The sequence below is a fragment of the Vulpes vulpes genome, chromosome 6, assembly GCF_048418805.1.
Source record: "Vulpes vulpes isolate BD-2025 chromosome 6, VulVul3, whole genome shotgun sequence".
Taxonomy (NCBI): domain Eukaryota; kingdom Metazoa; phylum Chordata; class Mammalia; order Carnivora; family Canidae; genus Vulpes; species Vulpes vulpes.
In genome coordinates, this window is record NC_132785.1 from 75,336,656 (window position 1) to 75,913,112 (window position 576,457).

Sequence of the window (576,457 nt, forward strand, 5' to 3'; positions counted from 1 at the left end):
TTTGGCTTTTGTCTTCACCACTCTGCAGAAAATATTCTAAAATTAACCGCTTCTGGATTGCAAGCCATATATTATGTAAGGGGTTAATATCCAAAATATACAGGAACTCACACACTTAATAGCAAAAAAAGCAAAGAACCCAATTTTAAAATGGGTAAAAGACCCGTACAGACATTTTTCTAAAGAAGATATACAAATGGCCAACAGGTGCTCAACATCACTCTTCATCAGGGAAATATAAATCAAAACCACAATGATATTTCACTTCATACATGTTAGAATGACTACTATCAAAAAGACAAAAGATAACAAAAGTGAACCCTTGTGCATTGTTTTTTTTTTAATTTTTTTTATTTATTTATGATAGTCACAGAGAGAGAGAGAGAGAGAGAGAGAGAGAGAGGCAGAGACACAGGCAGAGGGAGAAGCAGGCTCCATGCACCGGGAGCCTGACGTGGGATTCGATCTCGGGTCTCCCGGATCACGCCCTGGGCCAAAGGCAGGCGCCAAACCGCTGCGCCACCCAGGGATCCCACCCTTGTGCATTGTTGATAAGAACATAAATTCATGCAGCCACTATGGAAAACAGTATGGAAGTTCTTCAAGAAATTAAAAATAGAACTACTGGGCAGCCCGGGTGGCTCAGCAGTTTAGTGCCAACTTCAGCCCAGGGCATGATCCTGGAGACCCAGGATTGAGTCCCACATAGGGCTCCCTGCATGGAGCCTGCCTCTCTCTCTGCCTGTATCTCTGCCTCTCTCCACCGCCCCGCCCCCCGTCTGTCTCTCATGAATAAATACATAAAATCTTTTAAAAAATAAAAAATAAAAATAGAACTACCATATGAACCAGCAATCCTTCTTCGGGATATACATCCAGAGGAAATGAAATCACTATTCCCAAAGAGATATCTGCACTCCCATGTTCATAGCAGCATTGTTCACAATAGCCAAGGTATAGAAACAACTTAAATGCCCATCAACAGATGAATTAGTTAAGACAATGTGGTACATATACACAATGGAATATTACTCAGCCTAAGAAAAGAAGGAAAGTATCATTTGTAACAACATGCATGAAACTGGAGAGCATTATGCCAAATGAAGTAAGTCAGAGGATGACAAATATCACATAGTATCTATTATATGTGGAATCTTTATATGTGGAATCTTTAAAAAGAAGTTGAACTCATAGAAACAGTAGAAAAGTGGTTGCCAGGGATTGAGAATTAGGGAAAATAGGGATACGGTTGGGAAAAGTGTAAAAACCTATAAATACGGTCTGAGGATCTAATGTATAACATGGTGAATATAGTTGATAACACTGTATTAATTGAAATTTTCTATGAGAGTAAGACTGAAATGTTCTCACCAGGAAAAAAAAAGATAACTGCGTGAGGTGATGCATGTGTTAATTAATCTGATGGTGAGAATCTTTTCACATTATATGTATATCGGATTATCATGTTGTATACTTCAAATATCTTAAAATTTAATTTAATTATACCTCAATAAAGCCAGAAATAAATTAGCTGCTCCTGGCTAAACCTAGCCTTCTTTTGTCCCTTGGCCCAGCTTTTATCCCCCACTTTATTTCAAAATAATTATAGATTCATGGGACTAGTAGCAAAAACTAGTAGAGAGAGATCCTGTGTGCCTTTTACCCAGTTTTCCTCTAATAGTAGCATTTTATATAATGATGTTATATCATCCTGTATAATGAAATTGAGGTTTTCCCAGTTTAATATGCAGTGATTTGTGTATGTGTACAGGTATATGTGTAAGTGTATGCAATTTTATCACATATGTACATTTGTGTTATGATCACAGTTAAGATACAGAACTAATCCATCATCACAAAGATCCTTTATGTTATCCCTTTATAGTAATTTGTATTTCCTTCATTTTCCATAGCCCCTGGTAACCCCTAATATGTTCCCCATCTCCATAATTTTATCATTTTGGGAACATAATATAAATGTAATAATAGAAATATGTAACCTGGGATCCCTGGGTGGCGCAGCGGTTTGGCGCCTGCCTTTGGCCCAGGGCGTGATCCTGGAGACCCGGGATCAAATCCCACGTTGGGCTCCCGGTGCATGGAGCCTGCTTCTCCCTCTGCCTATGTCTCTGCCTCTCTCTCTTTCTCTCTGTGACTATCATAAATAAATAAAATTAAAAAAAAAAGAAATATGTAACCTTTCGAGATTGGATTTAGTCACCCAGGATAATTCTCTGAGATCTATCCAGGCCTTTGCATGTATCACTAGTTCATTCCTTTTTATTGCTGAGTAATATTCCATGGTATGAATGCACCACAGCTTGTTTAGCCATGTAGCAGGTGAAGGACATTTGGGTTCTTTTCAGTTCTGGGCTTTTATGAATAAAGCTGGTGTCAGCTTTCATGTACAGATTTTTTTGTGATAAATACTTTTTAAAAATCTTGAATTCTTCTATTTTCGCCATCCTCCTCCTCCTTTGGTTTATCTAGTTGAAGATCTTTAATAAAGATAAAATTGGAAGCTAGAAAGATTAAATAATTTGCCCATTTTCTTCTTCCAATCCAGAGTTCTGGGTTCGTTCATCCATCCTTCCTCCTTTCCTTTCCTTTCCTTTTCCTTTCCTTTTTTGCAATACAGTGTAGAGAAATATTTTATTTTTATTATTTATTTATTTTGGGTGGGGGTTAATATTTTTATTTATATTCAATTAACATATAATGTATTATTAGTTTCAGAGGTAGAGGTCAGTGATTTATCAGTCTTATGTAACACCCAGTGCTCATTACATCACATGCCCTCCGTAATGTCCATCACCCAGTTACCCTGTCCCCCCATCCCCTTCACCATACTACAAAACAAAACCAGAAAAGACCCTCATTTGGATGCTTATTTTTGTTAGCTGTTTCTCTTTAGCTCATAGCTGATGCTATGTGACCTGCACCTGCAGTCCTTCAAGGCTTAGACTTTGGTCTGCATAGGGCTGCTGATTTCTAGGAAGGTTCACACACTCTCATGGCTTCAAATGCCATTTTTTTGGTGCCTTATGAGTTCTACATCTCTGGACAACTAGCTGTCCTTATTGTTGCTTGTGTATTATACTAGCATCAAAATGTTTATTGGTCCCAAACTAAATTTTTATCTATTGCTTACATCCTGAGAGCCTTCCTGGTCTCACCATTCTTCTGGCTGCCTAGTATTATAGTCCTGAAATTGTTTTGTTTTTGACTCATCCTTTAATTCAGCCCCTCACATTCAATCATGTATCAGGTTCTGATTATTCTTTCTCTGTGTCTCACATTTTATTCTCTTTTCCCTTTTTCTTTTTCAATTCTCAAGCCATTGTTTTCGTCTTTGGTCTTCTTATATCTGTATTATTACAGTATATTCAGTGGCTACTCCTTTTGGTTTTTATTTCTGTCTACTTGAACCCCTTATATACAATCATAATCAGAAGGGTCTATTTTTCCTGGAGCATCATTGTAATCCTCCCTGTTAAAGAACCTACATTAGTTCACTAGGTTCTATTACAGATACTTTGCAGTTATGTCATCTTCCTAGTTCAGTTATGCTGGTCTTCTACCTTGCTTACACAGATAATTTTCTTTGTTATTTCTGTACTCATACTGTATTTCCAGTGGAATTTCATTATATGTCTTCTGTACATGTTTTAAAATAGTTTTTTATTATAAATGTAATACACATTCTACATTTATTAGAGAAAATTTGCAGAATACATAAAAACATAATATCCATAATACCAACTCCTAGATTAATAGTATGCCATATTATATATAGAATATAATAATAACAATCTTGGTTTATTTTCTTCAAGTCATGATTATTTTTAAGGGCTTAAGACACATCTCATCTCATTTCCTAAGTGCTTTGCATAGTTTTCTGGGGTGTGTGTGTATGTGTAGTTATGTTTACTATCTGATTTTACATGTGAAGTTTTGCCCCCGCCCCCGCAAGATCATAAGAGCATTAGTAACACTGAGAAGAATCATGGGGCATCTTTCAGTTAAATTCTAGGAGCCATTCCTGAGTCCTAGGCCAATTTTGTGTTTAGCTCTTCTTTCTTACATAGTCCTTTGAAGTGGTCTGGTTTCTAAATTTTGCCACATATAAGTCCAGAAGAATTCTCCTTCCTATCAGGAAGGCTATGAAGCAGGATAAAATTTACTAAATTTTCCTCCACTGGACTATTTTAAAAATACATTGTATTTATTTATTATTTTTTTTAAATTTTTTATTTATTTATGATAGTCACACACACAGAGAGAGAGAGAGGCAGAGATACAGGCAGAGGGAGAAGCAGGCTCCATGCACCGGGAGCCCGACGTGGGATTCGATCCCGGGTCTCCAGGATCGCGCCCTGGGCCAAAGGCAGGCGCCAAACCGCTGTGCCACCCAGGGATCCCAATACATTGTATTTAAACATACAAATTCCTTTTTATTTTTAAGTTTTAAAAATTGTTTTTTAAAAATATATTTTTTAAAGATTTTATTTATTTATTCATGAGAGACACAGAGAGAGGCAGAGACACAGGCAGAGGGAGAAGCAGGCTCCTTGCAGGGTACACAATGTGGGATCTGATCCCAGGACCCCCAGATGATGCCCTGAGCCCTGAGCTGAAGGCAGATGCGCTCAACCGCTGAGCCATCCAGGCATCCCAAATCTTTTCTCTTTTCTTTTTTCTTTTTTAAATTACTAGTAACTTTATACAACCAAACAGGAAGCAGTAATAATGCTAACAAACTACGTTTCTTCCTTCCAGTCACCTTGGGAGAAGTAGAGTTACAAAAAAATTTAAATAATATTATTACTTCAGTTTCATTGAGATACAGTTGAATATTGTCTATTTTCCCAGAGTCAAGCGAGACTTGTTTGAAGTTTCTACTTCCACTAATTTCAATGTTCTTCCTAACTAACATATAGAAAAACAATCCAAGATATCCTCTGAGAATCAGTGTGTGACTCTGGAGTCAGATAGGATAGTTTTATATGTATGTAGGTATGTATATATGTATTTACATTTATTTTTAAAGTAATCTCTTTACCAGTGAGGGGCTCGAACTCACAACCTTGAGATCAAGAATCTCATGCTCCATCAACTGAGCCATCTGGGTGCCCTCACCACTGTTACTTACTAACTCACTGTCCTTGGGCAATTGACCTGATTTCTCTGAGTTTTGGCTTTTTCCTCTATAAAACGTAGATAGCAAAACTTAGCTCCTAGGGTTATTGAAATAATTAAATGAAATATCACAGGTTAAAAAAAATATCACAGGTAAAGGGCTAGAGGCTGGCAGAGAGTAGACCCTCAACAAATACAACTTTACACACCCTCTCTCTTTCTTCTTAGAGTAACTTGAATGTTACTTCTACACATATGGGGACATTTAATTGCTTACTTAATGAATGTGTGAAGATTTTCTTTATTCCTAGATAGAAGTTTCCTTTCCTCCAATTTCTTCTTTTCTTCATTGGTGACTTGAATGCAACACAGTAAGCCTTATACCTTTCATTAAGTTTTTATATTAGATAAATAGTAGTTTGTACATTATTGTATTCCTCTGGAAGATTGGGAACCATATTATGAACAATGATAGAGTAAAAAAATGATAGAATAAATTCAATATTTTATAGCTACAGTGAATGAAGCAATGTAAGGGTATGGGATTGGAAAAACATCATTAAAATATCCCTAAAAAGGGCAGAAAAGTTCAGACTGTTATAAAATTATTTTAAGTTCAGACAGGCATAAAATTATATGGAGATAGATTTCTAGCTATTGGTAAGTGAAGAAGTTGACAAATCCTCTGCCCCTAAATCAACTATAAAACTGTACAGAATTTTCAAAATCAATCATATTAGGGCTCAGGAAAGCTGCAGTGTTCAGGCAAACAACAAATTGAAAACCATATATTCATTAAAAACTGCTGAAGAGGGGTGCCTGTGTAGTTCAGTCAGTTAAGCATCTGCCTTTGGCTCAGGTCATGATCCCAGGGTCCTAGGATTGAGCCCAGCATCAGGTTCTCTGCTCAGAGTCTGCTTCTCCCTCTCCCTCTCCCTCTCCCTCTCCCTCTCCCTGCCACTCTGCCTACTTGTGCATGCACTCTCTCTGTCAAATGAAAAAATAATAAAAATAAAAACTGCTGAAGAATAGGAGGCTTCACTAGAAGAGTAAGTGTCCTTGCCAGGGGCCATCTCATATGCTACCCTAGTGTGTTGGGGCTGGTACTGACTCTGAAAACCGGTAGCTGGAAGAGGCTAACCTGATTTGGAGTTGAGGGTGGAAGACCTACATTTGGCAAACAGGAAAATCATGCAGCTCTCTTGGCCCTTAGGTCTTGGTTGAAGCAAAAGGCAGGTAGAAGGACCATCCAGAAATTTAACAGAGAGACCTTAGCAATAAGATAACTCTTTTCAAGTCCATTTTTACTGAGATATAATTGACATATATCACTGTGTAAGTTTAAAGTATATAGCATAATGGTTTGACTTATATACATTGTGAAATGATCACAACAATAAGTTTCGTTAGCATCCATTATTGATATAGATATAATAAAAAGAAAAAACAAAACAAAAAACAAAATTTTTTTCCTTGTGTTGAGAACTCTTAGGATTTACTCTTTTGACAACTTTCCTATAGATCATATAGCAGTGTTAACTATGATCATGTTGTCCATTACATCTCTAGTTCTTGTTTATTTTACATGCAGAAGTCTGTATTTTTTACTTTCTTCTTTCAACTCCTCCTCCCCTAAACCCCTGCCTTCGGTAACCACATGTCTGATCTCTTTTTTTTATGAGTTTGATTTGTTTTGTTTTCTAATATTCTATATAAAAGTGAAATCATACAGTATTTATATTTCTCTGTCAGAATTATTTTAATTGCATCATGCTGTCATGGTCCATCCATGTTGTTGAAAATGGCAAGATTTCCTCATTTTTCATGACTGAATAATATCTCATATACAATATTATATATGATATATCACATATATAATAGATATATGTGTATATACCACAACTTCTTTATCCATTCATCTGTCAATAGGCACTTAGGTTGTTTCCATGTCTCAACTGTTACACATAATGGGAATGAGATAAATCTTGATTAGAATGCCAAACATCTCTGGCTGTCTAGGAGCCTGAGAGCATATGCTGTGAAGACCAAGAGGGCCTCCACAGAAAGTGAAAGTGTGGGCACACTTGAAAACTGCTAAAACTTTAAATGCATCACTAAAGCAAGTGCAGATCTACCATCAAAGAATGGAAGTTTTGAGTTAGAAGTGTTTGAATATCTCTGACTAATCATTGCCTCACCACCAAGCTATATAACCACAGAGATAATTACTAGGAAGTCAGGCTAAAATATAAAAGTGAGAATTAAAAAATTCTGAGCAGTGACATCAGTGACCACATACACTGGGGGTAAGATATTCTTCAGTTTAACTCCAGGCAAGTTACTGAAAACAACAACAGCAACAACAACGACGACATAAAGCCAGCAGTAACAAAAATCCGAGGAATGAAAAAGAAATTCAGAAGCCAGAACTGCTACAATATATTACCTAAAGTGTTCAGATTTTCTAAAAAAGTTCCAAGGCATGCAAAAGAAAAGAAAAAAAGAAAAGATGATACATACTCAGGAGGGGGGGAATATAGTCAATGGAAACTGCCTCTGAATAGTCCCAGATGTTGGATTCAGCAAAGTCTTCAGAGCAGTTATAAATATGTTACAGGAATTATTGTATATTATAAATTTGTCCAAGGGAAAATTGTATTTAACCAAATATAGACCACAATAATGAAGTTAAATTTCTGTCTGACATGATACAATTTTCTTACGTATAGCTGAAACACAGTAACCCTTTCCCCAGAAGTTCTTAGGTGATGTTTACTTTTCTCCTTGAATAACCTATAACTTAAATACTATAAAGTAAACTATTATTAATACACCTTACATGTTACATGATAAAGGGTTAAGAGTAGGAAGAAAACATGTTAACTGTGTATATATATACACATACATATTTCATAACAAAATAAGTATTCATAACAATTTCAGTCCTCTGGGACTGGTCATGTGGTCATAGCTAGTATTTATGAGTGTATAATCTGGCTCCTCAAGTATGGGAATTGATTGAGGAAAGATGACTCTGTTTTGATGATTCAAGTTAGAGCATTACAGGATGCTGGAGCTCCTTTTATAAATTTGTTTCTCATAATCATGGTGAAAGGTGTGTGGTCTAAAGCCTTCTGGGGTGAGTGACCAGGTCTTACACAATAACTCTAACATTTTAATCTCTCTAAGCCTTTGGGTATCTTTCTGTATAGTATACCAATGCAGTTCTGGAATTTCTATTAATTTATTGTAGGTAACTTATTGATCTATGTTTTAGCCAACCAACTAGATAAACTATTATAGTTCTTTCTAATCCTTTGAGTTAAAACACTGAATCTAGAATCTCAGTTTAGTGGCCTCATATCAATAAACTTGACCTGCTCGAATTTTGTATTCTATCATTATTAACACTTTTATTTTATTTTTATTTTTATTTTTTTTAGATTTTATTTATTCATGAGAGAGAGAGAGAGAGAGAGAGAGAGAGGCAGAGATACAGGCAGAGGGAGAAGCAGGCTCCATGGAGGGAGCCCGATGTGGACTCGATCCCAGGTCTCCAGGATCACACCCTGAGCTGAAGGCGGCGCTAAACCGCTGAGCCACCCGGGCTGCCCTATCAACACTTTTAATATCCATTCCCACGTATATTCTCCATATTTCTGCATGCATAAATTAAAAAAAGTATGCAGTCCTTTTGTATAGTATATCTACTCATGGGTCATGCTTTGTATGGGACTTGAATCTAGATCTGGAAACAAAGAGAGTAGGTTCTGAGGAAACTCAGTGGTGTCTTTTAAGGCAACTACTGAAGGGATGGCCATTACAGATTCTTCAGGAAAAGCAGGGTTAGCCTCCTCAGACAGGGATGGAAAGCCTGTTTATACTGGGAAAGAAACTAAGCAGAATTTAGAAGTTCAATGTCATCAGCATCTTCTCATATATCTCCATTCTACTTTTCAGAAGTTACTTTTTATTTACCTAAACATTCTTTACATTTTGCTTTAGAATTTTTATACTTCTTGATTGCATTTTAATTAGATAGTATTGTAATACTTTGAAACTAGATTAGAATTTAATATGTAAATAACCAAATATGAAAACATTCCTAGTCATACAACTTGATAAAAACCGGATTTAGTTATTAATCTAGACAAAATGGGAATGTGAAGGCTTTTGAGGCTCATAGTCTATGTGGGCATAGCAATCCATGATTAAGCCATTCATTCAATGTCCAGTGAACAGTTTAATGACCACTTCCTAGATGTTTGGCCCTGTGCTTGTTACTGGAGATATAAATACAACTAAAACATAATTTCTACACTCAAGAAGTATACAGTCTAATGATATAAAAAGTCTAAGTCAATGCCTAGTCTTACTAGATTCCCTGTTGTATGGTAAAAGTCATCAATCAATAACAATCAGGACACCACCTGATAACCATCTATGCCCTAAAACTTGCCCAGCTTGCCCACTTTAACTCTCTTGAGTGTAAAATAGGAACAATAATGCCTGTATGAAATGGTATGGGGGGCTTGATTAGGTGCAAAGTAGCACAGAGTTAAACACTTGATAAATAATAGCTTTTATGGGTTGATATGAAATATATCCTGACACAAAATCAAAGAGCAAGTGGTATTTGCACCACTGAGCAGTCATAAGGATTTGGGTATCTGAGACTCAATTCCTCTATATTCTCTTAAGAAAAAAGTTTGGAGACTTAAAATGAACTTGACGGAATTCTTCTTTAGTTACTGCATGAAAGAGTACCTCTTCTTCCTTTACATTCCTCTGTTCCACATTCTCATAGATGTGTTCTCTAGAACACATCTCAAGTTGCTTTTCTTCTTAGCAATTATATCAATTTGTAATTAGATATTGATGAGTATCATGACTTCAACATGTCAGTCTTTCCCACTAGACTAAGAGCTCTGTGACTACAGGGACATGTTTGGTTTAGCTTATCATCAGATCTTTAGAGTAGCACAATGCCTTGCACATGGTAGACAGTTAATGAGCAGAATAAATGAATCAGTCAATCAAGGATCAATTAAGGGTAAAACACTAAAAGGATTTCTATTAATGTTATAAATAAGTATTTACTATTGGTTAATACTATTCAATGAGTTGGAAGTGATGCCATTAAACAAGAGAACAAAATAGGAAAAATATGAGAAAGTAGGAGAAGATATAATTATTTACAGTTGGTGGTTCTGTATATAATTGCGTCAAGGCACCTGGCTCACTTAGTTGGTAGAGCATGTAACTCTTGATTTTAGGGTTCTGCATTCAAGCCCCATGCTGGGTATAGAGCCTACTTTAAAAAACAAAACAAAACAGACTCTATATAATTGTATCAAATACATCATCTAAAATCTATAAGTGATAAGTTTTAGTAATCAGAGTAGATTGAAAATAAATTTATTAGAATCAATAGCTTTCTTGTATACCAACAAAAATTAGAAAATATAATGGGAAAAATATTCATAAGAGCAACAAAAGAATGTAAGATACTTGAGGGAAAGTCTAACAATGTTTTCAGTACCTGTATAAAGAAATCTATAAAACTCTACTGTGGGACATAGAAGAAGTCTTAGAATAAACAAAAAGGCAATCTTTCTTTAATATAGGAATATTTTATATTATGCAAGTAACATGAATGTCCTGGTGCAACAGATTCAAATAATACAGATAAACACAGCAAAAGATAAAATCTCCCCCTTATCAACCTTCAACTCAATTCTCTCTCCCTAAATGTAAAACCTCTAGGCCCTTTTCTATGAGTTTACTTACAAGTAAGTGTGTGTGTGAGTGTGCACACACATTTTGTTTTCACAAATAGAGTTGTATCATATGTTTTACTCTGTAACTTTTTTCCTAAGTATTTTCTCTCTTTTCTTCATATTAATTTCTATTGTTCTGTCTTCCAGTTCCTTGGTTCTTTCCTCTGTCCCCTCTATTTTTTTCTTTTTTTAGATTTTATTTTATTTATTCATGAGAGACAGAGAGAGACAGAGACATAGGCAGAGGGAGAAGCAGGCTCCCCAAGGGGAGTCTGATGTGGAACTCGATCCCAGGACTCCAGGATCACAACCTGAGCCAAAGGCAGACACTCAACCACTGAGCCACTCAGGTTTCCTGTCCCCTCTATTCTGTTGTGGAGCCCACCCACTGAGCTTTTTATTTCAGTTATTGCATTTTCAGTTCTAAAATTTCCATTTGGCTCTTATATTTTCTGTTTCTTTGATGAGACTTTCTATTTCTTTGCTGAGGCTTCTTGTTTTTTCGTTTGTTTCAAGTAAGTTCATAATTGCCCACTGAAGCATTTTTATCATGGTTGCTTTAAAATTGTGGATAATTCTAATATCTCTATCATATCAGTATTAGCCTCTTTTGGTTGTCTTTTTTTTTTTGTCATCCATTTTGAGATCTTCCAGTTCTTGATATGATGAATGATTTTTTAAATTGAAACCTGGACATTTTTGTCCTAAATTATAAGACTCTAGTTCTTATTTAAACCTCTGTTTAAACTGGCTTTCTCTGATACCTCTCTAGCCATGGAAGGTGGGGTAAGGGCACTGCCTTGTTACTGCCAGATGAACGTACAAGTCCTAGTTCCCCAGGTTGGTCTCCACTGACACCTGAGGGGTTGCTCCTTGTACTGCTAGGTAGAAGTGGAAGTTCTGGTCCTTGCAGTCTCCACTGACACTGTAATGGAGGTGGCCTCTTTACTGCTGGGCAATGGTGAAAGTCCTGACCCTCCACTAGGCCTCCTCTGATACCACCCTGGAGAAGATATTGGGTCACATCATTGAAGCTTACTGAGACCACGTGGAAGTCTAGTCTTTCTACTAGGACTTTCTTTCTTTTTTTTTTTTTTTGGCATTAGTGCAGGTGGGGATCACAGATTTTCCTGCAGTGTTTGTTTTTTTTTTTTTTTTCTTAATTTTTTTTAATTTATTTATGATAGTCACACAGAGAGAGAGAGAGAGAGGCAGAGATATAGGCAGAGGGAGAAGCAGGCTCCATGCACCGGGAGCCCGACGTGGGATTCGATCCGGGGTCTCCAGGATCACGCCCTGGGCCAAAGGCAGGTGCTAAACCGCTGCGCCACCCAGGGATCCCTCCTGCAGTGTTTGGCCGGAGTACAGCATTATTGTCTACACGTTTTCTTTTTCTTTTTTTTTTTTTAAGGATTTTATTTATTTATTCATGAGAGAGAGAGAGGCAGAGACATAGGCATAGGGAGAAGCAGGCTCCATGCAGGGAGCCCAAAGTGGGACTCGATCCTGGGACTCCGGGATCACACCCTGAGCCAAAGGCAAATGCTCAACTGCTGAGCCACCCAGGCGTCCCTTGTCTACACGTTTTCTATCTTACTAAACTTCTATGGTTTTGATGCCCTAACTACAGGAAAGCTTTTGTTGGTTTTTTTGTTTGTTTGTTTGTTTGCAGCTGTTGGCATTTTCAGACTGCCAACTTCTTCAGCTTCATCTCTGGGATATATGAAGCAAAAGAATATCCATGGAACTCATCATGTCAAGATCCCAAGTCAGTTTACCTCTGGGCACCTTTCTGTCTTCTTACGTTTGTTTAATATTTAATGTCCTGGGTCTCCAGTTGTACTTGGAGGGAGAGGGATAAGTATGACTATTCCATCTTATCAAAGCAAAATTCCTGAGACTTGTTTTGAAAAAACTGAACCATATCTTATTCATTCTTCCATGTAACTGTTTATGATTGTTTATGGTTTCTGTAAGTATAGATTAATGTAATTTATATAACCACTACTTGTAAATATTTGTTTTCTAGGTTCAGTATTATAGAAGCTAATTCTCCCTAACAATTCAGAACTTTAGTAGTATCTGTATGAGTTGACAATGTGAATTTAATAATGGAAATTTACATAAAAGAAAAGTGATAAGGGAGTATTTAACTGCCAAATAGTAAACATAAAAGTACTATAAAAATTACAGTAGTGTGATATTGATATAGGTATAGACAGATGAGTAATTGAGATGAGAAAATGCAGAAACAGATGAAAGCATATATGAAAATTCAGTATGTGATAAAAATGGCCTATTTAATTAATGGCCTTATGGCAACATTTTCCAAGTGAGCGACTCAGGCAAAAAATAATAAATTGATTTCTGATTGTTAAAAATAATAATGATAATAAACCAAATTCCAGATTGTCAAAGGAGCAAATCTTAAAAAGAGACCATAGAGGTCTCACAGAAAAAACTTGGATGAATTATTTTTAAAGATTTTGTTTATTTATTCATAAGAGACACAGAGAGAGGACAGAGACATAGACAGAGGGAGAAGCAGCCTCCCTATGGGGAATCTGATGCAGGACTCGATCCTAAGATTCTGGGATCATGATCTGAGCCAAAGGCAGACGCTCAACCACTGAGCTACCCAAGTGTCCCTGGTTGAATATTTTTATAATCTAGGGGTGGGGAAGGCCTTTCTAAGCATGACAGAAAAGTACAGAAGAAAAGACTCATAAATTTGATTACTAAAAAGTAAAAAATTCTTCTGAGAAGTAAAAACTATTTTGAACAAGGCCAAATACACATAAAGAAGGTGAAAATATCTGCAACATGTGTAAAAAAAAAACCATAAAACATTTCTATAAATTGATAAAAAAGAATATATCTCTGAAAAAATTTGAGAACCATATAAAGGGAAATAAAAAATGAAGAAATTAAATAGGCCAAAACATAATAAAATATGTTTAATTTCACTAGTTATCAAAATTATACAAATAAAAAATAAGGTATTTTTCATCTTTCAGAATGGAAAAGATAAAATTCGTTTGACAAAACCTGTCACCGAGAGTGTGGGGAAATGTACCCTTAATTACTGTCAACATGAGTACAGATCAGAGCACTCCAGGAGGGTGCTATAGCAATATATATATTACTTTAAATTGGAATACCCTCTGAATCAGTAATACTCTCAGAAATGTATCCCAAATTTTCATCATAATGTAGTTTACAGTAGAAAAATAAGAAGTGGATATAGCTTAGAAGTTCATCAATAGAGGATTAAATGAAAAAAAAAAAAAGGTACGTCCATACACTATATACTCTCAACAGTTAAAATAGTTAAGGATCTCATGTACTGACATGAAAAAATATTTAAGATGTTGAATAAAGAATGCCAGGTAGCCTTTTTTTATAATGCTGTGTATATAGAGTTCTGTGTGTGTGCACACGCATGCGCTTTGAGAGATTCGAAAAGGAGCGGAGGTTTACTCCAGCTGCTGGGATTGCAGGTATATACTTTGTTCTTTATTGTTTTCTGTACAATTAGAGTGGGAATATGTACCATTTTTAGAATTAGAAAAAAGCTATTTTCATTAAGTCTTAACTGCAGCCATCATTAAAGAACATCTCAAAATTGTTCTCAGTACATACTACTCTATACAAATTGCATCAATGCCTATGCAGGGCAACAACTGATGCCATCTTTTGGTCAGCTAAATAATACACAAGCATTTTGGTATATGCTCAGGCACTGCTTTGTGTGGTACTATAGTTTCATGACCAGATGACCCGGGAATGTTGCCCTGAAGTACTCTTGTTGGAGTTTTTTTTTTTTTTTAAAGATTTTATTTATTTATTCATAAGAGACACACACAGAGAAGCAGAGACATAGGCAGAGAAGCCAGCTCCCCGTGGGGAGCCCAATGTGGGACTGGATCCCAGGACCCCGGGATCATGTCCTGAGCCAAAGGCAGACACTCAACCACTGAGCCATGCAGGCATCCCTCTTGGAGTTTTATTACCATAAAATGAAATGATGCAGTAGTGTCAGTTCTAGGTCTCTCTGGCTGGGAAATCGTAGGCAAGTTAGTTAGGCTCCGAGTCTCAGCTTCTTCTGTAAAAATATCTTCACTTTCTGTTTTGCAGAATTGTAAGGATCAAGAGATGATGTGTATGAAAACATTTTCTAAACTCTGAAATGCAAGTGTAGTTGCTATTCCTATAATCATGTTTATTAAAATAAGGAAAAGTGCCATCAACAATGGGGAAGATAGATTATTATCAAAATTAAAATGATGACTGATGGTGAGCAGTGAGCTTTGGGAAGAATAAGCCTTCCATCTAGAATTAGAATCAAACTTCAACTGTGGCGTCTTTCTGCTGAAATTATGGGATAACATTTTGACACTTTGAAGGAAACGAAACACAGAAGCAATTGTTACATGGTGATAGGTAAAGGAAAGAACATGTAATTCAATCCACTAGGAAGATATTTATCCAAAATGAAACTGTTTTCTCTCCTTGCTAGTCAGGCAGAAATCTAATTACTTATGTTTGATCTACTATGGAGAGGCAAACCTGAGAAAATGATAGATTATAGACAATTTTATTGAATTTAATCTTAGAAATCGACAAATGAAGGTTTTGCACTTTGCACATAATTACTTAGCTGATGTTAAAAATAAAATCTGGTCAATAGTGATAACTTCTGTTTTACTGTGATCTGTTCTAGTTTCAGTTGTGGATTAGGCTATTTCCTGGTCCCTTTCTTTGTGTGAATGCTTTAAAGATAACTTCTCTCTGGTTGAGGGTTTAGTGCAGAGCTATTTTTTTCATATCATATAACGTTTCAGAAACAAAAAGAAAATAAAGGAAACTTAAAGACAAGCCTGGAAGCATAAAGAAAGAAGAACTGATGGGGCGCCTGGGTGGCTCAGTGGTTGAGTGGCTGCCTTCGGCTTAGGGCATGATCCCGGGGTCCTGGGATCGAGTCCTACATTGGGCTCCCTGTGCGGAGCCTGCTTCTCCCTCTGACTATGTCTCTGCTTCTCTCTCTGTTTCTCATGAATGAATAAATAAAATCTTCAGGGGGGAAAAAAAGAAAATGAACTTCTTTGCCTTTAAGTTGTGTCTATCCTCACTACCCTTTGACTAGTTCGGTCCAATGAGACGTGGAGATGACAACAGACGGAAGTACACAACAGGTGTAAAGCAGGATACTCTCTTCCCTACTGCCTTTGCACAGTAGGGCAGTCAGACAACCTGGGTTCTGGACACAGATCTGGCCCGTATGAGCTGAGTGACCTGATGAAGGCTGGCACAGCAAGGGGCTGGGAGCTACTGTCAGCGTCCCTTCACCCCGGGCATGGTGCCAATCACTTGACACACGCTTTCTTTTTATCCTCACAACAATTCTGTAAAGTGGTATGATCCCTGTTTGACCGTTAAGGGGACTAAACTTGGGAGAGTTCTGTAGCTTGGCCCAGGCTACACAGGAAAGAACTAGCTTGATGATCAGATGAAATAATGTTTAATGTTTAAGAAAATGGTTTGAAAATTGTAAAATGCGATACAGATTTTAATTTTTGTTATTGTTGTTATATTCGTCCTTGGCAAGTAAGTAAAACTCTGTTCTTTCCTCGTGCTCTTTTCCAGAGGTTTCCACCTATTCTGCATGAATACAGCAGCTGCTTCCGGTGCCAGAAAGGGCGAGATTAGTATTCCAGTGGCCCTGCGGGTTCCAACGGCCCTGCTGGCACAACTCGCAGAGACAAGTATTTTGCAAAGACGATGACGGGTCCGGGAGGAAAACAAAAGGAAATGTATTTTCCTCACTACTCTGTGAGGATTGAATAAAACCCCACCACGATAGTACAATAGTGAATTTTATCATGTGTGTGGGAATGATGGGGCTGATAACGGCCTCGCGTCCTAATCGGTCTCCTAGGATGGGTCACTCTTCGCTCTTAGGTCTTTAGCGTCTTGTCTCTCTTTGTTCACCAGAGCAGCGCACACCCGGCCTGTTTGTCAGCTTCGCACGCACTCGGCTGTAAGCGGCAGCAACCCTCGGAGCATCTGGAGAGCCGGTGTGTCCTGAGAGATAAGACTGCTGCACCCCGGCTGGCGCGCTCCCGAGTGACTGGCCACGCCTTTAGAAGAGGCTGCAGCCCTGTCTGTCTGTCTCGTGCAAAGGTTATCTGGATGCCCACCATTCAACTCGGTTTTCCCTTGTGGTCATAACCACTATTACAACAATTAACCTTCCCATGGGGATATACCACCAAACCGCAGGGAAAAAGAAGCAAAACATTCTGACTAGGACTGTGTGGTCTGTTACATTTTTTCTCAGCCCAGGGTTGCTCATGGTATTTCTAGCCTGTTTTGCTTCTCAGGGGTCAAATCATCAAATGGAACATTTTGTTAGTTCTAAGGATGCTGGAGCGTTACGATCTTCATTTATTGAGTTGGGAAGACCGAGGGAATTTTCAGAAGGCCTGGTTAGGAAGTGCCAGGAAAAGTCCTGGACTGAGAAACCTGATTACATGATACTCTACCTTACTGTCTTGCACGTCACACCACGGGACTTCATTTAGCGCCACGCGTTTCATTCTGCATGATAAGAGACTTTGCCTTTTAGGGATTTGAAGAAGATGAATGAAATATATCTAAGATTGTATTGGTGATCCATACTGACTCAACATACCAACAGATTTTCTCCTCTTAAAACCCTCTTTTTAAACTCTGGTGGGCATTGACAACTACTTTTAGGGCTTGCTGATCCCATTTCTGGGCCCTGGGTCTTGCTCACTTTTAACTTAAAAAAACTTGAGAGCAGAGCCTGATGAATTCTCAAAGTCATAGAACAATCTTTTTCTCTGAAGCCAGAATAGGGAGCCAATTCAAAATTTGGAGGAAGCCCAGATGGGTTGTCAGGGTAGCCTTCTGGACATGGTTAGTTAACTTGTCCAACTATCCATTACAGATTGTAGAATTAATTCTAGCTAACCCTCCCTCCCTCTCTCTCTCCTTCCTTCCTTCCTCCCTCCCCTCCCTCTCTCTTTCCTTTCTTCCTTCCTTCCTTCCTTCCTTCTTCTTAAAGATTATTTACTTATTCATGAGAGACACACAGAGAGAGAGGCAGAGATACAGGCAGAGGGAGAGGCAGGATCTCTGCGGGGAGCCTAATGTGGGACTCAATCCCAGAACCCTGGATTGCGCTCTGAGCCAAAGGCAGATGCTTAACCACTGAGCCACCCAGGCACCCATAGCTAACCATTTCTTAAATGTGTACTACTGGTCACATGATGTATCATATAAGGAGAGTGAATGAGTTGAGAAATGAGTGGTAAGACTTATTACTCCTTTGGTCATATTATGTTTTTTGCCTTTTTAGAGAAACCACTTACTGAGTGCAAGAATGGTGGCTTTGCATGTTTAATCCTCATGACAACTCAGTGAGATATGTACTATTATCCCTATTTTACATATAAGCAAACCAAGAGAGGTCAAGTATTTGTCCAAGATCAAATAACTCCTGAGTAGCAGGACTGGAAATCAGTGGTACAGCTGTGGATCTACCAAAGTTTGGACCTTGAATGGGCATCCTATTTTTTATTCTATGATATAGGTTTATTATTCAAAGTTGTAAGGAAATCACGTTTTTAAATACCACACAATAACTTAAATTCACCAAAAGGGCTTCTTTTGTATAAGAATTCTTTTTTTTTTTAAGATTTTATTTATTTATTCATGAGAGATAAAGAGTACAAGAGAGAGAGGCAGAGACACAAGCAGAGGGAGAAGCAGGCTCCATGCAGGGAGCCCGACGTGGGACTTCATTCCGGGTCACTAGGATCACAACCTCGGCTGAAGGTAGCGCTAAACTGCTGAGCCACCCGGACTGCCCTGTGTAAGAATTCTATTGTAAAATCTGTTATAAGGTGAATATCACCTCCCAGATTTATTTATCTGAAATCAGATTTTCTTAGACATTAAATTTTCTTATGGTGATAGCCATGAGTTCTTTTTTTTTTTTTTAAGATTTTATTTATTTGGGGATCCCTGGGTGGCGCAGCGGTTTGGCGCCTGCCTTTGGCCCAGGGCGTGATCCTGGAGACCCGGGATCGAGTCCCACATCAGGCTCCCGGTGCATGGAGCCTGCTTCTCCCTCTGCCTATGTCTCTGCCTCTCTCTCTCTCTGTATGACTATCATAAATAAATAATTAAAAAATAAAAAAAAATTTTATTTATTTGACAGAGATAAAGAGGGACAGTGGCAGGAAGAGGCAGAGGGTGAAGCAGGCTCCCTGTGGAGCTGGGAGCCCAATGTGGGTCTTGATCCCAGGACCCTCAGATCATGACCTGAGCCAAAGGCAGACACTTTATCGACTGAGCCACCCAGGCACCCCCAGCCTGAGTTTTTTTTTTTTAAAGATATATTTATTTATCAGAGAGAGAGAGGGCAGGGCCAAGGATGAGGGAGGTGGGGCATTGGGAGAGGGAGAGAGCAATCTCAAGTAGACTCTCCACTGAGCATAGAGCCTTATGTGGGCCTTGATCTCACAACCTTGAGATCGTGACCGGAGCTGAAACCAAGAGTTGGATGATGTTCAACCAATTGAGCCACTCAGGTGCCCCGAAAGCCATGAGTTTTTAAAAAGTCAGCAAATATCAAGCACCTCTCATGTGCCAGATATTGGGGATAGGATAGTGGGTAAATTGTATACAGTTTTTAACCTCTTGGAACTTGTATGGTGTCATATGTTGTGTGTAGGATGCACTGGGAATCCATATCTGACCATCTCCTTGGGTTTTAGTATATTTCTGTGTGCTTCTGTAATACCCTGCTTTTATTATAATATGCAAGATTATAATGTTGTGCAACTATCACCACTATCTAGTCTCTAAAACTATCACCACAGAAACACTGTAACCCAGCAGCCCAGGTGGCTCAGCGGTTTAGCGCCACCTTCAGCCCAGGGCATGATCCTGGAGACCAAGGATCGAGTCCCACGTCGGGCTCCCTGTGTGGAGCCTGCTTCTCCCTCTGCCTGTGTCTCTGCCTCTCTCTCTCTCTCTGTGTGTCTCATGAGTAAATAAACAAAATCTTAAAACAAAACTCTGTAACCATTAAGAAATAACTCCCTATCCCCCCCCCCCCCACACACACACCCAGTTCCTGGTATTCAAGAATACTTCTACTTTCTATTCTATTTCTAGAATAGAAATCTATTAGAATCTATTCTAGATTCTGTTCTAGAATCTACTTTCTATTTCTACGAATTTGGTCATTTTAGACAACCACCCACACACACTGGATTAAAAAATAGGGCTGACGGGGCACTTGGGTGGCTTAGTGGTGGAACATCTGCTTTTTGCTCAGGGCGTGATCCTGGGGTCCTGGGATTGAATCCTGCCTGGGGCTCCCCTTAGGGAGCCTGCTTCTCCCTCTGCCTATGTCTCAGCCTCTCTCTGTGTCTCTTATGAATAAATAAATAAAATATTTTTTTAAAAAATAGGGCTGGGTCAACTAGATAACATTTGGAAAGGATCATCTTTTTTTCAGTTTTATTGAGAATAATTGACACATTACATTGTATTAAAGTGTATAAAGTAATGATTTGATATATGTATATGTTGTGAAATGATTACAACATCCATCACCTCACAGGCACACAATTTTTTCTTGTGATGAGAACTTTTAAGATCTATTCTTTTAGCAACTTTCAAGTAATCCAAGACAGTAATGTCAACTATAGTAGCAATGCTGTACATCACATCCCCAGAATTTATTTATCTTATAACTAGAAGTTTGTACCTTATGGCCACCTTCACCCATTATGGCCTGGCAACCACAAATCTTACCTCTGTTCCTGTGAGTTTGGGTTTTTTAGAGTCCATATATAAGTGAGATGATACAGTGTTTGTCTTTCTTTGTCTGACTTACTTCACTTAGCATAGTGCCCCAAGGTTCAGGCATGCTATTGTAGATGGCAGGATTCCCTTTTTTTTTTTTTTTTTTTTTTTAGAGCTGAATAATATTCCATTGTGTATATATACCACATTTTCTTTCCTTTTCCTCTGGTTTGATTGAGAAATAATTAACATACATCACTATTAATTTAAGGCATATAGTATGATAGTTTGATTTACATGTATTGTGAAATAATTACCACAATTGATTCAGCTGAAATCCATCATCTCCTACAGATAAAATAAAATAGAAAAGGAAAAAGAAAAAAAAAAAGCCATTTTCCTTGGGGTGAGAATTTTTAGGATTTACTCCCTTAACAACTTTCCTGTATATCCTACAGTGGTGTTAGCTACAGTCATCATGTTATATTACATCCCTTATACTTGCTTATCTTATAACTGGAAGTTTGTACCTTTTGACCACCTTGCTCCAGTTCCTACCTTCCCTACCCTCTACTTCTGGTAACCACAAATCTGATCCCTTTTTCTAGGAGTTCATTTTGTTTCTTTGTTTTTTGTTTTTTAGATTCCGCATATAAGTCAGATCATGCAGTATTTACCTTTTTCTGTTTGACTATTACACTTAGCATAATGTCCTCGAAGTCCATCTAGTTGTCACAAATGGCAGGCTTTTCTTGTATTTTAATGGCTGAATAATAATTCTATTGTATATGTAGGCCACACCTTCTTTACCCATTCATCCATTTGTGGACACTTAAGCAGTATCCATGTCTTAGCTATTTAAATAATGCCACAATTAACATTGTGGTGCAGATATTTCTTCGAGAGAGTGATTTCATTTTCTTGGATATACATGCAAAAATGGGATCACTGGTTCATGTGATAGTTCTATTTTTAATATTTTGAGGAACCTCCATATTGTTTTCTATAGTGGCTGCATCAATTTACATTTCCACCAGCAGTGCACAAGCGTTCCCTTTATTCACATCCTACCCAACAATTCGTATCTCTTGTCTTTTTGATGATTGCCATCTAACATGTGTGAGTAATATGTCATTGTGGTTTTTATTTGCACTTCCCTGATGGTTAGTGATGTTGAGCAGTTTTTCAAGTACCTGTTGGCCATTTAAATGTTTTATATATAAAAAAAATACTAAATCTTTTATATAGGTGGAAAAACATTTTGTCTTTTTGTGTCTGGCTTATTTTACTTAACATAATGTTTTCAAGTTTTATCCATGTTGCAGCATGTTTCAGAATTTCATTCCTTTTTAAGGCTAAAAAACATCCCATTGTATGTATATAATACATTTTGTTTATACACTCATCTATTGATGGAACTTAGGTTGTTGCCATCTTTTGACTATTGTGAATAATACTACAATCAAATCAACATTGGTGTGTAAATATCTGTTTCAATTCTTTGGGGATATATGTCTAGAATGCAATTGCTGGGTCATTTGGTAATTGTATTTTAGCTTTCTGAGGAACTGTCAAACTGTTTTCCATAGCAGCTGTACCATTTTATATTCCCACCAGCAAGGTGCAAGGGTTCTGAAATTTTCACATCCTTAATAATGCTTATTTTCCATGAAAAAAATTACAGCTATTCTAGTAGGCATGAAATGGTATTTCACTATAGCTTTGATATGCATTTCTCTAATGACTAATGATGTTGAGCATCTTTTCTTGCGCTTATTGGCCATTTATCTATCTTCTTTGGAGAAATATCTATTCAAGTCCTTTGCCCATTTTTGAATTGTGTTTTCTTTATGTTGTCGAGTTGTAGGAGCTCTTTATATTTTCTGGATAATAAATCCTTATCAGATAGATGACTTGCAAATAATTCTACCATGCTGTAGGTTTTTTCACTTCTTTGATAATGTCTTTTGATGCACAAAAATTTTGATGAAGTCCTATATATTTTAAAAATTTTGATGTCACTGCCAAATCCAAGATCATGAGAATTAACGCCTATGTTTTGATGTAAGAGTTTTATGGTTTTAGCTCTTATATTTATTTTAGGTCATTGATCCACTTTGAGTTAATTTTTGCACATGGTACAAGATAACAGTCTGTCTTCACTCTTTTGCATGTAGAAATCCAGTTGTCTTAACACTACTTGTTGAAAAGACTATGGTTTCCCCCATTGAATGGGCTTGGCACCCTTGTAATAATTCATTTGGCCTAAGTTGTATGAGTTTATCTCTGGAGATTCAAATCTATTCCATTGGTTTATGTATCTGCCCTTATGCCAGTATCACATTATTTTGATTATTGCGCTTTGTAGTGAGTTTTAAAATTGGGATGTGTGAGTCTTCCAATTTTGTTCTTCTTTTTCAAGATTGCTTAGGCTATTCAGTGTTCCTTTCAATTCCACATAAATTTAAAGATAAATCTTTCCTTATCTGCAAAAAAGGCTGTTGAAATTTTGATGCTGATAACATTAAATCTGTAGATCACTTTGGGTGGTATTGACATTTTAATAATAATAAGTATTCTTACCCAAGACCATACGATGTATTTCTCTTTATTTGGGTCGTCTTTAATTTTCTTCAGCAACGTTTTATATTTCTCAGATTTTTATGATCTCATTGGTTAAACTTATTCCTAGGCATTTATTCCAGTGGGTGCTATTGGCAGTGTAATTGCTTTTTTAATTTTCTTTTTTTTTTTTTGGATTGTTCATTACAGGTATATAGAAACATAACTGATCTTTGTGTATTGACATACCCTGTAAATTTGTTGAATTCTTTTATTAGCTTTAGTAGCTTCCTTGTGGATTCTTTGGGATTGTCTTTATATAGGACCATGTTACCTGCAAATAGAGATAGTTTTACTTTTTCCTCTTCAACCTAGGTGTCTTTTCTTTTCTTGTCTAACTACTTTGGCTGGAACTTCCTGTACAATGTTGAATAAGTGATAAAAGTGGGCATCCCTGTCTTGTTCCTGATCTTAAGGAGAAGGCCTTAAGTTCCTTTACCATTGAGTATGATGTTATCATAAATGACCTTTATCATGTTAAGGAAATTCCCTTCTATTCCTAGTTTTCTAATTTTTTTTTATCATGAAAGAGTGTTGGATTTTATCACAAACGGTTTCAAATGCCTTTTCTGCATCAATTAAGATGGTCATGTGTGTTTTTTTCCCTTCATCCTATTAATGTGATTTATTACATTGGTTGGTTTTCTTATGCAATTGCTATTGCATTCTTAGGTTAAGTCCCACTTGGTCATAATGTATTTTCATTATAATATGCTGTTGGATTAGGTTTCTTTTCTTTTGTTGAGTACTTTAGCATCTACATTCATAAGGAATTTTGGACCATAATATTCTTTCCCTGTTTATGTCTTTATGTAGCATTGGTATCAGGAGAATGCTGGCCTCATAGAATGAGTCTGAAAGTGTTTCCTCCTCTTCAGTTTTTTGAAAGAGTTTGAAAAGAATTCTTGGTGTTTAAATGTTTTTGTAATTACCAGCAAAGCCATCTGGCTCTGAACTTGCTTTTGTCTTTGTTGTATTTGGGAAGTTTTCTGTCATTGTTTCTTCAAATAATCTTTCTACCCCTTTCTATCTCTTTTCTTCCTCTAGAACTTCCATAATACATGTTGGTCCACTTGTTGGTGCCCCACATGTCCCTTAGACTCTGTTCAGTTTTCTTCTTTTTTTCTTTTTCTGTTTTTTAAGCTTGATAAGCTGAGTTATTCTATCTTCAAGGTCACTGACTTTTTTCTTTTGTATGCTTAGGTCTGCTATTGAATTTTTCACTTTATTGTACTTTTCAGATCCAAAATTTATCTTTCATTTCTTTTTTTATAATTTCTGTCCCTTTATTGATATTGTCATTCCTATATTGTTTTCCTGATTTCCTTTTGTCCTTTGTTCATGTTTTCCTTTAGCAATTTGATATTTAAGATAGTTGTTTAAAGTCTTCGTCTCGGAAGTCCAGCGTCTAGACTTCCTCAAGGATGGTTTTGGCCAATTTATTTTGTTTCTTTAGTTGGGCCATACTTTCCTGTTTTTTGTATGCTTTGTGATGTTTGTTAAAAACTGGGCATTTAAAAAAAAACTGGGCATTTAAATATTATAACATGGGAACTCTGGAAATTGGATCCTTCCCCTTCTCTAGGGTTTGTTTGTTTTATTTTTTGATTGTTGAAGGCTGTAGCAATCTGTCATTTAGTGACTTTTCCAAACTATTTTTTGCAAAGACTGTGTATCTTATCATCTGTGGTTCTTGAAGTTGCTATTCCTTTAGAGGTTTCCTTGAAGGCCAGATGATAAAAGAAGGAAAATGACTTAAAAGTGACATTGGTCCCCCAGTAAAAAAGGAAAAAGCAGAAAAGAAAAAAAACCCCACCCATCAAACACCTGTCCCAATCTTTGTGGATTGACTTCATTCTGGTGTGCTCCAACACTTAAATAGGCTCACATTAAGCCAACGAGTCATCCTGAGATGAAAACTTGAGATCCTCTCACATCTTTCTTGAGCATATGTCTCGCCCTGGACAAAAACAAAACAAAACAAAACAAAACAAAAAAACAAAAACAAAAACAAAACCCTTGTGCATATTTCCAAATTCCCCTGAATATTCCTTATTCCTTGTCTGCATGGGTACTTCTGAATCTTCTAACTTCCCAAATAATCTCCCTCAGTTTTTCCTCAGTTTCCCAGGCCTCAGGTGGTCTATTATATGTCTGGGTCTTAATCTCTTGTCCAGGCATCTGTGGGTTGTTAGTTTGCTTGCTTTGCATCTTTTTTAACAATGCATTCAGCTTTTCTGGCCTGATTACTACTGAGTTGGTCTAAACAGAGACAAGTACTTGAGCCAGTCCTTCGGGTAACCCTACACAGGTTAGAATAGACATATACAATAATTTGCAAATAAAGTCTGCTTCTTCCCCTTGGAACCAAGGACCAGGGTCTACACTGGGAACACTGGCTGCTGCTGCTTTACTATGGCCACCATGACAGGGTGGAGGTGAGATAAGAGCAAGTAAAAATGCCACATAGCTTTCCTGCCATTTTCAAGTTATCTTTTTTTCTGGGTTGTTTACTTGGTTGCTATAAACCTGTGTTTTCCAGAGTTCTAACAAAGTTGGTTCTGACAATATTTGCTTGTTTTTCAGTGTTTCTGTCAGGGAACAAGACCTTGGAACTGTCTACTTCATCATTTTACTGACATCATTGCCATGATCATTTAATACACTAGAACTTTTATTTACAAAGCACTTCTAATTTCTGTACTGACTCTGTTGCTGAGTAGTTTGAGGCCTACTTATATGTCCCATTTATTTCTGCTCTTAATGAAAGATGTTGTTCCCAATTATGACCATAATCTCTACATTCAGGCTCCCCTAAATTCACAGTTTTCTATCCTGGCTGCACATCACACTGACCTATGGAGTTTTTTTAGAAAACAGGGTCCTCTTCAGACTTAGAGAAGCAGAAACTCTGCGCATGAGTTGCAAAGTGAACAAATGCAACTAGAGTTGTCTTTAGAGTTCTCTTACGAAGGATCATAATATATTTTTGACATTTAGTAAAGCAATTGAACATCATTATACTAAAGTGTAATATAAGGGTAACTGGGTGGCTTAGTCAGTTAAGTATCTGCCTTCAGCTCAGGCCATGGTCCCGAGGGTCCTGGGATAATGTCCATCTTGGGCTCCTTGCTCTCAGCAGGGAGCCCACTTCTCCTTCTCCTCCCTACTTATGCTATCTCTGCTGCTCTCTCTCAAATAAATAAATAAAATCTTTTTTTAAAAGTATAATATAACTCATTCAGTAATGAAATTAAAATTTACTTATGGAAATTCCAACATTTTTTAAAAGATTTATTTACTGATTTGAGAGAGAGAGAGAGAGAGAGAGAGAGAGAGAGAGAGAGAGCAAGTGAGCAGGGGGAGAGCAGAGGGAGAGAGAGAACCCTGAAACAGACTCCCGCTGGGGGCAGAGCCCAACTCAGGGCTCGATCCCAGAAGAGCATGACCTGAGCCAAAATCAAGAGTTGGACACTCAATTGACTAAGCCACCCAAATGCCTGAAGAAATTCTAATATTTTAAATCTCAAGTATTTTGCTTCCATAAAGGCAGAATATCCTATTTAAAGTTAACAAATGATTAATTTTAACAATAATAATATACACACCTGAATTAGTTTTTGTAATTGTGTACCTATTACGTATATGCATATATATTTATTTCTGTACTATACATAATCAGGTAGTTATTCTGAAAAATAGAATCTTTAAAGAATTTATTATAATGTTTAACTTTTCATAATTATACCTTAATAAGTAAAAAGGAACAATAAACCCTATCTTTAAATATATGGTTCCACAACCAGTAGTATTGTGCCAATATTATTTATGTACAGAGACTTAATCTCTTTTAGGGCTTTTAACTTCCAGAAAATAGCAGTCTAGAGGAGATCATTCATTCCAGAATGATGAAGATTTTTCAGAGAAAAGAGACATTAGTCACAAGCTCTCAAACCATCCCTCCAAACCTTCCTAATATTGCTCTCTGCACTGTTTTTTTTTATTTCTTTGCCCCCCCCCCCCCCCCTTAAAAAGATTTTATTTACTTATTCATGACAGACACAGAGAGAGAGGCAGGGACATAGGCAGAGGGAGAAGCAGGCTCCTCCTAGCAGGGAGCCTGATTGAGGACTCGATCCCAGAACCCTGGGATCACGACCTAAGCCAAAAGCAGACACTCAACCACTGAGCCACCCAGGTGCCCCCTCATCTCCCTTGCTAAAATCAAGAGCTCTTCAGACCCTCCCTCCTTAGCTTAGTCTCCAAGGGAAAAGTGTTGGCTCATTTATTAAGACTATTAAGCTTCTCTCTCTCCCACAAAAAAAAAAAAAAGTCTATTTTTTTTAATGGCTTGGACAGAAATGAGAAAACTTTACACTAGTTTTTCAACCCAGACACATTGCTATATCTTTCCTTCAGGAAGAATTTCAAAGAGAAATGCCCCAGGGCAGTTTAAACCAGTGTCATAAATGCTTCCTTTAAGTAAAAGAAACCTGAAATAATGCTGTCCTCTAAAGGGTCATCTAATAGTTTTGTTGCTGTCCTCTTATTTCTAATATCTTTGTATTATCACTGTGGTGGAAATCATTGGAGAAATTAGTGCTGTACACAGAATCTCTGTACTGGGGTCAGCTTGCCTCAAGCCCACCTTTCATTCCAATACTCAGTGATATTCTCTGTGCGTGTTTGTGTTTTAACTTTCTCTACCTGATTTATTGTTCTGTTTATTGGGTGGAGCTCTGATTGGCTTACTATATGATAAATATTCACTATATTTTTAGAAGCTCAAGTTTTCTCCCCCTTTTTTTTCACGTCGGTTAGAGGGGCAGGGATCAAAGCACAGAACTGGGGCAGTCACTGCTTATGTTTGTGCTTTATCTCATTAAGTGCTGATCACCAGGAAAGCAAACAGCCTGTCATGAAATTTGCCTTGCAAACAATATAACAAAGAAATCTTACGAAAAGAGGCCGAACAGAAGGTGTGTTTAATCTGTTGTTGTGCAGCTCCAGTTTCAGACTAAGAGCGATGATACTTGGAAAAAAAATTGGGAGTCTGCCTGCGGGCAACATTTACCCCTGATGTTGAGATTGCTACAGAAACCTAACCGTTGGAAGTTTTCAACATACAAATCAGGATTTATTAAAGGAATTAATATCTTTGAAGGCTCACAAAGCAATCCTGTTTTCCTGCAAGATGGATGAAAGGCAGAGATTTCAAAACATTTGCTAGAAAACATCAATAGCCAATCCTGCTGATTTAATTTTTTCAGTCCCTCAGGCATCAAAAGAAGTTGCGACTTGTCCACATTTGCTTCGGAAGCAAAGCAATATTGTAAATTAAAAATGGCTGGAGCTTAGCTGGCTGCATTTCATTTTTAATTAGTTGGAGCTTCATAATATTTATCAACATTTCTTAAGCTCAGAAGCTAAGGAACTTCCTCCTTACATTTGTTGTGAAGAGGTTACAGAGAGTGTTGGGTAGCATCCACTTACACACCAAGGAAAAAGTCCTTAGAATTAGCTATCCATCACAAATACGAACAGAACACAAATACGAAAAGAAATGGTATTTGGTCAGCTCCCTCTCTCTTCTCTTTTATTTTGAGCAAGCAATAGGAATTGGCTATTCCTTTTAACCTGTTGGGAACTCACAAAATATAAACTCTTCAGAGATTGGTGCTAAAAATCAAAACAAATTCTGATAACAGTAACATGCCCATCACAAACAGGTAACAAAAGCAACTGATTTTGCTTGAGGCGGGTGGTGAATCCATAGGGGGCAACAGCAATATAGACCAGATTTTGGAATTAGGGTTTCCCTCAGAGAATGGTCATGTGCTACATGAGACTAATCATTGATCCTGTTCATTCAAAATATACTTATTGACTACTCTTTTATGTCTGGCATTATCTTAAGTACCTGGGATAAAGTGGTGAACAGAAGGGCAAGATCGCTGATATCATAAAGCTCACATTCATTTGTAGAAATATTCAGCCCTACATACTACTCTGTAAATGGGTAGGTGAATTCTGGGAGCTCTCAAATGCTATCCAAGGTGATAACTGTATTTGCAAGGAAATGTGACTGTATATCTAAATCTGTAATCTTATCAGTTATATTTAATCTTACCTAAAGAAGCCTTCAAAAAAAAAAAAAAAAAAAAGGGAGAAATCATCCTCTTGATTTTGTTACAGCATTGGGCAAGGGGCTCTAACCAGCAGCTTCCAGCACCCTTGGCAAGTCTACTTCCACAGTTGAGATGGATGCAGCAGACTAACTTGATGCCATCAGGTCATCCAGATATGTCCATGGCTTGATTCCAAGGTGATCAAGCAACTTTCTTTTATAATGTGGCTTCCCATTTGGGTTTTCCTACGTGGAAAACACGCACACTCTACAGCTCCAAGAACTCCAGTCCTTTTAGAGTTATAGCTCTCACTGTAAATAAATCAGTATTCTGGTTTATGTTTAGATATTTTGGGAATTGGGTTATCATGAATCTGAACATCTTTTGGTATTCTTACAAAGTTGGATTTCTTGAAGCAGAAACTCATGTTCGCGAGTAGCATTTCTCCAAGGGTGGTTTTAAAATCTCTGGCATGAGAATCACCTAAGGGGCTTGTTAGCCATACAGATTCCTGGACTCACGCTGTATTCATGCTGATTCGGAATCTCTGAGGGTGGAGCTCGAGATCTGCATTTTACTGAGGTCTCCAAATGATTCTAATGCATAATAAAGCTTTAGAGTCAGAGCCTGAGGAGCCGGGATCACCGCCAATAAAGCTCTATTAGGGCATCTAGCCAGTTTCCTAGATAACATCTTCATCTTTATAATTGCTACAAAGTATTTTAGCGAATTCTTATCAAGGCTTGGTGACTTTCACAATGTGGCCTTTGTCTCCCAGGCTCATTGTTCACCTCTCCTCTGAATCATTTGAAGCTTCAACACTCTAAGGGACTCTCATGGCTCTATGCTTGTACATTCAAGTTGGGGTTTTTGTGGGGAAGAAGATTAATAGCATCCCAAATCCCTGAGTCCCATGCCAAAGGATAAAGATAAAGATAAAGGAGGTGGTTTAAGAACAAAATATTACTTTTATTACTAATGATGGCTAGATTGAAGAATGTGGCTTAGGTATGGAAAATAAGGGGCTTCTTAATTCTGAATTCTAGAAGTAACACACTGACTCATCTTGTCCCAGGAAGAATGGGATAACTACTGGCCTCTTCTCTCAGGGCCAGCCAATATCTCCTAAGCTTGCTTGAGGCCAAGAGCAGACTACAGGGATCAGAAAGAGGAGGGAGGAAGAAGGTGGCTGAGCTAAGCACATCAAGTTCTTGGTCCCTCAGTAATCATGTTAAGTCATACCTTTTCCCCTGCTGAGGAATGAGTGAAGGAGGGGAAGGAAGGAATCCAGGAATGGTACTCTAACAGATATTCCTTGACATGAAGAGAAACATCAGGAACAAGGCTTGGGGCAAATGCTCCTCTGGCACCATGCACTGTTCTTAGTGCCTGAGATATCCTGTGCTCCCCAATGTCCTCCCCCCATTTTAAATGCCTACTCTTTTTTTTTTTTTTGAATGCCTACTCTTACTCAAGATGAGTAAGATACAGCTCCTCTGTGAAGTCAAGATACAGCTCCTCTGTGAAGCTTGAGGGAATTGAGGGGAACATTCCCATTTTATGGGACTTTGAACAACTTTTATTAATGGTACTTGTAGGGATCCCTGGGTGGCGTAGCGGTTTGGCGCCTGCCTTTGGCCCAGGGCGCGATCCTGGAGACCCGGGATCGAATCCCACGTCGGGCTCCCGGTGCATGGAGCCTGCTTCTCCCTCTGCCTGTGTCTCTGCCTCTCTCTCTCTCTGTGACTATCATAAATAAATAAAAATTTTTAAAAAATGGTACTTGTAATGTTTTCTTTCCCTTGTGAGTTCAGCCACTGTGGTTTATAGGTCTTTGTATTTCCATAGTAGGTATTTATAGTAGGTGTGAGTTTTTGATGACTGACTGTAAAACTCAAATATTTCTCAATATTTGTAAACTAGTATTTTTAAATCTGTATGTTAGCACCAAGATCAATATGAAGACTATCAATTGTTTTCCTTTATAGGATTTATCTGTCTTCCAAGAATTTCTTCACAAACTTCTGATCAAGGAAGATACTGTCTGGGGGCTCCTGGGTGGCACAGTTGGTTGGTTAAGCGACTGACTCTTGGTTTTGGCTCAGGTCATAATCTCAGGGTCCTGTGATTGAGCCCCGCATTGGGCTCCACACCCAGTGTGGAGCCTGCTTGAGATTCTCTCTTGCACTGCCCCTCTGGCCCTCCAGTTCATGCTCTCTCTCTAAAAAGATAAGAAAATAAATCTTTTTTTTTTTTTAAAGGAAGATACTATCTGTTCAAACCTGATCTTTGAAATTCTGTTGGCATCATCTTTTTTTTTTAGAGATTTTATTTTATTATTTATTTATGAGAGACACACAGACAGAGACATAGGCAGAGAGAGAAGCAGGCTCCTTGCGGGGAGCCTGATGTAGAACTCGATCCCAGGACCCCAGGATCACGACCTGAGCCAAAGGCAGAGGCTCAACCACTGAGCTACCCAGGTGCCCCCTGTTGGCATCATCTTATTATAATGGTCCATATGACTGATAATCCAATCCTTAAAGATGTCCTCTTCTAGTTACTGTAATAGCATCAGCTCACAATTAAAATAAACTACTAGGTAATAAAGAATCCCTTTTATTTTTTATTTTTATTTTTTTAAGATTTATTTATTTGAGAGAGAGAGAAAGCATGAGCAGGGGGAGGAGCAGAGGGAGAAAGAGAATCCTCAAGCAGGCTCCCTGCTGAGTGCAGAGCTTGAAGTGGAACTCCATCTCAGGACCCTGAAAGCATGTCCTGTACCAAAATCAAGAGTCCATCGCTTAAGTGACTAAGCCCCCAGGTACCCCAAGAATTGCCCCCCCCATTTTAAAAAGATTTTATTTATTTATTCATGAGAGACACAGAGAGAGAGAGAGGCAGAGACACAGGCAGAGGGAGAAGCAGGTTCTTTGCAGGAAGCCCGATGTGGGACTTGATTCCCGGACCCAGGATCACACCCTGAGTTGAAAGCAGACACTCAGCTACTGAGCTACCCAGGCATCCCCAAGAATTCCTTTTTTTAAATAAAAGCGCCCATGAAGTAGAAACTACTAATAGAGTAGTTAGTTCAGGTAAAACTTGAAATTTCAAAGGTCAGTTATTTTAGAGTATTTATATTACAATTAGTGATTTGCAGGTATATTATGAGAAAATTACTTTTCTCCTTCTCTCCATATTTACATATTTTGTCCAATTGTGCAAAGAAAGGATAAAAGGTATTTTGGTCTGAAAGTTCAAACACTATATGTCTTTATAGCAGGGATGGCATATGGTTACAAAACAATAATTTCATAAAGTTATAGATATAAGATTTCCACCTTCAATATGTAAAATCAATTTGTAGATACTCGTAAAAGAGAAACAAAATGTTATTTTGGGGGTACCATCTTAATTTCAAGATGAATATTTGCTATTAGAAAATCTGTCACCTGTTCTAACTCTGGTTTCATCTGACACTTAGTTTTTGTTGCAATTATTAGTTGTGGTAAGCCTCCCAACTGATTGGTAAATAGCACTCAGTAAGTGGTAAAATATGCTGAGCTAGTATGGTACAAGACTAAAACTCTCCCTGCTGTTTAAGCCTTAACAAGGCAAAACTCCCAAGAAAAGAAAGCTACTCCAAACAGTGGTACACACCCTCCCACTATCCTGGCAAGAGCCATGTTTGCCACTTTCTCTTAAGAGAACGTGGGAGCATGTGGGACGATCAAGCCATTTCAAAATAAGTCTCTAATGTCATTCTATTGCTGTAATCCCAGACATTCTCTAATTCTATTTCAAACAGGTGTCTGTTCGTGTATTTTTTTCTGTTTAGGACCTTCTGTAAACTTTCAGAATTGAGCCATTTTGTCAATCAGCATCCGCTAAACCCTGGGCCTACATAATATCAGTAAATGTGCTTCTATTTAACTCTCTATTTACAGTCATAAGAGAAATAAACATATAAAATAAATGCATCTCAATGCATAGCTGTGCAGGAGTACAGATGTTTTATTAATGAAAATGAATCTAGCTTTTTGTAAGTCATGGCAGCAATATAACATTTCATTGTTTGGTTCTGTGCTAGACAGTCCCTGCTGTTTCTACATAGAAATTCCTGTAATGCTTAATGGACATCTGGAAGAATTCAGCCAATTAATCGAATTCATGTAGGAGCTAGGCTAATGGCTGTCTGAAAGGCAGATTACATTAAATCAAACTTGCAATATGAATGAAAGCACTTAATCATACATGCAACATTCATTAGATGCGACACAGCAAGTGTTTTGATTACTTTAATAAAAGATCAGGTAAAGTGCATCAGCTGAACAGATTGAAAAGACAGCATGCTTACAAATGTTTGATTATGCTGAATATCAACAGAAACAGTGCCAGTAATTTATAGCAAAACATATTTGTAGGCGTCTAGAGCTGGTGAACTCAGTGAAATTCGGGGCCTTCACTCGAGACAGTAATTAATATAAGATAACACTTTAATCAGATGTCAGGAAAAGAGATTGCTGGAAGTTTAGTAATTTTATGGTTATTGGGCATATTCATGGTTTGAGCAACCTGAAGTCTCCTTGAACCCCAATTTCATTCACTTTGAGGTACAGTTTTCCCCTGGCTTTATTGAGATATAATTGACACATAACACCATGTGAGTTTGAGGTGCAGAGCATGATCAATAGATGTATACATTGTGAAATGAATACCCTAGCAAGGTTAGGCAACACATCCATCTCCTCATGGAGGTACTTTGTGTGTGTGTGTGTGTGTGTGTGTGTATGTGTGTAGTGAGAATATTTAATGCCTACTCTGAGGCGCACAGTTCTTGAGGGAGGAGGTGTTGCTAAACTAAAAACATTGTAGTCAAAGGTCAACTTCATATGTTGGCCTTTAAAAAAATCTCATGCCAGAAATTAAAATGCTATCCTTAATAGTTGTTCCTGCCTTCTAGAATCATGAATATCTGCCCCCTTCTCTTCACAAATTGTCTCATTGATTTTTTCCCTGATACTTTGCAAAATGAAACCTTATAAGGTATATTTCCTACACAATATTAATGTAGCAAATGCCACTTGCAGTTTTTTGGATAAAATCAACAAAGATGAAGGATTTTTGTATTTATATATGTACACCTCTATAAAGAATTTTCCTGTGGTGAGTACTTTTAATATTAGACAGGACTGCCTTTAGAGGTGGTAGAAACCACTTCTTTCTGGCACTTAACAAAAGGACTCATTGTGTCTCTCTAGACTGATGTGTGATCCTGAAGACAGAAATAGACATAGGACCTTTAAAGTTCTTTATAAACATTTTATTCAGTTCAAGCCATTGAATGCGTAGTAAATACTACACTGTTTTAGATTCTGTGGGTTACGTCAAGATGTGAAAGATATGGGTCATCACAGCCACAAGGAATTAAATTAATCTATCCACAAAAGGATGCAAAAAAAACCCCTAGAGCAATAGCAATAACAAATGAGAACAACACAATCCGGAATATATTCCAGCAGAAGGTAAGGTACAGATTTATAAATTTTGTAGAAAATCAGAGAGAGCTAATTCTAACACAAACAGGAAGTTTGCGTTAAAATTGCCTCATTCATTTGAGAAGAGATATAATTTAAGAGAACTACATGAATCCACAATTAAGCATTACAGAAAAATCTATGAATACTGTTTTGCTTTTTTACAGAGACTCAAGAAACTCTCCAGATACTTTTCAAATATCAAATTGCACAACAAATTTTTAGACTTGATGGGTTGATTGTTTTTACGGCAGGCTAGAAATTCCTCTTCTTCTTAATTTTCTCCCATCACGTACACATTCATGAAAAGGGAAAAAGGAACTGGTTGGCCCAGAATATAATCAGCATTTATATCTACCAGCCAAATTATTATTTTTCTACCTATGACCTCTTGAATTTTAGCAACATACTAAGAATATAACTAGAAGGAAAGCCTACTGTCTTAAGACTTTCCAAAATATTTAGCTCACGTCAGTTATTTCAAAATATCCACATTGCCAGCTACTTAACCTCCATGTAATAAAAAATGGCATTGTGTTCTGAACTATATGCTTTGCACCATTTATTTACCCAGTCTCTTATTATGAGGGGTCATGTAATCTTAGAGCTCTAAGTTGTCAGTGCTTCTGTTTGGAAAATGTAATAATGATTTGTATTAGCTCAGGTAGGTTGAGACAAACTAAAAGACTTTGTTTCTCCCCACTGGCAAATCTTCACCTATTTATTTGACTGATCAGGAACTGTCACTTCAAATATGTTTTTAATCTCTTCTGAAGCATTAAGTTTGACATCCGTCACCCTAAAGAACCCTCCTATGATGGGATTTCACTAATAATTCCTATCTGTCAGTCTATTACTACCTATATATCCAGCTATCTATCTGTCTGTGTCTTCAATTGTTCTAAAGTGTCTTCTGTGACTTTGTTCTTCAGGCAGTCTTGGGAAAAAAAAAGCAGCTACACGATCTACTGCTATTGTGATTTGTGGTCATATTTTCCCAACATTTGTGATCATATATTTCTGAGATGCCTGAAAAACTGTTTGCATCTAAAATGTATCCTTTGATATTCCTCCAACTAATTTTTAAAAGATTTATTTATTTATTTTAGAGAAAGAGAGCACGTGCGCACATAAACAGGGGGAAGGGCAGAGAAAGAGGGTGAGAGAATCTCCAGCAGGTTCCTTGCTGAGTGCAGAGCCCTATACAGAGATCGATCTCACCACTCTGAGATCATGATCCCAGCCAAAACCAAGAGTAGGATGCTTAACTAACTGAGTCACCCAGGTGCCCCTCCTCCCCTTCTTTATTAATTTTCTTATAAAGAACCTGGAGGTAGGGCACCTGGGTGGCTCAGGTGGTTGAGTGATCGACTCTTAGTTTCCACTGGGGTCATGATCCCAGGGTTGTGAGATCAGCTCCACAATCAGGGTCCACGCCCAGTGCCAAGCCTGCTTAAGATCCTCTCACTCCCTCTGCTCCCCCACAACCCATTTGCATGCACACTCTAAAAAAAAAAAACAAAAAACAAAGCCAATGCTTGGGATGGAGGACGTAGAGTTACTATGCATCCTTTGAACTGGGTCTGAGAAATGCCCTTTCCCCCAGCATTCTGGAAAAAAATGTTACTCTAATTTAGAATTAGTACTCAGTCCTAATTCCTACTCAGAACCTATGGGAATAGGACATGGGAATTCTATAATTAGATCAATTGCTTGTCTTATTGCGTTCCTTCTTTCCTGTTGCATGAAAACTGGCTAGATGACCAAAGGGCTTGTGATATCTATAGTTCCTCCTTCTGAGGGAGCAACCCTATGAGAAAATTGGAAAGTATTTTATTCAAACCCAGTGGTTTTATATTCTTGATTTGTAATTCTTCCATCAAAGGTTTCATACTGGGGATGCCTGAGTGGCTTAGTTGGTTAAGCAGTGGACTCTTGGTTTCGGTTCCAGTCATGATTTTGGGATTGTGGGATCGAGCCCCCCTGTTGGGCTCCACATTCAGCAAGGAGTCTGCTTGAGATTTTCTCTTTCCTCTTCCTCTGCCCCTGCCCCTACTCCCACACTTGCTCTCTCTTAAATAAATAAGTAAATCTTTAAAAATAGTGTTTCATTCTCTGAACCCAACAAAGGGTGAGATGGGACAGAGAGAAAGTTGTGATTTCCTGCATAATCACTGATAAAGACCCTTTGTTGTTCAGTCTCTGGGGCTTTCTCTAGGGTGATTTTCAGGAGTCAGCGTTTCATTGTTACATTGGTTAAGTGACTCTAGTTGTTCATTTTCATAATTTCCCATGGTGTATTTTCTAAAAATGATGATAATGCCATTTACTAATATCCCACTTAGATCAGGCATATGTTGGTATTATTTATAGTAAAACTGTCTTCACAATTCTTCAAGGAAAACATTATTTTAAGGATGAGGAAACAGGTTCAGAGAGGGTAAGTAAGTCACTCAGTATAGCACAACTATCAAGGTGCTCAGCCAGGACAGGAAATCAAGTCTCTCCAGCCGAAGGCCTCTCTAGCTAACTAATTTACTCAATATCATCTTTCCATTGTGTACTTTATGTGCTCCTCAATTCACTTCTTATCGTGTTCTTTCATTGTGTACTTTGATGCATTCTAAGAGTACTTTTCCAAAGAAATGGTTGTATAGTAGATAGAAAAGGGGCTCATGCCTTTAAATCCTACAATGGAGTCTTATCAGCAGTTCCAAAGAGAAGACCTCAGTTGGGATTTGGCTAGCAGATACATAAAAAACAATCCAGATTAACTCCTAGAGCCTTATCAGGCAGGTCTCTACACGTGGATTACTTCAAGTTTGGAAATAATGGACAGCAGCACCTTTAGGCTCAGTCCAGTTTCACTCTAAAGACTTCTGCAGTGTGGCAAGCTCAAGAAACGTAAAATCTCGCTCTATTTAATTACGTTAAATCATTTATTGAATACCTACTATGAGTAAAACACTGTGCTAGGTACTTTGTAGATAGACCCAGTCACTTCCCTCAAGGGTGTTCACAATGTAATGAGGGAGATAATACAGTCAATTAGTACAAACATAGGACTTGGGGATAGAGAGCATGAATGGAAGGTCATGTGGCGGCATGTAGTGGTGATGGTGTCCAGTAACGCCATCATGAAGACTTAAGTTATGAATTAGTACTCCAGAGGGTGCTTAGTTGTTAAGATTAGGCCATGTATAGGTGCTCTAGCAATAAAGCAGGTCATATCTGAATCAGTTCTGGGTAGATTCTTAGAAGCAATCTGTGAAACCAGGAGAGGTTTCACTAGGAAAGAAATAGAAGATGGAAGAAAGTTGAAGGTAATCTCAGTAAGCTTCCATATTCACTGGCAAAACAATATTTCTTCCTAACATCCAAACGAAAAAAAAAATAAACAAAAAAGAAAATGGCCAACTTAAGAGGAACCGGGAGAATAGATGGCAATACAGTTTTTATTTCCATTAGCTCTCATATCTAAGGTTTCTAAAGTGCTTTACAAAATATTATGCCTCACAATACTTTTACGAGAAGAGGCAAGTGTTGTTATCTCCACATAAAGGTGGGGGAAAAAGGCACGGGGGTTTGCTTCTTTTATGCCAAGTGAGGCCAAATATTTTGTGGAGTATTTGAAATGAGACTTGAAAACAGAGAAGCAAAGAGAGAGAAGGCTGGAAGAATTTGTAATTGAGGGGCATAATTTCCTACCACATAAGTGTCTAGAGAACGTTAATATAGTGAATCTTCATTTCCAGTGAAGTGGAATGAAAGCCTTGAATTGCTTCAATGCACCACATCGTGCAAATAGCAATTTCAGTTTCAGAAAATCCTCCACTCATAGTAGAGTTGTTCAGTGAGAATGGTCATGATGAGGATTTCACACATAATTGTCCAAAACATGTTCGCAGTTGTATGCTACATATATCTCTACAGAGTGTATCTATACAAACGTTCTCAGTTGAAAGATTACATATTTATGGGTGTAAAATATAAATCCATTAGTATAAAATATACTAATGGATATCTAGTATGTTTCGTCTCCACTCTGATATTTACACAAATATTGTTTTTTCTTCCCCTCCTTGCTTGTATTCTCTTTCATTTTGGAACTTTTTTTAAGGAGTTTCGCCCAGGGAAGACAGATGCCATAGTTCAGTAAGAATAAATATTGCAGTCCTACCTTCTTCTTTATAAAAAATATATATAAAAGATAAATACATATTAATTCCCTTAATGTAAAAACATGGAGTCTCAACATTCCTGTGAGAAAAAGGGGTGCTTACAGTTATTTAGTTATATATATATACTGTTTATATGTATATATTGCTTATATATATATTTTAAAGATTTTATTTATTTATCATGAGAGACAGAGAGGCAGAGACATAGGCACAGGAAGAAACAGGCTCCCTGTGGGGAGCCCCATGCAGGACTCCATCCCAGGACCCCAGGATCATGACCTGAGCCACCCAGGTGCCCCTTGGTTTTATATTTTTCAATGGAGTGTTTAAAGTTGAAACATTTAGAAAGTTAGGTTGTCTGTCAAGTTTCTCACCATACGAGAAATAAAACCTATTGATCTTAACACCAAGTTAGGACTTTTCAAGCAGTTAGTGCTAATGAATATATTATGCGGCTCTTTTAAAAAAAAAAGATTTTATTTATTTATTCATGAGAGACACACAGAGAGAGAGGCAGAGACACAGGCAGAGAGAGAAGCAGGCTCCATGCAGGGAGCTATGTGGTTCTTTTTAAAGATTAACCAGCACCCCTATTTCTTGTTCCATAAAAGATTTCAGGTAACAATGCCACTTTCATTGTTAAGCTGGTTTCAAAGGTTTAATCACAATGAACCTTTTGGGGGAGATTTTGGGAATCTCTTTATTCATAATAGATTTGAAATTATTAAAGCTGCTTACATCTGAGTTTCAGCTTTATTTTGAAGTTACAATGTACTATTTAAGGAATTATATTTAAATATAGCTGTAAGTCTTTCTTAACTGGTTTAGGGGAGATGCCCTAAGGCATCCATTGTATGTAACAAATGAACTTTTCTCTTGCGCATTTAGAATGGCATTGGTTGTGTACCATCCTTGTTAGAATTGAGAAAACAGTCAAATAATATACTGCATACTATAACTCAGATGAGGAATCTTAAGTGCAAATGTTAACGTTCTCTGGGTTCAGTCTCTGCATTTCCACCCTCTCTTAACAAGCACCCCACCCCCACCCCGGCAAAACATTAACAATGAGTAAGTCTTTGGTGAAATTGGAGAGAATAACACTCCTTACATATGAGCACGGTAGTTAAGATGTACCAAGGTAGGTAAAGGTTTTATTAATGACAGGCAACTCTGTTAGACAATAGTAGCCCAGCCAATGTTCTAATTATCTCTATGTTAATTCCCTAGGGGAATGTCAAGTAAGTAAAGGAAATGTAGCTAACCCTGAGACATTTTATTCTATTCTCTCACAATAATACTGTCTTCTTTAATAAACATTCCCAACCCCCCCCCCCCCCCGCCCCACCAAAAAAAAAAAAAAAAAAAAAAAACCCACACAGAGTATTTAATGTCTTCCACTAAACAAGCATGGTTGATATTTAGGCCATAAAAAATTATAAAAAAAAACAACAAGAAAGATGTTATTATAATTGATCTCATGTGCCATCCTGCTGTTAAGTTAAAAAATAAAATCAACTTACCAATAAGAACAATGAAGATTAGAGAATATAATTATTTCATGTTGTGAATATTTAGTCTTTATGCATGTTTCTCCTGGGTTTTGATCAATTCGTTATTGGATAGTGAAACTTTAACTATAATTTTCCTATTTATTCTATCTATGCTGCCTTTAAGTGTCTTCTTCTCAACCACTGTTTCATGAGTATGTGGATTTGGTGCTATCAATCCTGAGCAAAATGGCTTCCGAGTAAAAATCTATATCTCCCTTCTTCGGATGGGTTAATTATTCCCTGGGAGTTATGACTGAATATTGGAATCTGGGTAGGTTTGTTTGTTTTAAACAAAAGACAACATGTGAGTTCAAGCTAAACTTGTTTGAAGTTAAGCTACAGGAACCCCAAAGGGAAGTGCAAGGTTGTTCATCTGTCCTCTTTCTGGAAACCTGCTGCAAACCCAGTGTGTTAGCTTGCCCAGTGCTGCTTTTGATTGTTCCCAAATTAACAAACAGTTTTAGGCAAGTTTCACTTAATGGAGATGAGCCACAGATTTCAAAGTACATCATATACATGTGAGTAAGAGAAGTAGATGAATCAATTTATGTTTTACATAATGGCATAGTAAATAATGAATACTTTGTTCCTTTACCTTGTAATATAGAACTATAAGTTTTTTAAAGCGCAGTGATCTTTCTGCCTTAGTATAACATGTAACAAATTTTCCAATGAAATCATCTCATAGCCATTGTATGTCATTATTAACTTCTGATATAAAACTCAATTTTCACTAACTCTAATTATGTAGCAAGGAATCTAGTGTTATATGTACTGTAAGTACACATGGAAGGAAGACATTCCTTGTTTTGCTACATTTCCTATTGATGTAACACAAAATATTACTTATGACATCTAGTACAATGATTTAGGTAATGTCACCAGTTAAAGCTATGACATGGATATAATACATAGTTTCAGTTAGCCTATCAGACACAAATCTTCAGGAAACTAGGCTTTATTGGTTCAGATACTTGCCTGCTTGCTTTACAGAACACTTTGTTAAGTGAAAGGAAGAATAATGTCTCCAATTGAAAAACAGAGGGAGTTTGGGGCTGACAGAATGCAATTGCCCAAGTTAGAGTGAACCAAATTGATCTGAAATCATTTAGATAACAATGTGATGGGCAGCGGACAGCATTTGTTTATGAAGACAGATTATGCCAGGCAAATCTGATTTATTTGGTCTTATAAAATTACTCAACAAGTTTGTGGATAAAGAAAACTCCATGGACAAACAATATATCTAAATGTTTGTAAAAGCTTTTGATGTGGGTCTGCATGAGATTGAGATAATTGAAATGCTCGGAAGATGTTGCCTGGATAACAATGCAATAGTGTGGTTATCAGATTTAAAACACAGTAATCATAAAAAAGAGATCATAATATCTAGCTGATATATTTGGCAGAAGACCATAAAAGAGCTAGTATCTTTATAGATCAATATCGTGGGCAAGTATGAAATGATTTAGTCCACAAAAATTAGTTTTCTCCTTCTTCAGTAGGTAACATATCATAAATAAAAATTAGCTCAAAATACTTTCTTGCTTGTCCAGAACGAACTATTACTTTATTTTGGCTTCTACTGGCATTTACAAAATTGAAATTTGTGGTGCCTGCCAAAAGCATAAAATGGATAACCATAAGTTTGATAGGTTTCCAGAACACAGTAAAATTCAATGAAAATCTTATGTCGTATTGTGAATAAATTCCTTTATAGATTTTTAAGAGCTGAGAGAATTTGAAGGAAAATAGCTATAGTAATACTAATAATTTTGAGAGAAACAGCAACTAATTATAAAGAAAAGTTATGGAAAAAGGATATGTAAGGAAAAAAGAATACAGTATGGTGTATTTTATTGTTACTATTTTTTAAAGATTTTATTTTTAAGTAACCTTTACACTCAGCGTGGGACTCAAACCTACAACTCCGAGATCAAGAGTCACATGCTCTACCAACTGAGCCAGCCAGCTGCCCCTAGTATGGTGTGTTTTAAAGTTTTATTGTCAAATGGGAAAAATACTTTCAATATATATGCATATGGGTTACATTAAAATATTTAATAGTATTTGTGAAATGGTTACTAACCAATAAGAACTGACTTTGGCCATAGGGCTACAGTAGTGCCCTGAAGACAACTGGCCTGGTAGATACTGACTTTTTACTTGATGGATAATGGGGAGAAGATAGGTGGTGATTGGGAGAGGCTAGAGTGACCAGGGTAGTCCAGGTGTGATCATTTGGGAAGGAAGTGGCTATTTGCTAATTGATATGGAAATACTTTAATATTTTAACAACTGTGTAGCTTTTTTTTTAATGAGCTGTATTTTCTAAATTTTTGTTTTATTTTTTCCTGTTTCCATACAGTATTGAAAACAAAACGCGGCACATTCACATTTTCCCGAGGAACTGTAAAGACAACTGTGTAGCTTTTCTGATAGGTAACAGCTTTATGAGAGCCTAAGAATCTAAGAAAACATAAATTTTGAACAGGTTAAATTACAGAAGTGAAATGCAATTTCAATAAACATGTTACTTTTATTGAAACTTCATTAGGAATTAAATAAGCACATATTTTTTTAAAGATTGTATTTATTTATTCAGGAGAGATACAGAGAGAGAGAGCAGAGACACAGGTAGAGGGAGAAAGAGGCCCCCCACAGGGAACCCGATGGGGGGGGGGTTGTGGTGCACAGACTCAATCTCAGGGCTCCAGGATCACTCCCTGAGCCAAAGGCAGATGCTCAACCACTGAGCCACCCAGGCATCCCCACATATTTATTTTAACAAAACCATATTTTTTACTTATCTAACTGGCAAATTCTTTTTCTTACAAGTGATAGAACCTGGTCAAGGGAAAATGGAAAGTGGCATTTTTAAAGCTGTAGGTAGAAGTATAAATAGGCACAAACTTTCTGAAGGACAGTTCCTCAATATTTATCAAAAATATTTAAAATGCTAGTCTGTCTTAATGGTTCTAGCAGTGTTAGGATAAATTAGACAGATCACTCCTCCCAGTGAAAATAACTAATAGATCTGGGTCTCAAAAATATTCTAAAAGCATAAAAGGATGTCAAAAAGTAGTATGGAATTACCAGACTAACAGTCAAAGAAAAAGGAAATTGAAATATGGAAGCTGCTCTGCTCTGAAGGAAACTGCCAATTGGTAAAACGTCAGAATCTTCATCTTTTAAAAAAAAAAATTATTTATTTGGAGAGAGAGAGAGCACGTGCCTGCTTGGGAGCACACAAGCTGTAGGGGAGGAGCAGAGGGAGAATCAAACTCCCTGCTGAGTAGGGAGCCTGACCCAGGGCTCCATCCCAGGATCTGGAGATCAGCCCCTGAACCAAAGGCAGATGCCTACCCAACTGAGTACCCAGGCACCCCCAGAATCCTCATTTTGATAGACATGTAGTGCAAGGGGGATGGACAGCAAAACCCTGTACATAATAAGAAGTCTAATGGGAGATCCTGCCCCACAAGATACTGGGACGCCAAAGCCCCTGAGTATTTACCATTTGTATTCAAATTACCTGGCCTGGTGAATCTCAAAACTTGAACTTGGGATGCAATAATTCTGGATTGATGGTGCCTCCAGGTGCTTGGCGGAAGCAAAGAATATAAGTCCTCTCTTAAATAAGATACTTTGATCATAGGCCTGAATCATTTCTATAATTTTTCACATACAACATTCACATTTTCAAGGATAATCAGGTACATAAGGAAACTAGATTAAGTGAGTAAGAATCAGCATAGACAACAAATAACAAAAACTAGACTCATGAAGACTTAATAGAAGAAATAATGGAATTATGAGGCATGGGCTATAAATTAATTAGACTAAAAATTAATTATAATGACTATGTTTAAAGATGTAAAAGACCAGCTTAACATTATCTGCAGAGAACAAGAAACCACAAAAAGTAACCCAGCAAGCTTGAATTTCAAAAAGAACAAAATAGAATTTTATTGTGATTCAGAATATTTTAAATAGCGTGGTTTTATTTAAAATAACATTTATAAATAAAATCTTACAAGTATATCTATATTTTGTAAATAAATTTATAAATGAAAAATAAATAAATTTATAAATGAAATTTATAAAAATTTAAAATCCAACAAGATATTAAGTGTAGATTAGCTATACTTTAAGACTTAGTGAACCTGAAGATATATCAAGAGAAATGTTCCAGAATGCAGGATGGAGAGGCAAAAGGATAAAAAAGGCAGGGGGATATATATATGAGGGTAAAAGACATGGAGATATAGTGAGGATGTCTAACATAGTTTTAGGGTTCTGGAGAAGGAAAAGAAAGAGAGAATGAGAAGAAGCAATTATTTGAAGAGTTAACTGCTGAGGAATTTCCAAATTGACAAGACTTCAAGGCACTAATTTTAAGTCTGATGAACCGAAGGCATGATAAATGAAAAGAAAACTATACCTAAGCACATTAAAATAAAATTTCCTAAAACCAAAGACAAAGAACAAATATTAAAAGCAGTCAGAGAAAAAGATAAATTCCTTTAAAAGAGCAGCAATATACAGACAGCTGACTTTTCACTAGCAAAAATGGGAAGGAGAAGACAGTGGAATATTATTTTGAATGTTGAGAGAAAATAATTACCAACCTTGAGTTTTCTAGTGATAAAGACATTTTAGACACACTGGAGCTCTTTTATTTGCTCCTAGCAAATCTACAATGAAGGAAATTTCAAAGCATGTTTTGCAGGCAGGAAAGAAATGATCCCACATGGAAAGTCTGAAATATGAGAAAGTATAAAGAGCAAAGAAATGGAAAACATGGGTAAATCTAATGAATTTAAATTGTGTAAAATAATAATAATGTCCTATGGATTTCTTAAAATACAAAATTGAAGTACACAACAATAATAGCATATGCCAAGAAAGAGTAAATGCATTTAAAGTACTCTAACTTCCTTATATTGTCAAAAATAAACTCTGATAAAGTAAAAATATCTGGTGTAATTTTAAATTAATAAAAGAATACAAAGTGTATAATTTTAAACTGATAAAGAGGGGAAGTTGATACATAAAAATCAGAAATCTGAAAGAGAGAAAAAGAAATGTAACAGATCAGGCAAATGGAAAACACTTTTTTAAAAAAAGTAATCCTATGCCCAATGTGGGGCTCAAACCCACCACCCCCAGATCAAGAGTCATGGGCTCTATGACTAAGCCAGCCAGGTGCCCCAGAAAATACTTTCAAAGGTGGTTAGATTTAATTCCAAATATAGTAGCAATTATACAAATGCAAAGGACTGAATGCTCCAGTTAAAAGTTAAATATTAGTTAAAAAAAACAAACTATTATTAACAGGAGACACGTTTTTAAAAACAGATTTTATTTATTTATTTATGAGAAACATGGAGAGAGTGCCAGAGACATAGGCAGAGGGAGAAGCAGGCTCCCTGCAGGGAGCCTGATGTGGGACTCGATCCCAGGACCTGAGCCAAAAGCAGACACTCAACCACTGAGCCATGCAGGTGCCCCATGGAGACACATTTTAAAATATAATGATAAAGGTTGAAATTAAAAGAAAAATACATACCTTGCAAGCACCAGCCTAAAGATAGCTGACGTGTGTAGAGAAAATCATCAGACCAAACAGTTTCAGCAAAAAGCATTACTATGGATAAAGAGAGATGCTTTATACTGATGAGACATTCAATTAAACAGTGCTTTTTTTAAAAAAAGATTTTATGTATTTATTCATGAGAGACACAGCGAGAGATGCAGAGACACAGGCAGAGGGAGAAGCAGGCTCCCTGCGGAGACCCTGATGTGGGACTTGATCCTGGAACTCCAGGGTCATGCCCTGAGCCAAAGGCAGCCGCTCAACTGCTGAGCCACCCAGGCGTCCCACAGGTAATGCTTTTAATTCATAGTTACCTATGACCCACCTCAAAACATAGAAAGCAAAACTTGAGAGACTACACAAATAATATAATTCACCACATCTATATTGGGAGGGCATACTTATATATTGACATAAATGTATATATATATATATATATATATTTAATACTTGGTATGTACAACTGCAAAATATGCATTCTTTTCAAGCATATTGATGGAATTTATTAAGTCTAGATATATACATATTAAGATTGATAAGCTTTTTCTCTCCAAGCCACATAGATGACCTTCATTATTATCCCAGAATGTTCATTTGGAACAGGCATGCACATATTCTGTATGGTAAAAAGCGGGTTAGATAGTCTTTATCCTTATCCCTTATGAGTTTATAAGTAATGCCAAATAGACCTACTGATATTGAGCGCTAGTACGAAGGAGTTCTGTAGAGGATATTAGTTTATTTCATTCAATTTAATTCTCATTCTATGATGAAGGTATTGTTAAGCCTAATTAAGAGATAAAGAACTGAGACTCCTGGGGATTAGGTAAATTTCCTAAGATCACCTCCTCAGTAAATGACAGTGCTCAAATTCAATTTTTTTTTTTTTAATGAGCAATGAACCAGCCCCAGAAAATAGTTAATGCTTAAGACTGGAAGTAAGGGGGAACGCATTCTTACAGAATCTCTAAAAATTAGGAAAATGACATCTTGTGTGGCACTGACAGATAGTAAAGAGTCTGCAGTATAAGAGAGTTATGTATCGAGCTAAAGCATTGGCTCATATAGTTTGATGAGAGAGTTATCTTAGAAGATGGCCAGCACTCGTGATTAGGAAGGTACAGGCATCTGAGGGGGAACCAGCATGTGCCTGGAATCACAGAAATTAAAATGCCTCTCTGTTATAGCTTCTCAGGCATTGAAAGTCCTTTTCTCTGGCTCCATTTCACTCTTCCAATTGCTTGCAGTTTCTGAAGTGAATGCTGGTTGCAAAAGGATATCTTTTATGACTGCGTAAAAGTCAAGTTGTAAGTTCCCTCCACTGTCAAGTTTCAGAATGTATAAATCATCTGTTTCACTGCTTAGCATAGGGAGAAAAGCACTCACAGAGATAGTTTAATGTAGTTCGTCACTTATTTCAATCCATTCAATATTTGAATAATTAGGGCCACATAATGTTTTATCAACTATTTTAATATTTAACTACACACACACACAAACACACACAAATCCAGCTGAACTGCCTATATTTGTCTCAGCTTGATTGTCCTAACCTCCTCCACCTCAACCCCAGAGCTTTACTCCAACACAGCCATTAGTGTTATTTTTCCAAAACAAAGATTTGATTCTATAACTTAAATGCTTTAGAAAAAAACCAATGGCTTTCTCTGGATCATACCCATGCCAATTTAGTATGGTATGTAACGTTTGCCATGTTGCCCCAATTTATCTTTCCAGCCTCAGCTCCTCTACTCCCTATCATAGCCTCTCACCATAAGCAACAACAGACCTATGACCCATTTATGGAGAATATTATGTTGTGGTGCCTATATAACAAGAAACTGGGGCCAAAGGGGTTAAATAACCTATCCTCATCCAATTGCAAGTTAGTGGCACCGCCAGGATTCAAACTCAGGCCTGACTCCAAACCATGGGCTTAATCCTATAAACTACATTGTCTTCTGTTCTTTTTTTGTGTGAATTTTTTTTAACCATAGGAAACAATTTTGAGCATACTTAATACTATGCATAATCCATGCTGTCTTATATCCTAAACTGAGCATAAAATATAAGTCATTCATATAAAGTATTCTATTATTTCTGTAGAATTGATAGTTGCCATTAGTGTCACGAGTTTTCCTTCACCCCAGACACTTAGATAGTAATAACAATGCCTTCCGTTCATTTAGAGCTCACTGTGTGCCACACATGGTGCTAAGTACTTTACATACATAGCAATACTTAGTGATTGAAGCGCTCTGAGACAACTGGTACTCTTCCCATTTTGTGATGAGGAGACTGAGGCTAAATAAGTTGCTTAAGATTGAACAGCTAGTAGTAGAGCTAGAACTAAACTCAAGACTATCTCACTTGGCAGTCTGTGCCCTTGACCACTACACCATGTCCTGTGCCTTTAAAACACCTAGACTGGGGATCCCTGGGTGGCGCAGCGGTTTAGCGCCTGCCTTTGGCACAGGGCGCGATCCTGGAGACCTGGGATCGAATCCCACGTCAGGCTCCCGGTGCATGGAGCCTGCTTCTCCCTCTGCCTGTGTCTCTGCCTCTCTCTCTCTGTGTGACTATCATAAATAAATAAAAATTAAAAAAAAAATAAAACACCTAGACTGAATTCCTCAATAACTTAGATCCCACCCTCCATGAACCATGCCAGACATGTAGTCTTGCAAGTCTTGTCTTTCCATCTAGCAACAGGCTTCTTTGTTTTCATTCTTCTACTTTCTTGGGCACTGAAGGCCTTAGGTTAGTAGCAACTATGGCTTATGAGCAGGGCTTTATTGTTCTCGCTGTAGGGGAATGGCTTCGGAGGAAGGGAATGGGAGTGATTTAAGCCATGGGTCAAGTGGCTGAGGTGGGGAAGAAAAGACTTTTCAAGGGTGCACCATGCAAGGAAGACCTTTCTATTTCTCTTTTTTTTTTCTGTACCAAGAATCCCAAATATCTAGAATTGAGCTGCTTATGATTTTATCTTCCCTCTACTGTATTCAGGAAAAATGGGTTATAGGTCCGTAGGTTACAGCAATAAAAAATTCAGCAAGAGGGGTGCCTGGTGGCTCAGTTGGTTAAGCATCTGCTTTTAGCTCAGGTCATGATCCCTGGGGTCCTTGGATGGACCTGCACTGGGCTCTCTGCTTAGCAGGGAGCCTGCTTCTCCCTCTCCCTCTGTGCTCTTTCTCTCAAATAAATAAAATGTTTAAAAAATATATAGAGAAATAGGGCAGCCCCGGTAGTGCAGCGGTTTAGTGCCGCCTGCAGCCCAGGGTGTGATCCTGGAGACCCAGGATCGAGTCCCACATCAGGCTCCTTGCATGGAGCCTGCTTCTCCCTCTGCCTGTGTCTCTGCCTCTCTCTCTCTCTGTGTTTCTCATGAATAAATAAATCTTTAAAAAATATATAGAGAAATATAAAAAAATTTGTTTTAGTCTCACGAGAGACCGTTTGAATTCCAAGTTCTTGGGGGGAGATTAGGCCTCTAGTAGATGCCACTAATGTTAACCTTTTATAGAAGCATGTCTATGTGAAGGTAAAGAAGCAGAGAAATAGAAGACATAAAGTTCCTTCTGAGTAATCCTTTGATATTCAAGTGACCAAAAAGTAGGTCAGTCATCTGAGTTTATACTTATGCTATGATTTCAGAGCAAGAAGTTTCTCTCTTCAAAAATTTACTGATTCATATTGTCTTAAAATTTCTGAATTTAAATCAAAGTAATTTATTTCAACTCGAAATAGTAAGCAGGGTGCCTGGGAATCAATTAAGCATCTGACTCTTGATCTCAGCTCAGGTCTTGATCTCAGGGTTGTGAGTTCAAGCCCTGTTTTGGGCTGAGCATGGAGCCTGCTAACAAAAAAAACAAAAACAAAAGCCAAATAAACAAAAAAAGTAAGCTTAAAATGCAAATAGCTTGAGAGAGAATTCAGTATTTATAAGTTTTTATCAAATTAGTGCAGATGAAGTTCCTGAGTGTTAAGAAGGGGGAAAGGATGGGGATACCTGGGTGGCTCAGAGGTTAAGTGCATCTGCTTTTGGCTCAGAGAGTGATCCTGGTGATCCTGGGGTATCAGGATAGAGTGCCACATCAGACTCCCTGCAGGGAGCCTGCTTCTTCCTCTGCCTATGTCTCTGCCTCTCTTTCTCTCTGTGTCTCTCATGAATAAATAAATAAAATCTAAAAAAAAAAAAAAAGGCGGGGGGAAAGGATGTAACTGTCAAGAGAGAAGGTACAGATAAAGAAAGCAAAGATTTCACTCACAATCTTGCTAGGGACCATATTCTTTGATCATAATTTCTAAGTGAAAAAATGGAGAGTGTTCAGACCTTGAAGGATTTACTTAAATTTATACCTAACTGGAGAATACCTACTTAAGTTCTTTGTCTTCCCTACCTTTTAGCCATTTTTCTATCTTCTTTTCTGGGGCCAGAGCTCAAACAGGTGGCTCTGGAGAAGTCTACTTTTCTGTGCAATTTCCATTTCATGTTGCACTGTCACCTCAGACAGTGTCCTGGGGCGGGGTACTGCATCTAACACCAGAAAGGACTTAAGGTAGCTTTCATATTTTTTTTTTCTGATTATCAGAGTGATATATGCTTACTGTCAAAATTTTTACAAAGTTTAAAAAAATAACAAAAGACTAAAATTCCTATTAACGAGAGGCAAGCCCAACAACATTTTGGCATATTGCCTTGTTTTATTCATTTTGTTGTTTCATAATTGAGTTATTTATTGTACCTGCACCTTTGCACCTTGGTGTTTTTGCTTACTGTTATGGCATATGCATTTGTCCATCATTGTATTTCTATGGCTACCTACTCATCTATAGCATAGCTGACCAGGATTTACTCAAGGTAGTTTCTAATTATTTATAATTATAAATGACGTGATAAATAGTCTTGTGCATAAATCTTTGTCCTTCCTTTAAATAATTTACTAAAAAAGCAATTGGTGAATTAAAGGGCATACATATTTTCAAAAACTTCTGATATACACCTGATTTCCAGAAAGGTTGTTACCAAACTATACTCAGGGTGAGAGAGGTGTGTGGAGAGGGAGAACTTCTGGAACTATTGGATTTCTTAGAAAATACTTGACAGCAATTCTTTTTATTTTTGAAAAAAATTATGCATTTTATTTTGAACACACAGAGGAGAAATGGCTGTGTGTTGTTATAGACTAGCCATTAGTTGCCCTGTTTCATAGTGATAACGTAGTACTAACTCAATATTAGATAAGTATTAGCCTATGTGATGGCCAGTGTTACAGAGTATGGAGAATAGCAGCTACATTTGTGCAGTGAAAGTCAGGAAACTCCTTTGATGGAGGTTAGACCGTCACTGGATATTGAGAGAACAGGGGAATAGAGGGGAGAGGTCAGAGAACACATTGCCAGGAAGGAGGAGGAGTAAGAAGGGGGTAACAATGCCTCCGGAGGAGAGGAAGTTGTAGGACGAGAGCACAGCAGCACCAGACAGCTTGCCTTTCCTTATACAGGAATGAAGCAGAGCTGGTAAAGGACAGCATTAGAAGTGGACCCTTTTGCATTTGGGGTGATGTTGATGTCCTTCAGGTCAACCAGAGATGTTGGGGGTAAATTTCTGTAAAGTGGTGATCAGGAAAAATAACAGCTCCAGGTGGGCCAGGCCCTCCCCTATACAAGTTTGTTTTCCTGAAAATAACAGAGTTCAATACTTCTTGAACGCTATGTTTCTGAACTTTCACCGAAAGAATACACAGCAATTATTTGATGGGTGATTGAATAGATGTACAGTGGAAGACAGAAGGATAGTTGGATGACACATTTGCTGTCCATCTAGCACTATTTATTAAAAAAAATCCATGTATTGAATATCAGATCTCTGACAATCACTTCATTAAATATTCACCCATTATAACTGCCCTTTTGACTTTGTAAGTTTCCTTCATTTTATTTTTTCTAGAAACAGACCCACATTCTCAGTTGGTTAGGAGAAGAACTGAGAGGAGAGTCTTCTATCTATGTTTCCCTTTCTCTTTCTAGCAGAAAGTTAAGCCAAAGATACTTTTCCTCATGTAATTTCAAAAGCAAATGTTACTCCCTCACTTTCAAACTTTGAATGACTCTCAAGAAAACGGGGTGTGGGGATGCCTGGGTGGTTCAGTTGGTTAGGTCTCCAGCTTTTGATTTTACCTCAGGTCATGATCTCATGGTCATGGGATTGAGTCCTGCCTTGGGCTCCGTGGGGAGTTGCTTGAGGAATCTTTCTCTTCTCTCCCTCTCCCCTTCTGAGCATGCTTTCTCTCAAGTAAATAAATAAATCTTAAAAAAAAAAAAAAAACAACCCACAACAACTTTAAATGACTCTCTGTGCCTACCCTGTGTCATAAGGTCCAAATTAAATGACCTGGTCATTTACATTCTTTTCACAGTCTGATATGCCATGATTTTGCCTTCTGCTTTGTGTGTGAAAAGTCTTTATTGTAAAATATTTGCAACAAAAATGCCCCTTTTAGCAATTTTTGAGTTTGCAATTCAGTGGCATTGACAACGTTCATAATAAATAACTAAAATAAAATAAAATCAATTACCATTATTTTTTAGCCATTATTGATTAGTAAAACTTTTTCATCACTCCAAAGTGAAATTATGTAACCATTCCACTGTAAGTTCCCATTTCCCCAACCCCTGATAACCAATAATCTACTTTGTCTCTATGAATTTGCCTATTCTAGATATTTCAATGTAAGTGAAACCTTATAATATTTGTCCTTTGTGTCTGGCTCATTTCACTTAGCATAATGTTTTCAAGATTCATCTATATTGTATGGATCAGCACTTCCTTTTTTATGGCTGAATAATACCCTGTCATTTGTATATACATCATTTTGTTTATACACCTATTTGTTGGGGGACAGTGGGTTGTTTCCGTCTTTGGGCTTTTCTGAATGATGCTATGATGGACATTGGTATACAAGTGTGTGCTTCCTGTTTTCAATTTTGTGTGTGTATTACCTACATGTAGAAATGCTAAGTCATATGGTTGCAACTACGGCAATTCTTCCAAAGTACTACATACACCTGAGGAAAAGCCTCTCTTGGAAAGAGGCTATCTTAAAGTATTAAAATCTTACCTAAAATTTTCGACACCACACAGTATGTCCTGGCCATTAAGAGAAAGAGGAAAGGAGGAGTTGAGAAGTTGAGGTAGAAGTCATACATAAACTGATGTGTCAGAAATGATCAATTGGGGAAACTAAATTTGTGAACACTATTAAAGGACTCAAATATTTTATATAGTGATCCAGAATGATTCTTTTTGTGATCCAGAATGTTAATTTTGATTATAAAGTATCAAGTTTAACTTAGTTTTGTATGATGTCATGCTTTTTAATGGGAAGCACCATAATGAAAGTGTTTTAAACTGTGGGTCCTAATCTATGAGTAAGTTATCGATTTGCTACGATCAGCTTTTTCAGAAGAAAATATAATTGCATAGAAAATATAAGAATGCATTGTACCTAGTTAAACTAAATACTACTTCGTGAAATTTCTGTTTCAGTTCCATGTGTGTACCATAAAATCTATTTCTCATTGTGGGATGCGACCAGAAAAAAAAAAAATCGTTTGAAGCCACTGTTATGGTGGAAAGAGTCTGAGCTTTGGGATTAGTCAGAACTCAGTTTGAATCTGAGCTCTAGGTGACTTTTGTAAGTTACTTATCTGACGTCTATGGCTCAATCCCCTCATCAAAAAAAAAAAAAAAAAAAAAGGAGAGTAACAGTATCTCCTTTGTTTGATGTGTATGTATGAAAAGATTAGAAATTACTTAAGTAGAATGCCTAAAACTTGTTAATGATGAACAAATATCTAATCCCATCCAGGTCTTCTCCAGAATAATGCACTCCGTGTTAAAAAACACTTCATTCCCTTTGAAGAGAATGTGCAGTGCTGACGACTACATCTGTTACACTGTAGTCCACTTTAAAAACACATTTAATCTTTTTCTCCAGTTCGATCTAGTAAGGAGACTCGAGTTCTTTCCCTTTCCTATCCTCACGTTGTATTACAGACTTTTGGCTCTTTATTATATACATCTGTCATATTTTCTAATTATTTCATAGTTCAGCTATTATTACAAACTTTCGAATCTGTTCCAGTGCTTAAAACAGTGCTGGGCACGGCACATTACAGAGTCCTGGATGAAAATCTATTAAATCCGGGCCCCAGCACACCTTTTGTAAAGTATTACTTGTGCAGGGGGAAGCAGATGTAATCCTGATTCTGCCAGTATTTCTCACTCAATCTGCTCCATGCTAAACAGGTCAGTCAGGCACTAAGTCATGTCTCTGGGTAGTACAAGTGGAAGGTGTGAGCGGAGAAACCACTTTATCTGAGGACAGTCGAAAATTAGATCCTACTTTCCCCCTCCCTACTCCTTTTTCCCGTCGGGGAGGGGGCATTTACGAGCCCTGAGGACCAGGGTCCAGGACCCGGCCGGCTGCTGCGCTCCAGAGGCCCTCCCGCCCTGAGAGCCCTTCTCCCCAGATGAATCCTCATAGTATCACAGACGCGCGCAGCGGCGATCGATACCGGACGGCGGCCGCGCTGCCACCGTCAAGTGTGGGCACAGGGCGGTGGATTTAGCCGCCTGCCGCTGTGTCGCAGCTTCTCATCAGCCCACGAAGGGCAGGGCACGTTAACCCGTTCCCCGGCGGACACCCAGCCGGCTGCCTCGGTTCACCCGCCGCGCGGGGACCATCGAGCCACCAGCTCGGCGCGCATCAGAGCCCCTCGCGTCGGGGCGGCAGGGTGGCGGCCTCTCCGCCGGGCTCCCCGGACCGGACCGCCCCCGGAGGCAGCCGAGGCAGGCAGTGCCGAGCTTCCTCGCACTCTGGACCTTACCTTTCCGTATCTTCGTCCGCGCGGGGGGCGGCAGGGGGGGCGGCGCTGCCGGGCCGCGCCGAGGGGGCTCGGAGGTCGGGCGGGGGCGCGGGCGCGGGGCGCGGGGCGCGGGGCGCGGGGCGCGGGGCGCAGCCAGCCTCTGGGGCCCCTGCGAGCCCAGCCGCGCGAAAACCCCGCCCCTGGCGCCCGCTCCCACTCCTGATTGGCCGGCCCGGCCTGAGGGCGACCGGGGGTCCCCGGCCCGAGTCTCAGCTATAAAGGCAGCCCACGCATGACGGCTGTGGCGAAGCTCGGGTAGCTGCGGCGCCTGCCCGCTCGCAGCCCCGCGGCGCCCCCTCGTCTCTTTGCCCCCCTGAGCACTCCCGACTCCACCATGCCGAGGGGCTTCCTGGTAAAGCGAACTAAACGGACGGGCGGCTCATACCGAGTGCGCCTCGCTGAGCGGGTCTTCCCCCTGCTGGGGCCCCAGGGGGCGCCGCCCTTCCCCGAGGAGGCTCCCAGCGCCCCCCAGCCCGGTGCGCAGCAGGTGGCAGCCCCCACCTTGGAGGCGGCGGCGGCGGCCCGTGAACTGTCGGGGTCGCCCTGCCGGGCGGCTAGGGTGAGCCCGGGGGCGGGCGGGCAGGAAGGCGATGCGGAGTGGAGGGCGGATGGCACGGAGGGTCCCGGGCCCAGCCCCAGCCCCACGAAGCCGGCGGGCGCGGAGCTGCGCCGGGCATTCCTGGAGCGCTGCCTCAGCTCCCCCGTCTCTGCAGAGTCCTTCCCCGGGGGTGCCGCCGCGGTGGCTGCTTTCCCCTGCTCGGCGGCGCCAGCAGCTGCACCGACCTCGGGGGAGCAGCTCCTGCTGCCGATCCGGGCACCGTTCCCAGAGCCGGAGCTCCATCCAGACCCTGCGCCCCTCTCGGCCGCCCTGCACGGCCTGAAGCGGGCAGCTGGCAACGAGCGCCGTGCCAAGGCACCTCCGGGCTGCACGTCTGGACCTGCGGCCGCCGGAGCCAAGAAGCCAAAGGCCATGAGGAAGTTGAGCTTCGCCGATGAAGTGACCACGTCCCCTGTCCTGGGCCTGAAGATCAAGGAGGAGGAGCCCGGAGCGCCGTCCCGGGGCCCCGGGGGCAGCCGCACGCCCCTGGGGGAGTTTATCTGCCAGCTCTGCAAGGAGCAGTACGCAGACCCCTTCGCCCTGGCTCAGCACCGCTGCTCCCGCATCGTCCGCGTGGAGTACCGCTGCCCCGAGTGCGACAAGGTCTTCAGCTGCCCCGCGAACCTCGCCTCCCATCGCCGCTGGCACAAACCGCGTCCCGCAGCGGCAAATGCTGCCACGGTCTCTTCGGCCGACGGGAAGCCGCCTCCTTCGTCTTCCTCGACCTCCCCGGACCCTGGGGCTGTTGCATCTTTCTTGGCGGAGGGGAAGGAGAACAGCCGGGCAGAGCGAGCGGCGGATCAGCACCTGCCGGCGAGGGACAGCTCCAGGGAGGAGCAGCACCAGGACAGCGCCCCACACCAGGGCCTCCAGGTGCTGTCCCATCCCGAGCCGGCACTGCCTCAGGTCCCCTATACGGAGGGGGTGTTAGGGCGCCGGGTGCCTGGGTCAGGTAGTGCCAGTGGTGTCGGGGGACCCGAGATCTTCATGTGCCCATATTGCCACAAAAAGTTCCGTCGCCAAGCCTATCTGCGCAAGCACCTAGGCACTCACGAGGCAGGCTCCGCTCGTGCGCTTGCCCCGGGCTTTGGCTCTGAACACGGTGCCCCACTGGCCTTCGCTTGCCCACTGTGCGGGGCGCACTTCCCGTCCGCAGACATCAGGGACAAGCACCGGCTGTGGCACGCGCTCCGCGAGGAGCTGCTCCTGCCTGCTCTGGCCGGGGCGCCCCCTGAAGCGCCGGGCCCAGGCGGAGCGTCCGACGGGAGCGCTCAGCAGATTTTCTCGTGCAAGCACTGCCCTTCCACCTTTTTTAGCTCCCCGGGGCTGACCCGGCACATAAATAAGTGCCACCCCTCAGAAAGTCGGCAGGTACTGCTGCTGCAGATGCCGTTGCGGCCTGGCTGTTGAGGAAAGAGATGAGGAAGATTGTGCGGTTGGCCTTGGAGGAAACAGATCATGGGAATTTCTGTGGGGATTTCTTGAATTTGCAAGTTTACCCTCTTTCCTGCTTATGTTTTTTTCTCTCCTAAAACTCCCGGTAGTCAATGTTCCGCCAGAGAAGCGGACAGCAAAATGTAAAATCCCTCTCTAGAGCAGGTATGTATATGGTATAAACATTCGCGGTCAAAGACTGTCACTTTTAAAAAGCCTTCTTGCTTTCCCCACGAAAATAGGATATCCCCCCTCACTCTGGAGACCCTAACGAATCCTATATGACTTGTAATTCCTATGGAAAAAGTCGTAGTGAATGCGTGCATGTCTCAGTATCTACAAAGGATTCTAGCTACCAAAAGTGGTAGTCGTTAATTTTTCTTTTTCTCTTGCCATCGCAGGCGCCTATGTAGTTTCTGTCTCAATAGGGTCAGATATCTTGCATTGTATATTCTGTGAATTGAAAGTTATGTGATTGGTGCCAAACTTACAGGGGGGTGGGGAAACACTCAAGACCTGTGCCTGAGGGCAGAAATATGAGAGGATGTTTGCGCTTTTGGGGGATGTGGGGGGGGGGTCAACGTTCCTTCTCTCAAGTATTAGTTCATTCTTAAGTTAGTGCTTGGAGGTGGGGAGGGTGCTACTTTACTTGGAGGGAGTTGAGACACCCCCAAAATTCTCACCTTTAGCTTTTTTTGGTGTGTTTTCAGGAGGAGATACTTTAAAACTGTGAGTAACAGCTTTTTGGAAACACAACCCATTTCCAGAAGTTTGACTGTTTTCCTTCTGTTGTAAATCTCATACAGTGTTATATATGAAACTATGTTCAGTTTAAGGAAGATGTGAATACCTATAATTCACCATGGAACTGAATGGCGACTCAATTTTTCAGCAGCAACATGTTTTTGAATTTTTGTAAACCATATTCACAGTGTACACTCTGTACCCATGCTCTAATAGCCAGAGTTTGGGACACTGGCTGAGTATCACTTGACAGATAGCCCATTATTTGTAAGATGCTTACCACCAAATAAATGTACATAGCTGGTGCTTTGTTGTGTTCTGTGTTTGTCCTGAGAATTTCATTGAACACAGGCTATTTTTCAGAGTCACATTTCTTACCTCCTTAAAGCCAGTATCCTACTTTAGAATCTTAGTGACCCATTTAGACAGAGTACAGACGGGAAAAATTGTATTTTGTAAATGAATATAATGGTGCAGAAATGCAATGGGAAAATTTCTTTTGAAATGTGCCTTGCACAGACTGAGCTCCAAAAGGCTTTAAATCTAAAGATACTTTACTATCTAAAAATGTCAACAGAAAATATTTTTTTCTTAAAAAAAAAAAAAGCAGTTTTATTTGAAGGTGAAAAAAAAATCACGTTAGCTGTGCAAATTAACTTTACTATTTCCAAGTTGGTATTTTTGCTCCATTTTGTTACATATCATCAGTCCATTAGCTGTTCATTTTTAAGAAATGAAAGCACCATAGAAATGTGTAAGGTTACTTTGATCTTCCTTTTCGAATTCTTCACCTTGGTTGTGGGAAACTGTCTATATTGTTTAACCTTGTTCTCAGGGACTCCATCTTCTACATTAGCTTTATTTTCTAGTTTCATAGGAATCTATTTTTATTTATAAGAAAACAAAAACTTAAGCGCACAGAACTCTGAAAGACTGCTTTAGAAACTGTCTGCAAAAAGTTTCCCCCTTCCCCCAAATGTGTATCATAAAACAAAGTGAAAATTTAAGCATGAGGCTAAGATTAATTGATGCTTTAACCAAGTGCATTGGGTAAAGTTTCTGCCCAGCCGTTAGGAAGGTGTAAAATTTGCCTGCATTTTTAGTGACTGTGGTAGAGTCTCTGAGAAGTTGGGATGTATCCTAACAAGGGAATTCAAATTTATTTTTTAAGATTTGCTATGTCAACCTAGGTTTATGCTTTATATCTCTCCATTATCATATAGTTCTGCTTATTAAGCCTGAAAACATAGTAAAGACAAATAGACAAGAGAAATATAAAAGACAAAACAATGCTCATGGACATAAGTGATAAGAATATTTTTATTGTATTATTAAATACCATATCTTTTTCTTTCACTGTTACAAATTTGTAGATACTACATGAATGATGATACATAATTTATATTTTATAGTTTGCCCGTATGATGTATTTACACATGCAGTTAGTACTGATGTCATGCTACATTTCCTTAGGAGATGCCCGTTCAAAACAAAATATGAACAAAATGTGAGCAGCTTATTTACTGTAGGAAAATATTTCTGCAGGGTGGAATGAATACCAACCTCCATCAGCAAGTTCAGTATTAATAATATTAGATTTAATTTAGACTCCTGGGTCATGTTCCTTTTTCTTTTAAAATATACATAATTTAAGCGACACATTTATATTAGAAAAGTTTTTCTTTTTCTTTTTTTCTTTCTCTCCATCCCCCCAATTACCCTCTTTTTGCTATTTAGGAAAGAACATGGATATACCAGGATCTAGCAGCCAATAATACAGGGCCACAATCTTAAAACAAAAATGGCATTTAACAGTGATACCATTTAAAAAGCAAAACGTTAGAAAAATATTTGGAAGCTAAACATAAATCAAAGTTCAGCACAGTGATTTTTCTGGGTATTAAATATATCATGGCATCATCTGCACAGCCACAAAATGAGGCATTGCTTTGGGAAGAAAAAGTTAATGCTAAAATTATGTCAGTGGGAACTTGAGATGCTAAAAGACCATTTAAAGTGTTTTATTTTCGTAACATAAGTAATCAATACACAACCTGTGTATTAAGATTTGCAAATTTTGCTATAATTTTACAAATGCTTAAATTTAAAAATTTACATTTGTAAAAAAATGATATATTTACTGAGCCATAAAGTTGCAATGGGGCACGATAAATAAAATACTGAGACTATTTGTCCAATTATATTTTGGCTCAAAGTTAATCACAAAATTAAAAGTGAAACTGCTTAAGACATAATTATCCAGGAAGGTAAGGGTCTAGAATAAAACTCCACCCCCCAAAAAATATGGCAGCTTAGAGTGTTTTGTGTGTGTGTGTGTGTGTGTGTGTGTGTACCAACTGAATAAACAACCCAAATCTAAAATATTAAGTTACAAATTATTTAAATCCAGTGTTTTCTAAAATTAATGTTCAGGAAGAAACATGCATGCTATGGTAAACATGAAGGCCTGAAAGGGTTAACACTATGTTCATGCTAAGGTTGTTACTGCTGATCACACTGCTGGGCTGCTTGTCTCCTTAGGATTTATTGGCTGAACCAGAGGATCGACGCAGTTTCATGGACATGCGGCTTTTGCTAGTTCGAGGAGACATTGGAGAGGCCAGGTCAGCCCCATCTACCTGCGTTGCTGTGGGAGTTTCACTGGATAGAATCTCTGGGTAGGAGCCTGTGGGAAATAGCAAAAGCATTAGTACAAGCCGTCTGGCTTCTCATCATATAAGAAATAATCTTTCTGCTACTGATCTGTAGCATGGATCCCAACCCTTATTGAAGTCTTTTGAGGGGAAAAAGCAAGACCAAAACTTGCCTGTTAAAACAGCCTACTAATATTTTATTTAAAACCCAGTAATCTAGTGGCTCAGGTAATCATATTAGCAAGAAAGCACCAATCATTATTTCCAGAGCCAGAACTAACCAGAGAGGTCCCTGGAAAAAGCAATGGGAAGCAAAATCTTTGGGCCAGACAGAACAGGGATCCAAAGCATCATTAGCATGCAAGGAAGGGCTTAAGAAGCAGGTGAGAAGGACCAATTCCTATCTCTGGGGTACACGGTATACCTTCATTGCTCAAACTTGAAAATAACAATACCAAATGGTTCCAAAAAGGAATTCAACACTATGAGACCATCCCATAGCTGGGTATTTAAATATGCTTCTAGAAAGGAGCAAGATAAATTCCTAGGACTGAAGGAGCAGGACAAGAACTCTGATCTGAAATTTAATAAAAAAAGACAAATTGACCTCTCAAAATGTCTCCAATTAGAAGAGATAAGCAATGCTTTTGTTTTCCTTAAATTTTTGCAGCTAGCTCTATCTAGTCACAGCAAGTAGGTAACCAGTAGAATAGATATAAAAATTTAAAAGACGCAAACACAAAATCAAATTGGAATTTGTTTGGTGTCATTTACAAAGTAGTTCTTTACCTCTGCACTTTGTTTCTATGAATTATGATTCTCTAATATATAGTAATGCTACAGAATGGCACACTTGTAGGCTCTCAAATATGTAGTATAAAAATTACATTAAAAATAAAAGCCCTCAAAAAAACAAAAAAAAAATCTGCAAACAGAAAAATACAATTTTTAAAATTCTGTGTATTTTAAGGTACTTTAATCTAGATTTTCTGGCCTTATATATATGAACATTTTCTTTATGTCTGTCAGCACACACATCACACAGTTTGCAGGCTTATTATACATCTCCTCACTCTGCAGGAAAACTTTTGGCATGTCTGTTAGCCAATGTAGCACCTCACAGAAATTTCAAGCATGGAAATAATCATACTAACACTTCCAATTAATGAGACATTTGTGCCTATACTAAAGTTATGAATATTGAACAATCAATATTGTTCCATAAGGGGTACTGAGCTTATAGAGATATATTAATCTATCTTGGTAGAACTCTTCAAAGTGTTTTTAAGGTGAAATCTATAATTAAGAATACACATACATTGTCTAGGAAGAAATATTTTCTCACTACTTGGAATCCAGGTTAATTGCCTTTCTTTTCAAAGTAATTTCTCCAACATTCTCTCTTTTCTAACTACAATGAGGTTGGCCTTCAAAATACAAGGAGAAGGAAATATATTTCTGTTCACCTTTACTCTTCCTGAAGATCTGAATTGGTTCATACTGGACCCATACTGGAAAACCTAGAGGAGAATATGAATCCAAGGCCCTTTTTAGGGAAGCGCTGCAGATGGATGGCAGAAGGAAGGTGAAGAGCGGTAGCTCATGCTTTTCTGGTAATGCATTTTATTCCCAGCCAATCATGAGAGGCCTTCCCATGGCTGTTTACCTTGAGATGGCCAATGTTTTCTAGCGGAGGTTTTGGGAGGAAGAGAACTATCACTGCATTTCTTTCTTTGTTGTGAATGAAGAAATGGAGTAGCGAGCAGAAGTGAGAAAACAAAAGAGAAGACAGGTAACAGATATGAGAGACACAGTGCAGAATTTTACAGGTGTTAACCGAGGAGCAGAGAAGAGAGTAATCAAGTTTTATTATGGAATTGGGCATGCAATGCATTAGGGTGATGGTGTTTCACAATGGACAATGCTTTGTAAATTCAAATGTTATACTTACCAACTAACAAGTTCAAATAGGGAAGAAAGAAAAGAAAAAAAGTCTATAAGAGATTCTATAAACATGTACCTTTTAAAGTGTTCATTGTACTGTGGCAGGCTATCCTAATCACTAAGTCATAAAACCTCCAGAGCTGTACTGTGCAAGACAGTAGGCACAGCCATATTAAAATTTATTAAAAATTAACATTAAAAATAAAAATGTGGGTCCTTGGTGGACTAGCCACATTTTAAGTGTTAGGCAGCCACATGTGATTAGTGGCAACCAAAATGGACCCTGTGGACATTGAATATTTCCATCATCATAGAAAGTTTTATTGGAGAATACTGCTTTAGAATATGCCAGAATCAAAGAATATTTTCCTCAAAAACAGCAATTTCTCTGTGTTCCTTAGTGTGAAATCCCCCTTCAATAAACAGAGAGTCAAATCAGGCTTTTTAGTGTGTGTGGTATATAGCTTATCAGTACCTCCTCACGTTTTGGCAAATCATATTTGTGGTATATACTCAGTATACTCAAATGCTATAAATACTTTACAGTGGATAGATCTCAATTTTAGATGTAAAGAATACAGTGATCCCTACCCTTCATTTCATACTCTATTCTGCCCAAGTATTCATTTCTATCACTTGAGTCATAAAGAATGTTGATTTAATCACTTCTATTATTAATATACCCTCAAGTGAAAAGTATCTATGGGCTCCTATGTTTATGCATACTTTATCTCTAATATTATTACAGTACTCAATACACACCTTATCTTGATGGTGTAACAGATTCATATATTGTGCAGAGGTTACTATGAATTATTAAAAATAACATGCTGAATAGGACTTTGGGAGTCTGTACAGATTATCAGTGAATTGTTATTTATTGTGGCTTTGTACTGCTTGCTGACAGGTATGACCGGTTTAAAACTGCTAAAGTTATTGGATAAATGATAGCCTCTAGAAAATATTGTGATTTTGGAAGTTCCATTTATAGTTCCATTGAATACTGACCTAAGAGGCACTGTGATGTGTTAGGAAGAAGTGGGCATGGGTTAGACAGGCCCAGGTTAAATGCCAAATCTGGCATGTTACTAGCTATTGGATCTTGGGCAAACTGACCTAAGAGGTTTTGTTTTTGTAAAATGGAGACAATAGTAGTTTTTTGCAAGTTGTTAGGGATGAATAACTACATATATAAAGATCCTGGCACACAGCAGGTCCATAGTAAGTGTAGCTATATAATAGAGCTACTAAGCAGGTAAGAATAAAATTTAATAGACTTTGAATCAGAACAGATGAGGATTAAAAGAGACAGAAGAAATATTCTTGAAGAAAATGACCACTTACAAAATATAACCACTGAAATGTGGAGAACACAATATACTGTTTATTTTTGAGGACATTAAAGAATTTATCCACTCTTATGCTGATATTCCTACAATATATATATAACCTTACTTGTTAAAGTTTATAGACTACCTAATAATCTTACTGCCTTAATATTGTTAAAAAGGAGTTGATCAGTGATTAAGATTAGCATGTATGCACCACCACTGGATGTCATAAAGCAAATAACATATCTTTTTTTTTTTTTTAAAGTAATCTCTATGCCCAACATGGGGCTTGAACTCACAACCCTGAGATTAAGAGTCACATGCCCTACTGACTAAACCAGCGAGGCACCTCTAAAATTAAATGGTACAGAAATACAGGCAAACAAAGTGGTTTCATCTTGAAAATATTCAAAAACTGCCATTATTGCAGACTTAGAATGCATCAGTCTAAGGCTTGTCATATTTTATCTCCTTACAAATAGAGAAACTGGGTTTTGTGGATAATAAATAACAGAACTAGGATTTAAATCCAGTTCAGTCTGATTCCAAAGCCCATACTTCTCCCATGGCAACGTTAGCTATTAACAATTTTTTTTCAGTAGATGGAAAAGTAGAGTCTTCAAAATAAGAATCTTTAGCAATTTCTGATTTATAAAAGTGACAGGTTGTAGGATGATTTCTCTCTCTCAACAGCAAGAAAGGACTGAAAATATTTAGATTACATAAGTAATTATAACAGTTAAGATCATGGACTCTAAAGTCAGACTCCGGCTTTACCAAGTATCAAGTGACTCTGGGGTAAGCCCCTTCACCCCACCCCCCCACAGCCATAGAACTGCCATGAAGATTAAATGAGAGAATATATGTATAGTTCTTAGCACAGTGCCTAGCACTCAGTAATTGTTCAATTATTCTTTTATTATTTTCATTACAAAAGTCTTACATCTGAATGAATATTCTATGTGGAAACTGAACCTAGTAATTATTGTCACAAAAGGTTAATAGGACTTTAAGACCGGTATTATTTGCCTCTTGGACAACACCACATACACCCGCCAAATTTTCAAGTTCAAAATACTAAAAACAGGATATAATTTGGCTGCTTATAATTTCAGGCTAGCCTAGTGATATATAAATATGATTAAGAATCTGTTTTAAAAACATAGCAAACAAATATATAGCTTCTGTTGTATGTTGAAGGAAACGGACTTCCTCTTGGCACTTACACATAATATTTAGGTCATGTATAAAACAACTATCTTCTGAGGAGCTATAACGTGTTCTTTCAGATCATTTCAAAGCCTGGGAAGGGGAGCAAAGTTTAAAATAACTTTTAAAGAGGGACACCAAGTTCAAGGGGTTACCTAAAACAATGGTTAAATTTTGATAATTTATCCCATTTGAAGATTCAATGAAATAGATTTGACATCAAAATACTATCCCATTTACATGTGGCGAAACAGATTTTGTGAATTAAGAGCAAAACTGGAATTAGAATGAAGATTAGATGCAGCAGCATCACTTTACTTAGATTATCTCTTATTTTGATGGCATAAAAATATTTGAATCTTATTACTAATTTTCATTATTTAAATAGGAACCTATATAAATTGAAAGGAACCTATAGGTAATGGGTATGTATGCAGAGATATACCTATATTTATGTGTATATGTGCCTATATGCATAATAGAGAAAAACACCAACCCTCTCAAATTTCTTAAAGAAGAAAGAAAAGAATGTGATGTTAGGGGAAAATATCTAGATTTTTGAACTACCTTTGTAACCTGGTCAAGAAAAGGAGTAATTGAATCTTAAAGTTTAAAGTCAAAGGAAAGCTGTTCATGAATATAAAAAAACTTAAAAAGGAGGTCACTGCAAAACTTTTGATATTTTCCACACACATGCCTGACAAAGATAAAGGGATTTTTTTCCTGTAATTTTTTTTTTAAATAAAGGACAAGAAAAATCTAATAATAGTTTAATGTAGTTATGGAAGATCAACAAAGTGTGACATCACAATATCTCCTTCAATGACCTTAGGGATAAAAATAATTTCCCTTAAGTATCAGTCTACTGTCACAGAGCCCATTTTGAGAAAATACAGTTATGAAATTTATGGATCAACTATGATACACCAAAAATGTTTTTTCATATTTATTTAAATAATATTAAAAATCATCCGGAAAAGAAATTTTTTTTTTGGACTTCAAACAGTTGGTACATTAGTGTTAACCAGAAAGCAGGTTTTAGATAATCCTGAACCAAGTTAAATAAAGTTAAAAAATAGTATTTTTCCACCCTAGTCCACTGAATAGAATTATATTATAGGGTTAGAAAGAACAGGTTATATTCATTATATGATTATCATACTGGCATTTCTTTAAAATTTACTTTCAAATTATTGCATGTTATTGATTAGCACTATTTTATATACCTGGACTATGCACAGGAGAATCTAAAGTTGATTCTCAATTGCAATTATGAATGCATTTCTTCAGCGTGACAATTACATTTTATCATTATGCTAAAAAAGTAAAAATGAATCTAAAAAACTTCACAGTATTAGGTATTTTTTGCAAACCATCAGTAACATCCCTATTGCTATGATATGGTTCTTTCATTTCTTCTTTCTCCCACTTTGACTTATAACTTTAAAGGGAATTCTATCTGTATGGAGTGGTTTATGATAGGAAAATAAAAATCTGAGATGACCGAAAGAAAAGGAGAATCATTCTTCAGATATCATGTTTTTGCTACTATAGAAGGAGCAAATATTTCGCTTTTATAGTATTGTATTGAGAACCACTCTGATAAAAATTGTCTGCAAAAAACCCACCAAAAAATGTAGTCAGTAATACTAAAACAAGTTATTTACAGATAAAAATACTCTTTTAAAACTTAGAATGCATGTTTTTATAAGGATGACTCCTACAGGCAAAGACAACATAAAAAAATTAACTGAAAATAATTTGTAGAATAGTATTTTTTGTTTTTTTTTTTTTGTAGAATAGTATTATGTTAAAATTCACATCCTTATTACAATTGAGATAACAAAAATTTAATAAAGTAGTAAAATACATAAAAAAAAAATGAAGCCAAAAGAACCCTGACTTGGTTGCTGTGTCTCAGAAAGTGAGAATACACTTCCCATATTAAATATCTGGCCAAATGTGCAGGATAGTATGCACAATATGAGAACATTAAGAAGGACTCCAGTTGGTAAACAACTACAAAATGAAAATTGATGGCTTTTATAAATCTCAGGGGGCAAGTTAGTGTGAATATGGTCCTATTATCAATATATTTCAGTTGTGGAACTTACGATTCATTCAACTGTGTGATACATGAAAGTATCATTCATATCTATTTTAATAATGTAGCCTGCTGTTTTTCAGATACTTTTTACTGAAAAATGAAATTCCCAGTTGTACTTAACTAGTTTTTATTTTGTTCATTATTTTGGTTTTAGTATCCTTTTTTTTTTTTTTTTTTTTTTACCATCATTCTTAATGCCAAACTTAGTTATTTTAGATAGGGTTGACCCCGTGATGTAAATCTTAAGACTTTTTAATCTCTTTCAAAAGATTCAACCTAGTCTAGACAATTTTCCTCTTTGCTAGGTCTTTTACATTATGAAAGGGCTCTAAGTTTTTTGGAAAGAATTTTTATAATGGCCAATTAAATGATTACAGGAATGGAAAATTTTATCAACTGAAATCTCAATTGAGAATTAGTCTTTTTTCCCTTCCGAATAAACTAGGCCAGAAAAGGGCTACTATGCCTTTTAAATTTATTTAATATAATAAAGAAAACCTACATATCATAAAGAGAATTTGAAGGCTTCTTATGATGAATTTCAAGTATCTTTTTTCTTGTTCTTTTGAACACAATAAAATAGTCATCTTTGTATTTCAGGTGCCTAGTACAGTGCAAGGCACACAGCAGAGGAAGTATCTGATGAGTTAAGATATCCAATAACAATGCAACACATTACAAAATACAAAGACACACCATTTCAGCTCAGTAGCACTATTTTTTTTTCATGCTGAGAAACAAAAAAGGTCAATACAATAGGTGTAACTAATTTCAACCAAGGGTTGCTTCTATTATTAGTTATTTTGATCCCAGAACCAGTGTTAGTGTTTCATGCAGACCTGGGTTAGTAAGTATAATTCTGGAAGAAATTTAGTGACAATTTCTGAAATGTTTAGTATGAATGAGGGCAGTGTTAAATTTGCTTATTGTCTGAGTTACAAGCTTAGTGCTTGCTAGTTTTTTTAAAAAAAGGAAATGGGGGAAGAACAAAGGGTGTTTTGGTTGACACTTTGTCTTACCTTCAGATAAACAGAACTGATATTTAATGATCTAAAGAGGGAAAATAAAATAAATGAAACAATCATAAGGAGTGCAAAGTATTACAGAATAGGAAGGCCATGAGTCATTTATTTCTTACTGATTTTTTCAAAATTAGTTTAATTGTAAAAATGCAGTACCCTCTTACAGGCTTTAAATAATATAAAATAATTTACTGTGCCAAGTACTTCTCAATCTAGACAGTTATTTAACTTTATTTGTAAACTGAGAGATAAGGCAATATTCTTAGCCATAAAATTTGATCCTCTAAAGGTGAGAGGGAATGCATGTTCAACTTGTGTTTCTTTTGCAGATACTTTAGTAATGATCCCATGAAACACAACAGTTATTGGCCAGTAGCTCGGATAAAATGTGGTGCATGTACTTTTACGAAGATTGTTGACTTCTAAAGGAACTGCTTTTAGGTAAAAGAAAGTATAAACTAAATTTATAGGCCAAATTCAACTCTTAAATAATGAAAAATGTATTTCAATGACTGGAATCTTTTACTCAAGCAAGTTTTCTATTATTTTAAGAGTTTGAACAAAAGGGTATTGCATTTCAAGTTCCAGTAATGACAAGTAACTAATACTTGTTTTTAATCTTACCGGCATCAGATGGTAAATGATGGTAGGGAGCTGGAGAAAAAACCTGTGCTGCAAAATCTTCAAATGTCGTTGGTTCTAAATGGTGCTGGACAATTGTTTGCAGGTATCGTGCTCTCTCTTCATAGCTGATTTACCTTCAGTTAAGGACGTAGTTAAATGCAGCTTACAGTGGAAAAGAACAGATCTTATCAAAAAGGACTACTCTGATTGCTAAGCTATTACTTCTTAATAAATGTAATTATTCACTACTCTTGCATATCATTTAAAAGTATGGCTTTTTAAGAGTAATAAAACCCCTACATTTTTAACACAAGTTTACTCTTCAGGTGATACCACTATATATGGCAGCTTAAGAGAGAGACATTTATTAGAAAACAATGATAATACTAAACTGTTGAAAGAAAGAAAGGTAACCATTTACTTGAGAAAAGGTTCAACTGCTATCAGGTCAGCCTAGGCTCATTTTTATCTTGTTAAATCGGCTTCAATCTGCAGATTCACTCTGAAAAGCCACACAATAAATACTAGAATCCTGCTTAAAAACGGTCTGAAATTGTATATTTTTCATTTGTGAAGACTTATTGTGAGAAATTCCTGCATATCTTCTTTTTCTAAAATCCTTGTATTTTCCCAACAATTGTTCTCATTTTGAATGGAAGACTACTGTTGCTGTAATCTGCGAATAACTCCATGCGGTTAAGAAAAATACATAGTTGAATCTGTATGTCAGGAAAAAATATCTAGTCAATTATAACACTGAAACAAGCAGGAACATTTGCAGAGAGTCCACAGGACTCCTAAATACTGTCTAACAAAGCATCTACAGGGCACTGACACTGACAGAAAAATACTGTACTTCTCTTTCACCACATTTTCTTCTCTGATATTATTGACAAGCAACCAGTACCTTGAAGTGTTGTTGCTTTTGAACAACCCACTCCAGGCTTCCTGTTTCAGCAGGCCTGATTGTGCTGTTAGCACAGAGAGGGCGAGAAAGAGAGAGAATATTTCTGTTGTTCACGAAAGCAACTATGGAAATGGCTGTCAAAATGTAGAGCAGCAGGCAGCAACATACAATTATCAGGAAAAACTCACATGCTGACTTCATGTCGTATAGTTCCTGAACTGAGAAATCAGTTAACCTTTCTTCTACAACTTTTAAAAGTTTTCCTGCTGTATCAGTGTGCTATATTGCTGGCTTTCCATAAGACATTTATATAACTATGAAGGCTAATAAAGATTTGCCTTATTGGTTTTTCTTTCTTCACTGAATTTTTTTTTCCCAAAACCCATTATAGTATGTTTTCCTCAAAATTCTTTATTCTTTTTTTAAAACTGCAATTCAATTACTATAGTTCTACAATTCTAGAAATTGTAGACCAAGCCTACAACCAAGACCAAGAAAAAAATTTGTAAGGAAGATAATTGAAAGTGATTAATTCAATTGGAGCTAACACAGCCACAGTTACACTTACAAAAGGTTATTGACTAAGAGGACAAAAGCTAAGAGTTAAAGGTAAGACTATAGTCACTAGTTACTTAGACTGTGAGGTCTTTTGCCCTCTAAATGACTTCAGTACTCTCTTCTTGTATTACAATTTATTTTATGCATGAAATATTTAAATCTGAATTCCAATTTCTTACAATCCATTATTTTCAATTCTGTACACTGGGACTGAACTTTGAAGAATTCTACTTCTCAGGAGAAGATGCTATATTAAAGTGATCAGTGGAAAAGATTTTATGGAAGAAACATATTTTTGAATGTTACCTTAGAAAAGTAATATAGCACACTTTTAAAAGGAGGTATATGGTTATAAGTGGAAGAGGATGAAACTGATGGTTCAATCTAAATAATACCACATATCTCACAACTTGTTGGAAAGTACTTTTTTCATTGGGGGAGATTCACAGCTGCCGAATTTTCTGCAGTTAATAGAGTCCTTTGATTCACAGCAGTGCCCCTTGTACAAAAAATACTGGCCTTTGTGTATTACCAGAAACTAATTTTCTATTTGGCTGAAAAGGGAAAAATGGGGTTATTGCTTCTCCCTCCTACAGAGCTTTTCATTATGCCTGATGCACTCAACTTCTAAGCTCTTCTGAGAAAAAAAATAACTGAAGAGGCAAGAGGTAGAAAAATGAGCTTGTTAGCACATTAGAAGTGAAGTATCTTGGTGGGCCCTAGAAATTCCCAGTGGTGTGTTAACTTATCACTCTATGCATGCTGGCACTGATAGTCTCCCAATTGATCACTCTCTTTTCGCACCAAAGGTGCTGCCAGGAAGCAAAGGCTGAAGGCCCACAGGAGAACAGTCTGCTATCAAAACAAGCTGTTTTTAAAAGTCTGCTTGAATGGGTAAAATGCTTCATGAAAAGTAGGGTGGAGACACCTACCTGCTTTCAAAATGCTCTACTTTCAGAAGGCCTATAAATGAAATATTTTACTTTATCTTATTATATTTGGAGTTTACACAAAAATTAGGCAGACAGAAAGAAAATGTTAATATTTCTAAAGCCAGGAGGATATTTCCAATGTAGTAAAATTTAATAACGGAATGAATATCTACATAAAATACATCTGGAGTATAATTCTATTTCACTCTTACAAAACTCTGAAGAAACTCAAATACAAAGCTATACAAAATAAAATTATCCAGCTATAATGTATTCATTTTGTGTAAAAACACATGATGTATTTAATTACAAAAAATATTATTAAGTAAAATGCTCTAAAACAATTTTTAAGAGTTCAAGTTTACATGGTAGAGTCAGTGAATGGTTGAATTTAAATGAAAAACTAGCACTTATCACAAATTAGGCAAGTTAATGTCTGAAATACATTAAAGAGATATAAGGAGCTCTATTTAAGCCACAGCTGAGTCCATAACAGGATGTTCTGTGATTGAGATGATGATAAAGTTAGTTAAAAACAGTGCTGTCAGCATCTGCAATGGTAACCATAATCCAAAATGGTTATTTCGTATATCTCCTCATAATAGATGAGACACTTATTCCTTAAAAGGCAACTCTCTAGGGAAGAGTTATTAGTACCTATAAATTGAGTGGCATACACAAACTTGATCGCTAGCAACAACAGGATAGCTCAAGCTATATTCCTACTGTGAGTGCATGTTGCCATTGGCATTGAAATTAAAAAAAAAAAAACTGAAATGGGTGAGATAATAGGGAATGGTAAACGAATTCAAAGCAAAATTTAAAGTACAAGTCTAAGTTGAAATACAGTTTTTGTTGTAAATTTAAAACAACTCAAGCCAAAACTAGCTAATAAAACACCATTTGATGAGGGAGACTTTTAGCTGGTAGGAATCTTTAATACAGAACTAGCCAATCAAAAGAAATAACACACAGGTGCTGCAATCATAGCAATATAATTATCCACTAATCCTCCTTCCTTCTACTTTCTGCAAAAGCAGAAAAGGAGGGAAGGAATATTGCTATTCCAAAAATAATAAAGGGAACTAAACATTTTCTGTAGTATAAATACTTTAAATCTAATTGGTGCTTCATTAATATTACTATTCATTTTAAGTAACTACTTTTGATTTTAAACTTATATGAAGGGCAGCCCAGGTGGCTCAGCAGTTTAGAGCCGCCTTCAGTCCAGGGCGTGATCCTGGAGACCCAGGATGGAGTCCCACGTCAGGCTCCCTGTATGGAGCCTGCTTCTCCCTCTGCCTCTCTCTCTGTGTGTCTCTCATGAATAAATAAATAAAATCTTAAAAAAATAACTTATATGAAATTACTTATGGCCCTCTGTCACTGTGTCAAGACCAGATGTCAAGAAACTGGGGTTCAATTTCAACCTAGTCCTGGAAAGAGAAGTATGAATTCTCTCTGCTGCAGTTTATCTGTATGTTAAATGGGGATACCACCACCTGCTTCTATTTATGTAATAGGGATGCTGAAGATAAAGGATATAAATATAGGGTAACCCAAAAGTCTGCCTACATCTGTGCTAAACATAGTTTTTCTGACTTTTGGTTCAAGTCTTTGTAAATTGCAGGTGCTGTCTCCCTGAGGGCAATTTTCAATGTCTGATTAAGGAATATACCTGTATTCATGCCCAAGAACTCTGGTAATATTTCTTGTTTGTGATGTGTACAGAGGGACTTTTGACTTATTCCAATGAGACGAAAAGGATTTCTCGTGAGAAAAAGACAGTATGAAGAAAAGCTACTACAGAAGGATTATTTAGTACACTTTTCAATTTTACTAATGCGTAGGGAAGATATATACAAGGTAGATTTGGTTTTAAAGAAGCAACGACCTTTCATTTTCTACAATAATTTTAACAACTGAATGTGATTTTGAACTGTTTTTACTTGAAATTAGAAAGGGCAAAACTTTCAGTTCTGTGATCACTAATTCCATGGCATGCCCAGTAGGTTCTTTAAACATTTAGCTCAGCTGTAATTTGTAACTAGTCTCAAAAAAAAAAAATGCAGGAGTGTGACTGTGTGTGTGTGTGTGTGTGTGTGTGTGTGTAAAATGTACACAGCAAGAATGAGTATGAAGTACTTTTCACAAAAAGGAATTATGGAAATTGTAATTTTAAGCGTATGTCTGAGACCTATCACTGCTTAATTTCCTCGAGTTCAGATTTAATGTTTTCTTTCCTAAATAAGAAAAAAAATATTGGCTTTTTAAAGTAAAGGCAAAGTATGAAGTGTTTATATCTATGCTCATTATCATAGCCTCAGAGATTTTTAGGCCCATTCTGAAATTCCTAAATTAGTAAGCACTTGCCTGCACTCACATTTTCTGTGGCTTCTTTGCTGTTTTAATACTTAGGGATTTTATCTCCCTTCTCTGTACAGAAGATTCCAAGAACAGTAACTGTAGGAAGAGGGAGGAGAGTTCTGCCTACTGACTTAAAATTTGGAAAGCACTACTTACAATATATATCAAGTTTGTAAGATAGTTGGTGGGAGTTTTCACATCATAGAACTCAACAAATGCCACAAATCAGGGCCTCCCCCTGCCCTCAGCGCCAATTGTTAAATACCAAGTGTGTTGTGTCTTTTTCTTTGTGTTTGTTCTCCTAATAAACTAGTGGGGAGACTAATGTTACAGGGGCAGAGACCATGTCCTTCTTATTTTTACATATCCTGCACCTAACACAAGGCCCAGAAGTACTCAATGACTGTTTACAAAATTATAGAAGAAATAAATAAAGCTGGTCTGATATTTGATACACTGGTATATACAGACAACCCCCTTCCTGTAATCCCAATTTGGCTCTCTAGAAAGCAAAAACCCTTTGGGGCCAATATAGTTGGGACTTTTCTAAGATTGGGTTTAGAGACAGAGTTTGAATCCTCCTGTGAGTTTGGTTCCATCCCTACCCTTGATCTTGCTCACCTTTGGAAGAAGAAAAAGTGAACGAAACACAATGTATTTATACATAAGGTGTAATAATAAGAAAAAAGACTAATAACTTTTCAAAAAAAATCGTAATTGCCTAAAGAAGAAATTCTATAACTCTTCAAAGTAATTACAACTGATTACAATTTAGCATGGAAATATTTTGTCCCACTGGTTGGGACAATTTTTTAAATTTAAAGAAATCTTTGAAGTTTTCATAAATTCTATAGTGGTATGAAGCAAGAAATTTAGTTAATAAACTAATTCTATTCATATTTAAATGGCCATCTATAAAGAAAGAAAGGGAAAAAAATGTCAAGAAATTCTCTGTAGATAAAAATCAGATGAAGTTTAATTTCAAAACTATTTTAGGCAGATCTCCAAAACTGCTCTGGTACACTATAAGAATAGATGTAGCAATACTCTTGAAAAATAATATTCAGAAATTTATTAAGGTTTTTAAAAAGACTATCTTGAGAGGGTTTATCCCAGGGCATCATTTACTGAGATTATTTTAGGACAGTCTGAACTAAAGGAAGGATATAACAATCATCTTACCAACATTACTTTCAGGAAACTTAGCAAAATCAGCAAAATGTTTATTCGGCAAGAAGTCTTGCCTGGATGGAGAATACAGAGATTTGTTCAGAAAAACAAAGCTGCTGATCTGTAGAGTTGGCACTAGAACATTGGTCATTTAATAGTCCAGTGCTCTTTCTATATCCAATCTCAATGATTTGAGTTTTGTGTGGAGAAAAGAAAAGGCATAAGAGGCATTTTAGTTAGTTCTAGGATGGCCAACACAATGATGATTAGTTTAAATTTGAAGATTGCAATTTTTGAAAAATGTTTGTTTATATACCAGAATATCATATATAATACAGAAAAAACCCTTAGCATGCTCTAATGAAAATGAGAAAATAAACTACCTTTGGATTTTTAGTTCTAAAAGGCCTTGACATATCTTCAAATATTCTGAAGCAATGTCATTACACAGGGTCTTGGAGAAATAATTGAAAATAAGAACTTATTGAGATATAGGATATACGTAAATATATTTTCCAATTACATCTCTAGAATTACATGGCTATTAATAGTCATATTTTCTTGAAATATCCAGGGCAATTAAGTACCCCATGGACTAATAGGCACTGTTCAACCATAAGATGAAAGTAAACTATACTTGCTTACATTAACAAGATCTGGTAAATACTCCATCACTTCTTTCCTAGAGTAGCGAATTTCTTCAAGACACATGCAGTGTAGCTCACTGAAAATTTCCCCTAAGTAAATGGAATGAATCTAGGTATTAACATTGTTTATTTTTATTATGTTAATAGAAATTCTTCTGAAAGTCTGCAACAGGTTCTAACAAATTGTGTATGATTTTTATGATGTATTATACTAATGAAATTCTTTAGTAGTTGCTACTATCTATGCAATGAAGGAAAAGCTGTGATTTGTCAGAGCAGACAAAGCTGGGCTTTAATCCATCCTTTTAACCATACTGCCAAGTCTATATTGTTTTCACTGCGTCTCAATTAGGAGACAGGCAGGACACCTGGTACTTCTTTATCTAAGTCCCATGGGCTGCCAGATGACTCAAAATCCATAACAGGTGCTAAGGCAGTGTGAGGATAGTCCTATTATTGAAAGCTGGAGTTGAATAAAATTTGGACCATATATAATTGCTCATAAATCAGTCAATTACTAAATGAAAACATTAAGTAAAAAGTTGATAAGCCCAATTCTACCAAAGTTCATGTAAATACATTTAAAAAGATTAACCTTAAATAAATAGGATTAAAAATTTAAACCTCCCTAAAGGTTCTGAAAATCTTTCCTGATTTAATAATCCAATAATCACTGGTGGTTTCTAAAAAGGACTAACATGATTATGAAATATGTATATTCCACTTTCATGAAAGTTCTATGAGTAAAATATCTAAAAGAAAAACTGAGTTACCTAGATTTCAAATTTAATGACATTAAAATTATAGATTCTCATTCTTGGTAAGATGTACTTGAAAATATTAAGTAATAACAAGACTTTAACCATCAACAGAGAACTGCTTCAGAATCACATGTATTAGACTAAGAGTTTAAAAAACATTGGAGGATGACTAGAAACATTTTGTATTGTTTCTTCTGGGAACAAAAATTTCAGTACATTAAAGTTGAGGAAATGAATGCATGTGTTTGAACTAAACACTGAACTTGGATTCTTGTTAGAAGACTGCAAAAAAGGAAAAAAATAAGTGAAATTTTACAGTGTACAATTACTTATGTGTTATCTCTACCTAAATGTGTACTAACTTAATTAAGATTTTGTTTAAATGCTATAATTATCAGGAGTACAGAAAAAGTGATTTATTATCATGGTATGTAGTTACAAAGTACAACAAACTGTCATTTAAGACTGTGTCATAGAATCTTTGATAAACAGTATATTGGCTTAAACTAATGCACTATATGCCCCTAGGGAATGATGGGCTTAGAGACTGGACTTTAACAACAAAATCTACCCATTAATCTTGACTTAAATATAATCTATTCTGCAGTAAAAGGAAGAACGGGCATTCAATGAATTACTGTTTTTGAAATACTGCACTGGTGCCCATTTACTAAAAGCATTTAAGGGGACATGAGGAGATGGACGACTAGTAAATTTTACAGACTGTTACTATTTCACAAACATGCATTTGATTTTTCACTAACTTAGCAAGACTATCCCATTTAAAAAAATTATAAATAAAAGGACATGTTGCAGAAATTATAATGTTGCAATATAATTTAGTCAACTTAGGTTCAGCTGAAAGAACCATCCATGGAAATATGCTGTAGGGTCAGGATCCTGGGGGCTGAAGTAAGCTGAAGTAGATCAGTGTTTCTTTGCATCAAAACCACCAAATGCTTGATTAGACTGAGCAGAAAAAGAAATGGGAAGGCCAGCAGTTTATACAAATACCACTGCATACAATGCTTCATAAAAAGGGAAGCAACCCTCACATTTTTAAATATACCTGAAATAGACTTCAAGGAGATGGAGAGAAAATCAGGAATGACTGAAATAGTTATAAGTTACTCATCTGAATGATAAATCCAGTATTTAACCTTAAGATTTGCTAACTAGTTTATCTATAGGGGATTATTTTAGAACTTGCAATTGTTATGCATAATATTAATTTGCATTTCTATATTAATATAACTTGTAGGTATTCAGATATTTGGGAATTCTAAAAAAACATGGTTTAAAGGAAATAAGGCCAAATTTGTCTTTTATCTGAGATATGGATTGTAATGGTTTTAATCCATTTTTTCCTTAAAGAATTCTGGTTAAGATTAAAAAATATATTTTCATCTAAATATAAAAAATATAAAGCAAAACCGACTTTTCCTCTATTTTAATCTTGTGGGTTTAAAATAAATAATGGCCATGTTAACAAGGAATTACTACAGGTGGTTGCTTAAATATATTTGCTTTTTTTTTTATAGTAGGTATGTGCTAAATAAAAGTCAACACTCCTATCAAAAGAGTAAGTAAATGTAGAAACATCAGTTCTACAACAGCTATTTTTGCTCCTTCTCTATTCTGAACAGCAATTAGTAAAGCAACCCCTTCCCCTCCTCCCTAGTGCTGTCAAGCTGTTCAGAGCAGTTTGCAACTCAACAATGGTACCATTGTGAATGCTCTCTGGGCTTCCTTCCCACAGAGAGTTAAATGGGCAGTTCCTGCTGCCCATGATTGGTGTCCAGTGAAATAATACTCAAGAGCCAGGTTTTATCAGCTTCACGCCAAAGAAGTGAAGCCAGGGAACCCAAGCCTTCATATCATACTGGACCATATGCCAACCCTGATGGCCCCAAAGGTTTATCACTATGAATCAGGATCCATCATGTCCCTTGTGAAATTTCACTTCACATACCTTATGTGAAATGCAAAGCTTCACTAAAAACCGAACCTTCTTTACAATTGGCATGAACAGATGGACGGTAACAGTGGTTTGGCAAGCAAAAGTTAAGATTTAAATAGGCTGTATTCTAGTGTTTGAGAGGAAAAGCAGTTAGAAGAAAATGGGGGAGAGATTTGTGACCCATAGTTTAATTTTAATTCCATTATTGAGTTATTAAAAATTCAATGGCAAACCCCTTATTTTTAGTAAAAGGGAAAGAAAGGATTAAAAGCACTGCAATTCCTATGTCAAACAAGGTTAGAGACTAATTTCAGCTTTATATCCTTCATTCTTTGCACTCTGAAATCCGCAAATAGCATCTAAATCTACTGCTGTTTTTATATTTAAACAAAGACTAGAATAAAACTTGTACAGTATGTACTAGGTGTAGGGAAGGATAATGTGAACATACCAGTGCACCTTCATCACTAATATTAAAAAAGTAAGGGTTTAACAGAGGAAAAAAAAAGTCCCTGTTCTATCACAGGTGAAAATTTAATAAAGATGGAAGCAGAGAAACTTCATTTTGTAATTTTTAAAGACAGTTTGCCCAACACCTGATAGAGTTCTCTACTTCCTTGTACAGTATGCACTATGATATGATCCAACTGTTAAGACTGGTATATGTGGACCATACTGCCACACTGGACTTGATACAACAGGTTAAGATGGTGGTAGTCCTTTCTTTTCCTTTGCTATTTTTGCCATGAAGACAATATACTATACAAACAGGATAAAAAAAATCCTCATTTATCAGTAACATAAAAAAGCATAATAATGTGTAAAAGCACAATATGATATAAAAGTACTTTAGAGGAAAAGTGTAAAGAAGGTTTGTATGCAAGAATGTGAGTCTATCATAAGACTTGAGATTATGAAAATCTCAAATGCTCTGGCAAATATATGTAAATATTATCAAACACTTAAAAAACTTTTTTTTTTAAATTTTCATTTATTTATGATAGTCACAGAGAGAGAGAGAGAGAGGCAGAGACACAGGCAGAGGGAGAAGCAGGCTCCATGCACCGGGAGCCTGACGTGGGATTCGATCCCGGGTCTCCAGGATCGCGCCCTGGGCCAAAGGCAGGCGCTAAACCACTGCGCCACCCAGGGATCCCAAAACTTCTAAGTCTTATTAAGAAAAATACTACTAGCTATTACTGTAATTAGCTTGGAAATTATTCTATGACTAAGCATAAAAATATTTTATTTAATCTATAAATCAACTCATTTTAGAAAAGGAAAATACGTTCAAGCTGCTCTGCTATTCAAGAAGCAAAAATTATATAAAAGCAGGAGGAACTGTCACCTTAGACACTGGCTGTTATATTATTGGTAGTAACATTAGAAAACCAAGTTTATGTTTTATTTTTCTGCTTCACTGCGTTATCTGGTTTGGACTTCATCTGCTATTACTCTTCCCTTTGCTTTATACCACCCAATACTGAGGACCTCCTTGTATTTCTTTTGTTTTTCTCCTCCTTGTATTTTTTAGTCACATTACACTTTCATCTTTTCATGCTTCCTTGGTAAAACTATTCCTAATTTCCTCCTCCCCACTATTCTCTCCCACTGTAATAAAATTAATCACGTTTACCATCCTACTTTGTAGATATCACCACTGCTGGACTCTTCACCAGAGGGCACTTCATTTACTCAATACTCACTCATTCACACATTCACCCATACCCATCCAGAGTATAAGCCCCATGAAAGTAGTGACTATCTTTCTATCCCTAGTTTTTCTTCCACAGTGTCTCCTATATAGCAGGTAGTCAAGAAATATTTGTGAATAAATGAAAGATCCCAAAGTGCTTAGCGACCTTTGTTTTGGGTGAAGAAATAAATAATAGACTTTTATTTATTTTTACATGAACAAGTTTGAATGCAACTCAACTTCTATTGAGATAGCCACTTTGTCTCTTTTATATAGACTTATTTTATAGATTTTATTCCTTTATTTCTGAGAGGATCTTAAACATACTTATTTTAAGGTCATTTTGATGTTCTATATAGCTTTTTAAAATACTTAAATCTGTCATTGGTGCATTATGTGTTCTTGTTAGAGAATAAAAATTGAAAATATTTCTAGAATTAATATAATGAAATAGAAAAAGAAGCTGGTCATATCCTGAAGTCATTTTTGTGAGCTCCCATTATTTAAATATAGCAAAAGTAATTATTATTGGTCTATATTAGTAAAGTGATCATCTCTAGAGAATATAAGAAGATGCCATTTTCAGACATTGGTATAATTCTATAGAATAAACTTCATTATTATCAAAACTTTATTACATATCAGAGAGACTTATATTTATTGCCTTTATATCTTTTTTTTTTTTTTAAGATTTTATTTATTTATTCATGAGAGACACAGAGAGAGAGGCAGAGACACAGCCAGAGGGAGAAACAGGCTCCATGCTCCTGACGTGGGTCTCCAGGATCACACCCTGGGCTGAAGGCGGTGCTAAACCGCTGAGCCACCTGGGCTGCCCCCTTTATATCCTTTTTAAAGGCAAAGGCAGATTTGCTAGACCAAAACTAACATCTTGAAAGGTATGCAATAAAATATTCCCACAATCATTTTAAGGAAATCTCTCAAAATACCAATAACATCATCAATTGGCATATATTGCCATTTTTAAAAAAGAACAGCTGAATAAAAGAATATATTAGAGTCACAACAGAAGTGTTTTACATATCCAGGGTCCCTGTTTAAATAATTACTCTGTGTGCATAGACTATAAGGTTTAGGCCAGGGGAGGGGGATGTTTAAACACAAGCTTTTGAAAACAACAACAACAACAACAACAACAACACTTTATTTTTTTTTTTTTTTAAGGAATCCAACTTGGTTTCCTTTTTTTTTTTTTTTTTAATTTATTTATGATAGTCACACAGAGAGAGAGAGAGAGAGAGAGAGAGGCAGAGACATAGGCAGAGAGAAGCAGGCTCCATGCACCGGGAGCCCGATGTGGGATTCCATCCTGGGTCTCCAGGATCACGCCCTGGGCCAAAGGCAGGCGCCAAACCGCTGCGCCACCCAGGGATCCCAACAACAACACTTTAAATAGTGATGTCCACCTCTTTAACACAGGAGACCGAAATGCTCCCATTACAGAGCACATTGTTCAGTAAATAAGAACGTTTGTCTGCTCTTAGAGAGGTCCCACCACAATGGTTAATATCAAAGGCACAAGGGCTGCAAGCATTTCAAAAGTCACAAAGCCTGGATAACTTAGTTGATAAGACATTTTATGTAAAGAATTCTCTTCTTTTGAAGTATGAATGACCATAATTGTAAATCTTAGAGCTTGTAACAAATAACCAATTTGTCCATGAAGTTTAAGACTTTCACTTAGAAAAAAAAAAAAGACTTTCACTTAGAAAGTATGTAGAAAGAATGGGACTTAAGATATTGAGAGCTCCTAATGGGAATCACTGATGTAGGGGGTGCAAAGGTTCAAGAAGTAAAACTGAGGACCTTAGCAGTATGTAGACTCCCATAGCTGCCCCTCCCAGCTCTCCTAAGGCCTTCCTTGCCATTCAGCAGGAAGTGTAAGCCTTCAGGACTATAGCCACTGCTGCCTCCGTCCTTAGGGAGTGGAGGCGGGGGACACTAAATTGTACTCTTCCTAAGACAACATCTGTGACTTCATGAAGACACAGGTGTCTTGGCTCACTTTTCTCCTTGACAGATCCTGCCTGTCCCCTCCCTCCACCTCCCCCCACCCCCCAAGAAGTGGAGGGAAAAACCTCATCGACTATTGATCTCTGAAAATTATTTTCATTAAACTGTAATGATCTCTTAATAAAAATATAATGATGAATCAGTCAAAATACAACACCTTTGTGTGTATGCTATTCTGGCTTATTCATGTATCAGAGGCAGTTTCTACTGTTCTTAGGTTTCCTTTTCTTTCTATCCAGCATGCTCTTATATTTGTAGCCTAGACTAATACAAACTACCAATTATAACAACAACAAGCAACTTATTTTTAAAAGTATATTGGGAAATGAACAGAAATTTTGTTAAAAAAGAAAAATGAAAAATGGTTAATCCATCTACCCATGAATCCATCTACCCTGTCCTGTACTACTTAAAACAAATTGCTAGCCACTTACCGCTGTGCTAGAAGTTACTACAACCAGGATAAGGCTTATTAATATGTGCGCACACAATAAGCCCTATAACAAAATGTTATAAGACAGTGTGTTGCTTAGTGAAGGACACTTTTTTTTTTTTTTTAATACAAAGTTTGGGTCATGCAGAATGAGTATGTTAGGTGAAAGATAGTAGAAGGGCATTCTTGGTGCAAAAACAAAAAGAGACGGGCATTCAGGGATGATAAATATGGTCTAGCTAGACAAATAAAGGGTGTCAGTGTGATGGGAGATGAGAGCAAGGTTGAGGGGCAGAGCTGGAAGGAGTACAGGTATGTTTGACAAATGCAATAAGAAATAGGAGGCTTGGAGGGTTAAGCTAGTAAGAACTGCTTGCATGTAGTTAAAGAATTCACATAAGAATTTCAATACACAGTCAAGAGTTATCACAAGTCTCTTAGCATACTTAACGTTTGTATTTTAGAGAAATACTTCCAATGCAGAGCGTAATAAATATCATCAACTATCAGGTTAACTACCAATTTTTGAGCTCTTGCTACATAACAGGCTGCTTAGTGCTTCATGTAGATAATTTCTTTTTCTTTTCTTTTTTTTTTTTTAGATAATTTCATTTAATCCTTAAACAGTCTTAAATTTGGTGCTCTTTTTACAGATTAAATTAAAATTAGACAAAGAGTGACACAATAAGTGGTTCTGGACTTTGAAACCCAGGCTGATTTGCCAACAATCAGCTTCCACATTTTATTTTTTTAAAGATTTTTATTTATTTAAGAAAGAGGACTGAGCAACAGAGAGCACAAGTGAGGAGGAGAGCAGGGAGCTGTATGTGGGGCTGGATCTAGGACCCTGAGATCATGACCTGAACTGAAGGCAAGACCGCTTAACCAGCTGAGTCACCCAGGTGCCCCTGCTTCCACATTTTAAAATATAATTGATAAATTAAGGGCAGTCCATATTTATGAATATTATCTTCTGAAGAAATAATCTTCAAAAGACAATATACATAAAATTATGTAGTTTCTCAATAAACTCACTTTCTTCTAACACGAAATGGCAGCAATATTGATGGGCCTCCCTAAGAGGTTTTATAATGTTCTATCATAATGAATGGCAAACTACATTAGTGGAGCCAATCAATTACATTTCATTTCATTTTGGCTCTCATACTTTTGCAACAAGTTCTTTACATGCGAGTAGTAGAACTGTAGGGATAACAAACTGTGACTAATTGAAGAATGATCATTGACTTCCGGTAATTTGTCTGATAAAGTTAAACAGAAACCCAATTCTGGCATTTATAAAAAGGTCAAATCTAAACAGATTAGAACAAATCAAATAATATTGGATGGGTAGGAAAGAATATTAAACCTAGGAAGAACATGTTTTTTAAAGATGCCATTGAATTTTGTAATATCCCCCATACTGTATATTTCAGAATATCACGTATATATTATATGTATACATACAAAGCCGCTAGATATAAATTACAAGAATTATAATAGACATATTGCATTCCATCTACTAAAATCTCACCCTCTGAGGACCAGATTTTCTATGCATTCTTCCTTTATTTTTCACTCCCAAAGTAATAACTTCTTCCTTAGAACTCCCAGAGCATTTTATCTATAACCCTACCATGTCACATTTTATCTTGTGTTATAATTATTAATTTGCATATTATTCTCCCCACTATTAAATTATAAGCTTATTGGAGAAAAAAATTGCCATCTACAGCTGTCTGTTGAAGAACATGCAGGTTGGGGAGCCAACACCCCATACATCCCCCAAATCTTTTAACTCCCCCAAACTTAACTACTAATAGCTTACTGCTGATCAGAGCCTTACTGATGACAGTTTATTAACACATACTTTGAATGTTACATGCATTTCATAATGTATTTTTTTTTGAGATTTATTTATTCATGAGGGAGAGGGAGAGAGAGAGAGAGAGAGAGAGAGAGAGAGGCAGAGACACAGGCAGAGGGAGAAGCAGGCTCCACGCAGGGAGGCTGATGCGGGAATTGATCCCAGGACTCCAGGATCACACCCTGGGCCGAAGGCAGGTGCTAAACCACTGAGCCACCCAGAGGATCCCCTCATATTGTATTCTTAAAATAAACTAGAAAAAAGAAACTATTAAAATCATAAGGAGGAAAAAATACATTTACAATACTATACAGTATTTTATCAAAAAAAAGCCATAAATAAGTGGACCTGAGCTGTTCAAACCTATGTTGTTCAAGGGTCAATTATGATTTGTCTCTACGTGTTTCTCAAATTTTTACCACTATCATAAAAGTGATCAGTAAATATTTTTGATAGATAATAGTACAGTTTTATTTCTTGAGATGGTGGTGGTTAAATTGTAATTATTCACCATATACTACATTTAGAATAATGTACTTATTTCAAATTATATTTTATAGTACAAAAGGTTAAAAAGAAAAAAATGAAGAAAAATGGGATATGTGAGACAGTTAATTTTATGTCAACTTGGCTAGGTCATGGTATCCAGTTCTTAAACACCAGACTTTGTGTTGCTGTGAAGGTATTTCTTCAGACATGATTACCATTTAAAACCAAGAGACTTTGAGTGAAGTAGATTATCCTCCATAATGTATGTGGGTAGGCCTCAACCAATCCGTTAAAAGCCCTAAGAGAAAAAACTGAGGTCCCCACCGAAGCAAGGAATTCTACCTCCAGATGCTTTCTGACTCAGATTATAATATCAACTCTACCTAAGAACTCCTGCAGATTTCAGACTTGCCAGTCCCCACAAGTATGTGAGCTAATTCCTTAAAATTAATCTTTTTCTCTTTATGTATGTATATACCTACATCCTGTGATTCTGTTTCTCAACATGATTATATACTGTAACTTCTGAAAAATTTCTTTGTGTAATGAATCTGTTAAAAAATAGAAACAGTACACACATGATAGCATCATATTTAACATTTGTACAGTTGAAATGTCTCTAGGAGTGTAACAAAAAATTGCTTAAAATTTTTATTTAAGGTTTAGAGTTATGATAGCTAAGATCATGAAATTAATATTATGAAATTGTTATTCTCATTGCAAAAAAAGCCCCCCCAATCCAAAACCAACTCCCCAACACACACACACACACACACACACACACACACACACACACACACACACACACCAGGTAACTAACAAATGATGTCTAAGATCAACCTGAAATACCCCTCAGGTCCACTGGTTACCCAGAACCTGCCTAGAACCTGTCTATTCTTCCTCCCAGGCATTGCATTTCAATTCTAATTGCATGATCAAACCAACAAATTGGGCTCGAGACATAAAAAAAAAAAAAAAAAAAAAAATCACCCAGCTGGCAAAGACCGAGGTTGCAAGAAAATGCTTTTCAAGTACAAGTAATGCAAGAAATGACAAGTGAAGTGAAGGAGAGGTTTCAAAGCTTGAAAGACAGTCATCAATACTGACAGATTACTGTAATTCTGGCTGCCAGCATGATCGATTTGGACAGCATATGACAATCAATATTGTCCTCATTTAGTGAACAACATTAGATTCATAGTTACAGAAGATGTTCCCAGGATAAAATTTAAACTGTATTTAATGATCATAAATAGCACAATTTATGCTGTGGAATCTTAGTGGGTACTTTTATTGGGCATAAAATAACTAACACAGCAGTACAATTATCTAAATATAAGTGAGTTTATTATATATTCTTTTATCCCTTTATTTCTCTTATGAGGATTAAAGTAGTAACTGGTGGTTTTCAAAACCTACTTCTATTTCAATTTCTGTTGTAATTTCTGTTAAGTTCTATTGATCTGTTTTAGAACACATGATTTTTTTCCTTAATGGAAAGCTACCTGATTCCTCAAAAACATACATTTTAAGATATTTCTGATATGTATTTTTTATTTAAAAGTCAAAGACATTTATATTTCAAAATCTTAAAAACACCGAGTTGTAATTTAGTATATAAGGTTGCATTTAAAAATCAAGTAATCTACCTGTATGAGATCATTTCCCCTGACATTTAGAATTAATATAGAACTTTGTGAATCCTTGTAAAAGGTGACTATATATTTCTCAGATTAGCAAAGGCTAGGAGCACCTTTATTATATCTTTAAATAGTATGGAGAAATAATTTCCATATACCTTCTAAATTCAAGCTTCTGAGTCAAGAAAAATTTCTTTGATCTGATTTTATGTTTTTATTCTGAGTGTTCCAGAAATGGTCTCACTGAAGGAATTTGCTCGTATTTGCTGTGTAAATGAAGTGTTCATGTTTATTCTTTTCATCTGAAATTATCTCTCTTCATCTTAGAAATTTTTTCCAATGTGGTATCTATTAATGTCTCAGCAAGATTAACTAACTATTAAAAAACTTCAAGAAACAGGCCTGAAAATCCAATTCAATCAATTAACCTACCAACCAACCAAACATAAAAACTCAATTAAAAAATTCCTTGGTTTTGGGTAGAGTTGTTTTAATACTGACTGTAATTTTTACACATAACAGAATTAATCTCTCCACAAAATAATGTACCTTATTTCATTTACTAAGCACATCTAAATTCATTACTTCATTTAATCTTCAGAATAATTTTGAGATGGGTATTATATTTTTTATAAAGGAAGTGAAGTTTAGAAATTTTGTGACTAGCCCAAGATCACAAGGCAGAGCTTGAGTTAAAATCAATTATTTTCTAACTGCAAATCCAGCCACCATACCTCTAGTATAACATGCAAATCCGAAGTAGTTCTCAAGAGTACGAAATTAGGTGCAGGAAAAAGAAATTAAGCCATAGCCTCAATACTTTTAATTCTGCTACTTGGTAAGGTATGCATCTTAAATGTTTGTACCTTGGGCCAGAAATAGCTTGTGTTTGCTAAAAAAAAATTGAGTTCCTGTTTTATGACACAAGAGGCAAATACAGCTTTGTCCTACAATCTAATCTCTCTCATCACTTTCCCAAAAGATTTTTTTTTTTAAAGATTTTATTTATTTATTCCGAGAGAGGGGGGGGGTGGCAGAGTCACAGGCAGAGGGAGAAGCAGGTTCCATGCAGGGAGCCCGACGCGGGACTTGATCCCAGGTCTCCAGGATCACACCCTGGGCTGGAGGCGGCGCTAAACCACTGCGCCACCGGGACTGCCCATTTTCCCAAAAGATTTAAGGCATTCTTTCAACTGTGTCTTAAATGAAATGGTGGAGGACACTAACCTTAAGTGAACATCAGGATGAGGCAAACTGTAAGGAGGCAAAGATCTGAAAGAAGACAACCTCAGAGGAGTTGACGATGTGAATAAAATTAGTTTATGGGTAATAATCTGTATATTCCTTGTATATATCTGTATGTATCTATATAATCTGTATATAACTCTCTAGAGATATTATGGAATAATATAGAATCATTACATTTTACAACAATGACACTTCAAACCTGAGCTTTCAACTTAAAGTGAAGATATAACTGTCACTAATAAATGCTATATCCATGTCCTTAAGCTTAATCAATGTATAATAATGCCATGGTCCACCTATAATTCCATTTCACAGTGTCAGAATACAGGAGAAATTACATAGGAATCAGACTGCTTAAGTCAATTTTCATCATCAAAAGAGAATATATGTGGCAGACTTACAATAAATCCATTTCATGTGGAACAAAACATAGGATACTTTAAAAAACCTTCCCTATAAAGCTTAACAATTTATTAAGTAAAAGAAAAATAACTGAAATGCTTTTAATCATATAGAAAAGATACATGGAAACACAAATTCGTTTTAGAAAGGAATATCAGAAAATAATTTAAAACTGTATACATATTATGTCCCAGGCATTGCTCTGAGCTTTATACGTATTGATTCATTCAGTTCTCATAACACAATGAACTAGATGTTATCATTCTCATTTTATAGATATGGAAACTGAGACTCAGAGAGGTTAAATAATTTGCTCAAGGCTAGACAGCTAAAGAAATAATGGCCAGCATTTGAGTCCAGAAATCTGGCTCCAGAAGCCATGTTCTTAAACACTCCATATCCTCTCCTACTTCCATGTCTTTGTCTTGTTCCCTTTGCCTGGAATGCTCCTCTCAATTTCATCCACCCAATTAACTCTTTATTCATCATCCTTCAGTATTAATCCTCATATTTCTCCTAAGTATCTCATGACACCACTATCCCTCTTCCAGCTGAGAGGCTGCTTGTCATTATATATCCGGAACACTGTATGTAACTCTGTTACCACATATACACTAAAAACAGTTTATTTCCTCAACTAGATTGAATACTTTATGATGACTGGTTATTTCTATACATTTAGAGTATAAGAGTACCTCGCAGAACTCTAGAGTATTAAAGTACCCCTGATGGGGCCCTAATAATTAACCAAAAGATAAGCACTCATTAGTAGTGTATAAAAGAAAATACATCACTCAAATATAACTGCTCAAATACTAGGGAGGAACTCTATCATCTATATATCAATAAACACAAATTCACCTAACACATAATACCTACCTTGGAAAGTAGACATGTATTAGAGAATAAACCATAATGTTGAAAAGGATACAAGTTTTGATACAATGGAATCAGAGATTTCAGAGCACGGCTTGCATTTATAGCTGTTGCTCGAACCATAATGGGTAGGACCTTTCCATTCACAATAGCGCCATCAAAAAGTGGACCAAAGAAAGGAACCTGGTTGAGAATTTAGAACATAATTTTATATTCATATTGGAGAAAGATTAAAAATTAAAATAATCAAGACACTGTACACAAAATGGTTTTACTTCCTCTTTAGTTTTTCCTTCAGTAGAAATAGTATTCAAACTAATTTCTTCTCCATGATTCACACTTAAAAAACAAACAAAAAATGCTGAAGGTCTATAGAGTTTCCCATTCAAAAGAACTGTGCTTCATTTAATTGACTAAATAATTCATATTCTCTGACAGTTTTCAAATTTTTGTAGCCTCAATTGTACACAAAAATCTAATACTGGAAATAAATTCCTTCTCCTCCACTGCATAAATTTAGTAAAGATAATATATTCTTATAGGCAGCAAGTTAGTTTTTCATTATTTTTGTGTGATGCCAGTTCTATTTCAGAACCTAAGAGACATTTATTAGAAAATATCTATGCTTTGATATTTGTCATTTCTACCAGATGACTGACAGTTTCAAAGTTATTCTATTTGTATATGGTTGGGACAAATGACAGCTGAAGGCAAGGATGGGAGCTGTGGATAATACAGAATACAGTAAATATTTCAGGCTTTGTGGCCATATATTGTCCCTGATATGTATTTTTTAAATTTTTAAGAAAGATTTTATTTATCTATTTGACACAGATTGAGAGAGAGAAAGCGCACCAGCAGGGGGAGTGGCAGAGGGAGAGGAGAAGCAGACTCCTCCCCCTCCACCCTTCCCCCTGCTGAGCAGGGAACCTAACATGGGTCTTGATCCCAGGACCCCGAGATCATGATCTGAGTCGCAGGCAGATGCCTAACTGAATGAGCCACCTAGGCAACCCATCTTCTTTGATTTTTAAAAAAGAAAAACTGGCGGGGGGGGGGGGGGGGGTGGTGGGGCGGAGGACACTGAAAACAAAACAAAAACAAAAACGAAAGAACAAGGAGGAAAAAACTCATTAAAAATGTAAAATCCATTATTGGCCTGTAGGCTATACAAAAATAGAAGTGGGCCATAGTTTGTTGACCTCTGGTTTAGATAAACCCTAAAACAATCTGACTATAAATTTAAATTCACACATGGGAAACTTAGTACAATTCAAGAAATTCTAAAGATTCATGATCAACTGTCAAAAAATATGTTTTCCAAAAATTCAAAAAGTATTCAATTAAAAAAAGAAAGACACCAAAACACTACCATACTTTTTTTATATTATTTTGAAAGAAAAGACTACTGCAACTGTGTTTCAAACCTATGCTATAAGAGATCCAACTAGAACAACTTTTTTTTTTTACTTTGTAGAACTTTCATTTATTACAGAACATGACTAAATAATCATGACATCCTTAGTAAGATATATCAACTAAAAACACAGGAATCATACATTCCTATCCTAAAGGGAATGATTACTTCTTATTGCATATTTTAGGAAACTATTATCATCCTCTTAAATAAAAGGTAATCCTTTTGTGAGCATAGTAGAGAGGAATTTCTACTCTGTATCACCTTAGCCTTCTCCCATTTGAACACAGTTTCTTTGCTATTTTTCCAGTTTTAGCTCCTTCTGAACTAGACAGACAATTTACATAGTTTCCAGAGTCTGTGTCTCATTTCTCTCCGTTTTTACAACCTGATATGCCTAGTTTAATTCTTCTGAAAGGAGAAACTCACAAACCCATAAAGAGCTCAAGATATATGAATGAAGTGTAGGATAAGGAGTTCTTACCTCTGGTTTTTTCATTATTTGAATACTGAACATATGATTTTTCATTGGATATATTATAATAAGGACATCACCAAATTCTGTAGGAATAATTCCTCTCCTGTAGTCTCTAGTATGCTCTGACCAAACAATGTGTACTTCATCATTTCCCAAATGTCTCAACTGGAAAACCAAGAAAATAGTTGATAGTGCTTTAGAAAAAAGATATAGCTTTTCAAACAGTTACTGACAACATACTATAAAAAGATTAAAAAATAAAGAAATTAAAAAAACTCATGAATTTCCTTTGATCATTTTTCACATGCAACACAAACATTCAAAATATTTGGAGACACTGCAGGAGAAAATTTTCAGCTGTCTCCTGTCAATGAGAAGCAGAGAATAAAAAATATTCACATACAGCATAGACACTCAACTAGTAACCATACTAGTTTCCCACTACCAAACCTTTTAAAAGATTGTTTGAATGTTTTAAAAAAAAATGAGCAATACAAGATTCTTCTTTTTTCTAACCACTCTTTCAAAGGGCTAATGAGCAGTAAAATTGCCTAAAGAAGGCAACAGGAAGAGAAGGGAAAAGAAATAGATAATTCATAAACTGGGTAAATAATCTATTGAGTAAGAGGAAGTTGACTGTATATGGTTCAACAGGTTTTTTTTCCAGGGTTTGCCTATGAAATGTTGTGTATAAAATTCTGGCAGACAGACTTCTTAAAATGTGCTAGACTCTCAAGATATTGTTTAAATATATTTTGTGCTGCTTACAAAGGTGCTTCTGGCAATCAGAAAGAGTTAACATTATGACAATTAAAATTATAAAAATTTAAAACATTCAAAAGTTGGATTTCTAAGTTACTAGAAAAATGAATACATTACCCATTAGTAATGAGTTTCAATAAATTATAAAGTTTTCTTCACAGAAATTATCATATAAACATGTATTTTAATATAAAATTTGGTTATCTTAGTAGATTAATTGATTCTGTCACTACAAACACTTGAGTCCATTTTTGGTGCTTATCTCACATGGGTTTCTTTACTACTTTCAGATAAATTGACATACTGTATGTGTGACACATTGAAGGTTTAGAAGCTTTGGAGGAGAGAACTAGGATAAGTGCCATCAATATTTTCTGTATGAGCTAACATACAAGCAATTTTTAAAGTATGTAATCTACTTGGCTTTAAGACCACAGAGTAGGAAAAAAGTTAAATGTGTCATTTCAACCAATAAACAAGAAGTCTAATTAATGAAAGGCTCTCTTCTGTTATCCTTTTTTTTTTAAATTTTTTTTAAAATTTATTTATGATAGTCACAGAGAGAGAGAGAGAGAGAGGCAGAGGGAGAAGCAGGGAGCCTGCACCGGGAGCCTGACGTGGGATTCGATCCCGGGTCTCCAGGATCATGCCCTGGGCCAAAGGCAGGCGCTAAACCGCTGCGCCACCCAGGGATCCCTCTTCTGTTATCCTTAACCCTGAAAGTGTTTTAAAAAATTTTTAAAGTAAGCTTTACATCCAATGTGGGGCTCAAATTTATGAGCCAGAGATCAAGAGTTGCACACTCTACCAAATGAGCCAGCCAGGTACCCCATAACCCTGGAGTTCTTAACTTGGGCTCATGGGGTATGAATATTGAAAATTATGTGTACAATTTTATTTGTGTATTTTTCAGAGAAGAGAGTCTATCAAATAGGAATACATAACAAAGAAAGCCAAGAACCAGTGTGCTAATGGTTTTTAAAGTCCCTCATGGCAGTCTATCTAGAAAATCTTAATCACAATGAATGTCATTAAAGTATCTGAAAACACGAGGCAAATTCCTGAACTTTAACATTGTATTCCTAAGCAAGAAATGCCCCCCTCAGACACTTCAAAGTTTTGTAAGACAGGACTCAAGTTAAATCTAGGGAAGAGAATCTATTATTTTAGAAATACAGTATACAAATATTTATTTTCTTTTAAGGAGACTTTTTTTTTTAGTTTTAAGCATATTAATTTTTTTTTCTTTTTTGGAAACCATAAACATGCTTATTGTTCCTACTGTATGATGTTAGGCCTAACTATCAAAATATTGTTTAAATTTTAATTGTCATTATTTACACCAAGCCACACACATGTGTAGATACACACACCCCTTGAATAATATACATTTAAAATTTAGTACTTGAGCTCTGGGACATTTTTAAAAACCAAATGGATTACACAACTTAGAAGAGCCATGGCTCTATAATTTCATTTTTTAATCAAAATACTTTAAAAATATCCTTCCTATACAGCCATCCCCATGTGTCAGCTTCCCTAATAGGTTTATGTTAACTGAATACAAAAGAAATGTGAAATAAATTTAACCAGGAGGGATGATCCAATCTAATTTTGATACATTAATGTCATATGCTGTACATGTTACAATAGCAGCCAGATCTAATACTAAGCTCCAGGCTATACTGAGATTTCCAAATGGCAGATTGTTCTAAGTGATATCAAGTATAATTGAAGTAATAAACGATAGTAAAAGCTGAGCACACTGTCAGGAAGAATTTAAGTATTTACTTTTTAAAATTAAATGAGTTAGGTTAGGAAAGACAAGACAACTGAAATAATGCAGGTCTCAATTTACAGAAAATTCCTTTTATTTATCTGCTACATTAACCCTTGAACTCTTGCCAAAGCTATCTATAATTTCTAGTGTCCACTTATCTAAAGAAATGAGAGAAAGGGCAACTAAAGTTTTATCTTATAACCCAGCTTGTCTTCAAATATCTACCACAGAGTATTAAAAGTCTGTTATAGAAGTTTAATGGAAAAAAACAATATATTTTTACTAAGATGCTGTAATACAGATACTTGTGGCAAAGAACCACACATATAACAAAGTCATTCTAAATATGTTCAAGCATTCTGAAGGGAAAGCTTCAAGAACATCCTTATCATTTTTGAAAGAGTAATTATGTTGTTCTGATTAGGCATGTTTTTGTAACCTTAGGTCTTTAAAACCTGCTATATAATAAACACAAAGTGAGAAACTGCTAATCACTGCTATGCATTATCTTAGGAATTTTTGAAAGAATGAATTTTGAGTATTAACAGAAATTAAGAGAAATTTCAGTAGTATGTTTAACATATTTAACACAAATATATTTAATATTTCATGTTTATTATTTCATGTTTATCTTTTATGGACTTACAAGTGTCCTGTGTATAACTCTCCAGGTTTTTCTATACTCTGAGGACTCTCAAAGAATTCCTACCTATATGTTTTTGTACCCAGATGCCAGTCACTTCTGAAATGGAGTACAAGACTTTGGGATAAATCTGTTAAAATGACTGGCAACCAAACGATTCTTCCAACTCACTTCAAATGCTGCTGAAATAATTTTATTTCAGGGCATGTAATATAGGCTGAGATTATCCATAATCAATTCATAAAGATAAAGTACTTAAATGAAATTCAACATGTGTAAAACTGAAGTCCTCAATACACTATAGAATATCAGCATTGGAAGAGACCCTAAAGCTCTGATTTCCCACTGCAGTATCCCTGACAAGTAATCCTGCTTCTGTCTGAATACTTCTAGTTGGGAATTTACACCTTCATGAACCAGCCCATTCATTTTTAAAGAGCTACAATCAAAATATTCTTTATACTGAGCTAAAATTTGCTTCCTAAAGCTAGTTCTTCTAATATGACCAAGTAAATCCAGTCTATATTCTATATATTATATTTCCAGATATTTGAAGAATGGCCTAATATACATCTCAATTATTTCTTTTCCATGTTAAATGTGTCCTTAGTTCCTACTCTTTAGCTTACAAATCTGTTCATTATCCTGGATTATTACCTCAGTTTACTGATGTTTCTATTAAATTGTGGTATCCGGAATTGAACATATTATTAATATATGCTCTAATACAATCAGTCAACAAAGGATCACTTCCTTGTTCTGTTAACTAAATTATTTTCTACATTTTTATAGAGTTGGCTCAAATAGACATTGTAGTCAATTCAAACTCTTAAGTCTTGTTATTACAAAGTTCTAAGCAAGTAAAACTGACTACTAGAACTAAAGGGAGAATTTCATATTTATTCTTTTTTTTTTTTAAAGGATCAGCATTTAAAAAAAAATTTTTTTTTTTTAATTTTTATTTATGATAGTCACACACACAGAGAGAGAGAGAGAGAGGCAGAGACACAGGCAGAGGGAGAAGCAGGCTCCATGCACCGGGAGCCCGACGTGGGATTCGATCCCGGGTCTCCAGAATCGCGCCCTGGGCCAAAGGCAGGCGCCAAACCGCTGTGCCACCCAGGGATCCCTCATATTTATTCTTATCAAATTTCACCTTGCCAGTTTCAGATTATCTTTAAACCTATCAAAGTCTTCTGTTAGCCTGACTCTGCTATTCAATGTGTTGGCAGTATCTTTTCCCAGATTTGGGTTACCCTTATATTCAATTTCTTAGGTCTTCATTAGATTTTGGATTAAAATGTCAAGTGGGACAAGTCTGGGTAACAAAGAGCCTTATACAGCAAGTCATCATGAATGTTCCTCCTAGTTGGAATAATAGCCAACATTTATTAAATTCTTACTCTTCTAAGTGCCTTGGCATAATTTAGTTTTAACAACAATATTACAGAGTAAGTACAATTATTATTACCCCTGTTTGTACAGGTGAGGAATTGAAGCTTAAAAAGATAAATTAACTTGCCTAATGTCACATGACTAGTAAGTGGCAGAGTCAGAAACAAAGCCGAGGCAGTCTAATTTCAGAAACCATACTTTAACTACCTTCCTATATGTCTCTTTAATAATTAATTTATGTCTCTAGGTAAGATTATATAACCAGTCATGAATATACTTACTGAACTATTTTTAAGACCACATTTCTTCAACTTGTTCACAACAAACAACTTAGCTAAATGCTTTATACTCTATGGCCTTCCCTGATCTACTAATCCTATTAAAACAAATTAAGTTACTTTGATGTGATTTGTTATGGTGAACTCATGGTGGTTCCTAGTGATCACTACTTCATTACCTAAGTGCTCAGAAACCATCTGTTGAATAATCCTATTTTGTCAAGTATTGACATGGAGCTCATGAATGTTAGTAATTTTTGTAGTTAGTTGATTGTTCCATACTCTTTCATGAAAATCAGATGTTTGTCTATCTTAAGACCGTGTTTTCATTTTCCATGATTATCAGAGGTTACATTCAATTCTAGATTTCCTCAATGCCTCAAAATATCATTGATCTGGAGCTGGAGACTAGATTTCATATTTAGTAACTACACCACCATCAGCTTACTCTCTGACTTCCCCATTTCTATTAAAAGGACCAAATAACTAATTATAATTACTAAGGGTCAAAATCTGGAAGTCTCCAATTTCTGTTGTCCTTACAATATCTTCTAGGGAGGTCTTCACTTAAAAAAAAAAAAAGAAAAAGAAAAAGAAAAAAAAACATTTGTTTCTTTTCTTTCCTTCCTATTTCCTCTCCTGTTGCCTTAGGTCATGTTAGTCATCCTACGTACCTGAAGTAGTTCATGAGTTCTTAAAAAGCCTTTCCTCCTCCTATCCACTTTTCTCCATACATTAGCAAATACTGAAACCTGACTAAATGTGTTGTGCTGCCTAGAGTGTAGATACGATGGTGAAAAAAACCCCAAACAAACCAGACACAGTCTGCTCTCACAAAGCTTCAAGTCCAGTGGAGGAGACAGAGTAAAATAATTAATAAATGAATTAATGAGACAGATAATCCTCTAAATATACTTCTCTGGATGCAAATAACAAAGAAAAGTGATGTATAATGGTACTTGAAGAATGCACAGAAGTTAATTAAGTTAGGCAATTTATGAGATAGTGGTATACATGTAGAAACTGAAACTAAGTAATACTGCCTCAAGCACTCATTCTTTCCCTCATCTTCCAAACACCCACATGTAGCAAAAGAGAAACTATCATATACTCTTCAGTCATGTTATTGATTTTAGGTTCATAGGTTTAGGATTATGCATATTTTCATATGTTCACTTGCTGTCCGGATCATTCATTTTTAGTAATTAAGTAAAGCTTCTTGAAATAGGCATGGTGTCTAGGATATAATTACCTTAACGGGGTGGGCACTCAATACAAACTGCTAAGTATTAAAAAGATAGCTTGAAAATGCTATTGAAATGTGTGACTTATGTGCAGAAGATGTGTTTGAGAAGACCGTAGCTTGAAAACTGGTTTAAAATGTTTCACCAACCAACTGAAAAAAAGGGAAAATCCCTACTGGACTTGACTTCCAGTATAATCAGAAGCCTGGTATGAAATTTTCCTTTAAAATATTTTCCATCACAGAAACTCAAAAAAACAAAGCTATTATATTGGGAAATTTTTGGAATCTGAAGTTTTAGAGAAGGAGAAGCAACAGGTTTTAGACATGTGGGATGACTTCTTTTTTGGTTAGACTTAGACCTAAATGAGAACTTTACAGTTCTTGGAAGAACACCAGAGGGGGTTCAAGTTTGTATGCTTGTTGTGTTGAAGAAATGGAGAAACACAGATGGGAAAGAAAAAGGATGACAGAAGAAAGAGACTTAAGAAAGGGCTCAGAGAAAGAACTAGAGTAAGACATGATCAGGTTAAGTCTAGTTATAGTATCGCAGTACTTATCTAGGTAACCTTTTTGTTATTACATAGCACACAGCATGAAAACAGAATTATCTGCAATTACGGTATCCATTTAAAGATTCCACTTCGATGGTGACCAGAGGTATAAGTGCTATAAAGAGAATAAAATAGGGTAATGTGGTAGTGTTGCTGGGTGAAGGGGATTCTTTTAGCTAGGATGGTTTGGAAAGGTCTGAGAAACTGTGATGTGAATCTGAGAACAGAAAGCCTGATGATGTAGAGAAAGAGCATTTCAAATGGAAAGAACAGTAAGTGCACAGCCTCTGAGATGGGAATAAGCTTGACAAGCTGGCAGGTTAGGATGATAGCCAGTGAGGCTAGATTGTGCTAAATGAAAAGTAACAGATGAGATGAGATCAGAGAGATAGGCAGGCAGGTGGCCAAATTATAGGGCATTGAAGGCTATAGTGAAGAATTAGAACTTTATTCCACATACAATAGAAACCTACTGCTATAGCATCCAAATTATACTATTTGCAATGGTGAGATAAATTTACTCTGAACCACTTATTTTCCCGGTTTCTTTATCCTCTATTCTTTTTTATTTTTTTTTTAAGATTTTATTTATTTATTCATGAGAGACACAGAAAGAGAGGCAGAGACATAGGCAGAGGGAGAAGTAGGCTCCCTGTGGGAAACCTAATGTGGAACTCGATCCCAGGACCTGGAGATCATGACCTGAGCCAAAGACAAATGCTCAACCACTCAGCCACCCAGGTGCTCCTATCCTCTATTCTTATCATAAAAGTATATTTACAGAAGTTGCGGTTAAGGACAGAGTCTAAGATATTAAAATAGAATTATATTATGTAAGGCTGTTACTTTGGGATTAAAACTATAATTCCATTCATTAATCAATTATACTAATTACACTTTTATTAAAATAATGAAAATTTTATTATTATTTCTTAAATTTGTTTTTGAATTCATTTTCCAGACTATATTTAGCATAAAAGTTCTTTGGAAAGTAGAATATATTTCAATTTTATTTATAGACAAAATAAAAATAGATTTAAAATTAAAATCAGACCAATTAGGTCAATTGAAGCTCGTTTATTTGGGAAACTATTGTGACCAAATTACAAAACAGAAAATGAAGTGCTATTACACTAACAATATTTCAGAGGAAACTGACTTAAGTGCCTCTTTCTCTTCTTTTGGGGGGGGGGTGAAGGAAATGATAGACTGGAGACTCTAAGTGGATTACAATAATCTCAACTTGATCTTCATAAAAGTTCTAAAAGGGTGATTCAGCTACTTATGAAGCAGAGTATCACTAAGTGGCCAGAACAAGGAGACCAAAGAAACGAGACAAGCTCCTGTGAACACTTTATACTAATGCTTGCAGTATGTTTGATATTTAAGAGTAAACAAAATAAACTCAGTTAAGTGATTTTTTTTTCCCATCAATCTTCCGCAGATAATTTATAGAACAGATAGCTTTGTCTAGGGTTATATGAGGATTTTTGATATGGTAGTATAATATTTCTAAGAGAGTTCTTTGTTCAACTGAATGTTTGATTCTTTTGTTCAAAAAGTAGATTCTATGTTCTAAAAATTCTGCTGCTACTGTCTTGAGCCTGAAAAAGCTTCTCTTCACAAGAAATAAAACACTATACTTAAACAGGTTCAAGGATATTTACCTCTCATTCTGAGAAAATAAAATGCTTAAAAATAATTTACAAAATCACCATATTTTAAATAAAAAGTGAGAACTAAAATTAGTTTCTATAAAATAGATATAAATGATTTTCTTCTATCAAGTTTAAAACAAAGAACCAGAGTCATAAATAATTCTAGCTTGCCAGAGGCACGGCTATTTCTTTATACTGACTGTGGACTACCTAATTTAATTAGAGGTATTAAACTCCATGTTGAGGTCAACGAGCCTTACTTCCTCCAATATTACACTTCAACCAGTGCTCATTAATGTGTCTACTGAATGGATTAACACACCTAAAGATATATCTACAGAGGAAAGGGGACAACCTAATGATACCCAATTGTTCATTTGTAATAGGACACATGTTCTAGGCCTCAACTTATTACCACTAATGTGGAATTTATTAAATTCAGGAGAAAAAATACCAATACAGAAAGTGATTTTTTTATTAAGGAGAACTGGTATAAGACAACTGGTTTCCATGATTATGTTTAAATATTTAACCTTTTATTAAAAAGAAATTGATACTATAATAGAGCTAAAATGTAAGCCCGTTAGAAAAATCTTACATACTAGGACTCTGAAGAGCAGATTAAGGGCAACATTCATAGTGAATTGGGAAATGAAAAACTCAGTATAAAGAGAAAAGTAAATGATAAGGGTTTCTTTTTTTCCTCCTATAAAAAGAGGGTTTAGAATAGTTATACTGAATTATGAGACCAGGTATATTTTCCCTTTCTACTGGATTAAAAGATGTTGCCTCATTTAGCCCCAATCTGATACAGATATTATTTAAACTGATTTAAATTACTTGAGAACTATACCTTCCAAAATGATGTTGCTTTATTACAAATTGTTTATAATTTTGATGGACTTCACTTTCATAAGGTAGGTCCTATACATGTGAAAGCAATGACATTGCTTTCTTGCTAAAACAAACCAAGCCTTTATATTGCTTTAAGTAAAAGAGTCCATTTAATTATGGTAATTTTCTTCAATAAAACAGGCATGAAAAAGAAACACCCCCCCCCCAAATAAAACCCAACAGGTATAATTATTATAACTGAAATAATATACATGCTTGCATTATAAAAATTTTAAAAATTACAAACATGCTTACATTTGAAAAAGTCACAATACTCCTGGCATCTCAATATTAAACAATTGGAATATTATGCCATGTAACTATGTCCTTTCTCCTTACTAAATAATTGGAAAAAATACCAGCACTTTTCCAGTTGGTAAATTACCAAAAATTTTAAATTTAGAATTAGCTTAAAAGAAAAAAAAAGTCAAAAGTTTTCCTAGGGTGTGATGTCACCAAAATGGTGCACCAAGGAAGCTCTTAGCTTTTAGTCCTCCACAGAAACACTGAAAAAACATGATCTTATATACAGAAACCTCTGATTCCACAGAAACACTGTTAGAGCTAATACGTGAATTCAGTAAAGTTGCAAGATACAGAATTAACACCTGAAAATCAGTTGCATTTCTATATACTAACAGTGAACAAAACAAAAAGGAGATTACAATAATTCCATTTACAATTGCATAAAAAAATAAAACAATGGAAAAACTTAACTGAGGAGGAAAAAGACTCATGTACTGAAAACTACAAAACAGTGCTGAAAGAATTTTAAAGATTATAGAAGAGAATGGAAAGATATCCCATGTTCATGGAATGGAAAACTTAATATTGTTAAGATGACGATATTACCCAAACTGATATAAAAATTCAATGCAATCTCTATCAAAATCCCAAAAAGGTTCTTGGCAGAAATAGAAAACTCATCCTAAAGTTCATCTGAACTCTCAAAAGAACTTGAATAATAAAAATGACACTGAAAAAAAAAAACAAAACAAAACCCAGAACAACGTTGTAGGACTCACATTACTTGAGTTCAAAACGTACTATAAAGCTATAGTAATAAAAGCATTTAATTAAAGTAAAAAACCCACCAGGCATTTAGACCAAAGGAAAATAATAGAGTCCAGAAAAAAAAACCCTTGCATAGAAAGCCAACTGATTTTTGACAAGAGTGCCAAGATCATTCAATGAGAGAAAGTGCAATCTTTTTAACAAATAGTGACTGGAAAACTAGATTATCACATGCAAAAGAATGAAGTCAGATCTTTATCTCACACTATATAAAAACATTACTGTCCCAATCTGATACAGAAAGAAAATGGATTCAAAAATTAAATGTAAAAGCTAAAACTATAAAATCTTAGAGGAAAACATATGAGAAAATCTTTACGACATCAGATTTGGCAGTGATTTATAGAATGGACACCAAAAGCAGAGGCAACAAAATAAAAAATAAATTGGACTCCATCAAAATTAAAACTTTTGTGCATCAAAGGACACTATCAAGAGAGTGAAGACAAGCCACAAAATGGGAGAAAATATTTGCAAGTCTTATATCAGATAAGGGATTAACATCTACAATATACATAGAACTATACTTCAATAACAAAGATGTAAACAACCTAATTAAAAATGAGTTAAAGATGGAATAGACATTTCTCCAAAGAAGATATACCAATGCCAATAAGCAGTGAAAAGATACACATCACTAGTCATTTGCATTTCTAATTCTTTAAAAAAAAATTTTTTTTAATTATTATTTATTTACGATAGTCACAGAGAGAGAGAGAGAGAGAGAGAGAGAGAGAGAGAGAGGCAGAGACACAGGCAGAGGGAGAAGCAGGCTCCGTGCACCGGGAGCCCGACGTGGGATTCGATCCTGGGTCTCCAGGATCGCGCCCTGAGCCAAAGGCAGGCACCAAACTGCTGCGCCACCCAGGGATCCCTGCATTTCTAATTCAAAACCACAATGAAATACCACTATGCATCTATTAGAATAGCTACATTTGTTTTTAATGGAAAATAACAAGTGTTGGCAAGGATATGAAAAAATTGGAACCCTGTGCATTCATGGCAGAAATGTAAAACTGGCACAGTAACTGTGGAAAATAGTTTGACAGTTTCTCAGAAAGCTAAACATATTATTTCCATTATTACCCAGGAATTTCACTCATAGGTATATATCTAAAAGAACTGAAAACAGGGATTCAAACAAATACATGACAATGTTCACTGCAGCATTACTTGCAATAGCCAGAAAGTAAAAACAACACAATGTCTATCAGATGAATAAACAAAATGTGGTATATCCACATAATGGGATATTATTCAACCACAGGAAGGAGTGAAATTTTGACACCTGATACAACATTGATGAACCTTAAAAACCTTATATGAAATAAGACAGACACAAAAGGACAAATACTGTATGATTCCACTTAAATGAGGTACCTAGTACTGGCAAATTCATGGAGACAAAGTATATTAAAGGTTACCAATGAATGGGTGGAGTGGGGAATAGAGTTATTGTTAATGGGTACAGAGTTTGCATTTGGGAAGATAAAGTTCTGGGATTTCCAGTTACAATCTAGTACATAAGCAGCTTAGAAGTTGCCACTCTCTCCTAACAACAAGTAAAAGGCTAAACAAATTGAAGAACCAAATACTCATCTTAGGTCAGAAGAGTTAGGTTACAGGTAAACTGTTGCCCCCAAATTGGACAGACAGACAAAAATGGAGGATGACAAAGAAGCAGAAACCTCTGTAGGAACTTGTTGTAAGGTAGGAAAACATAAATTGTAATTGCAAATCCCTGGAGACTTAGTGTGGACAGCTGGAGGCACAGAAGATGCATTAAAACTGGAGTTGGAAATGGCAGGGATGACAGAATTACAACTATGATTAACACACTATGGGTTCTAATTTCTAATGGAAAGAGTTGACAACGTGCAAGAACACATGAATAACGTAAGCAGAAAGATAGAAATTCTCACAAAGAATCAAAAAGAAACATCAGAGGGGATCCCTGGGTGGCTCAGTGGTTTAGCGCCTGCCTTTGGCCCAGGGCGTGATCCTGGAGTCCCAGGATGGTGTCCTGCATCAGGCTCCCAGCATGGAGCCTGCTTCTCCCTCTGCCTGTGTCTCTGCCTCTCTTTCTCTCTCTCTGTCATGAACAAATAAATAAATTAAATCTTAAAAAAAAAAAAAAGAAATGTCAGAGATAAAAAACAATGTAACTAATTTGAAGAATGTCTTTGATGATATCATCAGTAAACCAGAAATGGTTAAGGAAAGAATCTCTGAGCCTGATGATATAACAATAGAAACTTCTAAAACTGAAAAGCAACGAGAAAAGAGTGGAAAAAACTAAAACAATATCCTAGAACTATGGGACAACCACAAATACTGTAGCATACATAAAAGGAGAAGAAAGAAAGAAAAAACAGAAGCAACATTGAGAATTGCCCCCAATTAATGTCAGACACCAAATCACAGATCCAAGAAGCTCAGAGAATACTAAAAGCAAGATATATGCCCAAAAACCTACACTTAGACAAATCATCAAACTTCAGAAAATCACAGATAAAGAATAACATTTGACTTCTCCCCTGAAACCATGCAAGCGAGAATGGAATGAAATATTTAAAGTGTTGAGGGAAAATACCAACACTTAGAATTCTGTACTCTGTAAAATTATCCTTCAAAAGTAAAGGAGAATAAAGACTTTCTCAAAAATTGAAGGAATTAGTTTCCCGTAGACCTACTTAGAAGAAATGGTAAAAGAAGTTCTTCAGACGAGGGAAAATGATGCAGGTTAGAAATGCAGATCTACGTAAAGAAAAGCATCAAATAATCAATAACTGAAGGGAAAAGAAAAACTTCTATTTTTCTTATTTTTACCTGATTTAACAGATCAGTATGTTCAAAGTAATAATAGCAGCAATGCATCTGATGATGTATATTTAGGTTATATATGCTTATCTATAAGTAAAACAGGGATCAAAGGGAAAGATTAAATATACCGTGTGATTTATTAGGTACTTGCAGTATCCATGAAGCAGTATAGTATTATTTGAAAGTGGACTTGGATTAGTTCTAAATGTATAGTACAAAATCCAGGGTTGTGACTAAAAAAAGTTAAAAAAGAAAAGTAGTGAACTGATACACTAAGAAAGGAGAGAAAATAGAATCATATAAAATGCTCATTTATAACTGCAGAAGGCAGCAAGAGTGTGGAACACAGAAACAAGAACAGGGTAACAAATAGAACAAAGTAACAAATGTGGTAAATGTTAATCCAACTGTATCAATGATCATTTTAAATGTCAATGATCTAACTACACATTAAAAGACAAGGATTGTTAGAGTGGATCAAAAAAGTAAGACTCACCTATATGTTGCTATAAGAAACCCACTTAAAATATTAAGACACATACAGATTAAAAGTAAAGGGATGGAGAAAGATATACCATGAGAACACCAATAAAAAAAGTGGGAGTGCCTATATTAATTTCAGACAGAGCAGACTTCAGGGCAAGGAAAGTTATCAGGGATAGAGAGACATTATCTAACGATAAAGACGTTGGTACTCCAAGAAGGCATAACCAATCCTTAACGTTATGTACCTAACAACAGTGTCAAAATACATGAAGCAAAAACTGATAGAAGTGCATGTAGAAGAATCCACTACCATAGCAGGAAACTTTAATACTCCTTTATCAGAAATGGAGAGATCCAGCAGGCAGAAAATTGGTAAGGATATAGTTGAACTCAACAGCTCCATCAATCAACTGGATATAATTGACATTTATAGACTACTTCCTCCAACAGCAGATTACACATTCTTCCCAGATTCACATAGAACATTCACTAGATAGACTACATTTGGGCCATAAAGCACATCTTAACAAATCTAAAAGAATAGAAATCACACAATGTCTGTTTTCAGGACACAATGGAATTAAACTAGAAGTCAACAACATAAAGATAGCTGGAAAACCCCCAAATACTTGGAGATTAAACACACTCCTAAATAACAAATGGGAAGAATTCTCAAGAAAAAATAAAACATATTTTGAATTAAATGAAAATGAAAATGTTCTGAAAATGGATACTCGTGATGGTTGTATATTACACGTCTATGTCAATGCACATTTAATAATGGTTAAGATACGAGTCCTGAGTGGTGGTGGAGTTAAAGTATCCTAAACTTACCTCATTCCACAGACACACAGAGACAGACAGTGTCTCCATATCAGTGAAACCAACTCTGAAAATGACTCATAACTTGAAGACTGGCAGAACAGATTTTCCACAGTTAACAGTATAGAGGAGACCCCATCAAAAAAGGTAGGAGTAGAAATATGGCTGGGAACTCCCCCTTTCAGCAACCTCCCCATTCCACATGAGACTAATCATAAATGAGAGGGACACTATAAGCATGAAGAAGAGCAAGAGGATCAGATCTCACATCAGGCATCCCAGGCATGGGAATACCCGTAACACTTTGGCTTTGGAGACCAGTAGGGCTTAACTTTGAGAGTTTTTACAGTCAAAAGGGTTTTACTCTGGGTACCTTAAAACTGAGTTCCACCCTTAAAAAGCCAGCATAACAAATAACCCAGGAGAGACAGCATAGAATCAGCAGTTTGAGGACAAACTGGGTATGAGAAGTAGATTTATTTACTAATTTCAAAATGTGCACTGGAGGGGCAGGAGTCTTTAGGAGAATTCTCCAAGAACAAAAGTGCTGGCTGGCTGACCATTCCTTGCCTGCCTCCCTTGCAGCCTATATAAAGTCAGATACCTGTGGGAAGCAGAGTGAAGATTTTCCATCTGTCTTGTTAGCACTATGGTCCCCACCTCATCCAACCTGCCCTACTCCACATAAATGCCTCCAGGCATTTATTTACTTCCATTATGTGGCTCCTGCCCTGAAAAACCCTGCATCACTCCAGAGTGATTTGTGCCCTGGTGACAGGGGAGTATAACCACACACACCAGTGTGTCTACAGTTCAAGCAGCTAAACCTTATAGCTGGCAATGCACTGCTGATCAGTGTCACTGCAGCCCCAGATGGGAGGTATCTGGTCTGACTATAGGCCCTACTCACCAACGGAAACCTCTAGAGGCAGAATGGGGAGAGAGCCATGCAGTGCTTGGGCTGACTGCTGACACCAGTCAACTAAAAGCCTGTGGTGGCCCCAGACAGGCCCCTTAACAGGGACCAAACCCTTGTCTAGTGTGCTCACAACTGTAGGCATAGTGGGCCACATTGTAGTTGACTGGACTAAATGCAAATGCAGCTCAGTCACAACAGTAAGGAACACACAGTCCACAGAGAAGACACTGCTGAAATGTCTGGTTCTGGTGGGGACATTGTGCTACAGGGCACCATAGAACCTCTTCATAAAGCCACTACTTTCAAGAGCAGGAGACATAGTTGACCTTCCTAATATATAGAAATAAACACAGAGAGTCAGACAAAATGAGGAAACAAAGGAATTAGGTCCTGAATAAAGAACAGGACAAAACCACAGCAAAAAGGCTACATGAAACAGAGATAAGGCAATAGCCCTGATAAAGAATTCAAAGTAATGGCTGTAAATATCCTCACTGGATTTGAGAAAAGAGTAAAGGATCTCAGTAAGACCTTCAAAAAAGAGAAAGAAAATATAAAAAAGAACCAGTCAGAGATGAAGAACACAAAACTGACATAAAAAATTCACAAGAGGGAATCAACAGCAGATTAGAAAAAGCAGAAGAATGGGTTAGTGATCTGGAAGGCAGGGTAATAAAAAAAGCAACTAAATTGAATAGAGAAAAGAAAAAAGTAAGAAAAATGAGAATAGGTGAAGGCAACTCAGTGACATCACCAAGCATAATAACATTTGCATTAGAGATCCCAGAGGGAGGAGAGAGAGAAGTGAGCAATTGACTCACAAAATAAGAGATGAACACTTCCCTAATCTGGGGAAGATAACAGAAATCCAGATCCAGGAAGCACAGAAATCCTCCAAAAGTTAACCCAAGGAGGTTCAAACCAAAACAAGAATCATTAAAATGGCAAACATTGTGAGAAAAAGATTTTTAAAAGCAATAAGAGAAATTGGTTACATACAAGAAAATCCCATAAGGCTGTCAACTGATTTTTCAGCAGAAACTTTGCAGGCTAAAAGGGAGTGGAATGATATATTCAATCTCTGAAAGGAAAAAACCTGCAACCAAGAATGCTCTACCTATCAAGATTATATTCAGCACAGAAGAGAGGTAAAGAGTTCCCCAGAGCTCCCCAAAATCATCACCACTGAACCAGTCTTACAAGAAATATTAAAGGGAATTCTTTGAGTGGAAAGAAAAGGTCAAAATAGGTGTAAGAAAATTAAGAAAAGAAAAAATTTCACTGGTAAATGCAAACATATAATAGAAGTAATAGATCACTCACTTATAAAACAAGTATGAAAGTTAAAACACAAAAGCAGTAAACTCAATTATATCTATAAAAATCAGTCAAGGGATTCACAAAACAAAAGGATATAAAACATGGGGCAAAGAGTAATAGATTCTAATTTAGGTGACATCAACCTAAAATAGACTGCTATATACATAAAATGTTATATATGAACCTAATGATAACCACAAATCAAAAACCTGTAATAGTTACACAAAAAATAAAGAGAAAAAAATCCAAGCATACAACTAAAGACAGCCATCAAACCATGAAGGAAGAGAGCAAGAGAAGAATGACTAGAAAAGAGCTACAAAAAAAAAAAAAAAAAAAAGAACTGCAAAACCAGTGACAAAAATGGCAGTAAGTATGCACCTGTCAATGAATTTAAATGTAAACGGATTAAATGATCCAATGAAAAGACACAGGATAAATAAATGAATAAAAAAATCCACACTTATAACTTGCCTACAAGAGATTCATTTCAGACCAAAGGACACATGCAGATCTAAAGTGAAGGGATGGAAAAATGTTTACCATGCAAATGGAAGCAAAAAGAAAGCTGGGGTTGCAACACCTATATCAAACAAAATAGACTTTAAAACAAGGACCGTACCAAGAAACAAAGAAGGACAATAATTATAAAGGGAACAATCCAACAAGAAGTTGCAATTTTAAATATCTATGTGCTCAAAATGGGAGCCCTCAGATACATAAAGCAACTATTAACAGATGTAAGGAAGAAACTGACAGTAATACAATAACAGTAAGGGACTTTAACACCCTGTGTGTATCAATGGACAGACTGTCCATATAGAAAATCAATAAGGAAACAGTGGTTTTAGACCAGATGGACAGATATATTCAGACATTCCATCACCAAACAGTGAAATACAGGGGAGTCTGGGTGGTTCAGTTGGTTGAGTGTCAGACTCTTGATTTCAACTTGGGTTGTGATCTTGGGGTGGTGGGGTCAAGCCCCATGTTGGGCTCTGCACTGAACATGGAGCCTACTTGGGATTCTTTCTCTCCCTCTTCCTCTGCCTGTCTTCCCTCTGTATGCATGTGAATGTGCAGTCTCCATTCCTCTTTCTCAAACAAAAATAAACCATAAACAATGGAATAAATATTGCACATGGAATATTCCTTAGAATAAATCACATTAGGCCAAAAAACAGACTAAAATACATGCTACTAAACAATAAATGGGTCAACCAAGAAATCAAAGAGGAAATAAAAAATACATGGCGACAAAAATAAAAACACAAGGGTCCACAATCTTTGGGATTCTGTAAAAGCTGTTCTAAGAGGAAAATTTATAGGAAATACAGGCCTACCTCAAAAACATAAGAAAAATCCCAAATAAGCAACCTAACCTTATACCTAAAGGAACAACAACAAACCCAAAGCCAGTATTAGAAATAATAAAGATCAGAGCAGAAATAAATGAAATAGAAACTAAAAAACAACAGAAAAGATGGATAAAACCAGGAGCTGGTTGTTTGAAAATATCAAGAAAATTGATAAACCTTTAGCCAGACTTCAAAAAAAAAAAAAAAGAGAGAACCCAAATAAACACAATTAGAAGTGAAAGAGGAAAAATAACCAACACCACAAATATATAAAGGATTATAAGAGATTATGAAAAATTATTTGCCCACAAATTGGGCAACCTAAAAGAAATGAATTGGCAGAAACAGGCAACCCTCCAAAATGGAATCAGGAAGAAATAGAAAATTTCAATGGACCAATTACTAGTAATGAAACTTGAATCAGCAATCAAAAAACTCCCAACAAAAGTCCAGAGGGGCATTTGGGTGGCACAGCTAGTTAACAATCTGCCTTCAGCTCAGATCATGATCCCAGTATGGACTCTGCTTTAACCTCTCCTCCTCTGTGCTTATTCTAATAAATAAGTAAAATCTTTAAAAAAAAAAAAAATCCAGAACCAGAGGCTTCACAGGTGATTTCTACCACATATATAAAGAAGAGTTATGATCCATTCCTATCAAACTACTCCAGAAAACAGAAGAGAAAGGAAAGCTGCCAAATTCATTCCACAAGGCTAGCATTGCCCTGATACCAAAACCAGAGAGAAATAAACTACAAAAAACTCCAACAAAACATAAAAGGAAACTACAGGCCAATATCTGATGAAAACTGGTGCAAAATCCACAACAAAATATTAGTGAACCGAGTTCAACAATACATTTAAAAAAATCTTTCATCGTGATCAAGCAGGATTTATCCTTGGCATGCAAGGGTGGTTTGATGTCCACAAATCAATCAACATAACTGCATTAATAAGAAAAAAGAATAAAAACTATGATCATCTCACTAGAGATGGAGAAAAAGCATTTGACAAAGTACAACATCCATTCATGATAAAATCTCTTAAAAAAGTAGATTTAGAGGGAACATACCTCAACATAACAAAGGCTGTATACATAAAAAACCCACAGCTAACATCATATTCAATGTTGAAAAGCAGGCCTTTTCCTCTAAGATAAAAAACATGACAAAGATATCCACCCTCATCACTTCTATTCAACATAGTATTAGCCACAGCAATCAGACAATAAAAGGCATCCAAATTCATAGGGAAGAAGTAAACCTGTCACTATTAGCAGATATTATGCTATATATAGAAAACCCTAAAGATTCCACCAAAAAACTACTTGAATTGATAAATGCATTCAGTAACGTTGCAAGATACAAAGTCCATATACAGTAATCAGCTGAATTTCTTTATACTGATAATAAAAAAGGAAAAACAAATTAACAAAACAATTCCATTTAACAATTGCACCAAAAAGGATAAAATGCCTAAGAATAAACTGCATTCTGAAAACTATAAAACACTCATGAAAGAAACTGAAGATGATACAACTGGAAAGGTATTCCATGTTCATGGACTGCAAAAACCAACACTGTTAAAACGTCCATACACCCAAAGCAATCTATGAATTCAATGCAACCCCTACCAAAATACTAACAGCAATTTTTACAAAACTAGAATAATCCTAAAATTTGTTTGGAACCATTAAAGACCCCAAATAGCCAAAGCAATCTTGAGAAAAAATAAAGCTTGGAGGTATCATAATTCCAGATTTCAAGATATATTATAAAGCTGTAGTAATCATACAGTACTGACATAAAAAGACACATAGATCAGTGGAATAATCCAGAAAAGCTTAGAAATAAACTCATGCTTACATGGTCAATTAATCTACAACACAGGAGACAAAAAGATACACTGGAGAAAAGACAATCTCTTCAAAAAATAGTGCTGGAAAAACTGGACAGCTGCATGCAAAAATTAAAACTGGACCACTTTCCTACACCACATACAAAAATAAACTAAAAATGGATTAAAGATCAAAATGTGAGACCTGAAACCATAAAACTCCTGGAAGAAAATACAGGCGATAATTTCTTGGACATCAGTCATATAGAAACATTTTTGTAGCTATGCCTCCTCAGGCAAGGGAAACAAAACTAAAATTAAGCTATTGGGACTATACCAAAATAAAAAGCATTTGCATAGCAAAGAAAGTCATCAACAAAAGGACAAGGCAACCTACTGAATTAGAGAAAACAATTACGAATGATATATCTAATGAATTAATACCTAAAACATACAACACCAAAATAATAATCTAATTAAAAAATGGGCAGAGGACCTGAACACACATTTTTCCAAAGAAGACATACAGATAACCAACAGACACATGAAAAGATGCTCAACATCACTAATCATGAAGGAAAGACCAATCAAAACCACAATGAGATATCACCTTACACCAATGGCTAGAATCAATTAAAAAAAAAAACTTATCAAGAAATAACAAGTAATGGCAAGGATGTAGAGAAATAGGAACCCTTGTGCACTATTGGTATAAATGCAAACTGATGCGGCCACTGTGGAAAACAGTAAGGAAAATAGAATTACCATATGATCCAGTAATTCCATTACTGAGTTTTTATCCAAAGAAAATAAAATGCTAATTTGAAATGACATACGCACCTCTATGTTTACTGCAGCATTATTTAACAGCCAAGATACAGAAGCAACCCAAATGTCCATCACAGAGGAATGGATAAAGTAATATTGTATTGTATGTGTGTGTGTATATATACTGCCTACAATACAAAATTACTCAGCCATAAAAAAGAATGAAATCTTGCCATCTGTGATATCATGGATGGACCCAGAGGGTATAATGTAATGCTAAGTGAAATGTCAGTCTGAGAAAGACAAATGCTATAGGATTTCACTCATGTGGAATGTAAGAAACAGAACAAATGAACAAAGAAAAAATGGGCAAACAGAAAATTAGACTTTTAAACAACAAAAAAACAAAACTGGTGGTTGACAGAGGTGAGAAGAGTTGCGGGGTGGGTGAAATAGACAAAGGTGATAAGAGCACACTTATTAATAATGATGAGCACTGAGTAATGTATAGAACTATTCAGTCATTACAACAGTGCACATTTGAAACTAATATGACACCGTATATTAATTACACATCAATGAAAAACAATTTCCAAATTCTAAAAAATTAAAGAAAAAATTTTTCAAAAAGGTGAAAATGGTAAATATGTAATACATGTAATTTTTACCATAGGAAAAAAATTCCTATATGTATAGATGAAAAAACTATGTTCAATGTTTAATCCCTCAAAATTCTCTAATAAATCCAGTACTTAAAATTTTTACCATTTAACAATTTAATTTTAATTAGAATTCAACCATTTAACATTTCTTAAATGATGGTATCCTCTCCAAAATTAATTTTTTTTGTGATAATGAATTGTTAAATATCCATTTCAGAAAGTTCTTAAGAAATTAAGGACAAACCCTCATGAATGTTTTGAAAAAAAATAAGAAATCTTAATTGACATTTCTACAAAGGTCACAGGAATAAAATTTCAAGTACCATATAATCATCATGTTTAATATAGTGAAGTAAAAATATCCTGCCATAGTTTTCTTTAAAAAAACAAAAAAAATTTTTTAAACAAAAAATCATGTACTTTGTTCTCTTCTGTTTGTAATATGAGATATCATTAATTTTAGACTCTGTTCTGGGGTTAAAAAGTTGTTTGTATCCATGGAGCCATGAAAATGATAATGATAAATATGAATCACAGCTAAGTTCTTAATGATTAAATGATCTTTTCAAAAATTAATTTCTTTTTTTGAGAGAGAGCATGCATGCATAAGCTCAAGACAGAGTGGGGGAGGGACAGAGGGAGCATCCAAAGCAGGCTCCATCCCCAGCACACAGCCCCACATGGGGCTCAACCTCATGACCCTGAGATCATGTCCTGAGCTGAAATCAAGAATCAAAGGCTTAACAGACTGAGCCACCTAGGCACCCCTTAAATTATCTTTTTGCACTATACTTACAATTGTCTCTAATTTAGGTATGTCTTATTTCATAGAGTTTTAAAATGAATTGATGGAAGAAAGTGCTTAGTTGAAGTTTAAATGAAGTTTTACTCCAATTCACCTCTTCATCATCATCTTGTCAGTATTCATAGATCATTTTTTTACTTCTAAAAACTACATGACAAGGAATTTTTTTTTTTTTGTTGTTAATTAAAAAAAAAATTTATTTATGATAGTCACACACAGAGAGAGAGAGATAGAGAGAGAGGCAGAGACATAGGCAGAGGGAGAAGCAGGCTCCATGCACCGGGAGCCTGACATGGGATTCGATCCCGGGTTTCCAGGATCGCACCCTGGGCCAAAGGCAGTCGCTAAACCGCTGTGCCACCCACGGATTCCTGACAAGGAATTCTATAGCAAATCTGTACTGAATATACTTTCTTACATTTATCAATTACCTCCACTTTTACTACTCATTCCAACCTCATTATCATCCACATATTAGTTTTATCAACTATTACTCATTTAGTAGGCAAGTTCCAACAGTATTTTAAATTGTAAACAAAAGGCATCAAGGGTTATTAACTCAATCTTATCAAATATTTGAGAGGAGTTCTAAAGTTCTTTTACAAGAGTGAGAGAATACACTGTTTTCATAGCTTAATAAATTATAAAGTGTTTTGATATCAGGCAAAAGAATATCAAGTAAAATGACCAATGATATTAAGTTGGTTACATTTAGTGGTTTTGAATAAATTGAGGAAGGAGGTGAAAGAGAAGGTAAAGAAATGTTGGACAAAGTTTTACTCTTAAAAATATTTCTCCCTAAGAAAACCAAAAGTGGACTGAATACATACAACTGTACCCTGAGGTATCTTTATAGTCACTAGAATGACTCTTTTTTTTTTTTTTTTAAGAATGACTCCTGAATACTAGTGCTGCCTACAGAAAAATAGTGATGTAGGTTTTAAAGGACCAGGGCCATCAAAACCACATCTCTCATAAATTCGGAGTAAAATTTTTTTCATTAATTAAGGCTTATTTTATCTGCTCAATTAGTTTTAGTTAAAATTTATGATAAAGCATGTTATATTTTAAATGCTTTGTAATGATGAATATATATTTTGCTCTCCCTCAATCTATATAACCATTGTCTATTCATATGTAAAGAGACTTGAAATATAGTTTCACCAATTTGAACATACACAGATGTTTTTCAATTAGTCATACCTCCATTTCTTTGAAGGCAAATCCTTTGTTAAGACAATAACCTTCAATATTATTATTAAGGAAAACAGCATTCTCAAGACAGTATTAGATGAAGAGTGGAATATTCAGAAATAGTGCTTTTTGGTCAGATTACTTACGTATTTTATGTATTTATTTTCTTAATTACTAGGATTTTAACTCAACATTTTTTTTCTCAGCACTTACTTTTTTGGTCAAAGAGTCATCAGTATCAGAAGGCATTCTTGTTGATACATGAAATATCACTTCTACTGTAGAGGTAGCAAAATATGGCGTGGTCAATCCTGTGCTTTTGTTTTTTTGTAGTCCTCCCATGAAACCGCAGTGGTTTGTAAGATTGACCTGGGAGCAATGATACACATTTTAATCAACTAAACAAAACTCAACAACTTACTATTGAAATAGACTCAAATTTCTCAATTTGCAAAAAACACGGAGAAGAAAGTCTTTGGCATGTTATCAACCAATGCTTGATTCAGAATTATTAGTTAGAGCTGTTCTGTTTATACTGGAACTTTTTCTTAAGTATTTGTGATCTCTAATTAGGAGGAGTTAATTAGGAAAGAAATCACTGCTGTACACTATGCATCTTTTGTTAGGCTACTAGGTGTTAATACTAAATCATAAAGGCTATGGGAGGACACCAAAGCCAGAGTGAAAAATCAAGTAGCAAAAATCAAGACTGGAAGTGATGTGGGGGAAAGTTTAAACAGTAATGTCACTTTGATAAGATGATTAATCATGTGTGTTAGATTTACTCATGGAAATTGTCTTAATATTTAGTACCTATCACATAGCTCAGAACAGAAATACAAAAATGCAGAACTGAACTTCTAATGCATTAAAAAACTACAAATTAATCTGTGCTAAGGTTTTTACACATACTTTCCCTGATTATAAATAAAATACATACATACTAATATCAGGGTCACTGCATTGGGTCATATTCCCTTAACTTGTGCAATACACAAAGCAACCTGACTTCACTGTTGAAATTAAAGAAAATACTAGAAAGCAAAAAGAAACACAAAAGAAGAAAGATACTTAAACACTGTATCTCTTTACTCAGAAAAACCACTTTATACATATGTTTTTAAAAATGAAATCTGAAATATGGATGGACCTAGAGGGAATAATTAATGCTAGGTAAAATAAGTCAGAGAAAGACAAATACCATATGATTTCACTCATATGTGGAATTTAAAAGAATATACGAACAAAAGAAAAAAAATAAAAAAGTATACTCTTAAACACAGAGAACTGGTGGTTGCCAGAGGGAAGGTAGGTGGGGGCGTGGGTAAAATAGCTAAAGGTGATTGAATACACTTATGATGAGCACTGAGTAATGTATAGAATTAAGTCATTATAGTGTACTCTTGAAAGTAATATAACACCGTGTGTTAATACTTCAATTAAAAAATTTAAAAATCTGAATAACTGATAAAGTGAATTATAAAAACCAATTTTTGCACCATGTGACCTTGAACATGTCTCAACTATCAGTATCAGTTATAATGGCTAAACATCTGAATAACAAATTAGTTTTTACAACATTACTATAAGATTGCCTCAATCATTTATTTTTTAAAACTTGACTCAGTAATATACTCATGTATTTAAAATTTCAAAAGCTGGGGATTCCCGGGTGGCTCAGCAGTTTAGCACCTGCCTTCAGCCCAGGGCGTGATCCTGGAGTCCTGGGATCAAGTCCCACAACAGGCTCCCTGCATGGAGTCTGCTTCTCCCTCTGCCTCTATCTCTCATGAATAAATAAATAAAATCTTTAAAAAAATTTTTTTTCAAAAGCTTACCAAAATTCTTAGTTCCATCTCTCATCTCTAGCTACTTAGTGCCCCTTCCAGAAAGCAATTTCTTTTTTTTCTTTTTCTTTTTTTTTTTTTTTTTTACAGATTTTATTTGACAGGGGTTGGGGGGGGGAGAGAGAGAACACACACTGGGGGAACAGAGGGAGGGAGAAGCAGACTCTCCACTGAACCAGGATCCTGACTTGCAGCTCTATCCCAGGACTCTGAGACCCTGAAGGCAGACTCTTAACTGACTGAGACATCCAGGCACTCCTCTTCTTTCCTTTATAAAAATTTACTTATTTCAGAGAAAGACAGAGGGAGCAAGCAAAAAGAGGGGGAGAGAGATAGAAAGAATCCTCAAGCAGACTCCCCACTGAGTGCAGAACCCAATGTGGCTGGTGCTCAATCCCAGGACTCTCAGATCATAATCTGAGCTGAAATCAAGAGCTGGCTGCTTAATCAAATGAGCCACCCAGGTGCCCCCTGAAAGCAATTTCTTAACTATCCTTCCAAAAATGTTCTCTATATATCCAATTAAATTCTTTTATGTGTACACATACAATGTTTTGCACTTTGATTTTCACTTAAAATACCTTGAAAAGTACTCATTAATAAGTAAAGAGCTTCTTCATTTGTTGTTTTCATGGCTTCAGAGAAGTTCATTTTCTTGATGTACAATAATTAACTAGTTCCCTACTTAAAGGGTATTTAGGCTGTTTCCAATCTTTTGTTATTATAGTCAATGCTGCAGTGAATAACACAGAATACATGTCATGCTGCATTTGTAAAAGGAGATCTATAGAATAGTTAAAAGTGGAACTGTAAGTCAAAGGGCATGTACTCTTCTCATGAAACTCAGTAAAATGGCTCTCTATAGATAGCAACAACAGTGTTTAAGAATGCCTGTTTCTCTCATAGCTTTCAAATATATTATCAAATTTTATGATCTTTGCTAATATGATAGGTGAAAAATGGTATCTAAGTATAGACCTTTTGTTTTAGTGAATAGGTTATTTATTTTCAGGTCAACTCTCTGATCATGTAATGGAGAACAAGTCTCATTCCAGTATTCCTTTGCTCTAAACACTTCTGCAATACTTGGTGATCTTTTTTTATTCAATTTTTTAACTGGAGATTCATAAGTTTTAAAAAATAATAAAAAGAGATCCAATGTATTCTGTACCCAGATTTCTCCAGTGCAAAACTATATTAAAATCAGGATACTGGATGAGGTTCCTGGGTGGCTCACTTGGTTGGGCATTAGAGTCTTGATTTCGGCTCAGGTCATGAGCTCAGGGTCATGAGATTAAGCTTCAGCATGGGGTCTACTTCGTGAGAGATTCTCTCTCTCCCTCTGCCTCTCCGTGCTCCTTGCCTGTATTCTCTCAAAAATGCAAAACAAACAAAAAATCCCTCAGGATACTGGCATTAATATGCTCAAGAAACAACATTTTCATCACCGTAAAGGTCCCCTATGTTATCCTGTTACATGAGCTATACCACTTCCCTCTTATTCTACCCCCTTAAACCCTAGCAATGAGTAATCTGTTCTTCACCACGAAGATGGGTCATTTCAAGGTTGTATAAATAGAATTATACAGTATGTAACCTTCCCAAGAATTTGAAGATTTTCCTGTTATCTATTAATGATTTAAAATTTTATCCCACTGTAGTTAGAGAATACACTGTACGATTTCAATTATTTTAAGTTTGCTGTAGGTTTTTTTTATGGCCCAATATGTCTATCTTGGTATATGTTCTATGGACACTTGAACATGTATTCTGATGATATTGGGTAGAGTGTTCTGTAAATGTCAGTTAGATCCTGTCAGTTTATAGTACTTTTGAGTCCTTCTATATAGTATTGTTGATTTTCTGTCTGGCTCTTCTCTTAGTTGAGAAAGAGGTGAAGTCTCCATCCATAAGTGTGGATTTGTCTATATCCTGCCTCACTTTATGCCCCTTTACCTTCATTTGTTTGTAATATAAATGCCATGAATATTTTCATGGCATTACATTTAGAAATACATCAGAAATAATTTTTGCATCAACCAGCAAACATAATTAAGAAAACCCAAAAGGAGAGGTAATGCCTAATATACTTACCCATATTCTTTGTCATGTTCTTTCTTTCTAGTGTTCCAAGGTCCTTTCTACCATTTCTTTTCTGTTAATATAACTTATTTTAGTAGTTCTTTTAGGGTAGGTTTGCTGGCAACAGGTTCTCTAAGTTTTCCTTCATTTGAAAATGTTTTGCTTCATTCCTTTACTAGCTATAGGATTCTGGCTGACATTAATTTTTCTTCAGCACTTGTAAAATATTGCCTCTTTCTCTGGCTATTATAGTTTATTTTTTGTTTTAAGTAGGATCTATGCTCAGCTTGGAGCCCAGTGTGGGGCTTGAACTCATAGCCCTGAGATCAAAACCTAAGTGGAGACCAAGAGTTAGATGCTTAACTGGCTGAGACACCCAGGTGTCCCTGGCTACTATAGATTTGATGAGAAATTCACTATCATTCTAATTGTTTTCCCCTTATAAGATAAAGAACAATTTTTGTCCATGTGCTTTAAAAATTCTTTTGAGACTTATTTTTCAAAAGCTTAATTATGATTGTGTCTTATATGGATTTCTTTCAATTAATTAATCCTGTTTCGGTTTCACCCTGGTTCTTCAATCTGTAGCTTTATTAAGGTTATTTCTCTTGACAAATTTGGGAAAATTTCAACATTATTTCTTCAAGTAATTTTCAGACCCAACTCATTTCACCTTTTCTGCTGGGACTCAGATAAGAGGAATGTTAAATCTTTTGTCATAGTCTCTGCTGGGTCCCCAGGGGCTGGTTTGTCAGGTCCCCTTCCTAATTGCCAGGAAGAAACCCCAGGGCTCTCAGCCACTTGCAGTGGCTGCCCTAGAAGCACAGGCCTCCTGCTAGGGTCCTAGCCCAGGCCCTGCTGTCCCTTTCCCAGGTGGACCATGAAACATGTCAGTAGGTCATCCCTGGGGATGATGGGCGGGGTTGGAAGACTGCATAATTTACTGTTCTTTAAAAAAAAACCTTCAATAAAACATTTCAAAGCATCAAAAAAAAATTTCATTGTCCTTAAGTCTTTTCTCTCTCTGTTGTTTACATTCTTTATTGTTCTATCTTCCAGTTTATTCTTTTGTACCCCCATCTCTACCTGACTCTCTTGCTGGGCACATTTACTGTGTTTTTTGTTTCAGCAATTAAATCTTCATTTCCAAATTTTCATTTAGTTCTTCTTGTATCTTCCCTTTTTTTTTAACTGAAACTTTCTATTTTTCATTTATGTCAACTATGTTCCTAATTGCTAGTCATAGCATTTCTATTATGGTTATCTCAGAATCTTTGTTATTTGGTGTTAGTATGTTTTGTCATCTTTTCATTCAGTTTGAGACCTTACTGGGTCTTGGTATGATTTTTGATCAAAGCTTGGATATTTTTGGATTATGTTAAAAGACTATGAATCTTATTTAAACCTTCTGTTTCAGCAGGCTGTTTTGTCACACTGCTCTGTCAAAGAAGCAAGGTGGATACTGCCTCACTCTAGCCAGGTGGACAGCAAAGTATAGGTTCCCCACTTAACCTCCGCTGACAACTGCAGAGGGGAGATCTTCATTACTGTTAGGTGGAGGAAGGAGTTCTGACTTCCTATGTGGTGTCCATTAAGGAAAGGTGTTATTACTGGTAAGGTTAGTCTCATTACTGCTGGGTGATGGTAAAAGAACTACTTCTCCACTAGGCCTCCTCTGATCTATCCCAGTGGAGGATAGAGGGGCACCTCATTATAGTAGGTAGGGATAGAATTCCAGGTTCCTCATGTAGTCTCCACTGACACTATGGTGTGAGGTGTGGATGGGGGACTTGACCAGCTGACAGAGATGAAAGTCTTGGCTTTCTGGTTGCCCTTCTCTAACACTATTTGATACTATTCCTGTGTGGTGTTGGGGATGTCTCATTATAGTCTCATGAGGGTGGCAGGCGAGGCGGCTCCCTAACTGACCTTTGTTGTCAGGGATGGGGATGGGAGTCTTTTGTGTTTGGCTGGAGCAGAGCAGTTATTATCTAAATGTTTTTTGTCTTTCTAGGTCATTCCTTTCCTGGTCCTTTGGCTAGAAAAAGTGGGCTTTTTGTTGGGGTTCTTTTGGTCAGTGCTTGTTAATGTTTCTAGGTTACTATTTTAGATCCAAGTTGATACAGGAGACAAAACCTTGAGAACCCATCATCATGTCATCCTTGGTCCTCAATTGGCCTCTCTTCCTCTCTACCTTTTGGAGTTTTTTTTTATGTTTTTATATGTAATGTCCAGAGTTTTTGTTGTACTTAGTGTGAAGAATAAGGAGAGTATGTCTCTTTGATGTTCCTCGAAGTGAAAGCTCCCACTGTACAACTTAATGGACTTCACTATATTCACAGGTAAGTAGAATCATCATCGCAGTCAATTTTAGAACATTTACATCAAAAAGAAACCCTTTAACGATCACCCTGATCTTCCCTCATCCCTCCAACTAGTCCTAAGCAACCTCTAATCTACTTTCTGTGTGTCTGTGTGTTTGTGTATATATGGGGCTATTTCATATAAATGGATCATAACACATCTCTTTGTGACTGATTTCTTTCATCTAACATAATGATTTCAAGGTACATCCACATTGGAGCATGTAAATACTTCATTCCTTTTCATGCCCAAATAATATCCCATTATATGAATATATCACATTTTATCCATTCATCCATTGATAGACATTTGGGTTGCTTCCACCTTTTTGGCTATTATGAATAATGATGCTATAAACACCCATGCTTAAGTTTTTGTCCGGGTATACAGTTTAATTTCTCTTGGATATCTACCTAAGTGTGGAATTTCTGATCATATAATAATTCAGTGTTTTACTTTTTTTTCTCAAAGATTTATTTAACACAGAGAGAGCACAACCAGGGGGAGTGGCAGGCAGAGGGTGAAGGAGAAGCAGGTTCTCTGCTATGTAGTGGGGCACAATCCCAGGACCCTGGGATCACGATCTGAGCTGAAGACAGATGCTTATCTGAGCCACCCAGGTGCCCCCAGTGTTTTACTATTTGATGAGCTTCCAGATTGCTTTGCACTGAGGTTGCACGATTTCACATTCCTACTGGAGTTTAAGAGGGTTCATTCAGATTGCTCTGAATTCTAGCCTATAGTTATTAATTATCTGACCTTTTGATTCCAGCCAATCTAATGAGTATGAAGTAGTATCTCTCTGTGGTTTTGATTTACATTTCACTGATAATGATGTCAAGTGACTTTTCATGAACTTATTGGTTACCTGCATATCTTATTAAGAGAAATGTCCATTCAGGTACTAATTTTTTAAAATTCAATTGTTTCTAATTAATGATTTGTATGAATTCTTTTTTTTTTTTTTAAGATTTTATTTATTCATGAGAGACACAGAGAGAGGCAGAGACACAGGTAGAGAAAGAAGAAGGCTCCGTGCAGGAAGTATGATGTGAGACTCCATTTCAGGGCCCAGGATCACAACCTGAACCAAAGGCAGACACTCAACCACTGAGCCACCCAGGTACCCCTGATCTATTTTGAGTTAATTTTTGTATACAGCGTGAAGCAAAAGTCCAACTTCATTCTTTTGCATGTGGCTATCCAGTTGTTCTGGCACCATTTATTGAAAAGACTATTCTTTCTCTACTGGGTGGTCTTGGCACTTGTCAAAAATTAGTTGACCACAGAAGTATGGGTTTATTTCTAGAATCTCAATTCTATTCCACTGATCAATATGTCTATCCTTGGTGCAAGTGCCATACTGTTTATTATTGTCTTGTACTAAGTTGTAAAATATGGAAGCGTAAGTACTACTACTTTTTTCTTTTTCAAATGTTTCTTGCTTTTAGTAATAGTTTTTTTAAGCAGAAAATCTATTCATAATTTTTCTTTAGTATTTCTAAAGCAGTTTCACATACCTAATTTCAATTGAGCATCACATTGTATCTGCTGTGTAAAAAATATATTACATTTGACAAATAAGCAAATAGCAACAGAGACCCCAAGAAACTCACTTAAAGGGAAATAGCATGTTGGATAAGGCATAAAGATATATATACTGAATGCTAGAAGCTTATGTACTAAACACTGTACAGGGCATCTAGATATCTTTTAAAAAGAAAAATCGATGAGATAAAAGTGCCTGCCCTCTAGGAAGGTCTTATAGTCTAGTCTAGTACAGTGGTCTTCAACAATTTTGCTCATGTACTCTCTACAAGAATTTTAAGAAACTGTGTATTAAATTGACAACTATAATGAAACATTTCATCACAAGTTTAAACTGTTGCAAAAATTATAATTTCTAGTATACTTTATGTTACATGTATATGTGCTTTAAATATAGATTCATCAAAATTGTAAAGCTACAGATTTGGCTGATACAATATATATAAAATGTCTGCTATTAACTTAATGATGTATCAATCAGCTGTCATCAAATTCACTTTGTTAGAAAATGTCTGACACTTCTAGATGACACTTCATGTGTCAATTTAAGTAAACATATTAACACAAGTCTCTATGACAAATACCTCCCTTCTGAATTACAATACTAAGATACACATATTTGGTACAGGAACCTTGACATGAGCTGGTTATCAGGATGACATAAAGCGCAGTGCCTTTGAATATTTCTTGATTTGCTGTCAGAGACCCTCTCAGAACATGCCTTCTTAAATGAACTTTATTTTTGGGTGACAAACCTTTCTGGGGGTAATGTGGGACTTGGGTGGGTATGTGGTATGCCTTTCTTTTACAGAGTTGAAGAACAGAAAAGATGAGGCAAGAGACTGAAAAAGCCTTCTTAGGCTTTAAATTTAGGATCTGGAAATGAATCTCCTCAAAACTAACCAAGCCAATGTGACCCTTAAAAGCCTTGGTATAGTATTAAAGATGTTCATATCTTAGTGTGAAGACCCCTTGTCTAGTGTTCACAGTTGTGAGGAAAATCCAGATCTCCTAAACCTATGAGTTTAATAAGTTTAGTACTCTTTAACAATATACTCACTTATAAAAAAAAGTTAACAACTTTCCTTTTGAACTCTGACCTGCTCCTGTCTTTGAAGATGAAATATAGGGCAGCCCAGGTGGCTCAGCGGTTTAGCGCCGCCTTCAGCCCAGGGCATGATCCTGGAGACCAGGGATCTAGTCCCACGTTGGGCTTCCTGCATGGAGCCTGCTTCTCCCTCTGCCTGTGTCTCTGCCTCTCTCTCTCTGTGTCTCTCATGAATAAATAAATAAAATTAAAAAATTATGAAGATGAAAAATAAAGCAGAAACAATAACAAACCTGGCATTAAGGTGTTGAGTATCTTAAAGTAATTCTTCTAAAATAAGCTAGAAAGAAATAGAAAATCATTGCTTCTAAATAAAAATACAATGATGTCTGATAGAATTTAAAAACGAACCTCCCAACCAAGACCAGCTACAAAATCTTCATATGCTTGACTTCCTCCTGTATTGGTGAGAATGGAATGTTTATCTTCTTGTCCTTCAGCAACATAAAATACTGCGATCTTGTGAGTCTCTCGACTGTAAAACAAAAGGTTACACCGTTCATTTAATCATTAATTTATCTATTCATTCATCCAATTAAGTTCAATGTACAAAGTATGTGGCAATTAAAAGATGAAGATGCATTAAATCTTATAATCTACTGAGAAAGATATGCAATTATAAGTAAAAAATTAAAAAGTTAAAACTTGCCAGTGGAACAAAAGAAAGGTGTGATTACTTCTGACTGGAGAAACAGAGACACACTTAAAGGAGAGAAAGTAACAAATGAATTGGGTAAAGGAAAGTGAGATCTGACAAATGAAGAGGAGTAAGAGTATCAGGAAAGACGTGTGAATGCATGAAGCATCTGAGGAGTTATCTGTTGTGCAATGTGGTCAAATCTCAGAGATAAACAGATGTGTTTTAGAAATAAAACTAAGTAGAAGTACAGAGATGACTGAGAAACGATCCCTTTCTTCAAAGTACAGAATAAGAAATTTATACACAAATATTACAGAACTGGATGGAATAAGTGACAAGTTCTCAAATATTTTCTTTTTTTTAGATCTCCCTCAAATTAAAAATGTTCATAAAAACAAATTTTTTTGTATGCCATTTGGCTTTCCAAGTTAACTAGGGCACACTACATTTGGTCCAAGTGATTGATTTAACAAAGCATGGGCTAATAAACTTTATGATCAGAGGTAATGTTTTCACTACTATAGTATGTATAAATTAAAAAGTAAGCAAACAAACCATATTCAACAACAAGTAAGTAAGAATTGAAATTACTTTAAAAAGTTAGTCAGATAACCAGATTTTTCCCACATATCTTGAGGAAGTTATAAGGTCATGGTTGTGGTTTTCAATTTCAGCAACTTAAAAACAGGAACAAAGATATTTTAGCTGCTTTCACTAATAGCAATATTTCACTTTATGTGGTGAAAACTTGGGTAACTTTTGGTATATTCAATGTATTGTTAGGATAATCTAAGTAATAAAATATAATTTGGGGGGCAAGGGAAACTTCCAGAATTACAGATTAAATATCTTGGTGGACCCTTTCCCAAGCAAAATATCAATTTAAGTAGTGAAAATGATTTTTAAGAAAAATCATTTTAAGTCTCTGCATATCATCCTTAGGACATATAGCAAATGGAAAAACATTCATTCAAGAAAATCTACCAATCTACTAAGAACAGAGTGAGTTGTTGGTATCTGAGCCACAACTGCTCACCCCACCTCTTTACTTCCACATTATACCTTTACCCTGGGCATTCAACTCAGGCCAAGATAAGGGTTCCCTCTCCCCTCCAGTTCCCAGACTGGGAATATGGTTTCACCCTGGCAGACACAGGCTGCTGGCTGTGTTTCTCATCTTCCTCAGCTCCATGCTGCATAAGATCTATTCCAGGCAGCTGTGGCTAAGAGAACCATGTCTCCCTTAACTCATCCAGCTTCCTCTCTTACAATGGAAGCTCTAGGTGCAAAAGGCTGAGTTTGTCCCAATCTTCCCCATGCTAGCTTACCAGTAGGCTACAGGTTTCACACCAGTAGAGGAAAGCTAAGAAGATGAAGAACTGCCAATCCCTCTCTAACTGTTCACTTTTAGAGTGAGAATGTTATACTCCAAGAGAAGTTGGTCCTTGACCCCAGGTGAGGTATAGTGGCAGAGTTTGGCCACTACTTGTGTTCTGCTTAGGGTGAAACAGGTCATAAAGACAAAGAATTCAGCAGCAGCTCTGCCCGAGGGGGAATGATTTGATTTTGAAACAGAGCTTGGACAACCCCGTGCCTGTGGGTTTGTCAAAAACAAGAAAGAGCATGGTGGAAAGCCATTAAGAGAAATTAGCACTTCCAGACACAAGTAAAATAGCAGAGTGGCCTGAAGTTTTAATGGAGAGAAGTAGGAAGAGATAGCCAAGAAGGGTCCTCTTGGGAACACAGTGAAGTCTATGGGTCAAGAAGAATATGCACAAGTACTACCTTGTACCCACATGAGAGATACAGGACAGACATGAAAGCATGTAGACCTATCAACACAAGGTAAAGTCTCACAGATATTCTACCTGAACTCAGGGTTAACTCCTAGGAAGCCACAACTTAAAAACAACATCCAGTCAACCATGGCAGTCTAGAAGACTGTGTATATCCAATATTGTACCCTTTTTGGAACAACCAGAGAGCAAACCTCTAAGCCACTAGTCTCTGGGTAAACATGGGACCAAAAAAAAAAAAAAACCCACCCACACACACACATACACAAACACTCTGAATATGACAGTGGCCTCTAAGCCACACATACATCCAAAACCAAAAACTTAACTGGTTAAGGGGGCCAAAGTACAAACTTTGATTAATGATAGATTATGCCAACCCCGAGGAGAACCTGTGGTAGCCCTGCTAAAAGATAAAAAACATTTTACAATTTTTGAGCAGGGAGAGCCAAGGCTGCACACATTGTAAGGAAATAGACTTTGCAGGATTAGTTCAACCAAATCACTAAAAGACAAACAAATGATCAAGCAATGCACTTTCGAATCAAAGACACAAATAACACTGAAAGTAAAATAAATGGAAAAAGACACCATGCAAACAGTAACCAAGAAACCTGGATTGGCTATATTAATATTAAACTTTAAAATGAAAAACATTAGTGATAAAGAGACATTTCATAATGTTAAAAGGTCAACCTACTAGGAAGATATGAAAATTAAAAATACACATGCACTTAACAGAAAGCTTCAAAATACATGAAGCAAAAATAGAACTGGAGGCAGAAACAGACATTTCTACAATCATAGCTGACGACTTCAATACCCCACTTTCAATAATGGACAAAACAATTAAGAGAATATCAACAGGGAAACAAAAGACTTCAGTAAGACTGTAAATGGAACTAGACCTAAAAGACATTTATATAACACTCCACAAAACAGTAGCAGAACACATATTCTTCTATAGAATACAGGAACATCCTACAGGATGGACCATATGGTAGGTCAGAAAACAAGCCTCAATAAACTTGAAAGGACTGAAATTATGCAAAAGGTATTTTCTAATCACAATGCAATGAAATTAAAATCAATAAGAAAAATTCTGGGAATTTCACACATATGTAGATATGAAACAATATATTCCTAAATAACTGAAAGAATAAATGTCAAGGGTTATAAGAAAACTCCCAGAGATGATGAAAATGAAAACATAACATACCAAAATTGATGGCATGCATGCAAAGCAGTGCTGACTGGTAAATTTATAGATATAAATGCCTATGTTAAAAAGAGATGAAAAGATCTTGTATCAATAACTAAGCCTTCCACCTTAAGAAACTAGAAAAACAGCAACTAAAATTAAAGCAAGCAGAAGAAGGAAATAATAAAGACTAGAGTGGAAATAAAATAAAAAAGAACAGGAAACAACAACAAAAAGAACAGAAAACAAGAGAGAAAAATAAATGAAACTAAAAATTGGTTGAGATAAACAAAATTGATAACCTTATAGTTAGACTGAACAAGAAAAAAAGAGATGAGCCCAATTCCTAAAATCAGAAACTAACGAAGAGACATCACTATACATATGGTACAGAAATAAAAAGGACTATAAGGGAAAACCATGAACAACTATATGCCAACAAATCAGATAAAACAGATTAAATGGAAAAATATCTAGAGAGACACAAATTACTAAATCCAACTCAAGAGGAGAAAGAACACCTGAGTAGATCAATTACAAAGAGACTGAATTAGTAATGTGATTAAAAAGGAATAAGTAAAACCACCTCCACTTGCAGATGAGATAATTTTATATACAGAAAATCCTAAGGAACCCACTGAAAAGTTTTTAGAGCTATTAAATGAGTTCAGCAGGGTTCAGGATACAATATCCACATGCAAAAATGAATTGTATTTCTATATACCAACAATGAACAAAGCAAAATTAAGAAAATTATTTTTATAATACCATACCACCCCAAAATAATAAATTGTTTAAACAAGTACAAAAGCATATAACAAAAAGTATAAAACTTATACTGTAAAAACTAAAGTACAAAACTTATACTCTGAAAATTATAAAACATTGTCAAAAGAGATTAAAGATCTTAAAAAAAAATCCCATTCATGGACCGAAAGACTTAATATTGTTAAGATAATACCCCTAAACTGATCTACAAACTTAATGGAATCCCTACCAAAACCCCAGCTCCTATTTTTGTAGAAATTATCAGGCTCATCTTAAAATTCATCTATCTGGATACAAAAGATCCAGAATAGCCATAACTATCTTGAAAAAGAAGACAAAACTGTAGGATTCCTAATTCCCAATTATAAGACTTGCTACAAAGTGGTGGCAATCAATGTACTGCAGTAGTGTCATAAGAAGAGACAAATAGATCTGTATGGAACAGAATCTTTGATTTAAAAATAAAACCTTATATTTATCATCATTGCTTTTTTGACAAAGATATCAAGACAATTCCATTGGAAGAGTCTTTTCAAGAAATAGTGCCAGGGCAACTGGATATGTACAAGCAAAAGAATAAGGTAGATTCTTACCTTGCCACTTCTTACCTCACACCAGCAATGACAAACAAAATGCATCATCTATCTTAATATAAGGTCTAAATCTATAAAAATCTTTCAAAAAGTTTATAAAACTAGCATCCAGGGCAAAAAACTGCACATGAATGTTCAAAAGCAGTTATTATCCATAATATCCAAAAAGTGAAACCAACCCAAATGCCCATCAACTGATGACTGGATAAACAAAATGTAGTATATCCATACAGTGTAATATTATTCTGCAACAAGAAATGAAGTGCTGAGAACACTGCAATATGGATGAACTTTGAAAACACTATGCTAAGCAGCCTGCCACAAAAGACCATATGTTATTTAACTCCTTTTATATGAAATGTCCAGTATAGGCACATCTATAGAAATAGAAAGTAGATTAGGGTTGTCTAGAGCTGGGGAGTGGGGGAGGAGAAGTGGTGGTAATGAGGAGTTACTGGGGATTCCTTTCGAAGGGACTAAAATATTCTAAAATCAGGTTGTTGTGACAGTTGAACAACCCTGTGAATATACTAAAAACATGTACACTTTAAAAAGGAGTAAATTATATGGTGTAAGAAGTACATCTCAAGAAAGCTGTTAAGATTTTAACTTGGAAGCATGATCCACTATATGTAAATCCTGATCCTAACAGAAAGGGAACTTCTCAATGTTCTTACCTTGTGTCTCTATCACATTTTGGTAATTCTTGCAATATTTCAAACTTTTTCATTTTTTTCAGGTAAAGGGCTATCAATTAGAACTCATGAATCACAATTTTTAAAATTGAAAAGACTCAAAAATGTTCACCTAATACTATATAAATTTAAAAGCTGGGAGAAATATGTGCCATGTAGGAAAAAAAATAGAACATAAATCTTTACAATGCAAAAATAAAAGAGAAATCACCTTTATATTATCTGTGACCTTCCTACAATTTGTAAAAGCAGAGCTCAGCTGCCCTTCATGTCAAATTTTAATCCTTTACCATTCCTTTATATTTTTCTACTTACCTAGCTACAGCTGCTAAAATGTTTGGTATACTGCCATCAGCTTAATATGTGCAATAATGAATACCAAGGGAAAGATACCAGAAAAAACCCCAGAAAATTAATGAACTTGCAACTTACATGCAACCATATAAGAATATGTATAGAAATGACAAAATATTATGAGCTTACTATTGGATAATTCCAAGTGAAGTCAGCTAAGTTATTAGCACTTCTAAATCCCTGATATACACAGCAATAGAAATAGTAATACAAATTTTGAGATCTGAAATAAAAATATCTGGTGGTTCAACCACAAGCAACAGCAATCAGTTAATCTAGTCAAAGAAAATAAAGGATCTATAAATGGTACAAGGAGAAAAGAGTATAAACAATGTAACTTTTCATTTTTCCTCCCTAGTCCATCAGACAAGTACAGGCATACCTCAGAGATACTGCAGCTTTAGTTCTAGGCTACAGTAAAGCGAATACAGCAATAAAATCAAATGAGTTTTTTTCCCCTAGTGTATATAAAAGTTATGTTTACATTGTACTGTAGTTTATTAGGTGTGCAATAGCATTATGTCTAAAAAAAATAATAATAAAACCTTTTTTTTGCTAAAAAATGTTAGTCATCATCTGAGCTTTCAGCAAGTCATAACCACTGATAATAGATCACCATAACAAATACAATTGCCCTTTCACAAGATGGTGCTGAAGGCGAAGAAGGAAGCCCCTGCCCCTCCCAAAGTCGAAGCCAAAGCAAAGGCTCTGAAAGCTAAGAAAGCGGTGCTGAAAGGCGTGCAGTCACCAAAAAAAAAAAAAAAAAAAAAAAAAAAAAAAAAGATCCATACATCACCTACATTCTGACAACCCAGGATCCTGCATTTCTGAAGGCAGCCTAAATATCCTCAAAAGAGCATCCCCAAGAGAGACAAGCTTGATCACTATGCCATCATCAAGTTCCCCCTGACTACTGAGTCAGCCATGAAGAAAACAGAAGACAACACACTTGTGTTCATTGTGGATATCAAGGCCAATAAGCACCCTATCAAACAGGCTGTGAAGAAGCTCTATGACACTGATGTGGCCAAGGTCAACACCTTGATCAGGCCTGATGGAGAGAAGAAAGCATATGTTCGACCAGCTCCTGACTATGATGCTTTGGATGTTGCCAACAAAATTGGGATCATCTAAACTGAGTCCAGCCAGCTATAAATCTAAATTTTTTTCATTAAAATAAACCCCCCCCCAACCCCAAATACAATAAAAAAGTTTGAAATATTGCGAGGAATACCAAAATGTGACAGAGACTCAAAGTAAGCAAATACTGTTGGAAAAATGGTGCTGATAGACTTTATTTCCCCCACTTTCTAACAATCTCTTTAAAGTAATGACATGAATCAAGGGGTTGTGGGAAGGAAAGCAAAGAAAAGAGAGAGGAAGAGATAATAAGAACTGGTACAATGGTTATAAAAATCTAAGGGCAAGAGAAAGGAAATGGTCAAGCTTGGGTGACTGAAATATTTCTAAACATAATCAAGAAAATTATGAGGATCTGACTCGGGAATGAAATGGTGACCTGGAAATGGTAATACGGAGGCAGGTTAAAAATTTGCAATAAGTAGCTGGAAAATCATGCTGAGAATTGAGAGACAAAAGTACATGGAAAGAATGGTTGATAAGATAGGGAGAGATATCCCAATGAGAGGGATAACTATGTTAGGGTGTTAGGAGATAAAAGATGAGCCAGTGAAGATAAACTTGGAATAGAGAATTAGGAGTTGAATACAGTAACTACAGTGTTACAGGGGAGAAGAACATTTTAAAGACAAGACAATAGTATTAAAATTTGGGGATGTAATATTCAGGGGTTTTTTTTGGGCAGTGAAACTGTTTTATAGGATACTATCACAGTGGATACCTATTTCTATACATTTGTCAAAATGCATACAATGTACAACACAGAGAATGAACTCTAATGTAAACTATGGACTTCAGTTAATATAGCAATACTGTTTCATCAATTTTAACAAATGTCACCACACTGGTATAACAGCTAGAAAAACTGTGTAGGGGAAAAAGGATATGTGGGAACTATCTACTTTGCAATCAATTGTTCTGTAAATCTAAAACTGCTATAATCTTTTAAAATGCTTATTAAATTAAATTTAGTTAATTAGATAAATCAAAAGGCCTGGTGAGGACTGAGAAAATTTTAGACCTGATGATCAAGATACTGTCAGAAGGATAGTTTCAGTAGAGCCTTGAGGTCCAAGAACGCATGGTGAATAAGACAGCAAGAGTTATGATTCCTGCCCTCATGGACTTTACCATCTGGACCAAAGATAAATTATTATGGGGAAGAGTTAGGATATGAGAACTCACATATTATTTAGAGAATTAGTTTTTTAAGTTTTTTTTTTTAAACGATTTTATTTATTTATTCATGAGAGACATAGAGAGGGGACAGAGAGACACCGGCAGAGGCAGAAGCAGGCTCCATGCTGGGAGCCCGATGTGGGACTCAATCCTGGGTCCCCAGGATCATGTCCTGGGCTGAAGGCGGCGCTAAACTGCTGAGCCACCCGGGCTGCCCTATTTAGAGAATTATTATAATTGTTTTAGAAAGAATAAGAATATCTAAGAATACTAATAGTAATAATAATAGTGTGATAAATGTTATGACAGGGAAGTGTGTTACAGGGCTCTGTGACAGCACATGGATGATCCAAACATAGACGGGGGAGGAAGGTAAAATGTTACAGGTAGTTTAGAGAAAGGATTTAAGAAAAAATGATGTTTAAGCTGAGACTAAAAAAATGGACAGGAATTATACTCTGAAAAATTTTAAAGCCTAAGACCATTTCATTGTTAAAAAATAAAGACTAAAACTAAGATAAAAACATTCACTTCTAGAAGAAAAAGAAGATAAGCTTATAAAAAAAAAAGACAAAAATTAATGAGTTAGAAAACAGAACATAGGGACGCCTGGGTGGCTCAGTGGTTGAGCGACTGCCTTTGGCTCAGGGCGTGTTCCTGGGATGAGTTCCACATCAGGTTCACTGTAGGGAGCCTGCTTCTCCCTCTGCCTATGTGTCTGCCTCTCTCTATTTCTCATGAATAAATAAATAAAATCTTAAAAAAATAACCATAAGCATAATAATTTGTTTGGATACATAATATAAAAAATATTAAAAAGATATAACATTAATAACCAAAAATGTGAGGAAGAAGTATAAACTTCCTGTATGCCATCTATCAAGTTGTAAAGTCAGCTTAAAATGTTATAAACATAACATTTTATGTAAGCCTTGCATGGTAACCACAAAGGAAAAATCTGTAGTAGATACACAAAAGGCTATGATAAAGTAGTATGTAGGCATACTACTACATACTACTACAAAAAGTCTTTAAATCACAAATGAAGACACCAAGAGGGAAAACAAAACACAAAGGATCTACAAATAAGAAAACAATGAAAAATGGTATTTTTACCTCTCAACAACCTCTCAACATTACTTTAAATGTAAATAGATTATATTTTTCAATCAAAAGACACAAAATGGCTGAAGGGACAAAACCATGAGATCCAAATGATATACTGCTTACAAGAGACTCATTTTAGCTTTAAGCACATATAGAGAATGAGAAATCTAAGGGACAGAAAACAATATTTTAAGCAAATGGTAATCAAAAGAAAGCAAAGGTAGCTATATTTATATCAGACAAAATAGACTGTGAGTTAAAAATGGTAAAATAAAGTCACTACCATAAAGTTAAAAGGGTCAATCCATCAAAAATATAACAATTATAAATAATTATGCACCCAACATTACAGCACCTAAATATATAAACAACATACTAGAAGAAAAGGAAAATAGTAATACAATAACAGTTGGGAACTTTAATACCCCACTCTCAACAACTGACAGATCATCCAGATAGGAAATCAAATAAATGAATTTAAACAATACCTCAGACTAACTGGACTTAACAGACATATACAGAACATTCTGCCCAACAGCAGCAGAATACACATTCTTCTCAAGTGCACTTGGAACATTTTCTAGGATAGATCATATACTAAAACACACAAGTCTCAACAAATTCAAGAAGAAAGAAATTGTATCACATATCTTTTCCAACACAAATGAATTAAACTAGAAATCAATAAACAGGAAGAAAACTGAAAAATTCACAAATACATGGAAACTAAACGACACACTCCTGAACAACCAATGGATCAAAGAAGAAATCAACAGAGAAATTCAAACCATCTTGAAATAAACAAAAGAGGAAATGCAACAAACCATAACTTAGGAATGCAACAAAAGCAGTTCCAAGAGGAGAGCTTATAGTGATAAATACACACATCAAGAAAAAAAGAAGTATCTCAAATAAACCACTAATTTTACACCTAAAGGAATTAGAAAAAGAACAAACTTAAGCCCCAAAACAACTGAAGAAAGGAAATAATAAAAATTAGAGAAGAAAAAATGAAATAAAGAAGACATGAACAAAACCAAGAGCTGAGTCTTTGAAAATAGAAACAATTTTAACAAGCTTTTAGCTAGACAAAAAAAAGGACCCAAATAAATATTACTATAAATGAAAGATGTTACAAATGATACTATAGAAATGCAAATAAGAGACTACAATGAAGCTATTTGCCAAACAACTGGACAACCTAAAAGAAATGGATAGGCTCCTAGGAATTTACAACCTACTGAAAATCTAAACAGACCAGTAACACGTAAGTAGATGGAAGCAGTAATCAAAAACTTCCCAACAAAGAAAAGCCCAGTACCAGATGGTTTCACTGAGATTTCTACCCAATACTCAAAGAATTAATACCAACTCTTCTCAAATTCTTCCAGAAAGTGAAAAGGTAGGAATACTTCCAAACTCATTTACCAGGAGAGCATTACCTTGATACCAAAGCTAGGTAAAAATACTACAAGAATAGAAAATTACATGTTAATATGACAAAATTCAATATTCATTCACGATAAACACTCTCAACAAAGTGGACATAGAAGGAATGAACCTCAACATAATTAAGGCCATATCTTATAGCACACAACTAACATCATTCTCTATGGTGAAAAGCTGAAAGACTTTTTTTTTTCTAAGATGAGAGCATCCACTCTCATCACTCCTATTCAACATTGTATTGGAAGTCCTAGCCAGAGGAATCAAGCAAGAAACAGAAAGCATCTGAACTGGGAAAAAAAGTAGTAGGACTATCTCTTTTTGCACATGACATGATCTTATACAAAGAAAATCCAAAAGATTCCATCAAAAAACTGCTAGAACTAGTAAAGAAATTCAGTAAAGTTGTAGAATGCAAAATACACAAAAATTAGTTGTTTTCCTATACACTAACAATGAATTATCTGAAAAAGAAAACAATCTCATTTATAATAGCATCCAAAAAAAATCGCTTAGGAATAAATTTAACCAAGATGAAGGACCTCCACAATGAAAACTATGAGACATTGATGAAGATACAAATTAGAGAAGATAATCTGTGGTTCATGAATTAATATTAAAATGTGCACACTATCCAAAGTAATGCATTGATTCACTGCAATCCCTATCAAGATTCCAATGGCATTTTTTTTCTTTTTACAGAAAGAGAAAAACTATACAAAAATTCATATGGAACCACAAAAGACCTCAAGAAACCAAAGCAATTCTGAAGAAGAATAACAAAACTAGAGGCAACACACTTACTGATTTTAAACTATACTACAAAGCTCTAGTTATCAAAATCACACTGAAATAAAGATAGACACAAAGACAGATGGAACAGAACTGAAAGTCCAGAGATAAACCCATGCATATATAGTCATCTAATATTTGACAAGGGAGCCAAGATTATCAATTGAGGAAAGATGGTCTCTTCAATACATGGTATGGGGAAAACTAGATATTCATATGCAAAAGAATGAAACTGGACCCCTACCTTATATCACTCACAAAAACTAACATGTAACATATTAAAGACCTAATATTGTAAAACTCCTAGAGGAAAAAGAGAGGGTAAGCTCTTTGACACTGGTCTTGGCAATGATTTTTTAGATATGAAAGCACAAGCAACAAAACCAAAACTTAAAACAAGTGGGACTACAACAAACTAAAATGCTCCTGCATGGCAAAACAATGATAAAGTGAAAAGGCAATCTATGAAATGGAAGAAAATATTTGCAAACTATATATATATGTATCTGATAATGGGTTAGTATCCAAAATATTAAGGAACTCATACAACTCAACAGCAATAAAACAAATAATCCAATTAAAATGGGTAAAAAAAGAAATGGGGGCCTAAAAAAAAAGGATAAGGACCCAAAGACACATTTTCCCAAAGAGGATATTCAAATGACCAAGATACATGAAAAGGTGCTCATCATCACTAATCATTGGAGAAATGAAAAATCAAAACCACAATGAAATACCACCTCACACCTGTTAGAATGGCTATTATCAAAAAGACAAGAGATAACAAGTGTTGGTGAGGATATACAGAAAAGACAACCTTTGTTGTAAACTGCTGGTGGGAATGTAAATTGATGCAGCCTTTATGGAAAACAAAAAATTAAAAATAGAATTACTACATGATCCAGCAATCCCAATTCTGGACATATATCCAAAGGAAACAAAATTACTATATCTTGAAAAGATATCTGCATCCCTATATTTACTGCAGCATTATTTGTAACAGCCAAGGTATGAAAACAACCTGCATCCAACAACAACAGATGAATGAATCAAGAAAATATGGTATACATGTATAGTTGACCCTTGAATAACAGGGTCTGCATGGGTCTACTTATAAACCAATTTTTTTCAATAAATTCAGCACAGTACTGTAAATGTATTTTCTAATATTTTTCTATGCTTGCTTTAAGAATACAATATATAACACATATAACATACAAAATATATGTTAATTGACTTTATGTTGAAGAAAGGCTTCCAGTCAACAGCAGACTATTAGTAGTTAAGGTTTTAGAGAGTCAAGAGTTATATGAAGATACTGAACTGAGTGGGGATGTTTGTTGTGGGGCTGGTGTTCCTAATTCCTGTGTTGTTCAAGAGCCAACTATACAATAGAATTCAGCCATGACAAAAGAAGGAAATCCTGCCATTTGTGACAACTTGGATGCCCTTGAGGGCATTATGCTAAATGATGTCAGACAGAAAAAAACAAATAACTGTTACGTTCTTACTTACATACTGAGTCTGAAAAAAGTGAACTCAGAGGAACAGAGAACAGACTATTTCCAAGAGTGAGGGGAATGGGCAAAATGGGTGAAGGTGGTCAAAGGGTATAAACTTCCAGTTGTGAGATGAGTAAGTTCTGAGGAAGTAAAGTACAGCATGGTAACTACAGTTAACATATTATATATTTAAAGGTTGCTGAAAGAGCAGATTTTTAAAGTTCTCATCACAATAATATTAACTATGTGAGGTGATGAATGTGTTAACCTTACTGTGGTAATCATTGTGCAATATATATATGTATCTATAAATTATTATGTTTAAACCATAAACTATCACAGTGTTGCATGTCAATTCTATCTCAATAAAACTAAGGTAAAAAAACTCTAAGGGGATGATATGGGAATACATAAATTAATTTTTAAAGAGCAAAAAAAAATCCCCAAAAAACTAAAATGAGAAAAGGAATATAACAGAATTATGAAATGTATGTATGTACGAATGAATTAATAGTATGCATTTTGAAAATCTTAATAAAAGGAGTTTTGTAAAAAAACAAAAACCAAAAAACACTGAGACTGACTCAAGAACTTAAAGAAAACCCAGAGCCTAATAACAATGGAACAAAGAATTAGAAATTTTGCCAGTTGTTCCAAATTTTTAAACAACAGAAAATATTCATTTCATGAAGCTGGCTATAAACCTTAATTCTAAAAACATAGTAAGAACAAATAAAAAATTAAATAAACATAGAATATGCTTAGAAATGGAGTATATCCTAATTCAAAATTCAAGTCTAGCAAGTTAAACACAATAGGAAGTCAAATGGCTCAGTAGGTTATTCCAAGGATGCAAGAATTATTTAATATTAGCAATCTAGTGATATTAAGTACAAAATACATCAAGTGGTTAAAAAAGCAAAACTATATGAAAAGTTGAATAGATGATGAAAAAGATTACAATAACAAGGTGTCCACTCTTACAATAACTAACACTGTAGTCCAAGTTCTAGTCAATGCAATTAAACAGGATATAAAATAGGCATGAGTTTTAGAAAAGAGATTATCAGTAAGATAATTATACCAAAAAAAATTTATACCTAAAAAGATCCTAATAGACAACTATAAAATGCTTAAAATAAATAAGAGAATTCACTAAAGAACTTAGATAGCAAAATATAATGGGAAGAAAACTCTATTTAGAATAGCATCACAACAATACCTCTAAAAGTAATGTCTGGATGCCAGAATAAATGAAAAACATGCCATGATTATGAAGGGGAAGAATGATGATAGCAAGTGTGAAAGTTTTCCACATGAAAGTTTTATTGCAAATCAGACCAAATTATCAATGGGATTTTTTTTTCTGGAAAACAGCAGCATAATTCTAACATGTATATAGAAGAATAAACAGGTGAGAATATCTAAGAAAAGAAGCTATATGTCTGAATAGTGTGAAGAAGACTGGGTCTATCAGATATTACTTGTAAAGCCATAATAAATTAAATACTAACATCTGCATAAAATTGATAAACAATTCAATAGAAATGAACAGGGGGCAGCCTAGGTGGCTCAGCAGTTTAGCGCCGCCTTCAGCCCAGGACATGATCCTGGGGACCCAGGATTGAGTCCCACATTGGGCTCCCTGCATGGAGCCTGCTTCTCCCTCTGCTTACATCTCTGCCTCCCTCTCTCTCTGTGTCTCATGAATAAATAAAAAATCTTAAAAAAGAAAAAAGAAATGAACATAAACAGGTTAATATTTGATAAAGGAAACACATCAATTCAATGAGAAAAGTATGGATTATTCAATAATTATAGAAATAGACTATTCTTCAATATTCAAGCTAGTTCCATTTCTTATTCCATAAACTAAAATGTATTCCAGAAAAAAGAAATATAAAATTACCATTTCAACCAAGTAATTATAGATCTTGAAGGAAATATAGAACATTTAATTGATTTCAAGACAGAATTAATTCAAAAAAGCACACTAAGCAATTGAAAAAAAGCCAAAGAAAAAAGATTGCGAAATATAATTACATAAAAATGAACAATGTGAAGTTGTTGAAAACCGAAAGCCAAACAACTAATTGGGAAAACTCTCACAATAAGTATAAAAGTTAATCCTTAGATAGACAGACATATATAGGAGAGCTCTTGCAATTAAGAAAAATTTCCTTTTAAACAGAAAAAGGACACTAAGAAAGTATTTGAAAAAGATTAAAATTTCTTATAAATACATGAAAAATACTAACTTCACTAGTGGTAAAGAAGTATAAATTAAAGAGAACATGATCTGCCTCTCAAGCTAGGAAAGGTTTAGAAAATGTGACTAATACCTTACATTGGCCAGGCTGAAGTTATACAAGTATTCTTACATAATGTTGGTAGGATTAGAAATTAGTACTTAGTGAAAAGTAATTTTGTAATATGTATGGCCTGAAATAAGTTCTTATGCTTTGATGCAATAATTCTATTTCTAGGAATCTAACCTAGTGCAAGACATTAAAAATGAATGTCCAATAATCGTGAAACTTGGCACCATAAAAATTATTTTTGGAAAGTATCAAAATGCCTGAGAAAAATGCTCACAATATGATAAAGTCCTTTTTAAAAGATAACAACTTACTGTATACATATATATTACTATGATTCCAGTTTTGTAAAACAAATCATATGCATATCAAAAAAGAAAAGTCTGAAAATACATAAACAAATGTTAAGAATAGTGTTAGAAGTATATGGTTTATTTTTATATTGTATATTTTCTATTATAACTAGAGAAATTAAACATTATTTTTAAAAGATTATTCTGAGAAAAGCTAAAACCCACAAAACCAAAGAAGTGAGTAAAGATTCTATTTTCTCATAAAATTTGGTAGTAAAAATGCATGAAAGGGATACCTTGAAAGGACAGTAACTGAGGATAATTTTGTTTTGTTTAAAGGAAGGTAACAAGTGTGCTTATGGTAAAGGGGTAAGTAGAAATACAAGATAAAGAACGATTAGCTTTTTGAAGATCCTAGAGAAGCAGAGAATGGAGGAAGTAGTACAGGTTGGGGGCAGGTGATTTCTGAAACTGACGGTGAGCAAGAAAAGATGTCTCAATATAGAAATTTTAAAGACTTATAAGGTGGAGCTGTTTGATGTGGGAAAGGAATGAATGATCTTGTTTACTTTGCAATCCTATACAATAGTGTTGGCAAGGTGTTTTGCTTTTTTTGATTGATGTGTGGAGGAAGAGAGGTTAGGAACTAGTCGTCTACCAGATTGGCTTTCATATAGGAGGTCAAACATTTGAATTGAATCCTCAGTGAGGTTAGTGTAGAGATCATCTTTTGACTATAATGAAGGGCTTGGAGAGTAAAGAAGTGGTTTACAATAATTACTCTAAGAAGCAAAGTAAGAAGTGAAAAAAGAATAAGAAATCTGTCAGACAGTAGAGAAGGTACTGTTGAAGTAAAGGAGCATGAATCTACAGTCACTCCCTACACCACACTGGTTTGATCATTTTCTCTAGTAATACACTACTGCCTAGGAGTGGATAAAGTAGATATCAATGATTCAGATCAAGGCTGCTTGCATGCTCAATTAGTTAAGCCCCCGACTCTTGGTTTTGGCTCAGGTCATGATCTCAAGCATGAGATGGAGCTCCACATCAGGCTCCATACTGAGCAGAAAGTCTGCTTGAGATTCTCTCCCTCTGCTCTTCACTCCTTCACTCACATGTGTGCACACTCTCTAATGAATAAAATCTTTTTTTCCCTAATGAATAAAATCTAAAAAAAAAAAAAAAAAAAAAAAAAGAACGATTCTGAAGAGAATTGATTCCAGCCATATATAATATACATATATATGTATATATAAAAACTTTAGTGGAAGAATCATTTTGAAGATGCCAGAAATGGTATTTTTATAGTTGACAATATGGAAGCTTCTGACAGGACTAGTGAAATCAGAGATAAGTGGCAGATTGACTGTGGGAATGGAAAAAGCAAAAAACTGGAAACATAAAAGTATGAAACATCAACTAAGATGTGAGAGCGTAAGATATGGATATTAAGTAGGTTGTGGATTTGAGATCTCAGAAATACAGATATTCTTCATAATGGTAAAATTAAAAGCATTGCTTTATTTTTTTTTTTTAAGATTTTGTTTGTTTATTCATGAGAGACACAGGGAGAGAAAAAGCATTGCTTTATTAATGTGTTTCTAGTTAGACTGCCAAAAAAGTACTTATCCATAAATTTTATTTAGAGACTAGACAAGAAAGTAGCAAATATACATGTCAACCTCACAAAAATTCCAGTGAAGTAATATTCTGCAGTATCTAGTACTGGTTTCCCAGAAGTCTTGTTCATATACATCAAGAACTAGGTATCATTAAAATTATGATATAATAAGATTTCACACATAAAAAACCACATGTAAATAGATACACACCCAAAAGCTTAATGAGAAATCAGGTTTATAGTAATATAATAACCTAAATCTATCTTCTTTGTTACATTAATATTTTTTGTAAGTACTAGTTTATATTCACCAGTATGACTGGTGAATATAGTGTTAGAGACCTCTAACACTAATCAAAAAGAGTATATTTGGAACATCTTAGTATGGGTAAACCAAAGAACATTTTATATGTTCAACTAGATTTCTACAATCAAAAGAATTCTGAAATGCATAAAAAAGTATAAACAATTCAAAGATACCATTTTAGTGTAGCCCTGCATTTTTTCAAAAAGTTTGTTATTTAAAGGTATATGGAAATGAAATATAGTTTCTGCTCAGAAAGTTAACAATACAGTATTATTTACACATAAATAGAAATAGCTGTCAGTTGCTAGTTATAAATCTGAAGGTTTCCCAACAACTTACCACTGTCTTGAATCCAAGTTCCTAAGTTCTCTAAGTAGTTTCTCATTTTTCTTCAGGAGATGAAAGCTCCTCCTAAAAAGAGATTTTCATCACCTTTGCAGTGAATGACATGATGATACCAGAAATATTTTCCACTCTACTCATGCAACCCTTAAACACTTTTCTTGCTTTTTCATACTTGTAACACAAAGGAGAACAGGCCGTTAAAAAAAAACGTAAAAAATCTATCATTGTTTCTACCAATTTCTAAATAGATTTCTGTTCGTGGGTTATGATCCACTAGTCACTTCCAATTTTTCCCTGCAGATACTGTGAGCTTCTGAAACTCACAACCAGGAAAATAGAAATATCCGCAGGTTCCTTTTCAAGAGTTTCCTAAAAATATTTAAGAAAGTTGCTCCTAATGAGAAATAAAATACTCACAAAATTTAAATCATTACTGAGTAAGCATATGTAATCCAGATGGAATTTGCTCTCTTCCTTGTTTTACCTTATAGGCAATTTTTTATGCTATGAAGCAATGTAAAACTTTTACCAAAAACATTCAATACATGCTAAATATGTACTAATTATATTCATGAAATCAATGCTTGTTGTGGTAAAACATAGCTTCCCACCTTTAATTTTTCTCAAGACAATATATGGGCCATCCTACATCAAGAGAGAGTAGAATGCACTTACATGAGTGGCAATTACCTACATTTGGACGTACCATAAGGCAAATTGTGTTCCTGACATAACACGTCTTCCTCATAAAGCAAAGAATACTCCCTTCTAATAAATGGAAGGGTTTAAATTAAATAAGATTTAAACACTAGTCAAGCAAGTAGAACTCCATTTCAGTGCTTCACCTGCATTTAAATTCTTAAAGATTTATTTGTCCACTGATACCTGAGCTCCCCTCCTACTACAAACTGAACAAGAATAAATGACTCTAACCTAGTATTTCTGATTTAAATCTAAATAAAGCCTTTTGGTTTAACTCTTATCCAACTTACATGAATAAATTTGTGCTTACTGCAAACTTTCAAGGAGGCTTTTGCAACATGTGTAAAAAACAAAATTTTAGAAATGAGATACAGATTCCTTTCTTGATTAGATGATAAATCTTGAGTTAACTTCTCTGATACAAACAAGAAGAGATCATATTGCTATATGGCTAAAAAATTGGTTACGTTTATGTGATATAATAAGAAATATATATTTGGGCTCTGCCTCAGTTCCTGACACAGAACTCCTGAAACCCTTAACTTCCTGAGTGATGAACATAACAGGAACATCTTACATACAGTTCCTAAATCCCTTGCAATTTCCTTGGTAATAGGAGAATCTTTTGTTCTGATGAGGTGATGCTTGGTGGGCTCCTGAGTAGCTTCAGGATGGGGATTAGTCATCAGAAAGCACAAACCATGGTTAGAAGCTTAGAACTTTCAGCCATCCCTATATGCTTATGAGAAAATGCTTCCATAATAATACCTAAACTATAAGGTTCAAAGAGCTTCCTGGGTAGTCAACTCAATTCAATATGCTGGCATGGTGGTAGACCCCAACTCCACAGGAACAGAAGCACTTGTGCTTGAGAGACTTCCAGACTTCATATTTTGTACTTCTTCATCAGTCTGGGGTCCTTTAACTACCTTTTATAATAAACTGCTAAACATAAGTAAATGTTTTGTGAGCCATTATAGCTAATTATCAAACCTGAGGAGATAGTTATCTGATTTATAGACAGTTGGTCAGAAGCATGGACTTTCAACTGGTGTCAGTCTTGTGGGTCTGAGCCTTTACTCTGTTTGTGCTAACTCTAATTAATGCTGGAACTGCCTGGTGTGGAAAACCCACATATTTGGTGTCAGAAGTATTATAAGAAAAACAGTTTTTCCTATTAGCTTACATGAAGGTTGGAAAAATAAGATTTTTTTTCAATTTTATGAGCTATAATTTCTAAGTCAAAGAGTTCTACTCGCTATTATGAAAATGTTAATAGTTAATTTATTGAGTTATCTTTTTATTCCCTTGAATCCTGATAAAACTCAGTGGTCTCAAAAAGGAAAAAAAAAATCTGTCCCAAAGCCAAGGAACTAATTAGTAAAGACGAGAAGACAGACTAAAATGCTTGAGCAAAAGATGAATAAGACTAATGTAAAAGAAAAATTTCTCTTTTGTTCTTACCTTTTGTCCCAGGAATTCATTCCCAATATACTAAGCAGCAATCTGCAATAATAAAATGCTGACTGAGGCTTTTGAGGTGTTGGTTCATCTTGTTCCACAGCTTTCATGTTTAAGTCATTAAAGTGTTTCTCAACAAATTCTTTTTCCTCTGTATGCTGCTTAAGGATAGCATTAATAACATCATTTTCCTGTTTTTCAGAAATGCACACAGGTTGTGGAGCAGGAATATTAAGTGAGATTCCAGTTCTCTGTAAGCACTCAGGACTAGTTATACCTAAATACTGCAAAAGCTCATCAAGAACATCCTCTTCATCTCTTATGGTATCCCAAGTTGGTACAGTTTCTCTAAAACCTCTTTTAAACTGGAGGGAAATCCCATCATTTACTGTTATATCTTCTAAGCATTCATTAGATGTAGGAGGCTCTTCTGCCTTCTCTTGGCGAGACAATGAAAGTATAAGAGACGTAGGTTCTGACAAGCCACTCACAGGAGGTGGTCCATACAGGATGGCAGAATCCCATGAATATTTCCCGGACAGATCACGTACTATGATTCTGACATTTGAATTGGCCGACGCAAGGCCAGCAGATAAACCTCCTCCGGGGATACTCTCTTCTGATCTGATCTGGATACAGGACACTAAGGTTGTATTGTTCAATACAAAGAACTGGATATTTGGGCTCTCAAAGAGTTCAGGAGAAAGTTCAGTACTTTCACTGTAATGATTGTCATGATTTTCACACACCTGACTTGTTAACATAGCAGGACCACCACTCATTGGATAATGGCCCAAGTGATTTACCAGATGTGTAATAACAGTGCGGGCAGCTATAGAGATTAATCCTTGTTGCATTTGAGTTTTCACTAGAAATAAGAAATATAAGTCAGTGGGAATACGGCTGCTTTCTAGGAAGTCATGATAACAATGATACTGTAAAACAACAAAAGGAGATTTCCTCACATTTTCAAAATCACATTCAAATATTAGAGTAAATATGAATATTTCCAATTTAGATTCTGTACTACAGGAATGATGGCAAAGAAGTAAACTCTCTTTGATGAAGTTTTGTTAATTTTATAAAACAGCCCCTTTTCAAAGTTTTGCTTATTGCACAATTTAAACTTAAGCCTTTAAATGTAAATCATATTTTCAAAGAAGAATCACAAGTATTATAAATCACTTAGCATATGGATTAGAAAGCCAATGAAATCCAACTGATAAGTTTATCTCATGAGTAGATTCAGAGAGAAGCATGCCTTAAATGTCATTTAATTATGGCTTTTATGGATGATATAAAAGTTTCAGAGAAAAGCAATCTTTCACTAAACTTTAGGAATCAGGATCAATTTAAACAGTGAGTCGGTATAGCCAGTGTATAACAAAAAAACTTTATTGTAAGGGAAAACATATCTTATGGGCCTGTTTATGTATTATACTTTTGTAAGATATTCTTCTGGGTCATTGTGGCCTAGTCTGAGCGTTTACTTGTATGGAAGAAGCATTTTTCTATTCTTCCTTAAGCATGTTAGGAAAAGCAGGGCAGCCCCGGTGGCGCAGCGGTTTAGCGCCGCCTGCAGCCCAGGGTGTGATCCTGGGGACCCGGGATCGAGTCCCACATCGGGCTCCTTGCATGGAGCCTGCTTCTCCCTCTGCCTGTGTCTCTGCCTCTCTCTCTCTGTATGTCTCTCATGAATAAATAAAATATTTAAAAAAAAGCATGTTAGGAAAAGCAAATAGATAAGAAACATCTCCATATGAGTAACTTAAAAAAAAAAAAAACATACCAAACAGTAAAAAAAGAAAATTCAAAGAATATAGCACTTAGGGGCCTGAAATGTCAGGACCTCAAGGACAAGGAAAAGGGAGAAGGCAGGCAGAAAACAGAGAGGGAATAAAAGGAGGAAGGAAGAAGTGGAGATAGACAATAACTTGTCAAAGCCCACTAGCCAAAGACTGCCAGTGTAGTCCTAAAGCAGGGTTGATGTGGAAGCCAGTTCTGAAGTAAATGGTGTCATGAAGTGAGGACAATTTGGTGAGGATTATCTTGATACTTTTCATCCAGGAGGCAGGGAAAGAGTTGTCATTGGTAAGAAAGTATTCATCATTCACCTTAGGATATTTAGTTGTTTGTGTTTACTGTGTTCTTGTCTTACACAATTACAGACATGATTACAGAATGACTGTGTCTTTGTATTGTTCTACCATAGTCAAAGATCTTGTCTTAGTATGGTTTATATTCTGCAAGGATTTTAATCATTTGGGAATACAATGGCTTACCTGCCATAATAAATTTAGATTTGAGAATGTCCTGATGATCAAAGCATTATCTACATATAATAAATTTCTTAGTTTTAAGTGAACTTTGTGATGTATTTTGGTAACTGTATAGAATTGTGTAACCACCAACATAATATATAGTAAAATTCCCAAATAAAAAAGAATAAATTTTACGTAAATTATATCTCAATAAGTAAACTCTACTTTAAAAGTTTAAAAAGACAGTACCTTGTGCAAAGCTTGTAACATACTTAAAAAGGGGCAAGAGGAAAGAATAGTGTTACATTTTCAAGCCCACAGCCCCTCAAGTTTCAGAACTAACACACTGGCTACAGGCAAAGATCAGCAAGAACCAGCAGCTATACCATTAATAGCAAAAACATCTTCTTCCATCATTCCAGTTCTAAAAAAAAACCAGTTTTCTCTGGACTTTGGTTGATTTTGAAATGTTAGAGTATCAAAATTTTCATCTTCTTCTATTATCAATCAAATTATAGGACTACATACATATATATGTGAATATTTTTCAGTTTACTTAAAAAGTTCCAGTTACACTGAGTTGTTTTTCAATTATAAAGATGGCTAGTTCTGAAAATCAGCTATTCAACACGAGATAACATTAAATGATTAACCTTAATTCAATCCCACATTTTTAAAACCATATGCAAGCCAAGTAAAAAGATATGTCACTGGATGATGAAAAACAGAGGGGTGGCTTAAATCTAGTGTCTGCTTTCCCTTCCCTTATTATAACTTACAATTTAATGAATGTTCACGCTATTAGGGGCCTTACAGACAATCTAGCCAATACCTATCATTTTGAACATGAGGACACAAGTGTTAAGGGATATAACTGCCATAGAAGAACAGGACTGGTCTTTTCCCAGTTCAGTGTTATTTCCATCTTTACCACAACTCTAGTTTTCGTATTTTTCTCTTTTGTTAAAATGCTCTTTTGTTTTGGCAAATCACTGTGACATATGGAAACAATGAATTCAAAATTTATTTTTTTCTTTGTACAGTAACTTCAAAATAGTATTACGTGGCATAATTGCTATATAAAAGGGCCAGATCAATTGAAAAGCTCATTTAAGTAAGACTAAATCACATTTTAAATGGTAATAAAAAATTATATAATTAGACATTAAAATTTTTTTTGATGTATGAAAAAAATTTCTGTTCTTTATTCTTCTTCTTTTGAGTGATAAGCTTAAATAAATGACTTGTTCTAAGCAATGTATCCTTTTTGCAGGGCATTTCTGAAGATGTGAAAGAATATAATTTAATAGAAGCAGATGACAAAAGAGAGACAAATTCCTAACTTCATCTCTGACCTGAGCTATGATCATGGACAAATCACATAAAACACCTTAAACCCCATTTTTTTCTAAGAATAATACAGGTTTTTTATAAAGATGAATTGAAAACTCATATACAGAGTTGGATATGAAAGAAGCAATACAAACCATTCGATTTTGAGAGTATTATAAGTAATAGGTTTTATGAATTCCTTTTTCAAACTTATTTATAAATAACCTGCAAGAATGAACCGAGCTCTTTCCCTAAAACAAACCTCTAAACCCAGGTACCCTGCCCATCCTATATATCCTCTTCTTAAAGGAAGAGATAGTGAGAATGCAGTTCAAATAAGCTTGTTCACAAATCTGTCATAATTCTTAACGAGTATACTTAAAGAATATATTTAGATTTTAAATGCAGGTAATATAATTTTCTTCCCTAAGTTGCTTCTCTAGATTTAAAATATTTATAAATATGAGAGGATAAAAATCTCTCAACTTGTTAATTGGGCAATTTGATTTAGATTTTTTGAGTTATAAGCTATAGAATATATATATATCTTCTACATATCTATTTAGATATAAAGAAAACACAGGAAATTCTCTAATTTAGGTATTCAAAATGAAACTCTAAATAACTAGTCTTGTAAGAAAATGCAACATGAAGATATCGATGCTTCTAGGCTTTGTGTAACTAGCATTCATTTAAATAAGTCTATTCAAGGTTGTCTTTTCAGATTGTCAGATTAAACAAACCCTACAGCATTTGCAGCAAACCCATAATTACAGATTATTATGGCATACAAAAGCAGCAAGACATAAAAAGCTGCTGCAATTCATTGCACTGTAATAGAACATGCAGAGGAAGTTAATTTTGACAAATGCTTTAAATATTAGCTTTGCATAATATGTATAGGTGAAACTATAATTAGGACAGAATGAGTCCTTTAGAGCCTCCTTTCACTCTGACCCTGCAAATGATGACTTTTTGCTAATAAGACTACTGCCATTTGACAAAAAGCCAACTTCACTACCTTGCTTTATTATTTAGTAAATTTAATAATTACGGCTACTCCTGCCAATAGTTCTCAAATCAGACTTGTTCAATCCAATACTGAGCTTATTAGGGACACTCTATGTTTAGAAATCTTGGGCCAAAAAAGTACTTGAAGATGATGAAGCATGCCTTAGACAAGGGCACAGTGATTAGTCACTTTGCCACATTAAAAAAAAAAAACACAACAACACAGCATGTAGTCACTACAGACCACAGAATCACCTGCTGTTGGCTTACAGCTGTTCCTAAAAGGTTCTGCATTTATCTGGTCTTTTATATTTTTAAGGAAGTCCAAAGGGAACAACTTAATACATTTAGAGAATACTCCACAGAGCATTTGATATCAATATAAAACTCATATATTTAAATCTTTACTTCTGTATCTTCTACAGTGACTGTTAATAGTAAATTTTATCTGAAATACATTAAAACCTCTCTTTACATAAGTAAACTACTTATTTCACTGTTTATGAAGTGTGTTATAATGCCCTGAATCAAACTTTATCATTTTTTTACCCTTTTAAAAGTGCAAAAAGCAACTAATCTTTTCACATAACTTTGTTTTTAAAGTAAAATAAACACTCTGGTTTACTATACCAAATCTAAAGAAATAATATATAAAATGCCTATATATATCAATTATGGTCTAAATTATTTTGCTATACCATACTTCCCAGTATATCTCTACTATATGTGAGTTTTAATTTAAATCTTACATTTCTATTTCACTTGTATATAGATGATGCTTGAACAATATGGGGGTTAGGGATGCTGACCCCCTTGCAGTTGAAAATCCATGTTTAACTTCTGACTTCCCAAAAACTTGACTACCAATAGCCTACTGTTGACAGGAAGTCTTACCAATGACATAGCAGTTGATTAACACATATTTTAAATGTTATATGTATTATATACTGTATTCTTACAATGAAATAAACTAGAGAAAAGAAAATGCTAAGGAAGAGAAAATATATTTATAGTAAAAAACTTAAAGAAACCCATGTATAAGTGGACCTGCACAGTTCAAACCTGTGTTGGTCAAGGGTCAACTGTATTTGTGTTTCAGACAAACTATTAGTAACTTGTGGTCAACCCCAAACCCTAGCCCTATTTCTTTGATGTGTAACTTCCTATTTCACTTGCAGTCTACATCACCAATCTATTATCATGGCCACATCTTAGATGTCTTAATCATTTATAACTATTCCACCTTTAAAAATCAAACTCTTCCTGGGATGCCTGGGTAGCTCAGCAGTTGAGCATCTGCCCTGGGCTCAGGGTGTGATCCCAGGTCCAGGGATTAAGTCCCACATCAGGCTCCCTGCAAGAAGCCTACTTTTCCCTCTGTCTCTGCCTCTCCCTGTGCAACTCTCATGATTAAATAAATAAAATCTTAGAAAAAAAAATCAAACTCTTCCTTAACAGCTTACTCTTTGACCACAATCTCTTAGTCTAGTGATTTTCCCCACTCTTGTTTCTTAGAGCCTTTGGAGAAAGCTCTTGGAGATGGACAGAAGTCAGTAGGATCCCAGGCCTCTACTCTGTTGCAGCTCTACTTTTGAAAGTTTTACAAATTGGGTTTCCTTGTGAAATTTATTTGAAGGGGTTCTACTGCTTAAAAACTCATTTTAAAAGCCATTGTCTTAAAGGGTTGCGGAAGGGGAGGAAGGTGGGGGGGATGGGGTGACTAGGTGACGGGCACTGAGGAGGGCACTTGATGAGATGAACACTGGGTGTTATACTATATGTGGGCAAATTGAATTTAAATAAATAAATAAATAAACAAACAAATAAATAAAAACCCATCGTCTTAACATAGTGACACTCTCCATGACTGTCAACCTCGGCTGCATATTAATCACCTATAAAGCTTTAAAAAATCCTAGCTCTCCCAAATGAAGAAATCAAAATCTCTATGGATAGGAGTAGCACAGCAGTAATTTAATGTGCAACCAAAGCTGAGAATCACTGCTTTAGCTTCTTATTGCCAACATCTACTTTCTGATTCACTGGATCACTCCATTTTCTTCTAACTTATTAGCCATTCCCAAGGATCAGTTCAATCCTCACCAAGCCCAGATTCCATGGCTAAACCATATACCAATATTCTGAAAGCCATAGCTCCTGTGTTTTTCTGCCACATCCACCTTACTTAATGCTGACTGGTGCAACCAAAACTTTGTTGTTTCCATTTTCCGTTGGACTCTCAGTGACTTCTGCCAATCCCCTTAATTTACTTCCATTTGCTTCTTTCTGGGTCAGAATAAGGGCTAATATCAGCACCAATACTTTCTAGCTACTGTTCAGGAACTTCACCCTACTAAATGATCCCCTTCCCATCTTCCTTCTCAACTTATAATTTTGTTCAACTTTATTCATCCTTAGAACTCCCTTACCCCTGAATCATCCACTAGCTCACCACTGTCTTACTGCTTTTCTCTCTTTTTTTAAACAAACTTCTTTAAAGAGTACTTTTGACAAATGGCTCTTTAACTCTTCCTTACTCTACAACCCACAGCCATCCATTTTTCCCTCCTACATCTTTGCTGAAATTAAAGTGGACATATTTTTCAGACTTTCTGTATTGGACCTATCATTTAAAATCATTACCCCATCTTTTAAATTATCTTTTTCCTGTCTTATTTCAGAGAAATTACTCTTCCAGTTTTCCTTCCTTTCCAACTTTTCTCAGAACACACACACAGGTGTGCGTATGCATGTGCACAAACACACAAATATATATTCCTAACAAAGACCTTGCAACAGCCTCACAATTAGTCTCTCTGTTCCCGAGTTAACTTCCCTAAAACCAATCTAACATAACAGAGATCAGCAAACTCTTTCTACAGAATGCATAAAAGGAGCCAGATAGCAAAAATTTTCAGTTTTATGGACCACATGATCTCCTTTGCAACTGTACAACAAACACTGCTGATATTGCACAAAGGCAGCCATCATGATATGTAAATGAACAGCATGGATGCAAAAAGAACTTTACTTACAGGAACAAGGGGTGGCCATGGGCCATAATCCTCTGACTCCTAGAAAATACTGTTGCCAAAACGCTCTTACTACTAATTTTATCATGTATATAACCTCCTTAAAACCCTTCAATGATTGCTGGGTTCCTCTAGGCTACTTCTATCTTAAATGTACATTTACTTTTATACTCATATTTAGAGGTTATTTACATCTTTTCCTTATATCAGAAAGTAAACTTTATGAATGTAGACACAATGTGGCTTAAAAAAATGTTACTGAGTTCACTGCCCACCAAGAAATGTGCAAAGGGTTTTACACATATTATCTTATTGAGTACTCAAAACAACCATAAGGGAATGGATATTATTATCCCCATTTTACAAATAAGGAAACTGAAAGAGCCACTCAGCTAGTAAATAATAGTCAGTACCCTATCTGTTAGTCTCCAAAGCTAAATCTGTTATTCTATTATATAAATTCTATGATGTATAAAATAAAATACCAAAAAGAACTTATCAGAATACCTTAACTAGAAGTATAAAGGGAATGTCATCACATGTAATCTTAGTAACTGTGTTTCTGAAGTTATTTCCTAAACTAAAAATGAACTTTGCTATAATACACATGGTGAGGTAAAGAGCTACAAAGTAAGACATATTCATCTCCATTATTTCTACCTACACCCTCAAATCATATTTTCAGAGAACCCAAGAAATAATATGGTCCTTTGGGAATTTTTTTTTACCTTCTGTCACTGGCTGAAGTTTAGAGGATCGTTCTGAATCTGGAGAGTGCAGAGGTTCAGGCTCTTTCAGACTTTCCAAATGCATAAAAGGATCATAATCTACAGATGCCAAATCGGAGAGGCTCATTGGAAAATACCTTGGATTGCTAAAACACTGAGCTCCATAAACACACCCATGTAACACCTGAAAGTATGAGGGAAAAATATAGTTTTCCTTTTCAGTGAAGATAAACAAAAAGAGAAAAATGCCAACTGGAATATAAGAGCTTGACAAAATTTTTAAGTATTTTAAAACTTAGTTCTTCAATCAAGGTAAAACTTAATACTTCTTAAAAAGAAGAATGAATAAAATTTAACTAATCATTCTCGCATTCAACAAAGATTTGACTCCTTTCAAAAATCTGCAGTGAAACAACTGTACTTTGTAGGAGGAAATTTTAATTAGCCTTAGACACTGTAAGATAAATCTACATTCTTAGAAAATACCTGGCTCTAAAAAACTAAAAATGTAATACTAAGAAATGCTATTTTTTTCAGTTTTAAAAGTGTTGGTTAAAGCAAACAAATTTAAAAAAAAAATAAATAAAGCAAACAAATTTACCTTATAAATGCAATTGAGGACAGATTTTTCTATTTTATCATTTTCTGCTCCTGTAGCATGGACTGGTTGGAGCAGTGTCTTTAAAGGTAAGGCCATGATCCAGTCCAGAAGGCACAGAAGTAAGGATACTACCAACTGAAACAACAACAAAAAAGATTATTATTGTAAACTCATAAAATAAGACCTTAATACCTTTTTAATTTTTATTTTTTATTTTATTTTATTTATGATAGTCACAGAGAGATAGAGAGAGAGACAGAGACACAGGCAGAGGGAGAAGCAGGCTCCATGCACCGGGAGCCCGACGCGGGATTCGATCCCGGGTCTCCAGGATCGCGCCCCGGGCCAAAGGCAGGCGCCAAACCGCTGCGCCACCCAGGGATCCCCTTAATACCTTTTTAAAAAAGATTTTATGTATTTATTTATGAGAGACAGAGAGAGAGAGAGAGAGAGAGAGAGAGAGAGAGAGAGAGAGAGAGAGAGAGGCAGAGACACAGAGAGAGGAAGAAGCAGGCTCCAGGTAGGAAGCCTGATGCGGAACTCCATCTTAGACCCCAGGATCCCGCCCTGCGCCAAAGGCAGATGTTCAACCGCTGAGCCACTCAGGCATCCTGACCTTAATACTTTTAACAGAAATTCATCAACTTATTTTTTTCTTCCAAAATTTATTTCAGGAACTATCAACCCTAATTCTACCATGAATATTTACTTAGATCTAGGTGACTCTAAAATATTGTATATGAGTATTATTGTGGGTTTCTTCTTTATATTTTAGAGCCAACACAATGAAACTTTAAACATAATAAAAATAGGACTGCCAGAATTACTTTAAATTACTATAAAAATACTGAGCTTAAATGAGAACAGATATCAGTCAACTATTTAAAACTCTTTAAGGAATGGAACACAAATGCAAGATTAAGTTCATGTATATTACAGTCACCTTCTACATTCCTTTTAAGGAACAAAAAGAACCAATAAAACATCACAAAACCAACATCCTCAGTATTAACACAGAAAACAGAACATCTAAACTTTAAATTATCTGTAAGTATAAAGTATGCAGCAAATCCCAGCAAGCTTTTCCCCATTCTCCTATTATAAACTTTCATGAAGAGCAAGGGCAGTTTGAGAAAAATTGTAAAAGACAGAAAAGTACAAGGTACAAACCTAAAAACCAAGCAAGAAGGAAAAAGTCATCCTAAGTGTGAGAATACTGAAAAAAATGTACTGGAAGACAGATACTGAGTAGGAAAAAAAGGACTTAAAAGTACACATAGGGAAGGTAATGCTTTGGGGAAAAAGAATGTTAAGAAGATATGAGGAAACGACCTCTGGAAAACATGTAGTAAAAAGAGAAATTTAGGATCCTGCAAGACTTAAATTTTAAAAACTGATGGACCTGCAATCTCTCTCTTCCTTAAAAAACATCATCCAATAAATTTATGGTCTTACAATTCCTCTCCTTAAAAAGACAATAAAGACACTATACTTTGTTGAAACACCAGAAGGGGGAGCTCTTGAAGTAGGAATCTTGTAAACCACCCTCACCCTCCCCAACTTCGTCCACAGAAATAAAACTATTATGAAAAGAAAACAAAAAAAAAAAAAAGAGAATCTAAGCAATTCGGCTGCTGAAACCCCCACCCAAAAAACTCAATTATGAAGCAGAAGAACACTATAACACAATATTCTAACCTAAATTAGATATTATCAAACATTTATCAGCATTTAGATATAGGGACAAAGAAAATCCATCTTAAATCAGAAATTAAAAACTAAGAATAAACCAAGAAATGAAGAATTATATCAAGTCAGTACAAGAAGCAAAAGGACAAAATTTAGAAATGAAGCCTAAATATAAATGCCTAATGAAGAATATATTTGAAAAAACCACAAAATATAATACAGGTAGAGAACAACAGTGGATAACAATTTAAAAATGAAATTTTAAAACGACAAAAAGTGTCAGGGAGAATATGGCTGAAATAGAAGACAGAAAAAGAATATACAATTTATATAGAATTGGAATCTCTGAAATATACACATTAAAAAAGGTCCACAGGGGGCACCTGGGTGGCTTAGTTGGTTAAGATATGCCTTCAGCTCAAGTCATGATCTCAGGGTCCTGGGATCAAGTCCCTGATCAGCAGGGAGCCTGCTTCTCCCTCTCCCTCTGCCTGCTGCTCTTCCCACTTGTTCTCTCTCCCTCTGTCAAATAAATAAATAAAATCTTAAAAAAAAAAAAAAAAAAAAAAGATTCACCAGAAGCCAGGACAAACTGACCTGCAATAATCAACTCTAACACATTTTCTGATAAAGCTTTAAAAGTAAGACTTCAAATATAAAGACAAAACATCCTTAGGGCCTCCTGGAAAAAAGATGAAATAATTTATAAGGGCAAAAGAATAAAACTGACAACAGACTTCCCAAAAATAATACACAAAGCAAGGTAACATTAAAAAGAAAATAGCTTAAGGAAAGTAAATGTGAATCTAAAGAGTCTATATCATTTTGTTGTGCTTTGCTTTACAGGTACTGCATTTCTGATAAATTGAAGGTTTGTAGCAATCCAGTGTTGAGCAAGTCTATGGAGCACCATTTTCTGACAGCATTTGTTCACTTTCTGTCTCTATGTCACATTTTGGTAATTCTCACAATATTTCTAACTTTTTCATTATTATTATATGTTATGGTGATCTGTGATCTTTGATGTTATTACTGCAATTGTTTGGGGGTACCACAAACAATGTCCATATATAAGACAGCAAACTTAATCAGTAAACATATGTGTTTTGACTGCTCCACTATTCCCCCATCTGTCTTTCCTCTCCTCATGCCTCTTCATTCCCTGAGACACCACACTACTGAAATTAGGCCAATTAATAATCCTACAATGGCCTCTAAGTGTTCAAGTGAAAGGAAGAGTCACTGACTCTCACTTTATTTATTTATTTATTTATTTATTTATTTATTTATTTATTTATTCATGAGACACAGAGAGAGAGAAAAAGAGAGAGAGAGAGAGAGGCAGAGACACACGGCAGAGGGAGAAGCAGGCTCCACGCAGGGAGCCCGACGTGGGACTCGATCCCAGGTCTCCAGGATCACGCCCCAGGCTGAAGGCAGTGCTAAACTGCTAAGCCACTGGGGCTGCCCTCTCACTTTAATAAAAAGCTAGAAATTTAATGAGAAAGGCATGTCGGAAGTCCAAACAGGCTGAAAACTAAAAACCAAACAGTTTTCAGCCAAACAGGCTGAAAACTAGGTTTCTTTGCCAAATGGCTAAGTTGTGAATACAAAAGAAAAGTTTTGAAGGAAGTAAAAGTACTACTCCAGGAAACACATGAATGTTAAGAAAGCAAAACAGCTGCACAGCTGATATAGAGAAAGTTTTATGGTCTGGATGGAAGATCAAACCAGCTGCTTAAGTCAAAGTCTAGACCAGAGCAAGGCCCTAATTCTCTTAAATTCTGTGAAGGTTGAGAGAGGTAAGGAAACTACAAAAGAGCAGTTTGAAGTTAGAAGAAATTGATTCGTGTGGTTTAAGGAAAGGAACCATCTATGTAACATGAAAGTAGAAGATGAAGCAGCAGATGCTGATACAGAGGGTGTGGCGAGTTATCCAAAGGGTTAGCTACACTAAACAACAGATTTTCACTGTAGACAAAACAGCTTTGTATTTGTAAAAGATGCCACCTAGGATTTTTGTAGCTAGAGAGAAGTCAATGCCTGGCTTCAAAGCTGCTTCTTTTGGTAGGGGCTAAGGCAGCTAGTAACTTTGAGTTGAAACCAGCATTTATTTACTATTCCAAAAATCCTAGGGCCCTTAAGAATTATGCTAAATCTCTTCTGCCTGTGTTCCACAATGGAACAACAAAGCCTGGATGATAACACATCTATTTACAACATAGTTTACTGAATATTTTAAGTCCAAGAGCTCTGATGGAGATGCACAATGAGATTAATGTTGTTTTTATGCCTGCTAACACATCCATTCTGTAGCTCATTAGGATTAAGGAGAAATTTTTATTTCAAGTCGTATTTAAATACATTTCATAAAGCTACAGCTCCCATAGATAGTGATTTGTCTTTAGAATCTGGGTAAAGTGAACTGAAAAGCTTCTGGAAAGGATTCACCACTCTAGATGTCATAAAGAACATTCATGATTCATGGGAAAGGTGAAAATGTCAACATTAACAGGAGTTTAGAAGAAGTGATTCCAAACCTCATGGGTGACTTTGAGGAGCTGGAAGATTTCAATTAAGGAAGTAACTGCAAAACTGATAGAAATAGCAAGAGAACTAGAATTAGAAGTGGAATGTGCAGGTGTGACTGGATTGCTACAATCACTGCAGCATTCTTTACAATTGCAAAATACTGGAAAAAGAAAAAAAAAAACCAAAACCCTGTATATCCATACATAGGAGAGTGAGTTGAATAAATGACAGTACATTCACACACTGTAGTAATGATACTATACAGCTGTAAAAAAGAACACAGAACATCTTCATGAATTGATGTATTGTGAATTTCCAGGATACCCTGCAAGTAAAAAAATCTAAATACCAAAGAATATCTAGAATATGTATCTCTTAACAAACAAGGAGGGGAAAAAATATCGTATCTGTTCATTGTGCAGAAAGAATGGATAAAACATAAACTAAAAAACAAAACCAACAGGGATGGGGAGAAAACACTAAAATAGAATACAAACTGAAAAAATAACCTGAACTATATTCAAATGAATTCTATAATCATACTAAAGTGAGGCTAAGGGGAGGGAAAAGTAACTCAAGTAACTTTTAAACACAGCTTTTGAACTATATACTCTTTTGGTAACTATATACAGGCATAAGTATATTCTGAAACTCCTTTTATTCTTCTAAAACTGCACAAAGAAGTAAATATACTGTGAATAAATGTGGATAAAGGAGTTTAGGTTCTCATTATTGGGGCAGGTGGTTACAAATATGTAAAGGGAGAGGACAGACTGACCCTTGTGTTGGATTAGAACCAGAAGTGTCAAGGTAAACTCATGGTATTTTAATACACACAAAGAAATACATATACTTATGTATACATATATACATAAACACATACTATTTATTTACCTGTGTGTACATATTATCTATTTTTTAGCTTTATCTAGTGAGAGGGCCTAAGGGAAAAAACCACACACACACACAACCCAATGACAATGTAAACACTTAGCTCCCAGATCTTTATTTGAGAACACTATTCCCACTCAACAGAACCAGAGTTCCTTGGGGAAATGGCTAATTTCAGTACTGAGGCAGGAAAAATACAAAATGAGTCTGAAAAATTCTGTGGTGACAGAAATTAAGGATATGCTGAAAGAATAATGAGGAAGATATGACAAAAGGATAAAGAAGCCATTTTAAAGGGCATTCCCACTGGCTAAGTCTGGGACATTTTGAGCTCTGAAATAAATAATGATAGTAAAAAACTAAGGATTACAATCCATTGCATAAAATAAGAATTATGATCCCACACTGGTAAGATGGATAGGGAACAAGAGAAAGCTCTTCCTTATCATAGAAAACTAACTAATGGGATCCCTGGGTGGCGCAGCGGTTTAGCGCCTGCCTTTGGCCCAGGGCGCGATCCTGGAGACCCGGGATCGAATCCCACGTCGGGCTCCCAGTGCATGGAGCCTGCTTCTCCCTCTGCCTGTGTCTCTGCCTCTCTCTCTCTCTCTCTGTGACTATCATAAATAAATAAAAATTAAAAAAAAAAAAAGAATTAAAAAGAAAACTAACTAATGACATTAATATAAAAGTAATGACAGAATTAGGAAACTATCCTAACATCTAATTCTGATAAGAGTTATAAATGGCTGGCAAAACTATTTAATAAAAGGTTTAAGGAATAACAGGTTATTTATATAATCTCAAAGTATCTTCCTAAAAGATACTTATTAATTGGAAAAGGTAAACTAGCAGCCTGGCTCAAGCTCTTAGCTGCTCATCAAACTTCTGTGACTATCCAAACTGTGTCCTAAAAGAGTGGGAAATGCCAATATACCTAATCAGGCTCCTGAAGGACTACTAACTGCCTACTCCTTCAGCTTCCTGATGCAGGCTAATCGGTAGTCTGACTTTCAGGAGCAGCTGGAAAAGTTGGGACATTAGCTGTATGCAGTCTAGCCCCTAACAGAGAAATTGAGAGCTATTTTTGCTTACTCATTCTGTGCTAAGCCAGAGGAAACAGTCGCTGGGAGTGCTGGTGCAAACAGAACCACCCCTGTTTTGTGTGTTTCCAGAGAATACATGAATGCGAAGTTCTGTCCACGCCCAGAAGTAGGTCATTTGGGAGCCACTCACTTAGTGTTGACAAACTCTTTCTAGGGGGAAGGTAGAGACCTGATTTTATTGCTGGAGCCAGTCAGAGGGAGAATACAAGGGGAAGTGCCCACTGGTTCTTAAGAGCTTCCAGAAGGACTCCAGTCAGCACCTGGATGAAGGCTGATTAGAAGCTGGACTCTCAGGCAGCAGCTGGGAAAGTATGCAGTCAACTCTTTCATAGAGAAAGAATGCCTGTCCCCTCTGTGCTGAACACTGGGGGAATAGCGATGGCAGGTGCTCACACTCCTGTTAACAAGTGCTCCTTTGTTTCCTATAGTTCTGTGGGCCTTGTGAATACAAGCCCCGTTGGCTTTCAGAGCCAGGTGATTTACAAGCCTATCCCTGGGGATAGGCTTAAAAAGCTTAAAAGCTGGGGTGCTAGCAGCCTCCGAAAGACCCTGGCAGTTGGGAGTTCTCTCCTGATTGTGTCAATGGGTTTATCTCAAGAGTGTGCCTCAATGTTTCCTATGTATTGATGTGCGTATTTCCTGATGCATAGGATCATTCAACTAGTTGCTGGATTTCTCTCAGAGAGAACTGCTCCATGTGTAGCTGTATCCTTGGCACATCCACGGGAGGAAGAAAATTCAGGAGCCTCCTATGTCTCTATTTTGGTGACCCCCTGCTCTGTTTTTCTTCAAAGTGTTCTATTTTGTTAATAACTCTTCTTACTCTATAACTTCTCAAGTGATTACATATATTCCCAGAGTTTAATACTACTCATGTGTTGATGATACCAGTAATTTTATTTCGAGCTTCAAACTTACTACTTTAGGAATACAGAGTTGTTTTGCTCATGGTTTTGTTGGCATTATTCCTCACACAAAACACAATGAAAACTGAAATTCATCTTTCTCCAACAACTTTGCTCTTTTGAGATTTCAACACTGTATGATTAAGAGATGATGACACTGAGATCCGGATAATAAAATGCAAGATTAGGATGTAAAAATGGAAAGGAACAGAATATTTTCAGAGGAACAGAATCTAGAGCAGCCTTGATTAATAGAGGTTTGTGCAATGATGGAAATGGTATATATTTGTCCATGTGGCTACTGAGCACTTGAAATATGGTTAGCACAAATAAGGAATTAAATTTTTAATATAAACTTTTAATTTAATTTTATTTAAATTTAAAGTCACATGTGGGTAGTAGTTAGTATCCCAGGCAGCACAGATCTACTAGAATCTCTATAAGATGTTATGTACTATGCCTAATATATTTTAAGAAACAAACATATGAACAGAAAAATGGAATCCACAATCAAGAAGAAAAGATTTCAATAGAAACAGACCTAGCAATAACACCAATATTGAATTTAGCCAACAAGGAATTTAAAATAATTATGATAAACTGTTAAAAATCTAATAGATATAACTGATATAGAAATGCAGATTTCAGGAAAGATATGGAAAACTATGAAAAGAAACCAAATAGAAACTTTAGACTTACAAATACAGTACCTGAAATAATTAAAGGAATCTCAGAATGAGTTTACTAAGGTGATTGCAATCCTGTAGAACTTTTTGTGGCCAGAGGGTAGATTTTCCTCTACATGCCATCTCTATTATACATACTCTCCTTAATGGAAATTTCGTTATTTTCTACCAGTAACAGCTATATAAAGATGTATGGTTGCCTTCCGAGTTGATGAATTTCTCAGAATTACTTATTTTCAGGCATAATCAAGACCATAATTTGGCAAGATAAAGTGAAATAATTATAAATGAATAAAATATCCTCCGAGGTTCCTCACATCTAAGAGATTCAAAGACTTTATCAAATGACCATGACTAACTTGAAGTCTGAACTAAAATATAATTTGGTTACACTTAAATAATGTAAAGTGAATTTTAAGCACAAGATGAATTAATGTTTGCCATGTAAATATCTAGCTTTGCAAATTTAAAATATAAATACCTTACTAAACATATATTAAATATCAAACAAAATTTTAATTACCCTCTTATCCATTTCATAAGATGAAGCTTCTGTACTTGGCAAAAGATGGGTGATGGTGGCTATTAGAATCTGTCAGCAAAGAAAAAAAAGTTCAAAATATGTTAATGATACATCCATTAAATGTTAATGGTAAAGTGACATAAAATCTATTTGATGGAAGTTTATCCTAAATACATTTTCTAATTCTAAAGACATTATCAATGTTATTGCAAAGACTTTTTATTTATTTATTTTTTTTGCAAAGTAACTTTTAATATGTAAGCTTTTCAATAATTTATAATCCTCATGTGTATGGAACCAAAATCATATAAACTCTATCAACTATAGATTTCTTACAAATTCAATTCAGGAATCAATATACATAAACATATATAATATGTGTTCACAGAAAAATGAGAGGATATAGATAAGCAAAAGGTTTATAAAAATCATCTGCAATTCTATCACTCAAGAAATCTACTCTGCTCAACAAATTAGTTATAGAAGGAATGTACTTCAACATAATAAAGGCCATATATGACAAACCAACAGCTAACATGATTCTCAATGGTGAAAAGTTAAAAGCTTTTCTTCTAAGGTCAGGAGCAAGTCAAGGATGCTCACAATTGCCATTTCTATTCAGCATAGTACTTTAGTCCTATCATAGCAATTAGAGAAGAAAAAGAATGAAAAGGCATCCAAATCTGAAAGGAATTAGTAAGATATTTGTCTGCAGGTGACATCAACCTATACTTAGGAAACCCTACACATTTCACCAAAAAAGTGTCAGAACTAGTGAATTCAGTAAGGTTTCAGGGTTAAAAATCAATTGCATTTCTATACACTAACAATGAAATGTAAGAAAAAGAAATTAAGAAAGATTAAGTACAGTATCTTCAATAAGTGGTGTTAAGAAAACTGGATATCCAATGCAAAAGAATGAAACTGGACCCCTATTTTATACCACTGACAAAAATTAACTTGAAATGGATCAAAGACTTAAATTTAAGACCTGAAACCATACAGCTCCTAAAAGAAAACAGAGGGAAAATACTCTTGATATTGCTCTCGGCATTGATTTTTTGGATAAGACACCAAAAGCTAAAATAAATAAGTGGGACCATATCAAGAGCACCTGCACAGCAAAGGAAGCAAAGGAAAAGAAAAAGAAAAAAAAAAGGACTTGAAAAGGCAGTTAATGGAATGGGAGAAAATATTTACAAACCATATATCTGCATTAGGGGTTAATACATAAACTAAATGAAGAACTCCTACAACTCAATAGCAAAAAAGCAAATAATCCAATTTAAAAATGGGCAAAGAACTTGAATAAACATTTTTCCAAAGAAGACATTCAAATTGTTAATAGATATATGAAAAGGTGTTCCATATCACTAATTATGAGGAAAATGCAAATCAAAACCATGATGAGATATCACCTTCCATCTGTTAGAATGCCTATTTTCAAAAAGACAAGAGATAACAGATGTTGGCAAGGGGGTGGAGAAAAGAAAACTGATACACAATGTTGGTGGGAACGTGAACTGGTACAGCCTTTACAGAAAACAATATGGAGGTTCCTCAAAATATTAAAAATAGAACTACCATATGATTCCCACCCACTCTATTTTCCCCCTTCCCCCCCAGCTCCCCCAGAAAAGAACTATCATATGATTCAGCAACCCAGTTATGAAGGAAATGAAATCAGTATCTCAAAGAGATACTTGTACACTCATGTTCACTGCCACATTATTCACAATAGCAAAGATATGGTAACAATATAAATCTTTGGATAAATGAATACAAAAAATATGTATATGTGTGTGTATATATACACACACACACAATGGAATATTATTATTCGGCTGTAAGAAAGGAAATCCTGCCATTTATGACAACCTGGAGGGCATTACTGTAAGTGAAATAAGCAGACAGAAAGGCAAATATTGTATGGTATCACTTATATGTGGAATCTTAAAGAACCTGATTTCATAGAAAGAGAATAGAATAGTGATGACCAGGGGCTCAGAGGAAAGGAGGGAAACAGGGAGATGCAGGTCAAAAGGTATAAATTTTCAGTTATAAAAATAGTAAGATCTAATGTACAGCATGGTGACTATAGTTAATCATATGCTGAATATCTGGAAGTTGCTAAGAGTAGACCATTCTCACCATAAAAAAACAAACAACAGTTAACTATGTGAGGTAATGGATGTGTTAATTATCTAGACCTTGGTAATCATTCCACAATTATCAAATCATCACGTTGTATACTTTAAATATAAACAATCATGTTTGTCAACTATTTCTCATTTAAGTTGGGGGGAAAATAAGGAAATTGACTCTCAGGGTGCCTGGCTGGCTCAGTTGGTACAGCATGTGACTCTTGACCTTGAGGTTGTGAGTTCAAGCCTGGTGTTGGGCATAGTTTACTTAAAAAAAAAAAAAAAAAAAAAAAAAAAAAAGAAGAAAAGAAAAAGAAAAAGAAATTTACTCTCATCTTTCCAGACATGTATCTGTGTACGTATTTGTGGGTAAATATATGTTTTTTTTTAATTTTTATTATGTGGTTTTTAAAATTAACATATATTATACATTGAATAGTACATGAATAAATTTGATACAAAAATATGAAATAATAAAAAATTATTAAAAGATGGCAAAAAAGGCACACAGTGTTACTCTGGAAATTTCCTGATCTCATTAAATTTTTTATGTGCATGCTAAAAATACATAGGTAAATTTATTATATTTTTATTGTATGCTATTATATTTCTGTAAGTTATTCCATCAAGTAGAAAAATTCCTCTGAATATACTTTACATATTAAAAGGCTTTATTCACTAACAGAATCTAGTATATTAGGGATGCCTGGGTGGCTTGGCGGTTGAACATCTGCCTTTGGCTTAGGGAGTGATCATGGGGTTCCGGGATCGAGTCCTGCATCAGGCTCCCTGCATAGGGCCTGCTTCTCCCTCTGCCTGTGTCTCTGCCTCTCTCTGTGTCTCTCATGAATGAATAAATAAAATCTTTAAAAAAAAAAAGAATTTAGTATATTAGATGCATCTGCTTAATATTGGTCGTAGAACTGGGCTTCCTTTCCTAACTATGCAAACAGGTAAACCATTAGTGAAATGCTCTACAATTTTGGGATTTCATTTCTTCATTCAACTAGAAGTTGAATAATGTAATAACTTTTCATCTGTAGCCACTGACCACTATAAAGTATAATGAAGTAATCTACAAAAATCTGCATACTTAAGAAGTAATTAGATGAGTATTAATATATAAACTGATAAAGAAAATAAGGGAAAGGATTTTCAGGCTTTCCTAAATGAAAAAAAAATCTGCTTAAAGAACGATCTTAATTTTCAAACAATCAATCTTAAAGGGTAAAATTTTCAAAATTTTTAAATTTAAAATTTCAGAAATTTTCAAAAGTTTTAATACTTTAATCTGTACATTCACACTTACATCCTACATAATAATTATAATAGCTATCAGCCAACATTTATTAAAATTCATGTCCTGTAATTTTTATGGCAAAAAGTTCTAAGCACTCTAAAGTATATTTTCTCATTTAGTCTTCAAAGCAACTCTATGAGGTCGAGTGAAGGTATGTTCAGAAGATAGTAAACTGACTCAGGTACCTGGACAACAGGATATTTCAAAGGAATCTCTACATGATTTTGAAAAGATGGGCTGAGTCCTCATCCGGAGGCTTCAAATTCCCAGATAAACAACATGGATCTTATTTTATAAGCAAAGGAAAACCACTCAGCAATACTGTTGGGTTTTGACATAAGTCATATGAATGTGAAGGATGATTTGAAGGAGAAGACCTCAGAAGCCAAGAGATCAACCAGAAAGCTACCACAGTATCACAAGAAAGAAATAATGAAAGAGGTCAGGTGTTGTATAGGAGACACAGAATTAAAATGAAAAAAAAAATTTAAAACGCAAACTCCATCTATGATTAACTGAAAAGTAAAGGGGATGAATCAAAATAATATCCTGATTCTGGTAACTGTAGGGATGTATATTTTCTCACCTAAGAGAGGTTGAATAAAGAATATATATTAATAAAGACAATGGCAATTATAAATTTGCAGGCAGCATTTAAAAAACCAAGATCACAGTCTCCTAACATAAAATACAAGGAGATTATCATGAACTTTGATATCTCAAAAAAGCTGCCTGGGTTGCCATAACTTAGCCATGCAAAATTTAAAGAAAACCATTAAATAATTTTATATTTCAAGGTATCCAAATCTAAAGATCCTTAACAGGGCCACAATAAATGAGAAATACTCACTTGAATAATCTTCAAGGGAGAGTCAGGCTGATAAATCTGAAGTCTAGGTACATAATGAACCAGCATGTGAAGCATGTTACAAGCCACATGGGCTACTGTTTTATTAGTAAACTGTAACAGTAAAAACAATTTTAAAATATTCATTAATGCATTAGCTGCTGAAAACCTTTAAATTTTATACATTTTTGTCATTGTATATTTGTTTATTAAAATATTAAAATAATAATACACAGCTGTAAAATAAAAATTGACAACACATTCCAAAAACACAATTAAGTTTTTTTTTAAAAATTTTATTTATTTATGATAGTCACACAGAGAGAGAGAGAGAGGGGCAGAGACACAGGCAGGGGGAAAAGCAGGCTCTATGCACTGGGAGTCCGACGTGGGATTCGATCCCGGGTCTCTAGGATTGCGCCCTGGGCCAAAGGCAGGCGCTAAACCGCTGCGCCACCCAGGGATCCCAATTAAGTTTATTTTTAATTTTGAATGTTTGCTTCAATTAACGTTTTATTCCATTTTCTCTTACTTGGATTTCTGCAACAGCCTGCAAAATGCTCATTTCCTTATCAATCGTTTCCCCATTCCAATCTGCTACAAACAACACTTTCAAATTAATCTTCTAAAGAACTGCTCTGATGCTGACGTTGTCTATGCTTAAAGCTCTTGGATGACTCTCCAGTGGCATAAACTCAAACTTGTTATGGCATAAACTCAAACTTGTTACGCTTAGCTCTCTATGACCAAATCTCCCCAACTCTTCAAGCCCTGACCAAATGTCTCCACTTTCCAAGTCTTCTCCATTACCTACATCAAAGTAATCACGGCTTCCTCTGACCTCAATCAACATTTTATATGCATCACTCATTTGGTTCTCTTAGCTTTGTTTTATTATTACTCTTATTTAATTTAATCCTTTTTAGCCATCATATTATTAATCTCTTGAGTCTAGTATTTACAATTATTTTTCATACTGGTATACCTCAATGTGACTAGCAAAGCACCTCAAACATAGTACATATTCAGAAATACTTGTCAAGTAAGCAATATTTGTACCTTTTTTTTTTTAATATTTGTACCTTTTATGTTTAGAATTCTATATAGATACTTTAAAACAAGTTTTAAAACAAAACTAATATGCATACTTTCACAAGCAAAAAAATTACTCATTCAGACTGTCCAAAAAATCAGGTTATTATTTTTTAACAAGTTTTACTCTGGTTACAAAGACAGCACTTAACTTGAATAATAAAGCCAAAATACTGAATAGCTCAAGAATTCAGGAAGTATTAAGGAATGAAAAGTAGGTTACAAAAATACTGATTAGGAAAAAAACAACCCTATATATGTTGTTAAATGACACCAAAAGTTGAGATAAAATAGGTTGATAACCTTATATCTTAGAGATACTAAAATATCCTAAATTCAAGAGTAGAACAACTCTGAAGGAAAAAGTCAGCATCAAAGAAATAATGTAATGACAAAAGATATAATTAACATTTGGAGAAAAATAGTCCTGCATTCTTTATTAATATATTCCACTAATAATATATTCCACTAAATACATTTTTTTACCTTTAAGGAGACACAAATTACATTCAGAGCTTCCTTGATTTGAGGATGATGAGACTCATGGACCAGTTCTTCACAAATCCAAATACCTAAACTGCACAGTGCTACACATCTGCAAAAAAGGCAACCAACAATGATATAAACAGAAATAGATGAGCCTTTAAACAAAATGAAACCACCACGACAACCAAAATACCGACAACCAATCTAGAATGAACAAGCACTGTTTAAGTGAATCAATTTCTTACTCTGCACATTATTTCTTCTTAAGCAAGTGAAAGAAGGAGGAAAGCACATGACCCCAAACTCAAAGATTAATTTTCAGTTATAATTTACTACTAAGGTGGGGATAACACACAGGACCTTTGTAACAAACCCATATTAACAAACTGATATTGCCGTAAAGCTTCCCAAACAAAAATTGTAACTTTCAAAAAAGGAAAGAGAATGATTTTGACAGCACAGAATGAACTTTAGCAAAAACATGAAGCTGATGGGATGTCATATCATTTTCTTCCTTCCTTCCTCCCTCCCTCCCTCCATCTTTCTTCCTTTGAGAGAAGGTGAGGGGTGGGGAGGGAAGCAGAGAAAATTTTAAGCAGGCTCCGTGTACAGCACAGAGCCTGACTCCATCATGACCTGACCAAAATTAATAGCTGGACACTTAAGTGACTGAGTCACCCAGGTGCCCCTAAATATTATTTTAATAACTCTTAAATTTAACAAAGCTGATTACAAATTCTTTGTAAAACAAATTGGCAATACAAATAAAATTCATATACTTTATACACAATTTCCAACAGAAATAGAACCGGTAGAATTTCTTCTATTCCCTAATGTCTTATGAAACTTCATTTCCTTGTTTCAACCGAGTTTTTGCTTGAAAGGTATTATTTGATGATCAGAATCATTAAAAATTTTATCAGTGTGTTCAAGTATTAGCTTCTAATGAAGCACATACTGGTTTCCCTCAACTCCTAAACAAGTCAACTCCTTGTAGTATCCTGGTATACTTTGGCATGTCCTGATACCAACATTGTTTTTGTTTTGTTTTGTTTTGTTCTGTTTTACCGACATTCTTAAATTCTGTAGAATGTTCAATTCCAGAATAATTGAATGCAGAAGTATCTTTCATCCTGAACATAGTGGACCAGAAGTTTGTAAGTCTCATCTTTCAGTTTATCACAGTGTTCATGCTAATAAATTATTTACTAGCAAAACTACCGGTCTTCTAGGCTAATTCTACTACTTTATGTCTTCCCTACTGTTACCTACCCATTAATATTACAGATCTAAATAATCAGGTTTCAGGTTTGGCAGTGGAAAGAGCTATAATCCTAAAGTAAGTATGAACTCTGAAGTGAAGCAAAGCTCTCCATGGACGTAACTAACCAGCACAGACTGGGAGTAGAATGCTTATTAACACGTTTTTATAATAGAGGGGTAAGATCAATTTGTGCGTGTTTCCTACATTCCTCAAGATAGCAAAATATTCTAGATTATTCCTAGAACGACTCAACTCTCTTCTCCTGGTCTAATTTTGGGGGATAAGCTTCTAAGACCTTACATTCCTGAAAGGAAAACAAGTTTAGAAAATGCTTCTGTTCAACTTTGGGATTTTCTTACATTTTCAAGCAAGCTATTGTGTTAATGATTTCCAAGTCTACTTACAGGCAGCTATATGTTTTAGGCTTCAGTGTTCTTTCATTTCAGAGGCAACATAGTGTTTAAAAAAAAAAAGGCAGAAGATCTAGATTCTGAAGCTCTAGGTTCAAATCTGGTTCTGCCACTTATTATTTATGCATCTAATAAGGCTCTGAAGACAAACTGCCAGGGTTTTAATCATGGTTCTGCTATTTCTGGATGATAGGGCAGATTATTTAAATTCTCTGGGCTCCCATCTATAAAAAGGAAGACAAAAATTATACCTATATTCTAGAGCTGCTGCAAAGATTAAATGAGGTAATAAAGTGTTCAGAACAATGCTTGGTATATAACAAATGTTAGTTTTCTAAGCCATCAGTTTTTTTGCTAGCAAAGCTGGAAGAATAAAAATGATTCCAATAATTTCTGAACTGTTATGAGGATTAAAGGGAACAATGATAGGAAAATCCTTGTGAACTTAAAAGATTATCATTATTAATCATTAACACAGAAAATGTTAAAGAAATAATATTGAAAATCATCAAATTTGGAGTTAAGGCTACCAGAAATATAAATATGGGAATAATGGAAAAGACAATGTTTTCTGGAATAGCTGCCTAGTATTAAAACTAATGTAAAAGAAAGATTTACTCAAACAGATTTGTTTTTAGTTAACTTGGCTACTGAGAAAAATATGCCAAGTGAATTAAAAGGCTGGAGCTATTTCATTTAAGCAAACTGCTCATTTTACATTAATTCTAGTTGCTGTTAAAAAGTTTAAATTACAATTAGAATCAAAATGGTCAAAGCCATAATCTGTATTTTATGAAACTTGAATTAAAAAAATGTGCAGGTGTTAGGAAAAAAGGAAGCTTTCTAGACATGTAGGTCAAAAAAGTAGTAACATAGACTACTGTTGAGGCTAATGACATATTATTAGAATTAGCTTCAAGAAATATAAAATATAAATTAATGATATTTTCAGGAAAAAAAGGAACATGGTGTGCTATTGGCAACCTGTTGATTTAAATCTCAGCCTTTCTGGAAAATTTTAAATAGAAAATGACAGTTTTCACTTCTTAACAAGGCATTTAGAAGGGAAAACATTCTAAAATCTTATTATTTATATTGTACTTTTAAAAAATATCCTGATAAAATATTTATAAATCCTCCTACAAGTATTTTTTTCTACAAAAGAAATCTTTTCTTTTAATTCAATTGAACAAAAATTCATTGACTACATGTCAAGGTATTGCAAAACAGATAGTGACAAATATAACCTGAAAGGAAAGCAAAATATACTTAAAATTAAAAGAAATAATTTTATTAGTTTTAAAATTTTTATTTGTTTAAAGAGAGAAAGAGACTGCATGTGAGTGAGCAGTGGGGGGCAAGGGCAGAGGGAGATGAAGAGAAAGAATCTTAAGCAGGCTCCATGCCCAGCACAGGGCTGATGTGGGGCTTGATACCATGACCTTGAGATCATGACCTGAGCTGAACTCAAGAGTCAGACTGAGCCACCCAGGCACCTCCCTCCAAAATTATTTTAGATATAGGAAATAAAAATACTTAAAAAGGTAAACAGGATTTTATTTTTTTAATGAAGGAAGGTTTATAAAATCATGAAAAAATATTTAATCATCTTAATAATTTAAATTTATAATTCAGAACAGCTTTTGTACATCTGAAACGATGGGGACTGCCAAATAATTCAATCAACTTCTACAATAAGATTCCAAAAAGATAATAGTCATGTCAAATCTTAAAACATCTGACCTACCCAGGTGCCTGTGTTGCTCAGTTGGTTAAGCGTCTGCCTTTGGCTCAGGTCATGATCCCAGGGTCCTGGGATTGAGCCCTGCCATCAGCTTCCTGCTCAGCGGGGAGCCTGCTTCTCCCTCTCCCTCTATCCCTCCACCTTGTGTGCATGTGCACACAAGCACTCTCACTCACTCACTCACTCTCAAATAAAATCTTAAAAAAAAAAAAAAGAACATCTGACCTACCGTGCAGGACCAGAAGGCTCATCTCTTGCTGAGCTTAATACAGTTTTGATTATAAGTTCCTAAAATAAAGGGTAAAAACCAGTAATGATTAAGATTTCATTCATTCATTCATTCATTCAACAAATATTTATAAATAGCCACTATGGGCTCATGCGCTGCCCCAGGTGCTAGGGATACAATGGGGAAATAAAACAATCTTTGTTCTCAAGCTGCAGACTTTAATAACAGAGTCTAATATTACCCATAAAATTAGCTAGATAAATAATAACATGGTATGAATATTTGTATTCCCCTCAAATTCTTATACTAAAATTGAACCCCCAGATATAATGGATGGTAGTAGCTGGTGCCTAGGTCATGAGGATGGAGACATTATGAATGAGATTAATGCTCTTATAAAAGAGACTACCACAGAATTCCTTAGCTCCCTCCACTCTGTGAAGACACAGCGAGAAGATGCCAGCTATGCATCAGTGAGAGGGTCCTCACCAGAATTCAACTCTATTGGAGCCTTGATCTTGGACTTATCAGCCTCCAGAACTGTGAGAAATAAATTTCTGTCATTTATAAGCTACCTAGTTGGTAGTATTTTCTTTTGGTAGTACTTTATAAAAGCACAAATAGACAAAAATAAATAATTTCTGAAATTTATAACCAAATATATATATATTCAAAAAAAGGAATTTTTCCTGATTAAAAGATTAATAAAAAGCTCACTATAAGATAATTAAAACAGATTTAATTGCTCAAAAGTATGAGCATCTTTTCAAAACTCTGAGAAATATTCATTGAAAAGCAAACCTTTTTTGAATAATTTGTAAAAAATTATAATGTGTAAGTTTGAGGATAAGTGCTAAATAATAGTTAAAATTATGTAAATGAATAAAATATTCAAAAGGGAGAATAAACAGAAAGTAATTGTCTAAAGAGAGGATCTTAAGTTTGTGTTTATTAGGCAGATAAAGAACACTAGTGTATTTGGGAGTCCTAGAATATGTTGAGAAGCAAGAAGTAAATCAAGCTAGATCTGTGTAATGTAAGTCAAAGTTGAAAAGATTTAGGATGGTCTGTAATACCAACATGAGACAGATACTCTAGTGGCTAATTAAGGAGAGGAAAACAAGAATGCCAGTAGGTTTGATAATTAAGAATCTATTTGTTCCTTTCTTTAAAAATCATTCATTCACTCATTCATTCATTTATCCAAAAAGCACTTATCAGCTACACAGATTGTAAGCTCCTTAGAAGAAGTAACCTTCTACACATCTTTGTAAACCTAGTATCTAGCCCAGTGGCTGACAATTAATCAGGTATTGTTTAAGCCCAAGAGCTTTCTATGTAGGAGATCCTGTCTTAAATGCTGGAAAGAAACAGATTAAGATACAGTACCTATCCTCAAGAAGTTTACATTCCAGGGAAGGAGGCAAACTTGTAAACAATTACAAAATAAGATGACGTATACAAGGTTCTACGTGAATAAATAAAACTTCAGAAAGTCATAGAGACTTCACAAAGGGGTCTTAGGTAAACAGGATTTTGACAAATGATCAAGGTCAAAGACTAAAATTTTTTGTGTTTGGTAATTAAGAGACAAAAAGAGGAAAACACCTCTATGTAATGGATGTTTTAGGCAGAAAGAAATGCATTTTCAAAAGCCCAAAATCGAAAAACAGCATGGTACGGTCCATGTGGCTATGTGGCTGCAGTTTAGAGTACACAGGGAACTGGTTTCAGTGAAAATGTGAAAATTAAATATGACCACTATGACATGTAATTTCCCCTTAAATCTTCAGTTACCTGACAGAGAATCATCATTTTCTTAGGCTTTTTGCTTTCTTGATTATTAGAATTACCTTTTATTTTGGAGATACCCCTTTACCAAAGTTTTTTGATTTTTTAAATCATTTCAGCCATTAATACCTATACAAAGGCCAGAAGATAATAAGGCTACTCTGAAATGCAGATCGTAAGTAATAAACAGGGCTAATCCCTAATAAATTCAAAACTGCCCAAACAAATTAAAACTATTACCTATCCCTGACCTTCAGGATCTTCTGAAAATAGAAGAACCCAAAGATATTACATCTGTGAAGACCAAAACTCAATTTGTATAGTTTTTATTAACTCTCATTGCAAATTTGCATTGACCTATACAATTTTATGTGTCAGTGAAATTCACTTGTTTAACAAACGTTTCTAGAGTACCAGATGCCAAAGCAGCATGTTAAGCTCTGAGGATATAGCAGTAAATAAGACCTTGTGGTGTTTATTTGTCTGAAGTATAAATCATACACTAAACAAGTAATTACAAATGTAAAGAGAAATATAGCTGGTATGAAAGGTACATGCAGAAATCCAGAAAACTGGATTGAAAAAATTTCTTTCAGAGAAGGCAAAAGTCTAAAAAAAATTATCAGCATGACTTTTGAGGTGTTATAATGATTCAGGTACACAGCATCCTCACCGCAATTTCACAGTTTCCTACAGCAAAATGGAATATTCCATTACATTGGTTGATATATCACATTGGGAAATTAGGAAAGAGAGACAAATTTTTTGTAGGTTCAGTTTCATCTCAGTCTTAGAAGCCTTAGAAGTAGCATAGTATCTGCCTCATAAGATGTTTCAATAAATGTTCTGTGAGTGAATGAAAAAATCCTAAGATACTGACACATGAATGAATTCAATAATGAGAAAATGTTTCCAAAGAAGTTATAAACACAAAAAAGACTATGCTCCTACTGGACATTTTAGTCTTATGTCTGAGGTGTACGACTGGTTAACGTTCTTTCACAATTATGTGAATTTCTAAAGGAAAAGAATACAAGTTTTATGGAACATACACGGTTACTAAAAGGCCATTTAAACACTAAAAATTAGCATCTGATTTCTTACCTTAACGTCTGTAAACTGAGACACAGCAATATCAGGAATGTTGGGATGGAGAGCAGGCAGTTCACAATATAAGTTAGGAAAGCAAACCAAAGATCCCAGAAGAACTTGGGCTTCCACTCGTGGTGCCTATGTATCAGATTTTTTAAGTCTTTAAAATGTATTTGATTATGTCATTTAAACTGCCAGAAAAGTTACTTTATTACCTAACCATATTACAAAGAGAAGTGAGAACAAAAGACAAAATTAAAAAGGAAAGAGGAAACCTAAAGTATCAGGTTTTCACTTCTACTTTCCACATAAACTACTGCTATTCTCAATAAGTATAATGAACAAAGAGCAGAGCTCTCCTTAAAAGCAGCAAATAAGCAGAAATTAGCCACAGTTAACGGGATTGTAAATAGGAATATAGCTTAGCTAACAGCATTAAATTACCCTAATTTTGAGAATAAATATAAATACTTTTATTTTAAAGACAACTCACACACCACAACATATTGTACTTATGACTAGATGACTCTATGTCACTAGATTGTATTTGTTACTACCTAAGGATAAAAAAGTAATTAAGGATAAAAACATTAACTGTATCTTCAAGAAATAGGCACTAGTCTAGATGATGTTTATGGTATTTTGCACATGAGAAAAGCATTGCCTCTACTACTTACTAAAAACAGTCAGACTTTATGCTTGGCCTACAGATGAAGGTAACTTTTCATCTTTCTTTCTCAGCTGTATTAAGCCATTTCTGAAGTATCAGCTCTGAGTATTTTCCTTCTTCTACCTTCTTGCATGTCCACCAAACACCAACACCTCCCTACTAATACACTATTTACCAAAATACCTATAATATTCATTTTTATGTTTAATGATCTCTAACAAAAATGCTAAAACAAATCTGCTAGAAATATAATACTCCTATTCACATAAAACAAGAATTTGTCTCCAAAAAAATTTCCTTACATTTCTAAATGTGGAGTAGTACTTTATTATGATTATCAACAAAACCACTCGTTTCCATATTTAAAAAGTAATCTAGATCTGCAGATAAAAGACAACACTATAAAGGGAGACGGTAAGCTTGTAGACACTATCCCACTTTAAAATAAGCGACAGGGGTGCCTGACTGGCTAAGTCCGTAGAGCATGTGACTCTTGATCTCAGAGTTGTAAATCCAAGCTCCACAATGGGTACTGAGATTATTTAGAAGAATAAAATCTTTAAATAAAGAAAGTAAGTAAAACTAGCTATAAAAATGAAACTGATGAAAAAAAAAAAACCCACCCAGTATTTAATGAAAGAGATTAGCTAAGGGTTTTTCTTTAAAGTTGGAAAAGGTAACTAAGAACTATGTGGATATAATGGGAGCATAACTGTAAAGTGATTATAATAAGGAAAGGCAAATCTAATAAATTATTTTGTGATCTGTCTGGCAGGGGGAGAAAGGAGGCTACTGGTTAACAAAAGGAAGATGGATGTGTGTGGGATCTAAAATGGAATCCAAAGAGGAAGATTTGAATTGTGTATCTCCAACATAATCCAGAGAAAAGATTAACTTTAACCTTATAGGAGAGAGATGAGGTGTCATGTTTGATTTCTGGAATAATTTGTTCTTCCATGCAGTCTTTCTCAACAAGTGTTCCTCATATAAACCACAGAAATGATTATTCTTAAAATTATTGCAAGGATGTTACAGAACTAGTATCCTTCTAGATGCATAGGAGGTATATTTAGTCACAAAAAATGGATGCCCGGGGGATCCCTGGGTGGCTCAGCGGTTTGGCGCCTGCCTTTGGCCCAGGGCATGGTCCTGGAGTCCCGGGATCAAGTCCCACATCGGGTTCCTGGCATGGAGCCTGCTTCTCTCTCTGCCTCTCTCTCTCTTTATCTCTCCATGTCTATCATGAATAAATAAATAAAATCTTAAAAAAAAAAATGGATGCCCAAGGACATCAGGGCTTAATAATTCTCCTGCAGAATCTTGAAAAAGTACAGGAAATGTGCTGATCAGTCACCTAGAATAACTGGCCTACAGAATAGTAATTATTTTCACAGTAAGTTGATGAAAAATTACAGTAATTCATGTATCAGTCTCCTCTGAGTTCTACCAATTTATGATAGTACCCAAAAGACTGATAGTCTGTGTACACGAATACAAAAATAGCCTTGTAACTTACCATCTTTATTTGCCTTCCATTTAATTTACTCCTAGATTAATACACTTATTTTAATATTGTCAAAGCACAGATTCAAACATCTCTCTACTTTATAAAATGTAACTGTTTCCCTAGATTAATACACTTATTTTAATATTGTCAAAGCACAGATTCAAACATCTCTTTACTTTAAAAAATTTAACTGTTTCTCTAATATAGCATTATCACCTGATCCCTCCCATTCAAGACCTTCCAAAGGTAGTCTAAGGCAGTGATTCTCAATCTTCAATGTCCATACCAATTATCTGGAATATAGTTGAAACATGCATTCTGTTTCAATAGGTATGGAATGAGGTCTGAGACTCTGAATTTCCTTTTTTTTTTTTTTTTGAAGATTTTATTTTTTTATTTATTCATGAGAGACACACACACAGAGAGAGAGGCAGAGACACAGGCAGAGAGAGAAGCAGACTCCATGCAGGGAGCCCGTCAATTCCGGGTCTCCAGAATCATGCCCTGGGCCGAAGGCAGCACTAAACCGCTGAGCCACCCAGGCTGCCCTGAGACTCTGAATTTCTAACAAGCACCTAGAACATGCCAAATGTTTCTGGTGTGCAGATCATACTTTTCGTAGCTAGGACCTAAACTACCCTTCTGTTCTTTCTGTCCACTACTCTCTAGATAGATTAACCTACTTCAAAAAGAGACGGGGTATTTGTCATTCCTAAAACACAGCTTACTCATGCCTGTTTCCCTCGTAGCATACCTTCCCTCATCAACATTTTCACTTCTAAAATTACTAATAATTTTTCAAGGGCCTATTCATTTTTTTAAAAATTTTTTTAAAATTTTTATTTATTTATGATAGTCACAGAGAGATAGAGAGAGAGGCAGAGACACAGGCAGAGGGAGAAGCAGGCTCCATGCACCGGGAGCCCGACGTGGGATTCGATCCCGGGTCTCCAGGATCGCGCCCTGGGCCAAAGGCAGGCGCCAAACCGCTGCGCCACCCAGGGATCCCTCAAGGGCCTATTCAAATATCTTTTCCATGAAATACTCCTGATATCCCTACACAAGGTCTCTCATCTGAATTATCAACTGAATTTATTAAACTCTTATACTGCACATACACAAGGTGTCCAAATAATATTCAAACCATGTTACAAATGTTAATTTAACAGAGGGGGATGAACAGGGGAGGGGTCTGACCTGGGGCTCAATCCCAGGACCCTGAGATCATGACCTGAGCTGAAGTCACATGCTTATTAACCCACTGAGCCACCCAGGTGCCCCTAGATTCCATGCTTTTTAACCACTATATTAACTGCCTCCTATTGATACTTATTTATGCCCTACATTCTATGGTTGTTATCAATTAAAAAACACCTATATCAGCATGGTGCTGCCCTAGGTCCTGGAGGTACCAAGATGAGTAAGACATGATCACTGTTCTTATGAAATTGGAGAAACAGAGTTAATAACTAGCTATAAATACAAGTTCTTCCCTTATCTGATCATTTCTTCTAGGTGACTGCATCTAGTTTCATGGCCTTCAATAACATGTAATGTATAAGCTAATGTCTCCCAGCTTTCCACTTCAGTCCTGACATCTCCTTTGAGCTCCCAATGCAATGGCTCTCCTGATATCTTCTCACGGATCTCTAATAAGCAGCTTACTATGCTCTGAATAGAACTCTTTCTCATTCACTGTTGGTCTTTTGCACAGCTTTTGAGTGAAATAATGTATTTTAAACTGCTTTCTAAGTTATAAAGTAATGGTCAAGTATGGCTGATTTTTCTTTCCCAAATACTCTTAGTTTATTCTAGTAGACTTCCAATTGATTGGTATTTCTCATTTATATTTGCCTGAGTGATCTTTCTCAAATAGAAATTTGATGTCACTCCTTATATAAAATCCCTCAATGCTTACTCATTCTCTCCTTGGAATGAAATCTAACCTTTTTAGTACTATAAACCAGCTACTGTCTTCCTATTCAGTTTACCTCTGCTACTTAAATGTGTACATCTTCCAACTATGATGAGTTACTTGGCATTGTCTCATAGTCCCATAAATGTTAAGAAAAATCCTCATATGCTGTTTTAGAGTTTACTTCTAGGCATATTTCTGGATTATCTCACCACTGGGCCTTCTCTTTTGCTATGGCCCACTGACCTTTCTTTAGTTTCTTCCCTCCCTCTACTTGTTTCCTTAGATATCTTCAATTTTAAATTTTGTTTTGTAATCAGACTTAGTCCATTTTTATAGTTCATATGTCAATTTATCAACTAATTGTAGTACTTGTACTTCAAAACTTAATTTTTAAAAAAGCTATTTCTTTTTTTTTTTTAAGATTTATTTATTTATTTATTCATGAGAAACACACACACACACAGAGGCAGAGACACAGGTAGAGGGGGAGAAGCAGGCTCCATGCAAGGAGCCTGACGTGGGACTCGATCCCCGATCTCCAACCCTGGGCTGCAGGCGGCGCTAAACCGCTGTGCCACCGGGGCTGCCCTAAAAAAAGCTATTTCAATTAAACTGCAAATTTTCCTGAACATTGGCTTGTTAAATTTATTAACAAGGGCTCCTCCTTTGTTACTTTGTTGAGTCCTGTTTCACTATAGTCTGTTATATTATGAAGAGCAGGAAATAAAAACTTACATTGAGAAAAGCTGAAGAAGCCACTCTACCAGCTGCTACAATAAAATCCATAATAAGCATTGTGGCACCAGGCAAACCAAGTGAAAAAAACTGAGGTGAGCAGTGCTTGATGATTGTATTGACAATATCCTTAGATGTAGGAAAAGAAGGGAAAAAGAATATCATAAATTAATCTTGAGCATTAGCTAATCAATATCCTTACAAATAGGTAACATGGAACAGTATAACAGGCAATAACTGTCTAATTGGCAAGACCAATTTTAATTCTTCTAAATATCCATGTTTAGTATCATACTCTGTCAAAGGAAGGTAAACTTAAAACACATTTGTTTAACTGACGTCAATAAAGCATTTTTTTTTCACATTAGAGAGCAAGTTGGAAGGCTCTCTGCTTCAGAGGGTTGAAAATATAAGTTCCATGTGTCATAAAACTGAACTGCAGTGTGGTTCCTTCTCTCATTTACTTGCTTCCATGTGAGATCTCTGATTTCTAAAGCTATATGACCTACCATGTGGCTGGAGAGATTCCCTTTACTGGATAAACTGAAGTCCTTTGATGACAAATATCTAGCCTCAGAAATATAAACCTAGGCATTTTTGAGGGAGTATTCTTAATTTGGTTATTCATTCACTTTGCCTCTGGAATTCAACATGAGGATGCAGTGTTTTGCTGTTTTACTCAATCTGATTTATCTTAAATGAAAGGTCTCTTTGTCCAGTAATTAAGGGTATCATTTTTTAAAAATTTTTATTTATTTATGATAGTCACACACACAGAGAGAGAGAGGCACAGACATAGGCAGAGGGAGAAGCAGGCTCCATGCACCAGGAGCCCGACGTGGGATTCGATCCCGGGTCTCCAGGATCACGCCCTGGGCCAAAGGCAGGCACTAAACCGCTGCGCCATCCAGGGATCACGGGTATCATTTTGTTTGAGAAATGTTTATAAGGTAGGACATTGTAACTATTTCAAATTAATGCAAGAAGTCTTTTCATTTTTCAGGAAGAGAGTATAATTACCTCTTTAAACATTAGTTTCATGTTCTTTAAATGAACTGCAAGTGAAATTTAACATTATGATTAAAATGTTTCATTACATTTGACTTACATATGACTTACAATCTCACATGGATATTTTTTTTAGTTTTATGGCCAGGATCAAGAACCCCTAAAGTAGTTTTCTAGAGTCACATTTATGACTGTTGAATATAATGACTGTATTGATACAAATGCAAAGTCAATAGAATTGTCACTATGCTAATACAAACTATGGAAATAAGAGAATACGATGTGCTCTTAGTTTGGAAAAAATCTGACTGTTGCATGACTAGAGGAGCAAATCCATATGCCTCAAGTGTCAATTATTAAGTAACAATTACAAAACATGCAAGGAATAAGTATATTACTACATTAAAGGAATGCAGTCAGTCTAAGCAAAAGATGGTTTAATATCTTCAGAAAGCTAACTAGTTGCTATAACATTAGAGAAAAGATACATTTAATAAACAAGTTGACCCCCTAACTATAATAGCCATTCAACCAGGGTTCCAGAACAAATGAAGTTATATAAAATGGAAGAAACTTGTAAATAAATGACTACATAAAAGATTATTTTAATTTTAGACCTTAAAAGCTAAGAGTTAAAAAATCAGGAATCAAAGATAAACTTATAAAGCAATTGGTTAGAGAGTATATATTTATTTACCTGATCAATATGAAGTAATCCACAATGCATTATATTGTAGAAATGTGTTAGAAAATCTCTATTTGGAGAAACATCTTGTCTTCTTTTCATTGTATTACAAATAAGTTTGTAAGCATGTAATTTACCTTGTTTATATTTATCAGTCAACATGGTTGCCTACAATTTAAAAGTGTTCATTTTAATACTCAAAAACAAATACTGTAAAATTGAATACAGCAAGTAATATTTTTGTTTTCATTTATTTCTATGTTGGCCCAAGTTCTTAATGAATCAATTATTAGGATTCCTGAAATTACTGTTAACATTAAAACAAAACAACATGAGTATGGATAACCACATATTGTTTTGTTTAGGGAAACACACCAAACATATTAAACAATACTTAAAAGAAATCTTAAATTTGAGATTAACACTTCACTTAAATATAAAACACAATTTTCTACATTCACTTTTGTTTTATTAAATAAGTAAAAATGATGCATCTGTACAATTTTGGTACACCCATTCTCTTTATATGACCCTCAATGACTAGTTAAAAATGAAGGTGTTCTAGAAGACTATACAAAAGCTAAAGAATCTATCAAATGTTTAACACCAATTACATATGTATTTACTAAATGAACCTTTTAAATTCATGTTTTATATATTAAGCTTACCTTGAAAAGCCAAGGTGTAAGAATTCTCAGTGGAGGAATCAAAACTGGAGGTGAAGGGGAGGTCAGGTTATCAGTTGAAATGCCGAGGTTATCTCTAATCTGTAATTTTCAAATAAAATGCAACAAACCTATAAAGTGTTCTTCCAATTTGTTTTACCTTTAACTTGAGTTCAAGTCCAATTCCTATCACTAATTATATATTCAAACATGGTTAAGTGACTTCACTTTGCTAGGTACCAGTTTATAGTAAGGAGGGTGATGGGTGGCAATGAGATCTAAGGCTTCTACTTCTTAACACTTTTCTTTCTCCTCATATGTATGTATGGTTTTTGTTTGTTTTTTTACCTTAGCTAGATTTTGCCAAAGTTCACAGAGGTAATCAAAAACTTGAGCATGTATTTCAGGATCCATAATAGCGTTGACATCTCCCAAAATACCTAGCATTCTTCGCCACATTACAGTAGCAACATCAGCATGCCATCCTGTGAGTGTACCCCCTGCCATCACACTACAACATTCAGATGGAAATTCACTGATTTCTATAGAAAAAAATACATGAGTGTCAGTAATTCTTCTAAAGAATTGATCACAAAAACACAAAGGAGCCAAAATAACAATCTTAAATATCTACAAAAGTGAATTTTAAAAATGTCAACATGCATTAGTGCTATTTTTTCCTGATAAGATCAAAACCTCACCAGTTCATAATTCTTTATTACAGCGATAATTACTTATTCAATACCACCTGTACCAGGATTTACCTAAGGAGAAAATGATGTAGATACCAGAGAGAGAAATTTGTGTTTGATATAAAGATCATATTTATAAGTATATACTCTCTCTTTCATCAAATGGCTACTTCAGGTTGTATCATCAATTAATAGAAAATCTCAGGCTGAAGGCAGTTCCTACAGGAAGTCTTCACGAGCCTGTTTCTTTGTGCTTAAAGTCTGTAATAACTGATTGTATTTTAAAAAAGATACTCAATTGTCTTTCACAATAATAAAAAAATAAGAGCCTGGTATAAGCCCACTGAAATAAAAGAAAACAAAAAATACTGCAGTTTTAACCATCATTGTTAACATCTCCCGATTCATAATATTTTAATAAATCAACTGATTTGTCACTAACTTATCCCTCTCAAAAATAAAATTTTAAATAACTTAAATAGTAAGATCTCCTAACACTAATGCCCTGAAAGAAAAAAATGGCAAATATCTAATTTCCAAATATTGCCTAGGTCATCTGGAGTCTGAAGAACAGAATGGTGGAGCTTCTCATCAAGCTGCAGATCTTTCTGTTCCATATGATCTATATTCAGTGTGGAAGGAGAAGGTGTCTGTGACCTGGATCCCAAAGCTGAATGGACTGGAGAAGCACTTTCTGAACCTATAAAGACAATTTCATAAAAATTACCATAAAGAGAATATTCAATATCCTCTAAGATGTAATGCTTAAACTCTATTAAAAATAAATAAATAAAACTCTATTAAACAACTGAAAAGCATCAAACAATAAAACAGGTAATAAATTGGCCAAAGTAGTAAAAAAAAATCGTAATATGGTATAAGATTTTGTATTTAGGAGTGTCATTTGATTTCTTCCATGGGATTCATATGGAATCAGAACTGGACATACCAATACCAGTTGACAGAAGTCATCAGTAAGAGAATGTCTACTCCCATTCCTGGTCCAGCTACGGAAACTCTAGGACCCACTGCTACTCTATTTCACTTACTTCAGACTTGGGGCAATTTAAGAGAAGAGGAACTTGTTCACTGCGGCTCTATATGCTACTATCATTGCTAGCCTGGTGTATTGTGGTCCTTGGTGGTCGCACCTTCAGTCCCCACCCCCCCACATTCCTTCTCAGTCCATTCTTCATAAGGCAACAAAAAAAACAAAAACAAAAACAAAAAACAAAAACAAAACAAAAAACTAATCCATAGTACTCCCTCATTTAAAATCTTTTATGGATTTTATGGCTCTTTACTGGCCACAGCACAAGTCCAAACTTCTTAGTGTGTGGTTTTTCAGTCTTTCTGCAACTTTCTTAACCACTCCATAATTCCCCTAGTACTTTTAAGTTCTAGCCATAGAAAGTAAACTGCTGGTATTTATCTAAACGTAGCATACCTCTGGCCTTTTTCCCTATGTTTTTCTCTGCTTGGAGCCCTAATCCTGGTATTATAGATCTGGTTAATTTATTTTTCAGGTCTCATCTTCGACACCTCTTCCAGAGAAGCCTACCCAGTGCTGATGTATCTAGGTTGAGTAAGTATTCAGGGTGAATAAGTAGTCTCTGCTATTTGCACTCATACCTCCCCATTATACTACTTATATTGCACTGACCTGAAACCTTTTAGTTTTGGAGATAGTTTTAAATATCTTCACTAGTGCATATATTTTGTGAGAACAGGGATTGTAGTCGTGTTACATACTGAAGTATTATCACCAGTGCCTAGTACAATGTCTGGCACATAGCAGGAATTTTTGATAATTTAATTTACGTATAGCATAAATTAATACTACAGTGAACCACCATTTGTGGTGGTTGTATGGGAGTGCTACTAGGACTAACTAAGCCACTAAAATATTATGTCTTTTCAACAGAAAATCAATAAAGAAGGATGAACCCTAAATGATACATTAGACCAGATGGACTTAATTGATATGCACAGTACAATCCATCCAAAGCAGAATACATATTCTTCTCAAGTACACATGGAACATCCTCCAAGAAAGATCAAATATAAGTCACACAACAAGTCTCAATAAATTCAACAAGACTAAAAAAGGGGGGGAAAAAGGATGCCTGGGTGACTCAGTGGTTGAGCATCTATCTGCCTTTGGATCAGGTCATGATCATGGGATGCTGGGATGGAGTCTTATATCAGGCTCCGCACAGGGAGCCTGCTTCTCCCTCAGCCTATGTCTCTCTCTCTCTGCATCTCTCATGAATAAATAGATACAATTTAGATGCAAGACTCGATCCCAGGACTCTGGGATCATGCCCTGAGCTGAAGGCAGACGCTCAACCACTGAGCCACCCAGGTGTCCCTGAATATTTTTGAAAAGACGACATACAGATGGTCAACAGAAATGAAATGAAAAGATGCTCAATATCACTAAACATTAACGAAATGTAAATCAAAACCACAATAAGATATCACCTTACACCTGTCAAAATGACTATAATCAGAAAGACCAAAAAATAACAAGTATTGGCAAGGAAGTGGAGAGAAAGAAACCTTTGTGCACTGTTGGTGGGAATGTAACTTGGTGCAGCCGCTCTGGAAAACTGTACAGAGGCTCCTCAAAAAATTAAAAGTAGAGCTACCATATGATCTAGAAATTCTACTGCTGGGTATCTATCTAAAGAAAACAAAACACTAATTCAAATAGTTCTCTGCATGGGCAGCCCTGGTGGCTCAGCAGTTTAGCGGCACCTTTGGCCCGGGGTGTGATCCTGAGGACCCGGGATCAGGTCCCACATCGGGCTCCCTCCATGGAGCCTGCTTCTCCCTCTGCCTGTGTCTCTGCCTCTCTCTCTCTCTCTGTGTCTCTCATGAATAAATAAATAAAATCTTAAAAAAAAAAAAAAAAGTTCTCTGCAGCATTATTTACAATAGCCAAGGTATGGAAGCAACCTAAGTGTCCATCGACAGATGAATGGATAAAGAAGGTATGGTTTTTGTATACAACGGAATACTACTCCGTCACAAAAAGAATGAAATCTTGCCAATTGAAACAACATGGCTGGACCTTGAAGATATTACGTTAAGTGAAGTAAGTTAGAGAAAGAGGCAAATACCATATGATTTCATTTATATCTGGAGTCTAAAAACCAAAACAAAATAAAACCTAGACTCACAGATACAAAGAATGACTGGTGTTTGCCATGCCAAAGGGAAGAGCAGTATGGAATGGGAGGAGAATTAAGAAGTAAAAACTAGGATCACCTGGGTGCCTCAGTCAGTTAAATGTCTACCTTTGGCTCAGGTCATGATCTCAGGGTCCCAGGATCAGGTCCTGAGTCAGGCTCCCAGATCAGCAGGGAGTCTCTGCCTTTCTCCCTCTGCCCGTCCCTACTGCTTGCGTTGTCTGTCTGTCTGTCTGTCTCTCTCTCTCTCTCTCTCTCTCTCTCTCTCTAAATAAAATCTTAAAAAAAAAAAAAAAAGGTAAAAGCTTCTAGTTAAAAAATAAATAAGTAGTCATGAGGATGTACAGAATGAGGAAAATCGTAACACTGTATTAACTTTTGTCAAATCACTATGTTGTACATCTGAAACTAATCCTATGTTAAAAGATAGCTTCAGAAACTTAAGAATTCCATTCTTTAGCATAAACACAAACTGCTGAGGGCATAATGAAAATAATCTCAATACTTATCAAAAACTTTAAGTATATGACCAAAAAATCATCAGTCTTAGTCAAATGCTTTGTAAAACAAATCTATTTCTCTTATCTCCATGTATTATCTTCATCCATAAAAATCTGATTCATTTTTCAGAATTAAAACTTTAAGTGATTTTTATTAAGATCTGGTATTCTAGAATCATTACTGTCTTTAATTTTATTAATAACCATCCAGAACAGCTGACTTACAGGCTTTCTCTTCTTAAAGAATATATTTTTAAAATCAAAGTATTGCTATGGTGATATTCATGTGCAGAGACTATCCATTAAATTTTTGCTCTCATTTCCTATATTAAATTTCTGTTATAGTTTCTGAATATATTACAGGAAAATGAAAGATTTCAGAACTATTAACATCCCTTTGATAGAACACAGCTATTCTTAAAAAGTTAACAATGTAAGAATATATGCAAAATATACTTTGAGAAAATAATCAAGGTGTGTTGTATAGTTTGTATATTGATTATACAGAGTTGTACTCTTTGCTGAATTTTGTCTTTTAAATAGAAATCAATCCACGAAAAAAAAAAAAAAAAAGAAAAAAAAAAAAAGAAATCAATCCACGAACTGCTTTAGTTTTTTAGATAAACACCCCTACACAATTACAAATGACAGTGATCAAGATTACAATTCCTTATAAAACTTCCTAGTAGAGTTTAGAAATAGTTACTATGTGTGGTAAAAATAGGTTACATATACATTAAAAATTCTTAGAAGTTCAATCACTTAATAAAAATCATAGAGGCAAAAGCCCTAAAACAAATTCTCTCTGAATATTAAATTTTATTTTTAGAATTTTTGTCTAGAATTCCATTTTTGACGACTAAAGAGAAATAAAAAGTGATCATACTTCTTTTACCTATTATTGTTTTTTGAAAACATCATAGTCTAATTAATAATCTGAGGGCTTTAAGGAAACTAGAAGAAACCCATGTAGTTTACTAGAAATAATGTTTACAAACTCTTTATTCCTTCAGAATAGTTGGTACCCAGATTAAGACAAAGACACATATTGGTGGGATTCTTTGGACTCACAGCCTGGAAGGGTTATGCAGTAGATCCCTAAACCAGTTAGAAAACTTCTCAGCCTTTTTATTATTTCTACTTTGAAATTCCACCCTTTTCAAGGTTCATTAAATTCTCTACACTGTTCAAAAATTTAGAGTTTTGATAGTATTAAAATTTGTGTTACAGTAGAAAACAAACCCCTTTTAAGTCAATCATTTTAAGTATACTATTACATTAATTTGGCAATTGTACATAGTCCTGTAATCAATAACACAATCAAAATAGAGAACTGTCCATCAACATTAAAAGCTTTCTTGTGCCCAATTGCAGTTGATCCTTTACTGACTCCTGGCCCCAAGTAATCACTGATCTGCTTTACCACTACAGTTTCGTATTCTCTAGAATTTCCTTTACATGGAATAATAAAGTATGGTATGTAGTCTTTTGTATTTGACTTCTTTCATCTAGTATGTTTTTGAGAATCAGCTATGGTTTTACGTATACTAAAATACATATTTTGTTGAGTACATTCCAATAAATAAATATTCAATGAAAGACTCCATTACAATTTGATTATTCATCACTAATTGGTAGACACACCTGGGTTGTTCTCAAATTTTAGCTACGTGAACAATACTGTCATGGACTTTCACATACAGCTGCTTGAGGTAAATAAATACCTAGTGATGGTCAACAGGTAAATGAATGTTTACTTCTAAAAGATACTGCCATATTTTGGCACAGTGACCTTGCCATTCTGTATTCCCATTACTGATATTATGATATTTCCAACTGTTCCACATTCTTCAATACTTGGTATTGTCAGTATTTTTACCTTGAGTTAAATATGTGTGTAGCGGTATCTCATGGTTATCAACATTCTCTGATAATTAGTAATGTTGAATATATTCTCATCTACATTTATTTTAAGAACAGCTACAATAAAAGGTATTTATTATGAAGTAAGATTTTCTCTAGTATTTCTGTTTGAGTAATTTAAATTCTGTAATAACAGAACTGTGATCTCACCCAATTGGCTCCTGTCCACTGAGCCCCTATTTTGCAATGGGTTAGGCTATAGTTCTTACTTATCCTCTAAGAGAAGAGAGGTGGAAAAGAAGAGGTAGAATGTGAAAACAAAGAATGGGTTCCTGCCCATCAAAGATTCCACTGGGCAAATTTCATCTGTTTGATTTGGCTGAGGAAATGTGCCTAATTCAGACATGCAGAAATCATGTCCAGTCTTACAAGTTTCTGAAAACACAGGATGCAAACTACTAATCTCTAAATTGGAATGGATAATCACCCATCAAAGAGAATTGAGTTACAGTGAAAACCAAAGTGAATTTTGGATCACATTGTGGAACCACTAAAGTATGGGTTACTAGCTGCTCAGGATCCCTCTGGTCACTGCACTAACTTTGCAATAATGTGACCCTCCATTTCATGACTGGATTTCTTGGATCCTAACCATCATATATTTGACCACATTAAAAACCTGCTGAAAAGCATAATTTACTGTATAAATATAAAATATTAGTATATTGATATATAGGTCTTCTATTAGGCAGTATTCTCTACAGTTTCTATAATACTTTGCCAAAGAAATCTATAAAAATCTGGGCTAACTCTGAAAGACAATGAAAAGAAGGAAGTACTTCTTAACTATGTTTTATCGATTTAAAAACTGCTGCAGGAAATGCAGTGATGCAAAAATATTTAAAATTTTATATACAATATTAATTCACCTAGCCCCCTGAAACTTAGCATGTAGACTCCAGGTCAAGAAACTCTTTTATCAATGTATTTTTTTTCCTCCATTGTTACATAAAGATGAATGAAAAAACAATGCTTAAACTGTAGTAAGAAATACTTAAAATCTATCAAATAAAATCTTAAACAGATTCTTTGGTGGCTTAAAAAATGCACTTAAGGAAGATATTCCCCTTTAGTAACTTTACCAGTAACCGTTGCAACTTCAGCAGAGAAAGCTTGTTGATTAAGACTGCTTGTTTCAGAATCTATCTGAAGTGTAGTTAGACTAGCCACTTCTTGCTCTTCAGCACTCTGATGATGGCCAGAACCTGAATCCACATCAGCAGAAGATATAATCCCAGTATCAGCTCCAAAGCCAAAATCTAAAGGAAGAAGAAATGCTAGGACATAGAAGTCTCAAATACAAAACAAAAATATTTACAAAAGAAACACAGCTACTTCAGCAAAATGACTAAACATTAACATTCCTCTTAAATCTATTCTATTTACATACCACTCAGGTAAATGCAAATAATGTTAACAGTAGGAAGTTTATAATGAGAGACAAATTTTTAAAGGTTCTCACAGTTTATTAATAACAACAATAAGGACAAAAAACAGACACATATGATGTATCATCAATATTCTTATCCAGGTTTTCTCAGAGCTGGTAGTATGCTTTTGAAGAACTTTATAATCTGGTATGGTAAAAGACATTTTTGTCTTAAATCATATATTCCATTCTGAGATCAGGGTAGTATATAATCCATGAAAACAGAAAACATGTTTCTCTAATGCATCTCTTAGCTCTTCACTAACTTAGTTCCCAAGGTTTTCATGTTCTTTTGTTTAAATTTTGGTACTCTTCACTGCATGTGGAATACATAATTATAGCAGAAAAGCTATGTGGTAATGATACAGCACCAAATAATATCAATGCTGTCTTTTAACATGAAGTGATTATTCAAGAGAGGCTCTGGGTAATGGAACACTGAATAAAACTGTACTGAACATACTACTGAAGCACTGAACTTATTAACAGTGGTTCCCAAATATAAGTGCATGAAGTAGTACCAACTCATAACCATGACTGTCCTTTATTCTAATGTCAAGTCCACTCTAATGTTTTTTTTCCTCTGAATGGTCTTAAAATATCATTTGTTTTAGGAAAGGAGAGTGATTTTTTTTGTTTTGTTTTTCAAGTGCTTTAAGTTTGGTGAAATAAAATAAACTTCAAGTAATTCCCTAAAACTTCCTTTGGAATTTCACTGAATAACGAAATCAAAATATGTAGGAACTCTTGTCTAAATAACATTAGAGAGAAAGTTAATGGTTACATAATCCATAAGTCAGTTTCAAACAGAAAAAAATCAACAAAAAAAATATTGCTCAAACAGAAAAAGATACTTGCTGTCAAATTTTCGGCCATCATATTGGAAAGCGCTGAATGAATCCGAATGACTATCTGAGCTGATAAGATCACTGCTCCCTGCACTGGCAGGAGAAGTCCATTCTGAGGGCACACCTGGGTCATCAATTGGGCGCATCTGGTTTTGCTTATTTAGAATATCAGGGAGGTCTTTGGGAATTTCAAGACTGCCTGGACTACTTCCTCTTCTTGTCATAGTCTAAAAATTCAAGAAACAGCTTACCATTAAAAAAATTTTATTCTCATTAAACATCTGAAATCTTGAATTTCCAGGACAATCATCAAATAAATGTTCAGACTTCGGGCCTAACATAGGAGGGGGAAAACACACTAACTGAACAATTTATGTAACTGCATGGAGCCATAACCTGAAGTACTGTTGGTTTGTCTAAAGTAGAGACCCAATTATCATATGGTGTTGGGCCTAAGACTCTAAGCCTCAAAAGGATCCATGGAGTGAAGTAAGGACAGTAGAAAGAGTAAAGTATTCAAATGGAAAAATGAGCAGCAAATAGAAGAGCTAGTGGAGGGAGAAAGAATGATAGCAAAGAGATTACTCTATAATGATTATATATAATGATTCTATTATTTTTTCTCATTCAAGGAAAAAAAAACTAAACTAAAAATAAAAGGGAAATGTAATGGAGCTATAGACATTCACTAAAGACAAGTTCAAATCCTAATGGAGACGCCCGGCACGGCTCAGTTGCTTGAGCATCTGACTTGATTTTGGCTCAGATAATGATCTCAGGGTCCTGGAATTGAGCCCATGTCAGACTCCATGGTCAGCAGGGAGTCTGCTTCAGATTCTCTATGTCCTGTTCCTTACTCTCTGTTTCAAAAAACACTTTAAAAAAATCCAGTTGGAATACGACTATTTAAAAAAAAGCAATTCCACATATATTTATCTTTCCTTAGCAATTAAGCATTATTGGGATAAAATTGTTCTATTTTCATTTTGCTGTAATTCTAGTAAAACAAAGATAACTTTAAAGTCTATTCTGAAGTTAGCTGCAATGATTAAACATCAAATATTTATGCTATCAAATTTATGGGAACTGGATTGGAAGACCTCCATTGTTATCTTTTTTGCTAAGGGTCAGCAGTGGGTAAGAAGGTAACCTATGAGCAAATATGAAAAACATAGGGAAGACTAGGAAGTTAGGGGCTTATACCTAAGTAGTTAAGCAAATAGGTATTCTCATATTTTACCCTGGTCAAAACTATAAGCCTATTTGTTTTATGTCTCTAAATAAAAAATATTATAAAAGTATAATTTAAAAATCTTAATTCAAAAAAGAGTTAAATTTAGAGGAAGATTATTATTATTATTTAAAGATTTTATTTATTCATTCATGACAGACAGAGAGAGAGAGAGGCAGAGACACAGGCAGAGGGAGAAGCAAGCTCCATACAAGAAGCCTGACGTGGGATTCGATACTCGGTCTCCAGGATCCTACCCCGGGCTGAAGGCGGCACTAAACCACTGAGCCACCAGGGCTGCCCGGAAGATTATTTTGAATAAAAATTTACAAACACACATACACACAAAAGTATCCTTTAGTTTCTCTACTCTCCTTGCTAAACCAAATAAATGAAATAAAACAACACTTACTGAGGCATTACCACTTCGAAGTCGTTCTGCTATAAACTCATCCATCAGATCAGGAACATTAACATTGCTGCTGCCAATATCACTATTAAGAGGAGGCAGTTTTGGGCTCATGTCCTCTTTATTGACTAAAAATAAATAAATAACTATATATAGTGAGAAAAGACTTAACTGCATTTCCTAATCTGAAACAAACAAAAGCAATCCAAAACAAATCACCTATGCCATATCAATTATTTGCCAAACATGCATTTACGAATAATTTCTCTCCTTTTAGATTTAATTTTAAGAATTAGTAAATTGATATTTACTTTATTTAACTAAGCAGATGTTAGTCAATCTTCAGTATAACCTTAAACAGCAAGAAAGCTTATAGATAAGCACTAGTTGGAGTTAGGTTAATATTGCCTATAAAGAAACTGGTATATTTATCTTTCTTCCTGCCTCTATGCTTCTATTTCGAGCCTTAATAACTTAGAATTCCATTCTCCTCAAAAAATATCTGCAAAGAATCTATCCCTTGAATCTATGTACATCTCAGTGGGATATAAATGCATTTCAGTTTAGATAAATAAAAAAATCCATAATTGTGACATAATATCATTTATATTCACTACAAAGTCTAACATTACTGCTTTAAGAAAAAAGAGGTTTATTTTCACAAAGGTTTTTCTGTAAAAAGAAAACCCACAAAAGTTATTTTGATTTTGTTATGACTACATTAACAAAGTTTCAACCTTGGGAAAAAGCTTACAGAAATAAATATTTATTTCACTATTATGCTGTTGAAAAATTAATTTCTCTGCAACTAGAAGAAAACCAGTATTGCTTATACTCCTAACGAAGTAAAAGGACTTCAGGTCAAGAAAATACACTGGTCAAGAGTTCACTGTGAAATACCATTATCTTTATATTACTGGCCAGGCTTTGCTAAGCTGTCAAATACTGCCCTCAAGTGGCATTAATGGCTCAATGCAAGATGCATTATACAGCATTCTGTTAATCATGCTAACAAAACCATGTTAAACAAACAAAATAAAAACCTACCTTACTGCTGAAAGTTAATTTTCTAGATCTGTAAAGTTATTTTAAATTTGAATCAAGATAAGAGAAGAGAGTTACCATAATCTTGCTTTCTGTAATCTGTCCATAGAGGTTCCATATTTAAATCATGATTGGCTATCATGAAACCTTTATGTACATCTAAAATCTCAGAAAAAAGAAAAGTACTGGTAAGTGTTTTAAGGACTTGCATTCTATACAAATGAATGCAAAACTAAAAAGCCTACAGCTTATTTTGAAATGGCTTATTTGAAAAGTAACTAAATCCACTTTGAGATTTAAGAAAGAATTTCTCCTTCAAGGATAACTAAAAATGTTGATGCTGGTTGTCAGACCTTGATTTCCATTATGTTACATAATGCCAAAGTAATTTTTTTCCAAGAAAATATCTAAAAGCATGTAACTCATCAATAAAAATAATGAACTCAATTAGATATAGCCAGTGCCCTTTTAAATATAAACTATAAGGGGGCAGGGGAAAGTATTCCAACTACTTAGTAAACTTAATTTCACGGCTCATGTAGTACATACTCAGAAAAATATTTGATTTAGATAGCCTCTGAAAGGTCATTAAAATTTTCCTGTATCTTCCTCTTTCCTATCTTGTTCAGCAGCAAAGAGGTTTAACTAAATGCCTTATAAGGGAAATTAGTAATTTAAATAAACATTTTATGCTGGGAAAAATACAGCTGGGAAAAGGCGCATGCATAACCAAACAGAGAGAAAGCAGTGACCATCCCAAAGCTTTTTGATTGCTTATAGCTCGCTTCAGTTGCATTAAGCCAAACTGGTGCTGTCTTTCTCCTTTTGCGCTCTGCACACTGTTAGTGCTCACCTGCAGCTTTCCTTCCAAAATAGCCCATTACATGACTGTACAGATCCCTCAGTGGAGCCTCTGGTGGCATTCTGTTCTGCCTCTGTGGGGAAACATTTGCCTTCGGCTTCGAAAGAGCATGTACAACAGTTTTATAAACGCCACCCAGGGAGCCCTGCTGTAGTCCTGCCTCATGACTTGATGACCTAAGAGTACTACGACTACCTAACTGATTACTTGCAACTCCTTCTTTTTGTAATACAGTGGTGGGAATCTCTGTAGATTCCTTAGTTGTTTTACTTACTGATGCTGTACCAAGTGTATCTAGAGGCCTGTACACACCAGGTTTTACTAACTCTGTAAAACTATTTGAGCTGGTATGGAGGTTGCTGGCGCTGCTGGTGCTACTGGCACTACTACTACTGAAGCCACCAAGCTTCCGCAGTCTCATCTTCCATGGAGCCTCTTTGTTTTCCAGAGGATTATAAAACTGAACTGATTCAGTAGATGGTCTAAAAGTAACATGAACAGTATTTCGTTTTTTAGTAGTAATTTTCATGATTTTGGCTCTATGAGTTACTGTTTCAGACAAGCTCCTTTTAGTTGGAGAAAGTTTGCTAGTGTTTGTAACAGGAGGCAGTCTATGGTTAACAGGTGTTTTTAGTGTAGTTTTCTTGGTATGCATAACATGTGGGACTGTGATTTTTTCATTAATTTGCACACCCTTAACCTTTTCGACTACTGTTACATCTACACAGGCATCTAATTCTGTGGCTCTTTGTCTATACAGGTGTTTCCTTTTTTCTTTATCACAAGGGCTACCTGAGCTAGGTTCTGATGATTGTTTATCATTTTTTAGTTCCTCGGGTTTTTCATAAGTTTTGGTTCTCATAAAACTGTCTAACTGGTTAGGTGCAACACTACTCACGAAGGCAGCTGATTCTGGTTCTTTTTGAAACTGAATGTTTTCAGGAGTCCCAACAAAAGAGGTGATATTTTCTGATTTACTTTCCTGGTCTACATATTCTAATTTATCTAAAGATGATCGTTCATCCCTATTTACTGCAATAATTACTTCCTCAGAAGCTGCATCTTTACCTAACTCATTTTTACTATGATTTTCCTGGTTTTCCTTAAAATATTCTTTCAGGGAGGTAAGAAGATCGTCATCTCCTTCAAGGTCAATGTACTGGATTTGTTCAAAAGCTGAATCTGCAAGTTCTACTGGATCTATTAAGTGACAAAGATGGTCATATATGCTATCACCAACTTCCAGAGAAGACTCTCTACTGTGAGTATCAGTGATGTGGCTTTCAGTGGATCTAGTTATTGAAGAAGCCTCTGTGGAACTCTGCAAGCTTGGCGCATGACGGGATGAACTGTCAATGACAGGAACTGCACCTTTGGCTCGTTCAACAGTGAATGGTTCCAAGATGTCAGAAGTACTGCTACTTCGAGGCAATGGCTGCTCCTCATTCAAAGCACCAAAAACTTCATTTCCAGTGTCTTCACTTTGTGAAAAATGTCTGACTCTAGTGGGGCGGGGAAGTATTTGAGCATCATCAATATCTGTAAAAAAAGAAAAATTATGAAGAGTAGGAACTATATGAACATGAAAAATATAGTACTAATTTCAACCATACTCTAAGCATAGGCTTAAAATAAAAAAATTCTGAGACATTTTTGTAAGCTCAATGAAATAAAATTTATTAAAAATAGAAATGTTTTTAAATAATGATGGGCACAAGCTAATATAGCATGTAGTGTCAATGAATTAGAAAACTATAAGAATATATTTTTAAATGTTAACATGCATAGTAACAGTGAGGTGATGAAACATTTGGAAGTGCAGTTAAAGATAGAACTGTGCCAATAAAGCAATTTAAACTTGCTATTCAATTTTTTCCTACTTAAGTTCCAAGAAGAAAAAAGTACATCTTAACCATAGAAAGCTGATCTAAGTATTCCACTGTAGAATCATAGGATCTCATAAATTCTCATTTCTTCCTTACCAGGCAAGGGGCATTATCTTTTCTTCAAATCTTGCCCGTCTGATCACATATTACAAATGGAAATCTCCACCCTCTTCCAAAAGTTCTCTTTGTCCGAAAACTACTTATCTGTGCTACTGAGGTGTTTTGCTTTATTTTCTATTGTATTAAAATCTATTCATCCCTATCAAATAAAATAGTGTTAAAAAAATGTCTTTTATTTCCCACAAATACCATTTAATCTACTAGAAGAAACTTTCTCACTGGCCCTTACCATTAAGCATACATCAAACCTTAAAAACTGTATCTATGTCTCCTGGGGCACTCTGGTGGCTCAGTAGGTTAAATGCCCAACTTTTGTTTTTGGCTCAGGTCATGGTCTCAGGGTCATGCATGGGATTGAGCCTGCATTGAGGTCCATGCTCAGCAGGGAATCTGCTTGGGATTCTCTCCTTCTCCCTCTACCCTTCCCCCTGCTCACACGTGCATGCACACTCTAAATAAATAAGTAAATAAATAAAATCTTTTAAAAAGAAACCACTATCTATGTCTTCTTACATTTCTAAGAATCACACATTTTAAAGTCAAAACAGACATTACAGATTATCTAATTTAATTCTTACTGAGAAAATTGAGGCCCAAAGAGGTAAAGCCATAAACTATGAAAAGCAGGCTTAGTGTTCCATGTCACTGCATTGTTTTCACAGCTAAGTATATGGTAAATCCTCAAAAATATTTATGAAATTGAAAATCACAAGTTGAGATACTATTAAACTGTACAGATATATGCAAATTAGAAGTTTTAGAATTAAAATACATGGTCTATGAATCCATCTTGGCCTTTATATTACCAAGAAATAACTAAAAAAAAAATTTGTAAACCAGCAAAATATAATGAAAAAAGACAAAGAGTCAAAAAGTCAGATGTTACTCATTAGGCTTATAATGCAAAGGTTGTAAGTAACAGAACTGTATCTGAAAATGAGAAGATTCAGATCCCAGAGTAAAACAGTGACTTATCCAAGATCACAAATTAACTTATTGATTGTGCTCGGTCTAGAAGTTAGGTTTCTTACTCCAGACTCTGAGACCAATGTTCTCATTTATAAAATGGGGACAGTAATTCAAAATATTCTTGGGGTCCACGCTATAAATAAAAGGAAGCTGGTCCTTCCGCTATTTTATTCCTATCAACTTCTTCGTACAAGGTCCACAAGGAACCATTTTACACATAGATTCAGAACAAGGGAAGTTTGTAGTATGATAAAATTCCACTATATTCCTGAATATATACATTTAGATTCCAAGCACAGGTCAAATACACAATACCTCCAGAAGTTAAGACAATTAACTTATCATTAAGTTGAGGGGAATATTTTTTAAATGATGTTGGCTTTCTTCTTCATACACTCCACTTAGAAATTCTTTTAAATGAAAAGTGAAACATTTCCTCAGAAACTAAACATTTATGCATTTATTTATTTATTATTACAGCAGATAACTAATGCTTATTTATGTTTTAACAAATATAAGTATTTTGGTTTTATTTTATCTCCCATAGTAGATAAGAATCTTTGCCTAGAGAACAGAGATTATATTTAAAATACACTCCAAGGGATCCCTGGGTGGCGCAGCGGTTTGGTGCCTGCCTTTGGCCCAGGGCGCGATCCTGGAGACCCAGGATCGAATCCCACATCGGGCTCCCGGTGCATGGAGCCTGCTTCTCCCTCTGCCTGTATCTCTGCCTCTCTCTCTCTTCTGACTATCATAAATAAATAAAAATTAAAAATAAAATACACTCCAAGTTTCTTTCCACAAAATATCCTAATAGGACTTAAAACTATGTAATTTTCCAGAAAAATTCTTAAAAATTTTATAGTTGAGACTTTATCTGCTCCAACTGAAAATTAAAATCTTAAAAGCTTATTAAAAGCTAATATTATGATTCTAACATATAAACTTAATATTAATATTTCATAATTTTTCTATTCTAAACAAGCCAGCAAAGATTACTGTTAAGTTCTTCTTAAGAATTTCTGCCCAACCCAGTCCCCACCTTGTATAACTAGAAAATTTAACCTTTATTTCAGCCTATGTTTTTCCTGAACTTTTTTTTATAACATATGGATACCCAATATTTTTCATGCAAGTTTAAGAGGGCAAGAGCTTAAAAAAAAAAAAATTATCAACAATGTACTCTTTGAGAATTTAAACAAAAACAATATTTAAGCCCTAAGTATAATTCTACATAGGCATGTAAGAATACTAACTGCATAACATCAAAGAAAGTAATTGCTGACAGGAAATCAATGTCAGCATTTGAGCATAACTGACTCAAGTAAGTCTTAAATTTAAAGAAATGCCTGTATACCTGCATTCCATTAAGGAGAAAAAGATTAGTATATGTGCTGCCGAAGCGAGCACAAGGAGAAAAAGACGAAATCACAGCTAAACTCTACAGTCTTTTCTACATGCTAGGCATTGTTACAAATATCTGATATATTTCATTTAATCTTCACAGCATCACTGTGAAGTAGGTGTTGTTATCCCCATTTTATAGATGAAGAAACTATTTAAGTGACCTGTCTGATGTTACACAGCTGGAAAGTGAAAAGCTGGGATTTGAGAGCAAAAATTAGTCCATGTTCTAAATATCCTGAATAATATAGGTCATATACTCATGAAATAATTCATTAATTCTTTTAAATTGGAAAAAGCTAACTGTATTAAGAAATTATAAAGCAGCACAATGATTTATCTCTACGAAGAATCTTAGAAGTCAAAACTTATTCAAATACAAACATTAGTAAATTATACAGAAGAAAACAACTGACAAACTTTGTATCGGATCTCTGAAACTAACAGTTTTAGGCTTAAGCAAAAATAGTGTTCAAAATAATTATGCTGCTTATATTTTCCTTTGAAAAATAGTAGTTTCTATTTAAAGTATTAATAACCATTAAATGAGCAAAACGAGAAAAAAGTTTTGTTGAATTTTTAAACGCTTTTGAACACTGATAAATGCTTTCTATAGAGCCTTGCAACGTGTAAAATAAATTTCTTTCCACCAGTTATGTTTCTTCAGGATTTTTGTTTGTATTAACATCACAATATCCTTATTTCTTGAAACAACTCTTGTCACATAGTGGAAACTTAGTATACTAACACTGGTAGAAGGATAGTATGTCTTTATATTAAAAATTAGTAGCTACTAATTCATAAATTATCAAGCTGGTTCCTCAGGAAAATAAATCTCTTAAGTTATAACACTAACATACCACTAGGAAATTTTAATAATTTTAGAAAACAGGTACAGAACTAAGTGCCAAATCCCTTCTATCCAAAGTTAAATTCTATTCTCAATCATAAACACTAGCTATCAGTAATATTTTTAAAGCTCCTGAATTCATAAACATCATTTATATTAGTTTACATAGAAATTTATGCTATTTTAAAGCTGAGGTTTTTTCCTGGATTTATCTAAAGGAAATGACAATGTCCTTTATGTAACTAAAAAATGTTTTTGCCTATTTGGGCAACATGGCAATGTACTTTCAAGGTGAGAACCACAGAGCATCCACGTTTCCAATTTTATTTCTAACAGAGTCTAGTAAAAACTCTTTTTAAAACTGGATGTTCAATTTATAGGTAATTCAAAGCAGTATCTACATCACTGAAATCATGGAAAAACTTTATGCTAATGTTTTGTTGCAACTGTATTATCCTATTGCTTGTATTTTGGTCATTGACAGTGTTAGGAAATGCTACTGATTTTTCTAAATTATTCTTGCATTGGCAACTTTGCTGAACGTTTTACAGATTCTAATAGTTTTATCAACTTGGTTTACCCAGTCATTAAATCAGGAAGGGTCCTTCTGATGCCCCAATCTCATAATTCTCTTGCTAGAGAAATTAATAAAGAAATTTTAATTCACATACAAAAAATTAAAAGCAACAAATCAACTCCAAATAATTTTAATTTTAGACCACTAAAATTTAAACCACTAAACTATTTTCTACTCTTTCATCCTTCTAATATTGTTTCCTTTATTCTTAAATTTTGGAAATGAACAAATAACCAATCTATTTTTTCATGTTAAGAAAATTACAATTTTGTTTATGGACATGTTATGTAATGCCATTTTAAGTTAGCTTCAAAGCTTTTAAGATGTACTTTAAAAAAACTAACACAAATTATTTCAACAAAAACAAAACAAATCTGACCTGAAGTTATGCTAGAACCAGCAGATTACAGGTAGAAGCCTACTTGTTTGGTTGGAGGTGGAAAATTCTCCTCCTGATTAGGTAGAATTTAGGAGCAGGATGGGACATGAGAGGAAACATCTTCTTTCTCCTGATACTCAGAAAATAGAAGTAGAGAGATCAAAATATTTTGCTCTACAGAGCTGAATTCAAATAATGAAACACTGTTAAATAACATTAGCAGCCTATTTAATATGGCCTTGATAGACTAGAGTCTAACAGCAAATATGACAAACAAGTTAGCAGTTTTGAGAACCAGTTCAAAGAAAGTAGGTCTGTAAAACTTCTGGGTGAGAAACCAACACTACTTAATTAGAAAATAATAAGAAACAGTTGGAAAAGCATAAACAAAGTCAGATGCCCACCCTATGTTTTTTGTATCACTTCTTTCATTAAAGTATTATTTTTGACAATAAAAGCTAATTTATTGTTTAAGAGCAATTACTGAGATTTCTGGTTTCTCTGTAATCCATTTATCAGAAACAGAAAGACTGGTTAGCCTAGAGTATTAAATGTTAAAACTGTAACTCATGGGCACCTGGGTGGCTCAGCAATTGAGCGTCTGCTGGTTCCGGGGTCCTGGGATGGGGTCCTGGGATCGAGTCCCACATCGGGCTCTCCACGGGGAGCCTGCTTCTTCCTCTGCCTATGCCTCTGCCTCTCTCTCTCTCTCTCTCTCTCTCTAAAAATAAATAAAAGTCTTTTTAAGAAAAAAAAACAAACCCTATAATTCAGTTAAAGAATAAGGGACAGGGAAAGCATGCTTGCCCAGACACCTGTATTACTTGTAGAGCTTTAAAAAATGTTAGATGTCTGTGCAACCTCCAGAATACTACATCAAAACCTGAGGCAGATGCCTGGGGAAAAAATATTTCAAGTGTTATACATGAGTCTGTTGTTAAGAACTAATGAGACATTTAGAGAAATGCAGTTGAACTAGTCCCCAGAATTTAAGAAAAACTCTTCAAGGATATTCAGCTATCCAAATAGTGTAGTCTGTACAAAGCTATACCACAAAGAATCACACAACAGTGTAGGTTGAATGGACAACTAAGCAAAAATACTAGAGGACAAAAAAGGGCTGGACACAAATAGGGTCCTTTAAAAACTGATGGTCCGTTTTTTAAAATCTTAGTGTAAAAAAGAAAAAAAAGGAATTAAACAGCTTCTTAAGTATTCAAGAGTATCAGGTAAATATCTTTTCCAGAGAACTCTATTTCTAATCAAAAGCTAGAGTGACTGTCTATGAGTATTTTCAGTTTTTTTGGTGAAGCAGTTAAAGAAACCTCAACTCCTGATTTTAAATGAATGTGCCCAGGAAATATTTTGAGTTCATTTAGTCTGCTCATAAATGAGGGAGACATATAAAACTATGAAAAATTTTTCCTTTGTAGTTCATTTTCTTATTAATTCTCTCTGTACATTCTATAGTAACATTTACTCAAACCTTGGAGGGAAACATAAGCAAATATTTTCATTGAAAATCTAAGACTGGCAATTTTAAAAAAATTTAGCACTATTTAAAAAAAATCTCTCTTCACAGAACTTTTTTCCTTTTCCTATCTCTCCCCGTCCCGTCTCCCCTCCCCCTCACCCCCTCAACGAACCTAACACCTGAAGAAGCAAACACTAGGCCCTTCACAATTTGTCTCTAACAACAGAGGCAATCAAAAATTCCAACAATCCAGATTTCTACTATATAAGCTTGTGTAAGAATAATCCTGTCCAATTTTCATAGCTAATTTTTAAAACTATGAGGTTAGTTCAACGTCTTGCAAATTTGTTTGCTCTGGAAACATAATGCTATAGAATATCAATGTGTGTACCTGGAAAAGTTCTCCATACTTAAATAAGTTTGAGAAATAAACGGTTGGGGGCGAGTATGTGTTTGTGTGTCTCTTAAAAAACCTGACTTCTGGGGGCCTTTAATATGTTGATATATACTATAAATCTTTAATCCATTAGATACTTATTAACATTTCCCAGAAAGTGTTGTAAATTTATACAAGTGCATGGCAAATGCTGAATTCATTCACAAGTCCCTTTTCAGGAATGAAGTTTTTGCTGCTACTTTATATATTCCTTCCTCCTTTGAAGTCTTAAAAATGATTTTTACTAAAAATAACCAAGTCTAATTATGCTTTTAGGTCTTAAATGTACGCATGCACAAAAAGTTGAAAGCAACTGTAAATTACCAATAAATAAGCACTGGGTTGAAGGATTACGTATATTTTTCATATACTTTTCTAAATAATCCATATTTTATAATATGATATTATTTTGATAATCAGATATCAAGCTTGTTTTGATTTAGTGACCCATATCTCATCATTATTTATCTCTTTAAATCCATCACAAAATGCACGTTATCCCAAATGAAGGAAATAAAAACAACTAGAACTGCCACTTAGAAAATTATTTTCAAAACTTCTTCCTAAAACACCTCCCCCATTAAATTACTAAAAGGTAATCTTTCGGGGATCCTGGGGTGGCTTAGTGGTTTAGGCCAGGGTGCGATCCTGGAGTCCCGGGATCGAGTCCCGCGTCGGGCTCCCAGCATGGAGCCTGCTTCTCCCTCTGCCTATGTCTCTGCCTCTCTATGTCTATCATGAATAAATAAATAAAATCTTTAAAAAAAAAAAAAGGTAATCTTTCTGAATTATACATTTACAGTGAAGCAAGAATTATGAAATAGGTACTTACCCCAGTTAAGGTGCTACCTTACAACATTTTAAAGGGAATACTTCACCTTTATTTTAATATTTCAGCACTTAACATGCATATCTGCCAAAATATTATGTAAGTTGCAGGCAAGGAATTTTGTAAAGCCGTTAAGATTCTGAGAAAAAAATGAATCTTCCAGGCAGTTTTGACACAGTAGCAGAGTGTCTGATCGAAACATGTAAGAATTATTGGCCAATGGGTACCTGGGTGGCTCAGTCAGTTAAGCATCTGCCTTTCTTGGCTCAGGTCATAATCCCAAGGGTCCTGGGATCAAACCATGCATTGTGTTGGGTTCCCTGCTCAGCAGGAGTCTGCTTCTCCCTCTCCCTCTACTCCTGCCGCTCCCCCTACTTTGTGCTCACTTCTTCTCATAAACAAATCTTAAAAAAAAAAAAAATTAGTGGCCAAAACTCATTTCAATTTTTCTAAACATTTCAAAAATGGTTTCCAGTAAATGCTTTAAAAATATTTTTAAAAACTAAAAAAAAAAAAAAAAAAGCTAGAAGCAAAAAATATATCTAAGAGAAGTTTACAACAACTTAGGAGTTTTAGTTATAGATCATGTAGTTAGTTGTTAAGAACAAAACATTGGGACGCCTGGGTGGCTCAGCAGCTGAGTATCCACCTTCAGCTCAGGGCGTGATCCCGGGGTCCTGGGATACAGTCCTGCACTGGGCTCCCTGCAGAAAGCCTGCTTCTCCTTCTGCCTATGTCTGTGTGTCTCTCCTGAATAAATAAATAAAATCTTTAAAAAGCAACAACAATAATATATATAATTATATATTATATATATGTATAATATATATATAATATATAATTTTATTATTGTTATCCATAAAACTGCAAAGTCAACCACCAATTTCATTATAAAATTCATTAAAGGTTCATTATTTCTATCACACTTTATTATTTTCAAAAAAATAATATTGAACACTTCTCAAAAACATCATAAAGATTATGTCTAAGTAATTATCAATCAAGGTATCCTGAACTAGAAAACACAAACATATCACATCCAATAATTGAATATTTTCTCATTTTTAGAAAAGACATTAAGTTTTTTCATTGACAGTATTTTCAAAAAATACCAACAAGAGTATCTATGTATTTATGTATATTCACCCCTCAGTATGTACCCCCTTGGTTTGGCTGAAATCTCTGATCTTAATGAAATTATGGGTGTTATAAAGCACTTCACCTGAAATATCATTATTAATAAAAATGTACCTTCCCTTTGGGGCATGTGGGTAGCTCAGTCAGTTAAGTAGTTGACTTGATTTAGGTTCAGATCATGCATGATCTTGGGGTCCTGGGATGGAGTCCCACATCCAGCTCCATGCTCAGTGGGGAGTCTGCTTCACAATTCTCTCTTCCTCTGTTCCTCCCCCCCGCCACCCTTTAATATAAACAAATCTTAAAAAAAAAAAAAGCACCTTTCCTTGCATAAGCCTTTAATACATTAGAACAAGAAGGACAGAGATAGGTTGTTTATTTATTTATTTATTTATTTTTTTTGAGATAGGTTGTTTAAAAGAAAAAAAAAAAAAATCAACCCTACCATAAGTGGCAACATCAGGGAAACACTCATAAGAGTGATACGAAAGTACCTAAAAATGTACAACTAATTTTCTAAGAGCTAGCACATTTTGCATAACTATTCAACATATTTCCTTCTAAAAGACAAGACACTATATGATTTTATTCACGCAAAATTATTCTTAAAAAAAGCTAACCTATGGTGATAGAAATCTTGTGGAGGAGGGGTACTAACTTGAAAGTGTCACTAGGGAATTTGGGGGATAATGGAAATGTTCTATATTTTGTTTGGGATGAAAGTTAACAGAGGTGTGTGTAAGTCTCAAAAATCATGAACTAAACCCAGCATCTATATATTTTATTATATGTTAATTAAACCTTACAGACCAACTCATTCTAGTGCTGGGAATCAAGGACCTGAGGCTGAAAAGCTGACCAGGTTTCGAAGGTCCTTAAAAATTGGGGCTTCAGGGATCCCTGGGTGGTGCAGCGGTTTAGCGCCTGCCTTTGGCCCAGGGCGCGATCCTGGAGACCCGGGATCGAATCCCACGTTGGGCTCCCGGTGCGTGGAGCCTGCTTCTCCCTCTGCCTGTGTCTCTGCCTCTCTCTCTCTCTCTCTCTATCATAAATAAATAAATAAAAATTTAAAAAAAAATTAAAAAAAAATTGGGGCTTCACAGAATGGTTTACTTGGCTTAAAAATGAGTTCTTAGAATTCTATATACTATCATAATCAAATAGAAATACAAAGATTTGTTCCAAAGCAACTCTAAGATTATGTTCTTTTCTCAATTATTACTTCCATTACTACAGATGATGCAGATGCATATTCAGGATTTACCATATCATTAGTCAAAACAATGGGAAATTAAAAGTCAAGGCTCTGATTGTTACCTTCCAAGTCATCTTCTGTCAAACATCTATAATGACATAAACATACATTACTACTTCTTTTAATCACCTGAGAAGGAAAAAACTCAACTGTAAACAGAAAAAAATTTACAACCAAAAATACTAGACATTGGCACAGCACTAAACTTAGCACTTCCAGAATGAACTGCCAGGATAGCATGAGAATTCAAATAACTCAAAATGTTGATTTCTCAACCACTTTCCCAATTTCCCACACCTCCCCCAAAGAAATTAACTTTGAAGAGTTTATTTGATTAAGCAAAATTTGAAAGCAGAAGGATTAAAAAGTGAAAAAGGTGGTGCAGAAATTAGCAGAGGTGGCACTACCTGAAAGCTCATCAGAAAGGGGAGTGAGAACAATATCAGGCAAGAAGGGTTTGGAAGTATGGATCAGAACAGGAGCACTTTTAGCACTGCGTATATAGGCCGATGGCAGAGCACATTCACCAATGGATCGGCTTCTCATGGCTTTAAAAAGGAAAAGAAAGAAGTGGGGAAGGAAAAAAGAAGAGTGACTATAATGAAAGGATTGTGTCACAGAAAAAGCAGCAACAGAGAAAACTAAAAGATACAAAGGAAGGAAATTTTAAATTAAAACATTTCAGCACGGCAAATACTGGCAAGCTGTAAGAAAGAAACCAGAGAACACATGACATTTCGAATGTAAAGTTTTTGGTGTAAAGCAGGAAAATGCTTTTTATTATTTGCAGTTACAATAGTATAGCATTAAAAAATCAGTAGATACTTTAAATTAGCTTATATTCTCAAAACCAAGGGTTGAAAATTTCATTGAATGGAAACCCTAAAAAGAACTCAACATTATTAGTTGAAAGAAATTTTTGGTACTATATTTGGGCATTTCTCTGAGCCATTATGAGGCAATTCCAAGTCATTCTTAATGAAGCTGAATTCCAAAAACAAATCATTTCTACTTTCATACTCTTCCCTACAAAGTTTCAAAGTCACCCCTAGATCATTTTAGAAACATTTTATGAAATTCATAATCTAAAGGACTAAATCTCATGGTTAGTATTTGAACATGGGAGGAAAAGAATGCTTACTCAAATTAATATCTCTTATTTACATTAAAGTGTAACATCATACAGGACGCCTGGATGGCTCAGTCAGTTAAGCATTGGGACTTCAGCTCAGGTCATGATCCCAGGGTCCTGGGATGGAACCCCATATGGTCCCTTCTCAGTAAGGAACCTGCTTATCCCTCTTCCTTCGTCCATCCCCTTGTGCTCTTGCTCTCTTTCAAATAAATTTTAAAAAATAAAGTTTAACAGTATAATTTAAATTTTAAGTAGAAATATTTACAGAAAATAGAATTTGCAATCTAGATGAACAATTAAGTCACTGAGAAAAATAAGTTAGTGCTAATTCAAATCTTAAGCATATAATATAAAAACTCTAAAGATTAAGTTCTTAAAGATAACTTAAAAACTGGATTACTTTTCAAAAATTATATTTGTAGTTGCACTTTGTAGTCTCTTATAAGGAGGCACCAGTTCATACAATTAAAGACAAACTTTAGCACACTCAAAAATAAATTAATGATCTCTAGTTTATACTTCCTAAACATTTTTTAAACTTAACTTTTAGTGTAGAGATTCTTAAACAAATGAAGGTATGTATATTGTTATGTATGAATAGAGGACTTAAAAGAAACAATATTGATAACATCCAGTATAATAGGAGTGCTTAAAAAAAAAATCTGAGCATTAATATCAATTCAGAATCTTGGGTTTTCCTCGTTAATGGAAACTCTTGGTTCCCTGATGCCTAAATTCATTAACCTGTCACACAAGGCCCATGTGACCTGGCTGTAATAATCACTGCAATTGCAACTTCTCCTCCTGTTCTCACATGCTGCTGCCACAGAGAATTTTACACTGTTCCCTGAATTTTTCATGCTCTTTCACAATACGGCTTTGTGAAATTTGTAATATTCTTGGTCTTCCTTCTGACTCTCCTTATTCAAAATGTCATCTCATCTATGAAGCTTTTCTGACACTGCCACATAATTAACTTATTAGCAATATAGTAATGAACAAAACAGTTAAGAATCCCTGCTTTTGCAAAGCTTACAAGTGGACTGTATGTTTTTTATGTCAGCCTCCCAACTTTTCAAACACAACTATATTCTCTGACCTTTATAATCCTAGTTTTTGGCACATATGAGCTCAATAAATGTTTACTGAATGAATATCTGTATTTGGGGAATCAAGCATAATTTTTTGAAAAAGGCTTTAGTTGTGAACATATAGAGGAGAAAATCAAAACAAAATACTTGTTTTAAAACTAAATTGATTCTTTTAAAATGAATTTGATTCAATTTTCAATTCTATAGAAGGATTACAAGTTTTCTTCTGTTTTTTCATTGAGTTACATAATTCCTTGGAAATAACAATTCCTTCTGTTTGTTCTCTCCTACCACCAACTTGAAGGAAGAACTTGAGCATTTCCCTTGGAACTTTCCATAATCACAGTGGTTTAAGTTTGTTATGATCCTAAATGAATTCTACAAAAATGCACCTATTTTTTCACTACAGGTCTTTATGCACACCTGAAAATCTGTCCAGTGTCTCACAGCCATGTAACCTGCACTATAGAAAATTACTTATAATGAATTAGCTACTAGGAATTTTGGGGATTTACTAATCTAAAGCTTAGGTCAGAAATCTCCAGAAAGCCACTGAAATTCCTACTGCCACATTCACTACTAAGCCACACACACCACTGATCTTAAATCTGTAATATGTGTTTTACGTAGATGAAAGGGCAGTATAAGAAATATAACATCAAAAAATAAAAACATATTTTCAAGCATCTAAGCATGCCAATTTTTGAAGGTTTTGTATCTTTATTCTTCCCAAAAAATGAATAAAAAAGAAAAATAGATGTATTCCACATAAATTCATCATGGATCATAAAATACACGCATTATGTCAAAAACTGTAACCTTCATTCAAGAGTTGTCATGCAGCATAGGAAATTCATGAACAGCAAATGTATTCACTAAAAACACCCAAACACAAAATAAATAGAAGGCAGGCAAGTCTGGCCTTTTCTCACTTCTAAACCACTACACATACTTCTCCATATTTATCATTAAATAAAATTCATATCATACATACATGTATCTCCACTGGCAGAAATATCTTTATAAGTCCCCAAACTAAGGTCCAATATTATGAAAAACATAAACTAAGAGGACAATCTGAAAACAGAAACAGTGATGTATTTGTTCCAACATGAATATCATAACTAACTTCTTACAAACTCATTCTAAATAAGTCTAAAGTATCTCCTTTAATAATGTGTTGGCATAAGCAAAATCTTAGTAGTGATGAAGGACTTACTAGAATGTATACGCTTTATCATAGACTGAATTTTTACCTGCGTACACTCACTACAGATATAAAATTTTTTAAAAAATATTTTAATATATATATACTCAAACACCATCTTAAACTAATCTGCTGCTCTTTTCAGTATTTTCCAACTTATGCAGGTATTTTTCTGAACAAAATTTTTAATGCTTCAACTTTTTATTTGATAGGTTTGTTTAATGACCAAGCCAGACAAGGTTGTTTTGGCATAGGTACCAGAAAATAATCATAGGTATGAATTTAAGATGAGTACTTTGCTTATTATGTTTTTTAAAGATTAGAAATATGCCAACATGTTAATGATCATTTCTCATTAGACAGTTCATTGATGCTTCCTTAAATTTCACATTCCACATTAAGCATAAATTACTTCTATAATCAGAAAAATTATATGAGGAACTCTAAAAAAAAAAAAGGTATATTTTAAGTAAAACAAAGTAACATTTTAAACTTAAAAGAAGTCTGTCCTAACCAATACACAAAAATTTTCATTAAATCTGACATTAATATAAAATGAAGGCATTTCAGATGTAATCAACATCTTAATCTCAAAAAGTGATTCTATGCCAAAACTTTAATTATATAATTTTAATTCACCCATACCCTTTTTCCTTGTATCATTTCTTATTTTTGCTTGACATAGACAATCCATTGATTGTCTAAGCATAATTCTATGCTTATTTTACAGGCAGAAAACAATTTTGAAAATATAATGCTTTTGAAGGATTTAAAATTAACTGTTATTTTTAATTGTTTTATTAAATCTTTAAAATTAATAGTGTCTTTCACTGATTATCATTAAATATAGATATATTTCCACAAAAAATGCTCCTGCCACAAAAATCATAGACTCTAGGGGTGCCTGGGTAGATCAGTTAGTTAAGCATCTGACTTCAGCTCAGGTCATTATCTCAGGGTTCTGGGATCCAGCCCTGCGTCATGCTCCCACTCAGCAGGGAATCTACTTCTCCCTCTACTCTTCCTCCTGCTCACTTGTGCACATGTACACATGCACACATGTGTTCTCTCTCTCAAATAAATCTTTTTAAAAAAATCATAAATTGTAAAGCCTAAAGTAATTTCAAGCAATTTTGTTTCAGGCATATAAGGTATTATCATTCCCAATAATGCCTAGGAAGAGTTCAAGATTACCTAGCTGTTCAGTGATGAAAGAAAGAAAAAAAAAAATAGGACAAAGCCTTTATATTTTTCATTGCAGTATTCTTTCTACTACAATTCAGACCAAGAGGAAGAGAAATAAGATAGTAGCTAGGTCCAAAGCATACTGAGTGATCCTATATCCAGAAATTCTTCCCATCATTGCTCATTGCTGCTACTTCCAAGATTACAGAAGTTTCTTCCATGTCTGTTAAAAGCTGCAAGGAACCTAACAACATACTCTAACTTGGTCTTAGCTATCTGCAAGCATGAATTCCAATCTAAGAATTGCAGCACTGAAAATCAGCTACCCTTATTTTCCATGTTTGTGAGTATATTCACTTAGTAGAAACTCTACCAGTTAATGTGTGAGTTCTGTAAAGTGAATCAGAGTTCTATTTCGATTCTGTAAAAAACAGTTTAAAATTACTGATACCTACAGTAAAATAAGCTACATAAAAACGGTAATGTCAGATAAATCTTAATAGCAACGGATAACACAGCCTGTTGTCAGACTCGAGTACACCTGAAGAAAAGGTTTTGCTATAGAAGTTTTTCCTTTAACGACCAGAGCTAACTGATAAGAAAATTATACGTTTACATACATTATCACTAAGGACTATAAACGTATTGCCCTGTACAATTCTCATTATTTTAAAGAATACATACCAACAGTTTTTTGCCGTACTATACTCCTTGCCTTTTCGGTTCCTGGGGAACCAGTGGTTGTTGCACTTCTCTGTCTCATTGGGGCTTGGCCAGGCTGATCACGACTCCATCCTCTAGAAAATGACTTGTCAACTGAAACTTTCTGAAATTCATGTCCAACTCCTAGAAATGCAGATTTTCAATCTCAGTATACTGTCACCTGATTAATAATCTCTTCAAATCATGCATGCTACCTTGCCTCAGATTTTCAGGTTTACTGGAAATGTATTATAAAGTATCAAGTTAAACATCTGTGTACTGTAAGGCTTTTCTGAACTTCAATTTATGTAAAAATCATATTCTAAAACTGATATGAAATTCTAAAATACAACCATCAGAAATAAACTATTATTAAAATCCTTTGCCATCCACTTATTCCATTAAAAAAGAAACATTTGGATAGAGAAGCAAAAAAAATTTAAGAAATGAGCTAACGAAGCCATCCTGTGGTGGAAGTTACTAAATCTCTACCTGCCAATAATACCAGTTGAGAATAAATAGTCCAGGAAAAAATATTTTGGTCACATAATTAACATCGATGGACTACTGTTAAATATAAAATGTGGACTCAGATATAATCTCTAGCTAGCAACCACTTAAAAATGAAAAATACTAATACATCAGATTATAAAAACACGTATTAGCAATATAATCACTATGTTATTGTCCCATTATAAAAACACGTATTAGCAATATAGTCACTGTTATTGTCCCTCTCCCCTTTTTTTAACACTCAAGAAAGACATAATCCACCTCTAGGGAATGTCTGCTTTTAGTTAAAACTAAGAAAATGTTTTCAAAAGAATTTCTCAGATAATTCTCTTTAAATAGCGTAACATGAAATCACCTTATAAATTCTAACCAAAAAAAAAAAAAAAAGCATATGACAAAAACAAGCATTTTATGAATTTCCATTTTGGTTAATCATTAAAAATATTTAAGATTCTAAATTGTGTATTTAAATTTAGCTAGATATATACAGAACATTTTATTTCTCATCAAAATTACTAATGATTTTAAGAAATGATTTCAAGAAAAATTACAAGGTACCTACATGTTTTATTACTGAAAATTTTTAATCTAGAGGGTAAATGAAGTAGGGAACAGTTAAGAGAAAACAACTTTTTACCCTCACCCATCTTCCTAACTTAATTTTCCTAGACCAAATTATTTAAACAAATTTATGTGAATCATCTCTATGGACAACTCTTACCTTTCCCTTTGTGCTTTTTTTGCTTCTGTTCACTCAACTTATCCAATGGTAAATCACTGAGATCCAAACTATATAAATTTCTAGCTAAGACTTTAGTTAGTGTTTCCATAGTCAGTGACCACTCAGTGGCTAACTCTTCCCAATAGGTCAATGATGATAATACAGAGAGTAAGTCATCCCATAGTTCTCGAGAGATGTATACATTTAGATTTGCTTTGATCCAGGCAACTATAAGAGTCTATAAAGACAAACAAATAAAAATGAAATATGTTCAAATTCAGATATTTAATTATTAAAAAAAAAACTAAAAACAAGCAGAATTTTAAATCACATAATATCCATGATCCTTTCTTGGTACATAATACTTATAAAGGAATTCATGAAATCATTAATATCTACTATAAATTTCATTTTAACAATTGTCGCACTCAACAATCTAGCAATTAGGACAAGATATCAAAACTGAAAAGAACTATCCCTGAAGTTGTAACTATCTTTTATGCTGTATTACATTAATATTACATAAACACTGCTTAAAGAGTCTCCACACTATTAAAAATTTGAATTACATTGAAATTATTTATGAATGCTTATTGAGCTAAATTGACCAAAACCTACATTCTGTAACTGAAGATGAAAATCAGTATACAATTTGAATATTCTAAAAACAAAAGTTGCTAGAAACATACTTAATGAGATGTTTTTGAAAAATTGTATGTAAGTTAAAGAATAAATTTAATTTCATTTTGAAGATACCAGAAAAATTAAAAGTTCTATAAAAAAAATCCAATCATAGGATAAAAAAAACTTATTCACTGAATGGCAGAAATTAGTGATCAGCCATTACCCCTGAGACTTTATGGATTTCTACTGAAGATAAAAAAAACTACTATTGAAGAAACAAGTACCAAACAAGTACCAAAGAGTTTTTCAAAAGCTTAACCCTAAATTCTACTAAGGAATTCACATACATTTATATATTAAATGTAAGATGAAAATGAGCAGAGTGTACAGTAAAGTAATAACTAGTGATTCTTAATTCTATCTTTAAACATTCACATTACAAAAAAGTTACTCCATATATAGCAAGCTAAAATTTTGCCTTCCTATGGTTCCAACAGTGGATTAGTTCTAACAATTGGGAAATTTTTTTAAAAAGGGCTAATGAAGTTAAGAGGAGTTTAGATAATAAATGTAACGGGTTTCAAAATACTATTCACTACCAGCATAAAATTTCAGGCAAACAAGAAAATTTTTTAAAAAATGATTTGAATAACTATACTTATGGCCAAGAATTAGATCTGAATAGCTTTTTATCTTTGATATTAAGAACCATTTTATCCATGTATTTGTATTTAATGTGTCATCTTAAGAACATATTATTTTGCTGTTTTCCAAGGAATCCATAATACATTTAAAGTCAGGTTAGGAAACACAATACGTAATTTTTATATATTTAAAACTACCACTGATACTTAAAGAAGTGAATAAAGTCTTACAGAACAGCCTGATAAGAAAGAATCATGATTAACTACTTTTCCATTACTACAGAACAACTTAAAAGAAAGTTTTGTTTTTCTAACAATGCCAGAAACTTGGAAACTCATAAAGCAAACAATCAGACCATTCATTACTCATGAAACTCTCTGGCAGCTTTCTGAGATCATGTAAGTATGCCACATAAGAGAAAAAGTTAAATATCGTCAGCTTGTTTCAATGCTTTTTTCACAGACCTGGTATTTCCTCCACTCATACTAGGTTGCGAGTTTCTATGTATGGCAAATAGCCTATAGATAAGCAACTTTTAATTTAGTTCTACAAAAGATCCTTTAATATGAAACAATCTTTATTTTAAAGCTTTTTCCCCAAGTAACAGGTTCAGGGCCCAGTGAATCTTATAAAAATACATATCTATCCATCCATTTTATCTATTTATTTATTTATTTGTTTGTTTTTATTGCCTGGAAAAGTGGTCCTGCAAGTCGACCTGCCAAGGTCATATTTTTTTTCCCCTGGAACTGTAGAAAAGCTTGTGATGGCATCTTCAGTACAGACTCCGTGACTCTGAGCAACACAAGCAGCATCTGTTCCCTTAAAGTAAAAAAATTAATTAATGTTTCCTTCTTACATAGGTTTGTTTTTGGTTAATGAATAACTTTAAAATTAATATTTGTTATAAAATATATTATCTTTCAATAAGTCAAGTAGCAAATGTCTTTCAAATTTTTAGAATTCTTTAAATATTAAAATTTAAAATTCCATTTTATAAACTATACCAGCCATTTTTAAACCATTTTTCAGTTACAAAACCCTCTCATCAATTAAAAATTTATGCAAAAGCTGATGACATGGCAGGTGAGAATGTGGAGACTGCTCCAATCCCCCGACCCAACCCCCAAAATCAAGTAGTAACCTTAGGAAGCTGTTTGAAGAACATTTCTTCTATCTATACAATATAGTTCTACCATGATGCCTATACATCTAATCCATCTTTATAATATGGAGAACAAGCACAGATCCAGAAGTATACCAGATGAAATTTCAAAAACTGTAAGATTTTTAAGATTAATAGGTCACAATGATCCTGACAGGTAATCAAGGACCATCAACCACTCTTTTGCCTTTTTCCATTCTTTTAAGTTTGGCCAGTTTTAAGCTCTGTACTCTCCTTGTGTACTCCAAATCAAGACAATCCTAATATTAGTTCTACTCTGCCTCTTTCTCCTAGATGCTTATTATTAAGACCAGGTGCTTATTTGTACCTAATAATTTGGAAACTGATTCAACCACATGCAAAAAAGGGTATTTCAGTTTGGGTGTACAGCCAGGCTAATAGCCCAAGTCCCTATCACAGCCCTCTCTCTGATTCGTCTGCAGACCCACTGTAGGCATAGTAATATGTGGAACAGTCCATGTGAGAAATGTGCCAGAGGCAGCAAGAGATCACAAGACCTAGATGTCATCATTTTTTGGGAAGTGAACGCAGAATCAAATAGAAAAGTATCACTCAATGAAAAATATCCTGAATTTATTAATAAATAAATACATGCACTTATTCATAAGATAAAAATTAAAGCTGCCACATTTGTAATCTTAGGCTTTTGGCTTAGCTGTATGAAATGAAAAGCTTTTTGAAATCAATTACATATGCAATAAAGCACAGACTTTCCAAATAAATCTTAGCCGATTTGTGGTCAAATCAAAACTCATTCATTTATAACTTTTCACTTTGTAACATAATAATAATTCATAAAAACTCATAAATTCAATGTAAATATATGCCTAATCTCTCATAATTGACCTCAAGGGAACTTATAAATTTTTTTTAAATTCTAAAATTGTGTTCCATATAGCAGGCCACTCACTTTTAACCTGGCTCAACAGCACTGATGTAAAGTACATTTAAAAAAAAAAAAAAAGGAAGGAGAGTGGAGACTAACAAAAGAATGGTCAAAGTAGAACAGTTACTAGATAATAACCTAGGCTCTGAAGTCTGAAGGACGAATTCAAATCTCAGCTATGTCAACAAAGATAAATGAACTAATTTCTTTGCACCTAAGGATCACCATATAAAATAGAGATGTTATCCACCTGAGGGAGTGCTACAAGGATTAAGATAGAAAATGCATGTATAGTGCTTAACAAGATACCTGGCATAGAAAAGTGTTCCAATTAAGCTAATAATAAACTACTTCTGGTGGGATTATATCAATGCTAATAAAGATTTTTTTCAAAGTAAAGCCATGTTTTCATATGCAGCAAAACATGTATTAGGCATACTCTTTCACTAAGTACTTCCATTTTTTAAGAATAAGTCAAAGGAGAAAAATTATGTATGTATAAGGATGATCACTCTTTTTCCCTCCACCCAAAAACAAAATGAATAAACTACACATTCATCAAAAGGGGACTGGTTAAGAAAATTATGGTACATACAAATGGCATAATACTATGTGACTACATGCATGGTTTGGGGAACCAGATATATGTTCACCAAAGGGCAAACAATGATTACTTCCAGAGAGTGAGTTTTGGGGGAACTTCAATTTTCTTTTTAAAACTCTTCTTTGGTTTTTATAATGAAAATGTATAATTTTTACAAAAACAGAATAACTGCTCTTTTTCCCAAAAGGCCTATTTTTCCATTCAATTAAATATTTATAGCATACAGGGATGCCTGGGTGGCTTAGTGGTTGAGCATCTGCCTTTGGCTCAGGGAGTGATCCTGGAGTCCTGGGATCAAGTCCCACATCGGGCTCCCTGCATGGAGTCTGCTTCTCCCTCTGCCTAGGTCTCTGCCTCTCTCTCTGTCTCTCATGAATAAATAAAATAAAATCATTAAAAAATACATTTATAGCATACAATATATAAAATACTATGCTAAGAAATGTAGGAAATAGGGATCCCTGGGTGGCTCAGAGGTTTAGCGCCTGCCTTTGGCCCAGGGCATGATCCTGAAGTCCCGGGATCAAGTCCCACGTCGGGCTCCCTGCATGGAGCCTGCTTTTACCTCTGCCTGTGTTTCTACCTCTCTGTGTCCTTCATGAATAAATAAGTAAAATCTTAAAAAAAAAAAAAAAAAAAAAAAAAAAAAGAAAAGAAAAGAAAAAAGAAATGTAGGAAAACAAAGACAACAGACATACTTTGACATTTTAGGGCCTTTCAATTCAGAGGTAAACAGACATTTATACAAGTAATTTAAGGATTAGGTCAATTTTGAAAAGAGCTATAACAGATACAAATACATGATGAAAGCAGTGAGGGGGAAATTCAAGTAAGATGATGTGGGAAAAGGAAGGTGGAATCTAAAGATAGCTATTGTGACAAAAGAAAAAGATAGCAAGAATAAGCTATTCAACAGAAAAGTTTCTCTTTCTGTGCAAGAAAGAGGAATTTGTTAAGCTAAAAGCCAAATCCCATTATGCATGGTAAAGTTTAGGTTTGAGAGAAAGATAGAAAAGTAGGCAGGGACCTCAATGTACATGGCCCTGAATGCCAGATCGAGGAATCAGGCATTCATACAATCATTTACTTATTCTTTTATTTACACATGCATAAATTCATTTATTCATACACGTATTCATTCCTGAGAGTGGTGGGGGGAGGGCATCACATGTCCACTTTAGAAAAATAATCCAAGAAGGCTGATCAAAGATGTCTTCTGAGATAAAGTGGAGACTATTGTCATCATAACTATTACATAAAAAGATTTACTAATTGAAGCCTTTACAATATTGTGACAAGCCCTGTTTACAGACACTATTCCTCTGAAAATTACTATAATTATATATACACAATTAAAAATAAAGGATAAATATTTTTTACCAAGTCTTTTTGTCCATTGATACTTGTACAACCATGAACCGATAAATGTTAAGAATGCGTTTGCACATATCTGTGTGCTCATCCAGAAGGTTTTTAATATCATTTGCAGGTTCAAGAAGAAATATGTTTGATGAGTTTATAATAAACACCTAAGACAAAAGAAATGATTAGCTAATCATTATAAAATTAAAATTTCTCAAAGAAAAAATAAATTTAGATGCTGATCACTACGTGATCTATAATGAACTTAAAAGCGTAAGTCTATATATAAGGTTAATTCTGACCCTATCTCTATCAACTAGGTTGACAGGTGAAATTTAAACCCATTAAACCATTTTGTTTTTATGTTTATCCAGACAAATATAAAATCATTACTAGGCACCCAAGGAAAGTAAACCAAGTGAAAACATAATTTTTTAAAACTGAGAGCTTTAATATAATTGCTGTCATAAAATGAAAGGAACAATAAAAACACAAAGAGTTTAGGATAAAAGATGATACCTAAATCAGGAAGAATTTTCAGAATAAGGTGTTCAATATCCTCTGTTTCATGTTTGTAGGCTATGTATTTATCTGCTTTAGTAATAATAAACTGCATGAAGAGAAAGAGTACTACTGAGGTGCCATTAATATGCATCTTTTATTATAGAAAAATTTAAAAATTATAATCAAATCATTAATTATATTCTGTTATTGAAGAGAAAGTAATTATAATGGTGACAGGTATGTACAAAGGTTCTCGAATACCTTGGAGGTACAGAACATTTCATTTACTGTGAACCTAGGACATTTACATCTTCTATACCCATAATCCTGATATAAATCCCTGGATGAACTACATAATAAAACATAGTTGTAAAATCATGAGAGAAAAGAATATTATGCTAACTTTAGAATACTGAAAGAGATAAATCTGTAATTCTAGCCAACACTGATCAAGAAAAACATGAGGCATAAATAAAACAATAATTAGAAATAAAACAAGGACATAATTATGAGCAATTTGGGAGGAAATTATTCCAAAAAAGTAAAAAGCAAGTTTAAAGGACCTGAGGTGAAAGCCTACATAGCATGTTTGAGGAACAGCAAGGAGTGCTAAAGTGGGGAAGCAGTTGGGAAATGATGTTGAGAAACATAACCAGAGCATGTGAGGCAGACTGCCTCACTGCCAGTGGTGAAAGAGTATGTTTTCTCCCTAAACTTTGCAGACCAATCCTATTGTAAAACAGGATAAAAATGAATAAGGAAAGGAAAATGAAGACATACAAAAATATAAACAAAATTCATCAAAATCAAGGAATATTAAATGACTTAGTTTTTAAACTCTCTCAATTTTGAAATTATCTTGTAGGCCAGAACTAGTCTGGACCACACCTTGAGGAGCAATGATTTAAAGCCTTATAGACCATTAAAGACTTCTGCTTTTATGCTTAGTGATAATGCAAAGTCACTGGAGGGTTTTGAGCAGAAAAATGTTATGATCTGACTTACACTTTATAGGATCCCTCTGGCTACTGTGTTGAGAATACACCACGGTGATAGGTGGGCAAAAGCAGAAGCAAGGATACTAATTAGGAGTTTATTGCAATAATCCAGATGAAAGATCATGGAGGCCTGGACATAAGAGGTGGTATAAATGCTGAATAGATTCTGCATACATGATGATGATGACCAGGACGTGTTATAAATTAGATGTACAATATAAAATAAGATGGGGGAGGGGTACCTGGGTGGCCCAGTCACTTCAGCATCTGCCCCTTGGTTTTGAATCAGGTCATGAGATAGAGCCCTGTGTTGGGCTCTGCGTTCAGTACAGAGTCTGCTTGGATTTCTGTCTCCCTCTGCCCCTCCCCCTTGCTTGCTCTTGTGCATTCTCTAAATCAGTATGTCTTTAAAATAATAAAAATAAAAAATAAAAGCAACCAAAATGGCTTGAAAATCTGGAAAACAGGTGTTATAAATGAAACAAGGAAAACTGTAGTAAGAGCATGTTTAAGGCTAGTTTCAGACATGTCAAGTTTGAGATGTGAAGTGTGATATCCAAGTGAAGATGCTAACTTGGCATTTGAATAATTGAGTTTAAGACTCAGGGGTGCCTGGGTGGCTCAATCAGTTAAGTGTCTGACTTTAGCTCAGGATATGTTGGGTTCCCTGCACAGTAGGGAGTCTACTTCTCCCTCTCAAAGGAATAAAATCTTAAAAAACAAAACAAAACAAAACAAAACACGACAACTACTAGAGTTCAGACAGGAGGTCTCAGACTAGAAATAAAATTGTCGATGATCCACCATATAGATGACATTGAAAGCCAGAGGAATTAATGAGATGAGCCAGAGAGTAAGTAGAAAATAGATCAAAAAACTGATTTTGGGCACTTTAACAATGAAATGATCAGGGACATAAAAAAAATCAGTAAAAAGATTCTGAGAGGTGGCCACTGAGTCAGGAGAAAAGCAGGAGGGAAGCTATTCTGAAGGCCAAGTAAAGAAGAGTTTCAATAGGGAGGAAATATTCTATTCTATAAAACGCTCCTGTCAACTCCATTAAGATTGAAAAATGTACATTTGGAGCACCTGGGTGGCTCAGTCTGTTAAGCATCTGACTCTTGATTTTGGCTCAGGTCATGATCTCAGGATCATGAGATCAGTCAGGCCCAGTGTCACACTCCATGCTGAGCGTGGAGCCTGCTTAAGATTCTCTTTTTTTCTCCCTCTGCCCCTCCTCCCTCTACTTGCACATGCTCTCTCTCTCTTAAATACAAGAAAAAAGTGTACATCTGATTTAACAACGTGGAGGTCACATGTGGCCTTAACAGGAACAGTCCGATTTTAAAAAATGAATAACTGTAATGAAGTCCTAAAAATCAAGAAAAAGACAACCCAACAGAATATAGGAAAAGCATATGAATAGAATAAGCAATTCATAAAAAGATACTCAATTTCAGTACTGATGAAGAAAAAGCAAATTAAAACTAGGAAACCCAAACTAAAAAAAATGAAAACATTTCATATACATGGGGCAGCAAAAATTAAAATGGACTCTAAGTAAAAGGGAAAGATACAAGGAAATGAGAACTCACAAACATTACTAAAGGAAATGTAAATTATTAGAACTATGTTGGAGGACAATTTGGCAATATTGGTAAAGTCAGGATGATAATGTACAACTCCTCCAACCCAGTAACTCCAGTTCTGGGTATATATCCTAAGGAAATTCTTCCACATGTGCCAAAGAAGTACATAGGTAAGAATATTCAATGTAGCACTATTTAGAATAGGGAAAACTGGAAACTTAAAAAAGTCAACAGAAAAATGAATAAGTAAATAATCATAAAATAAGTATAAAATACTAGAAAACAACACATATCAACACAACTCAAAAACATAACGGTTAATGCAAAAACAAAGTACCAGATGATGGGACACCATGACACAATTTACACAAATTTGTCTGTAAAAGTAATATGTAATATTTACCAATACATATTTATTAGGAAGTTAAAGTTAAGGAAAAAACAAAATTAATATTTTATAATGAAAACTGACAAATGTGGATGTTGAGTTTATTAAAAAATTATACTGTACAATGAAATACTGAACCATATATTTAAAATATTTAATGATTTTATTGTAATTTTTTTTCTTAATAACCAAAAAGTGAACCACCTGCAAAACTGCCTGGGTACCAGCTCGTATGTTTTGTTCTATGATTTCTTCGGAGGCATTATGAAGAACATCTTGGTAGGTGCCATTTTTTGCCCAAGAAGAATTTCGAACATGATCAACAATATCAGTCCCATTTTCCTAAAGAGAAATATCAAGTTTTTAATTTTCATTATAAATGCTGCAACAAGAGAGTAAGCTGAAGAAGTAAACTGGAAATTATCGGGTCCTTCTGCTTAGCATCTTCTTAGAAGATATTTCACTGGATTAGAAAAGCAATGTATGTTCACTTTAAAAAAAAAAAAAGATTCTTTTTTTTTTTTTTAAAAGGTTCTTCTAATTGACAAAAATATAAAGAAAATTTTAAAACATCCAAAGGGTCAGATAAAATTTTTAACATTTTAGATACAGAGACATTTTTCTATGTATCTAATCTCCCTTATGTAAATAAATCTCCCTTATATAACTTACACATTTAAAAACAAGATTAATGTTACCTAAAAGTCTGTAAAATATGAATTTTGTATTAAACTGAATGCCAGAAACCAAACAAATAAAACAACAGAAAATAGTTTAGATTTATTTTAAAGTATTAAAATTCTTATTACCCAAAGAGAGAAGAAGACTATTAGGTACTTCAAACCACTAAGACTGCATCTTTCTGCTTAAGTTTTAGCTGTTAAAAGTCTTATGGACTACAGAGTTCCCTCAGGTGAAAAGCCACAAAAACATACATTTCACCAGAGTTGTTCCCCCCCCTTTTTTTTTTTTTTTTAGTTTCTTTCTGCTTTCGGTCACTCAGCAATATTTTCAAATAGTTGGCTAGTTTTTTAAAAAAATATTTTGTCTAGAGGTTATAATTGCAATATGCAGGAGATTTAGTCTAAGACAAACTACTCTGCTATTTACCAAAGTACTGAAATCAGCTCTATCTCAAGCCAATATAATATACCACAGTATATTATACTCTTAAGTCTCATACTCCTATGATTGGAGATCTTCTGAACATTTCTATCTGAATGACCCAAAAACATATCCAACTCAAAATATTTAAAAGTTAAGCTTATTATAACCAAGTCCTATCCATTCTTACCAACCCCTCTGGCCACCACAGTCACCACTACCAAACTTGCATTTTAAAAAATTCTATTCATCTATGAATGGCAGCTACCATGTTGCAAGAGAAACAAACTTCGGACACTTCCCAACTCATTTCTCTCACCCAACTAATCTTCAAGGTATATTGATTTTACCATCAAAGCAGCTCTTACCTGTCTTCTTCCTTCTATTTCCACTGTCCTGGATACTTCTCTCCCTTCAAACATTGCTAATAATTCCTAACTAGTCATCTTGCTTCAAGGCTGGCTTCCAATCTATCTTCCATTCTGGGCTTGATATGATCTTCCAAAATATGTAACTATCTGTACCATTCTTCTATTCACAATCCTTCAAAGACTTTCCAGTATTTATCTAGAATGTAATCACCGTTAACTACAATGGCATATAAGTTTCTGAACAGAGTCTAGTTCTTGCCTATCTCTTATTTCCTAGCACTCCCTCCCACCTCCTCTTAAATAGAGCCATATAAAATAAATAATTTAGGGTCTCTCACATCTTTGTAGATGCTATTCACACTGTGTGGTTCCTTTCCCATTTACCTGCACTTTGTATTACACTACCTCCTCCATGAAGACTTCCCTAAGCCTCAACAGAGTTAGGTATTCTGTCTTTCACACTCTAAGATCCTAACAATATTCTTCCGTAATACTTATTTTGCATCTTTGTTTTCTTGCTAAACTATAAGTTATGTGAAGGTAGAAAAGATATCCTTTCATGTTTCCATTTCAAACACTGGTTCTCTAAGTGGACATTACCATATTTTTACAGGGCACTCTCAAAGTGCTTTGTTTTCACAAAAATTGAGAATACCTTAGGGATTTAATGGGGTGAGCCAGGAAATGCTAAACATACTACAAGATAAATGAGAGTCTGCACACATACAAACTGTCTTGTATTCCAGGTCTTTGAAATGTCCCATAGACACTTAGTGAATAAAAAGCCACATTTATAATTATCTGAATCTATAACTTAACTCCATTTTATAATTAAAACCAAATTTTAAAACATTTTTATATATTAAATTTATCAGAAATATATATCAGTGACTGATTACATATCTTTTTTTCTTATTATATATCTTTTTTTGTTGTTCATGCCTTTAGCAAAAGTTGTTGGCATCCTGAAAACTCACGTCTCTAATAACAAAACTAGTTTCAGTATTTGAGTAATCAAAAGAACACATTTATAAAACACACCTACATTACCAACCTTCTGTACCTTCCTCCTTTCCTTCCTCCCTCCTTTCCACTCTTTAATTAGGTATGTAGATGTATTATTTTTTTATCTATCATTTTTATTTAAGGATAGTAAATGACAAAGGGTAAGCTCAGTATTAGGCTATAAACTTAATAAAAATCAGGGGAAAGTAAATTGTTTAAACTGCCAGCTTTATTTTTTAAAATGATGCAAAAACTGGATGTTCTAATTGACGCATAAAAATAGGACTATAATTATTTCATAATTTACATGGTAAACTTAATTAACTTCAATTATATTTCTCAGTGACACTTAGTTACATTTCTTAATTACATTTTTTTAGAAATAGGGAAGGATGCTCCACAACATATTACACATATGCATTTGTAAATCTTGATTCGTTGAATCCCTGCAGAATGTGGTCTATTCATTCATATATTAATATCCTGTTAATCCACTAATGAGATTAATCAGCAACAACAAAAATTACCAAATCACTCCTACCCAGATTTAGTAAAATATACGTCAGTGTCACACTCTCCAACTTTTTGATTAGAATATGGCCTATGAAAAGGATTAAAAAACTGAAGAACAAGAATTTACACTTAAAGAATGATACCAGGTACACCCAAATTTTACTTCCACTCTGTCTTCCCTCATCCTTTCTCCTCTATGATTAAACTCCAGCCTTTCTTATCATAGACCAGTTTATTCTACAATTAAGGATTTTTTTAATGCTGCAATGAGCAATAGTGCAAAACTTTCCAAGAAAGAATCCAGAATATTCTAGTAGTTTAAGTACCCAACTATTAGAATAAGACAGGTAAGGGGAAACTGTAGTTTGATAATCATCCTTAAGAAATATGTACTACATACGACACTGATTTTTATCTAGTACCACAGTTTTATAGATTACACCATTTTACTTAAGTATGATTGACATGCAATATAATATCAGTTTCAGGTTTACAACATAGTGATTAAACATTTATATACATTACAAAATGATCATGACAAGTGCAATTACCACTTATCACTTTACAAAGTTATAATACTATTAACTATTCTCTATGCTATACTTTATATCTCAGTGATTTCATTTTGTAATTTGAAGTTTGTAGCTCTTAATCCCCTTAACCTATTTCACTTATCTCCCCAACTCTCTCCCCTCTGGCAACTCCCAATAGGTTCTCTGTATTTCTGAGTCTGTTCCTATTTTACTTTTTCATTTGTTTTGTTTTTTAGAATCTACATATAAGTCAAATCATATGGTATTTTTCTTTCCCTGACTTACTTCACTTAACATAATGCCCTCTAGTCCATCCATGTTATCACAAATGGCAAGATTTCGTTCTTTTTTTTAGGGCTAAGTAATATCCGTGTGTGTGTGTGTGTAGAAAGAAAGAGAGATTCATTCATCTACTAATGGGACATTTTGTTGTTTCCATATCATGGCTACTGTAAATGATGCTGCAACGAACACAGGAGTGTACTATCTTTTTGGATTAGTGTTTTCATTCAGATAAGTACTCAGAAGTAGAATTGCTGATCATATAGTATTTTTAATTTTTTTTTGGTAATCTCCATACTGTTTTCCATAGTGCACCAATTTGCATATTCACCAACAGGACAATAGAGTTACCTTTTCTCTACATTCTCACAAACACTATTCTTTCTTGCTTTTTGATACTACCATTCTGGATAGGTGTGAGGTGTGAGACTCACACCTATTACTACAACTTTATACTACCATTCTGGATAGGTGTGAGGTCTCATTATAGTTTTTTTTCTTTTAAAGATTTTTTAAAATTTTTTATTTATTTATTTATGATAGTCACACACAGAGCGAGAGAGGCAGAGACATAGGCAGAGGGAGAAGCAGGCTCCATGCACCGGGAGCCCGACGTGGGATTCGATCCCGGGTCTCCAGGATCGCGCCCTGGGCCAAAGGCAGGCGCTAAACCGCTGCGCCACTCAGGGTTCCCTCTTTTAAAGATTTATTTATTCATGAAGACACAGAGGCAGATACACAAGTAGAGGGAAAAACAGGCTCCCCGTAGGGAACTCAATGCAGGACTCAACCCCAGGACATGATCTCAGCCAAAGGCAGATGCTCAACCACTGAGCCACCCAGGTGCCCCCCTTCATTGTAGTTTTCATTTGCAATTTCCCTGGTGATTAGCGATCTTGAGCATCTTTTCATGTATCTGTTGGCCCTGTTTGCATTTTTGAAAAAAGTCTATTCTGATTCTCTGTTCATTTTTTAATCAGATTGTTTGTTTTGTTGGTGTAGAGTTGTAGAGTTCTTTATGTATTTTGGATATAAACTCCTTATTGGATATATCATTTGCAAATACATTCTGCCAATCAGTAGGCTGCATTTTTGTTTTGCTGATGATTTCCTTTGTTATGCAAAAGCTTTTCAGTTTGATGTAGTCCCAACTGTTTGTTTTTGTTGTCCTTGCTTGAGGAGGCAAATTCAAAAACATATTACTAAGACAAACATCAAAGAGCTTAATGCCTAGGTTTTCTTTCAGGAGTTTAATGGTTTCAGGTCTTACACTTAAGTCTTTAATCCATTTTGAGTTTATTTTTGTGTATACTGTTAAGAAGGTAGTGCACTTTCATTCTTTTGCTTGTAGCTGTCCAATTTTCCCACACCACTTACTGAAGAAATAGTCTTTACTTCATTATATATTTTTGCCACCTTTGTCATAGATTTACTGATCAAATAACTGTGAGTTTATTTTTGGGCTCTCTGTCCTGTTCCACTGATCTATGTGGCTCTTTTTGTGTCAGTACCATACTGTTTTGATTACTACAACTTTATAATATAGTCTGAAATAAGGAAGTGTGTGATACCTCCAATTTTGTTCTTCTCAAGATTGCTTTGGCTATTCAGACTATTTTGTGGTTCCATACAAATTTAGAGTTATTGACTCTGGTTTGGTGAAAACTGCTATTGGTATTTTGATAGGGATTGCACTGAATCTGTAGACTGCATTGGAAAGAATGGACATTTTAACAATGTTAACTCTTCCAATCCATGAGCTTGGTATTTATCTTTCTATTGTGTCTTCGTCAGTTTTTTTCATCAATGTCTTAAGGTTTTCACTGTAGAGGTCTTTCACTTCATTGGTTAAATTTATTTCTAGGTATTTTATTCTTTTGGTACAATTGTAAATGGAACTGTTTTCTTAATTTCTCTGTTACTGTTATTAATGTATTAAAATGCCACAGATTTCAGTATATTGTGTCCTGTGACTCTCTTGAATTTATTAGTTTTGACAGATTTTTAACAGTGCTTCCTACGTATAATACTACGTTATTTGCAAATAATGAGTTTTACTTCTTCCTTAATTTGGATGCCTTTTATTTCTTTTTCTTGTCTGATTGCTGTGGCTAGGATTTCCAATGCTATGTTGAATAAAAGTGGTAAGAATAGGTATTTTTGTCTTGTTCCTGAACTTAAAGTTCTCAGTTTTTCACCATTGACTATGATGTCAGCCATTTTTATTTATCTCAAGGTATTTTTTTTCCTCAAGGTATTTTTTTATTTCTTTGTTGACCCACTGCTTATTTAGTAGCATGTTGTTTAGTCTCCATGTCTTTGTATTTTTTCCAATTTTTTTCCTTCTAATCTCTAGTTTCATATATTCTGGTTGGAAAAGATGCTTGATATGATTTCCATCTTCTTAAATTTACTGAGACTTGTTTTGTGGCCTAACAGGCAACCTGTCTTACAGAATGTTCCATGTGCACTTATAAAAAAAAAAAAAAAAATGTGTATTCTGCTGTTTCAGATGGAATGTTCTGTACATATTTAAGTCCATCTGATTTAATATCTCATTCAAAGCCACTATTCCTTTTCATTTTCTATCTGGACAATCTAGCCACTGATTTAATGAGGTGTTAAAATTCACTATTATTATTGTATTACTGTAATTTCTCCTTTTGTCTGTTACTATCTGCTTTATATATTAAGATGCTCCTATGCTGGATGCATCTATATTTATAAATATATTCTTTTGCTGGACTGCTCCTTTCATCATTATGTAATGCCCTTCTTTTACAGTCTTTGTTTTAAAGTTTATTGTGTCTGACATAAGTACTACTACCCCAGCTTTATTGATCATTTCTATTTGCATAGAGGTTTTTTTTCTATCTCATCACTTTCAGTCTGTATGTGTCGTGTAGGCAGCATACAGATGGGTCTTTTTAAAATCTATTCAGTTACTTTATGACTTTTGATTGAATATTTAGCCCATGTACATTAATTATTGATAGGTATGTAGTTATTGCCTTTTGTTCATTGTTTTCTAGCTGTTTTGGTAGTTCTTCTCTGTTCCTTTTTTCTTTCTTGCCGTCTTCTCTTATGATTTGATGATTGTCTTCAGTGTTGTGCTTGGATTCCCTTATTTTCTGCGTATCTGTTACAGGTTGTTTGTGGTTGCCATAGGGTTCATGTATAAAACCCTATGTATTAGCCACCTATTTTAAGTTGATGGTCACTTAAGTTCAAACACATTCTAAAAGTACTATATTTTTACCTCTCTCTTGTCATGTATAATGCATTTGACACCATATTTTACATGTTTTTACTTTGTGTATCCCTTACATAGTTATTGTAAATATAGTTGATTATTACTTTTTTCTTTTAATCTTCATGCTAGCTTTATAAGTGACTGACCTACAACCTTCATTATATGTTTGCTTTTACAAGTTGTAGGAGTGCTAAAAACAGTGACTCCACTGTTGGCCCTCCTTCTTGTTCATTTTTGCTTGATGACCTCTCGTGGGGCTGTATGTCCCAGGCCCTTGGAGATTAATATACATACTTTAGAAATGCCTGCCAAGGCTGGGGTGGGAGAAGCTTGCTTTGGCCACCTGTGAATCCATTAAAGATGATGCAGTCTTTAGCCTTCCACAAGATCTAATTAAAGGTTAGCTGTCAATTAGGTACATGTGAACTCTGTGATCACGTAATAATGCCCTTCTGAATATCTCTTGCCCTATAAAATCTGTGAACTAAGTCTAGACTTTGTGGAGGATATAGCTGTACAGCACCTGGATCATCATGTGCCTGATCATCTATCTCATCAGTAAGTTACCCTGAATAAAACTCTGTAAACTATATCGAGTTGCCTTCTTTGATTTCCAGTCTCAAAGGGTCTTCTCAGCTCAGGGAATACTTTATTGTACCTCCCCTACCCTCTAACACCAATAAAATGTTTTCTTTTATAATTTTATTTTTGCTTCTAGTTACGGCTTTTTCTTTTCTGCATAAAGAAGTCACTTTAACATTTCCTATTAAGGCTGGTGCAGTGGTGATGAATGCCTCTAATTTTTGTTTGGGAAATTCTCTCTAGTTCTGAATTATAACCTTGCTGGGTATTCTTGGTTGTAGGTTTTCTTCCTTTGAGCACATTAAATACATCAAGCCACTCCCTCTGGCCTGCAAAGTTTCTGCTGAAGACTCAGTCGAGAGTCTTACAGATGTTCCCTTGTATGTTAGTTGCTTTTCTTTTGTTGCTCTTAAAATTCTTTGTAACTTCTGACATTTTAATTATGCGTCTTGGTGTAGACATCTTTAGGTTCATCTTATTTGGGGCTATCTATGCTTCCTGAACCTGGATATCTATTTCTGTCCTCAGTTTAGGAAAGTTCTCAGCTGTTATTCCTTCAAATAAGTTTTCTGCCCCTTCCTCACTCCCTTCTTCTGGGACTCGTATATAGCAAATGTTAATACTTTTGATGTTGCCCCAGAAGTCCCTCACCCTGTCTTACATAATTTTGTTTTTTTCCTTTTGCTGCTTGGCTTGGATGATTTCCACTATTCTGTCTTCCAGGTCACTGATCCATTCTTTTGCATCCTTTCCCAGGCTGTTGATTCCCTCTGGTATATTTTTCATTTGAATTATTGTATTTTTCAGATATCATTTTTTTAAAATAATTTCTCTTAGAAGTTCTGAATTATCCACTCTACTTCTAAGTTCAGTGAGCATCTTTTATGACTATCACTTTTAACTCAGGTAGATTATGTAACTCCTTTTGATTTAGTTATTTTTCTGAGTTTTTTTTTTTCCTCTTATCATTTGGATCATATGCCTGTCTCCTCATTTTGTCTGACTCTCTGTGTTTGTTTCCAAGTATTAGATAGTAGGTCACCTACATCTCCTAGTCTCAAAGGTAATAACCTTATGTGGAAGGTGTTCAGTGGGGTCCAGAAGTACAATTCCCTCCTCCCACAGTCACTAAAACTAGGTGCCCTCTGTATGTGCAGCATGCATCCTTGTGTTGTTGAATGAGCTCTGATGTTTGGGCATTCTGGTAGGCAGGCTGGCCCCCAGGCCAACTAGTTGCAATGCCTAACCAGGACTACTATGGGTGCACTGGTGGGAGGAGGTAAACCCTGGTGCAGCGGGCTGTAAAGCCCAACCATGATGTTGTGGGTTGCTGGTGGACAGGACCAGTCCCCCAGTGCAGGAGTCACTTTGGAGGTACACCACTCCCAGCAAAGGCCACCCAGTGCATGTGGCAGGGCGGGAGCAGTTTAAGAGAAGGTCTGCTGGAGGAGTGGGTTGATTTTGAAGGAGAATACCCGGGTGGGAAGACTGATGCTAGCAAGGTAGGTAGAGAATGTCAGAACTACAGCCCACAGCATTAAACTACCTAGGCTAAATGAGGGCAAGAAAATGGTGCCCACTAGTATTTCCATGTCCAAAGAAAAGTTCCTACAGAACCCTGCCCCTCCAGCATATGCTCTAAAATCAGTTAATAAATATCCTTTATGGGGGCACCTGGATGGCTCAGTGGTTGAGCGTCTGCCTTCAGCTCAGGTCGTGATCGTGGGGTCCTGGGATTGAGTCACATATCAGGTTCCCCACAGGGAGCCTATTTCTCCCTCTGCCTATCTCTGCCTCTTTCTCTCTCTGTGTCTCATGAATAAATAAAATCTTTAAAAAAAATTAAAAAAATATATCCTTTATGTATGTCTCAAGTGCTCTGCAAACTGCTGCTACTGTGCTGGGTCTCAGAGTAAGTGAGACTATGTGTGGGACCTTCAGGAGCATTATCTCAGTTTCCTATAGACCCCTGGCTATCCCAGATTTTAGCCCCAATGATTTTCAAATATCGTAAAGTTAAGCTCTGCTGATTTTCAAAGTCAGATGTTGCGAGGGCCTCATTTTTCCTGTGCAGATCTCCAGGGTGGGGGTGAATGACATGGTGGTTAATCTCCTTGCTCTTTAGGGAGTATCTCTATGCCTGTGATACCAAACCACTTGTGGGCCACCAGACTAGGGGTTTTGGTTCCCAACCTGACCACATCTCTGCCTTCTCAAGGTGGCTTTTTCTTTTCTTTTTTTTTCAAGGTAATCTCTACGTCCAACATGATATCTGAACTCACAACCTCGAGATTTAGGGTCACATGCTCCACCAACTGAACCAGCCAGGCACCCTGTGGCTTTCTTTTTATCTTTAGTTGTGCACGAGCTGGTCTCCTAGTCTTTAGATCTTTCTTAGTATGACTTCTTTCTTATGTAGTTACAATCTTGGTGTGTCCATGGGAAGAAGTGAGCTCAGGACCCAGCCATCCTCCTACAGTCTCAAATATCACACCTTTTAAAATGGCATTTAATTGTGATCTATACGATGGATTAAAGAACCAGGATACTGATCTCATTATTAATTTTTAACGTTGTAACATCAAAAAGCTTTGGGGCAGAGTACTGTGGTAACTGCTATTTCACCTAAGTTGCAAATATACTAAAAAGTAAGTATTTATGTCAACATGTTATTATACTTTTGTGAAAATCTAATATATTAAACTTATACTAAAATATTTGAAGTCTTATCAGTTTACCTCTTCTCTCTTTTCTCCTTCTTCCATTGAAATAACATGGTCTGTGACACTATCAATACAAGGTAAGTCTGAAGAAGAGATCACAATTTCTTCAGGTTCTTGCATAAACAAAGGTTTTTCTTCTTGCTGAATCCATTCTTGATATACTTTTACCACTTTTCTCATAGCTGCTGCTTCACAAATTGGCAATAAAAATGCCTAGTGCAAAAAAAAGAGAACACATATGATACATTTTACTTTGTCACAAACCACTAACACATTTTTATCTTCTTATAAAATGATATAAATGATTTTTAAAGAATTAAAGTCAACCAATTCATTGCCAGAATATTTATAATCATAACAACTTAGCCCTCCTTTAAAAGGTTCAAGGTATAAGAAAAAAAAATCTCAAAGAAATTCTATTCTCAAATATTAAAAATGAGCTTTTTAAAATTAGCACGGGAACCCTCTGCAGTTTCTCCTCACCTTTGCTGTGGACCTAAAGCTGATCTAAAACAAAATTTAATCATTTAGAAAATATTAGTGATCTCCAGGACTAAGATATTAATGCACAAATTGTCATACAACATCCCAGGTGGCTTGATGAATTTACTAAAGACCAGAGTGTATATAACCTTTGTCCTTATAAGCCCCAAAGTCTGATTTTGCCAATACACTAAATATGCATCTTAAAGAAACTGGTATTAGCCATGGCTAAAAAAAATTGATACATAAAAACCAGAGTGCCAAATTATACATTTACGATGAGAAATAACTGTCATAGAAACCAGAACATTCAAATCCATACATTAACACCTTATCCTTATGAAGAAGCACCACTAGACATCAATATTAACTGAAAATAAGCTAAGATATCATTCAAAAAATATTTCTGCATCTATATACTCAGCAAATTTTCTGTTTGTAGACGAGGTCATCTCCAGTTCTGATTCTATGACCATAAAACTATTATACAACCAAAAAGTATGTGGAGAAGGAATCAAAATAACAGGAGACAGAAAAATCAAATATTAATGGTATTAGCTTAAGAAAATCTGATACAGGGATCCCTGGGTGGCGCAGCGGTTTGGTGCCTGCCTTTGGCCCAGGGCGCGATCCTGGAGACCCGGGATCGAATCCCACGTCAGGCTCCCGGTGCATGGAGCCTGCTTCTCCCTTTGCCTGTGTCTCTGCCTCTCTCTCTCTCTCTCTCTCTCTGTATGACTATCATAAATAATAATAAAAAAAAATTAAAAAAAAAAGATTAAAAGAAAATCTGATACAGATTTCTAACAAGTGGGTTCGCCAATGGTATATGATTTACCAGGAGCTATGCCACCTTCTTCAGTGAAAAACAGTTACAAAACATTTAAACCAAACAAGCTGGTCTCTGGTATTTTTAATATTCTTTTATAATTAACCAACTCAGACTGTGATGGACACATTCCTTAAGATTTAATTAAGTACAGTGAGCATTTGGCAGACCTGGGAATTTTTTGTCTTCTTAAAGCAATGGTTTGCATTTTGGTCCAGAACCCCTACTCCATAGATGTCAAAAAGAATAACAGGTATTCTAAAATAAGAGTAACAATACTTTACATTTTTGCAAAAAATCTTTAATGTTTAGCTTAATAAAAGATGGCTGGATTTTGTTGTCTGCCTGCTTCTGCATCCAATCTAATACACCATCATATGTAGGTGTATCTGGAAAACTTCACCATACTTGTGAAAATATGACAGTGCAGAAAAAATACATAAAATCTGTCATGAAAATAGTTTTGATCTCATGGACCTGAAAAGGTCCTGAAGACTTCCGAGAAGCCTGTGACCACAGTTGTGATCCACTGCCTTAAAGTGACTTTAAGGAAAAAAAATTATATATATATAATATCTATATATAAAATTATACATATACACACATAAAATCTGTGTTCTTAAAGGTTAAACTATTGATGTGTTATATTTACCTCACATCAAAATACCTGGGAGCTCCTCATTGTACACTCCAAGTCATGACAACATAAAGCACACTGGGTTTACTTATAAGGGATAAATGCCTGGAGTGCATCTATGCCTATTCTATTGAATATGGAGAATAATTTTATCATTTCAATGATTTGGGGATTTATGTTTTATAGTTATATCTTTACTTTAAAGACATATAACAATTAAATACCTTCAACTGAGATAGACTTCAATCATTATACTTGCCTGAAAATAACATCATCAACTATATTAACAAATTATCTCAAGACTTATTAGCTTCTAGAAATAAATGTTAGCCCTCAGGTAGCAATGATAAAGAACCTGGAATTCAATAATTACAGAATGTCTTTTTTATTTTTTAGAGAAAGAGAGAGAAAAATTGTGAGAGCTGGGGGAGGGGGAAAGGGAGAGGGAGAGAGAATATCCCAAGCAAGCTCCAACATCCAGCACAGAGCCCAATATAAGGCTTGATCTCAAGACCCTGAGATCAATATCTGAGCTGAAATCAAAAGTTGGATGCTCAACCAAGTGAGCCACCCAGGTACCCCAACACTTAGAGAACTTCTTGATTCATTCACCAAATATTTACAGAACTTCTTGATTCATTCATCATGACTTGAGCTGAAATCAAGAGTCAGACGGCTAATCAACTGAGCCACCCAGATACCCCTCAGGTCACGATCTCAAAGGTTGCAGGATGGACCCTTGGTCCATGATGGACCCTCCTCATCAGGCTCTGCACTGGGCCTGGAGCTTGCTTGAGATTTTGAGATTCCCTCTCTCCTTCTCCCTCTGCCCCTCACCACACTTTTTCTCCCTCTTTAAAAAATAAGTAATAAAAATAATTATCAGAATAAAAACATCTCAGAAAACCTGAGTTCCCAGCAATATCATTTAAAGATACCCCGGAATATCTCCTGCATAAAACACCTAAAAAAATACAATATACCTTTTTAAGTGAATGGCTCAGTTTGTAAGGATATTCTGAGTCTAGAACAAAATGTGAGTACTAATCCAGAGAGGAAAATGAACAATGAAGCTGTTGGCTGCTGCCTTGGACAGCCTAGAGAGTGTTGGGTTTAAATAACCACCTGTACAAAGGTGAGACACAGATCAGTCCTACATGTAAAACTGACACCAATGAAGGCTATAACCTCAATACAAAGGTGGGCCAGGAGGGAGAAGGCAAAAAACAACCCCAGAGAAGAATCAACGAGGAAACTTGTCTACTAGTAGACTTGGGATATGCGAATCAAGGGAAGAACAGCCTTTCTTGCAAATTCATATTCTCACACTGGTCATCACATGACTTTTGAGTGCTGCAAAGCAGGAAGAATCATAAATTGAGATTGATTGATTGATTGATTGATTTTTAAGAAAGAGGGAGGCCACTCCGGGTTGGTAGGTGGCAGTTTTAATTTTTATTTATTTACGATAGTCACACAGAGAGACAGAAGGGCAGAGACACAGGCAGAGGGAGAAGCAGGCTCCACGCACCGGGAGCCCGACGTGGGATTCCCGGGTCTCCAGGATCACGCCCTGGGCCAAAGGCAGGCGCTAAACCGCTGTGCCACCCAGGGATCCCTGAGAATTATAATTTAAAGTAAACCAAGGTTTGGTAGAACACATAACTCTTGATCTCAGGGTCATGAATTCAAGACCCACATTGGGTACAGAGCTTACTTAAAAATTAAATAAATAAATACTGTAAACTAAGGTTGACAGGACACCAAATACCTGGAGAAGTCAATAGCAGTTCCTCTCTGGAGGGACACAGCTTTCAACCCAGGTTTCAAAGTAATTCCCACAAAATTCCAAAAAAATATAAGTCCATAACACAAAAACCCAAAACAAACGTGAATAAACAGAAATAACAAAAGGACAAAACTGCAAAAAACTTAAGTTAGTGGATTAGTGGAATAAAAAATATAAAATGAGCATTTTTAATGTTTTATTTTAAAGATTTTATTTATTTATTTCTGAGAGACACACAGAGAGAGGCAGAGACATTAGCAGAGGGAGAAGCAGATTCTCTGCAGGGAGCCTGATGTGGAACTCGATCCCAAGACCCCAGGATCATGCCCTGAGCGGAAGGCAGACACTCAACCACTGAGTCAACCAGGCATCCCATTTTTAATATTATAATTAAGAAAATGAAAATGAATATGAATAAAGAATGAATGAGCCACTGCAAAAAGTGAGTAGGCAGATATAAAAAACCACCAAGTGCAATTTTAAAAATTAAAATATATGGAGCATGATTAAAAACTCAATGAGGGGAATTGTTTCCAAGAGTATGATGGACTAGGTAACCCAACTGATCCTCTGACTGAAAAAAACAAAATAGCAGATTCAAAGAGAAATTTAATCTTCTTAAACATACTGACTGATGAGCCAAAATGCAGGAAAAAAAATACTCAAAAATAAAAGCCTCTAAGAAATCCAAATTCAGACAGGTTTTATGAAGAGCAATAGAGTTGACTTTCACTTTGAGTGGAACCAATTACTTTGGTTTCCATGGACCTATTTTGGCAAATCTAGAAGTCTACATCCAGTGGAAAAAGTCTCTCAAAAATAAAGACATTTTCAGACAGGCAAAAATTGTGTTAGATACCAATGAACATCCACTAAAATAAAATTCTAAATGATAAACTTCAAGTAGAAGAAAGTAATTTTAAATGAAAGACTGAGAGGAAAGATACTATAATCACAGAAAGTGATAAACCACATAACTAAATGTAAATAAAAACTGAATGCACAGAACAATAATACTAGGGTTAAAACACAAACATGCAAAATAGAACTGAATTATTTGATAACAACAATATGTTAAGTTGGGGGGGGGGGCAATTAGAGTAATAAAGTACCAAGATCCTTAATACTGATTAGAAAAGGGCAAAAAAAACAAAACAAAACAAAAAAACAATAACTTAGACCTTGGGAAGTGAAGTATATAGTTAAAATTTATGTAGTTATCACTAAAGAAAAAGGAATAAATTATAACTTTTGAACAAAGTGACAGAAAAAGGATACAAAATGAGAAAACATCAATTAAAAAAGAAAGGAAAAAATAAGACAATAATAAAACAAAAGAAATACAGACATGGTAAAAAAAAAAAATACAGAACAAAAGAAGACAGTATCGACAAATCCAAACATTTCCATAACTATAATAAATATAAGTATTCCAGTCAAAAGACAAAAATATTTTTTTATTATTATTCAAAAAGAAGTTTAATAAAAGGCCAGCTCACCTCTCCAATCTGACTGCCTCTGCCCTGGTCTTTTTTGCCAGCTCCCCTTTTTCTGCCTGCCCCTTGAGCTCACAAGGTCTTTGTCTTTGGCCTGTTTCTTAGGCCAACCTCATTCACTTTTATAGCTTCATGTACAACAGGTTTGCCAGTGACTTCCAAATCTTACCAACCCCAAATTCCCTCTCCCAGAACCTTATACCCATCATCCCACCTCCCCACCAGACACCTTCACTTGGATTACCAGGTGTCAGCTGGTTTATTTTTTTTTTTTTAAGATTTTATTTATTTATTCATGAGAGGCAGAGAGAGAAAGGCAGAGACAAAGGCAGGGGGAATGGGATCCATGGAGGGAGCCCAATGTCAGACTCGATCCCAAGACCCTAGGATCATGCCCTGGGCCAAAGGCAGACACTCAACCACTGAGCCACCCAGGCATCCCATCAGCTGGTTTAAAAGTGATCTCATTACTTCCCCCCCAACCTTTGCCCCAAACCTGTTCCTTCTCTAGGATGCCCTTTCTTTAGTGAAGGTTCCCACCATGTACCTAGCTGCCCAAGACAAAAATCTCAAGAGTTGGCCTAGGCCCTCCATCTCCTTATATTCTTATAGGTCATCAGATATTCCTTCAACATCTTATAAAGGAAGATTTTAAAAAATCAAACCATATTTACAAGAGACATGCAAAATCTAATAATATAAAAGGGTTAAAAATTAAGAGATTTTAAAATACATGAGGTTAGTTTTGTTTTGTTTTTTAATTTTTATTTATTTATGATAGAGAGAGAGAGAGAGAGAGAGAGAGAGAGAGGCAGAGACACAGGCAGAGGGAGAAGCAGGCTCCATGCACCGGAAGCCCGACGTGGGATTCGATCCCGGGTCTCCAGGATTGCGCCCTGGGCCAAAGGCAGGCGCCAAACCACTGTGCCACCCAGGGATCCCAGTTTTGTTTTTGTTTTTGTTTTTTTTAATGTAGCGCTTGATCTCCCGAGATCAGGAGTCCCATGTTCTACCCATTGAAACAGCTAGGTGCCTCACAGGCTAGTTCTTAAAAAGAAAGTGGTATAAATCCACTAATAATAAATAAAATCAACTTTAAGCAAAAATAATATCCACAGATGAAAAGGGCCATAAATAAAATATTTAATTCACATTTAGATATAAAATTTTAAACTAATATATACTTACTAATTATATAGCTTTAAAATATACAAAGAAAAATTTACGGAGATACAAAGAAAAAAATGACAAATCACTGTTACAGTATAAGATTTTAACACACTCCTCTCCATAACTGTGAGATCATGCTGACAAAAAACCTTAAGTAAGGATATAGAAAAGTTCAGAATTTAATGATCATTGGATTCAACAGAGAAGAATATATTCTTCTAAAGTACACAGGGCATTTATCAAAACTGATTACACACTGAGCCATAAGTTTCAAAATATTTTAAACAACTAGTATCATACAGGCTGTATTCTATGTCCAAAAGAATCACATCAGAAATTGGTTAGAAAAAGGAAAATCAAGAAACTTTGTTTGGAAGTACAAACTATTAAATAAGTCACAGGTCAAAGAAGGTAGTAACATGAAAATTAGAAAATAGTTAAAAGTGATAATAGCAAAAATGCTATGTATCAAAATTTGTAGAATGTAGCTAAAGTAATACTGAGTAAATACTGATGTAAATTAATAGCCTCAAAAAAGCCTCATGAGAAAAATGTGAGACTAAAATTAATTAGCTAGAAAAAAAAAATAAAAAAGTAAAAAGAAGGAAATAACAAGGTGCAAAAGTTAACAAAAGAGAAAAACAAGTATAAAACACACAACAACAACAAAAAAAACCCAAAAAAAAACACACAACAACCAAAAGCTCATTCCTGAAAAGGCTAATAGAACTGACAAATCTCTAGCAAGACTCATCAGGGGGGAAAAAATGGGATGAATAAAAACTAACAGGAATGAAAAGAAGGGACAAGAATATCAATGCTTCAGAAGTTAAAAAGATTATAAGAGAATGTAATGAATTTTGAATTTTGTCAAATTTGAAAACAAATGCAGTGAACAAATTCCTAGAAAAATAAACTTACACAAAGGGACTCAAGAAATCAAAAATCCAAATATTTATAAAAGTCTGCTTTAAATTCTCCCACAAGGGGGCATCTAGGTGGCCAGTGGTTGAGCATTTGCCTTTGTCTCACATCATGATCCCTGGGATTAAGTCCCACATCAGTCTCCCTGCAGGGAGCCCCCTTGCCCTCTGCCTAAGTCTCTGTCTCTCTCTCATGAATAAATAAATAAAATCTTTAAAAATAAATAAATTCTCCCACAAGGGGTGCCTAGATGGCTCAGCAGGTTAAGTGTCCAACTCTTGATTTCGGGTCAGGTCATGATCTCAGGGTCAGGAGATCAAGCCTTGTGTCAGGTTCCTTGTTTGGCAGGGAATATGCTTGAGATTCTCTCTCCCTCTTTTTCTGTCCCTCTCCCCTTGCTTGCTGTCTCTCTCTCCAAAATAAATAAATCTTAAAAAAAAATTTTCTCCCACAAGTAAAGGACTTCAACATTATTTACCACATATCTTCCCTCTCCCATTCGTCAAATATTCTATCAACACGAACCTTAAACCTGGCAACTAAAACCACTGCTAAAGCTGGACAAAATGTTAAGGCAAATTGGTTTTTCTTTCTTTTTTTTTTTTTAATTGTGATATTCACTTTGTTGGAGTTGTATGAAACTAAATCCATTTGTGTATAACTATACATTTTGTATTCATTAACACAAAAAGAAAGCTTCATGAATTTGCCTGTCATTAATTTGCCTGTGGTCCCTGTGCAGGGGCCATGCTAGTTTTCTTTGTATCATTCCAATTTTTAGTATATGTGCTGCTGATAAAAGCACAAGGCAAGTTTGTTTCTTTAACTTACATTAACAAAGCTAATGCTGCCTCACGCTTTGTTTTGCATATCAATAAGCAAGTGTACAAGGCAAAGATGTGCTTTGCCTAAACATCTTCCTGGCATGTAAAAGTATGTGGTATAGAATAAACAGCACTGAGATGGGAACTAGGATCTGGGAATTTTAGTCTCGGATCTACCAACTTACTTTCTGTGAGACTTGAATGATCCCCCCCCCCCTTCAGCTACAAAACTCAATGATGTTTACCTGCAAAAGTTAAGTACTTTTGCTATTAAGAGCAAATGATTAGTTTTCATAAGGCTTATTTTCCACAAAATTTCTATGTAATTGAGAATGTGCACTTATGAATTTCTAGCTATCTTTAAGTGAAATAGTTTTTATTCGTTTTCTTTCCATCCATTTATTTATTTTAGTCCCCAGATATCTGCCTTAAGCAATTTTAATTTCAGAATGCATTAGAGGACAAAACAGCCTCTGAAAGGAGGATGAAGGCAATGAAAGCATGCTTTTTCTGTTCAAAAACCACTTTTTATTGGAGAATGTTAGATAAAATAATTTTACTATAATTTACTAATGAAATGGTAGGAAGAAAAGTGACCATAAGGTGAGTAACTAAGAAATTTGTTCTAATAATAGAAAGAGTATAGAGGATCCCTGGGTGGCTCAGCAGGTTAGGGCCTGCCTTCAGCCCAGGGAGTGATCCTGAAGTCCCAGGATCGAGTCCCATGTCAGGATCCCTGCATGGAGCCTACTTCTCCCTCTGCCTGTGTCTCTGCTTCTCTCCCTCTCTCTCTGTGTGTCTCTGATGAATAAATAAATAAAATCTTAAAAAAAATAAAAAATAGAGTATAGGGGCAGGTGGATAGATAACTAAAATCATCAAAAACTAAAATATAGAAATAACAGAAATCAGTAAAGGATTAGATATAGTAAATTTTAAAAATTAAATATGAACTTTAAAAAACATTTTTTTTAAAGATCTTATTTATTCATGAGTGACAAAGAGAGAGAGTGAAAGGCAGAGACACAGGCGAGGAAGAAGCAGTCTCCACGCAGAGCCCGATTTGGGACTCGATCCTTCGACTCCAGGATCATGCCCTGAGCCAAAGGCAGACGCTCAACCGCTGAGCCACCCAGGCATCCCTTAAAAAAAAATTTTTATTAAGAATTTTAAATAGCTGAAAGCCAGTAATATTCAATATTAAAAACCAAAGTCTATATCACAAATTAAAATTACTGAGAGGTACTTTACCTGACGAAATATCTCCGTGACAAAGTTTACATTACTTCTCTTAGAAGAAAAAACTCTGCGAACTATTTCAATGTCTGTGAGATGTTCTTCATCAATACTACAAAGACTGGATGAGCTAGGTTCTCGCTCTGTGAGAGTGCTTGTGTTGGAATGAGACTGTTCTGGTTCTGCAGTTCTGTCTGCTTTATCAGCATTATCATTTTTGTTTTCTTCTCTGGATACCAAGCTAGCAGCTGCTCTCTAAAATAAAAATGAAAGGGGGAGAATATCATCCAACTTGGTATTTTGCTTTCTAATAGCAAATACTGGTAGGACACAAAACATTCCACAAATAACTTACACCATTGTTTAAAATCGAGCATAGATTTAATTTAGAATCTAAATAATTAAGTGGCAATGCAAATAACTTACACCATTGTTTAAAATCGGGCATAGATTTCATTTAGAATCTAAATAATTAAGTGGCAATGCAAATAACTCAACATTAAGTAATACAGTGATACTCACTAATCATCTATCCACCCATAATTTGATTTTAGAATGTTTGCAGTACAAACAAGTTACAAAAAGAAATCAAAGGAATGGAAGCAAGAGTTATGACAGAAATAGAAAGGAAGCCATAAGAAAACTCAAGAATGGGGCACCTGGCTGGCTCAGTCGGTACAGAGTATGACTCTTGATCTTGGGGTTGTAAGTTTGAGGCTCCATTGAGTGTAGACATTACTTAAAAATAAAATCTTAAAAAGAAAGAAAGAAGGCAAACTCAAGAGAACACTCTATATTCTAGTTACTTAAAAAGAATTTTCACCATGACTAAAGATGAAGACTGAGCCTAGAAATAAGGTAAAAGTCTTAAGGTTGGTGATGAGGAAATTACTACCATGGTATTATTAGTAGCATGGCAAATTACTTTCCAGTAAGTTACTCAATTTTTGGTCTCAGTTTTGTCACCTATAAAACATAAAGGTTTAAATAAATGATCTCAAACATGCCCTTCCAATCAAAAACCCTGTGATTTTAGTACATTAAGTTCTAGGATCATGAAAAATAGTTCTGCTTGAGTTTCTACACTTAATAATTATTTGTAGAGACCTTAGAGCAAAGTTTTAAGGAAAACATACCCATAGTTGGCTGCAGATAAATGATTAAGGGGGATATAAGTTAAATTTTCTGAACACTAATCAACTAAACATACACTATACCTCCACTTAATTTGTAAAAGATCTAAGAAGTCATAACAAAAACACACAGTTTAAGATTTTTATTTATTTTTTATTTATTCATAGAGATCAGAGAGAGAGAGAGAGAGAGAGGCAGAGACAAAGGCAGAGGGAGAAGCAGGCTCCACGCAGAGAGTCCGACATGGGATTCGATCCGGGGTCTCCAGGATCACGCCCCAGGCTGCTGGCGGCGCTAAACCGCTGCGCCACAGGGGCTGCCCAGTTTAAGATTTTTAAAACTAAATGAAGAAAATCTGAGAAAAGGAAAAAAACTGTAAATAAATAAACACTGCAATATAGGTAAGTTCAGAAAAAAACACATATTAAGGGAAAAGAAGAAAGTGGTAAGTGTAAAAAAGAGGGAAAACTGTTTAATAAAAAATACTAGAAGGTTAAATATCAGTCCCTCCACTGTAGAGATGTATAATTTTACACCACATTTCTAGACTCCTTGCTCTTGTTGGTAAAAGGGGAAAGGAGATAGGGACAAGATTTTTTTTTAAGATTTTATTTTTAAGTAATCTCTACATCTAATGTGGGCCTTGAACCCACAACCTTGAGATCAAGAGTGGCATGCTCCACCGACTGAGCCAGCCAGGCACCCTCGGAGACAAGGCTTTAAATCAGGATTCTGTGAATGCTTAAAAATCAAAAAAGAACCATGATGTCCTACAACTATCTGATTACAAATTGTTTCCAACTGCAAGAATTCATGTGTACAATTCAGAATATTTTTAGTACTGCACAATTAACATAAAATACAGAAACAAATTAGAAGCTGAGATTCATACGTGACTGGAATTATCTCCTATATCTTCCAAGTTTTTTTCTATTAAGATTACTGACTCTGTAATTGTTAGAATTCAGATTAATAAAATACATTTGTACAAAGAAAATATTACCATTATTTGTTTTAAATGTGTTCTACACCTAAGGTAATTGAAATCCACAGACACATCTCTTAAGCCATTTTTCACAAGTTTGCCCTTTGTAGTACCTGAATATTCTTTGGCAAGACTTCACCTTCCATCCCAGGAATATGAGGTCCTGTATGTGGCTTTGGCTCAAGCCAGAAAGAAACCAGCCAACGGATGACAATAACTCGAGCCTTAATGAAAGGTTCTTTTGTACAATAGATTGCTTCATTGGTTTCAGCATCCTTTTTTATCATAACATAATGTGGCTTTGGTCTCACCTGTGGGATATCTATGAAAAATAAAAGGAAAACAAAAACCAAAATAAAAAAGGAATTATGCTTAGATACATCAACATTTTTAAACATTTGAGAAAACACTTGTGATGATATCCTTGTTTTGGAAGTAGATTTAGTACAAAAGTGGCATTTTAAAACAATCTGCTAGATATTGCATGTAATCTAGAAGAATGAACCGTGTATCGCGACATACGGAAATACGTCTTCTTACAAAATATCATGAAAAATCTCAGCGAATCCTAAGTACACGGAAGTTTCCAGAGCCATTTAAAATTAATGAGAACTTGCGACACCTGGGTGGCTCAGCTGTAGGGCATGTGCCTTTGGGTCGGGGTGTGATCCCACAGTCCCGGAATTGAGTCCCACATCAGGCACCCTGCATGGAGCCTGCTTCTCCCTCTGCCTCTGCCTCTCTCTCTCGTGAATAAATAAATAAAATTTTTAAAAAATTAATGAGAACTCACTAACCTAAACTAACCTAAAACTAACCTAAAACTGAGACACAAATTTTGAATACAAGGTATGAGAATTTTTCCTTGATTTTTAGAGCAAAAATATTTTTAAAGCAAATATCATTCTCAATTGCAAAGATCTGCTACTCTAATTTAAGTCCTTTCTACTGGCCTTAATGGTTATGCCTAAGCCTATTAGCTATCTAAACTTGGCAAAGCTTGAAATAGGAACATCCTTCTGTAAAAAGAACATTTCCACATACAGATTGCCAATGCCTTCTACCTATGGAAGAGGTCTGCTTCTAAACCAAGATTCATCAGAAAGGTTCTAGTTTCAAGACTCAGCCATTCTGGCAAAGCCACTAAATACTGGACTAAACATCATCAAAACATACAACAACATTATTATTCATACAGAATCTGAGTAAGACATACTACATTGAACCTGTGAGGGACCTTAAAAAGAAAATTTATAATATAGTTTAAAGATCATACCAATATCAGAATTTAAGTTTAATTTATAATATCAAATATTTCTGGTGGCTTAACTTTTCCAGTCAGTGAGATCCAAAGAATACATTAAAAAAAAAAAAAAATCTCTTCACTCTCAGTGAAACTTTCCTACGAATAAAATTCTATTTTCTGTATGAATCAAGGTATAATATCTCTGAACAATCACTACAAATATCAAATATTATCAGTTTTCTGTAGGTAACAAATGCCAACTTTACAATGAAGTATATTTTATTCTTATGTATAATCTTCTATAAATTCAACAGACTACCTACCAAGTACAGGATGATATAAACTATTCTCCTTGCAGATGTTTGGGAAAATATAAGGTAAGTAATATTTCTTAAAATGTGAAAACAAAAATGAAAATCCTCTTTCTTGGTTTTCTTTGTTCTTCCATTCTAAGCTTTTTACCTAAAAATAAAAAAACAATCAGAATCATTCCACAAGATAAAAACAGTGATCATAAATAAGACTATAAAAGGTTACTTAAGTGATACACTAATTTGTTATACTCTAAAGCTATATAGCTAAATATATATAAAGGGCAAACTGTAGAAACTAGTATAATGCCATGTAAATGCATTATGTATATTTTAAAAATCTTAGAAGCGTGCTCTGAAAATTTTCTTTTTTTTTTTTTTTAATTTTTATTTATTTATGATAGCCACACAGAGAGAGAGAGAGAGAGAGGCAGAGACATAGGCAGAGGGAGAAGCAGGCTCCACGCACCGGGAGCCCGATGTGGGATTCGATCCGGGGTCTCCAGGATCACGCCCTGGGCCAAAGGCAGGCGCTAAACCGCTGCGCCACCCAGGGATCCCTGCTCTGAAAATTTTCAAAGTTGACTCAAACTTGGCTCTACTAATGACAAATTACTAATGATCTTCCCCCCTTTGCCCTGTCCTGAATAATTCAGCCTTAAAAGTCACATGAAATAGGATTGGGGGAAAGAGTGAAAGCAGTAGCAGATAAGTGCAGTAATCAGAGGCTGACCGCAGAAGCAGGGCATCCATGAAGGGATGTAGCAGAGGTGGCAGCCCAGTGGAGACTTAGAGCCTGGTAGGGTGAAGACATGGTCCATGAAGTGAAGGGGTGGAGGATAAGAGGAGAAAGAGCAGTAAAATATAGGGTGTGAGAATGCCAATAGAGTGAGGAAGATATTTAAGTACGGGAATGGTAGAGGCCCGGAGTAGGCTTCAATGAGATACCACTATACATTACTCCTTTAGAATAACTAAAATTACATACTGACCATACCAACTGTTGATGAGGATGTGAAGCAACTTTTAAGCTTCACAGATTAAGCTGTGAATGTAAAAAAATTAAGCTGGTGGAATGTAAAAAGGTACAAACATGTGGAAAACAGCTTGGCGATGCCTTAAAAAGTCAATAAATACTTCTACTATAACCCAGTTATTCCACTACTAGATGTTTAGAAACTTGAACGTCTAGTGTTCATGAGAAAAGAAACTTTATGTCCACAGAAGGACTTGTTTATCAATATTCAGTTTTATTTTAATAGCCAAAAACTGGAAACAACTCATATCACCATCAACAGGTGACTAAATAACAAAGCATGTTGTTATATCCATACAATGAAAAACAGAGCAATAAAAAGAACCAAACTTTGATACACAACATGATTTTCAAAATAATTATGATAGAAAAAAGAAGCCAGACCAAAAATAAGTAAATACCATATGATTCCATTTATATGAAAATATGGAAAATGCAAACTATAATGACATATATCAGATCTACGGCTGCATGGGAATGAGCAGTGGTTAGGAATGGAAAATGATGTATTACAAGGCCATCTGAGGACTTTTAGGGGTAATATGATCATTATCTTGATATGATCATTATCTTGATTATGGGAATGGCTACATGACTATATATATATATATATATATGTAATATATTTCATTAATTTGTGTATTTGAAATATTACAGTTTACTATATGTCAGTTATATATCAATAAACCAGCAAAACAATTTTAAAAATCTATGAGGCATAAAAGTTGTTTTTTAAAAAAGAAAAACTGGTAATAATAATGACAGTAACAATTAGCTCCCTTTCTAAGAGATTCATAATCCCTCCATTGATTTTTATTTCAGGAAAAGCATACAAAATATACATTTTCAAAAGTAAAAATTTGTCCTGCCTCAAGAAAATAAGCAAGTATCTCCTCTAACAGAACAATGGCAAAAGAGGGAAAAATTAGTTACCCACACGAGATGGTAAGAGGCAGGATAGCAAAGAAGATAACACATACCTGAATTACTATGTATTTTAAAAGTGCTTCAAGAAAATAGCTTGTGAGATCTTCTTGTCCTTTGTCTCCTGATTGTGGGGGGACTAGAGGAGTGATTTCCTCTATAGTGACTTGGGCTATACAAAGACAAAATTTAGTTTAATTATAAAACAAATTTAACAATGAAATACTGTGATTGAAAATAAAATTTAACTATAAAACATATATGCAATAAATACTGCTTAAAAACGTTCTAACGACTGACTTGAAACAAACCTGAGATCATCTAACAGTCCATTCAACAACCATAAAGTTTAATAATCAACTGTTTCATAAGCCCTTGACTGAGATGTAACAGGGATGGAAAGACAGATATAGTAAAGGGCTTAAGAGTGAATCTTACTTGAAAAAGAATTTCTACTTTAAAATTTACATTAAGTGTGTCCATTACAAAAATTCTATAGTATGATGGGAAAGAACAATAATGACCCTATTTATCAATTAAAGGACATATTATTTGGGGCACCTGAGTGGCTCAGTGATTGAGCATCTGCCTTTGGCTCAGGTTGTGATCCCTCGATCCTGGGATTGAGTCCCACATCAGGCCCCCACAGGGAGCCTGCTTCTCCCTCTGCCTCTCTCTCTAAGTCTCTCATGAATAAACAAAATCTTAAAAAAAAAAAAAGGATTAAAAAAAATAAAGGACATATTATTTTAGTAATGACCATGTTCAATGCTCACTCTGTAAAGTAGTGAATGAAATGCTATTTCCCTCTCAAAAAGGATAGCATCTTGGACGCCTGGGTGGCTCAGTGGTTGAGCATCTGCCTTTGGCTCAGGTCGTGATCCCAGGGTCCTGGAATCAAGTCCTGTATCAGGCTCCTTGCAGGGAGTCTGCTTCTCCTTCTCCTTCTCTTTCTCTGCCTCTCTCTCTGTTCTCTCGTGAATATATAAATAAAATCTTCAAAAAAAGAATTTAAAAAAATAAAGGACATATTATTCTAGTATTGACCAGGCTCACTCTGCCTCTGTATCTTCCTTGAATAAATAAATAAAATGTAAAAAAAAAAAAAAAAAAAAAAAGGACAGCATCTTAGTTCCTTGATTACAAAAATCCATGTATAAAATAAGAAACGTGACCATTTTCTAAAATTTTCAGATAGTCAAAAACATTCATTATAACAAATGTAAATTCAAGAAAACTGACCACCAACTAGCTAAATTCTCTTAAATATTTCCTAAACAGCAACTAGTACAGGCAGGTTCCTAAACCGGTTTCTCAGTAAATATTAGCCAAGTAATTAAGCTCACAAAAATAGGTTTTGTTACAGTCCTCTTGGCACAAAGTAAAATACTCTTGTACTTCAATGTACATCCAAATTAACTCAAGGATACAGGATAACACATGAAAATTAGAAGTGAAAGATAAATGTAAAACAGCTTATATTAACCATGTGTTTCTGATGCTTTGACATCAGGAGCCTTGTTGGCCAGGGAGAGAATGTCCCCCTCCCTCTGGGATAAACAGGTAATTCCCAGAGATAGTAAAGATGGGCCTGAGAACATGCCTTTCACATGCAAACCAACCAGTCCAGAGTCCATACCTCCACCCCACTTCTATTGGGCTATCTTACTCAAGGCCACTATCCCCCTGACCTAATCACCCAAGGTAACTGGGTGACAATGAGGAACAATCTCTCTACACCTAAGCCTGCTGAAATTATCTAAACAAGTCAATTATAGGACTGCTCACACTGCCTCACCATGTTCCTACCTACAGAAATCATAATAAGGGCTCTTGCCTATGATGCCCTACCCCTGACTGACCCTGGAACTTCCCTGTGTAGCCACCCTCCCTGGTGTGGCATGCCTTCTTCCCTTGGGAAACATAACTATTTCTTTATGGCAATCATCTTCTGATCTGCTGGACTCATCATAAGTGAAAAATAATAAAACCTGTATTTTGAAACTTGGCCTTGAATTACCCAGTTAATAAACATACAGACATTTTAAAATTATATTAACTACAAAGAAAAATTTAAAGTACTGATGGATAAGATCTCATGAATCTTACTTTCTTGAAGATTGAGTGGAGGATTAATGAGATTATCTAAAGTTCGAGGTCCATATTCAGATTGTAGTGCTGAAAATCCAGGAATTAAGCATGAAAACATCCAAAGCTGTTCTTTGCTACAGTTATTCTGAAGAGCTTGCAACCATAATAAGAAAAGACGAACACCCTCTCGTCTGATCTAAAATAAAATAAAATGAAAACCAGTATTTTTACTTATAATGGAAATATTATCTTACTTTTAAGACCAAAATTCCCTAGAAGATGATTAGAGAATGGTACTTTGCAAAAGAGAGGAAGGAAAAGAGGGAAAAGGGGAAAAGGAAGGTGAGAAGGAAAGAGGAAGGGCTACAATACCCATGTCATTTACTGAGCCCTAATTTTTTTTTCTTTTTGTACTGAGCCCTTATTATTTCTAAATTTAAATTCATGGATTTTGAACAAATACGGAATAAACTTGACCTCTAACTACTTAAAGCTATCAGGTAATGTTTATTCTAAAATTTCCATTTGTAAAAAAAAAAATCAGAAAATTATTTCCTTCTTGTTTACCTCCCTCTTTCCCAGCACCACTGGTCTAATCCAAGAAGCAAAAAGAAAGAGGGCATTAACTGTTCTTTGTACAATGAGCTTGGCAGAAAGTGGAATCGTTATGGGGATCCTAGTGTCCTGCTAAATCAATGTTCTTGTCCTTCAAAAGCTTACCTACCACTCTCTGAAATTATCATCTACTTATTTTTTGCTGCTAAACTGCAAAGCAGAAATTCTGACCTATTACCATATTCTAAGCACCTAGAACAAAAGACATCAAATATTCCAATCAATGAATAAATTCTCTCCCAGGAAAAGAGAAAAACATTCAGCATCTGACAGACAAAACACAAAGTTCTTCACTAAGCTAATTTCACTGGCAGCTTTGGAAATTGCCCTACCACAGCTTGGTAAATGGCCACTGTCAAAGCTGTTAAACAGCTGTCACCCTCACGGTTTAAAGAGATAACAAGAAAACAATTAGGAAGGCTTATTCCTTTGTACTGCTATATCAAGCCTTGACACCAAACCTACCCACAATCAGAAACTTTCACTTAACTACAAGATACTTTTGCTTGCACTGGGTAGCTTCTCTTAACCATAGCACAGTGAGATAATGAAGAAGAAATAAAACCAACTTTTAAAATGTAGATCCTCTATTTTTCCCTACATCTTAGAATAGTTCTGGTAATATAAAGAATAATTTTTTGAATGACCAAATAATCTTTGTCTTCTGGGGAACAGTGAGTAAAGTATTCCTAGTGAATCACTAAATGCAGTGGCAAACGATAGTTTTTCAACAGCCTGGTCAATCCAGTATGTATTTTCACACATACTGAGTATGTTGCTCTATTTTAAGTCAATTCACTTCAACTAAGTGAACTAAAGACAATTCAAAATTCTTTAGGAAAAAAGTTGATGTAGAAAAGGTAAAACAAGAAACTATATGCTTTACTCATAGTTTTTTAAAAGTCATAGAAAAAATTATTTATACCTTCAAGGAGTTTCCTGTGTGGAGTAGTTTCTTTAAAATCAATCCTGAAAAGAAAACATGATTTAAAATATTCATATTTTCTTAGTTGTTTCCAAATGTCAGAGTTCTCGGTCAGACTTGAAAACATTTTAATACAAGTCCTTGGCAACCTCCAAATTATTCTTGGTGACCCTGATATCCCTCTGGCCATAATCTTGGGACCAGAAGGGCATACAGAGTCACCTTTTCAACACACAGTCTATTGGAATTAAACATGATTTAGTCTACTGAAACAAACCATAATCTCAAAATTGCATTTAATATAACCACCTCTGTATATCTCTTATTTAAGACTAAGAATATAATTAAACGCTTTCTATATCATTAATATACATAAAAACTACTGTAGGAAATTTCCATTTAATTAACCACATGAACTTCTATAATAATTCCTAACATTTTCATTGTAATACTTTGCTTTTTCAGAATATTCAAAGCCATCTTTAATACTTTTTTTAAATTATTAACAATATTAACAATATTTCTACTCTATAATGAAACACTGAAATTACACTAACAAACATCCAAAGGCCCACCAGTTGGTCTAAAGAAACCTACTAAGCACAGTCCTATGTTTCTTATACTTTCAAAATTTCATTTATTTACCTTATCTATGATGTTCTATCTACCAAGTATCATGGAAGCCTCCTTATAAACCACGCCAAAGGGGCAGTCCCGGTATCTCAGTGGTTTAGTGCTGCCTTCAGCCCAGGGCCTGATCCTGGAGACCCAGGATCAAGTCCCACGTCCCTGCATGGAGCCTGCTTCTCCCTCTGCCTGTGTCTCTGCCCCCTCTCTCTCTGTGTCTCTCATGAATAAATAAATAGAATCTTAAAAAAAAAAAAAAAACAAAACACGTCAAATCAATCTCCTCCTACTTTCCCCAGAAAAAAACATTATCCAGATTTTGGTATTAATTACTTCCAAAATATTTTTATATTAAGTCTATTTATTTATAAATCAATAAAATATTTAGAATTCATGTATTTTTTTAAAGATTTATTTATTTATGATAGACAGAGAGAGAGGCAGAGACACAGGTGGAGGGAGAAGCAGGCCCCATGCCGGAAGCCCGACACGGGACTCGATCCTGGGACTCCAGGATCGCGCCCTGGGCCAAAGGCAGGTGCTAAACCAGAACAAGAATTTCTTCCATAGCTATTTGTTCTAATCCTATTTTTTTATTCTAATATCAAGATTACACACATGCAAGACACATATACACAGATCAAGCCGGGATTTTATTTGGTTAAGTTTTATTTGTCATACAAAAATAAGCTTTAATATTTCAAATAAAACTATGTTGATTTGTCTCGGTCCTCTTCTTCTGTTTGCACAAATTCAATTTCTTAAAGCAATACTATGTAAACCTCAGTCTTTAATCAGCTCTCCTAAAAGGATCTATACATGCTAAATGCAGTGTGGATTGGATTTTAGAACAACAACAACCAAAAAAGAACGTATTGGAAAAGTAATCTAATCTGATTGTTTGAAATTTAATAGTTTAAGAAAAACCTTTACATTTATATATGCTATCATACAAAATGAGCCTATAAGTTACTTTTCTTTTCTTTTCTTTTCTTTTGAGAGAAACAAAGCGCAGGAGTACAAAAGCAGCACAGGGTGGTAGCAGGGGAGGGCTGAATCTTAAGCAAGCACCACACTCGGCACAGAGCCCTACTTGGGGCTCAAGCTCACAACCCTGAGACCACAACCCGAGCCAAAATCAAGAGTCAGACACCCAACTGATTGAGCCACCCAGGTGCCCGAAGTTACTTTTCACATCCAACACTAGCTTCTGAAATTTATCTGTAATGATCTATATAGCTCTCATTAATTCACTTTAACTGCTATATACTATTCCATTCCCTATGATTAATCTTATTTTATGTTAGGACATTTGTTTTCAAATTTTTGCTATTCCTAGGAATACTATAATAAAGGTTCTGTCATAGCTATAAAAATACCTAACACTATACTTAATGGTGAAAGAATAACTGCTTTCTCTCACACATTAGGAATGATGCAAGAGTATCTATCTGCTTTCACCACTTTTAGTCAACACTATACTAGAGAATAAACAAAAGAGAATGGAAGGAAGGTAGGAAGGAAGGAAGAAAGAAAAAGAAATTAGATACTAAATTGGAACTAAAAAGATACTAAATTGGAAATATAAAAATAAAACTATCTTAAATTGCAGCTGACCTGTTCCTATATACAGAAAATTGAAAGGAATCTACAATAAAACAAATAGAATAAAGAAGTTATAATTAACTGGTAATAATACAAATGCCCATGAATTGGAGAGTAGATAAAACATGATATATCCATGAGAGTATACAGCAATAAAAAAGAAATGATGATACATGCTATAATATGGAAAACAAACAAAAATTATGCTAAGTGAAAGAAGCCAGATGCAAGCCACTATAAATTGTATGATTTCATTTACATGAAATGTCAAAAAAAAAAAGACATTTATTGAGCACAGAAAGCAGACTGTGGTGGTGAGAAACGTACTAACTGTAAATGGGCTTGAAGGAATACTACAGGGTGAGATAATGCTCTAACACTAGACAGTGGTGACTCTAAATATTTATTTAAAATCACTGAACTATTTATTTAAATAGATGAATTTTACCTCTATGAATTATACTTGAATAAAGCTACTTTAAAAAAATAAACTAGTCATTGATTTATTTTCCTTCATATATAAGGCAGAAATCAAAGAAAACAGTTTTAGGATTTTTCTAGGTGACAAAGAAAAATGACCACTTCTGTATCTTCTCAAGTTAGGTATTATTGGAATATTATTAATCATGGCAAGTAGAGAGCCTAAAGCTCTTTTGGAAATTTAAGGCTACATTCCTTAGAAGCTACAATAAAGTTGTGAAGTTCAGATGTATCAAAAAAAAGTTTCTTCATAAACAACCTTCAAAGACATTTTTATGATTATGAAACACAAAACAGTATTTCACTATTTTATTGAGTACCTTATTATGTGCTTATTACCAATTCACATCTCTTCTCTGATATAAAGTATATTCAAATATTTTGCCAATTTTTAAATATTTGTCTTATCGAGTTCTAAGAGTTCCTTACTTATAATGGGTACATTATATTTAGTCTCAAACTCTATCTAAAAAGTTTATTCTAAATGGCTTTACTGAGTACTCAGGATTTTATCTTTTATAGCCCCTGTATCAATATCCTTCCTAGATGTCCAAAGTTCCTTTTGTTTCTGGAACTAATTGGGAAGGCTTACAGTTTCAAAGTCCCACAAAAGACTTTTTTTTTTTTTTTTTTAAGATAAAACCTGTTTTACTCATCTAATCATTAGTTAACAGACACTGGCTTATTTCCACCTTTTGGCTATTATGAAAAATAGTGCTATGAACATTAGAGTATGTTTCTTTACAGACCTATGTTTTCCTTTCCTTGGGTATATACCTGGGTATAGAATTGCTGAGCCATACAGGAGCTCTATGTTTAATATTTTGAGTAACTGCCAGACTGGTTTCCTTTTTTTATTTTTATTTAAATTCAATTAGCCAACATACAGTATGTCATTACTTTCAGATATAGTGTTCAATAATCCATCAGTTGTGTATTACACTTAGTGCTCATCATATCACGTGCCTTCCTTAATGCCCATTACCCAGTTACCCCATCCCCTCACCCACCTCCCTTTCAGCAAGCAAACCTCAATTTATATCCCAGACTTAAGAGTCTCTCGTGGTTTATCTCCCTGATTTCTTCCCATTCAGTTTCCCCTCTCTTCCCTTATGATCCTCTACACTATTTCTTTTGAGTGAAACTATATGATAGATAATTGTCTTTCTCCTATTAGTTCACTTAGCATAATACCCTCCAGTTCCATCCATGTCAATGTAAATGGTAGGTATTCATCCCTTCTGATGGCTGAGTAATATTCCATTGTATATATTTACCATATCTTCTTTATCCATTCATCTGTCGAAGGACATTGTGGCTCCTTCCACAGTTTGGCTCTTGTGGACATTGCTGCCATGAATATTGGGGTACAGGTGCCCCTTCATTTCACCACATCTATATCTTTGGGGTAAATATCCATTAGAGCAATTGCTGGGTCACAGGGTAGCTCTATTTTTAAGTCTTTGAGGAATCTCCATACTGTTTTCCAGAGTGGCTATATCAGCTTGCATTCCCACCAACAGTGTAAGAGAGTTCCCCTTTTTTCCACTTCCTTGCCAATTATTTGTTGCTTCTTGTCTTGTTAATTTTAGCCCATCTAACTGGTGTAAAATAGTATCTCACTGCAGTTTTGATTTGTATTTCCCTGATGACAAGGGTTGTTGAGCCTTTTTTCATGTGTCTGTTGGCCATTTGTATGTCTTCTTTGGAGAAATGGCTAGACAGGTTTTCAAAGCAGCTGCAGCATTTTATATTCCCACTAACAGTGTTCGAGGGTTCCAAGTTCTCCACGGCCTCACCAATGCTTGTTATTTTCTTGCTTACCATCATCCTAGTAGATGTGAAGTGATATCTCCTTATAGTTGTGTTTTACTTTTCCCTACAAATGATGCATATTTTCATGTGCTTATTGGTCATTTGTATATCTTGGAGAAATGTCTATTCAAATCCCATGCCTGTTTTTAAATTGTGTCCAGAAAATATTTCACTTGCCATAATGGATTAAGAAATATGAGGCCTAAATAAAATCTATGACTTTCTTTTTTAAGAGAAACAAATACACATTTTACCAATGAATGTAAGGCCTATAACATTCTACTTAAACGATGTAGATAGGGTGGCCATCCGCATACTTCACATGAGAGAAGGGTCAGAAGAATCATTAGCAATCAAACCTGACACCATTGGGATACCTAAACCAGAGCCACCAATTGCTTACCTGCAGACTCCTTTCTAATGATAGAGGGGGGAAATGTCTTAGAATAAGAGCGTAAGAGCCCTGTGGTGATACTGTTATTGTTAAAAGACCAGACTCCAAGCCAGCAAGCACCCTGGCTTAGTTCAAGGTAACAGAAAGTCTGTGGTCTCCTCTCTACTTAGTCTCTGACAGTAATCCACAGCAGGGTTTTTTTTCTCCCTTTTTCTTTTTGGCTTCATTCCATGATCTCAAAAGTTCTACTCTGGCCCTTCAAGCAAAGGTTAATTCTAGTTCCCACCACTATTTTCTGTGGAACAAACTAACTGCTAGGTGACACTGCTTGCTTTCGAATCCGGAGCCCAAATATTCACTCTATTTGGCACTTTACATTTCTGTTCCATTTTTTATTCTGAGATGTTTACTTTGTTTTCCTGCTTTTATTTTTTTTGGTTTTATAGTTTTATCATCATTACTAAAGTAAAGAAACAGACAGATCAAAGAAATTTAATATGCCATTTTGACTGGAAATCCTTCATCTATATTTTTATCTTACACTCCCAGTAAATACAGTCCTGCATTCTTTATATCGTTTTTACCAAAGCATAAACTATAAATTCATTTCAAATACTGACCAACTCACTACAGAGCATTTTCATATATTATCATTTATGTCAAATGTGAAATACATATTCAAATTACTTACCAATACTGTGAAACTGCCATCGCTGATGAATTCTTTCTGGAAGAAGTTGTAAAATTTTCTAAAAATCAGTATGAATAAAACAAAAGAATGAAAAGCAAATAATGAGTCCACATTCTGTGCAATGTGAAAAATTAAACAAAAAGCTTATGCCTTTAATAGTTTCTATGTAAAAGAGCATCACAAACACAAAATAGTATTTAAACTAATCTGACAGGGATCCCTGGGTGGCGCAGAGGTTTGGCGCCCGCCTTTGGCCCAGGGCGCAATCCTGGAGACCCGGGATTGAATCCCACGTCGGGCTCCCGGTGCATGGAGCCTGCTTCTCCCTCTGCCTGTGTCTCTGCCTCTCTCTCTCTCTCTGTGACTATCATAAATAAATAAAAATTTAAAAATAAGTAAATAAATAAAAAATAAACTAATCTGACAGTACTTGCTCTATTTCAGCACGGACACACTGATCAATATTGGAAAACACCAAAAAAAAAAAACACAAAAAAACAAAACCAACAAGTTATACTAACGAAGACTTGAGAAAAAAAATAATGAAAGTTATCGTCTAAAATGATGTGGAAAGTAAATTTCTCTTTATGGAATAAACACCAACTCTAATATATTTCAAAATGATCATTTACTATTCTCAGAATTTCTGTATTGTGGATATTACTGATAAATTTTGAATTCTCTCAGACACTATTAATTGTGACATTTTGTCTCATTTTGAATAGTTCTTCCTCATTTTGATAAAAGTAGGGAAAATATTTTGATTTCAAAAAAATCACATCAAATATTTATACTGATTTGTGTGAACCCAAAGATACTTATATCTATGATGATTATAGGTATATAAGAACAATGTTTAAAAATTCAGGATCCTTACAATTAAGCTAATACAGGTTTCCATTAATGTGGAATAAACACTTTTTATAGGTAATGCTTTCAAAACGTTACCTTTAATTCCCTTTACAAATTTCTTCTGTGTGAATTATTCTAATTCAAAAACTGCCTTACTATGCTACTAAATGATGTTATCAGTGCTTATCTGCTTGCTGAATGAGTTTTGTGTGTATGTTTCTTATTACTGCTGCTCTTACTACTGTTATTTTTTTTTTCTAAAGATTTTATTTATTCATAGAGACACACACACAGAGAGAGGCAGAGACACAGGCAGAGGGAAAAGCAGGCTCCATGCAGGAAGCCCAACATGGGACTCGATCCTGGGTCTCCAGGGTCACACCTCAGGCCACAGGTGGCGCTAAACCGCTGCGCCACGGGGGCTGCTTACTACTGTTATTCTTTAGAAATCACATTAACCAAATGTTCATAAGGGCCAAACACTAGACATTTAATATAACAGTATCTCATTAATCCATTCTAAAGAGAGAGTTTATTAATCTCATTTTTTAAAAATGAGAAAATGGGTTAAAGTAATGTGCTTAAGTAGAAAGTGGACGAAACTGATTCCAATCTTGATATGCTTAATCCAAAATGTGACTTTTATACTATTCTGTCCAAAAGATACTATGCATGTTTTACACTCCTCTATCTTCCACTTGATATGATCTTATTTATTCAGTCCATCTCATACAAGAGGATGAGATACACAAACTTCTTTACCTTTGCCTCTTCATATTTCTCTAGACAACAACTGTGTAATTGTATTTATTTTGTTGTAGAAAGAGACAAAATTATAAGCTGATAAGTTTGTAAACTAATCAAAAACATCCCTAAATTATGACTATTACACTTCAGATTTAACCCCTTGTAAATAAACATGTCTTTATTTTTATGTGGTTACCATAAAGATGAAAGAAACCATGTCTAGTCAGGGAAGAAACCATTATAAATCCTGTATCATATTAACACTACATAATGGTGTTATTTTTTACTACAAAAAGAGGAACTCAATTTTTATAAATTTCTTGATTTTTAAAAATCATCATTAGTCTCTAAAGGTACAGGTCAGATGTTATTGTCCCCATTATAAGTAGAAAAACATCAGCACATAGGTTAAATAATTTTTTCCAAAAGATGAAAGCCCTGTAATTAATATCTTTATATTCTAAAACAAAAATCACTTACTAAAAACAATTAATCAGTATATATTATATACAGGAAACTAAACATTATTTTTTAATAGAAGGAAGGTCCTAAAAGATCTTCCATTAACTAATCAATCCATCTCAGTTTCCTGAACACGGGACAAGCATGAATGTCTGAAGGAACATTTCCTAGAAATTATTATCTTGCCTACTCTGTTGATAATTTTTTTTAACTTATTTTTCAATCTTAATATCTTTTATTTCCTTTTCTCGCTACCGGCCCTGGCTAGAATCAAGTGTAATATTCAATGAAATGGCAAGAGGGATACCCTCGTTTTGATTTTTTATTTTTGTGTTATTTTTAGGTGGAGATAGAATTATATTTTTATGCATTTGACACCACAAAATTGGTAATACTATAAAATAGTTCAGTGTTTTACAAATTATTGTTCTATATTACTTTGGATTGGGGTGGGACAAGTCTTTATTGTTAAATAAGCAGGAAATAGCAACATTTGATGCTATACTAAACTTTACATTTTATTTTTGGCATACTGATAAAAATTAAGATCCCCTCACTTTTAAAATAACTCCTGCCTCTTCATTCTTTTTTTTTTTTTTTTTAAGATTTACTTATTTATTCATAATAGAGAGAGAGAGAGAGAGAGAGAGAGAGAGAGGCAGAGACACAGGCAGAGCTCCATGCCAGGAGCCCGACATGGGACTCGATCCTGGGACTCCAAGATCGCGCCCTGGGCGATAGGCAGGCGCCAAACCGCTGAGCCACCCAGGGATCCCGCCCTCATTCTGTCTTTCAAATCAAGCAATGAAAGGAGCATTCAAGGTATCCAAAATTAGGTATGGTCTTAAACGTGTTACTTCTGTAGATGTCCTATATCAAGTTGACAAAGTTTCAATTTATTCCCATTTTGTTAAGTGTTTTATCATGAAAAAGTACTGGATTTTTCCAAACGCTTTTTCTCTGTCTGTTGATAACATATTTTTTGTCTTTTATTCCATTATTATTACACTTATTATATACAATTAGTTGATTAATTTTTAGATGTTAAACTTTGTATTTCTTAGATAAGTCTCACTTGGTCATGTTATATCATCCTTTCTATATGCATCTTGGTTTGGTTCACCTTTCTTTTGAGGATTTTATATCAATAGTCATGAAAATAGGGATCCCTGGGTGGCGCAGTGGTTTGGCGCTTGCCTTTGGCCCAGGGCGCGATCCTGGAGACGCGGGATCGAGTCCCACATCGGGCTCCTGGTGCATGGAGCCTGCTTCTCCCTCTGCTTGTGTCTCTGCCTCTCTCTCTCTCTCTCTGTTACTATCATAAATAAATAAAAATTAAAAAAAAAAATTAAAAAAAAAAATAGTCATGAAAATATTTTATTATAATTCTCTTTCCTTGTAATGTTTTTGTGTGGTTTTCATTGGGTAATACCGGCCTCATAGAATGAACTGTGAAATATCACCTTTTATTAAAGAATTTGTGAAAAACTGGTATTTTTCTTTAAATGTCTGGTTAAAATTCACTAGTGAAATCATCTGGGTCTGGGCTTTTCTTGGTGGGATTTTATTTAAATACTAACGCATTTTTTTTTCACTAGTTGTAGGTCTTTCAGGTTTTCTATTTCTTTTTGAATCAATTCCATTGCTTTGTGTCTTTATAAAAACATATTAATTTTATATATTAAATTTGTTGCCATCCAATTGGTCATAGTATTCTCTTAGAATCCTTACAATTTCTGTAAGGTTGGTAGTAATATTCCTTTTTAATTCCTGAATTTGGTTAATTCCTCAATCTTTTTACTTAGTCAGTATGACTAAATATTAGTATTCTTGATCTTTTGAGTGAACTGACTTCCAGTTCTGTTGGTTTTCTCCATTTTTAAAATCTTTCTTCCATTTATTTTGCTATAATATTTATTATCTCCTTTAACCTACTTGCTTTGGGTTTAATTTGCTCTTCTTTTTCTAGTTTAAGGTGGAAGCTCAGGCAATTGATGTGATATCATTCTTCCTTTAAGTCTATAACTATAAATTTTCCTCTGAGTGCTTGGTTACCTGCATTCCCTAAGTTATGGTATGTCATAACTTTCTATAAGCACTGATTATTTGGGGCTGTGTTCATTAATTTCCACATATTTGTGAATTACAAATTTCCTTGTTATGATTTCCTCATTTAATTCTAGATTAGAGCACATAATTTGAATGACTTCTGATACTTTCATTCTTTCTCAAAACATCTATGTTTTTAACATTCCCATTGTAAACAGATCAAACAAACACGTGGAGAAAGAAATATAAGCAAATTCCTTAGGGACAATCATTACTGAAAATAAAGCAGAATAGGTACCAACACCAGTTACTTCCATCTGAAACTCTTAAAAAAACAAAAACAAAAACCTTTCTTTTTTCAGCTGTGACTAAATCAATAACTCAACACCTAAGAAAGAATTCAGGTGTTCAAATTCTTCTAAACTCTATCAAAGTACCCAAAGTATAAAACAGTGAATTATTTTTAATTACCAATAGATAACTCAATCTTGAGACACGGATTTCCAATTCTTTACTGTCTTTTAAAATTACAAGATCTAATCCTGGCTTTATCCAGAATTCTGAATTCTTGATAAAGATCAGAATGCTCCTTTCATTGCTTGATTTGAAAGACAGAATGAAGAGGCAGGGACTTATTTTAAAAGTGAGGGGATCCTAATTTTTATCAGTATGCCAAAAATAAAATGTAAAGTTTAGTATAGCATCAAATGTTGCTATTTCCTGTTTATTTAACAATAAAGACTTGTCCCACCCCAATCCAAAGTAATATAGAACAATAATTTGTAAAACACTGAACTATTTTATAGTATTACCAATTTTGTGGTGTCAAATGCATAAAAATATAATTCTATCTCTACCTAAAAATAACACATGTATCTCAAAAAATAAGAATTAAGTCAGGTATATTTTTAGAATAAAAAATGTGATTCAGCTCTTGGAAAGCATGGCAAATTTAGTCTTTTGATATAAGTTTTATAAGTTCAAATAGTTCCTTTGTATATTCCAAGAATTATTTTGGAGGAAAAAAACACTGATTGGCAGATACTCACCTCAAAAATAAAAAGTATAGCATCCAATTCCTCCCTTTGAGACTTGTGACCTAAAACATTTTCAGAAAAATATTTTAAATATTATCATTTTGTCCTCCCTGTTAACCACTTAAAAAAGCTTAAAATATTTCAAACACTATTTTCTCAGTGACTCTTGAATACAATGTTTAAAGCATATTCTGTTCAATGTACAGACAATATTATAGCATCCCTCCCTATTCTTTTCAATAATTAAATTTAGATTGTACATGTTTATGTCTAAAAACAACATACTGTGAAGGAGCACTTGGGTGGCTCAGCCAGTAAAAAGTGTCTGCCTTCAGCTCAGGTCATGATCTCAGGGTCCTGGGATGAGACCCACTGCTGGCTCTCTGCTCAGTGAGGAGTCTGCTTCTCCCTCCCCTTCTGCGCCTCCCTCCACTCATGCATGAGGCACACTCTCTTTCTCAAATAAATAAAAATCTTCAAAGCAAAAAAGTAAACAGGTAAATAAACCTGACCAGGCAAAAAGCAAATCTTCCAAGCCTTCTCAAAACAATGAAGACAGTATTACTAACCCATACTTTGAGAGGGTATCTAAAAGACATTTAACAAAAAGAAGTGAAATAGTACTAAAATTCCAATGCCCGAGGTCTACTTTTAAGTGAATACTTATGACAATTATTTGAAACACCAACACAAGTCAGAACCAATTTTAACATCTTACCTTTCTGTTTAAGACTGGCTTCAATAGTCACAAAATTCTCGAAGAACACATAATATATATGTGAAAAATGTTGGTCAAAAAACTGTTTAAGATCGATAGACTCTGCGTTCTCTGAAAAGGAAATGAAAACGATTTTTAGTGATTACATAAATGTTAAATCATGTTCAGCAAATAGTCATAGTGGTGAGTTTCCTTCAAAAAAAATTAAGAACTGCTCCTAAATTCCATTAAAATATTTGAGATGTGTATTTATTTATATCCTTGTTCTCACAACTTTAGTTTTTAAAGATTTTAGTTTTAATTTTAAAAACAGGTTAAGGGGTGTTTGGGTGGCTCATTCAGTTAAGCCCCTCCTCTGCCTTCAGCTCAAGTCATGATCCCAGAGTCCTGGGATCAAGTGCCTCAACAGACTGCCTGCTTAGCAGCTTGTCCCTCTCCCTCTGCCCCTTCCCCTCATTCGTGCTCTCTCTGGCTCTGCTCTCTCTCTCAAATAAATAAATAATTTTTTAAAAATAAGTTAGATCAGGTTATCATAATCTTTGTTTCCTTAAAAAAAAAATGTCTCAGAGAGATTTATTCAAAACTTATTTTGAATATTTAACCAAATCAAGGAAAGAAGTTTTAGTTCCAATTCACAGCTATGCTTCTCAAGTTATCCCCAAAACAGTTTAAAATCAGTATTTCTTTTTTTTAAGTGTGTGTGTGGTTTTTTTTTTTTTTTTAAGATTTTATTCATTCATGAGAGATAGAGAGCAAGAGAGAGGCAGAGACACAGGGAGAGGGTGAAGCAGGCTCCATGGAAGGAGCCCAAAGTAGAACTCGATCCCGGGTCTCCAGGATCAGGCCCTGGGTTGAAGGCGGCGCTAAACCACCGAACCACCCGGGCTGCCCCTAAAATCAGTATTTCTAAAAGAAATTATATCTTTTCTAAAAGAAATTATATCTTATCTAAAATACATTTATTCAGTAAATAGGTACCTAACAACAGACTTATAAGTAAGCATTTAAGTATTACAAAGCTTAAATAGAGATAACATTGCTTTAAAAGAATTGTCAGTATAGTCCAGGGCACACAAAAACCAAACATAGTATGCACATTAGAAAGTGTTGGGTACTGAAAGTGAAGTAACAAAGTATAATGACAACTTAGAAACACAAAATTACTTTCAAAGCTAAAAGAAAGGTGAAGGTAGAGAAAGAAGGAAAACTTAACAGAGAATTTATTATTTGAAAAGACTTTTATAAGGACAGGACTGACTTTGAACATGAAGCAGTGAAAGGCATTCTATGCATAAGACAAAAAAACGATGACAGGATGCAGAAAAATAATTCAAATAATTCATTTTAGCTAGAGTTTAAACATTTTGATAAAAATAAAATTGAAAAAAAATAGCCTCGAAGTATGTTTAAAATGTCTGAATGCAAACTAGGAGACATGAATTTATTATTCAAAGCAATGCAGACGTGTGTGTGTGTGTGTGTGTGTGTGTGTATAATGCAGTATCCATTATGCATTTTGTTGTTTGGTTTATTTTCAGGGAGATTGAGAAGGTTGAAGAAAAAGGGGAATAGATAACTTTTAATATATACTTCATATTATTTAACTTTGTTTGCAAAAAGGTCATATTTCTTTTATAACAAAATAAATTTGAAAAAAGCACTGAGAAACAAAAATTTTTGAAGCTGGGAGTAAAATGAAGAATTAAACTATTGTAATGAAATTCAAATTAACGGTAAGTATCAGTATCAGTTCATTTCTTGAAATGCTCTTAAGGCTCAATAGAAGATTTCAGAATAAAGTTAAATAGTAACAACATACAGAGAGCACTTCAAATTCTCTTTCATGTATTATCTTACTCTATGAATAATCGTAATAATTTTATAGTGACATTCTGTCTATGGAATTTCCCAAGACTGTTTTTCCATTTGTTCTGCCCTCCAGAAGAAAGGGACAGATGCTGTCTCCTCTCTAGTCCCTTGAATTCTATACATTTCTATCTTACAGAAGTAACTATGTTTTACATGTTTTCTTGTCTTCTTTCCAGAACTAGTCTATAGCTTTTTTATAAGATAACAGTGTCCACCTTAGTATTCCCAAAACCTAACACAGCACTCAGCACATAGGTACTGAACTGTGTTGTACTATTGATAAAATAAGTTACTTTAACGTTGTTAGATTCATTTATTAGCTTTTAAGTTTTTATATTAGAAAAGACTGCATAACCTTCTGACAGGCAAAATATTGCTTCATCTAGATTGGAATTAGAACACCCAGATTCCACTCTTATCAGTAACACTACCTGTGTGACTTTTCACAGAACTAGAAAAACATAATGGGTAACACAAACTAAATGTTTCCTATAGACACTCTTGTAAGTGATTTACAGAAATTCCTATAATTCTCATAATGACACTATGAAATAAATACTATAATCATCCCTATTTCATAGATGAGGAAACAGGCACAGAGAGTTTAAGTAGCTATTAAGAAGCAGAGACAAGGATTTAAACCTTACAGCCTCCAGGGTAAGAGGAATACAGCACTAGTAATTTAATCTGCCTATGAGAAGATATGAATAGTCATGAAATATTAAACATATTTTATAGACTTTCCAAATAAAAACACATACAACTGAGAAAAACAGGAAGAGTATTCTATTTTTCCCACACAGTAGTTTAGAGTAACAAAGACTATGAAATTAGAATAGGCTACTATAACTGGCTCTACATTTCCTGAAATTAAGGTTTCAAACGTAACTAATGTTCCAGAGGAAAGAAGAAAATGAGAGAACAATAACAAATCAAAACAAAACAAAAGCAAACATGAATCAACTCAAGATTTTACAACCTAATTTAGGAGCCAAAACAGTCTCTCTTCATTTCCTTCTCACACAGCATGTTAGGAAAGGCAGAAACTACATACTTGCTAATAAAAAATATGGAATCAAAATTAGGCTAATTTCTTTTTGACTCTGCCTATTCATAATGGACTAATCAGCAAATAAAAACTCTATTACAAAATATTTTTGATCACCAATTTACAAAATTTACATGGTGGGGGGGATAGCAGGTAGGAAACAAAACAAAACAAAAATAGATAAAGAAGGACAGAGAGATTCAGAACACAAACAGATAAATTATAAATAATACACCATTAGGTTCCAAAAAAGGAGGAAGGGGTATACAGGAAAGGGAGAAGAAATTGAGAAATAGGAGGAAGAGAAAAAAGGACAAAGAGAGAAAACTGAGAAGTTAGAACACAAAACTGAAGCTATTACTCAAAAGTAACACAGAGAACAAGACGGAAAATATAAAGATAAGAATAACAAACTACCTAAGAAGCTCCAAGAAGAAAATGTAAACAAATTAAAAAATATCTAAGAACTATACAAAATATCTAGACTAAAAATGGCATATTGAGTCCCAAGCAGGACAAACACAAATCTACACATGAACACATTCCAACACCAAAGCCAAAATGGAAATATTAAAACAACAAAAATCACCTACATAAGAATATCAAAACTAACAGCAGACTTATCAGCCCAATAGAGGCAGAGGCAGGAAGACGATGCAACTTTAAATTGAAAGAAAGAAAAATAATAGTCAATCTAAAGTTCTATATTCAGCTAAAGTACTGTTCATGTTATTAAAAGAACATGAACTCTAACATCCTTAGAGTTTAACACTTGAAAAAACTCAAACTCAAAAAAATACAAGAGATTTCTTTTTTTTTTTTAATAAATTTTTATTTATTTATGATAGTCACACACACAGAGAGAGAGAGAGGCAGAGACACAAGCAGAGGGAGAAGCAGGCTCCATGCACCGGGAGCCCAACATGGGATTCAATCCCAGGTCTTCAGGATCGTGCCCTGGGCCAAAGGCAGGTGACAAACTGCTGTGCCGCCCAGGGATCCCTACAAGAGATTTCTGAAAGAAGAGAAACAAACTCATATAGGAGCAAGAAAAGCAAAAATGAGGAAGAAACTGGAAAATATATGGGTAAATCTAAACAAATACTGAATGTTTAAAAAAAAAACTATCAATGCAAAAGGTTACTAACCAGGAGGAAATAAAATAATAGGCAATAATGTCAAAGATGAAATGAATGCTAGAGAGATTATTTTAAGATCTTATTTTGGGGAGCCCCGGTGGCTCAGCAGTTTAGCGCCACCTTCAGGCCAGGGCCTGATCCTGGAGTCCAGGGATTAAGTCCCACATTGGGCTCCCTGCATGGAGCCTGCTTCTCCCTCTGCCTGTGTCTCTCAAAATGATTAAAGGGATAAAATAAATCATTTGGATATAACTAAAAATACCTATGCTGATTCCTTGATAGGCATCAAAGTAAATTAAGGCAAGAATTACAATTAAAGACAGTCAATGTATTTTAATAAAAGACTGTATTTATCAAGAGGCTTTAATTCCAAATTTACACTTAAAGTTTCAAAATATAAAAAACAAAGATCAGGGGATGCCTGGGTGGCTCAGTGGTTTAGCGCCTGCCTTCGGGCCAGGGCGTGATCCTGGAGTCCCGGGATCAAGTCCCACATGGGGCTCCCTGCATGGAGCCTGCTTCTCCCTCAGCCTGTGTCTCTGTTTCTCTCTGTGTGTGTCTCTCATGAATATATAAATAAAATCTTTAAAAAAAGAAAAAAAAAGCAAAGACCAATAAATTTCTAAGGAGAAACAAACCCACTAATTGCATGGTAGATTTATACATCTGTTCCCCATTTAACAGAAGTAAAACTAATCAGAAGATTTGAACAACACAATTAGTACTTTACAAATAAAACTATAAATCCAATAGAAAATAAATCGCTTTGCAAAAGTGGGATATTTACAAAAACTAAATAAGGACACAAACAGAAAAGTACAAAGAGTAACATAGCACAAACTATTTTCTCTGACCAAAAGGAAATAAAATAAGCCTAGGGAATCCCTGGGTAGCTCAGCGGTTTAGCCCCGTCTTTGGCCCAGGGCATGGGATCAAGTCCCACATCGGACTCCCTGCATGGAGCCTGCTTCTCCCTCTGCCTCTCCCTCCCTCTCTCTCTCTCTCTTTCTCTGTCTCTCGTGAATAAATAAAATCCTAAAAAAAAAAAAAAAAATTAAGCCTGAATAACGAAAGCTAATCCCCACTTAAAGGAGGAATATCATAGAAAGGAATACAGATAAAAGTCTGAGGCACTCACAAAGGCCAAAGAGTGCCTATTCCCACAAACCAGACTAGAAAAACTCATATTTCATATAGCAATTAACCCCAGACTGAACACTACTTTAAAGCCATCCAATATATCAGAAAAACAAGATACATAAGGAGCAAATTGTTTCCAATAACTGAATCCCAGAACAGGAAAAGAGCTGAAGAAATGTATAGGTATACAAAATATCCAGGATCCAAAAAGGTAAAATTCACAATGCCTTATATATAACTGACAATTATCTGTCATGCAAAGCAGGAAAACCTAATTCGTAATGAAGAGAATCATTAAATCAGATTATTAAAAAATTTTATTTATTTATTTATGAGAGGCACAGAGAGAGAGGCAGAGACATAGGCAGAGGGAGAAGCAGGCTTCCTGCACAGAGCCCAATAAGCGACTCAATCCTGGGACTCCGGGATCATGCCCTGAGCCAATGGCAGACACTCAACCACTGAGCCACCCAGGCGTCCCCATTGAATCAGATTTAAGCTGGATTTTAACAAGATGCTAAAATGAGCAGAAAGGGGCATTAAAATAGTTGTTCTAACTGTATTCCATATATCCAAACAGTTGAGAATGGAAGGCATAAAAAAAAGAATCCAAATTAAACTTCTATAGATAAAAACTTCAATGTATATGGTATAAAGTAAACCAGCTGGAATTAAGCCATATAAATAAACTACCCAAAAGAAACACAGCAGAGAAACGATAATCCAAAAAATTGAAAAGCACATTAATAAACAGTTGCAAATACTCTAAATATAGGAGTAACTGAAAACTCCAAGGAGGAGAGGCAGAAGAATATTTGGAGAAATAATGGCTGAAAATCTTCAAGTTTGATGCAAATCACAAATCCACATATGCATGAAGCTCAAAAAACTCCAAAAACAAGAAACATGAAGAAAAATTCACCATTCACCATGGTACATAATAATTAAATTGATCAAAACAGTAAGAAAATCTTAAAAGCAGCTACAAGGAAAAAAAGTTACATAGTAACTAACATCAAGATGACATCAGTTTTTCAACACAAACTATGCAAATAAAAACAATATGTATCTTTAAAAACCTGTCCAGCTGAATTCTATATCCAGTGAAAATCTTTCAAAAACAAAGGCAAAATAAAACCATTTTCAGACAGAAAAGCTGAAAGAATCCATCAGCAGCAGACTCACTAGTAGAAATGACAGTCTAAAAAAAAAAAAAAAGAAATGATAGTCTTTCAGGCAGAAGGAAATATTATCAGACAGAAATATAGAACTGAAAATAGTAACAACAGGATAAAATGCTTAAGCTTTTTAAAATTATTTTTCCAATCTTTTCCAAAGATAATTGTTCAAACAAAAATAGTTAGCAATGCATTATGGGTTTATAATTTTGTAAAAGTAAAATGCATGAAAATAAAGTATATAGTGAAAAGGGAAAAAATAAAAGCCCACTATTATAACTCCTACACAAGAAGTTGTGTATTCACACTTTAAAGGTAAACTTTAATATGTTAAAGATGTATACTATAAAAACTAAAGCAATTATTAAAACAAAACAGAAAAGGTACTGGCAATGGCCAAAAAAGAAAATATAAATTCACAAAAAAATATTTGATGGATCCAAATGAAGACAGAAAAAGAGAAACAATGATCAACTGGGATAAGTAGATAACAAAGGATAGCAGACTCTAATCTAGCTATATCAATAATCACATTAAATAAAAATGATTCCCCCAAAATGTCAGACTCTCAGATCAGATAAAAAAAAAAACCCGAAGCATAAAAATTGTACACTTAAAATATATGCAATTTACTATATATCAGTTATGCCCTCAACAAACCTACTTTAAAAATTATATAGGTTCAAGACAATTTCCATTCATTCTCATTCCATTATGCTTTCTGTAGTGAAGGGAGGAAAGGGAATGGAATTTCAAAAATGGAGTAATATTTAGGAAATGCCATAATCCACAGAATGTTTCCTTAATACCTAAACCTATGACCATGTGTGTCCACAGAAACCTGTTGCACATGTGAATATATGCTTCACAAAAATAAAAATTTAATCTCTGAAAGCACTCATAACAAATTTACGAAGGAATTTAAAGCAACATAAAAATCCCAAAATGACCATTTTTAAATGTTTTCACAAATGCAGTCAAGTGACCCAACACTAACCAAAAATTTCAATGAGAAATAGGGACTCCCAGAAAATAATCATTAAAGCTGATTTTCATTTTTATATAATGAACCAATATTAAAGTAAATAAAAGTGGCAACCTCATTCTTGTATTTTACCATGTAGCAGGCACGCAAGCCAATTTCCCTATTTATAAGGTGATTTTCAAAATATAAAGTGATTTAATTCAAAATAAATCTAGGGACCTTTTTCCTGTACAAACGCTTAAGATGTTTGTTCTTTTCTTCACACTTTTTTCTTCTCACTTCACTATAAAAAGCAGATATAAATAACATATGTCCTGAAGAAACTATACTTAAAACCTACTAAAATTTCAAAGCAAGCATAATAGTTTTAAGATATGTAGCTAGCTTATCTCCTAATCAAACTGATGTTTCAAGATAACTGCAGAAAAGCTCCTGACATGTGATTCTGGCTACAACTGATAGCAAGATAATAACTTCTAGAACTAAAAAGAGAAAACACTAAAGGAAGCATTAGGAAGTGACCATAACCTCAAAATAATTATTTCTAAGTCTCATTCAACTCTATAAAGTAAAATACTATAAAGATTATTCTCCTGCCTTCAAGGATTCCACAATGAGCATTGAGAAAATGAGACATACTGAAAAAGAATCTAATTTACACAGATACAATGCCTCATTTAAGAACAAAAGCAATTCTGTTTTATCAAACACTATACTATAAGCTAAGTGCGTGTAAAACAAAAGCAATTATAATCACTTATGTTTACTTAATATTTTACATTTGTGGAGATAACACTTTTACAGTTACACATACATTCTCTTACTCATTCTCTACAAATATGTTTTTGAAACAAGTATATTAACTCCATTTTATAAAGAAACTAAGTCTGCGTAAGGTTAGGGAACTTGCTCAGGTCACCCTAAACTACTAAATGGCTCCAAATCAGCTATTCTGTGCCCTCAATCAACAACACCTAGAATAGTTATGCTTCAAGCAATAGGCCACAGCCTAAAATAATCTTCTAACCATTTTAAATAAAACTCATTCTAAAAGAATGGTATTTTCAAAGAATTATTTGAAAGCTACACAGAGACTGCGGTGGATTATTTGAAGATTCAGAACAAATAAGTAGTCAAAGATACCAAGAATTCAGAGGATTTAGTTCACTTGTATGCATACTGCCCTAAAGTCTCTCTCCTTATATTGGCTGAATATATCCTCTTTCACTTCATCACTTAAAATTTTACTCATTAAATTCATTTGTGGAAGCAAACCATTCCAATACATAGTGTAAGGAGTTAAACACCATTCAATTGGTACAAGCTGCTCTCCTTGTAACACATAGCAAAGAATTCTGATATAGTTATGAAAACATGGAGGAAAGAAGGTAATATTTATTGAACATCCATTGTTTTCTTTTTTTTTTTTTAAGATGTTATTTATTTATTCATGAGAGACACAGGGAGAGGGAGAAGCGGGCTCCTCTTAGGGAGCCTGATGTGGGACTCCATCCCAGAACTCTGGGATCACACCCTGAGCCAAAGGCAGACGCTCAACCGCTGAGCCACCCAGGCATCCCTAGTTTTCTTAATTCTTATAGAAACTTTAACGGGTAAGTCCCTAATAGGTTTCATCTTCCCTCTTTACTCAGCTTATTAAAAAAATAAAAACTAAACTAAAAAGATTCAAGGAAACCAAGACAAAACCAAGCTGGTGTAAGTGTAAGATAAAAATTCTATGTTACTCTATGCCATTGGCTGTTATGTTAAAATTTAGAGCTAAACACAACAGTGGACGGTAAAGTATAAGAAAAATTATTGGGAGAATGTTAGCAACAGTAGCCAATTAAAACTTCAATGTGATCAGAAAATGGGGTAAGCACTCCCTTTTCTTTATTCCTCTACGCTTTTCCATCTCCATTACGAACTTCTCTTCCTCTGTACCCTTCCTTTAAAATGTAGAGGTCTATCAGGAATATATCCTCTTCCAAAGCCTTCATTAAATACTGCAAAGCTGAACTCTATCTACATACAAATATCTCTGAAATCTATAGCTTCATGCCGTCTCCTGAGAATCAAGCTTATAAACTACCTAATTACAACTCCACAAGTATCTCACACTCAACTTGCCCCCAAAGTAAATTCACCTCTCATCTTCTCTAGTGCTTGTATTCCCTATGTTGGTAGTAAAATCTATCTCTCAAGCTTGACAGTCTTCTCAGATTCATTCCTCCCTCTTACTAACTCTCCCCACTCATCCCACTGCCTACCCCTCAACAAATCATTTATTTTCTTACCAAGTTTACCTTCCTAAATACTGCAATACATTTCTTTCTCTCTATCCTCCACCCCTCCCCCATTTAGTTTTATACTTCATGGTCTCTTGCCTGAATTTAATTAGTAGTCTTCTACCTACTATCTCTCACACCATTCTAGCCTTTTTATCCATCCTCCAAATTTTACTACCAGAATAGTTTAACTGAACTTAATTCCAACCGTCTGTATCATTGATCTGCTTAAAATAATTCCAGTTTCCAACTGCAAACAATATAAAGCCCAGGCTCAAATTACATACAAACCTATTTTTTTCATCCCTAACTTATGACACAGTAAATAAACCAATTATGGCACTAAATAAAGATGCATCCATACAACTGAATAGAAAGCCATTAAAAATACTCATTAAAAAAATTATTTCATGAAATGAAAAAAGTTGGTAAGAATTTATAGTGTAACAAACAAAAACCAGAAATAGACTTTTAGAAACAGAGAACAAACTGGTGTTTGCCAGAGGGGAGGAGGGTGGGAGCAATGGGTGAAATAGTGAAGGGGATAAGGAGATACACACTTCGAGCCATAAAATAAATAAGTCACCAGGATGAATAGTATAGGAAATAAACTCAGTAATAATTTCATACAGTGACAAATGATAATTACATTGATCATGGTGAACATTTTGTAATGTATATAGTTGTCAAAGCATTATTTTGTACACTTGAAACTAATACCGTATGTCAACTATATCTCAATATGAAATAAAAATTAAAAGAACAAAGTATAGGTTAAAAAGTAGGTTAGAAGTAGGTAATTATCAGTGAATTTGCAGAATGAGGCAATCCAAAAATCTTCTCCTCCATAAAAGCAATGAAAACAAAACCCAAAACAGTAAAAAAACAAAACAACCCCACACTTTTAAAAACCTAGAAATTAACCAAAGGATTGTAACAATCAGGGACATTTGCTCAAGAAAAATAGATAAACCTTAATAAGAACAGTGAGCTTTGTGTCATTTCAAACTTACCCTATTCCCATCTTCTTCGTAGCCTTGAAAACCAACAGTCCACAATCACAGTTGAAAACCACTTATCAGTCATTGGAGAAGTCAGAACAGGAATGGAGTTCTTTCAAACCTTCATTTTAAGAGACTGATCATTATTTATCTAGCTTCTCCCTGGAAAATCCCACTTGCAAAGTTGTCTTTATTTGACTTAATTCAGAGCCCAGACAAGGCAACAACCTCTTCCCTGGGAACATTTGTGGAAAAAAAAATCAGTGGCAACTGTTTAATACCACAGCTGCCAAGGCAGTGATCACTGATGAAGCAAACAAGCTAACCAAAACCAAATAACAATTAAAAAAAAAAAAAAAAAAAGTTGGAGAATGAGCTATCCACAGGGAACTTTGAAATAGTCTGACAAATTAATGGGAATACAGAAGGACATGTGCATGCATTAGGGCTGCAAATATGTTCTGGAGAAACAAAAGGATGACCTAAATTTTCACCTCTGGCTGACCTTGAGACTCTACACAAGGACATGAAGACTAAAACAGAAGTGTAAACTGTCTGGTTTAATATTGATAGTATCCCCAATACACAAAGCCCCTTGGCAAAGATGAGGAAACTTACTGATCTAGGCTTTTAAGAAGCCTGTGTTCAGTCATTAGCAGACCACAAACAAACAAGCAAAGTCAGTGGTCATGAAGGAGGAAAATACAAACTGCACATAGTTCAGTAAAGTCATTAAAGAAGCACACAATAGGGCACCTGAATGGCTCGGTCAGTTGAGCGTCCAACTCTTGGTTTTTGTCTTGGGTCATGATCTCAAGGTCATGAGATCAAGCCCTGCATCAGGCTCTGCTCAGCAGGGAGTCTGCTTGAGATTCTTTCCTTCTGCTCCTCCCCCCCAACTCGTGTACACACTATCTCTTTAAAACAAACAAACCTTCAAAACACACACACAGCAACAATAACAAACACAAACAACAAACAACCCCAGAGAGGAGGGAGAAACTGGTTTCCCAAGTCACTATATTATTTAAAATGTCAAGTTATCAACAAAAATTGAAAGACACAGAAAAAGTATGTCCTATATACAAAGTACAGTCAACAGAAACTCTCCTTGAGGAAGTACAAAGATTAGATTTACTAAACAGATGGTACCAACTACTTAGGCATGATCATAAAGGAATCTGTATCTAAAGTACTAAAAGAGCAACCCAATCCAAAATACGTTAAAAAAAACAATTCACGGGCAGCCCCGGTAGCACAGCGGTTTAGCGCTGCCTGCAGCCCAAGCTGTGATCCTGGAGTCCCAGGATTGAGTCCCACATCAGGGCCCCTGCATGGAGCCTGCTTCTCCCTCTGCCTGTGTCTCCATGAATAAATAAATAAAATCTTAAAAAAAAAAATTGTTTTCTTTAAAAAAAAAATTCACCACAAAATCAATATCATAAGTCAATCAATATGATATGCCATATCAATAAGAGAAAGGATAAAAGCCATATCATTTCAGAAATGCAGAAAAAGCACTTGATAAAGTGCAACATCCATTTATGGGGGGAAAAAAAAGTCAACAAAGTTTAGAGAGAACATAACTTAATAAAGGCCTTGTATGGAAAACCCACAGCAAAACTCATACTCAATGGGGAAAAACAGAGATTTTCCCCTAAGGTCAAGAAAAAGACAAGGATGTCCACTCTCACCACTTTCAACATAGTACTAGAATTCCCAGCCACAGCAATCAGACAACAAAAAGAAATAAAAGGCATCCAACTGGCAAGGAAGAGGTAAAATTTTCACTACTGGCAGAAAACATGATGCTAAATACAGAAAACCTTAAAGACTCCACCAAAAAAACTACTGGAATTGATAAATGAGTTCAATAAGGTCACAGGATAGAAAATCAATATACAAAAAAATCTATCACATTTCTATAAACTAATAATGGAGCAGCACAAAGAAAAATTAAGAAAAACAATCGCACTTACACCGCACCAAGAATAAATCACCTAGAAATAAATGTAACCAAAGAGATGAAAAGTACACTAAAAACCATGAAACAATGAGGAAAGAAACTGAAGCTGACACAAAGAAATGGAAAGACATTCCATGCTAATGGATGAGAAGAATAAATATTGTTAAAATGTCTATACTACTTAAAGCAGTCTACAGATTTAATGTATTCCCGATCAAAATACCAACAGCATTTTTCACAGAACTAGAACAATTAATTCTATAATTTGTATGGAACCACAAAAAAAAAAAAAAAAAAAAAAAAAAAAAAAAAAAAAACAACTCTGAATGGCCAAAGCAATTGAAAAAGAAAAACCTGGAGGTAGGTATCACAATTCCAGACTTTGAGTTATATTACAAAGCTGTAGTGATCAAAACAGTATGGTATTAGAACAAGAAAAAGACACATAGTCAATGGAATAGAATAGAAAGCCCAAAAATAATCCACAATTGTATGGCCAATTAATCTTCAACAAAGAAAAAAGAATATGCAATAAGAAAAATCTTTCCAACAAACGGTGATGGGAAAACTGAACAGCTACATACAAAGAAATGAAACTAGACATTTTCTTACACCATACACAAAAATAAACTCAAAATGGATTAAACACCTAAACGTGAGACCACGTTTATGGAAAAATCCTTGATGAAAGCACAGGCAGCAATTTCTCTGACGCTGGTCATAGCAACATCTTTCTAGATGTATCTCCTGAGGCAAGTGAAAGTAAAGCAAAAATAAACTATTGGGACCACATCAAAATAAAAAGCTTTTGCACAGCAAAGGAAACAACCAACAAACCAAAAGACAACCTGCTAAATGGGAGAAGATATTCACAAATGACATTTTCAATAAATGGTTAGTATACAAAATATATAAAGAACCTACACAACTCAACACGGAAAAAAAAAAAAAACCCCAACTGAAAACTGGACCGAAGACATGAATAGGTATTTCTCCAAAGACATATAAATGGCCCTCAGATACATGAAAAGATGCTTAACATCATTCATCATCAGGAAAATACAAATCAAAACCCCCATGGAGGGATCCCTGGGTGGCGCAGCGGTTTGGCGCCTGCCTTTGGCCCAGGGCACGATCCTGGAGACCCGGGATCGAATCCCACGTCGGGCTCCCGGTGCATGCAGCCTGCTTCTCCCTCTGCCTGTGTCTCTGCCTCTCTCTCTCTCTGTGACTATCATAAATAAATAAATAAATAAATAACCCATGGATATCACCTCACACCTCTTTGAATGGCTAAAACAAAAAACTTAAGAAATAATAAGTGTTTGGCAAGGATGTAGAGAAAAAGTACTGTGCACTGTCGGTAGGAATGTAAATTGAGGCAGCACCTGTGGAAGACCATATGGAGGTTCCTTAAAAAATTTAAAAATGGACCTTGCCTATAATCTGAGAATCGCAAGACAAAGAATTTTGGAAAGCACCGAGAGAAGCAACACTTCACAAGAAGCCCCAATAAGAAAAAGATCAGATTTCTCATTAGAAAATATGGTGGCCAGAAGGCACTGAGATGACACTGTACACGAACTCAAAGAAAAAAGCTAGGAACCAAGAATTCTATATCTAGCAAAGTTTAATTAAAGAGAATTTAAGACATCTCCAAGTACATAAAAACTGAGAATTCATTACTAGCAGAACTGCCCTCTAAAAATTATTAAAGGAAGTCCATTAGGCTGAAATGAAAGTATTCTAGATTAACTCAACTCCACGGAGAAAAAAAATATCTTGACATGTAAAATGAAAACACAACATTTATGGCATTCAGTTAAAGCAGTGCTAAGAGGAAAATTTACACCTTTAAATGCCTAAAATGCCTAAATGGAAGTAAAGATCTCAAAATCAATAACTTAGTGTTCCACCTTAAGAAACTAGAAAACAAAAAATAAAAGCACATTAATTCTGAAGTATGCAGGAAAAAAAATAGAAACAATGAAAATAAGAGTGAGGATAGTTGAAATAGAGAAGAAAAAAACAACACAAAAACATCAATGAAACCAAAACTGGTTCTTTAAAAAGAAAAAAAATCAACAAATAGAAACCTTTAGTCAGACTGTCCAAGATAAGAAGAGATAAGATTAAAATTACTAATCTGGATTGGAAAAAAGGACATTACTACCAATCTTACAGAAATAAATACCATAAGGCAATATTATGAGCAGCTGTATGCTAGCAAATAACATAACCTATAAGAAATGAACAAATTCCTAGAAAACATAAAATATCAATTCAAGAAGAAAAAAACTGAGATCTTTAAGAAGTAAAAACACTGATTTAGTAATAAGGAAAACTGACCTTAAAGAAAAGCCCAGAAACAAATGGTTTCATAGTGAATCCTATCAAATCCTTCCAAAAAAGAACACTTCCAACACACTCTATGAAGTCAATATTACCCTCATTCCAAAATCAAAGACATTACAAGAAAAACATCTCTTATTAATATAGACACAAAAATTCTGAATACCATAAAACTGACTATGGCAATATATAAAAAGTACTATATACCATGACCAAGTGAGTTTTATCCTAGAATGCAAGATCAGTTCAACACAGGAAAATCAATCACTGCAATATACCACAGTAATATAGGTCAAAAACCACATAATTGTCTCAATAGACACAGATAAAGTGCTTGACAGGGTGCCTGGGTGGCTCAGTAGGTGAAATGTCTGCCTTCAGCTCGAGTCATGATCTCAGGGTCCTGGGATCGAGCCCCACATCAGGCTCTCTTTCTGCTCAGCAGGGAGTCTGCTTCTCCCTCTCCTGTACTCTCTCCTTCTCTCTCAAAATAAAAATAAAATCTTAAGAAAAAAAAAAGAAAAGAAAAAGTGCCTGACAAAATCCAACATCCTTTCATGACAAAACACTCAAAAAGTTAGGAATAGAAAGTAATTTCCTCAATCTGATAAAAGCCATCTATGAAAAATCCAAAGTTAACTTCATACTGACTGGTAAAAGACTGAAAGCTTTACCTCTAAAATCATAAACGAGACAAGGATGTCCCCTTTTGCTTACTGTTACTCAACACTGTACTGGAAATAGTAATCAAAGAGCTTAAGCTTTCATGAAAAAGAAATAAAAGTAAAAAAGCATTACATCTCTATTCACAAATGATATGATCTTGTACAAAAAAAATCCTAAGGAATCCACACACACAAAAATCTGTAAGAGCTAAGAAACAAATTCATCTAGGTTTCAACATATAAAATGAATATACAAAATCAACTGTATTTTCTATACACTAGCAATGAATAATCCACAAGTGAAAATAAGAAAACAATTGTTTACCACAGCATGAAAAGAATAAAACATTTGGAGATGAAAGAAATGTAAAATTTGTACACTAAAAAGTATGAAATATCACTGAGAGTCTAAAGACCTAGACAAACTGAAAGATACTCCTTGGTCACAGACAATAAGTAATATTGTTAAGACAGAAATACTCTCAAATATATCTAAAGATGCAATGAAATCTCATCAAAATACAAAGTGTCTTTTCACAGAACTTAACAAGTTGATCCTAAAATTCATAGGAAAACACAAGGAACCCAGACTAATCAAAACAATCTTGAAAAAGAACATCAAGCGCTACAAACTTCCAGTTGTAAAATAAATCATGGGGATGCCATGTATAGCATGGTGACTACAGCTAATAATACTGTGTTGTATATTTGGAAGTTGCTGAAAGGGCAGGGTAGATGTTAAAAGCTCTCTCCGGAAGAAAAAAAATTGTAATCATGCGTATGGTGACAGGTGTTAACTGGACTTACTGTGATGATCATTTCACAACATACACAAATAATGAACCATTATATTGTACACCTGAAACTAGTATGTGGATTATACCTTAATTTAAAAAGGAAAGTAGTAAGAGCAAAATTAGAGAACAGATGCTTTCAAATTTCTAAACTTACTATAAAGTTACAGTAATCAAGACAGTGTCTTACTGGGATAACAAACAGAAATGAATGGAATAGACCTGTCTAGAAATAAACTCTTACATTAATGGTCAATTTTCAACAAGAGTATTAAAACAACTCAATTGGGGGAAAATATGCTTTTCAACAAATGCGGCTAGGAACAACTATCCATGTGCACAAGAATGAGGTGGAACCACTATTCCATACCATACACAAAAATTAACTCAGAATGGACCAGAAGTCTAAATGTGTAACTAAATTTAAAAACTCTTAAACTCTATAACTAAATTTAAAAACTCTTAAGAAGAAAACATGATCTTGAACTAGTCAGTTATCTTGTACTAATGACACCAAAAGCACAAGCAACAAAAGAAAAACTAAACTGGATTTCGTCAAAACACAACTTTTTTGCTTCAAAAGATAATCTAGGGAAAATAAGACAGTTTACAGATAGGAGAAAATATCTGCAAATTAAACATTTCACAGGGAACTAGTATCCAGAATAAACAACTCTCAGAACTCAACTATAAAATAAAGCCTAACTCAATTTAAAAAGTAAAGGATTTGGGGGCACCTAGGTGACTCAGTTGGGTTAAGCGTCTGCTTTCAGCTCTGGTCATGATAGCAGGGTCCTGGGATTAAGCCCTGTCAGACTCCCTGCTCAACACGGAAGTCGGCTTCTCTCCTTCCTTCTGCAACTCCCTCCATTCGTGCACACTCGTGCTCATGCTCACTCATTCTAATAAATAAAATCTTTAGGAAAAAAAGGGAAAGAATTTGAACAGACTTTTCTCCAAACAAGATACACAAATGGCCAATAAACACCCGAGAAGATGCTCAACATCATTAGTCATCATGGAGAAGTAAATCAAAACCAAATGAATGCCTTAAACTAATGAGTAAGGAAAATAATGCTTCAACGTCATGCCCAAGTCCTCACTGTTAATACTACACAAATTTTTGAGGTCAACTTTTTCCCTAAGGTGACTTGCCTACTTTGCAAGAGGCCTGGGAGTCACCATCTGCCTGTCTTCCCCTAACACTGAAAGAGTAGACTGGTATAGAGAGGTAATAAGTGAGACTGGAAATGCTTGTTTCCCATAAATAGAAAATAGGATTAGCCTCCAAGTGAAAAGCAAAAACAAAACAAAGAAATCACAATCAGATTATCATTTCTCATCCACCACAATGGCTATACTCAGCCATAATCAAAAGCATGACAAGCATGTGGGAAATTTTCATTTTTACATTGGAGGTAGAATATAAATGATGCAGCTGCTTTGGAAATGGTCTGGCAGTTCCTCAAAAAGTTAAATATAGAATTACTGTATGACCCAGAAGTTTAATTCCTGGAACAGTGTATACCCAAAAATCAAAACATAACCACACAAATGTTTGTACATTATTCCTAATAGTCAAAAAGTGGAAACAACCCAATGTTCACCAATTGATGAATGAATAAAATGTGGTACATCCATACAACTGAATATTATTCAGCCATAAGAAGGAATCAAGTATTATTAAATGCTAAGACCCTGAAAATATCATGTTAAGTAACAAAAAAGCCTAAACACAAAAGAGCACATATTTTATGATTCCATTTATATGAAACATCTAGAATAGTCAAATTCATAAAAATGGAAAGTGGATTAATGGTTGCCAGGAGCAGAGAGTAAGGGGAAATGGGGAAAGAAAGCTAAAGGATGCAGATTTCTGTTTCTTCCTTATTTTGCTGATCTATTCCTTTAAGCTAATCTAATAACCCCATGACATCCCAATTTAAGATCTACCCAACCTTAACTGGCAAACTGAATCTGAGAACTGGAACTTCTAGACTAGTCTGAAAAAGAATCTGAGAAAGAGAAGAGAAATCGGACTGGGGAAAAAAGTACTTTTTTTTCTAAGTCTAGAAACTAAAAACTTGTTATCACTAACCACTGATGTTTACTGTGAACAAATGCATTACCCTTCACTTTTACAGGGTCAAAAACTAGCTAGCTATTAGTATATCACTATTATTATAAAATAATCTGTTTTTTTAAGATTTTATTTATTCCTTTCCAACTAGGGCCTGGCAGAATGGCTCCCGCAAAGAAGGATGGCAAGAAGAAGAATGGCCGTTCTGCCATCAACGAGGTAGTGACCAGAGAATACACCATCAACATTCACAAATGTATCCATGGAGTGGGTTTCAAGAAGCGTGCCCCTCCGGCACTGAAAGAGATCTGGAAATTTGCCATGAAGGAGAATAGAACTCCAAATGTGCACACTGACACCAGGCTCAACAAAGCTGTCTGGGCCAAAGGAATAAGGAATGTTCCATACCGTATCCGTGTGCGGTTGTCCAGAAAACATCACAAGTATGAAGATTCACCAAACAAGCTCTACACACTGGTTACCTACGTATCTGTCACCACTTTCAAAAATCTACAGACTGTTAATGTGGATGAGAACTAATCGCTGATTGTCAAATAAAGGTATAAAACTGCAAAAAAAAGAAAAAGATTTTATTTATTTATTCATGAGAGACACACAGAGAGAGAGGCAGAGACACAGTCAGAAGGAGCAGCAGGCTCCATGCAGGGAGCCTGACGTGGGACTCGATCCCAGGTCTCCAGGATCACGCCCTGGGCTGAAGTGCTAAACTGCTGGGCCACCGGGGCTGCCCATAAAATAATGCTTTTTTAATTGAGTGGTCAGACATTAGAAGAATAATCAAAATACACTGCTACTACTATTCTGGATCCAGTTCTACACCTCTAAAATAGAAAATAATTTCTCAATTCATGTCCCTACACTCAAAGTCTTTTGGATACTGAAAATAAACATATGCACATTTGGAAAGTATATCACAATGAATAAGGGAAAATACTATTACAAATTCCTACAATCTTTCTTTTTTATATTCCTATTTCATATTTAACATGATTCTTTTACTGTACCATCAACTCCTTTACTTTTTGTAGTTGCCTAAAATCTAGCAAAGCACTACATATTTATTCTAATGGTTGCTCAGACCCAGTATTTTCAGAAGAGTTTTAAAGAAAAAAACGGCAACACACACAAATGTATATTTTCCTTAAAAACATTTTACAATAAATGGCATGTTTATAAGCAGCAGTTTATTTTAACAATCAACTTGCCTCTAGAAGGCTCTAAAGACAATTAATGGGAAAGGAAGGGTGACTGGAAGTCTTGAACCTATGATTTAAAAGGATTCAGACAATGAGGACAAATTTTTGGTACCGTAAATGTACCTTTTACTAGCTATTTTACTTCAGTTTTGGGTGGGAAGGGAACAAGTAATGTTGCTAGATGACACAATTTAAGGATTTCCTTGTGTTTATTTGACATAAAACACCAACAATGAATTTTGTTTCCTTTCATTCAATTCTTATTTGCCCAAAATGTAACTTTTAAATAATTTTCTTATTTACCCTCTTTTAGCAGGTTAGAAACTGAGAATAAAAAAGTACAGAACCTAAACTACCATGAAGATCATCCAGCCATTTGCAACAACATAGATATCACTAGAAATTATAATGCTAAGCAAAGTCAAAGACAAATACCATTATGATTTGACTCATATATGGAATTTAAGAAAAAAAAACAAATGAACAAAGGAAAAAAAAAAAAGACAAACCAACCAAAAAATAGACTTTCAACTATATAGAACTGTTGCCAGAGGAGAGGTGCATGGGGGGGATCGGTCAAACAGCTGGAGATCAAAGAATGCACTTCTCAGGATGAGAACCAGGTGATGTATGAAACTGATGAATTATATTATACACCTGAAATTAACATAACACTCTATGTTAACTGGAATTAAAATTTTTTAAAATTAAGTCAGGTAACATATGTAAAATGCTTGGTCCAGGACCTGCCACATATAAATGGAAAAAATATTACCTATTATTATCAATATATGACAACTGCTTCTATAAAAATGTTCACTCCTTAAAAACTTCTCCTATAGATAGTGAAGAGTGGCTGTGTAGCTCAGTTGGTTAAGCATCTGCCTTCGGCTCAAGTCATGATCCCAGGGTCCTGGAATCAAGCCCCATGTCAAGCTCCCTACTTCACCCTCTCCTCCCCAGTAATGCTCTCTCACTCTCTCTCAAATAAATAAATAAAATCTTTAAAAAAAGATAGTGAAGAGATAGAATCATATCTGAAATGTATTTGGTGTTCATGTGAAAAAGTCAACCTATTATTAGAATCCTAACACTTCTTGAGACTCATACTCAACTGTAGTAATATACCTAAAATCCAAAATCAATCTCCAAATAATGGATATTTACACTGGTTCGTATTTTTTGAACCTCATTATACTGAACTGTAGTAATAGATCTAAAATCCAAAATCAATCTCCAAATAATGGATATTTTCGGTTGGTTCAAATTTTTCACTATTCTAAACATCGCAGTGTTCCTACACACTTAACCACTTACTTCCTGAGAATACTAAGAAATGAAAATACTAGCTTCAAGTATATGCACATGTTTATTTTAAGTAGGCTCCACACTCAACATGGGGCTTGAATTCACAACCCCAAGATAAAGAAATGCATGCTTAACCAAGTGAGCTAGCCAGGTGCTTCACATATGTACACTTTAAATATTGATACCTAACAGTCAAAATACCATCAAATTTACATTCCACTGCCAATATTATGAGAGGGTCTTTAAAAAAACAAAAACAGAAAGTTTATTTAAACAGGATGCTTGAGGCAGCCCGGGGGGCTCAGCAGTTTAGTGCCACCTTGGGCCCAGGGCGTGATCCTGGGGACCCGGGATCAAGTCCCACATCAGGCTCCCTGCATGGAGCCTGCTTTTCCCTCTGCCTCTCTCTCTCTCTTCTTTCTGTGTCTCTCATCAATAAATAAATAAAATCTTTTAAAAAAATAAAATAAAATAAACAGGATGCTTGGGGTGTCTGAGTGGTTCAGTCAGTTAAGCATCTGACTCTTGATTTCACCTAGGTCATGATCTCCGGGTCATGAGATCACGCCCTCACGAGATTCAAGCAGCAGAGTCTCCTTGAAATTCTCTCCCTCTCCTTTCACCCTCCATCTGCTCATGCACACACACATGCTTCCTCTCTCTAAAATGAATAAAATCTTTTTAAACAATCAGATTCTTGACTTGAAGGGGAAACTATCTAGGATTCATTTCTTTTAGAGTAATTTATGCCTGATAAAGACAGATTGACCTACATGTAACAGCTTCATACAAAGTTATAAAATTTTGTTTTATAATGATAAATTAAAAAACATCTCCAATTGAACAAAGTATGTAAGGATTTTCATGTTCCATTTTTGTTAAACACTGAGAGCAAAATAACTTACTGGAATATAAAGAGCTGAATGAGCATGCCACTAAGGGAGAAAGAAGGTATCTTCACAGAACCAGTATATTTCCTCATTCCATCTCCATTTGATGTCAATCAAAACATACCACTGGCCATTTAACTATAAAAAATACAATATGCTTGTGCACATTCAGTTACTTCATATACAATTAAGTAATGGGGAGTGGGAAAATGAAAAATCAAGAAAACTGTACTGCAGCAGTCAAGATGTGGTGGAACCAAATTGCAGTTTTCTCATTGAGAATGTCTTGGTCTGGAGAAAGAGCTCTAGAGTAAAGTAGTAAGTTCTCCTTTTAGTAGACTCCTCCTTTCTGTTGCTGGAATATATCAACCGTATTTTCATCCTCCATTTCCAACTGTGCAAGTATGTCTGTTTCACTGATTGGCTGCCATCAAATCAGTAACTGATTTGCCTCATTGACAAATTCTGCCATTCACAATAGGTTTTCCATTAGTTTAATAAGTGGTGTATGCCTCTTAATCTTAAACTGTACCACAGAACCATCTTGCCAATCACCTACTAATAAATAATGATCGTAGTTCTCAGTCTTGACTCCTTCCTTGGGCTTTTCATCAGCAACAGTGAGCACCAGAGTCTCCTGAGCTGCCACTTCACCAGAGTGGTACAGGGCCCTCATTGAACCAGTACACAAGCAGCCCCAGGAGCAGCAGAAGCCAGCAGAGGTGCAGAAGGGAGAGGGCATGCCAAGAGGGTCTATTTTTAATATGTCTTAACAACATACATTGATTTTTTTCCAAATTTAATATTTAATAGCCCACAAATTAAGGAATTAATTCTCTTAAATTCGTTGCATATGTCTCATAGCTTGGTGTTTATCTTTTAACTCTGTTACTATTAGTAATACAAAATACTTTATATAGGCAAAATTATCAAGCATTTCTGTGATGATTTTTAACTTTGGTGCAAGTTTTGAGAGTGGTCTTCCCTATCCCAATATATAAAATATATTTCTTTCCCATTTTATCCTGAAGAATTAGAACTATTTTGAACTTGTTATAAAACATAAAGTAGTTATCTATATATCGCTTTTTATACAGAAGAGCATTCTTTTCTCTTGATCTTTATCTAAACCACCACTTAATGAGGTGGTCACATGAGCTCCAGTAGCAAACAGAAGTCCCCCTTTAAAATTTAACATCCTTTTTAAATGTAACTGTCCTTGACTGTAAAAAAGATGTGCAAGTCTTTCTTAAATAAAAAGAGCCTAAGTAAATAAATGGAGGCTCCTTGCAATAGGAAGAATAGATATCCTACTGATGTCAACCTCCTCCAAATTAAACCTACAGATCCAAGTCCATCAAATAAAAGATCCTAACAAATATTACTTAGGGATGTAACAAGCTGATTTGGAAATTCATATGTAAGAGAAAAAGGCTAAGACACTAAGACATCTGTACTAGTCTCCTGTGGCTGCTGCAACAAATTAGGGCCACAAATTTGCTGTTCTGTGCCATAGTTACTCATCTTCTCTATCTACAGATCACTGTAACAGCTAACATGTTTTTGGGCTATCAAACAAGTTTTCTAAAAATTAGATGTTATATAAGAGGTATGAAGATTTCTTTCAATGAGGGGAGATTATCTGATAATTTCTACCATAATGCTATAAACATTTTTCAATTAATGTCCTGTTTTTTGTTTTTCTTTTTTACATAGTACAGATTTCTGGTTCTGAATCAACTTTTCTGCACAGGTACTAAACAACCCAAAGTCTCTTTCTGATCAGGATATGGACTTTAAATGTTTTTTCTACCCATTGTCAATTAAAAGGAAATTGCTCACAAAAATGCAACTCTGTTCTCCTCGTATCTAACATATTCATTTTTGAACTACATGATATTTACTGAGTACCAGAATATGCCAGGCACTATGCTGAGTCTAGGGACATGAAGATGAAAGACACACCTCTGCCCTCAGGAAGATAAGATAAGTCATGCAAATAAATACATTGTAATAAAATAACCAAGTTACTAGAAGTAAATAGCACAATATAGGGAAAGCTATGCCCATCTGATGGGGTAGGCTTCACCAAAGCTATGATTTTGCCCTAAGCAAAGAGCAGAAGCTTTCAGGTATAAGAGTGATATGAAGACAGCATAGCACTGTGAATATCATTAGCAAAAGTACAGGCATCACAGTGATTTCTGATTAATACTGTTGAAATGTAAAGTATCAGAGAGAATAACAAGTTAAAGAACAATGTGGCAAAGAAACATTTGTGTTGTGACACTTAGATTTTGAGAGGTCTGTGGGATACCCTTACATCCAATTATCTTTTTCTACCACATTGTCAAAAATGAAAGTTCCAGGTTTTAGTAACCTGAAGGATGATGATGCCATTTAATACAAAGAAAGAAAAAAAGGAAAAAAAATCATTTAGATTGTAAAGATATTTGAAATGAGAAACAGATCTAACAAACATACTTATCCCTATTTCCTATTTTCCCCAAGGTCTCTATCACACAGATCCTTCTAGAAGATGTTAGTTAATATATGAACACACATGTATATAGATAAACCATGACTGAATTTAGAAAAAAGAAAAAAAATTTTTTTAGAAAAAATGTTTTCTTTTTCAAGACACTGAAAACGTAACCCAAGATGTTTCTCTTTTCACTTTAACTGCTAGGAAATCTAAGAACCAAATTCAATGCCTTAGAGCTTTAATCAGCTCATCTCTAGAACCTGATGTTTCCTTTCTTTAAGTAGTAGCTATTCAGTTTTCTGTTTTACCACTAATTGTTCTATTGCACATTTTATGCAGTCCTATAAGCTATATAAAATCATTCAGATGCAATAAAATCTTTAACAAAAAAAAAGTTAATGCAGAGGTTGCTTACAGTATTTGAACAGCTTATTTTAGTAAGCAAATAAATCAGTAACATTTATGGAAATAAGCTCAGTAAATCACTTCAAAATACACAAAGATAAAGTATTTCAACTAAGTCAAATTAATTTTTCAAATCAGTATGTCTCAAATATAAAGAGCAGATACAAATTAAGAACATAAAAGTCTAATTTCATGTATATAGAATTACTAATTTTGCCTAGCAAATTCTTAAAAACATATTCAAGTATAAAATCAACTTATCTTTATAAGCAAATTATAATTCACAATGATTCCTACACTTCCAAATTTTCATTCATATCAGTTCAAATTTAATCTATATCATTTTTAAGTTTTTATTTATTTTTAAGATTTTATTTATCCATGAGAGACAGAGAGAGAGAGAAAGAGGGAGAGAGAGAGCAGAGACACAGGCAGAGGGAGAAGCAGGTTCCATGCAAGGAGCCCAATGTGGGACTCGAATCTGGGTCTCTAGGATCAGGCCCTGGGCTGAAGGTGGCGCTAAACCACTGAGCCACCTGGGCTGCCCTTAAGTTTTATAATTTTTTAAAATAATTTTTAAGATTTTATTTATTCATGAGAGACACAGAGACAGAGAGAGGCAGAGACACAGGGAGAGGGAGAAGCAGGATCCATGCAGGGAGCCCAACATGGGACTTGATCCTGGGTCTCCAGGATCACACCCTGGGCTGAAGGCGGCGCTAAACCACTGAGCCACCTGGGCTGCCCCCTTGAGTTTTAATTTAATGAACATACAGTATTTGCTTCTATCTTTATACATTATCATTTATATCTACTGAATATTTGTTATTTTTCTTAGGATATTTTAATTTAATTCTTTGTGAAAATATTAATATATGCAGATTGGAGGAAAAACAATCATTTTTCAGTAATCAATTGATAATAAATTTCTTCTCTAAATATAAAAAAAGTAAAAAAATGGGGACCAAGTTGCTTTGTATGAAGCCGATCTTCAGTCTAATTTGTGTCAGAGAACCTCTTATTATACAGTATCTTGAAAACATGTCTTAGGGCTTTTTGTGGTTTGTTTCAAGCAGGTATGGACATCAGGTAAGGAAAATCATTCCTGACAGATGGCACAAACAGGTGCATTGGGACTGTTCAAGCTTACTGACTTAAGAGTCTCCAGGCTACAGTGAGAGGGAATCAGGCAGAGCCAAGGGAGTCCATAAATTGAGAAGATCAGCTGACAGTCCAGGGAAATCAGGATAATTAGAATTCACAGGACAAAGCACCAAAGAAGAAAGAAGTGCACACAGTAAGAACTCAGGATACTGGGAAAGGTCCCCTTCCAGTATGACTGTAACATACTTAAAAGGAAACTCCCAAGACAGGAGAAAGAATTATGTGAAAGAATTTGAGAGAACAGTACCAGATGATCCCAGAAGACTGAGAACAGCACTTGTTCCCAAGAGCTGAACCACAGAAAAACTCATAATTTGCAGGGCATGTATTGGGTAGAATACTCAGGAAAATGCTGCCTCATAATAGGTAATAATTAGCCCTAAACAGATCCACTCAACAAATCATAAAAGCAAGACCTGAAATGCTCAAACTGCTTTCAAGTACTTTAACTGCATCCCTGAATAAAGCTCAAGAAGTTATAGGAATACAAAAATATCCAGAAGCTAAGATCACCAAATTCACAGTATCAGATATCCCAAGATTAGTGAGCAAAGAAGGAAACTCAAGATAAAGAATATTATCAATTGATTAAAACTGACCCAGACTGACAAAGAAGTTAGAACTACCACAGAAGTATATTGTTACTTTAATTGTATTTCATGTGTTCAAGAAGTTAAAAAGACATGTAGATTATATGATTTTATGCTCAAAGTGAAGTAGATAAAAACTACATCTGATATGAAAAATTAACAAGATTAATGACAGATGATGACATGTAGCAGAATACTAGTGAACTTGAAGACAGCAACAGAAACTATGCAAGATAAAAGAGAGAAAAAAGAACCCCCCAAAATGGAAAATAACGTCAATTATTTTCAAGCTACTACTAATACTACTATTATACTACTAATACTTTCCCAATATACCAATCTAATATTAATACTTCCCTCAAATACTAATAAATGAAATTCAAAAAAGAGGGGGAGAAAGAAGTGGGGAAAAAATGACCAAACTTAATGAAAATGTAAACCCAATGTAAGCAGTTCAGTGAACCCTCAAAAACAAGAAATACTAAGAAAACTACACCATGACACAGCTGTTCAAAACCAGTGATGAAGAAAAAAATCTTAAAAGCAGCCAGAAAAACTTTTTAAAATGTTATGTGCAGAGTACGAATGATAGCAGACTTACCAGAAATAATGCAAGCAAGGAGCACCTAGCTGGCTCAGTCGGTGGAACATTTGACTCCCAATCATGGGGATTGAGCCCCATGTTGTGTGTAGAGATTAGTTAAAAATAAAATCTTAAAAAAAAAAAAAGAAAGAAAAGAAAAGAAAAAGAAAAAGAAAAAGAAAAAGAAAAAGAGAATAGAAGCAAAAAGACAGCAGAGTAAAATCTTTAAAGGACAAAGAAAAAAGCCATCAACCTAGAATTCTAAACAGAACCAAGTATCTTTCCAAAAAGAAGGCAAAATAAAGACTTTTCACACAAAAGTGTAAAGAATTCATTACCTACAGACTATCATCACAAAAGAACGTTAAAGAAGTCCTTCAGGCAGAAACAAAATGATACTGAATGGATGGAAATAACTATCTCTGCAAAAAAATGAGGAGCAATGAGAAACGATACTGCATAAGAAAATACATGCTTTCTTATTATTATTTAGAAATCCTTAAAAGGGGCACCTGGGTGGCTCAGTCAGTAAGTGTCTGCCTTTGACTCAGGCCATGATCCCACATCTGGCTCTCTGCTCAGCGAGGAGCCTGCTTCTCCCTCTCCCTCTGCCTGACACTCCCCCTGCTTGTGCTTGCTCTCCTTGTCAAATAAATGAAATCTTAAAAAAAAAAAAAATCCTTAAAAAATAACTGCTTAAACAAATTAATATTGTATGGGGTTTACAATGTATATAAGTAAACATATAACCATTAAAGGCTGAGGGGAGAAATGGAAGTACACTCTTATTGAATTGTTGTACAATATGAGAAATGATGCAAGTGGTGTATCACCAACTACTAGATTTTGGTAAGGTAAAGATATATATTACAAATTATAAAGCAATCAGTAAAATAATAAAATAAGAAATTATGGTTAATAAACCAACAAAGGAGATTTTTAAAAGAATCATAAATGTATTCAACTAATACAAAGAAAGCAAAAAAAAGAAAGGAGGGAACTAAAAACAGGCCAAATAGAAAACAAACAGCAAGACAGATTAAAATGTAACCAAATCAATAATGACATTAAATGTACATCATCCACATATGAATGACTACTTATTAGTCTGAATCTAACAGAACAATTGCAAAGTAAGGAGACTGGGTCAGTAATCAAAAGCCATCCAAAGAGAAGTGCTTAGGTGGTTCAGCTGGTTAAGCATCTGCCTTTGGCTCAGGTCATGATCTCAGAATCCTGGGATCCAGCCCTATGCTAGGCTCCCTGCTCAATGAGGAGTCTGCTTCTTCCTCCTTCCCCCTGCTTCTGCTCTATTTCTCTTTCTCAAATAAATAAAATCTTTAAAATGCCAACATTAAAAAAACAAACAAACAAAAAGGCCTCTCAAGGAGAAAAGTCTAGGACCAGATGGCTTCACTGGTGAATTCTACCAACGTTTAAAGAGGAATAATTCCCAGCCCTTCTGACTCTTCCATATGACAAAAGAGGGAACATTTTATAAGGCCAGCATTATCCTGACATGGTTCTGCGCTATCCTATGGCCACGGGCCTCAACAAGGGCCACAAAGGGACTAAAAATGTGAGCAAGCTGAGGCACAGCCACCACTGCCACAGGCGCCTCACCAAGTTCCTACGGGACATGATCTGCGAGGTGTGTGGCTCCGCCCGCGACCCATGAAGCTGCTCAAGGTGTCCCAAGGATAAGCGTGCCCTCAAGTTCATTAAGAAGCAGGTGGGAATGCATATCCACGCCAAGAGGGAGAGAGAGGAGCTGAGCAACGTGCTGGAGGCCATGAGGAAAGCAGCTGCCAAGAAGGACTGAACCCCTCCCTCTGTATGTAATAAATCTTTCAGGGCGTAGCAAAAATAACCAATTACATCAAATTAAAAGGTTGTTTTTATTTACTTGAGAGAAAGAGAGGGAGCGAGAAAGAGAACATAAGCAGGGGGTCAGGGCAGAGGGAGCAGCAGACTCCCCACTGAGCAGGGAGCCCTATGTGGGACTCAATCCCAGGACCCTGGGATCATGATCTGAGCCAAAGGCAGATGCTGAACCGACTAAGCCACCCAGGCGTTTCTGCACAGCAAAGCAAAACATAAATAAAATGAAAACGCAACCCTCAGAATGGAGAAAATATCTATAAATCACGTATCTAATAAGGGATTAATATCCAAAATATATAAAGAACTCATACAACTCAATAGCAAAACAATAATCCTATTTTAAAATAGAAGATTTGAATAGACATTTTTCCAAAGACATACAGATGGTCAACAGGTACTAGAAAAGGTGCTCAATATCACTAATCATCAGGGAAATGCAAATCAAAAACACAGTGAGATATATTTCACACCTATTATCAAAATATATATATATATATTGGCAAGGATGTGGAAAAAAGGGAACCGTTTTATACTGTTGGTGGGAATGTAAATTGGTAAAGCCACTGTAGAAAACAGTTGGGAGGGCAGCCCGGGTGGCTCAGTGGTTTAGTGCTGCTTTCAACCCAGGGTATGATCCTGGAAACCCAGGATCAAGTCCCACGTCAGGCTCCCTGCATGGAGCCTGCTTCTCCCTCTGCCTGTGTCTGCCTCTCCCTCTCCCTCTCTCTCATGATAAATCTCAAAAAAAAAAAAAAAAAAAGCAGTTGGGGGATTCTTCAAAAAATTAAAAACAGAACTGTATTATTTAGCAATCCCACTTCTGGGTATATATCTGAAGGAAATGAAATCACCAAGAGATATCTGCAGCCCCTCATTCACTGCAGCATTATTCATATCAGCCAAGATATGAAAACAAGTCATTCCAATGGATGAAGAAAATGTAATATGTGTTTGTATATACATGCACACACATATATACACACTACACTTATATATACAATGGAATATTATTCAGCCACAAAGAAGAAAATCCTGCCATTTGTTACAACATGATGTTAAGTGAAATAAGTCAGAAAGACGCATACTGTATGATTTCCTTTATACATGAAATTAAAAAAACAACTTTATAAAAACATTAAAGAATGGGGGTTGCCAGAGGCAAAAGGTGAGGGAAATGGGTAAGGGTGGTCAAAAGATATAAACTTCCATTTATAAGACAAATAAGTTCTGGGTATATAATAAGAGCATACTAACAAAACAAAACAAAAAGAATGTACATCATCCAAACATTTTTTTTAATTTTTTTTTTATTTATTTATGATAGTCACAGAGAGAGAGAGAGGCAGAGACACAGGCAGAGGGAGAAGCAGGCTCCATGCACCGGGAGCCTGACGTGGGATTCGATCCCAGGTCTCCAGGATCGCTCCCCGGGCCAAAGGCAGGCGCCAAACCACTGCGCCACCCAGGGATCCCTCATCCAAACATTTTAATTAAAAGTAGAGTTTACCAGGGATAAAGAGATTATTTCAAAATGGTGAAAGAATCAATTTAGGGGCGCCTGGGTGGCTCAGTCCATTAAGCATCTATCTGCCTTTGGCTCCGGTAATTATCTCTGGATCCTGGGATCGAGCCCCACTTCAGGCTCCCTGCTTAGCAGGGAGTCTGCTTTTCCCTCCCCCTGCTTGTGCATGCTCTTTCCCTTTCAAATAAATATCACCTTTAAAAAATCAATTTATCAAGGGGAAAGAATAATCCTAAATGTTATGGCACCTAATAACTTTAAAATACATGAAACAAAATCTGAAAGAAAAGTAACAAACCCACAAAGAAACTTCAGTATGCCCTCTCAATAATTAAAACAAGAAGACAGCAATTCATCAAGGATATAGAAGTCTTTAATGACACTATCAAACAATTTGTCCTAATTGACATTTTTAGAACATTCAACTCAACGACAGCAGAATATCTATTGTTTTCAAGTGCAAATGAACCTGTATCATGTTAGAACATATGTGGGACTATTAAATCAATTTTAAAGAAATCAAATCATAGTACATGTTGCAATTAAGTTACAAATCAATAACAAAGATATCTGAATAATCTCAAATATTTGAAGCTAAAGACTACTATTGTAAATAACCAATGGATCAAAGAAGAAACCAAAAGGCAAGACAGAATGTACTATGATCTAATTGAAAATGTAAATACAAAATACCACAATTTTGGGATGCTACTCAGGAAAAACTTGTATCACTAAATGCCTACAGTGGAAGGAAAAACGTCTCAACCCAGTAATCTCAATTTACATTTTAAGAAACTAGAAAAAGAGCAAAGTAAACTAGAACTAAGAAAAGAAATAAGATCAAAGCAGAGATTAAATAAAAACGGAAAAACATAGAAAATCAATAAAGCCATAAGCTTGTTCTTTTAGATTAATAAAAATGATAAGCCTTTAGTCAGTCTGATCAGGAAAAGACAAATTATCAATATCAACTTTAAAAGAGAGGTATCACCAGATTCTACAGATATCAAAAGAATAATAGAGTATTATGAACCACTTTACGCCTATAAATGACAACTCATATGAAATAAAACTCCTTGAAAAAAACAAACTACCAATGCTCACTCAATAGATAACCAAAATAGATGTCTTTCTAGTAGAGTAATTAAAAACAGTGCTTCAAAGAAAACTGCAGATCCAGATAGCTTCATTAGTGAATTCCACCAAACACATTTAGGTAAAAAAATAATTCTACATGAATATTTCTCAATTAATACTGTAAGGCTAGCACTACCTGGTATCAAAAACCAAAAACATTACTAAAAAGAGAAGCACGGGCCAATATGCCTCATGAACATAAATACAGAAATTATAAGCAAAATTTTAGAGTATTAAACCCAACAATATATAAAGATGACAATTAATCATGACCAAGTGAAGTTTAATCATTTAATCCCAGGACTGCAGAGTTGACCTAACATTTGAAATGACTACAATTCATATTAGTAAATGAAAAAAAAAAAAAATCTATTTATCTCAATATAAATAGAAAAAGCATTTAACAAATCCAAAATCCATTCCTGATCCAAATTCTCAGCAAAAAATGAAACTTTCACCTCAACATGATAAAACGCATCATGCTGTATGATAAACTGATTGCTTTACCCTGAAGATCAGGAACAATACGAGGATGCCCACTCTCACCACTTCCCTTCTACATTGTGCTAGGGGTTCTAGTGAGTTCAGTAAGCCAAGAAAAAATTAAAAATAAAAACATCCATGTTGGAAAAGAAAATGGCTTTTTATTCAGACAAGACTGTCTACTAAAAAACCCAATGGAATCAACAAAAAATTAATGACTGAGTTTAGCAAGACTAAGTGAGTTTAGCAAGACTTCAGGATACAAGCTCAATATACAAAAATCAGGGGCACCTGGCTAGCTCAGTAGGAAGTGCAAGCAATTACTGATATTGGGGTCATGAGTTCAAGCCCCACATTAGGTACAGAGATTACTAAAGAAGAAGAGAAAAAAAAATTGTTAAATTGTATTTCTGTACACTAGCAAAGAAATAAAAGATACCGGGGATCCCTGGGTGGCTCAGTGGTTTAGAGCCTGCCTTCAGCCGAGGGCGTGATCCTGGAGTTCCGGGATCGAGTCCTGAGTCGGGCTCCCTACATGGAACCTACTTCTCCCTCTGCCTGTGTCTCTTCCTCTCTCTCCCTCTTTCTGTGTAACTCATGAGTAAATAAAAATCTTAAAAATTAAAAAATTAAAAATAAATAAAAATAAAAATAAAAAAATTTTTTAAAATTAAAAAAAATAAAGATACCATTTACAACAGCATCAAAAGTTGAAAACATTTAAGGATAAGCAACAGAAGATATCTAAGACCTAATACAGTAAGAACTACAAAACACTGCCAGAGAAATTAAAGAAAGCCCTACATAAATGAACAAACATACATTGTTCATGAGTTAGAGAACTCAATATTGTTGTCTATTTTCCCCCAAATCAACCAATAGATTCACCATAATCCCAATTATGGTGAAATTTTTATTTTTTTTTAAAGAAACTGAAAGCTAATCTTAAAACTCATATGGACATGTAAAGGGTCCAGATACAGTTCCCATCCCTCTACCTCTAAAAAACCTTTGAAAAGTCAGAACAAAGTTAAAGGAAGAACACTATCTGATTTCAAGATTATGTTACAGAGAAAAAAAAAAAAAAAAGCATGTGTGTGTGTATGTGTGTGTGTATACACACTGAGGAGAAAGGAAAGAGAGAAGAGGGAGAGGGAGGGGTCCAGGCTCTAACACAAACATCACTGGAACAAAATAGAAAGTCCAGAAATAGGCCCTCACATATATAGACAAATGAGATTTGGAAAAAAAAAAAAAAGTGCAAAGGCAATTCAGTGTAGAAAGGGCTTTTTCAACAAATGGTGCTCAGCAACTGGGTATCCATTTGCCCACACACCCCCCGCCAAAAAAAAAAAAAAAAAAAAGCCAATTCGTATCTTAAACCATATTTACAAAGTTAACTCAAAGTGGATTACAATAGATCCTAAAATACAAAATTTCCTAGAGAATAGCAGAAACTCTTTGTGACTTTGGCTTAGGCCAAGATTTAGATCTAACATCAAAAGCATAAACCAGGGCAGCCCAGGTGGCTCAGTGGTTTAGCGCCTCCTTCAGCCCAGGGTGTGACCCTGGAGACCCTGGATTGAGTCCCACATCAGGCTCCCTGTGGGAGCCTGCTTCTCCCTCTGCCTGTGTCTCTGCATCTCTTTCTCCCGGTATCTCCCATGAATAAATAAATAAAATCTTAAAAAAAAAAAAGCATAAACCATAAGAGATAAAACTGATACATGGACTTAATTAAGGATTCCTACTCCTTCAAAGAAAATGTTAGGAAAATTAAAAGACAATCCAAATATTGGGGGAAAAAATCTCTGCAAAATATGTATCTGATAAAATACTTATATTCAAAAACATAAATTTTTCAAAACTAAATGAAAGCAAATGACTCAATTTAAAAATAAGTAAAGCAATGAAAAATAAAAATAAAAAAATAAAAATAAGTAAAGGGCAGCCCGAGTGGCTCGGCAGTTTAGCGCCACCTTCAGCCCAGGGCCTAATCCTGGAGAACCGGGATGGAGTCCTACAACAGGCTCCCTGCATGGAGCCTGCTTCTCCCTCTGCCTGTGTCTCTGCCTCTCTCTCTCTCTCTCTCTCTCTCTCTCTCTCTCTGTCTCTCATGAATAAATAAACAAAATCTTAAAAAAAAAATAAGTAGAAAATTTGAACTGACATTTCAAAGAAGTTATACAATGGAAAATAAGCATATGAAAAGAAGCTCAACATTATTAGGTATCAGAGAAACAATTATAACCATTACATACTTATAGTGGTCAAAATTCAGAAGACTGGCCATACCAAATGGTGTTCATACACGTGTGAGGGAAATGGAACTCTCATACCCTGCTAGTAAGAATGTAAAATTGTGAAAAACAGTATGGCACTTTCTTATAAATTCAAACACACAAGTGCTATATGATCCAGCCATTCCACTCCCAGGTATTTATCCAAGAGAGAAGAAAGCATGTGTCTATACACAAGTATACCTCACAGCAGCTTTATGCATAATGGCCCAAATCCATATGTCCATCAACAGGTGAATAGATTATCAAATTGTAGCATATCCAAACAATGGACTACTACTCAACAACAAAAGCAATATACTCCCGACACACCACACACAACAATATAGATGAATTTTTTTTTAAGATTTTATTTATTTATTCATGAGAGACAGAGAAAGAGGCAGAGACATAGGCAGAGGGAGAAGCAGGCACCTCAACCGGGAGCCCTTTGAGGGACTAGATCCCGGAACCCTGGGATCACACCCTGAGCCAAAGACAGACGATCAACCCGAGCCACCCAGGCACCCCTACAGATGAATTTCAACTAAAGCTTAATAAAAGAAACCAAACAAAACAGCAAATACTGTGGAATTACGTATACACACACATACAGTTTCACCCAGCAGAATGGGACGGAATTGGTTGCATGCAGGGATAGGAAAAAGGGATTATTACAAAGGGGCAAAAAGAAACTTTGGGAGACTATAGATATACTTGCTACCTGGAATGTCTGGATATGTTCCTAATCTTAACTGTCATGATGGCTTCACAAGGTATATATATATACACACACACTTTGTGAAGGAATATATATATATATACACACACACACACACACCTTGTGAAGGTGTGTATATATATACGTATACCTTGTGAAGGTATATATACATATGTGTGTCAAAATTATTCAATTGCATGCTTTCAGTATGTGCAATTTATTGTATACCAATTACACATTGATACACCTATTAGAATGATCCAACAATAATCAATGTATTTATTAGATGAATAAGCACTCATTTTTCTATGTTTATTTTTTTTTCTATGTTTAAATCAGAAGACTAAAATGTTACCTTACCACCGAAGGAAATTAACATTTAGTGGATATCCACTATATGCAGGCATTATGTTAGCTACTTTACACGTGCTAACCTAATTAGTATCATTAACTTAAGGCTTTTAATTGAAAAAAGGGGGTATGGAGGGGGGAGAGGATAACAAAACTTTTGAAACTAGACAAGGCTTTATTTTATCTTTTAAAAACTCTAACTTCCAGTTTCTACAAATAAAATATATAGCAGTATCAATAAACAGCAAATTTAAATCTAAGTCCTTCAGAGTCAAGTTCTATAAATTCAGCTGGAACATCTCACGTGTCCCATGGGCACACATGCCAGGAAAAAGATTTAGACTGGATGATTAAATTGTGTTTTCATATATTTGGATGCACTGAATTCTCTATAAATCCCCTAAATTAACGGCAATTTGTGTTAAGGGTTAAAAATATAGCTCAAATGGGACCAATCAAAAAAATAAAAATCCTGTATAACTAGCAATGCCCACTTTGCAAACTAGTTTACTCATAGTGTTTTTATGTAAAACTTGCACCTACTTCCTTAAAGGATTTGAAATGGCTCTTTCATCCTCAAAATAAGGTACCTGATTGGTGGACCTCTAAGAGGCCTTATAGCTTTTGTCACTAATTTCTCCCACTCCTTTTCTTAGGAATTACGTTAACCATATTTCCAACAAAATAACTGTAACCACCTAAAGATACAGAAAATTTTCTTCAATTAATATAGCAGAAACAAGTACCACATTTGTTTTGGGGTTTTGTTTCAAGTTTTAATTTAAATTCTAGTTAGTTAACACATACTATTAGTTTCTGGAGTAGAATTTAGTGATTTATCATTTACGTATAACACCCAGTGCTCAGCACAAATGCCCTCCTAATATCCATCACTTATTTAGCCCATTCCCCCAGCCACCTCCCCTCCCCAAACACTGTTTGCTCTCCATTGTTAAGAGTCTCTTTTATGATTTGCGTCCCTTTCTTTTCTTTTCATTGTGCATCTGCTTTGTGTCTTAAATTCCACATGAGTGAAACCATATGGTATTGGTCTTTCTCTGATGGACTTATTTTGCTTGGAATACACACTAGCTCCATTCACGTTGCTGCAAGTGGCAAGACTTCATTCTTTTTATGGCTGAGTAATAGTCCACTGTGTATTATCCGTTTATCAGTCAATGAACTTTGGGGTCTTTCCATAACAAGAACATTTGGAGATCCATCTTTCATTCCATATTTTGACAAGGTTTCTAACTCTCAACACTACAGACACTAAGAGCTAGAATATTGTTGTGATGTATTATTCTGTGCAATGTAAGATATTTAGCAGCATTTCTGCAACCCACTAAATGCCAGTAGCCTCTCCCCTTATTTGTGACAACCAAAAGTGTCTCCAGTCACTGCCAATTTGCCAGAGAGGCAAAATTGTCCCTAGCTGAGAACTACTGGTCTAAAACTACTAAAGTGTAAAGAGACCAACCAAAAAAACACTCATTTCTTTTTTGGAGAGAGAGAGAAAGAGCGGGCATGTGCGAGCCAGCAGAGAGCGGCACAGGGACAATTCCAAGCAGGCTCCATACTCAGTGGAGCTCAACATGAGGCTTAATCCCATGACCATAAGTTCATGACCTGAGCTATTATTAACAGTCAGATGCCTAACTGACTGAGTCACCCAAGCACCCCCCAAAAAACACTAACTATAAAGAACACACACGTTTACTGGGGAGGTGGGGGGAACAGGTGAAGAGAATTAAGAATACATTTACCTTGATGAGCACTGAGTAATATATGGAACTGGTGAATATACTGTACACCTGAAACTAGTATAACACTGTTAACTACAATGGAATTAAAATATAATTGGGGCACCTAGGTGGCTCATTGGTTGAGTGTCTGCCTTTGGCTCAGGTCCTAACATCCTGGCCCGCATTGGGCTCCCCACAGGGAGCCTCCTTCTCCCTGTACCCGTGTCTCTGCCTCTCGGTCTCTCATGAATAAATAAAATCTTTAACAAATTAAATTTTAAAAATAAATAAAAACTTAGCACGGAAGTGCTATAATCTCTCTGTATGGATCTCCTCCACTGACAGAGCAGGGAGTGTGTAAGTACAATATTCTGTATTTGAAGCTTAAGGATATTTTAAGTGTTTGTACACAGTATATGTTCCATTTTTTAAAAGCCCATAAATAAAAACAAAAGGGGTTTTTTAAAATTGTTTTCAAAACAAGGAAGTTAGAACCTACAAAATATCTAACATGTGTAGCTCTTATTTTAGACCATGTCACCCAGATGGAAAAAACTTTTATGCCCAAGAAGTACGTATTAACCACTCCCTGACCACTGTATAACTAAACAATATGGGAGTTAATATAGGAAATGTCAATCCTCTATAGGAACTCAACTTATAGCTCTGCCTTTACTCAACCTACAGTTTGTCCCAAGTAGGTGTTAAATTCCATTAAGCCTCCAATTTTAAACTGCCATTATCTGTGAACATCTACATTCACACACTGACTTTCTCTGTTGCACCCTATCTATCAACCAAACCTTTTCTTCAATGACTTAACTCTCAAGTAGAATGAAAATAAAAAGATCAGAATCTCAACTATACTTTAGATTTCTACTTTCTTGAAAACAGGATCTCTTTTTATATCGCTAAAGTGGATTTAATTGCTTTCTTATTCCACAGGAATAAACACGACTTACTTGTGATAAAGATTTGCTGTCATAAATGTAGGAAGAGTAAAAAACAAACTGAAGACATGAAATCTGGGCTCCAGTTCTGGCTCTGAGTAGCTGGATGACCACCCAACATTCCCAAACTTCAGCTTTCTCATTTGTAAAATATGGAGTATAATAATATCTACTTCTACAGTTATTGTGAGGATTAATCATAATTCATGTGAAATCATTTTGTAAGCCGTACAAAATGTTGGTCTTATTGGTAGTGTGAATAAAACAACAGAGAAACCCGCAGATCAAATACAGGACTTACTTATATCACTAGTTAAATGTCACTTTTCAGGAAAACACTCATTAGAGGGTTTAAGATAATAAACTCTGAACTAGGATTCAGGCATCTATCTGGGTTCTAAACTTAGTTCTGCCAGTAACTCTGTATCAATACAGCAAAGTAACTTTCCTTTTCACCTCAAATTCCATCTAAAAAGATCGAAGTATTGGCCTGGATGTCCCATAAATATTATATATTATTACAGCCCTTGTCAGCCTATGAAATGATTAGTATACAAAAGTTTCGTTTAACACTTATTACCACAACTCAGTACTGTTTGGCCGGCCAGCCAAAGAGATATAGACGGCAACAGAGGGTAAGAAAAATTTAACTGAAAAAAAATAGAACTGTATACAATTCTCGAAAAGCAAAGAAAACTATAAACTACTTTGTTTTCTGTAATTAATAATAATCTTCCTTCTGACAGTAATGATGAACAAGGTACTTTAACAGAAGGGCGGGGTTCTTGCCCGAAGATTTTTGGAAACCAGCCACTTCCCCAAGAGGTGTAACTGCTTCCTCGCCCTCAGTAGCCAAGAAACTTTAAAGATTAAGGTTTATATTGTTTGGCTTGGGGGGTTTGTCCCCCCCCACACACACACTTGGACGAGGACGGCGGTAGTCACCTGACAAACATATTCTATAAACACTATTATCGACAACACCAAGCCTCCGGAAAGTCTAAAAAAAGATCTAAGTTTTTAGAGTAATGCTAGTATGTAAAAATGAGCTCGGACTCTTAACTCAAAATTAGATAACCCCGTGTTGGTGGTGATTCGGCTTTGCCAACCGCCAAGTTTTCCCTTCCCCAAATTATCCGCCCTCCCGCGTCTCTGCGGAGGCGACGCCTCGCCCTCTATTCCCGCACAGCGCCAGGGCGGGCGCGGAGTCCCCAGGGGCTCCCAGAGGAGGGAAGGCCTCTGGGCGCCACCACCCCTCGCTCCTCACCGATGACGATGCGCAGGTGCTTGAGACGGGTCAGCGCGTCCTTCTTGGTGTCCAGCACCTTCTGGGTAGACTTCTTCACGTCCCCGTGCGGCTTCTTGGAGAACATCCTGCCGCTGCCGCTGCCGCCGCCACGGCCGACTCCGGCCCCCTCCCGGTCCGGCCCCGGCGGCGAAAAGTGGAGCGAGTGGGCGGGGAGGATTCTAGCGTCAGCAGCTCATTCACTCTCCGAGCTTGCGGGCCCCAGCGCAGCCGATTCCTCCCACATCCAGGCCAGGGCCGCCGCCTCCACCCGCCTCGCGCCGCGGCTGCAAGGCACCTTCGGTTCCGGCTCCAATATGGCGGATCCCCTCTCCCAGTCCCGCACCGAGCGAGGGAGACCCGGCAGGTCGGCCGCCGCCGTCTCCGCTGCCTCCTGAAGCCGCCGCTCGCAGCCACAGGCCGGGGCCCGGGACCCGGAGCCGCGGAGGTGGGGCTCTCGGCGGCAGCAGCACAACTCCTCTCCCTGAGGCCCCCTTAAGGTTAAAGCTTCTTTAGCAGCTTAGACACTGCATCCGCCGAAACGGAGACGTGTGCGGTGATGAGGTTTCACGACTCTGCCGTCGGTGGCGAATGGTCCCCGTGGCAACCGCCTTCTGACGCCAAGGCTTCTGACGTCATGCCAGCGTGAGATCATCCGCCGCATTACCCGTACCTTTCGTTTCCTGTGTGAGCTGCTAAAGGAGGAGCCGGAGAAAGTCGGGGAAGGGAATTACCGCGCGCCATTGTAAGCGTTGTAAGGGGCTCCTAACCAAACTCCCAGAAGGGTGTCGTATACGTTTTGTTTAAAAAAGGTACTTCACCCCCACTGTTTACTATGTCATAGTAACTTAAAAAATAGTTCCAAAACATCAAAACAGACGTGCAATATATTTTAGATGCCAATTCCTTGAAGGCGTTGGATGTAACACCCCTTCATTTCCTAAGTTGAATTTTGTTTAAAGGATTTCTTTGGGTTTTGCAAAGTGATGATGGACAATTTATTGTAGAGATTTGTAGGATTGTAGTGCATCCTCTGGGTTAAAGTTATCTCGCAAACGAAAAAAAATTAAAGTATCTTGCACAAATAAATGAAGCCCAAAAGCCTGCAGTAACACAGTGCAAAATTACAAGAGAAAAATCTGGAGGACTTTTAGGGTGAATTTTCTTAATATGTGGAGTTCACAAATCGAGGAGAAAATTGCTAAGGAGGACATAGAAACATTCATGGAGAGCACAAAATATCACAGAAATGTATAATAACTAAAACGTGAAAATGTCAGCACCTGGGTGGCTCAGGCAGGTGAGAAGCTGACTCTTGATTTCCACTCAGGTCATGATCTCATGGTCCCACTTTGGGCGCCCCAGTCAGCAAGGAGATGGCTTGGGTATTCTCTCCCTCTGCCACTTGCCCCATTCGTTCTCTCTCCCTCACTCTCTCTCCAAGTAAGTCTTTTTAAAAAAACGTGAAAATGTTCACGAATTAGTAATTTTAAAATATCAGATTAAAACATTTGTAAGCAATTTTTAAACAGCTTTATGGGAGAGTTGATATACGACTAACTGCACCTTTTCAATGTGTAGAATTTGGTAAGTTCCATATTTGCATATACCCATGAAAACATCACCACAATCAAAACAGTGAACATATCTATCATCCCCAACACTTTCCTCTTGCCCCTTGATGATTCCTTCCTTTCTAGCTGATCTCTGGTTCCCAGGTGACACTGATCTACTGTCACTTGGAGTTACCATCTTCTAGAGTTCCATATAGATGTAAACATTCAGAATACTTTTTTTTTTTTTTTTTGGTCTGGCTTCTTTCACCCAATAAAGTTTACTTTTTAACAATGTAATGTCTTATCAGTCAAGTTAGTGAAATTTGCTTTTAGATTTGACATCTTACTCCTGGTGAGCGTGACAGAGATGCTCCTATTGCTTGCTGGGAAGAAGCATTACTTTCTATAAGCTTACTGGAAATTAAAATTTGGCATTATGTATCAAGACACTTAAAAACATTTATATACTTTGCTTCATTAGTTCCACTTTTAGAATTCTATTCTAAAAAAAAATCACAGGGCAGTCCGGGTGGCTCAGGTGGTTTAGCGCCGCCTTCAGCTCAGGGTGTGATCCTGGAGATCGAGTCCCACGTCGGGCTCCCTGCATGGAGCCTGCTTCTCCCTCTGCCTGCGTCTCTGCCTCTCTCTCTCTCTCTCTCTCTCTCTCTCTCTGTCTCTCATGAATAAATAAACAAAATCTTTAAAAAAATTTAAAAATCACAAATGGGTAAAATGGAAAAAAATATTAACACATGACTTACAACATTGAAAGATGGGAAGTTATATGAATGTCTATCAGAAAGGAGATGAAAATTACTAATATGAAGTTTTTTTAATGGCATGGAAAATACTCAAGACAATATTAAGTGAAAAAACAGATACAAAACTGAAAATATGTATGTTATCAAAACTCTGAAAAATTGTGGATAAAACATAATTAGAAAAAGATGAAAAAATACTCCAAAATTGTGATTATATCTGCGAATCATTACATTACATTCATTACAGGTGATTTTAGTTTTTGTCCTTATATTTTGCTTATATTTTCTTAAAAGCATATATTGATTTTACAATTAAAAAAATAAAAGTAGCTTTAAGGAAAATTAAGAAAATCTAATGTACCAATTATAAACTAACAAGACAAATTAAGATGTATATGTAGGAATAAAAACTCCTTGAAAAGAGGGCTTTTTTCAGAAAGTTATCTTTATGTCCTACAATGGCACAGAATAAATATTTGTTGTTTTTAAATTTTTATGTTTATATTATAAAATGTTTTCTTTTGATAGTTTGTTATCTGATCCCATGATTCTATTACTTATTTGGTTATTTTAGTTATCTCTGTCCTTGCCTATAACCATGTCTTTTCTGAGCTATTAATCTCAAATTCAAATATATTCAAAACTATTCAAATTCAGTACATACAAAACTGAAACTTGTCAGTTTTGTCCTCCTTTCTCCCAAAACTGATCTTCCTGCTTCATCAATATCTTTATTGAAATCTTTATTGATAATACCACTATCAACCCCATTCTTCAATCCAAAAACTCATATCACCTTAAATCTTCTTCTCTTTTGCCTCTCTTGTCCAGTTACTAAGATCTGATGATTCTACTTCCTAGATATTTCTTGATTTGGTCCTGTTCTTTCCATTAGCACAACCTTTGTTCAGGCTCAAGTTTTCACTATTTCTAGCTATGGGTGCTAGAAATGGCAGTGGTTTCCTCCCCACCTCCATATCTTAGTAGGATTTGAGCATCCACTCAGTTTTAAGTAAATTTTAACAGTTAAACACACACACATACACACTCGGAAGTCTTATCTCATTGCCAATTTTTTTTTAAATATCTGTCTTAATATCAGGAAATGCATAGCACTTCAGGTCAAAGAATAAAATTCACAGAGGGACTTAACTTCAAAAAACCTGGAAACATGTCCAGATTTTATAACTTGAAGACTAGTCTCTTGCTCTTTTCAAACTTACTAAAGTTTAGAAAAATTATTTTTTAAAAAAGCAATTAGCTACCCTGATTATAGTGTATGACGGTTGGTTTTCCTGCCTACTTTTGATAATCATACCCAGGTTTTCCTTTGGAAAGCCACCCCTCTCTTGGTCTCTTTGGATCTCGTGCCCCATGGCCCCATTTAGACTTCAGTACTCAAGCACACTAGGCAAAGCAAGCGTGTTAGGAACCAGCACAAGACTAAGTCCAATAAACTCACTCCTACAACTATTGAGAAAGAGAAACTGTCTCTTTTCAGGATGAAGGCCTGGAACTGCTAGGAACCAACATGTGAAAAGAATCTGCTGAGGATATCACCAATACTCCAAGAACAGAGGAAGGAAATAATCAGAAGAGACTGGGTTTTGCTAACGTTGTTTGGCCATTTGGATTAAATTTGCCTGAAGTGCCGTGGTCTTTTCTATTTCACAGGCCAATAGTTTGTGTTAGGTTTCAGTTACCTGCAACAAGAAAAGTTTTGATTTATATGTTTTATTTTTTAAAATTTTATTTATTTGTTTGTGAGAGACACACAGAGAGAGAGGCAGAGACATAGGCAGAGGGAGAAGCGGGCTCCACGCGGGGAGCTTGATATGGGACTTGATCCCTGGACTGCAGGATCATACCCAGAGCTTAGGGCAGATGCCCAACCGCTGAGCCATCCAGTGGTCCCTGATTTATATACTTTAAAGATATTTGGTAGTCTGAATAGGGGTTAGAAATTTTTAAAGGAAAAAAAAAAAAGAACTGCTTATAAACAACTTTGCAGCCCTCTTCTGAAACCTTCCCATGGCACTTACTTTTCTCTCTCTCAAGATACTCACCATACTCCATGCTGTAATCATTCTATGCTTCTTCTCCCCTATATTTGACTGTAATCTCTTCTTAAGATAGGTTTTAAGAAGACCTTGGATTGTGATTCATAATCCAAGGCTCCAGGAGTTTTCTCCCCTACCTGCTTCCCTCTCTATCTTCCTGCCTCTCTCTCTCTCTCTCTCTCTCTCTCTCTCTGTCTGCCTTCTCCAAAGGTACCTCGCATGTGACAGGCACTCAATACGTATTTATGGCAAGAATGAATCGATGCTGGGCACTCAGTAAGCATTTACTGAATTTATGGAAATAATAGAGTTGCTGTTTCTGCTGTCAATTCAGGAACAGTAACCTGTTTTGGATTTGGGGGTGGTCACCAGAGGAGCAGAGAAGACAGTAGGAGGACAAAGAAAGGAGAAACAGTGCTTAACAGGGGCAGGCCAGAATGTAAGCAAAACTTTGCAGGTTTTGATTCATAGGAAATTAGTTCTATGGGTTTGTTGTTGTTCTTGTTTTATAGTTTAAGGTTGAATTTTTAAAATCTTTTGGTTTGATCTATTTCTCTTTAAAAAAAGATTTTATTTATTTGAGAGAGAGAGAAAGAAAGAGGGAGAACAAGTGGGGGGAGGGGCAGAGGGAGAAGTAGACTCCCTGCTGAGCAAGGGGTGGAGGAATCGTGACTTGAGCCAAAGGCAGCCACTTAACTGCTTAACCAACTGAGCCACCCAGGTACCCTATGTTGATCTATTTCAACTATGGATGTAAAATTGCTATTAGGGCCTTAAAATATCAGAATATTTTATATGGTTAGAGATAAGAACAAAGATGCAAAGAATAAGAGAAAAGGAAAAGTAGGCTTTATTAAACATTTCCATGATTTATCCATGAAAATGAGCACAAATTGTGGTCGCCAGAGACTCAGGCAGAAATATAAACTTGGAGTTTACCGTTTGAACAATTTATTCTGTCCTTAATCTATTACTAAGAATATTTTCATGTGCTACTTATGTGTTGTCTTTTATATATTTTTTCCTATTTGCTATCTCATATTCCAATTTATGGCTGCAAACAACCTGACATTAAAAAGACTTTTAAGCAGAGCTATTTATGTTTTCTACAAAATTAATCCCAGGTTCCTTTTCTATTACTTGTGTTCTTTTTTTCTTTTTAACCTCTTTCCCTTATTTGCACCCCATATAAACATGGATATGTTATGCATGTTTTTCCTCTGCAAAAAAAATTCAGAATGTCCTATTACATTGGGACCCCTGGGTGACTTAGTGGTTGAGCGTCTGTTTGCCTTTGGCTCAGGTTGGGATCCTGGGATCCTGGGATCAAGTCCCACATCAGGCTCCCTGTACAGAGCCTGATCTCCCTCTACCTATGTCTCTGCCTCTCTCTCTGTGTTTCTCATGAATAAATAAATAAAATCTGGGATCCCTGGGTGGCGCAGCGGTTTGGCGCCTGCCTTTGGCCCAGGGCACGATCCTGGAGACCCAGGATCGAGTCCCACATCGGGCTCCCAGTGCATGGAGCCTGCTTCTGCCTCTGCCTATGTCTCTGCCTCTCCCTCTCTCTCTCTCTGTGACTATCATAAATAAAATAAATAAAAATTTTAAAAAATGTGAATTTCTAACAAATTCTGGGTGGTGTTTTAAAAATAAATAAATAAATAAAATCTTAAAAAAAAAATTTATGGGGGCACCTGGGTGGCTCAGTGGTTGAGTGTCTGCCTCTGGCACAGGTCATGATCCCAGGGTCCTGAGATGGAGTCCTGCATCAGGCTCCAGGGGGAGCCTGCTTCTCCCTCTGCCCATGTCTCTGCCTCTCTTTCTGTGTCTCTCATGAATAAATAAATAAAAATCTTTTTAAAAAATAAATTTTTATAATAATCAAATATTTCATCATACTTTGGACAGCCTATTGCTATGGGTGAGAATGTAGGAGCAAAACAGTTCTACAGGTAGTCTCACTTTTCATGAAATTATTTTATAGAGGAAAGAACAAGAAAAATTTTAATTTATATCACCCAGAGTTTTACTGATTTTTTAAGCAAATGCAGATTCTTTGAGTGACCCATAAATGTAATAGGACTTCTTTTTTTCTTTTTAAATTCTGCAAAGAAGAGAGCTATAAGAAATTTTGCCAAAATTATGTTTATAAAAAACAATACCTTGAGGGTGCATGGATGGCTCAGTCAGTTGGGCCTCTGCCTTCCTCTCAGGTCATAATCTCAGGGTTCTGAGATAGAGCCCCACAAAGAGCTCCCTGCTCATCGGGGAGTCTGCTTCTCCCTCTCCGTTTATCCCTCCATCCTGCTTGTGCTCTCTCACTCTCTCTCAAATAAATAAATAAAATATTTTTTAACAGAAGCAGTACTTTATTCAGTAGGAGCTTGTTTCAATGGCAATCTTACCATTTGTTAAAAGTTTACAAAAACATATTCAGTTCCTACATGCAAGGCTTGTATGTTAGTATCATCAAAGTGGCAGATCTTGCTTGTTTTAAGGAAGCATTATGATAGAATGGGAAATCAGTGAATTATTTAAGTGGTATAGGTTCCAGTTCTAGCTCCTCTCAGTTTTCTCATTAGTAAAACCAAGAAAACAGTTTTGTACGTTCAGGGTTTTGTTAAATTCAGGAAATAAGGATAGTGTTTGCAATCATTTGAAATTAGATAACTCTGAATTAGACATTCCACTTCAGGATTTACTTACTCTAGGGCCCTTGGCATATAGTTTAATCTCTCTGGGGCTCATTTTCCTTATATGTAAACTACATCCATAATTGTGATAATTAGGTGAGAAATGGTATTGAAAATTACTTCTATAATGGCTGACATACTGTATAAAATTTCTTTTCTTTCCTTCATACCTTTGTAATAGAGCAGTTTGTGTAATTGTTTAAAGATTTGCTCTCCCCCTAGACTACAAACTCCCTCAGGAGAGAGACCATATAGATTGTTTATTACTTTTTTAAAGGATTTTATCTATTTATTCGTGAGAAACACGGAGAGAGGTAGAGACATAGGCAGAGGGAGAAGCAGGTCCCCATGCGGGGAGCCTGATGTGGGACTCTATCCCAGGACTCTGGGATCACAACCTGAGCCAAAGGCAGACACTCAACCACTGAACCACCCAGGTGTCCCTAGATTGTGTTTAAAGCTATATCCCAATCTTCTTGCAAAGTGCCCTTTATAAAACTGCTCAATAAATATTTGTTGAATGGAAGAATGAATGTTATGTTCCCATTTCTTTATCTTATACAGGCACTCAGTAAAAGTTTGGCAAATGAAATAATTTCAGAAAATAAAAAATGTAACATCAGTAGTAATCATTATATGTCTGGCATACCACAAAAAGGAAACCCATTGTAAAACACATTGGCATAAGTGTAATTTCAACATAGCACGCCCAATCCACCACCACCTGATTTTCTTTTCCCAATGATGTAAATACTAAAATCCTCTGAAAGTATAAGCTCTTGGGACGCCTGGGTGGCTCAGCAGTTGAGCGTCTGTCTTTGATACAGGGCGTGATCCTGAGGTCTGGGATCTAGTTCCACATCGGGCTCCCTGCAGGGAGCCTGTTTCTCCCTCTGCCTATGTCTCTGCCTGTCTCTCTCTCTTTGTGTCTCTCATGAAAAAAATGATTAAAAAAAAAAAGTATAAGCTCTCCCCTCTGGAGACATATTTATTATGAAAAGAAAACCTCAAAAAATAATCTTTGAAACATTACTTGTGAAAACTAGAATTTAAAACTTAAGTTTAAAATCATGAGTAGTCCAAGAAATATAGGTCATCATCAATTTCCCAAATGTGAACATGTTACATTACTATTTTTTATAAAGTCAAGTTAATTCAAGTTTCAGATTTTTTAAATTAATATATCAATTTTTAATAGATTTTATTTTTATAGATCAGTTTCAGGTTTTCAGCAAAACTGAGAAGAAGGTACAGAGATTTCCCATGTATTCCCTGGTCTCACACATACACAACCTTTCCCATCATAACATCTCCCACCAGAGTGGGACGTTTGCTACAACTGATGGACCTACATTGACATATTATTATCATCCAAAGACCATAGTTCACCTCAGGGTTCACGTTTGGTGATATACTTTTTTATGGATTTGGACAAATGTATAATGACATGTGCCCACTTTATAGTATACAGAATGTTTTCACTGCCTTATAAATGCTCTATGTTCCACCCATTCATCTCTGCCCCTAACCACTGACAACCAGTGATCTTTTTACTTAGTAGATTTATTTTTTTATAATTTTTAATTTGCAGGAAAATTGAACCAATGACATGAAGAGTTCCCATATGTCCAATTCTCACATAGTTTTCCCTACTATTAACATCTTATGTTAGTGTGGTATACTTATTATAATTAATAAATCCTAAAAGTAGGATTTTATTAAAATTAAATTTTCTGGGCAGTCCGCGTGGCTCAGCGGTTTAGCGCCACCGTTGGGCCAGGGTGTGATCCTAGAGACCCGGGATCAAATCCCATGTCGGGCTCCCTCCATGGAGCCTGCTTCTCCCTCTGCCTGTGTCTCTGCATCTCTCTCTCTCTCTCTGTCTCTCATGAATAAATAAATAAAATCTTTTTTTAAAAATTAATTAATGAAATTAAATTTTCTACTCTGGGAAGACACTGTTAAGAGAATCAATATTTGTATGTTATTATCAACTAAATTCTATTTTCTTATTTTTTTTAAATCTAATATCCTTTTTCCATTCTGTGATCTTATCCAGGATTTTATTATTTTTCTTATTTTTTCTTATTTTTTAAAAATCTAATATCCTTTTTCCCTTCTGTGATCTTATCCAGGATACCTTATTATGTTTAGCTATCCTTTCTCCTTAAGCTTCTCTTGGCAAGTTTTTGTTGGTTTTGAAGTCTTTGAGAGTTTTGAGTAGTCAGATTTATTGAAGGATGCCTCTCTACTGAAATTTGTCTGATGTTTTTCTCATGATTAGAGCAAGGTTATGAGTTTTAGGGAGAAAGATCATAGAGTTTAAGTGTCATTTTCATCACACCATATGAACAGTACGTACTATCAGTGTGAGTTATCACTATTAATATTGACCTTGATCACCTTGCTGAAGTATTGTTAGTCAGGTTGACAATTTTTTTTTTTTGGTTTACCTTTCCCATACCACACTTTTCAGAGGGAAATCACTATGTGCAGTCCTGATTTCTTAGCTGATTGCATTTTATTATACAAGCGTGTACATTTCTATTACATTAGACATTGTATCTGTTTTTCATTACTTGTGAATGAAAAGGTAGAAATGCCAACTGTATTGCAATAAGAGTAAGAGGAGCTTTGCTTACCAAGTGAATCCTAACGAAACACAAATGGCAAGGTTCTGAAGTTAGCAGTTAGAAAGTTAAGATCCAAAAGAAGTGATCAAGAGATAGACCAGCAGTTCTAAAAGCTTTTGATGTCAGGATCAGAATTATTGAGGACCACCAAAATGCTTTTGCTAATCTATTACACTATTAAAAATTAAAGCCAAGGAGTGGCACCTGGATGGCTCAGTCAGTTAAGTATCTGACTTTTGATTTTTGTCTCAGGTCATGATCCCAGGGTCATGGGATGGAGCCTCAGTCAGGCTCCCAGCCCCACCTCGGGCTCAGAGAGGAGTCTGCTTTTTCCTCCCTGCCATGCTCCCCACCCCCCCACCCCCACAAAACCCTGTCCCACACACTCTCTCTCAAATAAATAAATAAATAAAATCTTTTTAAACATTTTTAAAAGGGGCACCTGGGTGGTTCAGTCAGTTAAGCATCTGCCTTCAGCTTAGACATGATCCCAGGGTCTTGGATTGAGCCCTGTGTCAGTCTCCCTGCTCAGCAGGGGAATGTGCTTCTCCCTCTCCCTCTGCCCCTTATGTGTTCACTCTCTCTCTCAAATAAATAATTTTAAAAAAATTTAAGCTAAGCAAACTACAAAACTCTGATGAAGAAATCAAAGATGTAAATAAATGGAGAGATCTTTTATATTCAAGGAATAGAGCATTACATTTTTTTAACATGTCAGTTCTTCCCAGCTTGATCTATAGACTCAATATGATACTAATCAAAATCCCAGTAAGCTACTTTGTAGATACTGAAACACTGATTCTAAAGTTTGTATGGAAAGGCAAAAGATCCAGTATAGCCAAAAAACAGTGAAGAATGTAGAACAAAGTTTCTACATCTTGATTCCAAAACTTACTGTACAACTACAGTAGTCAAGACAGCATGGTATTGGTGAAAGATTGGAGCAGAATAGAGAGCCTAGAAATAGAACCACATAGATATAATCAACTGATGTTTGACTAAGGAGCAAAGACAATTAAGCAGAGAAAGGATAATCTTTTCTTTTTTTTCAAAAGATTATTTATTTGTAGAGAGCGCATGCGCAGGCACTTCAGCAGAAGGAAAGGTAGAGGGAGAGGGAGAATCCTGGAGCAGACTCTTTCCTGAATGGGGAGTCTGATGTGGGGCTTGATCCCAGGACCCTGGGATCATGACCTAAGCTGAAATCAAGAGTCAGCTGCTCAACCGAGTGAGCCACCCAGGCACCCAGGACAAAGGACAATCTTTTCAGCAAATGGTGCTGGAATGAATGGACATCCACATGCAAACTTGTGGATGTCCTTACACCTTTCACAAAAGTTAACTCAAAATGGAGCACACCTAAAGGTAAAATACAAAACTATAAAACTTCCAAAAGAAAACAGGAAAAAATCTAGGTGAGCTTTCACTTGGTGATGAGTTTTTATTTTATTTTTTGGTGATGAGTTTTAAGATATAGCACCAAAGCCCAACCTATATAGGAAAAAAATTGACAAGTAGACTTTTATTAAAATTAAATTTTCTGGGATCCCTGGGTGGCGCAGCGGTTTGGCGCCTGCCTTTGGCCCAGGGCGCGATCCTGGGGACCCGGGATCGAATCCCACATCGGGCTCCCGGTGCATGGAGCCTGCTTCTCCCTCTGCCTATGTCTCTGCATCTCTCTCTCTCTCTGTGTGTGTGACTATCATAAATAAATAAATTAATTAATTAATTTAAAAAAATTAAATTTTCTGCTCTGCGAAGACACTATTAAGAGAATCACAAACAAATCTATGGACTGGGAAAAATATCTTTGCCAAATACATATCTGATAAGAGATTTGATTAATATACCACATACAAAGAACTCCTAAACCTCAACAATAAGAAAACAAATGACCCAATTAAAAAAATGGGCAAAAGACCGAACAGATATCTTACCAAAGAAGATATACAGATGGCATATAAGCATATGAAAAGATCGCCAATATCATTTGTCATCAGGGAAAAATTAAAACAGCAGTGAGGTGTTACTGCATACATATTAGAATGACTAAAATTCAAAACACTGGCAACACCAAATGCAGGTGGGAATGCAGAGCACAGGAACTCTTATTCATTGCTGTTGGCAATGTAAAATAGTACAGCCCACTTTGGAAGACAGTTTGGCAGTTTCTTGTAAAGTTAAATATAGTTTTACCATATAAACCAGCAATTGCACTCCAAGATATTCACCCAATTGATTCAAAGATAAGTCCTTACAAAAATCTGCATGCAAATGTTTACATTATCTTTTTTTCATAACTCCAAAAACTGGAAGAACCAATATGTCCTTCAATAGATGAATGAATAAGCTAACTGTGCTGCATTCATACAATGGAATATTATTCAGCACCCAAAAGAAATCAAGCCATGAAAATGAATTTTAAATGCACATTCCTAAGTGAAAGATGCCAGTCTGAAAAAGCTATATACTGTATGATTCTCGTTACATGACATTCTGGAAAAGGCAACAGTAAATGTCAACGATTAGCCCAGGCCTGCAGGAAATGGGTAAAGCATAGGGAATTTTTTAGGGTGCTGAAATTATCCTGTATGATACTGTAATTGCGGATACTTCACTATGCATTTATCAATATTCATAGAACTTCATTGCACACTCAGTGGACCCTAATATATGCAAATTAAAAGAAATCATTTAGGAGATCAGAGAATCCTAGTTGGGACATAGAATGTGACAAAATGATCTAACTGTATCACAATGTATGAAACAACCTCACTGAATAAGTTGGGGGGAAAGGTACTCATTTGGAAACGAATAGAATCTATGAGACTAAAGGCTAAAGAGAATGTGCATAAACACTGTATTCTAGGGCAGCCTGGGTGGCTCACCAGTTTAGCGCCGGCTTTGGCCCAGGTCGTGGTCCTGGAGACCCGGGATCAAGTCCCACGTTGGGCTCCCTGCTTGGAGCCCCCTTCTCCTTCTGCCTGTGTCTCTGCCTCTCTCTCTCTTTCTCTGTATCTCTCATGAATAAATAAATGAAATTAAAAAAAAAAACCACTGTATTCTAGTTGATAAAGTTCATTACCATTTGGGTATGGGTTAACAATTCTGATCCTGCTATGCATGTATACTGGAATTAAAGAAATAAATGGATGACATATGGTGGGACTCAAGGTTCTCACTGTTGCAGTTGGAGTTTTTCAGATAAGTATGAGGAGGAGAGTAGAATGATTCACCTGGTAATGGATTCAACCTGGAGACATCAATATGAGCATGTTTTCCTAAATATAGATACAGATAGTTACATATGTAAATATTTATAAATATGTGTATAAAGACAGATTAGTGAACACACATCTTGCTCTGTCAGCTGAGAGGGCTTAGATGCAATGACACCCCAGTAGCAGCAAGCACACCTTGCACCAGATCTTTGTTTTTCAATACCACTTTCTGATAGAACCAAGACTTTTTGGAATAGTGGCTGATTCTAGGACTGGGGCAGGAAAAGACAAGTTCAGCCTGGATGTTTTTGTAGTTTCAGAAAGTGAGGAAATGCTATACACACACACACACACACTCAGAAATCATATGAGAAAAAAAAAAAAGAAATCATATGAGTATGTTAATTGAAAGAGCATGCAGTGGTCAAAGCCGAAACAATGTGAACAACAAAATGAATAAGGTAGTATTGGATTATAATCCAAAATATAACATAAATATCCATGATTACATACTGATATAAATAAATAATTGAATAAATAAATAATGGGAACAATGAGACAAATCTCCCATGCAAAAAGAATTCCAAAAAAATATATGTAGATACTCAAAGAGATGGAAAATAGACCTACTTCTTAGATGTGGCCTGCACTTAATGAGCTTCTCCCAAAATGTACAGAATGGAAGGGGCTAGGGGAGTGACTTTACAGTGGAGAAACAACAAACACCACCTTGGCTATGTGTGACCACGGTCAACATCAACAATGAGAAGTTACTCTGACAGTGTGTGCCCTGGATTTAATGTGATGAAAACAGCACTTCATCTCTATTGGTCTTCCTCCCCAAAACCTATAGCCTCATTTAAACTATGAGAAAAACATTACACAAATCCCTAGTTGGTTAGTGTTCCTCAAACTGTTAAGGTTATCAAAACAAAAGAAAGTCTGAGAAACAATACTAGCCAAGATGAGCCTAAGGAGAAATGACAACTAAATATAATAAAGTATTCTGGATGGAATCCTGGAATAGAAAAAAAAGACATTAAGTAGAAGCTAAGGAAATCCAATAAACTATGTAGTTTAGATGATAACAATAATGTATCATTTTGGTTCTCTAATTGTAACAGATGTACCATACCAGTCATCAATAAAGGAAACTGGATGCAGCACAGGAGTACTCTGTGTACTATGAGCTCGATTTTTTTCTAAAATCCAAAATTGTTGTAGGGGCATCTGGATGGCTCAGTTGGTGGAGCTTATGACTCTTGATTTGGGGGTTGTGAAGTTTGAGCCCTATGTTGGCTGTAGAGAGTACTTAAAAATAAATAAGGAGCACCTGAGTGGCTCAGTTAAGCATCTGACTTGGGCTCAGGTCATGATCTCAGGGTCCTGGGAATGAGCCCTGAGTCTAGCCCTGAGTCAGGCTCCATGCTTGGTGGGGAGTCTGCTTTTCCCTTTCCCTCTTCCCCTCCCCCTGCTTGTGTGCGCTCTTCTCTCTCTCTCTCAAATAAATAAAATATTAAAAAAAAAAAAAAACAGATAATAAAAAATAAAACTGTTCCAAAAAATGTCTCTTAAAAATGAAATCTGAGAAAATTTAAAACTAGTTTAATACTGAAAAATAACTGATAAGCCACTGAATGAAAACATTCATGATTTTTTTTGAAATATGTATTTTTGAACAGGCATATCTATGAGAAAATAAAAATATCCATTTTTTCAAAACAAAGAAAATTTGGTGAGAAAGTGTTATTGTTTTACTTTTTTTTAAAAATCTCTGTAATATTTGGCTTAATAGAAGGTAGCTCGAGGGGGGCCTGAGTGACTCAGTCAGTTGAGCACATGACTCTGATTTCAGCTCAGGTTATGATCTCAGAGTCATGAGATCAAGTCCCGAATCAGGCTCCACATTGTGTGGAGTCTACTTGTCCCTCTCTCTCTAGCTCCTTGCTCCTCCCCTGCTCCTATATGCCCCTGCTCTCTCAGTCTCTCACTCTCAAAAAAAAAAAAAAAAAAAGAGAAGATAGCTGGATATTTACTCATGATGCCATATATTCTTCTTCTTCTTCTTTTTTTTTTTTTTTAAGATTTTTAAAAAGACTTTCTTCGTCCATTTGACAAAGAGAGAGAGCCAGCACAAGCAGGGGGAAACAGCAGACAGGGAGAGGGAGAAGCGGGCTCCCTGCTGAGCAGGAAGCCCAATGCAGGGCTGAATCCCAGGACCCTGGGATCATAACCTGAGTTGAAGGCATCTGCCACTGAGCCACCTGGCACTGAGCCATCAGGTGTTCTGATACCATATATTCCTTTCATTGAAGTATGTTAAGAAAAATGTGGTTCCGGGCAGCCCCGGTGGCTCAGGGGTTTAGCGCCGCCCTTTTAGCCCAGGGTGTGATCCTGGAGAACTGGAATCGAGTCCCACGTCAGGCTCCCTGCATGGAGCCTGCTTCTCCCTCTGCCGGTGTCTCTGCCACTCTTTCTCTCTCTGTGTGTTCCTATCAAGAAAAAAGTGGCCTCATATGGAAATTGGAAAAGGGGAATTTAAATTTATTTATTTATTTATTTGACTGAGAGCGCACAAGCAGGGGGAGGAGCAAAAGGAGAGACAGAAGCAAACTCCTCACTGAGCAGAGAGCCTGATGCTGGTCTCAATCCCAGGACCCTGGTATCAGGACCCAAGCTGAAGGCAGATGCTTAATTGACTGAGCCACCCAGGCATCCTGGGAAAGGAGGATATTTTAGTAGCTTTTTCAGATAATTGTCAACAATACACTAAAAATAAACTAAAATCAACATGTGATAGTTTTTTTTAAGATTAGTTGCAATGTGGATCATGGAGGCATTTCAGTAAACTTTTTATATTCTTTACATTTAAAAGGATGCACTTCAAATGCATCTTCTACCCAGACATAATTTTGTAATATTATGCAATTGTTATTTGGAATTGTTCACTGAGTTATACAGATACTCCAAATGTCCATACAATTCATTAAGCAATACAAATATATACTTTTAAGATTGTAGTGGTTTATTCATGAGAGACACAGGGAGAGAGAGATACTGGGACTCCAAGATCATTCCCTGGGCCGAAGGGGGCGCTCAACTGCTCAGTCACTCAAGTGTCCCGCAATACAAATATTTTTAAAAATCACATACATCAGGGATGCCTGGGTGGCTCAGTAGTTAAGTGTCAGTCTTTGGCTCAGGTCGTGATCCCAGGGTCCTGGGATTGAGTCCCGCACCGGGCTCCCCTCAGGGAGCCTGTTTCTCCCTCTTTCTATGTCTCTGCCTCTCTCTGTGTGTCTCTCATGAATAAATAAATACATCTTTTTTAAAAATCACATACATCAGAAAATCCTTTAAGTATTGGGTGTTGGGGATCCCTGGGTGGCGCAGCGGTTTGGCGCCTGCCTTTGGCCCAGGGCGCGATCCTGGAGACCCGGGATCAAATCCCACATCAGGCTCCCGGTGCATGGAGCCTGCTTCTCCCTCTGCCTGTGTCTCTGCCTCTCTCTCTCTCTCTCTCTCTCTGTATGACTATCATAAATAAATAAAAATTAAAAAAAAAATTTTTTTAAAGTATTGGGTGTTGGGCAGCCCAGGTGGCTCACCTGTTTAGCGCTGCCTTCAGCCCAGGGCGAGATCCTGGGATCCCGGAATCGAGTCCCATCTCAGGCTCTCCGCATGGCGCCTGCTTCTCCCTCTGCCTGTGTCTCTGCCTCTTTCTCTCTGTCTCTAATTAATAAACAAACAAATAAATAAATAAATAAATAAATAAATAAATAAAATCTAAAAAAAAGTATTGGGTGTTATGTTCACCATGGTGGATAAAAGTTTTCCAAATTCCAAATTTTTTTCTGGAAGGTTGAATTTTATCCTTGAAATCAAACAATGTCAACTGTTTTAGGAAACAGGCTCATTTTACTTATCTGCTTTGTGAAAATATTTTCCAAATATCCATCTCTGAATAACTTCATCTTGTCAGTTCATTCTAGTCAAAATGTCAGTCCTTGAATCACGTTGCTAGGTCAGAGTACAACTCAGCTGCACAGGTGTTTTTCCTTAAGGTCACACCATTGCACTTCAGTGTGCAGCACTATGCTTTATGCTACTTCCCACTTTGCCAAGAAAATGTTTAAAAGATATGTGCTCAGTACTTGGGATTTCATAAAGAATAATTTTTGCTGCTTCATCAAGGACGTTTGTAATGAAATTCACAGTGAAGAATACAATGAATATTAGTAAACTTTGGTGCCACTGTCTTTTTTTTTTTTAAGATTTGATTTATTCATGAGAGACACAGAGAAAGAGGCAGAGACATAGGCAGAGGAAAAGCAGACTTCTTGCAGGGAGCCTGATGAGGGGCTCAATCCCAGGACCCTGGGATCACAACTGGAGCCAAAGACAGAGGCTCAACCACAGTACCCCTGGTGTCACTGTCTTCATGCTCTTATATCAAGCATTTTGACCATAGCTGCTTTTAACCACCAGTTCTGAAGTTGGTGTATTTTTATACTTTCATTCTGTTGTAATTTATACTTTCATTCTGTTGTAATTTATACTTCTGGTGTAATTTATACTTTCATTCTGTTGTAATTTCATAGATTATGATTTAATTTTTAGAGAAAACAGGCAACATTCACACATAAGTCAAGAAGCATTAGAAGAGGTATTATAGTGGCTCAGGTCATGATCTCAGGGTTGTGAGATGGAGCTCTGTGCTGGGCCTGGAGACTGCATAAGATTCTTTCTCTTCTCCCTCTGCACCCGCTGTCAACCACAGGTCTAAAAAATTAAAGAGAAAGGAGATAAGTAAACTATATCCTATATCTTGTCTCTCATTTAATCCATTACTACGTTTTGTTGATTTTACCTCCCAGCTCTCTCAAAGTAGTCCATTTCTTTTCATCACACAGCCTCTGCCCTAAGTCACTATTACCTTACCTCAACATCTAATTGACTTATTCCCTTCCCTTCTTCCTATCCAATACATTTTCCACTAAACAACCAGTGATCTTTTTAAGATGATCTTAAAATTAATGTAATCTTAACATGAATCTAATCTCATCATCTCATTCTACAAACTTCCCAATGGCAACTCCCTGCATTTAGGATTTCAAAAAACTCCCTTACCATCATCTACCCAGCCTTGTGAAGTATGGCTTTTGCCTATGTTACCAACCTCACCTCAGACCCTTTTCAACCTTGAACACTAATGACCATCCATCCACAGTGGTTTCTTAATTCCATAAACATGAACACGCTAAGCACTTTGCTACGTCAAGAACTTTACATATGCTATTCCTTCAGCTTATAATATTCCTCCTTTCCCTTCTATCTGGGCTAACCCCTACCCACTTCTTAAGTCTTAACAGACATATTACTTCTTTAGAGAGGCCTTACCTGATATTCACTCCTCATCTTACTCAGGTCTCCATGCTATATACTCTCATAATATCAACAGAAAGCACATCTCAATTTGTATAGTTAATTTTTAATATTTATCCCTCCACTTTTCTGTAAGCTCTATGCAAGCATAGGCTGTGTCTGTTTTGTTTACCAATCAATCTTTTAAACTAGCATACTACCTGACATACTATATACATTAGTTAATATATAAATGAATATGAGGGAGGACTTCTAAGAACAGATAAGAAATTACAATGGGATATTTTAAAATATTCATTGCTTCCATTTAAAAATGCATGTTTTAAAGAAAAAAATAGCTATTTTAGTCTGAACACTTTCAGCTATCAGTAGTAAACAAAATTAAGCAAAGCAGCATCAGTAAAAAGAGGAACTTATTGGTTCATATAACTGAAAGTCTAACGATTAACATTGAACACATATGGATCCAGGTGCTTACATTATATCAGCAGGAATCTTTCTATTTCAGCATTGCTTGTCCTCTGCATTGGTTCCAATCCCTGCTGCCCTGTTCCAGGGACATATGGAAGGAGAAATGACCCTAATAAACTTAAGCTCAGAGGCTTAATAGAACTTTTAATTTCATAGGACAAAACTCCTTCCTGATAGCTCCAACAAGAGTTCTGGCAATACCCATCATGGCCTGGGTTGGTCTACATGTCCATCTCTGAGCTAGAAAAATATAATATTCTGATTGGTCACCTCAGCCATGTGGGCTGAATAGAGCAGAGGGGGTTCTTTTTTTTTTTAATTAATTAATTTATTAGACAGAGAGCACAAGTAGGGAGAGCAGCAGAGAGAGAGAGAGAAGCAGACTCCCCACTGAGCAGGGAGCCTGACTCATAGCTCAAAGATCCTGGGATCATGACCTGAGCTGAAGGCAGACATTTAACCAACTGAGCCCCCTAGGTGCCCCACAGAGGGGTTTCTTGAAGGTTCTTTGAAGCTATTGCTTCAGAAAGGGGATGGATAGTGGGAAGGCCAAAACAAAAGATACCCACTTTATACAGAAAAATTATCTTTAGAGGAACAATGCAGATTAAAAATAAAACTGTATAAAATATTTACCCTTGAGAAAAATCTTAGAGACAAAATTTCTCTACTTAAAAAAAACATTAGATATTGCCTATAGAAAAGAACATGATAATTTGAGCGATGAGACAGTGGAATAATAATAATAGCCTAAATACGCTAACAAAAATGTCATAAAATTATACTTGAACTAATCCCAGAATTAATTTCTGCAAATAGAGAATTGATAAAGAATGGATCCTATACCAGTGAATAGGCTAATTAATTCAAGCATCTTTAGGTGGTTTCAATCTTAAGCAGTTGAAATCATGGTCTCATATAATCGGTATAATCATAATTTGGTCTCAGCTAGCAGTCAGTGTAGGTCCCTAAAGGCCCTTTAGTTTGAATGATTAAAATGTTTACCCTGATTTGAGTACTAGTTATTAGTTGTAGCCTCTGGTATTCTGCCTTGGTTTTTCCAGCTACCAGCATCTGGCCTGGGTCAATCCATACAGTTTTGTGGATTGTACATTGATGTCTCAGCTCCACCATGTGGTGACAACTGGAATTAAGTTTGCCTCCCCTTGGAGGCAGGATCTACTGATTAAAAACCAATAAACACAGGGTACAGGTGAATCAGAGCGGGTTTTTTTTTTTTTTTAAAGGACTTCTAGCTGCATCTGTACATCTACTTTATTTAGACAAGGATAAAATGTAAAAGTATACAAATGGAAATTTTAATGTTTTTCTTCTGGTCCCCCAGGATATACTTCCTGGATACACACGCCCCACTTTGGAGACTGGTGACCTAGAGAAATCCTCATGCATAAAGTCCAAAAGTTCCATACAGCAATATTCATTTAGGCAACTGTTTTTTAAGAACAAAAAATTCTGAAGCAATGTAAACATCCATTAACAGGTAAATGATAAATTTTAAAATATTCATCCAATGGAGTAGTGTAGTCGATGGAGTGAATACCTTATAGCAGGTTAAAATAACTGGATTAGAGCTACCCATATCACAGTGGATAAATCTCACAATATTGATGAGTAAAAATGACGTTGTAGGATGACGATGCGTAGTGTATTACATTACTTTAAAATTGGAGCACTTTAGAACATGTTAAATAATCCTACAACGGATTATGGATACATGCATATACAAAAATAGTGTGTACACGTGGATCATAAATCACCAAAGTTAGGATAATGGCTTTTTTGGAAAGGGAAGGGGAGAATTGTAACTGAGGAGGGGTCTGGAGTAAGTCTGGTAAAATATAAGATTTGAGAAAGCTTAAAGATGGGTACTGTGTTATATATATAATAGTCTGAATAACTTACTATGTGTTTAAATTATAATACAATATTAAAATATTCAATAAAACAATTTTAAAGATTTTATTTATGTATTTGAGAGACAGAGAGAGAGAGAGAGGGAAAGAGTGCAAGCTGGGGGAAGACAGAGGGACAAGCAAAGTCCGTGCTCAGTGTGGAGCCTGACACAGGGCTTGATCTCATGACTTTGAGATCATGACTTAGGCCGAAATCAAGAGTCAAATGCTTAGCCGACTGAACCACCCAGGCACCCCACAATAGAAATATTTTTTAAAAAGCTACCCCAAAGAAGATATGGGAGAAAAACTAAAAAGATAATGCCAAAATCATTTTATATCTACTCTATACCATAGCAAAACCAATAGGAGTGGAGTAGTATAAAATTATCTACTTGAATATTAAAATGGCCAAGAATTATGATAGGCATTCCATTGGAGAGAATGAGCTGAGAGGTAAAATCTTCAAAAAAACGGAAGGGGAGGTGTGACCTTGAGGGTTATGCAGATGATAGCCACAAGCAGAGATGTTGTGTGGTATCCTGATGACAAGCTGGGGATGTTTAGGGAGGAGAGAGGAAGGATCGTATTGAAGGAACAAGGAGGACAACAAGCATATCTACTCCATGACAAGGCTCAGTGGGAGCAAGGGTGCAAAGGAAGTAGGTCCTAGGGGAGAGCCTTGTTTCCTTTAGAACAAGAAAGTTAAGGGTCTGTTCAGAGAAGAGGTGAAGATATAGCGGATTTTGCTCATGGCAATAAATAAGTATGAAAAGATTAATGAAAAGTAAGACTTAGAAGGTACCTAATGATTGTGTAAGTCCCAGGTAAAAGGTAAATTGTTACCTAAATGTAAAATATCATTACTACGTCTTTAACTGCCTCAATCAAGGAAACTTGATTCTACTTTCCTAGTTTTCTTTACATTAATTTGTATTTTCTAAATGGACAATATTCTTGTCCACTCTTAGTAATTTTTGTTTCTCATGGGTCCTCTTATATTCCCTACATATCTCTTCTAAAATCTGTTTGAGGAGTGGGGAGAGAAACTCTTCTTTTAAGCAAAACACCACCATGTAACTCTAACTGCATAATATCCTATTATTCTGTCTGCAATAGACACAAGTATAATAATGACAGGAACTTAAGAGCTGGAGGAAACCCTAAAGATAATATAATGCAAATTTCTCATTTTACAACTGGCCAGAGATTGTGTAGTTTGCCAAAGTTAACTGGTTGGTGACTAGCAGAAACCAGCACTAGAATCTATATGCTTCCTCTCCAATTTCTGTTTTTCTTTGAACAGCAGAAACAGAAAGCACCTGCTAGAGGGGGACTGTTCCTTGATGGTTAAGTGCAGGTTCTGATGTCAGACTCTGCAAGTTCAAATTGTAAATCTGCTACTTAATAATTGTGTGACTTTGACCACGTAATCTGACTGCTCTGTGTGCCTCAATTCCTTCCTCTACAAAATGGAAGGCATAATTGTATCTCCTTCATACAGTTATTACAATGATTAAATGAATTAATGCACGGGAAGAGTGACCAGAAATATAAACTATTGTTTCTATTTAACACATGCTCTCCTAGCTGCTGATATAACAGATTAACAGAGGCCAGGGATTTTTTAAAAAAGATTTTTTAAAAGTGGTACCTCAGGCAGCCCGGGTGGCTCAGTGGTTTAGCGCTGCCTTCAATCCAGGGCGTGATTCTGGAGACCCGGGATCAAGTCCCACATCAGGCTCCCTGAATGGAGCCTGCTTCTCCCTCTGCGTCTCTCTCTCTCTCTCTCTCTCTCTCTGTCATGAATAAATAAAATATTTTTAAAAAATTCTTTAAGGGATCCCTGGGTGGCACAGCGGTTTGGTGCCTGCCTTTGACCCGGGGCGCGATCCTGGAGACCCGGGATCGAATCCCACATCAGGCTCCCGGTGCATGGAGCCTGCTTCTCCCTCTGCCTGTGTCTCTGCCTCTCTCTCTCTCTCTCTGTGACTATCATAAATAAATAAAAAATTAAAAAAAAAATTAAAAAAAAAAAATTCTTTAAAAAATAAAAGTAATATCTACACCTGATATGGGGCTCAAACTCCAACCCCCAAATCAAGAGTTGCCTGCTCTACCTTCTCAGCCACTCAGGTACCCCAAACAGAGGCCAGAGATTTTATCCACAACTGTTTGTGTTTGGTCTGGAGTTTAAGGAACCAAATGCAGCCCAGGTGGCTCAGCGGTTTAGTGCCTCCTTCAGCCCAGGGTGTGATCCCGGAGACCTGGAATCCAGTCCCACATCAGGCTCCCTGCATGGAGCCTGCTCTCCCTCTGCCTGTGTCTCTGACTCTCTCTCTCTCTCTCTCTGTCTCTATGAATAAATAAATAAAATCTTAAAAAAAAAAAAGAAACCAAACCACCACTACCACCAAAAAAGAAAAAAACCAAACCCAAAAAACCACACACCTGAGAAAATGTTTATAAATCTAGATAGCTCATATAGAGACCTAAATATCTAGTATCTCTCAAAAATTGGAAGGTCCAACATCTAAGCCAGAATTTTTATATAATAATTGGCTGGAGCTAAAACAGTTGCCCCCTTTAATCCGCACCACTCACATAATGTATATCCACGTGCTCGCACCCTTCCAGTTTCCATCTTTGAACTTTACCTGACTTTAATGTATATTTCTGAAATTGTATCCCAGACTAAGACTGTGTCTGCTCTCAAGGTACTCACCATCTAATAGGTGGGGCGCATCAGCTAAAAAAATTCACAATACAGTGTGATAGAAAACAAATATAAAGTTGCAAAGGACAAAGTACAGCAGCAGTCTGAAAAAACATGAGTGCATACTGAATGGTGGAGGTACTGGTTTGGTAATGCATGTTGTCAAGAAAATGCCTTTGAAAAAGAAAGAAATGGGAGAGGATTGCAGAGAGAGAATAGGATGTGGAAAGACATTGGAATGGGTGGGGAACTGTGTGTTTAGCAACTGAAGAGTTCAGTTTTGGAGAATCTAGTAAGAAGGAGAGAAGTAGGCTGACATTAGATGATAAAAGCCCCTTAATTTGGATTTTACCCTACAGAAATGGGTAGAATTTGAAATGGTTTGTCATTAAATTCTCAATCTAATTTTAATGCAGTTATGCCTGGATACCCTTACCATTCTCCTTCAAATGTCTTTGGACTTCGTTGGAGAAATAAATGCTGTACAATTCACAATATTCTCTGAAATATTTCAATAGCAAATTACCACTTCAAGAAGCAGCTCTGTCTTCTAAAGAGTGGCTAAAATACAATTTTTTGATTTGCCTGCAAATTAAGTTTCCTTATCTGTAAAATGGGGATAATAATAGTACCTACCTCAGAGAGATTAAACCTATGGAGAATTAAACTCATTATGACTCATGTAAAGAACTCATCAGGGCACCTAATACAGGGTAAAAGTAGTCAGTTAATAGGAGTTGTTATGATTATGATATTTATTGAGACTTCCTTGTCTATTTTACCATGATTGAGAAAATCTAACATTTCATTGAGTCAACTATGTATTTTTCATCGAAAATTTAAGTTAAATCAAGCCTAGTGGCATCTTCAGGCTGTATGTAGTAAAAAAAAAAATGAATGCAAAAAATACTTGATGAAAATGGCAAGATAAAACTTCCTCCCTTTCTATATTGTTGATTGCAAGTGTTTCAAGAACGGCTTAAAGATTTTTGTGCAACATAAAAAGTACAAGTCATCGTCTGCACTTATTAATTAAAAAGCTTATTAACGATAATAAAGGTGCTTAGGTGGAAGTTTCTCCAGTTCCTCCAGGCTCAAAGAAAGGAGGAAAACCCTCAGGCAAAAGACCTTTTCACATCTGACAGTAACATCTTGGATAGCATTGGAGCTTGGACAATCATTTGGCGGGAAAAGAATAAATACAGTCCAAATTCACACAATCTGTTTCTGTTTAGTTTATAAACTGCGAGCGAGTCTGTCAGGTTTTGTGCCTTGTGGGACTTGAAGTCCACAAGCAAGAAGTGAACAGGGTTGCTGAAGCTTGGAAGGCGGCAGCCCCTGCAGGGCTGAGCAGTAAGGACTACGACTCCCGACACACATTGCAAGGCCGCGCCGTAATTACGGGCAACCAACCATCCCGGAGCAGGGGAAGCCCCACCCCCCCGGCTCGGAGGACTGCCTCCACCAATGGCAGAGCTCCCAGCTCAGAGCCTGCGGGTTAGGTTGTGAGGCACGGGCCGGGGGCGGGGAGGAGCTGAGGGGGTTCAGAACGCGCTCGGCCGCTGGGTGGGTCGGGGCGTTCGGCGCGCCCTTCATTGAAGCGGCGGTGGCTGGGCTGGGCGCCGGGAGTGGGAAGCGACGGCGCGGCTGGAAAATGCCAGTCCATTCCCGAGGGGATAAGAAGGAGACGAACCATCACGATGAGATGGAGGTGGACTACGCCGAAAACGAGGGGAGCAGCTCAGAGGAGGAGGACACGGAAAGCTCGTCGGTCTCCGAGGATGGAGATAGCTCAGGTGTGCAAGCCAGCGGGGCCGGGAGCCGGAGTCCTCGCGCGGGGCGCACGACAGGCCGCTCTCCGCACGCCGGGCAGCTGCGTCCTGCTGGGAGTGCGGGGCGGGGAGAGAGGGAAGGGGCGGAGACTGGCTCCCGGCCCTCGGCAGCACCCGGACTCGTCGTGGGGCGCTGCCTGGCTCCAGGCGGGTCCCTGCTGGCGGGGCGGGACCGGGCGCGGGCCTGGGCTCGCCCAGCTCCGAGACGCTGCGCCGCCCTGCTCGCCGTCGGACCCGCCCAGGGGACCTCCGGGCAGTGCCCGGGACTGGACCAGAGCGGGAAATGCCCCGCAGCTTGTTTGGAAGACCTTGGAAATGCCTCGTGGCCCCAGACCACCGACTTCTTTCCTTTTTCTTTTCTTTTTTTTAATCTTTCCAACCCTTCTCAACATGGGTGGGTTGTCAGGGCCGAGATTAGTTAGATTTGTGCTGGCTCTTGCTGATTTAGAATTTGTTAATCGCAGTTTCCAAGCCTGTCAGTCAACACTTGACATTAGCACTCTTGCGGGGGCTGACTTGGAGCTGTCCCATTTACAGCATCTGTCTGAACTTTGCAAGACTAGAGGAGAGCCCACATAAGGGGTGGTTTTGGGTCTTCATATATGCTTATAAATTGGCCGATTTGGGGCAGCTCTGAAATTTTCCAAATCTTTATTCCTGCGACCTTTTCTAATTTCGGGCTGCTTCAGGTTTTTTGGGTCGGAGGGCAGATTAATATCAAGGTCAATTTTGCAAACTTTTAGGATGGTTATTAAAAAAAGAAATGGGATATGTGATTGCCTGTATTATTTTTCTTCTTTCCATTTGACGAGGATGAAACTTTAATTTGTCCTGGCCTGATTTTGGCCGTGTAAAGCGAGGATTTGATGATGGTCTGTTATTGCCCTGACACCCTCTTTTTTTCAGGTTTCTCTTTCAAAGGTCTCCATGAAAGGATGTAATTTCAATCAATAAATTAGCCATCTCCAAATAGGCATTTATGAGTGATTTCCTTGAGCTGCATTGGGCACCACTCAGTATGAGGTATAAATAAATAGTTATGATCTGATCTCAATTAAACAGCTGTCATAAATCAGTACTTGAGTAAACTGCCAAATGAATACTTACCTGTAAACAATGCTATAGGATTTCAGAGGCAGAGGAAATCTTTTCAGAATAGGGTGGCCAGCAAAGGCTAGTTGAAAAAGTGGGCTTACTTTAATTATTTTGGAGGATGTATAGAATTTGGATGGTATGAATTCGGGTGGTATGTTGGATTGGGAGGAATATAAGAAAAAGTGCAAAGGCTAGAGCTTAAGGCTTAAAACAGTGAGAAACCAGTTTTGTTGGAAGAAGGACCTGAACTAGAAAAGGAAAAGAAGATACAAATGTGAAAGATTTCCCAAAAGGCACAAAACAGAATTGATGTATGCAAGTTTAGGAGTGAAGGTAGGAGGAAAAGCCCAGGTACAGGGAAAATGGTAGTAGCATAAATGGGAATAGAAAAGTGAAAAATTTGAGATGAAGATGCAAGATAGAGTATTTCAGACATGTTGTTTATGAGGTGATGGTGGTATATTTACTTCAGAGTGTCAGTTGACAGTTGGAAATGTGGCATTGGAACCTGGCTGGGATTAGAAGCATAATTTGGAAGTCATCTGCCTAGCCATCAAAGTGGGTGAGATTTCAAAAGTGAGCAGTACAGAGAAAGAACATCTAGGCTGTACGTAAATACATTTTCTAGATCTGTAGAACATTTGATCTTCAAGTGTTCTTTGTTTTTTTAAGTTTATTTATGATAGTCACAGAGAGAGAGAGAGAGACACAGGCAGAGGGAGAAGCAGGCTCCATGCACCGGGAGCCCGACGTGGGATTCAATCCCAGGTCTCCAGGATCGCGCCCTGGGCCAAAGGCAGGCACCAAACCGCTGCGCCACCCAGGGATCCCCTGTTCTTTGTTTTTTTGATGAGAACTAGGATCTCACGAAATGAGATCTAAACAAATCTATTTGTTTAAGTTCTCCCTAATTTTTACGCTGGCTTTTGTAATTTTTCACTGATTTTTATTCTATCCCAATTAATAATGGACAATTTAATTTTGAAGCATGTAATAATAATTTGAATTACAAGTCAAAATTTTGAAGTGCAAGGACATCACTTAAATTATGCAGTTTTGCTTCTTGTGAAAGCATTTCTTTCCTGCCATATGTCTTTCATGTTAAACTTCCAGTTTTGTTCTTCTCAAACAATGGTACTGAGCAGATCCTAAAGCTACAAAATAAACTCTACTATCCAGAGATACTGGAAAATGAGTCATCTTGAGGGACCAAGTTTTAAATAGCCAAGGAGTAACCTATTAAGAGCCAGAAATAATTTTAATGTTAGGAAAGTTAAAAGAAATGAACTCTATAGTTACTTGCTGTTTGAAAATAACTGAACATAACAATTCTTTCACATAGTTTGACGTTTATTTGCAGATCAAGATGCAGATCATCTTGTGTTTCACTTATCTTGAAGTGCTGAATATATGTGATGTAAAAATAGAAGATAAGGAATATAGGAAGAGAGCTGCTGATTAACAGTTGCTTTACTTGAAAAGTTTGCTTGTTTTTCTCTTCATTTTCCTTTTTTTCTCACAATATTTTGGGGAGAGGGAACAATGAGAATCTGAGTAGGAGACTAAGATATCTTGTGGTAAATAGAATGAGATTAGTTTTCTTTTTATGTGACTGGCAAATCAGTCATGTAAGCAGTTCTGAAAGAATTCCAAAAGTGTTTTTGAGCAATATTCTTTAATGGACATAATCATTTTGGTGCTTAAGTTCTGTGGAGTTGATGGAAAATAAGCCCAGAATGGATTAATTACTTCATATAGTATAGCTTGATGTCAGCTCTTTAAAATGATTTAAAAATGAGTAAAAATAAGAAGGTCTAGAGATTGCTATAGCTTTAACTGTCATTTGTACTTTAAGCTGAAATCTGTAGTGGAAATTATTTTGGATAAATGTTTATTTTCTCTAAAGGCTTTTAAAAAACATTATTTATTTATTCATGAAAGACATAGAGAAAGACTGGCAGAGACATAGGCAGAGAGAGAAGCAGGCTTCATGCAGGGAGCCCAAAGTCAGGCTCGATCCCAGGAACCTGGGATCATTCCCTGAGCCGAAGGCAGACGCTCAACTGCTGAGCACCCAGGCAACCCTTTTCTCTTAAGGCTTAATATAAGCCTTGCATATCTAACTTCATATTATAGTTTTGTGTGTGTGGTTTTTTGTTTTGTTTTTTACCATTTGAACTAACATTCAGATAATTTGGAACATAAAATTAATTTCTTCTTTGCTATTTGCCTTTTATTAACAGAAATGGATGATGAAGACTGTGAAAGAAGAAGAATGGAATGTTTAGATGAAATGTCCAATCTAGAAAAACAGTTTACCGATCTCAAGGATCAGTAAGTAGTAATGTCAGAAGGTCATTGTCACTGAATCTCAATCATGTCATGTGTATATTAGCACAAGAGAAATTATATTCACTCTGAACTAGTTTCCTTTTGTATTTTATGAGACTGATCTGAAGGAGGCTTCAACTATAGTTTTTCTGCTGAAGATCTCATTAACTAAGGGTTTTGAGGCAGGTTTTTGGGGAGGTATAATAAGATTATTATATGTATATGGGTAATTAAAATGTTTCTCCTGGGTTGCACCTTTGTTTCTAATCTGCTTCATTTTTTTCTTTAAGTAATTGGATAAAGATAGCATTTTTAAAAATCTTAGAAGAAGAGAATATTTCCCCAAAATAGCTTAATGATTATATCAACATTGGATAGTACATACATGTTTTCACATTATTTAGTTTGCTTTTTGCAGCAGCTCTGTAAGGTTGGAAGATAGCTTTATCTCCATTTTACCTGTGAGAAAATTGATGTCAGAAGAGTGAAGTGATTTGCCCATAGTTCATCAGAAAGTGCTAAACTAAGCCAGGTCTTCTGCCTCTAAGTACTATGGTGTCCTTCTACTTTGGAGGCACATTACTTTGGAGGGCACATTACTTTGGAGGAAATACAGAATAGAAAGAACATAGGCTCTGAACCCAGGCTTTCTTCAGAGGTTAAAAAGGTCTAATAGTAGCTTTTTTATTATTAACTGTGAGGATTGTATGAACAGTATGTGAAATTCTTAGTCTTGGCTGGCACATAACGGGTGCTTATTAGATACTGTTTTCTACCCCCTCTTCGTAATACCAGAACTCTTATGAACAATTACTTACACAAGAATGAGCCGTAGTGGTTTGAGAGAACAGAATAGATGAAGATTTAAAAAAAAAAAAAGAGCTTTTACTTTGGAACTTGCTGGCAAGGTCATGGGGCATAGCTACATATTGGAATTGTAAATGAAAGAAACTTCTGAGAATCTGGACATCCTAATTCATTCAGAAGCTGGCTCTTCATGAATTCTTCATAATTTTGCTGCTTATTTTGTTCCACTTCTTCCCTAGAGAGGTCCAAAGAAGAGATGAAAACATGTTTAATATCTGGAGTTGCCAGACTAAAAGGGGACAAATTTATTTACCAAATGAATCCTGCCGTTTATGCCATTTCTGGTCTTAACTTTTATTGGTATGAGAGGTGAATATATAAATGTTTCAAGCTAATGTGCAACAAATTAATATAAATAATCCAAAGTTTAAAATTTTGGCTTTAAAAAACATCATTTTTTTATTCTAAAGATTTACATTATTAATTTTAAATTAAAATTAGTTTGGATCCACAGAGGATCCATTATTTGGGCAACATGGAAAGTTCATCCAGGATCATTCTGGACAAGAGGAAGCAAATTTATATTTTTGTATTTTAGTACAGGTAAGCCATGAATGAATAATTCTCAAACAATTAATTAAGATATACCTGTTGAGCTTTTAAAGTATATTTTATGGTTATCCAAGAAATGAAAATTATTGTTTAGTTCTAGTATAATATATTACAAAGGAACACTTTGCAGCTTGTCACTCTTTAAACTTAATCTTGTTCATCTTGAGGCTGGCAGTTGCCTTGATTTTTGCTTTCTCGTGGCTCATTATGACCACCAGCCAGGTCCCCCCACCAGCCTCATTCATCTCAGAAAGTATTAAAAGGAGACCTGTTACCACTGTTAATAGGATTCTTTCTCAAGGACTTGGAATTCAGAAGTATGTTTTAGAAATAATTACTCTTCATACCAGGTTTATAATTATCTTATTTTTTCATCTGCCCCAGTTGCCTCATTGCTATTTTTATCCTGTTGTAGTGTACACCTCTGTAAGCTGTCTCAAATCCTCCTTAGAAGAGGTGGGAAATATAATAAAACAATAACAACAACAACATGTTATCCTGCTTCTTCTGTTCTAGCACCATAGGACATAAATAGCACTCCCTTCACAGGGCGGAAAATCCATCATCTGCAGTTTGTATGCTGGTGGAAAATTCTTCCACCTCCTTAAGAAGATAGAGGAACTTACGTCACCTAAGTTTCCATTTATTTCAATGTTCCATAGCCAATAAAAATGAATTGGGCATCTACTCTGAATAGTATTGTGGTTGTTGGTAAGGAACCCCTGATTCTTGCCTTTGAGGAGTTTATATCTGAATTCCAAGGTTGTTGAAATGATACTGATTTTGAGGAATCTATTCTTTTAGAAAGGTAGTTAATTGAATGTTGTTAATTCACATATCCTGTTCATTTAAGCTGCTATTCACCTATCTGGGATACCTTATTGATATTTTAAGTTTGATGTTTTTCAGATGCAGTCATCATTTGTCTCACATTTTTAGCATTTTGCCTAAAGTTATATTTATGATCTCAAAAACTATAAGTATTATGTTGTAGTTTTCTGAATTTACACATTTGTTTATCATCGTATCTTGAGTTTTAGAAAAATTTAACCCAGAGATGATAATGTATTATTGGCAGTTAACTCAGATATTTTTTTCATTTTTGTTTAAAAAAAACTTATTGTATTAACACCCAAACTTACTCAATTCCTTCAGAACCATCATATAAATCTTTATGCTGATTATAATCAGTTATAAACCCCAATATTGATGGTGTCTATTTTAATTCTGGTTAACATACAGTGTTATATGAGTTAACATACAGTGTTACGTTAGTTTCAGGTGTACCATATTAGTGCTTCAACAATTCCATACATCACCTGGTGCTCATCACAATGTACCGTTTAACCTCTACACCTATTTAACCCATCCCCATCCCCCTCCCTGATTATCTTAATTGTATTGGTTTCTATTTTTAAGAGGAAAGAGAATTTTATATGAAAGCCAGGTACTCTAATGTTTTCAAAAGCCAATTGCTAGTTACACTAACACCTACAAGCATAATCAGTGGTTTCTTTTAGCAGTTACTACATGCCTTTCTTACGACATATTCTTCATTCAACTATGATAAAGTAGTGAGTGGCCAAAAAGAAAAAAAAAAGAGTTTACAAAATAATCTTAAATTGTGTTTTATTTTGAGAGAGAGAGAATGCACATGAGCAGGGGGAGGGGGAGGAAGAGAAAGAATCTTAAGCAAGCTCCATGCCCTGTGTGGAGCTCCATCTCACAAACCTGAGATCATGACCTGAGTGGAAATCAAGAGTTGGATGCTCTACTGACAGAGCCACCCAGGCACCTCCGTGATCTTGAATGGTTAATCTGCTTTGAAATTTTTAGGCTATCCTTAAAATGCCATAAAGCCAGAATTAAAAGTGCCTTTCATAAAGAATGGCAATGTAAACATCTTCCTGTTATTTTTTTTTAAAGATTTTATTTATTTATTCATGAGAGACAGAGAAGCAGACACATAGGCAGAGGGAAAAGCAGGCTTCACGCAGGGAGCTGGATGTGGGCCTTGATCCAGGGACTCCAGGATCACGCTCTGACCCGAAGTCAGACACTTAACCGCTGAACCACCTAGGTGTGCCACATCTTCCTGTTAAAAAGAGTTCTATTCTTTAGGATTATTGCCAAAAATAAACATTGATTTGTCACAAGTACTCAATCATTGATAATCAGGGTAAAGTTATTGGTATGACAGCTGGCAAATTAGGGTATTTGTATGTAAATTCATAAATACAGCAACAGGGGTTCCCTACCCCAGTTTTCATTTTCCGCATCCGCTGAGCAACTCCTTTTGTTATAGCTTTTTCATTTGCAGTTCAGACAAACTGGATATGCCAGATCACAAGTTCTGTAGCCTTATTTTTTACCTCCATCATTTTATTTCCTCTTTGTAAAAACCGTAGGCCAAATATAACATGGACTCCTTTTCTGGAAAGATGGAGAGAAGCTAGAGAATTATTTATTTTGACAACTAGTAATGCCTATATCTAAATTATTTAAAATGATTTCTTTGTTTCTTTTAAACTCAGTATTTAAATGACCCTTTCTCCTAGAATTGATTTATTGTTCTGCAGTTAAAACAAAACCAAAGATCTAGAGTGCAAAAAAGTAGTATCTTAGTTGTATTTTTTGTATGGTGAATTAATCATTAAAGAATGATATATCTAAAAAAAAGAAAAATATCTACTTTGTGATTATGTACATAAAGCCAAATAATGTAACTGAGTTTTTCACTTAAGATTAAGACAAAAATACATTTGGTAGGTTATTAGTATATGAATGATATTAGGAAGAGAGAATGTGTAGAAATGGTAAATTGTTAGCCTTTGTTGGGCTTTTAAAATTAATATTTTAATTTTTGCTTTGTTAAGACTTTATAAAGAACGATTAAGTCAGGTGGATGCAAAACTACAAGAAGTCATAGCTGGAAAAGCACCAGAATATTTGGAACCACTGGCAACTTTACAAGAAAATATGCAAATTCGTACAAAGGTAGCAGGTAGGAAAGTGAAACATCTTTTCCATATAGTAGAATATGAACTCTTCACTAGACTTGAAAGGTATTTGTCAAGTGAGTGTTTCTTGTTAATGAAATCACAAATTTATTTATAGTGAACAGAGTATTTCACTCAGCCCACAATTATTTTATTAAATGCCTTTTGCTTTCCTCTGTTGCTGTGGGAGACAAAAAAAAAAAAAGTCCTCAGATTGCTCACAGTGTTGTTGAGAAGATACTTCCACATGTAAAACAATTAGAAACATGATTCTTTTATTAAGAGCAAATGTTACTATTTTAGTTTAATTTCTTGTTAGATAAATTAAGATTCAATTTAAGTGCTTTTAGTACTTTCATCTATAAGAGTGATAGGATTTTTTTTTAATTTATAAAAACACCTACAAAATGTTTGGTCAGGATGTTATGGAATAGGGAATTAGTGTTCAATCCTATATTTTAATGATAATTTTTTTTGTTGGTAAGTTTGGTCATTCATTTGTGGCTATAAATAAATGAAGAAATACTATACTTGTGTGGTTAAATTTCAGTCTTCTGGTTGTTGGGATCCAGCCTCAGAACTGTGCCCTAGCACTCATGACAAAAGACACATCTATTTGAAGATCACTTATGGTTATTCATAGTTACACTAAGACTGAATTTTAACTAATGATATGCTGATTCTTTTCTTTTTGAGGGAACTAATTGATCCTCCTGCACCTATTATGTAATACCTAAGGCATTGTTCATTATAAGTTCTTTTTGTACTAAATCTACCATAAGCCAAATATTATTCGTGAGTGCTTAATATTTACATATGTAGGTAATGTGATACTTAATTTGCTGTCTTTGTGCATTGGCTTAGGACCCTGAAAAATAAACAAAGTCCTTAATATTCTTTGACATTCTAAAAGAACTAAGTGAGACTTACTGGATGTTTAGGAAATAGTACTTGAGTCTGTTATTCACTTTTCTACTCTGTGGCCTCATTCATTTACTTTTTGATTGTACAAAGAATAGTGTGTGTGAATGTGTAGCTAATGGCATAGTCTCATGCCTTTACTGGACAAGAAAAATCACATTTCTAGGGTCAACTGTGGCACTGAGTTTGGTATATGTATCTAAAGCTCTGTGTTTGCTGTTTTTGTGACAGTGTTTTGCATGCCATGTTGCCTACTTTATACTATTATCTTGGTAGCTCTAAGTAAACTCTCTTGAGCATCCATTCTCTAGATAAAACCCTGTTAGGAGCACTCAAACATCATATCAGTTTATACATTTTGTTATAATCAGTTTGTACATTTAATCTTCTTGGAAGCTTTGGACTCTGAAAATAAAAAATACTTAAAAAAATAGTGGTTTTGTTGGGTATGGTATCCACTTGTTACTTTGAGAATATATGATGAATGAAACCAGAGTTTATTGACTATTTCCGTTATGAGTCCTGAGAGATTACTTTTCGCAGGAAAGGAGTTTTATTTTCATTTTGATCATTCTCTATCAAACACTTCAGGAGTATTCTTTATAAGAACTAAAATTTGCATTGTAGTTTCTTCCTAGTTCTTAAATTCTTAGTTCTCTAGTCTGTTTTGATATATATTTTAACTGAGCCTTTTTATTTTTAGTTTTTAAAGATTAAGTTAGAATCATTTGTCAATTTCTTCCTGATTCATCTTATAAAATACAGTCAGACAGAATTCTTGTAGGGAAGGGATAATGAAACTCATTACTGCTAACATAATCAGAGTGATTGTGTTTGGTTGCAGGAATCTATAGAGAGCTCTGCTTAGAATCTGTAAAGAACAAATATGAATGTGAAATTCAAGCCTCTCGCCAGCATTGTGAGGTACTGTTATTTTACTTAACTTTTAAGCTAATTTCAACTCTTCAAGTCTCTTTCTGAGTGCAGTAGTTTAAAAAGTAAATAAAATAAATGAAACAAAATTAAATCGTACTTTAGCTTCTCACTTGTGTGAATTTTTTTTTTTAAATACAGTTGCAGTGGAAGCCTTATTGGAAGTAGGACACAAAGAAGGGACGATAGAAAAAGAACTAAGTGAGATAATTTTAGTTTTGCAACTGCTACCTTAAAAAGACTTTGTAATGATCATATCATTTGGCATTGCGGAGAATATTAGTGCAATTAATATAATATTCAAGTTAAGACTCAAAACATTTCCACATCTTAGGGCAGAATTTTCTATTTATGGGGAAAAATTGATGTATTTTTTCTTTGTGTTCTCTATTGGAATAGTGTTTTAAAAACCTCCTGATTTCACAGATAAGTTTTTATATAACGTAGACAAGTTATAAATATACTCTTGGAAGTAAGAGAACAAGTTCTATCATGATTCTTACCTTAATTTGTTATTTTATTTTACTATATTTTTGTAAATCATTAAAATGCCAAGAGTAGATAGATATAAAATGATGGAATGTCTTTTTTTCATTTTCTTGATTACAACTGAGCTGAAACATCTTTTTGATGTTTACTGGCTGCTTGGATTTGTTTTCCTAAGAAGTGCCTGTTCAAATCTTTTGCCTTTGTTTGGGCTATTACTATTTTTCTCATTGACTGTAGAGGTTCTTTATATATTCTAAATACAGATGCTTTGCAAATATTTTTACCCAGACAATGGGATGCCTTTTCACCCTTTTTGATGACATGATGAACAAAAATTTTATATTCTAATGTAGCTGAATTTGTCATTTTTCCTTTATGGTATGTGCTTTTTGTGTCTTTCCCACTTTGAGATAAAAAGATGTATTTTCGTTTCAAAGGTTGAAATTTCGCTTTTTAATATTTAGATTGCTAACCTACCTCTAATTAATTTTTGTGTGTTATGAAGTATGGACCTAATTTTTTTTTTTTTTGCATATGGATAGGTGATGTCAACACTATTCTATACACCATTGTTTTACCATGAATCAGCAATTCCATCTTTTTCCCACCATCTCTCTCTCTTTTTTTTTTTTAATATCAAATGTCCACTTACCTGGCAGCTTGTTTCTGGCTGTTCTAATTTGTTCCATTCATCTGTTTGACTATTTCTACACTGATAGCATAATATGTTTTTTACTGCTTTCAGTCTAGTAAGTCTTGATAACTCAATAAACTGATAATTTTACTTTGCTCTTACACTTGTTATTTTTAAAATTTTTTGTTTAATAACATCTTTTAAAAAATTACTGTTTATTTCCTATTGCTGTATAAGAAAAGTATTTTGTATATTGATAATATATCCAACCTTCTTGTCTACCTCTTCTTAATTCTAATAATTTAATTATAGATTCTTAGATTTTCCATATAGATAATAACATCATTGGTGAAAAATGGCAGCTTGTTTTTTCCATTCTAATCCTTCTCTTACTTGTTTTACTTGTCTTAGTGGAAATAGAACATCATGGAATAGAAGCAGTGAAAGCAGATCGCGGTTGTGTTATTGATTTTAAGGGAATGTTGCTTATGGTTTTCCAATAAGTATGATGTTAACTGTTGGGTTTTGATAAATGCTCTTTTTATCAAGTTAAGGGAATTTACTTTAATTCTTGTTTTTTAAGTATTGTTTTTTTTTGTTTGTTTTTGGTTTTTACCAGGAATGGTTGTTAGGTTTTATTAAATGCTTCGTCTACATCTATTGAATTAATCATGTTTTTTTTTTCTCTAATGTTAAGCCATCCTTGGATTCCTGGAATGACTATTTTTCTTATGAGTTAACAGATTCAGTTTGCTAATATTTTGTTTAGATGCTTTATTTCTATGCTTGCCAGTAGGATTTAATTTTTTTTTTTAAAGATTTTATTTATTTATTCATGACAGACTCTCTCAGAGAGAGAGAGAGAGAGAGAGGCAGAGACACAGGCAGAGGGAGAAGCAGGCTCCATGCAGGGAACCTGATGGACACGATTCTGGGTCTCTAGGATCACACCCCCGGCCGAAGGTGGCGCTAAACTGCTGAGCCACTGGGGCTGCCCTAACTTTTTTTTTTTTTTTTAAGATTTTATTTATTTATTCATGAGAGACACAGAGAAAGAGAGGCAGAGACACAGGCAAAGGGAGAAGCAGGCTCCATGCAGGGAGCCCAATGTGGGACTCGATCCTGGGACTCTGGCCTCACGCCCTGAACCAAAGGCAGATGCCCAACTGCTGAGCCACCCAGGTGTCCCATAATTTTTAAGTCTCATACTGTCCTTGATTTGTTTTCAAGATCCATAAAATGAGTTAGGAATATCCCATATTTTTCTCTTTCATAGAAATATATTTTTAAGATTGCAATTATCAGTTCCATGAGTGCTTAGTACATCTTGTCTTTATGGTATATATATTTTAACAATCTCATACTTATAGAAAAGAACTTTTCTGGTGAACATGAGATTGAGTTGGCAACATGAGCCCCATCACCCCTGAATACAACAAACGAGAGTCATTCTCTTCTATAACAATACTACAATCATCAAAATCAGGAAATGTACATTGATATTACTACCAGCTAATCCTCAGACCCCATTTAAGTTTGAGCAGTTGTCTCAGCAGCACTCTTTATAGCAGAGATCCTATTGAGAATACTTATTGTCTTTGTCTTTACATTTAGTTATCATGTCATTAGTTTCTTCAATGTAGAACAATTTTTCAGTCTGCCTTGACTTTTGTGATCTTTACAAATTTAAAATTTCAGTCCAGTTATTATGTAAAATGTTCATTTTGAATTGGTCTATTTCTTCATGATTAGAGTTGGGTTTTGCCTCTCAGTAAGAATATCACAGTAGTGATGTGTTCTCACTAAATTCTATCAGGCAGCACACAATTATGATATGGTGATATATACTTTGATCACTTGATTGAAGTGCTGTCTTCCAGGTTTCTCTAGTACACTCATTTTTTTCACATTGTGATTAATAAGTATTTTGGGGAGAAGTACTTTGAAACTATGCAAATATCTCATCTCATTCCTTGTAACACTTTAAATTCACTTATTTACATAAATATGGACTTACTGTTTCCTTATTTTTTTGTTTGCCTGATCTTTCAGTTACTGAGGGAGGTGTGTTAGAATTCTCTGTATGATGGTGGGTTTGTTAATTCTTTATTTTTTTCTGTTATTTTCTTCTTTATGTCCTAAGAAAATCCACATATTGTTCTTTTCACAATAGTAAAGTCATTCACCGTTTCGGATCTGGAGGCCAAAGGTACTGATGATGAGATGCCCCACTATGCACTGTCCTGGATTCCTTTGATCAAAAAGGATGGTATAGTCCTGGAAACTGAATGCTCATTCCAGAGCTCCCAGCTAAAACTTATCTCCTATGGAATTTCTTTTATCTTTTTCTTACGTTCTTCTTTAAAAAATTTTTTTTAACTGTGCTAAGAACACTTAACATTACATCTACCCCCTTAACAAATGTTAAGAGTGCAATACAATATTGTTAACTATTGGTACAGACCTCTAGAACTTAATCATGAAGCATAACAAACTTTATGCCCACTGAACAGCAACTCTCTATTTCCCCACCTCCCTAGCCTTTGGCAACCATGCTACTATCTGCTTCTCTGTTTGACTAGTTTGTATATCCAGTGGCATGCAACATCTGTCCCTATGTCACTGGCTTATATCACTTAGCCTCATGTCCTCAGGCTTCATCCATGTTGTAGCATATGGCAGGACTTCCTAATTTTTTTAAAGACTAAATAGTGTTTCATTGTGTGTGTGTGTGTATATATATATATATATATATATATACCATATTTTCTTTATCCATTCGGCCTTCAATGTGCATTTGGGTTGTTTTTCCCATCTTGGCTACTGTGATTAGTGCTGCAGTGAACATGGGAGTGCAAATCTCTGAGATCCTGATTTCAGTTTTTTTATGGAATATACTCAGATGTCAGATTGCTAAATCATATAGCTCTATTTTTAATTTTTTAAGGAAACTCCATACTGTTTTTCATAGTAAAACCACATCATTTTACATTCCTACCACCTGTGCACAAGGGTTTCAGTTTCTCCATATCCTCACCAGCACTTGTATGCTCGAGTGTGGGAAGGGGCAGAGTGAGAGAGAGAGAGAATCTCAAGTGGACTCCATGTTGAGTGCAGAGTCCAGTGAGGGACTTAATTTCATGACCCTGAGTTCATAACTGGAGTGGAAACCAAGAGTCCGACTCAACCAGTGGAGGCACCCAGGTGCCCCACATGCTGTGATTTTAATTTGGATTTTTCTGTTGAATAGCAATGTTGAGCATCTTCTCAGGTACATCTTGGCCATTTGTCTGTCTTCTTTGGAGGAAGGTCTGTTCAAGTTCTTTGCCGATTTTTAAATTGAGTTCCTTATATATTTTTGATATTAGCCCTTTATCAGGTAAATGATTTTTAAATGTTTTCTCCCATTCTGTAGGTTGCCTTTCCATGCTCATTGTTCCTTTGCTATGTAGAAGCTTTTTAGTTTGATATAGTCCCACTTATTTCTTTCTGCTTTTGTTGCCTGTGCTTTTGGTGTCATATTTAAAGAAATCACTTCCAAGAACAATGTCATGAAGCTTATTTTTTAAGTTTTGTCCTAGGAGTTTTATAGTTTCAGATTTTACATTTAAATCTTTAATCTGTTTTGGAGCACCTGGTGGCTCAGTCGGTTAAGTGTCCAACTCCTGATATTAGCTCAGGTCATGATCTCACCGTTCTGAGATCAAGCCTCACATCAGCTCCACACTCAGTAGGGAGTCTGGTTGACATTCTCTCTTCCTCTCCTTTTGTTGTCCCACCAATCATGCATGCTTGCTCGCTCTCAAAATTAAACCTTTGAAAAAAAAAAATCTTTACTCCATTTTGAATTCATTTTTGTGTATGGTAAAAAGTAAGGTTCAAATTTCATTCTTTTGCTTGTGGGTGTCCAGTTTTCCCAGTACCATTTGCTGAAGGGACTAGCCTTTCCCCATTTATTCTTTGCACCCTTGTTGAAGGTTAGGTGACCATGTGTACATGGGTTTATTTCTGGGCTCTGTTTTCATTGGTGTATATGCCTGTCTTTATGCCAGTACCATACTGTTACTATAGCTTTGTAATAAACTTTGAAATTAGGAAATGTGAAACCTCATTTTGTTCTTCCTTCTCAAAAATTTTTTGGCTATTTGTATTTTTGTTGTGGTTCTATATTAATTTCAGGCTTTTTTATATTTCTGTAAAAAAAGATCCTTTGGGATTTTGATTAGAGATTGCATTGAATTTGTGAATCACTTTGGGTAGTATGGACTTTTTAATGATTTTAAGTCTTCCATCTAAGAACATGGCATGTCTTCCTTTATTTGTGTTTAATTTTTTTTATTAATGTTTCATAGTTTTCAATATGCAAGTCTTTCATCTTCTTAGTTTATTCCTAAGTATTTTGTTCTTTTCGATGCTATTGTAAATGGTATTATTAATTTTTCATTTTTTTATATTTCTACCAGTTTTTGCTTTATATAATTTCTTATATCTTTATATTTCTATCAGTTTTTGCTTTATATTAAAGTATATAGAGGCTATATTAAACTCATTTTAGAATTTGTATATCTCTTAATAATTCTAGCATTGTATCCTTTTTAAATGTACTTTTCTATGTAACAGTGATTTTTGCCTTAAAGTCTATTTTGTCTGATAATTAAATTAGCTATTCTTGATTTATTTAGCCTGGCATTTGCCTGATAAAAGTTTTTTTTTTTTAAGATTTATTTATTTGTTTTAGAGTGGGGAGGTGGAGGGGCAGCAGGAGAAGGAGAGAGAGAATCTCAAGCAGACTCCCTTCTGAGTGTGGAGCCTGACATGGGGCTTGATCTCACAACCCTGAGATCATGACCTGAGGAGAAACGAAGAGTTGGATGCTCAACTGACTGAGCCACCTAGGCATCCCTTACCTCATAAGAAGTTTTTTTATCCTTTTTCTCCTCCAATGTTTTTATGGTCTATATTTTAGGTGTGTTATTTATAAATAAACAGGACATGTATTGATTTAAAAACTATTTTAAGGTCAGTCCCAGTAGCTCAGCAGTTTGGCGCCCACCGCCTTCAGCCCAGGGTGTGATCCTGGAGACCTGGGATCGAGTCCTGCGTCGGGCTCCCTGCATGGAGCCTGCTTCTCCCTCTGCCTGTGTCTCTCCCCCTCCCTCTGTGTGTGTGTGTGTGTGTTTCTCATAAATAAATAAAATCTTAAAAAAAAAAAAAAAACAACGTATTTTAAGAATCCCTGTCTTTTAATCAGTAAATTTAGTCCAATTATATTTGTAGTGATTATTTTGCTATATAATACCAACTTCTTTTGTGTGTTCTATTTTTTCTGCTTTATCCTTTTTTATTCTTTCCTGACCTTTCCTGGGTATGTGTGATTTATTGAGTTTTTTTTTTTTTTTTTTTAATTTTTTTTTTTGATTTATTGAGTTTTAAAAATTGCATCACGGAGCACCTGGGTGGCTCAGTTGGTTAAGCTTCTGACTTTGGCTCAGGTCGTGATCTTGGGGTCCTGGGATCCCACCCCACGTTGGGCTCCCTGCTCAGTGGGGAGCCTCCTTCACCTTCTCCCTCTCCCTCTGTCCCTAGCCCCCACTCATGTGCTCTCTGTTGCTATCTCTGTTACTATCTGTCTCTCTCTCAAAAAAAAACTTAAAAAAATTGCATCATATGTTTATACTATTTCTATATTTTATGATTAGCTTAAATTTCCAGCATGCATATCTACATTAGAATCAAATATTAATAACTCTGTCCTCTTCCTGAATTATAAAGGACCCTTGAACTCTCTTACCTTTAGTTACTCCCTCCCAAAAAGTAAAAGTTAGTTTTCAGTACTTTAGTTCCATTTTGCTTTTTTATCCTTCAAGTGAAGCATTATTTTGATCTCATAGATTTAGTTCTTTTTAGGTTTATGCATATTTTACTAATTTTTTGCTCATTGTTTTTGAGTTGCAACCCTGCCTTGCAAGTTCCTTTTTTTGCTTCTTGAAGAACATCCTAAGCATTTCTTCACTGAGAGTCCCTTGGTGGTAAGCTCAGTTTTTACTTGTCCAAAATAACTTTCTTTGTAATAATTCTGGAAGGACAATTTAGGAGGATAAAATGTTGTAGGATAATAATTATTTCCTCAACATTTTTAGGATTTTACTTTTCACAGTCTCTTTAGAAGTCTGTAATCATTTGTAGATAGCTTTCTTCTTTCCTTTTACTATTTTTATACTCTTCTTTGTTGTTCTTCAGTTTCTTTACTATGTGTCTCCATAGAGATTATTTTTCTCTCCTTAGTTAGATTTATTGTGCTTTCTGAATTTAAGGATTTGTTTTCCATTAGTTCTGGAAATTTCTCAGATACTATCTTTTCTGGTATCGCCTTTCTTTCATTTTCTATGCTTCCTTCTTCTGGAACTTGAATTAATCATATGTTAGTCCTCATTTTATCTTCCATATTTCTTAGTACTTAATTCATATTTTTTACTCTATTATTATCTGAAGTTCTTCAGAGTCTAATTCTGCTGGGTTTTTTTCTCCAAATTTCTGCCAAACCTCATAGCTTATCTCCTATTTCATAATTCTGGACTATAGCAGGCTTTATTGGTAGGAATTCTGTGATCCTTGGACAGAGGATGTAGTTCTACAGGTAGTATCTGGTTTTATTTCTGCTAGGTTTGTTCAAATAGGCATTTTGGTGTGCCAACAACACATGACTATTTTAATTTTTTAGCTTGGAATTTCCTAGAAGATGCAAGTTATCTACATTTGAATCTACAGTATGTAGAGGTCAGGCCTAAGATGACATATTATCAGAAAAAACCTTTTTTCCATTGATTATCTAACCAACACAGATCAATTTCCCTTAGGTGAATCTTTTCTAGGCTGCCTTTTCTTTGAAGGTATAACCCTGCAGGGCTATGCAGGAATCCCAGTTCTTGTTCCTCACTTTGCTTAGGCCCCAGATCTTTCTCTTTTTCCCAAACAGCCACTAAAAACCATTCCTCTACCAACACCAGCAAATACCCTCAAGGAAACCAGAGCTTCAGCACCATGTTAGCAAGCTGGTTTCCTGCTCCTTGTTTATTTTTGGTCCGTAAGGATATCTCTTAATTTTTTTAAGAGCTTAACTATGCCTTTATTTATTTTTTTTTTAAGATTTTATTTATTTATTCATAGAGACACAACTAGAGAGAGAGAGGCAGAGACACAGGCAGAGGGAGAAGCAGGCACCACGCAGGGAGCCCGATGTGGGACTCGATCCCGGGTCTCCAGGATCATGCCCTGGGCTGCAGGCGGCGCTAAACCTCTATGTGCCACCGGGGCTGCCCTTAACTATACCTTTAAAAAGAGGTTTGTGGTATTTTATTTAGGATATCTGTGTAGGTGTGTTGGGAAGTTTTGTTTTTGTTTTGAGGATATGTAGTCTATATTGTCAGAAATAAAAGCAATGTATCTTCAAGTAATATTTTTTACTTAGACAAATATATTGATATTCTTTCTCTTCCATAATTTTACAAATATTTGTTTATTTTAGAGAGCAGTACCTTTTAGAGGAAGGGGGGTGCAGAGGGAGAAGGAGAGAGAGAATCTCAAGCAGACTTCCTGCTGAGTGTGGAATCCAATGCAGGGCTCATCTCACAACCCTGAGATCATGACCTGAGCTGAAATCAAGAGTTGGCAGCTTAACTAACTGTGCTACCAAGGCACCCTTCCATCATTTTTCAGCTTTGAAAGTCTACCCTTCTCCACAGAGATGCTAAATAATTACCTAAATTTCTTCTAATTTAGTTATGGCTTTTTTTTTTTTAAGATTTTATTTATTCATGAGAGACGCAGAAAGAGTCAGATGTAGGCAAATGGAGAAGCATGCTTCCCGTGGGGAGCCTGATGTGGGACTTGATCCCTGGACCCCAGGATCATGCCCTGAGCTAAAGGCAGATGCTCAACCACTGAACCACCCAGGTGTCCCTATGGCTTGGTTTTTTAATGCTTAATATAGAATTAATATTTTAAGTGATCTGTTTGCTTATATAGTTAATATTTGTCAGTAGTTCAAGGGAAATTTAGAGGAAATAAAGGCTGGAAGGGAACTCATATTTATTTAGAGTATTATGGATTTTATATTCACTTTCATAATCCTTATCACAACCTTATGAAGTAGGAATTATCTTGATTTTTATGAACAGGTTAACTAAGGCTCCAGAGGTTAAGTAATTTGCTTGGGGTCACATGTATAAGGAGCAGCAGAACCAGGTTGAAATCCTTTGATCTTTCTAGTCATTCATACAGTTTACCATTAAATCTGAACTTTGCTATTCAGGGCTTTTTATCTGCTTATTACTTAGTTCTACATTTGGCTAATATAGAAGTAACTGGCAGGCAGGGGAAGTGGGAAGAAGGGAGACACATTGCCAATTGTCAAAATAAGTTTGATTAGCAGCAGATAGAAGGGCCAGGAGTAAAGACTAGACATGTTCACATGGCTATGCATACAGGGAGTATGCCAGATAACCACAGAGGCAATCGAGGCAGCAGATGGTTTGTGTCAAATTAAGGAAGGAAATCACATTTATAGAATACACAGTGTGCCAGACACTGGGACAGGTGGTGATGCTTTATTTAGGTTCTCTCATTTAAGCTTCCCCACAGAGCTGGGGATGAGTGTTAAGATTGGCAGCAGGTGGTAGCAAAGTCTCAGGTTCTTGATGGTTCAGGGTTAGGATTCCAGTTCTTGAGCAAATTGAGGTTCATTAGGGCTCTGATTTTGGTTATCCATTTAATTATTTTTTTCTGATGATAATATTAATAAGTATTGAGAAAACTTGAGAAGTAAGTTTAAAGAAGTAAATATAGTGAACCATAATCTACCAAGCAGAGGACATTTGTTAATAAGTACATGTTTGTATAATTGTTTTTCACGCTGCTGGTATGACTATATATACTATTTTGTATTCTGCATTTTTTTACAAGTGGCATTTCATAAGGATTTCCCTATACCTGTAAATATATTTTTTAAATTTTAAAGATTTTATTTATTTATTCATGAGACACACAGAGAGGCAGAGACATAGGCAGAGAGAGCAGCAGGCTCCTCACAGGGGAGCCCGACACAGGACTCAATCCCTGGACCAGGATCACGCCCTGAGCCGAAGGCAGACGCCTAACTGCTGAGCCACCCAGGCGTCCCTGCCTCTAAATATTCTTAAACATTTGCTTTTAGCAGATAATGTATGAACATATTTATGAAGCTTATAATGAAACACAGCAGTCCCTTCTCCCATCTCTAAATTCTACATTCCAGCAGCAGTGATCTCTAACTCTTTGAGTTACTGCTTCTGGAATTTGCCCTCATTTCTAAATACCAGTTTTAGATGGTATCTGTTGGTTTCCTGGTATGAAAACAGAAGATTCCATAATAGTTTGCCTCATCTCATTCTTCTAATACTGTTAGGTCTCAATTTTTGTTTTGTTGTAACTATAAATAATGTTTACTGAGCCAAGAGTTATAACTCTACGCTCAAACTTCCAACTCTGTTTGTAGCCTCAGAATTAATAATTGCTTCATTTATTTTCAGTTTTGTCATTTGTTTTCAGAGTCTCCAGCAGATCTATGAAAGCCCCCTAATGCTGTTTTCCACATGATCAAAGGCATCAGATAATCCTGAGGAGCATCACCTATACCTCTAGGATCTCCTGTCCTGCTCCATCCTTTGCCCTTCTTCAGATGCTTTCTAGGCCAGCTGCATCTCTGTCTTCATGGGATATCTTTTTAACCATCACCCTAGAAGTTCCCTTTACGTCTTTCCCACTGGATCTTGTTTTTGTCTTCAGTTGGGTAGAGTAGCTCCTTGGGAAAAAGTGTACAGAAATAAGCTTTTTGAGACCTCTTGTATTGGTTATCCATTGCTTTGTAACAAATTACTCCAACACTTAGTGACTTAAAACAACAATAAACATTTATTATTTTGTAGTCTCTGTGGCTAGGAATTTGGAATTTGGCTGGTTGGTTCTGGCTGTGAGAGTCGCATAAAATTGCAGTAAAGAGGGCAACCAACAAAGCAGTTACCTAAAGGCTTGACTAGGATCTGGAGGATTTGCTTCCAAGGTGATTCACTCACAAAGCTGGCAAGTTTTTGCTGGTGGTTTGTTGGAAGCCATAGTTCTATGGGCCTCTCCAAATGCTGCCTGAGGGCTCCCAGGACCTGGTGACTGCATCTCAGACTGATCCCAGAGAGCAAGATGGAAATGATGATGTTTTTTATGACTTATTTCTTCCACGTTCTATCCATTAGAAGTGAGTCACTAACTCCTATCCACATTCAAAGGAGTAAGTATAGGTGTGGAGATTGGAGGGGTATGAAATATTGAAGCCAAATATATAATTATAATAAGTATTTTAAGAAAGCTAAATTTCCTATTGAACAGAGAAGCCTCTACCAAAGCACCAAAGCAAGGGAGTTTGGATGCCTTCTCTTTTCCAGGTGTCCTCTAGCTGCTGCGTTAATGACTTTCTTTCTTGCTCAGGAAAAGTTTTTGAGAGTTTTATGGAGTTGAGGATAAGAGAGAAGGACGAAGAAATAAGAATAGATTCAAGGCACTTCTATCTACACACTTCATACTTACAATATCTTTAGAGATGTCTTCAAAGTTTCAAATATTTCAGGCTTATTGTCTTTTGTTTATTTTTTTTTTTAATTATAAGGAATGATTAGTGGACTTATTTTAGAATTTTTGCTTGACCCAGGGCAATTTTATCAATAGAAAGGAAAGAGACCGTACCAATTAAATGTTCATATTCTTAAAAACAAAATCTTTATCACTTCCAACTCTGCATTAGGAGTCATCTTTGGTTGGAACATCTATTTATAGCTGTCACACTTATCTTGACCATAGCTGGGGCTTGCTCTCCCTTTTTCTCTGATATACAATGTTTCCCAGTGCTTGTAGCAAAATGTAGATAAGGCTGGAGTATTTCATAAGGCTTTACCAAAGGCAGGGGAAGAAGTAAAAGGAAATAAGCATAGAGGGTAGCATGCAAGGAGATGATTTTTCATAGGAGATCTAGTTTTAGTCTTCAGCTTTGCTTTCTCTCACTCCTAGCTTGCCTCAAGATGATGAAAGCCATCTTCTCTACCACTCAGGAGAACCTTCAAGCATGTGCAGACTCTAAATTTCAAAACCAAAAGAGAGGATTTCATGATTCACACTAGGAGTGCTGTCAAATGGGTGTGGCCTGTGCCTTCCACAAGAAATCCTAACTGTATTCCAGTAGTCTCTAGGAGATGATCATATTTAATGGTATATCAGTAGCTTACTGTCCTTACTAGAGCAAGTGTGTGGTGGATGGGTTGGGAATCTGTCATAAGCTTTTTATAGAATGAATTTATTTATTATACTTATATATATTTTATGCCTTTTAAAATAAGGGATACATTGTTTTCTAATTAAAAGAACAGTGGGCTAGAGCTAGTAGACCTGAGTTCTAGTCTGATTTGCCAGTAGTAAACAGTCTCTTTTATAAGTCCTTCAAACTTTCTATAGCTTCGTTGAGAGATTTGAGTATAGTCTACAGTTTTATGATTAACTATCAATAGATTTTTTTTAAAGATTTTATTTATTCGAGAGAGAGTGAGTGAGTGAGCGGGAGAGAGCATGAGCAGGAAGGAGAGAAACAGGCTCCCCACTGAGCAGGGAGCCTGACACAGGGCTCCATCCCAGGATCCCAGAAACATTACCTGAGCCAAAGGCAGACACTTAACTGACTAAACCATCCAGGTGCCCCGACTATCATTAGATTCTATAATCTATCAAATGATTATAGAATTCATACCCGAGTCTTTCTCTTTGTGGTACAGTAGTCTGTTTTGTGTGATGTTGAGATACTAGTGAGGAATAAAGGCCCAATTGTTGCAATGAGAAAACATAATCCATTTTATGATATACCTTAGAGGACAGCTTCTCCATTATACTGACAGGTAGGACCTGCATATATTTAGAAAGGGCCATTGGTGCTTACTATGAGTTGTTTGTAAAGTAAACATTTACCTCCATCTCACATATAAATTTATATATTCTTAAACAATTTAATTGTATCTCTTTAAATCTATACTTAGATTCTGTGCTTTCTGGTTTTATTTCTTTCATGGTTTTGGCATTTTACCTTTAAAAATTTTAAGTTAGCGAACAAGAGCATCATGTGTTAAAAGTATTTTAAGAGTAAGTTATTTAATACTCATAGTTAAGACTGGTTTTTTACTTCTACTTATGCATAATTTCTTTTTTCCAGAGTGAAAAGCTTTTGTTATACGATACAGTCCAGAGTGAACTGGAGGAGAAGATAAGAAGGCTTGAAGAGGATAGACACAGCATTGATATCACCTCAGGTAACAGGAATGACATGATTATGATATTTCCTTAAGTGACACTGAACCTATGATTTATGTAGTGTCTTATAATATCCTAGTCTCTTAATATAAACAGTATGTAAATGAAAGATCCTAATGAGAGGAGAAAGAGGAGACTTGTAAAGAATTTGATAGGCTTGTGATTGATTGTGTTGTGTTGATTTTATTTGAATTCACATTTCAGAAAGACAGAAAATGGGGCACATGAAAAGGGACAGAAGAGAAATGTGAGAGAAACTGTAGGAGTAAGAATAGTTCACTTTAAGAATAATGAGAATATTTTTATAATATAAGAATAGTATTGGAAGACAGCTACAATATATATTCTTCCCTCTAAGTGTTGAAAGATCAGGTGGAAGAAGGAATAAAAATCTTTTCTTTTTGGTATCATACAAACTGGAAATTAAGGTAGATTTCTGTCTCAGAAAAAGGATAACTTATTAATAATTAGAATAGTCCAACATTGAAGTTGGCTTTTTCAGGGATATTATGGAAACCCTTTCTACATTGGGTTGACGATGTACAGGGTTATCCTACAGATCTTGTATGTATATTATTTTACCTCTTAAAAAATTTTATTTCTTTGGCATAGAGTAGGCAAAGGAATCAGATAAGCTGAACTCTACTGCCATGGCCCCAGTCCCCACTACTTGGGTGACTATGAGCAACAGTTACTCTAGTTTTTCTAAATCAGTCTCCTTGTCTGTAAAATTGAAGCAATAGGAATGAATGCCTACCTCAGAGATAGCTTTGAGAATTAGATGACACAATGCATGTAATGTATATTTAATAAAGTACCTATGTCCATCACTTATTGGTCATTAAAGTGCCCAGGTGATTTTTACTTTAATGAAATTTTATAGTCATATGTGTATATATGTATATATATACATAGCTACCAATGAAATACTGCTACCATGAAATTACATAGCCTTTTCCCCTGCTTTGATCTCCAGGAGCTAATACTTAATTTTTATTTGCCAGAGCTATGGAATGATGAGCTTCAGTCAAGAAAAAAGAGAAAGGATCCTTTCAGTCCTGACAAAAAGAAGCCAGTTGTTGTTTCAGATATCCTTTTCTGAATTCTTTTTGCTTCACTATACATTTCTGCATTGTGCATAGCTTTGTATTTTTATTAGTATACATTGACTTTATATGATCCTGTCTGTAGTAGGTAAAAGATGACTTATAAAACTGGTTAAAGGCAGAAAATATAATTTAGATTAAGAGGGGTAGGGAAGAAGTAGAAATTTAGTCATGATCTCAGCTTTGAAAGAAAATTAATATGGCTTTGTAGTTCACAAAAGCTTTGTTGTGAATCAGCTGTTTAGCATATAGCATGATTGTTTAATTCACACGTATTTTTTTTTTAACACTTTCAATATTTCTGAAGTTGGAATGTATTTATTTTAAGGCTTTTTTGTTTTTTGTTTTTGAGAGAGAGAAAGAGAGAGAGGGGAGCAGTAGAAGGAGAGGGAAAGAGGATCTTAAACAGGCTCCACACCCAGCATGGAATCTGATGTGGAGATCGATATCATAACCCTGTCATCATGACCTGAACCGAAATCAAGTTGGACACCTAACCAACTGAGGCACCCATGTGCTCCAGAAATTGGAGGGTTGTTTAAAGTAATATGTGTTTTCAATCAAGGTATTCCCTGTGGTACCCTCCCCTTACCACTCTGCCTTTGCCCATCCCCACCTCAAAACAGTGATTAGGTTGGTGGTATATCTTACAATCAGTGATAACAGAGAATTAACAGAATATGGTTATAGCATCTGAAGTACTGGAATATATTTATCATGGTACTAAGTTTTTTGGAGAATAATTTGAAGTCAGAATTCAGCATGCCAAAGGATTATATCCAGAAATCATTGTGCCAATTCTCTGAAAAACAGAAGTTTGGGAATTCAAAGTGTGAAATTCTTACAGCTAAGTTAACCTTGACTTTTCTACGTCCATATATAGTTTATATGCTACAAGATCTTGATATTCTTGAAGACTGGACAACAATTAGGAAGGTATGATTAAAGAGTAATGGAATACAAGTACCTTTTATAGTGAATTTTTAAAGATTTCTGTTGTTTTTTACTAACACATCAAAATATGATTATTGTTAATATGCTTTGCAACATTCTATAGCAATTAATGCTAATACAGATAATGGATTGTAAGAATATTTTAGGAGAGACATATCAGCAACTTGATTGTATTTTTTCCTGTAATAATCTAATAATTTGTGCAAAAGTACAGAAAAGCATTTATTTTAGGTTGCCCCAAAATAACAATAACCTTTCTGTGCCTTGTCCTTAGCCCATTCCTGGCTTACTAGGGCACTCAATAAATATTTCTTGAATGAATGAAAGTGAGTGTTTGAACCCTTATTGTATGTCCTTTTCATTCTGTCATTAAATATTCAAGAATTATGGGATTTTCTGTGCTTGTTTAAAAGTAGAGACTTATTTTTTGTATTAAATTTTTCCATTTGGGGATCCCTGGGTGGCTCAGCAGTTCAGTGCCTGCCTTTGGCCCAGGGCGTGATCCTGGAGTCCCAGGATCAAGTCCCGTGTCGGGCTCCCAGCATGGAGCCTGCTTCTCTCTCTGCCTCTCTCTCTCTCTCTCTCTCTCTCTGTCTATCATGAATAAATAAAATCTTAAAAAAAAATAAATTTTTCTGTTTTCAGAAACTTCTCAGTTGAGAGAGATAATTCAGATATTGATAACACCTCTAGGTGAAATGGTTATTCTTTATATTCCTTATGGTCTTAGACATTAAAATTTATTAGAGGAGCTGAAGATTGTATTTCACTTTTAGCTATTGAGGTCATCAGTAGTGTTGTAGACATTAAATAGATCCCAAATTTACTTTATCAGTATATTAACTCTTTCTTCTTTTTTAATTAAGGCAATGGCTACACTGGGTCCACACAGAGTGAAAACAGAACGTAAGTCATTTAATCTACATTTAGGAATCTTGTCTGTGAAGAATCTTGTTGAATCAGGGCTGTTAAGTCATCCACATACTAAACAGTGCCTCCATTTCATTTCATCAGTGAACACTACTCCTGGAATTATGATATTTTAAATCCTACTTAAAATTGGCACTAGTAACTGATAATGTACCTGCTTCCGCTTCTGGCACTTGCCTAGTTAATTAATGGTTTATTGTACATTGTATAGCTTCATTTTGTAGTTATATTAAAAACTTTGTGAATTATATAGGAAATGAAGAAATTCTCTTGTTTCTGTCATTTACCTTTGTTATCTAAAATATTTTTAGTGTTTTTTTTTCTCACATATATGCATGGACTGGTGTTAATGTTCTGCACTTTTGTTCTGACAATATCTTATTAATATAACAGTTTTTGAACTGATCCCTTTAGCACCTGTGAAACTGGAAAAACATCTACATAGTGCTAGATCTGAAGAAGGAAGATTATATTATGATGGTGAATGGTATATACGTGGACAAACAATATGTATTGATAAAAAAGATGAATGTCCTACAAGGTAAAAATTATCATTCAGTTTTGCTCAGTATTATAGTTTATAACACTGTTGTCAATAAATATTTGCCCCCTCTGTAGTGCATTCATAATACACCATTCATTAGTTGCTTAAAGATCCTTTTCTCTTGGCATATGATTTGGTTAGCATGTGTGTATACCAGTGTTAATATTTGTAGACTAATGTCACGCATTAAGTTCTTGAGCACAAGCATTAACACAAGAAGAAATGTTGGAATTATTTAGCCAGGTAAGTAGTGCTATTTGTTCTTAAAGTAGATGATGAATTGTTAGGATTTTAATATTATGATCTTTAAACCAGCCTGTTAGGCATTTTGGGTGGACATATTAATCGTTAACTTTTTTTGCATGTGTTACAGTATGTATCAATTAGAGTAGGAAAGGAATGTAAATTAACAAAAATACCCTAAGAGTCCCAGGAATTACAGTGTAACTTGAAAACTGAAAGCTGCCTTTTTAAAAGGCTCAATCTGTCTAAGCTTAAATAAGGTTTACATAATTATATAGCCTTCTAAGTTTTTGTGTTTTTTTAGAGATTTTATTTTTTTAAGTAATCTCTACACCCATTATGGGGCTCAGATCCACAGCCCTGAGATCAAGAGTCCCATATTCCACTGACTGAACCAACCAAGTGCCGCTATAGCCTTCTAAGTTTTAACTGGTTGTAGCCTTTGGAAAATATTAATGCTAATTACTACTTTTGTTCCTTCAGTAGTTTAGTAATTCTGAGTGATAGCCTTCTACAGTAAGAAAGTATCTTTTTCTAGGTATGAATGGTTAATGCAGTGTTTTCTATTTAAAGAAGAATACTCATTTTCCAAATACAGTAGTTTTACTAGTAGTATTTACTAATTTCATCTGTAAAGTTTTAGGATACTAGGAGTATTGTGTATAGTAATTTTCCTCATAGAAGCCCACTGAGCTAATTCCTAGGTTCTATGTGATACCCCTAGATTTTTTGCTTTATCTTATTGCTTTTAAGACATTTTACTGATTATTTAGCATGTGATTTAAAAAGAGATGAAATAGTACAAGAGGATTAAACACAAATCTATTTTTAAAAATATCTCTACATAAAGATAAAGTAGTGTCAAAAAGAATCCATGTAAGTACCAAAAAATGGTTTGACACTGGGAATTACGAATACCAATTAGGAATTGGTATTTTTAAGATTTCCTACACTGGGTGTTATATGTAAATGATGAGTCACTAAATTCAATTCCTGAAACCAATATTACACTATGTGTTAGTTAACTAGAATTTAAATAAGAACTTAAAATAAGTGGATACTCTGGAAAACTAAAGCATTTAAAAAACTGGAATATTTCCTAACAGCTGGGGGTGATATAAATTGGAGGTGTAAAAGTATATAATTAGTGTTTTTGACTCCAATGTGTGTTTTGGGGGATGGGTTGGGGTGGGGATGTAGTAGATACAGTGTGCATTTAATTGTTCTAATAGTAAATATGACCAATTCTATTAAAGAAAGGAGACTGTCTCTTAAGTGTTGCTGACTCTGGTGTTTTTGACCACGTGCCCTGCTGGTAGTGCAGCATTGTGGTAAATGACAATTATGTACCTGAATCCACTCTTGCAGTCCAGCTATTCTGGTTTTATGGCTTGTACTCTAAAATGAGTGGTGGAGGTGTACTGCAATTCATTCATTCATTCATTCCTTTTTCCCCCCCCTTTTTAGTGCTGTAATTACAACAATTAACCATGATGAAGTTTGGTTTAAGAGGCCTGATGGAAGCAAATCTAAGCTTTACATTTCACAGCTACAGAAAGGAAAATATTCAATTAAACATTCATAATCATGATTTAAGTGTTACCTAAAGCTACCTTATTAGTGTTATCAAGTGTGATGTGCCATGGGAGTTAAAAATGTATTCAATAACTTAATATTCTCATCAAATCATGAGAGACTGTATTTGTAGGTAGTACTCTAAGTAGACTTCATATTGATATGTCAATGAGACAGTAATAAAAACTTAATCATGATCATTACATTTATTTGCCTTTTAGGTCCAGTGACCAATAGGTATATATGGTAGAGGTTTCTTACTAAATTTTTTGTTTTTTAAAAACATTATGCAAATCTGTCTTATCTTTAGTGAACTCTGTTCCTAAATGGCTATATTTGTCTGCAGTTTCTTTGATTTTTCACATCTTTGTCATTTACTGTGTTTGTAAATAAGCCTGATAAAATGTTTCTTATAAATGGTTTGTACTAGTACATTAGTGTTAAATCAGAATTGAGATTTAAACATATATACGTGAGTATGTATATATGGCATCATCAGCTAATTTAGAACTGATGGCCTTTCTTTACAATCTTGTTTTACCCAAAATTAAGCTATTGGGTTTGAAAGCTTAAAGGGAGCACTTTTGTAGACTAGCAGCTTTCTTTCTCCTCTTCCTTGATTGTATGGTGGTGACCTATTTTTACAAATTATACTTAATGTTAATTAGTAAAATTAGCATCAAGTAATAACAAGCTTCTACCTGTATTTCTTGTGAACTTTAGAGGGCAGGTATTTATGCCTGGTATTTATGTTGCAGTATATAAGTGGTGAATAGTAACTGACAGTATTGTGGTGCTTGCTGTACATGTCTGATCTTTTGAAACAGATTTTTAGTAAGCATTTTCCAGAGGTAAAACTAGGTTCTTATCTTAATTGTATTCCTAGGGCAAACTAGACAGGGATAATTTTCTTGAATCTATTCCCAAATTAATATTTTTATCTTTGGTGTTTCTACACTTTAATAAGGCCACTTGGTGCAATTTAGAAAGTATTGACCTCTCTTCCCTTAGCCACATGCAAAATTAATTTCTAAAACCTCAGGAACAGTACAAAGAATTGAAACCCTCAATATGGCAGCACAATTGGCTGTAGTATATATTAGGGTACAACCAAATCAAGTTTTCCTGGTGGTCTTGTGCACTTTAATTTCTGTTATAATGAGACTGAAGAGGATGAGAAAGAGAGCTACTTATTAACACTTAGGGCAGGAATATCTGCATTATTCCGTTTGTTTTCTTACTCTTTTACCTCTGCAAACATCTTCCTGTGCAGATCACTACTTCACAGTTGCCAAATGTTGAAATATTTGACTTCTGAAACTCGTTATCAGCAAAGTTATATACTTTGTTCTGTTTCTAATTAACCTTAGCAAATGTACATAATGTCATAATCCTATAGTATTTGACAGTACTTATGTATACAATGTTTCATAAGCATTTTTAATAAGATTTGTATTTTTAAATTTAGTATATAATAAAAAGATGTGTTTGAGTGTCATTTGTAGTGTCTTGAATTACTCCTGTGTAAATTCTCAATAACTTGTCCACTTCTAAGAATGATTTGAGCCAATTTACATTAATAGGTACAGAGAGTTGTGAGTGTTGAACAAATGTTTCTGCTTCTCTAAGCCACAATTCAACCTCTATTGGGGTATATTTAGATATTCAAGATGGCCAAGTTATGCTTAATTTAAAAATATGCACATATGTTATACTTTAATAAGAATGCACTGTGTATGTTCTGAGATTCTAAATAGAAAATCTTTATTTTAAAAAGTATGATTTAGTGCATTAACTTTAAAAACATCTACAACTGTAATCATCTATAAAGTACTATAAAATAAAGTACTACAAAGTACTATAAAATATATTTTTAAATTTCATATTGGCAGTTTGCCATTAGATTCTGATCAAAAGGTTTTAGGATTGTTAGAATCTGTGAAGTGTGATATTATCAGTTGCTGTTGCTATCGTTATGTGTACAATCAGCCTCTGTTTTAGGATCAATTTATGGTCCTTTCCTGCCACAGCTCAGTATTTCATAATCAGCCCACCATTTCTTGCCATTTCCCATTTAAAAAACACCCCACCAATCACTAATCCAATGCATCACTAATAATTATTAGCGAATTAAGAGCACAGTCCTCATTCTCTACCATTGGTGGCTTGGGCTCTGAGTACTTTTCGTTGCAGCCTTTTTCATATGAAGGTTGTTCTGATACACAGATTATTCCTCAGAACTCAAACATGGAGCACCTGGGTTAAGCATCTGCCTTCGGCACAGGTCATGATCCTGGGGTCCTGGGATCAAGTCCCACGTTGGACTCCCTGCTCTCTCTGCTTCTCCCACTCCTTCTGTCCCTCCCCCTCCTTGTGCCCTCTCTCTCTCTCTCTCTCTCTAATAAATGAAGAAAATCTTAAAAAATAAAACAATGAGGCTAATGCTTAAAAAAATTTCAAACACCACTTAGAGAATTGTGTACATCTCACTGATAATTATTTAAAAAGAACAGGGACATTGGCTGTTATTTCGAAGAATTTATTTGTGAACCCAGTAAGTTCCATATACTAAAACTGAACTAAAATGAATTTATAAGGTAAGAAAATTAGATGCAGGATGAATATATTAAGTAGGATTTATGTAGTCCCATGCCAAATTGGAATATAAACTATTTTAATTGGTAAAGATAGGAGATTAAAATATTTTTTAAAGGAACATGAAAGCTTAGAATGAGGTTAGAGAAAAACGCATGTTCCTTATATTGTCTTTATGGATGAACTATAGGAATTGTGGCTGGTAGGTCAGGTGAGATTAACTGAGGCAGTTACCCCCATTGGTCACTGTGGCCTAGTCTGAGTCACAGGCCCCAAAACTTGAACTTTATATATCCTGTTAAGGGCTCAATTGTACCTCCCCTTTACCCCATACCAAATTCATATGCTGAAGCAATTACCCCCAGCAGCTCAGAATATGACTGTAATTGGGGATAGCGTCTTTGAGAGGTGAGATTAGGTAGACTCTAATCTAATTTGACTAATATCCTTATAAGAAGAAGAGATTTGGACATCAGACATGCACACAGAAGTGACTGTGTGAGGACAGAACAAGGTCACTACCTGTAAGCCAAGAGAGACCTCAGAAGAAACCAAACCCACCGACACCTTGATCCTGGGCTTCTCACATCCAGCGCTGTGAGAAAACAAGTGTCTGCAGTTCAAGCCACCTGTCTGTGGTATTTGGTTAAGGCAGCCCTAGCAAACTGATACATGCCCCCAGGTGACAGCCCTGGGGAGTTAGGATTGAAGGGGCAGGCAAGCATCATCAGTTTAATAATTTAAACTGGGAAGTATAATTGAGAAGGAGACCTGGCTCCTGAAGTCTGTTCTTTCCTTCTACGAAAATAGATGAAAGCAACTCTGTGATCAGGAGATTTGTTTTGGTGAAACCAGAGTTGTCAGTTCATTGGTGAGGGTATCTCCTTTCCAGTACTGTGCTGGACACGTTGCTGTCATCTTACCGTCAACTTTCTTTTCTTTCCTGGTACCCTGGTGACCAAGATCTCTTCTCTGTTGATGGGCTGTGCAGTCCCTGCCCACATCCCCCTCTAAGTTCTTTCTATACCGTAAGCTTTCCAGCTCTGGCCAGTTTACTGGACCAGAATGGACCCTGACTCACGGGCAGCCAGTGATAGTACTTGAAATTTTTAATGCTTGCCATCTACCGGAGACTGTATTTAATGTATAAACAAAGTTATTTAATATTTTACATGTTTAAAACAAAATGTAATGTAAGAATTCTAATATGTTTACTCTTTAAGAATTTATTATATATTAGGAATTTCTGGTCATGAGGTTTTTCACAAGGTACCAAAGGCAAAATACTGTGACAGAACTTATTTTTGGAATGTTCTAAAAACCGTTGGTTTTATCTCAAGTTGCTAATCTTTCTGAAAAATGTGTCTGTTTTCCCTTCCCATCTGCCCATCCATCCATCCATCCATCCATCCATCCGTCACTAGAAAGCAACTATAAGTCTAAAATGTCTTTGCTTCTAAACTTGAAGCTAATATATTCTCTTTCAAAGACACATTTCAGGGACCCTTGGGTGGCTCAGTGATCCTAGCGCCTGCCTTCGGCCCAGCGTGTGATCCTGGAGTCCTGGGATCAAGTCCCACATCAGGCTCCCTGTGTGGGGCCTGCTTCTCCCTCTGCCTGTGTCTCTGCCTCTCTCTCTCTCAGTGTCTCTCATGAATAAATAAATAAAATCTAAAAAAAAAAAAAAGACATTTTATTATTAAGTAAGGTCAAGGGAAAAAGTTTTGTAGGAACAGTCTTTAAAGTTTGCGTTTCCTTTTCTTACTCGTTTTCCTCTGATACAGGTTTGAGTTGGGTGACCTTGCCAGCACTCTCTTGAAGAGAGAAGTGTAATTCTAGTCCAGAAGCAGGCCACATGGTAGCTTTTCATCTCTACCAGAAAGATTATAGTTTATCGTATTAAAATGCTTAGAAAACCAGATCCTTGAGCAGAAGCTAAATGACATCTGCTATTAGAGGGATCGGAAAAGAAATATGATATTTCACTTGTTATTGAAAGAATTTGAAAATGGCATTCTTAATGGCAGAAACGGTAAGTGCTTTCACTTGTTTGAGGATAAATTTATGATTTCAGTATATTATGTTTAAGTACATCTATGGGCAATTGCACTTACTAAGGAAAACTGATTTTTTTTTTATACAAAGACTTTAGGCACTGTTTAAGTTACCTATTGACTACAGCAGTTTTTGGTTCAGCTTATAGCCCATGGTGTTAACTTATATTTTATAATTATATATGTATATATAATAACAGTATCCACTACACAAGGGCCAACTTGGTTTGGGTAAACTTATAATTATATATGTATATATAATAACAGTATCCACTACACAAGGGCCAACTTGGTTTGGGTAAACTTATAATTATATATGTATATATAATAACAGTATCTACTACACAAGGGCCAACTTGGTTTGGGTATTTCCTAAACCCACTTGAGCTGTGCCCTCTTATGCCCAAGGGGTCTTTTGGGGGTCCTCAGGCATATAGGAAGGGGAGCTCACTCACCCTACTTCCCTTTCTTTAGATCTCTCCTCTCCCTCCCAGGGAAGCTGCTCAAGGGCATTCTCGGCAGTGATCATGGCCCAAGCCCACTCTGTGCAAGACTGCCAAAGCAGGAGGAAACCCAAGAAAGAGAGGCTGCTGTTCTGGCCACTCTACCTGCAAGATTCCTCCTGTACTCAGTTGGTTCTCTGGACTTACTCTTTTGTACCTCCATTTTGAGCTTTAAAAGATTCTGTAAGATTCTAGCCCTATATTGTTTTTCTGTCAGGTAAATAAAATACAGCATAGCAGACCTATTATTTACACTAAAGGAATAGTATGTGTATTTTTTTAGATTTTCTTTTTTACTTATTAGAGAGAGAGATAAGGAGGAAGAGACAGGCAGGCTCTGTGCTTAGCAGAGAGCCTGACATAGGAGAGCCATCTCACAACTCTTGAGAGCCAAAATCAAGAGTTGGATGCTCAACTGACTGAACCACCCAGGCACCGCAATCCTTTTTATTTTTATTTTTATTGATTATTTATTTATTAAAAAAGATTTTATTTATTCATGAAAGACACACAGAGGCAGACACAGGCAGAGGGAAAAGCAAGCTCCATGCAAGGAGCCTGATGCAGGACTCAATCCCAGGACCCTGGGATCATGATCTGAGCCAAAGGCAGACACTCAACCACTGAGCCACAGGCATCCTCCACAATCCTTTTTAAATATGTCTTGGTGATCATTCCATATCCACCCTCAGAGATCCAGTTCATTCTTTTTAATGACTGCATTGTATTCATTTTATGGAATTAACACATGGAATTCCATGGTATGGAATTGATGAATATTTAGAGTTTCCCTTTCTTATCAATAAGGCCAAAGTGAACACTCTTGGACATATATTTTTGACCTTGGGAAAGAATATATTTGTAGTATAAATTTCAAGTAGAATTGCTTGGTCAAGTGGTAGGGGATTCTTAGAATTTACTAGATATTGCCAAATTTCCCTGCAAATAAATTGTACCCATTTTACACTCCCAGTAACCATATGCAATGGTGCCTATTTCTCCTTATCACCAGAAACACTGATTCTGGTAATTAATTTTCAATGTCATTCTTCTACTTTCTCATTTTATTTTTTTTCCTTCAGGCTGTATGACAACCCTCATTCAAGCTCTTTTTAGAAGTCTTCACTCACTTCATTGACTTCAGCTACCACATATGTTCTGACAATCCCAAATCTAAATCTCTGCCCTCACCCGAGTTATGTATGACAAGTTACCTGCTGAGCATTCTCATCTGGTTGTCACACTTTTTGAACTTAACACATACAAAACCAAGTACTATTTCTTCTTCACATCCCTTCCCCCAACCCTGCTTGTATTCCTCCTCTGTGCCTGCTCTTGATTCATGCTGCCATCTACCCACATTCAGGCCTTGGGGGAGCTATGGCAGCTGACTACACTCATGGGCTTCAGAACAAGACTAAGTGTATGTGAACTCTGCCACTCACCAGTAATTTGGCCGTGGGCAATTTCTTAACCTTTGTGTGCCTCATAATGTCCTCATCTGAAAATGAAAATAATGCTTAATGTTTCATAGGGTTGTGATGAGGATTCAATGAATTAATATATGCCATGTGCTTGAAACAGTGGCTGTTACATGATAAATCCTATATAATGGCTATTTATATATTTTAGCTGCCCCTATCTAATTATCAAGTCCTATAGATTTTAACTCAAACATTTTCTGAAATCACCCTCTTTTGTCTCATGCCCCAGATGCTGCTCTAATTCAAGCTTTTAGTATGGTTTACTGGGATGATTGTGATGGCCTAATTGCTCTCCTTGCTTCTTGCCCTTTTTCTTTATAGCAAATGTTATGTTTCTAAAACCCAGAACTGATTTTTCCTCCTCCTCCTCCTCCTCCTTCTTCTTTCTTCTTTCTTCTTCTTTCTTCTTCTTCTTCTTCTTCTTCTTCTTCTTCTTCTTCTTCTTCTTCTTCTTCTTTTCTTCTTCTTCTTTCTTCTTCTTCTTTTTTTTTTTTTTATTCTCTCCTGGGCCTCAATTCTTTTGCCTGCAGGGCACTGTAGTTCCACTTTTTCTAAGAAAGGCTTTTCCCTGAACCATGTGGCTCCCAACAGGAGCATCCATTTCTTTTATGGTCTGCCAGTCTCAGTCACAGTTGTTGAGACCAGGCAGGCATGTAACTCAGGCTGGCCCGGTTAGAACCCATTGCTGGATCTTTCAAGCTGTAACTGTGGAAACAGAAGCAGTCTTCCTTCCATATTGTACCCGAGAAGACAACGAAGTTTGAGGACTACAGACAATTACATTTCCTGTCCTGTGTAGAAAGACAACAGGGAGCTGAAGAGATGGAAGAGACAGGTAGTTTCTTGGCTTTTAACTTCCTGCTTCCGGCTGACCCACAGTCCATGTGTACCATGATCTTTCTTATGTTACATGAGTCTTCTAATGAATTCCCACCCCCTTTTTTGTGAGCTGTATTTCTGACCCTTGCAACACTTACCACAATCACTAGGGCTTCATATTCTGATTTTTATCTTAAAAATTATAATAAACTTGTAATTTCACCACAAATTCAAGGAATAAAAATAATGGGGATATTGGTAGAGTTGCAAATGTAGATGTGAGAAAGCAAAAACTAGGAAATGCTTGGTACTCACTGCTAGGCCTTGGAATTGTCCCGTTGAACATAAACAACCTTATAAAGCACCAACATCAAACTAGGCCACTCTGCGACTGATGAAGTGAGACAAGAAAAACAAGCCCTTCTCCCCCTCACAGGCTTGTCTAAGTATAGATAGAAACAAGGTCAGTCTGCAAAAATATGAAACCTTCCCCTAACATGACTGACTGCTTCTTTATCAATTATTATCTTTGGCCTTGCTTTATTCCTCCTGTTTTATAAATAAGATTAACCAAGATATCCAATCACAAAATTGCCCCCACTTCCGGACACTTCCTTGAGCCTTACCAAAAATCTCCTAATAGAATCCTGTAAGTCCTTTTCGAAATACCTTCTTTCTCAGCCACCCACAGTTTCTGGGGTCTATGTTCTCTCACTGCAGTGAGCAAGAGGCCCAGCTTGTTTAAACAGGTAAGTTCAGGGTGGTCTTTGGCTGGAGGACATTGACACATGGAACTTTTAAGTCAGTTTTTTTGTTGAAGGGTTTTTCATTAGATTTAACCAAAAGATCCTGAAGTATATTTTGGATAGTCTTCGAGGAGCTCCCCGTGTATAATTAGTTATAATGACTGATAAACTGTAGGCTTTGATTTTCAATTACATGTTATAGAAGAATCATAAAAGATAAGACAAAATGAAAGCACATCTCATGAAAGACATTTGTACTGGAATCTAAGTTAGCACTTTGCTTCAGAACCAGAAAATAATGTTAATATTTCTACTGCATTAACCAAGGACTCTCCTAGAAATGTAAAAGCTATAGTATTAATGCATTTTGATTAAAACCTGAAGGTGGCAGTAAATTCCTAGAAAACTTAGGCACTTAGTTTAGAATTTGTATTTTTTCTTCTAATTATTCAAAATCGTATAGTAGACTGAAGTTGCATTTAATTCTATTGCGTACTAATTAAGGGATCTTCAGGAATAAGATGAAGTTCTAAACAAGGATTATATTGTTATTACTGTTTACCCACTGAAAAGAAGTCACCATGTAAAAGGCTTAGGAATATTGCAATGGATTATATGCTTTAGAGTTACTATAGAAACAAAGTATATAATTAAACAAAAGGAAACACTACAACTTTTAATACAGTTCAAAGTCCTCTGAAGGGATGTGGCATTAAATAGATAGCTTCTATTTGTCTATTAAATTTATAACCCTGTGGTTAAGCATTTGCCCCACACATTCCCGATTTTATCCTCAACATTCTTAAAATAGAATTTTGTATGGTTGTGTTTTTACCCAAGATCTACTTATAATCAATAGACTCTCTAGACTTATTAATCAGGAATGGCCTAACTGATAACTTAATACAGAAAATTTACAAAGAGCTAATTAATAAATATTAATTCATATTGGAAAATGACTTTATTGATCTTTTATATAAAGATCTAAAACTAGATTGTTTCATAGTCTCTTCTCTTGAAGGTAAACCCTGTCACTGGTATATTGAGTTATACCCAAAGTTATTGTGAAGTTTTAATGATCTCAGTACATAGCCATGAGATTATTAGAGCTTTGAAAATTAGGAACCATAAAATTTCTATGATCCTTTTAGAAGAAAGCAAAGCAAGTACTGTATACATTAGTGTGTAAATATACAAAATAGTTAATTTTGGTGAGCAAGATAAGTGATGTTGGTATTTTAAATATCTTCCTACAATTATGCTAATACATGAGTAACTACCAGTTTAGAAATTACTAAAATGGATTATTTGAATTTTCAAGACATTATTTCATTCTTCCATTTAATTTAACTTTATTTTTTGAGACTGTACTATAGTAATAAATTATTAACCACGGTAAATGTAAATTTAATTTTATAAATCCAAGAATTTATCTTTATTCTTTTTTAATCTCTTTTAGGCCGTTAGAAATTTCACATAATGACTGAAAGAGAATTAGTCATGAGTTTGTTGGTTTTGACCAGGGAAAAATGTAAAGTTAGAAGCATAGACATACAGCGTATATTTATTCCAGAAATACACCTTGTTCATAATAAAAATGTCCCAATTATTTATTTTTATTTTTATTTTTTTATTCATTTATGATAGTCACAGAGAGAGAGAGAGAGAGAGGCAGAGACATAGGCAGAGGGAGAAGCAGGCTCCATGCACCAGGAGCCCAATGTGGGATTCGATCCCGGGTCTCCAGGATCGTGCCCTGGGCCAAAGGCAGGCGCCAAACCGCTGTGCCACCCAGGGATCCCTGTCCCAATTATTTTTAATATAACAGTTCTCAACAATGATAAATAACTAGTCTATTTCTTCTTCAAATAGTGTTTAGATTTGTTTTTAATAATTGAAAACTTGTAGAAACAAAATAGAACAAAACTGTAGACTTTGTATAATTTAGGGCTATTTTAACTTATAAGTTAAATAGTGCTTGAATTCCATTTTGTTAGTTGGAGAAAACAATAGTAAATATAAATATAACTCCCTATGTGTGATCACCTTCTTGCAAATATGGACCAGTGAAATCTGCAGTAGCTCATAATTCTTGATTAGTGGTGGTTAATACTGGCTGCCAGCAGAGGGCACTTTGAGGTTTATCTGTCAGAATTCCAACACTTTGGCTGAGGAATATGGACTATTTGCCTTCAAACTGATTTCCTAAGAGTGAAGATATTTCTAATATTTTTTTATTCTCTATGTTTTCTTGTCTAATTTTACAAACCCCTAGACTGTCTGGCAGGGGATGAGAAGGCTATCTAAAAAAACAGCTGCAGTTCCCAACTGACTGCATGAGCAGATGTGTAAGAGCTGGTCCTATGGGGTGAGATTTAAGGGAGGTAGGAAACTCTGTGCATTTTTTCTCCCAGCCCCTTTCAAACTCCATCATCACTACCAGCAGTTCTCCCCTAGAGATCTGTATAGGGCCCAGAAATAAAAGCATGTGGTTTAAAACAGTCTAGTTTAGTCAATAAAAAAATGAACACCAAATGAAAAGAGGAAGCCCAAGGGGGGAATCAGTGCTGAAGTAGCCTTACAGGCAGTGGTTTTCACACTTTTTGACAGAGATACACGTCTTGATACATTCATGTGTGTGTATACACACATGTACAGCACATGCATATAAAACAAAAATATCTTGAAACAGTATTTACCCTTACAATGTATGAAAGATATATATAATTGTCTTTTTTTTCAAATGGGCTCTACACCCAATGTGGGGCTTGAACTCAGGACCCTATGATCAAGAGTTGGATGCTCCTCCAACTGATTCAGCCAGGCGTCCTGAGCTACATTTAATTTTTAAATACTTAAATATAGGAAAAAATAAATTCTAACAGAGTTTTTCAAGGAAACTGATAAACTTGTTTTGGAAATAAATGTGGAAGAACAAAAAAAAAAATTGAGCAGGATAGAGACAGCAGAGATGAAGAAAAGGGAAGGGTCAGACTGAAGTGGGGTATGGCAGTGAAACCAAGAAAAGCTCAGAAAACAAGCTACCTTATTATTGAGCACCATACAAAAATAATTAAAGAGGGAACTCTGTGATGTTAGAGAACGTTTCCTGTACTTTGCTTAGTATAGATGCCCAGGAAAACCATTTTTATATAAAAATAAAAAGTATGAAAGTCAAATCTCATACAAAATTATTATAATAAGAGAAAAGAGAAAAAGAAGTAGACTAATGTTCCTCCGCTAGAAAGACATGCCCACAATACAGATAAAAATAATGATCTACTGTGCTCAGTCAGGCAGCACATACACTAAAATTGGAATGACATATGGAGAAAATTAGCATGGCTCCTACACGAGGCTGACATGCACATTCACAAAACAGTCCATATTTAAAAACAAAAAAACAAAATAACTATGATCTATTTAAAAATAACTAAAAGATGTTAAGAAAATGTTACAAGACATGAAAAAATAAAATACATTAGTTTTCCCTTATTCACGGTTTCATGGTCTGTGGTTTCAGTTACCCATAGTCACCTGCGATGGGGAAGCAGATGATCCTCCTTCTGGCATATCAACAGAAGGTCAGTAGTCTCCTAACACTGCATCACAATGCCTACGTCATTCACCTAACTTCATCTTATCATGCAGACATTTTATCATCTCACGTCATCATAAGAATGGAGAGTATAGTCCAATATTTTGAGAGACAGAAACCACATTCACACAACTTTCATTAGAGTATATTGTTATAATTTTTCATTATTAGTTATTGCTGTTAATCTCTTAGTGTACCTAACTGTAAATTAAACTTTATCATAGGTATGTTTGTATAGGAAAGAATATAATATATAGATATGATGGTACAGTCTGTGGTTTCAGGCATCCACTGGGGATCTTGGAACAGATTCTGTACAGCTAAGGGGTATCTACTATATATCATAATTAGAAAAACTCAGAAATGAGGCATCAGAACTCTGCAAAGGACAAAAAATTTTTTAAAAAATCACTTCAAAAGTGAAGACTAAACAAGAAGGAACACAAGAGTGAATAAACCCATCACATATTCCCTTTAAAAGAAACAGAAAGTGAGGTGGGTATCTTGGCTGGTGTGAGCTGTTGGTCCAGCCCTGGGCGGTCAGATCCTGGTGGTCCCAGCCGGGCTACCGGAGCTCTCTGATACGAGGGAGGGGGGTGGGGGTTGCTGGGCCTTTGTTTTCAAGCTGGCAAGGTCGGCTCTTTCTCTGGGTTCCTTCCTCCTGAGAAAGCTCCTGTTTTCTCTTGCTCTCTTTCACTCTGCTGAAGCCTAAGGAGGTTCCAGGTCGCAATAAGCCTGTTCGAACGCACCTCCACCGGCATGTCTGAGGCCTCCTTTGCTCTAAGACCTTTCTTTCCTTTTCTAAAGAGGATCGTAGGAGCAATTCCTTGGCTCCTGGGCTAAGGCGAAGTTCTCTTTCATCCAGCAGAACAGGGTGGGAAGGAGCCTGCTGGATCCCTAACAGCCCAGCCTGGGAGGGAATGCTAAAGCAGCCTTTCAAAAGCAGCCCCCAGTACCTGGAAGCCGATATTGGTGGGCGAACCCTAGGCAGGGCCTCACAAAGCCTCTGAGTCAGAAGTTGGGAAGCCTTTTTTTTTTTTTTTGACAAGAAAAAAAAAAAAAAAAGGAAAAAAAGAAAAAGAAACAGAAAGTGAAAAGAGGAAAATTAAAAAACAAAAAATCAATTAAGTATAGGATTGAAGAGATTCAAGCAGACGAGGAGGTAACAAATACTTGGATGGACAAAGAAGATTGGTTATATGGATTATGGCACCCTTGAAAAAGAAAGCCAAAGCAAAGAAACAGAACAAACACTAAATACCCTAATTAAGAAAATTTTCCTGAAATAAAAAATATTTGAGTTTCACATTAAAAGCATAACTGAGGATATTGAATCAGAAGGACCAGTGACAAGACACATTCTAGTAAAATTACTGAGCTTAAAGGAAAAGGAACAAATTGGGGAACTAGGAAAAAAGAGCATGTAACTTACAAGAAAATTAGGGTATCCCTGGATTTTTTTTGACAAAATGCTTCATCCCAGGAGAAAATGAATTAGCATATTGAAGATATTTAAGGAAATAAAGTGTGAGCCAAGAATTTTATATTCAGTAAGACTAACTTCAGAGATAAAGGGCACAAATTGTTGCCAACAAATAAGAACTCAGGGAGCATTATTCCAGTGAATCCTTCCTAAGGAATCTACAAGAGAATGATCTTCACACAATCAAAAATGACTAGAGAGACATCAAAATAATGACTGATGAAGATGAAATATATGGTTAACATAAACTTCAAATTAAAACACTTCATTTTTCAGCGTATATCTACAACTTCAGTGTGAGATGCTATTTCTTAGAAAGTCTACTACCAGTTTTTAAAATTATCTCACCAATAATTGTGTCACAAAAATCCGACTTGAATAAATGCATGATTCTGATCTGTTTCAGCAAAGAAGTCACTCATGTCATTGAATTAGATTCCTTTTTTTAGAAAGATTTTATTATATATTGAGTAAGTGAGTGAGCATGAGTAAGAGGAGGGGTAAAGGGTGAGGGACAGAAAGAATCTCAAGCAGACTCCCACAGAGTAGGGAGCCCGATGCAGGACAATCACACAACTCTGACATCATGACTTGAAATCATGAATTCAAGAGTCTTGATCATGAAATCAAGAGTTGGACACTCTACCCACTCAGCCACTCAGGCGCCCTGAATGAAATTCCTTTTAACATGAGTGTTGGTTGCTATTTTTGTTTCTGTAAATAAGTAAGACAAATGTGAAACAATTAAGATGCATAAGAGAAGTTCACTCATTTATCAATGACAGCAAGTGACCTCTTTGATGAATTGGGTAATAGTTTTCAGATAGTTCCTCATTTTTGGGGTGCTATTCAAAATGGCTACAAACACTATATCCTTCTAAGTTTAATTTGCATTATTAACCTTTTTTTGCATCACTTTTTAAAGTCTGGACAATCATAAAAAACAAATCAAGTCCTAATTTGTATCATTTACCAATTTCTGTGGTGTGAATATTCCCACTATGGCTGATTTCAGGCAACCAAAGTGATATCACTGAATGCAGAGTTGAGAAGCCTTGTGCAATACTTACCATTACAAATAGTAATATAGAGTTTCCACCATGCAGATATAACACATGTAAACAATCTGAAAAGCCTAGCTAGTCGTAGCATGTAGCAAAGTAATTAGGAACTGATGAGTTTTGATATTTTCTACCTTTACTTTAATATACGTAGTGGTTAAGTTTATATAACTTAATATTAAAAACCAACTTGCAAAGTTCCTAAAACTTTAGTAATTGACCGGTATGAGCTGGTATGAGCTGGTTCTAGCACACCACTGGGTAAGAGGGAGAAAGTGTAGTATGTAATGGTCTGACAAAGTAAATGGAGTATAACTATCTTAAGCATAGAAGAGTGAGTGAATTTTTAAAATGTTTTCAGTAACCATATTGGTGGTAATATTAGTATTTATTATTCGAGACTGTGTGTGTATTATGAGATAAAATAAGTGAGTACTTATGAGATATTAATTTTATCAACCTATATGTTCTTGACAACCAGAATTTTCATATGGAAAAGAGATACAAAGATAATAGAAAAGAGGCTACATAAATCTTGAGTTGCAACTGGAACTCTCAATCTGGATGCAACAAATATTTTACATAGGTTTCTTAATTCTGTCTGCTGAACAGACCTGAAAGCAGTGATCAACCCAGCAACAATAAGCATCCTTTGTGCCCAGATTGTGGTACAATCTATAATTCTTATTATAATTTTCATTAAAAGAAACCAGAGCTTCTTTTTTCTTTTTTTTTTTGAAACCAGAGCTTCTTAAAAAAATGGTCAAATCTAAGATTTGAGCAAGAAATGAACAAAACTAGCCAAGAATGTCCTATATTACCAGATAGAAAGAAAACTATCAAATACTACTAGAATGTCAAATGATTCAGGATCCAGCTTTAAAGGGCTCCTGGTAGTCAAAGGTGGGACAATTGGAGTTCAATAATAACAATTATTACAATAGATTGAAGCCCATCAAGATATTTATTTTTTTACATTTAAAAAAAGATTTTATTTATTTATTCATGAGAGACACAGAGAGAGAGAGAGAGGGGGGCAGAGACACAACACAGGCAGAGGGAGAAGCAGGCTGGAGCCTGGATGCAGGGAGCCTGACATGGGACTCAATCCCTGGTCTCCAGGGTCACACCGTGGGCTGAAGCCCGCGCTAAACCGCTGAGCCACCGGGGCTGCCCCCATCAAAATATTTAAATTGCAGAGTTCATAATGATTATATGTGAGTGTGTAATTTTTGGAAATGACAAAGAAACAATTCCTTATCTTGAAAACTGATGGATAAAGGAAAGGAGTCCAACATCTATCCTGCTTTCTTATATGAATTGCACAACTTGGTGATAAAAGAGTAGATGAGCATGTTAATATAAAGGTAATCCAACAAACAAAATGATAGAATTTGCATATCACCATTTGGCAATTTCTAATAAATGGCTATATGCACAAAAAATCATTGACTTTTAAGTTCATAAAATAGATAATCAGAATTATATGCCTCTTATGGTTCTGAACTAGAGTCTGATCCAGTCTCTGGATCCAACTGACAATTTACAGAAATTCAGAGGACAGAAGAAAATCTTGAGTTTTATTAAGAACATGCAATCAGCAAAGTCCAGTCTGTGGGAAACTCTACAAGTGAAATGAAAGGGATTGGAAAACTTACAGAGGAGGAGATACTTAAAAGATGTTATAAATTTTTTTAAACCAGCCAAGACCAACTGATAGTGTGATGGGATGCATGTTTGGGTGACAAAACTATTTTTACAAAGCAAGGAATTGATTGTTATAAAAGCCAGATGGTGGTTATTTATGTGAGAAGAAGGGTTGTAACTAGGATGGAACACATCGAAGCAGCTTCTAGAGCTGCTGGCAAGATCTACTTCTTGACTAGGGTGATGTTTGCCTTATGATAATTTCTTGGGTTATACATTTGTTTTATATGATTTTTATGTCTTCACATTTTATTTTACAATAAAATGGTTCTAAAAAATTATTTCCAGGTGGATTTTGGGTTTGCACCAACATACTCAACCATGTTATCTATGAACCAGGCTTCATTTTTTTTCTTCCTCTAAGGAACATCTACTAGGCCACACATGTGAGCTGAGAGAGGTGTTGGTACAACAGAGGCAGGCAAGTGGGCAACATGTTTGTGTTATTTATCTGTGCCCTCTGTATCTGCTTAGTCCTTTCTCTCTTCCCTGCCCCAGCTTACTTATACTGTATGCAATTCCTGTTGAATAGCTCTGGTCACATAGTCACTTACTGTCCCATGGTCAGGTGCTCAGTCTCTACTAAGGCCCAATAGCAAGTCAGAAGCTGCATTTAAAATGATATATAAATTTCTGCTGTTATTCCAGAATAGTCAGGCAAGTTATTTGAGACTTGCCAGAGACTGCAAAGCATCCTTGTCTACCACAAACACTTTGAGCACACAGTATTTGCTGGATTGTAACCTATATACCAGGGCTGTTTGTAGCACAGACTAAGACTGCCGCAGACCCCTCCCTTACTCTTAACTGACAGCATTTGGAGTCATCTGAGCAATGGTTGTATTCTCAAATGTGTACGTGGTCTCCAAAATCTGAACATCGCTACTATTCATTGTGCCTTTCTTAATAGGAGATGCAAGATTCAGTAAGGTGTTCTTTATCTTAGATAGTACATCTCAGGGTGACCCCTTAATCCAGTCTCACTTAGTATGGTAACTTTATTAATGGGGCAGTTCCTCCAGTCACTTCATGGTCATCTTCCACTTTCTAATGCACATATTCCTGATCAGAACATTTAGAGTACTTGCCCCCCACCCCAATCATCTGAATTGATTAATAAAATGCCCCAATATAACTGACCAGCATCGTATTCTGTGTAATGTCCAAGCAATGAAAATTCTTTTGACCTATATTGAAATGGAGAGCAGGAGAATTAAGTCAGCCAATACAATCTTGGGACAAGACCATGAATGTGTAATGTCTGGTACAAGTGAGTGTTGAATTGCTCTGATCTTTTTTTCCTGGTAAGGATTTAAAAGACTACCTTTGCCAGATTAATGGCTACATGCCACATGCCAGAGTCTGTCAGTCTGTTCCATTAAACACAGCCCACATCAAAATCACAGCACAGCAGCTGTGACTGGGGCTATCACTAGGTTCAGTTTACAGCAGCCTACTGTCCTGCCATGATCTGTATGAGTTTTGCTAATACTGTACCTGAACGTTAAAGGGATATGATGAGGACTACTACACTATTTTACTTTTTTTTTAGAAACAGAGAGAGCACAAAAGGGCTTGTGTGGGGGCCAGGGGGAGACGGAGGGAGAGAGAATCTTAAGCAGGCTCTATGAGCCTGATGCGGAGCTCCCCACCCCCAATCCCTCCCTACTTGATGGCACCTGGGGCTGAATCTCAGGACCCTGAGCCAAAATCAAGAGTCAGACGAGGATTACCAGACTGAGCTACCCAGGCACTCCTCTCCCTTATATTTTAAGGATATCATTACTCTGACATTTCATCCAGGATATAGTATTAATTTTAGTTTACTAATAATTTACTGATGAATTATTCTGAATCTTAATTTTCAAGTTCTATGTATGATGTTTGTGTTGCTATGAATGAACAAAATCTACAGTAGACATCTTAAGGACTAATAAGTTTCTAAATTTATTGCAATACTGTAAGATATAATGAAATTTTATAAAAGTAAAGGTATAGTTTAAATCTGTTGGTTGATTTATATAAATAATTGAACACACAATATTCCACAATTCTAGAGGAGTATTTTTTTTTGGGGGGGGGGGGAAGCACTATGAATGATTTTCTCTTTTGCACATATTTTGCTACAACTGTCAAGGTTCTCCAGAGAAAGAGAACCAATAGGATTTATGTTGGAAAAGATTTATTATAAGGAGCTAGCTCACTTCATTACGGAAGCTGAGAAGTCCAACCATCTGCAAATTGGAGATCCAAGAAAACTAATGGTGGAATCCTGTCACCAGAGGTGGGTTCTTGGGCCCCAAATAATAGAAACTACCAACTGGGCCCTAAAGGCAAGAGGACATGCAGGGCTCCGGCTCCAGCTAAACGGAGACACAATACCAATTTAAAGTACTTTACACAGCCTGCAACAACATCAGTAAGACTCTGCCTTTATCCCATTCCAGTCCAATATGCTAATGAGGGAAAGAGAAAAAAGTACTTCGTCCTGATTGGTTGGTAGGGCCTCATTTTGATTGGTTGGAAGGGCTTGGCCTTGATTGATTGGAAGGACCTATCCTGATTGGTTGATATTGGCAGGCAACTCAGGCAGCTCATTGGTGTTTTTTTGGAGCCAGGTCTCTTAAGTTCTCTTTGCATATGGCGCTGCAACCTGGTTGTTCTCTGTGAGAGGAAGGTTTGATGGTGACAGGCAACAGAAAGCGCTCCAGGTACATAGTTTTTCACTTACAGCTTGTTCCTATAGTCCCTGTCTCAGGCACAGGCTAAATCCAAAGGCCCTGAGAAACGGGGACAGATGGCATAAAGACTATTCCAAGGGCAGGGGAAGACTGTTCCAACTTAAGAGGCAGGAAGTAAAAAGGGGCAAATCCCTTTCTCCCCTGCATTTTGTTCTATTTACGCCCTCAATGGATTGCATGATGCCCACCCACATTGAGGAGTTCAAACTACTTTTCTGAGTCCACCAGTTCAAATGCAAATCTCATCTGGAAACTATCACATATACACTCAGGAATAATGTTTAATCTGGGCACCCTTTGGTGCATAAAATTAATCATCACAGGCAGGTAACTGTGTCTATTTTTTCCTTCTTTGGTAATTTGAATAGTTTCTAAATGAATTATTAAGTTTGAGGGTGTTAAAAAGTGTACATATATTATTAGAAATTGAGATGTTTATTTGGATTTTGTAGATTTGTTAAAATATTTAAAGAAAACATTTATTACTAGGTCTTGCATATAAGTGTTTCTTTGTAAAAATAAAGCAGTTTAGGGACGCCTAGGTGGTTCAGTTGGTTAGGCATCTGCCTTCAGCTCAGGTCATGATCCTGGGGTCCTGGGAACTAGCTGCATGTTTGGCTCCCTGCTAGGTGGAGAGTCTGCTTCTCCCTCTCCCTCTGCTGCTCCCCTTGCTTGTACTTGCTTTTGTCAAAGAAATAAATCTTAAAAAAAAAAACAAAAACCCATAAAGTAGTTTAGAGGTACTTAGCTGGCTCAGTTGGTGGAACACATGACTCTTGATGTCGGTGTTGTAAATTTGAGCCCCACATTGCATGTAGAGATTACTTTAAAAATAGAAATCTTTTTTTTTTAAATGAAGTAGTTTAATAAAGTCTAAGATTACTTATTATTGCAGTGAATATTATTCTTTTAGAGATTTATTTTAGAGAGTGCATGCATGTGAGTGGGGGGAGGGGCAGAAGGAGAGAGAATCTCAGACTCTATACAGAGCATAGAACCTGACTCGAAGCCTCTATCCCAGGACCCCAGGATCATGACCTGAGCTGAAATTAAGAGTCCCATGCTCAAGCAACTGAGCCACCCAGATGCCCCTTAATATTATTACTTTTTAAATCTCCAGATCCAGCACTTGAACTTGAATACAGCTCTGTAATTTTTATTTTTTTACTTTATAATTGTTTTCTTCTAATAATAAAACCATCCTTTTAAAGAAAAATTTGTACCAGTTCTGCCATAGTGTTACGATGATTATACTAGAGAAATCTCACATTTCCTAATATCCCTTCTAGAAAGCTTACTGGAAGTCTGTAATGAAACATTTAAAAGTCTTGAAAATCCTAATACTTTTTTGCTAACAGCAGAAAAAATGCTTTCTTAGTTCTCCTCATAACCAACTGTGAATTCTGTTAATATAAAATTAAACTGGGAACATTCAACAGTAATTCTCACATTAAGGTGATCAGATTGAACATTAGATCACAGAAATCAAGAACGATGCTAACAGACAAAAGATTGAATGACTCTTTCTTAGCTATTGTATTTATCACATGTGCTCCACTATCTTTCAGACCAATGATGGTAGTTGGCTGCAATGGTTGTTGCAATATGCACATTTCTTGCTAAGGATTCTTGTTTTGTCTCTGATATTTTCTATTCTGTGATAGCTGGTTTCTAAGATGGATCCCAGTGCTCTCAACTGGTGTTTACATCCTTGTGTAGTCCTCTCTCACCCTCACTGTGATTGAGCTGTGTAGCCAAGTTGGGTATTACCAAATGATGGTGTCTGACTTCTGAGGCTTGGTCATAAAAGACATTGTAGTTTCTCCCTTGCTGTCTCTTGGATCACTCACTTTGGGAGAAGCTGGCTACTGTGTCATGAAGACACCCAAGCAGCCCTATGGAGGGTCCACATGATGAGCGTAAGACATTCTGATCGTAAGGCACCTTGTCAAACTTGTGAGTGAGCTGTCATTTCAAGAATGTTGCATAAATGAAATCATATGGTATGTAATTTCTGGTTTGGCTTTTTAAACTCAGCATAATACCCTGGCATGGGACCACAGCCTTTTCTGTGTCATTTAGCTGGAGTAGAGTGGTAATTATCTAGAAGTTTTCTGTCTTGCTAGACTGTCTCTTTCCTGGTACTTTGCCTGTAGGGGGCAGATTTTTGTGGGTTTTTTTCTGGCCTGCATCCATAGACGGTAACACGTTACCACCTTCTTCAGCTCCAATTCTGAGAATATAGGAGACAAACAAAACAGAAACAAAACTCCAGGGAACTAACTATCATGTTAATTCCTCAGATCCTAAGTCCTTTAGCCAATCTGCATGTCTTTTCCCCTTTACGGTGTCTTATGTTTGTTTTATATGTTTTCAGTTGTAGTTCATGGAAGAAATAGGGAAAATTATACCTGCTCCATCTATTAAGAAGTGGAAGTCCCCAGGGCTGCCTCTTCACTACATGAAAGGAAAATATTTTTTATGATGTAGATTTATACTTTTTTGTTTTTGTGGTTTGAATATTTTAGTTGCAGGAGAGAACACATTGGTCTTTATTCATTTGTCCAACTCGTATTATTCAGTTAAAACAAATAGAAATAAACTAGCTCTTTGGATTGTCTGTGTTACTTATGGTTGTTTTTATACCTGTTTGGATGGATTGAGGGAAGTGCAGCAGAGAGTCTGGAGGATCATGAGCAAACAGTCTTGCTCTGGCTCCTAAGGTATTTTTAGGAGCCTCATACTCATCAGAAACCTCTTCTACCCCTGAATTCTCTCCCCTAAGTCTTATAAAATGTTTTGTAATTGACAAATTCAACATGGGCTCAATTGTCTAAGTAAACACACAGTGAATGACAGACAGTTCCTATATTCCTTCACCTTGTTTCATGCTGCCCCTTATGAATGACTGTCTGGTTTGGGGAACTCAGCAATACAGTACTGACAGCTTTCTGTAATTCCAAGTAAAGCCCTCAGGTTCATTTTGAATGGTGGACAGACAGGAATGGATGTTTGAATTAGCACAGAGCCAAAATTGAACCAGGATTCATTCTTCACACAGGGTGTAGAGAAATATCCCACCAGTACAATAAATTATTATAAGACAGGAATTACCCACTTTTAATATAAAAAGACATTCAAGCTGAGACTAACTTCTGGGATCTCTAATGTCAGTATTTTTACTTTATGTTCTTCTTGTGTTCACCAAGGGAAAGCAGCATCAATGTTAAACTAGATTGGGGGCTTGATTTGGGGCTTTTGCCCACAGTCATTTGAGCTTTCCTGTCTCTTCCCTGCTTTATCTTTGCTTTATTTTTCAGAATATGCATGATCTTTTTTCTGTGATCTCTCTATACTTTCTATTCATTTAATCTTTTTCGTAAGAATACCTCAATATATCTACTTTTCATACCCTTATCCCAACCTTCATAAGATTGATTATATTACAGTCACCTAACATTAGTGACAATAACTACTTTTTGCTTTCCTTTGTACCCAGAGCTACCTTCTTTCAGTAGTGGCTGCAAGAGAAGCCAGAGAACAAACTGTCCTTGTTCTTCTAAGATAATTTACCTAACCCACTTTCTTTCCCTTTTTTCTATTTTGCATGGGTGTTCACTTGTCTCGATTATCAAGACCTGGTTATCCCTATACCTATGCAGTGTGACTTAGATCTATTTATTTCTAGAACCCTGAATTTTTCTTGGTAATTGATATCTCAGATTCCCTTGGCTAACCCGATCTGTTACCCAACCTGAGGCTTACTCAAGACCAAAAGTTTGTGGAATCTTTACTGTCTGATTCCTAGACTTTGCTTATTTTTGAATATCCCCCTCAATGACTAGCTTTGGGTCCCTTAACATGTTTCTCATCTTCACCATTTCTCACACTGTTACATGTGGCAACTTTGTGAAATGTGAACTCCTTTTTGTCAGACTTGGACTCATGACCCTATCTACCCACCTCCACGCCTACATCTACACTTGGAAAATTTGACTTTCCACATCCAATCGATCATGAAACCCTGTCAATTTTGTGTTCTAGAAATTTCTAAAACCTACTCCCTCAGCATTAGGTAGGACTGCTTCAGCGGATAATTAACAGAAACAATTCAAGCTAGCTTTGCAAAAAAAAAAAAAAAAAAAAGAAATGTATTATTCTTTATCACTAGAAAGGTCCAGAGATTAAGCAGAGTTAATTAGACCCATATATTCAAACAGTGTCATCAGGAACCTGCCTTTCTCCATCTCTCAGCTTGGGTTCCTTCTGTGTAGCTTCACTCTGTGGCAGGCAGAATTTTTTATGGTGGGAAAGATGGTGCTCTGCAGCTCCAGGCTTACATGGTGCTTATAGACCTAATCTCTGGGTCAGGAAACTAGGGGACTGAGGTGCAGGGATGAGAAGGAGACCTACTTTGGCAGGATTGGAACTTTTTCTACCTTGTGCTGATTAAATAAGTGCACCAATACATCATCACAAATTGTATTACGAACTGGAAATTCAATCCGGAGAGACATCTGTTGAGATATGAGCTAATAGGAAATAAAAACTCTGTTAAGTAGGCAGAAGATGAGACGGTATGGACAGCAGTATCAAATACCGCCAAGGGGATGAGCAAGTGAAGAACTGAAAAGTGTCAATTGGATTCAACAACATGGAAGTCAGTGAGGAGTTTGACAAGGGGATGTTTGTTGGGACAAATAGTCAGGATGTGGTGGGTTGTGAAATGAAAGGGAGCAGAAAGGGAGGGAGCATGGAAGAGAGGTGTGGGAAGACTGTTGGGAAGGAGCCAGTGGAGTGAGGCAGTTTGAAGATCCAGGGTAGAGGAAGGCACTTGAGAAGTCACAAGAGGTAGGCCACTTCTCCCTCTGAAACAGGAGGGAAGGAAAGAAGATTCATACATAGATAGATTTGTGTTATTGTTCTGGTGGCAGGACTTGGAGGGGGTCCTTTTGATGGCTTTTGTTTCTCTATGAAAACAGAAGTCTGATTGCCTCAGATTGCCTGCTGAGTGATTCTGCAGGGCCGAGTGGGGAGGGGCGTGTGTGGCAGGACTCAGAAGTTTGAGAAGAATAGAGAAGATTTTTATCTGTGTTACAGAGGTGTGGAGAAGAGAAAAGTAAGACAACTAGAAAAACGTAATTCTGTAGTTTCTTTTCAGTGCGGAGAGCCCATTTGAGGTTGATGACCATAAAACTATAGTAGCTTCCAGCTACTTGACTGTGATTTTTCTCCAGCAAAGCTCATAGGACAGTGGGAGGAGGTAGGAAGTTGGTGTTACGCAAGGCTGGAAGGACAATGGGGCAATGGAATTTAAAACTGTGCTCTTAATCTATAGTCTGTTCTGCCTTCTTTGACAACATTTTCCATTTCTTTTATAGATATTGATTTGATCAAATAATGCTTGTCATTTTTATTTCTTAGTAAATTCTGTATTATATATATTTAAAGTTTTAGCATAAAGTTATAGACAATATTTTGTAAAGAAAAGAATCTTTCAGCTCTATCATTATAGCCTATTTCATTCCTTACTTTTTGTATATATTTGTTCTTTTCTCTTTCTTTTTTATTTTTTTAAAGATTTTATTTATTCATGAGACACACAGAGAGAGAGCAGAGACATAGGCAGAGGGAGAAGCAGGCTCCATACAGGGATCCAGTGTCTCCAGGATCACACCCTGGGCCAAAGGCAGCGCTAAAGCACTGAGCCACCTGGGCTGCCCTGTTCTTTTTTCTTGATTAGCTGGAGGTTTTTTTCTTTTTCTTTTTACTCCTCAGAGAACCCATTCTTTTAAAGCCATCTTTAGTGTTGTTCATGCTTCTTTCTGTTTCCTGTATTAGACAGTTGCTGTGGGGGGAGAGGGACACATTTTGCCCATTTGTACCCCTAATAACATTGGACTGTGGTGTCTTCCACAACCATGGGATTCAATTCATTTTATGGAATTGGCTTACATTTTAATGTGTGGTCATTTTCTTCTAGATTCTCTAAAAGAAACTAGGGACTTTACTAGATTTGCCCCAGTTTCCTAGTTTAGGACTTATAGGTTTTTCTACTTCAACAAATTAGTAGAAAAGTTTACAAATTATGTTTTATAGACTAAAAGACTATTTACTGTGGCCATGTGGGAAAAGGAGGAGATACCAAAACCCCCTATTTTTTGGTTTCTGAAATTGGAATTAAGAGCTGATGTTTGAATTGCCTATCTAGCTATCAACTTGGTGGCTTTGGGAATAGCTTCACTGCAGAGTACTAGGTGGTGTGTATACAATAGAATTAAAGAGGTTAATTTTCCTTCTGCAAAAATGTTTTGGTAGAATGTTAATGAGTGGGTGGGATAATGGGCATTCGGGCATTCTTGTTCACTATATGAGGAGGTGAATATCATTATGGCTTATATGAAAAGCTATTTGGTAATATCAAAAGCCTTAAATATATGCATATTTGTATATCCCAGAAATAGTACTGCCAAGAATGTATCCTATGTCAATAATATAGAGAAGGCAAAGATATGTGTATATACATAGATATTTATTGCATCACTGTATAGAATAGAAAATGGAAACTGAAATTTTTGAATAATAGTGATTTGTATAGATTCTAGTATAGCAATATAATAGCTGGCATGTCATGTAAAAACAAATGTATGTATATAAATATATATATTATATGTAGTTATATAATTTATAGTTTAAAAACTGGAAAAAAGGTTTTAGTCAAGGTAGAAACAGGATACAGATGGCACACTCAACTTGAGTAATGTGAGAGAGTTCAATATAGGGATTATTTACAAGGTGTAAGCAGGATATAGAGAAACAACAAAGAATGGTATAGAATCGGGAGCTGGTGAAGGTGTGGAGGATAGGATGTTCTTACCATTGCAGGTCTGCCTGAAGGGGCTAGAGGAAGGGGCTGTGAGGCAGGGAAAGCTACGTGGAAACACCTTTTGACAGGATTTATGACTTTTCTAAAGGCGTGTAGCCTTTCCACAACAACTGTACAGTGTGGGTGCTAAGAAATGAATGTCTTGGCCTCTCCCTCCCTGCCCTTACTCTATTACCAGTGTTCTTCATTCACTGAGCTCAAGCAGAAGTCAGCCTGCAAAGGGGTTCCTTGATACATCCATATAGATCAGTCTCCTTAGGCACAGAGCAGGGTGGCAAGATTGAGAGGGGATCTGGAGGGGCAAATGGAAAATATCCAGATCAACAGAGGTATACAATATGTTAATAGAGATTACCCTGGGCAGTGGGATTATCGATGGATATTCTTCTTCTTCTAATTTTTTGAAAGTGAACACATATGATTTGTATATTTTTTTAAAGTTTAAAAGTTACTTTTCTTCCCATAGGCATAGTTTACCTTAAATCATCTTAAAATTATAAACTTGGTTTGCCAAAATTCAGTTGTTTTGTACTTACACAACAAGTACAAATTAATTATTAATTAATTATTAATTAATTATTTAAAATTATCCTCAAGGTTTCTTTAGTTAGAAAATAAAAACTTCACCTGATTCCCCAATGTTAGCATGTGGGGGTGTGGGGGGTAATTGGGTTTATTTGGGAATGCTTATTGTCTCTTGATGAAATTCTTGGGACCACTGTGACATTTCGTTATATATAAAAATAGTCTGAGTTTCTCAGAGGAAAAGAGCTTTAAAGACACAGTATAATTCTATAATCCTGATGGAATATAGAATTTAGTTGGATTAATAGATAACATCATTAAAGCATTATTTTTGAAATGAATTTATTAGCCCAGCTTAAGATAAAATAGCCTATGTGATGTCTTTCTGTGGTATATAAAGAAACATTTATATTACTGATTTGTGAATACTGACACCCATGGAGCAGCTTTAATGTATACTTCTTTTCCTTCCTTCCTTTAATTATTTTTTAAAAGATTTTATTTATTTATTCTTGAGAGACACACACAGAGAGAGAGAGAGGCAAAGACACAGGCAGAGGGAGAAACAGGCTCCACTCAGGGAGCCCGATGTGGGACTCGATCCCAGGTCTCCAGGATCAGGCCCTGGGCGGAAGGTGGCGCTAACTGCTGAACGCCAATACATAAATATTGATGTATTTTTTTATTGGAGTTGTCAACCGATAGCATAACACCCAGTGCTCATCCTGTCAAGTGCCCCCTTCAGAGCCCGTCACCCAGTCAGCCCACCACCCCCCCCGCCCACCTCCCCTTCCACCACCCCTTGGTCGTTTCCCAGAGTTAGGAGTCTCTCATGTTCTGTCACCCCCACTGATATTTCCCACTCATTTTCTCTCCTTTCCCCTTTAATCCCTTTCACTATTTTTTATATTCCCTGTATGAATGAGACCATATAATGTTTGTCCTTCTCTGACTGACTGACTTCACTCAGCATAATACCCTCCAGTTCCATCCATGTCAAAGCAAATGGTGGGTATTCGTCCTTTCTGATGGCTGAGTAATATTTCATTGTATACATAGAAGACATCTTCTTTATCCATTCGTCTTTCAATGGACACTGAGGCTCGTTCCACAGTTTGGCTACTGTGGACATTCCTGCTATAAACATCGGCTTGCGGGTGTCCTGCCATTTCACTGCATCTGTATCTTTGGGGTAAATCCCAGCAGTGCAATTGCTGGGTTGTAGGACAGTTCTATTTTTAACTCTTTGAGGAACCTCCACACAGTTTTCCAGAGTGGCTGTACCAGTTCACATTCCCACCAACAGTGCAAGAGGGTTCCCCTTTTTCCACATCCTCTCCAACATTTGTTGTTTCTTGTCTTGTTCATTTTCCCCATTCTCACTGGTGTGAGGTGGTATCTCATTGTGGTTTTGATTTGTATTCCCCTGATGGAAAGTGATGCGGAGCATTTTATCATGTGCTTTTTGGCCATGTCTATGTCTATGTCTTCCCAACCTTGCATCCTGGGGATAAATCCGACTTGGTCATGGTGAAAAATCCTCTTAATGTACTATTGGATCCTATTGGCTAGTATCTTGTTGAGAATTTTTGCATCTGTGTTCATCAGGGATATTGGTCTATAATTCTCCCTCTTGGTGGGGTCTTTGTCTGGTTTTGGAATTAAGGTGATGCTGGCCTCATAAAACAAGTTTGGAAATATTCTATCCCTTTCTATCTTTTGGAACAGCTTTAGTAGAATAGGTATTGTTTCTTCTTTAAACAAATTTGATAGAATTCCCCTGGGAAGCCATCTGGCCCTGGACTTTTGTGTCTTGGGAGTTTTTAAATGACTACTTCCATTTCCTCCCTGGTTATTGGCCTGTTCAGTTTTTCTATTTCTTCCTGTTCCAGTTTTGGTAATTTGTGGTTTTCCAGAAATGCATCCATTTCTTCTAGATTGCCTAATTTATTGGCATATAGCTGCTCATAATACATTTTTAAAACCGCTTGTAGGGGATCCCTGGGTGGCGCAGTGGTTTGGCGCCTGCCTTTGGCCCAGGGCGCGATCCTGGAGACCCGGGATCGAATCCCACATCCGGCTCCCGGCGCATGGAGCCTGCTTCTCCCTCTGCCTGTGTCTCTGACTCTCTCTCTCTCTGTGTGACTATCATAAAAAAAAAAAAAAAAAAAAAAAGATTTAAAACCGCTTGTATTTACTTGGTATTGGTTGTGATCTCTCCTCTTCCTTCATGATTTTATTAATTTGAGTCTTTTTTCTTTTTAATAAGGCTGGCTAATGGTTTATCTATTTTATTAATTCTTTCAAAGAACCAACTCCTGGTTTTGTTGATCTATTCTATAGTTCTTCTGGTCTCTGTTTCATTGAGTTCTACTCGAATCTTTATTATCTCTCTTCCTTCTGCTTGGTGTAGGTTTTATTTGCTGTTTTTTCTCCAGTTCCTTTAGGTGTGAGGTTAGCTTGTGTATTTGAGTTTTTTCCAATATTTTGAGGGATGCTTGTATTGCGATGTATTTCCCTTTTAGGACTGCTTTTGCTGTATCCCAAAGATTTTGAATGGTTGTATCTTCATTTTCATTAGTTTCCATGGATCTTTTTAATTCTTCTCTAATTTCCTGGTTGACCCATTCATCTTTTAGCAGGATGCTCTTTAACCTCCACGTGTTTGAGTTTCTTCCAAATTTCTTCTTGTGTTTGAGTTCTAGTTTCAAAGCATTGTGGTCTGAAAATGTGCAGGGGACAATCCCAATCTTTTGGTATAGGTTGAGACCTGATTTGTTACCCAGGATGTGGTCTACTCTGCAGAAAGTTCCATGTGCACTTGAGAAGAATGTGTATTCACTTGCGTTCGGATGCAAAGTTCTGTATATATCTGTGGCACAATTTTTTAAATTGCATTTTCTGTTAGTGCCTTTTCTGGGGAAAAGATGGGAATATGTGTATGGCATGTAAAGATGTCATCTGCCAAAACCAGTGATAAAAAGAAAATATTAAAATCAGCCAGAGAAGAAAAAAGACATTGCATTAGTTTCCTATGGCTGCTAACAAACTACTTTAGAGGCTTAAAGCAAACCAAATTTATTATCTTATAGTTTTGTAGTTCAGAAGTCTGACATGAGTTTTACTGGGCCTAAAACAAGGTATCACCAAGGGCTGCTTTCCTTTCTGGAAATTCTAGGAAAGAATGGGCTTCGTTGTCTCTTTCAGTGTCTAAAGGTCACTCACATTCCTTGGCTCGTGGCCCCTTTCTCCATCTTCAAAGCTAGCATGCAGCATCTCTGTGATCCTGCTTCCATAGTTACATTTCTTTCTCACTCTATTCTGCCTCTCTCTTCTACTTTAAAAACCGTTGTAATTAGATTGGACTCACACAGATAACGTTGGATAAATTCCCTATTTTAAGGTCATCCTATTAACAACCTTAATTCTATCTGCAATTTTAATTACCTTTTGCATCTAACCTACCATATTCATTGGTTTCATGAATTAGAACATGAGCATCTCTGAGAACCATTTTTCTGCTGACTATAGTCCATTTTTCTGTCTCCCAAGTATATCTGTACATGGCTCACATGTAAAATACATTCATCCCATCTCAAGATCTCCAATTATAGCATCAACACAGAAGTAAAACATTTCATCTAAATCTCATTAGCTCAAAATTCCGGAATCATCATCATTTAAATTAAGTAGGGTTTTTGTTGTTGTTGTTGTTGTTGTTGTTTTTACTTACCATATACATATTACAAACAGAGTAAAAAAGATAAAGATTACCACAGACTTCTTATCTGAAACAATGTAAGAAAATAGTGGAGCAACCTACTTTCAAGTAGTGAAGGAAAAAATGGTCCTGTAGAATTCTATAGCCAGCAAAAATGTATTTATTTTATTCATTTCAAAGGAAGGTAGAAAAAGGAAAAAGGGAAAAGAACACATGGGCCATATAGGAAAGCAGTAATGTGATGGACTTTAACTTAACCACATCAATGATGGCATTAAATTTGAACAGCCTAATTATAAGGCATAGATGATCATTTTGAATAAAAGCAAAACTCAATAATATGCTGCCTACAAGAAACACAGTTTAAATATAAAGACAAGGGACACCTAGGTGGCTCAGTAGTTGAGCATCTGTCTTTGGCTCAGGTCATGATTCTGGTGTCCTAGGATCGAGCCCTGCATCATGTTCCCCACAGGGAGCTTGCTTCTCCCTCTGCTTATGTATCTGCTTCCTTTCTTTCTTTCTTTTTTTTTTTTTTTAAGCACTGTTTTTTTTTTAATATATTTTTTTTAATTTTTATTTAGTTATGATAGTCACAGAGAGAGAGAGAGAGAGAGAGGCAGAGACACAGGCAGAGGGAGAAGCAGGCTCCATGCACTGGGAGCCCGACGTGGGATTTGATCCCGGGTCTCTAGGATCGCGCCCTGGGCCAAAGGCAGGCGCCAAACTGCTGCGCCACCCAGGGATCCCTGCTCCTTTCTGTATGTCTCATGAGTAAATAAATAAAGTCTTAAAAAAAAAAGACAAATAGGTAAAAAGTAACAAACAGGAAAAGATATTTCATGCTAATATTAATTACATAAAAGCTGGAATGGTTATTGATAACAAAGTAGATTTCAGAACAATGACCTTTAGTAGGAATGAAGAATGTGATTTCATAATGATAAAGGAGATTATCATGAGGCCTAATAATCCAAAACATTTATACAGCTAGCAAAACTTCGGAATACAAGAAACACAAACTGATGGTACATCAAGGAGTAGACAAATGCACAAGTATAGTCAATGATTTAAAAACCTTTCTCTCAATGATTGGTGGAACAACTAGACAGAAAATAAGTGATGACATAAGAGAATACTATTAATAACTTCAACTAATAGTATTAACAATGCTATTAAACAATACTATTAAGAAACTTCAACTAATTGACCTTTTAAAAATCCCATCCAAAAACAGCAGAATGCATACTTTTTTCATATACAACATATCATTTACCAAGATAGACCATATCTTGGAGCATAGAACATGTTTAAATGAGAGTAAAGATTTTCATGTCATAAAAACATATATTCTCTATTCACTATGGAGTTAAAGTAACCATCAATAACCAAAAGATCTCTGGAAACTAAAGAAAAGATTTCTAAATCCTAAATCCTAAATCACCCATGGAACAAAGAAGAAATCAAAAGAAAAATTAAGTATTTTGAAGTGAATTAAAAGGGAAACAAAATGTGTAGCATGTTGCTGCTAAAGTAGTACTTAGTGGGACATTTACAGTACCAAGTGAAAAGAAGAAAAGTCTCAGATAAATGATCTCAGCTTCCACTTAGGAAGCTTGAAAAAGAAGAGCAGATTATACTTATAATAAACAGAAAAAAGAAATAATAAAGACTAGAAACAAATGAACTAGAAAATAAAAATAGGAGAGAAAAGTCAAGGAAACCAACAGCTGATTCTTTGAAGAAAACAAAGTGACCAACTTCTAGTCAGAATGATCAAGATAAAAAGGAGATAAGACACAAATTACCAATATCAGGAATGAGAGAGGAAATCACAATCTGTCTTAGAGCTATCTAAAAACTAAAAAACTATTTCAAACAACTATAGGCCAATAAGTTTAACAACATAGATGAAATGGAACAACTCTTTGAAAGATGCAGACTACTAAAGCTCCTTTGAGAGAAACAGATTACTTCAATAGTCTTATATCTATTAAAGAAATTGAATGTGTATTCAGTGTAGTTAAAAACCTTTCCACAAAGAAAATTTCAGGCCCAGGTGGCTTCATGGTGAATTCTCCCAAGCATTTAAGGAAGAAATAATAGCAACACTCCATGAACACTTCCAGAAAATAGAAGAGAAAGTTCTCAATTAATGAGAATGAAGACCAGAATTACTGAGACTAGAATAACTCAGATACCAGTAAGAGGAGAGGCATATCTCTTATTAACATATCTGCAAAAGTTCTAAATAAAATTTTAGCAAATCAAATTCAACAATATACAAAAAGCATACATTGTGATCAATGGAGTTTATTCTAGGGGTAAAGATTGGTTTAACATTTGAAAATCAACCAATAAAAATCACCATATTAACAAACTAAAAAAGAAAAATCATATGTCCATCTCATTAGATACACAAACAGTATTGGACAAGATCCAACACGTATTTCTGATAACTCTCAGGAAGCTAGGAATAGAAAGGCACTTCTTCAACCAGATGAAGACCTTCAATGAAAAATCTAGAGCTAACATCATACTTAATGGGCAAAGAATTAATGCACTCATTCTAAAATCAGGGACAAAGAAAGGATGTACGTTTCATCATTTTTATTCAGTATAATTTTGAATTATATTGAAGATACTAGCCAGTGCAAGAGGAAGAAAAGGCATCTAGACTAGAAAGGAAGAAGTAAAACTACATTTTTTGGCAGATGACATGCTGAAAACCTTGTGGATTCTACAAATATGATACTAAATGTGACTATCAAGGTTGCAGAACATAAGCTATTCAATTATATTATGTTATAATATACTAAATAACATGTATTATATCATGTGCTCTATATATTATAATTAATTGTATTTCTATACACTAGCAATGAACAATTAGAAATTGAAATAAATAATATTTATATAGCATAAAATATAAAATACCTAGGAATAAATCTAACAAAAGATGTATAACACCTATAAGCTGGAAACTACAAAAATATTACTAAGTGAGTTAAAGACCAAAATAAATGAAGAGGTGTACCCTGTTATGCATGGGAAGGCTCAATATTGTTAAGATGTCAAGTGTCCCCAAATTGATCTATAGATTCAGTGCAATCTCAATAAAAATCTTAGCAAATTTTATTATAGAAATTAATGAGTTACTCTTAAGGTTCATATGGAAATGCAAAGGATATACAATAGTAAAACAATTTTGAAAAAAAGCAAAACAAAAAATTCATGGGCTAATATGACTTTTGTTCAAAGCTTATTATAGAGTTACAGTAATCAAGATGATATGATCTTTGGGGTAAAGAGAGATGAATAAATCAATTTAACAGAGTAAGAAGTCCAGAAATATATATCCACATTATTAAGACAATTGGTTTTTGACAAAGATGCAAAGGTAATTCAGTGGTGAAAAATCTTTTAAACAAATGGTTCTGGAATAATGAGGTATCTATATGCAAAAAAATAAACTTTCATCAATACTTTATACCATGTATAAAAATAAACTCAAGATAGATATAAATCTTGAGGCATATGGGAGGCTCAGTTGGTTAAGCATCTGACTCTTGATTTCAGCTCAGGTCAGGATCTCAGGTTGTGAGATTGAGCCCTGGGTCAGGCTCCACGCTGGGCTGGGGGCCTGCTTAAGATTCTCTCTCCTGGGTGAAAGACCTAAATATGAGACAAGAATCCATCAAAATCATAGAGGAGAACATGGGCAGCAACCTCTTTGGCCTTAGCTGTAGCAACTTTTTGCTAGACACACTGCAAAAGCAAATATGAACTATTAGGATTTCATCAGGATAAAAAGCTTTTGCATAGTAAAGGAAGCAGTCAACAAAACTGAAAGGTAACAACAGAATGGGAGAAAATGTTAGCAAATGGCATATCAGGTTAAGAGCTAGAATCCAAAATCTAGAAACTTGACACTCAAAAAAATAAAAAATCTAGTCAAGAAGTGGGAAGATGGCATGAATAGACATTTCTCCAAAAAAAGACATACAAATAACAGACACATGAAAAAAATGCTAAAAAAAAAAAAAAAAAGAAAAAAGAAAAAAATGCTCAACATTACTTATCATCAGGGAAATACAAATTAAAACCACAATGAGATACTGCCTCACACCAGGCATAATGGCTAAAATTAACAACTCAGGAAACAACAAATGTTGGTGAAGATGCAGAGAAAGGGAAACCCTCTTACATTGTTGGTGGGAATGCAAACTGGTGTAGCCACTCTAGAAAACAGTATGGAGGTTCCTCAAAAAGTTAAAAATAGAAATACCCTACTATCCAGCAATTGCCCTACTAGTTATTTATCCAAAGGATACAAAAATAGTGTTTTGAAAGGGCACTTGCACCCAATAGCAGTGATGTCCACAATGGCCAAAATATGGAAAGAGCCCGGATGTCCATCAACAGATAAATGGATAAAGAAGATGTAAATATATATACAATGGAATGTTACTCAGCCATCAAAAAGAATGAAATCTTGCCATTTGTGATGATGTGGATGGAATTAAGAGGGTATTATGCTAAGTGAAAATAAGTCAATGAGAGAAAGACAAATACCATAAGATTTCACTCATGTGGAATTTAAGAAATGAAACAGATGAACATAGAGGAAGAGAAGGAAAAATAAAATAAGATAAAAACAGAGAGAGGTAAACTCTAAGAGGCTCTTAACTATAGGGAACTGAGGGATGTTGCAGGGCAGATAAGTGGGTGGATGGGGTAGTTGGATAATGGGCCTTAAGGAGGACAGTTCATGTAATGAGAACTAAGTATTATATGCAACTGATGAATCACTAATACACCCACTGAAACTAATAATACACTATATGTTAACTAATGTGAATTAAAAAAAAAAGATTCTCTATCTCCCTCTCCCTCTGTCCCTCCCACTCTTCCTAAAAGAAGAGGTATAGATCTTATGTAAAATCTAAAATTATAAAATTGCTAGAAGAAAATATACAAGAAAATCTCTGTGACTGTGGCTTTCGTAAAGATTTCATGCATATTAAAACAATCTGGAAGAAACCTTGATAAATTGGACATCATTAAGATTAGAAACTGCTTTACAAAGACACTATAAAAGAATGAAAAGAGAAATCAAAGACTGGGAGAAAATATTTGCAAAGCATACATCTGATAAAAGATACATAATCCAATTTAAAAACAAGCAAAAGATTTGAACAGACATCACCAAAAATATGTAAGATATCAAATAAACACATTAAAAGATGCTCAACATCATTATTCATCAAGGAAATGCAAGTTAAAACCACAATGAATACCACCACACACCTTTTAGAATGTTTAGAATGAAAAAGACTGACCTCATCAAGAGTTGATGAAGATTCAGGGGAACCAGAACTGATATATGTAAAATGGGAATATAGGTGAGTACAACTAGTTTGGCAACTAGTTAGGCAGTTTAACATAGCCTTACCATATAATGGTCATCTGATCATCATCAGATGATCATATCTGGTCATTTTACTCCTAGGTGTTTACCCAAGAGAAAAGAGATCTTATGTCTATACATAAGGATGTTCTTAGCAGCTTTGCTTATTAAGGCCCCAAAATGCAAACAATCCAGGTATCCCTCAATAGGTGAATAGATAAATTGTGTTATATCTATGCAGTGGAATACTACTCAAAAATAAAAGGGAATGATGAGTACAACACAGATGAATCTCTAAATAATGCTAAGTGAAAGAAGCAAGACATAAATAATAACACTTATGTAAAATTCTAGGAAGTGCAAAGAAATTTAAAGTGATATACTGTATTGATGAGCATAAGAGAAGGGAAGGAAAAATAAAATAAGATGAAAACAGAGAGGGAGGCAAACCATAAGAGACTCATAACTATAGGAAACAAACGGAGGGTTGCTGGAGGGGAGGTGGGTAGGGGGATGGGTAACTGGGAGATGGCATTAAGGAGGGCACTTGATATAGTGAGCACTGGATGTTATATGCAAGTGATGAACCACTAAATACTACCCCTGAAATAATACACTATATGTTAACTAACCTGAATTTAAAATAAAATCGAAAAAAAAAAAAAAGTGGTACAGTTCAGATCCTTGGTTGCCTGGGGATGAGGGAGGTAGGGCTAGTGAGGGAAGGAATAGACAATACAAGTAGGAATGAGGAAAAGTTGTGCATGCCTATATACATATTTTAAAACTTGCACATACATAATCAGTTTATTGTATCGTATGGCAATAATTCTTAAATAGAGGTTCTTTTTTTCCTCCCAGAAGATGCTGTATATTCATTTGTTATGTGTTCAACAGGTAATGGGTTGTGATTATGATAAAAATCCTTGGCATATGTTTTTGAGCTAATTTTTATATGTAAAATGTTAGTTTAGGAGACACAAAAGTTTACAAGACCATTTTTTTTTTCAATATTTCCCTTCGAGTAGAATACACAGTCTTACTATGCAATTATCTTTTGGATATTATCCATGGAGTGTTAGCCAAGTGTTCTAGACCAACAACAATTTTCAGAATCTCTTTGCTTTCACTGTTATATAAATAACAGTGATAAACACTTTCCAATGTTCACTTTGACAGAATGTGAAGACCTGAAATTGGTTCATTATCTTTTCTGACTTGTCTCCTTTCACATCCTCAGCAGGCAGTGTGCATGTCACAGAATTCTAAAAAACGTGTACATTGAGGTGGTATTTGGGCTGTTTGGGTTCCTGGCAATCCCATGATGTTTTCATTCACGCACAAAGGGGGCTTTTAGAAAGAAACTGAAGATTTGTTTCCTATGAAGTAATTGTTTCTTTTTTCTTTGATGCAAATAGCATGACATTTTTTTGAAGCTCAGGGCACAGAATGTACTTGTGAATGTTAAGTGTTTGAGAGCCCTGGAAATTCTGGGTAGCAGAGATGTATGAAATTTATCTTTGAGGGATAATGAAAATTTGGGAGATTCCCCTCCCCTCAACTGGCCGGTTTCTAGTTTTGGGTTAAAGAGGAGTCCAGGGATTGAGTCTTCATTTAAAGATTGTTCTCCAACTTTCGTAAGTGGTGCGCTTCAGTCGTAAAGGAGTGAAATCAACCTCCTCACAATATGTTTTGCTTCTATTCTAATCTGGTTTCCCTCAATTGCTGGTTTCCTCGAATTTCAGCTAAACTATATGATAGCTGACATGGAATCTAAAATAATTGTATTGGTCATTGTGTTGCATTTCAAGAATGCAGGCATGAAAGAGGTCTCTAAAGGTGTTAACAGGGTAATGGATACATAGCTGTCAATGGACATTACTTTTCTCTTTCTTTCCCTGTAGTCAATCATGTACATTCATGGCTCATAATAAGCAAATGTGACTGATACTTCTAGGTAGAGTCAATCAAGGAAGCTAGTTAGAGGCAGGTAGTCTTTCACTTTCTAAGACAGCTATTAAATGTCTCTACATTTCAGATGTCAATTGACATCTTTACATTTGTTTGCTTTTTATTTTTTTCCAGAATTGGAGTTCAGATTATGTAACCTAAGACCTTGCATAATATTCATTAAATTATTTTATTCATGAAAATTATACAAATGTGTGTATATATATATATATATTTATATTTATATTTATATATGTTTTAAAACAATCGCTCTGGTAGAAACCTATAAAAAAATGCAACATAAATTTTATCAATTAGGGCACCTGGGTGGCTCAGTGGTTGAGCATCTGACGTTGGCTCAGGTTGTGATCCCAGGGTCCTGGGATCCAATCCCACATCAGGCTCTCTGCAGAGAGCCTGCTTCTCCCTCTGTCTCTCTCTCTGTGTCTCTCATGAATAAAAAAATAAAATCTTTAAAAATTTTTTTGTCAGTTATATTCTGTAACATATTTTCCAAGTCATAAAATGCTTGGTAATTTGATTTTCATATATTTTGCTTTATTTTTGCTCTTGGCTAGAATGATCCAGATACTTGAAATATCTGTGGCTCTTTTCTTTTAAATTGCAAAGCATTTCAAAACATCTACTTTGAATATTATCAGAGTTCAGTGCTACAGATAAGAAAAAAAGACCAAACTAATAACTACCTAAAGTTTAATAAAAAGTCAAATTATATATAAGGTATATGTGTATCTCTTAAACATTTTTGAATCTAATTTAGTCTTAGATCTTATAACTTTTCACCTGGACGCTTGAGATATCCTTTATTTGATTCTTTTTGTGCTCAAACTATATGGTGGGTCCAGTGATTCCCAATCCCTGGTGTTCATGTCCTGTATAATCCCCTTCCCTTGAATGTGAGCAAGACCTGTGGCTTGCTTCTATTCCAGCCTGTAGAAGATAGGAAAGGTGAAGGGATTTTTCAGATGTGATTAAGGTCCTGAATCAATTGTTTGCAAAATCAACTGATAATCAAGATTATCCTGGGTGGGCCTGATTTATTCATGTAAGAGCCCTTAAAAAATGAGGGTCTTGGCCTTCCCTAAGGTAAGACACTCTCTCCTTTGTTGGCTTTGAATAAATAGATTTGACAAAGCAAGTAGTCATACTGGAGAAGCCTGTGTGGCAAAGAACTGTGAATGACATTTTAGGAGTTGAGGGTGACCTTCAGGAAGAAGCTAAAACCTTCAGTCCTGTGGCTGCAAGAAAGTGAATTCTGCCAACAGCATAAGGAAGCTTGGAAGTGGGTCTTCCCTGGTTGAAACTCTGATGACTCAGCTAGTGCTTGGATTGCAATTTGGTGAGGCCTGGAAGCAGAAGACTCAGGCTAAGCTCAGCTTCTGACCTATCAAAACTGTGAGATAATAAATTGTGTTGTTTTAAGTTGCTAAGTCTGTGGTAACTTGTTACACAGAGCTAGGAAACTCGTAGAGTTCCCTCATCTCTAATTTCTTCCAATTTTTCTTTCCTGCTTCATTCATTCTGAATGAACATTTTGATAGGAATTCTCCTCTGCTTAAAATCCTACCAGTAGCTTCCTAATGGCCTAAAAGATGAGGTTTAAACTTCCCATGTGTATCAAGAGTCTTCATGATTTGCACTCACCGGACTTTTCCTCTCCTCATGCTTTCCTTTTGTGTACACCTTGTGCCTTCTTTATGATGGAAACCATGGTGTATCAAACACTGTTTCACAACCGTTCCTTTGATATGTCCTTTGCCTTTGATCACCTTATCCCCTCCACCTTTTGGTAGGCATTAGGGTTATCCCCCAGTATTCCTATTCTCTTACTCCTGGGTAAAGTGTATAATGGCACTTCTCTTCCCCATCAGAGCTAGGTGTAACCATGTGACTTGCTTGGGCAAATGAAAAGAGAGCAGAGGTGACATGTGTTGTAGGTAGAGACTTGGAGAACCAGTGCATTATTTACAACATCTCCTTTTCTTGCTTAGAGCAACTGGTGATGCTCCAGATGGTGGAAGCGCTGTCAGTCTGGGTCCCAGAGTGAGAAGACATGAAGAGGCCCCAAGCTAATCTGATGGGTTTTGAGAACAGCTATAAATCTTTGTTACAAATCAATACGATTTAGGAGGTCTTTTGGGTGGTCTGTCTTACGTTATACTGACTGATCCATCACTTTTGTGGACATACACATCCTATAGGACTCCACTCAAATGTCTGGCCTGTCTAGGTGGAGTGAAAAGGCTTTCTTCTCTGTGTTCCAACAAATCTTAAATATACCTCTTTATCTCTTTGGTATCTATCTCGTAGATTGCTGTGAAGATTACTTGAGTAAATATACAAGGTGATTATTAACAATGACTGGCACACCGTAAGTGCTCAAAAACGATTAGCTGTTATTATTATTATTAATTATTATTATTATTATTTTATGATACTTCTCTTGTTTTATTGCAATTACCTTTTAAATGTTTATGTTCTTTTAGATTGTGCTCATTTGTAGGGCAAGTATTATGTTCTCTTTTTTTTTTTTTTAATTTTTTTAATTTTTATTTATTTATGATAGTCACACAGAGAGAGAGAGAGAGAGAGAGGCAGAGACACAGGCAGAGGGAGAAGCAGGCTCCATGCGCCGGGAGCCCGATGTGGGACTCGATCCCAGGTCTCCAGGATCACGCCCTGGGCCAAAGGCAGGTGCTAAACCGCTGCGCCACCCAGGGATCCCTGTTCTCTTTTATCATTGTATCATAGACACCTGGTCCAGTGCCTAGACATAATAAATGTATAGTTGACATTTACCAGAAATTCCTATTTCTAAGTTTCTTCATATAGAATTGTTATGCTAATATGTGTATTTTGTTACCAAAAATTTTAGACAGTGTGAATAAGAAAGTTGTGTTTTTCATAGCTGTTGAACAATGAGGAACAGTTACTAGACTACACTGAAGATTTTAGTAAACTTGAATTCAGTTTTTGACCTTGGACAAGTTATTTAACCCTTTAAGCTTCTTATTCCTCATTTGTAAAATGGATACCTACCTACCTCATTTGGTTGTTATAAGGAATTAATTAAGTAATTTTTGCAAAATAATACAGTACTTAGCACGTAGGGAAACATTTATTTATCGTGATTTTTTTAATGGCTTGACTTACATATATTGTGAAATAATTACCACAATAACTTTTGTTAGCATCTGTCATTTAGTTACAATAAAAAAAGCCAAAAAAGAAAAAAATTTGTTGTTTGTTGTTATTGGTTTTTGTTTTCACCTTTGGGTTTTTTCCAGCTTGCTTGAACTATTTGCTTCAGTGTCTGTTTACTAAAGTAGAGGTCTAATACTTTCCCCTTTATTTTTCATAGAAGTGATTGGATAATTAATCATTTTTACCACATCCCTTGAGTTTCACACTCTGATTGCAAGTAATATGAAATAATATTGTGTATATTTAACCATTTGAATTAAAAATAACACCAAATGTTTTTACCATAATTGTATAAGAAATTCACTAATGTACTTAGCATTCTCAATGTAATAAAATTCTACAAAGAAAACTGTGCTGTCCAAAGAGATGTTAGAAGTGAAAAGCACATCTTACATATCTTTCCTGCCAATATCACAATTACATCGTTTCTATCTCAAAGAACCAAGTATTATCTGTATTAAATCTAGATATACCATTTTTTACAGATCCTTGCATCCTTAAAGGTAGCTGCCAAAAATACTCTCAATGGGTAATCTTTAACTCATTCTAGAAAGCCTGTTCAATTCTTTTCAAATGAAATTGCAATCTAGTTAAAACTAAGTGTCCCTTTAGAAACAGAATAGAAGAGTGAAGAAGATTAAAAAAGAAAACGGTCCCAAAATGTGACTCATTCCTCTGGTTTGAGGTTTTAAAGAGACATGCAAGGGAGAGCAGAATATAGATTTTCATTTCGTGGTGAGTAAAAAATTACCTTAGTGGTAAAGTGGATACCGTTTTGCATGAAATACTGCAATTTCTTGAAAGAGTAATCTAAAAACTTATTTGGATTGTTGTTAGCAAAGTTCACACCAAGTTTCTTCAAAACATACCTCCTAATCTTTTCCCAGACTTCTCACAGAACTATAATGGCAGAATGAAGAAAATATTTTGATACTAGAAAATATTTTTTCTGCATTGTAATGAAACCTCTGATTATCATAGTCCGTTATTCTAGCAAGGTTTATGTTGTGAACTCTTAGTCCTTTTCTCTTTCATATACCATGTTCCAAAATTAATTGCAGTACTCTGAAATATAAATTGTGGTGAATGAGCATTCAAAATTGATTTATTTCTCATAAAATGTTTTAAAAGTTAGAAGTATCCTTAAATGGTTGGGCCAGTTTTTAATCTACCTAACTTTTAGAAGAAATCGAAATACTTTGTTTCACCACCTCTTACAACATTTCTGTGACACAGATTTTCTTTTTGTAAAGCAGGAATAGAGTTTATTGGTACCATAACCAAACGTGATACAGTGGATATATGAAAAATATGAATCTTATAAATTCTTAACTAAAATGATTTGGTGAAAGCTGTTTTGTTTATGGATCTGTTATTTTCATACCAGAAATTTCCAGATTAGAAAATTCATATGTAGAATTGGTAATTATATATTTATTTGAATACATAATAGCACTTGATTATAGTGCCACTGTCACCAATATATTCTGATGTCATAAAGGTTAATATCAAATATTTAAGAATCTAACTTTTAGGAAGTAATGATGTGATGGCTTGTATTTATAGCACTTTATGTACTCATCTAAGCAAGAAAATCAGAACAAAAGCAATTTCTCCTAGAGTGTAATACTTCCTTTTCTATTAAAGACTGCACAAAAAGAGTAATTTGGAAAAAGGCTTTTATGAACAAAACATGACATGTTTCAGCTTTCTAATTTATAAGAATACCTGCATTTGCAGAGGTATAATTGTGAGCGTGAAAAAGCATGATATTTTAATGTGGGGAAAAGGTCATCGTTGTCATAACAATCCCTTACATAGTGTAGTGTGTGTGATGTGCTTGGATTTGGATATCAGGCTGACCTGGGCTTCTTCACAGGTTTCTCCTTCATGCACTGTGGAACAGGGAAGTGATTCAGTATCTCTCAGGTTTGTCACTTATAAAGTGGCAGTGATAGCATCTATCTCCCAAGATAACATCTTGCTGTGAGGTTTAAATAAATCCTTGTTGAACATATTGCCTGGTACAGGGTAAGCACTTAATACCTATTACTATTATTATTACAAGTGTAGTACTTTATACTTTACACTTTACAAAGTACTTTCACATACAGTCTCTTATTTGAGATAATTAGTTCCTGGATGGTAGTACAAATTTTATCACAGAAAGAACTACGTGCAAATATTTAATAAGCATGATTGCTATTGGATTTGTTCAGATGGAAAAGCAGTAGATTACATTCCCTTTGCTTTGATGTAAGATCACAATGTGTTAAAGGCACTTTTTTTTTTAACTTAAATTGCACCTGACTTCAAATCGTTTAAAGACACAATTTCATTCATTCACCCTTGCCAGCTTTTATCCCACAAAGCTATCTTTTATCTTCACTTTATATTTGGGGAAGAGAAATGTGAAATAACTTCCTAAGGTCAGAGGGCAATCAGCTGTATAACCAGCCCTCACCTGATGATGGAATACTCAGAATTCGCTATCTCTGTTCTGGCTTTTGATGAATCCTGAAATTTTCAGATCTTGTTGGTAAGCATTTGAATGCACAGAAATGAAAAGCAGACAGTAAAACAGTGGTGGTGTGAATGAAGCCTTTGGTAGCAGTCCTGACATCCAGTTTTGTTCATTTATGCCTTTAATCTTCTCAATGATCAGCAAGTGTCAAACCCATGTTAAAAAGTACTCTGTAACCTCCAACCTTAAGAAGATGGAAAATGGTTTGGGGAGCAGTTAAAAGCCCCATTATACATTGAGTACTTTTTTTTTTACGAGATTTCCTGAAAGTATTCACATTTCACCCAAAGGTTGAGAATTTTTTTCTCTCTTGGTCTAGATGGAGTTAGGTTCTTGCTAGAAGGAACCAGGGAAGTACTGGTAATAGTCTCAGAATTACCTGTGAGGACACTCTGTACAGTGGTCTTTCTAGAGGCAGATGACAATTGCTGCCATTCTCTCACACCAAAACATGCTGGTGATGATTGTGGCCAATTTGCATACTCAGCAAAGATGTCTGGGTTGCAGTTAAGCTCATTGACAAATTTCAGTTTGTTCATGGGGAAAAAATGTTCTATGAGCCTTGTGGGAAAATGGGACATATGTGGAGCCACTGTTATTCCATTCCGATTTCACCACATTGCTATTTATGAATGGCTTCCTTTTAATTAGGTGTTTAATTTAAAACAGAACTAGTGCCTATAACAACCCCCAAAGCACAAACTTGGAACATTAACCATTTGGTGGTGGAGGTAGAGGGGTTCAAAAAGTCTTTCAATCATAAAGCTATAATTGATTGGCACATAAAAGAATCCCTTATTATTTTACAGGGTAATTAAGAAAACAGTATGGAAAATGGCTTCCCCTGCTAAATAAAACCTAATTTGTTTTTCAGAATTACTTTTTTTGGTAAAAATTTCTACCTCAATGAACATATTTATTTTTAGTTTTTGAGTAGGGATAAATTAGAAGGGGTCTTTAATTTGGGTATTTAATGAGAAGCCTTATTTTACAAAGCAAAAAGTAAAAGTATTTTAAATTTCTTGTTCCTTTGCAGGTAGTTTCTAACTCTAAAGCCATGTTGTAGGACAAAGGCAAATGGAAAAGGACATTACATTATTAATGGTCACAGGAACAAAAGCACACTAAACTGAGTCATCAGTAAATCACTATAACCCCAGGACTCTAACACCCTTAAGGAAAAACATCGCATGCATGGCAAATAATGCTTTAAGGGTTTATTTAACAATTTTCCCCCCAGATGAAAATTAGAAGTGTTTCATGGAGTCATTCTGAGATAATCTCAGAAGTATTAGCAAAAAGGAACTGGTCTGTTTTATACTTCATGGGGGAAAATGTTCGTATTTTAGAATAGCATTCTGTGATTATTTTTAATGGGAAAATAAAATATAGGTGACTTCTCCAGGAATCAATATCCTCTTTTCTCCATTCTTGGTATTTTGCAGGCTGATTAATTTGCAGAGGTTGGGTTTGATTGCTCCTGAAGTAGAAAGCATTATAGATTCTCTGTTATTCTTCATTCCACTTGGCTGAGGTCTATGGTTCTATCTCTATGTATTTATCTACCTTTCCACATGGTGCTTAGCACTGTAGCTCTGGGCCTCTCCTAAACATATTGTGAAAATCTATTGTACAGAACTCTCAAGTCTCTTGCTGTGAATAGGTAACTACTCTCCCCGCTGCCACCCGCCTCCCCAACCCAGGAGAGCTGTTCTGTTAGGTAAAGGTAAATGAGCCAGACAGAAACAGGCATTTAGAAAATAGCTTTGTGTGTATATGAAGGATGTATCCAGCTAAGTTTTGAAAGTGAAAAGGGGAGGCACTGAAGGTCATAAAATTTATAAAATTCATATAGCAATTAAAGAAATGATAACAGATGAAACTTGCTCAACATCTAATGTCTGGCATTCGTAAATGGTTGAATGGAAGAGCTCAATATTTCCAATCCTTGACACCTCTGGCACACTGTCTCGGTCATGGTTATCTCAGATAAAGATTTTTTTTTTCAGTTTCTAGTGAACAGTTAAATACATGAACTGTATCATCAATATTTTCTATATCACCTTATTTCAAAAGTTTGAGGGAAATAAAGCATAAAAAAAGGGATAGTGTTTTTTGTCTAGTCTAGCCAGAAATATTTCTGACAGATCACTTCTTTAATCAAATACCTCTCTATATTTGAAATATTTCAACTTTAAATAGCTGAATTACTGAAAAGTCCTCTGACTTTTAAGTGTAGATATTTTGAAGTTGTGTAAATGTGTGTGTTGAATAAAAACTGGGTAACGTTTGTATAGCTTCAAAGATTATGTTAATTTAAATACAGACTGAATCAAGTATAACAAAAAACCCTTTCAAATAACTTGATCCACTTTTTAGTCATTTGATAACTTATTTTACAGCTTATGAGAGTGACCATCAAAGCCACATTAAAAATGCAAACTGTTTAAAGTCATGCCATTTAGAAGGATAACTTGGTTAGTTTAGAAAGAAAACTTGGTTATAAGCTAAATATATCTCTTATGCAGAAAGAGACTGATGCCTTAATAATTATGGTGATCTGTAAATAAGGAAATATTGAAAAATTCCTCAATGGGAGCTGTTGAAAATATTCATATATAATATTTGATCCATTACATTTTCTGAAAAATAGAGCATTAAATATTTTTATATAAAATCTACATATAAAGCATTCAGAATTCTTTCCCAGAAGCAAATCCAGAATCATATTGGTGAATAAACACTTTTATTGCTCCAGCAAACAGCTACTTAAGAAATCTGCTCCCAATTAACCTTATAGACAAATGAAAAAACGCCTTCTAAAAATGGACACATTTATTTCTGTAAATATGTAAATTCCTTAGCATTTCTACAATGTTGAAATAAACTGTTTCAATCTGTATTTATAGATCAGAGTTGGGAGCAATTTTTCTGTCCTTTACAAACAGCCTTGACTGCTTACTCTGAGTTCAAAACTGCCTTAAAATGTGTCATTTTTTTTGTATACAAAAGGCATTCTAAAATTGTATTATGCAGTTATTGTGCTGAAAGAATGACCCTTGCCATTCTTTGTTTACTGAATGTCAAATTTTCATTTGTATTACAGCTGTGTACCATAGCAGTTTCGGTTTTGTATGAAGGGCAACTAATGCACAAAACAGTCAAACCACAGAGCAGTAATTAGTCTGGAAAAGATCAAAGTGTGCTCTTCTAAATCCAGCCAATTTGCTCTGGGTGTGCAAAACCAATAGTCTTTCTTTTGCTAAGGTCTCTTATTAATTTTTGCTTTCGTTTGTTGCAGAGCAGCTGCTTTACTGTCAATCCAACATCCTGCTTAAAAAAAAATCCATTTTGATGCCACAAATGCAATTTCAATGGGTTTCGGAATAATAACCAGCTTTTTTTCACCCCACTTCTAGGAGATAGAAACTTGAAATGAAAGTTTTCAGCATCTGTAAAGTGAAAGAAAGCAACATAGCCCTGTTTGGATTTGTTGCTCTAGAAAGAGCTGAAGAAGTGTGATCTGTAAATACTTCTGCTTTTAGTGCTTTTAACCAGCTCTACTCTTATCACTATATGTCTATTGCTCTCTTCTCTTAATATGAGTTTTTTTTTAATACTTATGGTCACATTGTGGTTTTTCACAGAAAAATTGAATGATCCAAATTATTAATTAAGTTTGATCCAGCAGAAAAAAATCCTTAAACTAATAGTTCGCACATCTCAGGATGAAAACACGAAAATAAGAACTATCACTTGCTATTTTCTTGGTGTAATTATTATTATTTTTGAGTGAGTATGGGAGTGGTAGTTGAAAGTGATGAGTAAACTTCATCATAGGAGGTAAGTGAATAAACTTGTGAGGGGAAAGGGTACAATATCACTTACAAAATGAAATATGATCTTAGAGAACACATTTTAAGTGTAGAGTATGCATCTCTCCCCTTCTGCCTTTCTGTCATTTCTCCTCTCAATATTCTCTCTGGCAAAAGTAGGGAGATAAATAAATTGGTTAGTTTATTGATTCCTATTGATACAGCAGCTTTTCTGAAATTGTTACCTTGAATTCTGCTCAAATAAATAAATAAATAAATAAAAATAATTTTCTCGAATATTCTTGAATGTTATCATGTATCAGCTGAATGAATATATTTTTACGTGACTGGTATTGCAGCAATTTTCCTGGCTTCACAACAAACCATTTAAATTTGATTCTGAGTTATAGTCCACTCCAAATATGTGCCAAATATTTGTTTTAACGTCAATGTCACTAACTAACTAGACACTAAAACAGAGCCAAGTCAAACAAAAAGTGTAATGATAACACAGAATTAGCATAATGAAAAGAAGTACATACAGCAATTTACAGTAATTAATTCATAAACAAATATGTAATGTCTGTGAAACAACCAAATAGGTTTGTTCCAGAAATGTTTTCAATCGAACAGGAATTTAATGCTTTAGAAAAGCAGCAAAATGATCATACAGAGAAGTTAAGGTATATCTTTCTTCATGCATACTAAATGAACTTGAGCTTCAGAGCTCTTCATCTTTTTATTTTATTTTTTTTTAAAGATTGAATTTATTTATTCATGATAGTCACACAGAGAGAGACAGAGAGGCAGAGACACAGGCAGAGGGAGAAGCAGGCTCCATGCAGGGAGCCCGACGTGAGATTTGATCCTGGGTCTCCAAGATCGCGCCCCAGGCCAAAGGCATGCGCCAAACTGCTGCGCCACCCAGGGATCCCTCTTCATCTTTTTATAATATTAATTCATATCTTATTAACATCTGTTGTTACCTCTATCGCCCTTGTGATATATTCCATCTTTCCCACTCCATTCCATTATTTGAGGGGCCAACTCTGAAGATGATAGTGTGTTGGGAATAAATCTATACCAGAACTGAAATAAATGTATCTAACTGACATTTATAGCTGCTATTAGATAAAGTCAAATAAAATCCATTTTAGGTTCATTTCAGGTTCAAATAAAATCCCATTGATTACCTTTCTCCAGCACCATATAGACCTTAACCTGAATCTCTCTTTAAAGAAAACTTAAGGAGCACCTGGATGGTTCTGGTGGTTGAACCCCTGACTTTTGGTTTTGGCTTAGGTCATGATCTTATGGATCATGAGATCAAGACCTGTGTTGGGTTCCATACTCATCAAAAGAGTCAGCTTGAGATTCTCTCCCACTGCCCCACCCCCCACTTGCACTATTCCTCTTTCTCTCTAAAACAAACAAATAAATATTAAAAAAAAAAAAAAGAGAGAGAGAGAGAGAGAGAAAACTTGAAATGAGGCATTTAGTAAGTAAAGTAGCCCAGGGAAGGTGCACATAATCTCATTTAGAAAATTGTGAAAATCTTTGGACTGAGATTTTTTTTTTTTTGAAAGATTTATTTATTTATTTTAGAGAGAGAGAGAGCAAGCAAGGGGTGAGACAGAGGGCAAGGGAGAGAGAATCCTCAAGCAGACTCCCTGCTGAACGCAGTGCTCCACACAGGGCTTGATCCCAGGAACCCAAAATCATGACCTGAGCAGAAATCAAGAGTTGGTACTTAACTGATTGAACCACCCACGTGCCGCTAGACTGAGATTTTTAAAAATTGAATTATAAGTGACATATAATATTATATTAGCTTCAGGTGTATAGTGTAATGATTCAGTATTTGTATATATTGCAAAATGATTACCATAATAAGTCTATTTAATTCTATCACCATATATAGTAACAGAACTTTTTTCTTGTTTTGAGAATTTTTAAGATCTACTGTTAGCAACTTTCATATTTGCAATATAGTATGGACTGAGATTTTATTTATTTATTTATTTATTTATTTATTTATTTATTTATTTATGTATTTATTTATGATTTTATTTATTTATTCATGAGAGACACACAGAGAGAGGCAGAAACATAGGCAGAAGGAGAAGCAGGTTCCCCGTGAGGAACCTGGTGGGGTCTTGATCCCAGAACCCCGGGATCACTCCCTGAGCCAAAGCTCAACCACTAAGCCACCCAGGCATCCCTGGACTGAGATTTTTAAAGAAGATATCGGGGAGAATGAGACATTCTAGAAAACTCAATAGACTTTTTTTCCCCCCAACAAGAAGAGAAGCTAATAAGCAAACTATGGACTGGTGGTCTTATTTTCAAGTTAGACTGAATCATTGAGAAGGTGGTTTGTGAATCCTTGCAAAAGTAATTATCTCTGACCAATGCAGTAAGGCAAGAAAAAGATATAAAAATTGAAAGACTGGAAGGGAAGCGACAGAAAACTTACGACAATTAACAGACACTTAAAACTAATAAAAGAGGTTGCCATATAGATCACCAAAGGCAACAACAAAAATATCAACAGAGTTCTTCTGTACTTGCACTAACTAAAAATATAATGAGACATATGATGCCTTGCATTATAGCAACAAAACCTGAAGTATCTATCTAGAAATTGACCCAAGAAAATGTGGAAAATACTTAGAGAAAAATGTTAAAATTCTTTTAAAAGACACAAACTTTTGTCTAATGTGATCATAGGTTTTAGAGAAGATTTTGAAACATGGCAGGCACTGAAGAAATATTCATCGAATGAATGAATGAATTAGAATAAAGATGCCAATCTCATCAATGGGGAAGTTAAAATTGTAGAGCACTCAGTTATTTTATTTTGTTTTTTCAGTGCAGATCAGATATGGGGGTGGGGAATCTGTAAGGAAAAGAAAGGGGATTGGAAATGTGGTACAAGGAAGAACAACAAGAAAAGTAAAAATAAAATAGTTGGCATGCAGGTTACTGATGATGATGGGGTGCCATACAATCACTAATAGGTATCTGAGAGCCAGGAGGGGCAAAAAGATATGCCATGAAATTTTTTATTATTAAGAGTTAGCAAGTGATGATATAAAGCTGGAACCTATGGTTGGTGTTCTTGATGGTCATCACCATCCAAGCAGAGCTCCATAAACTTTTTGATGTGTTGACTTGAGCAAAGCAAAATGAGATAAGCAAAAGGGGAAAGTCCTATTCTTAGGTCCATAAACTTAATGGCAAAAACAGCATAAGGAGAAGTGCCTTAACAATATCACATGTGAAAAAGATTTAAAAGCTAATTTTATTTATTTACTTTTTTAAGATTTTATTTATTTATTCATGAGAGACACAGAAAGAAAGGCAGAGACACAGGCAGAGGGAGGAGCACAGGCTCCATGCAAGGAGCCTGATGTGGGACTCGATCCCAGGAATTCGGGATCATGCCCTGAGCCAAAGGCAGATTGCTCAACTGCTGAGCCACCCAGGCATCCCATAAAAGCTAATTTTAAACTCAGTATGGATTCACAGGATAATATAACTGATCTTTCTCTCCTCAAACTAAAGAAAAACAATCTATTTTAAAACTGCTTTAATAAAGTAACCAAGAAAAAAAAATAAAGTAACCAAGTGTAATCATACAAACTGACAACTTTCAACTCTAAGCCCAGTCTTCTGCCATCAGTACTGATCTCCTACAGCATATTAGATTTAGCAGGTATATTAGCTCTTTCTTCAAACCCTGCTGTTCTCTTGGTATTTTCTAAGGGAGGGCCTATCTGGGTGAGAACACTATTACCAATGAAGTGACTTATGGCCTAAACTAGGGAGTCAACTCATTATTTAGGTCTTTCTCTGATCTTCACATAAAGTTGGTTTTCCAAGTTCTATTCACTTAAGCCCCTGTTCATCTCTCTGTCAATTGCTACTGTTTTAGTTTAGGACTAATTATCTCTATTTGACTGTCAAATAGTTTCCTAATTTGTCTGTCTCCAGGTTTGCATGGTTGTCTACACCATTTCTCGAGTATGCATTCAAAACACAAGTGTAGGGGTGCCTGGGTGGCTCAGTGGTTGAGTGTCTGCCTTCAACCAGGTCATGATCCTGGGGTCCTGGAATCGAGTGCCGCATTGGGCTCCCTGCACTACTACTTCTACTTCTCTTTCCGCCTGTGTCTCTGCCTCTCTCTCTGTGTTTCTCATGAATAAATAAATTAAAATCTTAAAACAAAACAAAACCACAAAACACAAGTGCGATCATGTTGTTTCCCAACTCTAAACCCTTCAGTAGACCTTCATCCAGTCTTCTTGTTGTCCATGTGCCATATCTATAAGAATGTTTGGAGCGGCACCTGGGAGGCTTAGTCGGTTGAGTGTCCAACTCTGATTTCACTCTGGTCATGATCAAGGTCGTGAGATCGAGCCCCAAATCAGACTCTGTGCTCCACTCAGTCTCCTTATCCCTCTCCTTCTGTTCCTCTTCTTTCTGTTGCTCAAGTAAATAAATAAAATCTTTTTTTAAAAAAAGAATGCTTGAAGCATGCATATTAAACATAAATGTGTAAAAGTAAGTATATAATGTAAATATTATTTATTTCACAGATCATAAAACATACACAAAACAAACTCAAAAAGGATGAGATCCAATAGGAATTTAAATCATTTAAAATATCATTTGTTAATAGAACAAAAATAACTAACCTATTTTAGCAGTGTGCTTAAATGTGTTTCATTTTTTTTTTTTTTTAACTTGGCTTGGGATGCCTGGGTGGCTCAGCGGTTGAGTGCATCTGCCTTTGGCTCAGTGCGTGATCCCTATCCAGGGATCAAGTCCCACATCAGGCTCTCTGTGAGGAGCCTGCTTCTCTCTCTGCCTATGTTTCTGCCTCTCTCTCTCTCTCTCTGTCTTTCATGAATAAATAAATAAAATCTTTTAAAAACTTGGCTTAGCATTTTTTTGAGATAGTGATTTGAAGTTCAGTTTATTTTGATGTTTGCTTTTGATTGCTGCAGTGGTTAAGCACAGGATACTTCAAAAACAAATAGAAGTGCATCACTGGCAATAACTAAAATACAATTTTTATCTTTCAGTCCCACTCATCAATTATTCACATCTCTTTCTTTCTGAAATTTGGGTAATATATTTTTATCTTCCATAATTTCAATTAGTTGTTATTGTGAGCTAACTAAAAGGTGTTATATTTCATTATTTTTTAACCAAAAAAACCCTTGAAACCTTTTATTTACAAAATTTTAGAACAAGTTAGAGAATTGAATTTTCATGCCTTTTTTAAAAAAGATTTTTATTTGAGAGAGAGAGAGAGTGCAAGCATGAACAGGGGGTGGGGTAGAGGCAGAGGGAGAAGCAGACTCTCTGCTGAGCAGGGAGCCCAACATGGGGACCATGGGATCCTGACTTGAGCCGAAGGCAGATGCTTAACCAACTGAGCTACCCAGGTGCCCCAATTTTCATGCTTTTAAATGTGCAGACATGAGAACAATGCTTTCATTTTCAATGAAATCACACAGTAATGGAAATATTGCCATTTCAAGTATGCTCTGTTCATGTTTCTTTTGAAAAACAGTTGCTTTTTCATTCATTGTTAAACTGTCACCTTTATTCTGAAATGGCAGATTATTTATTAAAGACTTGATTTTTTTAGAGCAGTTTTAGGTTTACAACAAAATTGAGAGGAAGGTACAGAGATTCTCCATATATCTACTGCTTCCACACACATTTCCTCCATTAGCAATATCACTCATCAGAATGGTAGACTTTCTACCAAAGATGAACCTGCACTGACAAGTTATAATTGCCCAAAATCCATAGTTTACCTTAAAGTTTACTCTTGATGTACCATCTATAGGTTTGGACAAATATATATTAACATATATCCATCATTATATCATCATACAGACTATTTCACTGCCCTAGAAATCTGTACTTTGCCTGTTCATCTCCTCCCATCCCCCACCCCAACAACTGATCTTTTTACTCTTTCCATAGTTTTGCATTTTCTAGAATGTCTTATAGTTGGAGTCATACAGTATATACCCTTTTCAGATTGGCTTCTTTCACTTACTCATATGAATTTAAGTTTCCTCCATGTCTTTTCATGACTTGATAGCTCATTTCTTTTTAGTGCTGAATAATATTTTATTGTCTGGATGTACCACAGTTTATTTGCCCATTCACCTACTGAGGGACATCTTGGCTGCTTCGAAGTTTTAGCACTTATCAACTAAGCTGATATAAATATCCCTGGGAAGATTTTTGTGTGGACATAAATTTTTGACTTCTTTGGGTACATACCAAAAAGGGTGATTACTAGATCATACGGTGAGAGTATGTTTTGTTTTGTTTTGTTTTGTAAGAAACCACCAAATTATCTTCCAAAGAGGCTGTATCACTTTGCATTTTCACCAGCAATCAACAAGAATCCTTGTTACCCCACATTCTCTTCAGCATTTGGTATTGTCAGTGTTCCCGATTGGGCCATTCTAAGGGGGTAGAGTGATATCTCAGTGTTGTTCTAATTTTCATTACTCTGATAAAATGTTTCGGGGAGAATCTTTTCATATGCTTATTTGCTATCTATGTCTTTGGTGATGTGCAGGTTCAGACTTTTGGTCCATTTTTCAATTGAGTTACTTGTTTTCTTCCTGTTGAGTTTTAAGAGTTCTTTGTATATATTGAATAACAGTACTTCATCAGATTATGTCTTTTGCAAATATTTTCTCCTAGTCTTCTAATTCTCTTGATACTGTCTTTTGCAGAACAGAGGTTTTACCTTTTAATAAGGTCCAGCTTATCAATTGTTTCTTTCAAGGATCATGTCTTTGGTTTTGTATCTTAAAAGACATCACCATGCCCAAGATCATCTAGGGTTTCTCTTACATTATCTTCTAGAGTTTTATAGTTTTACATTTTACATTTGAGTTTATGATGCATTTTGAGTTCATTTTTGTGAAAAATGTAAGGTATGTGCCTAGATGAATTGTTTTGTGTATAGATGTCTACGTGTTCAAGCATCATGTGTTGAAAAGACTATATTTACTTTATTGTGCTGCCTTTGCACCTTTCAAATTCAAAGAGCTGTGACTGTATTTATGGGAGTCTGTTTCTGGACTCTCTATCCTGTCCATTGATCTATTTGTTTATTTTTTTGCCCAAACCAAATCTTTGTTTTCCTCCTTCACTACTGTGTTGGCTATTTGAGGTCTTTTGCAACTCCACGAATACTTTAGAATCAGTTTGTTGCTCTTCATGAAATAACTTGCTAACATTTTTTAAAAAAAGATTTATTTATTCATGAAAGACACACAGAGAGAGAGAGAGAGAGAGAGAGAGAGAAAGAGAGGCAGAGGCACAGGCAGAGGGAGAAGCAGGCTCCTTGCAGGAGATGGATGTGAGACTCCATCCCGGATCCCGGGATCATGTCCTGAAGCTGTAGGCAGACCTCAACTGCAGAATCACCCAGGCATCCCAACTTGCTAACATTTTGATTGATGTTTGTTTGTTTGTTTGTTTGTTTGTTTGTTTGTTTATTTATTTATTTATTTATTTTTTAAAAAAATTTTATTTATTTATTCATGATAGACATAGAGAGAGAGAGGCAGAGACACAGGCAGAAGGAGAAGCAGACTCCATGCCGGGAGCCCGACGTGGGACTCGATTCAGGGAGTCCAGGACTGCACCCTAGGCCAAAGGCAGGCGCCAAACCGCTGAGCCACCCAGGGATTCCCGATGTTTATTTATTTAAAAAAGTCCACCTGGTAGGTTGTATGATAATGGCAAATTATTCTCAGCATAGGAAAAGTGAGCAAATTTTGGACATCTGTTTGTAAAAGGAAAATGTGCAACTCTATATATGAAAGTTCTTTTTCAGTTCTTTGCTGTGACATAAAAAATCTCTGTAATACCTCAGATTTTCATGATAATTTTTTACCTCATTGAAAGGTGATATTGAAGTATTATAAAGATGTGGACTGCATTTTAAAGGCTTTGTTTTTATAAAATTAATGCCATCAACAAAATAAAATGTTCATCTGCTTCACCATTTTTGCACCTAAATTTGCCTATAATAATGTAGTTCATAAATTTTACTATGGTGCTAAATTTGTCACTTAACCCTAGAGCCTTTTTTCTCTCTCTCTTCGGCCAACTTTCTCTTTTTACACAGTATTTCTCTGACATAGTGTTTTCAAAAGATGTCAATACTAATGAAAATGTATACTCTAGTACATTTTACTTTATTGGCTCACAAAAAAAAGTTGTTCATATATTTCATTATTGAGAGTGTAACAAATATCAAGAAGAAACATATTAGAAACACATAGTTTTATTCTCAGATGTTTAGCAAATGTCTAATACTCATTTCTTCATTTAGCTTTGTTTTCCTTTTATTTATCTGATGCATTTTAATCAGTCACTGTCTTAGGTTAGGTTCCCAAAGAAGCAGATCTTGAAAGAAGGAGTTGAGTGTAAGTTTATTTGGGAAAAGCAGATCCCTGAAAGCATGGATAAGGGATGGCAGGAGTGAGAAAAGGAAGAGAATGATCCAGTAAAGGAGATATCACCAAGCAGGGTCCTGCTATGGGCCACTAGGGCTCACTCCCGCTGGAGAGCTCAGGAGCTAGTACAGCATTTTTCTGAGTTGTCCCAATTGAGGCACAGATAAGAGCTACTGAGCACTTCTGGCCTACCTATTTGTGGATCTAGAGAGCCCTCAGGTGGAGGGCTACCGTGTATTAAGATGCAGTCTCCAAGGCTTAGGGACAAGGTACACAAAAGGTATGTAAGCAGGGTCACTGCATCAACAGAGGGCCTTCAGAATGCTTTGGACCATGTTTCCTAAGAAAGAACAAGTATTTTTAACCAAAGTTATTACTGTTAAGTAAAAGTCTTGCAAAAGAAACTATTAATCTTTACCAAATCTATAAAAAATTTGTAAGGTCTTCATATTTTAGATGTAAATTCATACCTTAAATAGTCTTTATCGTATGTATATACATGTATATACATATATATGTCAGTGATTTAACAGATTTGAATGTATTGTTAGTATTTTTACCTGACAAAGAGATTATACAATGAGTAGAAGGATTAATTCTGCGCTTTTCTTAACTCTTATTTTGCTTACCCTGTTAGTGTTATCTTCAGTTGGAATTCCTTTGAAGAGATTTTAAGTCACTTGTCTATTTTATAAGCGTTATTTACTTAAAAGTAGATAATATAATCCATACATATACTTAACTAGGCACCATAAAATGCAGGGTTTTTGATAAAAGTAAAATGAATAACAGGATGATGGCCATTTGTCCAGCCTTCCATTTTGTAGAATTCCCATTTTTCCTTCAAGATGGTTTGCTTACTGTATATGACATGTGACAGTTTGATATTCAAACCTATTGAGGTTGCTAGTGTCAATTCAAATGAAATATTAGTAAAGCTTTGCATTTTCCTAATTCTTGGGGTAAAAATCAAATAAAATAGAAAATCTCATATTTTACCCTAATGGATCATTTTGTGCATTTCCTGTGGTACGTACACCCCAGCTTAAAGACCACTAGACTATAGGACAAAGTTTAGATGCCTTAGCATGACATAAACAGTCCTCCACCATTTGGCCCTTGCCTACTTCTCTAACCTAAGATATTGCTTTGTCTTGTCTTATGCCCTGCATTTCAGTTATAACGAACTTTTTGGAGTTTCCTGAATTTATCATGCTTAATCATAACATCAGAGCTTTTGTTTATACTATTGCTTCTTCCCAGAACACTCTTTCTCTTTGAACTACCTGGCAAAACCTTCTGTCTGAAATTTTTCTGGCTCTTTCCCACTCCCCAGGGAGCGCTGGAAACATACTCTTTGGAACACTACCAAATTGTCAACCTTAACTTTCAGCCCTTTTGTTGAACCTGTTTGCTAACATTCTTGGCTCCTCCCATAGATAGATTATCATCTCCCTGCAATCAAAGATGTTGTCTAGTTTATCTTATGTCTTCAGCATATAGCTTCAAACAGGCACACAATCATGCTTGTTGAATTAACTATGGGAGCATAGTCCTATTGTACACTGTCTTGGTTGGCCAGGAGAGAAAATTGTGTTTATCTCAGGGTGCCTCTTGAAGAAGGTCCTGGAAACCTGATGTGTAGTCAGAGGAAAAGAATCCAAACAATGCTATGAGAACAACTGCAGCCTGGGACCAATGTATAGAATAACAGGGAAGAGGGATTTGGTTTTAATATAAGGAAGAATTATCTAACAATTAGAGCTGCTTAAACACAGGATGAATGGCTTTGGGGGTATGGTGAGGTTGTTGTTGTTGTTGTTGTTGTTGTTGTTGTTGTTGTTGTTGTTTTGCCAGTGGAGATGTTGAAGTAAAGCCTGAATGGATAACATTCTTGAGCAGATGAACAAGTGCTTAAAGCATCTGGAGTGATCATGGTGAGTGGAGGAGAATTTAGCTAATCTTTCAATTGTAAACAATCAAGCTGAGATGTGAAATCATTTGATAAGTCTAGTAATAAGTTTAAACTTTAATAGATATTGTTTTAAAAAAGAAAGCAGTAATGCTATTTTAAGTAAACAATTCCTCTGTAATTCACGGTCTCTGGATTTGGATGAGACACAACTGGAATGCTGCTTTGCCTTCCTATAAGCCAGGCTAAGCAAATCTTTGCACATTTGTTAATGCTGTTATTTTTCTTTGTGAATACACTCACAGACATTTAACTTACTTCTTCTTTTCACCTGAGAAGTAGGATACCTTCACTCCATCTAACCACGGATTTAAAATTTATAGTCTGAGGGTCCATAACAAAATGATAGTGTCTCGAGTACTGGAGAAGCAGCAGGTATCTTGACCTTCTACATATGCAGGGCTTCCCGAGACAGAATTTTAAAATAAAACATTGAATCAATGAAACTTAATTCAGGAAATACATAATAAACATATCACAGGTATAAATAACACTGTTGATTGTATAAACTAATCTGATTTAAATACCTTTAAAAGGCATGAGTCTTATAATATAGAAACTGAGGTTCAGTGAGGTTGAAGGCACTTGGCTAAGTGCTGTACAACTAATTGGTTTCAAAATCTAGACCACAGTCCATTACATCTAATTCTACTTCCATGGGTTTCTCTGTTTTATTACACTGCCTCAAAAGTATAGCAGGTGGTCCTGACCATGACGAACTTTTGGAATTTTATGAAGAGATAAGACATATCCATAAAACAATTAGAGAACAACAAAAGTAAAATCAAGTGCAAGAAGTGTGTTACAGCTAAAGAGGAACTTGGAAGGTCAATAAGGTGAGAAATCACAGGCTAACAGATATGGACATTTTTATTAAGAGCAACTTTGAACATAGCTCTGAAAGATAATTAGGTTTACAAAATTTTTCTTTGGTTCCCAAAGTGCATGTTCGCTTTGTCCACATTCACCCGTGCCTTTCCTTCTCTTTTATTTCTTTTTAGTTTTACTACTTTCTATCATACTGACCAATAGGACACAAGCATCTAATTGCAGCAAATTCTTATACATTCCAAGTGACCCCCACAAAACCAGGTTGCCATGGTAACTAAACAAAAAGGGACTAGAAAACAGAAGCAAAGTATTTACTTAATGTCTGATGGGCTTTCTGCACGATTTTCATTGGACCTGTTGCTGGCTTTCTTTTGGATTTGGGTGCCAGGCACTGCTTATTTTTTAAGCTGTTAAAAGATTAAAAACTTTATTAGGACCTATCATATAGAAAATGGAGTGAAGTCACAACAATAATTTTTTAAATACATAAATCTTATTTAGAAATGTTGATTTATTACATAGAATTAACCCAGAAGCTTGCAACTCTTGCCAGTGGAATTCAAGAGAACAGAAGGGCCATTTGATGATAGTAAAGAGTCTTTTAAGAATGCTACAAAAAAGGGAGGTAATAGCAGATTTAAAATAATTTTGTTAAAGATCTTGTTAAAAATAATTTTGTTAAAGATTTTGCTAAAGACTTTGCCATATCAATAAAGTGTACACTAACCAGTTGGCATAGATACTTCATTGCTAATTATTTTATATATAAAGTCTTTAATTAGTAGACTATATAATTAGTACAATCTACTGTGTTCTAGCTAGTTTTAGCCTTTTAGTGAAGAAAGATTTTGACAATGAAACACAAAGCCATGTAGGCTCATAAAATATGCCTAACATTTTTTGAATTGGGGAATAGGGCCCACTCCCTTCATCCCTACTATTGTCTTGGTACCCCTTTGAAGTGCAAAAACATTATAACTTCAAAGGCAGTCCAGGAAGATGGCATCTATAGCTTATGACAAGCTCTGAAGGTGTAGACACATACACTGCATGTCACTAGTTGGTAGGTTTGCTTGGGATCTTGCTCTTAAGAATCACACATATATTTTGCAAAGAAGTGATTCTACAACATCAATGACATTTGTAGGATTAGAAAACAAAGGTTTTGGAAGCTTAGTTAGGAGGGAAAAAAGTTATTCCATAAAGGCATAGGTCTTCTATGGAGTGTTGCTGCTCTGTGATACAGGTCCACCCACTTGCTAATACAGAATTAGCTGTATTGTACTAAAATGCTTTTTTTTTTTTCATCTTTCTATGTTAATTTTCTTTAACCACTGAGCATGGGATTCTTGGAGCAAGATTTTCCTTCAATGAAAGGACTTGTCTCTTAGGAATAGAGTCAATACAATGCCAAGCTGATTCTACTCTGGGGTCACGAGTTAAGAAAATATAATGTAATTTTTTTCCATATAAAGAACACTTGTTTGTAGCAACAATGACAAAATACTAGGAGAATGTTCATTATGTATGTCTGTATTAATACTTCAAATGTGATTTATCCTGTTTTTGTACTTTGGGGTGTCTATCTAATCATTCTTTTTTCTGAATTGGGCAGGCTGTTTATGTGGAAGATGTTAATGTGGCCTTCACCGGTATCATTGCTACCTTTGTAGCCATATAGGAAGATTAGAACCAATTTGATGGCTAATTCCTAGATGAAATATTTCTGTGTTGTAACTCAATTCAGTCATTCTTTGGAAAGGAGGTGGTAGGTTTGAGTGAAATTTTGGAGTTAGGATCCAATAAGAACACACATCATTGAGTTCCAGCCTAAAGGTTAGTTGAAACAGATTTTGCTCTGAGGGCAGGGTTGGTAGGTATATTCCCATCCTAAAATTCCTGCATATGATTTCCAGTACATGTACAGAAAAGGCCAGGCTTTAAGGGCCTGAAGTCAACATCAAAAGAATTCTGTGAAGTGTTCTTTACTGAAGTTAGGGAGATTAGGGGTGTAACTTGGTCCTTTGTCTATCTCCAGAGAAAAAATGTAGACTGGAAAAAGGAAAGTGGTTTTTCTAAATTCTTTCTGATTTGTCCCATAGCAGCATTTAAATACTTCGGTTTCTGACCTATGAAATGATTGATACTGACTTTCCCTTGTTTAACTAGGATTTATTCGTTGTTCCATTGCTGTCTAGTGAGCAAAATGCTAATGACTTTTCTGAGATATAGTCTTAATTAATAGTCTCAATTATCTGAAACATTGATTTGGAGTCTTCAATAAGTGGCCTAAGGATAATTTAAAAAATTACTCCCCTCCTCCAAACAACAATCCCCCACCATCCCCATTCTCCCCCACACCCCACCACTTCCACAGCAGCCTTTCCTTGAGTGCATCAAGGATCTAGTAAAACAACATCAGCTGCTTTCCTTTTTTTTTTTTTTTTTTTTTTGTTAGCCAGAGTCTCGTGAGGCTCCTTAATAATTCCCTTAAGTATCCAAAGGAATACCTCTCTTTCTTTGGCTTCCTCTCTCCCACAGGGCCCATTATCTCTATTAGCCGGCTTTGGAAGAAGGGACATCCATGACATGGCATAACTTCTCTGAAGTCAAGGATGCCTTCAAAAGCAAAGTTTAGGTGGCTGGGGAAGAGAAAATTGGGGACGGGCACAACAGGAAGGGGGGAATAAATTGAAAACAAAGGGACAGCTGGGGATTGGCCTATTCTTTCTGGGCATTCTGTGGAGCCTCTTCAGAGGCAATGAAGAGAGTAAACTCTAGAGGCATCTTTAAAAATAAATGCTGTTTAAGTTTCTGACTTCTTTTTATTAAGATTTACTTATTTATTTGAGTGAGAGAGAGAGAGAGAGAGAGAAGGGTGGGGTAGGGAGGGTCAGAGGGAGAGAGAATCCCAAGAAGTCACCCCACTGAGAGTGGAGCCCTGACTCAGAGCTTGATCTCACAATCTCACAATCCCAAGATCATGACTGAGCCACCCAGGTGCCCCTAAGTTTCTCACTTTTTAAGCTGATCTACACAAGAAATAATGCAAGTCAGGTGGCAGGTATGAACCTAATCTAGTTTTCACTCAGGTTTGTTATGGTTTTGAGGGTACCATTGCATTCTCTGGAAATAGACCAGAGGAACCAAAGTGGATGAGTTCTGACATCTCATGGTTGCAGTTTCCTGGATCAAGATCTAGATACCCTCAAATGCTACTGTAGTTAAAGGAGCGTGGGCTTTATAGATATCAGCCCCAGCAAGAAGCCATAGATTTTTTAAAAACTTAAGTTTACACCTTAAACTGTGTTGGGTGAAGTATGATTAAGAAGGAAGGAAATTATGGAGAGAGAAGACAGGAAATTTTTTTCTTGATTGAGTTATTTGAATTTCATTTTTCAAAAGTTAGCTGGTAGTTTCTCTTAATAGCATGTCATGCAAATATTTAGTTTATCTTAAGGAATTGAGGGCAAAATTCCACTTCTGAGGAATAAAAGATTGAGGATCAATGAACTTTAAAAAAATTAACTATTAAAAAAATAACTTTTTCTGAGTAGAAAAACAATCCATGTCTATTATAAGAAATAAGGGAAAAGAAATGAATTCCACATTACATAAAAATTATAATAATTTGCAAAACCTTCTTTAGTTGCTTACTAGCACTGGAAGATGAGGGACAGTTGGAGAGAAACCTTTTATGTGGCTGCAAAGGAAAAAGAGAAAAAGATTTTTATGCTAGTGGTTCTGTGACACCTGTTACCTTTTCTGTAGTGCCCAAGAACCACTGTCCCTGAATCTCATCATCAGGCCCTTAATATATGAGAACAGCAAAATTGTGTGGGAATCAATTTGGGGCTGCAGTCCTAAAAGAAGGCTCCTCCAGGACAGCTGTCCAGCGCCAGCTGCTGGCTTGGTAACCAAATATAAGGCCCTGGGAAGACCTCTATGCAAAGATTAGATAGACAATGTGGGTCCCAGAGAGTTCCCCCCAAAAAACCATCCCTCTTTAACATGGATCAAAATGAGTTCTCAGGGCCTCCTCTGTAGTTGGGAGATCCCCAAGGTTTGCATTCTAGAATATTTAAAGATCACTTCCATGTGGGTTGAATTCCATTTTGTGATTTGAGTGTGCATCTTGTGCTTTGGCCTTTATCCCTCAACAAAATTACAGTTTTCCAGAATTAGCTGAGACGGTGAGATAGCCCTATAGTCTCTGGCATATTGGTATTTTTGATTCAAGAGTAGAAAAATGTTTTTGAGGAAGCTGAAGAAATAAAATTGCTTTTGTATATGTTGACTTGTAGTGAGTGGGCCAACAAATTGTTGACTGTTCCAGGGAGGCTGAAGTTGTCACGATCATGGCCTCACTCTGCAGGCTGTCACGAGGATTTAAGGATTAGGGATACGGGATGCAGTGGTACTGGTTCATTTCGGTGGCAAGTTTGCGTGATAGTGGGATTATAATTTTGGGCTATTCTTCTAGGTTGATGTGTGGGGATACTGTATATTTGTGAATAATTCAGAAATCCAGGGGTCTTAAGTGAAATTAAAAATAATTATGAAAAGCCTGACTTGTTGGTTGCTTTTATGTTTCTACTCAGATATATTTAGAAGGAAAAATGAGAGTTGTACTATCCTTTTCTTTCCCTTTCATTTGCCCTGATTAGGGGAGGAGGAGCTGCAGAATTGGTTTAGTCATCATACCTTCATAATTTTGTTGCAGTTCAAGATGTTCTCTTGTGAGAGTTAGCAACACGGGGCTGTAATGTGACATCTGTTTCACATAGTCAAAATATTCTTTTTCTGAGCTAAAATGCCTTTTTAATGCTTTGGGGATGACCCTTGAGACAATGCTTTGTCTGCTTCTGTATGGTCTATGAGAAAATAAAAGGGCTTTAAGAAAGCTTTTCAACAGGAGATGTAAACCTCAGAACAATTGGAAACGAACAATGTCCATATCCTTTCCCACCTAAAATGTCTTATGTGAGCTTGCCCCAGAACCAGAGGGAGAGGAGGTGTATCTGCACATTTATCTGCAGGTTGGAAGCTGGAGAGAGGATTGAGTTGCAGGTGAACTCTGCACCGTGATTTCGTATTGAAGTGGCTGCCTCTGTGCCACCTGTTGCTGGCATGATTGGAGCATTAGGCCCGGCTCAGCCTGTGCACCATTGATAACTCTGCTTAACGTCACCCCGGGGGAGGCTTTATTGGAAGCCCAGTCACTTTGCCTCGGCAATGGTGTACATTGGCGCCCCATTCAACCCTTTTTTCTGACATTAGCCCATTTGAATGGGCCACCAGTGAAGCCATTCAGTGAGAACATGCCACCGGGGTTTCTGGGTGGCCTCAGGCTGAGCTGAGAATTCTCGTTAATGGACTGCCAGACTTAGCCTATTGAGGTACATGAACTCAGTGACCAAAGAAAAGTGAGACAAAGATGTCCCTCACAGGAACATGTAGGTCAGAAGTGGACAAAAGCAGACATGGACCAGTCAGAGCTATTTGATTACTGAGCTGAAAAGGGAACACGGATCCCCGTGGGGGGGCAGCGCAGCTGATTTGACAGATCTCTCAGAAATGCCCGCACACTCTGAGAGCAGGCATTTACCAGAATTGCAGGTGGTGTGTGAAGTTATTTTAAAGATGTTTTTTCCTTCCACTTGTCTTTGTGGTAATTTACTATTTGGTAGTACTTAGAAAAGGCCCCCAATAACTAGAAAGAAAAGAAAGGGTCACCAAATTGAACTGGAAAAAGCATTCTAAAAAAGGAAAGGTGATCACGGGCAACATTCCCCATACCACTGGTGCTGAGTTAGTGTCAGCCTCTTACGGGACCAGAAAATGTGCTTTGGGAACCAGATCTTTTACATGTACAGGATTATAACTTTAATCTATTAGCATAATTTCCAAACCTTTTACTCTAAGATAAAAAATACAGGTTTTTGAAGCTTTGCAAAAACATAAAGGAAAAGAACAATTTTAAAAAGATTAAGGAATCATTTGGATCAACATGTTCAATAACAGCATGCTTAATTATGATTGACCCCACATTGTTGCTTCATGCCATGTAAGTTTCTGTAGGAGGAACATTGGTCCCTCAAACTTAAATATGTGAATATGCAAATATCTAGAGATATAATATTCAGATGCACATGAAATTTGAAAAGTGTTCTGTAATTTTTCAAAGTGGCATTTTATTTATTTATTAAAGAGTTTATTTATTTATTTGAGAGAGAGAGCACAAGGAGGGAGACAAGGGGGAGAGGGAGAAGCAGGCTTCCCACTGAGCAGGGAGCCTGATGTGGGGCTTGATTCCAGGACCTTGGGATCATGACACGAGCCACAGGCAGACGCTTAATGGACTGAGCCACCCTGGTGCCCCCCAAATAGCATTTTAATAACTGTACGAACAATTCATAACAAATCAAGCCTACTTACTAAAAACTCGATTTAAAATTTTACAACCTCTTGAGATAGCAATATATGTTAAAATGTTTCAAATTTTGGTTTTATAAGATTTTGGGAACCTAAAAATGCCTGTAATCCTGTTCTATAAGAGGATCTGAGAAGAAAGTATGTTTTTTTATTGTCATATATCATGCAACTATTTTTGTGAGGAATGTATTCAAATTTAAAAGTGTGACAGAAGAAAAAGAGTTACGTCTTAACAAAGAGTCATATCCATTTGTATTGAAACAGGATTTTATGAGGGAGACCACTTCTGGGTCCATTTTAGTCTACTGTATCCATAGTGTGATTGAGACCCACAAAGATTTGGATTGCCAAAGGCCCACCTAGTACCTGGACTTAAAAGTAACACTTTATCTCATGTTTTATCTAGAATTGTTTCATTAGAGTAGGAATTGGTCTTTTTTTTTTTTTTAAGGGCTTAGAATCTTTAAATTTAGGAGATGTCCTACCTCGTGTTGAGTTTACTAAGGGTAAAATTGATTTACACTCCATCTATCTGTCTATATTTGTTGCAATACTTTGATTAAATGTTTCAACATTTTAAAGCTCTAGTAAAAGACAACAAGAATAATGTCAAAGTTTTGACTTCCCTGAAAAAAAAACCCCAACCCTTTGAAACCATTCAGCTTTTCTCATTTTAACATTTAAAAAATCAATTCCCAGGGCACCTGGGTGTCTCAGGTCAGTTGAGCATCAGCCTCTATGTTTCAGCTCAGATCATGATCTCATGGGTTGTGGGATCGAGTCCCACAGCAGGCTGCCTGCTCAGTGGGGAGTCTGCTTGAAGATTCTCTCCCTCTATCCTTGCCCCCACTCATGTGCATGCTCTCTCGCTCTCTCTTTCTAAAATAAATCTAAAATAAAATCAATGTCCTTTCCACCCTCACGATAAGAAATCTTTAGCTTTCTTTTGTTATATCCTGACTAGTCTACTTCTAATATTTCTCCTTTAGCACACTTCAACTATGTGGTAGAACAATTTTATCTATTTGTGTTATTTGGAGCAACTTGCCTTTGGAAATTTCAGTGTGAGTCCTCAGCTGCTTTCTAGTGAAAGGTCCAGAATATGCCACCCCCAGATATGTCCCTTTGGCATAAGGATTATTTTGAGCTGAAGGCAATGAAGAAAAGCATAGGAAGAGTTCTCTGTCAGGATCCCTGGGTGGCTCAGCAGTTAAGCATCTGCTTTCTGGCTCAGGGCATGATCCTGGGGTCCCGGGATCAAGTCCCACATCAGGCTTCCTGCATGGAGCCTGCTTCTCCCTCTGCCTGCGTCTTTGCCTCTCTCTCTCTCTGTATCTATCATGAATAAATAAATAAAATCCTTAAAAAAAAAAAAAGGAAAATTTCTCTGTCCTCCCCATTTCTGACCCTAAAAGCAGGGCAGAAATTTCATTTGTAAAGACGTTCCCACATCCTTGTACCAGGAAGACCAGAGAGAGCACAAAGATGAATCTGCCTGACAGACCATACTGAACAGCCGCCTTCCCTCAATTTACCACTCCTGGGAGCTCTGGCCCCCTTTCCTGTGTCTAGCCATTTCTCCACAGTTCATCACTCTTGGTTAAAGTGATATATAAGCCTCCCCTAATCCCAGTCTAACCACTGCTTTTGGTTTTCACTTCTTTTCTGTGATGCCCCCATGCATGATGTTATTATTAAGATCAATACACCTTGTGTGCCTTTTTCCCGTGAATGTCTTTTACCTGTTTAATTATAAGGATTCCATGTTCTGAATCTGAGAAAGCAGAGGAAAAGTTTTTTCTTCCTTACACTAAGTAATCACTAAATTCTCCCCTTTTGCTCCAGTAAGGCTTATTGTATTGCTTTTTCTCCTTTGGTTTCCAACTCTCTAGCATATTGTTTTTCAATGATGTCTTACCCAACATTTTATTTTAAAGATTTTATTTATTTATTTGAGAGAGACAGAGCATGAGTGGGGTGGAGGGAGGAGCAGAAGGAGACGGAGAAGCCCAATGATGTGGGGCTTGGGGCTCGACCCCAGGACCCTACTGAGCGACCTAGGCACCCCCTCAATATGGATTTTTACTCTCATTTGCATTATTCTTTTCAGCTTAAAATTTAAAGTCTCAACTGCCTCACCGTTAGTTAGAAATGACTTGGCAATGAGTGGAACAGTCCCACTTTAACATCATCTTTTTACTAACTTGGAGGAGATGTCTTAGATTTAGTTAGAAGAAATGGCAATTTGTAAAATTTGAAGAAGCTATTTTTTCTAGAAGTAATTACTCTTTGGGTTCTTTTTTTTTTTTTTTAAGATTTTATTTATTTATTCATGAGAGACACAGAGAGAGAAAGAAGCAGAGGGACAAGCAAGCTCCATGCAAGGAGCCCGACATGGGACTCCATCCTGGGGCTCCAGGATCACACCCTGGGCCGAAGGCAGGCACCAACCCACTGAGCCACCCCAGGGATCCCCTCTTTGGGTTCTTTTTTAAAGGACAGTGGCTTTAAATATCTAAATTTTGTTTGAAGACACTGTCAAAACAAAATTGGGATAAATCAGTCCATTACTATCTGCTGAAATTGCAAAGCTTTCTCATACACAAATTAATGGAAACAGGAGTTAATTTGGATTTCCATCCATTTATTTTATTTTTCCACCCATGAAACTACTGGGTTTATTACTATATTAATAATATAATAGCAGTTTCCATTTAGCCAGTGAAACTATGTATGAGGGAACAGTGTTAAGCATTTGACATACCTTCTTTTATTGAATCCTCATAACAACCCTATGAATTAAGCACTTTATTATCTCTGTCTGACAGATGGGAAAACTTGAACATTGAGAGGTTAAGTGATTTGTCTAGGGTGACCTGGCTGTTAGTGGGGAATTGGACAGTTTTTGGAAGTAGTCTAGTCCTGGTTCCTTTGAAGAAACAAGAGCCTCATTAGTAATTATATCTTACTGTGCACTGTGAGTGCCCTTTCTTTTTATATTTTATTGATGACAAATGGTGCCTTCCCAGCGGTTCAAGATCTCTAAGGGCACAGACAAGGGCAGGAAATGAAACCTAGATACCTCAGACTACCAGGGTTGCAGCCAACACTCATGACCAGAGGGGCTATCATGGTTGAAGGACTGTAGGACATGCTCAGCATTCCAACCAGTGCCTGGGTGTATTTTTATGAGGAACTTGTTTTTCAACATTGGCAGCTGGCCAGATAGATGTGCTAAAATGCCCATATTCTCAATATTCTTATTATGCTTGCTGATTCTGATTTCCCTTCCTACATATCTCCATTTCTTTTATCATTCAAATGGTCTATCTTCTGATTTGGTTTCTCTAGGGCACAAATGAAAATATTTTCTTTTTTTTTTTAATTTTTTTTTTTTTTTAAATTTATGATAGTCATACAGAGAGAGAGAGAGAGAGAGGCAGAGACATAGGCAGAGGGAGAAGCAGGCTCCATGCACCGGGAGCCTGATGTGGGATTCGATCCCGGGTCTCCAGGATCGCGCCCTGGGCCAAAGGCAGGCGCCAAACCGCTGGGCCACCCAGGGATCCCTGAAAATATTTTCTGATTGTGAAATCCAAATTATCAAACAATGCAGTATAACCATTACATTTCAGTTGTTCAGGAGATTATTGTGCTGTGAAAATTTCACCCAAACTTCTGGTTTACTCACCTTTATAGTTTTCACCAACTGAAGAAAGAGCAGCAGGTGTAATTACCCATTTTGATAAATTGAAGCACAAATCCATCACATTTTATATTAACAACAGATGAGGTTTAAGACTCACTATCCCAAAATAATTACTTTGGCATATTGAATATTTTAAGCTGAAGGAACTTTAGAAACAGCATGTGCAGGAAGGAACTTTCTGACTTTCCCCCTTAAGCAGGTCATAAAACCTTCATGTGAGAGGTGATTTTCCTATACCTAGAGAAAAGGAGCAACCTTATTTCTAAAGATGAGGGGACACCGAAGAATTTGAATGAACAGACGTTTGCTAAGCTTCTCCTAGTTTACTACACTTCCCCCATGCCTTTTGTCCCATCATATTTTCCCACAATTTTTGCTCTTTATCAAACCTAATATAAAAATTCTCAGATTTAATTATGTTTGGGAGTCTTCACTTCCTTATGAAGGCTCCTGTGTCATGAAAAATGTATATTAAATAAATTTGTATGCTTTTCTCTCGTTAATCTGTCTCTTGTTAGAGCAGTCCCAGAAGAATAGAGGAAAAAGATATTTTTCCTCCCCTATACAACCTACATGAAAGTGTTATAAATGATCTGAGATTGCTCAAGAAATAAGAGGACAAGCTGATCATAGGAGAAAGCTGACATGTTAAAATACACACCTACCTACCTCTGGAACTTCAGATTACTCCAAAGTAGGTGGAGAGTTGGCAGGAATAGCTGGTGCCATTTCACTAAGGAGAAACACAAAACATAAACTTTTTACAATCACCTTGGGAATTTAAAAAAATATTGAGGTCTAGGTCCCACTTGAGACCAATGAAATAAAAATACCTAGGGGTGGTATCCAAGCATCAGATTTTTTTTAAAAGCTCTCCAGGTGATTCTAATGTGTAGTCCGGATGGAGAAGCAGTGATCTCACATAGTATACAGATGAAATATTATTATATTTAACCATGTATAACTAGGTTCTTTAGGAGATACACAAATTAGGGTTAAGCCATGATCCTTCCCCTTAAGGAAATTTTAATTGGGTTGAAGACAATCTTGCCACAAAAATGGTCACAAGCAATATAATGCAGTCACTCAATGTTAGTAAATGAGGTCATAGTATCAATAAAGAGTGCTTACCAGAGTGCGTAGCCTGTAATGGAGGCTAAGTAACCTCCAAATCCTATCCTCATTCCACCATGTAATATTATTATGTAATAATAATAATAGCACCTTCTTGTGTGCCAGACATTTTTCATAAACCTCATTAAATCTTCTCAACTGCTTATCAGTTAGACACTCGTATTTCACTGCAGAAACCTAAAGCTTGGAAATGTTATTTGCCTAAGCTCTGGGAGAGGCTTTGAATGAGGTCTGGGGCACCAACATCCATCCTCTCTAACCTTTAAGCTACATTGTTTGGTCTTGGTAGGCGCATGGTCAGTAGTTAGCATGAGTTGCATGCCGTAAAATGTTAAACATTTTAATATTCATTACATTTCTTATTTTTTAAAGTTGTGTATTTTGAAAAATTGCAAATCACAGTAAAATTGAAAGAATAATACATTAAATGCTGTATACCTTTTATCTACATTAATCAATTATTAACATCTTACTGTATCTGCTTTATTTTGCTTTCTGTTTATTTATAGGCATATCTCATTTTATTGTGCTTCACTTTATTGTACTTCTCAGATATTGTGCTTTTTTACAAACTGAAGGTTTGTGGCAACCCTGTATTGACCAAATCTGTTGGCCCATTTTCCCAACAGCATTTACTCACTTTGTGTCTCTGTGTCACATTTTGGTGATTCTCACAATGCTTCAAACTTTTTCATCATTATTATGATTATTATGGTAATCTGTGATCAGTAATTGCACTTGCCAAAAGCCCAGATGATGGTTAGCAATTTTAGCAATAAAGTATTTTTTGATTGAGGTACATACTTTTTTTGGACATAATGCTATTACACTTAATAGACTACTTAGTATAACTTTTATATGCACTGGGAAACCAAACAATTCTTTTGACTTGCTTTGCATCGGTACTTGCTTTATCAGGGTGATCTGGAAGCAAACTTGCAGTGTGTTAGTACGGGTGTGCCTTTACATATGTATATACGTATCTTTTGTTGTTGTTCTCCTCCAACCATTTAAAAGGAAGTTGCAGACATTGTGCTAATTCACCCATGAATAATGCTTCAGCATGAACTGCCTGAGGATAGGGACAATCTCCCATATAACCACTAGGCTATTCACACCCAAGAAAATTAACACTGATTCAATTTTGTCCTCAAACGTACAGCCCCATTTAAAAATTTTCCAGTTATGGGGTGTCTGGGTGGTTCAGTCCGTTAAATGTTCAACTCTTAGTCTCAGCTCAGGTCTTGATCTCACAGTCCTGAGTTCATGCCCTGTGTTGGGCTCCACTCCCAGTGTGGAGCCTACTTAAAAAAAAAAAAAAAACTCCAGTTATACCCAATAGGTCTATTTAGTTGCTTTTGTTGAACTAAAATTCAGTCAAAGTTTATTAGTTTCATTTGGTTGTGATGTTTAGAGATTTTTTAGACTGTAAGTAGTCTCTCCTGTTTCTGACACTGACTCTATTTTGAAGATCTAGATCTGTTGCTTTGCAAATGTCTCCTTTTCTGGGATTTATCTCATTGTTTTCTCGTGATTGGATTCAGGTTAAACATTCTTGGCAAGAATACTGGGTAGGTGATGTGTATTTCTTATTGGATCCAGCAAGAGGCACATATGCAGTTGTCCCATTATTGATGGCGTGAAGTTTGATCACTTGGTTATGGTGGTGATGGCATGTCTAATTTCTCCATTGTAAAGTTAACCTGTGTGGACATATTTTTAAACCTGTGGTTTTAGCATCCATTAGTGATTCTTAAATAGTGGGTTAAGAAATGGTGATTTTTTTCAGTTCTTTCATTTTTAAAAATATCTATTAGCTGTTGTATTAGTTGGCTCAGGCTATCATAACAGAATACCTCAGACTGGGTGGCTTAAACAGTATAAAATATGTATTTTCTCACAATTTTGGAGGCTAGAAGTCCAATATCAAAGTATCATCAGGATTGGATTTTGGCGAGGCCTCTTCCTGGCTTGTGGACACCTGTCTTCTTAATGTCCTCACATGGCCTCTACTCTGTGGTGTGTGGAAAGAGAACTCTTTGGTGTTTCTTCCTTTTCGTATAAAGATACCAGTTCTATAGGATTACAACCCTACCCTATGATCTCATTTAACCTTAATTTTATCTCTCTCAAGGCCCTATCTCCAAATATAGTCACATTGGGAGTTAGGGCTTCAGCGTGTGAATTTTGGGTGGGACATAATTTATTCCATAACAGTTGGTATTCTTCTGTGAAGTAGAGCTTTTTCCTCTTTTATTTTTCCCTTTCTGTCCTCTTCTCTCCCCCACTTATTCTTTTTGAGTTTCACTATGGACTCATGCATTTATTTTTCACTCAATATATATTATTTCTGTCATTCATTTTGATGCTCAAAATGGGATGTGGCTTCAAACCAGCACCAATATTCTTTTGACATGACTCTGTTGGTGTTTAAGCATTTCCTTGCTTCCTTGAACAACAAGATGTTCAAGGAGACTTTGTATTTTCCCTATCTTAACCATTTCTGTATTCAGTCATTTCTCCAAGGAAACTTGGTTTCTTTTAGTGGGAGATGACACTGTCTGGGTGATCATTATTACTAGCAATGATTACCTTGTAACTCTGTTATTTTTAATACAATTCTCCACACTAGAGCTATAGAAGTTGTACCAATAAAGACTTTTAAATTAGAGACTAACTCTTCAAGAGTACAATCAGGCATTTAATAAACCTTTGAAAAGCTTTCAAGTGACTTGGAACATAACATATACCTAGTAAATATTGATGAATGAATGAATGAATGAATGAATGAATGAATGAATGAATCAATGGCCTTGAATTATGTGGTTTGCTTGGTCTGCTAGGAGGGTCTTCTAACCCAAGTGAATTTGCCCAGGCTTAGTGAGTAGAGGAGATTGGGATTCATTCTTATATTTTTTATCTACGTTTTTAGCCTGTAGCTTATTGAGAAAAATCCAGATTCCCATGTCCTGACCCTCTATAAACTCTTATGACTGTTTTCCCAGGGAACGATTCTATGGATCTTCTCACTTCTCATCTGTGGTTCTCAGTGCATCCCTTCAGATTTCTAGGGGATGAAATAACTTATCTTGAAAAGAATACTTGAAAAGAAATATTTTTCCTGGTTTTACAAAATAGCTAGCTAAGGAGTATTTTTTTTTTCATAGATAAAGAGAATCCAGTTAAAACGAAGCTAGGAATACAGATTTCAAAGCTCTTAAGACTCTCGTATATTTAATATCTATTCTGAGGAACAAGGATTCAGCCACAACCACTCTTTGAGGATCTATTTACTGTCAAAGTGTAATTGGATTTTGATATAGCAGTTCATTTTGGTGGGGGTGAGGATGGGAAGGTGATTTACAAAGTAACAAACAAAATGTAAGTGATGGTACCTTTGAATTTTTTTTTCTTTTCCTGCTCCTGGATCTTTATAGATACTGGGAATAAACCCCCTTATCCCCCACCAGTGGTCTTAGAAAACAAGGCATACACTTCAACTACTTCTGCTGTGAATAATCCATTGAAGCCCAACAGTATTATGCTAGATTCATCAGTGTTCACACAAAGGTCATATCCTTACATATCTCTTTGAATTTGTGGGACGCATATGGTGTACCACTTCTATAGAAGAAATATTTTCATTTTAGAATTCAACTTTTGTAACCTTTGGCAACATGTAGTATCAATGGCTCTTTGTTGTTCAAAAAAAAAGTAAAACTGTAAGCTATCCCCAAGGATATGCAGGGCGTTGCTATAGCAACAGAATCTGCCTCCCAGCACCACAAGAGAAGCTATGAATAAAAGATGGTGTTCTAAGGACAACAGAATAGAAGAGGTTGTTTCGATCTCTCTAATACCTGAAATTTGCTGTTATTTTGTTAAATGCAAAATAAAAATCTTGGGTAAAGACCCAGTTCACTAAAAGGATGAATTTCTATATTGTACTTCAGATGTCATGGGGAAAAATACATGCTGAATAGAATCGGCCCATGGTGGAAAGACCAAGGAAGGGCCAAAATATTTGATTTATGTTTTTTTGTTTAGTTTTATACTTCAGATAAAAGAACTCAAAGACAAAGATATTACTTTGACATACAAAAAGTGGGACTATTTTAAATTCTGATCCAATATAGTCTTCTGGTTCTATGCTTAAACATAAGCACATTTTACATAAATGATAAGGCAAAACAAAATGCTCTAATTTCAGCTTGTATTGTCTATTCTGAATCCAGTTGCTTCATGTATACCTACTGTGGTCATTGAGTTCTAGTTCCTAAAAGCTTCACTGTAACTGCCTATCTACCTACCTAACCGAGCTAGGTTTATGATACTGGATATTTTAGGACCCAAACTTTAAGATGATAGCTAAAGATTTCTGATGATACAGAAATGAACGAACTTTTAATCTCCCTCTTTCTACACACACACACACACACACACACACACACACACCTTCCCACATGTATCTTTATATCAAGTTTAGTTTTTCAAAAACATATTTTTTGTTGTGTGAAGTTATTGGTAAACTTATTCAGAGTAGGTAAAGAACTTACCCTTCTGGAAGTGCTTATTTTCAATGTACTGAGAGCTAAATGAAATTATTGTCAGAGAGATGACTATCAGAGCAAAGGAATTGCTATGGACTGAATTGTGTCCCTCATCCCCCTGCATATGTTGAAGCCCTAGACCCAGATGTGACTGTATTTGGAGATAGGACCTTTATGGAAGTAATTAAGGTTAAATGAGGTCATAGTAATATGACCTTGATCTGATAGGATTAGTGTACCTATAAGAAGATAGAGACCAGAGCTTTCTCTCTCTCTCCCTGTGTGTGCACACACCAAGGAAAGGCCATGTGATCACACAGGAAAAAGAAAGCTTCACCAGAGAAGCTTCACCAGAAACCAATCATGCTGGTACCCTGATCTCAGAATTCTGCCTTCAGATCTGTGACAAGAATGAATTATTGTTGTTTAAGCAATTTGGTCTATGGCATTTTGTTATGGCAACCCAAGATAACTAATACAGGGACTAAACATTTGGTATGATTATTTCCTTAATTTTCTTTCAGAGTCAAAATAAATAAACTAGTACACAAAAGACTAAACAGCACACTAAAATTTTAATAATGGGTTGGAGGAGCATAGGTGATTCTTTTTTCTCCTTACTTTTCCACTGATTTCTATATTTTGTTTAATAAGCACCCATCACTTTCACAATGAAAAACAACACAAATTTAAAAATACTAGGTATTAGAAGAATCTGTAAAAATCTTCTCTCCTTTCAAGAAGAATCTTATGGGGTTTACAATAAGAGACACTGACTAGTACAATAAAGCTAGACAAGCCAGGAATTAGAAATCTAAAAACATACAAAGAAGAAGGAAGTAAATACTCTGACCATGAGATTTAATATAGTTATGGTAACTGAACCTTAAGTTTAGCTCTGAGTTTCCTGGTAGTAAGAGAAAGAAACAGTGGATTAGAAAATTCTCAGTATCTTATCTAAAGAAAGTATACTAGCACTTTGTGAAAGAACATTTTTCCTTGATAAACTGCTAAAAAATCTTGTCATGGTATGTTCTTATTTGTATAAAACATGAAAAGAATATTTTTATATGCTTGTAAATCCAAAACAAAATGTCTGGAAGATACCTGGGACACTATTGATGGTAATACAAAGTTATCAGACACTTTCGTTGCTTGGCACACTTTCCCCTTCTTTAGATGACAATATCCTTCTCCCTGAAGGGAATTACTCCTCTTTTGTTTCAGTCATGGAGTTTCTGGGTGCTGCCAACCACAGTGTTCTCTTGACCTAAATCAAGACAACCAGAGTATGTCCCTGGGATTTTTTTACAGGAGAAAAAAAAAATCCCTCTTCCTATTGGATGACAGTGATGCAAAGATAAGATCCCTGTCACCTGTCCTTCGTTACCTGAGAAAACTAAGAGGATAACTATAATATGCATGTAGAAACACAGGCAAGGAGTTCACAGCCCAGGTCCATTCTCTGGGGCCCTTGGTACTGCCCTGATTTTCAGGGTGGTTGCTCTGGTTTCTTGTCCTGCTCTGGTGGCGTTCAAATTCCTCCCTTGCACTGAACTTCCTTTAAACTACAGGTCTGTCACTTGCAATGGAGAGAATCTTGACTACTTGGATACCTCTGAATTGGAATTGTATGGACAGGAAAAGAAGGGTATGAGAGCTTTTATACTGCTTGAAAAATATTTTTTTCACAATAAACATATACTATATTTATAATAAAAATACTAATAGAAATAAAACAAGAGAAATTTATCATGAAAAGTGTGTCTAAGAAACACTGAACAATAGAGACCATGTCTACAGAAAATTAAATGTACTAGGGCTTTATTCATGTGTCCATTTCTTACATTGGGCTTTGCTAACATCTGAAAATAACGCTGAAGTGGTCCTTGATGAAGTAACTAAATTAATGTGGTCCTCTCCATTTATACTAGAACACATTGTAGAATATTTAGAGGATTGGACAGAGAAGAAATCTCAGGCTAACAGCCAAGGATATAAGGATCTTTGGTAATCCTGGGTGAACTTTTCTGATAAGATGTGTGTGTATACACTGTTAAAGGCACAATGATATGCTTTGGATTGCAGATGGGGAAATGGTAGGGGTGACATTATTTTATGAAAGAAGATATGCTGAATTGTGTTCTTACCTAAATAAAATATCACTTTGTTTGCAAATGGATGTTGGTCATGAGGTCCCTGCAGGCTGGTCCAAATTTTCTTCAAGAGGCAATTTCAGATCTGCTGAAGTTCTTGTAAGTATTTTACTCAGACCTTAGGTTAGCATAAGATGGATTCAGCACATCGCAGGGGAAACAGACTTGAACTCTACACTTTTCCATTTTTATTTACCGACACTTAAAACCTTAGCAACCTCCCAGTGCTGGGTTCCTTTTGTGTAGCTATACATTCAGAGATTCAACTGTTTTTTGGACTAATCTGTTTGGAAGTACTTCAAAGTCAATATGTCTAAAACTGAATTCATTATGTATGTCTGGAAATATGTTTTTATTCCCTCTCTAGTTTTGGATATCTCTAGATAGCCAGTCATCCAAGCCAGTGACGTGGGAGTCATTCTGGATTTCTTCCTTTCCCTCATTCCCAATATATAATTGATGCCTCTCTTAAATGCTTATCCATTTTGTCTTTCTTCTCTTCATCTCCACAACCTATGTTTTTGGTTCTGCCCTAAGTGTTCCTCATAGGATTAATTAATTAACTCAACAAGTATTTATTGAGCGTCTATTATGTGTCAAGCAATGTGCCAGGCTCTGAGGATTAAGGTGGGGAGAGGAGCAAAGCCAACAGCACTTTCCCTCAGGAAGCTTATAGTCTAGGAAGTTTCTGCAATACATTTCAACTGGTGTCCTTGCTGAGAGAACACATGTCCAGTTCATCCTTCACTCTACTGCTTGAGTGCTTTCTAAAATTCAGGACCAGAATGCAAATCTGATTTAATTAGTTGCTTTTAGTATAAAATAGAAACTCCTTAGCCTGGCACACAAGTCATGTACCGCTTGGCTCCTGCCTCTGTCTTCAGTCTCATTTTTTTTTGTCATAGCAGCACAAAGAGTGACTTAAGACTGACCCTTCCTCCAAAGCCACCACTGAACATATGTCATTATCCACACAAGATCCCATAGTAGGTAAAATCATGTGTATTTATAAAAGGAAATGGAAAGAAAATATATATTTCTTTCCCTCTCCATTTTAAGACTTTATATTTGTTCCTTGCCTCAGAAAATAATGGATCCAGATACTTGATTTGGAAGTTCCATTGCCCTTTGTTAAACACTCTCTTAAAAATAAAAGGGGATTTACAGATGAATTATTAGGACTCACAAGAGATTTTTTTTTAAGATTTTATTTATTTATTGATGAGAGACACAGAGAGAGGGGCAGAGACACAGGCAGAGGGAGAAACAGGCCCCATGCAGGGAAGCCGAGGCAGGACTCGATCCCAGGAACCGGGATCACACTCCTAGCTAAAAGCAGACGCGCAACCGCCGATCCACCCAGGCGTCCTTCACAATAGATTTTGTTAGTGTTATCAGATACAAGTTCAACACACAAAAAAATTAGAAAATATAAAAAGTAGTGTCATTCAAATAGTGATAGAAACTTTAAGGTAGTGAGAATATATTTGACAGAGGTTGTGTAAGACCTTAGAGAAGTCAATTAGAAAAATTTACTGAAGTAAATTAAATAGAATTAAATATATGGAGATATATAACAAGTTTATGGATGAGAAGACTTGATATCAATGTTATTTTTCCACAAATTAATGTCTTAAGTCAATTAATTCTAATAAAAGTTCCAACAGGTTGTTTTATCTTGAAACTTGACAAGTTAAAACCAGAATTCACATGGAATAATAAAGTGCCTACAAGAGCTGAAATAATTCAAAGAATTGGAGGAAGGATATCTTATTGGATAGTAAGGTTTAATGTGAAGTGATAGCAATTAAAACAGTGTAATATTGGCACAAAAATAGGCAAGTAGACCACATATACATGTGGAACATTGGTATATAACAGAGATAGCAACATAAATCAATAAGGAAAGTATAGATCTTTTTATAAAGGTACTAGGACAATTGACTATATGGGAAAATAATTGAATATTTATTTTGCACCATATACAAAATTAAATACTAAAGGGGTTAAAGACCTAAAAAAACCAAAACTTTAAAACTTGAAGATCTCTTTAATCCCCAGGTTAAGACAGAATCTCTTACATTGAAAGCACAAGTCAAATAGGAAAAGAAATATATTAACTACATCAAAATTTATGTACAAAAGGCATCATAAAAATTCATCATTTTGAGTAGATATTTGCTATATATTACCCCACACTGAATTTCATTAACTATTACTGAAAAACGTGCTTTAATTTCTTTATTTTCTATCCGGATGAAGAGTATTATTATGTATCCAGTAATTCAAGTAATTGTCATTATTAAAGTAAAAATTTCATTATTTTATATGGAATAAATTAAGAGGCAAGTCAATGAGATAAATAAACATGACTCCATAAAAAAGAGCAGATACTATAAAAAAGCTGAATCATGGAAGAAGAAACCCTAATAATAAATGAAAAATACTCAATTTCACCTGTGTTAAGGTAAATCCAAATTAAAACAAAAAGGTACTACTTCATGCCCATCAGATTGGCAAATTTTTACCTGTCTGGTAGTCCCAAGCATTGGCAAGAATGGCGTGAAAGAGGAGCTGTCATATGATGGCAGCAATCTGGTAAGACCTGATGATGTGAAAGACGTACAGCCTTTAGTGATTCCACTTTTATATAGCACTCTAGAGAAAGCATCATACACTTATAAATGTTTTTATTGTTGCCTTACTATAATAGGAAAAATTTGTAACATCTGAAACTTCCTTGAGAGTTGCATAAATGTGTGTCAGTCCATTGGGCTGCTCTAACAGATTACCACAGACTGGGTAGCTTATAGACAGAAAAATTTCCCACAGTGCTGGAGGCTGAAAGTTCAAGATCCAGGTGTCAGCATGGTTACCTTCTGGTGAAAGCCCTCTGCTTGGTTCATAGCTGGCACCATCTTGCTGTGTCCTCACATGGTGGATGGGCCTGGGGATCTCTCTGGAGCCTCTTTTCTAAGGCACTGACTCCATTCATGAGAGCTCCTCCTCATGACCTAAGCCCCTCTGGAAGGTCCCATCTAATAGTATCGTCTTGGGCATTAAGATTTCAAAATATGAATTTTGAAGGGATTCAAACATTTATACCATAACAATGCATTATTATATATTCCCACATTTAATGTAATTACTGATATATTTAGGTTAAATATTTACTGTTTTATCCCTTATTTTGTATTTTTCCCATGTTCGCTATTCTCTCTTTTCTCCTCTTTTTGGCTTTTATGAATTAAATATTTTAAATTCATTCCCCCCCCCCCCCCCCTTAGCTCAATAGTTTTGCTTGCTCAAACTATTCTTTAAATGGTTGCCCTTGATATTACAACATGTATCCTTGTTTGACTAAATAGATCTATTATAAATTACTATTTTTACCACTTCCCAATCAATACAAGCTTTGTAGAACACTTAATCTTATTTCATGCCCTCCCTTGCCTTTTGTGCTATTTGTTATCATTTTTTCACTTCTACATATATTTTATTTTATTTTTATTTTTTTTTGTTTTTGATTTTTTTTGTCTACATATATTTTAAACCTAGATTACCATTACTGATTAATTTTTAAAAATATTTATTTATTTATTTGAGGGCGAGGGGAGGAGAAGAAGAGAGAGAATCCCAAGAAGACTTCCTGCTGAGCACAGAGCCTGACATGGGGCTTGATCCCAAGACCCTAAAATCATGATCTGAGCTGAAATCAAGTCAGTTGCTTAACTAACTGAGCCACCCAGAAGTCCAGCCACTATGATTTTAAAAAGTTAATAATCATTTGAATTTGACCACACATTTACCTTTTCTTGTTCTCCATTATATCCTGCATTCCTGTGCTTACATCTGAAATCATGATATTTTTGCCCGAATAACTTACTTTACAGTAAGTTTGGGTCTTTTGGCAAGTTCTTAGAGTTTTTATTTGCCAGGACATATTTTTATTTTTCTTTCCTATTTGAAGAATATTTTGCTAGGTGTGTAATAGCAAATTGGAAGTTGTTTTCTTTCTGCAATTCAGTGATATCACTGCATTTTCTTTGGTTTCTCTTCTTCTGTTGACAAGTCAACTAACTTATTGTTTTACTTTAACTGTAATGTGTCTTTCTTCTCTGGCTCCTTTTAAGATGTTCTCTTTGACTTTAGCTTTAAGCAGTTTTACATGATGCATTTAAGTGTGGTTTTCTGGATTTCTTCTGCCTGTGTTTAAAGAGTTTCTTTAATCCAGGGTTGAGATGGCATGGCTTCTGTTAGTTCTTGAAGATTCTCATTGAGCATCTGTATCATTCTCTTTTACTTCTTCTCTGAAACTGATTGTACAGGTATTAGCTATTTACCATGTTCTAGGTATCTCTTATACTCTTTTGCATTTTTAAAAAGATTTTGTTTATTTTAGAGAGAAAGAGTGTGCATGTATGGGTGGGAAGAAAGAGGGGGAGGGAAAGGGAGAGAGAATCTCAATCAAACTCCATGTTGAGCACCAGGACTGATGTGGGGCTCAGTCTCAAGACCCTGAGATCATACCCTGAGCCAAAACCAAGAGTTGGGTGTTTAACTGACTGAGCCACCCAGGAACCCCCATTTTTTTGCATTAAAATTTTTTTCTCCATGTTCTAGTCTGATGTTATCTTAGTCCAGATAGGAGTTAGCTAGTTAATTAGTTTGTTTTAATGGTACATAGAGTGAAGGAAAGTCATTGGTTGAATTAAGGAAAAAGATGTTTCAAGGATGGATTTAAGTTTTTTTGGGATCTGGTCTATTTCTGTTTTGCTTTACTGCAAAGGCATAGCATGTGGGGGGTTCTGAACTGAAAGCCTGGGGTATTTATCAGATCTTCCCTTCTTTACTAGGCCTTAAACTTCTATTTTCATCTCTCTAGCACCAAAAGACAGTTGAGAGCTTGGCTTAGATTTAGTTGTTGCTTTCCGATTGGTTTCTTGGTTTCTCACCTTTTGTGATTTAGGAACCAGTAAATTGCTCAAAGGGAAAAGTGGCCAAGAATTTCTAGCTAATTTCTCTGTGATTCTCTTTTTTCTTGGATCCTGTTCCTAATTCCTAACTGTCCTAAATTCTAATTTTTATCTTTCTGTCCCTATAGGATTGACAAAATCTCTGAGCCTCTGTTTTCCACCTGACTTTTTAGTCCTGAGCCTTTCAGAAGTTGGTAAATGCCTTGAAAGAAAAGGTGATAGGAGGTGTCATGATCATTCCAATGCCTTTGTCTTCTCTTAGGGATTAGCCCTCCCATTCTGGAAACCTGACTGCTCTCAATGCCTTAGAAAATGACTTTGTTTTTATAACTTGTTGAGATTTTCTTGTTGTTCCTGGTATGAGGGTTGGTTTATAGATTAGTCTGCTAGCTACTCCAGCAGAAGTCCTTAATCTCCTTTCTATTTTTTTTTTTTTGTTCTTTTCTGTCGCTGATGAGTTATATCTAAGATGACACTTTCATTCATTACAACAGGTAACCTCTAACTGATTCATTACTATTAATTTATACATAAGCAGAGCAAAATATCTCAAAATGAGTAATAATGTTGGAATTTAGCATAGTCAGAGAACTATGCTGGATTCCTGTGGTTAGAGATTTAAGTCACAGTAGAATCATTTGTATTTACTCCCTTTCTCTGAGAAAAAGATAAACATATTCATAGCTTTTATAATGTCATTGAAACTCAGCAATGAGGAAGATTAAGTTGTAAAATTTTTCTTCATTGATTTTATTAGCTTTTTAGGTCTGAGAATTATTTTTTAATTTTTTAAAAATTTTTTTAAAGATTTTATGTATTTTTTCATGAGAGACACAGAGAGAGAGGCAGCGCACTAAACCGCTGAGCCACCCAGGCTGCCCAGAATTATTTTTTTAAATGCTTTTCATTACCCTACTGGTGAATAGTATTTCTTTGTGGCCCAAATTTACTAAATCAAGAAAAATTTATCCAGGAGTCAGATTTTAATTATACTAAATACTCTCTATCAATTAACTCTGTAATCTTACCAGTGTAAATTTTATAAAAATTAAGAGGTGGGGCACCTGAGTGGTTTAGTCAGTTGAGTGTCTGACTCTTGATTTTGGCTCAGGTCATGATGTCAGGGTTGTGAGATTGATCCCCATATCCGCTATGTGCCGGGCATGAAACTGCTTCGGATTCTCTCTCTTCCTCCCCCACTTTCTCTTTAAAAAAAAAAAACAAAAAAAAGGACAGGGGGCAATGTGAGTTAGTGGAAAAGAACATGGATTAGGAGTTCAAATATCCAGTTTCTAATCTTGTTCTGCCATTGATTGTGTGATTTGGATCATACAGATTTCTCTGGGCCTCTGTTTCCTTAACTATAAAATAAAACAGCCAAATTTGTCAGTGGTTGTGGCAGGTTTTATTTTCCAAAGATGGCTATCCCAATCAATATATCCTATCTCACATATTCTTAAAATGTTAGTGATACTACTTGCTGAGAGTGGGGTCTGTGTTCTTCCTCACACTTTCTGCCTTAATCTGGGCAGGAATTTATATACTCCAAACAATAGGTTTTAGTAGAAGTGATATTATGTTACTTTTGAGGCTAAATAATTAGAAAAAAAATTACAGCTTCCACTTGGCTCTTTCTCTCTTGGGACACTTGCTGTTGGAATTCAACAACTCTTCTGTGAGGAAGACCAAATTGACACAAGATGACTCAGAGACACAAGATGGAGAGAGACCCATTGGGAGGGAAACCATTTTTCCCACTTCAGTTTCATTCTGTATCCTGCCTCCAGAGGTAACTGGTATACCTCTAATTCCTGGATCCTTATATAGAATTGGATTGCTTCTTGTTGGCTTTCCTTACTGTAATTACTTAGTTTCTGACTTTCTCTAGTCTTCTTGGTTATAGGCCATTCATCCTTCTGCTTTCCAGAATTCAAAATTTCGTCTTTATCTCTCATTTGCTGTTGTCTATTCTCCTGTATTCTTTAGCCTTGGGGTTTCATGTCTTTTTATTTCTTTTATTTTGTTTAATAGGATTGAGAATGAAGCAAAAATAAATGTTTATATTCTGTGCTCCATGTGTAAATGTAGGTGCTCTCTTTCCCTTTCTAAATTTTATATTACAACTCTGCTTTCTTCTTTGTCTTTGCATAATCTTTGAGAGTTCTGATTTTAATAAATACTAAAACTTCCTGCAGGGTCAGGTATTTCCTATGATGTTTCTAATGAGATACACTGTTGGATGCTTTGTTTTCAGTAGCCCATGGAGAAAAGAATGGGAATTAAAAGATAATCTCCCACACATATATGATCAGTTGATTTCTTTTTATTTTAAAAATAACTAATAGATTTCTAAAAGTAGTTTTAGGTTTACAAAACCCTGAATGGAAAGATCAGTAGATTTTTTTTACAAAAGTGCAAAGCTAATTCAGTGGAAAAAGGATATCCTTTCAACAAATTGTGGAACAAGTGGAACAAGCTAATTCAGTGGAAAAAGGATATCCTTTCAACAAATTGTGGAACAAGTGGAACAAGCTAATTCAGTGGAAAAAGGATATCCTTTCAACAAATTGTGGAACAAGTGGTTACTTATACACAAAAAATAATGTGTACCTCACACCATATACAAATATGAATTCAAAATGGATCATAGACCTAACTATAAAATCTAACTCATAAAATGTAAAGAATAAAACAGGTGAAAGCTTTTATGACTTGGGTTAGACAAAGATTTCTTGGATTTCTATAAAGGATTAAGCATTCTAAGTGTTAGTGAGGAAATGGAGCAACTGGAATTCTCATACATTGGTGGTGGAAATGTAAAACATTTTGGAAAACAGTAAAGTATGACCTACCTTATGCTGCAATCATTGCACTCAAGAAAAAATGAAATGCATATGTCCATATATTGTACACAAATTTTCACAACTTATTTGTAATAACCATAAGCTTTGGCAGACAATTCAAAGGTCCAGCAACGAGTGAATGGATGAACTATTATATTTTGAAATAATGGAATATAACTAGTAATGAACAGAAATTAACCACTGTTGCATGGGCACTATGAATAAACCTGAAAGTAATTGTGCTGAGTTAAAGAAGCCAGCTTTCAAAGAGTACATATTATATGATTCCATTTACATTGCATTCAGGAGTATGTAAATTACTCTATAGAGATAGTTAAGCTGATTAGTGATTACCTGGGAATAGGGTGGGGCAAGAGTGGGAAGGAGGAATTATAGTAGGCAGGAGGAAACAAGAGATCCTCCAAACTCAGGATGACTGTGTTCATAATCTTGATTGTAGGTGATGATTTTATATGTGTATTTCTATATTAAAACTTACCAAATTGTACACTTTAGATATATGCAGTTTTTTAAGGTCAATTATACCTCAATAAAACTGTCAAAAAAAAGGCAACCTAGGCATTTTTGCCCTGAATGTGTTTTAGTGGTTTTAAGGAAAACAAAACAACCCAAAGTTAAATGAGAAATTCTGTCTCTGAAGAGTTAAAAAAGTCGTCATTAGAAAATGCTCCATCAACCTGAAGTGTTTCTTGCCTCTTCTCATATGGAAATATAAAATGATGACTAAAAACTACTCAATATGCATGCCAAATTGAAGTTGATTAACCTCTGACCTTTACAGATCATTTAATGAGGCAGCATGCACACTGGCATGAAGAAGGCTCTGTCAAAATGCTGAGTTTGAGATGATTCCTTTTCTGGACCTCTTTGTTTTGCTCCCAGCCCACCTAATTTGACTCTTGTCATGCTTGTAGGAGGCTGGGGGCTTTATGTGAATCCCAATCAGTCACAGTTGTTGGCAGAAACAGCCTGGTGGAGAATGATAGTGTATAAAAAGATGTATGTGATCAACAGAAAATAAAATTTCCTTTTGTCTCTGGTGAGTCCAATTTAGCAATTATTATGGTATTTGAAGAAAATGTCAGTGTAGTCATTTTGTTTAGATTATTTTGTATCTTGATGAGCTAAGAAAGGAGAGCGAATGCCGGGATAGGTGGTGTGTGACGGGGAGCCGACTGAATTTTCTGTGCTGTACACAAAGACTGAAAACAAATTGCCCACAGATTGAAATAATTTCCATGGGGTCAGAGATGTCAACAGCATCTTTCAGAATTGGTTTTCTTTTTAAAACAGAATTTCTTTCATGATGTTGTCCAGCTATGAAAACGAGCCTTGCATAAAACATGTTTAGAGCCTTCAAAGGCTCACCGAGCTCGTGGTGATGTGTCATCCTTTTATATTATTTATTTCTCTTGCTATTGTATCGTGATCATCCCCATCATCATTAAACATTTATTGATTGTCAATGTGCAGGGACAAACAAAACCCCACAGACACTGAATGTTTAAAACAATGTGAAAATTAAAGACTCCCTTTATATAGTCTCAGTGAATCATGTGACAGATCTGAGAATGATGAAACATTTATAATTCTCACATAAGCAATGAAAACTTTTTAAAAATTAGCTTTTAAAAGCAATAGAGTACCACAGTTAGTGGATGATGGCTATTGTGTATAAAGCTGTCTCAGGAACTATCAAAGCTCTTCAAATGGAAGCAGTAATTTTGGCCTTAGTTTCACAGAAACTACTTGTTATTGGGAAGGCCATGACGTAAGATGATTTTTTTGTTCATTCATATGGTTGAGATAAAAAACATAAACTCGCAGAGGGAAAGTACCATTCTGTCATCTATCTCACTTCTTTAGTGGGTGTGCATTCATTTTTAGCATGTATCCATTCAATAATACTTACTAAGCAGGTACTATCTAGGAATACCTACAGGTAATAAGCAATTACTTTGGTGAGAATAGGATAGCACAGAGGTATGATCTAGGCATTCTGAGATGCACAGAGGAGGCCCCTAACTTCATGTTGGGGGTGAGGGTGGTGCTCAGAAAAGGCTTTCTGGAAGAAATGATGTCTTAGCTAAGATCTGAAAGATGAACAGGAGTTAACAAGGCAGAGGGACTAAGGAAATAGAAGGCAAAGGCAGAGGCTAGCACACATGATGCTCAGAGGGGAAAGAGAACTTAGCACTTTTGTAAAATGAGATGTCCTTCAGTCTGGCTGGGGAACAGTAGTGAGGCATGTGTCTTGGGAGGTAAACAAAGGCCAGAGGAATACAAGAATACAAGATCAATGGGGACTCATTGGGGGAGTCCTTTGTAGTGAGGCATGTGTCTTGGGAGGTAAACAAAGGCCAGAGGAATACAAGGAATACAAGATCAATGGGGACTCATTGGGGGAGTCCTTTGTAGTTCACCTGCCTAATTTCACTTTTGAAAGGACTTAGTATTGTCCAATGAGAAAAAAAATAGATTTGAAAATGGATTATTACAAATCTGTTTTATTATTCATTAATAAAATGAAAATTTGTCAAATATATGAATGATAATAAACATATTGTGATTTATTTGTCCCTTACTAGTATTAGAAGTAGTTTTCACTTTATTTTATTGTAATAAACCTTTTGAAATAGGTTCTGAATATATCATTCAGAATTTAAAACCACAGCTAGTAAGTAGGCTACTTCCCCTGCAGGTTAGGAAACTAAGAAAAACATCTTCATGAACCAAACACATTCATAGTATTCTCACAAAGCAAGGTTCCATTTTCCAACTAAAATGGGCATGGAAAGGACAGCAGAATCCTATAACACTTACTTCTCTTGTGAGTTGAATTTGTATTTTTATAACTTAGGAAAAACTCAATGCAGTGAAGAGATGGAAATTAGAGCTAGAAGTATCTGTGTTTTCAGACTGAGACCTGTAGATCTGTTTGTAGATCTGTTTTTTTTCTCTACATGGTTATGCAGGAAGCATTGTATGAAATAGTTAATTCATGAACCCAGTAAACATTTATGAGTGCCAACCTTGTGCCAAACATGATGCCAGAAGTTTGAGCAAACCAGGCTGACACAGCCCATTACCCTCATGGAGCATATAGTAGGTCTATGAGGAGGAGACATAGTAACCAACTGGTAAGTGAGATGCAAGGATGGTTAAATGTTCTTATAGTGAGTATAAAACTTCCCGATGCCTGGGGCAGTGGTGAGTGCTCAAGTGCAAGGTAGAGGAGGCTTATTTCCATACCTCTCTTTAGCCTCTAAAGAATCTCTGTGAATCCTGCATATTTGTATGTTCATGAGCTTCTGGTCCTTAGTCATCAGGACTTCATTCATTTTGATCTGGCTTCTTGTATCACTCCCAATTTTTAAATGTGTTTTTCCTCTGCAAATTAAGAGTTCTGCTGTTAAGAACCTCTCCATTTGTGTACTAGGAGGGCTGACTCAAAAGTTAATTGGTCACTATAGGATCAAGGAAGAGCCTGGAAGTTAGAGTTTAAATGGACCCTTTGAAGAGAAGCCATGAAGCTTGGACATAGGCTGTGCATGCTGTGATTCTTGGTGGTAGTCAAGCCCCAGACTGTGTTTTGTTCCCTAGTTAAAAATGCCTTCGAATTGTTATTATTAGTTTTGCTTTACAAAAGTCTAGTAAGTTGAAGTCCATGACCTTGTTAAATTGATGAATAAACTTGGATCCATGGAGATTATTTTTGTTTTCAATAAAATATTTCTTCTTTTATTTTTCTTAGTATCCAGCCCTGTTAGTTGGATCCATGGAGATTAAATGGAATGATATGTCTACGGTTCTCGTATTTTCCTTAAATCATGTCTTATTTGTCCATGCTAAATCAGGGGATTGTTTTGATTGTAGAGTAGGCTTTTTAATTAAATACATGGATATGAAGCTGAGCCTATAGTGGACGTACTATGCTAAGCCATGGGTAGACCTATATCTTATAAGCAGTTTGTGCATCTTTGATGGAAATAGAATAATCTTAGGTGGTGAAATGTCATAGAGGTGATTTTTGTTTTAAAATCTTGAAGTTTAGTGGGTAATGAGATTTGTTGGAAGGTATATATAAATGTGGGAGAGAAAAGGTGTAGCACTATGGTGTTTTTCATGAATGTTTTCATTATGTTTTCTTTTTCATTACTGGAAACAAGATAGTCTTCTGTCCTAACCTCCCTCTAGCATTTTGCCAAGATGTCTGTGCCCTTAGCTTCTGGGACTCTGTGGTTAAAAAAAATCATAACCAGTCAGATGGCATGTGTGTTATTTAATACATTACAAAGAAAAAAATTATATATATATTTCACTAAAGTTGGCTTCTATAAGCTGCATGTCTGAACAACTAGTCTTTTTTATAGAGATAAAACTAGATTTCATATGGTTATGGACTCTAACAATTCAAATCCATTTGCTCACTCTTGTTGGTGCATGACTCATGGAAATGGACTTTTTTCCTTTAAGGCTGCACTGTGGGTATTCACAGCGAAGGCAGTCTTAAATGCTTCTAAGACTTAATTAGTGGAACATTACAGACACACGGGAAATCCCCTTGCGGTAGGGTTCTCTATTATGCTGCCGTGCTTGATATGCTTCAAGCATGGTTTCTCCACTTTAGAGAGAAACTGATGTATAAGGTGGCTCTGGGAATTAGTAGAAACCTCTTAACATTTACATAGAGATATAGGCACAGTATGACTAATGGATCCTGTTTGATTTTAAAATATTGTCCCTTTTGTTTCCTATTTTGCAAAACCCAAAAAAGTTATTTAGCAGACAGAGCCCAAGGGTCCACAAGGCATAAGGATAAATCCTCCCCATCTGACAGTATCATAGTTACAGAGTATTTAATAATACTGTGTGACTCGTATATACCAAAGCTCTGGTATAATCTCAGAAAATTATGATTTCAGAAATACCAGTACAATCAGTTGCTTATTGTATAACAGTATCAGACAGCATGTCTTACTTTCTTGTTGAAAAGAGCTGTGTTTAAGGCCTGGACCTACCACTTACTGGCTATGAGATCCTGGACAATTTTTTTTTTCTTTGACCTCTCTAAACTTGTGTTCCTCATCTGTAGCATAGGGATAGTGTACCCATCTGAGAGGGCGGTTGTGAGGATTCAGTGGGACAGTGTAGGCAAAGCACTTAGAGTAGATCCTGGCACAGAGGCAGAGAGACACAGAGGCAATTGTAATTATGCTTCTGTCAGCCTTTTATGTGCCCGACTGGGCCCTGAGCAAAAAGGACCTTCTTTCTAAATTTGCTTGTGATTTTTTCTTTCTTTCTTTTTTCTTTCTTTCTTTCTTTCTTTCTTTCTTTCTTTCTTTCTTTATCTTTCTTTTCTTCTTTCTTCTTTATTTATTCATGAGAGAGAGCAGGAGGAGGAGCAGAGGAAGAAGGACAAGCAGACTCCATGCTGAGCATTGAACCTGATGCAGGGCTTGATCTCACTACCCTGAGATTATGACCTGAGCCAAAACCAAGAGTTGGACATTTAACTGAGCCACTCAGGTGCCCCTGTGGTGTTCCTTTCAATTAGGAATTTGTTTGCTTGAAGATAAACGCCACATAGTTATTAGCTCATGTTCTCAAAGTAAGAGAGACCTTAGGAGCAGCAGGGTGAGATGGAGAATGCCTTAGCCAGGGGTCAGAATATATGGCTCCTGGTCTAGTGTTTGGACTAACTATGAGATTTTATTTTTTTTAATTTTTAAAGATTTTATTTATTTATTCATGAGAGAGACACACACACAGAGAGAGAGAGAGAGAGAGAGAGAGAGAGAGGCAGAGACACAGGCAGAGGGAGAAGCAGGCTCCATGCAGGGAGCCCGACGTGGGACTCGATCCCCGGTCTCCAAGATCAGGCCTTGGGTTGAAGGCAGGCGCTAAACCGCTGAGCCACCCAGGCTGCCCCAACTATGAGATTTTAGACTCTTAAGAGTTAGTTCCTCATGTCTCCAGTGCCTAGCACACAGGGACTTAATTTTTTTTTTTTTTTTTATGTCTGGATAAAGGAGTTAATCTGTAAAACAAAGTGGATGGAACAGTCCAATCCAAATCCTCTTTCAGGGTTTCCATTCCTACCAGAAAAAGTCTCTCAGTGACTAAACATTTCTTTGAATGCTGCCATTTGGAGCTTTCTATGGGGGTACTTCCAATTTAAGTGATTGGCGCAGACACCAGCTTTGGGTGGTGGTGTGCTTATGGGAATGGCAGTGGTTTAACTATAGAGGGATAAAAGAGAATCTTCTGTTTTTTTGACAGAAGATGCCAAAAAAAGAATTGCCATGCGTTGGCCTGTTATATTTTCTTGTTATTCTCTTTAGCTAGGAGTAGATTCTATCAAGCTCTAGCATACATGTTTATTTGAATCTTTTGGTAATTTTTTTCTTTTTCTCTTCATTATTGCCCTTGATATTTTAACCCAGTTTCATGAAAGATTTTCATTGAAGGCAAGTGCAGAGGGAGGAGGACAATAAAATGGCTTAACCTCATCATGGACTCTTAGGCATGGTCCTGAGTCCTTAATATTTTCAGGGATGATCAGATTACTTTCTACTCTTTTGGGGTTGGGCATAAAAGCAATTCATGAGAAGTTGCACTTGCCCTTGGGTCCAAGTGTGATTTGAGATATGTTTCTTCCACATCCATCATCATACTAGGGTGTGTGAGATTGCCAGGATCAGCTATAGAAACTAAGCCGCCTGTTCTTTCATCTGGGATGAGCATCAGCAAGAATGGTTCACTCAATAAAGTAGGGCTTGAGAGAGGAAAAAAGGAACCAGAATGGTGAGAAATGAACATTAGATTGGTTCTGTTGAGGTCAGCCTTTTAAGGAAATAAAGTTACAGAGATATATATCATAAGTCAAATATATATATATAGAAGCCACCATTTATATATATATATACATATAAAGAAAGACTTACTATGTATCAGGTACATAAATAAGTCACCTCACTTAATCTTCAAAATACCCCATGAGGTAGATGCTATATTTATCCTCATCTTATATATAAAGAAACTGAAAGACAGAGAGATTAAGTAATAATCTAAGGTCACATAGGAAGTAGTAAAACTTGGGCTTTAAACTCAGAACATCTTACTCCAGAGCCTGTAATTAAGTACAGATAAAACTTATAAATATGTCATACTCTGGTTGCCCTCAACTCAGGCAATGTGGGACCAAGCTTTGCAGGGGTCCTGCATCTTGAACAATGCCACAGTTGTACTTTCACTGGAGCCCAAATAGACCCAGCAAGGGCAAACCACTTTTAGAGTTACTTCTGAATCTGGAGTGCCCTACATTCTCACCCTACATTTCTGTTAGAAACATCCTTGCCTTCCTAGGGTCATACTACAGTGATTTAAGCCAGAAACCTCATGATTCTACTTCTCAACCAAACTATTTTGAGCTCCAGTTGAAATGTAACATCACCATCCTATGCCATTTAACTCCAGTGTAGGAGGAATGTCCACCTACATTCCAATAACTGTCTTGGTTTTAAAGAGAATTCCATACTCAAATATATCTGCTCTTTGTTTTCAGTCCCCCTTAGAAAAATACTGTAATCAATAAAAATAATGCTTATGTCCTCACTCTTGTTTGCATCCAGGTATGGCCATATGATTGATGTTTGCCTGTGGAATGTGGACCGATAGGGGTCACTTCTGAATCTGGGTCTCAAGACAATGGACATGCTTCTACATGTCCTCTGCTCCTCCTCCTCCTCCCCTTCCTTTTCCTCCTTCTCCTCCTCCTTTTTTGAGTAGGCCCCACACCTCATGAAGCCCACTGCAGGGCTTGAACTCACAACCCTGAGATCAGAACCCGAACTGAGATCAAGAACCAGATGCTTAACTGACTGACCTACTCAGGCACCCCTTTAAAAATTTTTTTTAAAAAGTAGGCTCCATGCCCAACATGGGGCTTGAACCCATGACCTTGAGATAAAGAGCTGCACCCTCTTCTGCCTGAGCCAGCCAGGTGCACCTCTTTCCTAAGAGCTGGAAAAGTGCCAGTACCCAGCTTTTATCAGACAGGCATGAACAGGGCCCTACACTCTTCTTATTCAGAGTATGGTCCACAGCTGGCAGCCTGACATTATATGGGAGCTTGTTAGGAATGGAGAATCTCAGGCCCTACCCTGGCCCCTAAACAGAATCTGCATTTTTAGCAAGAGCCCCAGCTGATTCACACGCACATTAAAATCTGATGAACCAACAACAGAAAAATCCTGGTTCTCTGAGTGATCACATGGAGTGTGGCTTTCCTGATAACTGGTCCTTTCATCTCAGGATTGTTACATAAGAGAGGACAAAGCATCTATGGGAAGCCACCATAATTTGAGGTCTCTTTGTTGCAACAGTTTAGCCTTCATCCTAAGGAGTGCAGTGCTGTTATCCTGATTTTAAGGACAAGATAACTGAGATTTGGAAAGTGTATCATCAAAGCCCTCACAGGAAATGGAATGCAACTTGGATAGTTGGAATAAAGAGATTTTCCTAAAGCGAGGTGGGCAGGGTTAAGGACAGAGGGTACAGGTATAGGGTCCTAGTATAGGGTCCCCTTTCAACAAGTGAGCAGTAAAGGGAAGGAAGCCACTGGTAGCTGGAAGTCACAGTCTGGGAGTCGAGAACTTGAATGTATTTATAGGCAGAGGGAAGGAGCAGTGAAATATAAGAGAATGAGGTAAAAAGAGATGATCAGTGGGATCTTGAAGAAGGCAAGGGGCAGAATGAAAGCATGGTTTATGGGGAGGGGACATGTCTGTTTCTCTGAGATGGGGGGAAGGAGGAACAGATGTGTGTGGATGCGGTCAGTCTGTGATGTGCATGTGTGACTAGCCTGGAGAGAGCTCATGCCCTCTCTGCGTAGCAGACAGGTCTTGTGCTGAGAGAGAAGAGACCATCCCCCTGTGTTTGTTGAGGAGATTAGGTCTGAAGCACGTGGGGGAAGGTGATGAATGGGTGCAGGGAAGGGCTAAGGTCAGTCTTACAATCTCTCCTGCTGTAGGACTTCTGCTTTGTTCCTGGGCACAAGGAGTTAAATTGGAGAACCATTCTGAGCTTAGAAAGTGTGGATCTGGTGAGGAATCTCTGTGTTAGATACAGTTTGGTAGAGCATTTCCTCAGAGTAAAACTGGGCAATGGCATCATATCCTGAACCACCATGTATATTTTAAGGCACTAAAATTGTATTATTTCTTTGCCCATTGGCAAAGCTGCACCCTGGACCCAGGGCTTGAGCCCATGTGCTCACCTGGTTGCTTCAAGAGAATGAGCCCATGTGCAATAATAGAGCCTTCCTCATTCAAGCCTCCATTCAGAGTCATATGCGGGAAATTTGCTTGGAAGTTGCCATAACCAGAATTAGCTGCCAACAATTTTGTGTATTCTGTGCCAGACAGCCTGCAAAGATAGGGACTTGCCCTGGGAGATTCAAGTTGCTGGCCACCTACTCTGTGGGCTCCAGTCAGGGATGCTCAGGCCCCCGGGAGGTTGCCATTTTATAATCATCTCCACATTAGCCAGCTTTCCTGGCCAAATCATTAGGCCAGCTGGTGGCTTCTCTTTGGCAGCTGTTTTAAGAAAAGGATTTCTTTTACAGAGACAATGGATTTTTTCAACCATGGTTGAATGGATTTGTGATCTCTCTTCCAGTGCTGAATTGTTTGTCCAGTTTAAAAAAAAAAAACGTAAACAAGGACACTTAATTCTCAGTCTCTCTGTAACTTCTGACTCTTAAGTCTGTAGGGTAAAAAGGTTCTGCTTTGTACTTGCTGGACATAACCATTTTGGAATAATTTTTTATGTTGGTACATCATGTTGTCACACAAAGAAAAATTTCTACCAGCACAAATAGTATGATTATGCACTCTGCATAATAATTATGCATTGTGCAATTACCAGCCATTTATTTAATTATATATTGTTTTTTAAAAATCATATATTGTGTTTGACATGAATGCATTCAATAATTTTATATAAATTCTTGGTCTTTTTCTTAACTCCTAGAACTAACTAACTAGGTCCTCTTGGAGAATGACCTTGTTCTGAATGCTGTTTCTTTTTTCTTTTTTAATATTTATTTATTTATTTATTTATTTATTTATTTATTTATTTGAGAGAGAGAGAATTCACATGCCCCCCCAAGTAAGATTCCCTGCTGAGCGAAGAGCTCCCCTAGGGGGCTCAATCCTACGACCTGGGGACCTGGGCTAAAATAAAAGATCAGTTGCTTAACTGAGTGAGCCACCCAGGTGCCCCTTTGAATGCTGTTTGTTTTTAACAGAAAATATAAACTCGATTATTTAATGGTTTGCAAAACAGAAACCATTTAAAATTTGGTTCAAGAAATACATTAAAACAAATTACTAACAGAATAATCCACACAACATGGGCTTTTAGAACTTTCTCTTTGACAACTTCTACCTTTTTGACAAAATTCCATTATGTTATTGGGTTTTTTGTTTGCCAGTGTAATGGGCAAAGTGGGATGCTTTTTGTAAGTGACACTCAAGTAAAGGAATGACGATGTCTAAATTTACTGCTTTAGTTTTTGCATGTATTTCTGGTTAGATAGTACACTTATTTTGTTTATGAAAACTTAAATTTATTTTTTAGTTGTAGGCAAACATATCCAAAAATAACCATGCATGGAAAAAGTGTTCATAGGTGTTATGAAATGGAAAAAGTGAGTTATAATATGTATAGTATGATTCCCAGACTTATAAAACAAAGATATATATTCCTATATAAATATGCAGAAATATATTGGCATGTATGTAGATGTGTAAAAAATAATTGGAAGATATGCTGAGATTTAATTTCATATTTTATAGACTCTTTCTTGCATTTACTGTTTTCCTGGATCAAGGTGCTTCTCGTATGTGGGCAGATGGGAGTGGGCCTCAGAAGTAAAGGACACACTGCTTCTCAGATGTGGGTGGAAACTGAAGCCTCCTGATATAATTGAGGTGTTGAGAGATATCACATTATTTTTCAGAGAAGATAAAAAGGTGCAAAATTAGCAGCCTGAAATACCTGAGCCCTATTTTTTCCCTAAAAATAAAAAAATGCTATCCATTCATTTATTCCTTATTGTTATACTTTCAGCAGTGTATAGTTGAGATTTGTTTAAAATTTACTTAGTAAAAAAAAAAATTACAAGTAAAGGAAATTTCCAAGCAATGAATACAGACAACAGTTTGTTAATCTGTGGAAAATGTCCTTGATTTAAGTCAAACAAATCCCATTCACTATATTACCACTTATTTTAATGAGAAGGTGATTTATAGAGATAAATGAAGAAAGGCCAAGGAAGAAATACAGGACATATTGCTGCTGTGGGTCTCAGGCTTATCCTATGTGCCACACAAACATGCATATTTAGGGATGTGTTACAGAAGAGATGCCAAGTGCTGAGCAGATTCATAAATATAATAGCAGATTATTACAGCAAAGACATTTTATTGCAGCCCAGGAGCCAATATTGTCTGATTTATGAAGACCTAAAACACACCTACAATTTAAAGTAGGCCCCCAGGGAAGCTCTTGGTGAGCCATCAAGCCCAAGGCAATTTATTGGCAGAATTAAATTCTGGCTAATTTCCTTAGTGCCAGTGTGTCCAGTGCTCTCATTAACTGCACTAGTTACCGATGGAAAATACGTCTTTCAGTGCAGGGCACTTTGCTGAAGTGGAGCCAGCCTCCTGCGAAGTGCCTGGAAGATTGGTTTGGAGTATTCTGAAGTGGTCTGGGGTTCCCCAGAGACTCATAGCATGGTATAGTGACTCCTGTCAGGGGCTCCTTTGGCCTCAATGGAAAGTTCTGAAGTGAGACTGTGCTAATGCCAGGCGTGGTTGCTAAGACAGCTTATGTGTATTATTGTGTGGGAAGAGGAGGATCAGCGACACAGCTCCCCTCCCGTCCCGGGGAGAAGGATGTGAAAGGAAGAGCAGGGACCTGGAGAAGAGATAGGAAGTAATGGAAGTTGAAAGGCTGGGGACGAGTCTGGAAAGGGTTCCAGGCACGGTCACCTCCAGGGCAGAAGAAGCTGTAGTCAAGGATAATTGCAAGCCAGAGAGCATGCAGTGTTTTGAGTTCAGGTGTCTCAGGAGAGTGGAGAGAAGCAGAGGAATGGGAGAGGAGACAAAGATGCCGAGGTTTGCTGCAGCGAGCCAGGGGAAGGGGACACTCAGGTGGAATGGGTGGGGGGACATCAAAAATGCCTTTACATTTACCGGGTGTTTACCCAAACAACACAGACACACAACACTCAAAACACTCAGGGTGTATGTTTACCCACACAATACAGAACTTTCTCTGGGAAAATTTCTGCATTTTGGACAAAATCCCAATATGCTGTCGTGTTTTCTGTTTGCCATTGTAACAGACAAAGAGGGATGCTCTTCAAGAGTGACTCCCAAGTAGCGGCGTGAAGATGCCTAACTTCAGTCTCTAAATGGCTAACAGCTTCATGCCATGGGACAGGGAGAGTCAGGATGCGGGAAGATTGGACTTTAGCCGGATTGGAGAACGTGGCTGTCACAGAGATGTGGGTGTTGCACTTGTGGTAAAAGACATAGCAGAAATACTTCAGATTTTTTCTGGAGTACTTCACCTTTTCCTTGCAAGCAAGGGGAGACTAGTTTGTGTATCACTTCAGGCATTGGTTTGACATTATCTGGGATGTGGAGAACTCTGAGATGAAGAAGATACAGGGCGAATTGAGAGCAGGGGTGTCATTGGAGCCAACAAAAGAGAGTGTAATTAGAATCCTGAGAGCACAACCCGAGAGGCACAAGCATAAAAAGGAGAAAGAAAGGAAGAGTCAAAGATTCTCCGAAGGATTGTAGTACAGCTCTAGGAAATCGAACAAGTTAAAGTAGATTTATCAGCAGATGTCTGGAGGAACCTACTAGAATAATTTACTTCATATGTTTAAGAAAAACAGCTGCAGAAAATCAATAAAGGGACTAGTGAGGAATCAGGATGGAATAGGGAGGCATTTTTCAAAGGATCCTCCAAGCCCAGGAGGCAGCAGGGAAAGCTATTACATCTATTATGACAGACTCTGTTTTAGGATGAGAAATTCCACCCTTAGTTATTATAGCATATTGTGAGTTACAAGCTGCAGGTTGGTAAAATTTCGAGGACTGTGTACTGTTTACGTATTTGCCTGTGCTCTCTGGTTGAGGAGAAGGGACTCCTGTTCTTACTCATTTTATGATAGTCTCATCTCTGTAATTCCCTGTATGTTAAAATGGCATACTTTGGGCAAAGTATTATGAGAACTCTCTCAGCAGTGTCTAATTTGAAGACTTAAAAATAATAGGTGGTTTTCTAAGAGGACTTAGATTATTTCATATATATATTTTACATATTATATGTAGTGAATATACTCTTCTATGCATTTTTTATTTGTGTTGTTATGAAAGCTACTGTACTACGCTGTAAAGTTAGTAATATCTCTCACTTTTTAGTTTCTACAGCTATAGGGCAATACTGACATACTTTGAAAGGTAACGGAAAATTGTGTTAATCTTTTCATTATTAGATTGGCTTTCTAATACGAGAGAGAAAGCATACTGGAATATCTGGTTTTCGTTTTTGCTTCCACTATCTGAATTCCTTTCCCATGTTATGGGACATTTCTGATAGTTGGCAATCACTGATGCTTAATTTCCCTGCTATCCAAGCAGCTGTGATATAGACATGTGACTGAGACTTGGCCAATAAGATGCATGTGCCCGGGACTTTGAATTGGGAATGAGTAACAGAGAAGCAGGGAAAATGGGAGTTCTTTTGCCAACAGGAAGAGTGACAGCAACAGCCACCTGATGGGGGCTGTGGGGACAGCAGTGCCAGGGGTGATGTAAACTGGAGCATTGACTGCTTTGTCATGTGTCACTGTTGGGTTCTGTGGTATGACTTTGTTTAGCAGTGATTGTGGCTGCATGGTCTTCCTTGCTCCTGCTCATTTTCTAATCTTAGTCTTCTAGTTTTCTCTGTGACTTTGTGAGCTAACAAGAGTTTCTCTGATAAATCTCATTTTTGTCTAAATCAGTCTAAATCAGTATCTGACTTACTATTACATTTTATGTTTGGTAGGTTTACCACCCTGAATTGAGGGGAACCCTGGTTTTTTTCTTTCAGTCCTTTGACTAGATAACAAGGTGACTGGCAGTCCTAGTTTGCCAAGGGCTGCAGGAATTCTGGGACACATGACTTGTGGGCAAGTCTCTGTGTTGAGTTGGTCAACGCTACTAAGTAGGTTATGTAGCCTTAGACATGTTTCCAACCTCTAGGTTTCTTCATCTGCAAAATAGAGGCACACCTGTTATTATGAAGGTCAAATTAAACAATCACGATAAAGCACTTTGCGACATGTGAGGGGCCATACAAAAAAAGCAAGGTGCCATTATTGTTGAGTGGTTCTAGAGAAGCATCCTCAGTGTGACTCTTTAGCCAGTGTAAGTGTGTTTCCAGGACCATCTGTATGAGAATAATCTGTTAGAATACATATTAAATGTTAAAATGCTTCTTAAAAATGCAGATTTCTGGGCTCCACTCCAAACTTCCTGAGCAAAAATTTCTGGGCATGGGTCTCAAGAATCTGAGTTTTAAAAAGTTTTCTGTTGATTCTAATTCACACTACAATTTGAAGATCTCCCACCTTGAGTGGAGAAGGAAGAGGGTGTAAAATACCGTTTCCCCTTATTACTGCACCTGAGTCTGCCCCGAGTTCACTGTTCTTCACAGAGAAACACATTTTACATTCTTGCTGCTCAAAGCGTGGACCATGGAGCCTGAGTGCTGGTGTCACCTAAACACTTATTAGAAATATAGACTCTGAGGCCTACTGAATCAGAACGTGCAGTTTAAAAAGATCTCCAGGTGATGTGCATGCATATTAAAATCATATTAATGCTCTGTATTAAGTTAATATCAGATAGAAGGGGAAGGGTTTACTTGTCAGGTGTAAAGCTTTGGCCCAATAGCTCAATCTGTCTTCTTACCCCTGCTCTCAACCAACCAGGGGTAGACCCAGGAATCAGATGAATGAGGATCGGAATGCCATTCTGTTTACTGAGGAAAGTTGTGTTGCAAGACATGACTTAGGTGGAGTCAAGTATGCTTATTAACCCTTTCCTGAATTGAGTGTAACCTCCCAAATATCAGGCCTCCCTGGCAGCTCTGCTTCCCTAAACTCCCACATGCGCAGGGCACCAGAGCATAAATTACCCTCCCTGTAGGCAGGCAGGGAAGGGCTGACAAGGTTGAGAAGCTGGGAAGGACTGAGCCAAGGCTGCCAAGATTCTACTTCCCACCCTGATGGAAGCGGACCGGATTTCCTCCTCCTTGCTATGAGGGAAGTCAGGAGTCCTGTCTAGGCAAGTCACTCTACCTATTTCTCCTTCAAACATCATATATGAAGATGATGAAAGATCCTTCAGACACTTGAGGAATCGCTTTGAGCAGTCAGCCCAGGTGACCTCAGTGTCACTTTGACACTGGTCTGCGATGACATCTTGTGGAGTCTGGGTAGGCAGCCCCCATCTCCTACCCAGCTGCCTCCTTCTCCTGTCTTCCTATTACATGCTGGTTCCACAGCTGCCAGGGGCGGGGAACCCCATGGAAACCCAGCTGGTGGCTACATCTGCACATGAACCTCTGGAGGCAGAAGCCATTTAGCAGAGTTGTAGATTTTTGAGGCGAGAGGGCTGCATTTCATCCCTTGCTAAGGACAGGTCACCTTAAAATCTTCTGTCTGTGAAGAAGCTGCTTTTTTTTTCCCACGCATAGGCTTCTCACCTCCATTACATGAAAATGACTCTGATTTCAGACTGATTGCCTTATGCCTAATAGTATGTTAGTGATATGCAAAACCAGGCATTGAACCCCAGTGTGTCTAGCATCATCTAATCGTTTAATTGGCCATAATGATTTTATTATCTGGGTTTTAAAATGGGACAATCGGCAATTTTTTCAAAGTGCTTCCAGGTTGATTACATATGTAAAAGGGGAGGAGGTATGTAATATCTATATGCCCGGTAACTGCTTTTTCAAATTACATTCATTCCTCTTTATTTTATTTGAAAGTGTAGGGAGTTCAATATAGTTCAAGGAAAGCATTGTGGTAAACAGCCAGCTTAAATGTGAGCAGTGTAAAGAGCAGCAGCTTGCAGAAATATTGCTATAGATACTAAGACCGTATCCTGCCTCGATACAGACCACACATAATTGAATCATGTTCAATAGAAGGCCATTACAAAACCGAACTTATTTGCAATGCTAATGTGGGGAAGACAGCTGTCACAGAGAATTAAATATGATCATTCAGAGCTTGAATAAATGAGGTGTCCATTATCTTCTGGCTGTGTTGCAGGCTGCTTGAAGAACACAAATAAATGATACTGTTGCAGTAACCAGCCCATGGTTTTGTTTTTTAGTCATAGAAATATGAGAGCGATGGAGGTGGGGGTGGGAAGATAGGGACACAGAAAATAAGCCTGGCAGATAAAAAAGGCAAGTGGGCAGAGTTTTATTTTCCCTTTACTCCTAAGAAACCATGGATGCAAGGACATAATCAGAATTCTATTTTTGATGCCTGAAATAGATTTTAATTCTATTAAAGATCTTTTTCAAGATTCATCCCTTCTCCCTAAGACTCAAATCACAGCCAACTCACAAAGGAGGCTGAATGTGAAAGGGTAGAGTCGGGTGTAAACAAAGCTAATCCTTTGTTCCTTTCCCAAGGCCTTCCTTCTCATCCAAATGGATAATAAAGATAACAGAGAACTTCTTCATGGATAATCAATCTGCCAATGAGCATAAAAGGTACTTGGATCAGTGCTAGTTTTAAAAATGCCATTAATTATCCAATTAACAGAAAGGGAGGCTTTTTTTTTGATTGGCTCTAACCAACCTATCTACAAATTCGTTTTCTTACATTAATAGCATGGAGATACTAAGCCGTCATCTCTTTGACACAAAATAGTTAGAAACAATCTTTTAAACAGCACTTAAAAATAAGACCCTATCTAGATAGAATATCTAATACAAGTAATTCTAGAACATGTAGTATTAGTTTGAAATTACATGATACTGTGGCTGAGGGAGAAAACTCATCCTCCAGTGAACAGTGGCTGGTAAGACTGGCTGGTCTTTCCTTATGAAAGACAGCTCCCCGTGCAAAATGACTCCTTGGAAGTAAGCATGGTCTGCAAAAAAGTCTTTTGCTTTTTCTAAGTTATCAGCAAAGTTAGAGGCCATCAGAAAAATAAAGTAAATGGATTGTGTTTGTATCTGTTTTTGTATATCCTAAGGAACTTAGCATTGGACATTTTGTGTGTTGTGGTATATGAATTTATGCAGCATATAAATCCATTTCAAGAAGGTATTCTATTTGTAGCTTCTAAGGACTGAGTCCCCTAGTGCTGCTGGTCTATTAATTCTAACAGCTTGATTTCAGGCATTTGTATAATATTTTAGAAATAGAATATGAATACTAACTAGAATTTCAAGCATTTCCACTGTGACAGAGCTATAAATAAGGATTATTCCTCCAGGGACACCTGGGTGGCTCAGCGGTTGGGCGTCTCCCTTTGGCCCAGGGCATGATCCTGGAGTCTGGAGATCAAGTCCCACATTGGGCTCCCTGCATGGTGCCTGCTTCTCCCTCTGCCTCTCTCTCTCTGTGTGTGTGGTTCTCATGAGTAAATAAATGAATAAAATCTTTTTTTTTTAATAAAATTTTTAAAAAAAGGATTATTCCTCCAAATTCACAATATAGTATCTTTTTTTTTTTTTTTAAAAATCAAAGCTCATATATTTTTGAGGTGCTTAAAAATCTTTTCCTTTGGGGGCACCTGGGTGGCTCAGTCGGTTAAGCATCTGCCTTTGACTCAGGTCATGATCTCAGGGTCCCTGGTATCCAGCCCTGTGTGGGGCTCCCTGTTAGTGGGGAGACTGCTTCTCCCTCTGCCCCTCCCCCTGCTTGTGCTCTCTCTCTCTCTCTCTGTCTCTCAAATGAATAAATAAAATCTTTTTTGAAAAAAAAACCAAACAAACCCTATTCCTTTTGAGAGAAGACTGTTAGTGGGATATTTATTGTGATGGGAAGAGGAAAAGAACATTGGCCTAAAGGTTTTAAAAGAATTCTTTCTAGAGGCCCCTTTGTGGCTAAGTTGGTTGAGCCTCCAACTCTTGATTTCAGCTCAAGTCATGGTCTCAGGGTTGTGGGATTGAGCCCTGAGTCTGGCACTGTGGCTCCGCGTTGGGATTCTCTCTCTCCCTCTGCCATGCGCATGCACTTTCACTCTAAGAAATAAATAAAATAAAAAATAAAGAATTCTCTCTAGAACCTTGGAAAGAACTTAAAGGAGTCATGGCATCTTAATGCCTATTCTAGAGAGCTGCTCCTAAACCAATGAATACAGAAGTTGTCCTGAATTCAGGATTTCTTACTTATTAGAAACTTGATAGTTCTGGACAGCCTTAACGTACATCATTTCAACATTTTTCCTATGTGTACACAAATCTTTTCCCCTCAAAGTTATATGTATGGTATGATTCCACGTGTTTTATTCACTCAGTTGTATGTCATAGACATCTTTTCATAGCTGTACAAATAGATTTACTTACTTTTAAAAAATGACTGAATAGTATTCCGTTGTATATAATAATTGAGTTAAATCCAGGGGTTGGCAAACTATGGCCTGCTGGCTGAATTCTGCTCCCCTCTCCTGTCTGTTCATGTTTTATTGGAACACAGCCATTCTCATTTGTTTATGTATTGTCTGTGGCTACTTTAGTGCTACAATGTCAGACTTGAGTAATTGCAACAGAGACTGCATAGCCTGAGAAGCTGAAAGTATTTACTATATGGCCCTTGACACAGAAAGGTTGCCACCTTTTGATTTGACCAATCATTTATTAGTTGGATGTATATATGGTTTCTAATTTTGAATCATAAAAATAATGCTGTAATAAGTACATTTGTAAAGCCACATCTGAGTATTCACTCGCTATATCCTCAGGGTAAATTCCAAGAAATAGACTGCTGAGTGGTGCCTTAATTTTTATAGACCATTAGGGTTCTAGTTAATAAATTCCTATTATAAATAGTAACCTGTAACAACCAATTCTTAGTGGCTTAGATTTTAGAATCAGGAAGACCTGAACATACATTTTGGGCAGACAGTGATTAGCTGTGTATTTGAATAGGATTTTTGAGTGCAAGCAACAGAAATAAGTTCTACTAAATTTAGGCAACATTATCAGGTGTTGTATAGCTGGAGGTTAGCTCAGTGGGGCCCAGGATGCTCAAGTCTTGCACTTTCCAAAGAAAGGCCTATCTTCAGAAGGACTGGCCCTTGATAGGCTATGCAGATAACCTTGGAATATCTTACCTTGGAAGACTGTCTTTGTATTTTGGTGCTTTGGGCATATTGACCAGACGGTGTATGCCAATAGTGGGACTTATCATAAATGACTGTTTTATTCCCCAAGGCCCGGGACTGCACTGACCTCAGCAGGGCTGGAGACTGAGTAGTTCTGATCAGTCACACAGGTAGCACACACCTGGGTGACTTACCCTATGAAGAACTGTGGACACCAAGGCTCCATTGGTGAGCTTCCCTGGTTGACATGTCACATGTATATTGTCACACATTGCTGCTGGCAGAACTAGGCACTATCCATGCAGCTCCACCAGGAGAGGCTCCTGCTTCCTCCTGGACTCTACCCGCTGTGCTTCCTTCTCTTGCTGATTTTAATCCATCCCCTGTTGCTGTCATCAATCATAGTGGTGAGTATGGCAGCTTTTCTGAGATGTGAGTTCTAGCAAAGCTTCAAAACTGAGGCCTTGGGAACTCCTGACTCAGATATGTGAGTAGCTTGTGCATATAATAAGAAGGCTAGAAAGTGAGGCTAAAATTCAAGACAGAACCTGCACAGAAAGCATGGTCCACTATCTTCTTGTCAGGCTGGATGTTGAAGTAATTGGGCTCTTAATTGTCTGTTTGTGGTACCCTACTTAAGAGTCAAAGTTCCAGGGACTGCCAGCTTAGGGCATGTGCTGTCTGCCCCGTCTCACTGTGCTGGTAGTTGGCAGGATGGTCTGAGCATGCAAATCTTGAGCACCCCTAACTATTGTTACAGGAAAACGGTGCACACATCTCAGACAGCAAACATTTATCATCAATCATTTACTACTGTTCTGGGCACTGGTTCAAGACCAAGAAAACATCCTTCCCTTCAGAGTACTTATGTTCTGCTAAAGGTAATTCTTCAAAAGGGAATTGATGTGCTAATAGGAAGGAATAATGGATGCTGGGTAGCCAAAAAAAAAAAAAAAAAAAAAAATAGCAACTGTATACTTCAGTGTTCAGGTTACTCAGTTTCCTCCTCTGCAAAACGGGGATAATAAGGACCATCTAATCAGACTACTGCATGGATTATATGTGATACTCTTTCATGCTCAGCCCACAGAAAACACCTAGTAAATGATGTTTATTTTTCATGGCTAAGAGTGAGAGCTCTAAATTCTGAAGTCAAACTATCAGGGTTTGAGTTCCAGGTACTCGTTAGCTGTTGATTTTATGTTATTTAACTTCTCTGAATATGAACATCTTCTCTGAGGGGGAACCTATGCAATTAAACAGAGCCTTATGCTTGGTTTAATACTTTACTGCCACTGCCTTGAAATCCCTAATGATTTTGATCAAGGCGCCCTGCATTTTCATTTTGTACTGGACCTTACAGGTAATCCAGCTGGTCCTGTCTCTGAGCTTCAGAGTCCTCATATATAATGGAGATAATAATATATGTTATGTTATTTTTCAACCATCTCATTTTAATTATTTTATTTTATTTTTTCTAAAGATTTTATTTATTTATTTCAGAGAGAGGGGTGGGGAGTGAGCACAAGCATGAGCAGAGGAGAGGAGAAGCAGACTCCCTGCTGAGCATGGAGGCTGATGTGGGGCTCCATCCCAAGACCCTGAGATCATAACCTGAGCCGAAGGCAGATGCTTAACTGACTGAGCCACCTAAGCACCCCTCAGCCATCTCATTTTCTTAGAAAGATTTAATTTAGTTTAATTTTTAAAATATTTTATTTATTTATTTACAGGGAGAGAGAACATGTGTGCACAGATGGAGGGGCAGAGGGAGAGAGAGAAAAAAAATTCTTAAGCAGACTCCCTGCTGAGCACAGAGCCCAATGTGGAGCTCAAACTCATGACTCTGAGGTCATGACCTGAGCTGATTGAGAGCTGGTGGTCACTCAGGTGCTCCAAGATTTTATTTTTATTTATTTATTTATTTTTAAAAGATTTTATTTATTTATTCATGAGAGATACACAGAGGGAGAGAGAGAGAGAGGCAGAGACACAGGCAGAGGGAGATGCAGGCTCCATGCACTGGGAGCCCGATGTGGGACTCGATCCCGGGTCTCCAGGATCGCGCCCTGGGCCAAAGGCAGGCGCCAAACCGCTATGCCACCCAGGGATCCCTAAGGATTTTATTTTTAAGTAATCTCTACACCCAATGTGAAGCTCCAGCTCAGGATCCTGAGATCTAGAGTCCCATGTTCCACCAACTGAGCTGGCCAGGTGACCTTAAACAGTCTCATTTTTAACTCTTAGTTTAAAATTTTTTATTCTTTTCCATTTGTCTCCTTTTTATATATATCTTACTGTGCTCGTATGAGTCCATTTCATTTATTTTATAGAGATAAAGCAAACTTCATTTCCTGTAGAAGATAAGATGATAAGTTCATACACAGTCCCATGCTTTGCCATGAAGAATCATACACTGAATGTTTCAGCATCTTTCACAGACAACTCAGTGTTTTTATATGGGGAAATTGTTGAATTTAAAACTGAAGATGTAAGAAAATGTGGAACCATTCATAAACTTATGTAATAGGGATATAACTGGCCCTCGAAGATTGGTGCTTTGATGTAGAGTGTGGTATGAAAGCCAACTTCAGCACTGTTACATGCCTTCTTAGAACTAATTCTTGCAATTTAGGTCTCTGCCATCTAGGGCAGAGAGAAATAAAGAACCATGTCCCACAATTCTGCAGAAGATAAATTTGAATGAAAGATTGAAAAGGAATAAACTATTTCAGAGTGCTTCAAGCACAATAGTGTAGTTGTCTTTATAAATAGAATACTTGTATTTAATTTTCACCCATCAGCAGGTAGGAAGAGAAATGGAGAAAAGGGAAAATAGCTTTATAGATCAGTGAAGGTCTATTGAGGTTAATAGGAGATCTGACGTAAGCATATATTCAAATCCTAGCAATTTAACATTTTTTGTATTTGGATTTCTGTCTTCAACACTAAGAAATTAAGTGTTAGGAATGAAATCTTATACTATTTGGAGTCCCAGCCAAATTTCTTTAAGAGCTCTGAGGCATCTAAACACGCCAATAAAGGGTGTGTGTGTGTGTTTGTGTGTGAAGGTATGAAGTACTTGTGACTGCCTCATCATGAGGTAAAAGCACTTCGAGTTTGCGTCCCTTGGTGGATTTATGAAGGCCTATATGCAAATGCACAGAATCTCTTAATTTGGAAAACAGGGTCTGTTTAAATTCAGAGAGAAGCTGTATTCAAAACTTAGAAAAAAATGTTTAAAACTAATTTTTAAAATACCAGTGGAAGCATGGTTTATAAAAAGTAAAAGCATCTGAATTGAGCTAAACAATTAAATTACTAAAATTCATTAATAAATGTTCCTCCTAACTTCATGACCATGTGATTAGAAATGAGAGAAGGGAAGAAAAATGTGTAGAGCTACCTCACGTGGAATGGGAATGGGGGGTGAAGGGCATGAAAATGGTAGGCCCTTCTTCAATGAGGAGCTTTTAATTTTGCAATTAATAAAATATCTGCTTTATTTTGCACCACATTTAAGCTTACAACATTACCCCCACTTGAACTTTAACAAAGAAGAGGAAAACGAGCAGTTAGCATGGGGTCCAAGGGTAGCAGTGTGAGAAGAGCATGTGGCTTTAAAATTCATTGTTCATTAGTTCATGTTTGTAGGCTGAAAGCTTCTCATACAACCTCAAAGGTCAACGGTGTAATAATGCTCTTTTTTACCATGATTATTATAAATATTACCTTTTGCCACTTTGACAGAGCCACTTTGAAAAATTACTTTTGAAAATAGTTTTTCTTCAGTGCTCACCACCACCCTGCTCTGGTCAGAATGGCAAAAGGGAATTAATGGCTGTGAATCATGATGGGAAGCAGGAAGATACAGAATCCAATAGGGTACAGGCCACACACAGTGTGCGTGTCAGGGAAGGGGGTGAGCACAGAGTAAGACAGTATCAACGGTTTCATTTCCTGCAGTGGGACGGTGATTGATTTCAATTCAGAAGGTTTAGGGTTGCGTCTGGGATTCAGTAGAGCTGTTTGTAGAACATTGAGTGACAAATACTTTTTGTGTGTTAGGTATATATGTGTTAGATTTTTCAAAGGCACCAGAGATAACTTGAATCCATATCATGGAGTTAGAGTGTTAGGAAGAAGTCTATCTGGGTTCTGCGGCATACATGGGTATGAGAGTACCCATGGGAGAGTAGTCTCAATTTTAGACTTAGCAACTTTTTAATTTTTTATTAAGGTCAAGAGAAGGATGAAGGGGGCTGATGCTTAGAGTGGGAGGCCTTCGAAAAAAAAGCTTCTTGACGATGATCCTAAAGAAGAATGTGCTAAATACCTTATAAATAGCAGAATTTTTAGGAAAACCACAAATGTGAGGATGAAATAGAAAAATGGAATACCTCCTACAGTATGGAGCATGGAAAATTTTCAAGAGGGATTTTATATTTTCAAAATGAAATATTCTTGATTTAATGATAACTTTTGCTATAATGTAATTAGGCAAATATTAGATTGCTGCCCTGCTAACTTCACTCCAGGCGTTTGTGAAGTTCTAGCTATGCTAGAATTTTTCCTACTTGGTTTTGTCATTAGATGAACAGCGATCTCTTATATTCACTGTTTCAAACTTGTTGGTGTCACACAAGTAAAACTAAGACATACTATCATAGTTGTCTAATTTATAGAGTGTTACATATAGGGACAAATGCCCAGACATAGAGATTTAGGTGGCTGAAAGATACTCAATAACACTTATAATGAAAATCTTTCAGCCATCTTTTCCTTCTGTTGATCTCTAATAACCAGCCATTTCTTCTTATCCTGTTCCTATCCTCAATATAGACTGGGTCATATTTTTGCTTTTGAAAGAGAAAGATGCAGGGCATTCCAAGCAGATAAAAAGCACCAGCAGGGGCACCTGGGTGGCTAAGTGGTTGAGTGTCTGCCTTTGGCTCAGGTTGTGATCCCAGGGTCCTGGGATCGAGTCCCACATCAGGCTCTCTGCAGGGAGCCTGCTTCTCCTTCTGCCTATGTTTCTGCCTCTGTGTCTCTCATGAATAAATAAATAAAATCCTTAAAAACAAAAACAAAAATAAAAAAAGCACCAGCAACGGCACATGGACATGAAGGTGGCAGAGTTGCTTAGTGTCTGGGGATGTGATACGATGCTTTAGTGGGAGCTATTGTGTGGGAGGTGAAGTTAGAAGGAGGACATTGTGGAACTGCAAAGTAGATTGAGGTCAAATTGTAAGGGCCATTAAAGGTCTGTGATCTGTGATTTTGAAAAGTGAGTCTGGTGGCAGTGTGGAAGTTGCATTAAAGAGAATGAAGTATAGTAAGGTCAGAAAACCAATTATGTTGTTGCCTGATGAAAGAAGATGAGACAAACTGCCTGTGTCAGCAGGAAGGGGAAAAGGATGAGAAAGTTATTTCCTGGGTAGAGTTTGAAAGGATCTGGTACAAGATCGGTGAGATGGTGGAGGATAAAGGATGAGTCAAAGATGACCTGAACTCAGGTGGCCTTGTGGTTCATTACTGAAGTGGGGAACTCAGGAGCAGGACCATGATGGGGGTGGAGGGGTTCTCAGGATGGGTGAATTCGTTCTTAGGGCAGCCATAACACCGCACACTGGGCGGCTTAACCAGTAGAAACTTATATCTCATAGTTCTGAAGGCTAGAAGTCCATGATCAAGATGTCCCAGGGTTGGTTCCTTCTGGAGGCATATTTGGGGCCTCTCTTTTAGCTTTTGGAAGTTCCTTGGCTCATGGCAGCATAATTCCAGGCTTCCCATGGTGGTGTCCCTTTGTGAATGTCTGTGTCCAGATTTCTCCTTTTTATAGGGACACCAGTGACATTGGATTAGCGGTTCACTCTACTCCAGTATTATCTCATCTTAACTAATTCTATCTGCAGTGACCCTATTTCCAAGTAACATTATATTCTGAAGTATTGGAAGTTAGGGCTAAATCATATGAATTTTCAAGGAGACATAATTCAACTCAAAACAGTGGGTAGGTTATTCAATAATGATTAGCTTGAGATGTGCTGAATTTTAGGTCCCTGTTAGCCCAATGTCAAGCAGGCTGATGATAATGGGGACGTGAGCTGGATACATAGATTTGGTCATCATTCACATATAGGGAATACTCATGTACTGAAGAATTTTCTGAGGAGTATTTTCTGTGGAGAATTTTCTGACGGAGTGGAAGCATTTGCCTGGGGAAGAAGAGAAAGAGAAAGGATATAAATTCATTGGATATATCTTTAAGAGTGAGGCTTTCTGCTCAGCGCTTAGATACTTGAAGATACTTGAGATTTGAACCCAGGTTTATTTGATTTCACTAAAAGTTGCTGCCTCCTCCTGGGGAGAGAGTAGAGGACAAGAAAAGGGCTGGGGAGAAAACCCAAGAATTTGTAGAATTAAAGGGCTGGCAGTAGGAGCCAGTGAAGGGGAAAAGGGAAGTGATAACTAGTCAAGAACGCCACTGGAAATCCAAAATAGAGTTTCAAGGAGCCGGGGTGGGGGTGGTGGGAGAACCACAGTATTAACTATTTGAGGCAGGCTAAGGACCTAGAAGTGTCTCTTTGGTTTAGAGACACTCTCTGTTCTTTGAATGTCCATTTGATTAAGAAGTGAAATCATAACAAATTTTTGTCCACAGTGATTACCCACAACAGATTCACTGTAAAATAAGAAAGAGAATTACTGTCAATTTTATTCCAAGTTCACCACAGTCAATGTGCTGTTGAGGGAGAAACATCAATTCTGACAAATTGCTCTATTAACACATATACTATATCTGTATATATACATGACTTAGTGATGGCTTTGGAGGCAACTTTTAATCTTAAATTCTGAGCATTGGGACCTGGCACGAAGGTTGAGGGTACACACTTTCCTCGTATATGTGTGTGTGCTGCTGTTTTGGCTGCTAGGACATGCTTTAATTTGTATGAGCATGGTATACAAGCTAGTGGAGAAATCTAATGAGGACGTTTTAATGTGCAGGTTAAGGCATTTTAGGACATGCAAGGTTATTAGGTGATAAATAAGCACTTACTGGCTTGTGGCCCATACCTCTTTTATATTCACTTCAAAGAAGAAAATTTTCATTAAAAACAAAGCAGTTAAAATGTCAAGGTGCCCATTCTCTTTTTTTCAGACTCTCCTTTTTACATTACAAAATAAGTGGATTGAGTAAGGCATAAACTGCTGCTAAATAAAGGCTTTTCTTGGCATTCCTTGGAGAAATCCAATCCAAGACCAGTGGTAGAGGGTGATTTACTATATCCACTACACAGACTATTTCTTCTAATTATCAGCATGAATGTAATTACTTACAAGCATCTCAGGCTCCTATGATCATGTCCCTTAGAGCATTTCATCTTTAATGATTTTCCTTGATAGAAAGCCAGTTGGAAGATTTGTTGCATAACATTGCTCAACCAGAAAGAAAAATACGTACTTCTCAGAAGAAAGATCTGTGTGCTTTCTTCTCAATGGTACTTATACTCTGCCAGAATTTGATTAGGAGCTATCTTGGCACAAAGATCACTAATGACCGAGTCAAATAACTTGTATAGATTAAACAATTTCTTGGAAAAAATACAATATAGTATGACATTCCTTTTCCAAGAATATTGAAGTTCAGAATTGTAACCACTTAGGGTGAATTGTTAAATCCTCCTACTTACAAGGACAGAGCGAATGAGAGGGAACAGGGTCTTGGGGGAGTTTGTAGATTCTTAGGTGAGGTAGTGTTAAGGGAGGAAATTTCTTGCCTGGAGGTAAGACAAAAGTGTAAACTCGTACAACAGATTAAGAGTTTTCAAGCTGTGGGGGCACCGGAGTGGTGTAGTGGCTGAGCGTCTGCCTTTGTCTCAGGTCGTGATCCCGGTGTCCTGGGTCTGAGGATCGAGTCCTGCATCGGGCTCCCCATAGGGAGTCTGCTTCTGCCTCTGCCTGTGTCTCTGCCTCTCTCTGTGTGTCTCTCATGAATAAATAAAATCTTTAAAAAAATAAAAAAGATTTTCGAGCTGTAGGGGATGTGAGAACGTATGTACTCCCCCTCCCTCTAGAAATGAATGGACTACCCAGATAAATTACAGCCCACGTGCTTAGTAACTTGGCTCTGGTCACAGTTCCCTTGGTGTTGTAATCTGTGGCCAGGCCTCCGATTCCCTCCCGGTGGTTTTTCCATTGTCACTTCTTTCTCTGGGATTGACAGAAACATTTATAAAAGCCTACATTTGTCTGGCACCGTTGAAAAACATGTTTTAAATATTAGCTTTCTAGGTAACTGAAGTTTGTTCCTTAAGCATCACTTGAATGTTTTTTAGTGGAATTGGTCATCTTGAAGAGTATGCCGAGCATAATTCAGCTCTTCCTTGAGGAATTAGTATCATTAGAAGCATTAATTATTTTACTGTAATGGAGCAGAGGCCACCGTTGCCCTCTGGAGTAGCTGAGGTGAAAGGACTGTTGCTAGCAGGTGGTGATTCGGCTGCTTCTGCTGTCCTGGTGTTGGTGTGTCCCATCACCATCTCACCACCTCTAGTCCCTCTCCAGCCGCAAGCTAGCAGGCTTTCCCAGGCTGCTGATGCTTCTCCCTTGCTGAAGGTGGTGGAAAGCCTCTGCTGCAGAATAAATTGCAAGATTCTGTGATCACTGTGTAGTCAAGGACTTTAGCTTTCTTTTTGCTTGAAAACTGAGCCCACTAAAGTAAAATAACTATTCATAATCTCTATAGCCTTGCACTTTCTTTGAGATGTTATGTGGTGATTTAAGAAAATTAATTTGACATTTTCCCCACAGGCCATCTAAGAAGAAGGATTTAAACGTTGAAAACAAGGTGCTTACACAGAGTCCCTTATTTTCCTAAGTTACTCCCGATTACTGGCTCAGTATCTCTCCCACCTCAGGATTGTCTCCTGATCCTGGGAGAGGTTTTGGGCTTTGCCAGTGTTTCTTAAGCTTCAGCATACACCAGATTCACCTGGAGGTCTCTTTAGACCACAGATTACAGGGTCCCACCCCTAGAGTTTCAGATTTAATAGATCTGAGGTGAGCCCCAAGGTGCCACAATTGTAACAAGTTATGGGGGTTGTGCAGGGGATGCACACTTTAAGAGCCACTGAGGAAATCATCATTCTCCATTATTCTCCAGAAAGAAAGGGAGAGCCAAGAGGAACTGAGACTCTGTGGGCTTGCAGGCACCTGCTGTCATAAGCCATTGTCCAGAGTATTCATGGAGTCTGCCGTTTGGGACTCTGGTCAATGTCTTCTCTCATATCAGAGAACAGAGTCAACTCCTAATCTTTAATTTGGGAGTATTGAAAACCTGTACTTTTGCTGGTGTCTTCAGTAGCAAATGGGCTTTATTCTTGCTTTCCTATTCCAGAACATTTATTATTTAACTGGATTTTTTTGCATATGCATTTCTGGAATTTATTACATAATTTTCAAAATCAAAGTATAAGCTTCTGACATTCACAGTCACAGAGAACTTAGGTACATACCTCTCAGACCTCATTTTAACTCCAGCTATGTTGATTTTGATTGGTCTCTCTTCCTTACCTGCATGTGTGTGTTCATGTGTGCACAGACACACACATTCTCCATAGGAACTTGGGCTGATACTGCCTAATGAACTCATCCTCAAGAACTTCAACATCCAAAGTATTGACACTGCCAACCTCTTGACCTCAGCACATCCTATGGAAGCATTGCCCCCAAGCCTCTTGTCTGCAATGAGTTCATGATTAAGGACAGTAGCACTTGTCTCTCAACCTCCCTACTCCCAATTCCCCAGTGCCTCTCTGCCTCCTCTGGTTTACTCATGCTGAGCATATCCTAGGAGACTGTGTGGCATAACAGAAAGGCCATGGACCTTGGAGTTAAATGCACCCAGGTTTGAATCCTTTCCAACTGTGTAACTTTGGGTCTTGAGTCTTTACATCTGTTGGATGTGGATGATACCTACATTATAGGGTTGTTGAGAGGGCTAAGATATTGTTGTGATGCAGCTAGCATGTAGCAGATAATTAGCGAATGAGAATTCATCACTCTGCAGACACTTCAGCCACTCACAAGGCTAGTCACACCTTGGATCTTACCTGTCACTCAGATTTGCTCTGCCACTAGGGCCTCAGATCTGGAGATCTTTTCTAGAGCCACCTCCTGCCACGGGTAGGCAGAATGGCACGGGGATGCTAGAATCACAGCAAGGCATTGAGGGTGTGAGAGAAGAGGGTAGCAGAGCACCCAGTCTCAGAGCTAGTCCCTCTAGCTCACAGCTAGTACATCTCATGCCATTGTAAGGTTAAGGAATGGACTTAGACAATTTTGAAAGTGCCTCCATCTCCAATTCTCTGGAATTGTAGTGTTCTTTTCTTCTGAGACCCTCTATGCCCAACTGAGTCTCTTCATTGTCACCACCATGACTTCCATTTCCTCTGTATTTTCTCAGCCTGCCAGCTCTCATCCCAACAAACTTGCTTTCTATCTTGCTTTAACTTCAGTCTTGCCTCCTTTATTTTCCTCCCATAACTCCTCTGTCCTAGCCAAACCCAACTACCCACCATTTCCTAGGGTTTTTTTTTTTTTTTGCTTTTCTTTTTAATCGAATATGTTATTTTTTTTACCTCATTTTTTTTATCTGTCTCCCATACTAGAATATAAACTCCTTGAAAGCAGAAACTTTTGTTTGTTGCCTTACCCCTGCACCTAGACTAGGGCCTGGTTTTAGAAGGTACATGATAAATTCTTGCTGAGTGAATTCTCAGCCTTCCCTTCATGTTTCCACGTGTATATATTCCTTAGCATCACCCCAGTTTCTGATTCAATATGACAGGGGCAGGAAGTCAGTTAGAAACTTAACAGTACAGTCTTCAGGATGATGTTTTGATCTTAATGGGGTATTTGGCTGACTCTGAGCCCCTCCTTTGGCCATGAGCTGCCTACCAGAGGCAGCTGTCAGGGCTGGTCTGCTGTGCGCCCCCCAGATGATGGTAGGAATGGAACCACTCGCTACCTTCCTGGGGCTCTGTCCCACCAAGACACTGTTTCTTCCCATCAGGCTTGTTGCTGAGATGCCTAGGTCCCAGGATTCTCTCATTAAAACAACATTAATGTGAGTTCTCTTCAGGGTGGACCAGCTAGCCTCAGTGATGGAAAGGCTAGGGAGGTGGAAATAAGGAAGAAAGTGTCCTGCTTTCAATTGCATGTCTGATGCTTGACTTCAGACAAATACATTAAAAATATTTTTTCAGAGACTATCACACACAGATGTAGTTTACAAAGAAGCCTGAAGATAGTTTCTGTTTCTTTTTTTTTTTTAATTTTTATTTATTTATGATAGTCACACAGAGAGAGAGAGAGGCAGAGACACAGGCAGAGGGAAAAGCAGGCTCCATGCACCGGGAGCCCGACGTGGGATTCGATCCCGGGTCTCCAGGATCACGCCCTGGGCCAAAGGCTGGCGCTAAACCGCTGCGCCACCCAGGGATCCCCTAGTTTCTGTTTCCTAAGAAGTTCCAGTCTAGTTGGAAAGACAAGACTCTCATGAAACCTTTCATTTTATCTCTGAAATATTTTAATATGTGCTTGCTTCTTTCCATCTCCACAACCCACAGCCAGTACTCTCCATAATCCGGCTCTGCACCCGAGTTCTAGTCATCATCCTCTCTTGCCTGGACTACCTACAGCTTCCTATTTGGTTCCACCATTTCAGGTCTTGCCACATCTGATTTATTCTCTCACAGGAGACTTATTTTTCAAAATCCAAATCCGATCATAGTGCTCTCCTACCGAACTTCCTGCCAGACATTGGATTCAACTGGACACCTTACCTTGACTTCTTTGGAGCTGTCTTTCCCTGTCTACCACCCCTTTCTCATGTCATGGTACTCTCCCTTAACCCACTGTGAGGCAGTCACAACAGACTTTGTCTGATCCCTCAAACTTGGGACATCTTTCCCACTTACAGGCCTATGTGCATGCCCTTGGTCTGCTGGAATTCTCTGCTTCCCCACTGTCTACAAGGCCCTGGTCTTCATAGGACTGACTCTTTTCCTTCTCTGAGAACTCAGCTAAAAATTGAAGTCTCTGTTGTCTGTAAGAGCTTTCTCTGAAACAACTTTCTTGGTCATTGCATTGTGGGGCATTATGTTTCCTTCATAGACCTTATCACATACTGCCCTGATTACCTATTTGTCTGTCTTTATCACTGGACTGTAAGCTGCCTGAAGTCAGGCACCATGCTCTCTTCAATGTTCTGTTCTTGTAACCTCAATACCTGTCAAGCAGAGTGCCTGATATACAGCAAGCCTTCAATAAATTTTTTTTAAGATTTTATTTATTTATCCATGAGAGGCATAGAGAGAGAGAGAGAGAGAGAGAGAGAGAGAGGCAGAGACACAGGCAGAGGGAGAAGCAGGCTCCACGCAGGGAGCCTGATGTGGGACTCGATCCTGGGACTCCAGGATCACGCCCTAGGCTGAAGGCAGGCGCTAAACCACTGAGCCACCCAGGGATCCCCTTCAATAAATATTTTAACACTGAACAAATAATGGCAGAGCACCTGGCTGACTCAGTTGGTAAAACGCATGACTCTTGATCTTGGAATTTTAAATTCGAGCCCCATGTCAGGGGTAGGGTTTACTTAAACAGACAAATACATTAAACAAAACTAAACAAATAATGGCTACGAGCTGGACATGATGTTCTGTAGGATGATGCTATCTCTCTACGTAAGGTGGCAGATCACTGAGAGATTTTATTAGTTGTATTTGTGATAACTGTGCTCTGTGCTGATTGTTTTCAGGATACTTTTATACAATTAACATTTAGAACAATTAGATACTTTAAAATTACATGAAATCCTAAAATCAGTTTAAGTGGTATTTTCCGTCAGATATACTTGGATTTGTCAGGTAGCTGGTATTTATCAAACACTCAAATTCATAAAGTGTGTATGTATGCTTCATTTAAAATTGATATTGAAATTGTAGTCTCCTTTTCCCGAGAAGAAAGACGATTGGACTTTGAAGGAAATGACATACCTTTCCGATGGGCCCTGCACAGAACTACTTTGTCAGACCCCTTCCAGACAACCTGGGGGCTGAGGGTGGCTCTGTCCTTCAGTTCTTCTCTGGTAAGCAACGGATTGTAGCAGTCTTGCCGGGTGGTTACAAAAGACAGCTTTCTCTGTTGCATCAACTAACAAAAGATGGTTATTTTAAACATGTGCTGTGGACTGCTTAATAAAATCCCCGCTTTATATGGTTGTAGGTCATTGTGCAAACATGCTCTATGTAGGACTGAGTGCAATGTATATTTCTGAAAGAGCAGCTGCCTCTCTTTTCAGCTGACCTGATATTGATTCATCGTCCTTGCTGGATTCAATGGCCTGCTTAGTGGCATCGGAACATGGGCTCGATGCCTGTTGGCAGCTTCAGCTGTCTGGGTGCCTTTCAGTTTTATCCCTTTGATTGTAGAGCAGTTTTGTGTTATTGATAAATTACAGGTATGGTACTCAGAGGGAGGAAAGGGGCAGCTCAGAGTGAATGGCGGTGCCCTTGGGTATACGCTCACTTGGACTCATCCATTAGACAATCCTATGTAGTGAAAGGTGTGTTTATGGGATTAATTATTAATCACATAACGGGATAGGAGTTACTTGATGGCTAATTATAACAGTGGATGAGCACATAAAAATCATCATAATAAACAATATCATCCCTGTAGGACCCTTCACATGAAATCAGTCCTGCCAGACAAATAATAGTTATTTACATAACATGGAATCTTAAAAAAATAGATCCTAAAAAACCGGCAACCACCAAATAAGCAAAATGGAAGCTAATAAAAATTAGTACCTTAAAAAAAATCACTGCAAGCTATGTTTTCTGTAATTATACCAAGCCCTAGAGTTTTAACCATGTAATAGTAATTTTTCCGTGTTTTTGCCGTTATTGTCCTTTTGATTTACTTAACTATGTCTAACTTGAACAAACAATGTTAAGTGGGGAAACAGATGCGATTAAATAGCCTGTAATTATGTTTTTAGTCAACTGCTACCATCACAGACTCCTCCTGCTACTCGGACCAGAAAAAAAGTGACCTAACTGATTTCACCAACTGCTTTGCCAGGCCCTGATGCAGAATAGATGGCCTTATTAAGCAATCAAAAAATCAGCCATTACAGAGGAATGGTAATCAGCAGTGTTTATACAGCTCACACGCTAGCCCCACAATACACAATCAGGACCATGAATTCTGCTAATTGGGTACCTTCTGCGTCCAGAGGTGCCTGCAAAGGGAAACAAAAGGGACTCGAAAATTAGTGTTTGTAGCAATTAGTTTCTGTCTAAAGGCTTAGCCCAGTTCAGGGAAACCATGATTCAAACAGGGATTATTATAGCAACTTTGGTATTTAAATGTCTTCTGCCATTATTTGAGATAGGATTTAGCTTGGCGAAACTAATGCAGAATCGTCCTCTTTTTTTTTTTATTTACTTAAAATGATTTTTGTTTTGAACTTCTCAAAAATCAAAAACCATTAAGCCATTTGCTGCTTTAAATTTTCTGGCATTCAGTGTTTTGTTGTTGGTGTTGTTGTTTTTTTTAAACCTATGATCTTGCTCAAGACCAGTTGAAAAGACTGTTAAATACATGTATTGTTGGGGAGCTCCGTTCAGAGGAATAATACAGTGGAGTTTGTTGTGCCATTATTTCACTCAGAATGCTCTGTAGTTTAGTGGGGGAAATACAGGGTATAATTCTTGGTGGAGGAAAAAAGGACAGCAAGTGTTTTATTTATAAATGTATGTACAAATTCCCATTCTAAGTAATAGCACTAAACCAGTCCAGGAGGAGAATGTAGGTTCTCTGTGTATATTTTATCTGAGTAAACTAGCAGGGCATTTCCAAATGGGCTCCACTGAAAGCCCAATGGATTTTTATAAAATTCATTACAAAAAGCCTTTTGCCCTTTTCTTCCCTTTTAGTCTTTAGCATTTCTGATGTAATAATCAGATAGACAAATCTCTGTGCTTTGCTTCTGTCATTATAGACTCCCTGCTGGAGATGCTAAAAGGGCAAATTAACAGTAGCACAATTCGAGGGACCTCTTCACCTCCCATGGAAAGCATCAGCTGCAGGTTCTTGCTTTCTTGAAGCTCTCCACATGGTTGCAGAAGGATCATAACGACAACGACGACGACAACAACAACAACGAAAGATAAGGAGAGGAAAGGAAAAACCTTATGATTAAGAAGACTGAGGAAATATTTGGTGTTTCGTTTTCTGTGATTTATTTTTTTAACTTTAGATTTTTAAAAAGATTTTATTTATTTATTCATGAGAGACACAGAGAGAGGCAGAGACATAGGCAGAGGGAGAAGCAGGCTCTCTGTGGGGAGCCTGATGTAGGACTTGATCCCAGGACCCAGGGATCACCACCTGAGCCAAAGGCAGATGCTCAGCCCCTGAGCCACCCAGGTGCCCTCCTTCTCCATGATTTGAAGGCTATATGAGCAAATGACAGTTTGTCTTTTTAAAATTTATTAATAATTTGCTCTCTTTAATTACTTAAATGATGGTTAATCAATGTGTCAATAAGTATAGTACAATTTTTATTATTAACACCAAATTTTACACTATTGAGACAGAAATTCTAGAAAGAATCATTGGTACTTTGGAGACAATCAGAATGATAAGTGTGATAGTTTTAGAGACACTGTGACAACATTTTACTCCTGACTGATTACATTACATATTGATATTAGTGAGCATCAGTATGTAGTGCAATCAGTCAGGAGAAAATGAGTGAAATGTGAACTAATGAGAGCTAATTGTATCATATAATAGCAAGGACACAGAATTCTATCAATTAAATTAGTTTGAGATGAAACAAATATGAATATAATAATGTTTATAATAATGAGGCAATTAGAGCTAATGAAATAAATGTTAATAAAGAGTAGGATCCCTAGCCCATTTCTGCCCTTCTCCTTCTGATTCCTTTAAACTTTGGGTTTTGTTATATTCACTGGATCCTTTTCAGTCATTGATGCTCTGTATTGGAGACGAACGGATGGAAAATATAAATCTTCACAGTCTTCATGTTTCTTTATCTCACACTTTCAGAAGGCTCCTCATGGTCTGGCACACTTCTTGCCAAGGTACTCATCCCTGATGAATAAATCATGTCTTGTACCATGGTACTTTTGCTTTCATCTGCTGTCTTTTCTTGATCTGGGATAGAAAACTGGCACTTGTCATAAGTGTGGATCTTTTCCTTCTCCGTATATTGGAGAGCTGACAGCCCAGGTCCAGTGCTTCTCCATTGTGTAACACAACTGGATTCTGCTTAGTAGCTGCTTCCGTGGTGTCCTTACATCTTTGACATCCATTCCACTTAATTCCCTGATATAAAGAGTCACAACTGTGATGGCAAAGCCAGTTTCTTAGATATCTGGTTGAGAATGTACTCTCTAGGAGAAAATATACGCATTATCTCACAGGAGATGATTTTGGAGACCTAACTTCAGTATGGTAGATTATTGGCATTCGTGAAAATTTTAAATTTTTAAAAGATTTTATTTATTTATTCATGAGAGACACAGAGAGAGGCAAAGACATAGGCAGAGGGAGAAGCAGGCTCCCTGTTGGGTACCTGATGTAGGACTCGATCCCAGGACCCAGGGATCACCACCAGACTCATATTCTGTATTGCAATTTAGATTTGAGCCTAATAGTCTATATTGCTGAGCACCTCATAGGGCAGTGGAGATGACTATTGGGGAAGATGAAGCAGCAGTATATTTTCATCAACTTGGAAACTCATCCATTTAGCTAAAAAGACTATCTCCCAAGGATTTATACAAATTAATGGATTAAGAAAAAAGTACTTTTTGTGTATGGCTATTATGTTATGAAGATTGCATGAGTAATTAAAGGGACAAATTTTAGATTTTAGAAATTTCCGCTTGATTATTTGGATATTACTTTGGGTATTGCACTTGTAGTTGTCCTCAGTTTAGGCTAGGGCTAGTTAGTGTTGATGAATGATATTTGACCTCAAAGTAGGTAGAACTTTGTGCTGTGAAAGTTTCAACCAACTTTCTCATTTGGCTACCATGGTTGTTGTTGTTGTTGTTTTTTATCATGTATATCATGCGTGTTTTTGCTTTTGTTTTTGTATCACGTTAAAAAGACATCAGAATGAGCTGTGAGTTAATGTTTCACTTGTAAAAGGTTATGGATTACCCTCAGCTGGTTTCTCAGGCTGACACAGTGTTCATGATTAGAAGAATGAAAACAAACATGAATTGAAAATGTCACTAACCTTTATTGGGCCCTGAGAATCCCAGAGCCTGCATGACAGGAGGTTTTCCTGTTTTCAACAGTATAAAGAAGCTTGAAACAAAACAGCACGGATCTTGGCTATTTACATCTTTTAATGAATGCTCTTCACGTTTGGGTTCCTTTGTCCGTCTCCCAGTTTTCAAGGGTTTAGCTGTGAAAAGTGTGGATGGTATCACATACTCTTCTAAACCACGGAGCAGACATCTGTCTAGGGATGCTTTTTCCTCCAAATTATGCTCAGTGTAAAGGGCATCTATACAGTTGTGCATGTATAAGGTCACCGATTATCTATTCTCAATGTTCCGCAGTACTGAGTTGGAAAGTATTTTCAGATATACTGTAAGTAAAGCTGTGCGTTTAAGTGCGTGTGTGGTGAAGGGATATTTAAGATGAGATCTAACATCTTGCCGTGATGGGCCCATTAGATTTGATTTTGATAGTGCTGTCTGTGAAAACCTTTTGTGATTGGTGAACAAATATACACAGGTCCCAGACCCTCTTTGGACTAGAGGGAAGTAAAACAAACTTAAAACAGTCTGTTTATATGAGCTGTAGAGAGTGTAGAGATTAAACTGTGATCTAGGAGATAGCACATCTGACCAGCTTTCAGTTTCTATTTAGATTCACTGTCATTGTTTCTTTATAGTGACTTGGGATTGGTTGTTCTTGGCCTAAATATGAATAGCCATGCAGTAACTGAAATGTTAGTCTGTTTCTTTCCCCCTTAATTTCTCTTACTGCTGCTGCTTGATATGGCTGTCATACCTTGTGACAAATTGTGCTATACTTTGCACCGATTTTGTAGGTAATTTGTAGGAAAATACTCAATAAAGATCGCTAGGGAAATCTCAAAATAAAACATATCCCTTCATCTGAACTGTACATATATAGTGGATGGGAAATTTTAGACTTTTACAAATTCATTTACCCGTTCCTGAAATAAGATGAGTTCTATGGACCCATGCTTAGCCCTAAATACTACTATGTCAGGGTGAACTCTGCTCTATGTGGATTTAATGACGTTCTTTGGTAGTGTGTAAGTATTTGGGAAACAAACCTGTGCCTTTTTATTCTCACTTTATCTAATTATATATTGTTCTTTTAATACAGAATTTGTTTTGCATTTTAAAAGATCAAAGGATTCTTTTGGCCAGGAAGCATTTCCACTTAAAAATATGGAGCATTTTCTATTTGTATTTAAAAGTAGCCTTAAGGGCAGCCGGGTGGCTCAGCGGTTTGCCGCCGCCTTCAGCCCAGGGCGTGATCCCTGGGTCCCGGGATGGAGTCCCACGTTGGGCTCCCTGCGGAGCCTGCTTCTCCCTCTGCCTGTGTCTCTGCCTCTCTCTCTGTGTGTCTCTTTCTCTCTGTGTCTCTCATGAGTAAATAAATAAAATCTTAAAAAAAAAGTAGCCTTAGTAAAATTATATCTAATTAATAATGTGATAAGATAAAATGTACCCCCAAAGACTGAGCATTAAGACCAACTTTATTTTTAAGCATGAAGTTAAGAAACTTACTTGATGGGTTGAAAGTTAGTATTTGTGATGTTACTTTTTACTCCAAAGTAATACTTTTGTTATTTCTATTTCATATTCTATTTCATAACAGTAAAGTAGGCTTTTTAAACTCAAAATCATATTTCCCATCTGGAAAAATGTTTAGTTTTTTTTAGATGAACCAAGTTAATCAGGTTTCAATTTAAAGGATAGTAGATCTGGAACTGGGCTCTAGTTTTAACCCTGTGCCTGATGACTTGTGTAAGTTTGAGAGTCACATAAATTTTCTTTATTCAAAATTCTTTTTTATTGGATTGTTTCTCCCCCCAGCCCCCATAGAAGTTAGAACAGTCTAGGTTATACTGCAGTTACAAAAAAGTCCTAAATCCTAGTAGTTTGAAAAAACAAAGGTTTAATTCTCATTCCCATAGTTAGTAAGGCGCAGTTGCAAGCAGTGTTACGTCATTGTTGTTCTTGCCCTAATACTAGAATGATGGAGCAGCCTCTGTCTGGAACGTTGGCCATTGTCAAGGCAGAGGGAAAAGAGAATGTGAGGAAGCACATACTAGTTCTTAACTACTACTAACTAGTTCTAACTACTACTACTTAACTACTAGTTCTTCTACTAACACTATTGGCCAAAGCAGGCCAATCTAGCTTCAAGTATCAGAGAAGTACAATTCCACCACTTCACTGAAGGAGGAGACACTGCTGCCTATCAATAGCCTTAAGACTACCATATACTCTCCTCATCCACTACCCTACCTTTTTTTACTTATGTTATCACATTATAAAATAATATACTGAAAAATTATTAAAATTAGAGAAAACTCCTCACAATCCTATGACCCTTACACATCAAACTGTTTTATTTTGGGGCACCTGGGTGGCTCTGTTGGTTAGCACCTGCCTTCGGCCCAGGTCAAGATCCCAGGGTCCTGGCTGAAGCCCCGCCTTTCAGCTCCCTGCTCAGTGGGGAGCCTGATTGTCCCTCTGCTCCTCCCCCTGCTCCTGCTCTCTCTGGCTCTCTCTCTCTCTCAAATAAATAAATGAAACCTTTAACAACAATGAAAAAATAGTTTTACTTGTTCAAGTTTATATAAATGCCTTGTCAATGTATATAATCTTTATGCAGTTATATTGATTTCTTCCTGTTTGTGTTGGTTAGACAAAGTCACAAATGACTCTAAATGCTTGTGTCATCTAGGTTTGTTTTAAATATTATGTTGCAATGGGTTTCTAACCTCTCTATGGTTATAATATCTTAGTTTTAATTTTGAATAATGAAATTAATATAAAAGAGAAGTTGGAGATAGATGTATAAGATGATAAAATGTATGTGGAATATCTCGAACTACTTTACAGATGATTCCATAGTAGTTAAAAATATTTTCATGGGTATGAGTGTTACAGTAGACCCAGATAGTTTTAAAAAGAATCTGATGTGGGCTTGTTTTCCTAAAATTTCAGTTAAATTATATTATTTTCAATATAAAACCTTATATTTAGGTTCTTTTATTTGGAATTGTGGAAGGGGATTACAGGGTTTAATTTCTGCAGAGTTGTCCAAAGCCAGGATTCTGTGAGGAGTAAAGCCAATGAATGAAAAGGTGCATATATGAGAAACCTTATTGTGTAAAACTTCCAATTTAAAACTTTAATTTTCAAAGTGTGATCATGAAGTGGTACATAGGCTGATTTTCTTTAGTATTAATGTTTGTAATATTATTCTGCTAAAAACTTTGTTTTTTGTTATGGATAAAACATTTATTTGTGATAGGTAAAATAAAGCTCTTTGGGGTCTTATCAGTAGCAATGCCATTTTTTTGCCTTTCAGTAGCAATGCCATTTTTCTCCTGGAGAAGTTTGAAGTAACACTAATCATGAGTGGGTTTGAGTGGTCCAAGCAACATATACCCAAATGAAGTGGTCTTCGGATGGAAGAAGTCTCTGGAAGTTTGGTAACCATTGATTTGCACATATAAGTGCCCCTTCTTAAGAAAAATTTTAGGTGCTGCGTCCCCAGTGCCTAGAACAGTACCTGGTACCTAGCAGACATTTAATAAGTATTTGTTGAAAAGGTGAATATCTAAAGGTTGAAGCTAGAAACTTTCCTTACTTCATGCAGAAGCTAAGAGATTTTTGTGTTAGTGTGATACTTTAGCCAGATCAATGTCCAGTGTCAGCATCCTTGGGGATTCACTGCCCTAGACAAATTTTTGCCTAGAAAGGTGTTAAAATGGAAAAATAGGGGCTCCTGTGTGGCTCAGTCGGTTAAATGTCTGCCTTGGGATCAGGTCATGATCCCAGAGTCCTGGGGTTGAGCCCTGCATCACACTCCCTGTTAAGCGGAGAGCCCGCTTCTCCCTCTCCCTCAGCCACCTCCCTGCATGTACTCTCTCTATTGCTCTCTGTCAAATAAATAAATAAAATATAAATAAATAAATAAATAAATAAATAAATAAATAAATAAATAAACAAAATGGAAAAATAGAAGATTTTCAAGGATAAGTTTGTGCAGTGATAAAGTCTTTAAAAATATTTCATTGTCCATATCCATTCGGGTGGATATTATTTTAAACACTCACAGAAAATAACAAATGTTGGCAAGAATTTAGAGAAACTGAAACCCTTGCTCATTGTTAGTAGAAATATAAAATGGTGTAGCCACTGTGGAATATGGTACTGTGATTCCTTTAAAAATTAAACATAGAATTGCCATATGATTAATCAATTCCACTTCTGGGTGTATTCCAAAAAAGAATTGAAAGAAGGGACTCAAACAGATAAGCTGTACACATATCTTTTTTTAAAGATTTTATTTATTTATTCATGAGAGACACAGGCAGAGAGAGAAGCAAGCTCCCCGCAGGAAGCCCAATGTGGGACTCGATCCTGGGACTCCGGGATCAGGCCCTGAACTAAAGGCAGACGCTCAATTACTGAGCCACCCAGGCGTCCCTGTACATATATCTTCATAGGAGCATTATTCATAACAGCTGGAAGATGGAAGCAATCCAAGTGTCCGCTGCTGGGTGAATGGATAAGCAAAATGTGGTATAGACACACAGTGGAATACTATTCAGCCTTAAAGAGGAAGGAACTTCTGACACCTGCTGCAACACAGACGAATCTTGAAGACATTATGCTATGTGAAATAAGCCAGTTACAAAAGGATAAATCCTGTATGATTCTCTCATATGAGCTATTAGAATAGTCACATTGATCGAGACAGGAAGTAGAAAGATGAGAGCCGGGTGCTGGGAAAGGCGGGAAGAGAATTATTGTTAAATGGGTACAGAGCTTCATTTTGGGAAGGTGAAGTGGGGGAGATGGGTGGTGGCAAGGGTTGACAGCAACATGCACGTATTCAGTGATGCTGAATTGTACACTTAAAATTGTTAAAACAATAGAATGTTGTGTATATTTTTTTCACAATGTTTCTTTTCATTGTTAAGTTTGCCAGTGACTCCATGTGGGTAAATCCAGTTCTTAGTTTTCACCATCCTGGGCCCCACAGTATCATTTGACACAGATGATATTCCCCATTTCTTGAAATACATTCTTCATTGGGTTTCCAGTGAATCACAGTGTGTTGGTTTTGTTGTTGTTTCTTTTTGTTCCCTGTCTCACTGGCTAGTCCTTCCCAGTTTTATTTGCCGTGTCCTCATTTTACAGACACTGTATGTCTGAGTGCGCCTTCTCTCTGTGTCTAAACTTGCTCTGTAGGTGGTCTCATGACTCAAAATATCATCCAAATGCAGATGGCCTAAATTTATATTTTCAGCCTCTGCTTTTCCCTTGATGTTCAGATGCACGTAGATATATTTTTAAAGATTTTTATTTATTTGTTAGAGAGAGAGAGAGAGAGAGCACAAGCAGGGGGAGCGGTAGGCAGAGGGAGAAGCAGGCTCCCTGCTGAGCAGAGAGCTCAACGTCGGGCTCCATCCCTGGACCCCAGGATCATGACCTGAGCCGAAGGCAGACGCTTAACCCACTGAGCCACCCAGGTGCGCCCAGGCTCATGTAGATATTTTTAAAATAACACATTTGTTTAGATGTCAATCGGCATTTTGAAATTTAACCTATAAACAAAGCATGAGGGATCCCTGGGTGGCGCAGCGGTTTGGCGCCTGCCTTTGGCCCAGGGCGCGCGATCCTGGAGACCCGGGATCGAATCCCACATCAGGCTCCCGGTGCATGGAGCCTGCTTCTCCCTCCGCCTGTGTCTCTGCCTCTCTCTCTCTCTGTGACTATCATAAATAAATAAAAAATTAAAAAAAAAAAAGACTTTAAAAAAAAAACAAAAAAACAAAGCATGATTGTTTTTCTGCCTCCTAATCCTGCTTTCCACTCATCGTTCACCATTTCTGAAAATGGCAAAACACTTCACTTGGTTGACAAACTTTGGTATTTTTCTTGGCTCTCCTCTTGTTTTATACCCTGTATCTAATGCACTGACAAATCTTGTTGGTAGTTCCACCTTCAAAATAAATAAATCTCGGATCTGACTGCTTGTGACCATTTGTCCTTCTGGAACCCTGTCCGAGCCACCACTGTCTTCCTCCTGGACCATACAGTGGCCTCTCAACTCATCTCCCTGTTTCCACTCTTATCACTACTCCCTTCCCCAAGTCTAGTCTCTACCTAGGATCCCTAGTTCTCCTTTAAAAATCTAAATCTGATCATGACAAATGCTCTGATTCTCCTAATCTCACTTAGAGAAAACTTTAGGAACAAAGAATCTGATTCTCTTAGCAAAATATATAGGCATTCTTCTGTCAAGCAGAATTCTTGGGTTTGCTGTGCGACCCTTGCAGCCCATGTATAATGATTCTCTGTGATCCAGAATTTACGGAGAACGGTCATCTTGCCAATAAATGGTTTCTTGCTCTCCTTTCCTTGGGTCATGCATTTCTTTTAAGTGGCCTAGTCATGTGGTGATGATAGAGCTAGTAAGAAAATCACGCCCTCTTCTCTTATCTTTCATTATTTTCAACCTAGTGCCCAGATTTGAATAGGAGTAAGCAGATGTTTATAGTCACTTTGGGTTTACTGCTGTCAAGTTAAATGGTAAATTAATACACTTGTCTTGCTTGTTTTGCCAATGATTTTTAAAAATGTTTTTTAAGTGTTCTTTTAGTAGGTCCTTTTGAGCCCTCAGTATTTTGGTTAAAACCAGTTTACATCATGGTCCATCATTGACTTGCATTTTCTATCCAGGTTCCTAAGAGTGAGTCTGGGTCATCATGGTCTCTGTTTCTCTTACCTTCTGAGGGCCTTAAACATCTGAGAGATGGGGGTAGCAACATCTCAGCTAGGGCCATTGAAAATGAACCTTCTCAAGTTATTTCCTGGGTTGACACTTAAGATGTTCTCCGCATCTTTCTAGTATTTGATTCCAGTTTGTTTTAAGTGTCCTTTATAGTTGGACATATGTCTTATGATTACAGAAAATAGTTGTTTTGTAGCATGTGGGGACAAGTCACTTAACTACCCCTAGCCAAGCATGGTGCCTTAATGGTGTGGACAGGGAACTGAGACTCCTTTGGACTCCTCTTGAGAATATGCCCCACGTAGCCTAATAAGTTAGTTATCTGCTTATTAAACCTGCAAGAAGCAAAGACTGTAGTTTTTCTGATACTTAACAGAGAGGCTTCAGAGCAAATCCAATGATATTTTTCTTGTGTCCGAGCTGATATTTCAGCTATTTGACAGAGCAGTGTCTCCTGATTTGTCCAGGTTGTATTTCAGAGAAATGCTCTTTTTCTTTGTAAGCTGTAAACTGGATTCCATAAAGCACAGAAAGCACTGACCTAGTTTTTCTTTGAGCTCTTGTGACCTTGAAGATGAATTTTAGCGATGTGGGAGCAAAGTGTGACAGCATCTGTAGAGGGAAAGGCATAGCTGGCAGCTTTCGAATTGGCTTCTGGGAGTGTCCCAGTGTCTCAGTCTGACTCACAAGATGCCTTCCACTGTTCTGAAGCTTACAGCACCTTTAAATGGTGCTAGTTATTTGAATATTGCTTGACTCCTTCCAACCCCTTTAGGTCTTGGAAAAAAAAGAAAAGATATGATTTTATTGGTGGTGAGGGTGGCTAAGTACACACCATTGGAAACTGACGTTTTCTATTTTCTCAGCCCAGGCAAGCCATTAACGAGCAAGCCTTCCATGTGCTTTTCCCCAAATTTAACCTGGTGGGACCGTGCTTGGTCCCAACTAAGTAGTTTGTGTTATGCCCTGATATTCTGGGTAAAGGAAAAAATATTCCAACAAGGAATCCAAATATGGTACCGAGTTGCTTAGACTAGCCCTAGGGTATGCTAACTGTAACTCTAAATTTAGGCATATCCTGGAACGATATGGCACTTTGTTGGTAATTTTGTGATGCTTATGCATTTTTATGCCTTTTCTGGCCTATGCAAATACACCCTGGACTGAATCTAGCTTTGTGTGCTTCCATTATTTTATCAGTGACAATTAACTCACAGTTTTACTCTGAATATTATGAGGAATTCCCCTTGCTATTCTTGCTTGAAAAGGCCTTTATTATCTATTATTATTTATTATTACAACTAGAATTCTAGTTTTATTATTTCCTTTCATTCACCCATAAATTTTAGTGAACAGCCTCTATGTACCAACCACTGGGCTAGTTGCTGATTTGCAAATGATGTCTGCACTCATGGAGCTTATGGTCTTTTGGGAAAACATACAATAAGCAATTATATGTATAATTATTTGATTTGCCTTATGAGGGGTCCTTCATGTGTTGGTTTAGATTTCACTTTTTAAAAAAATGTTTTTCTCTGTTGTGTTCTTAATTACTTTCATAAGAAACATATTTTCTTTTAAATTATAAATAGAAATCCTGTTCTATTCGAGTAAGGTTTATACATTTAAGTTTGGCTTTTGATAAATTCAGCTAGACACTGACTGTACTTAACATGCTGTTGGAAATAAATATTAGAGATTTGGTGATATGATAAAACTTGACAACTATTTGGTACTTCTTTCTAATTGGAAAATACTCTTAGTTATTAATAAGCATTTATTGAGGGATTTATTTGTGCATGTCACTGTGCTAGGGGATGCAGTGTAGCAGATGCATAAATATATCTGCAAAATGCTTCATATATAATTAGTAATATAAAACATGTAAAAAATCACCATAATATAAGATAATCTGTGGTTAATGTCTTCAGCACTATAAAAAGAACAATAAGAGATCGCAGGAAAGAGAAGTTTGCGTTTGATTACATGAGTGATTGAAGAAGCTTTATGAAGGGGGTTATGTTTCAATTAGTTTTGAGGGATAGGCAGATTTAACTTTAAAAATCTAGTTATGACAGCTCATTTTTTTTTGACAGCTCATTTTTTATAAACTTTGAATTTATATAAAGTCATAAAGAAGAAAACAAAGAGCACAGCCAAACCCCTCCCAGGAAGCCTGAGGACTAACAACACTCTTCCCCTTTTGTCCTCTGTCCCCAGTGGGGTTGACCATAGGTCATTCCACCCATCTTCCACCCCAATAGAACTAGCAGTTCCAGAATGGTTCCCTGTCTGAGTTGAGGAGTGGTGATCTGTTTTGTTGGAGCATTACCAAGCTGCCAGGCATACCTGAGGAAGAAAACGGATGGCTCAGCTGCAGACAGTGCCAAGGGTTGGGCTGGGGAGGGCAGGTGACTAGCATTTCTTCCATGCGGTACACCAAAAGGACCCTAAAGTATCTCTTGGATCAGATGGACATTACAGAGGGTCACTGGACATAAGTTGGCTCACTGCTTCCCAAACACTCCTGGGGGCTGTTAGCTGAGCAAAGGAAACTCAAGGCAAAAGGCCGTGGGCAGGCTGCTGAGGCAGGGCCTGCCAGAGGATGGCCAAGTCAGACCTCAGACAGATCTCACCACGACACAGCACTGTGCACTGTGTAGAGCCTCCAAAATTCCAGGAGCACACCCCTCACAAGAGCTGGCATTTGAATCCAACCACAGAGTAGCGCTGCAATCCAGTGAGAACAGTGACAACCAATACAAAAAGGAAAGGGGTTCATTTCCTCTGTCCTCCTTGCCCCACATGAAAGACACAAAGAGAGAGAGAGAGGCAGAGACACAGGCAGACACATGGCAAAGTCAGCACTTGGAAGAGCTAGCTGGTAGAGGGTGGTGCACAACTTCTCCCAACCAGGCTTCCAGAACTGAGTCCGGCCAGCACTAGGGAAAAAGGGACAGAGAGAGATGGCAAAAGGTGTCTCGTGAAAAAAAAAAAAAAAAAAAAAAAAAGGTGTCTGGTGGAAGGAAGGTCTTAACATAGAAAGGAGAATGGAGTTTTACAAGGAACGGGAGTCTTGAGAACTGGAATAAGAGTGTTGCTAATACTCGAAAGCAAGTGAACATTTAGGGGAACTGGGCATAACCCAGTTGTCATTGGATGAGCACAGCACCCAGGGCAAAATGGTGTGGGACAGAGCACTTCACAAAGCAACCTGGGATGAAGGAAGCTGGGAGAGGAAGGGGGAAGAGTGAGAGGGGGAAGGGGAACTGGGAAGTAGAGAGGAAATAAGACCGCTTAGAGGTTACTGGTCATAGGGCCAAGCAGGGGTACGAGCCTTAACCTTATGGTTCTCTGTACTCTGATGTGGGTGGGAAAAACTCTAACACAAAGTTTAAAAATGTTGGCCTTGCCTTATTTTAAAAACCTGGTGTTTAGGGATCCCTGGGTGGCGCAGCGGTTTGGCGCCTGCCTTTGGCCTAGGGTGTGATCCTGCAGACCCGGGATCGAATCCCACGTCGGGCTCCTGGTGCATGGAGCCTGCTTCTCCCTCTGCCTATGTCTCTGCCTCTCTCTCTCTCTCTCTCTCTGTGACTATCATAAATAAATAAAATAAAATAAAAAATAAAATAAAAAAAAATAAAAACCTGGTGTTTAGATCACTTTATGTTTGGATATATTCGATCCATTTTTTATTTTCCTGTTTTGTTTGCAATTTTTAAAGCATCATGATTTTTTTTTAAGATTTTTTAAAAGATTTTTTATTTAAAAAATAAAATAAATATTATTTATTTATTTATTTATTTATTTATTTATTTATTTATTAGAGAGAGAGAGAGAGAGAGATACAGGCAGAGGGAGAAGCAGGCTCCATGCCTGGAGCCCAATGCAGGACTCGATCCCGGGACTCCAGATTCACGCCTTGGGCCAAAGGCAGGCTGTAAACCGCCTGAACCACCCAGGTGTCCCAAGATTTTTATTTATTTATTCATGAAAGACACAAAGAGAGAGAGAGAGGCAGAGACACAGGCAGAGGGAGAAGCAGGCTCTATCCAAGGAGCCCGACGCAGGACTCGATCCCAGGACTCCAGGATCACGCTCTGGGGTGAAGGCAGGTGCTAAACTGCTGAGCCACCCAGGGATTCCCCAGCATCATGATTTTATCTTCTAAAATTCTTGTTCACATCTATCTTCACTTTTATTTTCACCTTTCATTCTTTTTTCTTTTACATTTAGAAATCTGTTACTTTTTAATATAATAGAGTCCTATTCTTACCTTTTTACATTTCTGAGTTTCTTGTTTCCTATTCTTGATATTTCAAATATTTTCAAAGTTTAAACTACTCTAAGTTTTTATTCTTTTTATTTTTTCTACCATAAGTGTCGCTTTTTGTTTTTCTTTCTTAGTGGTTTACATTATTATTATTATTACTATTTTTAAAGATTTTATTTATTTATTCATGAGAGACACAGAGAGAGGAGAGAGAGAGGCAGAGACACAGGCAGAGGGAGAAGCAGGCTCTATGCAGGAAGCCCGATGTGGGACTTGATCCCAGGACCCCAGGATCGCAAACTGAGCCAAAGACAGATGCTCAACCACTGAGGCACCCAGGTGCCTCTTACATTATTGATTTTAATCTCTATTTTGTCACTCTTAATATTCTTCCTTACAAGGTGTTTTTTACTGCAAATTTTGATCATGTAAGGAATAACTTATAAACAGAATTGAATGGATATCCTTTCACCATTCTCCCTGGAATCAAAATTCCCTACCACTATCTTGTGTCCCCCAGTGCTCCCGCTCTCCTTTTAGCTTCCAAAAATTACTTAGGTTAAAAGTATTTCCTAAATACTCTGCTAATCTTATTGGACAGATCACACATTTGATTTGCTAACTGTTGTGACTTCTTGTCAGAGAAGAGACAACTGATCTCTGCATATTTTCTAAAATGTGCAGTCCTGCCACATCTCCTTTGGCAGTGTGTCAGTATATAATAGTTTCGTGTATCTTGGATCAAATATCTGGTCTGATCCTGGTTTTGTTGAAACCCATTGTGAATATCATTCTGACTATAGTCAGTTCTTAATTATTTGCAATAAAAGAAGTCTAAAGTGAGTTTTAAAATAATTATTATAAAAAATAATTATTATTCTTGCATTTCGATACAAGTGTTTGTGCTCATATGGTTACATCTAATATTTTCTTCAAGTCCTTCTAAAGAGACCTGCCTCAAGATACTCAGAAAATTCTCTCTTGCATTTTTTCATACTGTTTGTTTCTTCCTAATACTTTGCTGTCTCTATACTGAAGAAGTGGTTCTGTGTTTTTTGAAATCTTCTTTGAAACAAAAATAATTTTTCTGTTTTAAAAATTTCCGTTAAGGTTATAGAAGACAAACAAAGAAAAGCTAAACTAAAATCTCAACAAAACAATTAAGTATAAAACCTTAGATGAAGAAAATGAGATTTACTTGGAACATCTCTACACAGGGCAACCTTGGTTCTTAAAATGTTCCTGAAGCCTGGCTCAGTCAGTTAAGCATCTGCCTTTGGCTCAGGTCATCATCCCAGGGCCCTGGGCTGGAGAGTATGGGGCTCCCTGCTTGGAGGGGAGCCTGCTTCTACCTCTCCCATTGTCCCTCCCCACCGTTTGTGCTCTTTTTCAAATAAATAAATAAATAATCTTAAAAAAATTTTTTTAAAGTTGCTGAAGACCTATCTAGCATGGTTAGAACTTTTGAAAAAAATATAAATCCATCTCCTACAAGAAACTAAATCTGTGTACATGTGTGTAAGGGTTGATTTATTCAAGGGCTTAGTATACTAAGAGTGGTTCAGTTTTTTAGTGGTAGAGTCTTATTAACCAAACTTTTGACAGTTGTACAGATAAAATATTTTATTAATCTGCAATAAGAAAAATCTAAGGGAAAGGGAGCGCTACCTGTAGAGCTACCTCAAAAGGCACCCCAAGTATTCCTTTTCCTGTGTTCCATACTAACCAACAACTTCATTCTTTAAGGATATTATATATTGATTAGCTTAAAGTCAGGTTTTAATTCTTCCTATTTCTGGCCTAGGAAATGTTTAGCCTTGATAATACCACTTAGGTATATATGATTCTTATGTACTGATTTTTAGTTAAATTTCAAGGATCTTAATTATGATCTTAAGTATAGCCTACAATGAAAAAATTATTAATTATGCTTTGCAATAATATATAAAATAACATACATTATTTTATTTGGTCTAAGATGCTAAATGGAAAACTGTGTAAAAATTATGAATATATGTGTGCATATATACACACCACACAGATACATTTTTTTTGCTCATTAAGATAAATGCTTTTAAACTTCCTTGATTGGGGTGTTTTGCAGTCTGTTTTTGACAAGTTGAGTTGAGTAAAAGATCCCAGAAACCACTTGTTGAGAGCATTAACAGGTAATTCTGCACTGGGCTAATGTTTAGATAAGACTTGATGTATAAGTTGTACCACTCCACAGTATGGTAAAGGCTCCAGCACAGTGATGACATCATTTAATGACCACTGATTATTTCACCACTTAACATGTTAAGGTAATTCACAAAGAATTAATGAGTGGATGTTTTCTAATTATATAATAAGAAAAAAGTACCATTTGTATTTTAGAAGTTGATGATAAAGAGGTTTAAGATGATCAAAATCGTATCAATTACAACTATGATCACAACTCAACCAGCACAGACTCATTTCACATGACAACAGATACTGGTGGCCTCCCTTCCCTGTACAGTGTTGTACTCATACCCCAGCTATGCAAACATTATTTGCAACTGAATTGCAATCAGCTCTAATAGTATAGTATCTTAAAATTGAAAAACGCTTGAAAAATAAAAATAAATAAAATAAAACTCCTTTTATCTACAGTAATTTTAACTAATGGAAAAATTATCACAGAGCTTCACTCAAGGCCTATACATTTGAGGTGGTCAATGAAAATTTGTGGTTGGATTAGACAGATGACTGCGCTTCATCTGTTCACAGTCAAATGGCCCGGGAGTCTGAAATATAGTATTATAGGAACAACTAGTTTCATAGGAGGCAAAAAATATTCATCTTAAGATTCTATGTCTCTGTGGAAAACAATTATGCAGATGGATTAACTTTTATATATTATCTTCCCTTGCTGAAGGCAGTGTCTTGCCCAGTGCCACTTTTCTACTGCATTTCATTGAAACATGGTAAAAGTCACTGGGCATTCACATATAAAAATGTGTGGTCACATACAGCACTTTTATCTTTTTTTTTTTTTTTACTGTGAATAGCATTTTAAAGATAGTTTTAAAAATGATCTTTATATTTATGAAAATTTCAGAAGTGCCAAATCGCACACACTAAGGTTTATTTATTTATTTTAGTAATTTCTTCACTCAACCTGGGACTTCAACTCATGACCTCGAGAACAAGAGTCATAAGCTCTTCCCACTGAGCCAGCCAGGCATCCTACAAATCACACAAATCCCCTTTTGGGTTTTTTACAATTAAAATTTAACATTTTCATATTTCATTATTAATAGTCTGACTCCACATCCAAGGAGTGGATTGAGCTTTGCTAAATGGAAGGCCTCAGTGGGTGCTCATTGTCTGAAAGCCTCTTTGCTTGTTTTTATGTTCTTCTTGTTGACTGCCACATGCTTGCACTAGCCTCTCCAGACTGAAAAGCAATTGGGTATGTTCTTGATTCCCAAGCTTTGGTAGTTGCTATGGGGATCTGATCAATGAACTCAGAATTTGGGATCTCAGATCTCAGAATGTGGGCATTTGGCCTGCTCCATGAGCTCCCCACATTGTATAATGCTCCTCCCAAGTAACTTCTCCTGGCCATTTCCTATTCCTTCCAGTAAGCAAGTGGCAGTTTTACCATAAACATTTTCTGTATCAAGGAATAACTTTTCATAAACTTGTGCAGCCTAAGCTAGGTCTTTTTTTTTTTTTGAAAGGGGAGCCCAGGGGCCCCTGGGTGGCTCCGTTGGCTAAGTGTCCAACTCTTGATTTCAGCCCAGGCCATGATCTCAGGGTTGTAAGATCAAGCTCTATGTGGGGGCTCCACACTCAGTGGGGAGTCTTATTCAGATTCTCTCTCTCCTACTGCTCCTCCCCCTGACTCTCACGAGCTCTCTCTCTAAAATAAAATAAAATAAAATAAAATAAAATAAAATAAAATCTTTAAAAGGGGAACCCAGAAAGGAATTTCAAATTTGATTTATATTAAACAGAGCAGATGTTCTTAGACATCAGCAAATCTTACTGAAGTCTAGTGTTTCCTCCAGTTTTCAACAGCTAGATCTCCAGGGAGCTTCTCACTCTTGCACCCTTGCTACTACCTCCTTGGTCTTTCACTTCCTTGCAGCTGGAATCCTCCAACAGCAACCCCTCTCTCCCACAGCAAAGTGTATGTCCTGGGAGGCTTATTCTCTTCCTGCACCACCACTCCTGCTCCTGCCACGACCTCAACTCTGATTCTACAGTGAATTTGTCCAAGGAAACATTTGTATAAGGTACAAAGATACGAGAATGTGTACAAGGTGTTTGACAGAGAGTGGGGAGAAAGGTGGAACTCCCTCAAATAAATAGTTTTTATTTTATCACTAATCACATCTATTTAATCTTCAAAATGATTTTTGTTGTTTTTAAATGGAGGCATTCCATACCAGTCGACCCTACTCTTAATGTTTTCTCCTATGGTTGGCATTTAGAATGTTTGTCCTTTTGCAGAAAGCACTACAATGAATATATTTGTGTTTGTGGGTTTTTTCTTTTGTTGAATTAAGTAAGATAATGTATGTAAGGTACTGAGCACAGTGATTGTAGTTTTATTTCCTAGGATAAATTTCTAGGGTATTTATTATTAAAATGTATGTACAATTTACTGGCTCTTTATTTGTAGGGTCACATTGCTTTTGAAAAGGATTATACAACAGTTTTAGCCACATTTTAAAACATGCCAATCTAAGCAGCATCAATGCCTCAAGTTTGTTACAAATAGTAGCAAGAATGAGCCTTGCTCCTTTGTGTGTATTTTTTTCTATGAATTGTCTGTTTGTAACTTTGGCCTTGATATCTTTCTTAAAAATAGCAATGTTACCGTCACTTATACTAGTTTTATTTTCTATTAAACAAAACAAGACAATTTTTCATATCTGAATGTCAACTTTACCTTTTTGACTTCTACATTTCAAGGATAGGAAAGTTCACGTTCTCCATCGATCTAACAATCCTTCCATTCTCTATCTACTAATTTTTCAAAGTATTATCTTTCTATATTTATCTCTCTAATCTATCTGGAGTTTATTTTCTCAAATGGTGTAAAGTGAAAAATCCATATTTTTTTGAATTTTGATTTAATCACCCAAGCCATTTGTTCCATAATTCTCACCTATTTATAACATGATTTAAAAAAAAAAATAAGGTATTCATGTTTAAACAGTGTAGTTTGTATATTTTCAATCTCTCCATTCTGTTCTATTGAGCACAATGAGCCAATGTTCACCTGTTTTAATTCCTTTTGCTTTATAAATTTAGCTCCTACAGAAGTTGGTTATATGTCTTTCTTACTATGTTGTTTCCACTCAGACAAAGGTTGGACAAATTGTTTGTGGTTAGTGCCATAAGACATGATTGTGTTGAATTGTTATAATTATAAAGTTGTTTGGATTTTTATTTGTAACTAGATCTCGTAATAAATGTAATTATTATGTTATATTTTATTTCCACAATCTCTCATGGAACTTGTGTTGTTTGTTTGTTTTGAGGGGATGCTCTTAAATACCAAAGTATCTCCAATCTTAAAAACTTCTCAATTACTCTAGAACTTATGGTTCTATATATAAAATTTCAGAACTATATAAAATTTCAGAAACAACTGTGGGTTTCAGGTATTTGCCACCTAATGGGACTTTTGTATTTTTTAAGAATTTGAGATTGTCACTCCACTCCCATATGGAGGTTTTAGAGATGGCCATGTGTGTGTTTAACCAAATTTTGCTCAGAGAAAAGATTTATATATTTTGTTCCTAGTTTTAGATACCTGACTTAGTGTAAAAGGTAGGCTAAACATATGCTTTATCTCTGCTCTTTTCCAAGATTCCACTGAAGTTATAGAATAAAGAATAGCTTCATAATTGTACTGGAAAACAGGAAAGGACAGTGTGGATAAATGGGCGAAAATGTTCACTTCCATACACAGTAAGAGTTTAATTGCCTTAGTCATTATTTGGAAGGCAAATTTGGTTTTAGATACCAAAATTAAAATGTGAACTAGCAATTACACCCTTAGGAATATGTATTCTAAAAATATTTAAACATATGTCCAAAGATGTATGTGTTAAGATATTCAACAACCTGAATGATCATCAAAAGGAAAATCATTAAGTAAATGCATAAATGTGTATATCCGTAGAGATATTATTTGTATGATTATGAACTTTATATATAATAGTAGTATATATATGGCATTAAAATGTTTTGAAAACATGTGCATACTAATTTCTGAGTAGGGGCCACCATGAAGGGGGAGTGGGACTTAGTTGAGGAGTTGTGAAGAAGTAAGATACACTTAATTTGTTTTTGCAGTATACTTTTAGCGTTATTTGAAAATTTTTCAAGTGAGGCTCAAAAGGTTGAATGATATGCATGAGGTTTCCTCCCACTAGTTTTGTTTTTCCACAAATCTGACATCTTAGTTCTCTTTGCTTATTCTTATTTAGATGATTCTATCTCATGATTTTTGTCAATTTTAAGATTAGTGTGACTCTAATGGGTAAATTGTTAGAACTACCTTTTTTCTCTTGGTGTTTCTGAAAAAGTGTAACAACCATTAAAAACATACTATAAGTTGTTTGTTCTGCATTCTCTTGAGACAAAATGTTGATCTAGAAACTAGATTCAGTTTTTAAATAACACGGTTGTTGTTTTAATATTTAAGTGTCTGCAGTACCCTGGATGTATTATCATATGTAGAATAGGCATGTTGCGCATTCATTATTTCTCCGGTACAAAGTGAAAAAAACACACAGAATGAGGAACCAAAGGAGGAGCAAACGTATTTTATTTATTATGATAATCCTTCTCAAGTCCTCTCTCCTGCTTTTGATCTAGGTGAAAGCAAGCTGGGAACGTAATTAAACCAGTGCTGAGTGAGACAGGAGATAGGATGCACAAAACCCCCTGATCCTGGCCAACTAGATGTTGAAGTTGAAGTTAATTAAGAGCAATATACAAATAATCTCTGCAAATGGTGACATTTATAAATGCATTTTGAATATTCTGAAGCAGTTATGTAAATCACCAAGAGTAAGACTCTAGGGGAAATGTAAAACATGTAGGCTCACCTTTTAATACCTTTTGGTAATGTTTTCATTAGCTTTAATGTTTGCCAGGGGACTGTGAATCTGGAGGTAATCTGATGACAGAAATGTTGTAGCCCTGTGAGACGTGGAGCCATAGAGGAGGGGGCTGCCAAGAATGAGACCTGGTGTTAAGGGTCAATTATAGTAATAATAAGGAAACTGGTGACATTCTCTGTGGTTCTGGGGGTGGGGGGTGATTTGAGCCTGCCTGTGCTGGAAGAAGCAGAACTAACAAGATGCTGAGGAATCAGCACTTGAAAAAGGGCAAGGCCTCAGTGTTCACAAAGGTTCACTCCTTAGATGGGCTTTGGGAATGGGGATGACAAAAATGATAACCACGAGGCTGTATCATTTAAGTTACTTATGACTTTTGAGGAATTTTAGTGCATGGATTTCAATAGGACAAGGAGAGGGCATGTGGTTCTTGCTGTTAGTATGTAGCTGGGGGGAACAAAAGGAGAATATTTAATGATACTCCTATGATCCTACAGTCAGCCAGTCGTGGCATAGGGAATTAACTGCAGTCATTTCTCATTCTTACTTTTATAAGATATCTGCAGATCTTAGGGGTAGCAACCTCTGGCACAGCTGCGCTAGAGCAATTCTGATAACACATGATCATGAATATTTCCTAGTTCCCCTCTCCACACTTTGGCCTCTCGGTCCTTTCACATATTTCCTCTTTCTCCTTTGTCATTGGCAGAGATGGACTCCTTATTAAGACCTTTTGCCATTTGCGATGGCACGGATGGAGCTAGAGTGTGTTATGCTAAGTGAAATAAGTCAGAGAAAGACAAATACCATATGGTTTCACTCATTTAAGAAAGAGAACAGATGAACCTATGGGAAGGGGGAAAAGAAAAAAAAGGAGAGAAGGAAACATAAGAGATTCTTAACAATACAGAATGAATTGAGGGTTGATGGAAGGAGGTGGGTGTGGGATGGGCTAGATGGGGGATGGGTACTAACGAGGGCACTTGTGATGAGCACTGGGTGTTGTGTTTAAGTGATGAATCACTGACTTCTACTCCTGAAACCAATGTTGTACTGTATGTTAACTAAGTAAAATTTAAATTAAAAAGAAAAAGACCTTTAATTCTGTTCTCCTCCATGATGTTTTTTTAAACATCTATTTTTTAAAAGTTTGTATATATGTGTATATATATATATATATGATCCATATGTATATGAGTATATGATCCATATATATGGATCACTCTAGAAATCATTAGTTCTCTTACATGCTGTCACTTCTACCCTTGTTGAGTATTGCTTTTTTGGGCAGGGGGAGGGGAGATTTGTGCTGAGCTATTTTATGTATCTCAGAATTGGATTTCTAGAGTCTCAGAGACTTAGGGAACTGGAAATGTGCTCTACATTTTGCCTATCAACAAAGCCTAATCAAGAATTCATTCTTTGCCAGCAACATTCAAAACAGAGATGATTCCAAGCTGTGGCTTGGAAATAAACTCCTTTTATTGCATTTCAATTTATAGTGTTCTGTGCCTTCATTTTGTACAAATATTCAGGGAATTTTCCCATTTAGAAGAACCTGATGCACAAATTAAGATATTTCAAGTAACACCATTCATGATCTGTAAGGAAACTATTACAAATTGACATGTGATATTATTCTGAGTTCCTGACAACAATCTACTTAGAATATGTTCTACAAATATATACACATGTCTCATAGGGAGATTGCTTTTGGATTAACAGCATTAATTTAATGAGATTGATTTATGAATCAGACCTCAATTTGCAACTTGTGTTTGCAAAAATTTGTGTGTGTAGTTTTTTGTGTGTTTTATGCGCCTGTGTGTTTTTTGTTTTTGTTGTTGTTAGCTTTCCTTTAACTTTCTCCCCACAAGTAACCTCACAGTCTATGGCCAGCAGTATTGTTTGAAATTATTTTTAAACCCTAAGACAAACTCTAGGTTATCTGGTTTGTAGTAGCAGAATTCAGAAACATTTAAGAGCAATATAAACAATTTTTAAAATGCTCATGACGATGGAACTCTTGCTCAATTTAAATAATACAAAATTTTGGAAACTGGTATTTGCAAATTTGACTTGTCGATCTGCTGGTTGGAATAATGCTTCTAACTAACACAGAAAAAAATTAAGTGGAAGAAATGTTTCGATTCACAGAGCCAGAAAAAATAAAATAAATCTCAGATACTCACATTAAATTAACCCTGGATTTATCTTGCTAACATGGCAAGTCATTATATACTTAACACAATTGAGATACACGATTTTGATGAGCAGACCATTTCTTGAAACAATATTTTCACAGTACATGAAATATAAGAGCTTGGGATAACACCAAATTAACCCTGAGGGAGACAGTCATTGAAATGCTCATGATTTTATATGGGAAGCTGAGCAGAGTAAAGCTGAAGATTCTAATATATAGACAGACAAGCTCCCAAGCAGTGAACAGATGAGTTCTCAAATTCCATTTAAAAGTCAGTAGTTTCTAATTCGGAATTTTTTCACAAGAATGATAGTGAATTCTCAATACTTTTAGTTATGCAGTAGGCAGTTCCTAAGTGCTTTATGTGAATTGTTTCATTTAGTTCTTTCAAAAAATCCTAAGATTTAGGTTATAATTAACCTAATATTATAGAAGAAGGATCAGAGACACAGAGAGATTAAATTGTCTGAACTCATACAGCTGGATCTCACTCAGGCAGTTTGACTCCAGAACCTGTACTTTTAACTACATATAGAGGTGAATATATTAATCATGATTAGGTTCTATTCTGATGATCTATTACTATGTAACAATCAACACCCCCCCCCCCCCTTCCAAAGACAACTATATTTTACTCACAATTTTGTGGGTTAAGAATTCAGGAAGGCTCCTCTGGACAGCTTGGATTTGCTCCAGATGGTGTCAGCAGAGGTAGCTGGATTGGGGCTGGCTGGGGCTAGATTGGCACTTTCAGTGTGGTCACTTACATGGCTGGCAATTTGGTATTGGCTGTCAGCTGGGACCTTGACTGGGACTGTTGGTCGGGGTCCTTGGTTCTTTTCCCCATGAGGTTGTTTAGGTTCCTCACAGGATAGTGGCTGTATTGCAAACATGAGTGTTCTAAGAGACAGGAAGCAGGAGCTGCTGGTTTCTTATGGCCTGGGCCTAGAAGAGTAGCATAACATTATTTCTGCCGTATTCTATTGATCAAAATTGTGACAGAGACCACCCAGATTCAAGGAGAATGGGTCTACATCTCGATGGACAGAGCGGCAAAGAATTCGCAGCTGTCTTTAATCCACCAAGGTACCCAGAAGAGATCATAAAAGCTCGCTTATGTAGCATGTGACCTAGATTAATGTTTCTCGAACTTGTCTTTACCACTTCTTCCTCTATCATGCTAGTTTTATTGTTAAGTCTTACTATTTTAAAATATAAGTTTTCTTTCAACTATTCAGGTCTATGATTCTTTGAGACATGAATGTATTATTTTTAAAGGAAAAATACCTGGAATATAGTTGGGATTTTATATATGTTTATCATTTTTCCTTTTACTTTAAGGCAACTGTAAGATTTTACAAATAATGAAGAATTAGCTACAGTTCAGAGGAGCAAAATGGATTAAGTTGTTTGAAAGTACAAATATTCTACTTTATCTTTTACAACATACACACTTTGTTTCCTAGTTTGTCATTTCCTTGTCTGTCATCAAACATCATGCCTGTGAGCTCTTTGGGGCAGGGCCTCTGTCTAATTCATCCTTTACACTATATCCCCAGAATAAATACCCTGGGAAATAGCAGGTACTCAATAAATATTTGGGGAAACTTAACAAAGGCAACAAAACCTTTTGAATGTATCTAGAATAACATACCAATAACTCTAATTTACTAATAGATGTTTGTTTTATTGAGCATCTATGGTGCTGACTCCTAAGGAAGCAGAAATGTATCTGGTGGTATGACAGTTGAGCAAATGTACTTGTCATTTAAAATGTTTTAATACACTTGTAAACCAGGGACACATATCATTCTATCTCTAATGAAGAAATTCAAATTGTGTATAGAAGTTAATATTAATGCACGATTGTATATCTACCAAGGGTCCCTATTGATCTCTACCCCAAAAGGTAAGAACTCTTTGTCTTTCTAGTGAAAATGTATTTTAATCTAATTGCACGCCATTAGGCATTTTCTATTTAGCTGAAATTAATACTAATGCCAGCCACTTAGCCTGAAGTATCATCTACTCATTTTGATGTAGAGTTTCCCTCTTCATTTGGTCTTCCTTTTTTTAAAAATCAGAAATGTTAAAGAATAAATAAAACTGAATATGCAGAGCACTGCTTAGTTTGAAAATTGACTTTCTCACTGCAAGGGATAAGTTTGCACTTTTCTGCAACCCAAGGTCCGTGGAACCCTTACTGTTAAGCTGCTCCATAATACATATGAGATCTCTGAAATTCTGGTCTGACAGTTCTGAGATTACTCAATCTTGCTCTAAATTCAGAATGCATCTTATTCACATATATACGGAAAAAGCTATAGAAACTATTTTCTTTGAGGGTAGATTGAAATACTTGATGAAAAAATTGCTCCGTGAGGATAAACCAAGAAGATGGGTAGGCAAAACTAATACTCCATTAGGAAAGGATGTGTTTTTAATCTTCGCATTATTCAATGTTTTCCAGAGAAACAGACCAATAGCATATCTATATTTATCTATCTATATCTATCGATTGATCAATCAATACTACATAGAAAGAGATTTATTATGAGGGACTGGCTCACATGATTATGGAAGCTGAGAAATCCCATGATATTCAAACTGCAAACTGGAAACCAGGAAAGCTGATGTTATAGTTCTAATCCAAACCAGAAGGCCTGAGAACCAGGGGTGTCAATAGTGGTTAAGTCCCAGTGGAGTCTGAAGGCCTGAGAACTGGGTAGGGCGTGGGGGAGTGTGGTGAAGGGGGTGATGGTGTAAATCTTGGTTCAAATTCAAAGGCCTGAACACCAGGAGAACTGATAGTGGAGGGCAGAGAGCAAATTTACCCTTCCTCTGCCTTTTTGTTCTATATAAGCCCTCAACAGATAGGATGATGCCCACCTGCAATGGTGAGGGAAATCTTTACTCACTCAAATGATCCAAATGCTAATATCTTCCAGACACATGCTCACAGACACACCCAGAAGCAATGTTTTACCAGCTGAGCATCTCTTAGTCCAGTCAACTTGACACATGAAATTAACCATCACAATCTTTAATTAAAGCATTCTTATTTGAATAACTAATCTTCAGGACAGCAGCTCTCACATTTCTTGATTGTGAATCATCCAAATTTATTATTCCTCTTCTTATTAAAAATTTTTCTATCTCAATTACATGCTTCAATACCTGTTTTGTCTTGAGTAGCTATTATGATTTAGCAAAGCAATGAGTACAAAGGGAGCACAACCCTGATGTTTATAACAGCATTATCAACAATAGCCAAATTATGGAAAGAGCCCAAGTGTCCATTGACTGATGAATGGATAAAGAGATAAAGAAGGTATGTGATATATATATATATATATACACACACACACATATATGGAGTATTATACATATAATAAATAAAATAAATAAATAAAAATAAATATATATGGAGTATTACTCAGCCATAAAAAAGAATGAAATCTTGCATTTGCAACAACATGAATGGAGCTAGAGAGTATTATACTAAGTGAAATAAGTCAGTCACAGAAAGACAAATACCATATGATTTCATTCATAAGTGGAATTTCAGAAACAAAACAGATGAACATAGGGAAAAAAAAGAGGCAAGCTATAAAACAGACGGACTCTTACAGAAAACAAACTGAGGGTTGCTAGAGGGAGGTGAATAGGGGAATGGGTTAAATGGGTGATGAGTTAAGGAGGACACTTGTGATGAGCACTGGGTGTTGTATGTAAGTGATGAATCACTGAATTCTACTCCTGAAACTAATATTACACAGTATGTTAAATAACTGGGATTTAAATAAAAACTTGAATCTACCAAAAAAGAAGGAAAGGGAGTGCAAAGGAGTATCTCAAGTAAACTCATTTGGCTACCCATTTTGTGTTCTATTTTTTAAAAAGATTTTATTTATTTATTCATGAGAGAGAGAGAGAGAGAGAGAGAGAGAGAGAGAATGGCAGAGACACAGGCCGAGGGAGAAGAGGGCTCCATGCAGGAGCCTGACAGATCAGGCCCTGGGCTGAAGGTGGTGCTAAACTGCTGAACCACCCAGGCTGCCCCCATTTTGTGTTCTAATAACAGCTCTATGGACTATAAATTTAGAATTATTGGGTAAAATTAAACATAGACGTTTATTAACTACAGATTATATTATTGCTTGTAGTCTTTTAATGACTGCCATGAGTAATAAAGAATTAGCTGTTTTATAAGTATGAAGGTTAACACTGAGAGACACAGGATGATGAGATAGAAAAGATTTTAAAAATAGGAATTTTTATTTTTATTTTTTTTATTTATTATTATTATTTTTTATTTATTTATGATAGTTACAGAGAGAGAGAGAGAGAGAGAGGCAGAGACACAGGCAGAGGGAGAAGCAGGCTCCATGCACCAGGAGCCCGACGTGGGATTTGATCCCGGGTCTCCAGGATCGCGCCCTGGGCCAAAGACAGGCGCTAAACCGCTGCGCCACCCAGGGATCCCAATAGGAATTTTTAAAACTCATAAAAATGTATGGAAGGTAGTCTGAAAATCAGTAAAGATCAGATATTTAAATGATGATGATAATGATACAAAAAGGTAATAATAATAATAATGTAACTCCAAACTCATGCTCTAGTACGCGTATTTGGAAGTAAGAATATAGTCGGATGGAAAAATTCAGAGAAGTAACTAGTTTGAGTTAAATGCTCTCCTCTTTTACATACTTCCCCTATCCCAATCAAAACACTCTAGCACTGAAATGGAAAATGATGAACTAGGGATTAAAAACAAATCTCACAACCAACTTCATTAAGGCCAATTGCAAATGACTTATCTTAGAGAAATGAAGAGCACCTTCATCCTGGTAGTTTCAATGGGGGTTGCGTTTCACAAGCACACACAAAATATTATGAAAATGAGCATGTGTGGAGGTTTAATAGCTAATTTTCCAAGTTGATTATCTTGGCCAGTTCATTGGGATGCTCTTACTTCTTAGCTAATTTAATTTGTTTCATCCTTTTTATTGTCTCACTTAAATAGCAATTAGGGGAGACAGCACTCCATTTCGCCTCCTACTTGCCCCTTTGCTAAATCATGATTTCACCCTGTGCCAGATAGTTACGGGTATGTGAAGAGATGGCACTGGTAAAAGGCAGAGTGGGTGAACATACTTGACTCAAGCCTGAGTAATCCAGGGAAAAGTTGCCAATGATCAAAGTGTTTATGTGTGTATGTGTACGGTGAATACCTTTGAACAGTTTGCTTATTCAGATATTCAGAAATGTGAAGCATTCCCACTGGGAAATCCAGATTCACCTCTATGATGTCAACCAATATGCTATGGCTATTTAAAAGCTAGCTTTCAACCTAGGTAAAATATCAGAACCCATTGATTTTGTAGTTCCTGTTCAAAACTATATATTTGTCTATGCGACCAAAAGCTATTAGATGCTATAATACTTTTTAGTATATTGTCATTTTAAAAATGCTTATTAAGTATTTGCTTATGTGTAGCCCCACCTTAGGTGAGTCAGAAGGGTCTTCTATGATATGGAGTCCTCTGCTAATAGACTGTGCATACCAGTCTTAAAACTATATTCTAATGAGAACAGTATGAGAGGTCTCAATTCAACAAGTATAGATTCTATACCTTTTTTTAATAGATAAAAAAGTAGAATTAGTCTCTGTTTGCTGACAGCTTTACTTGGGGATGAAAAGACAGACAAACATAAAACAATGCAAAAAACATACCACGTAGCTGACTGAAGACTCTTTGGTGCAAACTGGTTAATGAAGTTAGGCTGGAAAACTCCTTGAGGTGGTGAAGAGTCATTGACATGGCCTGGGTGTCAACCAGGGGGCTTCTCTATAGCCAGCTGGCCCTCGCAGCTTTGTGAAATCCACAAAAAGCCAAAATAATTGCCCATGTTTCCATCCTCCTCCTTACTCCTTGCGTTCCTATAGTTCAAACTGTTAAGTGAAAATTGCAAACACCAGCTTCACTGGAACTTGTATCATCAAGGAGAAAGCAGAAAGGTATACATCTTCAAAAGAGTACTTGCCCTTGGGTATCTCATGATAAAGCATAAGAGAACTCTATAAATCTTTAGCATTTCTAAGTTCCTTTGTTTATCTTCCATTCTCTTGAATTTATAGAAGTAGAGTCTACCCCTCCTCAAATTGTAATATGATGAAGAAGTGGTAATCATCACCACGCATGGTAGTCTGACTCCCATAGAAAGGAAAATGGAGCTCAGAAACCCCACTGAAAATATGTCCTCAACTCAGCAATTTTTGCCTTTGTGTTGTAGTTGTACAGCAAGAACAAGTTGTCTCTATAGCAAAGAGGAACTTGTCACATGACTCTTTAGGGATTCTTATAACTAGATGGTAGTAACTTTAAAAGAGGTGCTTATATACTGGGTGAAGGGCCTTAGTGTGTCTCTGAAACATAGGAGACGCTCATCATTTACTGAGTGAACAAGTGAATAAATGCATAAGTGAAGACTGAAAGGCCATTAGGAAGCTTGAAGATGGCAACCCTCTTTCCCTGACTTTGTGGTGTGGGAAAATGAGCAGCCTTCAATTTAATAGAGAAAACAGCATCCTCAGTAGCAATTTTAGCGTGTAGGTAGAGAGAGAATTCTGGGAAAAGACTGAGAGTTTATGGAGGTTTATTTACTTTGGGGTTGGAATTCTAGAAGTCATTCTGGAAAGGATTATCTAGGAGGGCAGCCATGAGAAAATCACTTGCCCAGGGAGAAATACAGAACCAACTCAGACTAGGAAGATGGAACAGAAGCAATGACTAGAAGGGTTTACACTTTGAAGTTCAGGAAGACCTGGATGAAATACAGAGTGGGCTAAAATGGCCTCAAGCTTCCACTGTGAAATTGTTTCCATTCTGCGTCGTGTGAAGGATGAGTGTGATCTCATCAACTTCCTTCTGTCCCATAAACTCCCAGAAATGCAGAAATGTCTCCTCTGTAGAGACAAACACATAATAGGTGTTCAACACAGATTTATTGGTAGTGTGAATTCATTAAGAAGTATAGAAACAGGAAATGCAGGGTACAAGCTTGAAATAGATCTTTATTGCTTCTAATTGCTAGGCCTGCCTTCTGTTGCCAAGTCAATTTTGGCAAATTAGTTGGTATATTTGCAGCACTTTCCTGTGGAAGGTACATCTGACCTCTTCTAAAGTACCTGAAAGGGCAGAACTGAGGACACATGCTACAAGTCAGAGGAATGTAGATTTCAGCCTGAAATATTCTAACAGCTGAAGCTATTCAGAATTTTTAAAAATGCTGCCTTAAAAATGTCAAAAATTCCTCACACAGAAAGAATGCGAGTAAAACTCAGTGACTGTGTCTCAAGGATTAACAAGGGTCCCTGCATTGAGAAAGAGCTCAGTCCCTTCCACCATTAAAAGTTAAGAATTGGGTGCCTGGGTGGCTCAGTTGGTTAAGCATCTGCCTTCGGCTCAGGTCATGATCCCAAGGTCCTGGCATGGAGCTCCACATCAGACTCTGCTCAGTAGGGGGGGGTCTGCTTCTCCCTTTCCCTGTGCTCCTCCCTCCTGCTCATGCTCTCTCTCTCTCAAATAAATACAATCTTTTTTAAAAATTAAAAATAAATAGAGTTTAGAATTATTTTTGTGCCTGATATGGTGATAGTCTAATGCAATAAAATAAAAGCAAACTATTTAGGAAAGGAAACATGGGCACAATTTTTGAAAAGGGCAACAGAGAAAAAGATTGCATGTATAGTATCATTATGGAAGCACTTGCCAATATGCATGGTGCAGAAAATTAGAAAATGTGTTGGGCTGTAATAAGGAACTATTTAAGATGTACTTTGCAGAATGTAGGAGCAAATTTGAATTAGGAAGGGAGACTAAGGGGGATTGGGGTCATTGAGAAAGGCTTCACAAAGTGGCTCGTTGTTTAAGCCAGGCTTCCGGGAAAGAGAACTGGGACCTGTGCAGGGAGAGGTTCCCCCAAGGAGGGCTGAGGCTTGAGTGCCAGCTGGAGGAGGAGGCTGCTGTGAGCCTGGCTTGCAGGGGGTTTCGGGAGGAGGCCTAGTGATTGGGTTCACTCAGGCCCTCTGTGCGTGCTTTGAATGGAGATGATGGGAACAATCAATGGTCATTTGAGGGAATGAAACGCACTTAACTTCCTCTTGTCTGAAATCCTGCAGTATCCTGAGTTCCATTGGCCTTCCAGCTAGGAGACCTGGGAGTCCCAGCTGGGTCCCTAACTAGCTGTTTAGTGATGACACATCACTTCACCTCCCTGAGCCTTATTTTCCTCAATTATAAGGCAAGGGAGTTGGTTAAATCAGTGCTTCTCAAACTTTAATGTACAAATGGGGGATATTATCCAAATGCAGCTCTGATTTCAGAGGTCTGGGGTAGGGCCAGAGGTTCTGTATTTCTAATAAGCTCCCAGGCAGGTGGTGCTGATACACTTTGAGTAGCATGGGGTTAGATGAACACTACACAGATAAGTTTTAATTATGTTCTCATATCGCCTTTAAGGGTTGTTTTACACTTGTTTTCTAACCAGGTTACAAGGTTAAGGGTGTCTGGCACAGAGTTTAGTCCATGGTGGTTACCCAATAAATATTCATTTACTAACATACAGTTTCTCCCATAGACACTGTGCTCACCTAGAAATGCAGTCCTGTTGATTGTTTGATCCTGACTTTCAAACACGTAGTGCGGGTTTCAGAAATCATAAAAGTCAAAGAAAAATCCCAGGACTTTCCTAGATTTTGTCTTTCAAGGCTCCTGCTTCTTCCAGGATCAAAGGAAATAATGGACTGCAGAAGTACCTGACTGTCTGTCACATTGCTTTAGAAAAAAACAATTAGGTTGGCTTCCCGTATGCTGAGTAGATGCAATGGAGGTTTTTCATTCCATTAACACTCATTCCATCAGTCATTCTAAATTCTTGAAAGTATGCCAATGAACCCCAGTTAATTTACTGCAATTGCCACTGGTAGCATTTTGCCTCTGCAGGTAATCAGCAATACTGTAATCACTTATTTCACAAAGAAAGTGCAGTTGCATGGTTTATTATTTATGCTACCATTTTGTTTTAATATTGTTATTGTTCCTTTTATAATAAAGCATATTGATCTCTATCCTAAAGACTGAAAAATAGGAGACTTTAGAGTTCTTGAGCTAACAGTAACAGTATAGTAATGGTATTGAATAGTATTTTGTAATAGTATTGAATAATTATGGAAGATAGTATTGGTTTTGGGGTTGATGATGTTAATTTAGAAGCGCCCTAAAGAGGTTGTACTGATTGCATACACGTATCTGATTACTTGAGATTTTTACCAGACTTAAGATGGCTTCCAACAAAAAGATCTATGACAGTTGTAAGATTCCTTTCACCCCTATGACACCCTGAAACCTGACCAAAAGTCATTTACATACAGGACAATTGACAGTGGCGAAATGATGTGCACCAAAGGATTCCTGAGTTTGCAGCTTGTCAACTAATATAAGGCAATGTTTATGAAAGACAAGAAGAGAAAATATCAATTCAAAGTCTTTCCATCAAAGTGAGCTAATAGTCCTGTCACATCAATTTGGTATGAAACCTCTGCTAATTAGAGAACTCCATTACAATGTCAAGCTAATAGAATGTCAGTATAATGCTGAATTTATTCTGTGAAAAAAAAATAGGCGCTCAAGCCATATCTAAGGATTACTCCATAATTTATGTGTGCTGGGAAAAATGTATTTGAGTCACTACATTTTAGATGAGTGTCTGCAATCCATATCCAACTAGTTTGGTGAAAAGGAGGACTTAATGGAAAGATCTTGAGGGAGTTGTCATAATTGAAAGAAGAGCAGGGCGACCCAGTCAGAGGAAGGCCTCTTTTTTGGTTTCTACTTCTCTTGGTGCTGGCTTTATTCTCTCCCACTGCTGACTAGCTTTCTCTACTTGGCAGTTAATAGGGTTATTGACACCTTGTTGAACAGTTTTCCATTTTACAACTTTTTTTCCCACCGGTGAGACAGACTAACTCTTTTTCCCAGATCCATTTCTAAAAAAAAAAAAAAAAAACAACGAACACAACAACAACAACCACAACAACAAATTCTGAGGAAGAACTGCAATTGGCCATTTCAGGTGGTTGCTCACCCTTGGACCAATCAACTGTGACAAGGAGGGCTGGATCATATATGAGCGCACTGGCTCCCACTGGAAGCACATGGTAGGAGTGGGGAGGAGAGCAGTAGTTTTCAAAATAAGGATGGATGATGTTTTGGCCAGAAGATAAAGGACATGGCTGAGTGAGGGCTCTAATGTCTTGGTCGACAGTCTAATTTGGGGTAGCTTCTTATCGTCGTTTTCTTTAATACTCCTATATCCCCTGTTGGTTGTAAATCCAAGGTTGGGAATTCTGTTCTAGGTGTTCTTTAGTCCCCGTCATGTAAGCTGTAGGGATCTTCATTCTCTGCACCTTAGAAAATAAAGCTGCCAGAGTGTTTTCTGGGCTCAACACTTGCCTGGGTAGTAGGGCTACTTTTGGTTCTGTGACTGCCTAGCTTGAGTGACAGAAAGAAAGGGAAAGAACTGCTGACTGCTGACTGATGGAATATGCAGTCAGCAGAGAAGGGACTCTGACAGTCTCCTCATACAAGTCATCTTCCCTCTCCTCCTTCCCCTGTGCTGCCACTGGCCACGGAACCTGTGTGGCCCTCCCAAGTAGACGGCAAGCCACGAAGGAGCACGTGTGTCTTTAAATTCTGGGAAGCTCTAACTACCGTCCTTAGACAGGGCGAAAGTATAACAAATATCTGTGGGGACATTAGCTTAATCCAAGTTTAACCTGCACAAAAAAGTCAAAGAGGTACTTGGAGCTGCATCGTGATTTGTAAACATCTTCAAATATGAACATTTTACATCTTGTTATTGTGTCCAAAGAGAATAACAGGGCAGACTCATATTTGTCATTCTATTTGTCAACCGCATAATGTATTTTAAGGAAGAATATTATAGTTGATAGCAATTTTAATTATTCACCAATAATGAATGAATCTGGGTCCCTATTTAAGCAATGCAAGATTTGTATGATTCAAGCATATTATCTCTTACAAGCAAACACTAATGAGTTCTATGAAGGTAACAGACTCTAGAAACAGAAGTAGAATCCAAACAAATGTGTTCATCAGTCTTATTTGTCTTCTGATGATAGATACATCTTAAGCTGGACACATGTCCAGATTTGAACTTTAAAACACAGATATTATATTTTAACAGAAAACCTTACAATAAATCAACTATGTTACTGTTTGTTGTAGAAAAGAATGGGTTCCTGATGCTTTCCATGAAGATATTGCTTGCAAAGATAATGCTTTGCATTTTTTCCTAAATGGAAATCTTTTTATTGTTTTTCCTGATTTTACAAGTAACACAGTGTCATGGTAGAAAATGTTAACAATTCAGAAATGAGTATTAAATGTAGACAATTCAAATCCCCCATGATCCTAATCCCTAGAAATAATCATTGTTCACAACTTGACGTATGTGTATTCATTTTAGTCACAAGCCCTTGTATGGCAATTACTGTATGCTAAGCACTTATCTAAACACTTTACAGCTGTACCTCATTTAATCCTCATAACCACCCTACAAGGTAGATAGTTTGCTTACTTACAGGGGAGGAGATGGAGTCTCAGAGGCTTTCATAACTTGCACAAAGATACATAGTTATAAGTGGCTGAGTTGAGATGCAAACACAGTCTGACTCCAGAGTCCATGCTCTTAACGCCATACACCTTTCCAGATCTCTGTTTATGCATATAATGAAAATATATGTAACATGTTTCCAAATTCACCCACCTCCTGTGGCCAACCTTTCCTTTAACACCCACTTAAAATGGCTCAACACCCCATTTCATGTGAAGTGGGAGTCCAGTGTGTCTCGTCTGCAATACTTCTGTCATTTCCTGGAAGTGTTTGTGTGGAATCTGAGTTCTACTGCCCGGCAGCACCACATCTAGGCATTTGCTCTCCTCTCTCTTCATCTCTGGACGCCACCTCTTTCTTCCTGTCCCCAGAGTCCCCCTGGCATAAATAAGGCAATTGTGTGTAGAGAACTTTTCCTGAAGATTTGGAGGTAAAAGAGAGGATTACAAATTAGAAAAAAAATGAGTATAATATTTACAGTGATTGTTCTCAGAGCCTAAGGGAAAATTAAAATGTAAATGTTTTCGAAGTATTTCCTCCTTGGGCATACACCATCTCTGGAGAGTACATACTTTCCTGTCTTGTGAACTTTCTCTCAGACTCTGTCCCTCTGTTACTTTTTCTCTGTCCAATATCCTTGCCCCCCTTTATACACACGCTGTCACTCTCAAATACCAGATTGTTCTTCCCAGTTATGTAGAGAGTGATTTAGCTCTCCTTCTAAATTTTCCTTTCCATTTCATGCTAAATAAGTAATCTTTCACAACAAAAACATTTTATGGTGGGAACTTGTTTTCCAGGGATTCTCAGTAGGGATGGATTTCATCCTCCAGAAGATATTTTTGTGGGAAACAAAGATTTTTCCAGCCACAAATGTCAATAGTGCCAAGGCTGAGAAACCCTGGTGGACAAGAAGTGTCCACCTTCCTTTTGGGGATTGTTTTCTTTCAGTTGGACAATTTAGTTTTGATGGAGCCCTAAGCCAAGTACCTACTTTCAGACTCAAATGGCAAGGACCTTACTCACTAGGTTGGGTCCTCGTGTGGAGCCCCACTTCCGTGGACATATGACCAGTAATGGACATTTGGATCAATCTACACTAATCCTTGCCTGGGGATGTGTCCTACAGGTATATTCCTGCATGTGTGCATGGTGATTGACCAGGATATTCATGCAGAATTGTTTGTAATAGGAAAGATCACTTACTGCCCAAATGTTCATCAACAGGTGATTGATTAAATTATGGTAAAGTCATACAAAGAAATACTATACTGTGGTAGTTTGTGCAGAGCCAACTGGGCAATCTAGAACATTTCCCACAGTACCTTTCCTGTAGGATACTGAGTTAGAATTGACCCAAAGAGGAGTCGACGGAAGCCTTGAAAGATGGAAGTGATCAACATCATTACACTCTTAAGGTGAGATGCGGTGCCAGACAGACTCAGGGGTGCAGGTGGTTTTCAGCAAGCCCTCACTCTTTTTGCTCCATGTCCAACTTTGCTCTATATCCTTTTCTTTGCTCCAGGTCTTCCTGACTGATGCTTTGCCACAGACCCGCAGAAGGAATAGCTGCCCATAGACTCCCCCCCGCCCCCCCATTTTCCTTTGTGGTCTTATTTTGGCAGCAGGATGTACCCAGCTTCTTAGACTGACTGGTTGGTGACCTCTCTGAAATGTCAACTCCTTCAGATCTTTACTTCCCCAGCTACCCCCCAACACTTATAGAGTCTAATCCCTATAATATATCCCTAAAATCATAATTCTAAATGGTTTTGCTTCCCTGATCGAACCCTGGCTGACACAACTGTATAACCTTTGAAAGCAATGAGGCAGCTCTATATACTGATGTGAATTGATCTCCTAGATATATTAAGTGAAAAGAGCAAGGTGCTAAACTGATGAAAAATATTACAGATAAAGCTAGAGTCCTTTTTGACCAATAGCTCTAATCCTGGTCCCCATTTCTTTTCCCCAGAGGTAAATACTGTTATTAACTCTAAATCAATTCTTATGGTCTGGGGAAGAGTCCTCAGCAAATTGCAACTCCTATAGGAGTTGTTTTGACAAGATTATTTTATTGACATATAAGTAACATAGAATAAAATGCACACATTTTAAGTGCTCACATTGGTGAGTTTTGATAATTGTATAAACCTGTGTAGCCATCACCCCAAGCAAGATATAGACCATCCCTCCTCATTTCCCTGTGCTTTTTTCTGGTCACTTACCCTACCCAGTTCTGCAACCATGATTTCATTTCTTTTTTTTATTTTTAAGTTTTTATTTATTTATTTATTTTAGAGAGAGAGTGTGAGAGTGCACTGGGGGTGGTGGCGGAAGGGCAAAGGGAGAGGGAATCTCAAGTGGACTCTGCACTGAGCATGGAGCCTGCTGTGGGGCTTGATTTCACAACCCTGAGATCATGACCTGAGCTGAAACCACGAGTTGGTAGCTTAACTGACTAAGCCACCCAGGTGCCCCTCCCCAATCCCATTTTTATCTCCATTAGTTTTACCTGTACTTGGCTTTTATATAAATGGAATTATGTTTTATGTACTCTTTGAGACTGGACTATTTTTATTCAGCCTAATATCTTTGAGATTTGTCCATGTTGTTTTATGTCTCAGTAGTTGATTCTTTTTATGGTTGAGTAATATTCCTTTGTATAGGTAGACCAGAGTCTGTTTATCCACTTCCTGTTGATGGACATTTGTATTGTTTCCAGTTTGGGGCTATTGTAAATTCTTATAGCATTTTCAACGTAACTAAAAAGAGATTGCTGGGGCCATAATTTGTAGTATTTTAAAGATTTTGCAAAGCACCACCTTAATTTTCACATAGAACTTTACCTCCTCTACAAAGAATTGGAAATTAAGTAAGAAGTTATAATCTCTATTTTTTTTTCCTAAAGTCTTACCATAATTCTGGGTAAGAAGATGGATTATTTATTCTTACTTTGCAGATGAAAGAGTCATGCCACATTTTTAAAGGACTTCCTGAATCACAGACGGAGTCACCTGGGAATCTAGGAGCAGAGGTCCTAGAAGTATAATAATAAACCTAGAGCCAAAGAGGTCAGGCATGGTGTCTTTGGAGTGCCATCTTACTGGATGCCACAAGGTGATTATCCAGAACTGTAGTCCTTGGGAAACAAAACCAATAAAGGTGCATTAATTAATTAGTGAGATACCACTGGGGACAAGTAGGTCTCCATCCTTCTGGGACTGAGCAAAGGCTTTGGAGATGGCAATTCAGAATTGTCCCCCCTGGGAATGAGAAGCTGGGTTGTTCCAGCTTCTCAGGAAACAGCAGAATCCTGGATCCCTGGCCAAAGGCCACAAATCTTAAGTGCAGTTTTTAAAGGTATGAATGGAACAGTTCTAAGCCTGGACCAGAATGTAATTTAAATTTTCTGTAATGTGGTGATGAGAATCTTTCCTGGAATTATGAGAGCTGAACTAACAGCTCTCAGATAATTGAAGTATAATAATAAACCTAGAGCCAAAAATGACTTCTTCTTTCTTCTGTGATTGGATTTAAATGGAACTTTTGCTTTTAATTCAAACTAGATCATTAAGACCATTGGAACTGACTTAGAATGCTTCATATTTATTGGAAATTAAAATAAAAAAGATTTTTGTTCTTCTGTAAACTTTAAAGATAAATGGATTATTTTCCTTTTAACTCTAATGTTAATTAATGGGGCTGACACAATTAATGGCATCAAGAACATTTAATTATGTTTCTTATAATGATGTAATCACATAATTGTTTTAATAAGTTAAGTGATCAGCCTACTCTTATCTGTTCTTGCAGCAGCTTTATCCTGATTTCTTCTTTGTGAGGTAACTTTTCGTGCCTTAAAAAATTTGAGATAAACTTTTGTTAAATTAATATGCTAATGAAAAATAGTATGTATTTTTCAATAACTGGAGATTTTCTTGAAATTCATCAAAAGATCTGATATTAAGAGATCTGTTTTTATGATAGCTGTTGTTAAATCAAAGATATTGATGAATTTTAAATTTGACTGTTAAATATCCAGGCTAATGGGGTGCTTAGAAGATAATAAGAAGCATTTGCTGAAACTATTTTTAAGGAAGTCTCAGTTAATAGAACTGATTGTTTAAAAAAAAAAAAACGAACTGATTTTTGCAAATCTTCTAAAAGAGGGCATTTCTTTGAAAAAATGCTCTGGGCTCAAAGTTTAAGATCTGCAATAATTTATTATGCTCTCAGAGTCTGGTCTTGAGCAATTTAATATCATTGTGGTAGATATTTATTTACCATTGAAGTAGGAATCATTATTTGCTGACACTTTATGATTTTTCTTCAAGTAGTCCTATTAGATGTGATAAGAATAAATCAACTTAATTTCATCATAATGCTCATATTTTATTTTTCCAACAGAGGCAGCAAAGCAGTGTTTTTTCTATGTTATACATCTAGCTTTTTTTCCCCCTTAGTGCTGTTTTTCCAGTTTGTGCCTTAGTGGTAAAAATATGTATGGCTTCTAATTTAAAGGACACTCAATTTGGAGCCGAGAATAATCTTTAGATGTTCTTTAAATATTTTGAGTGGGTCAGTGCTCTCAAAAAATTGCTTTCACCCAAATGCAGAGTCTGTGCATTTTTGTACCATAGAATAATAGACAATGCAAAAAAAAAAAAAAAAAGAATAGACAATGCATTTTCAATATCATTATTTACCTGCAAGTTCTTTACCTTTATTTTCTGTTCTCTCTGCAAGTTAAGTGACCAGCCCAAGGTCAGAGCCAGATTTAGAGCTTAGAATCTGACAGCCATGAGAATGCTTTATTCTGAGCCAAGCCAAGCTTCTTCTTCAGTAAAGGAATCCGTGGAGGGCTCAGCTTTCCTTTTCAAGATAACCACTCTCTGAGACAGTAAGTTGCATCCTTGTTAAACATTAAAAGAAATTATTCATCCTTGTTGTTTCACAACATCACAACAGTGCAGAGTGTAGGCTTCTTTGGGAGGGATGTCGACTGAATTCCGGTTGCTATACAAAGCCATGGGTCTGAATTTTAGTGGACCACTCTGTATTAATAATATAGTAGTGGAGGGACTAAAAGTCCGAAATGACAGTGCATGTGTAAAAAGAAAACATACATGATTTGCCTAAATGAGAAAGTACTCTGTCCAGTGTCTTCTCTGACCTTACTGGATTCCTACAACACTTTATAGCCTAATGAGCACACATTTTAGAACCTGTTTATTATCTGATACTGTTTACTTACTCTTTGGGTATCATCCTTGCCTCCTTCAGTAGGTATTGATCTGTTTGCCAGAACTTTTTAAGGATTTTATGCATAATCATGTGCTCTTTCTTTCCCAGCAATACCTACTTTCTGATTTGTGGAGCGTGGTTATTAAGAACTTAGGTTCTGGAATCAGAGTATTCTCTATATTACAGAAGTAACTGTATTAGTTCTTCTGCCTGCTAACTTTGGGATCTGAGACAAATTCCTTAACCTCTTTGGGCCTCAGTTTCTTCATCTGTAAGTGAGAATGACAATGGTTACTACCTCATAGCTTTGTTTTGAACTTTAGATGACTTAATATACATGAAGCACATAAAAAGCATTCACTATTGCTATTTTAAGACATCTTTAATGTCATTGACATTTAGGTTAGCCACAATTTATGGGTTCAAAAAAATCTAAAGATTCTATTCCCAGCTGGTCTAGTACCTCTGTGAGCAGTTTTGAGTTATAATGGAGTGATATGGTTCTGGAAAGTTCCCAGTTGTTCAAATGAGCACATGTGAGAAGTGGAGCTGAGTTATAACCACAGTCATTTGGAAGAGTTTTGGCCTAAGGTTAAGATGAAGTAAATGGATTGACTCAGAGGTCATGGCAATAGGTTGGTACTATATACTCAAAGTTATCTTAGCAAGAATATTTGAAGATAATTCATTGGAGGATTTCAAAGCTTATAAAATCCTGAATTCAAAATCTCTTTGAGCAAAGTCCTTGAAAGTTGTAGTAGGTCCCTTAGTTGAAATCCAGTAACCCCAGCTTTGGTTAAATAATCACGTGGTTCTGAAGTAAATGGTGGATGGAGAATGTGGCTGCTTGTATCCAAAGATGGCCCCCAATGAAGTCTGTTTTCCAGTACATACACTTGTTCAGTCTTCTTCTACCCATTACTCTAGGATGGTCATAAAATTTGCTTTTGACCCACAGAATGCAGTGGATGTGATACTCCAGGACTTCTACGACTAGATAATAAGAAGCTTTCTAGTTTTAGGCTGTTCTGTTGGAATACTAGCTCTGGAGGAAGCCAGTCATCAAGCAAAAAGTCCAATTGTCCAGAGAGAGCCATACCGAGAAGCAGTGGTGTGCCAAGACAGTGAGAGAGGCCCACCAAAGATGTAGAGAATAAGGAAGGGGATGCATTGGATATAGAGAATTTAAAAACAATATTAAAACCATCTAAAAATCAGCCTGCTTTTTATTATTACCATGCACAACCAATTCTAAAGGGTGGTAAAATATTCCTTCCCGCTCTCACTCTCTTTGTCACTCTATCTCCTGTAAGCCGGTGTTATGAAGCCCAAGGTAGCCATATGGAAGAAGAGATGTCTGATCAGCCTCCAGAGGCTCCAGCCATCCCAGGCCAGGCACCAGGCACAAAGAGAAGAAGCCATCTTTGGTGTCCAACCCACTCTGGCTTTTGGAAAACTCCAGCCCCTGCTGCCATCTGTCTGCAATTGCACAAAAGGTCAAAATCATAACCATTAAAAAAAAAAAAAAACCATAACCATTCAGCTGAGGCTAGTTAAACCACAGAACTCTAAGAGATAATATAAGTAATTGTTTCAGGCTACTAAGTTTTGGAGTGGCTTATGATGCAGCAGTTGATAAGCAGAAGAGAAAGGAAACATGTAAGAAGGAAAAAGTCTCTCCCATCTCTTTTCTTTTTCCTCCTTCCAGGAATAACATAGCACTCAAGTATCCTTTGCTGTGTAGGGTATCTAGAGATCAGGTTATCTTCGTATTAACAAAAATACTTGATTTCACCACTAGATGGAAATTATATCATATAGATGTTGCCAAGCAACAAGGGATTAAAAACCTCTAAGGAGTGACCCTAGAATGCAAAGAGTTTGGTCAGCCTGCTAAGTCCTGCTTCACTTCTCTTTTAAAAACTGGTTGTAGGAAGAAGTGATGTCCATGGGGGGCGAAGAGGAAGATCTCTAGAGACCTTAAAAAGACAGAGCATATTTCATGATTATTAGCCTGAAATGATGAATGCACAAGAATGCCAACTTATAACCTTAAAAACCGTCATTGTGATTTAAAAGGACAATAATTTTTAGGAATAAATACTAGAAACTTTGTCTCCTCTCAACCTCACTTCATTTGAAAAAGCACTTGTAAGGGTTAATCCTTTTCCCTGAGACATCTCAAAGCTTTGGATATTTATTACAACACTCAAATCCATATGTAATAATGTCTTTCTAAGCTTTACGAGCGTATTATTGGGTGATAAGCAAATTCAGTATTTTTGAAGGAAGAGAAAATCAATAGGCTGATGGTGCCTATAAGCTTTTCCTTTGGCTGGTCAGAGATTAGGGCCGAGACAGGGGGAATCTTACTAAAGGCTTTGGGGATAGCTTAGTAGCAGGTATGTATGAAGACACTTATGATCAGCATAAAGTGTATGTCCCTTAACTGACTGGAGGTCCTTTTCATTATTTCCTCTGGGTGACCTTTCAGCCTTCCATTTTTCCTGATAATTAGGTGGTTTTGTTTTGTTTTGTTTTTTTAATTTAAAAGATGTGTGTGTGTGGGTGAGGTAAGCTCAGTAGAAGTCAGTAGGAATTGAATGTATTTTCAATGTTTTTAGCAAAACCTGTGTGTACCCCTAAACATACACATTATGGAGGTACCCCTAAATATCCCAAGGCTTTCCTGAGACGTGGGTACTGAGGGAGAATAACCAAGCACGTGAATGGCAGAAACCTGCCCTCAGCCTGCCAGCGTTGCTGTGGTGAGCACTCTGCCCAGCGAGCGTGACTAGAGCAGACCCACCAAATCCCATGTAAGTGGTCAGAGCACAAATGAGGCTGTCGGTGGGTAGTCCTACCCTATTCATGAGCTCTTTCAGAACAATTTTCATTACTTTTTTTAAATACTGTTTTTGGCAAACACTTGCTACTTGAAATAAAAAATGCATGAGTCACCTACTGGGATAGGCACAGTGTGTGGTTCATTGAATTTAGCTAAATTGTGAGTCATCCATCAATAGGCCTCTTGGTGAACATACTTGTAATAATTTCACACGTTACAAACAAAAATCGGTATGATTTTCAAGATTCTTGAAGCTATTTCCCTTGGGGATTTTTTGGATTCTGTTTAGTGTTGTTGTTGTTGTTGTTGTTGTTTTTTGTCTTGCTAGGTGGTGAGAAAATTGTCTGGTTTTCAGATGGACCCAAGGCTTGTCTCTGTCATGTTGTAAAAGAACTTTGATTGGGGAAGCTTAAAGGGGAGGGAGTGAGCTAGAATGTGAAGCTGGATACATGAGTTGGGGGAAATAAGAATTAATGATGATTATTATTTGTCCTTGCTGGATCATTGGCTTGTAAGATTAATTTTGGCCTCTGAAAAGTGATTGGCCATACTCTCAGGACAGCTGCAAGTGTACACATTTGTGCCCCCTTTTTTCTTGATAGGGGAGGGCAGAGCATGGCGGTTACCAGTGTCTGTGCACCACTGCCCTCTATCGGATGGTACTAGTGTTTCTGCGGACCTGTGCCCAGATGGAATGAGTGACCCTGATTAGATGGCTGGTGACCCAGGCAAATAAGTAAGTATTGGACTAAGACCAATTGTGTTGTGGGTGTTATAGTTGGCCTGTATAAACCAAAAGACTCACTGGCTAGAGCAGTGAGTCTAGGGTTTCTGGCCCCAAAGTCCCTTGCTTCCATTCTGGTGTCTGCCTGGTAAGAGGCTGTCATCTGCTGTTGAATAGCATGACAAATGTGATTAAACTGCTAAACCTCTGTTTTTTTTCAAGAAGTGAAAATAATCACAAGAGAAAGCATCCCTACCTGTTCATCGTGAGCTCAATAAAACTGTAAAAAGGACTTTTGCCTTTGGCTATAACCAAAGGTGAGAGGTTTTACATGGATATATGATGAGAAGTTATGGTTCTTTGCAAAAAAGAATTAAGGTGCCAATATTAACAGGATGTATGCAGGAGGTGCAGGAAACTGGCTGGGCAGCTTGCTTTGTGTTGGCATCTCTCTCTGCCCTTCTTTACCTTCTCCAGCAGGACTATGTCCAGGCTGCATCCTGGGGGTCCTGACTTGCCACTACTAGCTTGGGAAAGTTGTGTGACTTTAAAACCTCATTTTTCTCATGTGTAAAATGAGGCACTTGGAACAGCTGATTTCTTAGGATCGTGTCATTTCTGAGATGCAGTAAATGATCTTTTCTCCCTAGATGATAAGCACAAAATCAGTTAATTTAAATATCATGTGCGCACTTTTAAACAAATCACTTTATTTTGAAAAAGCAACGTGTTCACTGTGATGATTTAGCACCAGGAGGTGTGGTGATGGAAACAGATTTGGCTACTTTGGTGCTCTAGTCCTTTCATGTACCGGCTGGAAGGGATAGGCGTCCCAGCGGCCCTGCCAGAGGCTCTAGGGCCAGCAGATGGCGCACTTGCCCAGTCCACACGTTTTCCAGGCTCCCAACAGTACTAATCAGCATCCAGAAACAACCGCTACTCATGTTTGAATAAATCGCAATACTTTCTAGGCTACTAAAACCATGATTTTTGAGCTGGAACATTTACTAATATTTAATATTGTTTCGAAGGTTGTTAATCTATAACACTTTTCACTGCTACGAGCACTCTTCACCTGGGCGTCAAAAAGCCCTTCATGAACTGGCTTATTTTTTTCAGGTGGAATCATTAGTGTGGAGGGTAAGTTGGTTAAGATCACAGCAGAAGTAGTACAAATAATTCAGATCATACTTCTTGGTGATCTTTTAAAGTTGACATTCTTACTCTTCCTTTCTTTAATGCTCGCTTCTGATTGCCGAGGAGAGTATGCGAGTGTTGGGGGTGTTGACTGGGGATGTGGGAAGAGGAAGTGACACCTTCCCCACTTGGGAGCATTGTCACCTTTCACAATCACTAATTCTTGAGCTCCACAGCCTATATGTGGAAGACCCTGTGATAATGTATTGGCGTTTATTGATTACTTGCTTTGAGCCAGGCATTGTCTAAGCAGTTCTCCTATATTAGTCATTTAATCCTCCCAACAACCCATTGAGGAGGCAGAGTGGGTAAGTAGCTTGCCTAGAGTAACAGATCTTTGTAGCTTCCTGGGCTCTGAATTAAAGTGATAAGAAGAACAAATTATTTTTTGGTGGTGACCACTCTAACCCCAGCTATTTTCTAGCTAATAGATCATGAGCTGATTTTTATTTTTATTTTTAAATTATGGGAAGCTATGGGAACTTTGATTATATCACCTCAGCCTTGGCAATATCAGCTCATGAGGTTATTGTCAATTTTTTTTTTTTTTTTTGGTTATTGTCAATTTAGATGACATCTTTCCACAACCTCATTCTTAGGAGAAAATGTTCACTGGAAATGGCAATACCTTGTGAATGAAATGGGAAAGTTTGGTGATTTAATTACCCCCATATATTCCAAGCACTCACTTTCCAGTAGCCACCAGCAGCATCAGGAATGTGTAATAAGTAATCAACATTTATTTATTGCAGAAGACTACAGACTGCTGCCTGCCTCCGTGCCAGATACAGGCATAGGTTTATATAATGAATCACAGCTGTGATTTACAGATGAGGAAACCAAAGTTAGGAGAGGTTAAGTATCACAGTAAGTGGCAGAGTCAGGATTCAAACTAGCCTGTGGCTTCTGATCCATGCAGTTAGCCTGGAGGCTGTGCTACCTCCAGCAGCAGGAAGCAATATGTTGGTAGGAAGGAGAGCAACTTAGACTCAAAGACCGAAAGGAACACTTATGGTGCTGATTCCTTCTGACCTAACAAAAATTCTGGTATTGCAAATAATTTCTAAAATAAAAAGTGAGAGTAAACATAGCTAAGTTAACTATTAGCCTTGATAAAGGAGACTAGGAATTATAAAGAACAGGAAACTGCAGGGACATGTACAGATGTTTCTTTAAGTGAGTTCTAAAATTTATTTAGAACAATGATTCATTCTTCATTTTTACTGAAGTCTAAACAAAAGGAAGTTGCATTTTCAGAATTGTGTTTGAGTGGACTTTTGTTATCATTACCCTCCCAACTCCTGTAATGACATCAGCCCCCACTTCATCTTTCCGAGGAGAGAAAGTTTCCTTAACTCTAATGTGCATGCACATCACCCGGGGATCTTGATGTAAATCCAGTTCTGCTTAGGTAGGTCTGAGGTGGGGCTTCAGAGCCTGCATTTCTAACCAGCTGCTGATACTGCTTCTCTGAGTGTCACTGTGAGTGGCCAGACTCCTCCTCTGGGTGGTCTGGACTTGGCCAGATAGGGTTCTTAACTCTTCTCCTGTGCACACAGACCTAGGAGAAACCTTACTTTAGGAAGAGGCAATGAGGCCGATTCACTGAGAAACACCCAGATGCCAGGTCTGTCCTGGAACACCTCAGTCACACAAGCCAAAAAATTTCCTTTTGATTAAGCTAATTTGAGTAGTTTCTGTTACTTGTGATTAAAAGGGTTCTAACACGGAAGTGATTTAGGTTTGATATAAAAGAGATTCTTTTCTGTGGCAGGAGGGTGGTTGCAACTCTTGCTAAAGATTATTAGGAATAGAAGATACTGAGGTGATTTCAGTGGGACTTCCAGCAGACATATTAAAATATTTAATGATTAGTGTGGCACTGACAGTGACCAGTGAAAACAAAATGCCAACCACAGTGACATTTCAGTGAGCACTAGTTGAACTCCAGCCATGGTCTCCTGGATGCCATTTGTAACAGGTATGGGATCTGCAATATTTTTGTATTGGCACCGAATTCTCTGGGCGTACGATTTTTCAAAAGGGGTTTTTTGGAATGCTCATAAAGATATGATGTTCTTTTACTGCTTATAAATTTAAAACTTCTATTCTCACTCAGTGTTTTTACTCCAGGTGTAGTTTTGATGTCAGGTGATCACCATTATGCTTTCTAGAATAATCTTCAGAACCTTCTTCTATATAGTTAATTCCAACATACAGAGCCTTCATTTAAAATAAAACTATCTTGCATTATTCTAAATATATTAAGTAGAAATTCATATCACAAAAAAGTAAGCCTTTAATCTTTAAGATTTTTAAAATGTTAGGTGAAATTAAAAATGATACTACAATTTGATTTTATTAAACATGGTAAAAAACTTACCAAAAGAAGCCCAAGAAGAGTCCATTTTTTCAGTTACTACAACCATAGTGGACTCTATCTTTATATATGCTGTTAATTTTACCAAGAATGGAAGAAATTCTTGTGGATTGTTGGACAAAGAACAATGGTGATGGGGAAGTTCTGTAGACTCGTAATCTGCCTTAGGTCTAATCTTTTTTCTTTCTTTCTTTCTTTCTTTTTTTTAAGTAACCTCTGCACCTAAAGTGGGACTTGAACTCATGATGGTGAGATCAAGAGTCATAGGCTCTACTGACTGAGCTAGCTAGGGCCCTGGCCTGGCCCTGGTACTCTTTCAATGCTTTCTTTGCTCACTTACAAGTTCAGGGATCTGGGTTTTAGTCTGATGCCTTTTTGGTATTCCACCCTGTACCTCTACCTCACCTTTCTCTGTCCCCACTCCCTGGGCCCCAGTCTTTTTGCCATAGCATTTTGTACAACAAGCCAAAGGGGAAAAGGTCTTCCTAGGAATAAGGTGCTATTCATTGTTCTTAAAGTGAACACTAAGGAAGTTCATGAACAGAGAGTAAGACTCTCCAGAAAGAGTTAAAAGGTCTTGATGTAGGGAAGCGGTATTCTGGAACAGCCTGGCATTGTTCTAGTCCAGAAGATGGGTAGTGTCTAGATTGAGGACTGTGGAAATATTACCAGAGAGCTGCGAGTCCTGAACATACATCCAGCCTTAAGCATGTAAAGCTCACGGGCTACTGTTTTCTAATACATGGAGGTGCTGCTTTCATGATCAAATTACAAATTATTCACAAAGTTATGTGGATATGAATTCACAGTAGCTTTCTGTTGTACTTTTCTTAATATAAATATAAACTCTAAAATACAAGATCCAAGGTCTAGATCCTGTGGTAGTCTACTCCTTTAAAATTTTAAGTGTGTTAAAAAATAGGTCCTTAATTTTCTTTCAAACAAAAGAAGTTTAATACAAAATATTTAACATGAGGTATTGGAAGGACTGGAGGAGCAAAGAGAAGATTCTGTCAATGGGAGGGCAAGCAGGAAATTGGAAGGAAAGGGGACAGGGAGAAGGCGTGTCTTCTGTGTTTGGTGGAGACATCCTGGGGCCCCCGTGGGTTCACAGATGGTGGGCCTGGGTTTCTGCTCAGTCATCACACTTCCAGCCAGACAGTTGTGGAATACTTTGGCTTTGCCTCTCCATTCTGCTGAGTGATAGCAGCTTCTTACTCTTTATCTCTAGAGGCCTCCACCCAGAGGTGTGGGACTTGCTTGAAATTCTGTACAGACCACGTTTCTTTTCACTTTTCACACAGCCAGATCACAATTCTGGTCTCCTAAAACTCACCCCACAGGAGAAGGAAAGATTTTTGTTTCTAAAGAAATAAGGCCAGAGTTTAACTATAGAGAACACACTGATGGTTACCAGAGAGGAAGTGGTGGGAGGGATGGGAGAAATAGGTGATGGGAATGAAGGAGGGCACTTGTGATGAGCACTGGCTGTAGTGCAGAAGTGCTGATCACTAAATTGTACACCTGAATCTCATATAACACTATGTTAACTAACTGGAATTTAAATAAAAACTTAAAAAAAATAAAGAAATGAGACCAGGGAGACTCTAGAATAAGGAACACTAGTGACATGGGGCTGTCTACAGATGGAATGTGGATCCTCAGTACATCTTCCTTAGCCTGTTTCCAAATCCCTGGCAAACTACCCTGCCTCAGAGAGAAGGTTGCATTTGTGTTCTCTAAAATCTGCACATCTACACCCTAGATACAGACATTTGGGGTTACCTCAGTGAGGTCAGCTATTTAATTTCTTTAAATTACATGCATCTATTAAATTGTAAGAATGGCATGTGAAGATGTCCAATGTCCTCCTTGGGTGGTTTGCTACTTCCTGGGGTCTGTAGTCATCCTCCCTCTGTCCTAGAACACTTGTTTTCATGACATTTTTATCGGTAACTTGGACTTTAAAAAAATGAAAACTGAAATTCTTTTAGCAGCAACTGTTTTTTTTTTTTTTTAATTCCCTGGACTAAAGGGAATATAAGAGGGTGCTCTTTATATATCCTTAAGACTGTGAAGAATTACCTAGTGGCAAGATAAGAGCTCATTAATTAAATATTTCCATACTGGACACTCATCATGCCTGACAGTTCTCTCATTATGTGCCCCTGAGAGGGATACTAGTTGTCAGCAGCTGATGTAAAATAATTTTCTCACTGCTGTAACTGGAGGAGAAAAGGCTTGATAGCAGTTTTTCGTGTCTATTAGGTAAATTATTTGAGAAAAATGGTTTTGCACAGAAAGGAAAGTCAAAACATCTCATGTGAAATCTTAAAATAATTTTTTTTCATGACAAGAAAAAAATTAACTTTCTTCAGATGTAAATATCTTTGCTGGTACCCTAAGGACTCCTCCACCTTAACATTTGCTACCTCTTTCCTTAGGTACATTTTTCTATTTATTATATAGAGAATATTCTATATGCCCTCATGACCTATAACAGAAATGCTGAGGATAAAGAATTCAGGTGTTTTTAGTGAATTTTATGTAAACTGAGAAATCCAATACTTTGTGTGGACTTTTTTCGACATTCTTTTCCTTGACAGAGATGAGCATATTTAAAAATCCATATCTATGTCTATGATCTACATCTATATCTGTATCCAAACCTGATAAAAAATTTTGCTTTGTGATTTCATTTTTACATTAATTGTAAAAATAGAGCTCTGATCATTTGGCCAATCATGCTGGTTTCCATAAATAAAACTAGCAGATCACATCCTGATTCCATAGCTGATTACAACCACATGCAGAAGAATGAAACTGGACCATTTTCACCTACCATACATAAAAATAGACTCAAAATGGATGAAATATCTAAATGTGAGACAGGAATCCATCAAAATCCTAGAGGAGAATACACACAGCAACTTCTGTGACCTCAGCCACAGCAATTTCTTGCTAGATAAATCTCCAAAGGCAAGGGAAACAAAGGGAAAAATGAACTAATGGGACTTCATCAAGATTAAAAGATTTTGCATGGCAAAGGAAACAGTTGACAAAACTAAAAGACAACTGACAGAACGGGTGAAGATATTTGCAAATATCTTATCAGATAAAGGGCTAGTATCCAAAATCTAGAAAGAACTTACCAACCTCAATGCCTAAAAAAAAAAAATAATAATCCAGTCAAGAAATGGGCAGAAGACATTAACAGACATTTCTCCAAAGAAGGCATACAAATGTCTGACAGACAATGAAAAAATGCTCAACATCACTCAGCATCAAGGGAAATGAAAATTAAACCTGCAGTGAGACTGCCTCACACCAGTCAGAATGGCTAAGTCAGGAAACAGCAGATATTGGCAAGGATGTGGAGAAAGGAGGGTATAATGCTAAGCAAAATGAGTCAGAGAAAGACAATTATCATATGATGTCACTCGTGTGGAATTTAAGAAACAAAAAAGAGGATCTTAGAGGAAGGGAGGGAAAAATAACAAATGAAATCAGAGAGGGAGACAAACCATAAGAGATGCTTAATCATAGGAAATAAACTGAAGGTTGCTAGAGGGGAGAGGGGTGGGAGATGGGTTAATTGGATGATGGATATTAAGGAGGGCATGTGATGTAATAAGCACTGGGATTATATAAGACTGATGAATCACTGACCTCTACCTCTGAAACTAATAATACACTATGTGTTCATTGAACTTATATTCAAAAAAATAATAAAATAAAATAATGCAAAGGAGGGCAAATCTTGAAGGTCATCAGAGACTTACCTCCAGAGCAGCACTGGATCCAAAGAGTCTTACAAACAATTCCTGAAAACTTTCCTGAAAGAGATACTATTTTACATATTTCAAAATATGAAACAGGAAACTGCAGGGACATGTACAGATGTTTCTTTAAGTGAGTTCTAAAATTTATTTAGAACAATGATTCATTCTTCATTTTTACTGAAGTCTAAACAAAAGGAAGTTGCATTTTCAGAATTGTGTTTGAGTGGACTTTTGTTATCATTACCCTCCCAACTCCTGTAATGACATCAGCCCCCACTTCATCTTTCCGAGGAGAGAAAGTTTCCTTAACTCTAATGTGCATGCACATCACCCGGGGATCTTGATGTAAATCCAGTTCTGCTTAGGTAGGTCTGAGGTGGGGCTTCAGAGCCTGCATTTCTAACCAGCTGCTGATACTGCTTCTCTGAGTGTCACTGTGAGTGGCCAGACTCCTCCTCTGGGTGGTCTGGACTTGGCCAGATAGGGTTCTTAACTCTTCTCCTGTGCACACAGACCTAGGAGAAACCTTACTTTAGGAAGAGGCAATGAGGCCGATTCACTGAGAAACACCCAGATGCCAGGTCTGTCCTGGAACACCTCAGTCACACAAGCCAAAAAATTTCCTTTTGATTAAGCTAATTTGAGTAGTTTCTGTTACTTGTGATTAAAAGGGTTCTAACACGGAAGTGATTTAGGTTTGATATAAAAGAGATTCTTTTCTGTGGCAGGAGGGTGGTTGCAACTCTTGCTAAAGATTATTAGGAATAGAAGATACTGAGGTGATTTCAGTGGGACTTCCAGCAGACATATTAAAATATTTAATGATTAGTGTGGCACTGACAGTGACCAGTGAAAACAAAATGCCAACCACAGTGACATTTCAGTGAGCACTAGTTGAACTCCAGCCATGGCCTCCTGGATGCCATTTGTAACAGGTATGGGATCTGCAATATTTTTGTATTATACCCTCTAGTTCTATCCACATCTTTGCAAATGGCAAGATTTCATTCTTTTTGATGGCTGAGTTGTATTCCATTGTGGAGATATATATAGATGTAGATATAGATATATAAATATATATAGATATATATAGATATATCTCACATCTTCTTTATCCATTCATATGTAAATGGACTTCTAGGCTCTTTCCTTAGTTTGCTATAAACATTGCTGCTATAAACATTGGGTACAGGTGTCCCTTCAGATCACTACATTTGTATCTTTAGGGTAAATACCCAGTAATATAATTGCTGGGTCATTGGGTAGCTCTATTTTCAGGAACCTCCATTCTGTTTTCCATATTGACATATGCATATTATACAATTCATTCATTTTAGGTGTACAATTCAGTGATTTTTAGTATATTCGTAGATATATGCAACCAACAGCACAGTCAGTTTTCAGCAATTTTTATCACCTCAGAGAGAAATCCTGTACTCCTGGCTATCACCACCCACTCTGTCTCCACATGTCTCTTCCATCCAGCCCTAAACAGCAATTAATCTATTTTCTGTCTCTTTAGATTTACCTATTCTGGATTTTCATATAAACATAATAGTAAAATAAATCAATTTAAAAAAAAAAAAGAACATCCATTGCTTACCAGAAAAAAAACAAAAAACAAAAAAACAACGTAATAGTATAATACTTGGTCTTTTGTGACTGGCTTCTTTTGCTTAGCGTGTTTTCAAGGTTCACCCATGGCTAGTATGTATCAGTACTTCACCCTTTATGGTCAAATAGAATTGCATTACATGAATATGCCAATATTTCACAACTCTTATTTAATATTTTCCTTAAGACTGTAAATAAGTTGGCTAATATTTTTCCTTAAGTTTCCTTTAAGTTGTACTTCTTTTTAAAATATTTTCCTTTAAGTTATAAAGATAAGCATGACCATTGGAAATAAAAGAAAATTACCCTTGTTTTCTGATTACAACATTGTCTACATTGAAAGCCAAAAGGATTAAAGAAAAATGATTATAACTAATTAAAGAGCTCTGCACAGTGACTTTCCTGTATAATAGCCAGTTAGCAAATACTGTGGAAAAATATTTCATCTATAATACCAACAAAATCTTCTATACTCATCAACAAAAGTAAGATGCAATGTACAGAATACACACATTCACACACACATACACACAAATCTTCTCAGAGACATGAGATTTCCATAATGAGGAAGCCATCATGCTTCTGCAGTAAAGAGAATATTGTAAATGTAGTATAAATTAATTTGTAAATATGTTGCTTTCCTTTTTTAAAAAAGAATTTATTCATGAGAGACACAGAAACTTCTCCCTCTGCCTGTGTCTCTGCCTCTCTCTCTCTCTGTGTCTCTTAGGAATAAATAAATAAATTCTTTTTTTTAAAAGAGATTACCCAGAAGAATAAATGGATAAGAATATATCATAAAATTAAAAAAAAAAACAAAAATAGTAAAGTAAGAGGGAACTGCATTATTAGATATTTAATATATTATAAGTAAAAAAATAATTTAAGTGGTCTATTTATATATCAAGAATAGAGAGAATAATCAGTAAAATATAATACATAGTCCAGAGGCAGTGCTAAGTACAAATGAGAAATTATATATGATAAAGGCAAAATTAAGATTCATCACTATTATTCATTCTACAAGCACTAGTCACAGGACATGTGACTAGTGCTTGTAACCTTGTAGTCATGAACACTCCTAGTTGCAAACATTAAAAAAAAAAAAAACAACAACAATTTAGAGCGCCTGTGTGGCTCAGCTCGTTAAGGATCTGCCTTTGGCTCAGGTCATGATCCCAGAGTCCTGGGACAGAACCCCAAGCTGGGCTCCCTGCACAGCGGGGAGTCTGCTTCTCCCTCTGTCCCTCCCCTGACTCATGCCCTCCTTCTCAAATAAATAAATAAAAACTTTAAAAAAACCCCTCAATTTAATAAGCTTTCTTGTGCTATATTAGGTAACATTATTAGGTAGCTTTTGGAATTTTCAGAGCTGAAAGAAAATAACTGCCAACATATAATTCTACACCTAGCAAAAGTATCCTTCAAAGAGGAGGTGAAATGAAGATATTTCCAGGTAAAAACTGAGAGGATTATTCACAAACATATTTGCACTAAAAAAAAAGTACTAAAGGGAGGTCTTTGGGCAAAGGCAAAATGATCCCAGATGGAAATAGAAAAATACAGGAATAAATGAAGAACCACAGGAGAGATAAATAGGTAGAAAAATATAGGGGGAAATTCTATAGAAAAACCAAATCAATGATGAGTTATTGGGTTTGAAATATATGCACAATTAAAAAGCATGAAAATAAGAGTTAAGGCATTGGTGAGGTAAATGGAGTTGAAATATTCTAAGGACCTAATACTGTCTGGGAGTGACAAAAGAATTGCATATAGATAGAAATGTTCCTTATTTTTAAAAAAAGATTATTCAGGTGAGACTTGATCCTGGGACCCCAGGATCACAACCAACAAAAGGCAGATACTCAACCACTGAGCCAGCCAGGTGCCCCTAGATACAAAGGTTCTAAACAAAATATTTGCAAACAGAATCTATCAATTTACACACACACACACACACACACACACATATATATATATATATCACTATCAAGCTACTTTTATTCTAGCAATGCAAGGTTTCTTCGATATTAAAATGCCAATCAATATAACTCATCACATTAACAGAATGAAGGAGAAAAACAATATGATTTTCTCGGAAAATGAAGAACATACAGTCAATAAAATTCAATACTTACATGTATAGAATAGAATAAAAGTAGAAATAGGAATAGAGAAAACTTTCTTTAAAATTTTTTTTTTAATTTATTTATTGTCAAGAGACAGAGAGAGAGGCAGAGGCATGAGCAGAGGGAGAAGCAGGCTCCCTGTGGGGAGCCTGATGCGGCACTCGATCCCAGGACCCAGGGATCACGACCTGAGCCAAAGGCAGATGCTCAACCACTGAGCCACCTAGGAGCCTGGAGAAAACTTCTTTAATTTGAAAATATGTGTCTTCAAAAAACCTACAGTTAAATCATAGTTAGTGGTGAAAGACTGAAAGCTTTCCCTCTGATCCCAGGAATGAGACAGATGCCTTCCATCATTATTTCCTGGAAATTCTAGGCAGAGAAAAAGGCAAACAAAAGAAATAAATATATAAAAATTTTAAACAAATTAACAAATACATCTTTTATGAGTTGTAAATGTCATGATTACATGTCTAGACAATCTAAACAAATCTGCAGAAATGCTATTAGAATTAGTGAATTTTGCAAGGTCACTAGATATAAGATCAATATATAAAATTCAAGATATATATTGATTATATACATATACATAGCAGCAAACAATTAGAAAATGACATTTTAAAAATATCACATCACTGAAAATAGTAAATAACTAGGAGGAAAATCTAATAAAAGATATGCAAGACTTTTATACAGGAAATTCTAAAACTTTATAAAAACCATAAAGCTAAAAAAAAAAAACCATAAATCTATATAACTAAACAAGAGATGTATCCTTTTCATGGATTGTAAAGCTCAATATAGTAAAGACATAGAATCTCCTAAATTCATCTATAGATTCAATGCAATTCCAAATAAAATAGCAGCAGACAATATTTACAACAAAATGAGGTGATAAAGGGTGGGAGACACAGAGATGTGCTCTTGAAGCGAAGCCTGGCTGCCCCAGCTATGAGAAGCTTTCAGCTATTTCAGGATCTGCCTCAGCTGCAGAGAGCTGCCTTGCCTGAAATCGCGCCTTTCCCAGGGCAGGCCATTTCCAACAGCTGAATGAGATGTGATATAAACTCGGTGCTGTTTGCACCCACTGTGGGTAGTATTTTCTCCAGGTGTCTGCTGGGTTGGTGGAGGCATTGCCTGACTCACACTGCAGTTGTAGCTACAACTCCTTCTGCCCCATCATTCCCTTCAACAATGTTGTTTCCTAACAAGCACTTTGCCCTCTAAATTCCATCATAATGGATGATTCTGGCAATCTGAGATATATTCACCAAAGAAAGGCATTCCTGTGAACTTAAAATATAAGTAAGCAGGGAAAACTACCAACTGTCATAATATCTGCATGGGATCTGCAACTTCAGTGGGGAAAGCAGAGGGAAGCAATGTAGTGTTTGATCTGAGAAGAGCAGATCTCCAAAGTTGCCTGTATTTCCTAAAAATTCTGATGGGCTAGGCTGCAATCCACGAAAATGATATATCCCCTCTGGGAGAGGTTTTGCCAAATCTAATAATGGTCTAGTGTGAGGGGCCATGGTAAGGTCTGAAGAAGATGAAGAAATATAGCCCTTGTTAATTCCCAAAACTGACCATGCAGGATTCCCTTCTTAGCTAGGGTCCCAGATGAGTATGACAAGGATAATAGATGAGGGGAAGAGTAGGTGTAGATAAAGGTGGGAGATGGGGACATACCCCAGGGAATATCAGACACTAAGCAGCTATAGTTTTGAACACAGAAAAAGCAACAGGAGAGGAGCTCTATGAAGTTAGAAAAGTTGCCCCAAATTATGCCTCCATATAAAAGTTTAGGAAAACTAATTTCATGTCATAAATAAGCCACATAAAATCCTGTGTAGAATTATAAGAAAAAAAATCACTGTTACAGACAAACCATTCCAGAAAAACAGTCAACAACAGATAAAAGCTGTAAACTCGGGATCCCTGGGTGGCGCAGCAGTTTAGCGCCTGCCTTTGGCCCAGGGCGCGATTCTGGAGACCCGGGATCGAATCCCACGTCGGGCTCCCGGTGCATGGAGCCTGCTTCTTCCTCTGCCTGTGTCTCTGCCTCTCTCTCTCTCTGTGACTATCATAAATAAATAAAAATTTTAAAAAGAAAAAAAAAAGCTGTAAACTCCTATTTCAATGTGAGCTAAAAGACATGAAGAAAATACAAGACATGACCCACTCACCACCAAAAAATCAGAATTAGAAAAAAAGATAGGATGTGATAGGACTCAGAAAGAATTAGAAGAAGAAATACCATACGATCCAGCAGTCCTGCTTTATTCATCCAAAAGAATTGAAATCAGAATCTTGAATTGCTATCTCCACTCTCAAATTTATTGCAGCATTATGTACAACAGCCAGGACATGGAAGCAACCTGAATGTTCATCGAAAGATGAATTAATAAAGAAGATGTAATATATAAATGCAGTGGAATATTATTCGGCCTTTAAAAAAGAAGGACATCCTGCCATTGGTAACAACATGAATGAATCCAGGGGACATAAGGCAAGTGAAGTAAGCCAGACATGGAAGGAAAATACTACATGGAACCACTAAAATGGGGAATCTGAAATAGTTAAACTCATAGAAGCAGAGAGTAAAATGGTGATTGCTAAGGCTGGGGTGGGGGGGGGAGGGAGAAATGGAGAGGTATTAGACAAAAGCTATGAAATTTCATTTATTCAAGATGAGTAAGTCCTGGAGATTTACTATAAAACAGACTGCCTAAATTTAATAATACTGTATTGTATACTTAAAGCTTTGTTAAGAGGTAGATCTGATGTGAAGTGCTCTTATCACAAAATAGGATAGATAGATAGATAGATAGATAGATAGATAGATAGATAGGGCAGGAAGAAACTTTTGGAGGTAATGGATATGTTTATGCCATAGATTGTGGCGATGATTTCACAGATATATAGTTCTCTCCATATTCAAGTTGTATCAATAAATATATACAGATTTTTCTATGTCAATCATACCTCAATAAAGTGGTTTCTAAAGGAAAAATTAGAAACTAAAAGAAAACAATAACTTCAGACATAAATACTGAACTTGAAAGAACACAGGGGTTAGCATTTTAGAAGAGCATTTAAATATTTTTTTTGTTTATCATGCACACGGTTACATGCTTATTCATGAACATGTAGACTTCCATTCTTAAGATATACACACAGAAAAATATCAGTGACAAATGATAGATTATGACATCATGAGTTAGAAAAAAAAATAAAGTTCCCTCACTCCAGAGGAAGAACGTTTAAGGTTATCCAGTCAGTCTTCCTGCCTTTCTTGCACACTGGAATACTCTCTTGCCCAACTTGCCAAGGACTTTATTGCCACTCTGACATGGGTTAGAATCTTGCTGAGTGATCTTGGACAGGTTATTCAACTTCTCTAGGCTTCATCTTCTTTAACTGTAGAAGTAGATAATATATATAATCTACCAATGGTTTAATGTATTAACTAATGTCTGCAAAGGATCTGGCACATAAGTCAGTGCTCAGTAAATATTAGCACCCTTTCTTATCACTCATGATTTGACCCTCCACTTTATCATATTTAATACGTATTGTCTTATATTATGCTCTGCTTGTTTCACATGTGTGATGCTAAGTTTAACGTGTCCACTTGGTGAGGTCACAGTATCCAGATATTTGCTCAAACATTATTCTAAATGTCTCTGTGAAGATTTTCTTAAAATAAGATTAAGATTTAGAATCAATAGCCTGATTAAAGTAGACTCCCTCCAGAATGTGGATGGGCTCATCCAACTCATCCAATCAGTCGAAGGCCTTAATTTTAAAAAGGCTGACCCTCCCCACCCCGGGAAAAGGGAAATCTGCCAGCAGATGGCCTTCAGACTCAAGTTGCAACTCTTCCCTGGGTCTCCAGCTACCAGGCCCATCCTGCAGAATTTGGACTGGCTGGCCTCCACAATCATCTGAGTCAATTCCTCAAAATAAAAGTCTATGTATACATACTCTATCAGTTCTGTTTCTCTAGAGAACTCTAACATAGCACGCAATGTGTAATTATTTAGTGCTTTGTTAATAACAAAGCCTTTAAAGGTGGGAACTGCTTACTTTTAAATGTTTCTTATAATTCCTACCTAAATGCAGCATCTACCGCATGATAAGTTTTTGCTAACTGCTTATAAAATGAATGATTGAATGCACATGTGAATACTGTAGAGGGAATCTAAGGGGAGAAGGCTTTCATTTAATTTAAGATGTTTTATACATACAAAGTTTACACAAGCCTTGGGAATTAAAACTTCTTTTAATTTGTTACTAAACAGATAAAATCTGTGGCTCTATGACAAGTATAACGGGGAGACATAGTTCATGAGTTGGGATGTTGGCAGATGATAGGTACTTTGAAGACTCGTATTGGAAATAGAATATGTAGCAAATATGGAAGTAGTTCTGTGTGATCGCCAGCCATGGACCCCTTGAAAGATGCTCTAAAACTAACCAAATAAAATGGGGATACAATATTATCTGTTTATCTATCATCATTTTTAAGTGACCAGAGGCAAAAAATGAGAAAATCAGAGGGGCAAGAGAAAAAGGCCACTTCAGGGCACCTGGGTGGCTCAGCGGTTGAGCATCTTCCTTCTGCTCAGGTCATGATCCTGGAGTCCTGGGATCGGGTCCCATGTCGAGCTCCCTGCATGGAGCCTGCTCCTCCCTCCGCCTGTGTCTCTGTCTCTCTCTGTATGTCTTCCATGAATAGATAAATAAAATATTTTTTTTAAAAAGGCCATTTCTTGCACTGAATTTCCAATTTGAATAAAAAATTGAGTTTAAAATCTGTTACAAAGGATCAAAGTGACCATATTACAAAACTAGAAGGAATAAAAATGAGGTTTAGAAGCAGCAGACAGGAACCTGGCTCAAAAAGCAAGCTGAAGCTGTTTGTCACTGAAGAGCTTTGGAGAAACGAATCAAAACACAGTAAAAACTGAAAGTTTTCAGCAATGATGAGAAAGAGACAATGATCCAGAAACTCAATGTCATCCAAAAAGAGACTGATGGTCTATGAAAGAATCTCTGAAATGTCTTTTGTCCCACTCGAGGCCAAATGCTATGCCCCAAAGCCACCCCCTTTCCCTTACCTACCTCATCTCATGAATCAAACCACACTTGCTTATGAGTGGGAGGCTTGGGGAGACAGTGATGCTTTCAAATTGAATACATTTGATGCATTCTCCAGTGATGGCCCTCTGTGGCTCTAACAAAGGCCGTTCAGATTCTAGAGGCTGGGACTTTTGTAGGGGCAAACAGCTGAGAGAGGAGAGAAGCAGGCTTTGTGCCAAGCCTTAAACTAAGCACTCCATATAGAGTGAGAATCTGAATTGGAGTGGTCTTATCTTTTACTTATGTGAAGACCTGCTTTCTTTTCCTCTCTTCTCATTCTCTCTATCCCTCTTGTCTTCCTCTCTTCCTTCCAAAAAACAGTTAATTAGTTGGTACTATGTTCCCAGTGCTGTTTATAGGTGCAGAGATGCATCAATAACCAAGATAAAGTACCTGTACTCATGAAACATGAGTTCTAGTGGGGGAGAAACATGTATAGCATATAGATAATTTCAGACAGTGACAAGAGCTAGATAGAGAGGTACTGAAAGGATTGGGCTGGAAGTCCTCACATCTAAGTTGAAATCTGAATGATTAGAAGGAGGCAGCATACAGAATTCTATGGGAATATGATTCCAGATAGAGGGGACAGAGTCAAGAATGTGGTGTGTTTGAGGGATGAAAAGAAGATCAAAGTATCAGGAGCACAGAGGGTGAGGTAATAATGGCAAGAGATTAGGTAGGAGAGGATTGCAGAGGTCATATCACATGTGCTTTGGAGGCCAAGGTAAAGAGTTTGGATTTTATTCTAATTGTCAAGGGAAGCCATTGGCAGGTTTTAAGCAGGAGAGTGATGTGATCTGATTTATGCATTCCATATATCTTTGACCTTTTCACTTGAACCCTGGCTAGTAATTTTGAGCCTAACAGTGCCATTAGAAAGCCTCAAATTACTAGCTCTAAATCAAATTGATCAGAAGTGCTGTCACCCTTAGTAGAGAGTAGAAGTCAACATAGGAATCAACCCAATTTAAAAATGAGCAAAGGATTTGAATGGCATTTCATAAAAGAACATATATCAATGGCCGTTAAGCACATAAATAGATGTTCAACATCATTAGTCAGGAAAATGCAAATTAAAATCGCAGTGAAGCGTCACTCTACACACACTAGAAGGGCTAACATTAGAGGCAACAATACTGAGTACCGGGAAGGATGTGAAGTAACCGGAAGTCTCATACAGTGCTGATGGGACTGCATAATGGTACAGCCACTTGGGAAAATAGTTTAGCAATTTCTTATATTTCACTTTGCTATATGATTAAAAAATCCACTCCTAACTATTTACCCAAGAAAAATGAAAGCATATGTCCACACAAAGACTTGTACAGAAATGTTCATAGCAGCTTTATTCATAATAGCCAAAACCTGAAAACAATCCAAATATCCATCAACAGGTGAATGAATAAACAAATCATGACATATTCATGCAGTGAAACTCTCCTCAGCAGTACGGAGGGATGAACTACTTCTACAAACAAGCATGGATGAATTTGAAAAATATTTGTTTAATAAATAAAACATTGTTTAATAAAAGCCAGAGGAAAAGACTATATCTAATGTGGGATTCCACTTATATGAAATACAAGAACAGACAATAATCCACATTGACAGGAAGGAGATCAGTGGTTGCCCAGGGCTTGAGGTGAGACCATAAAAGCCTTGAGGAAATTTTGGGAGATGAAGAAATTGTCCTATATTTTGACTATGGTGATGATTACACTTGTGTAAACTCATCAAACCATATATTTAAAATGGGTGCATTTTATTTATGTGAATATAAAAACAGCAGGAAATACTTGCAGTATATTCCCATGAGGGAGCCCTTACCTCTCAGAAAAGCTTGTAACCCCAGGCTCAGTCAAGCCTTGTGTGTTGTCAATTCAGAGACACACCTACCTTCTTTCTTTCCTTCCTTTTACCCTTCCAACTCCAAGCAACCCCAAGGCTTACTCTGTTCTCCATCCTGATCCTTGAATCTTTGGTCACAGAATTTTCCTGCCTTGTCATACAATTTACATCACTGGGCTCCATTAGGGTGACCCAGAGATCTCATCTTCCAGGAGCTATGGATCAAGTTGGTATAATCAGCAATTCTTTTGGGAATATTGGCTAATTCACCCTCTTACACCCTACTGATAGGCTCATTTCCTATCAGGTTTTTTTGAAAGACTTCTAGGATTAATCCATTCTCTTTCTTAATCTAGTTGCTATGTTTTTCTGGAACTATTCAGATTATTATAACTCCCTGTACTCATCATTTATTCCTTACATTGATAGAAATACATGTGTATGCTTTGCAGACAGATATATCCTTCACAGAGGAAACAGAACTCTCATAGATGCCAACAGTTAAATGTGCTATTGCAGAAAATAAAGAGAAGACTTTTTCTCTATCAGCACCCTAACTGTGGGGTGCCTAAAATTGGGTCTACCACTTGAGTAAGTGGCTGAGTTAAATATTTTGACTTGAATTTCATAACTTGTCACAGTGATCCCATTGGCAGTAGAGTGGTGGGTTGCCAAGAAGGCAATTAATTATCTCTCTGTCTCCCTGTGTATTTAAATTTCGTTCCCTCTTCCTAAAGGAGGTGATGCTACGGCTTACAACTAGTATGCTCTTGCAGAGCTCTCCACACCAATTAGAAGGGTTCTGTGTTATGACACTCTTTGATAGGATGTTATGACACTCGTTGATAGAAAGCCGCTGTCCCATAGAAGCGGAAACTTCATCAAAAGCACCGAGAATCAAGGGTGTACTCTAGATACCCCGAATGGGAGGGGACTGTGCTCACTGGGTCTATCAAACAAAGCTCCTCCCATATAGGTCTTTCCATGCAGTCCAGCTGGTTCCCTACATTCATCTTCTAGCCCCACCCTATTAAATGCTCAATTGAGGGGGAGGCCTGTAACCTAGCATTTCTTAAGTCACTACTTGGGACTCTCATGTGTTTATTGAAAACTCTGAAAGCCCTTTTTTGTGAAAGGTGAAATTGTCTGTAGCACAGCAGTGGGCAAAGGGGTTGGGAGCTAATTCTTGATGAGAGTCATGCTTTTCACTGGAAAAAAGTGAGAGTCATTGCCATAAACTATACTATGGCACTTCTTCAAATCACGAATTTTAACATCTCCAACTCTAATTTCCCTGTAGAAAAGCTTGCCTATGGTCTCACAGCAAATTTCCCTGTCTGGAAAATGGGAAATATAATCTTGGAGACAGATGTGAGATCAAATTGATATTTACCTGGCACCCGAGATTCTTTTTTTTTTTTTTAATTTTTATTTATTTATGATAGTCACAGAGAGAGAGAGAGAGAGACAGACAGAGAGACAGAGAGAGAGAGAGGCAGAGACACAGGCAGAGGGAGAAGCAGGCTCCATGCACCGGGAGCCCTACGTGGGATTCGATCCCGGGTCTTCAGGATCGCGCCCTGGGCCAAAGGCAGGCGCCAAACTGCTGCGCCACCCAGGGATCCCCCCGAGATTCTTAGATACTCTTACATTCCAATTATTGGGTCAAGAATTGCATAGATAACTCGATTCATGAGTTGTTTCAGTCCCATTTCTTCTTTAGCTTTAACTAGAGCCAATTCAAACAATAAATGATAACAAACCAAATGACATAAGATTAGGGGTTCAAAATGTACTGCTTTTTCCTGTTCCTGAAACTCTTCTGATCCAGGCATTGAAAACAACATACAGAACCTCTCCTTAGGTAGGTGTCAAGTTTTACTAGAAGATATACATTTAATTCAACTGCCTAGAGTCCTGTTTGGCTGGACAATTCCTGACATTGATGTACCCATTCTCATCAGTACTTTTGAATCCAAATAGATTCTAATTAGACCTGTGGTGAAGGATTATGTTGAATTGGATGATAGCTTTCGAAAGTGAGTAAAAATGTTTATGTTAATGGTGGTGTCCAATTGCTCACTTTCATCTTGGAAAGTCTTCCAGTTTTTATTCAGAGAAGAAGAGTTCTGGTATGTTTACCCATGGTACTTCCTAATCCTTAGATTCTGGCAAAGATTACCCTTTTATATTTTTATCCATCAAAACCTAGCAGTCATTACTATACTGGTAGGCTTTTCTTTTTTCTTTTCTTTTTTGCCTAATGTTTGAAGTGTGAGATACATCAGAAAGTGATGAAGCAATGGAGTAGAGCTAGACTATGAGTCAAGAAGCCTGGATTCTAGTATATGCTTTGTTATTCACTAGCTGTATAATCTTGGGCAGATCATTTATTCTATGTCTTAGTTTCCTCATATGTTAAATTGAGGTGATGATGACTACTTTAAATGGGTAAAACTGCATGGAATAAGTTAAAATAGATCCAGGCATAGACTAGATGCTGAATAAATCTTTGTTAATTATATATCCAAAAAAATTAATGTCTGTAGCTCCCAGTTTTCACAGGCTCTACAGTAGCTCTAAGGGTTAAACATATGTTTGCATTTCTTAGAACCAACAAAAAGCAGAAATTGAGGAACATTATGATAAAAAGATATTAGCAATAAATTCTGCAATAGGCATTTGTTTTTAATCCTTCGATGTTTTCAAAGATACTGGCATTTACATACATATTAGGGTTAAGATAGGAATAAAGGAAATGATACTAAAATAGGTGAGGCATATTCCTGCCTTCTGAAGGCTTTGGCCCATCTATCATCAACATAAGAAATCTTTTTTTTTTTTTTTTAAGATTTTATTTATTTATCCATGACAGACACAGAGAGATGCAGAGACACGAGCAGAGTGGGGAAGCAGGCTCCATGCAGGGAGCCCAACCTGGGACTTGATCCCGGGTCTCCAGGATCACGCCTTGGGCTGAAGGCAGCGCCAAACTGCTGAGCCACCCTGGGCTGCCCAACATAAGAAATCTTTAATACTGATGCATTAGTTCTCTACTACATGAACTTCTCAATTTCAGAAGAGAATTTTTAATTTATTTGAGATTGCTTGAAATTTGTTTGAAATCTGTTAAGAGTTAAAAAATTATAGTATTACAGAACTTTCTACTTGAAGTGAGAGTTAGTAGCTTAATCTAAAGTCATTTCTGTCATTTTTCCAGCTACTTCTCCATTGAAATTCCCCCTTAATCATTACCTGTACTCTTATCAAGAGCTGAAGTTAAAAAAAAAAAAAAGAGCTGAAGTTAATCTCAGTCTGTGTGTGTGTGTGTGTGTGTGTGTGTGTGTGTGTGTGTGTGTGTGTTCTCCTTATTTGGTTACTTTATTAGTTATGATGCAGGCTAAGTTTCTATAACAAAGAGACCCAGAGTAGCAATAGCTCTGTCCCATGAGGTCATTCAAAGACCTGGGCTAGTAAGTCACCTCTGTCATACAGAACATGTGGCTTCCATGTTAAGCATCCAAGGTACCCACCTCAATTAGTGATTTTTCAGTCAGGGGAGTAGGAATAGAGGAGGTCTGTAGCAAGCAGCTTTATCATTAAGGAGGTAACTTGCAAGGTGCATATATCACTTATTCTCACATCTCATTGGCCAGAACTTAGTTATGTTGCTACTTCTAATTGTGAGGCTGGGAAATGTACTATCTAGATGGGTGGCAGGAGAAGAGTCTATTATTTATGTTGTTTATTTAAAAAAATTTTTTTTTTAGTAATCTCTGCACCCAGTGTGGGGCTCAAACTCATGATCCCAAGATCAAGAGTTGCATGCTTTTCTGACTGAGCCAGTCAGACACCTCTGAGATTCTATTATTTAAAAGAAGAAAGAGACAATGCACACTGACTAATAACTATCAGTCTTTGCCATATTCACTTATTCTTCCATCAATTTTATTTTTTTATTTTTATTTTTTTAAAAATTGCCCCACAAGGGGAATTTTATTGATAGCACTAGTTTATTTCCCTCTTAAAAAGACCAACTGCAACCAAATGAACATAATGTCAATATTTTATTTTTTTTTAAGATTGTATTTATTTATTCATGAGACACACACAGAGAGAGAGAGAGAGAGAGAGAGAGAGAGAGAAAGGCAGAGACACAGGCAGAGGGAGAAGCAGGCTCCATGCAGGGAGCCTTACATGGGATTCCATCCTGGGTCTCCAGGATCACGCCCTGGGCTGAAGGTGGCACTAAACCACTGAGCCACCGGGCTGCCCTAATGTCAAGATTTTACTGTCTTCATAACAAAATATGAATCTTAGAATTGGATTACTTGGCCCTTTCTCTTCTTATCTCCTCCCAGTTCAAAATGCTTGCATCTCTTAATAGCCAGCATTCTCTTAGATCTGCACTTGGGCTCCACACATTCCAGCCTCAGCGCAATCTTCTTTGTAGTTTTAGCCTTTTTCCGGAAAATCGGCTTAGTCTGCCCACCATAGCCACTCTGCTTCCTGTCATAACGCCGCTTTCCCTGGGCATAAAGAGAATCTTTGCCTTTCTTGTACTGTGTCACTTTGTGGGGTTGGTGCTTACCACACTTCTTGCAGAGAGTCCGGCGGTTTTTAGGAACATTCACCATCTTTGCAAGAGCACTATGGGCACGGAAAGCTCTTCCATCAATTTTAATTCATATGTGACCACTGGTCTTTTATTCACACTCTCACTGGCTAAATAGGGATATGACTGATAATTCCTGCAGGCTGCTGTTGAACCAGGACAAGAATACGAGAATGTTACTGATCTTTGGAATTAGTTTCTCTACCTATTATCTATCTATCATCTATCTATCTATCTATCTATCTATCTATCTATCTATCTATCTATCTAACTATCTATCATCTATCTATCTATCTATCTATCTATCATCTATCTATCTATCATCTATCTATCTATCTATCTATCTGGCAATCTATCTATCCTCTATCTCATCTGTTTGATTTGTTCTGTTTGCCTCAGACTCTGATATAAGTTTGAACCTCTTGGTTTTGGGTAGATTCAATTTAGTCAAGGAATCTATAGATATTTTATTGGGAAAGTAACTGCATGTTAATGAATGAGTAGGAGTTAAATAAGAGTAGAAATAATTATAAAGCACCTGTCAAAAGTGAAGTGCTATAGAAATGCTAAATAATGACACTAATAAAAAACTGATTGTCGTGACTCCAAAGGAAGTGTTAAGTTGGAGTGTTTTGACGTGTATGGCATTTGAATGATCTAAATAGGTGTTTAGACACACATGAGAGACTGTTCTAGCCACTCAAGGGAAACAAGAGTCTGTTCTACCCACTCAATATTTTGCTGCTTCCGTGAGAATTTTATCATCTTTAAATATTATTTTAAAAGTAAGGATTGTGATGTCTTATTAAATTCATATAAAGGAAGGACATTGTCTACCAAAAATGTGACATTTTACTCAGATTGCCTTGCTCTGTACCTTCAGTTCCTGGAGTCTCTGCCTCTGATAGAATCCACTGCTCCTGAACCTGTGTGTTGACCAGGCACACAAGAGTTAGGACTGCGTATCAGTACTGAGCTCTTGGTAGAGTCAGAGCTTTGGATTAGGCAACTTTCTTGTTTTAAAACATATCTGTAAATATGTCAACAAGAGCAAAAAAGCAATTTAAAAAAATAAAGACAAATCTTTACATACTTATTAAGTATAGGAGGCCACATCAAAACAAAAATGTGGTGATTTGAATGTTAAGGGAAAGAAAAATGAATGGATTATATTGCTTATAAGTATTAGTTGTTTTAAGATAAGAAAAGATAGATTGAATTGTAAACCTCTGAATGTTTGAGATATCCTCAAGCTCCAACACTATCAGTACCCATACACACTTTGATTTAAAATGTTAATTTTAGGAGCACCTGGCTGGCTTAGTTGGTAGAGCATGTGGCTCTTGAGCTTGGGGTTGTGAGTCTGAGCCCCATGGTATAGAGATTACTTAAAAATAAAATCTTTTTAAAAATATTAATTCTGAAGTATTATTTAGCTTCTCACATGGGGCACAAAAACAAACAAAACAAAACAAATAATTAAGTATTATTTAGCAAAGTGGTGAAACCTCTGGCTCTGGACCTGCTTAAGAGGGTTGTGAGAATTAAATGAGGTAATGCATGTGAGGTGCTTGGTTTAGTGCCTAGGATATGGGAAATACTCAATGTTTTCCCCTTTTTCAGAGCAGTTCTTCCAGTGCTTTGTGTTCTTCAAAGTGGGTTCTCAATTGTACATGGTGGTACAGGGTATACTATCAGAATAAATGAAAGAAAAAACCCCAAACTGATAATCTAACTTTCTGACTTTCTGGTAAGTGCTTAGTAAGAACACCTACTTTCAGATTTGTTATAATATATTTTTTGAAGACATATTTGTTTGAGAGGGAGAGAGCAGGGGGAGGGGCAGAGGGACGGAGAGAAAGAGAGAGAATCACGATCAGACTTCCCCCCCTGAGTGCGGAGCCCAATGGGGGCTTAATTTCATGACCCTGAGATTATGACCTGAGCTGAAATCAAGAGTCAGATGCCCAACCGACTGAACCATCCGGTGCCTCTAGATACATTACGATAGATTCCAATGAATACATCCGGGTGTTTTTTCTTTTCTCCTATTTAACCTCCTAATAAAGTAAACAGATGGAGACAACAGGGGTCACAGGTGAAGAAAACTGGCACTATAATGATTAATTTCCTCTCCCAAAGAACATTTGGATATTTTCCTGGTATCCCAACTGGTTACTTGCAGTTTTTACAGGGAGGCCTGAGGGCTAACGAGGGTGCAGGAGAGGGAGTAGTTGTATCTGCTGCTCCCTCAAAATCTCCTGTAGTAGTCACAATATGGGTGATAAGGAAAACTCCAAATTGTCACTCTAAGAAGCCCTATCCCATGGCCTGCAGTGCTGGAAATCCCCACAGTCCTGTGAACACTTCAAGGGCAGGAATATATCTTACTAGATTTTGTTTCTCCTGCATCCAACACTGGCATACAGCTAGTGCTTAATAGTGGTTTATTAATCAAATACCTCAAAGTAAAAAAAAACCTCTTTATAATTTTGTGTTAGATTTAATTTTATTTAGATCTTGCTAATGCTAAGAGATTATATTATATTCGTCTACTTTGTACTAAATAATTTTATGAACAAAGACAAGGTTTATATTTACTAAGGAAACTTTTAAAAAAGCAACCCATGAAAAATCTTCTTTAAAAATTAATTATGGTGATCCTTGGGTAGCTCAGCGGTTTAGCACCTGCCTTTGGCCCAGGGCATGATCCTGGAGTCCCGGGATTGAGTCCTGCATCAGGCTCCCCGCATGGAGCCTACTTCTCCCTCTGCATGTGTCTCTGCCTTTCTCTCTCTGTGTGTGTCTCTCATGAATAAATAAATAAATAATATTTTTTTAAAAAAGAAAATTAATGAATCCTTGCCTGCTATATGCTTTGTAAATCTCTTTCCTCCTAAAGTAAAAAAGAAGCACGAATCCAAAATAAAATGCTATGGAACAAGCATAACAGCCTGAGGGGACTGAAGTCATCCCTTCATCACTTTAAAATGTAGATCTGTCTACTTAGCACTTAGTTTTTTCAGGGGATGCCTCCACCAAATGTTAAATTAAAACATCTCTATGGGCAATTGAAAAGGCAGATATGAAAGCACTATAGACTCTTCAGAATGGAAGTGTTATATTTCACTACTCTATTATTGTTTGAGAGTGGAATGCTTAATTCCTTGTTGGAGCCTATTCTCTGAGGTAAAAATTTTATTTTTTAAAATTATTTTTATTAGAGAGAGAGAGAGAGAGAGAGAGAGAGAGAGAGAAGGTGAGAAGAGCAAAGGAAGAAACAGAGATAGAATCTTAAGCAGGCTCCACACCCAACGTGGAGCCTCATGTGGGGCTCCATCTCACAACCCTGAGATCATGACCTGAACTGAAATCAAGAGTTGGACACTTAACAGACTGAGCCACCCAGGCACCCCTCTTGTGGTAAAAATTTTAATGCTTTTTCCTTGGGGTAGAGGTGAAGGCAGTGGGGAAAGGGGCTCAAATTTGGGGGTTTCTTTCAGAAGTTGTGCATAGGGGGTTCTCAGAGCAACTATCTGTTCTTGTTGGCTGTGGAAATCAGGGTGGTCATTAGCCTTTTTGTGCAGTTATCCCTGAGCCAGGGCATGGGCCCAAGAAGGAATTAGACACAATCTACAGGATGCGGCTCACTCGGTGGGTTCTCCAAGAGAGTACTTGGACCTACCTCTTGACCCACCTTTATCTTTCAACAAAAGGAGGAAAGTGAGTTCCTTCCGGATCTTGTTGAGATGCTCCTTGGTGCTGGGCTCAGGCAGGATACAGCCGCTGAAGTGTAGTACATTTTAAAAACTCTTTCTGGGAAATGAAAACATAATTTTGAAGTAGTCTGTAATATTGAAATGCAGCACTTTGATTCTTTTCGAAGCAAGTCTTGCTTTAGGCTCACTGGGTGCAGAAGGGTCCTCAAGGCGAAGAGGCTCAGAGACAGCAGGAATGGGATCTTAAGAAAGGTATCACTCATTTTCTGAAACAAATTGCTCTAATTAAAAAAAAAAAAGTGTCACGTTAGCAAGAGTAGCTCAATTGGTAATGTGACAGTGGGAATAGGTTGTAAAAAGCCTCCATAGAAATATCTGGTCTACTGATTTGTAATTTGCTGTTTTGAGTTGTGAAGGAAGGGATTGGAAATTGATAGCTAGTGGTCTCTAACACTTCTGGCCATTCCCTACTCCTTTCACTCTGCTCTCTCAAGAATAGAGACCTTGGAAAAATTTCTCCTCCATCTTCCTTTCCATTTTCCTGTCTGAATATTTGGCTGCAATAGGGAGAGATGGTTTAAGACAATATTTTTTTCAATTTATGTCTATTTTAGCCATTACCCACAAATTCCTGTAAAAGTTTGAACACTTGGTGATTTATTAATTTGTGCATTTGTAAGAAATTATGTGCTCTTAATACTGAAAGAGCACTAACAAAAGGAAAAAAATAACATTTGTTGAAATACATACAATATTTGAGATCTGTGTCTACCTAGAAGCCCTATCCCTCCTTCATCAATATTTATATACTTGCTTTTGTTTGATTCCATTTGTGTGAATTAAAATATTTTGCCATCTGTTTGTAGAAATGATAAAATTTACACAACTTTAATTGAATCAGATTGTGTATTGGTATAGGAAATTGTCATCTGTTTCATCATAGGCAACACCGAAGCAAAATGCTATATTGATGTAAAATATACGTGTTGGAGGATTATAAATTTCTGCAGGTTCTTGGAAGTATTATGCCACATTTATAGACCTTTTTTTTTTTTTTAATACCAGTGCTTTTCCAAATTTAATGTGCATACAGATCACCTGGGGATCTTGTTAAAAAGCAGTTCTAATTCAGTAAGTCTTAGACAGGGCCCAAGATTATTCATTTCTGACAACCTCTCAGTGCTGATATTCTGGAACACATCCCATACTTGCAGAACAAGCATCTATATACATTTGCATTTTCAATTTTTTGGTCCCAGTTGTATGATTATATTGGTTGGTGGAACTCAAAGTTGACTTTACTTAGCATGGTTTAAGTTATAACAAAATTTGCAACTTTGGCAATGAGTTGACAATTATCAATCTCCCTCTTTTTAAGGAAGAAAAGCTGAGATCTCAGCTGGTGTTCATTCTTGGTACTCTCAGAGCCCTTCTGTGGTTGTCTAATGGGGCTCTGGAGCTTTCCAGTCTTCTAGTCATGTGTTCTTGGGGAAGCCTAAGGCTCTTTCTCTTCTTAGGACTTAAGGTACTTCAGACAAGCCAGTGATCCCATGTTGCTCTCTGAATTTTAATTTTCCCCACTTTTAAAATGGAGGTAAAACATTTTTCATTAGCCAAAAATGGTAAGAGTAAGCTGTTAAGTTTGAATGTTTGGATGTTTAGTGATTCTAACAATCTGTTTTGCTGGAAATAAAGCGACTCAGGGAGTATGCAAACAAAACATCCTGAAAAAGAGCAAGACTCTCATCCACTGGCTGAGACAATCTTGGTGTTCTTTGCAGTTCCCCCCCCCCCCCCACTACACAAAAAGATTAAATTTTCTAGCCTCTCTTGTAGATATTTGGGACCATGAGGCTGACTTTTGGAAAATGGAATATCAGCCAAAATGAGGAATACTTTTTCTAGACTTCATCCTTAAAAACCTTCTGCATCTGGCAGCCCGGGTGGCTCAGCAGTTTAGCACCACCTTCAGCCCAGGGTGTGATCCTAGAGACCCGGGATTGAGTCCCACATCAGGCTCCCTGTGTGGAGCGGAGCCTGCTTCTCCCTCTGCCTGTGTCTCTGCCTCTCTCTCTCTGTGTCTCTCAGGAATAAATAAATAAAATCTTTAAAAAAAAAAAACCTTCTGCATCAACCGCTAGTCTTCTCCTGCTTTTCTTTGGTGGCCTTTGAAATCACAAATGCCAGATTGTCAGCTGCAAGATGAAAGCACCTGGGTCCCAGAGCTTGGAGGATAGTTGTCCCAGAGAGCCATATGATCCATTTTGGACTGTGCTGGGAATGAGAAATAAACCTGGATTGTGTTAAGCCACTGAGATTTTTGCAGTTGTCACAGTAGCCAGCATTAATAATTCTGATTAAGATACCTCCTGAGATTTTCTAGATGTGGGGAGGGATAAGTGACGGGAGAGAGGATAAAATGAGAGAAGAGGGTTGGTGGGCTTGGAAGAAGAGGATTGGGTGTGAAGATACCTTGTGAAGAGCAGGAGAGCCTGTGTCCAGAATCAATCTGGTCTCTACCTCTAGAACTTCCCTTACCATCACTGAAAACTATGTTTACTGTTGGTCCTATTGGCATATGGAAAAGGCTTTCTTTCCTCAATAGCTAGTAAATCCCCTATCAACTGGGCTTAAAACTCATCTGTACTTCAAGACTTTGGTTACTACAGAACTTAAACATGTTGACTTCTCTCTTTCTTTTCTTCTCTCCTTCCCCGTATACATAAAGTTCCTGGAGTTTTGTGAACCACATAGCATGAAGAGGGTCCTAAATATCCAATAGGGTGATGGTGAAATGGAAGGAAAAGATATCATTGGTGTAAAAACTGTACAAACTATCTCAAAGCAAGGAGAGTGAGAAAAAACATATCATAAAAATTACTAATGTTAAATGGTGTTTAATATGTGTCTGGCATTGTGCCAAAGACAGACCCATGTCATCTCATTTAATCCATCTATATGAGAAGTTACTTTTTAAAAAAATTTAATAAAAACTGAGACACAGAGAAGGTAAATAAATTGTCCTGATCCCACAGCTAGTAAATGAAAAACACCACAGCAGTTTCCCACTGCTTTTGACCAAATACCTTGATGTGCCTTACAAAATCCTGTATGAGCTGATTCTTGTCTGTAAACGTTTTCCTTTTATAGTTTGTTTGTTTTTAAACTAGTATCATTTGCTAATCTTTCAAATCTCAGCTCAAAAGTCACTTACTTAGGGAATTCTTCACTGACCAACTCCCAATCTGAAATTCTGTCAAGTTCCCCTGCTCTCCACATTCCTAGCACCTTGTACTTTTCTATCATGGCACTATCAGAAACATTTATTTGTATTATACTTGGAGTACTGTCTGTCTTTTCTAGAATGTAATCACTGTGAGGCAAGGACTAATAGCTCATTATCTCTGCCTGGCACATATAAAGCTCACAGTAAATGTTTGTTAAGAGAATGAATAAAATGAATGACCCTTAGGTTTTAAATTGGCCTCTAGAATAAATATTGATGGAAGATGGGATGAGTGCAGGAGAGCAGGTAAAGAATATTGCTGTTTGAAGAGAACTATGAGAACCACATCACTTACTTGTATTCTTAACAGTTTCATTGTGTTGAAAAGAGAATTTTGTTTTCTTTTTTTTATTCTTTTCACAGTTCTGCAATGAGTGGTACTCTTATTATTTTCTGATGATAGTATTCTTCCATAAGAAAACTTGGGGTTTTTCAATCTCCTGAGTGACCCTGAATTTATTACAAAGAATCCTTGAATTTATAAAAAATATTGGGCATTGTATATAGATTGATTAAATGGCATGCCTTCACATATGTACACTACTATTTAAAAGATATATGTAGATGCTATTATAAATAATGCAATGTATTTACAAGCATTAACAAATCCACAGTAACTTTTTATAGTCATGTATTTTCCTCAATTAGCAGATACTAAAAAAGTATTTTCACTTCTTAATATTTTTTAAAAATGGCCCTGTTCTTAAATGGTGAAAACTTCTAGAGAGAGTTAAATCTTCTAACTCTATTATGAACCTAGTTTGAAGATGTTATTGAAACAGAAATAATCTGTTAAGAAGCAAAGTTCTAGTTTTATATTGTATTTTTAATTCTTCATGAAAATAGGTTTCTTAAATCAAGGCCATCTCCGAATTGGGTTTGATTTTTCTTTTTGTGAGATATTAGAGACGGATTACTAAAGGCAAGAATTGATAATTAAGGGAGATTATAAATTGACTTCTTACAAAATCAGGAAAATATTGTCATGCTATGAAAAATTTGTATTTGTGTAATTACCAATTTGACTATGTTAGCAGTAATTAAGAAAAGTGAAATCGTGGCTTTTAATAAATCAAATTTCTTACTCTATCTCTTCAATCCATTCTATCTTTGTATATCTCCAAAATAATCTTCCATATTCCTTATTTTAACATTTCAATTTCTGCTCAAAAATCTGCAATGGCTCTAATTACCTACAGTTTAAAGCCCAAGTATTTTATCTTAGTACGCTATATTCTTCCTAATTTACTTTTCTGTTCTTTTTCCTCAATGTGTCCCAACAAAGCTGCTATAGTGGGGAGGTTAAAGATCTGGTTGGAAGCAAGAAAAACTCAGGTCAAATCCTGGTTGTACCACTTGCTCCCAAGAGCTGGGCTGAGTGCCTAACAATCAATCCATGTCATACTCAAACAACAAGGCAGCCCTGTGAGGGGCATTATTAGTGTTACCTTGATTTTGTAGGTAAGAAAACTAAGGTTTACAGCAGCTAGATGGCTGGTCCAACACCACACAGATCAAGTGTATGGGCTGGAAAATGAGAGAGGTTTTCAATTTCTGAAAATAATTTAAAAATGTTGATTTTTCACAAAAAAATAAATGAGCCATAAATCACAATTTTGAATATACTTAAAAAATTTAAATCTAACTAAATAAGAGAATGTGAACGGTACTATAGAAATAATGAAGTGGAAATTATTTCCACACTTTTGTCTTGGAATTTATTTAGGAATAAAGCCTAGCATTGGTAGTAGATGAATAATGTTGACTATAGCAGGATGTGGGGACAGAACACCAAATAGAACTCAAGAACCTCTTTGGAAGGTTTGTTACTAGGCATGCCACTTAGCCTCTCTGAGCCTTAGATTTCCATATTCTAGGTGTGCCACAAGAGTCTTCTTTCTGGTCTCACAAGATTAATTTGAAGATATGTGAAAATACTAGAAAATGTACTAAAAGCTGTGTAAGTATAAGATACTATTATCTATTCAAGATGTGACTAATTTTTAATATCAATAGAGAACAAAATCATACTATTTCCATCATGGGACTAAACTTTGATTATAGGGATACTTTTCTCAGGTCACAATATTTTTTTCCCATTTTTACCTACATAACTGTATAGACAGTTTTCGTTTTTTTTTTAATATTTAATTTATTTATTTGGGGGAGGGAAAACAGAAAGAGAGGGAGAAGCAGACTCTGTGTTGAGCAGAGAGCCCTATGTGGGGCTCACAATCCCAGGACCCTGAAATCATGACCTGAGCTGAAGGCAGATGCTTAACTGAACCACCCAGGTGCCCCAGTTTTATTTTTCATTAGCACAAAAAAACTACATTTTGGTTTTTGGGTGGATTAATAAATTGTTTCAGAAAATTGTTGGAAACTTAGTCAGCTGATTAATATTAATAAGCAATTTATTCATGAGTTTTTAAAATATACTTAGGAAAACTTTAGCCTTGCACAATGTCTTTGGCTTTTTCCTTTACCCTCTTTATCAATGTCCTTCCTCACTGTTCCCAAGTTCCTCATATAAGAGAGTAAGAAGCAGACAAATCAACAGTCCTTTCTGTACAGCAAGACCATTGGTCAGGGTACAAGAGAGTTCAAAGTTCACAGAATCTACTTATTTTGGCTTTTCAGCATATGTGGCTTTGCCTGATTGTAGCAATGTAAAGTCAAAACTATACTCATATGGGAAGAAATGAAGAACTTAAGTCTCTAGTTTTTGCATAAAGACAGTAAAAGAAGAAAACATGAAATGCACATTTTCCATAACTACTGCACATTACTTTGCTTTTGCATTTGGGATAGATTTTGTGAAACCAAGGTAGTCATTCACTAGCACTTAGCCCTAGTATGATGTGGCACATAACAAACAGTACCAAACACAGGCTCTGTTGCATAATGGATAGCACATTGGACTTCTAATAAATAGTACCAAAGATGTGAAATACAAAAAAAAAATGATTCACAGAATACAAAGCATTTATCCCAAATACTCATTAAAATAAATGAAGAATAATAAATGAAAATAAATGGATAAGCCATGTATTTTATTTTATGCCCATACTTGGAATACTTTCATATATTTAGAAAAGAAAAAAGTAAAAGATATGAATACTCTCCATGAAGCTGAACCAAAGCATTGGAGCAGTTTTTACTATAAAATCATTGTAAAGCAGAAGTACTTATGTGCTCGATTTCAAGATGAAGACTTTAATGTTTGTTTCAACAAATTAAGTGCTTTCAGTGGTGATATAAAACTATAGGCTCAAAACTGTTTTTGAAAGTTTTTAAAACCGAATGCAGTTCTTCTTTTGAACACACACACACACACACACACACACACAAATAAAAGGATCTGGGCTCATTTTAGGGTTTCCTTCTATGCAGGAACCCTTTTCCCAACTTCACTATGCCTCTTCCTCTGAACTGTTGAGTAAATGCCTTATCAAAATAAAGGTTTCTTTCCTTTTCCAAAGTCATATTTCAGATTAGCTGATACAACTAAGAACATGCATGCCACTATTTACTTTCTAGCATGGATATGCTGGTAGGTTCAAACTCACCTGCTGATGTTGCAGAATGTACTTAGCCAAAGTGGCATTTAGGCAAGAGATAAAGAAACACAGACAAGGGAGCTTCTCTGAGAGTTCTGAAATCAGGCCCTACCCAAGTTGAGTAAATAGAATAAGAGGGTTTGTGTTTTTGTTTTAGATTTACGTAGCTTCTGAAGTCCCTGGAAAAGGGTTTTGGTCATTGTAAGCACTTAGTATTTGTTGAATGAAAGAAGGAAACCCAGGGAAGAAAAATGACTTCCCTCTACTTTACTTTTCCGTAATGGTGGTGATTAATTAGGGTGGAACCATCCCATGCTGACCTTTTTGAGTAGAAGTGGGATGGATAGAATGCGTGCTCGAACTTGGATCTCCCTAAATCACTTCCCCTGGTTTAGTATTCACCTGGAGGAATTCCTAGGGACCTGAGGTAGGACCCTTTCTTTGGCTCTGTTTTATATTCAATGCATGTTTGGTAACAGCACATGAGCGAGTCTCATCTTTCTAAACTGCCAGGCTTGGATGAATGCAAGTGTACATCTGTTTTTAACTGTCTCCATCCAGTTATTGAAATAGAGTTGCTGGTGTACTTCGGTCAGAGGAGGAGGATTTGAGTGGAAAGAACATTTGCATACCTGAGACTTACTTCCTCAAACATTGGATAGCAGTGTGGTTTTTCTCCTGTGTTGGAAACACAGGAATGCTTTCAGGTGGGACATCATTTGCCAGCCTTGACAGATTTCCCTGACATGTTGTCCTCACATAATTCCATGGCCTGTTCAATCCCCTCTTCTGTCTCGGGCAGCAGTAACTGCCAAGATTTCCCATAGAATATGTTTTCTAGGTTCTTCTTTAGTCTTCATTGGAGCCTGAGAAGAAATATCCAAGTAATTTAGATGGTCTTGTAGGTGTGGATTTCCCAATATTTCTCTCCTCTTCCTTCCAGGTAATGCATATTTCCAATTCTAGATCAAATTAAAAGTCTAGTAGAACCATGATTTAAAAACCAAACTAAAAACAAAACAAAACAAAACAAACAAACAAACAAACTGCAGTTATCTGTGATTCCCATCGCCACTCTCTTCTCATGAGTTTCCCTCCTGTGGATTCTAAGGTCATTGAAAGAATATTGAACTGATCAAAAGCAAAATATAAAATATGTCTTTAGATATCAAACATTAGTTTCAAGGGATTCTTGGGATTTTCTCTTAGTGGTGTTATGTTAGGGATTTATAGTTAGATGTGTATAAACAAATAATTAAAAATAATTAGAAAATTATTTCTACCCGAAAAACTTAACAGCAATTATTGAAAAGTTATTAAAATCAGTGTGTGGATAATAAAAGGAATTTTCATTTCTCATCTATACAAAACTTTGGAATTTTCTTTCTTTGGTCTTGACAACTTGTGACTTTATCCTGTTAATTATGAAACATTTTAATGGAAAGGTGTCCCTTAGTTAAGGGAAGATCAATAATAGTTCCCTGAGTATGATCATTTTTTCTCAAAGAGAAATTTCTTTCACTGAGAATTAAAATACAAAAATAAAATGTATTAAATTTTTTAAAAAAGATTTTATTTTATTTATTCATGAGAGACACAGAGAGAGGCAGAGCATAGGCAGAGGGAGATGCAGGTTCCATGCAGGGAGCCTGATGTGGGACTGGATCCCAGGACTCCAGGATCATGCCCTGGGCCAAAGGCAGGTGCTAAACAGCTGAGCCACCCAGGCATCCCTAAAATGTATTAAATTAAGTGGAAAATAGTTCACACAATTTTCTTTATTACTTGCAAATAAATATTTTATCTTTGTCTATGTCTAGATGCTGTGATGTCATTGAGTGTTTTGTATGCGTAGCCAATGATGAAGCAAAGTAATCTGTACACTTGTGTGCAAGTTATACTGAGATACAATATTAAACCCTAATTCTTGTCTCTGTGGTTACTAAAGTTAAAGGTTCAAATTAGGAAAAAAGGTGGTTGAGAGAGGAGGTATTTACAGATTGCTCATTCTTTAAATATGTAGAAAAAGTTCAAATATCTAAATAATAATCTTAATATTATAAATATTAATAAAACTTAACAGTCAATCAATAATAGCATATTTTATTGTAACATTGAAATAAGAAAGAAATGTGGGGAAGTTGTAGCATTTCCCACTGTTAGTTTACAAATAACAATATTTAAGCACAAAATATTAAACCAACATAATTAAGGCTCTTATACCTCAAGAGTCAGTTAGCAATAATATTGAAAGTATCTAAATTACTAAATGGTAGAGGAACATACTCCTGTGTAGTCTAGCTGCACCAAAATAGAAATGTCTAAATTGAAGTCAGCATAGTGTTTTCAAAAGAACAAATCAGGCTTCTGCAGTTGGTTTGAATAAGATGCCTGAAGTGTGAATGTATAAAGTTGACTGTCATACACCATGACCCCTCTGGAACTCTCCTCTGCTGGGTTCATGCTTCTATCATAAGTGTAGCTTCTTGAAGGCTAGTGTGAGAGCTGTTGAGTGGAAGAGTAAATTTCCTAATATTTCTACTTCAGAGAGTGAGTGAAAAAAAGGGAGGGGGGCTTAAAAACACATTTTTTTATGCAAACATTTTTTGAAGGTTCAAAGGTGGATGGGTGAAAGTTGCATATGTCAAGTCTAGTAGTACTTGAGCAGCTGCACATTTCCTACTGTAGAAAAAATGGTGATCTTATGGTTGGTTCAGATGTACACCTCAAGATAATTGAAACTTTCACCAGGGGTTTTGGACTTTCTATAAGAAAAAAACAATAATTGGAAATTGTTCATTGTGAATACATTAGATTTGTACAGACAAAACATTCATGAAGTGCAATTATAGCCAGTGTTGCTATATTAGTATGAATGTTAATAGCATGTTTGTTTTTGAAATGGGTTATGCATTCTGATAAATGTCTGCTTTAATCTAGTCATCTGTGTATCACTTGTCTAAGTACTCTCATTTAAGATGCCATATCCCTTCTTGTAGCAATAAAGGGGTAAAGCAACATTAATATTAAATAATTAGAAAAACAAAAGGGGAATGATTAAACATATTTACATAATTGAAATAACACTGTGTCGCAGTGGGAAATCGGGACAATGTTGTCTCCTTTCAAAGTAATTCATAATTCAGATTTTTAATTATGGCATATTCATTCATTTAAAGATGATTCTGGATGAGAGGGCCACTAATGAAATACAATCATTAGCATCTAAACAAAGTAATTTACAAAGTCTCCTTTAGGGGAAAAGATTTCTAGAACATCATCAATCACACGAGATATGCAAAAACAAGCAATTAAACCACACACAAGAACTACAACAGCCTTATATATCAGTAATGTACACATGAAAACATAACTGATTACAATGATTAGACTAGGGTAGTGTGGTTAATTTGTATTTTATGTAGTGATTCCATGGAAGAATGCACCCGGACAGACACATTACACACAAGAGGAACTTCATTTCATTAATACTCACTTAAAACACATGACCAAAAACACCCAAAATACAAACCTTGAATTTTGAGTCATTGCCTATTCATCCACATGGGATCAAAATCCTACATGGGTTGATAAAACATCTTCCTTTCTCCTGCATTTCTTTTTGCCTGCTGTTTACTTTTATAAATTGGCAAGATGTGGAATTAGGAAAGTATTTTGTGAGAGGCAGGTGCTGCCTTGGTTTCTCATTATTTGTTCAAATCCTGCTTTAGGCTTCCAATGACAAAGTGCTTCCAGCCCTTACAGGGTCAGTGATTTACTGGCTCTTCTTCCATATACACAATTACAGATCATTAAACATGCAGCAGGACTAAATGGATAGTACAATTCTCTGACTATTAATGCTTGTGTATGGTATCTTGCTATAATTGCTGAAAACCTATACTACTTACTTCTGCCAGTAGATTTTCTTTGTGACGGTGGAAGGAAGGCTTGGGTGGAAAAAGAGAAGGAATTAGGAGAGTGGTGTTGTGCTGAGGAGGGGGGAATCCGTGGAGGAGGCTGGCACCCCTGGTGTAAGCTGAGCCGCCTTCGATAACCACCAGCTACAGAAGCCAAAATATGCTCTATTGGGTACTCAAAGGATAAAAATACTGGTTAATTTTCAACAGCGCTCCTTCATTTGACTTTACAATTTACAACAGTGAACATTAATGCAGGAATAGCTTGGTTGAGGAGGAGTTTAAAATTAGAGCCCCTCTTCTCATTAGCCCCAACAGCCTGACCCAGGGTGACTGAGAAGCAATTTGTCGCCAGATTCTCATTTTGCTTCTGTTATGGCTCCTTGTAAATGAAGCGCGGCAATTTATTGTAGCACCTCTAGGAGTCAAGAACATAATGTGTAAAACACATACAAAAAAAAATCTTTCTTCACATTCATTAACACCCAGCACATAGAGGCTGTTCACTTTTCCCTCTAATGAAGTGTAGGGGGGGGATCTTAAATCTAAAGCTTTCCATCATGTGAAGAAGTCCTCTTCAGGCCATTAGACAGAGGCTGAGTTGGATTGAAGAAAGGTCATTGACAAAAACAGAGAATGGCAATATGAGGAAAAATAGAAAATGGATAAAGGAGGAGACTTTAGAAGCCTCAAAGAATGGAAAGTACATTTTTGGCATCCATGATCAACCCTTCTTGTCTCTCAGTGTATTTTCTGTTATCAGTGAAGAAAAGAGTAGGCGGCTTTTTATATAGCTGGAAATTGCTCTACTGTTTGGCCAATTCTCATTTCTTCACCCCTGATCTGACCTTGTAAGCGGCATTAAGTTAGGTTCATTTGAAGATCATATTGTCTATAATCTCTAAAACATGTTTGCTTATTTCCTCTCCCCTCCCACAGCCTGTGCAAGAAATTGTGGTGTCCGTGGTTTTAATGCATTCTGGCTATGTAATAGGCTGCTCTGGCCCAGGGCTGGCCATAGGCTTTTATCTTACTTCTGTGATTAATTTTGATTAATGGTTTGGTTTGTGTGGGGTCTCCAAATGGCACTTCCAGATGAACCTAATAACAAATTACTATACAGAAAAAATTGCAAGAGGGTCCAGGATTGCCCTTTTGGATTAAATGCTGTAAGTTGTCATATACTGTACTTGCATGCCATTTTATGATGTAGTAATAGGCACTTAAAACTTGTGGCAATCATAGTGGTCTTTTAAAACTCATTTTAGAAAAAGTCAAATAGGGGATCCCTGGGTGGCGCAGCGGTTTGGCGCCTGCCTTTGGCCCAGGGCGCGATCCTGGAGACCCGGGATTGAATCCCACATCAGGCTCCCGGTGCATGGAGCCTGCTTCTCCCTCCGCCTGTGTCTCTGCCTCTCTCTCTCTCTCTGTGACTATCATAAATAAATAAAAAATTTAAAAAAAAATTCAAAAAAAAAAAAAGAAAAAGTCAAATATTGAGGCATAAAACCAGGTGAAAAATATCGGTAAAATTTGAAAGATTTTCTTTTGAGGGTTTAGTGAGTGTTTATGAAGTGCCAGGTACTGTGCCAAGCAGATTAAATGACTTAACTAAGTTATTCCTCACAATACCAGGTTAGTATAATTAAAGTAGGAGTAGGAGACTATAAGCAATACTATTGAGTACAATTATCTTCCTTCCTCTCCATAGTGTGGATGAGGAACCTGAGGCACAGAGAGGTAGAATTACGTGCCCAAAATTGAAGGGCAAGAAAAAGGCCAAGCTGGGATGCTAGCCCAGGCCATATGTTACAACGTCCTGTACACATCCTCTCAGCACACTGCTGCTCATTGAGGGCATCTTTTGTTTTAAACTCCCAGAGCAAGTTTCTCTTCATGCTTCTATTAAACGTAACAAATATCAATGTTTGTGATGGTACAGGTTAAAGTTTCTCTTTAAAACATTGAAGTTTATAATACCAAAGCACTTAAACTTCTGTTTTGCTGAATGTATCAAATTTACTATAGGAAATAAAACATTATTGTCTCTTTTCTGCCTAACCCAACTGATCAATGTCCATTTTTATGTTGCCTTATTCTCCTCCCATTACCTTTCTTAGTCCCATTCTTAGTACATCTGAGATTTAGACTGGGGTTGCTTCAGGCAGTTGAGTTTTGGTTTTTAATATTTTATTTGTCCTCATTCATAAACAGTGTGTCTACTAAGTAAGCATGGTTAATATCTGAAGGTCAAAATTTGTCACACACAAAAAAGGTGTGATTAATTAACTTAAGAACAGTTGTCTTAGGCAATTTGGGTGGCTATAACAAATATGCAATAAGTTGGATGACTTATCTACAAAATAAATTTATTTCTCACAATTCTAGAGGCTAGATGTCCAAAATCAGGATCCCGGCATGGTCGTTTCTGGTAAGGGCCTCCTTCATGGTTGCCAATGACTACCTTTTCACTGTGTCCTCACAAGGGGAAAGAGAGCTAGAGAGCTCTTATTTTTTTCCTATAAGGACACTAATCTCATTTATGAGGGCTCTACCCTTTAGACCTAATTACCTACCCCAAGGCCTCAACTCCAAATACTATCGCATAGAGATTACGGTTTCAACATGTGAATTTGGGGAAGACACAAACATTCAGTCTATAACAACAATTCCACTAAGAAACCTTTTGTTACAATTCTCAATTTCATCAATCATGCCTTTGTAATGAAGCCTCCACAAAAACCCAAAAGGAGAAATTTCAGAGAGCTTCTGGATTGATGAACACCTGGAGGTGCTGAAGATTGACACTCTGGGGAGGGTATGGAAGCCATGAGCACTTTCCCATGCACCTTGTGCTATGCATCTCTTCCACCTGGCTGTTCCTGAGTTACACCTTTTCATAATAAACCAATATTCTATTTATTTATTTATTTATTTATTTATTTATTTATTTATTTATTTTTATGATAGTCACACAGAGAGAGAGAGAGAGAGAGAGGCAGAGACACAGGCAGAGGGAGAAGCAGGCTCCATGCACCGGGAGCCCGATGTGGGATTTGATCTCGGGTCTCCAGGATCGTGCCCTGGGCCAAAGGCAGGCGCTAAACCGCTGCGCCACCCAGGGATCCCCCCAAACCAATATTCTATTTAGTAAAGTGTTCGTCTGAGTTCCGTGAGCTGCTTTAGCAAATTAATCAGACCCAAAGAGAGGGTCTTTGGAATCTCTGACCTATAGCAATTTTGTCTGAAGCCCAGGTGACAACCTGGGCTTACCACTAGGATCTGAAGCGTGTGTGTGTGTGTGTGTGTGTGTGTGTGTGTGTGTGTGTGTTTGTGTGTGTGTGTGTTGAGGGCAGGGAGTAAGTTAAGGGCAGTCTTGTACGACTAATCCCTTTACCTGTGGAATCTGATGCCATCTTGAGTGGATAGCAGTTGTCGTTGTTGGGGAAACATGTCCACCTCCACCCTCACACATTAGAAACTGGGGTCAGAACATCCTTAATAATGAAACAGTGTTAGCTCTGTGCTGAACCCCAGCATCATCTGGTGATTGTGATGGTGTATATCTAGTTCTGTTGGACTATTTGCTCCACAAGGACAGAATGTGTCAACCTTAGTGTATTCTTAAAGGAACAGCATGGTGTTGCCATGCAGTACAAAGTTGTCACTGAAGGAATGGTTCTTCTTTTAAAAAAGAGCCTGGAGCATCTGTCTCCGAAAGCTTTAGACAAATGAGCAAATATGACATTGGCCATAAACTGGTGGGCAAACAACTTCTAATTGTTTATTATTTCACTTGGAGCTATTCAATTTCTTTGAATTAACTGTGATAGTCTCCGTGTAATTCTTACTTTCTTAAAATGTAATATGATTCCTGAAGGACAGGAGAAAAGGTTTCCTACATAATGCTTTGTGTTCAATAGGCATTAAATAAAAATTGTGGGTTAATACCCCAAACCTTTGTTAATTCCTTGACAGATTAAAAAAAAATTGTACCTACTGTATGCAGCCAGAACAGGCTAGATGCTGAGCTAGATGTTGGGGATATAAAGATGAAAAATTTCTGATCTTAAATTTAAGAACAATGAGGGGATACAGACACAGAAACAGATGCAAAAAATAGCTTTCTCACTGATAATGTTCTAACTGAGGAGCCAAAGCTTTGTTTATACCTCTGGTTATCTGAGATTGTATAGTTGATATATTCAGATGATTGGATTTATTATCTACCTTTCACAAAGCTGCTTTGGTATGGTGTAGACCCCAAAATACAGATCATTAAATCAATCATGCTCAGAGATTGAAATAAGTACAATCCCTGGGATGGAGTCCCACGACAGGCTCCCTGCATGGAGCCTGCTTCTCCCTCTGCCCGTGTCTGTTCCTCTCCCTCTCTCTCTCTCTTTCTCTCTCTCATGAATAAATACATGAAATCTTAAAAAAAAAAAAAAGATTTATAAGTACATTCAGTATCTTCATAGTAGCCTCACTCAGTAAAATCCGAATCCAGCTTCTATATGATGCCATCTAAGTATTTGAGGGTTGTTCTTATGTGCCCATAAAATCTAAGAGGCAAATTTATAGTAAAGCTAAATTTCAGGGTACCTCACCCACATGGAGCCCTAGAAACAAGTTCCTATGTGCCTATGTCAGGAGGACTTGCCAAAAGAAGATATTTTAACCATTGCTGTCTGTGCCTTTCCAGTTCAACTTCCTTTTTTTTTTTTAAGTTTTTTTTATTTATTTATGATAGTCACAGAGAGAGAGAGAGAGAGAGAGAGGCAGAGACATAGGCAGAGGAAGAAGCAGGCTCCATGCACCGGGAGCCCGATGTGGGATTCGATCCCGGGTCTCCAGGATTGCGCCCTGGGCCAAAGGCAGGCGCCAAACCGCTGCGCCACCCAGGGATCCCCCAGTTCAACTTCCCATCCATCACACTTCCCCCTCAGGTGGGGTTCTGCATTAGTGGCTTTGAATAGTTCTTGGATATAACTAAGTGGAAATGTATTTGGAATGCATATTATTTGGAATTCAGTGGGATCCATTTATGTAGTTTGCAATCACTTCTGTATACAGTTAAATTATTCTAGCTGCTATCATCCTGACTTGAAAATTGAAATGAAATATATGGAATTTCAGAGGGCCCTCAATAGTCACAACAACTGTGAAAAAGAAGAACAAAATGGGAAGATTCATATTTCTTGATTTCAAAACTTCCTTTAAAGATACAGTAAGTCTTGGGATACCTGGGTGGCTCAGTGGATAAGAACGTCTGCCTTAGGCTTAGGGTATGATCCTGTAATCCCTGGATTGAGTCGCACATCAAGGCCCCTGCATGGAGCCTGCAAGTCTCTCTGCCTATGTCTCTGCCTCTCTCTTTTTGTGTCTCTCATGAGTAAATAAATAAAATCTTATTTAAAAAAAAAAAGGATACAGTAATCCAAACAGTGTGTTTCTGGCATAGGATAGATATATGGACTGATAGAATAGAATTAAGAACCCAGAAATAAACACATATATGTTATCAGTTGATTTTCAACAAGGGCATCAAGGCTACTCAATGAGAAAAGAGCAGTTTCTTCAACAAGTGATGTTGGGAAAACTGGATATCATATACCAAAAATTACTTAAGTATTATGTAGCCAGGAGTGCCTGGCTGGCTCAGTAGGTAGAGCTTGTGACTGTTGATCCTGGGGCTGTAGGTTCAAGCCGCATGGTGAAGGTAAAGATTACTTTAAAAGAAAATAAAATCTTTAAAAAAAAAGTATTCTGTAGCCAAAAAGCAGGAGAAAAAGTATTATAGAGGTGTGTCAAGCAGTTAAGTAACATAAGTTATTACATTATTCTTTTGGATTTTGTGATAACTTTTCCAAGTTTGATCCCTTATTCTATCTAAATAAGTATTCACTTTCATTTTGTATTCAATTTTTTCATTTATTCTGAAAGTGCTTCCTCCTCCAAAATAGTATAAGTTTTGGGCCCGTAAAACCTGTTTGACCTCTGAAAGTTAGGTAGTGAGTCTCTAGTGGCCCAAATAGTACATACAATGACAAATGGAGTAAGGCTGCTAGCTAAACCCACTTTCTTAGCCGGGTGCCCTCAACATTGAAAATTCTACACAGTAGCCCTATCACCTGCTATACAAATGTTTCAAATGAGGTTTGAGCTTCTCAGTATAAAGTAGGGCTGTCTTCTCCTTCTAGATACTAGTTTTTCAAAAGCGTTAATGACTAGTTTTGGGTACTGAAGTGACTTAGCATTCTATGTTTTTATTAAGTGAAAAAGTGTTTATTAGGTATAAACTCCACTCAAGATTTTGTGATAACCAAAAAGATGAGTGACGCCAGATTCTGTCCTCAAATCATAGTCTAGTAGGGAAGCTAAGACATATCTATGTAGTATAATACAATATAAACAGTGATGAATCTCACAGAGGCTCTCAGAAAGTTTAATGATCATATAATGTATTGTTTAAACTGGACTATTTTGAAAGTGAAAGAAGATGCTGCTAATAATAAAACTGAGACAACAAGCATTAAGTGGGACATGCCCAGGCAAACAAAGACTTCTGATCACCCTCATGATGGGGAATTGTGAGAAAGGAAAATCATAGTGGAAAGGGGCATCCATGATAGTTTTATGTGTCAACTTGACTGGATCAGGGGATGCCCGTATATCTGGTTAAACATTACTTTTAGGTATATCTGTGAGGATGTTGTGGAATGAGATTAGCATTTGAATCAGTGGACTCAGTAAAGTAGATCACCCTCCCTAAAGTGGGTGGCCTCATCATGTCTTTTCTTGCCATTCAACTGAGATTTATATAAGCTGCCATGTTTCTCAGGCCTTTGTACTCAGACTGAATTATACCACTGATTTTCCTTAATCTCCAGTTTACAGAAGGCAGATCATGGCACTTCTCAGCTTCCATAACTGGGTGAGTCAATCCCTCATAATAAACCTGCTTTCCTATCCCATTGGTTCTGTTTCTCTGAAAAACCCCTACTAATAGACCATCTATGTTAGAAATAAAGACTGAGCCCAGGGGACCAGTGAGTGACATAAAGACACAGGAAGTAACAAATCATCAGATTCTGATCACCATTTTTCTTAAAGTTGACTAGACCATGGTGCTCCCGACCCCTCAGAGAAATGTCCATTATCTTAGGACAGTTAAAAAACTCAGATAAATGCTAATAAGATTACACATCTCTGAGTATTCCCTTTCTAAAGTCATGTGTCAAAAAGTATTTTTTTTTTTTTAGCAATAGTTGAAAGCATTTTCTTAGGAGATAGTGTTTTATGATCGAAGGCTGTTTTGAAATTGTAACATTATACTGTCTATCTTACCTTTATTGGGTGTCTACAACCTGATTAGTTTCTTAAAAGATTATTATTTCCCTGTGTTCAAATCACATGTCTGCAAGAACAGGGATAAGAACAACCAATCAAAGCCCAGAGTTTAGAAATGGCCAACTATCATGAGGAATAATCTATGGACTATTTTAGATAAAATTCTGACAGCTTGCTCTTGTGACAAAGATGTTAACAAGGAAAGAAAATGGCACTAATTTAATCTATTCTTATAGTTCATTCTAAAATGAGACTAGCATGACACCAAGTTATAATAATAAATACTATAGTAATTTCACAATTCTTCCTACATGCTGTTCACACTTCTTTCACATGCAAATTTGCCATCCATTGCTTCATGACAGTGATTTTAAGTGCATTAAAGAATTCTGAATTTTCTTATACTTGATCTCCTAATTATGTTGCAAGAACATACGCAGAATAGTACCATATGCTGGCATTTGTCTGATTTATAGCATCTCTTCATACAGTGGATTCCCCTCTTCTCCTGACACAAATCTGGGTTCGTGGACATAGTAACGCTAGTAAGATTTGATTACTACTCCTATAATAATTAGTATAGGAGTAATAATCAAATAATCACTAGGAGTAGTGAAAGAAAGAAGTAACATTTTCCAAAAATTAAATCAATGTGAAATACCCAACATCTTGATGTTGTAATACAAATTTACATTTATAAAAAGGTTTTTTAAAGGTGTGTCTGAGTGGCTCAGTCAGTTGCATGTTCAACTCTTGATCTCAGCTCAGGTCTTGATCTCAAGTCATGAGTTCAAGCCTTGCATTGGCTCCAGGTTGGGTGTGAAGCCTATATAAAAACAAAACAAAACCCCACAGAGAACATGTAAAAGATATGTCTAAAGATTTTTTAGTTTTTGAGGATATGTTTGAAAAGGCTACATTACCATGAAGAAAATATATTTAAGATCATTGCTTCTGGGTATCCCACTTTCCTCCAGTGCTTTCAGGGCATTGCCCTGGGCTGGTGCACTTAGTGCAAAGCACAGCATTGGTGTCATGCGAAAGAAAGCAGAAATGGGATAATTGCTTAAGGAATATGAAACCCAGGCCAATTGGGATTTTCTCATTTGTGTCAGTGAATGCTAGGTCTACTATTCTGAATGAGGTTGGAGTTTGGGGTGGCCTTGAAAAGAATGAAAAGTCTGGAGAGAGCCCCTTTCCCTGACTTAATCTAGCTGATGATCCATGAAAAGATAGTATCCAAAGGTAATTCAAAGTAAGTTTATTGGAAAATCCTTTACTTTGATGAAACTATGGAAAAGTGATCGTCGATCTCATTATATGCTTTTATTTTTAAATACTGTCATGCTTGGTGATTCAGTGGCGAGATATTGTGGGGCAATGAATTAAAGTGTCTACTTTCTTGGAAATGACTCTTGTACTTTTCCCTGTGAACAGAAAATCATGACTGAAGGAGAGATCCAGGTGACAGCCCTTCTCACCCATTTCTTTAGCATCTTGACCACCAGGAAAGTGAAAACAAGGCTCTGACTCTGTCAGTAACTTCTCTGCGTGCTTGTTTAATTAATTAACCACAGCCTCAGAATTCAGCTTAATAGCCTTAATTATGCAGAAAAACAATACACTGTGTAAATTAGTATACACCAGACGTGACATAATTACTAGAGCAGGGTGGACAGCATTTTGTTGAAGAGCTGCTTTAAATGAGTCATTTCAATATTGAAAATATGTTTTTTGTATTTGAGAGCTAATGTGCTGAATTGTTCTTTCAGAAACCTGGTTCCAATTGCTCTAAAATGCCAGGTAGGTGGAAAATAATAAATTCTGTGTCTTTTGAGATAAAAACCACATTTCGTATTATACTGCTGGGTGGCACAATCACTGTAATTTAGGAAGGTTGCTATTATTGTATGAGCAAACTTTTTTTTGTATTATTACTGTTTATTTTAATGCAGGGACATATTCTCTAGTAGACACATAATGAAAATGGCCTTGTATTAAAATTGTTTACCTGCTGTTTGCTGAAAGGCGTTGTAAAAATTAGAAACAGAAAAGACCTCCTGTGTCACCTAGCCCATCCCAGGCAGGGCAGAGAAAAAGATTATACCCTTTAGCAGCTTTGCTAGGGAGCCAAAAATAGATCCCACTTTTCACATGTCTCACTGAGTAAATTGTAGGTGGGAGGATGAGATCGTTTGTGTCAATTCAGGAGGAAAAACAGTATTTCCACAGATGTTGAGAAAGAGGGGTACCAATTTATTGACAAATAAATTGACTGAGGTCCCACATTTGAGGGATTTAAGGTCAAACAATTTTTTTTTAATTCCTCAAATTGATTGTGCTGAATTGTGCGTTTAGAGTTTCCCCGTTTACTTATCCAATTATCTATGTAAGTACATAGGCATTGGAAACAGAGTGGAGAATGTTATTCTTTCACTCTGGAGATAAAGTGCAATGAAATACTGGATTGCTTTGAATTTTACTACCTCCTCTTTTCCTTTCTGAATCTTCCCAAGGTACAAAGGAGCAAGAAATGGCAAAAAATGTACGTAAAAGCAGGAAGAAGTAGATGAGTCACAAGAGGCCTAGAGAATTCACACCAGAATGAGCCCTCAGACATCAAGGGTTGAAGTGACACTGCAGTGATAAAGCTGAATTAGACCTTAGCAAAATTGTGAAGCAGTCCTGGTTGTCCCTTCTCTTGGTTTCGGAGACATTTCCTATCCTTTCCTCCACCCTTTGCCTTTCCTGTCAGTACCCATCATCCACTGCCCCTTTTCCTTTCCGTGGGGCCCAAGGGCCTCCCCTAGTCAGTGAACATCTTCACGGAACTAAATAGGAAAAACCCTGATGTTAGATATTTACCTACCAATTTTACAAATTCCGTGTCTCTCTTTGGCCCCTTCCTCCACCACCAATTCTGTCAGACCTCGACTGTGATTAAAAAAGGGGTTACTTCGCAAATCTTAGTCACTTAAGACTTTCAAGGGCTTTCATATTAAGGACTGTGATAGGCAGTAGCTAAATGTCCCCAGCGATCCCCACCTCCTAGTGTCATCCCCTCTTTGAGTGTGAGCCGGACCTAGTGCCTCACTTCTAACAGAATGTGGCAAAAATGATGAGATGTCACCTCTGAGTTTAGTAACAAAAAGATGGTGGCTTCTTCTTTTTTTTTTTTTTTTAAAGATTTTATTTATTTATTCATGAGAGACACACACACAGAGAGGGGCAGAGACACAGGCAGAGGGAGAAGCAGGCTCCATGCAGGGAGCCGACATGGGACTCCATCCGGGGTCTCCAGGGTCACGCCCCGGGCCTAATGCGGCGCTAAACCACTGGGCCACCCAGGCTGCCCGATGGCTTCTTTCATAGGACCTTGCCCTCGCCCCGGCTTACTCTGAGAGAAGCTGCCTGCCATATTGGATACGTCCTGTGGATAGGAACACAAGGAGGCCTTCCGCCAACAGCCCGCGAAGAACGCATCCTGCCAATGGCATGAGGAAGCTTGGAAGCTGATCCTTCCTGGGTCAAGTGAACCCAGACTTAATTCATGGCCTGCCTTCAATTTCACCAGTAACTCTGAGCCAGACCCATCCCAGGTTCCTGACCCCCAGAAACACTAACTGTGAGACAGTAAACGTTCATTGTCTTAAACCACTAAGTGGGGCACAGATTACACAATGAATAATAAACAATGAATCATCTCATTTATCACATAAAGATAAATTTCAGTTAAAATGATAATCAGTTAGTTCAAGTAGTTAAGCAATTAGTTAAATTAGCCCCGTATTGCAAACATCAGAACTCAACCAGACTTGCGGGGTGTTTGCTTGGCAGAGGAGCCAAAGCGGGGAAGCTACCACCAGAGCAACTACCACCGGAAGTCTCTGTCATATCCCGCCCCCTCCGCCCCCCCGCCCCGCCCCCACAGGCGGAAGTACCTGGCAGCTCAGTGGGCGTGGCTGGGCCTGGCTGTTGCGCGGGCTGCTGCCCCTGCGTGCCTTTGTTGAGCTGCCCTGGCTCCAGCGAGGAGAGCCTCTCACCTAAGGCTGCAGAAGGGGTCGCCCCTCACCTGACCACGAGGTACCTGGCTGACCAACAGCTTCTGTGGGTTTTTAAAAAAAAAATTTTTTTTTTTTTTATGATAGTCATACAGAGAGAGAGAGAGAGAGAGAGGCAGAGACACAGGCAGAGGGAGAAGCAGGCTCCATGCACCGGGACCCCGACGTGGGATTCGATCCCGGGTCTCCAGGATCATGCCCTGGGCCAAAGGCAGGCACCAAACCGCTGCGCCACCCAGGGATCCCCTTGTGTGGGTTTTGACCCTCGGAACACAGGGCTAATGAGGCTAAATTTGGAATTTTGGACCACATATGAACCCACGTAGTCGCGTAGATTTCACGTCGTGTTAGCTTGGCTTGTAAATTTTACCTTCATTTCAAGGGAATTCCCACATTCTGCTGATGGGGAACACTTTCTCGAGCAGAGTCTCTCGAGACTAGTGCTCTAAGGAACACACTTTGGGAAAAATTGATAAGGTGTTTCCTGTTATTGGACTTTTAGATTGTTGGCAGGTTTTAGCCATTGTAAATAACTTATCTTTGGGAACATCTTGAATTATTTCCTACAGTACATCCCTAAGAAAGGAATGGCTGGATAAAATAGCGTGTTAGAAAATTTTGATAGAAATTCTTAAATTACTCTGCTGAAATATTACACCAATTTATTTTTTATTTTATTTTATTTTTTTTTACTTATTTATGATAGGCACACAGTGAGAGAGAGAGAGGCAGAGGGAGAAGCAGGCTCTGTGCACTGGGAGCCCGACGTGGGACTCGATCCTGGGTCTCCAGGATCGCGCCCTGGGCCAAAGGCAGGCGCTAAATCGCTGCACCACTCAGGGATCCCTACACCAATTTTTGAGTCCCACCATAGTGTGTTTTCCTCAAACCCTCTCATTGGAAATTGCTATATGAAATATTTGTCAGCTTGATAGGTAAAAATTTATTTATGAATTTTAAAATACATTTACTTGATTATTAATGTAGTCAACCATGTATATTTTTGTTTGGTGAATTGTTTATTTTTGTACTTTGCCCTTTTTTCTCTTCTTGGGTTCTGCTTTTTTGTCATTATTTTGTGGAGTATGTAATTACATGTATGTAATATAATTACATGTAAATATAAGTGCCTTGAAGACAGATAGCTAAGTGGTTGGAATAGTGAAAAAAAGGGCAGAGATTGGAAGCATAGTATTTTAGATAGCCTAGTTGAAAAGACTGCTCAGAGGTGACATTTGTTTTGTTTGTCTGAAACATGTTTTATTTGCCTTTGTGCAAAACATTGTCCAGATGCATCTCCACCCTGCCCATTGAGCTCTTCTCCAAGGGGTTGCCCTGTATGCACAACATTAAAAACTTTCTTTGGCAATGCGGAGCCCAGCAAGAAGTCAGAAGAGAAGAAGGAAGAGAAATTGGGGTATTTATTCCCCTATATCTCCTGCCCCTTTTCCTCCACTCCGGCCTGATGAAGGTCATTGCTTCTGCCAAGGTAACTTTCTTTTCTTGAATCAGATTTGAGTGTGCCATCTATTTCCTTTTGGGATCCAGTACTAGAAACTACCCATATCCCTTCTGCTAAGTCCGTTTGCCCATCTTCCCGCTGCTGTGAATGTTTGCTGCTAATGGCTTATGACTACACATTTCAGAAAATTGCCTTTGGGCTCAGGGAGCCCCCTTACTCTGAAATTCCTGGGTTTTGGCTCTCCCGCCCTGGGGCAGCTTGCAGTCCTTGACTGGCTGATGTAAGGGACAGAATACAAAAGCCTAAACTCTTAGCCTAGGTGACTAGGAAAAAACAACAACACAAGTTGTTGAGTCATTTTACCAGATACTAGGCAGTTACATGAATCTGTATTATTTAAAACCTTGAGGTACTTACCCAGGTAGACAAATAGACTAATACAGAATAAAGAGACTGAAATCAGGCCAGTGTATATTTGGGAGTTTTATATATGAGAGTGGTGATAAAATCAGAGGAGAAGGTTGAACTATTTAACAAATAATTCTGAGGATATTGGCTATGATACAGTACGAGATAAATTTAGATTTCCATACTAGATACCAAAAGTGAAGCTCTAAAACTTTTAATAAAAAAATGGGAGAATTTCTTTATGCCATTAGTAGATAATTCTATACTAAAAAACATGTTGATATTTTGCAAAAAAATTTATTTACATTTTCCCACATTAAAATATAAAACTTCTGTTTGATAAAAGGTGACAAAAATACAAGTCCTAGAGAAAACAGCTGTGTCACATTACTAGTAAAGTATCTATGTCCAGAATATATAAAATGCTTTTAGAAATTCAAAATCTCCGGGTAGCACTGGTGGCTCAGCGGTTTAGCTGAGCCTTCAGGCCAGAGCATGATCCTGGAGACCTGGGATCAAGTCCACATCAGGCTCAGGCTCCTTGTATGGAGCCGGCTTCTCCCTCTGCCTGTGTCCCTGCCTCTCTCTCTCTGTGTCTCTCATGAATAAATAAATTTTTAAAAATCTTTAAAAAAAAAGAAATTCAAAATCTCAAAAAGAAGTATTGTCAAAAGATTTAATAATTAATTCACAGAGGAAAAAGATAGATGTCCAATAAATACATGTAAAGATGTCCAACTTCTTTAGTAATTAGGAAATGTGAATTTAAAAAACGATATAACATTTTATATTTTAAAATATATTACTTTTGATAATATCAACTGTTAGTGATAACATGGAGGAATAAGAACTCTAGTGCACAGCTGGAGGGAGGGAAAATGGATATAATCACTTTGGAAAGCAATTTGGAAGTAGCAGGTAAAATCATCAACGCATATACTCCCTAACTCAGTCGTTCTACTTCTGGGGCTGGCTTATCAGGAAGAAACTGTTGTTCAGACATTTTGTACAAAGATGTTAATTTCTGAATTATTTGTTAATTTTACAAGGCTAAGAAAGCCTAACTTTCTGACAATAGGGGAATGGAAAAATATATGGTAGTTTGGTACAGTGGAAAGCATAGGAATGAAAATGGATGAACTAGATTTGAATGTATCAATGTGCACAAGACTATTTTTCTTTAAAGATTTTATTTTGAGACAGAGAGTACAAGTGGGGGTGGGGATATTGGGGAGGGGGCAAGCTCTCCACTGAGCAGATAGCCCCATATAGGGGCTCATTCTCCAAACCCTGGGATCACGACCTGAACTGAAGGCAGACACTTAACCGCCTGAGCCACCCAGGTATTGCCACAAGTCTTAAAAACATAATCTTGTAGGTGGAAAAAAAAAGGTGAGTATAAGTATAGTACCAAAGATTTAAGAAGTTTACTCAAAAGAAGAACAAAACATGTATGGATTTGGTAACACTTCTGTTAGGCACTTATTCTGGATAGATAGGGATGGAAAGTGGAAATACAAATACTTGTATTTGTAATGTTCTATTTCTTTGAAAATAAAGATAATCTCTTTTTTTAGGATTTTATTTATTTATGAAAGATACAGAGAGAGAGAGGCAGAGGGAGAAGCAGGATCCATGCAGGGAGCCTGATGTGGGACTTGATCTCGGCATTCTGGGATCATGCCAAAGGCAGACGCTCAACCACTGAGCCACTGAGGTGTCCCAGAAAATAAAATCTGAAGAGAATGTTAAATAAAAGCAAAATATTAATAGAGATTTAATCTCAGCAAGTATATTAATATCTGGTATATTTCCTGTAATATTTTATTTGGCATAAATATAATAGAACATTTAAAAAGCACATGTTAAAAATATATAGAAAAAATTTACATGAACAATGAAAATAATAAATCTTTAAATGATACCTAAATTGTGTTAACAAGGCTCTATAACACCAGTCAAAAATTTGTTAGTGAGGAAGATACTTGATGTAAAGAATTAATCAATACTGTCTTGGTCTTTAAAAAAGTCAGAGCTTTTTGCCTCACGTGGGATAACCATATGGTGCTTTCATACTTCAGAACTCCCCATGGGAGTAGTTTTTTCAATCCCGAAACCAAAACATTAAAGCAAAAACATTATCTCAAAAGGTAAGAGAACACTGAAAGCAGTATTTTGTAATTAATATTTTTGCTCTAACATTTTATTTTCTGGGATTTAAAAAATTTCCCCAATAAACTCTGAATGAAAAATAATTTAAAAAATATATTATCTAGCATTCTTGCTAAGTAATTTGCTATCAGTTAACTATTAAAAATATAATATTGTGGGACACCTAGTTGGCTCAGCAGTTAAGCACCTCCCTTCAGCCCAGGGCGTGATCCTGGAGTCCCAGGATCGAGTCCCACATCGGGCTCCCTGCATGGAGCCTGCTTCTCCCTCTGCCTGTGTCTCTCATGAATAAATAAATAAAATCCTTAAAATATATATATATAATATTGTTAAAAATTAAGATACAATATAAAAAATAATAAATTGAAATAACATGCATTAAAATATTTAAAATATATTATCTAGAATTTTTAGCTACACTGGGAAGGTGTTTTTTCAAGATATCTAGTCCTCTACATTGTTGGAAACAAGTTGGAGGTGATATATATGCAGATACTGGAATGTGATAAAGAGGCAAGATAAGTCGTGTAGTTTTGCAGGGCATAGTAAGGATTTTGGATTATTCAGATTTTGGTGGGAAACCATAAAATAATTTGATTTGAGGAATGATGTGATAGGATTTACATTTTTCAAAGTGTACTCTGTTCTATAGAATATAGTTAGTAAGGGGGTCATTTGGATTTTGAAGTAGTCCAGGTGGGAAATGATGATGACTTTATGGATTATCATCTCTGTTCCTAAAACAAACACAAAAGCACATGGAAATTATTAGCATATCTTTTATTACCAACATCATTCATGCACTTATTTCTTTAGCTGCTATGACGCAGGCCACTTGGAAGAAGAATTCGTGTAATGGGATTTTTTAATGCCATAATTTTACTTCTGCAAACTCTGCTTCCATTAATTATTTTCAACATGGTATGTTTTAGTAAATTCCACAGTTAGTCTTCTTGGTTAAGGTAATTTCTCATCTAGTTCCACAAATTACCTGGAATATATTATTGAATTAAATAGAGTATCTGGGTAGAAAGGCTGTTTATGGGCAGGGCATCAGTTATTGCACATAAGTACCATTATTCATCATTATGCTCATTACAGTACAAAGGCTTTATCTGCTTTTGACATCTTGCCCTTTAAAGCAACCCAATTTTGGCTGCATGTGCAGGTTTAAGACGAAGTACAGCCCATTTTTCTAATGATGGTGCTATAGAAGCTAATGGCAGCATAAACCACTCTAGACAACTAAGAACAACTTGAGTAGTACTTTTAAATACTTTTAGAAGAAAATCTGAAAACCTATCAAAAAGGAAAAATGGAAGTTTACTTTATAATCAAAGAGCTTTTAATTCTTGTTATTACCATCATGGATAGAGAAAAAAGTAAACACACCTTAATATGAGTAGAATTTATGCACGTGTGTGTGCATGGGTAATCCTCCCTACAGAGACCTTGGTTAGTAGAAAGTATGTATTATGAGGAATCAGAAGTTCAGTTCAAGTATGAGTCAAATTCTGATTTGGCCTTTTGTTGAGTGACTTTTGGCAAGTCAGTTTGTTTCTTGGGCTGATTGCTCTAAAATTCCACAGGTCTATAATCTGTTTGCATAAAGAAAGGGTGATAAGTACCCATTTGACAGGTGTCTCATTTGTGAATAACTGGTTACAGCTGTGATGTTTGCCTTTGTAAGTATGATCCCCAGAGGCATCGACCTCAATAATTTCTGTCTTCTGCTCGTGATGTGTCACAGGCTTTAACAATAATTTTCTGGGGATCCCTGGGTGGCTCAGAGGTTTAGCGCCTGCCTTTGGCCCAGGGTGTGATCCTGGAGACCTGGGATCGAGTCCCATGTCAGGCTCCACGCAGGGAGCCTCCCTCTCCCTCTGCCTGTGTCTCTGCCTCTCTCTCTGTGTGTGTGTGTCTCTCATGAATAAATGAATAAAATCTTTAAAAAAAGAAAACAGTAATTTTCCATGATGAAGGTAGTGCTGATAATGAAGTTGGAAGCATATAAAATTGAATGTTCCTTCTAAGAATGTCTTAAGAAATACTACTACTGGGAGCATAACCACCCATGACACTTTGTCTTTTATTTTATTGGTGATCTATTTCCTGTGGAATATTGTCTCCCTAAAGAAAGCACAGGGTAAAGATTGACTATTAGATAATTAACTTCAATGCTGCTTTAAATTTTCTATTTATGCTTTACTAGTTTTCTGTTTGTGCTTTAAGTTTCTGAGATCACTTATCTAGGATTAATAAGAGGCGAGAGTAAGAAAATGTGATTATAGGAAGGCATGGGTAAAGGAGAGGATAAAAATAAGTTTCAGAGTTCAGGTTGGGATAGTTGGAAAAAAATAAACTTGGAAGTGTGAAGGTGGGAGAGAGGGGAGTATTTTTTCTATTTACTCAAAAATTGTGTGCTTTTAAAATTTATTTATTTAGTTGTTTATTGAGAGAGAGAGAGAGAGAGAGAGTAGAGGCAGGGGCAGAGGGAGAGGGAGAGAGAGAATCTTGGAGCTCCATGGGGTTTTCGATCTCATGACTCTGAGATCATGGCCTGAGCTGAAACGAGAGTCAGATGCTTAACCAGCTGAGCCACTCAGGCACCCTAAAAATTGTGTTTAAAATACAGGTCTTTTATCAAGTCATTCATTCATTAATTGATTGAATATTTGTCAAATGATGTTATGCCAGGTGTCAAGGAATCAAATACAAATAGTATATCATCAAATAGAGAAAAGAGATCATAGATTTACAGAAGAGATGCAAAACAGAATTCTTTGGGAGCCTGGAGAGAAGTTGTTATTCTTGAGCAGGTCAGGGAAGATTCTGGAAAAAAAGGTCTTAAAGGATGGGCAGAAGTTTTTTGTTCTATAGCAAATATTTAATGAATGTCTATATTGAGACAGGATTTCTTCTTGCTTCTGGGAATACAGAATTAAAAAACACAAAGTCCTTGGACTTGAGGAGTCTTCATTCTGGAAGGAAAGGGCAGAAAATTAGCATACGGGTTTGCTTTTTCTTCATAAGTGTTACAGAGAAAAAATAAAGCATAATAAGAAGAGTTGAAAATAATGGATGGTGATATAGGCCAACCCTCTTGGGCCCCCTCCCTCTTCAGGAGCTTTGTACTTTCAATAAACTTTCCTTACCATTACTTTGTTTTGCTGCCCACCAAAATATGTGTGTGTGTGTGTGTGTGTGTGTGTGTATTGCTATTTTATATAGTGTATATACAGGAATGGGTTCATTAAGAAGATGACTTTTGAGCAGAAACATGATGGAAGAGGTGCAAGCCATGTGGATATCTGAGGTATCTGGCAGGCGGAGGAGACAATGAGCGCAAAGGCCCAGAAGTAGGAGCATGGTCAGTATGTTTTAGGGTACATCAAGGAGGCCAGTGTGGCTCCAATAAAACAAGCACAAAGGAAAGCAGTAGAATATGAAATCATAGAAATACTGAAGGAGCCATTTTATGGAGGGTCTTGTAGCCTATATAAGAACTTTGAATTTTACTCCGAACAAGGTGAGAAGTCACCAGAAAGGTTTAAGTAGAGCAATATACTTGATATACTGCTGGTAGAGTAAGATCATGTGTGAATTGGAGACGGAGCAAGTAATGATGGAAACAGGGAGACTTGTTAGTAGGTTATCATAATAATACAGTTGAAGAGTGGTAATTGCTCAGATCTGAGTGGTAACAGCAAATGTAATGAAAAATAGTTGGATTGGGGATGTATTTTAAAATTAGAGCCCAGGGGATTTGCTGGTGAATTGAGTGTAAGATGTAAGAAAAAGAGAAGAGTCAAGGATGATTCTAAAGTTTTTGACGTGGAGTAACTGTAATATTGACAACTAATGACATGGGATAACTGATACGGTGAAGACTGCAGAAAAGAGCAGGTGGGGGAGGTCTGAAAATTGTGTCTTAATATGTTAAATTTTAAGTGTTTATTTATTAGACATCCATGTGGAGATGTTGAGTAGTATATTGGCCATGTGAGCCTTGAGTTCAAGGGAGGAAGTGGATCTAAGGAAATGAATTTGAGAACCATCTATGCAGAAATGGCATTGAAGTCCTGGGACTAGATGAGATCTCCTAGGGAGTAGGTGAAGATAGAAGTTTTAGTATGAACCCTGAATTACTCTTACATTTTATGCCTCAGATGAAGAGGAAGGCACAGTAAAAATGAGGCCAAGAAAGAGCAGCATTAGCTTAGAAATATGACGAGTGAATGATGTCCCAGGGCCAAGTGAAAAAAGTATCTCAAGAAGAGAATTTGCAATGTGAAATGCTGCAGATTGGTCTAGCAGCATGAATATTTATGGATTGTCCATTAGATTGTTGACCTTCACTAGAATAATGTTAGTGAAGTTATGGGGACAAAAGCCAAACCAAACTGGAATAGTTTCAAGAGAGAGTAGGAGGTCTTGGCAGCCATGTCAATGGCCATGGATTTGAGATCAAGAAATTCCAGTTCTAGCTCGTAGACAAAGGTAGTTTCCTATAGAATGACTTTGGAGACTAGAAAACCCTTAAAGAAAAAAAAATTAAGTTTTAAATTCCAAGTAGTTAACATAGACTGTTATATTAACTTCAGGTGTACAGTATAGTGTTTCAGTAGTTCCGTATATCACCTAGTGCTCATCACAAGTGCACGCTTTAATCCCATCACTTATTTAACCCATCTCCTTACCCACCTCCCTTCTGGTAACTATCAGTTTGTTCTCTATAATTAAGAGTCTGTTTCTTGTTTTCTCTCTCTCTTTTTCCTCTTTGCTCATTTGTTTTGTTTCTTATAGTCTATATATGAGTAAAATCATTTGGTATTTGCCATTCTCTAACTGACATATTGCACTTAGCATTATACTCTCTAGCTCCATGTCATTGCAAATGGCAAGATTTCATTCTTTTTTATGACTCAATAATATTCCACATTCTATATATTATATAAAACATATGTATGTTTATATTATATATAATATATAATACATACATATGTGTATACACACAGACACACCCTCCCCACATCTTTATATACTCATCAGTCAGTGGACACTTGGGCTGCTTCCGTAATTTGGCTATAGTAAATAATGCTACTGTAAACAAATAAAGCTACTGTAAACAAATAATGCTACCTTTGAATTAGTGTTTTTGTATTCTTTGGATAAATACCCAGTAGTGCAATTGCTGGATCATAGGGTAGTTCTGTTTTTAGCATTTTGAAGAACCTCCAAACTCTTTTCCTCAGTGGCTGTATCATTTTGCATTCCTACCAACAGTGCAAGAAGGTTCCTTTCTTTTCTACATCCTCACCAATTGTTGATTTTAGCCATTCTGACAGGTGCGAGATAATATTTCATTGTAGTTTTCATTTGCAATTCCTTGATGATGAGTGATGTTGACATCTTTTCATGTGTCTGTTGGCTATGTGTATGTCTTTGGAGAAATGTTTGTTCACGTTTTCCACCCATTTTTTTGTTTAGATTATTTGTTTTGGGGGTGTTGAATTTTATAAGTTCTTTATATATTTTTGGATATACTCATTCTTTATCAGATATGTTATTTGCAAATATCTTCATTCTGTAGGTTGCTTTTTAGTTTTGTTGATTGTTTCCTTTGCTATGCAGAAGCTTGTTACTTTGATGAAGTCCCAATGGTTTATTTTTGCCTTTGTTTTTCTTGCCTCAAGAGACTTGTCTAGAAGAAAGTTGTTACAACTGATGTCAGAGAAGTTATTGCCTTTGTTCTCTTCTCAGATTTTTATGGTTTCAGGTCTCACGTTTAGGTCTTTAATGCATTTTGAGTTCATTTTCATGTATAGTGCAAGAAAGTGGTCCAGTTTCATTCTTTTGCATGTAGCTGTCCAGTTTTCCCAACACTGTTGAAGAGACTGTCCTTTTCCCATTGGATATTCTTTCCTGCTTTGTTGAAGATTAATTGGCCATATATATAATAGTGGGTTCATTTCTGGGTTTTCTGTTCTGTTCTATTGATCTATGTGTCTATTTTTGTGCCAGTACCATACTATTTTGATTAACACAGTTTTGTAATAAAATTTGAAATCTAAAATTGTAATGGCTCCACTTTTGCTTTTCTTTTTGAAGACTTGCTTCTTTTGTGGTTCCATACAAATTATGGGATTGTTTGTTCTAGTTCTGTGAAAAATACTGTTGGTATTTTGATAGGAATGGCACTAACTATGTCGATTACTTTGGGTAGTATAGCTATTTTAACAGTATTTTTCTATCGATCCATGAGCATGGAATGTCTTTTCTTTGTGTCATCTTCTTTCTTCCATCAGTGTTTTATAGTATTCAGAATACAGGTCTTTCACCTCTTTGGTTAGGTTTATTCCTAGGTATTTTATTGCTTCTGGTGCAATTGTGAGATTGTTTTCTTAATTTCTCTTTTCTGTTTCATTATTGGTATATAGAAATGCAAAATATTTCTGTAGATTGATTTTGTATATTACAACTTGACTGAATTCATTTATCAGTTCTCACACTTTTTTGGTAGTCTTTTGAGTTTTCTATATATAGTACCATGTCATCTGCAAATAGTGAAAGTTTACTTCTTCCTTACTGATTTGGATGCATTTTGTTTATTTTTATTGTCTGGTTGCTGTGGCTAGGACTTCCAGTTACTATGTGGAGTAAAAGTGGTGAGCATGGACATCGTTTTCTTCCTGATTCTTGGAGAAAGGCTTTCAATTTTTCCCTATTAAAAATTATGTTAGTTGTGGGTTTTTCATTTATGGCATTTATTATGTGAAGGTATGTACCCTCTAGACCTATTTTGTTGAGGGTTTTTATCATGAATGGATGTTGTACTTTGTCAAGTGCTTTTTCTCTATTGAAATGATCACATAGTTCTTATCTTTTCTCTTATCGATGTGATGTATCATGTTAATTGGGTTGCAAACCACTCTTGCAACCAGGGATAAATCCCACTTAATTGTGATGAATGTTTTTTTTTTTTTTTTTTAACGTATAGTTGAATTCAGTTTGCTAGTATTGAGGATTTTTTTGCATCTATATTCATCAGAGAAATTGGCCTGTAGTTCTCTTATTTCGTGGGGTCTTTATCTGGTTTTGGTCTCAGGGTGATGTTGTCCTCATAGAATGAATTTGGAAGATTTCCTTCCTCTTCTGTTTTTTGAAATAGTTTGAAGAAGAATAGGTGTTAACTCTCTTTAAATTTGGTAGAATTTGCTTGGGAAGCCATCTGGTCCTGGACTTTTGTTTATTGAAGTTTTTTGATTACTGATTCAATTTCTTTGCTGGGAGTCGGTCTGCTCAAATTTTCTATTTCTTCCTCTTTCAGTTCTGGGAGGTTATATGTTTCTAGGAGTTTATCCATTTATTCTAGGTTGCCCAATTTGTTGACATAGAGTTTTTCATATATTCTCTCATAATTATTTGTATTTTTGTGGTGTTGGTTGTTAATATCTCCTCTCTGATTTGTGATTTTATTTGAGCCCTTTATCTTTTTTTTCTTGATAAGTGTAGCTAGAGGTTTATCAATTTTACTGATTTTTTCCAAAGAACCAGTCCCTGATTTCATTGATCTGTTCTATTGAGGTTTTTTGTTTGTTTGTTTGTTTTTGTTTTTTGTTTTGTTTTTTCTTTTTTAGTTTCTATATCATTTATTTCTGCTCTAATCTTTATTATTCCTTCCTTCTGCTGATTTGAGGTTTTGTTTGTTGTGCTTTTTCTAGCTCCTTTAGGTATAAGGTTAAGTTGTTTGACATTATTTTTGTGTCTTGAGGTAGGCTTATATTTCTATACACTTCCCTCTTAGAAATGGTTTTGCTGCATCCCAAAGGTTTTGCACTGTTATGTTTTCATTTCCATTTGTTAACATGTGCTTTTTGAATTCTTCTTTTATTCCTTGTTGACCCATTCATTGTTTAGTAGCATGTTATTTAAACCTCTCTGTGTTTGTGATCTTTCCAGATTTTTTTCTTGTGGTTGACTTTTAGTTGTGGTCAGAAAGATGCAGGTATGATTTTGATCTTCTTGAATTTGTTGAGGCTTTTTTTTTTTTTGAAGCTTTTTTAAAATGGCCTAATATGTGATCTGTTCTGGAGAATGTTCTATGTGCACTTGAAAATAATGTCTATTCTGCTCTTTTAGGATAGAACGTTCTGAATATATCTGTTAGGTCCATCTGGTCCAAATGTGTCATTCAAAGCCATTGTTTCTTTGTTGATTTTCATTTTAGATAATCTGTCCATTGACATAAATGGGGTGTTAAGGTCTCCTACTATTATTGTATTATTATTGACTAGTTCCCTTATGTTTGTTAATAGTCGCTTTCTGTATTTGGGTGCATAAATATTTACAATTGTTATATGTTCTTGTTGGATTGTCCCCTTAAGTATTATGTGGTGTCCTCCTTTGTCTCTTGTTACAGTCTTTGTTTTAAAGTCTAGTGTGTCTGGTATAGTATTGCTACTCCAGCTTTCTTCTGACATCCATTTGCATGATAGGTGTATCTCTATCCCCTCACTTTCAATCTGCAGGTGTCTTTAGGTCTCGAGTCTCTTATAGGAAGCATATAGTTGGGTCTTTTTTTTTTATCCATTCTATCACTCTGTCTCTTTTGATTGGAGCATTTACTCCATTTATATTCATAGTAATTATTGATAGATGTGTATTTATTGCCATTTTATTACTCGTTTTGTGGTTGTTTCTGAAGATTGTCTCAGATCCTCTCTTACCTTTCTGTTTTTCATGGTTTGGTGGTTTTCTTTAGTGATATATTCAGATCAGGGAAAAATATATTTATTCTTTGCATATTTATTAGTGTTCTTTAAAATTTGTGGTTACTATTAGGTATGTATATAATATCTGTATATAGCAGTCTATATTAAGTTGATGTTCATTTAAGTTTGAACCCCTTCTTTACCCTTCTCCTCCCCAGACTTTAGGTATATGGTGTTCTATTTTATGTCCTTTTATTTTTGAGTTCCTTGACTGAAGTTTCACAGAAATATTTATTTTTCTGCTTTTTATTTATTTTCACTGCTTTTTCCTACCTTCATAGTGTCATTTTTGGACTTTCCTTTCCACTCAAAGTGGAAAGAGTATCCTCTTTAATATTTCTTGCAGCAGTCATGAATTCCTTTAGTTTTTTTGTTTTTTGTTTGGGAAACTCCTTATCTCTCCTTCTATTCTGAATGATAATCTTGCTGGATAAAGTAGTCTTGGCTATGGATTTTTTTCATTCAGCACTTTGAATATATCATGCCATTCTCTTCTGGGTTGGAAAGTTTCTGCTGAAAAATCCCCTGATAACCTTAAGGGGTTT

At 36.4% G+C, this 576,457-nt stretch overlaps 4 protein-coding genes, 1 long non-coding RNA gene, 3 other non-coding genes and 3 pseudogenes across 21 annotated transcripts; 7 read left to right on the plus strand and 4 right to left on the minus strand.

The window, feature by feature from the left end:
- The first annotated feature begins 55,547 nt into the window (after positions 1-55,547).
- Positions 55,548-58,411, plus strand: INSM2 (INSM transcriptional repressor 2). Its single transcript, XM_026019045.2, has one exon. It carries the CDS (start codon positions 55,651-55,653, stop codon positions 57,322-57,324), a length of 1,674 nt encoding a protein of 557 aa, XP_025874830.2. The 5' UTR covers positions 55,548-55,650; the 3' UTR covers positions 57,325-58,411.
- Positions 58,412-59,394: 983 nt separating this feature from the next.
- RALGAPA1 (Ral GTPase activating protein catalytic subunit alpha 1) lies at positions 59,395-299,658 on the minus strand. Of its 11 annotated transcripts, none has more exons than XM_026019059.2 (42): positions 299,007-299,658; positions 259,521-259,631; positions 258,815-258,864; positions 253,656-253,713; positions 248,044-248,087; positions 246,522-246,699; positions 244,469-244,584; positions 242,465-242,603; positions 241,009-241,217; positions 238,792-239,031; positions 229,404-229,601; positions 219,227-219,364; positions 215,562-215,710; positions 212,198-212,327; positions 210,237-210,474; positions 208,985-209,146; positions 204,090-204,230; positions 192,358-193,905; positions 190,464-190,588; positions 188,831-189,047; positions 187,626-187,802; positions 181,474-181,626; positions 180,583-180,776; positions 180,238-180,336; positions 179,582-179,737; positions 177,877-178,005; positions 173,059-173,184; positions 170,164-170,222; positions 166,517-166,625; positions 164,942-165,052; positions 160,648-160,716; positions 152,316-152,450; positions 151,715-151,898; positions 143,354-144,218; positions 141,182-141,253; positions 123,439-123,562; positions 114,352-114,507; positions 90,872-91,030; positions 89,026-89,153; positions 68,984-69,108; positions 68,357-68,387; positions 59,395-60,778 (listed from the first exon to the last, which is right to left on the minus strand). In XM_026019059.2, the coding sequence occupies exons 1-41, from the start codon at positions 299,110-299,112 to the stop codon at positions 68,380-68,382; spliced, it is 7,635 nt and encodes a 2,544-aa protein (XP_025874844.1). In that variant the 5' UTR covers positions 299,113-299,658; the 3' UTR covers positions 59,395-60,778; positions 68,357-68,379. The 11 variants fall into 11 exon arrangements, with proteins under 11 accessions (XP_025874844.1, XP_072617530.1, XP_072617531.1 ...); XM_072761429.1 differs by having other exon boundaries at positions 193,738-193,905; positions 299,007-299,655; XM_072761430.1 differs by lacking the exon at positions 204,090-204,230 and adding an exon at positions 191,583-191,663 and having other exon boundaries at positions 193,738-193,905; positions 299,007-299,617.
- On the plus strand, positions 125,752-130,279 carry LOC140599355 (large ribosomal subunit protein uL23-like; annotated as a pseudogene).
- On the minus strand, positions 237,417-237,521 carry LOC112935378 (U6 spliceosomal RNA). The gene has a single exon (XR_003238163.1). It is a non-coding gene; the product is annotated as a U6 spliceosomal RNA (small nuclear RNA).
- Positions 276,991-277,137, plus strand: LOC112935374 (U12 minor spliceosomal RNA). Its single transcript, XR_003238159.1, has one exon. It is a non-coding gene; the product is annotated as a U12 minor spliceosomal RNA (small nuclear RNA).
- LOC112935357 (small ubiquitin-related modifier 2 pseudogene) lies at positions 281,772-282,116 on the minus strand (annotated as a pseudogene).
- LOC112935351 (large ribosomal subunit protein eL36-like) lies at positions 288,187-288,489 on the plus strand (annotated as a pseudogene).
- A 24,241-nt stretch (positions 299,659-323,899) lies between the features above and the next one.
- Positions 323,900-354,314, plus strand: BRMS1L (BRMS1 like transcriptional repressor). Of its 4 annotated transcripts, none has more exons than XM_072761432.1 (11): positions 324,385-324,662; positions 325,175-325,291; positions 327,607-327,697; positions 331,990-332,117; positions 333,878-333,957; positions 347,367-347,463; positions 348,469-348,552; positions 349,442-349,506; positions 350,391-350,430; positions 350,869-350,995; positions 352,709-354,314. In XM_072761432.1, the coding sequence occupies exons 3-11, from the start codon at positions 327,609-327,611 to the stop codon at positions 352,824-352,826; spliced, it is 828 nt and encodes a 275-aa protein (XP_072617533.1). In that variant the 5' UTR covers positions 324,385-324,662; positions 325,175-325,291; positions 327,607-327,608; the 3' UTR covers positions 352,827-354,314. The 4 variants fall into 4 exon arrangements, with proteins under 4 accessions (XP_025874815.2, XP_025874814.2, XP_072617533.1 ...); XM_026019031.2 differs by having other exon boundaries at positions 324,628-324,662; positions 350,848-350,995; XM_026019030.2 differs by lacking the exons at positions 324,385-324,662; positions 325,175-325,291 and adding an exon at positions 323,900-324,232.
- Positions 354,315-360,895: 6,581 nt separating this feature from the next.
- Positions 360,896-471,624, plus strand: LOC140599356 (uncharacterized). Its single transcript, XR_012002134.1, has 3 exons — positions 360,896-361,020; positions 364,541-364,601; positions 471,307-471,624. It is a non-coding gene; the product is annotated as an uncharacterized lncRNA (long non-coding RNA).
- LOC112935377 (U6 spliceosomal RNA) lies at positions 364,302-364,410 on the plus strand. Its single transcript, XR_003238162.1, has one exon. It is a non-coding gene; the product is annotated as a U6 spliceosomal RNA (small nuclear RNA).
- Positions 471,625-536,898: 65,274 nt separating the features above from the next.
- Positions 536,899-537,219, minus strand: LOC112935355 (large ribosomal subunit protein eL42-like). The gene has a single exon (XM_026019065.2). The coding sequence runs from the start codon at positions 537,217-537,219 to the stop codon at positions 536,899-536,901; it is 321 nt and encodes a 106-aa protein (XP_025874850.1).
- Positions 537,220-576,457: the final 39,238 nt, after the last annotated feature.

Excerpts from the sequence above, each read along its gene's own strand:
- INSM2 (XM_026019045.2), top strand. The coding sequence starts at position 55,651 with ATGCCGAGGGGCTTCCTGGTAAAGCGAACTAAACGGACGGGCGGCTCA.
- RALGAPA1 (XM_026019058.2), bottom strand. The coding sequence starts at position 299,112 with ATGTTCTCCAAGAAGCCGCACGGGGACGTGAAGAAGTCTACCCAGAAG. Across the intron at positions 253,714-258,814 it reads CTATACTTTTTATTTTTGAG|AAAATTTTACAACTTCTTCC; the intron begins GTGAGTATCTGC and ends ACTGATTTTTAG. Across the intron at positions 114,508-123,438 it reads TAGCTGGTCTTGGTTGGGAG|GTCAATCTTACAAACCACTG; the intron begins GTTCGTTTTTAA and ends CATTGCTCCCAG.
- BRMS1L (XM_026019029.2), top strand. The coding sequence starts at position 324,091 with ATGCCAGTCCATTCCCGAGGGGATAAGAAGGAGACGAACCATCACGAT. Across the intron at positions 324,233-327,606 it reads CGAGGATGGAGATAGCTCAG|AAATGGATGATGAAGACTGT; the intron begins GTGTGCAAGCCA and ends TTTTATTAACAG. Across the intron at positions 347,464-348,468 it reads CAGCATTGATATCACCTCAG|AGCTATGGAATGATGAGCTT; the intron begins GTAACAGGAATG and ends TTTATTTGCCAG.
- LOC112935355 (XM_026019065.2), bottom strand. The coding sequence starts at position 537,219 with ATGGTGAATGTTCCTAAAAACCGCCGGACTCTCTGCAAGAAGTGTGGT.